This window comes from Ursus arctos, unplaced genomic scaffold, assembly GCF_023065955.2.
Source record: "Ursus arctos isolate Adak ecotype North America unplaced genomic scaffold, UrsArc2.0 scaffold_5, whole genome shotgun sequence".
Lineage (NCBI taxonomy): Eukaryota > Metazoa > Chordata > Mammalia > Carnivora > Ursidae > Ursus > Ursus arctos.
In genome coordinates, this window is record NW_026623067.1 from 57,644,628 (window position 1) to 58,059,472 (window position 414,845).

The 414,845-nt window shown below is 43.0% G+C and overlaps 4 protein-coding genes and 2 long non-coding RNA genes across 15 annotated transcripts; 3 read left to right on the plus strand and 3 right to left on the minus strand.

The window, feature by feature from the left end:
• The first annotated feature begins 8,677 nt into the window (after window positions 1–8,677).
• Window positions 8,678–118,322, plus strand: FCHO2 (FCH and mu domain containing endocytic adaptor 2). 2 transcript variants are annotated; one of them, XM_026498809.4, is made up of 26 exons: window positions 8,678–8,808; window positions 22,081–22,172; window positions 34,863–34,937; window positions 36,869–37,010; window positions 37,102–37,254; window positions 43,667–43,771; window positions 49,824–49,922; window positions 51,449–51,545; window positions 64,057–64,101; window positions 66,998–67,070; window positions 70,205–70,229; window positions 76,837–76,894; window positions 77,170–77,345; window positions 78,728–78,739; window positions 79,214–79,238; window positions 81,120–81,162; window positions 83,541–83,635; window positions 87,788–87,891; window positions 92,131–92,260; window positions 96,962–97,073; window positions 100,211–100,366; window positions 100,712–100,844; window positions 111,078–111,277; window positions 111,964–112,028; window positions 115,427–115,591; window positions 115,923–118,322. In XM_026498809.4, the coding sequence occupies exons 1-26, from the start codon at window positions 8,776–8,778 to the stop codon at window positions 115,943–115,945; spliced, it is 2,436 nt and encodes an 811-aa protein (XP_026354594.3). In that variant the 5' UTR covers window positions 8,678–8,775; the 3' UTR covers window positions 115,946–118,322. The 2 variants fall into 2 exon arrangements, with proteins under 2 accessions (XP_026354594.3, XP_057163427.1); XM_057307444.1 differs by lacking the exon at window positions 78,728–78,739.
• Window positions 118,323–143,343: 25,021 nt separating this feature from the next.
• On the plus strand, window positions 143,344–152,137 carry TMEM171 (transmembrane protein 171). 3 transcript variants are annotated; one of them, XM_026498805.3, is made up of 4 exons: window positions 143,344–143,432; window positions 145,555–146,260; window positions 150,024–150,165; window positions 151,859–152,137. In XM_026498805.3, the coding sequence occupies exons 2-4, from the start codon at window positions 145,624–145,626 to the stop codon at window positions 152,055–152,057; spliced, it is 978 nt and encodes a 325-aa protein (XP_026354590.1). In that variant the 5' UTR covers window positions 143,344–143,432; window positions 145,555–145,623; the 3' UTR covers window positions 152,058–152,137. The 3 variants fall into 3 exon arrangements, with proteins under 3 accessions (XP_026354590.1, XP_048076878.1, XP_057163428.1); XM_048220921.2 differs by having other exon boundaries at window positions 151,862–152,137; XM_057307445.1 differs by lacking the exon at window positions 143,344–143,432 and having other exon boundaries at window positions 143,454–146,260.
• LOC113255226 (uncharacterized) lies at window positions 150,112–178,179 on the minus strand. The gene is made up of 6 exons (XR_008957630.1): window positions 178,070–178,179; window positions 177,236–177,398; window positions 174,285–174,342; window positions 173,261–173,349; window positions 151,614–151,711; window positions 150,112–151,090 (listed from the first exon to the last, which is right to left on the minus strand). It is a non-coding gene; the product is annotated as an uncharacterized LOC113255226 (long non-coding RNA).
• A 4,987-nt stretch (window positions 178,180–183,166) lies between these two features.
• Window positions 183,167–184,439, plus strand: TMEM174 (transmembrane protein 174). The gene is made up of 2 exons (XM_026498803.4): window positions 183,167–183,900; window positions 184,090–184,439. Exons 1-2 carry the CDS (start codon window positions 183,275–183,277, stop codon window positions 184,193–184,195), a joined length of 732 nt encoding a protein of 243 aa, XP_026354588.3. The 5' UTR covers window positions 183,167–183,274; the 3' UTR covers window positions 184,196–184,439.
• A 566-nt stretch (window positions 184,440–185,005) lies between these two features.
• LOC123001064 (uncharacterized) lies at window positions 185,006–225,012 on the minus strand. 2 transcript variants are annotated; one of them, XR_008957579.1, is made up of 6 exons: window positions 224,169–225,012; window positions 221,374–221,499; window positions 215,128–215,253; window positions 198,665–198,710; window positions 193,489–193,623; window positions 185,006–187,915 (listed from the first exon to the last, which is right to left on the minus strand). It is a non-coding gene; the product is annotated as an uncharacterized LOC123001064 (long non-coding RNA). The 2 variants fall into 2 exon arrangements; XR_006409590.3 differs by lacking the exon at window positions 193,489–193,623.
• Window positions 225,013–235,503: 10,491 nt separating this feature from the next.
• On the minus strand, window positions 235,504–414,174 carry FOXD1 (forkhead box D1). Of its 6 annotated transcripts, none has more exons than XM_057307285.1 (4): window positions 412,321–414,174; window positions 410,239–410,363; window positions 270,135–270,236; window positions 235,504–235,732 (listed from the first exon to the last, which is right to left on the minus strand). In XM_057307285.1, exon 1 carries the CDS (start codon window positions 413,770–413,772, stop codon window positions 412,354–412,356), a length of 1,419 nt encoding a protein of 472 aa, XP_057163268.1. In that variant the 5' UTR covers window positions 413,773–414,174; the 3' UTR covers window positions 235,504–235,732; window positions 270,135–270,236; window positions 410,239–410,363; window positions 412,321–412,353. The 6 variants fall into 6 exon arrangements, with proteins under 6 accessions (XP_057163268.1, XP_057163267.1, XP_057163269.1 ...); XM_057307284.1 differs by lacking the exon at window positions 235,504–235,732 and adding an exon at window positions 262,741–264,056; XM_057307286.1 differs by lacking the exons at window positions 235,504–235,732; window positions 270,135–270,236 and adding an exon at window positions 289,256–290,492.
• Between the last annotated feature and the right edge of the window lie 671 nt (window positions 414,175–414,845).

The following is a 414,845-nucleotide window of genomic DNA, read 5'->3' on the forward strand; positions in this document are numbered from 1 at the left end:
ATGCCACAAAGAACAGTACATAGCTGTTTGTGACAAGCTAAAAACTACTTAATCTGAAGGATATATCTGTGAATACATGGAGGAAAGAAGAAATATAAGTGAGAGTACCCAGAAGGTAATGGTTTAGCAGCTTTCTTTTTTTGGAGGAGTTACACTTGAAGACAGCTTGAAGAGAGAATTGGTTTTAGCTAGCATGTGGGAAGTGGGAAGAAAAGAAATAACATTCATCTTCTGGACCTAAATGAAGAAAAAATAACTAATTGGTGACAGTGTGTTCTTGAAACAGTATAAAAAAAGCATATTAAGTCAGATGTCATCCAGTGGAGCTGTAAGGCTAGAAACGACATTTTATTTTGTCACCTTCGAATCTGGCCGGCTTGGCCCAGTCCAGCTGCCTCCCTGCAAATAGTTCATCAGGATTTAGTGGTCTTAAGGATTTGATAGAGAACATTGCAGTCATGCCTACAGACTGATCTGGTTGTCTGTTCCCTCTGCCTGTCAGAAGTGACTGGTTTTTAATACAATGACCAGACATCCTGTTTAGGGTGGGACAGCTCTAGATTTTGCCTGGAATCTGAGTTTTGGACAATTACATTTTTTGCATGTTTCAGGACTGACTGTGAGGAGAGAAAAGCCTTTTTTTTCAAAGAGTAAGATATAAATATATTTGTTTGAAATTTTTAGTATTTCACATTCATATTCATTCAGAGAGCCTGGGTCAGAGAGACACTAACCAAGGAGCCTTCTGAAGAGCACCAGACCATGAGTTAAAAATAACAAGCACAAAGTCCTCGTTGGATGACTTTAACTTTCACCCTTGACCAGTCATCCTTTTTTGGCCCCTTCTGTTTCTTGAGGACTCACCTACCTTCCTTCATAATACTTTGTTCATGCCACTGTTAACAGTAGTTTACCACTGTTAATAAGTTTACCACAAGTTAACAGTAGTTTACCATTCGCTAGTTGTTTGACCTTGGCAATTTAATTTTCTGGAGCATATTGTCTCATCTGTAAAACCAGGATCATAACAGTAGCGGTCTCAGGATGCCTGGGTGGCTCAGTCGGTTAAGCATCGCCTTCTGCTCAGGTCATGATCCCGGGGTCCTAGGATCGAGCCCCATATCAGGCTCCTTGCTCAGCGGGGAGCCTGCTTCCCTCTGCCTGCCGCTCCCCCTGCTTGTGCTGTCTCTCTGACAAATAAATAAATACAAAATAAATAACAGTAGAGGTCTTATAGGGTTGATGTGGGGACTCAGGCAGGTAGTACATGAAAGGGGTGTTTCCTGTGCAGAAGTACAGTTGCACATGCAGTTAGGGGGACTTTTTTCAGCTAAGTGATCGTGATCCTATTAGACTCATTGCCTGAAAACTAGAAGCACCCTCTTAGAGCTTCAATTTTACTCTGGATCCCATGTCATTTCCTCTACTCAAGGACCACATTTCTACAATTATCTCCGCTTTCTGTCTCTTTGGCTTATTTCCCCTGGCATCGAAGCATGACTTCCTACTGCTCATCTTAACACTCTTCCCCTCTCACCCCTGTTCCCTTCAATGTCTGCCTACCTTACCCTCCCCTTTCATATAAAACTTCTTGAACAAGTTGTCTTTACTTGTGGTCTTTACTTCCCCTTTTCTCGTCAACCCATTTGAGTCGTATTTATCTCCCTGCCACTTCAAAGAAGGCTGGCTTGCCAAGACTCCTCCCTCCGTCCTGCTAAACCCTTTGGTCATTTCTCAGTGTTTGTCATCCACTGACCAGTCTTAAACCATTCTCTTGGCTTCAATGTTATCCCTTTTTCCTGGTGCTTCTACTTTGCTCCTCTTCCTTCACGTCTGTTGCTGGCTCAGCTCCTTCTGCTGACTGAAATTGTACAAGTGCCGCAGAGCTTCTTGTTCAGCGCCGCACCCCCACCTTTCTCTGGGGTCTCATCTCTGTTGGTTTGTGATCCTCAAGTTTACATCTTCAGTCCAACCTCTGTCCTGAGCTCCAAAATCATACGTCCAGGGCGCCTGGGTAGCTCAGTGTGTTGAGCGTCTGCCGTCGGCTCAGGTCATGATCCCGGGGTCCTGGGATCATGCCCCGCGCCGGGCTCCCTGCTCAGCAGGGAGTCTGCTTCTCCCTCTCCCTCTGCCTCTGCCTCTCCCCATCTCATGCTCTCTCTCTCAAATAAATAAATATGATTTAAAAAAATCATATGTCCAATTGCCTGATAGACATTTCCCCTTGGATTTCCGGTAGGCACCTCCAACCTAACATGGCCAATCAGAACCCTTGGGTCTTCCTTTCTCCCAAGCAGCTGCTTTTCATATCCTTTCCATCTCTGTGGCACCCTTTTACATCTGAGTTCTCAGGCACAACTGCTGGATCATCCTTGATTTCTTTCTTCCCCTCACACCCCATGACCACTCCACTAGCAAATTCTGTCGGCTGCACATTCAAAATAGATCTTAAGATCTTCTTCTTATCACTTTCACTGCGGTCGGTAGGCTAGTCCCTGCCACTGTCTTCTCTTATCAGGACTATTGCATCTGTCTTTTCAGTGGCCTTCCGTTTACTACCACTTCCCCCTCATCCTTTTGCACAGAGCAGTCAGTGTGATCTTGTAAAACATAATCAGGTATCTCTAAAGCTTTAAAACCTTCCGTTGGCTTCCTATGCCACTTAGACTACACTGGCCTCTCCACCCTTGACACCGCTTTCCTCTCTGACTTCCTCTCTGATCTTCTCCCTTTTGATCACGACTCCAACCATGCTGGCCTCCTTTCCACTTATTTGAACACATCAAGCACATTGCTAACTCTGGGCCTTTGCACGGTTTGATCCTTCAACATGGACCTCTCTGCAGATGTTCGTATGGCTGTTTCCTTTGGTTCGTTCAGGTCTCTGCTCAAATGTCACTTCCCTAGAGATGCCACTCTAGGTGAAGAAGTCTCCTCACCACAATCTATCCCAATTATATGTCATGGCATGTATCACTATCCAAAAGGATCTCATTTATTTATATCCCTGTGGTCTGTCTTCCCACACTCAGCGCCAGGAGAGTAGCGAAGTTACGTGTTTTTCACATTGGACCCCCCCCCCCCCCCAGTGTTTAGAAGAGGGCCTGGCTTAATATAGGTGTTTGCTAAATGTTTGTTACATAAATGGTTGGGTGGAGCTCCCTCCTTCCCCTCAGTTGTCTAGGAAACTCAAGGACTATCCTTCTCACTAGTATACTGTGCTACTGCTGAAATCTAGGTGCGGCCAGGTCTCTGCTCAGGCTTCAGCAGATCTTCAAAGGAGACCAAGCCCATTCCCTCTATTCCTAGCTGATCCAAAGGTGCCTCTTCTTGTGGGTTCCTATGGTTACAATTCCTAGTGTTCTCTTCTGCCAGTTTCAATATACAGTTATCTCCTAGGTTATTAGCCAATCCCAGAAGCACTGAGTTTTTAAAAATTGCTCTGGATTCTACTACCCCAAGGACCCAAAGACCTTTATGCTAATGGAAGAAACTCCCTGTGAATCCAGGTCAATTTCCTGTCACTTTCTTGAAAAAGAGGGAAAGAGAGAAAGAGGTGGGAGTGGGGCGAGAAAAAAGATAAAGGACAAATTGAATTTCTTTGAGGTTATCCTTCTGAACAAACAGTCATTTGTTCATTTTTCATTTAATAAAAATTTATTGATTGTCAACTATACACCAGGTACTCTTCTACGCACATTATTTTATAATTGTCATCATGTCTATTGTCTTCTTTTTTTTTTAAAGATTTTATTTATTTATTTGACAGAGAGACAGCCAGCGAGAGAGGGAACACAAGCAGGGGGAGTGGGAGAGGAAGAAGCAGGCTCCCAGTGGAGGAGCCCGATGCGGGGCTCGATCCCAGAACGCCGGGATCACGCCCTGAGCTGAAGGCAGACACTTAACGACTGAGCCACCCAGGCGCCCCTATTGTCTTATTTCTTATGAGTCTATATTAGATTGTGAATTTTGTAAGAGCAGAGATAGTTTTTTCATTGTTAAGTGCCCAGTAATTGTCTATTGCTTGAATAAATGAGAGTTAATGAAAGGCCTAGGGAAAATTTGGCCCCCGTTACATTTATATTCAAATGAAAACGAAGAACAGTGATTGCTATTTAAATTGTACTATGTTCTTACATTAAAATACATTTTAGATGTTTAGTAATTGCCATAATTTCACCACCCTAACACATACATTTCTGTTTTTTTAATTTTTGTCCATTTATATGCATATTTGTACACCCTTATAATTTTAATGTATCTTCCATGTCATCTTTTGCCTTTACACTTAATATTAATGACAAACATCGTTGTATGTTTTTACATTATTGTACCTTTATGACTTTGTGTAATTGAGCAATTTCTCTTTTCTTACTTTTTAAAAATTAAAAAAAAAAATTTTAGTAATCTCTACCCCCCAATGTGGAGCTCAAACTCATGACTCCGAGATCAAGAATTGCATGCTCCCACAGCTGAGCCAGGCAGACATTCCTTTCTTTCTTTTTTATAAATTTTAAAACCTGTGTTGGGTTTCCTGCGATCACTAGCATTGCAAAGCCTTGAACAACCTGTCAGGTGTTTTGTGTTTCTTTCACAGACAGCATGATAAGAGAGCCCAGCGGAAAGTACATCTCATTCTGGAGTTGGCGATGACGCCACCCCAAAGAGCAGGCAGCCGGTCCCAGGTGCACCAAGGAGAGCAGGGTGTGCCTAGCAAGCTGCTCTGAAATGAGAAGAGTGTATAAAGGATGATATTTAGCTCCACTCTGCACTTTGATTAGCATGTTTCTGTCTCCTCAGTCTTGTATAGCAGCCTGCCTGGATACCGTCTGCTAAGCTCTTGCTTTTCTTTCTGTTTTGCGTAAAGCTATTGCTTTCAATATGTTGCTATTGAGTAGGGAAAAACAAGAGAGCACCAGACTTAGGGATCTCTGCCTCTTTCTCGTCTGCCTTTTAACGGAGCTTAATTCTTTTGCCGCTTGTTTTCATCAAGTACAAGATAAGTATAGAGGACTATTGCATCTGACACAGGATGCTGCCCTTGAAGCAATTAGCAGGAAATAGAGGTTTATAGGAGCGTCTCCTCTGCCACTCTCATCTTGGAAACGATTAGAAGTATATTTGCAAAATTATATTGAAAATAAATGGGGGAAAAAAGTGTTTTACTTTATAGCTCACTTTCCTGGAACAGAATTCATTTTAAATGAAGTAATGAGGAAATGGCCTTTTTTTTTTCTTTAAGATTTTATTTATTTATTTGACAGAGAGAGAGAGACAGTGAGAGAGGGAACACAAGCAGGGGAAGTGAGAGAGGGAGAAGCAGCCTTCTTGCTGAGCAGGGAGCCCGATGTAGGGCTCGATCCCAGGACCCTGGGATCATGACCAGAGCCAAAGGCCGACGCTTAATGACTGAGCCACCCAGGCGCCCCTAAGAAATGGCCTTTGTAACTAAATGTTGATTAGGGGAATGTGAGCTGTGACCCCAAGATTGGAAATAAGAGATCAAACTAAGGAATGAAAAGGGGGACGTTCTTTGGATATCTTGTCCTCAAATCTGGGAGACAAGTCATATTTCTTAAAACCAGAGAAGCAGATTTAGATAATTTTGTGTTAATTTCTCCTTTCTTATTTGCTACCACTTGTCAAATTATGTTATAGCAGTTATGTTATAGCTTTGGTTATAACATACATGCTTGGGGCAGAGTTTAATGGGGACCAGCAGCATCACCTGGGAGCCAATTTTGAATATTATCTCAATTTAATTTTATTTTTATTACAAAAGGCAATTTATCCTTTAAGAAGTATACTCAAGCTGGGGCACCTCGGTGCCTCAGTAGGTTAGGTGGCTGACTCTTGATTTCAGCTCAGATCATGATCTCAGGTTCCTGGGGTCAGGTTCCATGCTCAGTGGGGAGTCTGCTTAAGCATTCTCTCTCTGCACCTCCCTCCGCGTGCGCTCTCTTTCTCTCTCTCAAATAAATAAACCTTTTTTAAAAAAGAAGTATACTCAAGCCCCAAAGAATTCTTTTGAAAATATTTAAAGTAATGTGAGAAAATTAAATCAAGTAGAATGTAAAGAATGCTATTTGTATAAGCTAAGACCTAGCACCAATTAAGAGTCTGAGTAAAAGAATGGAGTTACTGCATACTCAAAGTCTCATCCACCTTGACATTTCTATGATAGATTCAGTCATTCACCCGTTGTTTCACCAAACATTGATTGAGTGACTAGTAAGTGCCAAGTGGTATAGGCAGTGAGTGGAACAGCGTTGTTATCTGCGTCAGTTTTTAGTAATTTCAGAATGTGTTTGGATAAGCAGGAGCTAAGCGTGTGGGTCACAAATACTTAACGGCACATAAGTAAGCTGCCCTCTCAGGGCCTTATCTACACTCTGCCAGAGCGTATGTGCATCCCGGGAAACCTCACTTGAGAGAACAGAATGTGCCTGATACTACCCACATTTTTCTTCTACTTCACCATCTTGTCTGAAATTTAGTTGCCTTATCACTATTTACTCTACATTCCCACCATTTAAATATCAGGCAATTACGGAATATGGTGTTTCGGCCCAAATGAGCCTTGTAAATACCCAAATACACAGAATATTGATCTTTATGGCAAGCCTGCCTCTAATATTTATGAGATCAGAGGTAAGAGTACAAATGGAGACCAGTGTAATCCAAGTGGTTATTTGAGTACTATGCTAAATTGTCAGCGTTAGAACACTGCAAAAAGGAAAATCTGTGCTTGACACCACTTTGTTATGCAAAATAATACTTTGTTATGCAAAAATCTATTGCATTCCTGCTGGGAGGAAAAACTGAACAAGTTAACTCATTTGTCTTCTCTCTTACTTAAGTACTGTTGCAGCTTGTATTCTGCCTGAACCCCAAAGGAGTCTATTTCTGATATGGGCAGCTATCCCACCCACAGATTTTCACTGCATTTGGAGTTGTACCTTTTGTGTGGAAGTACAGGGCAAGAGTTATGAAGAAGTGTTTCTTGGGGACCTGAATGGTATTGGTCGTGGGGAGGGCATATATGGTTATGGGCCAGAGTTCAGCATCAGATCAGGAGTGGCAAAGGCACCTGTTTGTTTTTTAATAAAGTAACATGTTTGTAATATGTAAGGACCTTTAAAGCATGGGTCTAGGATAAGGCTTCTCCTCCCAAGGTCTAAGCTGGGTAGTGCCTAGTGACACTAGGATCTTAATGCCAAGCTTATTTGCGGAGAGCCAAGCTTATTTGCGGAGAGATCTAGATGGCGGTATATTTTTTAGAATTTTTTCATGATGAAGAAAGATAGTGCTAGATTAATGGTTTAGAGAATGGTAGCAAATTTCTAAGAAACAGAAAACATACACAAAATGAGTGTACTACTGTATGGTGAATCACCATGTTTCCATTACCTAGGTCCTAACGATTATCAACTCGTGGTCAATCCTGTTTCATGCATACCCCTACTCGTTGTTCCTCCCTCAGTGAGTTACTTTAAAGCAGATTGTTACATCCTATATATTTCTAAAAGATATTCCTTAAAAAGATATAATCACAATACCAATATCCACTTATTCCCAATTCAACACTTTACAGTTTCATCCATGTGTAAGGCACTGTGTGGTTTTTGTTTTTGAGGATGAAAATAATTTTCCACCAAAAACAAATGTCTTGGTGTTCATTATGTCTGAAGTAAAAAGTTCTAAGAAAGTGCGGTGTGTGTATATAATTAAAGCTACACTAAATCTATTAGTGGGGCTTGGTTTCAAGAACTGCAGATTTTGGATTGAGCTGACCTGGTGACGGTGAACTTGAGACCTCTGCACAAGGGTTTAATTTTTTTCCCTAACCCCTGGAAAGCGTGGGAAGGGGATTTAGTTTATGTTATGCCAGGACGTGTTTAAGCTTGTTTCTTTTTCCAAAATGTACAAGTTGCTAAGAGAACTAGGTACTTAAATGAACAAGTTCTGGAAAAGATTTTTTTTTTTTTTTTTTTAACTGCCTGGGTCAGGGAAATTCGTTCCTTTCGGGTCACTTTACCGGCTCCGGCCGGGCTGGCCGCTTTGCTCGGGGCGTGCTAGAGGTCAGCGGCTTCGGCAGGGGAGTTGGTGCCTGGGTCTCGCGCTGCTCCAGAGACTCTCAGGCGACACTGGGCGTTTCCTCCTTTTCCGGCGTCGGAAAGTTTTGTTTTGGTTCTTAGTTCCCCGTCAAGGAAAGGCACCCTATTGACCAAAGGTTTCCCAGTCTCCTCCCGGTGGCCAGAGGCCAAGTTTTCCCATCCCATCTTGACCAGACTTGGTCCCTTCAAGATCCTCCAAGGCCGGGGAAGCGCGTCTTGGGTAGAGGAAGAGATCAGGCAGCCAGGCTGCCGTATCCACTGCCGTCGGCCGGCTCTTTTCTTCGCTCATCCCTGGGCCAGTACCCATTGTACCGCAAAAGGTGCGGGCAGTTTCCCCAGTGACTCCTCAGGAACCCGGTTCCCCACCATGCCCAAGAGAATACTCAATTTGGCCGCGCCCGCGCGGGGAGAGGCGAAGGTTACTAAAACGCAGGGATGGGACGCGAGGCGCATGCGCAGCCAGGCGGCGGCGTTCAAGAGTTCGCCCCGCGGCAGCAGCCGCTAGGTGGCGCATGCGCCCTGGAGGGTGCGGGAAGGTCTCCGGGAAGAAGGCGGCGGCGGCGGCAGCGGGGAAAGGCGGGGGCGCCGTGGGGGCCGGGCCCGTGTTTACACAGCGGCGGGCGGGCGCGGACGCGGAACCTGGCGCGGCGGCGGCAGGATGGTCATGGCGCATTTCGTCGAGAATTTTTGGGTAAGGGCAGGATGTTGGAAATTGGGTTTTGGGGTACGAAGCTTTCTCCGCCTGACCTCGGCCTGTGTGCGCTCGGGGCGGCGGCGTTGGCGGCGTTGGCGGCGGCGGCGGCGGCGGCGGCGGCGGCGAAGGCTCTGCGGTAAGGGCTAGCGTCCTCGGACCGCAGCCGGCTGCGTCCCGCCTGGATGAAGCCGGGCGGGCGAGGGGCCGCGGGGTCTCGCAGGCTCGCAGCCCTTGCGGGGGCGAGGGCTGTCAGCGCGGCCCCTCAGCCCGCGGCGGGGACGCCTAGGGGCCGCCCGCCGCCCGCGCTGGGACAAAGCGCCGGATGGGGCGGGAGACGCGACCCGGCCCCGCCGGAGGCTTTGGGCGCCGGGCGCGCTCCACGGCTCGGACGCGGCCGCCGGGCCCGCCGCGCGGCCGCCTCCAGCTGCGCCCTGCCGGCAAACGCCGGCCGCTGCCGGGCGGAGGGGGCTCGCCTCCTTCCCGCACCGCAGCCCCCATCTTAGCCCTTTTGCCCCCCACCGTTTCCACACGAAATCCCCTGCGGGCTTGGCCTGGATCAGCACTTCCTCTCGGCCTCGCAGCTCGGCTCTTTGGTCTGCGCCGAGGACTTTGCCTCTGGGCCTGTTCGCAAAGCGTATAAAAGTTCAATTTAATGTAACTGGATTCCTTGGGCTTAAATGCACGAAGACTTCCCCTTGTGCCTTGTGCTCCTTCCCCTTCCTCATTCTTTCCACACCCCTCCTCTTAACTCAGTATTAGTATTAGGTGGTTGTTTGAGAATGACTTCCAGTCACCGTGTGGAGTGTTTTTCTGCAGTTATTGTTTGTCGTAATGGGAAGTGCAGTTCAGCCGAGTGCGGGAAGAGTAACATGTTTACCCAGGTATCTCGGGTGAATCTCATTTTAGGTCCTGACAGCTGCAAGTACTACAATTACATTTTAGTTAAAATTTAGAAATAATTAAAGGAGTGATCTTTCAGTGAACAAGAGGTGGTGTCTTAAATTCTTATTCCTAAATGTATCACGTATGGACTTAGTATTCAAATCAGTTCATAGTTATTTGTCTTAAATGTTTCTTGTTTTCCGCAAGCGACGTAAATACGAGACGTTAGGGTTTTCTTTAAAAAATAGCTTTATTAAGTAACAGTTCCCATACTATACTCACTCAGTTAAGTGTACAATTCGGGGTTTTTTCCTGTGTGCAGTTACATCACCACGATCAATTTAGAACATTATCATTACCTCAGAAAGAATCGCTGTATCCATTAGCAGTCATTACCTCTTTCGCCCCTAACTCAGCCTAGGCAATTTACTAATCTATAATTTCTGCCTCGATAGGTGGGTCTCTTTTGGATGTACCATATGAATGGGATCATATGTGTTATCCTTTGTGATTGGCTTCTTTTCCTTAGCATGTTTTCACAGTTCATCCATGATGTAGCACGTATCAGTACTTAATTACATTTGATGGCCAAACATTCCATTGTATGTGTGTACCACATTTTATCTATTCATCAGTGAGAGACGTTTGGCTGTTTCCACTTTTTGGCTATTATGAATAATACTGCTATGAACATTTTTGTACAGGTTTTTGTGTGGAAATATGTTTTCATTTCTTTTGGGAATGGAATTGCTGGGACATATTGTTAACTCTTAAACATTTTGAAAAACTGCCAAACTGTTTTCCAAAGTGACTGCGTGATTTACAATCCCACTAACAATGTCTGATGTTCCAATTTTTCTGCATGCTGGACAACACTTGTTATCGGTCTTTTTTATTATAATGCATGGGTGTGAAGTAATATCTCACTGTGGATTTGATTTCCATTTCTCTGATGGCTAATGTTGAGCATCTATTCATGTATTTATTTACATATTTTCTTTGGAGGAGTATATTTAGAGTCACTGCCCATTTTTAGATTAGGTTACTTGAGTTTTTATTATTGAGTTGTAAGGGTTTTTTTATATTCTGGGTTGTCTTATCAGATACAGGATTTTGTAAACATTTTTTCCTATTTTGTGGGCTGTCGTTTTCATTTTCTTGATGGTGCCTTTTTTAAACATCTATTTGTTTAGTTTTTAAAAATTACTTTGAAGTGTAGTTGACATATATTAGTTTCAGGTACAACATTCAACAATGATATATATTATGAAATGCTCACCAGTGTAAGTGTCATTAATGTTTTGGAGTATTACAGTATTATTGAGTCTATTTCCTATGCTGTACTTTTCATCTTTGTGACTTATTTTATAACAGTAAGTTTGTACCTCTTAATCATCTATTTCACCTATCCCCCCAACAACCAGTTTTTTCTCTTTATTTAGGAGTGTTTCTGTTTTTGTTCATTTGTCTTGCTTTTAGATTCTATATATAAGTGAAATCATATGGTATTTGTCTTTTTCTGTCTGTCTTGTGTCACTTAGCATAGTATACTACTCGAGGTCCATCCATGGCAGAAATGGCAGAAATGGCCGAGTGATAGTCCATTGTGTATGTATACCACATCTCCTTTATTCATCTATGAATGGACACTTAGGTTGCTTCCATATATCTTGGTTGTTGTAAATAATGTTGCAGTAGACATAGGGGTTCAAATATCTTTTTTATTCAAATATCTTTTTTAATTCATGTTTTCATTTTCTTCACGTACATACCTAGAGGTGGAATTACTAGATTGTATGGTATTTCTATTTTTAATTTTTTGAGGAACCTCCTTATTATTTTCCACAGTGGCCGTACCAATTTACATTCTTACCAACAGTGTGCGACTGTCCCTTTTCTCCCCGACCTTGCTGACACTTGCTTTTTCTTTTTGATGGTAGCCATTCCAACTGGTCTGAGGTAATTTTGATATTGTCCTTCGAAGCATCAGAGTTTTTAATTTAGATGAAGTCCAGTTTAATTTATTTTGTTATTACTTATGCTTTTATTGTTTTAACGAAGAAGTTTTTCCTAACCCACGGTCACAAAGATTTACTCATGTTTTCTTCTACGGGTTTTATAGTTTTAGCTCTTACTTTTAGGCCTGTGATCCATTTGAAGTCAGTTTTTGTGTGTGGTACCAGGAGGAGGTTCAGCTTCATTCTTTGCATGGATATGTAGTCTCAGTACCTTTGTTGAAGGGCTGCTGCTTTCACTTCTTTCAGTAATCTTGTCACCCTTGTCAAAAATCAGCTGACTGTAGATGTATGGGTTTATTTCTTGATTTTTCAGTTGTATTCCATTGTCTGTCCTTACAGTAGTCCTACACTATTTTGATTACTATGGCTTTGTAAGTAAGTTTGGCATCAGGAAGTGGGAGTCTTCCAGATTTGGTCTTCTTTTTCAAGATTATTTTGCCTATTCTAGATCCCTTGCATCTCTGTATGAATTTTAGGTGTAACCTATCAGTTTAATTAATTAGTCAATTAATTTAAGTATATTTGATGTATATAACCTATCAATTTTAGACTTCAGGTTTTAAGTAATTTATAAAACTATTGAATTTAATATTGGCATCCCAAAATGTTTTGCTTTTTTTAAAAAAAATTTAAGTAATCTCTACACACCCCATGTGGGGTTCAAACTCACTACCCCAAGATCAAGCAATTCTCTTTTTGAACTGAGCCAGCCAGACGCCACTTGCATGTTTTTTGATGGATGAATGTGTTCTTGGAACTCCTGGGTGGCTCAGTAGATAAAGTGATTAAGCATCTGCCTTCAGCTCAGGGGATCGATTTCCACATCAGGCTCCTTGCTCAGTGTGGAGTCGGCTTCTCCCTCTGCCTGCTGCTCCACCTGCTTGTGTGCCATGTGCGCGCGCTCTTCTCTCTCTCTTTCTCTCTCACAAATAAAATCTTAAAAAAAAAAAAAGAATGTGTTCTAGAGGCTTGCTAACTTAATTTCAAATTGTATATTAAGGGCTTTTTCTAGAAATCGAAGTATAATTTACTGCAAATTGTACATTAACATTTTAAAGTTATCTTTTTTTTCTGTTACTTGAGCTTTGAACATAGCCTCATCTAATGATTTGGCTACTATGAATAATGCTTTCTGTGAACATTCTTGTACCAGTTTTTGGGTGCCCTTTGTTGTCCCTCTTAAGGGAGGGACAGGGATAAATTTGGATATCTGAAATCTAGAGAGAATTCCTAGTCTAATTTATGTTTTTGTCTTTGCCTTCACTTTCCCGCTACTGAATACAAACAGTTAAAATAGATTGCATTTTATTTACTTCCAAGCCTGGAATTGGGGCTGAAAGCTCTAAATTGGAGCTTTATAAAAATTTCCAAAGGAGAACTTAATGAACTAGGGACAACTAGGAACAGGAACTAAATACCTTCTGAGAATTCGATAGTTGTCTAAGACAACTTAAAAATGACGTATGTTAGGATCATTTGTAATTTCTTAAAATAGAAAAATTACAATATTAGTTTCACTTTTCTCCCCTAATATTTAAAGTAGCACTGTCAGGACAAATAAAACTTGTCAAAGTGAGGTAATGGGAAACTTTAAAGTTTTAAGTTTCTATCCAAACAAGCTATTAATTGTTGTTTTCCCTGCATATAAAAAGACAAACCTTTTTGTTGTGGCATTTGTTAGAGGAAAGTTTGAATCATTCAAACTATTTTCAAGCCCTTTTGAAAGTAGCACATCCTGCCTTTTTCTTTATAGTTTTTCTTAACTAAAACGGTATGCTACATTACGAATTACTTAATAGTGTACTTTGAAGAGAAAAATGTATTTAAAACTTCCTACACAACAGGTGTTCTGTTGCTGATAAGTCATTTTTTGCCACAGAGTATAGTGCCTTTGATAATCAAGTTGAAAATGTTTTTCTTTTCCATTAAAATTGGATAACAAAATTAATTTTGATAGCAGAAATCCGTACTATTGCCTTAATGTATAAAAAGTTGTTAGTCCTTCAAAAGGTAATGTAACTTTACAAATTTTTTTGCATATATTACAGTGAAGTGTCTCTGTATACTATTTCTCAGAATAGGATACTAATTTATAATGCTCTTGAGATTGTCTATGTCAACATTGCACTGTAGTAATTAAAATGGCTTTATATTTTTATATAACCCCAGATTACTTGAGTAGTTACATTTTTAAAAATTTTGTTTTTTTAAAATTCCATTATAATTAACAGTGTTTTATTAGTTTCTTATACTGATTCAGTAATTCTATATATTACTCAGTGTTCATCATGATAAGTGTACTCTTTATCCCCATCTCTTATTTCCCCCATTCCCACACTCACCTCCCCTCTGGTAACCACCAGTTCTCTATAATTAAGAGTCTGTTTTTTGGTTTGTCTCTTTCTTTGTTTTGTTTCTTAAATTCCACATATGATTGAAATCACATGGTATTTGTCTTTCTCTGAGTTTATTTCACTTAGCATTATACTCCCTAGATCTATCCACGTTTTTATGAATGGCAAGATTTCATCCTTTTTTTATGGCTGAGTAATATTCCATTGTGTATATCCATCTTTTTTTATCTGATCATCTATAGATGGACCTTTGGGTTCCTTATATATTTTGGCTATTGTAAGCAATGTTGCAGTAAACATTGGGCTGTTATATATATCTTTGGAATTAGTGTTTTCATATTCTTTGGGTAAATACTTAGTAGTGGAATTACTGGATTATATGGTAATTCTATTTTTAACTTTTTGAGGAATCTCTGTAGGGTTTTCCACAGTGGCTGCACCAGATTGCTTTCCCATCAACAGTGCATGAGGGTTCCTCTTTCTTCACATCTTTGCCAATACTTGTTTCTTGTGTTGATTTTAGCCATTCTGACTGGTGTGAGGTGATAACTCATTGTGGGTTTTTTTTTTTTTTGTTGTTGTTTTTAAGATTTTATTTGAGAGAGAGAGAAAGAGTACATGAGCGGGAGGGGGGGGGCAGAGGGAGCCCAACACAGGGCTTGATCCCACAACCCTGAGACCATGACCTGAGCTGAAATCAAGAGTTGTATGCTCAGCCGACTGAGGTACCAAGGCACCCCTCCTGTTGTGGTTTTGATTTGCATTTCTCTGATGATGAGTGATATTGAGCATCTTTTCATATGTCTGTGGCCATCTGTCTCTTTTCTCTGGAGAAATGTCTGTTCATGTCTTCTGATTTTTTAATTGGATTATTTGGGTTTTTTTGTGTTGAGTTGTATGAGTTCTTTATATATTTTGGATACTAACACCTTAAATTTTTTTTTTAAGGAATGGATTTCATTGGTGATGATTATTTAAGGGGAAAAAATAAAACATACCTGATTTAAATACCTTATAAACCTCATTTTGTATAATAATCCTGATGTCTATAAAATATGAAGCATTCTCCCAAAGACATTTAAGTATTCTTTAGCATATATCACATTGTAATGAACTGACATTTTTAGTTAGGTGACCTTTTCCAAAAATTATTTCCAGTCAGCACATCAAGAATGAAATGATTATCTTGGGTATTTTTATCCTGAAGTATTTCTTTGTTTCTTGTCCTTATTTCTTTTATTGTTTAACCAGTACAGAAGTCTCTTTCCATTTGTTTGTTGGTTTCACTGGTATTGTCATGCTTTACTTTTAAATAAAATTGGAGCACTTGGTTATATATCCAAAATTTGATCTGTCATTTACATGGATAAACTGAGAGGGTTAAAATGTTTTTTAAAAACCTGGAATTGCTATTAATAGGACTTTGAAGTACAAAACATTATATTTTTGCTTGATTTTTTAAATCTAAATTTAGTATCCTAAATGAGAGACTGACACCCATACACACACCCACACACACACATTCTTGAGGGTATATCCATATGCAAATTTTAACATATGTATTTTTAGAAAATTAGTTGAGGTGATCATAGAAACCCAGAATATAGACTTTCTTTTTATTACTTGAAATTTCCAAATACTGCTTATGATATGATCCCATTGAGTGGTACACTGGAATTTAAGAAGTATATGTGTATGCATATTTACATATACATTAATTAACAGGTTTGCAAAATTTACATGGTTCAATATTCAAGAAGTACCAAAGAGAATGCAGTATAAAATCTTTTTCTTTTTTCCCCAACCATCAAGATCTCCACAAAGGCAGTAACTGTTACCAGTTTCTTATGTAACTTTCCAGAGGTGATCTCTGTATAAACAAGCAAATTATATACACTAAATTAAAATGTGTTGTTGTGTAATTGTTAGCTAGTTAGCCATGCCCAGATCGTTTTCAGCTGCGACAACATAGGAAAATGCAAACTACAGATTCATCTAAGTTGGTTCAGGTAGACTTGACAGGTAGACATTACAAAATCATAGTATTTTAGATGGCAATAAATTTTATTGTGAGGCCCTTAGAGTTTTGGGGGATGGAATGGTGGTTTGTTTTGTATTTTTGCTTTAATTGTAGGAGAAATTTGAAAGGGAGAAATTGATACTGATTTAGTCTGTGTAAGTTCAATTCAGGGGAAGGATTTTAGAACATTGACATGGAAAGAATAAAAATTTGCCGTCTGGGTTCCTTTGTAGCCCTGTACACTAAATCCTGAATGCTCTAATCCTTTCAGAACTACTTACATTTTTTAGGCGAAGGCATGGGAGAACAGGTATGCTTTATATCATCCTGCACATTGGGCTAGCATAAGCCTTTTCGAAGTAGTTTTTTGAGTACTATTTCTTGAGATTATCCATCCTGGTTTGACAATACTAAAACATTTAACAAAAGCACCCTAAGAAACCCACATAGAAATATGGTGCCAGGGAGACGTAAAGGGAGTAAGAGTTTGGTTTTTGGTTTACCTAGTGTGGAAAAATGAAAGAATACTACAGTTGGAAGAATGTTAGTAGCAGTTTGGTCCACACAGATGAGCATAAATTGGTCAGATGTGGGGGAATAACAAAAACAGTACAACAGCAACTGAGATCTAAAATGGTAACTATTGGTAAAGTTGCTAGAATGTTGCTGGGATGGTCAGATTCAGAGGATTAAATTGAGCAGTGATTAGTGAACTGTGTAATGAAGTTGAGATACACAAGTCGATAAGTTTTATCAGGCACATGCTCCTTGATGGAACAGCAGGAATAAAGGTTATGGAAGATAGGAGAAGCATGTTGCTTGCCTTTAGGGATAAGATGGGAAGGTGCAGTATAAGTACAGCAAATTGGTGATGCTGGACCTTGATACTAAGAAGTGTTTTTAAATTGGTTGAAACAAGACCAGTGAAGATGGTTTTCCTTTTTAATTATAACCGTTGTTATGTGATGGGTAGAACAGGAGTACAGAAGAAATTTAAAATTATGTATCGCTTTTCCCTATGTCCTGTAACATTTTCTTTAGAAATACAACATTCACAGTGGGTTCTGTATTGTTCTGTAGCTTGGTATTTTCTTTTCTTTTTTTTTTTTAAGATTTATTTATTTATTTATTTATTTATTTATTTATTTATTTATTTATTTGACAGAGAGAGACAGCCAGTGAGAGAGGGAACACAAGCAGGGGGAGTGGGAGAGGAAGAAGCAGGCTCCCAGCGGAGCCTGATGTGGGACTTGATCCCAGAACGCTGGGATCACGCCCTGAGCCGAAGGCAGACGCTTACGACTGTGCCACCCAGGCGCCCCTGTAGCTTGGTATTTTCAAATGGTATTACCATCAAACTTTTTTCTCATATGATTAAATATTCTTTGGAAATATTTTGCAGTGATTTGCATAGGTTTCCATGGAATAAATAGGTAATTTTTTAAACTGCTCCTAAAAAACTTTCAGTTTTTTTTTCATTTATGAATTAGGAGATTTAACTATTAATATGAACATGTTGGTTTAAGAAGGTAGCCTTTGCCTTTGCGCAGATTGAAGAGTTTTTGAGAAAGCTGAAATTGTTTTTATTTTTTTCATTTTGAGATTAATGAAAATTACAGAAAATTTAAAAGTTATAAAACAAATTATAACTCTTTGCTTCTGCTATTTTTGTTGAAGCCATGTAATATCTTTTAGAGGGCTTTATGGATTTAACTTACTGGAAGAGATGAGTTGTAACTGAAGAGATTAGGGAGTATCTGAGGGGTTAGAAAAGTTCTCTAATGTAGTAAGATTTATTTCCTTCAGTCAACCAACAAATGTGTTTGGGTGATTTCTGTACCTGCAGCAGGTAGTTCTGCTTGCTGAGCAGTGCTTGTTTCACATCTGTAATCACTGTTATCTGCTTTAAAAACATCTTGCCAATGGTTCTGTAGAATAGTTTTGATGATTGTGTGAAATTTTCAATGTATAAATAGAAGGTTGACTAGAAGAGATTGTAACTTGGGGTTAAATGTGCTATTTACTTATAGAAAAACTGCTTATATAAGAACTAGAGCAAAAGGAAAAATGTAGAGTGGTAGGAAGTGATGGTTTTTATTTATTACCTTTGACACGGTTTGAGGTTGAGAGGAAGGTTAGGCTTGTTATTTGCTGTTCACATGACAGCACCTTCTGACCCTTTGATCCCCTTCCAAAATATTTTTAAAATTTAAAAAGGAACAAGGTAAAATCAACTTATCAATTCATAGTCTGATTATACAGCATACACAGTCTTCTGCCTGTTTTCCAGAATCTTGGAGTCATCAGAGGTGAAAGATATACAGGCTTTTTGTTTTTAGTATTTAATTTACTGTTGCTCTTAAAAGGTTCTTTGAAGGAGAAGTTTCAAACCATCAGCTAAAATCTCTGGGATTTATAGCTTTGTGTTTTTCCACTATTACTATTCATGGGTCTTAAAACCAAGGTACATTTAACAGTTCCATTTTTGTTAAAATAAGAATTCCGTAGCTTTGTTAATAGAGAGATGCAACCTGTATCTTTTATCACCTCCTACCTCACAGCCCTCCTCCCTAGCAACCCGCTCATCTACTTTCTATTTCAGCATATTTGCTTATTCCGGACATTTCAGATAAATGGAATCCTACAATATGTGGTCGCTTCTGTCTGACTTCTTTAACTTAGTGAAATGTTTATGATGTTCATCCGTTAAGTCACATGCATCAGTATTTGTTACTTTTTATTGCTGAATTATATTCTGTTTTATGGATATACCCTATTTTGTCTTTTTATTCACTGGCTGGTGGACATTTAAGTTGTTCCTAACATTAGGTTATTTTTTGACTGTTACGGTAATCCATTGACAGTATATCTGGGCAGATTTTCAAAATTAACACTTAAAAATCTGCATTTTTTTTTGTATTGCAGTCTTTCCAAAAACACCGTATATATGTTATGGATATACTGTCATTTACTTAACCAGTCATTTTAATGGATGTTTTTTAGTTTTTTCTTATTTTTCACTGTTACAAATAGTACTTCAGTAAATATTCTTCCACATTTATCTTTGTATGTGTGTTTCTGTAGTATAGATTTCTGAAAATAGAATTGCTGGATCAAAGGGCATGAGTATTTACGGTTTTAGTAAAATGTTGAAGACCAGAAGACATGTTTAGTCGTAGTTCTATTTGATAATAGAGGTCTTTTGTCAAGTTATTTGTGCGCTTATCAGGTATTCGTAGTTAGCCAAGGAAAGCAAGTTCTCCTTGCTTGAGTTAACAGAATATGTTAAAGGAAAAAATATTTTTGTGTTAAAAATAACAGAAACATATCCACTTCAGGGTCTAAGGTGATAAAATGGATATGCAATTCAGGAATAGTTATTACTATTTTACTTTTCTTTGAATTAGAGCCACCTACTAAGAACGTTGGTGGCTACCGTAAAAATGATAGGACCTGTGTGGAGGTATTTCTGGTTAAAAAAAACTACTGGGTAATCTCAAATGGTGGCAGAATTATAATAAGTTATGATTTTCAGTTTCAAGAGGGGTCTCTCCCTGTTTCACCAGAATGTTCAGTGTTTTCTGCAGTTGAAGACACTGAAGGCAAATGGATCTAGACCTGAGCTCCAGTGCTGTGTTTTCTTTATTTTTTGGCATATAAATGTGTATATATTTAATATTTAGTCATCTTTATCAAAGCTATAAAGTAAGTTTTTGACAAGGTGACAATACAACTTGGGTTCTTTATTAGACACTTTGAATTTTTTTTTTAGAAGAAAGTTGTATGTGTATGTAAGTGTGTGTGTGGAGAGAGAGAGTGCACTAGTACTATTTGAAGTAGTAAAATTTTTGCTTAGTTTGTGTTAAAGAAAAGTTCATGAGTAATAAATAATTTGTGTTAATAAGTTTGCAAAATTATTAAAGAATAGTGCTTGGAGTCAGACTGATGTTTTTTGATCTCAGTAAACTGAGATTTAGGAAGAAATGACAAATGGATTTGCAATCATGTAAGGTGTTTATATTTAGTTGTTAGTGCTTTCTGGGGCAGGCTTCTTCTATATCATATCCTTATTAGAAGGAGTTTTCCTTGTCTTTCCACGTGAAAACCTGAGGGATGGATAGTACTGTTTCCCAGGGTGTATTATTGCTGCTATATTAATATTGTTATACTGTATTAAATAAATTAATAATCCTCATTTCCTTATTGGGAATTTCAACTAGTATGTTATTTGGATATCTGAAGTTCCCGAATAAAGAGCTTACTTCTTCAAGGACTTCTTAATAAAAACCCAGATTTCTGAATATAATTTAACCTTTTCTTGATTGCTTCATGTTTATAATTGTAACAGTGAAGCAAAATGCTCAGGACCTTATTGCCCCAATTACTAGATGGTATCCAAGTTCTTATCTCCTTTAAAAAAATTTTTTCTTTCTCTTCTAAGCCTGGTAAATAGTATTTCTAATAGTCTTTGTGCCTGTTTGAATAGCCCTTTATTCCCAACTCGCTTCTAATTTGAATATGGGTAATGCACATTGGGAACTCAGGTAACCTGACTGATAGATTTTTTTTTAAAGATTTTTATTTATTTGTTTGAGAGAGAGTGAATTAGCATGAGTGGGAGTGGGGAGGGGCAGACGGAGGGGGAGGGGCAGACGGAGGGGAAGAAGCAGACTCCCTGCTGAGCAGGCAGCCTGACCAGGCTCATGCCAGGACCCTGGGATCATAACCCCAGCCAAAGGCAGACGCTTACCGACTGAGCCACTCAGGTGCCCCCAAATGTGACATTTTATTTTACTTTATTTATTATTTAAATATTTTATTTATTTGAGAGAGAGAGAGTGCATGGGGAGAAAGAGAGTGCATGGGGAGAAGTAGAGGGAGAGGGAGAAGCAGGCTTCCCGCTGAGCAGGCAGTCCCACATGGGACTTGATCCCAGGACCCCAGGATCATGACCTGAGTTGAAGGCAGATGCTTAACTGACTGAGCCACCCAGGTTTTCCCCCAAATATGATATTTTAGTTTATTGTGTATATGGCAAAATAATTACTTTTATATTAGTTTACAAGTTTCTTAGGGATCACTTCAGCATAACTGGAAGTTCCCTATGTTTCCTGTTTTTGGTGAACTGTGAAAAAATTAGGTTTCATATTGTATAATTCTTGCTTACTATATTGCTGTTTCCAACAAATACATTGAATTCTTCATTATTCTATTTTCACTGAAGAAAAAGAAAAACTACCAATTATAAAGGGAGTTGTTGAGCTTAGTTTATTAATAGTCTCTATTTCATTTACAAAATTGGTATTTCTGTTTTCTTCCCTATGACTTAATAATTTAGCATTTATTGGAATAAATGGCAGTAAAGGTTTTCTAGGATTGTGTAGTAGTCTTGTTCTGTTAATTTCCTATTAGTTTAGCCAATGACTGTTGCTGCTCTTTTGTTAAAATTTTATCTCCTTTCTCACTTCTCAAGTTGTTTAAGTTTACTAAAAGACTTTTATTAGCTATTATAAAGCATTTTATGGTATTGAATATGTAAGTGATTAGTAATAGGCTGTCTTGACTCAGAGGTCAAGATTTACTTATTTTAAAGCAGGGACTCTGCCTTAAATAATCAGGAATCCCTTAATGCATGTTGAAGGAATTGAAATGGGATTTGGTAAATGTATTTAAAAAGATCCATGGGTATCTTTTCTAAATTATGCTGCATGTTATTTTTTAAAATTTCAGACTTAATTTCATTAATGTACTCTCATGAGTGATTATAGAATCTGTGCATGTGTGTTTGATGTTTGTATATGTATATATAATAAATTGTAAACTTTGTCAAACTGTGTTGTATTCCTTTGATACAGCTTGAAATGAGCAACAGTGGTTTAACTAAGAAGAAGTAGCTCACCTGAGCATTAGAGTTGCATATTGGTTCATATAGGGTTATTCTTAAATCATTTTGATCTTTTTTTGTTGTTAAACTAAAAATCTTCTTCAATTTTAGGGGGAAAAAAATAGTGGCTTTGATGTCCTTTACCATAATATGAAACATGGACAAATATCAACAAAAGAACTAGCAGATTTTGTGAGAGAAAGGTATGTATTTTTTTAATAAGTAATTTAACAGTTCAAGTTAAATTTTAGAATATAAATGAGAAAAAAATTTTTTGAGAAAGTGCATGCTCTAGTGGGGTGGGAGGGTGAGAATTTTTTTTTTTTTTAAGATTTTATTTATTTGACAGAGAGGAAGCGAGAAAGGGAACACAAGCAGGGGGAGTGGGAGAGGGAGAAACAGGCTTCCTACTGAGCAGGGAGCCCGATGGGGGGCTTGATCCCAGACGAAGGCACAGACGCTTAAGGACTAGGCCACCCAGGCGCCCCTTGAGAGGGAGAATCTTAAGCAGGTCCCAGCATGGAGCCAGAGGTGGGGCTCAAACTCAAGACCCTGAGATCACAACCTGAGCCAAAATCAAGAGTCAGATGCTTAACTAACTGGGCCACCCAGATGCCCCAGAACATTTTAGTTAGATCTGGTTTAAAATAATCAAATACATTTTTGAAAAGTATATTATTATAGTTCTATTTTAAAGTAGTGTGGTTATCTAGCATCTACACACTAAGGGCTGCATGGTGGCTCCAAGTAGCATTGCTGAACTCCTGGTTTATATCCATTGTTTGTTAATATCATTGCAAACAATATAGATGTAAATACATAAATAAATGTGATACAATAGAAAAATTGAGTTTTGTAGGATAAAATACTACCATTTCTGTAAACAAACGTCATTAAACATACTAAAATAATTTGAAAAGTCTAAGGTTTTTGAATTTTTATAGTTTAATTATGTATTATTTATTTATTTAGAATATAGTATTCAATTTAAAAACTTAAAAATCAATGTAATTTTCTTTGATTAAAGCTATTTTGTGACTAGGCCCACTTGGTAGTTTTTATATGACCACACCTAAAATGTTTATCTTAGTAATATGGGGATGTGTGTGTGTGTGTGTGTGTAAGATCTTATTTATTTGAGAGAGCACAAGCAGGGTGAGGGGCAGAGGGAGAAGCAGACTTCCTGCTAAGCAGGGAGCCCCATGTGGGGTTTAATCCTCGGACCACGACCTGAGCCAAGGGCAGATGCTTAACCAACTGAGCCACCCAGGTGCCCCGGGGATGTTTTGTCTTTAGATATAATACTCCATTTTGGGGGATACCTGGCTAGCTCAGTTGTTGGAGTATGCAACTCTCAGTCTCTGGGTCGTGAGTTCAAGCCCCACTTTGGGCGTAGAGGTTACTTAAGAAAAAAGCAAAAATACAATATTCCATTCATTTAGTCTTTCAATAATATATATCCCATGTCTGCTGTGTGCTAGGCAGTTGTCTGGATTCTGGGAATATAGGGCTAAAGATACAGCTTATGCCATCATTGAATTTACCAGATGTTAGGAATTGGGGAATAAGCTGTTTTATGTAAGACCAATCCTCTTTTGGCTTTCACTTCTCTTTTGGAATTAAGAGGAAGTCCGGAAGCTCTAAGTGCAGTGGATAAAGCTATCCTTCACTGGCTTCTGCATCATTATTGGCAGGAATAAAGAAAAGGTCTCAGAATGCTGCATTTCTTGGCATGTCCTCTAGCCTTCCTTCTCCCCCAGCACTTAACTCACTAACTATAACTACTTTGAAATTGTCAGGGCAGTTGTCATGCCTTTTAGCCTGTTTATGTCAGTCACTCTAAGAAGTCCATGACTCCTGAGTCATCCGTTCTTGTCTAGAATCTAATCCCTTTATGATTCTGTGGGCTCTAAGACAACCCCTCCTTCCACTATGCCTTTCCTATTTTAATGTTTTCTTCATAGCACTTACAGCCATTGGGATATTTATTTATTTGTTTGTCCCTCCCCCTAGAATATACACCCCACAAGGGCAGGATTTTTTTTTGCGGGGGGGCTGCTATTACTCTGTCTCTTGCATTTGGGAGAGTGCTTGGCTCTTAGTAAGTATTTTTTGATAGAATGAATCTCTGACTTTACTGCCCTGATCCAAGCTATCATTGTTGCCCGAACTGCAGCAGTAACTCCTGTCCTACCTGTCTACATTCATTCTTGTTCCCCTACAACTTATTTTCTGCACTGTAATTGGAGAGCTTTTTCTAAGCCACAGAGAGGTTTGTTACCTCTCCTGTTTAAAGCATCTCAAAGGTTTCCCATTGCTCTTAAGGTAGGCCTGCCTGCATCTTGGTCTGACCTCAGACCACCTTTCAAGCTTTAGTTCATACCAGTCTCCTCCTTGTTCTTTCCTCTCTAGAGACATTAGCCACTTTATTGAAAGATATCTTCCAGGCCAGACTTTGTACATGCTTATTCCTGTTTTTGCCTAATTAATGCGTACTTATTCTTCAGAGCTTAGCAAGGTGGTCCTTTCTTCACAGATGCTCTTCCTTCTTTCCCTGACTCAGTCAGAAACACCTGTTATAGTATCTCTGAACATCATATATCTCTTTGCAGTATTTATAAAATTTTGTAATTCATTTTTTATTTGTTTCTTTGTTCCCCATAAAAGAAAAAGGATATAGTATTCTCTTGTATCCCAGTGCCTAGTACAGAGCCTAGCACAATTAGATACTCCTGTTTCTTGAAGGAGTGAGTGAGAAAGAAGGGAAGAAAAGATAGACACATAAACGTGTAGTGTGCACTAAGGATTGTGCATACATTATCTCATTTAACTATGAAAACTCTAACTCCCATTTTACAGATAAGAAAATTGGGGCCTAGAAAGGTTAATCTCCTGTCAGTCATTTAGAGTTTCTCTCCTCCCTTCATCCCCTCTTCCCTACTGGTCTGCTTCCTTTTTCCCTCCTCCATTCCTCCTTTTTTCCTTTTTGTCTCTTCCTCCGTACTACCTTCCTCCTTCCTCTCTTCCTTCCAACAGCTTTATTGAAGTATAGTTGACATACAGTATACTACACATTTAAAGTGTAAAATTTGATAAATTTTGACATCTACCTACGCTCATGAAACCATCACACAATCAAGATAGTGAACATGTGCATCATCCCCTTTGTCATTCCTCCCTCCTGTCTTTCCCCCTCATCCCTGAGCTCCCACTCATTTGCTTCTGACATTTAGGTTAGTTTGCATTTTCTAGAATTTTATATGAATGGGATTATACTTGATATACTCTATTAGCCAGTACTTTCACTCAGTATAATTACGTTGAGATGATCCATGTTGTTGCATATGTCAGTAGTTCATTCCTTTCTACTGTTGAGTAGTATTCTGTTTATGGAAACCAAAATTTATCCATTCGTCTGGCAAAGAAAGTTAGTTGTACCTATTTTTTGAACTTTGAATTAAGTATATCAGTTTAATCATATAGTGAGTATTCTTTTGTCTTTTACTCAGCATGTTTGTGAGATTCCTTTTTGAGTTTGGTATTATCATTTTCAGTGCTGTGTGATACTAAATTGTATAAATATGCTGAAATGTGTCTACTACTGTTGACAGACATTTGGGTTGTGTCCAGTTTTTTTGCTGTTACAAGTAATGTTGCTTTGAATATTCTTGTACAAGGGTTTTGCTATACATATACGTATATTTACATTAGGTATATACGCTAGAGTAGAATTGCCAGGTCATAGAGTTATGTATGTGTAAGTGTGGTAGGTAATGCCAAAGAAGTTTCCAAGGTGGTTGTAGCAGTTTACACCAGCAGCAGCCTTGTTTCAGAGTTCTAGTTGTTCCATGTCCCCATCACCACTTGGAATTGCCAGTCTTTTAATTTGAATCATTCTGATAAGTAGTAGTACATGTCTCCCCCCCACTTTTCAGAAGTGTGTGTTATGCCACTTTGCTCTTTTGAAAGATCTACATCAGTACCTGTTTTTGCTAACCAAGAACAATCCTAAGAGGATTTTCGCTTTTGCAAAAAATAGCAAAATGAGAAAATAGCATTTGGTGTTTGTTTTGCAGTGAGCCCTTAGGGAGGCAGTGTGTATAGTGAGAGTGGTGCCGCCAAGCTCCTTCCCTGGGAACTATGCTCAGCATCTCAGTGTCAATCCGCCATAGTGTTGAACTGTGTCTGTGAGCATCTGTGCCTTAGTTTAGTTTATATCGTGCATCTATTAGCAAGATGTGTCCTACGGTATCAGAAAAGCCTAAGAGGGGTTATTTTTTGGGTCTTGTAAAGCTCAAAAATTTTTCCATGTAAATTAATGGTAATTGCTTCTTTGCTTTATGCCATTTTGGCTTATGAAAGATTTCATAGGAAGGCTGTACTTTTAATTTAATTTTATTTATTTATTTATAAAAGATTTTATTTGTGTATTTGAGAGAGAGAGAGTGGAGAGAATATGAGAGTGGGGAGGGTCAGAGGGAGAAGCAGACTCCCCGCTGAGCCCCTGCTCAGCTGAGCCCAGTGTGGCGCTTGATCCCTGGACTCTAGGATCAGGACCTTAACAAACTGAGCCACCCAGGCGTCCCCGGAAGGCTGTATGTTTAGATGGTGAGGGATACCTGTAGCTTATTGTGATTGTGATTTGCATTCTCCTGATGGGTGATGAGCTTGAGCATCCTTTCATGTGTATTGGTCATTTGCGTTTTCTCTTTTATGAAGTACCTGTTCATCTCTTTTTTATAAAATATTTATTTGCGAGAGGGAGAGAGTGCACATACGCATGCGAGTGGGGGAAAGGGCAGAGGGACAGACTCCTCAAGCCAACTCCCTGCTGATTGTGGAGCCCATTTCGGGGCTTGATCCCACGATCCAGGAGGTTAGGACCTGAGCCGAAACCAAGAGTGGGACGTTTAACCGACTGAGCCACCCAGGTGCCCCCCTGTTCATCTCCTGTGTTTTTTTGTTTTTTTTTCCCCTCTTATTTAAAGAACAAACTGAAGGAGCTCTATATTTTTTGGGTGAAAACAGTTCGTTGGTAAGGTATTACAGATTTATATATAAATCCACTTGATTTTTATATATTGACTTTGTGTCTAGCAACCTGTTAGTTCTTGCATATTCTGATAATTCATCTGTAGATTGTTTTGGATTTTCTCTGTCTGTAATCATCTTGTACAAGTGACAGTTTTATATCTCTTTCCAGTCCTTATACCTTTATCTACTTTTCTTGACTTACCATACTGGCTAATACGCTCGGGTATAGTGCTGAATAGAAATGGTGATGGCAGGCATCTTGTCTTGTTCCTAGTCTCACATTTATTTCTTTCACTCTTGTTTTTTTTTAAGTAGGCCCCACGCCCAGTGTGGAGCCCAACATGAGGCTGAGATCAAGAGTCAGATGCTTAACCAACTGAGCGACCCAGGCACCCCTCACATTTCACTCTTAAATATGATATATTTATTCAAGTTCTTTCCTTACTGTTAAAATTTGCTTTTATATACTGTTTTTAAATGTTTTCCTTTTATAAAAAAAATTATGAATGGATATTGAATTTGGTCAGATACTTTTCCTGTATCTATTGAGACGTTTTTCTTTCTTTTTACTCCTCTTGTTAAAATTTGAATTACTTTGAATTTTGAGTGTTAGATTAACTTTCCATTCCTGATACAAACCCAAGTTGGTAGAAATATATTATCACTTTTATATGTTGGTGGATCAGTTTGCTATTTTATTTAGGATTTTAGCATCTATATTTGTGATCAAGATTGGCCTGAAAAATTCCTTTATCTAACTGTCCTTAGATTTTGGTGTCAAGATTAGTTAGCCTTATAAAATGAGTTGAGTATACCTCATTTTTTTATTCTCGAAAAAATTTGTGGAATATTATAGTTTCTTCTTTATGTGTTTCATAGATTTTGCTGGTAGACCCATCTGGGCTTGCAATCATCTTTAGGAAGGTTTCAAATTACATACTTAATTTCTTTAGTAGTTATAGGACTATTCAGATATTCCAGTTCTTCAGTGAGTTTGATAAGTTATATATATATATACACACACACACACACACACACACACACACACATATGTAAAGATTTATTTACTTATTTTAGAGAAAGCTTGCACATGTGTGAGTTGGGAGGAGGGACAGAGGGAGAGGGAGAGAAGTGGACTCCCTGCTGAGTTTGGGGGTGGGGGGCTGGCTTGATCCCATAATCCTGAGACCACGACCTGAGCCAAAATCACGAGTCAGCCGCTCAACTGACTGAGCCACTTATATTTTCAAGGAATTTTTAAATTTCATCTACATTTTCAATTTTTTTTTCATTTTTATTTTAAGTAGGCTCCATGCCCAATGTGGGTCTTGAACTCATGACCCTGAGATCAAGAGTTGCATATTCTACTGACTGAGCCAGCCAAACACCCCCCTTTTATGAACTTTTTATATACCTGCTGGATCTATATTAGATGTCCCCTTTTCGTTCCTGATATTGGTTATTTGTGCCTTCTCTGTATTTTATGATCAGTCTCATTCATCACTTGTTGGTTTTAATAGTTTTTATAAAAAAGCAATTATTGGCTTTGCTGATCCTTTTTATATATTTATTTTCTATTTCATTAACTTTCTGTTCCTAATTGCTGTTCTTTTTCTTTGAGATGGATGTTTGACAATGATTTTCAGCCTTTTTTCATTTTTCTTTTTTTTTTAAATATTTTATTTTTTAAAGTAATGTCTACACCCAACATGAGGCTCAAACTCACAACCCCAAGATCGAGAGTTTCGTGCTCCACCAACTGAGCCAGCCAGGTGCCCCCATCTTTTTTCATTTCTGATACATTCATTTAAGTCTGTAAATGTCTCTCAAGCACGGCTTTATTGTGCTTCACTAGTTTCAAGTAATAGAATTTTCACTGTATTTAATTTAAAGATATTCTAAGTTTCCTTGTGCTTTTTTCTTGCCTCCCTGGGTTATTTAGAAGCATATTTTTAAATTTCCAAATATGTGTTGATTTTTAAAGGTATATTTTTGCTTATGGTTAATTACATGTAGTTAGAGAACATACTGTATATAATTTCAGCATTTTGAAATATGTTGACACTTGGATTATGGACCAGGATAGAGTCAATTTTGGTAAATATCTGCATGTACTTGAAAAGTCTGTGTTTTGCATTTGTTGTCTATATGTATTTGTTAAGTTTGTGCATTCTTTTATTCAATTCTGATATATCCCCACTGGTTTTTGTTTTGTTTTTTTTTTTATCCTGTACATTTTATCATTTCCTAAGAGAGTTACATTGAAAATCTCTCATTTTGATTGTGATTTTTCTGTTTATCCATGTAGTTCTGTCAATTTTTGCTTTTATGTATTCGAAGCCATGTTAGTAGGTGGATACAGATTCTTTTTTTTTAATTGACATGTAGTTGACATACAATGTTAACATTAGTTTCAGGTGTACAACATAGTGATCCAACAACTGTATACTTTATCCTGTGCTCATCACAAGTGTAGCTACCATCTAGTACCATACAGTGCTACGACAGGACCTTTGACTGCATTTCCTCTGCTGTACCTTTCATCCCCATGACTTATTCATGCCATAAGTGGAAGCCTAGAAGCAGAAGTACCTCCTGCTCGCCTTCACCCATATTGCCCATTCCCCCTTATCCCTCCTGTTACCTTCCTTCTGGCAACCACCAGTATGTTCTCTGTTTCTTTAGGTCTGTTGATGCTTTTTTTGTTTGTTCATTTGTTTTGTTTTTTAGATTCCACATATAAGTGAACCATATGGTATTTGTCTGACATTTCACCTGCTGTAATCCTTCTAGGTCCATCCATGTTGTTGCAAATGACAAGATCTTATTCTTTTTTTATGGCTGGCTGAGGAATATCTGTGTATCCATCCATCCATCCATCCATCCATCCATCCATCTCATGCATCCATCCCACATTTTCTTTATCCATTCATCTAAGAATGGATGCTTAGGTTGCTTCTATATCTTGGCTATTGTAAATGATGCTGTAATAAACACAACGGTGCATATGTCTTTTTGAATTAGTGTTTTTGTTTTCTTTGGGTAAATACCTAGTAGTGGAATCACTGGTTTATATGGTATTTTTATGATTAATTTCTTGGAGGAACCTCTATAATATTTTTCACAAGGGCTGCATGAATTTACATTCCCACCAATAGTGCATGATGGTTCTCCTTTTTCTCCACATCCTGACCAACACTTGTTACTCCTTGTCTTTTTTGATACTAGCTATTCTAACCGGTGTGAGGTGATATCTCATTGTGATTTTGACTTGCATTTCTCTGATGATTAGTGATATTGAGCACCTTTTCATGTGTCCCTTGGCCATCTGTAGGTCTTTGGGAAAATGTCTAGGTTTTCTGGGCAGATACAATTTTATAACTAATACATCTTCAGGTGAATTGAACTTTTTATCATTGTGTCCTTTCTATCTCTGGCATTGTTTTTTGCCTTGAAGTCTACTTCGTTTTTTAGTAAAGTGTCATCAGTTTGCTTTTGGTACATTTTTGTGTGGTATACATATTCTTTTCTTTGCTGTGTCCTTGTGGTGTAGCGTGTTTGTTATTTTTAAAGGCATTTTTCCTTTATTTGGAGAATTTAGTCTGTTACATGCAATATAATTGTAGATATTTTTGGGTTCAAATCTCTTGTCTCAGAGGTTGTCAAACTTTTTGTGTAAAGGTCCAGAAGGTAAATATTTTAGGCTTTGCATGCCATCTGATCTCTGTTGCAGCTATTCAGCTCTGCTGTTTTAGTACAAAAATAGCCATGGCCAACACATAAATAAATGAGCTTGGCTGTGCTCTAATAAAAACTTTATTTATGAGAACAAAAATGGGCCATATTTGGCTGATGGTGCTGTAGGTTGCCAAACTCTGTGCTATTTTAGTATTTGTTATCTATTTATCCTATTTGTATTGTATTTTTTTCCTCTACTTTCTTGCTTTTTGGTCTTTTAAAAAAATTCTCTTTACTTCTATTAGCTTAGAAGTAATACCCTCTTCTTCTTTTCTTTTAGTGGTTATCCTAGGTTTACAACAAAATTAAGAGGAGCATGTGGAGATTTCCCATTTGCCCCCTGCCCCTACACATGCATAGCCTCCCCCATTATCAACATCCCCCACCAGAATGGTATATTTAAAACATTTCTTTTAATTTCTTAATTTTTAAAATTTTTATTTAAAAACATTTTAATTGAAGTACAGTCGACATACAGATTTATATTAGTTTCAGGCATACAGTGTAGTGAATTGACTATTCTGTACATTAGGAAAACCTCACCACTGTAAGTGTGGTTACATTCTGTCACCATACAATTATTCCAATGTTGTTGACCCTGTTCACAATACTCTATTTTTTATACCCATACCTCATTTATTTTATAACTGGAAGTTTGTATCTCTTAATCCCCTTTACCTATTTTGTCTATATCCCTAAGCCCCTGGAATATGTTTTTTTGTTTTTTTTTTTTTTACCAAGGATGAACCTGCATTGACACATTATAATCACCCAAAGTCCATTGTTTTGACTTGAGGTTCACCCTTGGTGTTGTACATTTTGCAGGACAAGTGATAATGGTATGTATCCATCATTACAGTATTATTTAGAGTATTTTCACTGTGTTAGGAATTCTTTGTGCCCTTTTTCACTGTTTTCATAGTTTTGCCTTTTCCAAATGTCATATAGTTGAAATCATACAGTATGTAATAGACTTTTCAGATTGGCTTCTTTCACTTAGTAATATTGCATTTAAGGTACCTTAGTGTCTTTTCATGCCTTGGTGGCTCATTTCTTTTTAGTATGGAATAATATTCCATTGTCTGGATATACCATATTTTATCCATTTACCTACTGAAAGATACCTTAGTTGCTTCCAAGTTTTGGCAGTAATGAATAAAGGTGCTGTAAGCATCTGTGTGCGGGTTCTTGTGTGGACATGTTTCTGTCTCCTTTGGGTAAATAACAAGGAACTCCATTGCTGGATATAATCCAGGTGGTAAGAGTATGTTTAGTTTTGTAAGTTAACTGCCAAACTGTCTGCCAAAGTGACTGTATCATTTTGCATTTCTGCCAGCAATGGATGAGAATTCCTTTGCTTCACATCCTTGATAGTATTTGGTTTTCTCAGTGGCTCAGACTTTGGTCCTTCTAATAGGTACATAGTTGTATCTTGTTTTAATTTACATTTCCTTGACGACATATGATGTGTAGCATCTTTTCATATGCTTATTTGCCACCTTTATATCTTTTTTAGTGAGATGTCTGTTAAGGTGTTGGCCCATTTTTTAATCTTGTTGTCTTATTGTTGAGTTCCAAAGGTTCTTTGTATATAGGGATATACAGTCTTTTTTCAGATGTGTCTTTTGCAAATAGTTTCTCCCAGTCTGTGACTTCTCAGTTTTTGACATTGTGTTTCACAGAGCAAAAATTTTTAATTTTAATGAAGTCCAGCTTATCATTGATTTCTGTCATAGATCTTATCTTTGCTGTTTATCTGAAAAGACATCACCATATCCAGGGTCTTCTGGGTTTTCTGTTATGTTATTATTTTCTAGGAGTTGCATGGTTTTGCATTTCACTGGATTTTTATTTATTTATCTGTTTAGTTATTTTAGAAATTTATTTGAAGGAGAGTGCGTGTGCATGCACGCACAAGCTGGAGGGAGGGGCAGAGGGAGAGGGAGAAGCAGACTCCCTTGCTTAGCAGGGAGCCCAATGTGGGACTCAGTCCCAGGACCCTGGGATCATGACCTGGGCCCAAGGCAGATGCTTAACCGACTGAGACACCCAGGTACCCACTGGATTTTTTTTTTTTTTTTTAAATTCTAGATCATTCAAGTATCTACTGTTGAGATGTCAGGTGTGAGTAATTATTGCTTCTTTAAAGGTACCATTTGGTGGTGGGAAGGGTTTAGCTGCTTTTAAGATTTTCTTTTAGTCTTTCATTTTCAGCAGTTTTCACCTAGGTGTAAACATATGTCACCTACGTATAGACATAGTTTTGCTATGTGAAGAAATATAGATTTCTTTTTAATTATACTTTTAGGGTTTGTTGGGCTACTTGGATCTGTGGTTGATATCTTTTGTTGGTTTTGGAAAATTGTCTCATTATCTCTGGAAATAATTCTTCTGACCTGTTTTTTTCCCTTTACACATTAGATTTTTTTTTTTTTTTAAAGATTTTATTTATTTATGTGACAGAGAGCCAGCCAGCGAGAGAGGGAACACAGCAGGGGGAGTGGGAGAGAAAGAAGCAGGCCCACAGCGGAGGAGCCCGATGTGGGACTTGATCCCACAACGCCGGGATCACGCCCTGAGCCGAAGGCAGACGCTTTAACGACTGCGCTACCCAGGCGCCCACATTAGATTTTTTTACTTTGTCCTTTCTCTGTTTTCCATTTCTCTTGTCTCTTTTCCATTCTTTTGTCTCTCTGAGCTTTATACCAGGATAGAGTCTTCTCACTTCTCTTCTGGTTTAATGAGTCTCACTGTAGTGTATTGAATCTGCTATTTAACCTCATGGATTGAGATACTAAGTTTTGATATTGTATTTTTCATGTGTAGAATTTGTGTCTTTTTTACAAATTTGCTGTGATTTCCTTCACTTTTTAAAAATGATTTCCATTTCTCTAGTGAAATTCTTTGATTGATTGATTGATTGACTGATTGATTGATTGATTGAAATGCACTCTGCACCCAACATAGGGCTTGAACTCAGGACCCTGATTGAGCCAGGCAGGTGCCCCTGAAATTCTTGATTTAAGGTACTATCTCCATGAAGATAATAAATAAACTCATAAAATCTAAGCTTTATAATCTCAGCATTTGGAACATTGCTAATTTGTTCTTCCTGGTTTTTGTTCATTTGTCTTATTTGCTTATGTGCCTCATGGTTTTATGAATGTGTGTAAGACATGCATACAGGATCCAGTATTAGGGTTTGAAAAAGTACAGTTGGTAGTTCCTTTGGGAGCTTGCCTATTTAGGTTTGTCCTTACTCATTGAGGCTCAACTTAAAAGTATGGTATTTCCCATGCTTCCCATCTTTGGTAAGTCTGAATCTAGTTTTGCCTCCCTTACCCTGTGAGGCTGTGAAAAACTGTGCTCCTCTTCTTAGTCTCAGCTCCTGCTTCTAGATGCCCCCCCGCCCTCCACCAGGGAAAAGCTGACCAACGTATGTGATGACTTCTCTGGATATCCTTCTCTTAGATCTTGGCTTACTCATTCTTACTTGCCTCCTGAGCTCTCTGATGCCTTTTAGTTAGCCCCCTTTCTCCATATTTTTCTGGTTTTCCTCATCAGGAGGTTTTTGTATCAGTTTACTGCTGGAGGTAAACCACTTTTTTATTGCTGTTAAACTTATCCATTGAGATATTAATGTTTTTTGCTGTATTAACTTTTTTTTAGATGATCAGAGTACCACCCTTGTGATACAGTATATTAAAAAGACAGAGAAGTTTAAAGGAGCAAAAAAAGTCACAGTTCCATCAGTGAGAGGCAGTTACTGCTAATAGTTCCTTTTTGTTAGAGAGCTGGTTTTTGTGGGCATGGGGTTGGGGAAGAGTATGAAATAAGTTTGGTTTGGATATTCTGAGTTTGAGGGGACTAAAATACCTAAGTATCATGACCACATACATAATTTTTTTTTTTTTTAAAGTAAGCTCTGTACCCATCCTGGGGCTTGAACTCATGACCCCGAGATGAAGAGTCAAATGATCTACTGACTGAGCCAAGCAGGCACCCCAATACCCTTTATTTTTAATATATATTGGGTTTTTTGTTTCAACAGTTTCAGTTATATTTTGATAATTTTTCTGTGTGTTTGAGAGCTCATATCATATGCAAATTTGATTTGACAGAGCTACAATAGAAGAAGCATACTCCAGGTCAATGACGAAACTAGCAAAATCTGCAAGCAATTATTCACAACTTGGGTGAGTTAATTTCTTTGAAAAACTTTTTCAGTTTTGATTTAGGCACAGTTCTTAAGATACTAAGTTCTTGTTGAAGACATAATGGTTCATAAATATAACAACATATAATGTACTTACTTGGTTGTGGATATATTATAGGAAATTCTACCCAGTTTTTAGTTATCAGGTGGGAGTTAGAGAAAACATGGATTGACTTCACCCGGGTTTCCTGATAATAAAGATGTTGACGTTTCTGTTTTTGGAATGCATGGTTCTCATAAATAATAGATGATATTTTATGTGTTAGTGTCATTGCTTAAGATTATAAAGATTTTAAATATTAATGTTATGCATATTTCCTCTTTCTGTATTTTTTTGCATTTAAACATAACTTCAGACTGGTCAGTTTTCTTTCTTACTGCTTATTATACATTAATGTGTATTACTTGACCCGAAAAAAGTTCTGTATATCAAACTTTTAAAAATGTAATGATATTTGACATTCCTTAAAGAAACCTGTACTTAAAGAAGTCTTATGTTGAACCCCTTTACAATGTAAAGAATCCTTTGGTAAAGGGACACTCCCATCTTCCTGCTTTGTGAAATCCACACTGTCATCTGTCAGGTTTACATGACTTGATGTACATGTATTTTGGTGCTGTAGTGAGTGGATACTTTTCAGTTATCTATTTTTACTCTCAAAATTTTCCATTTAACTCCTTTTAATGCTGATTTAGGTTTTAAAGTGTGAGGTGAGATCTAATCAGAACAACCTTAGTCTAAGTTATCTTAACTTTGCTGTTGCTCTTTGAACTTCTTTACTATTGCTTAAAATGATCGCTGCAAGGTAGCATTCCTACTGAATAGGAAATGTAGTAATTGGGACAGAGTACATATTAGGGTAAGTAATTTCTTTCTCTGCCCTTTTGCCTTGTGCTACTATTTGTTTCTAGTAGAAGTCTGGTCATGGAGCAAAACAGGTGATGTTGAAAACATCTTAGGTAGTACCCGAGGAAAACATAGGATAAAATTATCCTTAAATCATTCCTTATTGACCAGATTGGTTTAAGCTAACCATTGACGTCCTAAGTACTATCCAGGATATAATAATGTGGTAATTCTTGGATCCACTTTAACCTGTGGAAAACACTAAATTCTCAGTATTGTGAAAAAGTGGTGGGAAATTGTGTCATGCATCATGTACCATGTAGTGGAAAGGGGACTGTCTTAGTGTTTAAAGTACACAGTAACAGTTTTAAAATAATTCTCAAATGATTATTAATGATGAAGACTCTTATAAAATCATGTGTGCATTTGACTTCTGCATGTTTGAATTCAGAGGTACTTTTATTTTTTGATGAAGCATTTTAAATGAGCACTAAGTAGTCAAAAATTGAAATTTGGTAAAAAGTTAATTTTTTTTTAAGATTTTATTTATTTGACAGAGAGAGAGACAGCCAGCGAGAGAGGGAACACAAGCAGGGGGAGTGGGAGAGGAAGAAGCAGGCTCCCAGCAGAGCAGGGAGCCCAGTGCAGGGCTCTATCCCAGGACTCCGGGATCAAGCCCTGAGCCGAAGGCAGACGCTTAACGACTGAGCCACCCAGGCGCCCCTAAGAAGTTAATTTTTAACAATAGATAGTGATTAGAAAGGCTTCTGATACAAGTAAAAAAAACCGAAATCAACTCAGAAAATAGTATAATATAATTAAGAGAGGGCCATGGCCAGACCTGTGATAAATATTTAACTGATTTCTGTGTAGTTAAGGTCCAAAAAGATTTTAATTAACCAAGGATTAAAAAAATCACTCAGTCATTTCATTTGTGATTTATTTTAATTTCCTATTTTGTCTAATTAAAATTGCTGAATATAACATTATTGTTTCTGTTGGTTCTGTTTTGGAGCCTTAAACTTTCCTTTTACTAAATAATTCCTGTATTTTCTTTCCCTTAGAACATTTGCACCAGTGTGGGATGTGTTCAAAACATCTACAGAGAAATTAGCAAACTGTCACTTGGATCTTGTTAGAAAATTACAAGAATTAATAAAGGAAGTTCAGAAGTATGGAGAAGAACAAGTAAAATCTCATAAAAAGGTATCAGTCTTTTCCTGCTAAAGGGTTGATTGATCAGGTACCGAGTGCTTTACAGTTCAGTCATTCTGATGAATCATTTCATACCATACAGACTAAAGAAGAAGTTGCAGGAACTCTGGAAGCTGTTCAAACCATTCAGAGCATAACTCAGGCCCTCCAGAAATCCAAGGAAAATTACAATGCCAAGTGTGTAGAACAGGAACGTTTGAAAAAGGAAGGAGCTACACAAAGAGAAATAGAAAAGGTAATTATAATAAAAATAATATCTCTGTGGTTTCAGAGCACTTTCAAACAAAGACTGCATTTAATCCGCAGACACTCAAGAATGATCTCATATTAAAGATGAAGACACTGTGCCTCTGAGTGTTCGTGATTTACCTAAGTGAAACAGAACTAGGTTTGCAGAATATGTTGTGTATGGTAAATAGATTAGCAAATACATAAAAAGAAGTAATTTCTTTATGCCGTTGACATTTGCAGGTTATTTTTGTAATAGGATACTTGATAGGATAGTGCTTGGTGTAAGGTTTAACGTGAGGTAAAATTTTTTTTTTAGTCAAGATTGGTATATTTAGAAAGGCATAGATAACTTGAAGATAAGCTTTAAAATATGTGTTGTGGGTGATTTATTGCTGACTTTGAAGACATTTATGTAGTGTTGCGGTAAACCACAATCCTTTCCCCCGCTCACGTTTTAATTGAAAGTAGATTTTTTCCCCCTTTCAAAACAGCTTAAACTAAGCATTCACTTGTTTGATGTGTTATATCTCATTTAGGAACGAGCCATAGGGAGTGATAATTTTGAAAGCTTTCTAAAGTATGTGAAATAGCCAGTAAAAAAAAAAAAAAGAAAGAAAACCAGATTGTTAACTGTATTATAGCAATTATAATAATTATAGAAGTGTACATACATGGGCGGAAACTAGAAGAGAATATGGAAAAATCAAAACAGTTGATGGATTTTGGCATAACTGATTTCCTTTAGTGTTTGTGCAATAAATAAAAATTGGGAGGGAGGAAAAGATAAGCACAATAAGTTTATTATTTTAAAACACCATTTCGACATAGCATTTGTGAATAAAATACAAGAAGGGAAAACAGAACAAAATCATAGGGTCCATAAAAGTAGAATATTCTCTCTATGAACCAGAAACAGAACAGAAACTCAAAGTGGTGTGTAGAGATTGATTTTGCAGGTTTTGTTGGACTCAAAGTCTTAAGTTAGGCTGTGGAATTTAAGCTCTTGCGTGGTAAAGGGACTAAGTGTTTCCCACCTGAGATAAAGCACAAGGAGTCCCACTCACTACTACGTGAAGCAATATAGGTACGAAAAAAAGAAGACTCTTGGGCTGCTGTCTAGGGCTAAAGCTTTATTGGAAGATGGGGGCTTATGGACCCAATTTTGACACAAACCAAGCTAAATAACCATTTCATGACTGTTTTGGCCATATCCCCAATATTCTTCCAGGGAAGTAGTTAGAAACTACCTTTATAAGACTGATACTAAATCAGGGACTTTGAGGGCTGACAGGAGATGCCCTGAAAACTTCTAGGTGGAGATGGATGAACACAAAGGATAGAACATAACATATATATTTGACAACTGGAAAAAGAATTCACTCCAGATAAAATTTAAATTTATAAAACAGATTAACAAAAAAGTTTGTGTCCAATACGTTCAAAGAGATAAATGGATATAAACTAGTAAAGAGGATTAAGAAATTAAAAGAGGTATAATGGAATAAGATCTACTAGATAGGAAAACAGCTAATTAAAAAACTTGGAAATGAAAAATATCGTTATTGATAAAAAAAAGTAATAGAAAATACAAACTTGGGACACTGGGGTAGCTCAGTCAGTTAAGCATCTGCCTTCGGCTGGGGTCATGATCACCCTGGGATCGAGTCCTGCATCGGGCTCTCTGCTCAGTGGGGAGTCTGCTTCTCCCTCTGTGCTCTCCCCGCCTCTCTCTCTCTCAAAGACAAACTTTAGACTTGATGTAGTCAAAGACTGAATTTGTAAGATGGTACTGAGGGAACTCACCCAGAACATAGTACAAGGAAATAAAGGTTACTGGGGCACCTGGGTGGCTCAGTTGGTTAAACCTCTGCCTTCGGCTCAGGTCATGGTCCCAGGGTCCTAGGATCAAGCCCCACTTCAGGCTCTTTACTCAGGAGGGAGTCTGCTTCTCCCTCCCCCTTTCCCCCTCCCCCCCTTGTAGGCACTCACGCACTCTCTAAAATAAATAAAATCTTAAAAAACAACAACAACAAATAAAGGTTACCAACATTCATCTAACGTGAATTCCAGAAGAAAATGGAGAGAATGATGGTCTAGTAATATTTGAAGAGTAAATAGCTCAGGATTTTTCAGACCTGAGGAAATTTAGTAGTCTGCAGATTAATACAACACTGTATGTTAGCTGGAATTAACATAAAAAACTTAAAAAAATATATGTATATATAAATATAAAAAAAGAGTCCCCAGATTGAAAGTACATTCTTGGTATTAAGCAGGTTACATAAAGGTAAATTCAGACCTAGACTCTAGAGAAAAAGAGAATATTAAAAGCTACCAGGTATTTCTTGTTTTCTCACATCTTTGAAATCAGAATGCGTCTGCAGCTGATGATCTCATATAATCACTGTTGGTAAGGTGGCTTATGCGTGTAGTTTTATTGCCCGTGTGAACTTGGTTATCCTACGTGGTAGCGTGAATGGACACTTAGATGTTTTAGTTAACAGAGCATCTTAAGACAGTTTGAGGAAGGAATTGTTCTGGTTTTTGTCTGAAAACCTTTTGTTGAGACCTTCTGGTGAGATCAAGAAATGTGAGCACCGGTGCTTAGAAGAAAATTGGGAGATAATCATGGAGCATTTTTAAGAGGTACTACATCATTAGTGGTCTTGATGACATTGAGGATAATACTGTGGGGAAAAAACAGACCTCAGCAATCTCTGAATTGGAAAGTAATTGAGAAGGTTCAAATCTGAGTATGAGGAAGATATATGAGTATCTCACAGTACATTTTGCTTTCCTTTTTATTCTGTATCACATAGGAGTGGTAATAGAATAAAAATGTACTTCTAAGTGAGTCCAAAAGAGCTCTTTTAAAAATGTAAAATTAGAGGGGCGCCTGGGTGGCACAGCGGTTAAGCGTCTGCCTTCGGCTCAGGGCGTGATCCTGGCGTTATGGGATCGAGCCCCACATCAGGCTCCTCCACTATGAGCCTGCTTCTTCCTCTCCCACTCCCCCTGCTTGTGTTCCCTCTCTCACTGGCTGTCTCTATCTCTGTCGAATAAATAAATAAAATCTTTAAAAAAAAATGTAAAATAAGAATTTTAAGTGATAAAGCATTATTTTGTGTTTTAGATGATAGCGTTATTCTATTTTAATGGTACACAAGATAATGGTGTACTTTATAAATTAATGGTAGGTCAGAGTTAGTAGTAATCAAGTAAGTAGATTAAGCATAACTTCTAAAAGAATGGAAAGCTAAGTCTTTTAAATAAGGAAATAGAGCTTAGAGGAAGGGGTGCTTTTTTCTTTTTCATTTTTTTTAAGATTTAAAAAAATTAGAGAGAGAGTGCAAGGCGGGGAAGGGTAGATGGAGAGGGAGAGAGAAACTTAGCAGACTCCCCATGCGGGCCTCCATCTCATGAACCTGAGATCAGGACCTGAGCTGAAACCATGAGTTGGACATTTAACTGACTATGCCACCCAGGCAGTCATAGGCACTCAAACACAAATAGTTCTCATAATATGTCAGTAAATTTATTTAAAATGCTAAGGAAATGAATAAAATGTGGGATTTATTTTATTATCAGTAGGTAATTTGTTAAAGGCAATCTTTAACATGTATAAGGAACATGCATAGAGACAATAAATACTAAGTTGCATAATGGGAGTTTTTTTTTTTTTTTAAAGATTTTATTTATTTATTCGACAGAGATAGAGACAGCCAGCGAGAGAGGGAACACAAGCAGGGGGAGTGGGAGAGGAAGAAGCAGGCTCCCAGCGGAGGAGCCTGATGTGGGGCTCGATCCCATAACGCCAGGATCACGCCCTGAGCCGAAGGCAGACGCTTAACCGCTGTGCCACCCAGGCGCCCCATAATGGGAGTTTTTTTGCAAGCATAATTTCCTCGTTTAAGAACAAATGCTCTAACTTCCCCTTTTAATAATGACTTTATGAAAGTGGTCAAATTCATTAGTACTAAGATACTACGTTTTTATAATTCTACCCTAGAATTTACAGTATTTCTAAGTATGTGTACTATTTAGAAAGTTGTTTTGACTTAATTGAGTATTGCTGTTTAGTTGTTTCCTCTGAGGGCTCTTTCTTGCTTTAAAAAAATAAAGATGTTCCCAATACAATTACATTCTAAAATTGGCTCTACATCTTTTTATATGGTACCTTTATTTTTTTTTATTTGTTTCTGTCATTACTCAAAATACTTTGTGAGTCAACAGTTTTTTTTTTTCATTTTATTCCTTTATGATTAAGTACTCCTTTTATTAGTTTCCAAGATACTTCTTTAAGTTGGTACATAATATCCTTGAGATTTTGGCCTATTATTTATACTTTTGAAGAGTGAGGGCTGATGTAAAAAATGTAAGTAAGAACTTGAAGGGTATCTTCTCTCTTCCTTCATGCCTCCAAATAAGAGAAGTGAAATTTTACCCAGCTTCCTGGTATCAGAAAGTATGCTCTCCCATCCATTTATATTCTGAGTTAGATCCTGCTCTGAACCTTTGAGATAAAGACAATAATCTTATGGTTGGAAATAGTGGACAAATAAGTTTGTGCTGAGTTGAAAACTAAGTAGACTTAGTTTTACAGTGAGAGTATTCTGGGAGGAAAATAGAAACTTAAGAAAAGTATGCTGGTTTAAATTTTTAAAATTAATTATTTCTAAAACTGTTGACTCAGTAAAAATTTGAGTACCAAAACTAGTCTGAATTCTAGAGACTGAGTATTGGGCTCCCTACTCAGCAGGGAGCCTGCTTCTCCCTCTGCCTCTTCCCCTGTGCGTGCGCTCTCTCTCTCTCTCTCAAATAAATAAATTCTTTAAAAAAAAACCATAATAATAGCAGATACCATTTATTTTGTAGATTTAACTATATGCCAGATCCTACCCCAGTCATTTTACATAAGTTACATTTCATCACTGCTAACGCTTTAAAAAATAGGAGGTATTCTTCCCATTTTAGGAATGAGAGAACTATATAAAACTCCAAGACAGAGTCTTCTGGCTCCAAAACCAGTTTTCTTTACACTATAAGATAAAGTGGCATCCTATATTATTTATGTAAGAATGCAGGAAAGCATGGAACATACATGTTTAATATAACATGTAGTTATATTTTAAGGAGCATACAGAGGGACCTTTTTAGAGAGTAGGACTGTCTACATCTCTTGCCAATCTGAACCTTTCAGGTAAACCCAACTTTCTGTTTCTAATTCTTATTTTTAGATTCCTGAATGTAGCTGGCAATGATTACATGTTGTTTCTGATTGGCTCTACGCAAATTCCATGTTTTCCAGCTTTACTTAGCTCTCTGTGGCTCTTAGTAGCACTTTTACTCATCTGGTATCATCTGTTGTATCTTCTATAACCCTGGCTTGAAATGTTTTTCATTCTTGTGAAGTTCCTAGTCCTACCCTACTCTTCTCCACTTTTAGCAGACTATCTCTTACTCATCAAGAAATTGGAGATATTTATATCTTCTCTTTTTTTGATCTTCCCTAAACTCTTTTTTACATCAACATTCCTCACCCAAGCTTCCCATGTCCAAATTGATCAGTCCTTTGAGAATAGTCAAGTTTCTGGATAACTATTGTCTGCTCGAACCTACAAGTTACACATATCTTTCTTCCTGAATGTGTATCTTCCATAGACTTTATCTTTATTTCTGTGGCTTTGTTGCTTTTTGCTGATTTCTAGGTAAAAAGAGGTTCTACTACTTTCATGAAGTCCTTGAGGAAAAGATCCCTGGATAATTTATTTTCATATTCCTCACTGCCTAAATATTTAATATATTAAGTTTTAATTTAATAAGTAATTTTGATAAAACAGAGGTATAATGCAGTAACAATTTTTTAATAATAGAAATCTTGAAAAAGGCAAAAATATAAACAGATTTATAGGTTTATTGGGGCATAATGGAAACTGAGAAACATCAAAGAAAATGATTTTCTCAACTTTTGAGCAACCTATAAATTATTAATGAGACAGTAAATGGATTATGTGTATGTTGTGGGAAGAGGGGAGACTTGCAGGTGTGGGAAAGAGCGTTAAGCATATTCTGATGGTATTGTCACCTTTTTGTTGATTGAGTTCTTAGTAGCACCATATCATTCTCATGTGGTTATTTGATATTACTCTGGGTTATAAAATGAAAGTGTTTAACTTTTCAAAGCACATTCCATTAGAAAGGAGAATCAATGTTTAATTTCTGCGTTCTTCTGTGACTATAACAAAAATATTACTAATGAGGACTTGAAAAAGAGGTGGTAAAGTTAGTTTATGTCACATTGAACTCACCGTAGGCCTCATCCCTTCAAATGCATTTAAATAGTTATTTCAAATGATCTTATATCAGGAAAGAAAACAGGTCATTGTATAGTTAAAAATGTTTTTGTTTTGTTACAGGCAGCTGTTAAATCTAAGAAAGCTACAGATACCTATAAACTTTATGTGGAGAAGTATGCATTAGCAAAAGCTGATTTTGAACAGAAAATGACAGAAACGGCTCAGGTTGGTATTTTTAAGCTTTAAATCTAAAACAGGTTATTTGTCTTACTGATATAAACAATATAATTTTTGTGTCATATAATTTTTTAGTATTAGAAATGTTGAAATGCACAATGTGTAAATTTTATTAATGCTGTTTTGAAGATACACATCTTGTTTCGGAGATCGAGGGCCAAGATGCAGTAACTATGACATTGTAAGGGATTATTTAGGTACATCAGGAGAGGCTTTTAAAGAGAATTGGGGAAAGTGAGGATATTGGCAGATGACGAAGACAGGACTGATTGTTAGCCCTATGTATGAATTGTAAAATTGACTTCTGCTGAGGATATAGCCACTAACAAAGAATCAAGAATCCCTGCTTTCATCGAACTTCCATTTTAGTTAGGGAGGACAGACAATAAAAAAAGTCTGTCTCCCATAAACCTGGGATAATTTATATCCCATTCGATGTTCTTGGAACTTTAATTAAAGGCCTAGGTTTAAGATGGGTGCCTTTATGAATCATACCTAAAACTCCTACCCCTACCCTCTTGTACTTTTTTGTTTTGTTTTTCTCCTTAGCACCTGTTATCATCTAATATACCATGAATTTTATTTACTCTTTCAGGATAGGCTGGGTATGCTGAGGTGATGAAGAAACCCCCATATCTCAGTGATTTACAATAGCAAGGTTTATTTGTTATGTTCTGATTCATCATGGGTTTGCCATAGCTGTTCTGCATCTTCTTTACTCTGCTATTGAGGCTGGTGAAGGAACCTCCCTAGAACATTATTCTTAGTCATCATACTTGAATATAGTGAAGCACACTGGTTCTTCTATCCACATTTTTTTTTATCATCTGTGTTCCTCCACTAAAATGTAAGTTCTGTGATAACAGGGATTGATTTGTTTATTATTTCCTCACCACTTTTAAAATAGTTCACAGCACATGGTAGGCATTCAGTAAGTGTGAAGAGGGACTGTATAAACTGCCTTTTTGGATTTTAGGGAGTCTTCCTGCTTGGAGTGATGAATGATTCACATCTCAGAAATCAAAAGGCTTTCATGCTTGTTTGCAGGTGTATATGCATCCGTCTTTACTTGCCATGCTGCAGGCACTGTGCTAGTTGCTGGGTGTATACAGTATATATGTAAATAAAATAAATATCTCCCTGCTCTAGGTGGAGTATACAATATGGAAGAGGCAGGCAAACATTAAATACATGATTAAATATAAAGTTATGAATTATTAAACCTGTTAAAGGGAAAAGAAGGATTCTATGAGATAGAATAATAGGAGCAACCTAATTTGATTTGAATTTGGGAGTTAAGAAAGGCTTTTTTGTAGAAGTGAGATTTAAAACTGAGACTTGAAGAATGAGTAAATAGACACATTCTAGGGCATGAGTGTTCCGGGTATTGGGGACCCCTGGGTATAAGACCCAGAGGTATGAAAGAGCTGTCGCATTGTAGAAAGCAAAGACTGCTTAATGAAACTGAGTGAAATGAGATAGTGGTAAGAAGTGAGGCTAAAGAGATAGGCAAGAACCAGACTCTACTAAGGGTTTAGGTTTTCTTAAGAGCAGTTGGAAGAGGGTTCCCCTTCTCCACATCCTCATCAACATTTGTTGTTTCCTGTCTTGTTAATTTTTGCCATTCTGACTGGTGTAAGGTGGTATCTCATTGTGATTTTGGTTTGTATTTCCCTGATGGCTAGTGATGTTTAACATTTTTTCATATGTCTGAACCGCAAGAAGTTAGAAATAACCTCAAATTTTTTTAAAAAGAAAGAAAAAGAATAAGGCATAAGTCAAATAAAGGAGAGAAAAATTTTTTAGAAAAAGAGCAGTTGGAAGACACTAGAAGATTGTTGCAACATGGAGCTCGATCCCAGGACTCTGGGATCATGACCTGAGCCAAAGGCAGACTCTTAACCAACTGAGCCACCCAGGCGCCCCCTGATCTGCATTTTACAAGATAATTCTGGCAATTTTGTGGAGCATAAATTATAGTAGGGCCAAACAGGAATCAAGTTTGGAAGGAGAATATGGTGGTCAGGTGAGGATGAGGGGCAGTGTGGTGGTTGGAGGAGAGAATTGAGTGTGTTTGGAGATGGCAGGGGTTGGAGGATGGGGGAATTCTCGGGGAGATCAGGATCTCTTCTGTGTTTTGGCTTGTAAGTTCATGTGGTTAGAGATGAATGGGAAAGAGTAGATGAAGAACTGTTAGTTTGAAGGGTTGGAAGGGGATCAGATGTTTAATTCTTAACGTGTTAATTTTGAGCTGTCTATACCTAAGTGGAGACATCACATGGGCAGTTTTGGGAGATCCATATAATCTGGGCTGGATATAATGATCACAGTCCTTTGTCTATAGTTCTGAAATCCAAAATCTCTAAAAACCAAAAGTTTTTTTTCTATAATACATTTGGCAGCAAAACTTGACCAGAACTAATGTAAGGCTATTTATTTATCCTACCTACGTTGAATATTACATGTTTTCCTTTAGAAATATTAATGTGTTTGATAAACAGATGCCACTGCAGATCCTTAATTGCAGTATTGTGAAAGATACGGTAACACCACCACATTACCTTTATTTTAAAAATTCAAAATGTTTGAGCCCTGACACATCTGGTCCCATAGTTTTGAATGAAGGATTATGAGCCTGTTTAGTAAGGGCTTGCCAGTATTCAAAGCCATAATGACATCACCTTTGAATAGACTGTGGGGAAGAAAGGGCCAAGGTCTGAAAGACTCATCATTGACAGTTTGGTGGAAGAAGGGATGCTGAGACCCAAGTAGGAGAAGCCAGACAAGGAAGAAAACTGGGAAGTATGTCATGGCAGGTGGGAAATGATACTATTTTAAGAAGGGTTTAGTTAATTGTATTAAATGAGCTCCAACTCTCAGGGAAAACACTTCAATTTCTATAGCAACCAACGTTATAGTAGACTTCAGCAAGTGCTCTTTTGGCTTTTGAATCCTTAGGAACACTTGTTTATTAAGGCAGTTATTGGTTCATTAATTTTTCATCAACATGATTAGCTTCAGAAAATATTTGCCTTTCAGCTATTTAATTTGGAAAAATTAGAGTTTGCTAGAGTCAGAGTTTTTTATTAGTTTATATTATTTTATAAAAGTGTTCTGAAAGAATTTTCAACACTCATCTTTCCCTCTCATTTCTTTCTATTTTCTCATTCCTTTTTTTTCCTTCTAAATTGGCATTTTGTTTATTCTGCTAGTTCCAAGATGAGGACATTAATATGTTTGAACAGATGTATAGCCATGCTGCTTTTAAGTAAACGTGATGGTATACTGTGCTAATGTGTGTATGTTTGTTCTCTCTCACGTTCCCTCTTCGTCTCTGTCTCCCTGTCACACACGTACAATGGCAAAACAGGCTATCATTTCTTGATAGTAGACTTTAAACTTTAATTTCGGTTATTTAGAAGTGAAAAGAATTCTTTTTACATTTCCATCTTTCTTTGTTCCAGGCCAAGCACATTGACGTAATCTCAGTGGGACGGGGTATATCAGTCTAGTGAAAATCAGATTTGGGTGACAGGACCTATATTTGCTAGTGAGAAAAGAAGTTGAGTCTGTGGGATGAAAGAGGTTAGGATTTATTTGGAGTATTTGTGATTTAATTATTTTCATTGAAGGTTGAGAAAAAGCATGATTAAAATTGTGAATTCTGTTTGTGTTTATGCTTTCTACTATTATTTAATGACACTTAAAAACTGGAAAAAATGGAGATTTTGTTTAAACAGATGGCTCATTCAAGGAAGCTTTGAGATTTGCTTAAACAACACCTTCAGATTAGGGACTTTTAGTATTAGGGTGCTTTTATGTATTAGAGTGGCTGACAAAATTGTACTTTTTATTTTTTATTTATTTTTTAATTTTTTTTTGAGAGAAAGTGTATGTGTGGAGCAGGAGGCGAGGCATAGAGAGAGGGAGAGAGAGAATCCCAAGCAAACTTCCCGCTGAGTGTGGAGCCCGTTGTGAGGCTCAGTCTCACAACCCTGAGATCATGACCTGAGCTGAAATCAAGAGTCAGATGCTTACCCGACTGAGCTACCCAGGTGTCCCCAAAATTGTACTTTTTAAAAAAATTAATGTAACAGTACATACGAATACAGTGAATTTGAAATTGCAAGGAAGAAAAGTCTGATTTGTTCAAGAAAGTTCATTAATTTATATACAAACACTAGAGACTGTAGTCCCATTGTTGAATTACTCTATGTTTAGTAGTCCTCAGTTCTGGGGAATTGTGATATCTAGCAGATCCCCTACCCCTTAAAAAAAAACCAAGCGCAATCTCTACAGTGCATCTGAAACACGCTTTGAGTTTCTGTGTGGCTTCATGCTTCAAGATATTTTTAAATAATTAAGGATATGTCTTATTCAGTGTAGCTCTTTCAAAAGAGAATGAGAGGGTGGCACAGTTTTCTTGGAATTGGGGATTATCCATATGAAATTTGTGGCTGTTTGGCCTAGCTCTTCTGGATTTGGGTCTTACCTGTCTATGAGAAAATATCTTGTTCATTAAATTGCAGAAATTTAAGCTAAGGGTGAATTCTTATAATATGAACATAAAACAGAATCATGCTTCTGATATTCCTCACTTCTTAAGAGAGTAATTCAGAATCTTGAAATACTGGTATTCTCATTGGTTTGGTCAGAATTAGTCAAAGCAAGACATTTTAACCCCACCATTTCTCATGAATAAAATTGATTTAAGTTTTTGGACTATTGCATTATTGCCAAAACTGTAATTTCACCATTATTGATTTTTTAAAAAAGTTCAGACCCCTTGCACAAATACGAATATGATCATTTAGTGTAGTGATTTTCTGATCATGTAGCTCAGTGCTGAAGAAAATTGTGTACTAAATATGGGGTGAGGGAACTTAATTTTGATAATCTAACCAGAAAAAATACCAAGGCATTTAGTCCTATTCCTTAGAACTGATTTAATTTGGCAAAAAAAGAAAAAGAAAAAAAGCCATCAGGTTTGTGCAGTCGAAATGAAAAATGTATTTTGTTTGAAAATAGCTACTTCAGCATTTCCCAAATCCTGTTTTGAGGAATATTACTGTTGTGTGAGATATTAATAGATACTCAGAGAAGAAGAAAAACAAACAGGGCTGTGTGGTCAAAGAAATTTGGAAAACACTGGGTTAAGCAAAATGAAACTTGTTTTATTTCAGCATTTCTCAGGCTTCTTAATTTGTTTATTGGAAGCCAAGTCTAGCAGTGGTTTTCTTCTCAGGAAGTAAATACCAGAATGACCTGGGAATTTTTTCCAAACAACATTCTCTTTTTTTTCCACTCCCATTCCCCAGGGGGTGGTAAAGGATCTATGCATTCCGTAGTTGGAAAACATTTTCCAGGTGACTGGATATATCCCTACCTTCTTTTGAGAACTGCTGAGATGGAGTATACAGGCTTTTCTATAATTCTTTGACCATAGATTACGTCTTCTGAAGGCCATGTATTAACATTTCAAGGATTAGAGAGACACTTTGAGAGTCTCTGGGCTAGATTATCAAGTCTTCAGAAGTAAACAGTAGCTTTTGCTCTGCCAACTAACTGCTCTTCAGATGGAAACACTTCTACCTTGGCTTTTGTGACACTTCTCATTTGGGTCTCTTTCCAATCTTCTGACTGATTATAGATTTTACTTTGTGGTGTCTTCAAACTCTGAGCAAGTTCATACATGCCTGGGAAATGGCGTAACAAGAAGTTAATATAATAAAAAGTTAAACATTTCAGTATATTTATTGGACCCATTTGTCTAGAAGTATTGTTAAACATTACATAATAATATTAACTCACTAAATTTGGTTAGCTGTATTTGAGATGATTTTTAAAAGGTCTTTTGATTGCAGGGGTATCTGTCTGGCCCAGTTGGTAAAGCATGTGACTCTTCATCTCAGGGTAGAGTTCAAGCCCCACATTGGGTGTAGAGATTACCTAAAAAATAATAATTTCAAAAAGTTTTGATTAATTTAGAGTGTGTGTATCTTTTTATGTATATATGTAACTTTTCATATTTGTTATCCAGAAGTTTCAAGATATTGAAGAAGCTCATCTCATTCACATAAAGGAAATTATAGAATCCTTGTCAAATGCTATAAAGGAAATTCATTTGCAAATAGGCCAGGTAAGTTTTTCCTTTTGTTGAATTGATCCATGAAAATTTAATGTTCATTTATGACTCTTTAAAAATCCAAAACTCAATATGATACTGGATTATTTCAGGTAAGAATGTGTATTTACATGTATTAAATATAAAATAAACTGGATTTTTTGGAATGCCTGGGTGGCTCAGTTGGTTAAGCGTCTGCCTTCAGCTCAGGTCATGATCCCAGGGTCCTGGGATCTAGTCCAGCATCAGGCTCCTTGCTCAGCAGGGAGCCTGCTTCTCCCTCTGCCTGTTGCTCCCCTTCTTGTGCTCGCTCGCTCTCTCTGTCGCTCTCTTTATCTGACAAATAAAATCTTAAAAAATAAATAAATAAACTGGATTTGTGATTGTTTGGTCACCAAGGATGATAATAGCTCAGTCCTTTTACTTTAAAATTCTGAAGTTAATGAATTTTTGAATATTTTTTAAAAATTTTACTATTTTATGATTTAGCACAATAGTAAGTTATAGAACTTGTGCTTAGAGGGGCGCCTGGGTGGCTCAGTTGCTTAAGTGTCTGACTTCAGCTCAGGTCATGATCTCAGAGTCCTGGGATTGAGCCCTGTGTTGGGCTTCCCACTCAGCGGGGAGTCTGCTTCTCCCGCTCCCTCTCCCTCTCCCCTACTTGGGCTCGCTTGCTCTCTCAAAGAGATAAATAAAATCTTAAAAAAACAAAACAAAACCAAAAAACTTGCGCTTAGAAATTTTCCAAAAATAGGGGTTCCTGGCTGGCTCAGTTGGTGGAGCATGTAATTCTTGATGTTGGGATTGTGATTTCCAGCCCCACGTTGGGTGTAGGGATTACTTAAAAACAAAAAAATCTATAAGAAAAAAATTTTTTTCCTCAAAAATATAAAAGCAGTTTAGTTATGACAACTTGGAGTAGAGTAGAGAAAGATAAGGTCTGTTATTTTTTATTATTAAGGATCTAAAGATTATTAGAGTTCTATGTAAGTTTTAATTTATCATAAGAATTACGTGTCTAAAACATTCAAAGATGAGGACAGGAAACTTCCTTGACTGCTAAGGCTGTGGGGCTGTATTTTCAGGGTTTCATGGAAACAGTGGTTGATACCCACAGGTCTACTAACACTAAAAGGTAACAGGGCATGTTAGGTAAATGAAAGTTCTCAAAGGTTTTGGGCTGAAAAAAAAACATGTATTTTGGCGTAATGAATTTTAATTGCTTTGTGCAAGTTTTGTCTGAAATACAGGAAGAGGGACGACTGGGTGGCTCAGTCAGCCGAGCGTCTACCCTCGGCTGGTCATGATCCCAGGGTCATGGGATCGAGTCCCCCATCAGGCTCTCTGCTCAGTGCGGAGCCTGCTTTTCCCTCTGCACCTCCCCCCACTCATGCTCTCCCTCTCACTCTCTGTCTCTCTCTCTCTCTGACAAATAAGTAAATAAAATCTTAAAAAAAAAAGTTTGAACTCATAAAAAAATGAAATACAGTAAGAATTTTTGATGGAAAAAGAAAAAAATTATCTTTATTTCATTTTAATAGGTCCATGAAGAATTTATAAATAACATGGCTAACACTACAGTTGAAAGCTTGATTCAAAAGTTTGCTGAGTCAAAAGGCACTGGGAAGGAAAGACCTGGTAAGATGATAAACTCTGTAAGGAAATGTATACAAATTTCTCATCTAGCAACAAATATATTTGCTTTTAAATTCCCAAACTGCAAAACAGAGCTTGGGAGATAGCTAAAAATCTGTGTAAAATATCAAGTTTCATTTACTTGGTGTCTGAAGATTAGTTAAAGTAATATTTTTATTCTGGCCTTTAGTGGTTGATAATTTACTATTAAAATGGTTATTATAACCTCTAGTAAATTAATATGTTGTCATTTATTTATATTTTTCAAAGACTTAGCAACAGAAGCCCAGTTTATTTTTTTTAATTTTTGAGTTTATAGACGTTGACACAGAATGTTAGGTTAGTTTCACATGTGCAACGTGGTGATTCACCCTGTCTGTGGGTTATGCTATGCTTACCACAAGTGTAGCTACCATCTATCACCATATAACACTATTACAATATCATTGTCTGTATTCCCTTTGAACAGAAGGGATTTTAGTAAGAGGAAGGTGGGAGAGAATATTTAGCCCTCAGAGCAGTGAGGCCAACAGAGAACCTTTCATAAAACTTAATAACTTTTAAAAATTTCTTAATGAGATATGTATTCAACATATATAATGTTGAATATATAACATTTGTTGCATGCATATGTTGAACATATATATATATATATGTTGAATATATTGCATATATATCTGTTGCATGCTAAAACATTCAGACAGTGTTTTACACACTGGAGATATACCAGTGAACAAATGAATACAGGAATTCTGGTTTCTGTTTTATGAACAAATAATTACAGTATCCTGAATCTTACTTTCAATAAGCATGTTATGGTATATCAGTTGTACCAAGTAGCCCATTGTCTTGCCCTGCTCAGCATAGCATCTTCCAGATTTCTTGATTTTGTTGATTGGTTCCTAGTCCATGTTCTTGTAAGATACTTGTTTCACTCTACAGGTAAAAATAATTCAGTCTAGTAAAGAAATTAAAATAACTGTTTGGAATTCAAGATAATGGTTAAGCGATCTGGCGGGAAGTCTGGGAGCCATTTTTCTTTAGTGAAGTTCCCAGAACTAAGGCTTGTAATCTTAATCTTCACTTTTTCTTTTCAGATTTTATTAACTTTCAAACCATGGGTTCACTTACGTTAGTATTTTTCCCTTCAAATCTTCTTTTCATGCTTTCTCTACCTACCTGATCAATTGCAGCAACTTGTTTCTGAATCCTGGCATAGTAGAGATTTCTTCTCTAACCCATTTTACATGTTATACAGCACATTTGTATTTTGACTATAATATTATGAACTTATAATTGCACTGCTCCTAAATCTTTGACTTTTCATTATAGACAGAATGAAATTTAGGCTCCAGATTTGGATTTAAAGCTTTTCAGGATCTGCTATGACCAGTCTTTAGTCTTCTTTCTGTTACTACCCTTCCCTGTGGCGAACTGGAACTGCTTTCTGTTTCCTGTACATGCCCCCTTTTCCCCTTGGTTTCTTAGTTGCCCTTATATTCTTATTCTGGGAAATGCTATATCCCATTTCCTTCCTGCTCCATGTCTTCCCATTTATTTGTCAAGCAAATAAACTCTTAAATATCCACGTCATTTGCTGCTTCCTCCATTGAAAGTGCCAGAGAATTTTAACTGTACTTTTCCCCCTCCTTTGTTTGTTATTGGTGCTGTCTACCTTAAATTTTAATAATTGTGCAGATGTGAAGAAAAGTTCTGTATATGATTCATCTGTTTATCTTCTTTATGGGGAAACAGTACATTTTTGTTGAGTGAACGAACAAATGAACGTATAATAGTAAAGTTAGGATGTTAGGTTGTAGTGGATCTGCTCTTAGAAAATTCTTGGTGAGAAATAGTAAATAATTGTGGTTAATGTTTAGTGAGACTTACTGTCTGCCATGTACTGTGCCAACCACTTTGCAGGCAAAATGTGATCTTCAGCATCTGTTTGAAGGAGGTACTATTATTCTCATTTTAAAGATGAGGGAAATGTTGAGAGATTAAATGATTTGCCTAAGTTAGTACATGGCAGAGCAGATAGTAAAATGCCAGGATTCTTGACTGCAGGGTCTATGCTTTGGAGAAATTAGAATAGAACAGAGTTAAGTTTACATATATAAAGAGAACGAGGATGTTGAGATCTATAACTACAGAAAAGTATGAAACCCTAAAGTTCTTTTAAAGAGATTAAATTAAGGGGCGCCTGGGTGGTACAGTTGGTTTAGCATCTGACTCTTCATTCAGCTCAGGTCATGATTTCAAGGCTGTGAGAGCGAAGTCTGTGTTAGGCTTCGTGCTAGGCATGGAGCCTGCTTAGGATTCTCTCTTTCTCTCCCTCTGCCCCTCACCCCCTGTGTGCTCTCCCTCTCTCTCTCTTTAAAAAAAAAAAAAAAAAAAGATTAAAAGTAAAAACCCAGTTAATTGAGGTAAAAACAGTTGGAGAGCAAATGCAGTTTTTATATAGAGCATTTAGAAGTGTTGATAGATAAAAGCAAAGATGTATTAGCTGGTTAAAAGTGCCTTAGAACACTAAACAAGATCAGTAGATTGTAGTATTATCATTATCCTGTTTGTGACATTATGTTGTATTTTTGCAAAATGTTATCATTGCAGGAAATTGGGCAAAGTGTACAAGGAATCTCCCTGAATTTTTTTTTTTTTACAACTGTATGTGAATCTATAATTATCTCAACAAAAATTAGAGTTATTTTAGGGGAGCCTGGGTGGCTCAATTGGTTGGGTGTCTGGCTCATGATTTTGCCTCGGGTCATGATCTCATGGGTCGTGGGATCAAGCCCCACGTTCCGCTCCATGTCCACGCTCTGCATGGAGTTCTCTTGCGATTCTCTGCCTCTCCTTCTGCCCCTCCCCCAGCCTGTGCTTGCGTGCTCTCTCTCTTTCTCTCTCTCTCTAAAATAAATAAAATCTTCAAAAAAAATTTCAGTTATTTTCTTATCTGTGGTATTACTTAGTCCTGTAGTTTGTGATCTGTTCTTTACTAGCAGTGAAATTTTTAAGCCTTGTTGCCCTCATCTGTAAAGTGGGGATAATAATAGTATTTGCTTCATGGGGTTGTTGTGAGGGTTATATGAGATAATGTAACATTTATTGAATACTTAATAAATGCTATATTAAAAAAGTAATAGATTTCTGATAAATGGGTAGCTACTAATAGATTTCTTATATAAATTTAAATTTACTGGCCTCAAGATACAGCGTGACATGTAGAAAATCCCTGTAGCTAAGTGGTAAGAGGTAAGACAGAGGCCAGGAATGGTGATGACATGGGCTTTCCTAGAATAACCACTAAGCGCAGAATTAGGTGACTGTTTTAGGGTGACTGTTGACACTGTGACTATAAATGACTAATTTTCAAAAAAGTGGTCCTAGAACTAACTTTAAAAAGAAAGAGTGGTGTTGGAGTAGAGTGGGTGGAGTAAGTGTTACTTCTCTAGTTGGCTTGCTGTGGGTGACTAGTTAATAGCTCTTTCTTTGTATTTGTTCAGCTTATGGGCATCTGAACAAATGAGTCTGGGGGCCTAGTTCAGTGATGGAAATTTTGTGTTTCTCAGAAAAATAATACACTCAAAAATTTGCATTTGATTGTATGAAATTCATAGACTTAAAGGATTTTGTGTTTTGAGATCCATTCTAACTTTCAATTGTATATACTACTGATTGCTGTTAATATTTTATTTCTCTTGTTTTGTAAGGGCCCCCTCTGGTGGATGAATTCCTTCTTAAACTAGTTTTTGTCCTGTGGGATTTGTATTTTAAAAAGAAAACAAGTTTGGTAAAAAATTTGTATATCTAAAAATTAACCTATTTTTCTTGTGCTGAAAAATGACCATTTTTTCTTTAGTCGTTATCTGTTCAAAGATACAACCTCTAACTTTATGTCCAATTTTCCTATGTAAATCAAACACTGAGAGCATTAAAACTTTTTTTTTATTCATTGAGACATTTTATACTACTTATTATATGAAGTGCCTTTTTTGTCCAAGTTACTTTTTAAAAAATTAAAATAGGGGCGCCTGGGTTGCTCAGTCTGACTGTTGGTTTCGGCCCAGGTTGTCATCTCAGGGTTGTGAGATTGAGCCCCACATGGGTCTCCATGCAGAGTCTGCTTGTCCCTGTCTCTCTCCCCCTCGTGTGCACATGCAAGCACAATCTCTCTCTCTCTCAAATAAAGAAAATCTTTTAAAAAATTAAAAAATTAAGATATAATTGATATATAGTGTTGTATTAGTTTTAGATATGCAACATAATGATTTGATGTATGTATAGGAGAAATGATTACCAAAGTAAGTTTAGGTAATGTACATCCCTACACAGTGATAGTTTTTTTTAGTAGTTTTTTAGTAGCTCCTAAGAACTACTTTCTCAGCAGCTTTCAAATATATAGTACAGTATTGTTAACTATAGTCTAGGACTTACTTATCTTATTACAGAAGTTTGTACCTTTTGACCATCTTTAACTATCTTACCCACCCTCCACCCCTCAACTCCCACTATTAACCACCAATCTGTTAACTGTAGCTGTGAATTTGGTTTTCTTTAGATTCCACATATATGTGAGATCATACAGTATTTGTTTTTTTCTGACTTATTTCACTTAGCGTCATGTCCTCAAGGTCCATACATATTGTTGCAAATGGCAGGATTTCTTTCTTTTTCTAAAAGCTGCATGATATTCCATTGTATATACACAACACATTTTATTTTTTTTTTTTTTTTAAAGATTTTATTTATTTATTCGACAGAGATAGAGACAGCCAGCGAGAGAGGGAACACAAGCAGAGGGAGTGGGAGAGGAAGAAGCAGGCTCACAGCAGAGGAGCCTGATGTGGGGCTCGATCCCATAACGCTGGGATCACGCCCTGAGCCGAAGGCAGACGCTTAACCGCTGTGCCACCCAGGCGCCCCCACAACACATTTTCTTGATCCAGTCAGTGGACACTTAGGTTGTTACCCTGGCTTGGCTATTGTAAATAAGGCTGCAGTGAACATGGGAGTATATATAGCTTTTTGAGATAGTGATTTTGAATCCTTCAGATGAATGGCTACAAGTGGAATTGCTGGATCATATGGTAGTTCTATTTTTAAGTTTTTGAGGAACCTCCATACTGTTTTTGTCATTACTTTTTAAGTAGTGCCTGGCTCTTCTGGAATTAGAATCAGTGTAAGTGGATGCTTGGAATCTCAAAGTGCCTGTGGTCTGAAGGGTTATGAATAAACAGGTGCTTTTTAATTGTGAATATCTTTCTGTGTTCTAATGACATCCTAGTATGCCTGCCCATTCTCATGTAGTTTAATTGCCAAAAGAGATTAAAACCATATTTTTGGAGTTTCCTGTTTTATAGTCATTCTGCTAATTTACTGTATGCTTTTTATAATTCATAAAAGTTAAGCAAGTTTCCATTTATAAGACACAAAAGGATAAATAACCTAAAAAGTTGGTAGGCCAGTATATGTTTAAATAAAAGATTTTGCTGAAAAACTTACCGGTATTTTCATTATATAACATAGGCTTATAGCTCTCATATGAAGATTTCCAGGGATTATACTGTGTTTAAAGATAAAAAATATGAAAATCCTGGGAAAGGTACACATGAAAAACAATCAGCCACAAATGAAAAAGGAAAAATAAGATTCCTGTGGTCATAGTGCCTAAATGAAATCGGTTGATTAGTTTAAAATTTGGAGAATTTTAGCTTCTACATTATGTTTATTATTTTATTTTATTTTTTAAAAAGATTTATTTTAGAGAGAGCGCAAATGTGTGCAAGCAAGCGAGAGGTGGGGGAAAGGGCAAGGGGGGAGGGAGAGAGAATCTGAAGCAGACTCGCCTCTGAGGGTGGAGCTCAAAGGAGGGGGGGCTCTATCCCAGGACCCTGAGATCATGACCTGAGCTTCAATCAAGAGTTGGCTGCTTAACTGACTAAACCACCCCAGCGCCCGTGTGTTTATTATTTTAAAATATAGGATAAAGCAAATAATTTTTTAAAAATCTAAGGTCATCTTTCTAGAGTGCTCAAGGATTTGGAATAATGTCAAATGTACAAATAGAGCTTCCTACCACTCCCCCCGCCAAAGTTTTCTTTAAGATCAGAGAAGCAAAAATGCTTGTGAAGAAAGCAAAATTAAAAATAGCTAAGAAGAGACAAAGACCTACAGTTACACCGTGATTTCTTGGTTTTCCTATTTCATAGCTTGGGGGAATGACTTACAGGAATTTTCCTCTTTCATGATGATGATTAGGGAAGAGGATAATGTAGGTTAGCACAAATAGAGAGTAAAAGAGGTAACATAGAAAAGTAATAAGAAAAAACTTCTGTGAAGAAGTACACCTTTACCTGTTGTATCTAGCCATTCAGAGCAGAGGCATAGAACTCTGCCATATGGGATGTATATAGAACCTCATAATGATTTTCATCTATATCTTTTAGAGCAAGAATCAGCAAACTGTGGCCATTGAGTTAAGTTTGGTGCTGCTTATCTTTGAGTTGGGTTATAGCAGCTTGTAGAGGTTTATAAGCAAAGAATTGGTTTACTTTTTTAAATGATTGGGGGAAAAAATCCAAGGAGTGTTTTGTAATACATGAAAATTAGAAAATTCAGATATCATTGTCCATAAAAGTTGTTTTGAACAGTTGCACTTACTTGTTTATGTATTGTCTGTGGCACCTTTTGTCCTACAACAGGTCAGTAGTTGTGACAGATCTTAGGGCCCACAAGGTCTAAAATACTTAGTTCACTCTTTGCAGAAATGTTTGCCTAACCCTGTGTTAGAAGATATACTTTCTATGTAGTACAGTAGTGGGTGTGTCGCACTGCATTAGAATTGGGTACCTCATAGTAGTATATAATCTTTTTTCGAAAGCTGATTCTGCTCTTCTTTTTGGGTTCAGAAATGATTTATTCTGACACCTTGCACTAACTACATCTGCAGTCATATCACAGCATAGTAATTGATTCTTATAATAATCTAAACTGTGAAGTAAAGATTAAAATGTGAGCAGGCTTTGTTTAAGAAAAGCTTATTTCATTAATTTGAAGTAGCCACTAAAAACGTTCAATGTATGAACACTGGCAGCAACATAGAAGTAAAAAAATAAGGTAAGCTGATTACAGTTTTTACATGTGCATAATAACAAGGGCCGAGTTTTAGTTCTTTTTGCAATATATAAAAGAAGCTAGCTTAAACCACTTTGAACTTAAAAGGATATTTATTAGAAAGAAACTGAGATACTCAAAATCAGGAATATAGCCAGGCTGCAGAAGGAAACCCAAACCTGAAGGAACATTAAGTATATTTTTCCTTCATTCGATCTCTTTATTTCTACTGCTTTATTTTTTTCTTTGCACAGTGGCTTTCTTTGTTTTTCCAGGCACGTGATATAAGGTTACCTCTGTAATTCCTAGGTATTTCTATTTGTTCTTTAATTGTAGCCACAGCTCAGAATTAACCCAGGTTTTGGCCCCTTTACAGATTTCTGGGAGAAAGAATCTAGTCCAGGTAATCTTGGATCAGGTAACTTTTCTAATTTAATCAGTTCTAACTAGGTCATGTAGTATAAACATGGCTTCTGCACCACTTGTGAAGGGGGAAGTTCCTGGGGAAAAAAGATCTGGTGAGCAGGGCATAATCACCCAAGGTTTTATCACTATCACAGAAGGTAAAAACATGACTCAGTCTAGGAGGTATGTCAGATATGGAGGTTATGTCAGATTTTGGATGTGTAGGAGATTATATTTCAATGTTAAGATTCTGTGTTTGGAGAACTAGATGAAATTTTGAAAGTTTATAAGGTTTTACAGTGACTGAAATTTCATAGTGAAAAACCTGTATTTTTAATTTAAGACCATGGTTCCTAAGTTTCCCTCATCACTGATTCTTAAACTTTGGGAACATATGAGAATCAGTAGTGGAAATTTTTTTCTTTCCTTTTCCTTCCTTCCTTCCTTCCTTCCTTCCTTCCTTCCTTCCTTCCTTCCTTCCTCTCTCTCTCTCTCTCTCCCTCTTGCTTCCCCCACTCCCAATCTCTATTTAAAAAAGTGTACAGACAGTTCACTGCCCCGGAAATTCTTATTTCAGTGGTCTAGGGTGGATCCTTGATAACACTATATTTTAAAATTCCTCATCTGAGTCTAATATGCAGCCATTGTTCAGAATCCATAGCATTTTATCACTAGATGCTTGTTATAAATGCAGAATCTCAGAACTCTCCAGATGATTCTTAAGCAGGGAGCATTGCATTAGGAGATTCAAGTAGGTATTGGGATTTGGAACCACTGGATCGAGAGAATTCTTTTTACAAGCCCTTTATTAAAATAAATACTCCGAAGTGAAGTAGCATGGATGTTACAACTTAACTTTCAAATGATTTAACAAGCTAAAAAAGAAAAAAAACTGTGTGTATGGGTATTTGTAGAGAAAGGGAAAGCAAATATGGCAAAAGGTTATTTTCTGCCATAGCATTTATAAAAATGCTGTGACCTGGGGGCTCCTGGGTGGCTCAGTCGGTTAAGCCTCTGACTCTTGATTTCAGCTGGGGTCAAGAATCTTGGAGTTGTGGGATCCAGCCCTGTGTTGGGCTCCGTGCTCAGCGGGGAGTCTGCTTAGGATTCTCTCCCTCTCCCTCTCCCCTAGCTCATGTTTTCATTCTCTCTCAAAAAAAAAAAAAAAAAAAAAAGAGAAAGAGACACGACCAAAGTTCGAGTAACTAGTTTAAGATAATTAGCCAGCAAGCAGGTGGCAAAACCAGAACTTAACCTCCATGCCCTTTGAACATCACCCAAGCTAGAGTTTGATTTTGTTTTTCATGTCAGCTTGCCTGAGTTCACCATCCCAAGCATCTAGGAATGTGGCTGTGTTGCATTCTGCAGGCCCAAGAGCAAGCTTGAAAATTTAGTCATTGACTTCCATTGTTATGACTAACTGTCCCCTCCCCCTACCTTTCCCTCCTTCCCTCCCACTCTCCTGTGTCATAGTTCCCTCCCCACCCCCTATTATCATCATTCTTATTATTAGACTTTGGGATCTGGGCATGTTCAGATATTTTATTTTGGCTTCTAATAGAAACAAGTGTTCTGTGGTTTGAGTTGGGCATATGCAGAAATATGCTTGATTTGTGTAGCCCAGACTTACAATTTCATTTTTCAGGCCAATTATTAACTAGACAGAGTTGCATATTTACCCTGTTGGTGGCCTGAGATTTAGAATTGGTTTCAAAACAGTGGGAACTATTAAGTGTTTTACTTTTTAAAATACTGTACCTCATCCACAAAATGTTTGTGTTGATTAAAGATTGCTGTTAAATTGTCTTTCCTCCTGTAACATTTCTTAAAAGTTTTGATCTATATTAGAATTGGATGAACTCTTTAGGTTGTTGACTTTTCTTTTTTTTTTTTTTTGTAGCAATAATTTATTTCTACCTGATGATTAAAGAAAAATCCTCTGTAAGAATTGTTTTACTTTATTGTTGACCTCATGGAGGTCTGCCTTTAATTGAACTCATGATGGCATTTCTATATAATGTGTAAAAGAGCATCAGGAGGCAGAGCCAACATGGTCTTATTTGCTTTTATACAAATTAAATTGCCCTTGTGGCCCAGCATAAAATCTAAGCGCTAAGAGCAGTTATTTATTTTGACAACAGAATTAATTGAGCCTAAAACAGTTGAAATTCCAGTTGTAGCAAACTATTCTTTCTGAGTCTCACTCTGGCTTTGGGACTGTCAAAAAAAGTAACTTGTCTTATGATTAAAGAGCAGAATGATGGGCAGTGGAGTGCATTTGAGGGAGATGCTGAATAAACTTTCTACTTGTGAAACATTTCAGAAGTGACATGCTACAAGGGGGGTCAGAATGTGCATGGATATCCAGCTGAGCTGTCAGCTGGCACAGAGCCAGGCACGCAAAGCTTTGCCATGTGAAGCAGCATGTGGAGCATAAGCCATTTGATAAAGAAAATCTTGTTCATGCATGAGTTAATTTTTTAAAGGTATTTTTAGTATTATTACACCAGAAACTTTGTATTTCTGTCTTTAATAGAAAAGCTTATGGGCTGAAGGTACTCAGTTTAAAACTTTTATATATATTTTACAATTTAAAAGGATCTGGCATCTTATATTTTAGAAATGTTGGTGATTTTGAGTAGTTTATTTTTATTGGACACATCCCTATTTGAAATGGATTTTAAAAGGATGTTTAGAAAAGATAAAGGGAAAAACAGTTGAGATATGTCTGGTATAGGCAAAAGGTTTTGTGAGAAAAAAATGTAGAATTCTGTTGGAGGGAATTTTGGTAGAGTTAAGGGATGCCTTTGCTATTTTCATATATATGAAAGCATCCAAAGATCTTAAAAGAATATATATCATATTTGCTAAGACGATGTTATAAAAGTCTTTCTAGATACTCTATTTTATTTTTTTAAATAATATTTTTTTATTATATTATGTTAGTCACCATACAGTACATCCCTAGTTTTTGATGTAAAGTTCCATGATTTGTTACTTGCTCTATTTTAAAATATTTGTAAAGAATGCAGTTTGTTTGCCATTGATGTTGTGTTTTGTTTTTCCTCTCTAGAATAAGCCCATAGCCTGAGTATTCAAGATTCTGTAAATAGTTACTGGGCACAGATTATGTGATGTGTAGCTATAGGACCTCTCAGATTTATTTGACAGGTGGTCATAGTCTCTTAAGGTTTATTAGTAAGTGATAAAGCTGATAATACATAATAAACTGTTGGTAATTTAGGTAGGGATTTTTCATTCTTCATAATTTTTACATCAGGTAGTTGCTTATTATCAATGGACATACTACAGTTCTTTACCTTTATTGGTCTTTCAGTTTCATCTCATTGTAAAGTGTTAAGCCTCTGATGGATTTTTAACAACAAGCTCATTTAATCGGTTCTTAGCTTCCAGAATTGCTGAGTGGACTTGAAGTCTTTAAATTTTTAATTGGGCCATGTTCTGATTCTGAGGCTTTTTTGGGTGGAAGTAGTAAATGTATTTTTTCTTTCTTTCTTTCTTTCTTTCTTTCTTTCTTTCTTTCTTTCTTTTTTTCTTTCTTTCTTTCTTTCTTTCTTTCTTTCTTTCTTTCTTTCTAGGCACATGATATATATAATAAGAATACTGTAGTAAGAAAGGTATTGCTAATTAATTGATTAGGACCTTGGTTATCAACTCACTTTATGAGTTTTTTTAAAGTTATTTTGCTTATCCCTAAATGTTAATGTACTCTATTTGAATAGAAACCCATACTGAAAAAGTAGATCTTAGGTTTGGGGTTAAGAAGAAGGACATTTTAGCCAATATTTTTAGGTGTTCCTACTTGTAGAGAAATCTTTCTTGTTAATCTGTGCTTGCTTTTAAAATGGAATCATCAGTGAGAACTCTGATTATGAACTTACGCATAGGTACAGTTAAGCTGAACATCTCAGAAGAACCATTAATGAAATCTTCCATTTTCCCCTGTTCAGGCTCTATTTTTAAATTTTTTTGAAATAATATGTTGAACCTATTACCATTATTTCACAAAAATACTGGACCTTGTATAAATTTAAGTATTAAAAAACAGGGCTAAAATGACAGTTTAACAGAAGATAATTTTTTAGTCTGATACTTAGCTTTCGGGATGTTTCAGTAGAACAGTGATTCACGCTTTTACTAAATTTCTTACTACCTATATAATTTAGTGTTCCGTGTATAGGAAACATACCATTATATGGGATTTAAGGCTAGTCTTCGCAGATCTGTTATTTTAGGGCTGTTGTGTTTTTCAGCTGATTTCTGTTTTATCATCTTCTTCCTCTCTGTAGTCTATCCCTCTTATCAGTGCTAAATTAATCTTCTCGTAAGACCACTTTGGAGGGGCATGTGTATATCACCTCACATGAAAACTCTTCCCACTACCTGCAAACTACAAGTTCACATTCCTTGACCTGCTGTACAGTTAGAGCATCACGACTTAGCTACTATGTAATTAGTGCATTTATCTGTTCAAGTATTTGTAAAAGACCTATTATTTGCCAGTTCACGTAGTCTACTAGACAGACAAATTCCCAAGCTTACACTCTAGTAGTATTTACTATGTTGGTCCCCCCGTCCTCCCCATGAACATAAGCAAGGATTCAGTAACTGCCTTTTATTATGCTTGTTTCTCTCAGGTATCCTGCAACCTCCTTGAAAGCAGAAACTACAGATGGGGTTTGTGTCTCCAGTTCTGTAGTATCAAATATAAGAGTTTTTCAGTGAATTTTGATGATAATAATCGGCTAGTCCCAGTTTTTGTCACTGTTAGGATTATTTGAATTTTTAAATTATTGATATTTTAATTAACACTATCAGATAATAGTAGAACACATGTCAGGTCAGTTAAAAAGCTGTGATAGGCTCTGATCTGATTGTTTTCCATCAGCTTGCTTTTTTTATTTTTATTTTTTTAAATTTTTACTAGCAGTTGTTCATCTGTTTTTTTGTTTTTTTTTGTTTGTTTGTTTAGGCCTTATTGAATTTGAAGAATGTGACCCTGCTAGTGCAGTTGAAGGTAAGTTGACTGCTTGTAATAGTGTTAACTAGCTAATATCTTCTGTTATTGACTAAATAGAGAGTAGCTGTTGTCCATTGGTGTCAGCATGTCTGTGGAGTGATACAGAAAATCTGAATGTGGTTTGGAGACCTACAGATACTATTCTTTATTTAATAAATAAACAGTATGTTTGCCCAAAGGAATATTGAGAGTTGTTAGGGTATATATCTTAAAAGATTAAATATAACATGTATTTATTTTCAAATATACATTGAGATTGTTTTCTTTATTGACGTCCATTTTAAACATTTTCATGTCATATATATGAAAATGGTCACTGCACATTAATGTATAAGACAGTCTAAAGTGAGAAACATTTCAGTAATTATAATGAGGTTATAAATGTTATTACTATCATTCAAAATGAGTGATGATGTGACTTGGAGAAAGGGTTCACTACCCTTCCTGTTTGTTTGTTTGTTTGTTTGTTTGTTTGTTTGTTTGTTTAAAGATGTTATACACCCAACATAGGGCTTGAGTTTACAACCCCAAGATCAAGAGTCCCATGCTCCTCTGAGCCAGCCAGGTGCCCCCCCCCCCCCGTTTAAATGATGAATTTCATAGTATGACCTAAGAGATGCCTGCTGTTTTTGTCATATTTTATGTATCTCACTTTGTGAGATACTAGAAATAATTTGAAAACAATCTTCTATTTTTTTTTCTTCCAAAATTTATGTAAGAATTTGGAGAAAAGGTTTGCTGTTGTGTATAAGGTTCTCATTGGAGAAGTCAGGGCTCTGGTGCCTCAACTTTTTTTTCCTTTAAGAGAGGGCGTAGGGCAGGCAGGGTTAGAGGGGGAGACAGAATTTTTTTTTCTTTCAAGATTTTATTTAAATTCATGTTCACATACAGTGTAATATTAGTTTCAGGGGTAGAATTTAGTGATTCATCAGTTGCATATAACACCCAATGCTCATTACATCAAGTGCCTTCCTTAATGAGCATCACCTAGTTACCCAATCCCCCCACTCCCCTCCTCTCCAGCAACCCTCAGTTTGTTCCCTATATTTAAGAGTTACGGGGCACCTGGGTGGCTCAGTTGGTTAAGCATCTGCCTTGGGCTCAGGTGATGATCCCAGAGTCCTGGGATCGAGCCCTGTTGGGCTCCCTGCTCAGCGGGGAGCTTGCTTCTCCCTCTCCCTCTGCCTCTCCCCCCTGCTTGTGCTCTCTTTCTCTCATTCTCAAATAAATAAAATCCTTTTTTTAAAAAAAAGGGTCTCTTATGGTTTGCCTCCCTCTCTGTCTTTATCTTCCTTTTCCTTCCTTTTCCCTATGTTCATCTGTTTTGTTTCTTCAATTCCACATGAGTGAAATCATATGGTATTGGTCTTTCTCTGACTGACCTCATTTGCTTAGCATAATATACCCTAGTTCTGGGAGAGAGAGAATCTTAAGCAGGCTCCACAGCCAGTGTGGAGCCCAATGCTGGGCTAGATCTCATGACCCTAAGATCATGACCTGAGCTGAAATCAAAAGTTGGATGCTAAACCAACTGAGCCACCCAGGCACCCTGGTGTCTAGATTTCTTATAGTTCCTAACTTCTTACCGTTTTATAAGCAATACGTATTTAAGTTCTCTGTACTTCAGCTTTCTTTGTTGTAAAATGTGGATAGTAGGGGCACCTGGGTGGCACCTCAGATCATGATCTCAGGGTTGTGAGATGGAGTCCTGCTTCAGGCTCCATGCTCAGCTTGAGATTCCCTCCCTCTCCCTCCCCCAGCTTGTACTCTCTCTCTCAAATAAATAAAATTTTTAAAAAATGTAGATAGTAAATAATACTTTGTGAGAATAAAAATGTATTTGATTTTTAAAATATTATAACATGATATGCAAATGTATGATTTAGGGAATTAGTTTTGCATGAAAGCAAGTACCCTGTTCTAAAACATCTGAATTATAATCCTGGCTATATAGTATTTAGTAGCTGTATAACATTGAGTTAAAAAAACAAAAAGACTACCCTTGAGTTTCCTTATCTGTATGGTGAGGAGTTCTCTTAGGTATGCTCTGGTTGTCAGAGTAAGCAGCTAAGCTTTATTTATTTATTTTTTTGGATATTTTATTTATTTATTTGTCAGAGAGGGGAGAGAGCACAAGCAGGGTGAGGGGCTGAGGGAGAAGTAGGCTCTCCACTGAGCAAGGAGCCGGATGTGGGACTTGATCCCAGGACCCTGGGATTATGACCTGAGCTGAAGGCAGATGCTTAACCGACTGAGCCACCCAGGCGTCCCAGCAGCTAAGTTTTAAATGCTGAATTCCATCAACAATCGATAGCATGACTGATCTCTAAAAAATAAATTTGTCATGCAAGTAGAGGAGGAAGAACTGCTGTATTAGGCAAAACACAGATGATCTTTGTTTCTCATTTATGGTAGAATCAACTTACAACATTGTTTATATTAAAGATAACATATGGGCAAAAGAATGCCATACGTTTTCCGTGTTTACTGTTAATGGATCTGTTGTGTCATCTTTTTTTTAAAACGACATGTTTATATTTTGTAACCTTCCAGACAGGAAACATGACCTGACCTGCATTTATAACAGAATCTAATTTAGTAAATAATGTACTTTCTTTGAAGTTTTAAGATACCTCCAAATGCTTATTTTGTCTTGATCAAGTGAAATGTTCTATAACCTTTCGGTGCATAACAGGCTCTATTAAATTAAGAAAAGTCTAAACAGATTGTGACTCTGATTTAAAAGTTAGGGTTTAGCAGTTGATACTTTTATTTCTTGCATCCAAATTTAGTATTGATATAAATTATATGTCGAGATACAAGATGTATTCATAAGTTTAATATATTTATCAGCAACAGTTATGTTTCTGTAATAATATATTTTTATTTTAAGGTATAAAACCAAGGAAAAGGAAGACTTTTGGTTTGCCAGGGATAATTAAAAAGGAAAAGGATGCAGAGTCTGTGTAAGTATATTACATATTGTCAGAATCCTCTGTTGTTACGAGTAAGACTGTTGTTTTGAATTTGAGAAGAAAATATTCCATTATAAATAACTCAAAGTATATATGTCTAAGGTTTGAAAAATACAGTTTTCTAACTGTATTTACTAGCTCCTCTGGTTTTAGATTAAAGTACTAACTTTTCTTATTGTTTTAAAATCTTAAGGTGAAAGTTTTAGTGTCTTGAAATTGAAACTTTAAAGGTACTCTTTTTATAAAATGATACATGTGTATTTTAAAAAACAAAAGTGCAGAGGAAACTAAAAATTCTTCTAAGTCTTAATGCTTAAGAAAAAACCCATGGTCAACAATTGAATGAAAATCCTTCTAGACAATTCTAAACATGTAGCCACACAGCGATATATGTACACATAAATAGAAAATGGGGGAGAACAAAGGCGCTAACATGTTTTAAACATTTATGCTAGGTCATCAGTTTTAGATGGGAGGTGGAGTATAAATATGATTTACATTTTTTTAAAAATTAAAACATTAATATACAAAGAATATATAATTTGCATGTAATAAATTTGACAAGTATTGGGTAAGTGAAGTTCTCTACCTTGGCTATGCATTAGAACTACCTGGAAAATTAGATACATTTATGCCAGGCCCCACCTCAGACCAATTAAACCAGATTCTCAGGGTGTGAGGCCGAGAATAATTTTGGTTTGGTTTGGTTTTAAGCAGCATGTGTGATTCCTAACATACACCTAGGGTTGAGAATCTCCAAGAGTTGTGATTTACAAGAGACAAACTGGAATCTTTCTTTCTATAATTATTCAGCCTTATATAGATTGACAAGATGCTAATCAAATCTTAAATGATTTGTTGACTACGTAACCCTGGCTGAAAATTTGTTTAAAATCCCTACTTCTCTAGCATAATTAGCAGAGCTCTCATGGGCACTTGTATTTTCAGTATAAGAGAACAATTTATGCTTTGGGTGTTCTTACCTCCTACCTAGTTAGATTCTTTTTATCTGAGTTTCTCAGAGTGTCTAACTACTCCAAATGTCTGTTTCTTCTTCCCTCCCAAGTTTTACTTGGTTAACAAATTAAGACCAATTGCAAAGTGATTTATATCTGTAGTTACCATCTCATCTGCAAATGTCTTTTCAGCATTTACGAAGGGGATATTTTGCTAAGGAGGTGGAATCCAATCTATTTTTGTAACATTGGAAATACGGAAATCTAAACAGTTGATTTGTAAGTGAAATTATAAATGTAGCCAGTTCATCTTTGGGTCTGTTGTAAAGAATAAAGGCCTTAAATTCAAGTATTTTTATAATATATGGTTTTCACAGCTGTCCATTCAGGGATCGTACAATATTTTTGCATATTCTGTGTTTTTAAAATAGTTTTTCATGATCAGGAATTTCCCAGTACCATCATTAGGCCACTTGGATATTGGAATGGTTTTTTACAGACACCCAGAAGGCCAGAGCCAGAAACCAGTGCTTAAACAACTGCATCATGATTGCGTTCTTTCAACAGTTGCAGGCAGGAAAAATGTTAGAAACCGCTTTGTTTGAAATGCCTGAGGCTCTTGGCATGCTTCTTCGCATAGCCTGAAGGCTTTGAAATGCCAGCAGTTGTGGAAGAGGGGTCCTCCTCAGAGCTTGCTCGGAGCTTGCTCTTCCCGGGGCAACTGCGGGTCTCATTACAGCCCACTGTGAAAGCAAACAGATGAGTGCTTCGGCACAAAGATTGGAGAGCTCAGGCTGAAAGCCAGACAATAAACTGTTTGGAACTTTGACACTTTTATATTTAAAGTGTGTCTTAAAAAAAGAAGGAAGTAGAAGTGCTCCAATATCTTAAATAATTCGATTCTATAGAGGAAATGAATTTATTATTATGGTGCCTTTTCTGGAACCTCAGAGTATGCATAGGAATATACCAGTAATAAGGAAGCTCTTTTTCAAAACTTGTGATTTTAAGGATGTTTAAGAGGCTTTAAAGACACAAGAGGCTTGCATTTACCCTCTTTGGTGCTTCCATTTGGATTAAGAGCGGTGTAGTCATCTCTTTTTTCATTATTTCAGTCTATTTCATCCTGTCTTCCTTTAACAAAATTCTTCCATTTGTAGATTTTTTCTGGTTTGTGCTTAGTCTTTGGATAGAGATGACCTAGATATTAATTTAGTACTTTTTATTACTGTTCATTGGGCTCTCAAGGTATACCTAATACATATGTTTTCAGTCTCCTATTAAAGTGGCAGATTCTGATACTATATGTGCATTAACTGTCTCAGGCCACCAGATATGTTACTAATCCAAATGCCTTTTTAATGTTCACTCTAATTTTTATTAGTGAATTTGTTCTAGAATATGTAGAAATTCTTCTAACCTTATTCTTCGTGGCCTCAGTGTCCTTATGGATTTAGGTCTTTATTTGGTTGAGAAAGATGGTCTTCTTTATGTTTTAGTTTTACATTCAAAACACTTCTTTGCTAGTTTATATCCAAATTAATATTTATCAGTTAAATGATAAAATACCAGTTTTCAGCAACTTACTATATTAGACTAGAAAGCTTTTTCAAGCAGAATTCTGACTACTCATTTAACATATTTGGAGAAAAATGGTTTGGCTTCTATATATATGCTAGCTATGGACATTACTTCAAATGAAACTGAAGTTTTAACAAGAGTATATTATAAAATGTTGTTTACTTATATTTACCAATTAATATAATTACAGACTTTTTAAAAAAAGCCAAGCTTTCTTCTTAGAATTTCTTTTTTATAACTTTCTCTCTCTGAAGAATTAAAAGCCAGTAGCAATCCTTGTGGGACTGACAGCTTTCTTTATATGATTTCATGTGTATATTTATGGGAAAGAAGTGCTTCTGAAGTATAAGTTTTTAAAATACTTGTAAGCTGTGTGAGTTTTATTTTGCCATGTATTACGGATATAGTAATGCTTTCTTTTGGACTTTAAAATCACTTTGTGTATTTTAATCCTCATGATTTGATTTTCCTAAATATCTTTGTAAAGTTTGAAAGTTATGTTTAAATAACAAGGTGTAAACACTTTGAATATAGTATAATTATAGATCTAATAGTTGATTATTTCTAATATTTTTCTTATTTTAATAGGGAATGCCCTGATGCAGATTCACTTGTAAGTTGATTTTACTTTGATATAAACCATGTAAATTGGCTATTTTCATTAGGAAATACCCAGTATATTTGAGTTGAGTTGTTCACAGATCTTTCCAAGAAAAATACTAACCAGCTTCTTGTAAATTCACTATTAAAATTATTTTACAGATGCATTTTTGCCTTTATATTACTAGATGGTCTTCTATTAAATAGAAGGTAGTTCTACCTACCTTTGTAAAGTGGACATTTTACTTTTAAAATTTGCGTGGTATCATACCATATTGCTTTTTCTTGGGAAATGTGCCAGACCTCAGATCTGCTCTTTACTAATGTATTCCTGATCATTAAATTATTATTTTATCTATTCAATTATTTGAGTTCTAATTATCAATTTAGAAAACGTAACAATAATAACCATGGTCAGTATTTTTCTGTGCTTCTTGTTTTGTAGAAAGTTTGTTTATATTTTTTATTTAAATATATTTCTTTGTATATAATTGAAGAAGACATTAAATGGAGCTCACTGCGGTTACAGTGGGAGAGTAGATTTACCAAATGGTGTAAGTAATGTGTAGACAGACACATTTTTCAAATTGTTCATTAGACACTGGTCATGTTGCTAAGTGTAGTAGAGTCAAGCTGTCTGTCTCCTTTGCATATTGTTCTTGCTTGCATAATTACTGTTTCTTTTGGCCCCAAGTCATTTTGATCTTTTACAGCACACTGGTGTACCAAGATAAAGACATTTTGTGAAATACTGTGTTTTATGTAACTTAAATAAAGTATAAAGTATATTTTCTTTAGAATAAGAAAATTATGATAGTAAATGTATATTGAAAAGAGAGAACTAGATTTCTCGTGAGCTTTAGTGTTAAAATCATCAGTGTTTTAGAATTACATTTAATTTACCAATTGTCTGTTACGATACTCTTGGTTTATTAATGAAAAAGCAGATGTGTTTGATATTTACTTTAGTATTCATCGTGAATTTCGTTTTGGAATTATTTATGCATAGCATTTATTTGACGATTGCAATATTGAATTACTTTAATGCTTCATGTTTTACGTATACTCCCTTAAACATTCGTGATCCTCTCAGCTCGTTGATACTATTCTATAATGATCAGTGTTAACCAATTTTAAACTTTTAGTCAGTACTTGTCTGGAATTAGAAAAGGGCTTTTAAAGAGGATGCATAAGGCTAATGCCATATAAGAAATGATTGATAAATTTGTGTAGAAAGAAAATATCTGAAATTACAAAAAAATACACCATAGAAGAATTTGATTCAGTAAAGATAAATTGACAGAGTATATTTGCAAGCCACGTAACAAGGGGCTACTTTCCTTTGTAAAGTTTATACAAGTCATTATTTAAGGTGAGCAATGTCCCAATAGGAAAAGAGCATTATGATAAAAACAAGCTGTTTTCATAAAAAGAAATAGAAGTGGTAAATAACCATCAAAATGTTGTTCAGAAGAGTAGTCTCATTCTGATGCAAATTAGAATGAAATTCCTATATTTACCTATCATATTGGCAAAAGTTTTGGTATAATCATATTATTGGTAGGAATATAAATTGATAAAATCTGTCTTATCGATAGTTTGGCAGTGTCTTCTCAATAAGAAATGCATGTTCTTTTTGACTCTCCAGTCCTACTGGTTGAAGTTTACTGTTACGGCTCTATTCACAAACTATATGTATGTGCTTGATCCAGATGTATGCATACAGTAGTCGTCCCGCCTCCCCCCCACCGCCCCGGCTTATCTGAGGTTTCACTTTCCATGGTTGAGGTGACTCCTGGTGGATCATGGTTCAGAAGCAGATGATCCTCCTTCTGATGTATCATCAGAAGGTCATTAGTAGCCTAACACTACATCACAATGCCTACTACATTCACCTCATGTCATCTCATCATGTAGGTATTTTATTATCTCAGATCATCACAAAAAGGGTGAGTACGGTAAAATAAGATATTTTGAGAGAGACCACATTCACATAACTTTTTTTTTTTTGAAAGATTTTATTTATTTATTTGAGAGAGAGTGTGAGCAGGAGGAGGAGCAGAGGGAGAGCAAGAAGCAGACTCCCTGCCGAGCAGGGAGCCCCAATGATGCAGGGCTCTATCCTGGCACCCTGTGATCATGACCTGAGCCAAAGGCAGGTGCTTAACCGACTGAGCCACCCAGGTGCCCCATCACATAACTTTTATTATATTATATAATGTAATATAATGTTATATAATATTATATTATATATTTAAAAAGTCTCTTACCGTGTCTAATTTGTAAATTGAACTTTATCATGGGTACGTATGTATAGGAAAAAACATAGTGTATATAAGAGGCATAATCATCCTCAGTTTCAGGCATCCACTGGGGTGTGGGAATGTGTCCTCCCTGGGTAAGGGAGACCACTGTCTGTAGAATAGGAGGGAGGGAGAAGTAGAAACAGATATTTATTTCAACATTGTTTATATTAACACTGAAAACACCCATCAAAATGGACATTGTTTAAATTGTTAAACATTCACTGTAATAGTCAGATGTTATAGAATTAGGTTGCCCTGCCTGCTCATATTTAAAGAGCTTACTAAAGAAAAGCAAGTATGATTTTTAAGTAATTGCCGTTTTAAAAATATAAATGGGTAGATATCATTCTTTTTTTTTTTTTTTTTAAAGAATGTGTTACCAGATGCTTAATTGTGGTTACCTTTGGGGAGCAGGATTACAGTGGTAGTTTGCAGGGAGAAAAGGTTCTCATCTTTTGTTTTATTTATGGCCTATTATTAATTTATGGCCCATTTATGACTTTTTTATGGCTAGTTTTTTTTTTTTTTTTTTTTTTTTTTTTTTAATGTAAGCTCTACGCCTAAGGTGGGTCTTGAACTCACGACCCCTAGATCAAGAGTTGCGCGCACTACTGACTTAGCCAGCCAGGCTCCCCTATGGCTAGTCTTAATAATTACTTAAAAAAACATCCATAGCCTGCCTTGTTAGGGAAATTATTGTTCACTTTCTGTTCCTTTTTTAAACGGTCTGTGTAATTAAAAAAATATCTTGAGGGACGTTATCTTTTAAAGGTTGACCAAGTAAGTGTGAATTGCTCTTTCCTTTTAGTTTTAGTGAATCTTCCCGTTGTAAACAGAGATTGAGGAATATTCCACTAACTAGAGAGCTCTGTCCAAGTCTGTTTTTTTTTTAATCACTACCACCACTATCCAAACCTGTCTTTAAGATTGTTGGGTGAATTTACCTGCTCTTTTTTTCATACTGCTTTGGCTTAATGCTTTGCTCCGGTAGTGTTGGGTCTTTAAATAGAAATCATGGATTGAGTGGACAAAGGTGTTAACAGGTATTGTGTAAGTTTTTTATTAATATCAAGTTTCTATGAATAGTTTTAGCATTGAAAACCTAATATACTGAGAATCATTTATTTTAAAGTAACCCATTTACAGCAAGTTGCAAAGATAATACAGAGCAGTCCCGTGTACCTTTCACCTGCTTTTTCCTGATAACTTCTTGCAGAAATACAGTATAGTATCACAGCTAGGATACTGATACGAACACAGTCAAAGCAGAACATTTCCATTACCACAAAGGTCTTTTGTGTGGGTTGCCCTGTTACAGCCATTTCTCTTCCTTCACCACCCTCCTGAGCTTCTGGCAACTGCTAATCTTTTTTCCATTTCTATAATTTTGTCATTTCAAGAATGTTATTTAAGTGGAATCCTATTATAACCTTTTCACATTGGCTTTTTTCATTCAGCGAAATTCTTTTTTTTTTTCCCAAATTATTGTGTGTATAAATATTTTGTTGTTGTTGAATAGTATCCCATGATATAGGTGCACTAAAGTTTGCTGTAACCATTCACCTATCATAGGACATTTAGTTATTTCTAGTTTTTGGCTATTGGAAGTTACTTTGAAGAATCATGTATGTGTTTTTGTATGGATACAGTGTCCCTCTCTGACCCTCGTAATTTTCTTTCTGAAGACTGTTCTAACAGAAGAACAGTCATTCTATTTCCCCTCCCCTTTTTAAAAATGTTTACGTGGTATATTTTTTCCATTATTTTACTTTCAACCTACCCGTGTTGTTATATATGAAGTGAGTTTCTTATATGCTATAGATAGCATCTAGTTGGGTCATGTTTTTTAATCTCTTCTGCCAGTCTGTCTTTTGTTATATTTGGACAGTTTATATTTAACATAATTATTGACACATTAGGGCCCAGTATGTCATTTTATTTTTTGTTTTCTGTTTCTCTCTCTCTTTTTGTTTTTTCATTTCTTCCTGTCTTCCCTGGGGGTTATTTGAACCTTTTTTAGAACTCCATTATGATCTGTTTATAGTTTTTTAGCATATAATTTTGTATGACTTTTTAAATGGTTCCTCTAGGTCACTCTCTAGTACCTTCAGATAGTTTTTTTTGACCAGAGTTCATAGTTGTAATCTTCAAGAGGTTGGTCCAGAAGCAGCTTACTCAGCCCTATTGAAAACAGCTCCATATTATTGGAAATTATTACATTGTACTGTACAATATATTGTAAACAAATTTAAAAGTAGTATTAGCAACTCCTTAGAACTTCTAGGGGATTAAACCTCTGGTATGTTTCTAGGGGACTGTGAATAAGAATCACATATTTTATAAAAAACCTTAATTCTGATTTCTAATGAATTCACATTTGGTAAAATTTATCTTTTAAAGTATTTTTAGATATTATTTGCATATAAGCAAGCAATATGTAGAACTCAAAGTACTCTAGTTCTAGGGTTGGAACTATATACTCGTCATCTTTTTAATATGTGGAAATCTGCTCTTTACTATTAGATTTTTCATTTCTAGATTTTAATCCAGTCTGTTAACTCACTGCTGGCTACAGCAGACTTTTTATTCAGATTGGAAGCTGTAGCCATGTAAATTCTGCTCTTAGTTCTCCTTGACTTTATGCTGTGCCTGTGAGATTATCCTTCATATTCCTTTTGCTGAGCTTTAGCAAGTGAATGGAGGAAGAATAGCAAACTTTACCAGTAGAAGAATATTGGCTCTCCAATTCCAACTGATCGCTTGGCATTTCTTGGTGGGGTTTTTTTTTTTTTTTAGCTTTTTGGACTTGTTTTATTCTTGTATTTTTTTGTAAGTTAGAAGTTATTTCTGGGATGCCTGAGTGGCTCAGTTGGTTAAGCATCTGCCTTCAGCCCAAGTCATGATCTCAGGGTCCTGGGATAGAGCCCCATATTGGGCTCCCCGCTCAGTGTGAGTGGAGGAGGTCTGCTTGTCCCTCTGCCCCTCCCTCCGCTCGTGCTGTCTGTCTCTCAACTAAATAAATGAAATCTTAAAAAAAGAAGTTATTTCCAAATAAAAACACTTGTATTCTCTCAACTTTTTATTACATTTGCTGTAAGAGTTGCATTCTCCTTACATGCGTGTGTTTATGTATGTATGTATAAGGTTTTTCTGATCCATTTCAGTATAAATTCTATACATTATGGCCCTTCATGCCTAACTAACTGCTTAAATGTGTATTTCCTAAAAATAGGAATATTCTCTCAACGTAGCATACTTAAGAGAAGTGTCCCTCTATCCTTTATTCTACATCACCATCCCTTGGAGGGGACCACCTTCATTGTATTCTCATTTCTCCTTCAGTGGCTTTTGTCCCCGATAAAGATAAGCAGATATCTGCGTTTTTAAATTTTCTCATCTTTCTTACTTCTAGGCTTTTTTCAGTTAGCAGTATTTCCTAGAAGTATTTCATATGAGTTCATAGAGACTTTTCTCATTTTTTAAAAAGTAATTGAATAGTACTCTGTTTTCTGTGTGTACTATTGTTTATTCAACTATGCTTGGACGTTTAGGTGCTTTCCAGCAATTTTGAATTACAGATAATCTTTGATGAATAAACTTGTCGTGTATGTATTTTTAAATTGTTGGGGGTGTATCTTCAGGGTAAATTCTTAGAAGTTGAATTTCTGGGTGGAAGAGTAAATACATATCTGTTTTTGTTAGATAATGCTACATTTCTCTCTGTAGGGATTGTACTATTTTGTATTTATACCATCACAGTATAAGAGTACATTTTCCCACAGTTTTGCCAACAGTGTATTTTCGAGCTTCTGAATTTTTGCCTATCTCATGAGTAAGAGACGATATTTTAGTGTAGTTTTATTTTCTTGGTCATCTTTCCTTTCTGTTTTTTGTTGTTGTTCTGTATTTTTGATAAATATTTCCATTTATTTAACCTGTCAGTCCTCTGATTTCATCATCTCTCATTTCCAGACACATAAAGTCTTGTGCTTTTATTTCTTCACTTGGAACAAGTGGGTGAAATTTGGTTACAGAACTGCTGGTGTTCCTGCCCGAACACCTGTTCTCTTTCTTTTAGTGTTTCTCCCTTTTCATTTGGCAGTGCTTTTCTCTTTCAGACAAGTGATGTACAGAATGTGAGCTGAATCTAACTTAACCAAAAAGATAGAACTTCCCCAATGTTACTAATTTTATGAACCTGTTATTTGATACATGATGTAGCTGCTGTAAAAGGTAAAGCTGTTTTTCCAGTCTTTCGTATTTCTGCAGTTGAAGCCATCATTACAGTAAGTCTTTTTCTTCTTCTTCCCATAGAACATTCCTGATGTAGATGAAGAAGGCTATAGTATAAAACCAGAAGCAAATCAGAATGATATCCTTTCATCATCTGGATATTCCTATGGATTGTGTCTTTAAGTAGACAATTATAACACAATATTCTGTTTAATAGACTTCAGTTTTTAATTATAGTAAAATGTGACTCCATATTCTTCATTTGACATGTTTTTACTAATGAAAGTTAGTTCTGTTTCTGTTAAAGTCCATCTTATCTCTTAAAGGTTTATATTCCTTTTTATAAACATGTGAAAAACTGGTTATGTGTTAAGATCGTTTAAAAACTAAATTCTTTAACTGATATATATTCACATACCAAAGAGAACCATTTCTACTCATCTAGTGATTCCGATTCTGAAGACGAAGAACCAAAGAAGTATCGGATACAGATCAAACCCATGCATCCACATAACTCCCATCACACAATGGCTTCCTTGGATGAATTAAAAGTGTCTATAGGAAATATCACACTTTCCCCAGCAATATCCGTACGTAAGAAAATGAGCAAGTTTGTACTTTTTACATAGAAGCCTTTATTTTTTTAACTTCATCTACTTGCATCTGGTTAATTTAGCAACAGTTAAGCATATTGGATAAGGAAATATTTTACAATTTTTCTTCTGTTTTATTGAGGTATATAGTTTCTAATTTTTATATAGGCAAATAAACTTGAGTTTGGCTTAGTTTTGCTTCCCTTTGAAAGTGTTTTACAAGGAAACAAAAAATGTAGAAAACCTTTTCCTGCCATTTTATTTTATAAACACTTTGTTTCAGAAATTTGAACTGACAGTATTAATCTTCTCCTCATCAAATTTTAAAGATTTTCATCCATATTTTATGAACCTTACATGAATGGGAATTCTGTAAAAAGGGATTTAAAGATTAAATTATATGTCTGCATGCTTTTGTAATTGCAACATTTGTTTTTCCTTACATTTTATATTTAAAAAGGCAAATAAAGGAATTCTTAGTGATAGTGGTAAATTCCTCAATTCTAAGGTACCACACTTCACAGCTTTTGAGGGAGGGAAAAAAATAATCGCCAAAACTAATATTTCCATTGATGTCATACTCTAAATTCAGGAATGTTAAACTATGGGGAAAAAAAGCATGTCTTAGAATGACAATTTAGTCTGTCTGTTCATGCTCATCATAATTGCTACTAAACGTGTTCTCCTCGATAATGGAGAATAAAAGCTCTCCCCATTTCATATTGTTAATTATGTATTTTAAATGGTATGTATTTAGGAAAAAGTGTTTTTCTCTCAGTCATGCACTTTTAGGATTTAAATTTTTTCTACCAAAAAGCTCTGAAGTGAGGTTTTAGTCTACCATTGCTATTTTAACGTTAAGATTAATGCCCAGGTTAGTATATCTAATTATTATAGATGTAATTATATGAATTATATTATTAAAGAAGTTATGAAACCATTAAAAATTTTTATTGTGTAAGAGCACAACTAATTTAAAAAATATATGTAAAAAAAAAAAAACCAAATCCTAGGGGAATATATACCAAAACATTAAGCACCTAGCTGTGGGTAGTGAAAACATAATGGTTTTAAATTTTGTCCTTTGTACTTTCCTCTCTCTTCTATTTTTTAAAAAATGGTGAACATACTAGTTTCATACTGAGAAAAGAATGAGAAAACTTTAATATTGGGTTTGAAAAGAGGATAGTTTGAGTAAATTTTTTGGCCAGTTTGCTTATCTAACTCATGTCCCCTACCTTAACAATGTTCTGCATGTGTTTTATGGTATATAGATTTTAGGTATGATTCAGTGAATAGACAAATTATGAGTGTAAGAAAATAAGGTATTTTAAATTCTAAAATGTACACTATGTCTTTCTTTTTCTATGTACAACTAGAGACACAGCCCAGTAAGTACAAGATTTTATAATTTTACCTACTGACTTAAAAAAACTCTTTTAATGTTTGAACATTGATTTTTAAAGTATTTGTTTTAAATTTTTTAAATTAGCAGATCATAGTATCTTGCTGTAGGTACTAGCATTTTGATATTTTGAAATATTTTATTGAGTGTTAAAGGTACGTGTATTATCTTTTACTATAGAACCCTGAAAGTTTTCTTTTAATGTAGTTTATAATTGAGTAGATACACTAAAAACAACTTAAAATTAGGTCCCCAGTAATATTTTACGAAGTAGGGGCGCCTGCCTGGCTCATTCAGTTTGAGCATGCAGCTCTTGATCTCATCATTGTGAGTTCAAACACGTGTTGGGCATGGAACCTACTTAAAAAATAAAAAATATATTTAAAAAAAAATTTTTACGAAGTATTTCATTACCAAATTATTTGTTTCATGACACTTAGTGTTTGCATTTCTGTTTTAGGTGCAGATGAATCGGAATTCATCTAGTAAGTCTGACATTTAAATTGGTTATTTTATGTCTATTAAAATTTATCAGGCAGGGGATCCTGGGTGGCTCAGTTGGTTAAGCGTCTGTCTTTGGCTCAGGTCATGATCCCAGGGTCCTGTGATTGATTCCTGTGTCGGGCTCCCTGCGTAGCGGGGAGCTTGCTTCTCCCTCTCCCTCTGCTACTCCCCCTGTCTGTGCTTGCTCTCTCTCTCTCTCTCTCTCTGTCAAAGAATAAATAAAACCTTAAATTTATCAGGCAGTTTGCTAAGCTTATTGTAGTCTTTCATATGTAGTTAGAGAAATAAATGGTTTGTTCTTAGTCACTACTGTTAACAACAGACTAGAAGGATACAAACTTTAAACAACTTAGGTATGTTATTTCTTTAAGCATTTAGACAAATACCTTCAAATTTAATACTTGGCCACAACATTTTCCAGAAATCAACAAAGCCAAAAAGTAACTTCTTTTTAAAACTGTCTAACTGGCATAACTGTGCCTCATGAGCCAGAAGGCATTATGAGATGAGTAAGTTTTAGCTTTACTTACTTTTAAGTCATATCACAATTGCAATTTGTATTATGTTTTTTAGTATAGTAACTTAATTATACTAAAAAATTGGGTTGTGTGTGCTGACATCTTCTGCAGCATCATGCATTAAAAATAACAAAGGTGGGGAAAAAATGGAGTTGAGGCCTCCTAACTCAAAAGTTATGCAATTTTGTAAACACAAGCCTTAATAAAAACCATAACATCAATACTATTAAAAATTCTAGTGCAGTTAGGGGCACCTGGGTGGCTCAGTCTGTTAAGCATCTGCCTTTGGCTCAGGTCATGATCCCAGGATTCTGGGATCAAGCCCCAGGTTGGGCTCCCTGCTCGGTGGGGAACCTGCTTCTCCCTCTTCCTCTGCCCATCCCCTCTCCCCCACCCATGCTCTCTCTCTCTCAAACTCTGTCTCTTTCAAATCGAATTAAAAAAAAAATTCTAGCACAATTGAAAAGACCTAAATGTATAATAAATACCAAACTAAAAGTAAGATTTTACTTTTAAAAAAGAAATAGTGAGTAGCTTCATAGAGGGATACCAGGAAAACGAGGCTAAAAGCAGGCTGCTTTTATGCAGTTACTTACACAAGGGCAAATTGGAGAAACATGGAGGAGAAGAGCACAGTAGGTACTTTGGGGCCAAACAGAACTCAGTGGGACAGTGTGGTATGAAGGGGCATCACGTGCAGTATGGTATTCCTCATAGTTTGCTGCACTTACGCATTTTGATGTATTTTCATTTATCAGCTATTGGTTGGTAATCTAAGACATTAAGGTACAGGGAAAGTTGCTTATGAACCGACATGACTTTTGCTCATTACTAATGAAATGACTCATTACCAATGCAAAAGGGAGCAAAACAGCCTGTCTTATAAAGACTTGCTGTAGGTTTCTATAAAAACTTGTTTTTTCAAGAGTACCTGTTTTTGGTATATAATAATCATCTTAGAACTCGAAAAATGCTTTCATGATTCATCAGTTATAATTCTTGAGTAATACGTATTTCAGCATATGTTCCAACTTTTATAGTTCTAGCCCATATTTCTCTGGTCTGAACAGTTTTATTTTCATGAATACGATAGTTTCGTTAAGTAATTTCCTACCAAAGATGTTAGAAGAAATGAGGACATAGAAATTCAGCTATTATTTTGATGGATGATATTCTTAGCATGTTAGAAAACTTAAGTCTTATTTTCCTTTTCTTCATAATTTAAAAAAGTCTTATCAATTTCACAGTTTTTAAATTGTTCATAGTGAGTTATGTATATAGTGTTTCTCTTAACATTTAAATATTCAGATTATTAATTTTTTCATATTTCTATTTTTTAATTAGGTGAAGAGCTAACAAAATCAAAGCCATGTGCTGCATCCAATGAGTAAGTTTCACAGTTAAGTTTTATTTTTAAGTAGACTATTTTTACAGCAGTATTAGGTTCATAGCAAAATTGAGAGGAAGCTACAGAGGTTTGCATATATATTTTCTGCCCCCATATATGCCAAGCCTCCTTCACTATCAGACTCCCCCGCTAGAGTAACACATTTTAGAATTGATGACTCTACACTGACATCATTGTCACTCAAAGTCTGTGGTTTACATTAGGATTCACTCTTATTCTTGTATATCCTATGAGTTTTGACAAATGGATAAGGACATGTGTTTCTACCATTACGGTGTCCTACGGAATAGTTCAACTGTACTAAAAATACTGTGTCCTCTATATGTTCATCCTTACTGTGTTTAGAATTAAATATCATTCTTTTGTCCTTTTTTTCTAGAGTTTTATTATCTTTGCAGTTTCAGTTCAAGTGTTGGTAATCATCCTCTTTTAAGCTGTAAAACACTGTGGAGTTTCTGGTTGTTTTAAATTCTCATTTGACACTATAATTTTTTAAAAAATCCTTATATACCTGTGTTTGGCCTTGGTGGCTTCACTGCTTCTAAATAAAGGCCTAGTGTCCCAAGTTCATACATGTCTGTATTTCAACTGTTCTCATGGAAATTCTCTGTCTTCCTTCAGTTTTGGCTGTGACTGTGTGAAATAGACTGTCCTTTTCATGAACTTCGAAACAAGGAAATGTCTCAAGTTAAAAAGGCTAAAAAACATGTTGCTAGCTCTTTTTAAAAAGAAAAAAATATTTTAAGCCAGTGTTTCATGGGTCGTTTTCCATTTCAGTATCTGTCAGTAAGAATACATTCTTTTCATTTGTTTTCTGCATAAATAAAAGTGTAGCCTTCATTAAATGGATAGCTTAAAATAATTTGATACTTTGAAAGCTAGGCACTAATTGAGCACAGTGGGTCGTATTCATTTATAATTTTTAAAGATAAGTTCAGTGTTCTAAAAACTTTGTGTTTAGTAATTTATGCAGTTGTGATTCTAGGTTTTATATGTAAGACGCGGCGCGTGCGTCCATGTAGGTGCCTGTTGAGATACTAGATATGTGCTTATAGATAATTGTACCATTTTCATTGTAATGAGCCTGTTTTCTAATATTTACAAACACTATTAAATAATGGCAGTTTGATACATTAAAATATTGTTTTAATAGTATTAATCTTTTTAACACCTTAAATATATAATTTTTTACTTGTCAGTCATAGCTCATTAAAGCTGGAAATAATTTAAGAAAAGAGGTGGTGGCAGAGTTCACCTACTTCAGGATTTTAGAGGTTAGACATCTTAAAAGGTGTATGACTAAAATGAAAAAGAGAAACATTCATATAGAAGTTTTTGGTAAGTGGGGCGCCTGGGTGGCACAGCGTTTAAGCGTCTGCCTTTGGCTCAGGGCGTGATCCCAGCGTTGTGGGATCGAGCCCCACATCAGGCTCCTCCGCTATGAGCCTGCTTCTTCCTCTCCCACTCCCCCTGCTTGTGTTGCCTCTCTCACTGGCTGTCTCTATCTCTGTCGAATAAATAAATAAAATCTTAAAAAAATAAGTTTTTGGTAAAGAGCTGGAAGTTGAATCCTGAGAGGAATTAGTCCAGTGGATTTCAAGGGGTCATTGGTGGGAAATCTTTGGTTATACAGCATGTTGACTTTTTTGAAAGTTGGTGCTCTTGGTGATTTTGTCCATAGTCTTGATTACTTCTCATAAAAAGACATGCATGATGCAGATGTTTCACTAGACTGCCTCAGTGGCCCAGGCTGTGGATTGTCGAGGGAGAAGTCCTGCCCTTGTGTGATCTATAGTAATCAGACCTTTGAAATTTATATCAAGCTGTTGGGCTTACTTCTGTACTTGACAATTTCAAAGATGAAGGAAAAGGGTAAAAGATTTTTTTAAAAGTACTTAAGTCTGACCTTATAAAATTTCTGCCTGATTTTCTGTGCGTGATTTGGTGCTGTGAATCAGCAGACCTGACACTACTGTAGAATTAAGTCCCTTTGTGTCCTTAGGCAGCTCATTTAGACTCCAGTGTACTTCTTTTCTTCATTTGTAAAGCTGAAATGATTTCTGTTCTTACAACCCCAAGGACTGTTAGAGTATAACAAGGTGTGATTGGTGCACATTAATCTTCTCTACTGTCTCCTATTTTACATAATATTACTGGAGGTTCTGCTTATAGTAAAATTTTTTTTTTTAATTTGAACCGGTATTTGTTAAGTTTCTTCACATATTCCATTGGCAGAATATCCAACTTTTAAATGCTATATATTTAGCTATTACAATTCTATGAGATAAAAATAAGTGGATTTTATACTAATAAAATATTCCTTTGGTAAAATTGTTATTTTTAAAATGTCATGGTAGGAAAGGAACCAGCGATTTACTTGCTTGGGATCCGCTGTTTGGACCATCTCTTGATTCATCTTCTTCAGCTTCACTAACTTCATCATCATCATCAGGTAATGTAGGTATATATATTTAAACTGAAGAATTCACTACTTTTTTCCTGATTTATTCATCTCTTGTGTTGTACTTAATGATCAAGAATATTCTTCTCATATTGCCAGATAAAGTAATTTTGTTAACTTAGCTGAAAGAGCCTATGGCTTAAACAAAAATTTATGAAACAAACACCACTTTTTTTCATTTATGTATTTCTGTGCATCATTCCCTTATCAGTGCTCAAATAATTTTCACTGTTCTTGGATAATTCCACTGTATGGATGTGCATTAATGTAATCAGTCTTTTCTTACCAGACATTTGAGTTGCATCCAGTTTTCTAGTATTATGAACATCCATGGATAGATTTTGTATGTTTTATAATATCCTTATAATAATTTATCAGTACAACGTTTGAGTCTCAGGTTATACCCATTGATATTTATTGCCAAACTGCTTTCCAGAAAGGCTTTAGCACTTCCCAAGCAACGTGTCAAAAAACTTGATGAATGCTTTTTAGTAGTTGTTTTGTCAAGACTATGTTCATTTTCTCTTTTCTTCAAAATATAAAATCCCACTAGCCAACAATCCAGGTAGGCATCAAAATGCTTGTTTAATAAAACCACTGCCTGTTCAAAGCAGGAAAATAAAATCCACTTTAAGTTGGTCTTCAGCATTCTCTGGGATTTCAGGAATGCTGTTCAGTATTTGGGATTAGGAGAGTGATGGAATGGTGGGGAGAGAACTTGAAATAATGGACTGAGTTCCTGCCATGTTGCTCTGCCAGGAGTTAACACACACTCTGTTTAAATTCACTTCATTAACTGCTCCATGAAGTCCATTTTATTGTCCCTGTTTTGTAGATAAAAAAAGGTGAAGTTCAGAGATGATCCGGAACTTCTTGAGATCATTTCATAGGAAATAATGAAGCATCGATTCAGACCTGGATCTTAATAGTCTTCGTTCTGTTCATTGCACTGTGACATATTAACTATAAGCCATTCCAAAACATTTTAATAAAACACTAGTATTTTAAAATTAGACTGTTTATAAACCAATTTTTAAAAGAAATTACAAATGGATTTTAGGCAACCTTAACTCCAATTTGGAATTTTGAATGAACAGTGATCTATATTTAATACTTAAACAGCAAGAAACAATGAAAGGTAGTTGAACATATTCTGAAAGTGGTATTATAGCCTTCCTCAATGGGCATGCTGTTAGTTTTATAAACCTAAACCTAATAGATTGTATAAGGAAAGAAAGTATACGGGGAAAATTGGAGTTGTCATTACAGTCTGTTTTTTGTTTTGTTTAGTGAAAATGTCAGAATGATGTTTTGTATTTAGGATGACGAGGGTTCTAAGTGTTTTTCAATTTAATATTTTTTATGAATTATTTTTTCAAAATATTGAATAAAAATTTTCACATTGGTATCACAGAGGCTTTAGTTTTGTAGAAATTTCTTCCTAACTCTACTCTTTTTCAGCACAGTCTCTTCCTTTTCAAAAGAGTTCTCGCTTTTCCTCTTGCTGTCTCAAGTGTGTTTCATCCCTATCACTTTTAACTTCAGGTTAAAAATGATTCATTTTTTGTTCAGTGGCCATTTGATGTGTAGTAGCTAGGAAATAAAAGTAACAAAAGGTTAATAAATGGGATAGTAAATGGGATCCCAATTTCATTTTTGTATGCATTTTTAAACCTTTTTATACAGTCTGAAAAATAGTATCAAATTATTTTACCTTTCAAAGAATGTTAGTCATGTTGGAAAGGGATGATGGTAAAAATCTCAAAAGATTTGACAGGGTATTGAGGTGATAGTGCTGTGTTACTCAGCTAAGTGCCTGACTGGCTAGTGATAGAAATAAGGTAGACAACAGTGTTGGTTTTAATATAAAAAACTAGTCTAATATTTCTGAAAAGATAATTTTAAGGAATTTTTGCAGACCACAAGTGCTCAGTTAATTCATGAGCAGAAGAGACGGTCGACAGTAAGATTTATCATAGGAGGGTTTTATGTATCAGTGTTTAGACTTTTACCAACTGTTAAGAGTTACCTTTTGCTCCTCTGAGAAAACAGGAATAATTATGGCTTTATGTATTTTGGACCTTCAGTTTTACTCTTAAGTTTTTTAAGTTTCTTAATGCCCATACTTATTTTCCTCGGTTAATAAGAAAGTTTGAACTCCTGTTTTTGTTTGAAAATGTATTACTACATTTTTCAAGTGATTAAAATATTAACCTGAAACAAGAAAACTATTTGGCTATGTAGATTCATACTTTTGTTCAAGACTTTTCCTGTTGCTTCTGGTTTTCAACTGCTTTCCCCTCCTTCAGCTAAAGGAACTTAAAGAGTACAACAGAAACTGTCTCCCACTGATTTTTCTGAATGTATAGTAATTGAGTCTTAGCTTGAAACTAGCATGTATTTGGAATTTGAAAAAGCAAATTGTGATAATTTGAAAGAGCTGAACCGTAACAGTTCTACCAGGCTAGGTTTGTTTGGAGTCAGTCTTAATGCCATTCGGACAGGCCATTTGTCAGTAATGAAGCTCAGGTCTACATGTCTCCACGATGTTAAGCTCTCACAAGCTTAAAATAACTTAAGTATCGGTCAGTGCTGTTTTCATTGATGATGAGCCTGTCTTTAAAGTCAGTATGTCGTAGCACAGGGAACTGTTACGGTTCTCAGGTTGGTGCACGTTTCTTCCAGTGTACCGCTTAAAGTAGGAGCGCAGCCTGAAAGAAGTGGTGCTCACTGGAAGAAGGCAGCAGCCTTAGAATCTACACATGGTTTCTTAGCAGCTTTTTATTGTTTCCTTCAAGCAACTTGAACTGTGCTTGTATCTATGATCCCTTCATAGGATGTGCTTTCCTAAAAGATTCCATACCCCCTCACGCTTTGACTTGCATGCTTCTGTGACTACCTTTCTTTAGGTCTTTTCCTGTGGCCTCCACTCTCCTTCCTTTCACACCTATATTCCTTCATCCGTGACCATGTGTCCTCAGTTTGTTTCTCCATGGATATACTGAGGCCTTACATATATTTTTTACCTTTGCACGTCTGCAAACTTAAAGAATATAAAGATTTCTATTTCTTCCCATCTGTATTCTTCAGTCTGAATTACAGCCCCACCTTCTAGAATTAACCGAAGGGATTTGAAAATCCTTTAAAATAATTTAAAGATGATTTAAACAGGGATGCCTGAGTGGCTCAGTCAGTTAAGCATCTGCCTTCAGCTCAGGTCATGATCCCAGGATCCTGAGATTGATTCCCATGTCGGGCTCCTTGCTCAGCAAGGAGCCTGCTTCTCCCTCTGCCTGCCACTCGCCCTACTCGTGCTCTCTCTTCCTCTCTGACAAAATCTTTAAAAAAAAAAAAAGATTTAAACATATTTGCTTCCATTCTTCACTTTTGTTTTAACACATTTGACTTTTGATGATGTACACTTGGATTTCATTAATTTCTACCATGATGGAATTATTTTTAATTAGGAATACTCAGGTTAGTGTCTGATTTATAAAGTGGCAAAACTTGCAGATGGTGTTGAAAAATAGTGAACGTTAAATTTCCGTAGGATTTAGGAGCAGTGAATGTTATATAGGATTTTTATAAGGTGTTTTCTTACCAAAAATTAATTATAGTGACTTGGGGGAATCTTTTTCATAAATAGGATATTTTTAATACTTTTAATTATCACCAGAAACTTTGCAGTGTGATTCAACTTTTAATTTGGCTTAAGGTAAGTGTTCTGTTTAGAGTTCATGTTGCTACTTCGATGGTGTTGCTTCAAAGGCTTGGTCTGACATTACTGGCTGTAAGTAGATGTACTGGCAATAAACTAAAGACCTTAGCCTTCAACTGGTTTATTTTTACTAGCTAATTGATCAGATTTTATTTTTTATATGTATAAAGAATTGCAACAGGAATACAGTTGATGTGTGTCAGTTCTGAAAATTATTTTTTCCAGGCTATTGTTAGCTTCAAGAAAAGCTATTGGATAGTTTCCCAGTATTTCAACAAATATCTATAATTATATATATATATATATTTAAAAACTCCTGAAAATGAGCTTTTGAGTCCTAAGAGTTCCTCTATAATAGAATGTCTTTATGTAAGGATTGCTACATACTAATGATTTTCTTCAAATTCTCTTTTTCCCCCTACCAGCCAGGCCCACAACTCCTCTTTCTGTAGGCACCATTGTCCCACCTCCAAGGCCTGCTTCCAGACCAAAGCTTACTTCAGGCAAACTCAGTGGGATTAATGAAATAGTATGTACTCAGGTGTTTTTTTTTTTTAATTATAACTGTTTGATTGTAAGATGCAAATGATATCTTTTCTATATGCCCCTTTACAGTTAAGCACTTGGAATTGTCTACTCAAGTCTTCAAAGTATAGAAAAGTTTTTCCAGCCAACATTTCCTTTACTCCTGCATATTATCTCTGTGATCATACCCATGGAAAAAGACATTGTTCAGGAGGAAGGGAGATTCCTGAGAAAGTTAGCACATTATAAAAATACCATTCATTACCCATTCTTCCACAATTAAGAAGCGATACTCATGTAAATCTGCTGTAAGTCAAATACTAAGAAAGACTTGGTAGCCTGTTCTTAGGGCTTAGAAGTATACTGCCAGGAGAATCCTAGAGGACATCTAGTCCAGCTTTGTTTTATATGTAAGGAAACTGGAGTTCAGGTCACTTAACTGAATTACCAAAGTTAAGTTGCTTCAAGAAAACTTGTGGCCTACAAAAGTTGTCAGATAATTAAAATCTACAAGTTATATTCAGAGGCTCTCCCAAACCAATCTTCTTGCCTCTCATCTCTTCTACTTTGCTTCATGTTTTACACTAATTGCCAGTATTACATTTCTAAAAGTCAGGCTTAACCTTTTTCCCCAGATAGACATCTCCGGTGGTTCCCCATAATCCATGCGGTTGAATGTTTTAGCTGAATGTACAAGGCTTTTTATCAAGTTGCCTCAACAACCTACCTTATTACCAGACTAACTGCCCAACTTTCTCCTCTTTGCAACCTGTGTTCCAGACCTTTGAAACCTTCCACTGTTCCCCAAACACATCATGCTCTCTTATGCATCCATGTCTTATTTTGCTTCCTTTACTGAAATGCCGCTCAGTTGTCTATGTAGGAAACTGGTCTCTTTTTTTAAGATCCAGCTAAACATCATCTAGCTAAAGCCCTCTTTGATCATTATCCCTCCCCAAGTAAACGTAGTCATTCTCTTCCTTATACCCATATACTTCGTTCATATTTCTTTTAGTGCACAAATTACATTATATATACTTTCCTTGTGTGTTCCCTTCACAGGACTATACCTTAGCCAGTCTCATACTTTGCATAATGCCTGTCACATAGTGAGGAGACGTTTCATGAATAAATGAAAAGGCTGGAACACCAAGTGTTGAAATGGTGACATCTTTCTCCTCTTACCCTAACAGACTAAAGGAAGTGAACTCAAAGACTCTAGGTACAGGCTGCCAAGGAGATGATGATTATTTGACAAATATAAAAATGACTGCCTCTTAATAACATGGGATTTTTTTTCCTGATTAAAAGATCATGTAAAATTTGGGAAATAGAGAAAACAGAAAATTAAAATCCCTTCCCTATTTCATGACCCAAAGATACTCAGTTAACCTTTTTATATATATCCTTTCATTAATTTTTCAGTGCTTAAGTATTTATTCAGACGCAGTAAAACATAGTTGTTAAAAAAGTACCTTTTAGTCACTAATTACCTGAGCAACATTAGCCAACTTATGTATTTGGAGTCTCCGTTTCCTTATGGGTAAATGGGTATAAAGATAATAGGTGGTATGAGACCTAAATGAGTTACTGGGTGTAAAACACAACATTGTGGAGTGCAAGTAATTGCTCAGAAAAGTTCCTGTGAATGATAAATCAAAGGTCATACCTTAAATATTTTTTATTCTTCACTTGAAAATATTTTGGAGCTATTTCATCAATTATTCCATAGATTTTAAACTTCTTTCAAGTGGTAGAAACCTTTGTCAAATGATCTTAAGTTGGGAATCTATTAAATAAGTAAAAGTGGGACTTTTATACTTGAATCTTTCACCCTTTACTCCCGGCCCTAGCATTGTGAACCTTCGAGAAACCACCCTCTGAGGGCTTCAAGGAGCACCTTTTGAAATGGCTGCAGAGCATAAATAACACCACTTGTAACACCACTGTCAGCATTAAATTTTCAAAGGTTTTTAGAAATGTGATTATTTGACATTTAGTTTATTTCCAAGTTTTCACTATTCAACATTGTCTTAATGAATATCCTTTTGTTTACTACTTTGCAGACAGTATTTCCTTAGTAAAAAAATTTAAGGTAAAATTCATGAGCTAAAGCACATTTTTAAGACTCTTGATGGTTATTATTGCCGTATTGCCCACCAGAAACAATTCTCTCCAGCTCTACATCAGAGTGCTCTTGTCCTTGCATGCCTGTATGTGCGCTCTTCTGGGGAAACTGATGCTCACAGGGTCTGTAATCACACCCTTCCACACTCCTGTAGTGAGTGCCTCATTGTTCTAGAGCAGTTGTTTTCAAAGTTTGGTCCCCAGGCTAGCGGCAGCATTACCGTCACCTAGGATCTTGGTAGGTGATTTGTCTGGCTCTACCCCAGACAAATCAGAAATTCCGTGAAGTGGCCCTCCGAGTGATTCTGATGCATGTTTATGTTTAGAAATTGCTGTTTTTAACAAGTGCTGTTCAATAGAAACATCATGCAGCAACATATATTAAAGTTTTACTTGTTTAACGTGGCTACTAGAAAAACAGATTGACATTTTGTTTACTTATTTAAAAAAAATCATTTTATAATGTGATCAGTATAAAGGGAGTATCTTTTCTTTTTGTGTGTGCTAAGTCTTCAAAATCTATGTATTTTATACTTTAAGCTCATCTCAAATTTGGACTAGCCACATTTCAAGTGCTAGCGGCTCCTGCGCTGGACAGGGCTGTTCCAAAGTCAGAGAAAACCACTTGAAAAAATGGGCGTTTTTGTCTTTTCCTAAAAAATTATAAAGTACACATTCTAAACTGTAAATCATAAAAATGTGGCGACATGATATTGGTCATGAGGCCATGTTGCTAGAAGGGGAAATTTCCCCCACAGTAGTTTTTCAAGACTTTTTTCTAAGCTTGCAGGTTTCACATAGCTGTTGCGTTTACCATGTGTTTGGCCTCACGCCCTGTGCTGCTTCCATCTGTGTACACAGGGAGCTGCGGTTTTATACCTTGCTATATTTTTTCAATCTATTAGTCATCATTATCAGTCATTAAAAAGCCATTATCTGGAACTAATAGTTTAAAAATAGTTAATTGCAGGAGTGGAGGGTTTACGTAGTATAAAACACTTTGGATGGTATCTAATTTTTATTTAAGTGTGTATCTGTAAGTGTATATTTATAGAATCAAGAGTTAACTAATTTGAGTGTATGAATGCTTATAAAGGGTTTTGTTTCTGCCATTTGTTTTTCATGCCCCTCAGATAAGTGAGGACAGGAACAATATCTTTTTTAGTCACTGCTTTGTATGTAGTATCTAACCCATGGCCTGACATACAGTAGGCTGTAAATAAGTAGTGTTTTCACTTAATACTTTTACAAGCAGGAAAAGGTTATTTTTAAATAAGGTAAATATGCCTTATTTTAAAAAATGAAATCCCTGAGGAAGTGTTCCTCATCTATTATTGGAACACTTAGGAATGTGGAAGGGAAAAATCCATTTCCCCAGGTAAAAGAAATGAACTGAAGTTCTATTTTTTGTATTTGTTTTTATGTTTAGAAAGGTGGGAAGACAGAAGTAAGATTTTCTCAAACCTCTTTTATGCGTTAAACTGTCTCAATGAAGAAGCATTGCAAGGATTTATAAAGAGAAAATGGACACATTTGTAAATATTGAAAATAAAGGGCAAGCAAGATTTAGGGTTTGCAGCAAATAAAGCAAAGGATTAGTGAAAGCTCAGGTAATACTAAGCCCTCCCGAAACTAAATCAGAGAAAGCTAACACAGACAACTCCTAAAAGGCAAAATGCCAGTCTTATTTTTATCAATTTAAAAATTATTTTTCCTTCTTCTCGGGCTCATCCATTCATTGCTGACAAGGGTGCAGAGAAATATTCTCTTATGTTTATAGGCAGTAAAGTGAATAATCCTTTTGGGAAGCAGTTTGGCAGTATGTATGAAAAGTCTTCATACTGTTTAACTTCTGAGAATCTGTCTGAAACATACTTTTTGAAATAGAGAAAGTGTCCCATGTATAAGGTTCTCTTGACAGCATTATTTTACAATAGCCTTCTCAGCTTTAATCTACTCTTGAAAATGATTTGACCTATGGCATTTCTATTTTTAGTTATAAGAAACAATAAATTTGGTTTAATATATTAAAATTAATCTTACCTGATACCTAAAAATCTTTTCTTATAAGGAAGAATTGTTTTAGCATTTTGGTAAATAACTTTTTGTTTTTAAGCCCAGGCCATTCAGCCCACCTGTAACTTCCAATACCAGCCCACCTCCTGCAGCTCCTTTAGCCCGGGCAGAAAGTTCTTCCTCTATCTCATCTTCAGCCTCATTAAGTGCTGCCAATACTCCAACAGTAGGTAAGTGATTATCATAGCTTCCATGTGACAGTGAGCATCCCAAGTATGATCGGGCTGAATTTTGTTTTTTAATGAGATCATGAAGAATTTAACATTAGAAATTTTGGTTTTTTGGAAACACACCTGGTATTATCAAATTAGCCACGTTTTTCTTTTCTGTTACACAGTTTCTATTTGAATAGGAGACTTTTTTTTTTTTTTAACAGTGTGAGGAGTACATCTTATTTATAAACTGGCCAGTTTAATGTGCGAAGGTGAAATATAATGCAGTCCTTTCTAATGTGAAGTAATACTTGCATTCCTTGGATTTTTTATTTTAATAATGATTCAACTTAAGAAAGGAATTTTGTGCTTGCAATTAAGTATTTCTCCAAGAATTTAAGTCATAAAGATGTAAAAGTAGTAGATGTTAGGGTACAAGAGTATAGACCTAAATCCCACCAAATATATCCAGTATTTTATTACATCTAGATTTTGCTCAAGACATTTTTCTGTCTTCACTTTAAGGTTTTCTACAAATTTTTTTTTTTAATAATAATTTGTTAGTCACCATACAGTACATCCCTGGTTTTGGATGTAAAGTTCCATGATTCATTACTTGCGTATAACACCCAGTGCCCCATGCAATCCGTGCCCTCCTTACTACATTTCTCACCCACTGTTAGTGTAACAACGCACAAAGCCACTTCAAGCTGCTGTGTTGTGGGAGTGACAAATTCTCATCAAAATTAGAACTGTCTGTGCTGCTAAGTAGTAGTGAGTTTATCTTTGATAATGCCAGTCACTGATGCCCACTAACTCGGCATAATCCAGTAGTGCTCAGAGTGTGATCCTGGTACCTGCACCATCTGTCTGCATTACCTGGGAACTTACTAGAAATAGAGACTGTTTAAAAATCCCAAACTTGGTGTGGGGCTAGCAGTTTTTGAACAGGCCTTCCAGGTGATTGTGATGCCTGCTCAGTTTGAGAATAATAGCCCTATGTAAGCAGATTTAATTATATCCAATTTGATTAGTCAAAACTCAGAAAGGAGAAATGCATTTTCTAAGTGTGGCCATTGTAAAAATAACATTATATAAGCTAACATGAGATTAAAATTTATTTGATTTTTACATGTCCAAACATGTTACCGTCTTATATACCTTCACAAGCATATCATTTTTCCTCTCTTTCGACTTCAGGTATAATACATCTAGTAAGTTTTTCTATTTGCTGTATTTAGCACTTTAATCTTCTATTTTCTTTGTGTGATTTTTTTATTTTTGGTTTTTGCACACTGTTTTAAAGGACCCACCTGTTTTTTTATGACTAAAAGTTAGGTGGTCTGGGTAACCAAAATTTGCTTTAGTTCTCCACTTTCTCTAGGTTATTTAGAAGGATTTCAGTTTGTGATGGAAACTGTTTTTGATAGAGTAGGCACATATTTTAGTTTGGGCCAGTGCCGGCAATAGGAGAACCACAGGTAGGGGATAGTGATGATACAGGCAGGTGGGATATAATGTGGATTTTGTACAACAAAGGGACTTTTAAATCTACCACAGAAGTTGACTTTTTTATTTTAATGCTTATTCAGCTCTGTTTTTTATTCTTCTTGAAAATATTTTCTTTTCCTGCAATATTTTGTTTTATTTAAATATGATAGAAGATGATAATTTGATTGGAACACTCTCTGAAATTGAAAAGCACTGTGAGACTTCACAAGGTATTGTATGAGAAGCAACGTATGTGTTGACTAATGATCCTAAAGTGTATCTAAAATACTTCGTTACCTCATTTTTCCTTTTTCAGCAGTGTATCCTGTCTCCGAAGTCAAGAATAACTCTAAGGTTTAACTTTCTCGATTTTGTACTAATTATGTCCAGTTGCTGTACAGGATCTATAGATATCAACTCCCCAATTACAAAAACCTACAGTATTTTTGCATTGCCTTCCATCTCCTTGCTTTTCTTTCCTCCTCAACACTAAGGAATGTCCATAAGTCTTACTGCTAAGGTTGTCAGAACCAGAGAAAAAGTGATTAGAAAAGAAGCAGAAAGACTGTCAGTTAAAAAAATGGTAATAGCTCAACTCCCACAACAAAGGCTGTCCTAGGAAAGCCATCCATATTGTGAGGTGAAGTTAGAGGTATAAAGGTGGCAAATAAATGGGAGTGTTTTTTAATCTTGAGCCGAAAGGAATTCCACAAAATTATCCATTGATTGTTACAGGAAGATACTTCTTGCTTCAGTTTTATAAGCTCTTGGAATTTTCAAAACATACGGTTGTTTACAATGACACCAAAATTAGAACACATGATATCCTTCTAAAGAAGACAGGGAATTTTTTATTTCTAAGAAAGGATTTATTCTGAATAGTACCTTATAAATTTAGACTTCTATACTGTTTTAAGGGCTTGATTACATATTTCCTATGTCAGACATTTTTTTGAACTATGCATATGCATAGAAAATACTAAAGGGGATATGCCAAGATGTTAAGTGGATTTTGAATTTTTTCCCCTACTGTTCAGTGCTTTTTTTACTTGCCACGATTTCAGTAATGGGCTTAACAATTTACAGAGACTGTTTCAAGAATTCTCCTTTTATATGCCCAAATTGGATAATTGAAAATAATAACATGTAAGTTTCTTTTGATTTTTTTTATGTCAAAGTAGGAGCAGACATTAATGTTACCCATGACTATGTAAATATCCATATGTTGTAGGTGGTTTAAGGGAAAAGATTAAATTCATATTGAGAATATAGTTTTGTTTAGTAAAAAAAAAAAAAAAAAAAAAAAAAGAATAGCTTTCATCTTCTTCCAAAAAATACACTTTTTTGAATTTCTGGTGACTCTAGAATAATGTATTTTTTTTTAAGTTCACTGAACTAATTCACACACAGTAAAATTTTTCCAGTGCACAAGCATGTGTTTCATAGTTGTATTCAGTTAATCTGTATTTAGTCTGCTTTGTTCACCTAACATTTTCTTATGCACATACCTGAAACTTCTGCCTTTGATCAGCCCCCTTATCTTTCAATTAATCATCTCTCACCTGATCCAAAATTGAATCCCTGACAACAGACATTTTTCTCTTCATTCCAGGATCCACCCTGTGTTAGAGTGATCCTACTAAATGAAAAATGTAGCCATGTTTCTCTTAAACATTTTTAGTGGCTTTTAGTGCCATAAGGAGAAAATTAAAGGTCCTCCATGCTGTGATCTGGGCCTTACACGTTTCTCTAGACACATCTTCATCTCCTCTCATCTTTCTAGCCATCCCTCATTCACTAAGTATGCTCCTGCTTTGTAAAACTACTTTTGGTTCCAAAAGGTAGCATTTTTTTTCATGCCGCCTTAGCTGAGTGCTGGACACATGTTAGAGTTAGTAAATAGTAGCTGTTGTGATTTTTTTGAGATTTTTATTTTACTGAGTTTTTAATTTTCATATGAAATTTTAAGTTTTGTTTTTTTAACAGTCGGGGTGGGGGCAGTTATTTTTCCCATTGGCCTAGAAGCAGTTCTTATATTGCTTTATTTTTCATCCCTGAGCTTTTTCTTTTTTTTTAACTATGAAGAACCTTCTAAGTCAAAATTCCTATTCCTTCAAATTATCAAATACCACAAAATCTTCCTGGCTGTTAAAGCTAACAAAAGATCTTTCTCCCTGTAGAATCTCAGGGTCACTTGTGAGGCAGAGAGCTAGTACTGATTTTTGTCAGAATTAGTATTTTAGGTATTTCAGAAGTAACTCTGCCTTTCATTGTAGGTACTGTTACCTGAAATAAAAATACCTGGTGGCTGTGAACAGTGTGTGACACTTAGAGACCGAAAGCATATATTCAAATTTCAGAGACACATGTTGACCTAGATTATTCATTCTTAGTACAAGAACTGGATAAACTATATTATTGGCTTATTTTTTATAAAATTTCATCATTTATTATATATTAAATAAAATGCTCCACTTTCCAATTAGTAGCAATAGTGGTAAGGTGTAAATGGGCAGAGTACATTTGCCAAGAAAGGCAGTCAGCTATTTTGAGGAATTTTCCTATTATGAAATAAACCAGAAACTTTGCTTAGGTTAAAGAAAAAAACAAACCTGAACTCATGCATAGGTTAAATTTGTTTGCATTTTATTATTCTTTTAAAAAACTGATACTTATATGATTTGACTCTAAAGGTATATTATCTAAGTAAACTTTATGTCAGGAATGTTATAAAAAACATTAGTCCCATTTAATAGGTAAGGAAATAAGATGTAAGAATTAGACAAAGAAGAAATGAAAGAATTATGAGTAGTGTATCATTTGGAAATAACTGATGGAAATAGCTGAAATTTAAAAAATCCAGTTTAATGCCCTGACATATGTGATTGGGAGAACCCAAAACAATTTAGTATCTGAAGGGTTGTGAAGAAATGTTTTAGTTCTTCCGGGGAAAGGTTTTTTCCTTCTGATATTCCTTAACCTAAGTGTTCAGTGTCATTTTATTTAAAAGAAGTCAGTGTGACATGTTTTCCTGATTTTTTTTCGTCCTCTGTATTATGTTCCAGTGTGTTTTATGCTCTATTTCTTAACCTTCAGATTTATATATAGGCCATCAATGGAACCAGTAATAGATTCATTTGTGACAAGCTAACATTGTGATTTTACCTGTCTTGCTATTTTATAAATGTCTTTCTGTAGGATTTAACAAATGAATTGTATGTATTCTAGGTGTGTCACGAGGTCCCAGCCCTGTTAGCCTTGGAAATCAAGACACCTTACCTGTGGCAGTTGCCCTCACAGAATCTGTTAATGCCTATTTTAAAGGAGCAGATCCCACCAAGTTAGTTTTAAAAAGATGTGTGTGTGTGTCTGTGTGTGTGTCTGTGTGCGCGCGCGCACATGTGTTTGGTGGGCATAAGGCCTAGTGGTAAATTTTCAGAGTTAATTTTGATTCTATAATAGAATTTTCTGTTATTTATTAACCTGCCTTTTTTTGCTATTAAGTCATCTAGCAGTTGTCTTTCTTAAAAAAAAAAACAAACAAAAACAAAACCATCACTATAATCAGCAGTAGTAATGGCTTCCCCCCTCCCCCAGTTTACTTATATTCTTGTCCAGGGTTTATGACCATTATGACCCATCCGTTGTTTGACATATCTCTAGAGCAGGATGATGGCAGCTAACTAGAAGGGTATAGAACTCTGAATCTTGATGTAATGTGTATCTTTGGTAAAGTTTTGCCAGAGACACCTAGAATATAGGTCTCCTTTATGAGACTCTTGTCAAGGAATCAGTTTAGCCCCCTTCTTTTAAGAAAATGTTCTGGTGAATGACCACTCCTACTTTTCATGTATAACCATACTCATTCAACATACATTCATTCATCAAATATTTGAGTGCTTACCACGTGTAAGACACTATTATAAGCTTGTATTATCATGCAAGAAGCAGCTTACTAGTTTTCTCTTACGGTAATGCAAAACTTTTAGAGAAGAACTTTGTTTTCTTTATTAAAGTATCCTCCACACTTGAGTATTTGATGGACAATTGTATGTTGAACAACATGAAAGGGAGTGGTATTGGTATATGCCGTGAAGAAAAACTAGGGTAAGAGGAGACAGAATTACAATAGAGGGCTACATCTTTTTTTTTTAAGATAAAATGATCAGAGAAAACCTTTTTGATGTTAAATTTAAGGAGATGTTTCAAAGACATTGTGGAGCAAACCATGCAGATGCCTGAGGGAAGAGCATTCCAGTTGAGTGTAAAAAGCTGAGGTAGAGGCATGCTTGGCATATTCGATGAAAAGCAAAGAGAACTATGTCACTACGTTGGGAGTTAGCAAGAAAGGGAGTAGTCAAAGTCCTTAGAGGGACCAGATCAGGTTGGGAATCGTAGACCATGGTAAGGAATTTGGAGTTATTTTGAGCAAGGTGGGAAGCCAGTGAAGGCTTTTGAGCAGAGAAATGATGAGATTACTTAGGTTTTTGAAGGAGCACTCTGGCTGGCATATGGAGAACAAACTAGAAGGAGCCAGAGTACAAGCAGAGAGAGAAGGTTAAGCGCAGCAGTCCAGGTGAGAGATGATGGCCGCTTATATAAGGTTATTAGCTGAGGAAATGGTGAGTAATAATGAGATACTGAATTCCTTTTGAAAACAAGGTTTGTCAAGATCTGCTAAGGGAGGAGATTGGAAGTACTTATTAAGACAACTACATACATGATTTTGGAGTTCAGGGAATAGTGTTAGAGTAGAGCGAGAAAACATTTAGTAGTGATTAATTTGTATACAATCCTGAAAGCCACAGGCCTCAGGGAATAGAGAAGAGATCTGATGAGAACTCTCTGGCTTCCTTCAGTGTTTTGAAAACAGGAAGATGACAGTGATTTGGTAAAGGAGAACCAGTAGAGCGGTGTCCCAGAAATGAGGTGAATAAAACCCTTTTATGAAGGACGGTGTGAAGCTATAACTGATGCTGATGCTACGTCAGGAAAAATGGACCTTTGACATTATGGAGATCATTGGGGACGTTCACAAGAGTGATTTTAGTTGAGTGTTGGAGATGAAAGCATGCTTGGAGGGAGTTCAAGAGCAGGAGGTGATGCAAATATGACTATATTTGGAAAGAACTAGTATAGAAAACTTTCAAGATGTTTTGCTCCAAGTGAAAGGAGAGAGGTGGAGTGGTAGCAGCAGAGAAGTGATAGAATCAAAGAAAGTTTGTATTAATTTTAGTTTGTTTTTTAAAGATATACATTTTAGTATGTCTGTACACTAATGGGAAAGATCCATTATTTTGGGGAAGAAATTGAACTTGCAGGAAAGGGTACAATTCCATGAGTAGTGAAGTCCTTGGATATGTAGGAGATGAGCTTCAGTGCGGAAGCAGTGAGATCGGCCTTAGGTGCATAGACTGATCATCTGTTGAAACAGGAGGGAAGGTATGGCTACAGCGTCAAGTAGGAGTTCAGTTGTGAGACTATGAGGAAGTTCTTTCCTGATTTTATCTACTCAGTAAAATTTAAAGTAAGGTCAATGGCTGTGAGTAGGGGGAAGGAATACTGCAGGTTGGAGGAGAAGGAAGGTGTGAGAAGAGGTAGCACTGCATTATGATGGACCAGGAAATCCCAAGAGACCAGGAAATGAGGATCTGAAGGGATGAGTGAAAAGGTAGTAGGAACAGTGGATTGCAGAGGTTGGAGACTTGTTGGAGATATGGTACTAGACGGAAGAGAGGAAGCGGCCATTAGAGTAGTGGGGAGGCTGAAATTGAGATGTTGGAGGGGCTGCGGTGTGTCTGAGGTAGGCTGGAAGACAGGATCATTGGAGGTAAGGGGCTGAGAACTGAGTGACCAGATTATTAGGAGGATTATCTTATCTATGTGGATATTGAAATCACTAAAAATGAAGATAGGAGTAGTGGTACAGAGGCAGAATGACAATGGGCCAAGAGGTAAAATTTTCAGAAAAATGAAAGGGAGTATTGAAGGTAACTTGAATGGAATACCAAGTAGTATAGTTTGATGGTTTGGGATACAAAAGAGGCTGGAGGTTTTTAGGAAGGAAGTAGGAATTGAGAGTTGGAAGGGGCAGTGAGAAGCAGGGAAGACATCTCCCACTGCCACTGTCAGGCCCAGGACTCTGAGGGGTTTACAGGGAAAAATAGCTCCAAGTGGGGATAGTTTTACCAGGGAAGCATTGTCCTTATAGGACAGCCAGGGGATGGTTTCCACAAACAAGGGAAGGAATATGATCTTTATGTTTGCATTTGTGTTTGGAGTTTAAGTCTAAGCAAAGTGGATGATACATGCATATGCCATTTCACACACAATCATATTTTAAATAATTAAATTGAAACAATAATTCATCCATAATTATGAAAGATTTTATGTGTCCTTTTAAAAGCAAGTATGTTTTAAATGGATATTAAACGACTCATATACACCACTTAAAATTTTCCAACTCCCTAATTTCAGGTGTATTGTGAAGATCACTGGTGACATGACAATATCATTCCCGAGTGGAATTATTAAAGTCTTCACTAGCAATCCGTCTCCAGCTGTGCTATGCTTCAGGGTGAAAAATATCAGCAGACTAGAGCAGATTCTTCCAAATGCACAACTTGTGTTCAGGTTTGTGTACTTTTGTTTTGAAAGTGACATTTCTGTAAAACTTTTCCTTCTTTATTGAAGCAATAATCATTGAGTTGGGTGACAATACCAAAAGTACTTACTATTATTAAACAGCCTTCTGCTGCTGCCTGTGTGTATTTTGGGTGATGGTGGTGGTAGTTGTTAAATCTTTCTCTCCTGTGCATTATTTCATTGTTCAAGCAAGTTTCTGCTATGTTCTCTTCTTCATCCCCCTAACTTTTGAGTTATTCCTACTAGTCTTTCCCAGGTCACCAAATGACAATACAGAGGCAAAGGATAAAGCTAAGTCAGTTAAAATAACAAAAATATTTCTTATGCATACAGTGATCCATCACAGTGTGATTCTAACACAAAAGATTTTTGGATGAACATGCAAGCTGTTACTGTCTACCTCAAGAAGCTATCAGAGCAGAATCCAGCTGCTTCTTACTATAATGTAGATGTATTAAAGTATCAGGTGAGTGTCTTATCCTTGTAAAAGTCCTTAATCAAAATGTTAACAAATAGAATCTCACAAATTAAATGAGTAATAGGTCATGGCCAAATGAGGTTTATTCCAGAAATTCAAGGATATTTCTTTCTTTTTCTCCTTTTTTAAGCTAGTGTGTGTGTGTGTGTGTGTGTGTGTGTGTGTATATATATTTATATTTATATATTTTTTTAAGATTTTATTTATTGTCAGAGAGAGAGAGTGCGTGCAAGCAGGGAGAGTGGCAGGCAGAGGGAGAGGGAGAAGCAGACTCCCCGCTGAGCAAGGAGCCCGATGCGGGGCTCCGTTGCAGAACCCTGGGGATCCTGACCTGAGCCAAAGGCATACCCTTAACCGACTGAGCCACCCAGGCATCCCTAAAGATATTTCAAAATAAAATCTGTTAAGCCAAAGGAAACAGATGATCAAATTCACCATCTATTCCTGATTAAAATACTGAGCAAATATAAATACATGAATTTGTCCTTAACCTGAAAAGACCGATAACATCAGTCTTAATAATGAAACACATAAAGCAGTTAAAGTCTGGAATGGCAAAGACACCTATAATGCTCGCTAACGGTATAAGATTTTTCTGGATGTGTTAGAACAGGTAGACAAGAGAATAAATAGTAATAAATCCTGGAAGGAAGAACCCAAATATTATTACTTACAAGTGATGTTGTATTCCTGGAAAACTCAAGGGAATCAACTGAAAAACTATTTGCTATAAGAGCTTTTAGTAAAGTGGTGAGTTTAATGCAAACATTAGTAGCTTTTCTAAATAACCAGTTAGGAATTCTAATGCAGAAAAGATATTGATGATAAAAAAAAAAAAACCCACAACTAATCAGAGTTGGAGAGGTAGTATAAGATGGCAACATAGGCTCCTGAACACTCCTCCTTCTATGGACACACCACGTCTGCAGCTGTGTCTGGAGCAGTTTCCCCTAAAAAAGACCTGAAAACTACCTCAACCGATTCTTCACATTAGCAAAGAAGAAAAGGGAGCATGCAGGAGAGGCTGAGACCCAGTCTCCCCACAGATCCACCTCCAGCACTGCAATCCACAAGCAGAAGGGAACTCACAAACCTGGAGCTTCTTCCTGAGTGAAAGGTTCCTACCCCATATCAGGCATCCCAACTTTTAAGACATGTACCTGAGAGAAGAGCCCCCACGACATCTGTCTTTGGAAAGCAACAGAGCTTATGCCCTTGATACCCAGGGCTATAGTGATCTGAGAAACAGCTTTTAGAGGGCTCTCACACAGATTCACTCACCCTAGGGACCAGGGCAGAAGCAGCCATTCAGAAGGTACCCAGACTATCTGTGAAAGATTCATTTGCTAATCATAAAATGTAAGCCAGTGAGGTAGGGGCCTAGAGGGATATTCTCCAGGGATAGAGGGGCTAACGGGCAGCATTTTAGTGCTAACTTGTGAAAGCTGGCAGGTGCCATATATATACATTCTTTTATTCCACACCTTTTTTTTTCCTTTTCTTTCTTTTCTTTTTTTCTTTTTTTAAAGCAGGCACCGTCTTTACCATCCAGGGAACATAGGCTGAGCACTGTCATTTTTGCACTCTCCCTCTGCCTTGCTACGGCTTGCTGGTATCATCCACAAAGAAGCTTATACACTTGTCTGGAGCCCTGGTTTTTCCACCTGTTGCCTAGCAGACACCTGTAGATTGCCTGTCTGGTGGCTAGCAGGTCTTATGCTTGTGGTCTGACAAGACTCTGTATATCTGCTTTCTTTAAAAGCTGCTGCCTGATGGTTTGGCTTCTTTCCAATCAGTCTCAGTATAGAAGCCGAGATTACCTCCTTTGGAATAATGACAGGTCTTGGCACACCTTCAACAATTGGGAGCTATTAAAAAGGAATAGGCTGCTTGGATAATCACAAAGTGTCAAGAGACAAGTAGCAGCTAGGGCAAGGTTGAATGGTAAGGTTCATCTACATGAGGCTACTCCTTCAAGCCTGGCAGAGGTGGCTCTTTCATCGAATACATGGAAACAGAGTCAGGCAAAAATAAAGAAATGAAAGAATAATGTTCCTAATAAAAGAACAAGATAAAACCTCAGAAAAAAAGCCTTAATGAAATGGAAGTAAGTAATTTGCCTGATAGAGAGTTCAAAGAAATGGTCATAAAGATGAACTTGGGGTAAGAATGGATGGACACAGAGCTTTAACAAAGAAATAGAAAATGTAAGAAAGCGTCAAATATCAAATGTAAGTCACAGTGCTGAAGAATACAATACCTGATTGAGAAACTAGAGGTGTTCAACAACAGACTAGATGAAGCAGCAGGGATCAGTGAGCCTGAATACAGGACAGTGGAACTCACCCAGTCAAAGCAGCAGAAAGAATGAAAAAAGTGAGGATAGCTCAAGGGTCTTAGAGGGGTAACATCAAGCAGACTGACATTTGCATTATAGGTGTTCCAGAAGGAGGAGAGGGTGGAGAAAAGCACACTTTCCTAACCTGGGGCAGGAAACAGACATCCAGATCCAGGAAGACCAGAAGGTTCCAAATTAGATGATCCCGAAGAGACTTACACCAAGACGTTTGTAATTAAAGTATCAAAAGTTAAAGAGATCTTAAAAGTAGCAAGAGAAAAACCACTTGTTACATGTAGGGGGAACCGCCCCCCCCCCCGCCATAAGACTGTCAGCAGATTTTTCAGCACAAACATTGCAGGCCAGAAAGGGGACAGCAGGATACATTCAAAGTACTGAAAGAAAACAGCTTCCAGTGAAGAATACTCTACCCTGCAAAGTTATCATTTAGAATTGAAGGAGAGAGAAAGGAGTTTTCTGGATAAGCATAAGGTAAACAAGTTCATTACAACTAAACCAGCCTGACAAGAAATGTTAAAAGGACTTTTTTTAAGCTGAAAAGAAAGGGCACTAATTAATAAGAAAACAAATGCAAGTATAAATCTCACTGGTAAAGGTAAGCATTATGGTAAAGGTGTAGTGGATTAATTACTTATAAAGGTAGCATGAAGATAAAAAGACAAAAGTAGTAAAAATAACTATACAATAATTAGTTAAAAGATACACTACATAAAATGTGACATCAGAAACCTCAAATGTTGAGGGCGACTAAAAATAAGGTAGAGCTTTAGAATATCTTCAAACTTCAGTGGTTCTCAACTTTAAATAGACAGTTATAAATATAGGTTGTTATATGTAAGCCCCATGGTAACTACAAAGCAAAAACCTATAATAGATACACAAAAAATGAGAAAGGAATTTAAGCATACCACTAAATAAAGTCCTCAAACCACAAAGGAAGAGCACAAGAAACAGAGACAGTATACAGAAAACAGTTGACAACATGTCAGTAAGTACATACCTGTCAATATCTGTAAATGGACTAAATTCTCCAATCAGAAGACTGAGTGGATTAAAAATACTAAAACCATCTATATGCTGCCCAGAAGAGACTCACTGCCAGTATAAGGCCAGAGTTAAAGTAAAGGGATCAAAGAGATGTTCCATGCAAATAGAAACCAAAAGGAAGCTGGGGTAGGTTAATAGACGAAATGGACTCTAAAATAAGAGGAATTAAGAGACAAAGAAGGACATTATACAGTGATATATGATAGCACTAAGTATATAAAGCATATATTAACAGACCTAAAGGGAGAAATTGATAAGTATAATAGGGTAATTTAATACCCCACTTACATCATGTAGACAAGATATCAATAAGGAAACATTGTTCTTAAATGATGTGTTAGACCAGATGGACTTAAAAGCTATATACAGAACATTCCATCCAAAAGCCAGAATATAGATTTTTCTCAAGTGCACATGGAACATTCTCCAAGACCGATCATAGGTTAGGCCACAAAACAAGTGTTAATAAATTTTAAAAGACTGGAAATCTTATCAAGCATCTTTTCTGACCACAATGATATGTAACTAGAAATTAAAGGAAGACAACTAGAAAATTCACAAATATGTGGAGTTTAAACAGTATGCTGTGGGGGCACCTGGGTGGCTCAGTCGGTTAAGTGTCTGCCTTCAGCTCTGGTCATGATCCCAGGGTCCTATGATTGAGCCCTACGTTGGGCTCCCTGCTCAACACGGAGTCTGCTTGTCCCTCTCCCTCTGCCCCTCCCCCTGCTTGTGTGCGTTCTCTCCCTCTCTTTGTCAAATACGTAAATAAAATCTTTCAAAAAATTAAAAAAAAAATATGCTACAGAACCATTGGGTCAATGAATAAATCAAAAAAGAAATTAAAAATTCTCTTGACACAAAAGAAAATGGAAATACAACACAAAAATGTACTGAATGCAGCCCAAGCAGTTCTAAGGAAGTTCATATCAAATGCTTACCTGGGAAACAAGGAAAATCTCAAATAAAATAACTACTGATCAGAGAACTAGAAAATGAAGCCCAAAGTTAGTGAAATGATAGAAGTAACAGCAGAAATCAAATACAGATTAAAAATACAAAAGAAAAAACTGAGCTGGTTATTTTAAAAGATAAACAAAATTGATAAACTTTTAGTTAGACTCACCAAGAAAAAAGGAGAGCAGGCTCAAATAAATAAAAGCAGAAATAAAAGAGGAGACCTTACTACTGGTACCACAGAAATACAAAGAGTCATGAGAGACCACTGTGAACAATTTTATGCCAAAAAATTGCACAACCTAGAAGCAATAGATAAATCTTAGAAACATACAGCCTTGTAAGACTGAATCCTGATGAAGTAGAAAATCTCAATAGATCGGCTACTAGTAAAGAGACTGTATCAGTCATCAGAAACCTCCCAGCAACAAAAGTCCTGGACTCACTGGTGAATTCTACCAAACATACAAAGAAGAATTAATACTGATGCTTATCAAACTGTTCCAGAAAACAAGAGGAGGCAGTAGGTCCATTTTATGAGGCCAGCATTGAGGCCAGCACTGATACCAAAGCCAGACAAGGAAACCACAAGAAAAGAAAATTATAGGCCAGTATTGCTGATGAAAATAGTTGCAAAAATCTACAACTGTCAGCAAAGCAAATTCAGGAGTACCTTAAAAGGGTCATACACCACGATCAAGTGGGATTTATTCTGGAGATAACAAGGTTGATGGTTCAACTTTGACAAATCAACCAACATGGTACACTACTAACAAAATGAAGCATAAAAATACCTTCTCAGTAGATACAGGAAAACCATTTGACAAAATTTAACATCCATTTATGATAAAAACTCCAAAGAAACCAAGTATGGAGGAAACGTATCTCAACAGAATAAAGGCCATGTATGGCACACGCACAGTTAACTTCATACGCAATGGGGGAAAGGTGACAGCTTTTCCTCTAATTTCAGGAAAAAGAGAAGGATGCCTACTGTCAACAGTTTAATTCATCGTAGTATTTTAAGTCCTAGCCAGAGCAATTAGGCAAGAATAAGAAGTGAAATGCTTCCAAATTGGAAAAGAAGTAGTATAATTGTCACTACAGATGATGTGTTATGTAGAAAACCCTGAAGACTCCACAAAAAAACCTCTGAGAACTAATAAACAAATTCAGTAGAGTTGTAGGATACAAAATCCATATACAGAAATCTTTTGCATTTTTGTACAGCAATAATGAACTGTCAGGAAAAAAAAAACTATGAAAGGAATCCCATTACAGTTGCATCAAAAGAATAAAATTCCTAGTAATAAATTTAATCAAGGAGGTGAAAGACCTTTACACTGAAACCTGTAAGACAAGAAATTGAAGATGACACAAATAAATGGAAAGATATTCCGTGCTCATGGATTGGAAGAACTAATACTGTTACAATATCCATAATAGCCAAAGCTATCTAGAATTTCAGTGCAGTCCCTTAAATTCCAATGCCATTTTTTATAGAAATAGAACAGACAGTACTAAAATTTGTGTGGAACCATAAAAGACCCCCAATAGCTAAAGAAATCTTGAGAAAGAAAAAGCTGGAGATATCACACTCCCCGATTTCAAATGGTATTACAAAGCTGTGGTAGTCCAGACTGTAGGGCATGACCATAAAAACAAACCCATAGATCAGTGGAATCAAATAGAGTCCAGAAATAAATCAGTGAATACATATTCAATTAATTTGCAACAAAGGAGCCAAGAATATACAATGGGGAAAGGATAGCTCTGCAATATGTGTGTTGGGAAAATTGGGACAGCTACATGGTAAAGAATGAAACTGGGCCCCTGTCTTACACCGTACTCAAAAATAAACTCAAAATGGCCACATACTTGAATTTAAGGCCTGAAACCATAAAAGTCCTAGAAGAATAAAAAAAAGTGGCTAAGTTCCCTGACAGTGGTCTTGGCAATGATTTTTGGATCAGACTCCAGAAGTGAAGGCAACGAGCAAAAATAAACAAGTGGGACTACCTCAAATTAGAAAGCTTTTGCACAGCAAAGGAAATGATCAGAAAAAGAAAAGGCAACCTACTTAATGGGAGAACGTATTTGCAAATCCACCTAATAGCGATTAATATCCAAAAGAATTCATACAACTCAATAGCCAACAATCTGATTATAAAATGGGTAGAGGGTATGAATAGACAATTTTCCAAAGAAAACATATAGTAGGTACATGAAAAGATGCTCAACATCACTAGTCAGGGAAGTACGAATCAAACCACAATGCGATTTCACTTCATACGTGTTGGAATAGCTGTTATTAAAAAGAATTTACAAGTTTTGGAGAGGATATGAAGAAAAAGGAATCTCTGTGTACTGTTGGTAGGGATGGAAATTAGTGCAGCCACTATGGAAAACAGGATGGAGGTTCCTCAAAAAAAAAAAAAAAAGAACTATGTAATTTAGCAATTGGACTTCTAGATATCTGAAGAAAACAAAAGCACTAATTCACAAATTTATTTTCATGTCCATGTTTACTGTAGCATTATTAACAATAGCCTGGACATGGAAACAACCCAAGTGTCCATTGATAGATGAAAGCGTAAATAAGACGTAGTATATAGACAGTGGAATATTACTTGGCCGTATTAGAGAATGAAATCTTGCCATTTGTAACATCATGGATGGACCTTGAGGGCATTATGCTAAGTGAAGTAAGTCAGACCGACAAAGACAAATACTGTATAATCCCACTTACATATGGAACTTAAACAAAATGCCAGGCTCAGAGATCGGAGAACAGATTGTTGGTTGCCAAATAGAGGGTTCAGGGGGATAGGCAAAATGGGTGAAGTGATTCAGAAGTATAAACTTCCAGTAACGAAATAAGTCATGGGGATGGAAGATACAGTGTCCTAAGGTTAGTAAAACTTTGAAATATTGCATATTTCAAAGATGCTAAGAGAATAGATCTTAATCCTCATCATGAGAAAAAATAATTGTGATTATTTTGCAGTGTATACAAATATTAAATCTTTATGTTTTCCACCTGAGATTCATGGCAATATACCACAATAAAAATTCTTTTAAAAATCTGTTATACTGGGGCGCCTGGGTGGCGCAGTCGTTAAGCATCTGCCTTCAGCTCAGGGCGTGATCCCAGCGTTCTAGGATCGAGCCCCACATCGGGCTCCTCCACTGGGAGCCTGCTTCTTCCTCTCCCACTCGCCCTGCTTGTGTTCCCTCTCTCGCTGGCTGTCTCTCTCTGTCAACTAAATAAATAAATAAAATCTTTAAAAATTAATTAATTAAAATTAAAAAAAAAATCTGTTATACCATCCTTTCCTGTAGCCACAGTGAACACAACAATAAGAACGAATTAGGAAGAAACCTAACACAATCTCTTCTGAGTTGAATATCATTATAAAGGAATACTTCAGGTGTTCCTAAAATAACTTACAAATTTAATGTAATCCTGATCAGAAACCCAGTGTATATATTGGTGTTTGGGAACTTGACAGTCATTTTCAGGTTCTCTGGAAAAATAAAGCTTGAAATAGTTAAATGTCTTAAATGGTAATGTGGAGTCATGTTTGAGTTTTAATGGGAAAACTTTTTGTAAGGTGACAGTATTTACAGAAGTTTGGAACTGGCGGAATAGATGGCCAGATCAAAGGAGTAGTATGTCCAGAAATGGATCTAAGAATAAATGGAAAACTATTTATTTGACAAATAGCATTTCAAGGCAATGTGGAAATGATGAATTTTTCAGTAAATGATACTGGGGCATCAGGCTGGAGATTTGGGGAAAAACTCGCTGAATCCCTAACTCATAGCTTTAAACAAAATAAAATCTGCATGTTCAATAATAGTAACAGATGAACCACAAAGTTCCTAAACTAAATCATGGGTGAATATAAATCGATGGGTATATATGCAAGTGTGTGTATATATGTATATGTTTTACATATTTTGATCTTGAAATGTCAAGACCTAAGTGTAATACAAAACCCAGAAGCCATGGGATGAGGGAGTGAGATCTTTGACAACAAATAAATTAGTGTGTATAAACTCTTCTTGTTAAAACAAATTCTTAAACAGAATCCATATTTAATCTGAGGGATAAGTATTTGTAATATGTAAGATAGACCAAAGGCTTACTGTAAACCTTATAAATTAGTAAGTAAAAGATGATTAACTCAGCAGGTAGCTTACAGAAGATGCTCCATGTCAGTAGTAATTAGAGCAATGAGTATTAAGACCACAGTGAGATACCAGTTTTAGCCCATTAATTGACAAAAATGGGCAAGATTGCTCTATTGAGGGACGTGACCACTTGTTAGAAGGTGTACAAGTTAATCAAACTGATTAGAAAGCAGTTCTATTAGGTTGTTGAATTAGATTGCTGAATAGTTGAATTTTTAAAGAATTATTGAGAGAGAGAGAGAGAGTGCGCGCACATGCACGAGCAGGCGGGCAGAGGGAGAGAAAGAAAAAGTCTTAACCAGACTCTACCCTGAGCGCAGAGCCCAACACAGGGCTCCATCTCAAGACCCTGACATCGCAACCTGAGCCAAACCAAGAGTCTGACTGCGCCGGCCAGGCGCCCCTGAATAGTTGAACCTTTAATTCAGCAATTCCACCTCAAGAAATCAGTTCTTCAAATATCACACAAATGGGCAGAAAATGAAGGTAAGGTACAAAGGAGATTCACTTTATGGAAGCCACTTAAGTACACATCTACAGAAGAGACTTCATTCAGTGAGTCACTGCAGCCTTTAACAAGAACGTAATCCATGTGTGCATGTCTACCAACTGCGTAAGGATATGCACCACGGTGTTAACTGGGGAGTAAGAATGTCAAGGGATAAGATTCCTATTTCATATACTTATACACTATCTGAATTTTTTTTAAGATTGCATTTATTAGAGCTAGCACAAGCAGGACGGGGAGGGGTAGAGAGAGAGGGAGAAGCAGGCTTCCCGTTGAGCAGGGAGCCCGACACGGCACTTGATCCCAGGACCCTGAGATCATGACCTGAATCAAAGGCAGACACCTAACCAGCTGAGCCACCCAGGCATTGCCCCCCTTGTCCCCATACTATCTGAATTTTTAGTAGAGTAATTGTATTAAAATGGCTTGTGTTTCTAGGAAATAAATACTTTAAAAAGCACTGCCACTTAAGTGGGCTTAAAGTTTATTCCAAGTATTCGTTATATTAATTCAATAAATACTTTTCAGTGCTTGTTTACCAGGAATAGCATGAAAGATAGCCAGTATATGTAATAAATAGATAATAATGTATGTTATCAAGAAAAGGCAAAGTATGCAGAATAAGGAAGAATGAAAATGTAGTATTAGTGTAAACTTAGGGTGATTTAAAAGTTATTTGAGCAAGGAACTAAAGAAAGAATTGCACCATTTACTATGGGTCATGTGATGGAACTTAAACACAAAGTTGTAAGTATTCTAATTCTCGACTTGCAGTGTTGCATGATGTATTTAAGGAATCTTAGAATTCTGTGTTGGATATTGAGAGATACTCGAAAGTTATATGCATAAATAAGGATCACCTGATCTCATACTTCTGAACCTTCCACCTAAGCTTCTGAGTCAGATTTTTCTGCATTTGGAGCTACAGGAATATGTATTTTGCACGAGTATCATGGATATTTTGATGTACGTAGTCTTAGATCCACACTTGGAGAGGGACTCTTACTCCTTTGAGATGAGCCTGCTTTATTCTGCCTGGCAATATTTCGCTCATTACTTTTGATTCCAGACCTTTTGTGTTCATGTATACATGTCATTAGCATGACTTGTTTAGTTTGTGGACAAAAAACTTTTTTTCTCTCTCTCTTTAAAGGTATCATCAAATGGTATTCAGTCCACTCCTCTAAATCTTGCAACGTACTGGAAATGTAGTGCTGGCACCACAGATGTCAGAGTGGATTATAAGTACAACCCAGAAGCTATGGTGGCACCAAGCGTGCTTTCCAGCATACAGGTGGTGGTGCCCGTGGACGGAGGAGTCACGAGCATGCAGTCCCTCCCGCCCGCAGTGTGGTAAAGTGTAGATTCTGAGTTCCTGCTCAGTGTCTGCTGCAAGTCCCCACTTCTAGAACCTAAGCTCCCCGACTTATAAGTTTGAAAAGTTTTAGTGCATTTTACCATGGAAACCATGGTATGGATGAAAGATGCTGTTCATCCTATTAGTCAAATCACAGTAGCCTCAATTCAGAAGTGGATTTGCTGTCACCACCCAGACTTGAATGATGCGGTACAGCTTTACCCTTAGGCAAATTGCTCAGTCTCTGTAAACTTTCTTTTTCCTTAAAAAACTAAAGATAATTGTTTTGGAGGGTTAAATATAGCATCTAGCATATCCATAAGAACACTTGTCTTATTAGTTTAGTAACTCTCATCTCTTACTTCCTCTCTTGTTCCCTTTATAAATGAGATTCTAACACTCTGTTTGCTTCACTATTTAATAAAATTTCTTCTTCAGCAATTAAGGTACAGAACCACCTATACATTTTCCTTTTTACGACCAGATGAATTTTGTAATTTAGTAAATTTCCATTAATTAAGATGCAGCATTATATCATAAACCCATCTTTACCAGGTAATACTAAAAGTAAATTTAGCCCTATAGTTGTTCTGGTGAAATATTTAAAATACATTTATTTATTGACTGCCCATTTATAAGGCACTATACTAGACACTTGATCTGAAGATATTTGTTCTTGTAGGAATGCAGAACAAATGAAAGCCTTTTGGAAACTGTCTGGTATTTCAGAAAAATCAGAAAATGGAGGTACGTGTGTATATGCTTTTTCTGCTTGTACTGCAGTGCCCCTGAAAATGGATTTTTTAAGGCATTTTTATGGAAAGCTTTCTCTTGGATTTTCATGCCTGCAGTTCTAGAATTGACCACTAGGTGGAAGTTAATACCTTAAATGAGGGTGGACCAGTTGAGATTCAGAACCCATTTTTTCCCCTCTAGATTGAATATGCTTTCTCTGTAATAAAAAGCATTTGTTTTGCTGTAACTTTATAAAAACTGTGTAAATGCATACGCTCACGTGGTAGCATTTACTTTATTAGGTATTTTCAAGTAGAACTTTCTGTCCTGCTGGGTAACCTGATAACCAACTGAAACTCTTTTAACACGCCCGTTAGCTCGTTCTGTTATTGGGTCCTTCTGGCCTCCCAGAAATCACACAGAAGCTTCCAGCCTTTACAGATTCCCTTTCTTTGCCTTCCCACCTTCCTAAGACAACTTTTCCTAGCCATATCACCTTAGAAGAGCCAACCATCAACAGCTTTTATTTCTCTGCTTATTATTTTAAGGGGAAACAAGTTAATTGCTTACTCCCAGCAAGTCTCCATCTGTTTATGTTCAAAATGCAGAGGAAAAATCTCTGTTAGCTGGTCACCCTAGTGTCTCCCCTAAATCAATTTAGAATATAATTTCCAGGACCATCAAGTCTTTAATTATTCTCATTTTCTCTTAAAGTTACGAGAATTCCGCTCTCTTTTGAATGCCTAATTAACCTTCAATAACTTTTCCTATTTAGGTTTTGTTGTTGTTGTCGTTTTTTTGTTGTTTTGTTTTTAGCTTTTCCAGTTTTGCTTAAGCTTTTTTCTCTTTGAACATTTTAAGCATAATGTGATCAAAACATAAATCATATCAGGAGTTTTTCTCATATATTTCTGTATCAAGGACCAGCAATATATCTGTAGTGGCTATTTATTTATACATGCCATGCTGAATCAGACTTTTACTAGACAAACAGCTATTTGGGGAAATAATCAAGATGTTCTGCAGTTCCTTTGTTGCTGTTTCATACTTGAAGTTTGCCTATTTTCAGGTTCCAGTGGTGCTGACTTTTACTCAAGCTGTAGGACTTCTGGGGAGACAAATTTGAAATTCCTAGTTAAAACTAGAAGTAAACCAGAAATCCTATTTGAATTGAGGGCTTACAACCAGGTAGCAGGGAAGAGAGGACATGTATTTTTCCCTGTTTAATGAAACTGTACTATTTTAAGTGCTAATAAGGGAAATTGTTCTTTCAGAAATAAGATACAGATTTTCTAGCCAGATATTTTAATAGTTTGCCTCTGCCGTTCAGGTATCATTGTGTGTGAAGAAATGGAAAAATCTTTTAAATGTGGTTCTGATTTGGTTAGCCTTTAAAAAGAAATATCCAAATTAGAATACCGTAAAATAGAAATATGTTTTTATTCTGGCTCTATGCCCAGAAGAGGGACAGGAAATAATTCTCAAGTTTAAGGACTGCTGAGGTGGCTGCTCTTGGCCTGTGCTAGAACTTTCACAGAATTGAATTGCCTATCAGGAGAATTGTAACAGTGTAGGGAAGGTTTGGACATGGTTAAGAACTAGGCAGCAGTTCATCCCCCAGCTGATCTGTGCTATCAGGCGCAATCCTGCAGGCTGGATCAGGGTTATGGTATCTTAATCCAGATTTTCCCTCTGTGATGTTCAGCTTCTGTGCAGGGAATCCTAGAATGTCACTCCTGCTACCTAGCAATTCCATCTGTTTTCCTTGACCAGAAACCTGAGCATGCTCTTAGATTCCCCCTCCTTTTCCCTCTTTGTGACTCCCAACTCTGAAATATCTTTCAAATGCATTTATTTCTCTCCTTTCCCTTAGCCTAGTTTAGGTCCCCTGTTTAATCAACTGTCACATAGGAGTCCTACACTGTTTAAAGACTTTTAAGTTTATTTTAAGAATTTATTTATTTGACAGAGAGAGTGTACACAAGTGGGGAAGGAGCAGAAGCAGAGGCTGACTGAGGGAGCAGCACACTCCCTGCTGAGCAGGGCGCCTGATGTGGGACCCAATCCCAGGACCCTGAGATCATGACCTGAGCCAAAGGCAGTTGCTTAACCAACAGCATCACCGAGGCGCCCGTTTTATTGACTTTTAGTTGGTTTCCCTACCTTGCATCTTGTACCTCTCTCCCCGTTTGAGATACTAATCTGAACTGTTTTTGTCTTATCTTTAGCGGCTCCCTATGATTATTTCTTATCATGAACTGTAAAGATACTTGGAACTTGTTCCTTCCTACCACTCGAGTCTTATCTTCTGCCACTCTTGCATCCTTTCTCCAGCTCTTCTGTGATGGATGCAGTTCCCTTAAAGGCATTGTGCTCTCAGGTCTCCTATCTCTGTACCTGTAGTTACCTCTGCCTGCAATTCACATTGTCATCTTCACCAACATTTTACGGGCTTTTGTGCCCATAGCTCTTGAGAGCTCTTTTATAGCATTTATCATATTCATCATAATTATTTGGTGTACATTTTCTGGCATACGACTAGACTGCAGTATGTTGAATAAATGGTTATATTGAGAAGAAACCATCTCACAACTACCTGGTTGACCTTTGACCAATGCAGGGGTGAGGAGTGCCGAACCCTCTGCACCCTGCCCACCCTGGTGGCACTGTATAGTCAAAAATCCACATAAAACTTTGACTCCCCCCCAAATTCTATTAGTAATAGTCTACTGTTGACCAGAAACTCTGCTGGTAACCGGCACACGTACTGCTCTATGTATTACATACTATGTTGTCACAATAAAGTAAGCTAAATAAAAGAAAATGTTAAGAAAATCGGAAGAGAAAAATACATTTACAGTACTGTACTGATGGAGACAAAAAGTCCACGTTTAAGTAGACCCACATAGTTCAAACCCACGTTTAAAGGTCAGCTGTATTTCGTGTGATAGACCAGTTAAATTTTAAGAAACAGAGTAGAAAATAATAATGTTGATACAGCTCTCCCAATCTTAGCTGTCTTTCCTTCTTTACCTCTCCCACCCCCAAAATATGGTAGTTGGCTGTCATTTCCTTTTGACTTTATGCCTACTCGTACTCCTCCTAGGGTTTCCCTCCGAACTGCCCTCGTGGATTTCCTTTTTCTCTTTTGACTTACTTCAGCATGTGTCTGTAGCACATTGAATCTCAGCAGGAATCTACCAGGGTGTTTACTATTAAGTCAGAGAGAAGCAGGGATTAAATTAATTCAGATTCATTGAATAAAGTCTGCTTTGGAAGCAGGACAGTGGTTTGTTTACTGTATACATTTTATGAATTGGCATAGGACATAGTTCATCTTAATTCATTTGGGTTTTTTCTGTGTCAATTTTATGTTGCCCTCTTTAAGTTCTTTATTCTTTGCCTTGTAGGTTCTGGGTCCCTCAGAGCAAAGTTTGATCTTTCAGAAGGACCTAGTAAACCCACCACCCTTGCAGTGCAATTCCTCAGCGAGGGAAATACCCTCTCAGGAGTAGACGTTGAACTTGTAGGCACTGGCTATAGGCTTTCCTTAGTAAAGAAGCGGTTTGCCACTGGTAAGTTGGGAGATTTTAAGTTTTTAATGTACATGGGAAACATTTATATTTGAACAGTAAGTTTCTAAGCAACTGTTTAATAAACTGTCAGGCAGTTTATAATCTAAAGTCACGGAAACTTTCTTCTTTGACCTCTGTACAAAGTGCCAGGTAGAGACACACCTGGTAGAGAGTAATCATGGTCCGTACAGCCGGACACCTGTGATCTGATTCTGGTGTATTGTAAACTGCAGTTGGGAACGGAGTTTGTGCATCTGTACCCACAGGGAAAATGTCCTCCTTTGAGTTCATTTGAAAGTGTAATTGCAGGGGTCTGCTTGGTGTTTTTCAGGACGATACCTGGCAGATTGTTGACGGATCTGGGAAACTGGTTGGCTCAAGAGAGAAGTACAGGCCTGCCATCCTGTGTTGTCTGTTCTTTCCAACACTATTTTAGCTACTTACACGTATTTGAGAACTGATTACAAACATTAAATTGCACTTTTGAAGTGAGTCATCAAAAGCAATAGCACTGAAATGATTTTCAACACTGTAAATGATCAACTGCCATATTCCGGAAGCACATTTGTTGAGATTCTCAGTAAAAGGAAGTTTTCCTCGGCTGAAATTTTACATTATCTTCAGTGTCTATGTTGAGTTATAGTGTATTATTAGGCCTAAAATTTCAGGAGAGCAAGCACAAAATAATTCAGCTTTCCATAAATTTTTAGAGTCAGCGATAGCTTTGAAATTTCCTAAGTTTGATATTGAATCGGAGACATACAGAGTGTGAATTCTAAGTTTTGGATAATGTTACTTTAGAATACTCAATCAAATTGAGTTATGTGCCATAAAGTAATCAGACCAGAGTCCAAGGTGTACGCAAAAAATGTATAATTTGATTTTCATATAAAAATTAATAAAGTGTAAATGGTGTTTTGTATGATTTTTTAAATTCTCAAGTGCAATGTGTCTTAAAATAAGCTTGCAAAAGACAGCAGAGAAATTTACTTCTGCAGTTTGTTAACTTTATAGAATTTGTGATTGTTTTTAAGAATTAATGCTGTAGATTTAATTTATTTTTATATGGATTACATAATGTGTGCCTTTTAAAACAATAACAAAAGCCAGAAATGTGCCTCTATCCAGTTTGTGTTCATTAACGTGCCTCACTTTTTTCCCCCCTCACAGTCTGGATCTTCTCTTCTGTCTTAGGGTGATCAAGCATTTTACAAGATAATTGCCATTTCTGTAAATACCTTTGGCCTCAGTTGGGAAGGGAATTCAGAGTAACTAAAGGATAATTTGTACTTAAAAATCCTGGCTCCCTTCTTTTGGGATACACTGTAGTGACCAGAAAGAGAACTACACCTACCGGAGTATGTTTACAGGGGGAAGAGTTACCTTCAGTTATCCACCTAAGTATGTAAATCATAAAACAAATATTGAAAAACTGATTAATGGTTGATTGGTAACTGCTGCTTTCTCAGTTTGGCACTTCCCTTCATTCTGTCATTGGAAATTTATATACATTTACTGAATGTTTTTGAGCATGAATTTTGAACACATTTAAGAAACATTAGTTATGGCATTGGAGAAGTACTGCCAGTTGTTTTCATTTCACCGATTGGAAAAATTACCAATTTCTATGTTATTACTTAACTGCCACGTGGTAGAAATGGGGAGATTATTTGAAGTGATGGATTAGGTTAAGCATTTCTTGAACTACTAATATGAAATAGTAAAAAACCTAACTTTATAGCAAATCCTGATTAATTGAAGGACTTAAAATATTTTGGACATTTTCAGAATTTACAAGTGGGAATTTTCTTTATAAGGTTAAATGCCAGTGTCCTGCATTTTACGTAGAAGTGGTAAATTGTGTTGTATATGATAATTTATATAAAACCACTAATTATTCTGTTAAGCTTTACAGAACATAAAACCCCTACTAGACATTTATGTAACGACTTGCTCTACTAAATACAGCAGAAAATCTACTTATTAGCAATACATATAACACAATATGTGCTTTTTAAATATATTCAGTGTTAGCCCAGTTCTAAATTTAGATTTGACTAAAGCAACACATTAAGACAATTTGCTGAAATGTTCATCTTTACTAAACAGTGAGCGAAATGAGAATTGCTAACTCTTATATTGTGTTCTTTTAAATGCCAATTACAGTCCCTTACTGGAATCTTAAATGTAACTGCTTTGTAATCGGGCTGCTTTTAATGGGCAGTTAATACTTTATTATTGGACTTAAGACACCATTACACTCACCATGTTTGTTTTTAAATCAAGTATTACCTGAAAATGTACAAATTAGTGAAATGGTTAAACTTCTGCACTTTCTTAATTACCACAGTCTTCATACCTACATTTGTATTAGGCGCAGGTTACAATTTTGAAGCCATATGAGTTTATATTGATTTTGTTTTTCATTTAAAAATCCACTAATGGTGTAAAAAAAAGAGAGAGACCAGTAGATTTTCAGTGGGAAATGTATTTAGCAAGCTGGTTCTTGCTTATGTATAGTGATAAACTTTGTAGCTGCCTCTTTAACCAAGAATTTGTAAACAGAACTCTAACAAATGTGAGTTTTTAAGAAATGTTATTTACTACTTTGAGTTGTAATTAGAACAATGCAATCTATCTTACACAATTTTGTAAATATTTTTGATTTTTTCATAAAATGTAAATTTTACATAAAAGTTGTGCCCTTAATAAACATGTAATATATAATTTATCTGTTGGTTTATGTGTCTTTGTACCCCTACTGGTAGGACAAGGCAAGCTAGGTAAGGGGTAATTGGTTTTGAACTTAGTATCGCCATTTAGGCATACAGATTGATCTGTTGATTTTAATTGGTTATATCAGAAAACTTCATTTGCAGTATATCCCCAAAATATAGAAATTGTTTAATAAGACATTTTTAAATATATTTAAATACATTTTCTAATGTATAGTTTCTAAATATATTTAAATTGATGTTAAGTTTTAGCAAAGATTTTCCTCCTGACGAGTTGCTTAGGAACACAGTCTTGACACAAATTTTAAAACCATACTCTTCATATGTTGCTGGTATTGGTCAGAACAAGTGATTTCTTGGCCTTTTCCTTATGGTTGCAGCGTGGCTGCCACAGGTCCAGAGTGTATATTTACATCGGAAGCTGGGAGAAGGGGCCGTGCCTGGTGTACCTGTCCTTTCTGTCAGGAGAATAAAAGCTTTTCCAGAAGCCTCCACCACGTTTGTGCTTATATCCTGTTGTCTAGTATTGTGTGAGGGAGGCAGAGTAAGCAAGTAGCCTTCATAATGAAAATAGGCAAATGAGAAAGGGCTGGACCAGTAGGTCAGCCACAGACTTCCTAACTGGTACAGGGGTATTTCCTTACAGCTTATTGCCAATTGAAGCATTTATCCCAGTCAACTTAAAATTAAGATAAACTCAGCAATGCAGGGTAAACTTGAAAATCTTCTGTTTTTATCTTTAGGAAGAATCTATCAGTATTACATTTGTATGAGTAATTTGAAACCAAAGCACACCAGTATCTGGTGAACATAGATGCCAAAATCCTCAACAAAATATTAGCAAACCACATTCAACAATCCACTAAAACGATCAGTCAAGCAGGATTTATTCCACGGATGCAAGGATGGTTTAACATACACAAAATCAATATGGTATGCTATATTAACAAAATGAAAACTAAAAATCATAATCATTTCAAAAGATGCAGAAAGCATCTGACAAAATTCAACATCCATTCATGATAGAAACCCCCAACAAAGTAGGCAGAGAGGAAATACACGTCACTATAATAAAGGCCATATATAGCAAACCCATTGTTCAGTGGGTGAAATGCTGAAAGCTTTTCCTCTAAGATCCTGGATAAGATAAGGATGTCCAGTCTCACTAGGGTACTGGAAGTCTACCCACTGCAGTTGGAAAAGGAAATGAAAGGCATCCAAATTGGTAAGGAAGAAGTAAAACTCAGTTGCAGATGATAGGATACTGAATGTAGGAAACCCTAAATATTCCACCAAAAAACTACTAGAACTAAAAAATTCAAGAAGGTTGTAGGATACAAAAATAAATCCGTTGCATTTCTATACACTAATGGCAAAATAGAGAAATTTAAAAAAACCAAGTCCCATTTACATCAAACAGTATAAAATACCTAGGAATAAATTTAACCACTGAGGTCAAAGACCTATACTCTGAAAACTAAGACACTGATGAAACCAATAAAAGACAACACAAATGGAAAGATACACGATGCTCATGAATTGGAAGAATATTGTTAAAAATGTCCAACCCAAAGCAATCTACAGAGTCAATGCAATCACTGTCAAAATAGCACTAGTAGTTTTCCACATACTAGAACAAACAAAAAAAACTCTAAAGTTTGGTGGGGTTTTTTTGGGGTTTTTTGTTTTTTTAAGTAATCTCTACACCCAATGTGGGGCTCGAACTCACAACCCTGAGATCTAGAGTCGCTCTATCGACTGAGCCAGCCAGGTGCCCCATAAAAAAACTCAAATTCTTAGGGAAGTACAAAAGACCCCCAACAGCCCAAGCAGTCTTGAGAAAGGAGAACAAAGCTGGAGGTATCAACATCCCAGTTTTCAAGTACACTACAAAGCTGTAGTAATCAAAACAGTGTGGTATTGGCACAACAACAAAGAGATCAATGAAATAGAAATCAAGAACCCAGAAATAAATCCTTGGTTATATGGTCAATTCTTCTACAGCAAAGGAGGCAAAAATACACAGTGGGGTGGTGTTGGGAAAACTGGACAGCTACATGGAAAAGAATGAAACTGGACCACTTTCTCATACCATACAGGAAAAACTCAAAATAGATTAAGGGCCTCAATTCATAAAACTCCTTAAAGAAAACATAGTAATCGCTTGGACATCACCTGTAGCCATTTATTTCTGGATAGGTTTCCCCAGGCAAGAGAAACAAAAGCAAAAATAAGCAATAGGCACTACATCAAAATAAAAAGTTTTTGCACAGCAAAGGACATCATCAACAAAACAAAGGCCACTGAGAGAAGATATTTACAAATGATACATCCAATAAGGAGTTAACATCCAGAATATATAAAGAACTTACCCAATTCAACACCAAAAAAAAAAAAAAAAAAAAAAAAAAAAAACTGATTGAAAAGTGGGCAGAGAACCTGAAGAGACATTTTTCCAAAGAAGACATACAAATGGCCAACGGACACATGAAAAGGCACTCAACATCTCTCCTCATCAGGGAAATGCAAATCAAAACCACAAGGAGCTACCACCTCTGACCTGTCAGAATGGCTAGAATTAAAAACACAAGACCAAATGTTAGCAAGAATGTAGAGGAAAGGGAACCCCATTCACCATGGGTGGGAACGCAAACTGGCATAGCCATTGTGGGTAGCAGTATGGAGATTCCTCAAAAAAAAAAAACAAAACCTAGAAATAGATGCACTTCAATCCAGTAATTCCACTTCTAGATATTTAGCTGAGGAAAATGAAAACATTGATTTCGAAAGACACAGGCACCCCTGTGTTTGTGGCAGCATTATTTACAATAGCCAAGATATGGAAGCAGCTCAAGGGTCCGTGGATAGATGAATGGATAATGATGTGTGTATACATACAACGGACTATTACTCAGTTATAAAAAAAAATTAGATCTTGTTATTTGAAACAACAAGGATGGACCTGGAGGGTATTATGCGAAGTTATTATGCTAAGTGAAGTAAGTCAGGGACAAAGACAAATAGTGTATGATTCCACTTGTATTTGGAATCTAAAAAACAAAAATAACGAACTAAGAACCAGAGACAGATTCCCAACTACAGAGACCAAACGTGGTTACCAGAGGGGATGTGGGTAGAAGGATGGCTGAAATAGGTAAAGGGCGTTGAGAGGTGGAAACTTCCACTTATAAAATAAGTAAGCCACAGAGACGAAAGCTACTGTATAGGAAATGTACCCAGCATTGTAATAGTGTACAGTGAGTGCACACAGTGCGGGGAGCACTGAGTATAGAATTCTCTAATCACTATGTTATACAGATGAAACTAGTAGAATAGCAACTATACTTCAATATAAAAATTTTAGATGTGAATGCAAAGCCAAAAAAAAAAAAAAAAAACCAGGGAAAAATATTGGCATACTGAGAATCATATATATAAATTAAATTAAATGTTTACAAATACAAGTATATGAGTAAGAAATTTTAATTGATGCTATAAAAAAAGTACTGTAAGTGAATGATGAAAGTTTACCCCTTTTACCGGTTGCATAAATGATTTAACTACAACGATTCCATAAAGGGAATGTCAAGTTAAATACCTTGAAACCAGAAGAGTTTCTATCTACGAACAATTTCAAAAATAAACTCATCGATGTAGCAAAATAATGAGATTTGTTGGTAGAAGTAAAAAGCCTCACGAGCCTGGTAGCAGCTGGTAGCCTGAACAGAATTCTAGTTCAACTTTAAATTTACCAAAAAAATAATTCTAACATAAATTTAAGTATTAATCCTAAGAGGCATAGGATATAGGATACAAGCTTCTTTGGCAAGTATTAATGGACTAAAAGCAAACAGCAATTAAGAAAGCATTCAAGCTCAATAATATACTTAATTCCAATAGTAAAATGAACTAACTTAGTACTGGATCAATTCATCGAAGTAATATTGCTTATGAGTAACAAGGGTTACTTCTCACATACGCTTATATCAGAACGCGTGATCGCTGAGTTAATTAAAAAAAGTTAATTATTTAAATCGATTGTTAACTGGGCGCAGGTATGCACTTACGGGAATGTGGAAAGGTAATAGGAACTGGGCAAGCACAAACTGCACCTGTTCACCAAAAACATCACCTCTGGCATTTTTAGTATTCGAGGCACTACTGTGGCGGAGGTAACGGTGGTGGGATCCTGACTGTGGAAAGGAGGCAGAATTATTTCTTCTCTAAATAGGGACTTGTGTGATTGGCCACTGGAGGGTTTCACGGTCTCTTATTTTTCATCAGAGAAACTAACAACATAAGTTGGCATGACCTTGGTGAATAAAACAAGTGACTAGAATCCAGACAAACTAGTCAAAATATTGTATCATCTACTGAGCCAAAAACTTGATCAACAGGGCATGTCATGTAGGTCTCACAGCGCCATCCTATCTTAGAGTTCACATTGACAAGAGGGTTTCTGACTTTGATGTTGGGTCACATCCCAATGAGGTCACGGCTACGAATGGTTCATTTGTTCAGTGGTAGAAGCCCCACATGATCGGAGCTCAGACCCAAGTAATCCAGGTTGGTTTTCATCTCCTACTTCTCCCAGTACGGAAGGACCAAAGAAATCAGACCTCCTTTACAAAAGCACTTTCAAACTAACAGAAGGTATCTTAATCTCATTAATTTATACCAGCCCTGCTCAAGAACAGAGTTTGTTGGGGTGACAGAGCCAGTAACTGCATAAAACCTAACCCTTTATAGCCAGAGGTTCGACTCCTCTCCTTAACAAGGTGTTTCATTAACCTTCTTAATCCCCCTTCTACGCACCATGGTATTCCTTACGCTAACTGAATGGGAAGTACGAGGCTATGCACAACTCCATACGGGACCAGACATCATTAAACCTCAGGCCCTGCTCCATCCTATGATCGAGACCATCACACTCTTTGTTCAAGACCCATCACACCCATCATCATCATTAGTATCTTTGCTATTGCACCAATCTCGGCCCTCACTTTGGCCCTAATATGAATTCCATTGTCCATACCATACCCATCAATCAACATAAACCTGGGTCTACCATTTATATGAGCCGTATCAAGCCTAGCCATGTGTTCTATTCTCTGGGTAGGCTGAACCTCAAATTCAAAATATGTATTTTGTAGTGGGGAGAAGCCCCAGCAGAACTGAAGCTGCTTCTTTGAATTTGCAGTTGACCAGGTTACTCACCACAGTGCTTGGCCAAAAGAGGGCTCAAGCTCTTTTGAGATTGACAGTCTACTGCTTGCTCAGCCATCTTCCCTATGTTCATAAACCGCTGACTATCCTCAACAGACCGTAAAGATATTGCCACTTTACACCTGGTTTTGGTGCTGGAGCTGCAATAGTAGGCACTGCTACTTTCAACCCAAACCAAACTAGGTCAACCTGGATCTTTACCAGGAGACGATCAAATCTGCCGTGTGTGGAGTTGTAACTGCCTGTGCATCTGTAGTCATTCTTTCCTAGTCAGGCCTATTCTAATTGGAGGGATCAAAAACGGGCTAGTTCTACCAGTACCTGGGGCACCCAATTTTGCATTCCTCTGAATAACTAAACCTGTGGGGTCTTCCTTCATTTCTACTGCTACTTGCTTCATGAATAGTTGAGGCACAGGTAGGAAGAGGCTGAGCAGTGTATCCATCCCTACTGGCTGTCTAGCTCATGTGGGAGCTTCTGCGGACCTGTTTTCCCTCTTACATTTAGCAGGGGGATACTCGATTCCAGGTGCTATTAACTTTTTTACCCCAGCTGTTACTAATAAACCTCAGCTAGTTCTCAGTACCACACACCACTATTTGTCGGACGCGTCCTCATCACTGCCCTCCTAGCAGTACTGTCCGTGAAGGTTCTAGCAGCCGTGGTTATTAACAGCACCATCTAAATACCACCTTCTTTGATCCTGCAAGGAGGCCGCAATCCATTTATTCTGATGCTTTGGCCATATGAAAGTTTGTACCTTCTTTTTACCTGGCTTTGGGGTAATTCCATATATCATGTATTATTTAGGAAAAAAACCCAATCTTCTGGGCATATAGGAAGAGTCTGAGCCATAGTACCTCTGAGCTCCCTAGGCTTTATCATTCACGACCTGCCGCACACAGTCCGAGGAGGAATAGATTTAAACCACGCTCCTGTGCCAACGTCAGCTACTCTGCTGCCATCCCCACAGGAGAAGTATCTCGTTGACGCGCAGCCCTCCCTGGAGGCAATATTACCTGATCACCAGCCATATTACGAGACTTAAGTTTTATTTTCTTATCTATGGTAGGGGGTCTAACAGATTGTCTTAGCTAATTCTCCCTTTGGCATCGCCCTTCATGGCAGGTACTGCGTGGTGGCCCATTTCACTCTGTCTTGTCAGTAGGAGCAGTACTCACTGCTATCAGGAGGTCCAGATGCGTGTACTCAGGATACACCTTCATCCTGGGCAAAAGCTTCTCATTCAAGTGTGTTTGTAGACATTAACGGAACTCTCTTTCCACAAGAGTTTCTTGGCCTTTCAGGGACACCACGACTGCACTTTGTCCGGATGCATTTACACCAAGAAACACCGTCTCTTCAGTAGGTTCGTTAACAGCAGCACAGGAAGAGTTGTTCCAATTTGAGAAGCACTTGCACGTCAACAAGATGGATCAATGGAATTAAAAACTACTGATCTAGAATGATTGCATGGTTGTACTCCATGTCATACCTTCGACAAACCTACTTCTGTAAATTTCAAATAAGGAACTGAACCTTCTCACACTGGTTTCAAGCCAACCTCATCATCACTAGGTCTTTCTCAATAAGTGAGGTATTGTATAAATTACATAACTTTGTCAAAGTTAAATTATAGAGTCAAACCCCTATGTCTTCCTGGCATATCCATTCCAAGTAGATTTCCAAGAAGCAACATCTGTTAGAGAAGGACTATTACATTTTCATGACCATATGCTAAAAATTGTTTCCCTAATTAGCTCTTTAGTCCTTTACATCATTTTATTATTAACTAAACTCATGTAAGTACAACAGATACATAAAGTACAGTTTAACTATTCAGTCTACCATTCTAATTTTAATTGTTCTACCCTCATTGCAAATTTTTTTTTTAAAGATTTTATTTATTTGAGAGAGACAGCCAGCGAGAGAGGGAACACAAGCAGGGGGAGTGGGAGAGGAAGAAGCAGGCTCCCTCAGGGGGCTCGATCCCAGGACTCTGGGATCACGCCCTGAGCCGAAGGCAGACGCTTAACGACTGAGCCACCCAGGCGCCCCCGCAAATTCTTTCTATAACAAAATTGATAATCCTTTCCCGACTCTAAAAACTATAGGTCACCAATGATCGTGAAGCTATGAATGTGTAGACGACAAAGATCTAAGTGTCGACGGCTAGCAAAGTCCCGCAACGGAGCTAAAGCCCGGAGAACTGCAGCCAGCACAAGCGAGCCATCAAGCAGTCCCACCTAGAGACATAACAATCTGGATCCTCATTTTGTCCGAAGATGTCCTGTAGTCATGAGCTATTCCCTCCTGAGGGCTAAAGACAAATGCCACTCCAGGGGATGTGAATCAAACAACCCTACTGTCTACATGACCACACATAGACTATGGACAATGTTCAGAAATTTGTGGTTCAAATTATGGCTTCTTGCTTAATCTCCTTGAATTAGTTTCACGAAAATATTGCAAAAAACGATCTGTGTCTATGTTATAAAATCATTAAGAAATTAAATAGCATTAAACCTTCCAAGCTCAAGACAGAGTTTCACCTTGTCCTGAATGGTATGCCACAACTAGATGAGCCAACATGATTACTATACTTCAGTAATTACAGTACTATTCATTATATTTCAATTAAAAATTTCAGCACATTCTTATTCTTTAACTCAGAGCTAAAAACAAAACATTAAAACATTGTACACCTTGAGAAACAAAATGAACAAAGATTTATTCACCTCTTTCACGACCTCAACATATTACCTATTATTATTCTAATTATTCTACCTCCAAGTATTTTATTGCCCATACTTAACCAGCTTGTCAACTACTAAATTTCTATCCAACAATGAGTTCAACTTACATCAAAACAAATCACAGCCATTGAAAATTATAAATGATAGGCCCGATACCCAATACATCACCTATTTTATTTATTGGCCAACGCATCTACTAGGCCTTCTACCACATTCCTTTACACCTGCTACACAGCTCTCAATCAGTCTAGGGATGGCCATTCCCCTACAAACAGGGACAAGGATTATTGGTTTCCTCCACAAAACAAAAGCATTGTAGCCCATTTCCTGCCCAAAGGGACACCCATCCCACATATTCCTCCATTAGTGATTATCAGAACCATTACCCTTTATTTACACAGCAGCCTTAGCCATAGAACCGGAGCCAACATGGCCGCTGGCCCCCTACAGATTCACTTAATTGGAAAACCAACTTCAGCCTTAGTAAGCATTAGTTCTACTATGGCTTTTACGATTACTATTTCGATCTTACTATTGAATTCCCAAAAGCTTGAATTGCCACTTGCGTGTTTACGTGACTAGTAAGTCCTTACTTACAGGATCATACATGATGACCCACCAAACTCATGCACACCATCTAGTAAGTCCCAGGCCCCAACCGCTCAGCGGAGCCGTGCACGTCCAAGAACGCTCCTTTGGAAGGGGTCAGGGCTTTTTCCCCAGAGGCAGAGCTGCTTTGCTGCTGCCTGCCACCAACCCCCTTTCAAAGGTCTTGACCCTGTTCCCAGTCGCCCCCCCCTTTCCCAGGGGACCTCACTTTCTCCTCTCCCTTGGGAACGGGCCAGCTCAGCTGGCAGAAGTTTGCTCTCCCCGGGCGGGGGCTCCCTCTAGGCTTCTGGCCGACCTCCCGCTGCCTCCTCTTACCTCCTTGCTTAGGCGTATCCCCTCCCTCGGTCCGCCTTCCCAAGTCTCCCGGCTTGTCCCGAAATCCTCCTTCTTCGAAGTCAGAGAAACGCTGGGGGCTGTTTCGACTTTGTTCTGGCTTTATCAGGGGCCCGCCGTGTGGCCCCTGCCAGCACCGGCTTCTCTGGGCCTCGGCGTCCTTGGGTGTGGGGAGAAAGGTGGCTCAGGTGGGATCCACGCGGTTAGACGGTGTCCCGAAAGAGTCCATCCGAGGTTCGTTTTACAAGTTGAGCTTTTCTGCTACTCTTGGGCTTGAGAAAAGTGTTTTAGGCCGAAAAAACACTTTCTACTCCCGAGCTCCGGACCTCTCCTGCCCCGGCTCCCTGTAAATCCGCCGCGGAGTCGGGGCTGGGATTTCTCCAGGGCCGCTCTGCTCCCGTGCGCTCGTGATGGGCACGGTGCCCTCTGTCCCTTCGCGCACACAGGTTCCCGCGCTCAGGGGACGGGACTGAGCGCCAGCAGGGAACGGCCGGCGCCTTTCTGGCTCCCAACAGCGTCCGGAGCTCGGCGGACGCCTGCAGCCTCCTGCACACCTAGAACAAGTTCTTGCCTTCTGGTGCCTCCGAGTGGCGGCAGCTAGGGAAAGCGAACATTAGCGCCCCACTCACAGGAGAGGAAACTGAGGCGCGGAAAGACTGAAGTGCCCGACCCCGGCTCAGAGCCAGGACAGGACGCGGCCCGCAGCTTCCTGTCGGTGCTCCTTTTATTGGCCCCGAAGGGAATCCTCACCACTATCGTTGATGTTCCCCAGCTGAGATCCCACTAAGGGCTTTCACGTGGGAAGAGAACACGTCTCCCAAACTGAAAGTGCCGGAAAGATCCACGCAGGTGAAGACGCCGCTGAGGAGAGCAGGCGCCACTGGGATAAACATCTACCAGCTGGGGTAGAGAGAATGCCTGAAACGAAAGCCACCAGCTTGTAGAAAAGAGAGATGGCTCTTTCTGCAGGGCAGGGCCGAGAGGAGAGACATGTACCTACCCCGACATGTCCAGGTATGCTGGCCCTTCTGAGCACGAGTTTCACTGTCCTAAGCCCCGTTTCCCCCTCAGAAACAGTCCAGAGCAGGCTCTAAGAGCCTGGAAAACGTCCTTACAGAATCAGACCTGGAGATGTCAAGAGGACGCCACTGCCCCATTTTAGTCTCTTCGGCGAAAGGGAATCCGCTGCTGTCTTCAGTGACTCCTTCTGTGGGCCTTCGTTGGCCCACCCGCTGCACAGATGCTCCCGGAGATCAAGCCACATCTCTCACACGTGGACTTAGCCACTTCCGCCTCGAGGTCTGTACGTGGAGCCGGCATCCCACGTGGCACCGTGGCCCGGCGTCGCTCCTCAGGAAGCTGCCCCAGAGCGCCAGGGGACCTCCTCTCCCACCCGGCAGACGTGGGTCTCAGGTTTCCGGTCAGCTTCTCAGCACATCCCCGCAAGTGACTGTGGGACTGTCGCAGGAGAGACAGGCAGGAAGAGGAAGAGTGCTCTGCCTGAGGGAAAATGGGGAGCAGTGGCTATAGGGAGACACGCCGGGCAATGAGCGATCCTGCGGATCTCGTCATCAGGAAAGGGCTCACCTGGATGTGATGGATGATGGAGCCGCCTTTCCCCGCATCCTGCCAGAGGACCCCGCTCCCCAGAGCCACTGTCAGACCTTCTGTCCTCCTTCCCCGGCAAACCTACCTCCTGGAAAACACACACACAGTCTCCCCTGTTGCTGCCGGTCACTAACCTCCTGTCACTCTGCTCGTTCTTTGGTGGTTTTAGCCCCTGCATTGCTGCTTCTCCCCCTGCCTGGACTGTCTCATCAGCCAGGCTGTTTTCAGCAGCCATGTCAGCAGTCTGGCCGCCATGCTGGCTTCTCCGTTCCTTGGCCCAAAGTCAGTCAGCCACTCTCTGCCATGATCACACCCTAGACTTTGTCATGGCAGCTCCAACCCCTCCATAATCTCAATTTTAAGCAGCCCACTCTTCTAACCACCACTTTCTATCTTTCCAGATCATTCCATCTAGTACCCCACTTCTAACACTCTTCATCCCCATCGATCTCATCACCATTTACTGATCTCTACTCCCTGTGGTCCCCATTCCCTTGTTACCCACATCCGATGCTGTGGTCTACCACCAGAATCACTCCTGGCAACATTCTCAACTCCATTGCCCCTCTTACTGGGATTGCAAACCACTTCGTCTTGTCTGGACCCTACTTTCCTACAGCTCTGATCTGCTCCCACTGCCTCACAAGAGACACACACTGCCAGTCCTGCTTTAAATTCACGACCATCAGCCTCAGGGCAGCCCATCCATCGGGGCACCGTCCTATAGAGTTCCCAGTTGAGCCCCTCTTTTGCTCTCTTGGGGTGACTGTTTTGTGCCTTCTTTTTCCTTCCCACCCTTCCCTTGCTCCCTCTGCTCCAGCCACCCTCCCTGGACATGCCACACGCATTCCCACCCCACAGCCTCTGCACCTGCTTTTCCCTCTGCCCGGATCCCCTCCAACTCTCTGTGTACCCCACTCTCATTTACCTTGCATGTCTGTCCACATGTCACCTCCTCAGGGAATCCTTTCCAGATCACTGTCTCTGAAAGAATGCTGCTGCTACCATTCTGTACCCGTACACAGCTCGATTTTTTTTCTTCACGGTATTCATCTCTGCTGGAATTTACATATTTATGTATTTGCTTGTTTGTGCTCTGCCTTCCCATCTAGAATGTAAGCCACCCAAGGGGAGGACCTCTGTCTGTCTCTGTCACCTTTGTATCTGAAGTACCTAGACTAGGCCCTGGCAGGTAGTGATCAAAAGTATTTGTCAGGGATGCCTGGGTGGCTTAGATGGTTAAGCACCTGCCTTTGGCTCAGGTCGTGATCCCAGGATCCTGGGATCGAGCCCTACATCAGGCTCCCTGCTCAGCGGGGAGCCTGGTTCTCCCTCTCCCTCTGCTGTTCCCCCTGCTTGTGCTCTCTCGCTCTCTCTGTCATAAATAAAATCTTAAAAAAAAAGATACTTGTCAACAAGTGAAGGAATTAATACATACTGCTTGTCTGGAGACAAAAAAAGTGCATTTCTTTTTAATGTAACCTTTAATTCAGCCTTCCCAGGAATAGATTTTCCTTTCTCCAATTACTGAGTTGTTATTTATAAAGCTGAGATTACAAATAGTTGTGGCCTACTCTGAGGACCTTGATTTAATACTCATTAGCATCCCTAGGAATAGGAGTGGGGTGAAACTCTGACCTTACAGCCAGCCCTTGTATCTCTAAGAATTTACGTGATAAGGAACCCCCCCCCCATAGACCTACACATTCTCTTTTACTATGGCTTTATCGATACTTCCACCACCTCATTAGCAGGTGAAAGCAAACAACACAAGTGGGTACCCTTGGGAATGTAGGTGCAAGTCCCAAACAAAACTGACAATACATGGTTCTCCAAAAGTTGGTGACCATTCTGAGGGGCAAAACTAAAAACCTGTTCAGCAATGGGGATCAGCAAGTACCCTGGCAGCAGGAGTTACGCTGGGCCTGACGTGTCTCCAAGATAATACAGGGGAAGAAGGACCAAACGTAGAAGCGCATGTTTAAGCCATCGCGTGGCCCGTCTGAAGAACCCTATAGTTGCAATCTTGGTTGGCTTGGGAAAAGTGAAGTCTAGAAAAACTTCATGCACCTAACCTCATGTCATAGGAGAATTGCCGTAATGGCCTGGAACACAGGCCTGACCTCTCCCCACACACAACTCCTAAAAATATCTTGCCCACAAAGCGCTCACCTTATCCAAAGAAGGGTCATAATTTAAAATGCCTGTATAATAATAGTTAAACAAAAAGGAGAAAGAACAAAAGATTGAGAAACATGACAGGAAAAACAAATGGAAGATGAAGTTTACTCACCAGAAATATCTTTCCATGGAACAGATGCAAAATGAGACCAAATATAAAATCATGAATTTAAACATTTCATGAAGTAATTACCTCCAGAAAACAAGAGCAGAATGAAGACAAGCAAGAGCTCCTGGTAAGGCTAGTAAGAAAGTACGAAATGAAAGACGAGCTGGCAGAGCAGAAGAGAGCATTGGAATGAGTCATTGTAGGGAATGTTGAGGCCCATGAGCAACAAGGGACAAATAAAATGAAATTATTATTTATGTCATAGGTCAGTCATGTAAATTCGTACCTAGCCTCAGCCTTATGAAGTCCCAGGACCCTTGGCTTGCTTTACGTGGATCCTGGTGTGGCTGGTCCATGTCTTCTGTCTTTACCCGTTGGTCCAGTTTCATACTGCTATATCCTGTGGGGTTGACTGCTGGCCTAGTTCCTCTTCAGTTTTGACAGGGGTATTTTCTGGCTCTGTTTTGTTTCCATCTCTCAGCAGCTCATTTCATCTCATCATTCAGCAAATACTTACTGAGCACCCACCGTGGGCCAGCCAGGTACTTGGCCTGGCACTGGGGACTCGGCAGTAAGCAATTTAGATGTATCCCTGCTATCATGGTGCTTACACTCTAGGAAGGCACCCAAATCCTAAAAACGAATAAATACAGAATTGTGCTGGGAAAAGGGTGCTGATAAAGTAAAACTTAATTTCATTTTAAAGAGAGAAGCTGCTAAGTTACCAGTGCTTCTCAGTTTAAGTTGAACAAGCACATCACCTAGGGGCAGATCTTCATTCTGGAAGAATCTCCTGAGAAGCCTCACTCAGCTACACACCAAAAGGCCAGAAGGCACCCTCTGCCTGGGAGAAGGTGTCCCAGGAGCTTGGCTGTGTTGTAAAGCATATTTGGCCTAATTCTTTGGAATGCAGAGCCCTGAGGGCTCTGGGAAGAGGATGAGCAAACAAGCATGAAGACCAAGGAGACATTCTCTCCCACCACCAAAGAGAGTTCTGCCGACAGTAACCCCTGAAAGGATTTGTAAAAACTACCCTCTTGTTCATTGGAGAGTTGACGTGTAAAATAAATTTTTAAAATAAACTAAAAAAATTAAGCGGATGTTCAAAACTTTCCTCATACATTTAAATAGAAAGGGCTTGTATTCATGGCATATTATCAATATTGACATTTTAAAATAACACGTATGTCATTTTTAAAGATGCCTAATGGGATGAAAATACATCAGCGGTTTGACACTCACTGCTAGACATTTGTACTCGACATTAAAATTCTGCAGCCAAAGTGTGATATTGTGCTACTTGGGTTAAACTGTAATGGGTCAGCGAGGATTTCCAGACTACAGAGTCTGGGAAGTCAGCTAAGATCGGAAAGGCCACAGGCCAGGGGCTTCCACCGGTCTCAGCATCCTCATCTCCATCCATCCCCGGGGCGCTGCTAATTAGCATAAAGGTCTGCAGGGAAAGTGGTGGCCTGGGAACTGAGCCGGTGAATGCAGCTGCAGGCTAACTTTCAAGGATTAGAGGTATTTAAGATGTGTGGGTTGGCTACAAGATGTTAGAGGTACTATCCCTCACCCTCATAGAACTCAGAGCAGGGTGAGTTTACCCACGAGGAGGGCCCCGCTGGCTCATCTCATCCCCCTCACAGGCCAGTCAGCAGCCACAGGTCGGACAAAGCTGTCCAGTGGCCTGGTGCATGTTGAGTACTGGAGAACCCTGGCTCTGGAACGTCACGGTGCTGACTCCAGTCAACTCAAGGTCATCAGGCTCATGGGACAGGGCAGCCGTATAAACTGCTTTGTGCCTGTTTGTTAATAAATGTTTAATAAATGTCTGTATGTCCAGTAGAACTGATCTGAGATGTTTGAGACGTTTGCTGTCACCTGTTAGTGAGATTGTGTGGGCGTAGCTAGCCTTCAGTGGACGCAGACAGCTTTGGTAGCTACTGAAAACAATCCGGGCAGTGGGATACGACTAAGTTGACTTAGCTTAGTTCATGACATAACCATAATCTATTTTTTTAATTAGCCAGCTTTTAAAAAATGGTAATACATTTTACATATCTTTATTACAAATTTTTATTTCTATATACTTCCTCTCTAGAGAATATTTTTTTGAAGATTTTATTTATTTGTCAGAGAAAGAGAGAGAACACAAGTAGGGTGAGTGGCAGGTTGAGGGAGAAGTAGGCTCCCCGCTGAGCAAGGAGCCCAATGTGAGACTCGATCCCAGGACCCCAGGATCCTGACCTGAGCTGAAGGCAGATGCTTAACTGACCAAGCCACCCAGGTGCTCCCTTCCCCAGAGAATTTTATCCTGATGTAGTGTTTTTACGCAAGAGCATTTCTTATTAATCGCCTTATCATATTTCTTTGAGATGCATATATTTTGCTTTGCAAGAAAATATACACATACATAACTTTTTTTAGTTTCCCATAACCATAAATATTAAAATGATTTTGGGTTGGATCATCAGTACCATTATTATTAGCACTAATTGATCAGATATGAATATATTTAAAATATTGGTAATCATTAAATACAAAAGCAAACTCTTATTAGAAATAATAGCTCCACCTTGAACCTGACAGAGTTTGGGGGAGGGGTTTGTGCTGTAAGAAGTGTGGGAAAGTAGTCCAGAGGGAAAGAATTTGAACTATATGTAAAAAGGCCCTATTGTGGCCCCAGAGGACCATGGACTGGGGGAGGTGGTAACACCGTGGGGTAAGATGAGCTCAGAGCCATCAGGGAGCCTCCTGCTTGGATCCCTCTCAGCATTATCATGTCTGGGTTAACTGGGCATAACTAGACAAAGTAGGACAGGGTCAACACGTTAGTGCGGAGTAAGCGAACTACAGCGGGCAGGACAAATCTGGCTGCCTCTATTTTTGTGTGACTCATGAACTAAGCATGATTTTTATACTTTACATGGTTGAAAAAATTTTAAAGAAGAGTACTTTGGGACACGTGAAAATTGTATGACATTCAAGTTTCAGTGTCCATAAGTAAAGTTTTATGGGAACATAGCCACGCTCATGTGTTTATGTATTATTTGTGTCTAAGACTGCTTTCCCGCATGGACAGCGGACTGAGCAGTTGCAATATAGACCAACTGTCCTGAAAGACTAAATTACTTATTATCTGGCTCTTTTTTTTTTTTAAGATTTTATTTATTTATTTGACAGAGAGAGCCAGAGAGAGGGAACACAAGCAGGGGGAATGGGAGAGGAAGAAGCAGGCTCCCAGCAGAGCAGCCTGATGTGGGGCTCGATCCCATAACGCCAGGATCACACCCTGAGTCGAAGGCAGACGCCTAACAACTGAGCCACCCAAGCGCCCCTATCTGGCTCTTAACAGAATCTGTTTACCAACTATATTTCAATCTTCTGAAGGGTAACAGAATTTGACACCCCAAAATTTGACACCCACTTTGGCATATCGGTTATTTTGAACTGTATACACTTGAAAAACAGCAATGCAGAAAGAGGTTTTCTGTGAACTCCTGTTATCAGCCTGAAGTCAGGTTCTCCAAAAGAAATTCAATTGTCATAAAGCCCCTCCCTGGGGGTCTCATCAACCAGGGAAGATCAACTCTTATCACAGGAGAATGGGCTGGAAGTTGACACAGAAGTTGATACCACACCCAGACTTTGTCACAAATTATTATATCTTCCCTCTGTTCTTCCTCTGTTCTGTTCATCTTTCCTAAAAATCACTTATTCTCCTTACGAGGTCACCGTCCTTCATATTGTTTCCCTATTAAGATGGTATTAAGCCTGAATTCTAGGCCACCTTGGGGAGTTACTCATTTTCTCGTAGGTATCTCCCAGGTATACATGGTTATCCATGTTAGTAAGCTTCTGTTTCTCTCCGGTTAATTTGTCTCTTATGAAAAGGTTTCAGCTGAGAATTCAGAAGGGTAAAGGGAAAATTTTATCTTTCCTCTCCTATACCTTGGTGATGGATAGAGGTGGTTCTATTTAGGCCTTTGGCAGGAAGTATCGAGAACCCTCAAGAAAAAGCTCACCATAAGGGAGGGGAGCCTGGAATGGTGACATGGGTCCAATAAAAGGAAAACTGGCTTTGGCACGGCAGGAGGCTATGACTCGAAGCTGCCCTGACTAGGCCTAGATGCCATTATGCTCTGGGAGTCAAGCCCTTGAAAGAAAATTAAAGAGCTGTAAGCCGGGGACCCTGAGCCAGGGGCATGAGGGGCGGCGCACACTTGGCCAGGTTTGTTTCCCCCTGAAGAACCACGCTGGCCAGGCAGGGACCGGGCCCATCAGTGGTGCCGCGGGCGCAGAGGACAGGGCTCACTAGGCTTTGGGCCATCTGGCGAAACAGGCGTGTGGAAAGCGAGTCTAGGAGCAAAACGAGGTTGCGAGGTTGCGTTGCCAGGCACAGCTGAGGGCCCTTCCGTTTGGGGGACACTGATGTATGCAGATAGCGGTGGACTCTGGGGTGGTGTCTTTCACCAGCAGCACGTGGCCGCGGAGGCACCGGCTGAGAAAGGGAGCGAAGGCGGCATTGCCAGGCGCGGGGATGAGAAGACACCGGCTTGCACAGTTAGGGAATCGGAAAGAGGGCCACGGGACGGACAGGCCACAGAATCTACACGGCACAAGAGAGACGGGAAGAGAGGAGAGCGCCGCCCGCAGCAAGCCGGGTCCGGTGGGAGCGACGCACAGCGCAGCCGCAACGGCGGGCGGGACACACGCGAGGAAGGAGACGCTCCGGCGCCTGCTGTCGCAGGGGGCGCTGCTTCACAGCATCACGGCTCCAGCGTGAGCCGGCGGGAGGTGTCCGCGGAAGTGGACCGGCGCAGAAGGTCTGTCTGGACTTCGCCTGGGTCATCCCTGCGAGGTCGAAGGCACTCGGGATGAAGGCAGGATTTGAAATGGGAGAGACCTGGGCGCCAGGTGCCCGAACCTGTGCGGGCCGGTGGGAGGGGGAGGTCCGGGATCGCAGCAACAACAAGGGCGAGGGTGACACAGTGGTGTGGACGGCAAATGATCGAGGAGAAGGGGTCTCAAAAGGATCATCAACCACACTTGTGGCAAGTGCCCTGAATGAAAAATGCCAGGGACTCTGAAAATCACCAGGCGGTGTGCGGAGCCGGGGCTGATGCAGATTTGGGGGCTCTCCGGAGAAATGACTTTTAATTGGAGAATTAAAAAATGAAGGGGAGTTTGTTAGCTTGCCCACGAGTGACTCAAAACTGACGTGGAAAAAGAGCCACAGCTACCTCCCATCGGCCGCGAAAAAGGATGCTGTGGGCGGAGCTTCGGACTTCCTTAGGAGAGGGGACAAGCACGGTGCAAGCTAGGGTCGGAGCTGCTCACCCCCTCTTTGCATGCGTCAAATGGGGAACAATCCTTATGCCATTGGCTTGTTATGCAGTGCAAGAGAGTAAGAGGTGCGTCACTATAAACACAGAGCATGCTTTATGTAGGAGTTAGCAATTATTATTGAGGAGAAATTATTTTTTCCAGAATGGCATCCAAGCACAAATTACAGCAGGTCTTTCTCTGTGTATTCATTCAATCCTTTCAATAACCCTGTGAGACAGGTTCACAAGGAAAAAAAACCCATAGAGCAGTTTTCTTTTCTTTCTTTCTGAATCAACACCACCTCCAGCCCTGGCTTTACCTGCATTCTGTGGCTGCGACAAGGGGCCTTTTGTTAAAATCTGGGGCATTTAGGAGGTGGCTTCCTGCCAAACTGCCTTTTAAATGATCGGATGCCCAGCTCTCAGGTGTTCACATTCTTACTGCTTCAGTTTTCAGGCCAGCAGTTGCTATGGGAGAAGCCAAGGGTTCAATTGTGTCCGTGAGGGGACCACCTGGGAAGGCTGCACCCTGCCTGCCGGGGGCCCCGCTGGGCACCAGGGTCCCCACAGACAGCACCTCAGCAGTCAGATGGCCCCCTCCCGGGGGTCTGGGTTGGGCTATTCTGAGAGCCATCTCCAAGTGTCTCAGACAAGTGTCCACATCAGACCCTAAAACAGCTAAGTCACCTGTATGCATAATAGCAAAGGGATTCCACCCTGTCCCCTATACATTACCGACAAGCTATTGGAGTGAGACAGGAAGGACAGCCAACCTTTTCTTTTTTCTTTCCTTTTCTCACTTATTTTCAGATTTACTTCACCTAGCTCTATTTTCGGAGCACTGTAATCTGAATTGACTCCTTTTTGGAATCATCAGTGGCAAGCAGGAAGTGGAGGGCCAGAACCAAGGGTGTAGTGCTGGGGCTGAAATGTGCAGGTGGATCGAGGAGAGGCTGGCAGGTGGAACCCCAGACCCAGGCTACCCACTGGCTGGGGAACAGCCTGCAGGGTCCCTCCAGGGCTGGGGGCAGTGGTGGAGTAAGGGCAGACAACACTGGGTGACCATCTGGACAGCTGGCTTTTGACATCATGGGGCACACACCTTTGAGGACTCCCAGGAATTACTGGGGAGTGTGCTGGAGTTGAGCTGGCACCGGCTCAGACCATCGCAAGTGAGCAAGAGAAGTCAGCATGGCTCACTTTGCTCTCAGGGAGCCTCCTCATCTCCCTCCTCACCCCTCCCTTTACCTGTTCCACAGATGGGTCAGCTCAGCCTTGCTGAAGACTGTGGGCCAGGGAGGAGCCACAGATGGAAGACGAGACCAGCTGCACAAACATTGACTGGTGGCTCGTCGTGTCCCAGAAATTTATTCTTCAAGACATCCTTTGAGGTAGGTCTGCTTATTCCCATATTACAGGCGAGGATACTGAGGCACAGAAAATGTGTTCACCTGCCCAAAGGCACCCAGCTACTAGGTGGCAAAGCCAGGATCTAAACTGAGGTCCATTTATGCTCTTTTTATATACTGGGGAGAAATACTTTGCTCTTTGCAACCCAGTCAGTGCATTGATGGAGGCAATGCAAACTGCCAGAAGACTGTGACATTTCCAGAAAACTCTTGCTGTCCCTGTGCTGTTCTCTCTTCCAGCCAGCAGCCGCCACTGTCGAAATGCACCCCGCCCCCCGGCAATGTGGAGGCCTCTGCCAAGACCATGGCAAATCCTCACTCACTCTCTCTGAAACAACTCCTCGCATTCCATAGCCCTGGCTCCAGCTCGCCGCACTCAAGCACAGCTGTTATCACCCGTGCGAAATCAGCAGTACCGTTCCAGGCAATAAAATGACTGCGAAACACCAGTTTTTGCACTGGGGGTCAGCTAAGGGGCCAAATATAAACCGTCCACTCAAGCCTGCCAAGTCAGTCAGTCCCACCCACCATACCTCTCAGGCCTGGTCCAAGTCCAACACAGGGGTGTGGAGGAAGAGAATGGCCCAGAAACCTTGGCCTCCCTTGACTGCAGCAGCCTTCGCAGGGGTGGGCAGCTGGATGGCACCCACCTAGGTTCCGAGCTGGGAACTCCGGCTGAACTATGGACCCACGACCCAGCACTCAGAGCAAATTCCTGTACCCCAGCCTCAGCAGAGTACAGAGCAGCAGAAGCCCCCGCACCAGAAGAAACTCATTCCTGGCCATACTGGCCGCCCTCTGCCCCCTGAAAACGTCAGAAATCCCCGCATCGGAGAGCACCAGACTGCCCACTGCTTTGTGTCTGCTTGGTGCCCTCCGCAGCACCGACCGCGGGCGTAGCCACATATGCATGTGTAAACTCTTCCCAATGAGGGGCCCTGCCTCCTTGATTCTGTAATGATCAGACCTAACGGAGCACGGCAAAGTATTCCTCCCAGAATTCCCTAACTCCAGGCCTGGATATCCCATTGCCTACTCACCTTCTCCACTCGGATGGAGAAATGGACATCTCAAAGTTAACATGCCCAGAAGCTTCCCTCTCAAACTTGTCCTGCCTTCCTTCTCCCCATCCTGGGCAATACCAGAACCATCCTTCCAGTTCCTCAGGCCAAAAACCTTCAAATCAAAACCCACATCCTGTCCAAGGACTCTCTCTTCGAGATATATACAGGGTCCCACTGCTTTCTCACCTCCAAACACAAGCCACAGCCATTTCTCTCCTGGGTTATTATAACGGTCTCCTGAATGTCTCTCTTACACCCTTCCCCCTCCTCAGACTAGTCTCACCTGGAAGCCACTGTTGCCTTAAAAAGAATAAGTCAGACCACACCATACTCAGCTAAAAAAACTCTCCAAAGGCTCCTCATCTCACTCAGAGTACTTACAATGGCCCATGAAGCTCTACACAATCGGGTACACATGGCCACACATATACACACACACACACACACACACACACACACACACACACACACACCTTTCCTCTCTGACCTCCTCTCCTGTTCCTTATCCCCTTGCTCACCCTGGCGTCTTGTTCTTCCTTGAATATGCCATCCCTGGTTCTGCCTCAGGGCCTTTGCACTTGCTATCTCCTTTGCCTGAAAGGCCCTTCCCTTCTTCACCAAAATATCACTATAGTTCTCTGTGATAGTTTTACAACGTGCTCACCAGTTCTTTGATAGTCTCCCCCTTCAGGAGGTGGAGCCTAATTTCCCTCCTCTTGACTTAGTGGCGCAACTCTAAGGAACAGAATACAGCAGAGCAAAGGTGTGGGATTTCAGGGACTACGTCATAAAAGGCCCTGCGTCTTCCCCCTCATTTGCTCTCTTGGATCACTCCCTCTAGGGGAAGTCAGCTTCCATGTCATGAGGACAATCAGATGGCTCTGTGCAGAGGTCTACACGGTACGAAAGCGAAAGCGAGGCCTCCTGCCCAGAGCCGCAGGAGGGAGCAACCGTGGAGGCAGACCCGCCAACTCCAGACAGGCCTTCAGGGGATGCGACCCCAGCCATCAGCTGGACTCCAGCCTCATGAGAGATCCGGGGCCACAACCACCTGGCTAAGCTGCTCTGAAACTCCTGACCCTCAGAAACTGAGAGATAATAAACCTTTGCTGCTTTAAGCTTCCAAGCTTGGGGGTCATTTGTTATGCAGTCATAGATGATCAATACGCTTGCTTCCCCATCCCCTTCAAGTTTCTGCTGCAGTGTCCCCTCCTGACAGACGCCTTCCTTAACCAGCCTCCTGGGTGCAGAATCTCCCCAGCCACCTACCACCTTCTAATTCCCTGTATCATTTCCATGTTTCGTTCGTTGTCCTTCTCCTTTTCCTTAGTATAGAGGTTCCACGAGGGCAAAGGATTCTGGGTCTGTTTATTGGCCTGCGGTCAGCACTCAGTAAACATTTGCTGAATGAATAAATGAATGCGTGCCACAGCTTCACGGCCCCTACCCACTTCCTGAATTCAAGATTCACCCCCCCCCTTTTATTTTTTTTTTTGAGATTTTATTTATTTGTTTGTCAGAGAGAGCGAGCACAAGCAGGGGGAGTGGCAGGCTGAGGGAGAAGTAGGCTCCCCACTGAGCAAGGAGTCCCTTGTGGGACTTGATCCCAGGACCTGGGATCGTGACCTGGGCCGAAGGCAGACGCTTAACTGACTGAGCCACGCAGGTGCCCCAAGATTCATTCATTTTAAAAAGCCTGTTCTGATGCTATTTTTCTAGGGGTTCTGTCTGGTCTTCTCTTTTTTCACGACCCGACAGGCTGGAAAAGGCCACCTGGTATTAGAGAGGAAGGAGGTCACCCAGCCTCTCTCCTCAAAATAAGTCTGCCACCAAGATGAGCACTTGGAAGGCGGGTGGCTTTGTCTTTCATACTTGACCGACGATCGGTTTCCAAGGATTTTAATTTAGGCAAACAGGCTCCACAAGACAAACAGTCCAAGCAGCCGGCATCCCGAGCGGAGGCTAATCTGATCGTCCTTGGTGTCTGTACGTTCAAGGCCGTCACGTGTGGCCAGCCCTCAGTCATGTGGCACCGGAGGGCAGCTGTATCAACAGTCCCCTTGCAGGTCCGCACACGACGCAGCCAGAGATCGAGTTTCAGATACAGAAGAAGGAAAAGCATGAGGGCCCGTGGAGATGGAAACCCTCTTGTACAAGGAAGGGCTGTGTAGGGAGAACACATTCTGTGTACTGGGCCTGTGTTCTTAGAAAGCTTGGTGTCGGCTGCTATTGTGCAATCAGGCTCTTGCTTATCTGCCTGCTAGCTAGGTGTACTTTGAGGCCTCTCTACCCCGGGATATACTGACACTTTGACCAGGAGAGCTCCACCCCAGACGCAGAGAGCCACAATGTCCTTGGGATACAGCGTCTATATTGTTATAATAATTAAAAACCCACGTAATCAGGCTGCCTGGGTGGCTCTGTCAGTTAAGCATCTGGCTCTTGGTTTCGGCTCAGGTCACGATCTCAGGGTCGTGAGATAGAGCCCTATGTGGTGCCTGCTTAAGATTCTCTCTCTCCCTCTCCCCCTCCCCTGCTCTCATGCATTTTCTCTCACTATCTCTGAAAAAAAAAAGCCACAATAAAAAGCCGTTTTCTGAGTTCATGGCATTGTGCATCCTCTGGGTGACAGGTGTATCTAGGAGGAACAGTCAGTACATCTGGTTCGGGCCCAGGCTCCATGTTAATCACCTGCAGAGGTCAGTTTTTGCCTTTGGGCTTTGGTTCCCTCAACTGAAAACTGACTGGCTTAGAGCCCCCCATCCTCTTCTGGCTCCCCCCTTCTCTGAGTTGCTGGGAACACACACGAAAGAATCATAGGCTGTAGGTAAAATGGGGAACACAGAAGCTGACACAGAGACAAGGATGTCAGTATTATTCAGATAGTAATAAACAGCAGTATTTAGTTAGGGCAGAGATTGTCCGAGGCCACGGCACTCTGGCTGTGAAAAAGGCCACATCCAGCCACTGGGACAAGTGCCCCCAGCAAATTGCAACCCTGGAACATGTCCAAGATACCTCCCTCCTGAAGCCTCATCTCACCCAGCCAGCCAGCCAGCCAGCCAGGGCTCAGAGTCCAGGGAACCAGCCTTCCCCCTTTGCCTCCCTCTGACCCCTTCTTTGAGAGTCTCCCTTGCACCCCTGGTAATTGGCTAAGCCCATCTCACTCTTTACCGTTAGGGAGACCTACAGAACTACTTGCTGTATTAGATATGCAAAGTGTTCACACTTTAAAAAGCTGAAAGCAACTGGCATGAACTCGTGACCGGTTTCAGGCAAAGCTGACAGCAAGCCGGGAGAAGTGGCGGGATGGGTAAGTCCCCAGGGCTTCACCGCGCAGCTGTACTTGGGCTGAGCCCTTGACTCACCTTCCACGGCGCCCTGACCTCTGGGGTGGAAACTGGCATAGTTGGGTCCGTGTCACGTGTTACAGGGCAGGTTACAAATAGCACGGGGATTGGCAAACCCATCCCGAAACTCCTGGTTCAAGGGCAGGGAAAGTTACCACTTTAATTCCTCCCTACCATTAACAATCGAGAACCGGAAGAGGGGTTCTATGGCAAAGAGCGTACGTGTGAGTGTGGAAGGGACAGAGCTGACCTGCCAAGGGCCTGCTTCAGTCTTCCAGCTAGGACCTCATGCCTGAACGGCTCAGGTACGGAGGACCCTTGCCTTCCATTCTAAAACAAGCACACGTTTCAGTGACCTGGTGTCTTCATAACGCGTTCGCGGTCGGGGAGCCGGCCGCCAGGGACTCGCTCCAGTGACCGCCGTCAAGGTCTCCGGAGCGGCAGGAGGGCCACCCGCCACTCGGAAGACCGGTTCCAGACTGCGTCGTGGCCGAAAGCGCCGCCGCAGGAACGCGGGGATCCATCCTGCCTGGACCACGGCCACATCGGCAAGGGGGCCAGGCGCTTCCCCAGCTTCGATTCTGGGCCCTGAGCGCCCAAAGGATCCGGGTCCCATCCTGCTGCCTGGATCTCGGCCCGCGCGGCGCGCAGCTCCGGCAGCCAAGAGGAGAACCTCAACTCGCCGCCCCCTGCCTCCTACGGCTGCGGCCGGTGGCGGGGGTACCCATCTTCCCCGGATTCCTCGCGCTCACGGTCACGGGCGAAGCGGTCCAGTCTGCCAGCTTTGGGCTCCGAGGCCACCCCTTGTCGGCCACCGCCGCGCCGGGCGCGCCTCCGGCCCCGCAGGGCAGCACCTGGTGGCGGCCAGCTCCCGCCGGTCAGCCCTGCCCAGCCGTGCCCCCAGACGCCGCGCCCTCTCTGGGACCGCCTCCTTCTGTAAATACAGTGGCGGCCCGCCCTCCGCGCCGGGACGCGCAGGTGGGAGCGTGCGGTGCGGGCCGCCACAGGGAGGCCGCGCCCAGCCGGGTGCCCACTGCCAGCGCCGGCCCGCGGAGCGCGGACCCCGAGGCGGCGCCAAGCTCCCGGGACGCGCCCAGGCGCAGGCAGCGCGCACGCAGGACGAAGGCTCAGGTGAGAGCTGCGGTCCCCGCGCTTCTCCGCACTCCCGCTCGGGCGCGGCTCTTTCGCGGCCACGTCTTGGTGCGGGGAGCGGCGCGGGCGCTGAGGACCCTGAGCTGAATCTGCGGGGGTGGGAGCCGCAAGCCCAGCCGCTCGCGCTCCCTGAAACCGGGGAAAGGATTCCCTATAAAAGACTTTTGGCTGTCTTTACCTCGATCCCCAAACGCAGCAGAGCCTTGGGCATGGTGAGATGCTGCTGATTTGGAAATGGACTTTGGAAAACAGTGGTGGAGAGGTGGATTTGGCTTTGGGGAAATTAAATGTAGGTTAGTATTTGGAAAAGGTCTAATTTTCTGTTAGTGTAGATGTCTTTGTGTACGTTCGTGAATGCATGTAGGAGACAGACTTGACCACCCACATGCAATTATGGTTGAGGGATTAATACATATGGCAGGTGTTTAGTCCACTTGTCCATAGATAAGAGCTACAGATCCAGTTTTAGGCTTCTTTTTACTCTACTAGTATTTGGGGAATTCGCCTTAAGACATCTGAAGCCTGGTGACGCTTCAGAATTGAAGGTACCAGGAATTCAATGAATTCCTAATAGGACTTTGTAACAGAGAATCACCCTTATCTCTGGAACCAGCAAAAGAGATTACATGATTCAGATTTCTGTTTTATAAATTGGTGCAATATTTTCTTTAAGCGTTTTTCTCAGCTTATTCCAGCTTCATAAATATAGTTTGTCCAGGTTTAAAATGGAAGCTATTTCCCCCCTAGATTTCCTTCTTTCTCCAACTTCCTTCTGATTCTATTGCACTTTTTCCTGGAAAAGTACTTCCTAGTAGAAGACCAGCTATTTGTTTTCTTTACTTAAACTGACCCTCCTTGGACATGACTTGGGTTTTTCAGGACCGCCTGGCTTTACAGCTTCAATCTTGAGCTCCTTCATGTGATCATGGATACAAATGGCACAAAATATTTTTAGTTCTTTCCTTGAGCAAGTAAAAATGGTCTTCACACTTCGGTTGTCTTTTCCAGTGCCCCAACTTGAAGGGTCCTGGTAAAATATCCCACTCATGAGAGTCAGACAAGATAACTAAAATAATACAGTCAATCTGCATACAGTAGACAACTATTAACAACTGATTCAGGTACACTTAATATATGGTAATATCAGCACAGGGCTTGGGTGATCTTGTGGGAGGTGCTTTCCCACTTGATCTCGCAGTCTTCCTTCAAAGCCAAGTTCTGTTATTTTTCGTGCTTTGTAACTGGTGATTTTATCAGCTGCTTATTTTTAACTGAGCCTAAACCTTTTTGTGGAAGTGAGAGGCACCTTGGAGGAGGGTTCATGAGAGGCTGCCTGCACACCTGGGAGACAAGGCTCTGCCTGACCTGCTGTGCCAGACTCCCCTGGGTCACCCTGGCCCAGTCAGCCGGGGCCGGGGGTTCCAGGCCCGGGCAGCCCCAGTGCTTGTGTGAGAACTCAAGAATCACATTTTGACAGAGTTAACTTAAAATCCCCCCAACTCACTGTGTTCCTGAACTGCCTTCCCCTTCAATGGAAACGACTGAACTTGGGCCTCCTGCAGGTGTCCGAGCCTTAGAAGAAAGCAGGGGAATGGAAAGTTGCCACAGTCTAAAATAGGAAATGGAAAGTTAGTTACTGAATGAAAATTTATCGACTCGGAAATGCTCAGAGCAGCTGTGATGAAATATGGAATGTCTGTAAATCAGAAATAATTCCAGTAGTTCTTCCCTTACTCACCACTGTTTTGGGGGGGGGGGTTGTTTAGTTTTGTTTTGTTTTGTTTTGTTGCCCCCGGGGAACACTCATAACAGGAAAAGCCACACCCAGTTACTTCTCTTGTATGGGTTTTGTTTTTTTAAAGATCCTCTTAGGTATATGGTAATTGCATTTCCTCTTCTTGAATATCTTCATAAAATTACATATTCAGGAGTTTCTGAATGCCAGTGCTTCTGACTCATAAACCAGCTCATTGTTTCACAGTGTATCACTTGCATCAAGTTCTGTTCCCTATGATTTCATCCTGGTGTGATTTCTAAAATGGCCGGGGCGGGTCAGGAACACCTGTGCCCACTTTAATTTGGTGTTTGGTTGTATTTTCAGACTTGTTGAAACCACTGGAGGGAAGGAAACCCATCCTGCCCGATTCTGGGGAAGGGGCCTCTTCCGGCCATGTCTCCTGTAGCTGCTGCTGAGCCAGATGGGGTCCAGCGGGACAGGCGTGTCAGCAAGCTCATTTTCTTCCTTTTTGTCTTTGGTGCCATCCTGTTGTGTGTGGGAGTCCTGCTCTCCATCTTTGGGTTCCAGGCATGCCAGTACAAAATCTTCCCAGACTGCAGCATGGTGCTGAAGGTCGCGGGGCCCGCCTGTGCCGCGGTGGGGCTCGGGGCTGTGATCCTGGCCCGCTCTCGGGCACGACTTCAGCTCCGAGAGGGGCGCCTGCGGGGCAGTCAGGCGGACCCTGACCGAGCCTTCATCTGTGGAGAGAGCCGCCAGTTTGCCCAGTGTCTGATCTTCGGGTTTCTGTTCTTGACAAGTGGCATGCTCATCAGCATACTGGGCATTTGGGTCCCTGGATGCGGCTCAGACTGGGCGCAGGAACCACTGAATGAGACAGACACGGCCGACGTGGAGCCCCAGATCTGTGGATTCCTGTCCCTGCAGATCATGGGGCCCTTGATTGTGCTCATGGGACTGTGTTTCTTTGTGGTTGCCCATGTTAAGAGAAACAACTTGAATGAGGGCCAGGATGCCTCCGAAAGTGAAGACAGACCGATGCAGAGCACGGAGCCCGTCCAGGTCACTGTAGGTACGTGGCTGTCGTTCGTGGGCACGCTCACATCACAGTGGCTGTGGCATCAGGGCTTCGCTGGGCTGTCCTCGGGTCTGGCCTAGATTCTCTCTTTTCTCTGTCCCTCTTACACATACACGCACGCATGTGCACACATGCACAGCACGGCTGTTGTGCTAAGCCCTGTAAGAATCCTTGTGCACATCATCTCCTTCCAGCAATTCCTTACAATTGAGCAAAAGCTTTGGGACGTTAAGTCATGACCTTGACTGAGGTCACAGAGAAAATGAAGAGGAAAGTGAGTGAAAGTGCTAGTATAGCCTGGGAGCCTTCTGTCGCGTTAGAGACCCGCCCAGTGACTTGAAAGCTAGGGCACTTTGCGTTGGACATGCAGATTCTCATCCCTGGTGGTCACTGGCTGGCTGGCTGTCCTCCGTAAGTCCTTAACCCCTTCTGGCCTGAGTTTATGTATCTAGAAAATGAGCATCGCATTGCTAAGATTCCTTCCAGCACTAACATTCTAGGATTCTGACTGCCCCCAAGTCCGTGGATCTTCTGTGTTTTGGGGGTTGGGGGCTTTCCACACTGTTTCCCACGTTGTTCTCCATTTTCTGTAACTTTAACCTTGGCATCACGGTGGAGGCAAAGTTTGGAAATAGTGGCACAGATAATGATGAAACGTGCTGAGAAATGTCTTTTGCATTCTCTGGGTTCTGCAGAAGAGATGGATTACTATTTCCTGGAGTCAGCCCCCTCCAGCACAACATCAGGAGCTTTGGCCTCAGTTTCACACAACCAAGGAGAAACCCCATTGCTGCTCATTTTTGAAAGTCACTTTTTTTTTTTTTCAATCTTCTACTTTTGAAAGGGTAAAGCTCTGAAGCCACGGCCATGACACCTAAAAGGCCAGGCATAGAGCATTATGGGGCAGAAACCATGGGGGGGAACAGAAGAGGAATGTGGTGAATGAGATGTTTCTCATGTTTGGGGCTGTCTGCTGCAGGAAGCGCTACTCACTGGGGCAATTCCCTGGACTGCCAGCCTTGCATGGCACCGGCCTTGGTGGCAAGGGCAGACGGATTTACAGACCAATCCTGGAGCCGTGGTTGAAACTCCCAGGCTACTATTTGTGTATTTATATATTTATGGTGACCACACTGATATTAGTTATATATTAATAACAGCTAACACAGATATGGGCCTACTTCAAGGCCCTTCAAGGGCCTACTCTGTCAAATTTGTTCACACCTACGACAACCCAATGAGGGAGATACTCTTAGTATCCCCTTGTGAGTGATGAAGAAACTGAGGCACAAGGATATCACATATCTTGCCAAGGTCATAGACGAGCAAGTAGCAGAGCCAGGCTCCAAACCCAAGCAGGGGGCACGCATCGACTATGGCCCCCACAGAGCACCGGGGAGGGCCTCTGGGCACATGGCTATAATTCTGTTTCTGCTGGTTTCATCCTCCCCCAAGTGTTGAGGGTAGCTGTTACAGGACGAAAGGGCTTACCCTATGTTATAGACGTGCTCAGTCCTTTTGGGGAACACAGCGGGGACAAGTTAATACACTCATTTGACGCTCTCCTCTCTCCTGATGGCTGGAATTGGGGGGCAGCAGAAAGCAGGGCTGCTGGTGCTGGGACATAGTGACTTGGGGGGGGGTTCTCCTCCTGATGTTGGCACTCCATCCTCCATCGTGTAAAATCTTTTCTGTTTAACCCTTTAAGTTCCATCAAACCTGTGAAAGTCTGGCAGCCTAACTCCTTGTTTTTCTCTCCTTTAGAAATCGTGCCTTTTAGCCTAATTGATAAGAATCTAGACACTGTCTATCAATGGTCAATTCTGCCTTATGAGGGTTGGGGTGATGAGAGGCAGTTCTTGGCTAAGTTCCAGAATTCAGCTGTTCCCAGAATGGAATCCCCTCCTCCCCAAATGCGTGATATCCCTACTGTGGGCACACTCAGTGCTGGGTCCTGGACACACAAGCAGAGGCATGAGACAGCTCTCCCTTGAGGGATGTCTGCTGTCAACTCAGAGGGCATCAAGTCCTGCAGGACACAGTGAAAAGGAAACCCAGGGGGTATGGGACTGCTTTCAGGGAGAGCAGGTTGCAAGGCTCGGGAGGGCGGGGAACTGATGGGCAGAGGCCTCACAAGGCTCAGAGACAGCTGGTGACTCGGAGCACTTCCTTGTTTGCCTTGGAGAGGTGACTGGCCTGCTCTAGAGGCTTATTCCCCGCTCCTTTGTTCTACACTGTGTCATTAAAGTAAACAATAGACCTTACTTCCTCTAACCTACCAATACCTGTGAAAAAAACTAAATGAGAAGCCCAAGATAACCATTAGATGTTATCAGGTTTAGGTGAGCGGTGTATACCTTAAGCTCTCGGGGCCATGTGCTTGTAGAAGGAGAGAAAGAGCTCACACATTTTTGGAAGGGCTACGTCCCCTACTGAGGCAGCGAGGAGATGGGCTGCCAGCTGGGAGGGTTCCATCAGACATGCCAATCCGTGCCACTTGCTGGCAGCGGCTTGTGCAGAAAGCACCCTTGCAGGCGTGTTGCTGCTGCGAGCGTTGGCTCCGTGACCAGCACTGTTGTAACCACCACTTGCGCCTCCAGTCCTCCTGCCTGACCTCTGAGGCAGGTATGGTTACGGATGGCCTGCGATTCACCGATGTGGCGGCTGAGGCCTGTGGGGTCAAATCACTCGCCCAGGGCCACGCTGGGTTGGTGATTGGCAAATGGCACCCTGGTAGCGCTAAAGAATCCTGTGCTTTACCTAGACGAGCGTCATGCTGCCGGGACAAACGGCTTGCCTCCCCGCAGTGAATTACAGTCCTCTCTCCTTCATTCTTCCCCAGATGTCAATTGGTGCTGCCAGCTTATCCGAGGCTGCCGTCAAACCATTATGGAGTGGTGCTGCCACATGTCTAGAATATTCTGGGCAACTCACGTGGTGCCTTGTGTATTGGAATTGGAGGACACATGAGAGTTTGTGTCTGGTGTCTGTTCCTCCTCCCCAAAACATGGGATTATTCTGGAGTGAATTTTTGCAGCAAAAGAAATGCAAAAAGAAAAAAAAGATGAAAACAAAAAACCCAAGCTTTTCTTTGAGGGTGACTTTCTCTTGGGTGAAATGTTGGCAGAGAAATCCCCTGTAAGAGTGTACAGCACAGCTGTGGCAGTAACAGAGACGGGCTGTGGCCTCGCTTGTTGTCATTTGTTCAGAGGCTAAAACCGCACGTAAGGAACAGGCACTTGATCTAACTGCTAAGGGCTGACAACTTAAAATTTCAGGTTGAGAACAAGAAAGGTTTTGCAGGAGGAGGCATTCCAAGGAAGCAGATGCCTCACAGAAATGCTTGAGCTCAGACTTACTAGGAAAATCCTGGCCCACTGTTTGAAAAAAATGTGGTACAGTATGTGTAACATAAAATTTACCATTTTAAGCATTTTTAAGTGGACAGTGACATTAAGTACATTCGCAGAGTTCTGCAGCCATCATCACGATCAAGTTCAAGAAGTTTTTCATCATCAAAGAGAAACTGCCCCCATTAAGCACTCACTTGAATCCCCCCCGCCTCACCCCAGCCCCTGGCAACCTCCGCGCTCCCTCTCTCTGAATTTGATAGGCCCACTTTTAAATTCTGGAGTTAGCATAGGTGTTTTGACCTTTTATATTCATGGGCCAGATATGTAATTAATTTATTTTACTCTTGCTAATGTGCTTGCATTTATTACTCACCTGTCTTCAATGAAAACTTGTGTTTCCTTAGGTGATGCCGTGATCATATTCCCACCTCCCCCACCACCTTACTTTCCCGAGTCTTCAGCTTCCACAGTGACTCCGAGTCCTGGGGCTAATGGTTTGCTTCCAAATGAAAACCCACCTTCGTATTACAGTATTTTTAACTATGGGTAAGACCTTGCATTTGAACTTCAAGAGCGGGCATGTTTAACTTTCTCAGGCCTGTGCCTGAACTCAGGCCAAATTACCTTTAAGGCTGTGGTACAGGAATAAACATTAGAGTGTGAGTAGCTTTTTTGCTGGCATTATGTCAGAATCATTGCCTTAATATTGAGAATACCTTTCGGGAAACGTTGGGCAGCACATACATTAAAAATTACAGAAGTGGTTATGCCGGGTTAAATACAGAGCCTCCTCCAGGCATCTTTATGGAGCCCAGGCAGGGGTGATCCTCAAATGTTTAACACTCTATTAGCCAGACTGAGCACCAGAGCAGGGCTTGGGAGGCCCCCTGCTATGTTAGGTGTTGCACTTTTGATCACAGGGAGCCGTGGGGTTCCTAGGGGACCTCCAGCAGGTACAGAGGGTTTCAGTATCTCACGGAGGTACTCGGATGACTGGCTGATAGCCTGCTCCCTGACCCAACCACGCTGGGCTTCTCCTCTCAATTTGAAGTTGTTCCCTGGGCCTCAGAGCCTTCTCAGATTGAATGAAGAGAAATCTAAGATTCACACCCTCATCCCCCATGCTCCCCGTATGCCACAAATTAAGAGGCATAGCTGGGGTCAGATTAAACAACATAAATCGAAGTGCTTTCCCTTGAGGCAGAGGGATGCAGCTGAAGGCTTCAGAGCCCGCGCCGTGGGTACTAGCCCTGACCGCTACAGCTCACCATGTGGAAAGGCTGGCGGCAGCCTAAACGGCTGGGGGGCTGACTTCTATGGACACTGAGAAGTAGGACCCAAGGGACCTGGAGAGAATGCTGGGGATGGGCGCCACCTTACCTGGTCATTCCTGATTTAAGGCACACGTTCTTCTTGCACTTCAGAGGGTAGTGGGCCAGAGATCCAGACAGAGACGGACATAGGGATTGTCCTGCATGGATGAAGGGGAAGTTAGGTTCTGGACATTTGTGTAATTCTGTTAGTGAATTTTTGTATTCTTTTCTCCAGTGATGAACTTCCCCCAAGCCCTAAATAAATGTCTATTAACTTAAGACAAACTCCTACTTGCTACTACCATGATTTCTGTGTGCCACGGCGTGGCTTTACTTGCATTCTCTCATGTAATTCTCCTGGGTAGCCGAGGTGGCACTCTTATCGTCCCCATTTTACAGATGAGGAGACTGAGCCTTAGTGAGGTGAAATAACTTGCTCCCAGGATCACACAGCTGGGAAGCAGCGGAGTGGTGATTCAGAGGCAGGTTGGCTTGTTGCTAGAGCCCACGCCAGTCACCGGGACGCTTTCTTGCCTCCCTTCACATTTTTGACTTATGGATTTAATTTTCTCTTCGTTTAAGTTTGTCTACCTCACGTTAGTTGTCTCCGAAGACAGAACGGTAGAGAACAATAACTCTGCGTGTGCATATTCTGTTTGGAGGGCAAGGACATGCTCCTACCTCGTGCCTTCTCAATGACAGGGAAACAGCAATGGGCTGAGACTCTCTTAATGTGACAGTCAGCTCTAAGGAAGGAAGGGCAAGGACTCAAGGTGTATCTGTAAGAAGTAGAACAGGGAAGAAATTATTCCTTACACCCTTGCACATGCTCCTAAACACATAAAATCAAACCTTTGAAAAGAATCTCGTATTTACAGTGCGTTACTATCCCCCTCTCTTCCCTTTCTGTTCTCCCTTCTTTTTAGTAGGACCCCAACTCCTGAGGACCAAGGCGCGGCCTCCGAGAGAGATCGTGAATCTATATATACCATTTCTGGGACTGCTTTGTCCTCTGAGATCTCAGTCACTCCGCATCTCTCCTCTGAACTGCCTCCCAGATATGAAGAAAAAGAAATGGCGGCAAACATAACCTCGTCTCCATCTTCTGAGCCTCCCCCACCGTGAACTGTGGATTCCAGTTCCATTTTCTATAAATTGATCACTATTTTATTTAATTTGTTTTTTTAATAAAAAATACAATGGCATCGGCTCTGTTCTGATTTCCCTGGTATTGCAACATCAGCATCAGTAGCGAATGTCCTGGATCAAGTGTACTGTGGACCACGGGAGACGCCATGTGCCTCCAGCCTGCCCATAAGCTGGTTCTCTCATTGAGACCTGCTATATTCGAAGTGGTGGGTGAAGAAACAAAGGCTCTGAGAGGCTAATTAACTTATTCCAGGTCACACTGCTTCTAAGTGGTGAGGCTGGGTTCTGAACCCATGCAATGGGTTCTGGAAGTCCTACCCTGTGCTGTTCAAACGCTGACCAGAGGCAGCTGTTCATGTTCAGCCTGATCCATTCTGTTTCCAGTGTTAACTGCTTCCGGGGCAGAGCAACTAGATTACTCTCCTCATTTCTTTATTATTTCTTCTTCCTCTTCTTTTCTTCCCTCTCCCTCCCCCTTCTTCCTCCTCTCCTACTCCCCTTTCTTTCTTTCATTTTGCAAGAAGGTAATTAGGCCTTTTACACTGGGGCAGTTTCAGCACACTGATATCCAGGAACATCCTTACTGTGAAGTGACACTTTCAGAAAAGAGATTTCTTGGGTTCCTGGGATAACTCGATCCCCCTGGAGAGGTTCGGGAAGGAGGTGCCTGTTATAACGTCCTGGTGCCTGACGGCGTGGATCACCAGCTCTTATTCTCATAAGGCTGCTGATGCACAAAAGCTTCTGCAGAGTTGGTCACCATGGTAAGTATTTAATTCTAGATATAAACCAGAAATAATCGCTAAGTATTAGCAGTTATACCTGGGAGAAACTGACTTTTAGAAAATGAAAATCTGTAGTAACGGCATTGTTGATAACACGTGATGTAGCAAAAATGTGAACTTTTTATGCCTTTGCACAAGCCATAACCCCTATAAAAATCTGTATTACCCAGAAGTTAAGTTCTTAAAAGCAGAACTTAAGGGCGTTAATGCTCCGGTAGTTTGACCAAAGTAATGACTGATTCCATGGGAATTGCCACCACAATAAATCACAGGAAGCAGTCTCTACAAGCCCCACTGAGCTGTCTCTGAATTGGACATTTATTGGATTGAACTGTTCTTAAAATTCTGGGTGTTTTTTTTTTTCCCGGAAGGTTAATTATTCACATTTAAAATTAGAACAAAGGGTAGATTATCACTTCCTTCTGTTATTTGTTTAAAATGATTAAACTGAAATTTCTAGGTAGACTGACTTAGTTTTAAACACTTAGTTCCCCTCTATAACCAAGACCTTTCAATGGCTAAAAGCCGGGGTTTGTAACTATTTTACCTTTATATGCTAATAAAATTAAAATGCAGTTAGAAATTCTTAGATGTAAGCCTGACCTTCTGGTGAGGGAAGTCTAGCCAACCTCTGTCAGTGCCTGGGGTGTCGAGCAGCTGGAACCTGATGGAGCCGGGCATTGCAAGAGGTTCCCGCATGAAGATGTTTAGTGCAGGACTGGAGTCACAGGTGGCAGAGCTGGGGCAACTCATTTAATATTGGAAGATGCATCCTAGACCTATCAAGGTTCTGGCAAAGGGTGACAGGTTCCGAAAACCTACTGGTGGACTGTTAGTTGATTTTTCCTTCGTATGTGTTAACAGTTTTTTTTAATTGAGGCAAAATTCACATAACATAAACCATTTTAAGATGAACAATTCAGGGGCACTGGGTACATTCACAACGTTCTATAACCACCTCCTCTATCTGATTCCAAAATATTTTCATTATCCCAAAAGAAAGCCCATTAAACAGTCACTCCCCATTGCCTCCTTCCCCTCCCCCTTGGCAACCACCCTTCTGCTCTGTCTCTGTAGATTTCCCTTTTCCAGGGATTTCATGATGTTTTTGAGATTTATCATCATAATACGTATCAGTACTTCCTTGCTTTTTAGAGCGGAGTGATATTCCGTTGCATGGATGGGCCACAGTTTATTCATTTGTCCGTTGGTGGATATCTGGGTTGTGCCCACTTTTGGCTGTTCCGATGAGCGCAGCTATGGACATTCGTGTACAAGCATCTATTGGAGGGGCTGTTCTAATTCTTTTGGTTGTACACCTGGGAATGGAATCGCTGGACCATATGCAAACTTCAAGTTTTTGAGGAAATGAAAACTGTTGCCCACAGAGGTTATATCTTTTTCCATTCCCACAGCAGTGTATGAGAGTTCCGATTCTTCGACAGCCCCACCCACACTTGTTCTTTTGTCATCATCACCATCATCATCACTATAGCAATCCTAGTTAGCATGAAATGGTATCTCATGCTGTTTTTCATTTCCATTTCTCTAGTGACTAAGCACATAGAACATCTTGCCATGTGTGTTACTCGTTTTTGAAGACCTAAACATTCTCGTCAGTAGCATAGAAAATCTTATTCCCGATTTCCCTCCTGTGGTGCTGGGAGGTGTGATAGCCACCTTATGGAAAACAGTGATGAGCTCTGCAAGTTCAGGTGGGACAACCCACACCAGGTACTGTGTTTCCACACTGCCTGCATGCCATGAGAACCTGTTCTTGTGAATTCTTTGTCCTCTCCTGGGGCCATTAAGTGAACTAACTCAATCAACCAATTCTACTGAAATGAAAGCAAATGTTGGACTAGGCAAAGTCCCTTTGCCATTTCTTCAGTTTACAAGCTAAGGAGGAATGTAACAGGCCAAGGGAAGTGTGTTTTCAGAGGATGAGAGCTGAGGGGGAAGCAAGGACGTGGTCATCCAGTTTCCACCTGAGAGGCTGTAGTGGGGTGGGGCGAGGCCTCTGGGACATCCTGGTGTGATGTGACTGTTGGCCTTTGATATGGTTGCTTCGCAGAGGAATGAGGCCAGGCAGGTGGTGGGTGGCCCCAGAAGGGAGGCACCATTCCAGGGCAGGTCATAGGAAAGGAATGGATCTAAAGATAGGAAGGGAACCTCAGAAGGTGGCCTTAGGCAGGCAGAAGACAGACAGTAGTCTGACGGGATCTACGAGGGTCCACAATGATAAGAACCAGTATTAATTGCTGAAAAAGTTAATATCCTGGGTTCCATTCCAGACTGGGCCAATAAATCCAAATCTCCAGGAGAGTAGTGTTTATCATCTGGGAACCTAGGAAACACTGCCTAGGGGGGACAATAGAAACTGCAGAGGCAATGCCATGTAGGCTGGATTATCTGGGATTATGAGCCCCCTGTGACTTCTAGGCCTTCCAGAGAGGCCTGTTTAGACAACCAGCCTGTGCTAAGGGTCCTAAGGGAAGGATGTGGGTTTACCGTCAGCACCTCAGTGTTGATGGGGACTTCACCTCGCCAGTCCAGCCTTCCAGGCAGCTCTGTCAGTGATGCAGGAGACAGCCCCGAAGGTATGGGGAAACCAAGTCAGAGGCCCTTGCCTCCTTCATATGGGGAGTCCTACTGTATTTACAGACTGGGGGACCTTGGACTCATTTATTAGGGAAGGCATGGTTCTATCTTTGCTTCTTTGTGTTGGAAGCCGTCAGGACCGCTGGGTACCTACAGCTGAGAGCATCAATGATGTTTGTCCAAACAAGGCAGAGTGCAGGAAAGTGTTGTTCAGGTTGAAATGGAAAATGCTTGAAAATATCCAAGTGGGAAAAAGTATGCGAAGAGTATGAGTGTTCCTTCTTCCCCGTGCCTCTCAGCCTCTGAACGGTCAGTTAGGAGAGCTACCCCAGTCAGAGTGCTGGGCTGGGCTCCACCTGCTGCCACCCTGGGAACAGGGAACCCTGCTCCTTGAGTGTCCGGTGTAGGAACTTCTCCAAAGGAGGGAGAAGTTGGGAAGCACACTGCGGGGTAGGAGAGCCAGAGGAGTGAAATGTCCCCTGACCATTGGTGGGGAACCATGCGTGGCCCGTCTGCTTCATGCCACAAGCCCTCCTGGGATCCGGCATACCTTGGATTCTTGGAGTATGCTGCCACCGACCCAAGGACCACAACAGGAACAAAGGAGAGGCTTGGACGAAGCTTTCCCTAGTAAGAAATGCTTTGTGGGGATGGGCGGAAATTCCGGCTGGGCGAAGCATGTGATTGTTTGAAAATGGTATCTGTCCCTTACATCACTCAGGGGAGTGCCTCTCCCTGCTGCAGGGTGTGGGGGCTGAGATGGGGTCAGTGCTGGAAATACAGTGATTTCACTACTCTGTCTGCTTTCTGGAGGCTGCTTGGGCCTGAAGTGGCCAGAAGTTGGGTAGGGTGGGTTGGTGGGCACTGCTATTGTGTGCCCAACCACTCAAAGGGCAGTTATTCAAAGGCCCTTAGCCACTAACTTGCCTCCAAGATTCTCATCCCCAGGCTCTGAAACTTTCCCCTCCATCATGATGCTCGGGCAGTGAAGTTGCCAGGAGCGGAGCCCCCACACCGCTGCTCTCTCTGGGGGCGAGGGGGAACCTGCAGGGTTGGGACCGAAGCCCAGCTCTGACAGGTGCAAGGCCAGGCCAAACTGCTTCCTTGCTGTGTCTCCTCCCTGCCACTCTGTGAGAAGTGACAAGTTATTACAGGTCCCATGGGTGTAGTCTGGCAGAGCCTGACATCCTTCACGGGGCCTGTGCCCTTCACACCTGTGCACTGCAAAGGGATTGTAATGCCCAGTTAGATGTGGCCACGGGCAGGTCACTGCTCCATTCCCACACTGGCCTGTTTCTGGGGTGCCCTTCAGCCCTGGAAAGAACTAGAACTGCAGTCCAGCTCCTATAAGTGTCCCCTCTTTCCATAGTAGGCTGCTGGCTTTGGGATTCTTTCTCCCTTTGAACTGTAATTCAATATTACTACTAATAAAATTATTGAGTAAAGTAAAAAAGTTTTTGAAGTTTTTTAAATCCTTAAAATATATTTCATTAAGCCCAAATGTAAACTTAGAGTAGTACTTTGGAAGTCACTTAAATAATTATTTTTCTCTGTATTACTAATCTGATATACAGTTAGGGTCATTTATCCCCATTTTTTTTAATATTAAGGTTAATTTTGCTTTTAAATTAAAAATTTTTTTAAGGTTATTTATTTCAGAGAGAGCGAGTGAGAGATTGAGAGCATGAGCAGGGCAGAGGGAGAGAGAGAGAGCAAGGGGAGGGGCAGGGAGAGAGACAGAATCCCAAGCAGACTCCCCACTGAGCATGGAGCCCAACACAGGGCTCGATCTCATGACCCTGAGATCATGACCTGAACCAAAATCAAGAGTCGGAACCCAACCGACTGAGCCACCCAGGCACCCCAATTTAATTTTATTTTGAATACATAAAACATATACTATATTAAAAGGTGTACATAAAGGATGGTTCCATCCTTTACTCCTCTACCCTGTCCCATCTACCCCCTAAGTCATCATTCCTTTTATTAGTTTCAGTTGTACCTCCCAGTGTTTTTTTGATACGTACATTTTACAATATATATTTATATATAATGTATATAATTTTATATATGAATACTAATATACATTGCAACATACATACTAATATATAGGATACAGTATATAATCTACTAATTTTATAGGCATGTGTATAAATACTTACACACGGGCACACACACATACACACATACACACACACATAAATATATGCTGCTCTGCACCTTGCTTTTTTCATCTAATACCATCTCTTGATAATGACTCCATAGATAGAGATCTTTCTCATTTTTTGGTATAGCTACATAGTACCCCATTGTGTAAATATACCATCTGCTCAGCCATTCCTCTAATTATGGACATTTAGGTTGTTTCTAGTCTTCTAATATTATAAATAATATCACAGTGAATAACCTTGTGCTTATGTTGTTTCTGATGAGACAAGCTCTATGATCAGTGCCAACTCTAGGTGACACTGCAACTTTAAAAGGGAAATGAGGATGTAATTGAGAGAGAGATTGCCAACTGTTCCTCCATAGGGTGTAGGCCCTCTTACACTCTAATTGGCAACATATACAAGTGCCTATTTCCTTACCACTTCAACAACAGAGAGTGTTATCGAAATCCAACTTCTGGATTTTTGCCCATCGGATAAGTGAGAGATCCTAGTCCAGGGCAGTTTTAATTTACATTTTTTATGAGTGAAATAAGGAATCTTTTTTTTATTAAGAGCCTTTTGAATCTTCTTTTCTGTGAACTGATTATATATTTTGCCCATTATTTCCTCAGTTGTCGTCTAATTAAAAAAAAATTAACTCAAATCTTCGTGGAGGCAAGCAAAGTCACTTTTCACTCTTACCTTCTGGAGAGATGTCAAATACAAACTGAAACCAACAAGAAGTCACCAGAATACTGTACTTTGCTCCCTCCTTCCCAAACTCACTCTAAACCAAGAAGTACTAGTGATTTCCTACATTTTAACTGTTTTCCACAGACCCTACTGAGTTGACTGGAGTATTCTGGCACCAGCACACTGTCTTACTGTTTTTCAAAATCATGGGCAGTCAGCTGGTTTTGTTATAACAGGGTGTTAATGGAATAAAGGTGCCAGTTTTGATACCCAGATGCGCTGCTGGCTCTACACTGGGAAAAGCTGTTACCCCTGCCTGGAGTGGGGCTGCCCAGCTGCCTTACATTCAGACAGAAGTCTCCAAAGAACATGCTGTGGGGAAGGAAGGGGCAATGGCGTCATCTCCAAACATAGTTCACCCGGGGTGGGGGTGGATGTCCCAAGTCCTGATTCTTTGGAAGCCTGGTGTAGGTTTCTGCCTGGGAATTTCACTGTAAGGGCAACAGCCAGTTGAGAAGACACATGTGTCAAACAGGAAAGCATGCAGAGCCCTGCACGGTGTCATTTTCAAGCTGGCTGCCTCCACTGAGGTGGCCGAGGGGGCTCGCTGGTGCCCTTCCAGTAGCGGCACTCAATTACGCGCAAAGACCCTGTAAGAGTTACCTGTTGCGGCATAACTGTCACAAAACAAAAGGCTTACAACAACAATAAAAATCTATTGTCTCACATATTTCTGTGGGTCAGAAATTCAGGAGCAATTCAGCGGAGGTGTTTTGGCTTATGGTCTCTCAGGAAGTTGTGGTCAAGATGTCAGCCACGGCCACAGTCCTCTCCCGCCCACTTCTGACATGCTCACGCACGGGGCTGCCAAGTGATGCTGGCTGCTGGCGGGACACCTCAGCTCCTCTCCACGGGGACAGCCACAGGGCGGCTGGAGTGTCTATATACATGATGCCTGGCTTCCCACAGAGCAAGGGATCTCAAAGAAAGCCAGGAGGCAGCTGCAGCGCTTTTGAGGATCTAGTCTTGATGGCAAACATCATCACTTCTGCCCCATTCTATCTGCTAGAAGGAGGCCGCTAGGGTGGGCCCACACTCAAGGAGAGAGGCATTAACTTCTACCTTTTCAACAAAGGGATCTCAAAGAATTGTGGACATATTTTTAAATCATCACAGATTCTGAGAACAAGAGGTTTTTTTTCCTGTACCTGGAGGACCACCTGACCCCTGGGCTGCAAGGCAGGTCTGTCTTTCTGGTAGACCCAGTGGTAAGTCAGAGGAAGCACAGCCTCCATCCTGGTGGAGGGCTTCCCCCTGACGAGGTGACTTTCATCACGTCTGCTTTCCTTTGACCTATCATAACAATGGAACTGGTTAAAAATGCAGATTTCTGGATCTCACCAAGAGACTCTTTCTGTCTCATTGGGTCTGAGGGGCTGGTGAATCTGGATTTTTATAACTACCTCAGATCAAGCGAGCCCTCTGGCAATGGCCCAGGAAGACAGAGCGAGGTGCTGGCTTTTTAGCACTGTGCTTTCCTGTCCCCCAACAGTCCTGCCCACCCCAGCGAGGCCAGGTCGGACCACATCGCTGGACTCCTCGAGGCACTCAGCACTGCACGTGGCGAAGAGGGGCCGCACCACAGATCATCAATAGATGGACGGTCGATGGCTGAGTGAGTGAAGTCATCAATGAATGAAACACAGTTGCACTGACTTTGATGCTGCTTTCTCAAAAGCTAATATTCTCAGCATTACCTAAGACAAAATTCTTGCCCCAAAATATTTAACCTGAATCTCATAAGGCTTTTTGGCCTACTTAGCAGCTTACAGAAAACACAGGGGATGAAGGAATGTATTACACAATACCTTCAGAAAATAACTACTTGAACCAAGAATTTGGGGGATTCAGTAAGATGACTGGGGTGGACCCTTGAAAGAGTCTATGACAGGGGGTACCAGGTAGAGGAACTGTTCTAGATCAAAGGTTGCCAAACCATGACCTACAGGTCAGTTGTCTATTTTTGTAAAAAAAAATTTTACTGGAATGTTGTCATGCTTATTAGCTTACATATTGTGCGTGGCTGTTTTTGTGCTATGCTGACATAGTTAAATGACTGCAACAGACCCAGTGTGGCCTGCAAACTAAAATACTTACCATCCTGCCCTTTCAGAAAAAGTGTGCTGAGCCCTGTTCTAAATCAAGAGACCAGTGGTCTTCTGTTTCCATCAATGACAGAGTAAGTAGTACTGGCTAGCCATTCTGCCATACACAACTAGAACCCTGGATAAAACATTAAATAACTGTTTTCAGACATGAAATAATTGGCAGCACGGGGGTAGAGTTCCTGAGAGAAAGGAAACAAACAAGGTGAGCCTACAATCACCGAGGTTTTCTACAGAGGCATCTGCACTGCCCAACCCAGACAGGGGGACACAAACAGAATCCAGAGGTCTCACAGAGCTGACAAGACAGGTGATTGGAGGGGGGAGTCTGAAGCAGCTGGAATTTCCACAGCAGAATATTTTCGAGGAAGAAACTAACCAGAGAAAGAGTTCCAGGCCATGGGATTCCCTCTCAGTCTTTGGCTAAACACTAACTTCTGCATGTCTAGGGGGAGACGCCACAAGCTTGAAAGAGAGGCTACCATGGCACTGTAAACATAACAGCTGTTGGAGCTCACGCAGAGTTGGGAGATGCTTGAGTTTGGACCAACCAGCATGGAAAGGCCTAACTGAATACCAAGGGCTTTGAGTAGACTACCAGAAAGCTGACACCTCAGGATTATGGCTAACTAGCACTCTAGATCGGCCTCAATAAAGCTCAAAAATAAAACTTCCAAGAATGAAGTTAATCCACATACGAATTAACTATCCATGAAATCAAAACTCAACAATCTGCAAAGAAAACAAGCATAAATGCCTTTGACTTTTTAGTCCAAGTTTACCAAGAACTTTAATCATGAATGGATTCTGAGTTTTGTAAAATGTTTTTTCTGAATCTTTTTCTGTTTCTACATCATATTTCTTGGTAAATGACTGAATATTTCCCTCCTAAGAGCAGAGACAAGGAAGGAAGTTTTCTTTCAACCATTTCTAATCAACAGTCTGTGGTGGTCCTAGCCAGTGCCAAAAGGCGAGGAAGAAAAGAGCATACACATTGGAAAGAAAGAACCAAAACATGGGTGTGAACATAGAAAATCCTCAGGATTCCACAGAAAAGCTACTAAAACCAAAAAGCGATACCTAGTAAGGATGCAGAACACAAGGTCAATATGTCGTAATCAACTGTATGTCTGTATTTTAGTGCAAACAACTGGGAAAGGAAATCTTATTTACAAGGTCAAAAAAATTAATGTTTCAGATAAATGCATATACAAATATATATATATATATATATATATACATATATATGTATGTATATATGTGTGTGTGCGTACACACACACACAGTGCACTGAAAATGACCAAACACTGTAGAAATTAAACGAGCTCCAAGTGAATGGACAGATTTTCCATGTTCATGGATTGAAAGAATCAATATTGTTAAAATGTCAGTTTTCCCCCACAGATTTATAGATTCAAACCATCCCAATCACCATCTCAACAAGCATTTTAAAAAATAAAAATTGGAAAGCTTAATACAAAATTTATATGAAAATGTAAAGGACCAGAAGACTCAAAATAGTTTTGGAAAAGAAAAACAAATTTGGAGGATTTACACACTGATTTCAAGAGCGACTATAACACCTTGGTAATCATTGTGATATTGGCACAGGACACTATGGGCCAGAATAGAGTCCAGAAGTAGACCCAGGTATCTATGGTCAATTTATTTTTTTAAGGTAATCCAATGGGGGAAAAATAGTCTTTTCAACAAATGGTGCTAGAACAACTGGCTATATGTATGAAAAAAAATCTTAACTCCCATTTCACACTAAATATAAAAATTAATTCTAAAGGGACTATAGGTCTACATGTTAAAGCTAAAACTACACTTCTAGAAAAAACATAGAAGGAAATCTCTCTAACCTTGGGGTAGGCAAAGATTTCTTAGGATACAAAAAAGCACCAATCTTAAAAGAAAATATTGATAAATTGATTTTATCAAAACTAAGAACTTCTCCTCAAAAGACACTATTAAGAAAATGAAAAGCAAGTCATTGGAAGAAATTATTTATAAGGCATCAACCTGGCAAAAGATTCACAGGTGCAAGTCAACAACAAAGAACAACCCAATTTTTAAAAGGCAAATATCTGAAGAGACAGATCACAAGAGAATATATAGGTGACCTCTGAACAACATGGGGGTGGGGCTGGTAATCCCACGTGCAGTCAAAAATCTGTGTATAACTTTTGACTCTCCCAAAACTTTACTGCTAATGGTTTATTATTGACTGGAAGCCTTAACCAATCACATACATAGTCAATTAACACATATTTTGTATGTTATATGTATTATGTATTGTATTCTTATCATACAGTAAGCTAGAGAAAAGAAAATGTTAGAAAAATCATAAGGAAGAGAAAATGCTTTTACAGTACTGTAAAAAATCCACATATAAGTGGACCTGCACGATTCAAACCCGCGTTGCTCAAGGGTCACCTATATACTATAAAAGTGAGCAATAAACCCATGAAAAGACGTATAACTTCTCTAGTTATCTGGGACATGCAAATTAAAACCACACTGAGATAGCACTACGCCCCCAGTAAAATGGCAAAAAGCAAAAGATTTTTAATATTAAGCGTTGGTGAGGATGTGGAGAAACTAAAGCTCTCATATATTCCTGGTAAGAGTGTGAAATGTTATAAACACTTTGGGCAACAGTTTGGCAGCTTTTTATAAAGTTAAACAGACATTACCTATATGATCCAGCATCTCTACTTCTAGATCTTCACCCAAGAGAAATGAAAACCTATGTCCGTGAAATGACTTGATCTGATTTTCATCACTGTAGACCGCTTAGCCTGGTCAAGAACGTCAGAGATCCAGTAACACAGCTTCTGTGCGTTTGTGTCTGGTTTCTTCTGCTCAGCCTAATATTTTTGAGACTCATCCATGTTGTTGTAGATACGAGTAGTTTGTTCCTTTTTGTTGCAGAGTAATATTCCATCGTACAAATATATTAGTTTATCCATTCAGACATTGATGAGTGTCGGGATTATTTTTAGTTTTAAGCTATTATGATTAAAGCTACTATTGTACACTTAAAATGGATGCATTAAAATTATGTTAATTTTACACTAGTAAACAAATTTTTTTAAATAGACCCAAAAGAGGGGGTGCCTGGGTGGCTCAGTTAGTTAAGCATCTGTCTTCGGCTCAGGTCATGATCCCAGGGTCCTGGGATGGAGACCCACGTTGGGCTCCTTGCTCAGCAGGGAGCCTACTTCTCCCTCTGCCTCTGCAGCTCCCCCTGCTTGTGCTCTCTCGCTTGCTCTCTCAAACAAATAAATAAAGTCTTCAAAAAAATAAATAAATAAGATAAATAGACCCAAAGGAAATAATAACAAAATGTAATGTGTGAATCTCAGCTGAATCCTGATTTGGTGACAACAAAGCTATAAAAGACTATAAAAATTACCTTAGGATGATTGGGAAATTTTGAATAGGGCATGGCTCATAGATAATATTATAGAATGATTGTTAATCTCCTTAGGTGTAATCATGCTTTTGTGGTTAGAGAGAAGCATGTTCTTATTCTTAGATGTGTGCTTAAGTACTTAGGATTCAAATATCACGATGTCTACAACTTACTTTCCAATGATTCAAAAAAATATGTACCACTTTCTCACACCATACACAAAAATAAACTCTAAGTGCATTAAAGACCCAAATGTAAGACCTGAAACCATAAAACCCCTAAAAGGAAACAAAGGCAATAATCCCTTGGATAGCCCCCTGAGCAACATATTTATGGACATTTCTCCTCAGGCAAGGGAAACAAAAGTGAGCTGTTAGGACTACACCAAAATAAAAAAAAAAACTTCTGCACAGTAAAGGAAGCCATCAACAAAATGAAAAGGCAATCTACTGAATGGGAGAAGATATTTGCAAGTGATGTATCTGATAAGGCATTAATATCCAACATATATAAAGAACTTACACAACTCAATACCAAAAAACCCAAATAATCCAATTTAAAAATGGACAGAGGACCCAAATAGACATCTTTCCAAAGAAGACATGCAGATGGCCAACAGACACATGAAAAGATGCTCAACATCACTCATCACAAGGGAAATGCAAAGCAAAACCACAGTGAGATACCACCTCACACCAGGCAGAATAGCCAGCATCAAGAAGACAAGAAATAACGAGGATTGGCGATGATGTGGAGAAAAAGGAACCCTTGTGCACTGATGGTGAGAACATAAATAGATGCAGCCAGTCTGGAAAACTGTATGGAGACTCTGCAAAAAATTAAAAATAGAAATACTGTACGATCCAGTCATTCTCCTACTCGGTACTTGCCCAAAGAAAATGAGAACACTAATTTGAAAAGATATATACACCCCAATGTTTACTGCAGCACTATTTACAACAGCCCAGCTATGGAAGTAACCCAGGTGTCCATCAATGGAGGAATGGAAAGGAGAGGCAGTAAATATACACTGGAATATTACTTGGTTATAAAAAAGAATGAAATCTTGCCACTTGCAACATGAATGGACCTAGAGGGTATCATGCTAAGTGAAAGCAGTCAGACATAAAAAGACAAACACCATATGATTTTACTATATGTGGACCCAAAACAAAACAAAAACAAAAAAACAGGGACAGACTAATAAATACAGAGAGCAAAATGGTGGTTGCCAGAGGGAGGAGGTGAGGGGATGGGCGAAATCGGTGAAGGGGATTAAGAGGTACAAACCTCCAGTTATAAAATAAATAAGTCACACAGATGAAAAGTACAGCATAGGGGAAGAGAGTCAATAATATTGTGAGAAGGTTGTATGGTGACAGATGGTGACTACACTTATCAGGGTGATCACTGAGTAATGTACAAAATTGTTTAAAAACATGCAAACAGAGAGATGAAACAAAGCTTTGCAGATACTAATAATTGGTGAAGAAGATGGAGGGTATATAGATTTTCACTGTACTTTAAAATTTTTCTGACTTTTCAACATTTCCCACCTACATTCCATAATAATCCTAACAATGATGACAATAATTGGGGAAGAAAAGCTCATGTTGAGGTGTTATGGTTTACTCTTAAATCTGCGCATTTTTCTTAGACCAAGACACTCATGAAGACATGATTTTCTCTGTGTTCTTCTGAGTGCTTGTTTGCGAGCAGAATCCCAGCAACAAAGCGCGTTAGGAATACCTGGCTCCAGCTGCGGGCTTCTGGCTTCCGTGGCTGCGAGCGGGTGCAGGGACGGCCTCCAAACATAGGTCAGGAGCACCAGGGCCGGGGCCACCTCCGCTGCCCCTGATAGGAGGGAGGTGTATGGTTAACTAGCTACCTACCCCCCCACCCCGCACTGTTGAACCCTCTCTGACCCTGCACAGGGCGCTCCCGCTGAATTCTGCCTGCCAAGCCCCAAGCCTCAGAGCCAATGCACAGGAGGAAACAAGGCCCAGGTGGCCCTGTTTGCTAAACAGTGAAAACCGGGTTTACTAGGGGCACCTTATAGAAGGCTACACACATCTTACAAAAGGCTACATTTGTGCATAAAAATGCCTCCCTTCAAACCTCAGGCTCACTGATACCCTGAGGCACTGCCCAAGGCTTTGGCAAGTGAGGTCCTGGAGATGATGAAGGAAGGTAGGAAATCAGGGAGTGCTTTCCCTGCCCCTGTCCCAAAGCACGCCTTTCACAAGTAGGGGGAGGAGCCAGTGACGGGAGGAGAGCAGAGCCTCACGGGAAGAGAGACAGAAAGAGAGGCAGTTTGTGCCTTCACAGGTGAGGGAAATGAGCGAAGGACACAGGTGCTGTAGTTGTTATGAGATATCGCAGAGCACATCCGTCCCCCACCCCGAAGTTAAGGGCTGTAGAAAGTTCACTGGATCAGGCTGCTCAGTTGGCTTGGGGATCAGGGCCAGAGTAATTTCCTGGGGTGGGAGGTGGGGGGGGGTAGTGGGGGGAGAGCTTAGGGATTGCACAGGAGGGAGGATATGGAGGCATGGTGGGCTAGCGATTCTTTAAGAAGTTTGGTGCAGTGGTGTGATGGCTTTGAGGGAAGGAAGGAAGGAGAGGGTTTTAGTGTCTGGAGATCAGAGGGAGAGGCTAGGACAGGGGAGACAGGATAGTTAAGGAAGGAGATAAGATCATACATAACCCGTGTGGAAAGGGGCTTAGCAAGAAGAGACTTCCCTGAGTTGGAGGGGAGGCAAGCAGGGGCGGGGTGGGGGGGAGATAACTGGCACCACTGAGCTCTAGTGTATCCACTACACATGGTGCTTTTACAACTTTAGAACTGAGCGAATACAGGTAACAACACTGTAGTCCATATTTGAAAGTTGCTAAGAGTAAATCTTAAAAGTTCCCATCAAAGAGAAAAATGTGTAACTATGTATGGTGATGGATACTAAGTACATTTACCGTGGAGATCATTTGGCAATATATATACAAATGTCGAATCATTATGTTGTATACCTGAAACTCCTATAATGTTGTATGTCAATTACACCTCAATAAAAAAAAAAGAACAGAAAACGTAAACCTCCTTTTATGCGTAGATGTAGATCTTGGCGCACTTCTAATCACAGTTAATTCAGGAAGAAAGTCAGAAGGAAGAGGGAGAATAAAGAAAGATATGGCGAGTCTGAGATGAATAAAGTCAAGCCTCAAAGTAATCGAAAGGCATAGAAAAAATAGCGAAGTGGAGAAAGATACAAAGGAAGATCACGTGAAAACTCACTGAGAGATGAACGGTTAGGTCACCCACGCACGCAGACCCCTCTGTGGCAAAGTGCGCTGGGAGTGTCCCTCTGGATAAATTGCTGACTTTCATAGAAGAATATTCCCCTTTAGGGTCTTTTCAGTTTCTTGTTGTTGCTTCCTCGCAAGGCTAGGGCAAAGTCACATGGCTTGTAGCTATTATAACCAACTCATGTGCTTTGGTCCTGTACACCTGCTTCAAAAATGTTTCTGACTTGACTGGGATCCCTCCTCATTGGGAAGAGACTGGCCGAGCAGGTAGATCAAATTTTATTTTATAAACATTAATTGGCAGAGCACCATCACAGTACCCATACTTAAGTGAATATGAACAAAAGAGGCTCCATCCCCGAGGTCAGATGGTTCTGCACACAGGCTGTGAGTGGGCTGCCGTGGTGAACCAGCTCTCCAGGGGTGCGGCTGACAGGCTCGAAGGCAGATGACCGAGCTACGGAGATTTGGTTTGGGGGCTCAGAGGTGGTGACTACCTGGAGGAAGGTGCTGTAGAGTAGACATCAGACCGGGCTTCTCCTGTCCGAAGATGGTGCTGACTTAAGGCTAAAGCAGCCAGCCAGGGCTCCTGTCGTTCCTGTTGCCATGTACCGTTAGGAGATCCCTGCAGTGGCTGCCATAAGTAACAACTGGTGGTTTTGTTATCAGTATTTGGGGCTGTCATAGGGCTTCCTTCCAGAAATAGACAAATAAGAGAAATAATATTGCCCTCTAAGAGTTAAACCTACAAAAAAATCCACTCACCACATATTGGACAGAACAGAGTTCCTGCTTCTCAGGAATGTCTGAGAACACAGCATGCATCCCTAGGAATGGGTGCCTTTTACAGGGTGTTCCTGTTTTTGGAATGTCCTTCCTTGCATCTTTCAGTTACCAAAATGCTACTCCTTTTGGAGGCTCCGTTGAAATGCTCCCTCCTTGTGTGTATTTCTTTCCCGGTTTTCCAAGTCAAAATCAATCACTCCTTTCTCCACATTCTAGATGTAGACTACTACTTTGCTGTAGTTCATATTTTATTCTAAGAGTTTGTGGTGACGTGTAAGTCCTCCCTACTACAATATACATTCCTTCCCTTATAAAAACCAGGTCTTGGGGCCCCTGGGTGGCTCAGTAGGTTAAGCATCCAACTCTTGGTTTTGGCTCAGGTCGTGATCTCAGGTCCTGAGATCGAGTCCAGAGTGGGGCTCTGCACTGAACACAAGTCTGCTTGAAATTCTCTCTCTCCCTCTCCTTCCCCTTCTGCCCCCGCCCCTGCTCAAGTGCTCTTTCTCTCAAATAAATTAATAAAATCTTAAACAACAGGTCTTATTCCATACTCTATGCATATCATGGGTGGCCAATAAATGCTGATAAATGAAAGACTGAGTGAATGAATGAATGACTATGCATTGAGAAGTCTGGAAGCCAATACCAGTATAGCACATTACTAAAAAGAAGGCACTCTTTGTAGCAGCCAGTCACAAAAAATCACACATAGATTTCAATCAATCGTGCACAATTGTTACTCTCCCCAGAAGTCTGTCCTAGATTGGGATCCCCAGAAATAGCCTGGAGTAGGGGATACTTACCCATGAACTATGTTAAGGAAGTACTTTCAGGAGAAAAGGAGTGAGGAAAGAAGAAAGGAGGGCAAGGTTGTGGGGATGCTAAGCAAAGATGTGGCCTCAGCTGGAAACCAGTGTCAGCCTGGCTGGCCTTATGTCCCCCTGTGGCAGCTTGGCTTTGGCTGGGGGTTCTCTTGGTGTTGGGCGTAATCCTCTGGGAGGGAAGGCTCCCCTTGGCTAAGGACAAGTCTCTGGACTGGCATCAACTGTGAGCCATTAGCAGCAACATCCACAGTAGCTCCAGGGTGTCAAAGTAAAATGTCAGAGGAGGATGAGAAATGGGACATGTTGTCACAGCTCCCTTTGGGAAAAACAATCTGCCACCTCAGCTTTGGCTGATTAAGAGCTTCATGAGCTCCAAACATGAGAGATGGGAGTCAGTTAAGAGTCATTCTGGGATTTCCCAACTTGGAAATTTCTAAGTGTGCTGGATTTTGCTCATTTCTTTTTAATTTGAAAGATAAGCAGCATGATTTGGAGACAACTAGCTTTAATACAGAAGAGAAGAGTCTGCTGTATCACTTTCCTTGGCAACGAAAGCATAAGTAGCAGCAACAGCAAACAGAAGCATCTGGAAAGAGTCTCCACAAGGATCTGCAATTGGCCACGGTGGTTTTTAAGGAAGAAGCTACTGAAAGTCAGCTTTCCTAAAATATAATCAGTGTCCTCTACTTGCTCGTAGTTTCTACTTGTAAATTGTGTTTACATGTGATCGATATGGCAGCTCTTCAACTCTCCTTGCCCTCTTTGTATACCATGACACTTGCAGGCAACGGCCTCAATCTTCTAACTTCCCAGTCTCTGAGAACCCGATTGCCTCTTCTGTGGTTTTGAACCAGAGCACATAGGTCCTAAGTCCCTTCCTGATGGAATGAACAACTTGTCCTGGTTGGCCCAGGACTTTTCTGGTGTTAGCACTGAAAGTCTTGCATCCTGGGAATCCCCTCAGTCCAGGGCAAACCAGGATGGTTGGCCACCCTTCCCCCTATCTGTGGAAAGGCTGGCCTTGGATTGCCCACCTCAAGAGGAGGAGGGCTGGCAGAGCGGGTGTCCGGCAGGGCTATTGTCTTTCAGGAGCGTGGGGCAGCTTCCCTGAGGAGGAGGTACGAATTAGACCAGCAATGATCAACCTCTCTAGTTAAAACTATAACTCGATGAATTACTCATTAGCAAGGCAGGGATCAATGTATTATAAATACATGTGCAGCAGTTTGATGTAGTAGAAAGAGCAATGAAGTGGAGTCAAATACTTTCTGGCACTGATGGCAATGAAACCTCAGAGCCAAAGAATTAATCTTTCTGAGCTTTGGCTTCTCCATCTGTAAGGTGAAAGGACTAGACCAGGGCTTGCTTCCTCTTTTACCTTTTGTTTTGGAACTTCATTCTAGAGGATAGAGTGACTCATGCTCCCTGAGACACAGTTTGCTCTCACCATCACAAGTTTTTCCCCTCCCCTTTCCCATGCCTGTTACCCTCCCTTCCTTCTCCCCTCCTCTTCCCCTCCCCCTGCTTTCTCCATTCCCAGCACTAATCTCTTTTCTCCCAATAGGCAACCACATCAATGTGAAAAATATTTGTCATTGAACAGGATGTAGTTTTTATGAGTTTTGTTTTGTGTATGGATTTTTTAAAAAAGATTTTTATTTGAGAGAGAGAACGTGTGCGCAAGAGAGAGCACACACAAGCAGGGAGGGGGCAGAGGGAGAGGGAGAAGAAGATTCCGCACTGAGCAGCGACCCCAACATGGGGCTCATTCCTAGGACCCTGGGATCATGACCTGAGCTGAAGGCAGACGCTTAACTGACTGAGCCACCCAGGCAGCCCTTGTGTATGGATTTTTAATTTTCATGTGCGATATTGTGCTCTGGACTTCCTTTTATTCCTAGCACTTTTTTACTCAGCACCACTTAAAAAATATCTTCAGGACGCTGGGTATTGGTCTCCAAGGGTCCTTCCACAGTGACATTTTTATGAACATTGTTTACTACTGCAGAAAGGTCTGTCCTCAGGTGTTCCAGCTAACTGGAATCAAATTATTGATGGTCTTTCTAGAACAACCGAGGGGAGAAGAAAGTATCTTTAATCACCCCCCAAATTGTTCAAGCGTGGTCTGCATGAAGGGGACCAAGTGGATTAATCCGCAGCGCACATTGATGGGGACATGAAGTGTGGGATGGCCAGCGCAGTTATAGTGCACCTTTGGGCCTCTCAGTCTCTGAATGGTGAGGCCCTCCAGTAACCTTGAAGATCTGCAGTCCTAGGAGCTCTCATGGGGGGAGCTCATCTCCCGCAGAAAACTGGACATATGGCAGCTGCTTCAGACCTCAGCCCGAGATCAGCCTCCGAGAGTGCACATAACTGCAAGGCCGACCTCCTCTTCCTGGGGCTGCAGAGGTCCCAGCCAGCATCCCATCCCAAGAGTTCCTGTGGTTCTTAGTGGTTTTGAGCAGAGCATGTCTCCCAGGCTGAGCCACTCTCTTGGTGGCATTGAAGCCAAAGGAGCCATGTGGTGCCTGGGAACGGGCCGCGGGTGGGGCACAGCTGTGGGGACCAGCCCCTCATGTCACTGCCTGCCTCCGCGTAGGAGAATGAATTCCATTTTGGGCAGCAGCAACTCACACTGGGTGGCCTCTGCCTTCCCTCCCACACCAGTGCACGGAGAACGACCCAGAAGACTGAGGAGCACATAGCTCCCCTCGGAGGAAGCAGACCCTGCTGTCGGGCCTCTCCTCTCTCCCTGTTTCTTGCTCAACGAGGGCTTCGTCTCCACTCAGGCCTCTTAGGAAGCTCTGGCAAGATCCCACGAAGCTTGACTGGTGGGGCCCGTGAAGTCAGGGCACGACAAGGAGTACAGAGGTGCTTTACTTCTCCCCGTGTGACACACTTGCTCCCCTAAACTTTACACAGAGGCGCATCTTGACCTTATCCCAGGCCTTAACTATTTCTGCTCCTTTGAAGATGCAGAACAAACAAAAGCAACAACAAAAGTGAACAAACATAGAAACAGAGACACACAAATACCAAAGGCCCGATGTTCCCAGCCTCTTTCTCCCCATTTCAGCGAATTCTATGTAGATATGTCATTTCCTCTTTGTGTTTTTTAAGCTGCCCAGAGGAGGAGATTGACGCAGTCATAGTATTATGTACGCACTCTACCTACAAGGGTGGCCGAGGTAAGACTTGAACTGACCCTAAGATCAGAGAAGGTCCACCTTCAGGCCTAGCAGCCTGAATACCCAGCAATGGTTTCAGGGTCTCCTGACATGGAGAACCTGGGTGCCACAACCCTACTAGGGACCCAGCTCCTCAAGTACCCAAGGGGAAAGCTTAAAGAAATGCAGCAGGATAAAACACTTATACAGCTGACCTTCACTGAGCTTACGGGGCTCTGTGCTCTTGCCATATCTTCTCACTTGATCCTCGTACCCTTCCGGAGTAGGTACTGTTATCAGCCTCTTTTATAAATGAGGAAGCTGAGCTTCAGAGAATCTAAGCAGCTGACTCAGCGACACAGTTAGTAATTAGTGGAGCCAGGATTTGGTTGCAGAGAAACTTCCAGAACCTGTGCTCTCAACCACTGTGCCTGTGTAGGCTTACACACACACAAGATGATGTTTACATGGGCCTTTTGGTCTATACACTGGAATCATTTTAATAATATTCACAGAATCACAGATTGTTGGAAGAGGAAGTCAACTTAGAGATGGCCTGATTTGCGCACGCGTGCGCACACACACACACACACACACACACACACACAGAAATGAAAAGAAAGAAAGAAAAGGGAAACTGGGGACTTGTTTTAGAGAAATAGTTCTCAATGGAATAGTATCAGAATCACCTGGTTAAAACACAGATCTCAGGACCACAACCCCAGAGTGTCTAATTAAGTAGGTCTGGGGTGGGACCCCAAATTTGCATTTCTGACAAGATCCCAGATGATGCTGATGCTGACGGTCCTGTGTCCACACTGTGAGAACCACTGCATTGGACAGTTTGGACACAGTGGGGACCGTAAGACCCACTGCAATTGTTACTTAAACGTACTTTGCAACGCCAATGAAGCCTAGGCAAACATTCCCTGTAGGGTCATTCTCACCTGAGTCACTTGTTCTTAAATACCTCTCTCTGACTCCCAGCAGCAGAACCAGAATGTAGTAGTCAGGATTCTAAAAATGCCCTCCCCCCTCCCACCCTCCCTGCACTACCCTCCACCTTCACGATGGATGCCATACCCTTACCCTCCTGAACCTGGGAACGTGGTACCATTTCTGTGTTTGTGTTATGTTATATGGCACAGCTGACCTAAAAAAAAGGGATTATCCAGGCGAGTGTCATTTAATCACATGGCTGCTTAAAAGCCCACAGCTTCCTCTGGCTGTATACACAAGTACATAAATTCCTGAGTCTGGAAGGGAGCTATGGGCCGGATGCAGACCTACCCCATTCAGAAGATCCTTAGGCCACGAGCTTGGGGGCCCTACATTACTGCCTGCTGAAAAAGCCAGTGGCTGCCACCTACATTCCAGTTCTGCAAAAAAAGAAACGTAAAGGTTGTCTGAGAGAACATCCTGAGAGCCACCCGCTCCAGCGACCCTCAGCGGACGCAGCCTGGCTGAGGAACACGGAGAGATCACTCGTCAGCAGGCGCGTGCCCTTCACGGAAGAGCAGTTTAAAAACAGTTTAGGAAAACAGATGTCTCCCCGCACTGCTGGTTGGTCAGATAACACACTTTTCTGTTACTGAGATTAATCATCTGTAAAACGGAGGCACAGCTCCTCACATGGGTATTAGAAGCGCAAGAGGCTGGGATAAATGCCCAGAACCCATTCGGCAATCGTCCCCGCCTCCTTCCCAAATATTCCTGTGATTCTTACAGCAAAGTACAACACATGGGGACAGTTTTGATTTTCTGCGTGACCATATATAGCTAGGATTCAACCACGGTGTCTTTTTATCATAAAAGAGGAATATAACTATCTGCTGTCACAGATATAATTCACGTAAATAAAACAGGTGAGCAGTAGATCATTCTTAATATTGAGATTCCCCTCAAATACTCACCTCCCACTGGTTTATAGACACCTGACATTTAAGTGCACGTTCATCTCTCAGGGCTGAGGCTCCAGGCATTTGGTATCTCCTACACACACACACACACACACACACACACACACAGGCTCCCACAAAGGCAATTTCCTTCCCACCCACGCGGTGTTCAATCACATGTTTTGTTAACAAATGCGTAACCATGCTTAGTTTCACTTCCCACAAGAGTTTTCTGATAACCTCTGAAAACGTTTTTGTGGTTTTAGTGTCACTTTTCATTGATTTCTTCGAACTATAATCATTTCAAAATTATAATTTTTAACTGAGAATGTGGGTTGGTGGTTAAAAACAGGAAGTTTGATGGGTAAGTCTGACACACAGTGAAAATGTGCAAGAAACTCCAGGAAAATTCAGACCTTGATATTATTGACGACTGTGACAGTGTTGTCCCCATGAGTCCCCTGGAGAACTCGCCTGTAAAGAAGGGTGAGGTTACTAACCAAACATAAGTGAATGAGAGTATACAGATGTGGTTGATCTAAAATCTTGAAACACACTCGGACGTCCAAGTGGACAAAAGTTCAAGCGGGATCACAGACTGAACAGTGAAGAAGTCAGTATCTTTCTGTATTTCCAGAGGATGGCAATATTATTTCCTACTCCACAGGCTCTTCTGCACTGTGACCTTGACACTCTCTCCATAGAAAAGAAGAATCTAATTCCATTCCTTTTGTGTCTGGGCTGGCTTAGTAGCCTGCTTGAGCAATAGAATGAAATAGAAGTGATATTCTGGGACTTCCAAAGCTAGGTCATAAGATCCTTGCAGCTTCTACCCGAGACCCACGGAATTCTCACTCTTAGGACACTCCCTCTTGAAAGCCAGGCAGCAAGCTGGGAGAAATCACATGGAAAGAGCACAGGCAGGGGCTCTGGTAAACAGCAACTCGCAGAGCTCCTAGCAACAGCCAGCTAACTCTCAGCCATGTGAATGAACCATCTTGAATGGCCAACTCTGTCTGTCAATCTTGGGCTTACAGATGACGGCAACCCTAGCAGGCTGCCCCGTAAAACTCAGTCAGCCTACAGAACTGTGTTTTAAGCCACAAATTTTGGGGTGGTTTGTTATACAGCAATAGATAAGTGGAACCCCCTGCCAGTTCTATTTCCCAATTTAGTGTGTATTCTTTCAGCGAATTCCAAGCAAATACATTCAATGACAAGTATATACCTCTCTCCCCTTGCAAATGGTAGGTAGGAAATACACCATTCCCTCTTTTTTTTTTCAGTCAACAACACATCTTAGAGATTATCCCATACCTGTCCCTATAGATCTGCTTGCACTTTAACAGTGGCAGATATCCCATCATTATCACCATAACTTATTTATCCAGTCCACGGTTGATGGACATTTAGGGATTTGTGTGTGTGTGTTACTACAGACAGTGATTCATTGTCTGTTCTGTGAAGACACTCTTTTACATAAAGTATATATGTAGGTTACATGCCTAGAAGAAAATATTTGCATCTTCTTCAATTCAATTATATGTGCACTTTAAATTTTAATAGATATTACCAAATTGTTCTCCTACAAAAAAAAATTGTACCAAGTCATGTTCTCACCAGTCAATTTAAAGGTTTCATCTACTTATTTATTTGAGAGAGAGAGACAGAGAGCATGAGCAGGGGGGAGAGGCAGAGGGAGAGGAAGAGGGGGAATCTCAAGCAGACTCCATAAGCGTGGATCCTGACCCGGGGCTCAATCTCACAACCCTGAGATCATGACCTGATCTGAAATCAAGAGTCAGATGCTTAACCAACTGAGCCACCTAGGTGCGCCCTTACCAGTCAATTTAAAGAGGTCTGTTTTCTGACACTCTTGCCACAACAGTGCCTTACCAAACTTAAAAAAAATGGTTTACCCTGGGGGCGCCTGGGTAGCGCAGTCATTAAGCGTCTGCCTTCGGCTCAGGGCGTGATCCTGGCGTTCCGGGATCGAGTCCCACATCGGGCTCCTTGGCTGGGAGCCTGCTTCTTCCTCTCCCTCTCCCCTGCTGTGTTCCCTCTCTCACTGGCTGTCTCTCTGTCACATAAATAAATGAAATCTTAAAAAAAAAAAAGGTTTACCCTGGATTCTTGTTCAGATTATTGGATTCTATTATTGTGGCAAAAAATGAGCTTAGTCCTTGATTTCTATTTGCTATCTTGATATATCATGTTTCAGAAATTCCCAGCTGTAATTGCCCCAAACAGTCATTTTTGTGAGAATATTAAAAATAAACTGTATGGATTTGGGAAGGATGACATGAGCCATTAGGCAAAAAGAGAGTTAAAGACTAATAAAGATTAATGTGATTTCATTTCCATAAAATGTGTGAGCTTATTGTAAGGGGAAAAATAATCTGGAAGTATATATACAAAGTGTTAAGAAGAAGCAAAGTCCATTGTAATTATAAACCACAATCAAACCAGCAAATAAAACACTGCCTGAAATTTCCTGCAAGGTCAGTGTCACAACTGCTTCGGAAGGAGGTGGCTCTGTTCCCTAGATACAGTTGGGAAAAGTTTAGGTCGAAAGATTAGCCAAAAGGAAAAGAGTGCTCTTATCAAAAGATACATATAGGGTCATGGATCTGGGTTGATTTCCCAAACAACGAATCTGCTAAATGACCCTATTCAGCAACCTTAGCTGTTTCTTCAAAGTATTTAGGTTTAGTTGGCTAGTTTTCATTTAACATTGTAACTGCATCTTAAGGAAAGTCATTTCATCTCCGATTCACTTAGTCCTATGTCTGCGGCAAGTGGAGACAGATGGAGGGGCAGACTGCAGAGAGCCCACAGGGGGACAGCTTCGGTTTATAATGTTGTCTGTGAGGACGTGCCCAGGTGATCACATAACAACAGACACAGAAATCTGCAATAAGATGGGGTCCTGAAGTGTCTCCAGCAGCCACTGCATTCATTGAGAAAACCACCCCAAAGAATTGGCTCTGCATTTTCTTAAGCAGAGGTAAATTTTGTTGAAAGAGGAAATAACATATTGAATGTCATTACTTCCAACAAATTTAAAATGAGTGGTTAATAACTGTAAGAACTTGCCAGCCAGATTTTCTAAACTCAGAGTTGAATTATTATTAGTAATATTTTTTTTAAACTAACAGCCCGAATCTGCCTGTCCTTTGATGGATCCCAGATAAAGGTGTGGCCAGCAAAGCGCCCGTCACAGTGGGGTGTGACAGTCATGGCATCATCCCTCCCCACAACACATGCTGCCCATCACCACTCCTGCTGTTGCCACCAACCTTCAAGTTTCCCTTTGTCACCTTTCCCCTTGCCACCACCACCTGCTACTACCTGTCTTGCATCTCACCCTCCAAGGCTGAGTCAGGTCCACCGAGGGGAGCTTGGGGAAGCACATTTTGGAAGGCAGGAGAAGGACGTTCTCATTCCGCATTCAGAATCCCATATCTGGGAGCACGGGAACTCCTACTTCTGACGCTGAATAACTCCTACTTCTGACTTCTTAATAAGTTCTGCAAACATGGTTAGAAAGTTAGGCCTGTGGTCTGAAGGTCCTGCCACTGTTGATTCTACAATGAATGGAAACCCAAGTGGAGTAAGAGACCTCTTGCACAAGCAGTAAGGGGTCTCAAAAAGCATGGAGCAGTGGGACAGGAGCTCCCTCCTCCAGGGCCGGCATTTCTGTGTAGGGATTGCTGACTGTACTACACTCCACTGTCCGGTCTTAATGGGATTTTTTGATATATGCTGAAATTTACTTTCTCTTAGGTATCCAAAGGATAATACTAAGAAAAACTATGGACCAGAGAGTTGTTTCATGAAGCATAACCCGAAACATGTCTTGAGTTGAATGTACTTGAAGTCATTTTCTCTAAGACAGTCACAGCATTGTCATTTTCAGTTCAACATATTTCTTGATTGTGGTGGTTTCCAAACATCAGCAGGCATGGGATTGATCTGAAGGGCTGGATCTCACTCACAGAGGTTCTGAATCTCTAGGTTTGGGGAGTGGCCAAGAATTTGCACTTCTAACAACTTGCTAGTTGCTGCCAATGCTGCTGATCTGGAGATCATGCTTGGAGAACCACTGATCTATGAATTATTATTATTTTTATTCATTGAAGAACTACCCTACAGTACAAAGGGTCAAATTTTGTATAAAATGAATGAATCAATTGCTCACCTTAAAAACAAAGGGTTCACAATGTTGGCTTAGTCAACAAATACTTTTCAACTTTCAATGCTAAATATTCTTGAAAAACAACTGCAAGGGGAAAGTGGATGTTTTTCTTGTACATGATGTCACTGCAACAAAAATTAAATTTAAAAATTGAAGGAAGAGACTTACTTGATCACAGAGACTATAAGCCATTCGAGACAGTTCATTTACACTGATAAAAATTTTGAAGAGATTAGAGAAAGAATTGGTTCTTATAAATCGATGTATGAAAAAAACATCATTTGCCAGAATGATCACCGCACGCCGGGTGCCAGGGGCTTCGATGATTTGCTCCGGCTAAGATCTACATGTGGAACACCAGCTACAATCGGAGTCGCCACTGGATTAAACTTACACGCAATCATTCTTCGAGGTTTATCTGCCTTCCTTACAGGCCAAATAGATGAGTTCAACAGGGATGTGGTAGGTATCATAACCCCTGTCTCTTCCACCCCTGTGTCTTTGATGCTGACATTCATTTCTGCCATTCCCCCAGGAAAGTGGCATTACTTTGTATTTCTATTGTAATAAGGAAGGACTTCTACTTGGCTCTTCCTACCAGAGTAGCCCTCACTCCATAGGTTAGAGAGCCAATTGGGGATTTGCCAGTGGCCAAATATTTTACATTCAAGAGCTAGCTAAATAAACACATGGTGGACTCATAGACCTACTGGCCCTTTCGTCATTTAAACAAGACAAAACTCCATGGATCACCTGACCATTAAAAGCCCCCCCCCCCGCAACTTTAACTTTTGGACCACAGTGGTATTTTGGGCCCCTAGAAATGAGTGTCAGTTCAGAGTCAATGTATATCAATTTCTAAGAAGTAAAGGCAAATGGCTGTAAGTCCTTGAAGGAATAGCTGGAGGGTGATTTAAAGAATATCCTTGAGGCAGTGTTGCAGAGTTCTTTCTCAAGCGGGAGGGAACCCAGTTTCCCCTTCAGTCATGGAGCTCCAGGTCTCTGAGCAGCTTAAGTATGAAAACGATAAGAAGCCTTGGCTCTCCATGATGATAACACAAGTCAGGATTTTGGACCCCAGATCTGGATTTTTTCCTGTTCTACAAATCCAGTAACATTTTTGTAGGATGTTCATGCATTTTGTTCCTAGAGACACCATGATCAGTTTGCCATATCCACAGATTCTTGTGGATCAAAATATTCTGGTAATTCTTTATCCCTGTTGCCCATTACAATAAACTACACTCATCTTGTCTCTGTTTATTAAGTGCTTTCACTTGGCCTCTACTAGTCTGAAATTTGCATGCCATCCCCATTAAAATAAGGGAGCCTACCATACTGGCAAAATCTCTTGACCTCATACCTGGCCTATAGAAGACAGCAATCAGAAAGCTTTTCAAGGGAGCTAGTGCTCTCCGCACTGGGGTATTTGTCAATGCCTTAGGGAAGGGATCAATTGGTGGGAAATAGGTGGGCAAATCAGTCATGAAAAATTCACTCCAACATCTCTATCTCCCAATGTCTTTGAATTCCTCTACATTATGGCACAGAAATCCTGGTATCTCAATCTCATTGAATATAAACCACTAGAGAGTCCAAGTTTCAGTCAACCAATCACATACACCTTTAAAGCCACTTTCGGCTGTACAAATTAACACATTAAATCTAAACTATCCGGTAAGTACACCTCCATAGAATTGGGACCCAGCTTTCTGAATAGAAAATGCCACTCGGCTAGTGCTGACATCCGAGGCTCTAGGGCCAAGAAGCTCTGGGGAGCCTCCATAAAAGCCCAAGGGGATGGATTCAGAGAACATCCAGGGTTGTGAGCACATGGAGCTTTGGGGAGAGGGTGTGCTCTGAGAGAGCGTGGAAACTCCCTGCCCTTTCACGAGACCATCTGCCTGTCCCTGAGTTACATCCTTTTCTAATAAACTGGTGATCTAGTACACAAAACCAAAACCCCAAAACCTCTGGGGAGGAAGCACTCTCTGGCTGGTGCTGGTCATTTTTAAAAATTAACATTCATTAGTTTCAGGTGAACAACATAATGATTTACTATGTATAGATATTGCGAAATAATCACAATAATTCTACTTACCATCCATCACCATACATAGTTAGAGAATGTTTCTTTTCTTCTTGTGATGAGAACTTTAAAGATTTACTCTCTTGGCATCTTTCAAATACACCATACGATGCTGGTATTTCTGAAGGGGCCCATGAGGCTGGTCTGGGTGTATTGGGGGGGAATCTCCTGGAAATTGGAATTGTTACTGCCAGGATGATGAAATCTCCTGGAGTGACAGTGATAGTAAGAGCAAGCAAAATAGGACATAGTAATTTCTTTCTCCTTGCTCCTACCTTGCAATCTCCCTCCAGTGCCCCAGGAGCCAGAGCCTAACATGGAGCCACCTGGCAAAGGAAAAATATACATAGTAGAGTCTCAGCTAAAGCAGGGTGTCTAAGGGTGGTTTGGAGCTTAATTATCAGCAGTTTTCTTTTCTTTTCTCAGACTAAAATAACTTCATTGTTTTAAATGTCTCTTTCCATGCTGAAATACATTAATGGTTGAAATAATATGCAATCTACTAAGTTTTAAATGTAATACCTATACTACATAAATCTAGGAGTTATCCACATGTGGAAATACTGTGTATATAAGAATTATATTAAACACATCATTAGTTAAATAAGATCTAATCTAAGAAGAGAGAAATCAAAATGACTTAACAGGGAAAAGCAGAGTCAGATGTTCTTTTGTGGTTGTGGGTGTCCAGGGCCCAGCTGCCGTGAAGCTGCCATGGTCAAGCCTGCAGAGGACCCCAGGCCCTAGAGCTCAACATAGTTTTCGTGACTGACTATATATGACCTGGTCGTTGAAAGGACGAAATGATACCATGTATATTAAATACCAAGAATCATACCTGGTCCATCATAAGTGTTCAATAATCCTTAACACTTGGGGGCACCTGGGTGGCTTAGTTGGTTGAACTTCCGACTTGTGATTTCAACTCAGTGGAGATCTCATGGGTCGTGGGATTAAGCCCTGAGTCAGGCTCCGTGCTCAGTAGGGAGTCTGTTTGGGACTCTCTCCTTCGACCTCTCTCCCCACTCATGTGTGCTTTTTCTCTCTTTCTGGCTCTCAAATAAATAAATAAATAAATCTAAAAAAATAATCCTTAACACTTCTTTTCTGATCTCAATTAAGTACACAGGTTTTCCCCCCCTTCATTCTGTTGATGCAATGTATTACAATGATTGATTTTTGAATGTTGAACCATCCTTGCATTCCAAGAATAAATCCCACTTGGTCATAGCATATAATCCTTTCAATATGCTATTGAGTTTGGTTTGTTAGGCTTTTAAAAATCTCTATTTACCATATAGACAGAGTTTGAGCTTTTGGAGGGAGAAGCTAAATCAAGGTGCCCTCGGAAATTTAACTAGAGAATTTCCTGAACTGTCTGCTCTGAAAGTCATTCCAGTTTTGCTTTTGTGGATTAGTTTCATAAAGGTGATCTCTCTGCTCTGCTCTGTTCCCAGTCATTCTTTTAACTGAAAGTGGATGAAGCTAAAGACAAACGAGAAACGTAAACTGAGTGATTGAGAAGAAGAATTTTGAGAGCCTAGCTTTTTCTAAATGCCAGGGACTGTTTCAGCAGTTAACTCAGGGATTAAGAGCATGAAAAGAATGTCAGGTTGGCTGAGCAGAATTTTGATGATTAAAGAGAAAAGCTGGCTTCCCTGGATCTTTGCTGTATCTCATTGGGAAAGGGGACAGATGACTCCAACTGCACCATCACTCCATCCTGGCTGCTCAGGGACATGCTTAAGAAGGTACCTGAAGGGGCCACCGGCTTGCTTTCCCATCTGGAAATGAAGTTGAAGATTACAGGCCTTATCTTGTAGCAGGGGGGAGAGATTTTCCGTGGGGAACAAAGTCCCCTGGTCTCCCAGGAGCACTTGGGATTAACTTGGAGTAGGGTTTACAAAGTTTCCCATGAGAAAAGCCACTTGGGGCTCTTAGACTTCCTTGGAAATTTTGGTTCTGTTGGTCTGAGTAAAGAACTCAGATTTTGCCTTTTTAAAAAGTGGCCCTGGTGATCTTTATCATCAGGAAAGTTTGGGAAGCCTTGCCTAGGGCAAGAGGGCAAATGTTTTCCTGGACCTTCTGCTCAATATTGGCAAAGGGAGCTAATATAATATTTAACCACCAAAGAGAGACATCTGTTTGGATAAGACCTGAGCTGGAAAGGAAAAAAGGGCTACAGTTACTGATCTGCAAAGGAAGAAATTCATGGGGCCACTTTGCAATTCCATAGTTATGAATGACAGATAATGTCTTTGAAGACCAAGCTTTCTTCTCTGAATTAGCTTGGGTTTGGTTGCAAAAAACAGCAGCCTTGAAAACATAGCTGTTGACTTCACCTTGGAGATCAGGGGCTGTGCTGCCACCATTGAGGAAGGGTCCGAAGTGGGTGTCCCCTAGATGTCAGGTCACACCTGATGCTCATTCAACCTTTGCCAATGATGTGGCATGTTTCCTAAGCTGTCCTTGCTCACCCCCAGCTGGAACCATTCCCCACATGCTGAAAGCAAAAGACACAGGGGCTGGCCATAAGACAGCAGCACCTCAGAGCTCAGTGAGAGGTGTGGGAGGTAAAGTGTCATCCCAGCTCAAGATCCTGATGTGGGAAGGATGCACACACAGTCAAGAAATGGGTGTCTGCTTATTTCCCACGAGCCGACTCAGCAGGAAAAGTGAGCACTGGACAGGTACATCAAGGGCCCCCGTTCCACCAGAGGCCCCTGAGGTGGCTCCACCGTCTCTACAATCCTGGTTTTGGTAGGATGCAAACAGCTTGAGAAGAGTGCCTTTAGCATCTAGGAAAGCACCTGCTAGCACATGAGGATAGGCTCAAATACTTTTTGAATGAGTGAATGAATGTGAATGAGAGAGAGCTAATCACTGAATTGCAAAACAGAAACCTCCAATTGTTGACAGTGTATGAGAAAACTTCAAGCTTCGTTTCTCAGACCTTTATTCTTCTAAACAAAGTTCAGGCCTCTGCGTGTCATACCCTGTTAACCACAGAGGCCCAAAGTTCTTCCATAACTAATCGGAGCCTGTGATTGTTCCGCTCAGCTCTCAGGAGCCCTCACACTCCCTTCCCCTGCAGGAAGCGGGGTGACCACGGGCCGACGATGGAGCAGGGCAGCAGCCGCTTGGAGGACTTCCCTCTCAACGTGTTTTCCGTCACTCCTTACACACCCAGCGCCTCTGACATCCAGGTGTCCGATGATGACAAGGCAGGGGCCACCTTGCTCTTCTCAGGCATCTTCCTGGGACTGGTGGGGATCACGTTCACCATCATGGGCTGGATCAAATACCAAGGTGTCTCCCACTTTGAATGGACTCAGCTCCTTGGGCCCATCCTGCTGTCTGTCGGGGTGACATTCATCCTGATTGCCGTGTGCAAGTTCAAAATGCTCTCCTGCCAGGTGTGCAAGGAAAGTGAGGAAAGGGTCCTGGATTCGGAGCAGACGGCAGGAGGACAATCATTTGTTTTCACTGGTATCAACCAACCCATCACCTTCCATGGGGCCACTGTGGTGCAGTATATCCCTCCTCCTTACAGTTCTCAAGAGCCCCTTGGGATGAACACGGCCTACCTGCAGCCAGTGGTGAACCCCTGTGGTCTCATACCACCTGGAGGGGTGGTGACCGCCACGCCAAGCCCTCCTCAGTACTACACCATCTATCCTCCAGAGAACACTGCATTTGTTGGTGACCCAGACTACCCTTCCTTCGTGGCCAGTGGAAATGACAGGTACGTTGTGTGGAGTGAGGACACTCCCCTTCCAGCTGTCACAGTCGTGGCCCATGACTTTGTCTGGTATGTAAGGAAGGTGCTGGGAGAAGGCAAGTGTCTGTGTGGACTGTTGCCAGGATGGCAGTGCTGGTTCTGAGACAGGCAGTGTAGACTGTAACCGGTCTGTGTTTTCTGCTCCCATTTCAGATCCAGCCCTGATGCTGACCAGCTAGAAGAGACACAGCTGGGAGACGAGGACTCCACCTGCTTCTCTCCTCCCCCCTATGAGGAAATATATTCCCTCCCTCGCTAGACTGATGCTGAGGGCACAGCATTCAAGTCATTATTGCTGACAAATGAGGTGTTAGGTGCTGTGACCTTCAGAGGTTAGACAGCAGAGCAGCCCACGCAGCCTGAAAGATACTATTTGAGGGGGATAGGATGGGGGTGTGGAGGGAGGGGAAATGGGAAAGAAAATATCTTAGATGGGTAAAAATTAGGCAGGGGTGGGGAAATTTCCTTCTGGTACAGCTGGACATCCCCTGCATATGGTTCATGGGCAGGAAATTCACTTGGTCCACAACCCACCCCTTTCCTACGGGAAGGCACTGGCGTCTCAATTTTAACTCCAGCAGCCAAGGGGAAAATCACTGCTGCTGTGACGCTGGGAGTTTCCATGGCAGTGAGGGGGGGGGGGCGGCAGGGAGAAGGGAAGAGAAAATAGTCTCCATTGGAGATTTCCTAGTACTTATTCTCAGTCCCCCGGAGGGGGTTTGCAGATTCCCAAACAACACGGTTGCCATCCAGTGTCCCTTGAGAACTCTGAGTATCCTGAAGGCTGCAAAACATTTTTTTAGTGGAATAAAACAAAATAATGTCTCCTGTTTAAAAAAAGGATTAGATACCTGGCTACAAAATAAACTAATAACCATACAAAATAAATATGATAGGACAATGATGTCAATAAATCCTTACGTGATCACTGGGTCCCAGTGACTCTTGGCAAGGCTAAAACTTGGTTTGCCCACCCAGGCTGGGATCTGTGTTGGACAGGAGCTACCTGGGTCCAGTGACCAACAGAACATGGGGACTTCTCTAAGCACCTGTCGATGAGTTCTGCTGAATTAGACAAAAAGAGCCTCGTGTCAATACCTGGAAAATCATGAATCACGGAGACGATCTTTATGGTCAAGACATGCTCACCTTCTTTATAAAAGAAGTTGGTGCCCTTAATCCCTCTGAAACTGAACTGTATAATAAACAACCACAACAGATCGAAGACTTAAGAAGAGACAGTTATAACTGTCGGGTTTTAAAAGAAAATATTTTCCTTATTTTCCTGCCACTTGAGATAAGGGAGGCTCATCCCTTATCTTCCCTAAGGGGAAGATAGGTTTTAGCAATTCCTTAAAATTTTGGTACCATGTGTATATAGGGAGTGATTTTAATTAATTTTTATCAAATCATCTAGTTTTTCAAGAATATGATTAAAATATGCTTGGCATATTGTTGTGATTTGTATTATATCTTAGGAACAGAACCTTTTATAAGAGAATTCATTTTGATGTGTGATGATAGAAGGTGATGGAAAAATAGGATTCTGTTTACAGAAGCAATATTCATGAAATATTGGATTCCTGGCTGAGGGCCAGCAGTTCTGGGGAGGAAGTGTGGTGACAGAGACACAGCCGAGCCTCACCAGCACCATGCCCACTGGCAACAATGCCCTGCGTGCCTGCCTCCCTGACCCCTTTCCCTGCTCATCCTCACTCTCCCCACAACTTTAGATTCCTGGATTTGGGTTATGATAAGCATTGAGGGAAGCTCAAACTGGAAAAATATGTTAGGAGAGGGTGTCCACATGTGGCAGCAGGGCAGGAAGAATTTCTCCCAGGGATGCCAGGAGTCCCACATGCAGGGAAGTGGCCTTGGGGAGTCTTTAGCTCTGGACTGCAGAATGATTCAGCACCAACTGTCCCTGTTCCAAGGGAGAAAAAGGGCTAACACAGAGATAATTGATGCCTCCCAAACTGTGCATCAGAGCTTCGAGAGCTCAAGGTGGGTGGCTGGCCTGCAATAGTCGGGGGGTGGGAGGGGTATGTGTTCATTCATTCAGCATTTAGTTATGGGGTATCCACTCTGTGGCCAGACATGGGCCATCACATGGGTATATAACAGTGGAACAACCAACCACAGAAGAGCAGAGCTTCTGCTCTGCCCTCACAGAGCTTCTAGTCTGGGGGAGGCAGGGAGACAGATCTGATCAGATACCCTCTGACATCCATGAAGGGTCCTGTAGCTTCAGGAGGGATTTGGACTGGTCAGGAGGGTCATGGGGGCTTGCTTGAGGAAGTGAAGTCAAGGCCCTTGACTTGCATAACCCCAGGGAGCACTGTTCACACTGGGTAGCCATGCGACTGGTGTCTCTTGACCTCTGAGGACTGTGCTGGGAGCTGAAGGAACAGTAGCTGGTACCCAGTCAAAGAGAAGGAGGGAGATGGCTGGCAACCCCTCCTAGCATCAGGGGGTGCCTTGCGGGCTGTGTAAACCGTACCACCCCACTGTGGCCGCGCTCAAACAGAGCCACCTTCTGCTACCCGAGACTCCCATCCCCTTGCTCTCTGGCTTCTAGACACCATGCTCTCCATCTTTATCCGGGGGTTGCAGGCACCAGCATGATGGGAAGCCCACTTCATGGCTTGTGGATTCCAACACCAGATTTTTCCTTGGTCTCTGACCAGCAAGGACACACTCCTGGCCAAGTTTCCAGATTGTCAACCAGAAATTTGCCTTTTATCATTCTTTCTCTCAGTGTCTTATCAGGGATGAACAGAGGACTGACCTGGGGATAGTGAATTAGAGTCTGTCTGGTCCTGGCTGTGCTATCCACCCTGAGATTACCAGTGGGGGAAGTGGTCCCAGCTTTGGTCACATGCTCAAAATTTCAGTGCCCAGGCCAGAACCCGAGGGGCCTGGTCAGCCTTGTTGAACAATTTAGGCTGTGTCTGCAGAGCAACTGGAAAGCCACTGAAAGGCCTTTAATGAGGAGGGAGCTGTGATCTGATTGTGGGCAAGACCTAGAGTCACATAGGGGTAATACTGACCTCGCTGGCAAAGCTCAGACCTAAGTGACCACACCACCAGGGAACATCCTTCTCCACCACCCTCAGCCTTCAGTGGGGTGCTGTGTGCGGGCATGTTCCCACCGTCTATATAGAATTCAAAAGCAAGCTAGAAGGTCTTATTAATCAAAGGAGACGGGCTTCTTAAGAATGTAATGTTGTCTGGAAACATCTCCCAGGAGCTGACTGGGGCTGGGCCTTTTGGCTGGAGAGAGGGATGACAGCTGAGGATCTTGACAGGGCAGGACAGGGATTATTGAGGCCTGAGAGGTGAGGCCCGGCCACCAAGGGGAAGACATTTTCACAAAGCTCTTAGGACGTCTTCTTTCTGCCCTTGGGCCAACAGAGGGACAGATCCCCTGAGCAGTGTGGGTCTGCTGCGTTCACATCCTCCTGCAGAACTCTGGGAGGTGTTTTGCAGAGGTGGGGTGCTTCCCGGAGACCACGGTCCTTCTCCCTTCGCTCCACTGTGCCAGACACGAGTCTAAGCTTCACTTGCACTCAGTGGCTCTCGACTACATAATCAGCCCTTTCAGTGTTCTCCCCCACTTATTTGGCAGAAGGTAGGGGTACAGCATAAAAATAAAGCTCTCGTTTGTGAAGAGCTGGCTGTGGGTGTCTGTTTTCAGCTTCTGACCTCTGGGGCGCCTCATTGGCCTTGTTCGCTGCTGGATCCCTGGAGCAGGGATGGCTGAAGCCCCACACACCCCCCCCCCCATGGCTGGTGTTGCTCCCCCAAACAGAAGCTCCTCATAGGAACCGTGGGGTAGACTTCTTACCAACAAAGAAAACTTCCTGTCTGGTTCTCAGTAGTGTCCCTGCCTGTCAAGGTCACCAGGGCACTGTCTGCTGACTGCAACTCACACCACTCGGCCTCATGCAGACCCCTCCGCACAACCAGCACCCGGCTCCTGTTGAACAACAAAGCGGAAATAAAGAAATTATCTATCAGATAGGTGATTCAGGACCACTCCAGTGCAACTTAGCTGTTCTGGTGTTTTCTACAACATGAAAAATCTCAAATCCTAGAGATAATAGTACATCAAACACTGTGTGGCCATCACCAACCTCAACTCATGGCCAATCCTGTTTCATTTATACCCCTGCCCACAATCCCCCAACTGGATTTTTATTATTTTTTTCAGGGTTTTTCATCTTTTTATTTTTTTAAATCTCTTTTTTCTTTTTTTAAATGGAGATATAATTGACATACAACATTTTGTTAGTTTCAATTGTTCCATATAATGATTTGATATTTGTATCGTCCAACTGGATTTTTAAAAAGCAAATCATGTCATCCTAAAATATTTCATTGCGTATCTTTAAAAGATAAAGACTCAAAAAAAATCACACCGTTATTATGTCTAAAAAAATTTATACTTAATATTATCAAATATCTAGTCAGTGTTCTATTTACCCCAGTTTTCTCTATTTTATTTTTACCTCTTCATTTTGCTTGAGTCAGGATCCAAATGATATTCACTTTTTGCTAAATGCATACTAAATTTCTAGTTATATTATACTATATTTTGGGAGGCAGACAGTTGGCAAATTATTAATTATACATTCATTATTCATTGTTATTATTAAATTTCACTTTCCAAGCAAAAATGTTTTTCAAGATTTTTCACTTTGTATCTCCTTCTCTGTCAGTTCCCTGAAACTCCAGGACTTCCCTGGAATTAGAAACTTATTTTTTCTGATTTTAGCACATTACTAGAGACTTTCCTAAACATGGGCCTAGAAGAAATATATACATGAAAACAAAAGGAGATCTTTAAGTGAGTGTTTAGTTGAGAAATATCTGTTGCAGAATAGTTTCAAGAGTATCTGAAAACTCTGACAACCTTTAGCATTTTTGACTTGGTAGAAAAAAGAGTTCTTTCCTCTAGAGATCATAAAAACTCCTTTGAACATTTCAGAAGTGGGAACCAGAGTCTCCTCTTTAAGAATTAATAAGCAGGGGCACCTGGGTGGCTCAGCTGGTTAAGCCTCCAACTCTTGATTTTGGTTCAGATCATGAGCTCAGGGTCCTGGGATGGAGCCCCAAGTTGGGCTCCACTTTCAGCAGGGAGTCTGCTTGAGATTCTCTCTCTCTCTCTCCTCCTCTTCCCCTCCCCCCGCTCACCCTCTCTCTCTCTCTAAAATAAATAAATAAATCCTCAAAATAAATCAATAAGTAAATAACGGGCAAAGCCTCTTACTGAACATTAAAATATTACCTGGTACAATTTAATTCACAGAGGTTATTGATTGTGGACCTCTCGCCAATGAGTTCCCAATTCTCCCCAAATTAAAAATGAATATATTTTCTGGACATGCCTACAACTCTTCCTTTTAAGGTGGTTAAGTATAAGTGTGTGTGTGCGTGTGTGTTCACCTATACCCTCCTAGAATGTGATTTATGGATTTCTTGCCCATTTACTACCTGTAAATCATCAAGAGTTTTATGTCCCAAGCAGTCAGCAGTTGGTTATAAAATCAGCAGAGAGCTATGCTAAATAAACCTTTCCTGGATTGCTCTTAAGAATTGATGACAAATCAGAAAGTGAAGACAACTCCATGGGAATGATTCTCACCTGCCTCTGGGATACCACAAAGGGCTCAGATACAGGAATTTTATTTGTCTTGAGCTTTTTTAAGAAGATTAATAACCAGATGAACTGGGAAGGAGATCAGTTTTCTGGGTTCCAGAAGCTTTCTTCTGAAACAAAGAATTTGTCCTCCGGCACAAAACTTACACTTGTGTAAATCATAGACACAACTATGTGTGCTGGACTCTGCTGATACACAAGGGGCTGAAAATGAAGCTTATGTAAGAAGTTAGCGATCTTCCTGCTGGAATCCTCACATTTATTAGCTTAAAGAAATAAATTTAAAAAAGGAATATGTGTGTGTATACACTTTTTTAATATATATGTTTTGATGAATACGTAAGAACTGGTAATCATTTCTGACGCAGGGGATGGGAGACTTTAGTCCATGCTAATTATAAATTTTTTTTTACCATGTAAATTTACTACCTGTTCATAAAATTATTTTTAGAATAGAGGAAGAAGAGAAAGAAATGATCTCTCTCCACGTGTTTTATTGTTAACATCATCTTCTTGAGTCCTGAGGTAAATAATGTTCATTGTCACCGCTGCTTATATATCCCACGGATAAACACACAAGACACATAGATGCAAATACGGTTGTATACAGACATGTGGACACGAGTACCTTGTAAATGAACAACACTTTTACATGGACACACACACACAAGGGCTCGGGGGAGAGAAGCCTCGCTCACCCTGTGTGTGCACACACATCCGTGTTGTTGCTGAAGTCCTCTGCGGGCTACTGTTCAATGTTAGGTAAACACTGACCAATGTCAGCGGCGCAGCAGCCCACGGAGGGCGTCATGAGTCAGATACCACAGGCTCTTTCTTTGATCATTTTCTCAACCCAGCCTCCACCTTCACACCTTGAAAAACTGCTCACCACAGCAGCAATTCACTTACCTCTGTACCTTCGGGGGTGAAACGGAGAGTAACCTAAGTTACCTGATTCCTCATCGGAAGGAGCTACGGGATTAACTGCGCACCATTTCCTCCTCTTCCCTCTCTGGATGGGTGTGCAAGGACGTGAGTGCCTGCAGCAGCCACCCCCCCCCTCTTTCCCTCTGGGGCCCTCCCGCTATCCAGCTTCCTTCTGGGCCTCTGGGGCCGGCCTGATCCCACTTCAGCCAGGAAGGACGCCCTGATCCCTCAACAGTCTGAGCAGGAGCCACGAAAACATGTTTGGAATTTCTCAGAAGGCAAATAGACTACGAAGGGAAAACAAAAAGCTCTGTCTACAAAGCTCCAAAGAGAACAGGTTCAGACTAGAGTGTGTCTGCCTCTCATTCAGACTCACCTTCGGGGGTCACCTTTCTGGTCCCCTGCTCAGCTGACCCCCTGACCCACCTCCCGGCTTACTCTGTGGTTCTCGAAGGCCTGTGGCAGGAGGCACCACAGCTACTTCGATTTGTGCATTTGGCAGACATCTTCTCAAACCTGAACAAAGTGAGTTTGTCACTTCAAGGGAAGTAACTGACAGTGTTTGTGGCCCACAATAACATTCAACATTTCAAGTGAAAATGAGAATTTCTGAAAAACTTTTATTTGTCATCATGAGCTTGACAACTTCTCCAAAAGTGGACTTTAGTTGTAAGATCAAAGTGGTATTTAAAAATGTGATTTAAAAAAATATTATATAATGAGATATGTCAACATTTGAAAGGTCTGAATAACTCACTGAATGAATATTTTCCACATGTGCACTAGATGATATCACAAAATCATGTGCATGTACAACACGCGTTCAACATACTACATGAACCCATGGGTTTTCATGTAACGGAGTATACAATATTCATTGATATGATTTCAGATTTCACATTGCAACTAGCCTTTAAGAAACTGCCATGTGAGTTTTGGTGTAATATCAAAGAATAATACCTACGGTTATCTCCAAAGCTTTAAAAATACTTCTATATTTTCCAACTTACACATCTGTGCAAAACCAGGTTCTCTTCATATAGCTCAACCAAAACAACACATTGCAACAGATTCAATGGAGAAGGAGATATGAGAATCTGGCTGTCCTCTGTTAAGTTAGATATTTTTTTAAAATTTGCAAAATTGGAAAGAAATACCACTCTTCGCACCTTTTTTTTCTACGTTGGAAAAAAATATGTTATTTAAAACGTAAACTGCATATAATTGTAATTTTTATTTATTTTTTACTTTCTCTATTTTTTTTTTAAAGTTTGTTTGTTTTAAGCAATCTCCACACCCAACATGGGGCTTGAACTCATGATTCTAAGATGAATCAAGAGTTGCATGCTCTTCCAACTGAGCCAGCCAGGTGCCCCTATAATTTTTATTTTATTTTATTTTTTTAAAGATTTTACCTATTTATTTGATAGAGAGAGAGAGTGAGAGAGAGAGAGAAAAGGAGCAGGGGGAGGGGGAGGGCGAGAGGGAGAAGCAGACTCCCTACTGGGATGATGATCAGAGCCGAAGGCTTAACCAACTGAGCCACCCAGGTGCCCCTGTAATTTTTATTTTTATGTTTTAATTTTTTTGAAGGTCCTGGAGCTATTTTAATATTTTTCAGCTTTATGGAGGTATAACTGACAAGTAAAATTATAAGATTTTAAACTGTACAATGTGATGACTTGATATAGATAATGTAATTTTTTAATGAATAAACAAATAAATATTTAATCTTTTTTGGTTTTCATTTCTAATATGGTAAGTACTAATAGATACCACATAAAAAAATTCTTTGGGTTCCTCAATATATTTCAAGGGAATAAATGACTTCCAAAAGCCGAAGTGTTGAGAATGGCTAGCCTATATGATTAGGGGCAGAGAAGAAGGAGTGGCAATGAGCCGACCTGAAACACTACATTTCCCAGCCTCCTTTGCAGCTAAGTTTGAGCATGTAATTCAGTTCTGGCCAACTGGATGTAAGAAGAAGTTTGGGAACGGGGCTTTCAGAAAGACTCCTTGGAAAACAGATAGCTAGGGGAATTCCTTTTTTGACTTTCTGCTTTTCCTCATTCTGAAATACTACAACTTATATGTAGTCACAGAACACCCAGCAGCCAGCTCGGACCATGAGGTGACCTTGAGAATAGAAGCTACTTGTTACACAGATGCAGCAGAAAGACAGAAAAGGTTGAGTCCTCAATGACTGTGATGTTGCCTGATTGTCTACTCCAGACTTCTTTTAAATGAAAGAGAAGAAAAGTTTTAAATCTTGTTTAAGCCACCATTATTTTGATTTTTCTGTTACATTTAGAGAAACCTGTTTCCTTTAAGTGTGACAGTGTGTTAAGATTAGCCACAAAGGGTCTATCTTTACATGGATTATATAACTATTTCTTATGTATTTTTAAGATTGGGTTTCACTCCCATGCCAACCATGGTATCAAGGTACAACACTGAGAAAACATTATTCAGGGTTAGCATTACAGGCACTCAGAAACTCGTTCAACTCTTTAATTAACAAACTTTCAGGAGGCTCATGCTATTGGCAGGCAGAGAGCCAGGCACTGGGTATACATACCCTCAGAGCCCTCGTGGTCCATGGAGGGAGCCACCTCATGGCTCTGCTGTGGGCCCCACGGTAAGAGAATAGACTATTCTCAGTATATAGAGAGAAGCAGTTGATGTATTGACAAATCTCATTTCCATGACTAGCCACGTCAGTTACTGAATGCTTTCTCAGGCTACACTATCAATATAGTAACTGGCCTGATTTGAACATACAGTTGCAGAAGGCCAACAAACCTTGTCCATGGAACCACCTGTTACTAAAATCTTCTAAGCAAAGGTAACTTTCTGTGGAAGCTTAGAGCAGTCTTCTCCCTCCTGTAACACAAAGTCTATTACCATTTACTGGGAACATCCTAGGTGAGGACTGGGTGAAGGAGAGATGTACAAAAGCTTACTCATGAAGGCTGGCAGATTCCAGAAGGGGCAGCATCTCCAGAGTAACCAGGTTTCTCTCAGGCTGCTTGGGTTTGGGGTGGGCTCAGGCCAGACCTGATCACTGCGCAGCCTGCTGGCGATTAAACACGATGACACTGTTGATCAAGAACGACAACGTCTGCAGAGTTGTGATTAGTAAGGCATATGCTTCCCTGACAGGGAAAGTAGGCTCAAGTATAAGCCCAGGTGGGATGCCGCTTATTAGCTAAGTGACTTTAGGCAGGTTGCTTAACCTTGCTGAGCACAAGAAATTGTTATGTACGTTTTCTCAAATAATGCTGTTCACTCTAGCAGGTGGACAAAGAGGCCAAAACGTGCTTACATACATTGGAGAAATGATTTTTCTATTAATTTTCCCCTACCATAATCCATCACTTGGAATTAGATTTGTTTTCATAGCACTAAAGACCCCAAATAACATTAACTCAAACAGGAGAAGTTTCTCTCTTCCCTATAAAAAGCCCAGACGTAGGTAGGCTGATTCCTATCATTGGTGGCCTCGATGCCTATCTTCCTGCCATTTTTATTCGGCACCTTGCTTTCCTCTTCCAAGCCATCTCATGTCCAAGGTGACTGTGGAAGCTTAGCATTATGCCCCCATTCTAGAAGGTAGAAGGAAGGAGAAAAAGAAAAGAAAAAGAACACACCTCACACCTGATTCTATTCTCTTAAAGAAAGCCCTCCTGGAAGCTCCATGTTATACTTCCACTTCTGCCTCACCGACCAGAGTTTGGTCCTGTGGCTTCAACAAGCTGCCAAAGCATTCTGGGAAACAGAGTTGGTTTTTGTTACTGCTGTTCTTTTGCAAAGGGAGGAGAGTAGAATGGATGCTGGGGAGGGACTAGAAGCCTCTTCCACACTTGGTCCTCTCTCTCTCACTCAGTCTAGATTCAACTATCTGCTCAAGAATGTGGAACTTTTCAGAAAATATTTGTTTGGAATCCCTCTGCTGAACCAAAAATATTAACTTTGAAGTGCCAAGTCTAAATACACATGCGAGATGCAAGGTTTCAGCCAAAGAAGCTTGCCTTGTAATTTTAGAACGACAGATGTTTGCATCAGCAGGAAGCATCAATAAATTACAGAGCATCTAACTTGTAAAACAGGCAAGCTTTTGACTGAACCATGACACCAAGAACTTGCTGTGTTACATATTTGTCTCATTTCTCTGGGTTTTTGTGGGATTTTCAGTGTCCCCCATCTTCACATTTGAAGGACATTAGTTGTTAGGGAAACAGTGACATTAAATTCACATAGCAGGATTAAATGATACTGACATATTCAAAACAAACTGCATTCATTCCAGAAGCTGGGATTCAATAACTTGAATTGTTCAGCATTTAACTTGTTCCTTGAGTTTGGGGTGGGGAGGGAGGGGGAGAGTATAGGAAGCCAGACACCTTTGGGAGCTGCCATAACTTCTTTGAGGCATTAGAGCTATATTTAGTGCAATTAAGTTGCTAATTCAGTAAAAACTACTACAGTTCCCTTGTGGCCTGAGAGAGTAAAATGCAGCTGCTAACAGTGGCTGATTTACAACCTAGGCACCAGGGGAAATAAGCCAGATTCTTCTGAGCGCCTAAATCACTCAGTCAGGAGATCAAAACAGCATGCTTACCCTGGGCAGAGCACCAGAGTTATGCAGCCTCCAAAACCGGGTTTGACAAACTCCCCATTTTCAGCAGGATTAGACCCCTGCCTCTCCCTCACCCTTCAGAAGGATGCAGGAAGTATAAGAGAGCCTTCAAAGGCTCAGAGGTCAGTACCTATACTCTCTTCAACCTCAATCCCAACCCAAGGGAAACTGTGACTCAAAAGGCAGAGAAGTATATACTTAGTCTGTGATCTCTCCTACTAGCAAGTTCAGGTCATTGAAGATGACATATGTGTACGGGCAGGGCCAATTTGAAGGGCTAAGACATTGTACACCACACATTCCCCCAGTGGACACCATTCACAGCATAGTCTAATTCAGTGGTTCTCAAACATGGCTGCCTATTAAAGCCACCTGAACAGCCTGAAAAATCCCAATGCCCAGACTGCATCTCAAACCAATTAAATCAGACTCTCTAGAGGAGGGACCAAGATGTCTATAATGTTTAAAGTCTCCCAAGTGACTCCAATGTGCAACCAAGTTTAAGAACCGATGGTCTGACTCACATCGACTTTGATGTGAATGGTGCCCCCTGCAGCTATACTGGGGATAACCAACACAGACTGAAGTCACAGCCCTGGGTGGCAGTGGAGAAGCAAAAACGTGGCAGAGGACAGTAGAGAGATGAGTATGCCTTCCCGAAAGAAAGAAAGAAAGAAAGAAAGAAAGAAAGAAAGAAAGAAAGAAAGAAACGAGAGAGAGAGAGAGAGTGAAAGAAAAAGAAAGAAAAGAAAAGAAAGGGAAAGAAAAAGAACTGAAAAGGAAATCTGGAAATTGGGCCCCAAACCAGCAATCTGTGCCTAGGGTCAAAAATGAAGGCATCGTATAATTTGGGGTTTCTGAAAGGCTTACACGATCCTCAATTTTACTTCTAATCTGCCCCTGATCCTGAGCTTCCTTTCTTGGGTATTTTCTAAGATTTGTGTTTTATGTAATTAAAACAGCAACTCCCACTCAAGTCTCCCGTCAGAGTTCACAAAGCACTTCTTCAATTCCATCACTCCAACCAGGGCACGCAGCTCGTCCAGACGTGGTCCCGGACTGTGGGGGCTGAGCCGCCTTCCCTCTCAGACCCAGATATCATTAGAAGCAAAGGACTGGTTTTCCATGAGCTTCTACACAGAGCTTTTCATTTATGTTGTCTGCTGGGAATTTTTTTTCTTTTCATTTTCTTCTTTTTCAATTTCTACGCAAAGACTGAGAGGCTAGAGTTTGCGGGTGAAACCAGCACTTGTGATGTAGCGTCCTCCTTGCCAAACTTCTCCCTCGAGCTGGGGCCTCAGGTCAGAGGGCCCCACTGACCCCTCCCTGCCACCAAAAGGCCCCATGTTTGGCACAAGGGAAACACTCAGTGGCACTTAGAACATGTGCATATAGGTGAATAATGCAGGGGCAAACCATGCAAGGAGAAGAAGGTTCTGGGTGCTGAGAGAAGAGTACGTCCCACAAGAAGTACTAAATAGTTGTAAATCTGGCTGAGGCTTCTCCCGGCCTCCATCTCCCCTCAGCCTTGTGAAAGGCGCCTCCTACACTGTCCCGATGAACGAGCATGCAGTCCAGGACCTTGGTGGCCCTCCCGCTCCCCTGCGGTCACTAGGTCTCTGGTCCACATGCGGAAGAGCAGAGCAGTCAAGGGCTGACTCCCGTAGTCCCATGATTTGGCTCCTTACTGGCTCAGTAACTTTGAGTATTTCTCCGAAAACCGTCATACGTCTGCCCCCTTTATCTGTTGAGTGGAACAGTCTGGGCCTCTGTGTTCCTTAGCACGTGCCTGGAGCCTTGGTAGGAGCTTCATAAAGTGAGGCAATGGTATTCTCGTACAGGCTCCGGTCTAAGATTTCATTGCCTTCCCCAGGGAAGACCAGCATAGGGAACCTGGTCACCCTCCAGCTACCCCACCCCCACCCCTGACCGGATGGGGGCTCTGTCACCAGACCACAGTGTGTGTTTTGTGGAGCTAGTGATAACAGAACCCTGTGAGCAGAGCACGGCAAACTTTGAGGTTGTGCTTCCATCTTGTACTTTAAGGACATGGAGTGGTGTTTCAAAAAGTAGGTTCTGGAGTCAGAATGGGTTCATCTCACTCCATCATTCTGTTATGATCTTTGGCAAGTTCTTGCCTTCCCTAAGGCTCAGTTTCCACATCTGTGAGGCGGAAGCAACACTATTATTCAGGTCAAACACACGGCTTATTGAGAGAGCCAAGGGATATAATGTCTGCACATAGCCAGCGCATGATAAAAATGATGCTACTGGGAAGTCTTCTCTATGCCCCCGTCCCCATGAGCGAGGCCTACGGCTCTCTTTGGCCCCATGGCTTCCCACGGCAGTTCATGCCAACCTCAGGCCTGCTCAACCCCAAGCACTCCCAGAAAGCCCCATTTTCCGGGAGTTCCCAACCAAAGTGTCCCCACCTCACAGAAATTCCTTATGTCAAAGAGCGTTCTTGCTTCCTAGGGCGATCATCACTCAAGAAAATCTTTCAACAGTGGATCACTTATCTCTTCTTTCCTATTACTCCTGTGGGCAGACCATGTCCTGTTGCAGCAGGGTTAACAGCTTTATTCCAAGACACTCGTGCCATTAAAATGGACACTTTCTCCCAAGTGTGCCACCCCATGGCCTGCCAGGCTGCTCCCCGGCAAACATGGAGGGGTGCCTGCCCGAACTGGCAACTCCTATGCCTAATAATAACTTGCACCCTGGGTGATGAACTATTTTGTGTTTGTTCATGGCCCGAGTCCCACCCACATCAACTTGACATCACTGTTTCCATAGTAAATAATAATCTTCAAATGGAATACAGCAGGAGCTGAAAGCCCCACAAAATGCAGCCAAATGAGACAAACATGTTCCTTACACAATGGATACAATGGTGTGGTATGGCCGCAAGCCTATGTATTTATGTTCCAGATGACTTCCATATCTCAACCCCTGGTTCTTCCATTCAACAAGGAATGGGGAGGACTTGCAACTATGAAAACAATACACCACAACCTCACAGATCCTATGGGAGCAGATATTTATACAGAGAGACATGACTCACGTTAACTGTTAAGACTTACTCATGCAAGCCCGCATCTGGAGCATGTGTTAATCCTCAACATTTCAAAGTAAGTATTTGGACTTGAGTTCTCTACAGCATTTAAAACAGACCCTGGAATCCTGCTTTCATTCACTCACTGTCTGGAGCCCTCACTTAGGACCCAGGATAAGTTCTTTTCACAACTGCTGAGATCTTCAAGCTCAGGTGTTGAATGCAAGCTCCTTCAGGGCAGGGCCCTGTCTTGTAACAGATACCTTGATTTCCCAGAACCCAGCACAGGGTCTTACACACAGAAGTAGGGTTCTATGTTTACTGATGGACAGAATGACAGAGTACTGCCCAAAGGAGAAGACAATCCTTACGACAGGTAATATCTGAATACATTTAAGGGCATGTAGTTCCTGGACATTGTAAAAAGACATTAACTCATCCTTACCTTCCTGTCTCAAAGCATGGTCCGTGGATCAGCAGCGTGACATCACCTAGAGGTTGTTAGAAACGGAGAATCTTAGGAACAGACCTCCTGAGTCAGAACCCTCATTTAAACAAGATCTCTTGGTCCTTCACATACATACTAAATTTTGAGAAGCCCTAGTGGGTCTACACCACCTTCATGTCTGTTCATGTAAGGGTCTGGTGTGTGTGGCGGGGGGAAGAGAGAGAAGCCAGTAATAACATTCACTGAGTTCAAAAAGAGCCTAGGAGGTAGGCACTATCATTATTCTATTTCACCAGCTAGCAAGGTGTGGAGATAGAATCAAACCTACAGAGTGCACACTCATAAACCACTATGTTATATACCCCAGGAACTGTAGAAATCTTGTTAATCCAGCAATACCTTGGAAGGATTCCAACTTACAGCCAGGAAGCAGCTTCCTACGTGAAGCATTTACATATTGAAAGGACCTAGGGCAGCCTATATTCCATACCTTACGTAACACATGCTTATTGTAGAACAATGAGAAAATACAGATAAGCAAAAAGAAGTAAAAACCACCCAATAATGACAGCATAGTTAAGATTTTAATAAATATTCTTCCATATATCATTGTTTTAATATTTATAAGTACCTGTATGCAGATGTGTATATTCATACTTTTTTAAAGATTTATTTATTTATTTGAGAGAGAACGAAAAAGAGAGAAAACAGCAGGGGAAGGGCCAGAGGGAGAGAGAGACAAGCAAACTTCCTGCTGAGCAGGGAGCCCAATGTGGGGCTCGATCCCAGGACCCTGAGATCATGACCTGAGCTGAAATCAAACTGGATGCCTAACTGACTGAGCCACCGAGGTGCCCCTATTCATACATGTTTTTAACAAAAAAAGGAATCATGGTTTCCATACTATTGTGTGAATTTCCCTATTTTAAAATACCTTTAGAAGTTTAGATCTCTCCATCTTTCACCATCTCCCCTTCTCTGTACGTGTTCTTAATTCCCACCCATCCTTGAAGGATTAGCTCAAGATTCACCTCCTCCAAGAAGCCTCCCTTGACCACCCAGCCCATGGGCTGCAGTGATGCTTAGCTGACACTGCCGGCCTGGCCACATCTGCCTGTGTGTGAGTGTAACCCTCATTCCTGGGCCACCCCAGCTCAGAATAGGGTCTGAATGATATTCACAGGACACTGACCTTCAGCTTCTGCTCATGGCAATGCTGCAGACACAACAAGTTTCTTCCTCCAGGTTCAAGGGCTCTCTCGAACGTCTCACACAAGTGTCCTATTTATCCTCTGCCGTGACCCAGTGTGTCTGTCCTCCCCATGCCGGCTGTTCCCTGCTCCCTGAACTAACTTGTTCACTGTGTTCACCTACCCTCTCCTGGCCACAGTGGACAGTCAGCTCCTAGCTGGGTTGGATTAGAATTAACAAATGAAATTGCCAATATTCTGTTTTTGATCTACCTCCCTGGCATTTCCATGAGGTTCACCCATATGCTCCCACTCTTGCATTGGATGTGACCACTCCTCTGCTGAGCTCTGACAGCTGTTCCAAGTACCTGGAGCAGACTCTTCCCACCTGCCTCATGCTCCATCACTAGGGTGCAAAGCAGAGCAAGCTCTCCTCTTGGCTTCCCTCACGTTCCTGGGGGACCAGGTCTTTCACTGAAGCTGGTCTTTCTCTCAGGTAATAGTATCTTCTGCTGTAGAGGCTGCCCCAGTGCCTTTGGGTGAGCTGGACGGGAAGACAAGCTGAGTGACCTGCACCGGGCAGTGCTCTTCACTCACTGCACACCTATAAGCCTGGCCTGGCTGGGGCACCACAGGGGTGGAGCCCATCCATGGTCACTGTCTGGGAGGTTAAGGGTGCCTGCTTCCCTGCTGCGTGGCGTCACCATCTCCCCCATGAAGCTACTGCCCCCTGGCCTCTCTCATGCCCGAACACCCCGCATCTCTCATGGGTGTCAGCTCACACTTTGCTCTGGGGTCCTTGTTGTAATTAGCCTCCTCTTTCTCCCCATTTGCTGGGTAAGTGAGCGTGAGGGCACACTGACGGGCTCACCCGGGCTTTGAATTCCAGCTCCAGCACTGGCTAGCTTGCGTCAATTTCTCTGGCCTCTCAGTGTCTCATTTTTCTTATCCATTGAAAGGAGGTAATAAGAGCTCCTGCTCCATTGGGCAGTTCTGAGAGTTAAACAGAATCACCTGTGAGAGAGGCTTAGAGCGGTGCCCAGAACACCGCGAGCACCTAAGCCTAGGGCGAAGACACTGACATGTCTTCCCCTGAGCACTTGGTGCCTGACACGCCGCGGTGGGTGGTTAAGGCTACCTGTGAGAACTGGAGGCCGCTGCCCTGTGCCCATTAGAGAGAACGCGCACTGCCGTGAGGGAGAGTGAGCGCGTGGGGGCATGCGGGAAGGAGTCTGCGTCCCAGGGTCTCCTAGGGTCTCCTAGCCCCTGCTCATACCCATCACACCAGACCTATCATCTCCGGGGCACATTTCCATCCAGCACCCACAAACACCTAACCACCTGCAGGGTGCTTCTGGGAGCTTCCGACTAGAGCAGTGCAAATTTTGGAACCTTGGAAAAAAGCATCCTCTCTCCATAAAGCAATCATTTAAGCCCCAAGAACCTGGGAACCAACTGAGAAACATCATAAACATCACAATCTGACAGCTTCAAAAGCAGATTTTCAGTTCCAAATATATACAAAGACTCCAGATTGATGTATAACTTCTGAAGATCTGTGCAAATTTCAGGCCAAAACACAAGCAGGGACTCTGTAGGGAGAAATGCCCCAAACTGTCAGCGTTCCTGGGAGCTGTCAGCGCTGGGCGAGCGCTCATTCCTGGGAGCAGGCTGGGGCTCTGGAGACACATATGTTACTGGTCAGGGCTCCCTGGCACTTTTGAGCCTTCTCCATCAAAACCCACCCAAAAAAACACACCCCCCCACCCACTTCTGCCCCCAGCATCTTCACTTTCATCTTGGCTACCCCCTTCTATGTACCATGATGGTTTTCACATTTAGTGTCATAATAATACATATTAAGTTTATATTTAGCTCTATTTTCAGGGAGAGATGTATGTAACCAACCCTACAGCAGGCTTGACCGGTGGTTAGCATTCTCATTAACTGCTCTAGCTCTCAGTGAGGATTTCTTCTAAATACGGAAGATTCTGGAAACGTCTGCCACGTGAGCATGCAGCAGGCATGCATTTTCACAGGACCGGCTACGTAATGTGCACATGAGTACAAAACGAAAATGCGGGCCTCCTTCTTCAAAAACTACCAAGAGTTTCAAGATGGTGACAGCAGAGCATTAAACCCAGAGCTGGGCTCTTCTACGTATGAGGCTCTAGGTGACTGTACAGGTCTCATACCCATATCATCAGCCCTGCATTTTAGGCCACAATATCCAATTCAAGGAATGGCACATTCCTTTATTTCTCCAAAACAAAATTTAGTATCCAAAAAATTAGGGTGTTCCATCCCCCAATCCTGGGAGCCTACTAGAAATGTGGGCTTATGTGGTGCTACCCAGTGGCAGCTGTGGGAAGGGAGGCCATGTCCTTGGGCCCCCATGGTTTCCCTCTTTACCGCTGCTCCTTTGGCTATGTGAAGCCACAGCTGACCCCAGCTCCTCACCATCAGTCTTCTAGGCACTCCTGGCAGCTTAGAGAGGCACTTACCACAGACTTGGCAACCACTAGCTGCCCAGTCTCTGCCTCCCCGTGTTTCTTGACCCTCCCACCCCTTGCAAGTCTGCAATTGGTTAGAACCCTTTCTCAGGATCTGGCTGCTTCCACCTAGTCAAGACATGGCCCTCTTCCCTCTCCTCTGAGGTGTTTCCAGATTAATGCCCTTCAGAGGGCCTTCAAGAATACACTGCTGCCCTCTTGCCTGAGGTGGGAAGAGGGAAAGCAGTTGCTTATCTCAGTGAGGCAAGTTTTTTATATTCTCACCCCTGTTGGCTTCACCAAGGTTGTGGTGAGACGTGGGCCTCCCATCTTCTGGGTTTCAAGTGCCTTTCTCCCTTGGCATCTGTAGAGGACTGAGGAAGACCCGTGGGAGATGAGGAGGGGTAAGCACATGGGGTAGATGCAGTGGGATGCAGGGGAGAACTTACTGAATTCTGAGTCCATTGCTTCTATTGCTATGACGTCAATTTCCCCATCCGTAGGATGGGTGGTAGCGCCTGCCTCCCAGGATGGTTGGGAGGAGGAAATCAGATGGAACATGTATCAGGCCCTTTGCCACTGTTAGCTCTCTCTCCTCCCTTCCCTTCCTCTCATCTTCGAACCTCAAAGTGACTCCAAGCCAGAGGAAATCAAGGAGTTTTGTAGATTTGGAAAACTATCTTAAGGTGTTCATAACAGACTGTTGAGTGAAAAGTCAGGGGATAAACTAGCCTGTCCGATTCCATTTATGCAACATTGCACACATATCCATTTGCACCAGGAATGTTTGGAAAGATATTCATCAAAATATTAATAGTGGTTTTATTTGAGTGCTAGGATATCAGGTGATTATTACCTTGTTCCTAACACTTTATGAATTGTCTTAATTTTTTGCAGTGAATATGTCTTTTAAAAAAAACTTGAAAGTGTCACAACACACAACTATGTAGGATAAGAGTGGTTAGTTTAGAAGATTTCTAAAGGCGAATGCATGACACTGTCTACATGAGGACCCAGGGCAAAGACAGGAGCGTAAAATATAAGCTCTAAAAATAGTTGCCCTCAGTATAACCTTGCCCATCCTCTTTAAGAATCATTTGGCAGTATCAAGCAGTACTGAGAATCTATATTCTCCATGACCCAGTAATCGCACTTCTTATTATGTTCCCTGAAGAAACTCACACCTGAGCACAAAGAGATACTGAAAGGGTGTCAGCTACAGCCCTGGAAACAATAGTGGAAACTAGAAACCATGCAAACACCCATTGTCTGGGTCCATTTTGGCTGCTATAACAAAATTACCTTAAACTTAGTGGTTCACAAACACCAAACATTTGTTTCTTACAGCCTGAAAGCCAGGAGTCCATGGTCATGGTGCCAGCAGATTTAGCATCTGGCCAGAGAAGACATTTCACATTTTAGTGGCTAGAACTAGTCACATGTCCCTGCAAGGTGTCCTTTTAAATGAGAATGGAGCTAAATGTATCTTTATGTTGCAATTATTCTTTAAAAGAGTTCATATGTAGCTTTGTCTAAACACGGGAAACCAGATTCTCTGCATGTTTTCAATCATTTTTTAAAATGGGTTAAAAAATCTTGTAACGATTTCTGGTGGGTTCAGTAAGCTCATTGTTATGCAAAGAAGTTGCATTCAGAAGCAGGAAGCTACTTTATTTGTCGAAGAAATCATTTCACTATCCCAGACAGTGGCAATGTACATTACTGAAGCTCAGAGTTCATTGTACGGAACTGAACCACTGTAGGAAATAGGTATCCGACTCCACGCTTTCTCAGAAGCTTATTTCACTGTTAACTCCTGCTATTACCAAAGAGTAAAAGTCCCTCTCAGCCTGCACATCTATTTCTGTCTCCAACTAACTGTAGATTCACTCTTAGTTTTGTTTTTTATTATTCATTTTCATATGTTTAATTGTTATTAAGACATTCTGCAAATATCTGCAAGGCATCCTGACCCACAGTTGCTGAAACGCCTTGTCTATACACAGGGACCTCCTTAACTGGAAAAGCAGTGCTCCTTAGAATCTGGACACCCTTCAGGGAACACAGTGCCAGGCCAGCAGGGGACCCTGCCTGCAGCATTTGTCTTTTGAGGAACTATCAGGATACTCTTACAGGGAGGAGGTACAAAAGAGATAACCTAGGGGGTGAGCCTCGCTGCCTCCCACCACAACTTCAGACTCTGTGAATTCGGGTTCTGTCTGCAGAGCCACCATTGCCCAGTCACCCTCTGGCAAAACCAGAGCTCCTCTCCGCCTCCTCTCTCTCCCCGAGGCCCCTAGGGGAAGATGATCCTGCTTTCTTGGAATCTGCCCTTCCCTGGCCCTTGTCCATGCTCTCCTCCTTGCATCTGCGTCTTTGCACTTGCTGTTTGGCTAGTCTCCCAGGCTCCAGTTTCTCCCACACCCAGAGTCCTCTGCCCTGTGCCCTACTGGGACTCCACCTTCCCTCAAAACTGCAGCAGCTCCCCCTACAGGAAAAAGGAGGAAACGCAGTGGGGCCTCAGCGCCTTCTCCAGTGGGATCCAGACATAACCATTTCCCCCACTTTTCCCTGCACAGACCTTCAAGCACACTGCGACAGTGTCTATCACTGGGAAGGAGTGCCTTTGGTTCAAACCTCATTTTCACAAAGAGCTTCAAATTTAGACTTCCGACCATAATCTGCAAATGAGGCTATGCATAGAGTCTCACAGATAAACTGACAGATGTTCCCACGAAACTTTATCGTAGGTCTCCTGTTACTGGGCCACGTCATCGGAGAGAACCATAAATTAATATATTTTAATTAAATGATGTAATTGTTCTGTAATTATATTTTCTGTAATTGTAAAGCATAATTATCTAGTATTATGTTTTGTGTTAAAATAGTTTAGTTGTTCAGTGTAACATATTTTTCAATAATCACAAAGGCTATCACTCTGTTGAGCATTTCTTTCTCTTATCCTTTTCTTTCTTCCTTCCTTTTTTTGGTGGGGGAGGAGGGAAGAGACTAACTTTTTAAGCACACGGAATCTTTTTTTTTAATGACTTGGTTTTCCTTGTTTCTGCCTTGGGTGTGGCTTTCTCCCCTCCTCCCCAAAAGCATCACTAAGCTCCCCCTGCCTAGACTTCTTCCTGCCAAGCTCAAGCCAGGCTCCTCCAAGGCCTCACCTTCTCACCTCTTAGCCTTGCCACAGTGCCCCATAAGCCTTCATGCAGGCTGCTGAGGATCACGCTCATTGTGCCTGTCTGTGGACTCCCCTTAGGGAATATCCTTTAGGATGGACATTCTTAACCAGAGGTCCTTGGATAGGCTTCAGGGGGCTCCCCATGAACCCTCCAAAATTGGGCAAAATCTTCTGTGCATGTGTAGTTTTGCTTTATGATGAGAGAATTATAGCTTTCAGCAAAGTCTCATAGAGCCTGTGACCTAAAAAACATGATGAAGCCCTGAGGTGCTCTGGTGTATATCACAGAAATGAAGGAAAGAATTCAGCTGCCTCATCTACAAAATGGGAATGAAGATGCATGCCTGCATGTGAGGGGTGCCCAGGAAATGGCAATTATTAGTATTCCTGACCTAGTCCCAGAAATTCCTCACAGGAAGGAGTTCCCCACCCCAATGCCTTAGATCAGAGGTTCCCAAACTTGGGTAATCATCAGAATCACCTGGGGAGCTTTAAAAATACAGGTTCCTGCCCTCCATTCCAAGCCCAAGGAAAGAATCTCCGGAGAGAACCCAGAGATCTACTTCTCTATCAAGCCTCCTTCCTGATAGTTCTGATGGTCAACAAGGTCTGGGAGTCATCTCCCCCTCTTCTCCCCAGACTTGCACCCTACTTTCCACCATGCTTCCTCACCCCTGCCTTTACTCATTCTGAAAAGTACATGTGTTCAAGGAAACGGCTAGAGCCTCTGCGAGAACAGCGGGCTGCAAATGTCTTTCTAGAACAAAGAATTAAGTATCTTTATAATTATATCCAGGCCTATATTTAGGCCATGGCTCACATGGCCTCTTGAACTTCAAATAAATACCTATTTTGTTCCTTGTTTAAACAGGTGTAGCAATATCGGGGGATACTAGATTTATCCAGGCAGGAAGGCAGCTCCCACAGCTGTCAGAAAGCACACTGCCCTTTCATTCCTCACAAGAGGAAAAGCTAATTATACTGTCATAGTGCAAAATAAATGTACAATTTCTGCCCCTGAGCTCACTGAACCACTCAGGGCAAATTTTTTTCTGGGCTGCTCTCTGGCAGGACTCAGGGCCAGCTGGCTTGGCCCATGCTCAGAAGTTTTAGCAGCCACTAATAGTGGGCGATTCTGGATTGGTGAGGCCTCCTGTCCCCAGAATGCCTACACTCTCACTTGAACACATGCGCACACACACACAGTCACACACTCCTATCTACACGCATACACATGCTCTCATATATTGCACACATTCCCGTATGCTAATAGGCAAATTTCTCACACACACTCATGTGACATGCACCCAAATTTTCACACACACACACACACACACACACACACGTGCGAACACACTTATGTACACACTCACACACAGACACACCCCTCCTTGATGCCAGAATGCACCCCCCTACCATGATTGTTTGCTCCTGTGGACTTCAGACTTCCAGTTCCCTGTCAAAATCCCTGAGACGTTCCTGTTTTTAGGACTTAAAGTCTCATCTCTGGAAACACCCCTCTCCCTTAGAGTCCTGGGCAAACTGAGATGGCTGGTCAACCTAAAAAGCATCTGCCCAGACAGAGACCCAATATGCTTTCCCAGCCATGCAGTGTCCTGTGAATGAGGGTCTACCGGCTCTCCTGACAGGCGCGCTCGGGCTCTGACAGCTCCCATGGTTACTGGCTTGGCAGGGCTGACACCCCCAGACAAGTCCTCACAGTGACAGCAGGCATCTACACAGCGCAGGTAAGGGATATAATCCGACTGGGTAGGGATCCTACAGTGGTCCTGACTGCACATTAGAATCGACCTGTACCTTGATGCACAGGCCCCACCAGGACGGTTTAATTGCCTGGGGCCTGGGACCTGGCACCAACAGATTTCTCTAGCTTCTGAGGGGATCTGAATGCAGTCAGGACTGACAGTCACTGAAGCCAGACAAAGTGTCCAGCAGCCAGGTCACTCCCTGGAGCCTTCCTTACCCCTTGCAAGTATGTGTGGGGCTTACAAACCTGGCGACCCGGCCCAAGTCATGTCAGGAGAGAGGATTTCTAAATCTCCCCATTCTTGGACTTTGAAATGGACATGTTATCCTGTAAATGGATAGACCCAAGCCCAGTTTGCATATAAAGAATGTCCAATCACGCCACTCACTGGAGGTTCAACCCAAACCTTATTTGCAACCAAAAGGAGCTTTCCAAGTAGCAGTTTTGACTGTGGCTTGCCACCTACAATGGCAGAAAAAGGCAGTTCTCTGACTGTATGAGAGTGAGTATTCCTGTAGATAGAACAGCCTGGGGATGAAGAAGAGTGGCTTGTAGGGGCAGAAAATGGGCTGGAGGAAATAGCAAGGACTTTGGAATTCACTGAAGTAGAACGGGCATCCTTTCTCTCCACCTGTCAGCACTGGTATGTGAACTATGCTGAGCCTCAGTTTTACCAAGTACATCACAATACCCACCACAAAGTTCTTGCTAGTGTATCAGTGACTAAGCACAGGACCTGGGTTAGTGATGGCGGTAAGTTAATGACAGATGACAGCTCCTGAAACAAATGAACGGGGATGCTGTTTAATTCTTCGTGTTGTTCCAGAGTGTTCCCATCAAATCCAAAGAGAGGGTTCCATTCGCAAGTCACACAAACAAGTAAGTTAACGGAGGGTACTGATTTCCTGTTGTCATTGTAACAAATGACCATGAACTTAGTGACTTAAAATAATGCAAATTTATTCTCTTCTGGTTCCGGAAAGCAGAAGCCTGAAATGGGGTCCACTGGACTAAAATCAACTTGTGGGCAGGTTGCATTTCTTCTGGAGGCTCTGGAGGAGGATCCATTCCCTTTCCTTTTCCATCTTCTAGAGGCTTCCAGCATTCTCTTGGCCTCTTTCTCCAACTTCAAAGCCAGCAGTTCAGCATCTTCAAATCCTCCTCTGACTCTGACGCTCCTGCCTCCCCCTTTCACTTATAAAGACACTTGTGATCTCACTGAGCCCACCCAGGGCCATCTCCCCATCTCAAGATCATTAACTGAATCTCATCTGCACAGTCCCTCTTGCTATGTAAGGCAACACAGTCACAGGTTCTGTGGATGAGGGAGTAACTTTTGGATGGCCACCATTTGCCTACTACATGGGACAGCTTTGTCACTTTTAAGCTTTTTACCTTCAAAAAGTTTTCCTCCAGTCTTTGACACCTGCTCCCATTTAGCTGGTAGCAGATGCTGGCAGAAAGCTAAAAACATCATTGGACAAATTAGCATCACCAGAACATTCAGAAACTGCCAGTCACGAACTTCAATCATTTCCTTTGTGTGTGTATCTGCATCTGTTTACTGATGGTTGTGATTTCATAGTACGTGCCATAACACATGCATAGTTTTTGCTTGTAAAATTGTTTCTAGCACATTTGAGGGGAATAATCAGTGACATGGTGCCCTGCAGAGATGAGCTTGACAAGTCTGAGGACCTCTGCACTCTGACAAGTTTGAGGACATCCCCCCCCCGCCCCCGCCCAGGGGCTGCCAGGCTTAGAACTTTACAAGACCACTCTCCCCCCTAGAGGGGGACCATTGGCAACTCCCCCATGCATTTTTCTATTTCCGCTCCAGGAAGGCCAGGCCTGAATGTGCAGCAAGCTCCTATGTTCTCCAATGGAGTCGAGAACTTAAATCTGGAGTTTGGACAGGAAACTGGAACTCAGTGGGAGGTCTGTGAGGGTGGAGGATGGGGGTGCTTCCAGGCTTTCAAAACACAAAACAGGTGGTTTTCAGCGGTGCTGGCTGGCTGGGGAGAGGTGGGGAGGGGAGAGGAGGGGTGAATACAAAGTAGGCAGGCTTCTGGATGGGTGGGGCTGGGGCCTGCTGCCTGGGCCAGCTGCCTGAGAGTAGAGAGTGACAGGTGAGGGCCCAAACTTCCCTGCATGCCGCTCTGGAAAATCCTGGGACTGCCAAGGGGCGCAGGGAGGAACCTCAACTCCGGACTGGGAAATGCTCAAAAGTGGGAGTCCAGCCAAGCTGAGGCCCCTGAAGAAGACGACCAGGGAACAGAGTGGCAGGAACTCCTTCCTCTGATGACTCAGCAGTGATGTGGGCAACAAGGAATCTGGAGCCATGAGCCCAGCCAGAGGCAGCCTCAGCCAAGTCTGACAGGCTTTAATTATTTTAGGGTAAGAAATCTGTGCTTTGTAAACTTGCCAGATGTCTATGCTTTCGTGTATTTTGATTTCTTATTTGTTTTAGTTTTTGTTGTTGTTGATGATGTTGTTTTGGTAAAACTCTAAATAAGAAGAGGGTCACAGAGTCCTTGTCCTTTCCTGGGAAGGCCCAGCTGGAGAATCAAGGAATCCTTGTGCAGCTGAGGCCCCTGATGAGGTGAATCATAGGAATGTGACCAATCTCAACTCCAGCAGTGGCGCTCTGCTTGCGAATCTCCTGGGAAGTCTTTAATTACCTCTTGAACACATTGTGTGAACGAGAGAAATGGTGATTCTAGTGGCACGTTAAGCATGGGGACAATAAGCGCAGGCCCTGAAACTCACAACTTAGCCATGTCCCACCCTGATCACCCAGAAGGCTGGATGGCAATGCATTTTTAAGTAGCTTGGCAGATCATGGAAATGCCGCCTGGCTCCCCAAAGTGCCTTAGCTGCCCATTTTCTCTTCACCCTCTCTGGCCCTTATACAAACAAAAAATAAATAAAAGCCTACAGTCTTTGCAACAGACCTGCCTGACATCAATTAACACTAACCTCTGGCAAGTGGCAATCCTCACAGAAGCTCCAAGATGTTTTCAACACGAGGATTTTAATGTGCTCTCTAAAGTGTGGGTAAAGTATGAGTATTCTAATGGCCATTTTCCTGACAAGGCGACCGGACTCAAGATACTAAACGGTGACACTAGTTAAGTGATCCTGTGAGAAAGGGATAAATCTGTGCACAGAATAAGGTCCAAGGGCCCCAATTCCCTGCACGTTCCATTAGACATTTGAAATCTCTCACTCAAGCATGTAGCAAATGGGTGTCCCAGGACTGGCAGCTAACAGATAGGTCCCAGAGCTCTGATTCCAAGCTATTGTCCAGAGAACATCTCCACTGTTCACACTTGAGGGGGGCAGGGGGAGCGGCAGCAGAGAGAAGGGGTGGGTAATTTATTCAGGAGCTGGAAGCTGAGAAACAGATTTGGTAAGCAAATACTTCAAAGCTCACTAGAGAACTCCCATAAAACACAGACCCTCTGCAGCAACCAGGGAGTGATTTAAATCCACTTGGAATTTCTAGGAGGAAGGAGGAAGACTTACCAACTCTGTTCAGAGCCTCATGAATAATTTCACCTGACACAGGACACTGAACCAGCAGAAATCTGGGATGTACGAAGGAAAATCAGTCTCCAACTAATCTTTGTTACTCAAGTCTTGTTCCTAAGTGAGGAACCAGGGTGGGTAAGGGAAGCCTAGACAGGAAGTTCACCATTTTTAGACACATTTGTTTTTTTGTCTTTGTGTGAGAAATGTTGGATAGGAAACACATTTCCTGGCAGCCATAACCTCGCTAGCTGCATTGGCTAAGAGAGAGGCTGCGCACCCACGGACTGCCAGGATGTGGACGTCATTTGTAACTCCCTCTAGGCTGGCAGACAGTGAAGCGGGGACTTCAAATGAAGTCAACACCTAAGCTCGGGTCTGCAAAAGTGGTGGCTACAGGTTACTCGTGTTGCCTTAAACCCCAGGCTGCAATCCCCTCACACCCCACCTCCTACGTCCACACTGCAGACCCACTGCCCCCACCCCTCAACGGCTCCTCAAGTTATTGTAAGGAAGCGGCCGGCCCTGGCCTTGTGGAAAGCGTGTCCCCGCGGGTCCTCGCCACTCTTAGATGGGCGGGTAGGGGCAGTGGTGCGGTGCGGAGTTGCCTGAAACTTCTCGAAGATCCCAGGGGGCGTCTCGGTCCGCAGGAATCCCTGCTGTCCCCCCTCAGAGCGCAGCCCTTCCCGTCCGCCCAAGCACAGCGCATCCGCTCGCGGCCTGGGTGCCCACTGCCGAGGTGGCAGCGCCGGCGGCCCTAGCTGCCCGGACCGAGGAGAGGTCGCGCTGTTTTGCCCCCGACGGCCGCAGGGGGGCAGGAAAGAAGGACTAAGGACACTGGCCCACCGAGGAGCTGGCGGCGCGCGGGTGAGGGGAGCCGGGGGCGCAGGCGGCCGGGATCCCGGCGGGCGGAGGGCGCGGGAACAGACCCTCGGAAAGAGCTCCGCCTGAGCCACCCGCCGCCACCGCCTCCACACCCGGCTCTGACCCCCGAGGCAACTGGGGCCCGGAGCCCCGGATGCGCCGCACCCTCCCGCCGCTGCCCGTGCCGGCCAGGGGCCCGCAGCCCGCGAGAGCCAGGGGCCATCACGGCAGCCTCCGAGGGGAAGGTCCCTGTGTCCCTTCTTGCCCAAGGTCCACATCTGCCCTCCCAGCCTCTGGCGTCGGGGCATTACTCTCGGTCTACAGACGCCACGTCCTGGAAGTGTTGAGAGTCTAAGGGACATCATTTAGAACATAAATCGATTATGCAAATGCTAAGCTCTGTGGTTCAGAGAGTTTAAATTCAGGGGCCAGCTTTTTACATCTACTTGACTGGACACCACTCCTGGTTCTGTTTTCGCCAACCGTAGCTCTTCCACGCCAGCTCTATCTCCTAGTACAGACTTCCACAGATTTCCATCATTCCACCCCAAAACGTTACAGTAAACGGCTCTCTTTCCTTCATCAAATCGTCTCCACTTCGCCTCTTCCTGCTTCCAAATTTAATTCCTGACGCATCTGAACCGAAACTCCGCTACAGTTATGGCTACAGAGCCCAACACAAACGCAAATGGCCCAGGAAAAGGGGGTGGGGCTGAGGCTATCAAAAATCAAACTGCGTTTTTGTGTGTGTTTGTTCTTTTTTTTTTTTTTAACCTAGTAGACATTAAATTGCTTCATAAAATATTTCGTCTGCTAAAAAAATTTATTCTAAAATGAATTGCACTATGTTTCACTAATTATATTTATTTTGAAATTTCAGATAACCCTTATAGACTAGACCATGTACAATTTTTATGTTCATTAAAACTACACCTGGGGGGCCCCTGGGGGGCTCAGTGGGTTATGCAGCTGACTTGGCTTAGGTCATGCGAATGGGGTCCTGGGATTGAGCCCCTCCTTAGGCTCTGCACTAGGCAGGGAGTCTCTTTCTCTCTCTCTCTCCCTCTGCTCCTCCCCCTGCTACTGCTCTCTCTCTCTCTCTCTCTCTCTCAAATAAATAAAATCTTAAAAAACAAACTACACCTGGGTTCAAAAGGATTGTGAGACATTTGCTGTTATGACCTTAATAAACCATGGTAGTAGAAAAACCAGAAAGCACCAAGAGGGGGAAACCACTAAAATGTAAGCCAGTGGTATTTACAAAGTGGTCCTGAAAACAAAGTCTTTGTCTTCCTCCTCCTTTCCTCATCCTGTTGGCAAACTGTGTTCAAGTGAGGAGAGAGCGCTTGGATCAGTCCACTGCCTGGTCCTTCCTACTATGAGCCAGGAAAGCAGGGTCCTGATTATAGCTTGGTCTTGTTCACCCTGGGTGAACACACGGCTGGTCACACTGGGCAGAGAGCACCATCTGAGTGTGGCAGCACCACCAAATAGGACGGCCCTACTCCTGGAACCGGGAACCCAGTGTTCCCAAGGCGTGGCTCTGTGGGTTGCTCCTTTATGCTAGGACTCCAGGGCCTTCCAGCTCCTCAGCATCTGCTTTTCTAGCTTGGCAGTGGCCCAGGCTCCTGATTTTTCACTTTCCTTTCTCCTGGCTTCTTTTCTGGCAGTGGCTGATTCATTAACATCTCCATCAGAGGGTGGGCAGGAGAATAGGGAGCTTGAAACTCCACTCAGCTTTTCTTAATGGTGCTTCTAGGGCTGTGCTTGGTGGGAAAAGAGCCATACTGTTGGCTAAAATGAGATTTTGGGATTATCTGTGGATTTAATCTGGTCTTCTCACATCTACCATTTCCACAAATAATTAGAGATTACTAGATAGATTCAGAAGTTGCATTAGCCTTAAAGAATCTGGAGAAAATCTAAATAGGCTTAAATACCATCTTGGAGTCCAGAATGTTAAGCTCTATGCTCCAAATAATTAACATTTTTAAGGCCTTCCCCCCTGCCCCCAGGACCCCGTGGTTAAAATCACTACTAGGTAACAATTTACTGAACACACTTTAAATATAAATATTTTGCAGGAAGGGTGAGCAGAGTAGAGAAGCAGTAAATGCACTACTGTTGCATAAAGAGAAAATAGGCCAGGCAGTTTTGGCTATTTGAAACTTCTCTATCATCTGAACATATATTCTGATGTGGGAAGTCTGAGAGGATTTTTGTTATTAACCTATGTGGGAGACAGGCAGGTGGAGGATGATTTGTAGAGCCATGCCCTCTCTGTGGGCACGAGAGTGCCACCCCTGCTCCTGGAGAACACCCTGGGCACAGGGTGTCCATCCAGAGCAGTGGGTGGTGCTCACAGAGGGAGCATGGCCCTTCCTCTGCCCTCAGAGGGCTCCTTCCAGAGAGCAGGAGTGGAGGCAATGGCATTCTTTTGATTTTTCTTTCCCAGTGGGAGTCCCACATTAGCACTGACATGAAAATGGCATCCTATTATTGCAGGATGGTGGAGAATATGGTAATAATAGTATCTTGTGCTTCTGAGTGTTTGACAGTTTTCAAAGCAATTTTGTATTTGTTCTCTTATTTGATCTTCATAATAACTGTGAGGTAAGGACGGGTATGATCATCTCCATTTCTTTCTGATGAGGAATTTAGCCACAGTCAGAAAGCTAGTAAAGAACAGAGTTGAATTAGAATCCAGCCTTTCTGACATGCCTTTCTGGCATACCATCAAAGTTCTGTACTAGGGGCGCCTGGGTGGCTCAGTTGGTTAAGCGTCTGCCCTCAGTTCAGGTCATGATCCCAGGGTCCTGGGAGCCTGCTTCTCTCTCTCCCTCTGCCCGCCTCTCTGACTGCTTGTGTTCTCTCTCTGTGTGTCAAATAAATAAATAAAATCTTTAAAAAAAATAATAAAAAATAAAGTTCTGTACTAAAACATCATGGTTTCTTATGTGACTGCATTATCACGCCTGCTCTATGTTCATTAAATGCTCTATACTCAAGCATGCTAATTTTATACTGATTTAACTATGCAAATTATACTCATGAAAAAATTGTGTCATCTCTAACACTGTCTCCTTCGGAATACCACTATTGCAACTCTGCCCGTTAGTTGTATTTCCCCTCCTTAATAGTCAGCAAGGTGTTAATCTAGCCATGTGGGACAATTTCCCAAAGTCAATTAAATTGACTTTCAAAAATCACCCACTATTCACTTTATCCCGTGACTCTACTTTCCCATTACTAGAATCTGAGTGCATATTAAGATATTCGCCAAAGGAATGGGTCAAGATCACACCTTACCAAAAGCAAACAAACAAGCAAAAAACAAGCACAGATAAAATGTTTAGTATGCATAACAACCATAAATTTTATACCTATAGATATTTTTAGGAAGATTGATAAAAAATTCTCTGACGTACTCACGTGGCGATAGTCCGATTCATGCTCAAAAAAGCACTTCAGCTTTTTCCATCAACACCATTCATATGTTAGAACACTGACTCTGCAGGGGCCTCCCCAGAGACTTTCCTTAAGTCTCCGCCAGCCTGCGGGGAGAAAGAGTGGAGATATCACATAAATATCTGCATCGAGTTCTTGGATAGAGTTGCACAATGGCCATAGATGGTGAAAGGTAGATTTCCCCTTGTGACTATACTCTTGGAATATGTTAAATGCATATGTCTCCATTTCTGCTCTCAAGAAGCTGGTGTACAGATGTTTGGTATTGGGGTGGTAGAAATGCTGCTGTCTACAGTTTACATGATGTCTAATAGGCCTCTAGAATGTGCTTAAAAGGCAGTGTTCAGAATTAGGCCTCTAACCTTCTTTGACGTAATTGTCTTTCTTTGGAGTCACATCTTGAAGGAAAGGATGAAGATTTGGAAAGGGAATTAATTTTCTCAACCAGCCTTACTATTTTCCTTCTGTACTTTATAGTAATCCTTTAAACTCAAAAAAAAAAATCAGCTAATTATGGATTTCTACCTGAATAATGTTGCCATTTGAGTGGCTGCATGTCACTGTTTCTGGTTTCTGACCCCCTGTCAGGCCAATTCTGCCTGATTTCACTCATGTGCTGCTGCTTTTTATAATCTGAACATTATTTCCACTCAAATGTTTCCAGCTTTACAGAAAACCTAAGAATCTGAAAGAGGGGGAAAAAAAACCTCTCATAACTATTACTTGGATAATTATCGCTGGGAGTTATTCTGATTTTTTCTGCAAAAAGGATACTATGAGAAGAACATTTGAAAAAAGTGAAAGGTTTTAGTTTGAAAGCTAAATTTTCTAACTTACATTTTAAAAATAGAGCTTAGGCAGTCTCTCTGGTAATTAAAATATGATTTCCCCTCTATTTTCTATGCTAAATAAACTCAACTATTAGAATATATTTTGAAATGTACAACTTTGAATGTAGGGCATTAAACAAAGAAGTTAAAAGGCTTTGAGGGGATTTTTAAAGATCCAGTTTCCTAATATGTAAAATGGACCCTGGAAAGACTTTATGGTGTTTAATATGTTTTTTCCCTATTTTCTAAATGCAATAATCTCTAACCGCCACTTGATCATTAGAGATTTATATTCACTATAATTTATGTCAACTTATATCTGGGATTCCTTTTTTTTTCTATAACGTTTGGCAGCAAACTGCTGGTGGAAACTAGAATGTTTCACATTAGCAGCCCTCTTAAATTATTTCTGTGAAATAATTTACTGTGGATTACAAATTCTTATATGGCATTTCAAGTTAATGATTAGACAGAGAGATATATCAAAAATATGATTAGTCACATATGTACCTGACTTTCATGGCTTTAACTCTATGTGTGTTTCACAAGAATTGTTTTTCAAAAAGATATTTCAGGGCTTATATATTTTTCCAACTAAAACCAACAGATTTTTAAAGGAAAAGAAAAAGAGATATACATGCTCTTATAAACTATCTCCTCTAATTCAATGGCTATAAAATTATTTTCTATTTCATAATGACCACTGACGGCATAGGTACTGCTGTGTGGTCTGAAACTATGAGAACTCACAGTGGTGAAGACTTCTTATGGCATGACTTGAAGTCAAGATGTAAAAATCCTAAGAAAACATGAGATTTTTAGTGAAAATTGTAATGTCGCTCTTTCATGCAAGGAATTAGTCATGAAGTGGTGTATCCCCAACAGAACACGAAATGAAACGAAACAGGGAGTGCCTCGTTCAGATCTCAGAATGAGCTACTTCCTAACTCATTTTCATTTTTCTACATAGTTATGGTTAAAGCTTTTAGAGATTTCTTTGTTCACTTTCATTTATCACCCAGGAAAGTAAGACTTAGAAGGGTGGCCATGAAAGTTGGGTTCAAATTTTATTTGCATGGAAGCAGCTCCCAAAACATCTCTTTTGTATCTCAGACAGATATTTTTCTCTTCCCTTCCTCTCTTTATCTCTTTAACAGTGGTTCTCTTAACTCAACTATTTATGATTCATTTCATGAAAGGCTAGGTTTTCTCTGAGGGTACTATAACGTCTTACAGTGGTTTTAGAGACTAGCAGCAACAAGGAACTACTTTCTTTGGTGCTGTAAAATAAAGTCATGGTTAATAGTCTACAACCTGCAATAAACGATTAAAAAAGGAATTTATGATGGCTGGTTATTATCCTCCTGAAATAATGTTGTTACAAGTCTGCCCTTGTCAGTCATCTGCAGGATCACGTGCTGGATCTCAAACAAAGGGAGGGTCTGGATCCACACCGAGGCTCATGGCAAATTACCCAAGGATGGGGATGGCCTGGCCTGATAGTCCCTTATGCCCTTCATCACCTTTTCAAAGCAACAGAATAATAGCCACATGTGTATTTTATCCTGATTGCACTAAAAGGCACCTGTTTGTGAGGCTGAGTTTGAATTGCGATTTAGAAAAATATTTGCATGGCCGGTAACAGCAAATTATGTGGGAGTGCCCTGGGGACACTGGGGCGGCAGCAGGCAAGGCTTTTAGAAAGACGACTGGAAGCATCCTGCACACACTGAAAACTGCATGTCAACTCTTTTCCTTCTTTTTAACATTAATTTAAGTCTTGAGAAAAACTGCTTCTTCCTTTCCTCGCTCTGGAAGCACTTTCCTTCGCTAAAGCTGGGTCTATCTGGCAAGCTCCTTGTGAGTCCTCTTTGGCATCGGCAAGGAAGAGAGGAAGAGAGAGCACCCTAACATGCAGCTGGGGGGGGGGGGGGGGTGGAAGGAACAGGATTATTCACCAGAGGCTGGATTAGGCTAAGGCTCAGGGACCGGCACAGGTCTGCAGGCGTAGAATCTCCGCAGGTAGAGGGTTTGCCTCAGAGAGAGTCACAGAGAATGAAGAATGAGACCGTGTGCGGCGGGGGAAGGATGGGAGATGGTCTAACAGTGGATGAGGAGGAGGATTAAAGAGGAGGCAAAGGCCTGAAAATGGTTTGATTGATTTCCAAGAGCTGAAGTTTATTTCCAGGTTCTAAACCCTTATAATATAAATCATCATTTCCTGAAGTAATAGAATTTCACTGGTAAAGTAATGGCTTTCTTTATTTAAAAAAAATTTTTTATGGGGTGCTGGCAAACGTGAAAAAAAAAAACTCTCCAAGAGTTGGGTGGATGTTGCTTAATATTAAATGCTAAGGCAAAGAAAATTGGTTTTAAAATGAGAATAAGTGAGAATAAAAATGAAAAGCCAAGAACCATCACTTCTTAGACCTTCATTTAAAGAAGCATACTCTAACATACTATGCTGTTCATTACTTGTTTCAAAAAGTTATCAGAAGCATCTGTTCAGTATGTTTTGAAAGCCAACTTGCTTAGTTCTGTGAAGCAATGTCTGGGTTGGTGCCTATGGAAAACAGAATAGCACACACACGATTTTAATCTCATTATTTTGAAAACTTGGAAAAGCTGATTTTCTTATTTTGTGTAGTTAGATGAATGTTAACAATTTTTTTAGGAAAAAATTATGTAGATTTAGAAAATTGAAAATCAAAATCTAGAATTGAAATCATCACTTAATATAAAGCTCTGATTTGTAATTGTCTCAATGTAAGTGACATCACTTTACCATTCCCTCATGGGATTAAAACTCAACCTCCAAAGAAAAACCTAAAATCCATGAAAATAGTGTTACAAAAATTTGGCAATTAAAGACCTAATAGAAATAAATATAATAAAAAAATACATGTCATTTGCCAAAGTAATGCTAATTTATATACTAGCAATCTGTTCAGCTTTTTTTTTTTTTAAGATTTTATTTATTTATTTGACAGAGACAGCCAGCAAGAGAGGGAACACAAGCAGCGGGAGTGGGAGAGGAAGAAGCAGGCTCCCAGCGGAGAAGCCTGATGTGGGGCTTGATTCCAGAACGCCGGGATCATGCCCTGAGCCGACGGCAGACGCTCAATGACTGCGCCACCCAGGCACCCCTGTTCAGCTTTTTTATACAAAATTTCAGAGCAGCCACTATCCACTAATATTTATGGAATGATGGCCTGGGTAGCAGTCCCTTGCCCTTCACTTAATCACCCAATAAATCCAAAGCTGGAATATTTTCAACAATATTCATCAGGGGTCACTTTTAAGTGACTGAAACTATCAATGATAGTCTGTTAAAAGACCATCTACTTCGGGGTGCCTGGGTGGCGCAGTCGTTAAGCGTCTGCCTTTGGCTCAGGGCACGATCCTGGCGTTCCGGGATCGAGCCCCACATCAGGCTTCTCCACTAGGAGCCTGCTTCTTCCTCTCCCACTCCCCCTGCTTGTGTTCCCTCTCTCGCTGGCTGTTTCTATCTCTGTCAAATAAATAAATAAAATCTTTAAAAAAAAAAAAAAAGACCATCTACTTCTGGTCAAAATGTTACTAGAGAAATCATCCCCCTTTGAAGTTCTATTATTAATTACATCTGCAATCATGCTGCCAAAATAAAGTGCCTTTAAGACATAGGAAGAGAATTTCTTTTTTTTTAAATGATTTTTTATTATATTATGTTAGTCACCATACAGTACATCCCCGGTTTCCGATGTAAGGCTCGATGATTCATTAGTTGTGTATAACACCCAGTGCACCATGCAATACGTGCCCTCCTTACTACCCATCACCGGTCTATCCCATTCCCCCACCCCCCTCCCCTCTGAAGTCCTCAGTTTGTTTCTCATAGTCCATAGTCTCTCATGTTTCATTCCCCCTTCTGATTACCCCCCCTTTCTTTATCCCTTTCAGGAAGAGAATTTCTTAATTAAATGTAGAAGAAAAGCACAGAAGATGATGTTCATTTTGTAACATGCTCTTATTCCATGATTTTTTGTAAAGAGCTGGAGCAAAAGAGAATCAAATAAGTGGCCGTCTGGTCAAAAGATGGAAACTGATATGTTTAGCCATTGAAAACTTATAAGAACTTGTCACTGTATTGGAAAAATAAAATCCAACAGAAAATACAGCTTTCTAAAATGTTTTTCTAATTATCACCTTGGCTCTCTGTGGTTCTGCAAATACAAATAAATAGAAAACTAATTTTTTCGTTTCTTCCCAACTCCCAGCTTAGCTACAAAACTCCTAAATGAAAACACAGTTTTCTGGTGTTGTCGAAGTCAGGAATGGTGAAGACCAGAGATGTAAGAATTCCAGGAAAGGCTGTGGAGGGGCGCAGAGGACTGTGGGAGCAATTAGGGGGTGTGCTGAAGAGTGTTCCTTTGTCTCAGACTGTCTATTTCTCACGTTGATCCACTTGCCACACTCTTTGCTATTTGAGAAAAGTGGAGCTGCTGATGTTGGTTCAATACCACAAGAAACGCTGAAATTGCTATCACCAGCATCACCATTGCTCCTTGGCAGCAAGAAATCGCTGAAGTGAGCAGTTGTTGAATCATAAAATGTTAGCGCTGGAGGGGACATTAACGTAGTCTCTCTGGGTGCAGTTTCCAGCTATGTAGGGGCTAAACTGGAAATAGAGTAACTCTTGACACAATCCACAGTTGTTTAATAAGGAAATATCACAAATTGCTTTAGCCAAGGGGTTATAGATTTTAACATATTTTGTAAGATTTACACCTAAATAGTTCATGGTTTTCCAAATCATAAATTAGAGTCCAGCTCCCTAGAGTTCCAAATTAAACATGGAGCACTTGTGTCCCATCTGAGCCACAGAGACCAGTGTTGTCCAAAAGAAATACAATGTGAACCACACAGGACATTTAAAATTTTCTGGTAGCCATATTGCTTTATTAAAGAAGGGGGGAAAGACAAAGAGAGCGAGAGCACTAGTGGTGGAGGGCAGATGGAGAAGGAGTGAGAACCTGAAGCAGGTTCCACACCCAGCATGGAGCCTGACACGGGGCTCAATCTCACAACCCTGAGATGGTGACCTGAGCTGAAATCAAGAGTTGGACGCTCAACTGACTAAGCCACCCAGGCAGCCACGTTGTAAAAAGTAAAAGCTGAAATTAATTTTCATAATTGTGTATTGGTTATTTATTGCTGTGTAACAAATTACTCCAAAACTTAGCTTGAAACACACATTTATTATCTTATAGTTTTTGGGCATGAGTGGTTTAGCGGGATCATTTCTGGCTCAGGGTTTCTTCTTGGTTGGCAGTCAAGCTATTGGCCAGGCTACACTGACTGGGGCCAGAGGTTCTGCTTCCAAAAAGTGTTACTCACATGGCTGGCACTTGGTGCTGGCTGTTGGCTGGTGTGTCTCAGTTCTCCTCCACATGCCTTCTCATCCTCCAGGGCCTCTCATCTCCATTTGGCATCTTCAGCATGGCCTTTACTGGTCACAGGGCTCTGAAATAGAGGAGAGGGAGCAAGCTAATGTGGGGAGAAGGAACACCCAAGATAGAAGCTGCATTTTGTAGATTTTGTAATCTCAACTTGGAAGTTATATTCTATCACTCCTGCCATATTTTGTTTGTTAGAATTGACCCATTAAGTCCAGCCTACATTCTTGGGGAGGGAATTACACATATAGGTTATTGGGAGTGATCTTAAAAGTAGTCTACCACAAATCAATTTTAATTACCCCAATATACCTAAAGTATTATTTATAGTATTATTATATAACCAATATTAAAATTATTAATGAGATATGTTATATTCTTTTTTTATACTAAGTTTTCAAAATCTAATATTTTATACTTAAACTACATCTCAATTGGACAAGCCACATTCCAAGCACCAGTAGCCACATGTGGCTCATGGCTATGACAGCAGGGCACATATCTAGGTGCTCTGCAGCCCCCTAAAGACCCAGAGACTCTAACTAAGGGGAGCCTCTTCACGAGGAACTGAAAAATTTAAGTGATTTATCAGATCTGTATCAAGTGTTTACCACGTTCCAGGCATGGTGCTAAATATGGGGACCCCATATCAGTAAATCATCGTGCCTGCCCTAAAGGAACTCAGCCAAATAAGAAGTTAAATTCTAAATACAGATCAACCATTCTGGGTCCACCTCAGGGAACTCTAACCTGTGATGGGTCCTAGAAGGAAGCAGAACGCAGTCTCTCCCCATTTCTTGGGAAGGAGGATGACCCAGAGTCTTTTTGGCTCAGCTAAAACCTCCGACAATGACCGTATCCTTCAAGCTGGAGCCCATATGTTGGCCCGCAATCTGATTTGCCTTGGACATGGAGCAAATTAAATATTTGTTTAACTCAGAACGTTGTACTTTCCACTATTCTCCATAAGCAACACCTGTAGGGGAAGGGAGATATAGGGAGTACCCTAGCTATTTCAGGTTTCTTGGGTGCTGTGGAGGTACGTGTCATAGTTGCACCAAGCTTCATATCTGCGGCTAAATTTATATGGGAAAAAAGTCCTTAATGATCTTACCAGCTATGAATGGATTTAGCAAACAGGGAGCATTATTTTTAGTCTCTTCTCTGTCCTAACTCTGATAATGCAAATTTCTTTGCTTTTGCAGAATGTACATATGTATTTGACTTGAATATTTTCTCAGTTTATGTTCTGAAGAGTATTTGTGTTGTTATAAGCATAATTCTGTGCAGTCAAGACCTACCAGAGGAGCTTCCCATCTCCCAAATTAGCACTTAAATGCTATTTATTAATGGTGATATACCTGGCAGTCCAGTTAAAGAAGTCTGGGTTTCATTTGGGGGAAATGTAATATACTTTTCATTAGCAGAGGGGGAAAGCAGTTTTCTGAGTGGTTTTTCTACCAATGTAAAAAGTAGTCATTTATTTTCAAGTTAGAGGAAAATCCATGCCTGTCTCAATGGGAAGAAATCAGTTTCATTCAGATGGTGTCTGGGAAAATGGTCTTGAATATCTTCTTTCCTTATTTCTTGTCTTCATAAAAATATCGTTTAGAGAAAAAAACTGTGAAGACAGTTTCAAGTAAAGGACTACACATAAAATATGCCTTTCTTACACATAAAATTCATTTCCAAGTTTTTATCATATATATATATGTACATATATATATACACATGTACATATATATATATATATATATATATATACACACTGTTTCATCAAGGTTATAGTAGCTGTATCTTTAAAAATCAAATGTCTTTGTTCCACAGTGTGGATACACACACATACACACCTGATGACACATCTCATTTCTGTGCCTAATTATGTCATGATTTTAGTTGAGCTGCCATAGGCTAAGGCTCAACCATTCAACCTGGAAAAACATTCAGGCGGTCTGGAACATAGAAAAACCCCTAAAGCTGTTCAGTTGGAATTCGAAGGGTGAGAGTAAAGCTTCTGTTCTGTGTAAATCTGTCCAAATTTAGTGTTTTACAGTATCAGGCACTACTCTAGGAGCCAAGAACTGACTGGGCCTAAAGCCCCCCCCCCCCCCCCCCCCCGCAAGAAGACAAACCCCATACCCTGAAGTCAGCTTACATTAGAGAAATAAATGAATTTTAAACATTCCACTGTAAATACAATGTATGCACACCATTTTTTTTTCCACAGGCAGAGTAGCTTCATCTAAAAGCACAGTGTGCTCCTGTTTTGGAGATTCTAAATAAAAGAAAATAGCATTTTAATTGGCCTATGGGAAGGCTGGCATGCTCAAGCAGAGCATATGTGATGGGGTCTACGACTATTTTTGCTGAGTTTTAGAATACAAATTTAAGCCCACAGTATACACTCCAGCAAATATATATGCATCTATCTATTCACAGAGTGATAGAGACAGCACGCAAGCTTATAACGTGCAGAGGGACAGTGGCAAAAATATCTCTATTTTTTTTTCAATTATAGCTTTGGTTGAGATTTATCTAACATATCCCACAAAAGAAACATTTCATCGCTGTAGTAATGCAGGCAGTGTGAAGGATGGGGTGTGTGCAGCTCTTTGGAGAAAGAGCAGGACTCCTTTAGCCTTTTCCACCCGAATTTTGATTTGCTTCTTAGAAGTAGAAGCTGAGTTCATCAGCCAAAACGCTACGCTTGAGATTTGCTTTAAAACTGGAACTCACCCTATTTGGCCGGGGCAGGCGGCTGCCAGCTTGTCTCTGGGTTTCCAGTTCCCTGGAACGTTCGCGCGGCCTGTTTACCCGACCCGGTTTGGCGGGAAGCGGGGCTTCCCATCCTGGGAAAGATCTTGTATGCTGCCCTCTCTCCCAACCCCCAGGCCAACCGCGCAGCGCGAATCCCAAGAAGCGCGCCCTCGCTGGGGGCCTGGAGCACGCTGCGCCCGGCGCCTCCCCAGCGGGAGGCGGGAGCAGGCCCTGGCTCGCCCGCTCGGCTGGAAGTGCGGTCTTGACAGTGCGCCCTTCTCACCGAGACTCGTGGGGCACAAGAGCAACTGCAGCGAGTCCCTACCCGCGCTGGGAGACCGAGACTGCGGGGCGCGGCCTCCCGCGCCGTCCTCACAGCCCTCCGGCCGCTGGTCCGCGCTGCGCTCTCTGGCCGCGGGGTCAGAAGGGGAGGGGAGCCGGTCGTACCCCGGGCTCCTGGCTGGAGGCGCTCACGCCTGGGTCTCCCCACTCAGACCTTCGAGAAAGACTTTCTTTAAAAAGTCCTAAACTGGAGGACATTCGTGAATGGCGCTGTCTGTTCTCACTGCCCAAATGGCGCGTCCACGCGGACCCCACGCCTCGTAGCACTAGCCGGCTTCCACGAGGGCCGGAGCGGTTTGGTGGCCGCCCTAGCAGCGACTTGTGGAGCAAAACAGATCCTAGTTTCAAACCCCAAAGTGAACGTATCGTAAAGCTCAAGAAGGTTAGGCTTCCGGTCCTTCACTGTCCTGCACTGCCTCCCCCTTTTCAAGCCCGGGGAGGGGCGCTAGCAGTTCTGGACTCGGAACTGTGCTGGCTAAAGTTCTCCTCCCCCACCGTCAGAGCCCGGGCCCGCACTCCCCGCCGCGGCCCACCCGCCTGGCCGCCGCCCGCCGGGCCGAACCGCCCGCCCCCCGCACCGCGCTCCGAGGGCGCCCTGGAGGCGTAGCCAACGAGTAACTCCGAAACGCCAATTGGACTCACGCGGGGCAGAAATTCAGACGTATTACGTCATTTTCACACCTCCTTTCTCGGATTGTCTCGCGTATTTTGAGCCCACCAGGGGAACGGGCCACACAGCGGCTTAAGCAAAAGTGTTACAATTATGAAGAAGGGTAGATTCGACGGAAGTTCTTATTGTCCTAAGCGTCATTTTTAGTTTCTTCGTATAATAATCTCATCTTTTGGCCAAGGTTCTGAAACTGAATATTAAATATCATAGCTTTTATATGTTATTGAAACCAGTGTGGTGTGTTGAAGTATATGCAGTATTAAATCTCAAAACAAAACAATACCCCCAACCAAAGGCTTCTCTTTAGGGCAGCCTGATGAAGCAGCCGGAGAGAGAAAAGGGAGGATTTTGGAATCAACACGAGGGAGGCGGAAGGTCTCCCTTGCTGTCATCAGAATATTAAACACACCCACTTCTAGAACAAATAAATAAAGCATTGATTGCCTCTAAACCTGAGGCCTTGCCTGAAAAAAAAATGTGATGGCAGTCTGCAAATTCAGAGTTTCACCCATTTCTATGCAAGGAAACGGCTCAGTACTTTGCAACCCAGGCTTTTAAATTTCCTGACTTGGGGGGGGGGGAGCACTGTGGGAGGTGGGATAGGTCATCCTTACATGGCAAAGAAACACAATACCTTTCCTCATTTAGAATCTTCCCCAACTATTCTCTGGCTAAGGAAATTATCAGAAACCTACAATTACAAAAATTTAGAAGTCTACCTACAGTTTTAAACTGTATTTTGTATTTAATCCTCAACAGGCTGAGGGTATTTTAATAAAAAAATGAGAATAGATATTCAGCAAATAGCATTCTTTCTCTATTTGTTAGCAACGTTGCTCTTATAGGATTTTTCCAAAACCATAGGGGTGGAAGGAAATAGAGAAAGATGTGAGCAAGTGTGCATTTTGCTTGGGTCTGAAACTTTCTGATCTGAAATCTTTGTCTCCATCGCAGTCATGTCTAGAGTCAAAGCTGGCTGTGCTTGGCTTACTAACCTGGGTTTCTGCTGTATGGACTCAGAACCACGAGTGAGCTTAACTGATCCCTGTAGGGTGGGTGCTAGGTCTAACGTCCCTGTGGAGAACCCAGGTGGCCACAGCCAGCCAGTGGGAAGTCCAGAGATCACCCCAGCCACTTCCCTCAGTCACAGGCCTAACCCGGAAAACATTTAACCTTGAGCTTTATTTCAAACACACAGTTTTCAAAAGCCAGGTCGTCTCCTCTAGACCAGCAGGCCCCAGCGCGTGTCCGCTGCTGCGTGGGGAGGGCCCGGCAGCTGGTAGATCCGTCTGGGCCACAGCTGCAGGGTCGGGAGCTCCTCTCAGACTCGGCTTCTTTCAGAAAACTCTTTTCTTGTCGGATGTGGTTTCCCTTTAATTAATCACTCATGCCCGCGTGTCCGCCGCGCAGCTTCCCCACTTGTCCTCCAGTCCCGCATATGATCCGTATTTGGAATCCGGAGCACAGGCTGAGCAACTGGGAGCAGCGTGGGTGTAGACTCCACAAGCGGCAGGGCTGCCAGCTGCCCCAAGAGACCCCAGTTCGTGGTACTCTATAAGACAGGCTTTCTGGAAGACCCACACCAGGTTCCCGGACTTTTAGCCCGTTGGCCACGCAGTTCCAAGCTTCGGCCTGGGTGGTCCAGGTGTTCCGGGTGGTCTAGAAGACCATATTTCCTTCAGGTTCTGTCCTGTCTCCACCTCCAACTCTCCCCCCCACCCCCGCCCCCGCCTTAGGAGCTGGCATCCCGCTGGCAGGAACCACCTTTTGCCCCCCAGTACCCATCCCACTCCTTCAAGGATCCCTCCAGGCCTGGCTTGGCCTTCTCTGGTACTGTGGCTTACTGGACTTCGCAAGAGAAACTGACCAAGCTTCTAGAAAGTTCGGCTCCTGGAGTTTGTTGGCGGAGGCCTGTGCAGTCTCCTCTTCGGAAAGCCCCTGCCCCAAACCCCAACAACAAGGTAGTCTCAGGACTGTGAGCCCTGATGCAACGGGTAGACATTCAGTCCGTTTCCCTCATTGCATTTCATTCTGTTACTTCCAAGCCACAAAGGGAGGCCTCCTAAACACGGGGGTCAGCTTTAAGGGCGCAGTGGGTTGTGGCAAGGACCACCCCAGGCCTCGGGTGTCTCCAAATGTGGCTCTTGCCGCCCCATGCCAAGCAAAGTGGGATGGGATATTCCCGTTTGTGAGCGGTGGTGGGTCTCAAGAGACCGCGTGGGGCTCGGTGTGCAAACTTAGTAGAGTAACGACCGGGGTGCTGCTGCATCGATGCCTCAGGCATCTGGGGCGCCAAGTTCGGGCGCCAAGTTCTACCAACCAGCGGCAGGGCGCTGGGCGCGGGCTTCAGCTGCCCCCATCCCGCCGCGGGCCTCCGGGCTGCAGCAGGCTTCCGAGGCCGCGGGTGCTGCGGTTGCGGGGGAGACAAGCCGCCTCTTCCCCGAGCGCCGGGAGGGCTGAGTGCGACAGCGGAGCCCCGCGCGTGGACTCCGCCCGGCCGGTCGCCTGCCCACCCGCGGCCCGGCTGGGCCGCGTTCCCAGCAGCCGGGAGCGCTTCCCCGCTCGGTCACGGATCCAGGCCGCTGGTCCAGCTGTCAAAACAGGGGGTGTCTCTTTCATTCTGGCTCACAAAGTCCCAAAGGGGAACAGGGGGCCTTAATGCTTGTGTTTGGACACAAGCAATTATCCCTAATTATTCTTTTTCTTTTGAGCCTGCCCGTCCCGCCGGCGAGCTCGCCGCGGAACGGGCCCCGTAATCCTCCCCGGTCGGCGGATCGCAGTGGGTTCTGTGCGGCCCGAAGCTCGGGCGCTTTCATGTCACTGCGGGTTTAGAGCTGATTCAAACTCATTGCGATGGGGGAATTAACCCCAGGGCCCGGGCTTTCAGGGGCCTCTGATAAGAGATTATACGTGTTGATGGCAAGCTTTTCTTGGCAAAATGTTTTCAAAGGGCTTGGAGTTGTTAAATCAAAGCGCCATTGAATTGCTCCGGACCGCCCCCTCCTCCTCCCCCTGCCCTTCCCCCTCTCCATCTCTTTTCCCTTCATCCCTCCGCCCTCCTACGCCGCCCCGGACTGCCCACGGTGAGTGGCCCAGCCCTCCCGGAGTTGCAAGACACTTTCCTTAGTAAGATTTTCCCTCCGTGCCTCACCATGTGAGGATTGTTTTTGTAGGTGCTCCTGCTGCTGGGCACGTTGGTACCCCCTTCCCTATCCTCTCCCTCCCCCAGCCCCCACACTTGCTCTGGTAAAGAAAACACATCCCAGATGAAAGACTTTTTTTTTTCCTTTCTTTTTTCTTTTTTTTCAAACGTACATGTGTTTTGTAGAAAACGGACGTGACAGGGTGGGATAACGAGGAGTAAAGGAAGGGTGGTTTTCTTGCCTCCCCCCACCCCAAAGGTCAGCGCAGTCAGAGGGGTAGCCGTGGGGTTAAACAGTGTTTGGGCAGAGTTCAGATGTCCCGTGAATCTCACGGTCCTGCCCTGGGGGCGATCTGGGGCTGCCCAAAGGAAGAAAGCAAGTGTTGGGAGGACTGTGTGGATGTAAATTCTGCACTGTGGAAAGTCTCTTTATTCAGAGAATAGGGCCCAATTATAAATTACAAAGGCTTATTGGGTATTCTGAGGGGCCCTCCTAGGGTGCAGTGGGGAATGCAAAACTTAGGTAGGGACTGTAAAAGTCCTATAGGAGCTAGATAGACATCTCCCCTTGAAAAAAATAAGATATTAAAAAAAAACAAGTGCCAGATAAGAAAGCTGTCTTCTCTGTCCTCTCCTTCCCACCTCCAATCTGTTCCATATTCCACACTCTATTGGTCACTTTCCACAGCTAGACTTCTTGGCCATCACCATCTTCATCCCCGCCTCATCCACCGCCCCTCCCAAACGCCCAGGGACTGGAACCTTGCCTTCCACCATGCCTGGTGTCAGAAACCAGGAACCCGGGGAACAGGACCCTATTCTTTATACCTTGGCCAGTGGCTGGGGCCCTGCTGGGAATAAGCTGGTTACTGGGAGAGCTGACTGCCTGACTCTATCCACACCCCACACTGGATTGGACCCCATGGCATACCAGCTGCTGTCTAAAGTTCACTAGAATTCTGCATTGCATCAAGCCTCTAGGCTAATAGCTCCCCACCCTTGCCCCCCCTTCCTGTTTACTTTTCCTTCCCACTCTAGCTTTGCTAAGACCCTGTGCAGAAGCCTGCACATGAGTCTGCCCAAGTTATAACAAACCTTGGTGCCAAGTTGGCACCCATTTAGTCTGCTGCCTTCCTGAAGGATAAACTGGTCCCTTGATTTGTTTTTCTTTTTTTTTTTTTTTTTAAGATTTTATTTATTTATTTGACAGAGAGAGACAGCCAGCGCGAGAGGGAACACAAGCAGGGGGAGTGGGAGAGGAAGAAGCAGGCTCTTAGTGGAGAAGCCTGATGTGGGGCTCGAACCCAGAACGCTGGGATCACGCCCTGAGCCGAAGGCAGATGCTTAACCGCTGCGCTACCCAGGCTACCCAGGCTCCCCCCCTTGATTTGTTTTTCTGCTTCTTTCACAGTTAATGAGCTATGGGCCCTGTAGGATGCAAAATTCAGTTATGACTTTTTGATTACACTGCCATAGAATCTTTGGCCCTGTCTCTCTAGTAGCTGGCTAATCTGTAGCTAGCTTTGTCTGGTTTTTTGGTTTTGTGTTTTTTTTTTTTTAAGCTTATATTGTCTATCTAAGGTACACATGGTTTTTGTCATCTTAATCTACTTTATTGCTTTTTTTTTTTAATTTTTGATTCTGCTGAGACTCACTCATACCTCCCCTTTTCACTCTGTTGTCTAGTTTTGGTATTAGTTATACTAAATACATTCTATTCCAATCCACAATTATTTATTGAGTGCGGGTGCCTGGCCGGCTCAATTGGTAGAGCATGTGATTCTTGATCTTGGGGTTGTGAGTTTCAGACCTATGTTGGGTGTAGAGGTTATTTACAAAAAATAATACTTTAAAAAATATAGATTTATTGAGTGCTTCCCATGTTTCAGGCACTCTTTACAGTAAACAAAATAGATGAAAAATGGCAAAAATCCCTGTCTTCATGGAGGTCACATTGTAGTGGAGAGACGATTAAAAAAAAATAAGAAAGAAATGAGAGAGTATGTTGGAAAGTGAGGTGTGGAGGAGGGTGTGGGGATGGTATAAGCCTTCTGTCTTGTGGGCCTGTGGAGGTTTGAGTGGAGGAAACACATGATCTGACCTACTTTTTAAAGAATTTCTGGACTGCAAAAGGGTAAGGATGAGGCAGGAAGACCAGGCAGGAGGCTATTATAGGAGTCCAAGCAAGAGACAGAAACTTAGAGCAGGGTGGTAGCAGTCCAAGTAGTGATAAGGAGTGTGATATTAGATCTATTTTGAGGTACAGACAATGAAATTTTCTGATGGACTGGATGTGGAACATAGGAGAAAAGAGTTTCTGACTACAAAGTTTTAGTAGTTTAGGGTTGAGCTACCAAAAGATGATATTGCTTACGATTGAGATGGGGAAGACCAGAGTGGAATTGGTTGGTGGGAGAAGGTCAGAATTTCAGTTTTGGACATGTTAAGTTTGAAGTTTCTACTGGATATCCAAGTGGAGATGTCTATTAGGATGTTGGATATGTGAGTCTGGGGCACAGGGGAGATATATGGTCTGGAAAAAGAAATTTGTCAACTGTTGAATATTGATGGCATCTAAAGCCATGTGACTAAGTGAGAACAATGAAGGAATAAGTATAGATAGAGAAGAGAAGGGGATGAAGAGCTGAGAACTGGTGATGCTCCAATACTGAGAAGTCAGGGAAAATAGGAAGAACCAGCTAAAGGAGACTGAGGAATAAATAGTGATGTAGGAGGTAACCAAGAGTGAAACAACCCAGAAGTCAAGTAAAGAAAACGTATCAAGCAGGAGGGAGTGATCAACTGTGTTTAACTGCTGCAGAGAGATGGAATACAAATATGTTGAAATTAGTAATTTGGAGGATTTGAAGAGGTCATTTTCAATGGAGTGGTGCAGATGAAAACCTGATGAAAATCTGCATTTCAAAGAGAATGGAAGGAAAGAAACTGAAGTGAATGTAGACAACACTTTTGAGGAATTTTGCCATAAAGATGAGCAGGAAACTGGATGGAGTTGATGGGGGAAGTGGGGTCAGAAGAAAGTTTCTTTCAAGATAGAAGGTACAACCACATGTTTATGTGCTAATGGAAATGATCCAGTAGTGAGAGAGTGGTTGCTGGAGAGATGTCCTTTATTAGCCTTAGGTAGGCAAGAAGAAATAATACCTAGTTCTGAAGTGGAGAGATTGACTTTGCATGGACGCAAGGCTAGGCTATGAATAGTAACAGGTAAGAAGAGAGAATATGTGGACTCAGACTATGAGGAGGGCAAAGGTAGTATTGGGAATCCAGAAATTCTCCCCTAATTGCTTCAGTTTTCTCAGTGAAGTGGAAAGCAAGATTTTCAGTGAGTGAGGATGTGAGAAGAGGTGTTAGGAATTTGAGAACAAAGAAAAAGGCATCAAATTATCAAGTATGACAATAAGTGATACATGGATTGAGAAATATAGTATGTCTGCCAGGGAACATCAAGGGTTCACTTGAGGTTTGTGGCCTTGAATTTAAAATGGGCTGGATTGGTTGTGTCTCCCTTCTGTAGGCTCAGAGAAGGTGGAAAGTTGACCTAGGATCATGGTTTTGCCAAGTGAGTAGGATTAAGAAGAAAAGGACAATGACATAGAGGAATTTCAGCTGGGTAAGGTAGAAAGAGAGGAGAAAGCAGGGTATGAGAGGTAGGGGAGAAGGTGCCTGGATGAATAGAATGGAGGTCCTGTTAGGTCAAAGGATTTGCTGAATTCAGAGTGCTACAGTGAATGAGATGGAAAGGTAAGAGGAGATAAGAAGGTCTTTATTTCACCTTGACTTTTGACCTAGTAGTTTAGCTGGGTATAGAATTTTAATTCTCAGCACTTAGCAGGTATTATTCTATTGTCTTCTGGCTTCTGTTGAGAAGTCCACTAACCGAATTGTCATTCTTTTTTTAGATTATCTGTCATTCTTTCTGGTAGCTTTTAATATCCTAAGTCTTAAGGGTTTCTCTTTCATTATGACATATCTGGGAATGCCTTCATGTTGATTTATCCTATAATTTCTGAAACAGTTAGTGACTACCATTACTTGTGAAAATTTTTCAGCTGTTATATTTTTAAAAACCACCTTTATTGAGATATAATTTGCATACCATAAAATTCACACATTTAAAGTGTACAGTTGAATGGTTTTAGTATATTCACAGAATTGTGCAACCATCACCATCCATTATCTTTTGAATATTGTTTTTCCTCCATTCATTTTATTCTCATTTTAGAATTCCTTTTAAACATATGTTGAACTACTGGGGTTTGAACAGGCCCTGTCTATAACACTCCTTTCCCACTAAAAGTCACAATTGAGAGAGAGGCAAGGAAACTAAACACATGGAAATCAAAATTACAGCTTTTATTAGTAAGGATGTGGCTTAGAGCTTTCAGAACTAAACATTAGAATTAGAATCATCTACATCCTTTCCACAGGTAGCACTGGATTCCCACATGCTCCCCACATGGAACTTGCCCCATAAAATCCGTGGCCAAGAGTTGTAGATGAGAAAGCACATTCCCTGTGGCCAGGCTGGCTCCCAAGAGGAGGACAAAGGCAGAGTCCTGCTCTATCCCAAACTCACCAATAAGATAAGTCACTCTGGCAGAAGGAAGCCACACTGTCACACTGAAGAATGTCCCTCTATGTGCATGCAAGGCTACCGAGATTATTTGATGAAGCAAACACAACGCTGATACCAAACCCAATAAATAGATACAAACAAAAAGTCTAAATATTTTAAAAATGCAAAAATTTGGGAAACAGAATTGAACATTATATATTGAATACAAAAAGAATATATAAAATATATTTCTCAAAAAATTCAAGGACATTACAGCTTAGATAAATATATTAAATATAGTGATAGATATATATGTTAATAAGAGTCACTAAGAAAGAATATGATCATTTTAATAGAGATTCATGTAAAAGTAATAAAGGACAACAGAAGAGAAGGATACATTCTTAGGTCAGTATCCAAATTCATGCAAAGATGTATTGGACATGTTCACATAAATATCCAGGACAGAGTTGTCCTCAATAACATTAATATCATTTTGGAAACTTTGGCTTATAAAAGATAATTAAAAACAAAATGAATAAATATTTCATCAGTCAAAATGTCATTTTTGGTAGATGACTAAGAAGAAAAGACAAAGGAACTAACTGGAAACTGCCTTGGAGTAAAGAGTAAAACAGAGGAAATGTCATTTGTCCCAAAATTAATGGTTAGTTTTAACCCAATCCCAGCGAAAAAAGTCCAACCCAATTTTTTGGGAAACTATGAAATTTTAATAAAATTGATAAGAAATATAAATGGGTAGGAATATCAAAGAATATTTTGATAAAGAGGAGCAATGGGGGCTGTCAACTCTGAAAATATATTTTAAAACAATAATAATAAAATAAGATCCAAATGCTAAAGTAACACTAAACACAGTTATCAATTAAATAGAATAGAATGTCCCCAAATAACTCTTATTATAAATAAAAATGTAACATGTGATTTAAAAAAAGTTATAACCAAAAAACTGCAGAATTTAATAAACCCTGTGGGGACAACAGATTACTATATTGGGGAGAATTTAGGTATGTGTTCTCACCAAAATTTTCCCCCTAGTTTTAAATGAAACCAGAGAATTAAACTAAAAAGAAAGAAAAATCACAGAAAAAATACAAAAAAGGATGAATACTTCTTAGTTCTTTGGAAGAGGAAACACACTGTATGCTTAGAAGCAACAGAAGAAACCAGAGAGAAAACAAATCAACAGATTTAACTCCATAAGAAAGTTTACACTTATGTATAAATAAAAATAATTAAAATAAGGAGACATGGAGAAATACATTGCTAGTGTGTGCACGTGTGGATGCGCACACACACACACACACACACACACACACACACACACACACAACCAGAAATAGGGTTAATATATATAATCATATAAAGAGTTCCTCAGATGAGAAACATAGTTTGTGGTATAGCCAGACACTGGGATTCGATTTGGCCATTAAAATGAATGAATTGGATCTCACAGTTCATCAAAAAATGGGTAAATCTAGCAATATAACACTGAGTTCAAAAGGAGCCATTTGCAGAATGCTAAATTTAGTATATTATCACTCATATAAAATATAAAAACTTACAATATCAACGCCGTGTGTGTGTGTGTGTGTGTGTGTGTTATGACCAAAGACTAAAAATATTAAAATGTGGAAAGGAAAGGTATACAGCAACTGGAAGTGGTTAACTCTGGAAGAGGGGGGGGAAGTAGGAGCTGAGAAGTTTATAAAGGAGCTCTAAGTATATCTGTTATTTGCCTTATTCTGAAATATTCCATAATTTTTTTAAAAAGGATGATTTATGAATTGCTAAGAAAAAAAACCCTTAAAACCCCACAATATGTATGTGAAAAACAACATGAATAAACAATTCACAGGACAGGAAATACACACACAAAAAAGATATAGCCCCTTAGTAAGCAAAGAAGTTAAGACTAAAATGAAATACCAATCCCATTTATTAAATAAAAAAAAATTTTAGAAGAAGAAAATCATCCCGCATAGTCCAAAAGTTAGTATGATGTTTTAAAATACCTATACAACACACAAACTCTTCAAATTTCAGAGTGGATGATACGGTCATCTAGTTCAAGAATTTCAAGAAGCATTTGAGATTTTTTCACTTGTCTGTTTCTTTACAGTTAAGATCACACTCATCACCACTCCTGAATCTCAGGAGCAAACTTCTCTTTTAAAGAACTTCAAACTTTCCTATAAACAAAGAAGAGTCATGGAAGTAGCTAGGGACAGCATCTTCCCTAAATGTTTCCCAAATAACCAACTCTTAATCCTTAAATATCTCTCAAATAAAACTTTTCATTCTCAAATACCCACCAAATCCTCAAACTTTTCTCAAAATATTTGAGATAATTTACAATCCTGCAAATCAAATCCAGATTCTTGTGGAGCCCTCCTCCCACCTGTGAGTGTACACACACACACACACACACACACGCGCGCGCGCGCCCCGAGAGTTAACTTTCGGTTTTTGTTTTTAAGGGCTTGTCAGTCAAGACAGAGCTCATCTTTTGTGAAAGAGCTTGCTTCTTCTTTATGGGAACATACTTTAACCCCCCAGCGACTGTCATCAACACTTGGCTTTTTCCATTTGTTTTTAAAGAGAATGGTGGGGGGCATCAGAGGAATAGAGATGTGGAAGCAGTGGGAGGCATTTTTATTTTTGTTTTTGTGTTTTCACAAGGAAGCCCTAAATATATTGAATTTCTGGCTCTTCTCAGCTCCTAGAGTGGTTTCTTTCAGATTCCTTTCTTCTGTGAGTTTCCTCATTCTCCCACTCCTCCAAGGTGGCTAAAGAAGAGAGACAGCAAGGAAAAGTCACACTTCCTTTAGAATCTAAATATTTGAGTTCACGAGTAAACGGAGACATGTTTGTGTGACAGTTCTCGCCAGTTCATGCCACAGAGTGATTTCAAACTAAAATAGAAGGGAAGTTGGCAGTTTGCAGGTTCAAAGATGTCTAAAAGAGAATGCCCAGAGCCTATATATTGATTGAACAGGGGACAAGTCAGGACACCAAGTGTTAGCAACAACAGAGTGAGCTCGAGCAAAGCCGAGCTGAAGCTGAGCCAAGAGCTCAAAGCAGATTATGCACTTGAGCAGAACGTTTTCAGCTCAAGTAAGGGCATGGATGGCAGCAATGGAATAATAGGAGCCAACTTACCCAGAAGCTGTTACCACGCACCAAATACTATTCTAAGCACTTTCCATGGATTCATTCATTGACTCATCCTAAAAACCTGTGGTGAAGATATCATTACCACTCCCCCCGTATGGACAAAGAGACTGAGGCTCAGAGAGATGACTTCACTTGCTGAAGACCACATAGCTAGGAAGCAACAGAGCTGGGCTTTCACTGGGCATTCTAGTTAGAAGCTATATTATTAGCTCCAATGTGCCCCAGCGCCCAAGACCTGATCAGAATCCAGATCGGAAGATGTAAAAAAAAGAGAGTTAAGTTGAATGTTCTTGGTTAGTTACTCCCAGGTGTCTTGCAGTTTAGAGCACGGATTCAGCACTTAGGGCACCTCTGTGCCCACAGCTGTAAGGAACTCTGGGGTAAAACAGCTGAGGAAAGCTCGTGCTGTGCTCCCCAGGTTCTCATGCTCCGGTGAGATGCAAGGGGATGAACTCGGGGAATGTAGTGGAGTCTTAACCTCTGAGAACCAACTGTTAAAATATTTAGGAATATTTTTACATCAACGTTTAATTTTAGAACAGTTTTCAATTTACAAAAAAAAAAAAAAAAAGCAAAGATAGTGCAGCATTATCATATACTCTGCATCCATTTTTCCCTGTTGCTGAAGTGTCACATTCATATGATACGTTTGTCAAAATTAACGGACCAATATTGATACATTATTTCCAACTAAAGTCCATACTCTATTCATATTTCTTTACTTTTTACTTAATGTCCTTTTTCACATCCAGGATCCCATCCAGGATACCACATTACATTTTGTTGTCATTTCTACTGAGGTGCCTCTTGAATACAACAGCTGCTTAGATTTTACTTGGTTTTGATGACTTGACAATTTTGAGGAATACGGATTCTGGTATTTTCCCAACCGAGATTTATGTGAGGTTTTTCTCATGATTAGAGTGGAGTTTTGCATTTTTTGGAAGAAGACCACAAAGTCCCATTTTCATCACATTATATCAAGGGTACACACAATCAACATGGGTTATCACTGTTGGTGTTACCTTGATCACCTTGCTGAGATAGTGTTCGTCAGATTCCCCCACTGTAAAGTTACTTTCTCCCCTCTTTCCATGCTGTCCTTTTTGAAAGGAGGTCATTATGCACAGTCCACACTTAAAGAGAATATTCAAGAATTTTGTTGAATCTTTGGTAGCTTAAAATCAGCCCGGATGAGAGTACACCATAGAAATCAGCAAACTCTTTTTGGAGAGCTGGGTATCAGCACACCATTGGATATGTGGCTTGGGCTGAGTTTCACAAGATGGTGGACAGGAAGGTGGGGAGGCATATGGATGAAGGGGCTCACTGTGTGGAAGTGAAGAAGATTCGGAGGCAGGAGGGGTGCTGTGCTTTTAAGACACAGATTGGGATTAAAGAAGTTTGGCACAGACATACAGCCGCCTGACAATCCGACAGAAACCATTACCCAAAGGGTTTTAACATCAACAAGACTGGGACCCTGATGGACCTACCTTTGTGTTTGCCTTTTCACAGTAGTAATGATTACCATTGGTTGAGTACCTCCTTTGTACAAGGTATTTTCCAAAAATACAACAAGCAAGCAGCAACGTTGAGATTTACACTTTCTCTGTAACTCCAAAGCGCGTTTCCACCAGCCACGCTCTTCTCTGTTTCAATTACTGCCTCCTTCCCTGAGTATTGGTTTACTTATCAGATCTGTTTCGAGGTGGTGTGATGGTGATTGATGGTGAGTTTCCAAGAGTTGATTAGTGGTGGGAGTGTGCTGCCAACTGCTGTTCAGGACGTTCTGTCTCAGTTCCTGCTCCTGGAAGTGCGTGAGAGCTGAGACGGGCACCTCACTATAGACTCGGGGGGTTTCATTTCGAGTCATGCCAAGTACACTGACATTTTACTGTGTAGGCTTGCAGACCAAAGTCCTCCTTCTTTATAACTTTATTTTTCCTGTGAATGTATCATTAAGGAAGCAGAAACTACGACACCCTTCACCTTTGGATCCCCACTGAACTCTGTGTCTGTGATGTCTTTCTGGTTTAACTGATGTACGACTTCATTTTTTTTGAAGGTGGTTTTTAAGAAACAGATTTATAAAAAGTCATCACCAGACTCAATCATTAGGGTTTTGGTTAACTTTACAAAACTGTACGATCTACATGCATACTGAACAAATATATACAAATAACACAATATATTTCATTTTAAAATTCAAACATAAAAATCATTTAGAGTTCATGAAATATTTAAGGCAAATGAAACGTAACTTGGCCTTTTTCCTTTTGAGTCATTCAGGGAGTTTAAAGATATTTTAGGATAAATAGTCTTAAAGAAGTCTTAGAAGGTTAAAATGGGACTTGCTTGGATTAGGGGCGGTTGAATCATAAATTTCAGTTACTATTTTAAAGTAAGACTCCACTGGATTTATTAAATCTGGGCAATATTTGGGAACTGTTCTTAAATGATGGTAATGCTATTTTTACTTTCTTCTCACATCACCGAGGCTGTTTTTTAACAGTACAACTAGAGATGAGGTGGAACAAGAGTTACATTCAAGAGAACTTTGTTTTATTTGGTCCATTTCCCTCCCACCACTGCTGCAACCCCACCCGCGCCCCTAGCCCCAGCTGCGTCTTTTACTCAGGGATCTGGCCTGAGATGATGGGACCCAGGACAGATACCTGACCCAATGGGGAGTCAGTTTATGGACCAGCTGAGCCAATCCTCCTCCCAAGAGCATTTGCATTTGGTGACAAAGACTGAGTCAGCCTGTTGATGGATGGTGATGAACCAAAGGTCATAGGGAGTCAGAGCTGGAGTCAGTCTATATGCCAGCTGAAGTCATGCAGTGGTCAGCCACAGGAAGCAGCAGAAGCTGCTCTATGCAAAGAAGTGAGAGAGCAGAGCCACGGCATGAGAGAAGGAGGGAGCAGCCTAGTTGATTTCCTGGTTCAGACCCCTGTGGCCAGATGATCTTGGTTTTCTAGTTCTGAATGCCTGTGAGATTGCTTGTTCATTTTTTTAAGTTCTTTAGGTAGGTTTCTCTCACAACACAACTGATTCCAGACAAAGATAACTCCATTTACCAAATGTCAAGTCCAGCCTACAAAACAGTTCCCACCCCTTCAGCATCACACCAAATTACTAAAAGGTCCATGGGACAACACAGGGATGATTATGGGAGATAGGCAGGGTATAGGAAATGGGTATATAAGGAGCTTTGCCATCTGTTATGGCTTATATGCCCAAATTTCATGTTGACATTTCTGATAGCATTTCCCATAAGTCTTTTTCCCTTGCAACCTCTGTGGGCCAATGAGTATGTTCTGCCAAGATCAGGGCTCGGCACCCTCAGCATGGTCTCTGCCAAGCCATGAGTGGCATCATTCCAACATGGCAGTCTCCTCCTCTGTTCCTGATAGGTGACGGTAGAACTTTATAGGGATGCTTGAGACAGAGGCTCAATTATTCAAGAAATATTTAGTGACTGCCTGCTCTGGCTAGGCGCTGTGCCAGGTGCTAGGGCTATAGCCAGGAGCTAAATGGTAAATCTCTTACCTGAGTGGAATTATATCCTGGTGGGTGTGAGGGGGCAATTGTGATAAACACTAAGAGAAGCATCTATAGGGCAGCTTTAGAGAATGACTTGAGATGGTAGGACAGGATGAGGAGCCTACTTAGAGGGGCCGGTCCATAAAAAGTAGAAAAGAAGGCATGCATAAAGTCCCTATTGTGGGACAAAGCTTGGAGAGATCAAGGAACTAAAGGAAGATGTGGTGGTTGGGTTATAGTGACAGAGAAGGAGCACAGGAGGTGAGGGGATAGGCAAGGGTTGGTAGGCCATGGTGGGGAAGTATGTTTTCCAAGGGCCTCATGTGTTGATAAATTTTTGTCCACCTGAATTAATCAGACACTACTGCTAATGATGTCTTATGCTTCTGTAACTTAGGGTATATAACTGAGACTACAATTTAGGACAGTATAATCCCAGCTTTTAAGGGCAAAGAGACAACCAATTTTAACTGATGTGTTGGATTAAAGATGGCTGCAAATTCTTTGATAATCTTCTCGTTTCCCCTCCCTTTATCTGGGGGCTGGCCTGTGACTACTTTGGCCAACAAAATGCAGTACAGTGACGCAACACATTTCTCAGCTGAACGTTGAAGAGAACCAGCAGTTTCCTCCTGGAGGTCTTTTGGAACCAGAAGCTGCCATGGAAGAAGTCTAGTTACCCTCCAGAAAGATAGCATGGAAAAGGAGAGGGGTCTAGTGGGGCCCAGCCTCTAGCTAACCTCATCAAGGTGCCAGGCATGTGAATGAAACCATCTTGGAGCCTCCAGACTGGTCTGACCACCCGCTGAACACTGACTCCTGACCTCGGTTAAGGCCACATGGAGTAGAAGAATGGCCCTGCCACGCCCAGCTTAAATTCCACATGATGTGAGATATAACATCACGGTGGTTTGTTGAGGTCAGTGGTGGTTGCTTAAATTTTGGGGTAGTTTGTTACACAGCCACATACAGTCAGCACAGTTAGCATCTACATTCTTAATACAAATGACTTAGTCTGTATTTATATTCAGCTTTTTAAACAATTGAAAATAGTTCACAGACCTTCCTTATCAGTGGGAGCCTTAGACTGGGAGTCACTGCTTTGTGGCCTCCCATATGCATCCCGTTGGTGCCATGCTACGCCATCGAGTTTCCTTCTTCTGATGTATTAGTCTTGTCTGGATTACTTTTCCCCCTGAGGAAAATATATTGTCCCCTCCAGGCCCCCCCATCATGCATCTGGACTACTGCAGCCACCTTCTAATCATGGGGGCGGTGACTCTGTTCTGGTCACTGCTGTGGATCAGCAGCTAGTATTTGGCATCGGTAGGCACTCAAAGACATTTGCTGAATGAATTAATGAAATTTTTACTTCAGACTTCACCCCACTCCCCATATCTCCCATTCTGTATCCTCATCTTGTGTGCTTCTGCCAGGATTATGATCCTAAAACAGAGATCCAGTTACATCACTTATCAAACCAAAATCCTCTGGTGAGTGGTCCCATTGACCAAAGAACAAAACTCTCAATACAGCCTTTATGGGACTTCATGATTTGATCCCAATCTGCCTTTTAGGCTCATCTCCTGAACACCAAGCCAGCCACTCTGAGACGTCATCTCCTGAGAAACCATGCACGCCCTCTGCTCATGTCTTGCTCTACCGGGATTGCCTATCTGCCACCTTCTCAGCCAAGCTAGGTGGTACCCATTCTTCAAATGTCACCTCCCATGCATATTCCCATTACCACTTTCTTCAGCTAGTGAAACTCACCATCCCTTCTGAACTCAACATGCTTTGTTCATATTGCTCCTATGGCGTATGTCTGTCTCTTCCAAGAGACAGCAAACTCCCTGAGGGTGCAGGGGTCATAACTTATCCATCTTTGTGTCCCCAGTTCTTTTTTTTTTTTTTTAAGATTTATTTATTTATTTATTTTAGAGGAGGGGAAGGGGCAGAGGGAGAGGGCGGGGGAAACTCGAGCAGACTCTGAGCTGAGCATGGAACTGGATACGGGGCTCGAGCTCACGACCTTGAGATCACGACCTGAGCCAGACCAAGAGTCAGCCACTTAACCAAATGCATCACCCAGGCACCCCTGTGTCCCCAGTTCTTAATAATTAAAGCTAAAAATCTACTGAGTGCTTGCAATGTGCCAGATATTTTACACACTTATCTCTTTAATTCTCAAAATAACCATAGGAGAGAAGTCATATTGTGGCTCCTATGGTAGAGTTGAGGAGATGGAAGCTAGGAGAAGTTAAATGAATTGGCTGGAGCAAACTACCACACGGCCCAGAGTCCAACATAGGCAACCTGAGTCCACAGCTTGCAAGTGTGGCTAAGGCACAGGCTGCGCCCCAGGGTAACCCTGGACTGCTGACCAGAGTCAACCAAGGAAAACACACAGACTGCTGTGTGTCCCACAGCTGAACCACTGCACCAGTGGAACACTGGTTTGGGGCACAAGCATTTTTCAAAAGCCCCTCAAGGTTGAGAACCCGGATGATAAGTGTCACCAGGAGCATTTGTTAAATACATTGATTACCATGTCTCTTTTCCAGAAAATTCTGTTTCACTAGATTAGGGTTGGAGCCTGGCAACTTGTGGTGTAAGGAGCAGCCAAGGTAATTTTCATCTTAAAGGAAGTTTGGGAAATACTGCTAGAGGTCAGAATTTCAAAGACATTTCAATAGGTCTTTAAATGTCAATCCATCAGTTGCAGTATGAAGACTCAGGAAGATTTCTGGTTCTGTCTCATGTGGGTGAGGCTTAAAGCTTCATTGGCACTGCTCTTGAGGGGAACTGGGCTGGAGTAGTTGATAGCACTACACACTCACACAACTCTAAAACTGTCTACTGACAGCACCTGACAACAAAACCCAATATTTTGGCAGTACTCATATACCTTGAGCATTCTATATACTTTAGACAAAAACCAGGAGAAAGGCCTCATGCCTTCTTAATAAGGGTAGAAGGAGATCGGGCAGGCACCAGGGAAGCCGTGCTTGAGGCCAAGGACTTCTTCCCCTCCACGTCCTCTTCCGGGGCCTCCCGAACTCTGTCGCCAGTGCACGAGCACACACACCGGAGTGACAGAGTAGGTAATACAGTGAGACTATGGTCATCACCTCTATTTCCCTGGACATAGACCTATAAGGTGCCTGATGTAAGGCAGCCATCTTGCCTGTCCCTGTCTCCTGAAGAGTGCACTCATGTTCCCTTTCGACTGTCTCTTGTCTTATCAATGACTCTCTGGAATCTTGGTCAGCTTCTTTCTGAGCTATTTCATGAGCACCATTTTTACCAACTCCATTTTATCCTTTCCGTCTGTTGTGTTTACTGACCCTTCTCTAGATGCAGAAGGAAATGCCTGATCTTTCATACTTGATGCATGCAATTTCACTCCTGCAACCAAGAAAAATCTCTCCTTTGCAGCTTTCTTCTCTTTTCCCCTTCCTTACCCCAAGAAAAGTCACGGATCTATTTGTGGACAATGTTCCAGTTCTAGAATTTACCCTGCCAGAATAATCTTCCTAATGGGAAATCTAATGGGGCCTCCCACTGCCAGAGGAGACCACCCCATCTGCAGCTGGGGACAAGAGACACTCCCAGACCAGATGTCAAGAGACGCAGCAGATCAGGGCTTGATGTATATTCATTGCTTATTTAATATTCGAGCATCTTTTTCTAAAGATATTTCTATTGAACTCACTTGTGGTGTCACCATCTGGAAAATATCAAGCCTCACCCCACTGAGGTAAACCCCTATTGCGCATTTTTCCCCTTTTATGTGAGCCCAGTGGGCATAGAGTGTGTATCTCTATGTTTAGCAGAGTTCCTTGCCAAGGCAGCTCTCAAACATATGATATTCTCTAAATAAATCAGTGTTGTAGAGACGCATTAACAACCACTCCTAATTGATGCTAACAGAGAGTTTAAATGGGGCTCTAAGGAGCTCCCATGACTTCTTGATGTGAGGTCCTTTTAAAGTGGTGGATTAGGGTTTTAAGAGAGAATAAGCTGTCCAAAAATTCATTTATTTCATTACAATCAGTTTTTAAATTGGGCCAAATATTCTCCCAAGGTCTAGAATAAGATCTGTGTCTAAACCTACCAATAAAGGGCTTAGTTAACTCTCAAGGACACAGACCAAGAGGCAAGCATTGTGCTACAGACCATTCAACCAATGGGAATTGAAAAACCATAGCTGTTAGACAATAGGGATGATTAAGATGAAAATTTATATTTGGGTGGGGAGAGTAATCATATTTTGCTCAGCAGGCTTATTGTCTTTGTGTTTTGAAATAAAATTAATTTGCATTCTCTGGGTGTTCATAAACTGGTGTGGGGAAGTATCTCAGATATAATGTAATTGGCAAATGAAAAATAAGTCCTTTTTTAAATTAAATAAGCTCTAGGTCCAACGTAGGGCTTGAACTCATGACCCTGAGATCAAGAGTTACATCTCCACTGACTAAGCCAGCCAGGTGCCCCCAAAATGAGTCTTAATTTTTAAGTTTGTTGCAGATAAGGTAAAAGCGAATAAAATTTATTCATCCAAAAATTCATATAAACAGTTGCTATGTGACAGTGGTAACGTGGTTCCTAGAGAGAATAAGACACCCCCACAGGACACGTTACCCACCACACTGAGTTCACCTCAAGTAGACAGGATGTGAGGCAGCGTATTATGTCTCACAAAAACGTGTTTCAGGCTATTGCTCTAAAAAAGTATCCATTCATTGGTGATATGCTCATTTTCCTCTATGCCTAATAAGTACTGCATGGAGGTAGTAAAAAAAAAAGCGATTCTAGGTAAAAAGGACAAAAGTGAGTAATTTAGGAAGAAGGAGACAAATTTGTCTTACTTTTTTTTTTAAAGTAAGCCATAGATCCCAACACAGGGCTTGAACTCCCAACCCTGAGGTCAAGAGTCAGACACTTTACTGAGTGAGCCACCCAGGTACCCCAAAGCTTGTCTTACTTTAGACCTAAATTAGCACGGAGAGGAAGTTGGGAAGTTGTTGAAAAGTAGCTGACACTGACAAGGATGAACCGGGTGCAGGCATTCCCCTCCCTCTCCGCCAGTTCTATTTCTATTCAATAGTCAATATTTCTATTGAACTTCTATTACAAAGGTGGATGCCCGGGTGAGCGGGTGAGTGTAACACACACGTTGGCCCCTTCAGAGCCCCAGGCAGCGCAGGCTCAGTGAGGGAAGCTGTGCACACAGCTCTGACACTCTCGCCCTCCTTGTGCCCCCTGCTCCCACAGATTCCGCTGCTGCATCTCTCCAGCTCCGCTCTCGGGGCTCCTTCCACCTCAGCACGGACTCGTGATTTCTGGCACATTCCTCTTATTGAGGCCATTTGGCAATTCCTCTGGTAGGGCACTTGGCAAAATTTTCCATACAGCATGAAATCATATCAAAAATCATTTTGTTGACATTAGGACTGAGATGACGACGACGTTAGAATCGAGATGTGATGTGATGTCATCTATTTGTCTTATACACATTTGGGGGCTGAATTCTAATTGTTTGCTGGCCGTCTTTAAGATTATTAGACATATCAGGTAGAAAAGCACTGTCCTAGCACAGCTGGTTCTAGCACAGATTTTGATGTTTGTGAATTGTGAAGTAAAATAATGTTTCTCAAAAGAGAAGTGACCCTCTTGAGTATGTCATATGCATTTCTCCTTTCCTTTAGCAAAAAGAGCTTTTGTTGGAAAATGGCAGGTGAAATGAGATTTTCACCAGGAGGCTTTTGGGAAGAGGAATCCACTCTCTGTTCATGAGCACACAACGCTGAACCAACAATTGAGGGTTTGTATGCCCTGGGAAAGGTGCTGAGTATCTGGACAGAGAAGGGTCCGAGCCACACTCGCTCCTGCAGGCTAGGGCCTGGCAGATGGTGGGGGGCGGGGTGGGGTTGTCGCTAACAAGTCAGCTAACAAGTCAGCAGTCATGATCTCACAGTGTGGAAAGTGCTGGAACACAGGTGTGTACAAGTATATTGAAGGGCCAGAGGAGGAGTTACTAAGACTGCCTGATAGTGAACACGGAAGGGTCAGAGATAGGCTTCATATATTCACCTTGTGCTCTGCCACCAGCTATAGTTGCAAATTTGTTTGGGAAGGGTTTGTTTGTTTGTTTTTGCTGGTATCCATTCTTTGGGGTTTTCCACAGACCGTTATGTTATCTGAAACAAAAACAGTTTTGGTCCGTAGTGGGACATCTGAGAGGTGGATTTTCAGGGCCACCTCCCTAAGTTGTGAAAGGAGAGGAGGAGGCAGCCCCCCAACCCCAGCATGAAGGAACTCCGCATGTCTGAAGTAAGTAATCCTGTGGCTGGAGATCAGGCTAAACAGTAGGAGGGACAAGAGATTAGTAGAAGAGTGTGAGGTGGGCCTCGGAGGACAGAGGTGGGCCAGGATCTAATGACAGCCCTTGTGGGCTGGGGAGAAATTTTGGATTGTATCTTGAAGGCAAAGAAGAGCTAGTGAGGGGTTGGAGCCCAAGAACAAGGCCAGATGAGATCAGTTGTGAGAGGATTCTGGCAGCGTCAGGGAAGATCGAGTGAGGGCAGGTAGAGCGTGGGAGACAAGTGAGGAGAGCATGGCTTTGGTCTGATGACAGATGATGAGAGCCCGAACCAGTCTCAGCCCCTGGAAACTCAGAATGTGACCTTACATGGAAGCAGGGTTGCTGCAGATATAATTAAGACACAAATTAAGATGAAGTCACGCTGGGGTCAGGTGAGCCCTTCATCCAATACGATTGGTGTCCTTTATAAGGTGTCTCTTCTTATAGAAGAGAAGACACAGGTATAGAGAGAAGGGGGCCGTGTGCAGACGGAGCGGAGACAGGGCCGGTGCGGCTGCATCAGGGATTGCCGGCAAACACGGCAGCCAAGAAGAAGGTCTGGGACATCTCCTTCCCTCCAGCCTTCAGAGAGAGGATAATCCTGCTGACATCTTTAGACTTCTAGCCTCCAGAACTATTAAAAAATAAATTTCTGTTGTTTCAAGCCACCTCAGTCTGTGGTACTTTGCAATGGCATCTTGGGAAGTGAACACACGGAGTAGAGTGGAAAAGCCTTTATTTTGCTGCAAAGCCAGACAGGTGAGTCTTCTTGAAGACCGGAGGGAAGGTAAGCGCAGCACAGAGCCGATGTGTTTAGGGACGGGAGTGACGGCAGGGGCAACGGAGAGAGTTACAGCCTATGGGCATCTATGCTCTATGAAGCCAGGGATGGGGATCACCTGCTGAGAGTGAAGGGGGCTGAATGAGGTCACAATTTCTGTTACCATCTGTATTAGTTCTCTATCACATGTCACAAATTGCCCCCGAATTTAGCAGCTTCAAACAGCAAACATTCGTCGTCTCACATAGTTGCTTTCTAAGAGCCAGGAATCTGGGACTGGCTCAGCTGCGTGGGTCAGGCTCAAGGTCTCTCACGGAGGTTGCGATCAAGGTGTCGGACAGCACTGCAGTTTTCTAGTTTCCACTGGGGCTGGAGAATCTGCTTCCACAGTGGCTCATTCACATGGATCTCTCTATATGGTCCTCACTACATGGCAGCCTGTTTTCCCTTCTTGCAAGTGATCAAGAGAGAAACCAAGTCATAAACCACAGTGTCTTCTATGACCTAAGCTTGGAAGTCACACCCCATCGCTTCTGCTGTGTTCTACTGCTGATACAGACCCGTTCTGATACATTGAAGGGCAAACTACACAAAAGAACAAATACTAGGAGGCAGGGATCATTAGGAGCCATCCAGGAGCCTGGCTACCACACCACTGCCATGCTGAAGCCTCCTGAATCTTGTACAGTCCTGGTATTTCCCCCTGAGTTTCAGACACACACCATTAAGGTGTCTTCTGGCCATCCCCTTTTAAAGGTCCCACGAGCACTTCAAAGGCAACCTGTATAAAACTGAACTCTTCATTCTACTTGGGGAGTAGAAGCCAGATTCCTTCCCTACCACTCTCTTAGTCAGAAGCTCCAGCAGTGACTCAAACACTCAAGCTAGAAGCTGACATCATCCATGACCATTCTCCTTCACCAACTCTTCCAATTCAAACCATCAGAAGTCCTATCAGTTTTACTTTCCAAATACTTCTGGAATCTATTGCCTTCTCTCCAAACTGACTTTCACAGCCCTACTTAAGGAATTTATCTCTCACCTGGATCACTGCAACAGCCTCCAGACTATTGGACCAACATATAGCTGTCACGAACCATGAAGGTTCTAGGATTTATCCTACTTGTGAGCCAACAAGTTAGCTTGGATTCTAGCAGTTTCATGGATGCTGACAGAATACATAAGATTCCTGGGTCAGAGACAAAAGACTCAATAACTCCCAGCATAGCAAACAGCGTGAACCCCATTTTCATCTCAGTTCCCCTTGCTTTCCTGAGAACCACAGGGTCAACACGGAGTGACCCAGGCAGACGCTACATCCACAGTGGGATTCTGCCTCAATTGAGAAACCCCAAGCTTAGGAAAGCTGAATGTTTATAGCAGCCTATAAGCAGAGCTGCCTGCCCTTCGCTCCAAAGAGAGTCACTATCTCCATCTTCCAAGGATGCTTTGGAACCTAGGATTCTTAGAAGGAACATCCTTGAAAGAATAATCCAGAACAAAAGAGCAATTTGTACTTCATTTGCAATACATGCAAAAAAAAGTGAGAAACTCAGTGGGATTGTCTCCCAACAACAGCCAAACCCAAATCAGGCCATTCATTGATTTCCCATACCTACAGAATAAAGTCAGGTTTCTTAAAGCAACACTGTCTTCCTCTGCAGCCTCATCCCTCATACTCCAGTGTGAGCCAGAAACGATGCACAGCCCCTCCTCAAACAATCGGTGTTACTTCTTGTCTCCAGGTCTCTGCCTGAATTTCCTCCTCCTTTCCCTAGAGATCATTCATCACATGCTCTGCGAAGTCACTTCTGAGGCTCACGTGCATTTTGGGTGTTGCTGGGTTAATGTTTGTCTATGGGGACAGGGGTCAACAATCCTTACTCTTTATTGGACTAATTTACCACTTGCAACCATTTTCTTCTTTCTCTAGAAGGAACTGCCCTTTATGTGATGAAGTCACTGCATGTTCCAGTGAAATGAGTCTCCATGATTTTCTTGGCAACTTCTGTGGCTGTGTCAGGTCAATACCTCATTTCTATTCTCACTCCTGGTTCTACTTTGCCTCTTGGCTGCACTGTCTCCACAGTAGGGCTGGAGCAGCTTCTTTTGGGTTCTGGGTCTGGTTGTTTTTACTCTACCAACGTCAAAACCAAATACATATTTTCAGTTACAAAACAGCCCTTCACACCATAGCTTTATAAACTTCCGACGGGAGGCCTACTGCATGGCCAGAAGGAGCAGAAGCAAGGTTTTGAACAGTGGCCCACAGCACCATCAATTTCTACTTCTCCTTGGAAACAGAGCTGAATAGAATATGTCACAAAATACTGTAGTTTTGAGACAGCTTTGAGAGATGCTGTGAGAAAACTATTAATTCATTCCAGAAGTGAACTCTGGTGGTCATTTGACCATGTTTCAGGAATCCACTGGTTTCCAAAGAATTCTTAGGAGTGGCGCCCAAGCAACACTGACTTCATCTAACTCCTTTCTTTTATTGCCCCCATTTGTTTTGTTTGCTTGTTTTTGCTTTTTTGTTTTTCTGTGAAATGAACTGAAGATGACTCATCAACCTGGCTTGGAGTAAAGAGAACTAACAAGGAGTGAGAGCATAAGGCTTGTAACGCACCGCTGGAACACGAACGAAAAATGTCGTATGAGATCATGCCCATGTGCATGAACTAAAAAGGTACAGTTTTCCCATTGGGCATTTCCTTTTGTTGTATGTGTGTCACCTTCTGGGGCATCTGCCCGGCTGACAATGACTCTTCTTACCGAGGCCTCTATGAGATCTATAGAGCCGGGCCCCTGACAACCATGTGTATGGAACCTGATTCTGGCCCCATCTCCCACCCCACAGGCATCTTCTTCATTCCCTCACATACTCCAACCACCGACAGCAATGACTGGAACGTAGCAAGTGTTCAATAAACATGTGCTGAATGGGTAATCAGGGGAAGTGAGACTAACTGGAAAGGTCCCTCCTGTGCTTGGGGCTGGAACTAGAACATGTGGACTCTGGAGCTGGAGGCAGCCTCACCCCACCATTGGGGCTGAGGAGCAGGGGAAGGGCAGAGACCATGGACACCTGGAGAGAGGTCTGGAGAGTGAGAATTTGGGCTGACTCCTGCTGATTCTCTAATTTCTGCTACCAGGCCTTTCTTGAATAAATTCCTTTGTCTATGCCTAAACTAGCCCCAGGGTGTGAGCCCAACACAGTACAGAAAACTTGGAAGTTGATGTGGCAAAATCTAGATGTGATAAAAGTAGGCCCCTCACTACCAGAAGCCCTGGAGCAGAGATGGGTTGTCACATCTGGGAAATGCTGGGTGAGCTAGCCACAGCGCACCCTTTTCTCTCCCACGCTTCTGAACTCACAGGTGTGTTCTGACAACGATGCAAGGACCCTGGCTCAACACAGTGGAGACATGAAATGGTTAAACAATAAAACCCCCATTTCCACAGAGATATCTGATAATGTTATACAGGAAATATTGTGAAGCCCATACTGGAGCTCTAAAAGCATGGTCTAAAGTGGAAACATTTTTTTCTCTCCCCACAAAAAAACAGACAAGTAAACACCATCTCTCATTGCCACAGCTCCACGGAGACACAAAGACAGACCCAGCATGCTTGGCACGGAGTGGTACACAAGAAGTTGCAAGGCCACACGTACACACTGCGGCCCTGCGCGTCAGTAACTGGTGGCAGGCCACTCCGCCGAGGATTATGGAAGTGGAGGGAACTTCCTAGGTTCTTAGCAATTAGGAATTAACTTAGTGAGATAGAGCTGATGAAGTTTTGGTATTTCAACTCTGAACTTTGAGCATTTACAAGACTCTCAACAATTTTCTGCAGTTAATACGCAGTATGCCACGCAAAGGAAACGCGCTGGCACAGAACAAAGAATTCAGATGACAAGAGAAAATTCCAGACGGACTCAGGACCAAGACCTTTCCCTTCGCCACAGCCAGCTTAGTATTTCGCCAGTACTAATGAGCAGCCATATTACCTATTAGTGGCTGGGTTTGCTGAGTTAGGCGGCAGTCCCAAATACCCACTCGGTCTCCAGGCTTCAGGCAGCTTGGGGGGATTTCTCACTCCCGGAACCTGCAGGTTCTGTGCAGGTCATGCTGTAGGTCCCCTGCCTGTCTTTCCGCTCAGGTACCGCCTGAAGGAGCAGTTCCCACCTGGGAGGTGCTGTCGCCTGGCAGAGGGAAGGCAGAGGGCACAACCACACCATGGCTTTTAAAGCCTCTGCTCCCAAGGACACCATGACCTACACACACACACACACACACACACACACACACACACACACACACACCACACACACACCCCACTGGCGCAAACAAGGCCCGGGGCAAAAGGCTGCCTGCAATGGGGCAGGCAGTTTGATCTCCCAGGGACAACCACTAGGGTGGGGCTGAGTCAGGAGCGAGTCTGTTGACAATAAGACAATATAGCACAGCAGGGATGAGGTGTATTTCCAGAACCACGCTCGCTATCAATGGCAGTCTGATCTACATAATTACGCTTAAGTTAATGGTATAGTAAACAGTTTACGGGCTCAATCTATAATGTGGGCTTGGCCATTTCTAATGACTCCTTTTGTGGCTCCCCAAAGCGTGGGTATCAAAGACCCCCTCAGGTATTAATAAAAACCAGTGGAACCCTGACTGGCAAATGCAGGCACAATTCTGACACTGGGGAAATGACTTCCCTGGGATATCTCAGGGGAGTGTTTTTCAAAGTGTGGTGCGTGCTCCTCCTGCAGCAGAAGGACTTGAGATGTCGGGTCAACATGCAGATTTGGGGGCTCCAAGTGGAATCTGAGTTTCTCGGGGTGAGGCCCAGGGATCTGCGCTGAAACAGCCTTCCCGGTGATTCTGACTTGTCAGTGCAGAAATTCCGCCCTCACCTGGGCTCGCTCCGCTCAGAGAGCATTACTCGCGACACCCGTGTCATCAGTTGCTGTCCTCGTGTGCCCGCCATGTGCCAGCTACACCCATGTGCTGGGGGTCCAGCCAGGACTTGGAATTTCCTGCCAAGTCCGACAGGAGGAGGTGCTTTTTATGGAATGGCTTTTAATGTGAGCCTCTACCCTTCCTTCACATGCACTGCAGTTTATACAGTTCACTCTTTTCCTCATAAATCAACATCTGTGAATCATTCTGTCATTTGTCTATTTTTAGAAATGACATGTGACTATATTAAACAATGTTCTCATAAAAAATCCTCTTATAGTAGTAACAATTGTTTGAAAACGTATATTTTAACTGCTTTTCCTCGACAGTGCACATTTGGAACAAAATCTGTGATGAAAGCTTAACCGTTAAGTTTCCAAACTTGATTTTTTTGTGAGGTTTGTACATTGTTAAATATTTCAGTTATTGATCCCTAAAATGAAAAATAAAATTTTAAAGTTTATATTCTGGCTCTGCCTATGATTTTCCAGGGCTTTTTAAAAGAGAAAGACAGCAGTGTTCCATGTGGGATGATTTCGTTTTAGAGTTCTGTTGCAGTGACCTCTGCCCCTGCCTGGGTCATTAAATTCAATACACTTCTTCCAACTAAAAGTTTCCTGGCCTCACTGTGCCTTACCCCAGCCTGGGTGAGCACTCTTGTGACATAAGCTGCCCCAAAAGCTGCCAGCTCATTTTAGGACAGTTCTGCTAGCAAGGAGTTCTGTGAGGCCTGTCTGCTTCCCTGTGGACTCTGAGGTCATCGCCGTGCTCTGCAAGAGGGGACACTTAGGCACAAATCCCTTCAAGGTCTATTCTGCTGTCCACCTCCCACCTCATACATGAATTACTTCCCAGACTTGGTTGAGCAAAAGAGTTCATGACATTAAGATCTCAAAAGTTATTTCAAAGAGAGGAGCGGACAATTTATTACAAAATTCAGATAAGAAGAAGAAGGGAGAGAGAGAGAAAAAAAGAAGGGAAGATTTTTTTTTTTTACTACCTAAACTTTACTGAATAAACACAATATCAAACAAATGCACTCAAATATTGTATAAAATATCAATTTTAGGGGCGCCTGGGTGGCACAGCAGTTAAGCGTCTGCCTTCGGCTCAGGGCGTGATCCTGGCATTATGGGATCGAGCCCCACATCAGGCTCCTCCGCTGTGAGCCTGCTTCTTCCTCTCCCACTCCCCCTGCTTGTGTTCCCTCTCTCGCTGGCTGTCTCTATCTCTGTCAAATAAATAAATAAAATCTTTAAAAATATATATCAATTTTAAAGGCCTTTCTTTTCAGGCTAAGGACAAACACAATACAGGTAGCCATGCTCGTTTAGCATAATTAGCTGATTTTATACAGCACTTACATCTTTTAGTTCACAAGGATATTATTAAATGATAGAGGATATCTAATATAACTATTTCTAAAGAACTAGGAAATAAATTTCTAAGAAAGAAAGATTTTACAGACCCCATATTTTATACCCAGTCCCATCAGGGGAAGGGGAAGGGAGGGAAGAAAAGAAGGAGAAAGAAAAGAAAAGAAAAGAAAAGAAAAGAAAAGAAAAGAAAAGAAAAGAAGGGAGGGAGGAAGGGAGGGAAAGGAGAGAAGGAGGAAGACTGCTTTGTCCACTCTGCCTCCATTGTTTCTGCTATGCTGCCTGACCTCATAGCACCTCTCAACTGAAGCCACACATTCACATTTCTGTGTCTCTCCAATGCTGGGCTCTCTCTCCTGTGGCTCCTAAATTCTGCAAGTTGAGCACACATGTCACAAGATGAGAAGCATCATGCCCCAGGAACTTCTGGATCTCCAGGAGGTTGGCACCAAAAAGGACAGAGGGCAGCATGAAGTCTAAAGTCAACCATCATTGTCATGAAATTGTCGTGAGACTCACTCGCCAGGAAGGACATGCTCCCTTTTTTACTGACCAAAGAACGACAGCTCGTTAACAAAGCATCACAACAAACCATGCAAGCACCTGCCAACTGTTTTATATTCGGCTACTGTCATCTTAGTTTAGTTTCTTGAAATTAGAATGTTTCAACATGGCCTTATAAAAATACTGCATTCTGGTTCTCGGGCAGAGTATCAGTTCAGAAAAGCTGCAAGGTTTGAGCTGCCAGTGTCTCTTGCATTCCTGGTTTCGTCTGTAATTTCTGAAGACTAGTAAGTAGACATGGCACTTTACAAATACACAAAGACAAGGGCCTGGCCTTCGGTCAGAAAAACAGAATCCAAATGAAACTAATCCAAGCAGAAGCAGTAACAGACAGTTACTATTTTAGGGGAGGGCATTGGCTTTGGAAAGCTAAGTTGAAAGTATTCCTGTTTTTGTTTTTGTTTAGAAATGGGAGTGATTTGAAGGGAAAGGGGGCGGTCCCATCCTGAGGTTTGCTCTGTGTTTAATCTACACGGGCTCGTGGTCTCGGGAGGTCACTCAATTCAAAAGCAAAGTTGTTCAAGCTGACTCCCCCCTAAAGAAACTGCTTTCTATGGCAGACAACTCCTTTTTTCCAATGGCTTTGTGGCTGACCTCAGCTCCCCAGACAAGTGTAGGCTTAAATAAGATAATTGCTTTCCAAGGCATTATGCCTCTCTTGTAGAAAATCTCCTAGAACACAGAGCACACCTCTACTGGGAGAAGACCACACCTGAAGTCATGGTCCTAATTGGTTGTTTTATTTGCCTTCATCAGAAAGCTCTACTGGCTGCATCAAACAAAAGTCAGGCATATTTAACTTCCTAGAAACAAGCTAGTTAGGCGGCACTGGGGCAGAGTCACTTAATCCAAGACACATTTTTACACAAACCTCAAGTTATAACCCACATATGGTGGCAGATCATTATCCTAAGACTCTAAATTGAACCAGTTATATAGTTGGAGGGGGATCTATCATAATCTGGAAAACTTTTCTTTTTACTGGTCTATTTTAACAAGTGTAGGGAGGAAATAAAACTCGAAAAGCATAAACTGTTTTACATTTTGAATTGAACTTTGATAAAAATGGAAATACTCCAAAATAAAGAAATACTGGCAAAGGGGGAGGGAAAGAGGCACACAGAAATCAAGGAGAAAATGTGGAAATAAAGAAGTTCTGTTACTGCTTTTACATTTCCTGATTTAGTTAAGTGAAAGGCAGGATACACAATTATACAGAGATACGATCCCTAATGAAAGAGAGAGGGTGCCAGAGAGAGACATAGACACACAGACAGACAAACAGATGGACTTAAAAGACTAAAATGAAATGGATCAACATAGACTCCTGTGACGAGCCCCGGGTCTCGGAATCATAGATAATTTTCATTTTGTCTTTGGGCCTTTTCATGTTTTCCAAGCTCCCTACAATGAGCATGTTTTTCTTGAACATAAAAAAAAAATCAATAAAATTTTTAAAAACTGGTTTCTGATTCAAAATGCAAAGATCTTTAACTCCACATCTGAGCACATAAGCTGATAGACTTTAGGGCTGTTAAAAGTGGAGTTTCTATGTGTGCTAGTGCACCCCCTGGGGCCCAAAGAAGAGGGAGGAACACCCCCCCCCCCCCCATTTTGCATAGCTCACAGAAAGGTATAAGGACTTCTCGGGCCTAACACACCTGAATAGTTCCAATGCCCCAGGCTGCAGTAACAGATGACAAAATAAAGGGCTCTTTTGTGCTGACCTATTACAAATGACTACCATGGTCATCTCTGGGCACCGACTGCAAGGTCAATTCTAAGCGTTGCTTTATACCTTATGTGTGCTGCCTGACGTGAGCCTAACGCGGTGGAAGCCGAATGCTGTGTGGAAGCCAGGTTCACCGTGCTTGCCGGCTTTCATTGGATTGGTTGTTTCTGGAGCCATGATCTCTAGACTCCAGGTCATTCCAGTGCCTGGAAGAGGTCGAGCTGGGAGAGCATGCAGAAACGTGCTCCGGGCATCTTGTTCTGTCCACTTCCGGAAGCTGGCTGCACAAAGTCTCCTCCGCAGACTTTTATGTTTCCTTGGCATTTGGCCTTTGGATTGCTTTGTGGATAAAAGGTACCCTTGGAGGCAGACTCCAGATAATTATCCTGGCCCGCTGCCTAAAACTATTCACTGCATTTGTTCCTCTACTCGAAAACCCTTGAATACGAGGTTTATTTGGGTGAACAAGATCCTTTCCACGGAAATGCAAATGCCTCAAATAGAGTCATGAGCCATCTGTCATTCTGACTTGAGCATAAATTTGTTCAATCAGATTGCTTCTCTTCTGACACCTCGTACGCTAGACTGAGAAGCGGAAATGTTGCTGATCTGTAAAGGGAGCTAAGTGTCAGGTAGAGATGGAAGGATGCAGCTTGAAGACAAAGGCAGCAGGTGGCCACTCTGACCTGGGGGCCTGAGGAAAGAGACAGGCAAAGGGATTTGAGGAGTGGCCCTCCCCTCTCCTCAAACCTCAAAACCAGACTCCTCCCTCCATTTTGCTGTCCTTCACCAGTTCCACAACTCCTTCCACTTTGCACCCCCCCCCCCCCCGAACTAGCTACATCTTCCACCATCCTTCCATCTGGGGCTAAGTCCTCTGCCTGATGGATCCCACCTCCACTGCCTTCCCAAAGACCTCACTCTAGCTCCTTCCTGCTGTCTCCAGCATCTTCAACCTCTTTCTTCACTGGCTCCTTTAATCTGTTTCACTATCTAAACAAGCAAACAAAAAATACTCTCCTTAAACCCACCTCCCACTCCAGCTTTGCCCTCTCTCTCAGACTTCCGGGAAGAGTTGTTTACACTTCTTACTTCCATGACCTTACCTTCTACTCTTTCCTCTCCCCTTCACTGCTCTTCTGCTCACCTCCCCACAAAGCACCTCCCCACAATGAAACTGCTCTTACTCAAATCACTAGTGACATGGTGATGAAATGCAATGGAAACTTTGATTCTTGGCTTATATGACCTTTCTAAAGCCCTTGACCCTGGTGACCTCTTTCTGCTTTCTTGGCTCTTTTTCTTGGCTTCTTCGGTCCTGTTTTCTCTGGGTAACTGGCTCTCCTCTCAGTAGCCACACGCAGATGGCTCCTATGTCTGTACTCTCAGCCCAGGCCACCCTCCCGAACTGCACGTTCTTAACCAACTGTCTACAGGACAACCTACATCTCACAGACCTGTCAGCCAACATTTTCAAAATGGAACCCATCACATTCTCCCCCTACTCCCACCAGGCTGATGTCTCATGTCCTGGGGACTCTGTCCACACAGATTCCTCTGGTTGGAGAGCGCTCCTTCCCCCTTGACCCTCTGAGCCCTTCACTTAGCTAACCGTTATTCATCATTTAGGTCTCAGGTTAGATGCCACTTCTTCTCGGAAGTCTTCCTTCATACCTCAAGTCTGAGTCACATGCTCCTATGATTTCAGAAGCTCCCACTTGTAATGCTTTATTAAATCATCCATTCTGCCCATGAAAATATTTGCTCCCAAGGGCAATTTTGTTCATTACATCCCTTAGTCTAGCATAATGTGTGGCACACAGGCTACTCAATAAAAATGTGTTTATTTGAAGAAATAAAACATCCCATTTCCAACACTCAGGTATCCGGCAGAGGTGGAAGTGTCACTTTTCTCTGCTAGTCTCCTGTCCCCGTAGTCCCTGTTCATAAGGTCAGGGTCTTATAGGTCCTGTTCATAACCCAGGTGAGCATCCTTTGGCCCTCTTTTCAGCTTAATCACGGGTTGTCTAGCCTTATGTGTGCCCATCTCAGCATTTTTTTTTAAAGATTTTATTTATTTATTCGACAGAGATAGAGACAGCCAGCGAGAGAGGGAACACAAGCAGGGGGAGTGGGAGAGGAAGAAGCAGGCTCAGAGCGGAGGAGCCTGATGTGGGGCTCGATCCCACAACGCCGGGATCACGCCCTGAGCCGAAGGCAGACGCCTAACCGCTGTGCCACCCAGGCGCCCCTCATCTCAGCATTTTTTTCTGCTATGTATAAAAACTTTTTTTCTATGAGGAAATGTATTCTTAGTTCCTAACACTGACTTTACATGAGTTTTGTACTATTTTTTAAAAATTCAGTACTATCTCTACCATATGTAAATACGGATCACTCAGTGCAAATACATTCGATGTTGGTTCTTCCAAGTAAAATAAATAACCTTGCCACAGGATAATTCTTAAGAGCAATTTGGTTTATGTCTTAGTCTTTGTTTTCCTTTTTGGAGTCCAACTTTGCTAAAGAAAAAAAATGTTCAATTCCAATAGGGTCATTTCAAAAATGCATTTTTAAAGTTCCAAATGCTCAATAGTTTTTCCTTTTGCTTTGGCTGGTTATGAAGATTTTATAGGTCCAAGTACATAAACTTTGATGCTTTAATTAATGCTTATGGCTATATTACGAGAGAAAGAAAATACTTTAATAAGTTTATACAAATGAGTCATATGATTTCCCCAACTGTAGCCACAACACACAGCACCCTGCACTGTAGGACATCTGTTTGTCTCTTTCAAAAAGTTGAGTATGGGATTTCAGCAGCAAATTTGAAAATGACAGAGCTACACTCACCACCATGTTGGCAAAAGATCTACCCTGAGCCTCTTCCTCCTCGGCTGCTATATCAAAGGACAGTAGCTGCTTATAAGATCCTGTTAAGCCATGGCATACCTTTTTAAACCAATGATGGGGCAGGGGGACATCGTGGCAAAACTCTTTGACCAAAGAAAGGTATTCACCATGGGAATAATAAGGGAAGTGTTACGAAAATGGAGGGAGCCAGTGGTCTGTGAATAGACAAATTCTGGCTCTCTTTGCAACCAATGGGTAAGATTTGCTCTTGGTGTCACAAGAATGCTCCTCCTCTCGACAGAACTTCCAAGGAAGTGTCTCATCCCGCTGCTCACATAGCCATGGCCTGTTAGCCCCAACTTTGAGAATGCTTTACGAGCACTTTTGCTTTCTCTCTCTTTTCATGCTCGTTTTGCAAGAGTTTGCTCTTGACTTGACCTTGCTTTTCATCTTCATTTTGTTCTCTGGGGTAGACAACTAGATGGAATACAGGTCAAAGGCCAGGACCCTGCCTTATTTCTCCTTGTCCCTGCAATTTCTCTCCTCCATCCTCTGTGGATCCCAATTGAAGATTTCTCTTTAAGCCTCCAGCTGATCATGATGATGAAAGACGGCTTCCTGTTCCCTTTATTCAATTGAGGAGTTTCTTTTTTGTCTTCTGTGGCTGAGGAGGTAGTGAGTGTCTCATCAATATTCAAACCAGGGCTACTTGGTGTTGTTCCGGGATCAGCAGCATTAGTCTCACTTGAGAGCTTGCGAGAAACGAAAATTTTCAGGCCTCTTGCTAAACCTACTAAATCAGAATCTCTGAGTGAGGGAGGAGGCAGAAATCTGGAGGTTGACAAGTTCTCCAGGTGATTCCTATGCAGTATGAGAACCACTGTCTCAACTGCCAGCTCTATGAACGACAAGGCAGTGATGGGGGATTATTTGTGTTCTCTGTGTTCCCAGGGTAGAAGAACAGAATACTCTGGCAGCAGGTAACTAGGTTTTCCTGGCGGGACAGACAGCAAGTCTGCCTAAAGTCCTACGCAGACAATTTTCTAAAATCAGCAGCAAGGATTCAGGACCAAGTTTACCCACTGGGAGGTTTCTCTTGAAAGTCCCAAAGTTTCTGTTCTTTTTCCCCACCGCACCCACTACCCCATAACTACTTTGCAGCAACCAGTCTGATGTGCTCACTGCCTGTGTAGGTCACGGTCTCATCTTTGCCCATGCCCATTTGTGAGCTCCTGAATCTCCAGCAATCTAGAACTGACCCACATCCCCTTCCAAGGCTTCGTTCTGCCAGTGAGCAAATAGTTACTGAGCCCTTGATATGTGCAAGGTTTCGTTAACCAGCAGCCCCCACCTCTTCTACCCCCTGCTGCCCATGTCCTGCAGGATCCTATCTTGGTGACTGCCTGACCCATAACTGGGCACGCAGCCACCAAAACTCAGAAAGCAGTAGGCCCCTTCTGCAGTCTCTGCTCTAATGATTTTCAAACTGTTTAGTAAAATAACCATATTAGAACACCTACACAGAAAATAAGAGCAGTATTTTATTCATACGAATGCATTTTGAAATTAAAAAGAAGTTAAATTATAGGTTACCCAATGAGTACAATGAGGCTATTTTGACCCCTCCAAATGAAGTTAGGTGGACGGGAGTAGTGAAGTGTGCCTCTGTGTCAGTCTGTGCCTAGACGAGCTGGTTGCACAGTACTGAGAAGAAGAAAAAAAATCTTCGTTCAGGTAAGTAGTTACACATGGTAACAGTTGGGTTTTGTTGGTTTGTTTGTTGGTTTGTTGTTTTAAGATAACTTTCCTTGCAACCTTGGGATACTGTTCCATGAGACAGATGGCAAGACAACTTCGTGCCAAGGTTTACCCGCAAAGAGGTGTTTACATGGCATTATAACTAACACATTGACAGTCTTTAGTGGGTTAAAATTTGGCACATGTCATACTTGACTGTGTCTCCTTTTTATATACATAATTGGAAGAAAACTTTAATGTAATTTAAATCAAATGTCTGGAAACGCTAAAAACCTTTGCAGCCCTCAGGGAACGCTACAAAACACAAATCACTTCCCAGATGAGAGACCAAGATGAAGTCACTTACTCAGGTCCGACGGCTTCCTGGTGTCAGAGCCTGCTGCGTCTCACGTCGCCTGACTCCTGGCTTTTCTTCCCTGCTTCCCATGGAGACCCCGTGTAGATTCCCAGTGCTGTGCCCTGGGCCGAATCTTCCAGAGCGGGAGCTCTGTTGATCCTGCTTAAGTGAATGGCAGAATGGAATTTCCCCAGAGCCATTTCTCGTCTCCAGCTGGAGGGTGCCGGGCAGGGGCAGGGCAGGGAGGGCTGCGGGGGAATGAAGGCCCCGCTAAGCGACTCTGCCTCTTGCGGTGCCCGACCATGAGCCCGCGCACACGTCCTCTCCAGATAATCCGGTTCTGCCCTCGCAGCCCGGGCTTGGCGCGCTCGCGGAGCTCTGCCTGGCTATTCTTGCACGGGGCCCGGTCCCAGGAAGCACTTGCTCCTGTGGATGAACCGCATCTGCCAGGCGCTGGGTCCCCCGACGGCGGTATCTTCCCCGCGATGTGGGGGGCGGGGAGACGGCGCAGGAAAATGGCGGGGACGGCAGACAGCAGAGCCATCCTGGCATCTGCACGTCGCCTCACTGACCCCTTCTCTTAGCAGCTCGCTCGTTTCAAAACAGCCACCCCGGGGGGAGAAAGCCCGAAATGGGTGAGGGCGGACGAAGGGAAGCAGGGAAGGAAGGTCGGAAAGCCTTTTCTCTGCTTCAGCAGTTTGGCGTCTCTTTTTACCTCAGAGAACTGGCAGCAGCCCTTCTGCAGAGCTTGCTGCAGCCTGTGACGGGGTATCTCCCTCGGCCGGGAGCTGAAACTCTGCCCACCTCCACACGGCGTTGGAGATTAAACAGGTTTCGGGCATGTCTGTCATCGGGAGAGAAAAATTCAGTCCTGCAGGCCCCAGACAGCTCACCCAATAAAGGCCCTCAGGTCTCCTAGCAACTTGCCGTGCTTAGATTTTTCCAGCTACTTTTGCAAGGTGGAATTTAATTTTAAAAAATATGAGGGCCCTGTCAGTAAAACCAAAAGGGCTGGAACACAGAGGTTTAGGGGACATGGATCCCTCTAACTGCTCCCGCTTTATGAGGGAAAACTAGCCCAGGGCTGAGGGTGATTTATTCTTTACTTCCCGTTAGAATTAGAATCAAATGGATTGCTTTAATATTTTTGTCTCTCACAAAGAAAAGTAATAAATCTAAGAAGGCTGCCTGCTGTTATGTTCAAGCCTAACCTTTCTCACATAATCACCCCACAGAAGATATTGCTGTTGCTTCCCCAGTACCCGTTCTCTCCTTCCTTGCCAGAAGAAATGGCTGGCAATGCGCTCAGGTGAAAATAATCATATTCCCAGCTTCCTCTACACACTAGAGCAGCCATGTGACCCAGTTTTAGCTAATGACCTGTAAGCAAAGCTGACAGGATAGGGCTTCTGATTAACACTGACAGACTCAGATAATATGGGAAGTTTGCATGTCTTTTTCTGTGTCATTTTTCTTGGTCAGAATGATGGCTGGAGGCAGAGCAGCCACCTTGCAACCATGAGGATGAAGCCCTCACACGAAGAATGGTGGAGAAGCAGCCAAAGGTCTGCGGGTCCTTGATATCTCCCTTGAACATTTGTAACAGCTCTTGACTGCTTGCCTCAAAACTTATTCTCAACCAGCAAAATAAAATCCATTTGGTTAAGACTTTGTATTTTGATTTCTCTTAAATGCGGCAAAATGCAATTCTAACTAATACTCTTTCAAAGCAAAGCTTCACACCATCACAAGGAATGCTCTTGTCCATCTGGTAGAACAAGAATCTCTTTCCTCATTTCCTAACATGAGGGAATTGAGGCAGTGGGAAAATATCAAGTGAGTAACTTCGTTTTTGCGGAATCCGATTCTCTCTCTCAGCCCTTGACTTCTGAAATCTCTCAGCAACATTTGGGCCCCTGGCTACTTCCTCTTCCTTGAAATTTTCTACTTCTTTACTTCTGTGATATATTTCTCCATGCTTTTTTCTCTTTTTGTTGGCCCACTCTCCAGTGCCTCGTAGGTCCTACTCCTTCTGCCTGTCCCTTAAATGCACGTCTCCCAGAGTTTCCTTTCTCTTAGCATCTCATACTCCACTTGGGTAGTGGTCTGACGCCTAACCACGGCATCCACTATCGCTACCTAGTATTGAAAACTGAAACAACTACTGACATTGGAAAAGGATGTCTACCATGTACTGCTAAGAGAAAAACAGCAGCTCACAGGATAAGATGTGCTGCTTGATTCCATTCCTGTAAAATGGGAGGAAGAAAAGCATATATGCATAGAAAAAACTGTCTGAAAGGCATATAAGCAAGATGTTAACAGGGCATGGGTAATGGAGTTAAGGGTTTAGAGTCCTTAATTCAAATGTGAAATTAACCCTTTAATCTCTAAAGTTTGAATCAACGGACTTTCAGTCATTTCCAAACTATTTCCCCATTTTTACTCCACAAGAACTTAACTGCTTTGGGCAGTCATTCATTCATTCATTTGGTGAGTTTTTATTATGTGACTGCTCTGGGCCAGGTCTGTGAGAAACACTGTAAAAATAAACCCCAAGTCCAAGGAGCTCTCATTTGAAACAAACTGGGTATACACAATTTCATTTTTAAACTGATAGAGGAAGGGCATCATTTGCATACTCACATTTAAGGGCTGTTTCCAGGTAGAACACAGTATGGGTTAGGCAGCAGCTCCCCCTGGCATCTTTCCTGACTGAGCACGACAGGCAGGCCCAGGCTGACTGCTTCTCATAGCCTCTAAAGACTTTCCTGGACTGGGGGCTCTGTCCCCAGAACCTGCCGAACCAGTCTTCCCTGGGCAATCTATGAGATGACATACCCAGAATGGTTTCCAGCTTCTCTAATTAACTCTAAGCACTCCAAAGTCAAAGTTCAGAAAGTTAAAAGAACAAACAAGCAAACTCAACATACAAACGTAAAGAATTTGTCACACAACCTTGCTCCTTTCATATAACCTTGCTCTCACCATTGTTCTTTCCCCCTTATGAAGTCCCAGTTCTGCACTTGCAAAAATACTCAGGGGATCTAGGAGAACTCTTGCCTGCACACAGAAGTGGATGGGATGGTGTACAGCGTCCAAATCCTTTACTCCTTATGAATCTATAAACCCACTGGCAGCTGGCCTTTGCTTTCCGTCTCCCTTCATGGGACAAAGAAGCTGCCTTCCCCCTGTTTATGACCAGTCCTTGTGCTTGTTCTTGAGTCTAGCTTCCTGCCTCTTCAGGAATCTTTCTCCATTGGTCATCCTCTTTCCGGTATCTTTGAGCTCTCTTTTTCTGAAACTAGCCCTTTCCCATCAGCATCGAAATACACGAGAAGTCTCTGCCAATTGCAGAAACATATGGAATGGATTGATTGGGTTATACATTCTGGATGAGGATGGAACTCTGCGCCGTTCGGGTTGCATCTTCTGCATCTGAAAAAGTGCTGGGTCTTCTGGGGGTTGTAGGCCCATTAGTGGATCACTTTTGTACTGAACACTCACTCTGCAACATTCTTCCAGGGCTGAGGTCTCCTTTCAGTTACCAGCACCAGACCGCTACCTTGGTGGATAAGCACTTTGGCTTCTCTGGACAGGCCTCAGATTCCCCACGTGAGGAATGGTGCTCCTCTCCCACTCTGAGCAGATCCTGGATGGCAGAATGAATGGGGATAAAAGCTGCTGGCAGGCTGTGTACAGCACACCATTTACTCCACCTGAACATCTTCTCGAACATGAATCTTCAGGCTGTGTTGGCTCCACACACCACCAACCCTTCAACAGGGGAGTGGGGGGAGGGGTGTCCGTGTATCTAGTTTGCTGTGAATGAGGGCACTTAAATGTGTACTTTATGTCTAAAGACCAAGTGAATAAGTGGGAGGTATTTGGAAAACTGGCTGAAAAACTCATAAAAGTTACCTCTATTTTCTGAATAGAAGTGTCCATTACTATTTTTAAAAACCAGTCTTCAAAATTAAAAGACTAATTGTTGCCCTTGAATCAGTATGAGGGAACTCTGATACATTTCCCAAAAATCTCGTTCGTTTACCTGGAAAGACAGTTGCACTCGGCTGGAATTCCTCAGCTGTAGAACAATGCAAAACCACTGCACCCGAGGCAGGCTTCATTCAGGGGGCCCTCCTGGGGGCTCTCAGGTGGGCAGGAATAAGAATTTGGGCTAGAAATCGGCCAAGCCACAGGGCTTTTGAAGAATCTAGCATGACCTCAATTTCCCAGGGGCCTCCTCTCAAGTCTCATCTGAAAGCTGGAAACACTCGTAACTGTCCACGTCCCCATTCAACATCATCGCCCAGTGCTCCACAGCCAGCTTGCCCAGCGCCAAGACCGAGGCAGCTACAGCACGAGGTGGCCAGCTTCCAGGGGGACCTTCCTGAATGGGTTCCTGAGGCTGGCCTTATGCTCATGAAGCACAGAGATTTTCATAAGCGTTGGTGCTAATCCCCCAAACCCCCCACCCCCACCCCATCTCTGCAGCCACTGCACCAGCTCTCCTGGCCACCAAGCCCCTTCTCCCACCAAAGGATGCCAACCCCACAGCCTGGAAAAACAGCCTAAGCTGGTCTGCTAAGGTGTCCAATGGTGTTGAAAGTCAAAACAGAGATCTGAGAGAGCAATTCGCTTTGAAAGACACTGGGAGAAGCCTGAGGGAAGACCCCTGAGGTCTGTTAGGAGGTGACAGCTTTGGACAGCGTGCTTGTTTATTCATGTCTCAGATGAGGGTGTGTGTGGGTGTCTATGTGTGATCTTTCTGCCTTTGCCCAGATGTGAGTGTGGGCTTTGTTGATAACAAGTGACTTTGACTCGGAGGGCACGGTGTGTGCATAACCTCTGGTGTATGTTTGTCCAGGTTGAAAGGACACACCGGTGTCTGGTCGCACACGTTATCTTCACCCTTTCCTGAGGCTGCTCAATTCACTAGGAAGGGAGAGCAGCTCCTCGAATGCTTTTCATGCCTTTCCCGCGTGCTCCTCCCATTCCTTCTCAGTCCTGTCCAAATACATCTCCAATTCCATCGATCCATCTCACTGTCTTCTGGACCATCCCACCCTCTTGGCACGTTTTCCTTCCTGGATCAAGCTGCCAAAATCCACTTTTGTTTTGATGCCAGTGGTGAGACTGACTTGCTATAGGTTTTGATAGTAGGAAACCCTGCTGGTTCTAGCACTCCCTAGCGCCCCGTTTCCCAGATGAAACTTGCTTGGGGCAGAAGAAAAAAAGAATCAGACTCCTTTTGCTACATAAATAGATGGGACACTCAAACTCAGAGCTAAATAGAATTTCTTGAACGTTTGTAGGCTTGCGTAATGACCTATGAAGTCAAAGTCGCTAAAGCTTTCTGATTAATTACATGTATGCATTCACTCTAATGCCTTTAAAAAAAAAATGAAAGAAACAAAGAAATGAAATACTTTGCTGCCCCGGCTACCTCCTGAGATTTACCAAGATTCTGGTGAGGACAGCTTCCCTCTGATGACATGGAGGCCTTTTCTTTGTAAAGACCTGCTGGCAACGGAGTGTTTTGCAAACGGAATTCAGAAGGAAGGAAAATATTTCGTGATGGCATGACCCTGAGCCAAGCATAGCATTCACTAAATGGCTTCCCTGTAGGGTCAGCATGGAGACGACAACAGGCCGCATTTATCAAATCTGTAAACAGAGGGCCAGGGGGTTCCAGAGCAGAAGACACTGACACTGTCACCCATCTTTGTAAGTGACAACCACCCTGCAAATCTCAAGCTGTAAGAGGGCTCTCTAGAGCTGAAGCGGTAAGAATGTGAGGGATCGTCAGGACAGCTGAGGGTGTGGGACATTCCTAAAGTGGGTTGGGGAGGGAGGGGCTTTTGGCAGAAACTTTGGGCTTAATCCAGTCCTGCCGGTTTGGACGAGAAGTGGGTTTTCTATATAAACTGACCCACCAGCGCTGGGAGAAAAGAGAGAGAACAGAAATCTTAGCTAAAAAGGGTTTTGACCTAGGTGTAGTGCATTCCAGGTGGAGCTGCAGAGCTGGGGTGGGGGTCCCCTGAAATGTAAGAGTGCTCCATGGCATGGGCACAGCCTGGGTGGAACGGAGTAAGTCAGCTGGCCCATGAATCAGGCCTTCCTGCCAGCCATGCCGAGGGGATTCTCACCCTATGGAGTGTTGTCAATCCCTCCGGAATCTCAAGACACAGGTAACGGCTTGGCCCTGGTGAGAAACGGCCGGCTTCCCATTTCCCCCCAGTATGACTTCCTGTACATCCAGCCAGGGGCCCTGCCCACTCCCCCGCAGAGCTCAGGAGCCGAGCGGAGAAGGAAAAAACAAGGCTGATTCATGTTTGTGATTAACTTCTCACCTAATGCTGTAATCCCATACGCAGACCTGGCCCAGCTGTCGGGGCTTGGCTGGGAACCGGGCTCTCAGAGGAAGGGCAGGGGGCCGCAGATTCCGCCCCCACCCGCCTGCAGCAACCCTCCGAGGGTTGTGTCTCAGAAGTCACCTCGTTCGGGACCCCTTCTTCTGTCTCCCCTGTCAGATCTCTCCCTTCAGCTAACCCTGCAGCGTCTTCTGCACCTCCTTCATAGCATTTGCCTTTTCTTCACCTTCCCTTGAGGGTGACAGCCACGTTCCCCTTCTTGTGAAACCTCCTGAGGTGCCCAGCCTCACGGCAAGCCCAAGTGAGGACTCAGGAAACCACCGTGAACAGAACAGCCACAGGGTGACCACCCCTGAAAGCCTGCGCTGGACAGAAAAGAAGCCCAAAGCAAATTCCAGCCTCTCGTCTGCACCTCAGCTGGCCTGAGCGGGCCGTGCAGATGTGACCTCCCTCTGCTTTTCTCAACAATAATCCCAGCCCCTTGTTATGATAAACTACTTGCTCCTTGCTCGGCAGTACATTCAGGAACTGGACGGCTGCCAAGAAAAACTCAGGAGCTATGGTAGGGGCTATTGAAATAAATTAATGGCTTATGATATATATAGGAAAAACAGCGCTAGGTAATAAGCTTATATGCCAACAAAAATCACATGGTTATTTAAGAGGAAGAGTTTTTACATAAATGTGTATGATTTTAACTAAGAAGACTGATTTAGAAAAAAAAAAGTAATTCACAACCTGTTTAGCCAAGTAAATAATGGTCCTCCAAAGTTGGTATCAGTAACTTGGGAAGCCGTGACTGCCGAAAACAGCCCTCTTCTTCTTTTTGGAGGTCTGCAGGGTTAGTCCAGGAGGGACATTAGATACATGACTTCATAATTAGGCTTTTTGGCTTCAAGTATCAAATGGTATCACTCACCTTGATTACGGGCCTGATTCACCAGACTTGGCTCTGAATTATTTTTGACATTTTCCAACATTTAAACCCACCTTCAGAAAAACAAGCCTTTGCTACTTCCCAGGCATGCAAAAAGAAGGCACTGTATATTCTGGAGATGCAGAGAAAGAGTCCAAACCCATACTGAGCAAGAAAAATGTCAACGCCGACCTCACAGGTGACCACTGCAACTATGCAAGTTCTAATTTCTTTGTTTGAAGATCTGTCATGTCATTTTAGAATCAGAGTTCACACTTACTCATTCTGTGGAGACTGTCATCAGGTTTGGTTTGCACAAGAGAGCTGACCCGAATCAAGGAATTTCAACTTCGAATTCCAGACCAGCTATGACATTTGGACCAGTGGGAGCCTTTGCAAATCCCTAGGAAAACCTGAGCAGCCCACACGGGCGCTTCACCAGCTGGCCACCCCACCAGAGGTGCACAGAGTGATAACTGAAAGCAGCCTCTCTACTTCTAACGTGGCGTAAATCACCCTGACTCAATTCTTTTTTTTTTTTTTTTAAAGATTTTATTTTATTTACTTGACAGAGAGAGACAGCCAGTGAGAGAGGGAACACAAGCAGGGGGAGTGGGAGAGGAAGAAGCAGGCTCCCAGTGGAGGAGCCCGATGCGGGGCTCGATCCCAGAACGCCAGGATCACGCCCTGAGCCAAAGGCAGATGCCTAATGACTGAGCCACCCAGGCGCCCCACACCCTGACTCAATTCTGAGGGAGGGGGCCGTGCAGGAGTGATGGGCCAGCCCCAGCTTTAAGTGGCTAAGTGAGAAGCGTGGTGTTCTCCAGGTAGTGTTTAGGGCTGTTCTTCGCCTTCATGACAGAGAATGCCAGGACCCACTTCCACAGGTCAGTCAAAACACTGCCAGCGGGCGCCTGGGTGGCTCAGTTAAGCATCCCCCTTCGGCTCGGGTCCTGGTCTCAGGGTCCCGGGATCAAGTCCCACACCTGGCTCTCTGCTCACTGGGGAGTCTGCTCCCTCTACCCCTCCCGCCTTCGTTCTCTCCCTCTCGCTCTCTCTCAAATAAATAAATAAAATATTAAAAAAAAAAAACACGCCCAGCATTAACTCTGCGCTTGATACAAATCAAACCCCAAATGCCCAGCACGTAAGAAAAACGCTCTGCTGTACTATACCTTGGGAGAAGGAGCTGAGCAGAAGTTTGTTACCCAAGGCTTAAATCATATTGCCCGAGGAGGTCCATCTCTTGTTTGCCTCTCTCTCCCTTACCCTCCTTCCTAAGAAACTCTAAGTGAATGAAAGGGCAGTCATTAACTGTGTAAATCCCCATCTGTTTGTGAAGCTAAATTCTGGCTTCCCCGCCCCCGCCTAAGGCTGTGGGAATAGTATGTCCCAGTTCCCCACACACCCCCCCCCCAAGGACACCGGAGCCCCGGGAAACCTGCCTGCTCCATCACCCTCAGTGAGGGGTCCACCTCCAGACTGCAGGTGACATGGGCATGCTCAGACCCAACCACATCTTTCCTGGAGAGCAGGCAGACGTGCTAACACTCCTTGGGAGAAAGAGCCCGCTGCTCTTCTTCCCTCACTGCAGGGGGATGATTGGCCTAGTGTGGCCAAAAGGGGAAGATGCTGAGGAGAAGACAGTGGTAGTCTGCACCCAAAAGTGGCCTGGGCCATAAAACCCAAAGGGGTCCTACTGCTTTTTTGAAGCCCAAGTGGCCCCTAACCCAAACTGTAGCATAGCCAGATGGACGGCAGTTCTGACGCAGCAGTCCTACTGGGCACTGTTGTGTAGGGGCGATGCAAGATCCTGACAGCTGTGCTGGGGTCCATGGGTGATGGCCAGTAGATGGGAATGTGGCCTCTAAGGAGCTTCCATTCCACTTACAATGGTTAAGAGTATAGACTCTGAAGCCAAAGTGCCTAGGTTTGAATCTGGGCCCTTCCGCTGTGTGACTTTGAGCAACTTCCTTAATCGTGTTGTGCCTCGATTCCTCTTCATAGAAAAGATATAAAAACAGCACAGTTTATATAGGGTCACTGTGAAGATTAAATAATTGAATATATCTCCAGGCTAAAAGAGTGTTGGACACATAGGCTATGCTTATGAGGGTGGACTCTTATTACTTGGAAGACATGATCCAAGTCAAAAGTCATCTTCCAGAAGCGCAAGGTCATCTGTGAGGACCTGCAGGGAGAACTCACTGGAGGAAAACCAGGGGTCTGTGGGGTTGAAGCAGCAGGATGGACTTCAAGGGAAAGATGGGACCTGAGTCATGACCTTGAGGCAGGTCTACACTGACCCTTTTCCTCTAACCTACCCTGACCACCCATGAATATGGGGTCCCCACCCCTCAGGAGGACCTCAGGTCTCTCTTCCCAAGCCCTCTTTGACTCTTGCAATCCCCCCTAACCCCCCAACCCTGCTGCTCACCTCCTGAGCTGGTCTTTGGGCTTCATCTTTGATTGCTGTGCTTGTCTACGTGCTGTTGGGTCATGTGAGAGATCTCAGTTCAGGTCTCTTCTGAGTGAGGAGCTGGAGTGACAAAGGTGAGCATCAAACTATGTCAAGTATCACCCTCCAGAAGTTCCCCTGTCTGTTGGCAGACAAGGAAACAGCTAAGTCATCCTGTGGAGGGCTGCCACAGGAGGACAGACGAGGGATCCGTGGAAGGGTGGAGAGAGGTCAGGACTCTCTGGCTGCCAGGGGCTGCAGGGGGCGGGCAATAGGGAGTTGTGGTTTAATTGGGTACAGGGTTTCAATTTTGCCAGATCAAAAGAATTTTGGAGATTGCTTGTACAATGTGAATGTACATAATGTGCCAAACTGTGCAACTAAAACTGGTTAGGACGGTAAATTGTATGTTGTATGTATTTTCCACCACTTGATTGGATTGATTTCCTCATCCCACCTGTGACTGCTCAGACTGTAGCCAGGTAGTGTGATGTGTTGAGGATTTCAGGGATCTGCTTTTCTGCCTGGCCTTTCCCTTAGTCAGATTTTCTGATTATCTGGTTGCAAATCCAGATTATCTAATTGCTCTCTGCTTTCATTTTTTAATCTGAAAAGTAGGAACACGATTTCCCAACCCTGATATTTTAATTGGATTATTATATATGGATGCTTTTCCACTCAGGATCCCAGCCATTATGATAAAACGAACCTTCTCAGATTGTCTAACCTCATTTTGTGACCTACCCCCTCCCAGGCTTAGAAGAAGGCTGCCGAGTTAGTGTGTATGAAATGCTTTGAGTCCCTTGACTTAAATAAGATTAAGTATCAAGGATCCTTTTCACTATTGGGCATGCCCGATTGTATGTCTCGTGAATGCTGTTTGTGATTGTTATTCCTACACAAAGGAGGGAGTAGAAAGCAGAGAGCAAAGAATCCTCCGGCCAAACCATGAAGTTGGCCTTAAAAGACAGAAGCAGTGTCAGCATCCTGAGCCCCACCAGCACCATCAGCTCCCTGAGAAAGGTAGCGGAGAGGTGGGAAAGATGCACAGACGTCTGTATTTGTTCTCCTGATGCTCCTGCCAAAAACTGTTACAACATCCTGTCCCTAACTGGCAAAACAAATAGTACATGCCATCCTCCTGGGCTAAAACTTGTAAGTTACATTATACCCTGATATTAACATTAGAAACCAAACTGCTGGGGTGCCTGGTTGGCTCATTCGGTTAACTGTCTGACTCTTGGTTTCAGCTCAGGTCTTGATCTCAGGGTTGTGAGTTCAAGCCCCTCACTGGGCTCCATGCTGAGCGTGGAGCCAACTTAGAAAAACAACAACAATGAACTTCTTATTTTGAAGTGCTTTTCACAACTTAATCCCTGACTGGTGTGGTGGGGAGTTGTCAAGAGCGTCTTACATCTCTCCACATCAGCCCTAATTGAGAGGCTCCCATCACCCCCGCCCCCCCAACCAGCCTTTCCTCCTCAGGGTTAGGACTCAGATGGAGAGGAGTATTCATTCTCCTCTCCTCCCTTGAGCTAGATTGACCGGAGTGGGATTGCTAAGGCTGGTCCCTATTCTCTCTTTACACACCAAGTCTAAATTCCATTGCCTGCCTTTCCACACCCCTTATGACTAGACTCTACCTTCCCACCTAGCCAACTTCTTGGTCTCTCCTGCTTTGTCCTCGGACCTGGGGCCTTGGAACCCTGTGAATCCTCCCTATAGCTCTCCTGCAAAGCCAGGCACTAGTCCAACCCTCCACCAGCCCAAATCCATCTTTTCCTCCTCTGAATTCCTATGGCATTTATAGTTAACACCCTACAATTTACTGAACCACTTAATTATATCCTCTTGGGTACTGCTAGTGATTATTTCTTGCATTTTAGTCTGGCCTCCTGAGTCGATATTGAACCCCAGTGGGACAGAAACCATGCTTCATACATATTTATTATGTCCATAGAGCACATAATAATAATAATAACAACAACAACAACCGTGGCCATTTATTAAGCACTCAGTGTATACCAGACAGTACTATATGTGTGCAATTTATCTAATACTCACATAACCTTTAATGAGGCATTATTATGTGTATTTTTCAGATGAGAAAACCAGTGCTCAATGCTCAGCTGACACATGGCTGATAAGGTCCGAGTCTGGAGTCAGGTCAGTGGTCTCCCAAGGCCTTAATCAAACTTTTTGACATAAGAAAATTGAAGTAAAGAAAATACTTCCCTAGGATCATCCCCTTTTGAAGGGAGTGGACTAGAACTACTCCCAACGGTTCTAAGAAATGTAAGCTCCACTATAAAGGAAGCTGCTGAGAACAGGAACTTTTGTCTGTTTCCTGTACTGGCGTATCTCCAACCTTTGGAGCAGTGCCTGGCTCACACACAGTAGGTGCTCAGTAAAACAGTTACTGAATGAACAAATGAAACCTCATCAGCAAACCTACACCAAGTAACCACCGAGCGTAAAGAATTGCTAAAAGCATGAGAAAAATAATGTAAAAAACCACTCTAATTTGTTTGACTTAAATTCACTTGCTGCAGAATACTTGCAGAGAACCATCTAGAAAGAGAAAGGGGATGCAAACCTAGGTTCCCAATTTGATGCCAAATGTGTCCTTTTCACGTTGGGAGGGCTGGGGGCTTCCCACTCCCTGTCTGTTCTTCTCCTTCAAACCTCCATTAAAACAATCTGCCACCAAACAAAACACACAAGGTCCCAAAATGATTATTTGAGATTATTTAGGTTTTCTTGTTTTGCTTTGTTTTGTTTTGTTTTTTGCCTAGGTCATAACCATGTAAAAGCAGTGAAAACAAAACCAAGACTTTTGGGCCCAATTACTGTCAGTCATTCCCTCCAATGGCTTTGATGGTTTATTTCTTTTTAAAATTCAGTGTAACCTTACAGGAGTATGAGGCAGTAAAGGCTGGCATATGGTGGTGGCAGCGGAAATAGGAAAGGACTGGTGTAGAGGCTTTGTGATTAGCTGGGTGTGGGGCTGCAAGGGTTCCTAACAGGACTTCTGGGAGACTAGTATCATCACTAAGAGGGTCAGAGAAATGTAAGGGTCAAGTTAAGCTGGAAAGAAAGACGATGAATTTTACTTTCCTACAAGCTCATTATGCTCCAGCCATACCCACTTTGTTTTTTTCTAAACCACATCACCTCCATCTCACTTATTCAAACGAAAGACTAATCTTTCTGGAATATTCTTCTCCCTGATCCACCCATGGCTGGCTTAGTTTTGACATCACCTCTTCAGAAAGACCCTCGTGACCTGACGTCACACCTGAAGTGACCAAACAGTCTCTTGTCCCCTCTGCATGTTTTGTTGTCATAACGGCGCTCAGCATTACTTGAAGTTTTCTTGTTTGCTTATTCGTTTATGGTCTATGTCTCCTCAACTATAGTGCGAGTTCCAGGAGAGCAGAAATGTCCTCAGCTACTCAACCACACCACATTCGCAGAGCCTGGATGTGTGTCAGGCACAGACAAGGTGTTCAGGTAGAAATGTCATGTGGTAACATCCAGCTCACAGTGGAAAATGTCGGTCTGGAGCTCAGGGAGGTGGGACAGTTTGAAGACGTGAGTCTGGAGTGTAACTCAAGAAACCAAAAGCAGGCACAAACTCTCTGTTATGACCAACTTTGGATAATTAGCTCAAGCGAGTGTAAGAAAATGCTCCCCTGAAAGTATTTTTCTAGATCAAAGTAAGAAGAAACAGCTAAAGTGATCCTTTTTCCTTTCTTTGAGGAAGGTTGGCAGAGTTTCTTTTGCTTCCAGTAAGATTGTGTGCATATGAAAACTGGAAAAACATGAACGAAGGGAAACACTAGAATCGTGAGTGTGTGCTCAAATGCCTTTAAGTTGTCTGGTAGCAGCTGCCTGATGTCTTCCCTAACACAACGGTCAGTCCTTGTTGCCCCTTGTGCTCTGATATGGAGGGGGCTCCAGAATATAGAGTTAAATCAAAAGGGCAGGTGCAGAGCAGTGCAAATCATATGCTACCTTTTGCATAAAAAGGATGAAATAAAGAAGAATATACTTAGATTTGCATGCACACTGGAGAGATACAGAATATGTTAATAAAAGTGGTTACATATTGAGGCAGGTGAAGTGGGGAACAAGGCATCCAGGCACAGGACGGGAGCAAGACTTTTCAATGCATACTCTTCCATGTTATTTTGATTCTTGAACCATGCGAATGAAATAACTATTATAAAAAAATGAAAAATTTTAAGTTGCATATAATTGATAGTAATTTGCTTCATGAAGCTCAATGATCACCTTACCCAGGTTTGGCACAGGTAATATTGAAGATTCAAGCTGGGAGGGCCACTGTCTGCATCTTGGAGTAAAGAGTACAAATGGGAGATGACATTGCACTCATGTCTTCACAGATGAACAGAATTAGAGACTGAAGTGATGCTTCTAATTCTGCAGGTGGACTCCTGACTTGGTTTTCTTCTTTATAATCATGAAAATTACTGCCCTGAGAATGACAAAGACTAATTATTCTTTCTTGCATGAACAGTGTCATGACAGGTGAAAAATCGTCTAAGCCACACAAACTTCGGTAGGTCTGAGCCCTAATTTAAGCAGGGAGAGAGCAGTTTACTTCTCAGCCTCCCGCTGATTCAGTCCCTTTATTGTTTGTAATAGAAAAACTTGTAAACAGAGTAAATGGTCACCAATATGAGTCTGGTTACATAAATAAGTAAATGTGATGCATGAATACAATGGAATCCCATGTGGCCTCACCATTAAAAATGATAACACATCCAGCAACGTCTACTAAAGTTAAACATACATTTACCCTACAACTCAGCAACACCACTTGTGTGTGCATTCCCAACAGGAATGTGTATATATATCCACCACAAAACATGCAGAACAATGTTCACTGCAGTCCTATTCATAATGGTCCCAGATGGGAAACTACCCAAATGTCTATCAAAAGTAGACTGGTGGGGGCACCTGGGTGGCTCAGTTGGGTAAGCGGCCAATTCTTGGTTTCTGCTCAAATCATGATCTCAGGGTCATGAGGATGAGCCCCTGTGTTGGGCTGGGGCTCAGGGCTCAGGGCTCAGGGCTCTGGGCTCCAGGTTCCATGCTCAGGGCAAAGTCTGCTTGTCTCTTTTCCTCCCTCTGCCCCTCCCCCCATCTCTCTCTTCCCCTCCCCCACCTCTCTCTTTCATAAATAAATAAAAACTTTAAAAAAAAGTAGACCAGGTAAGCAAAGTGTGGTTACAGGCATCCGAAAGAACACCATATAGCCTCGAGGCTGGGTAAACAATAAACACCATATGGATGAACCTCACAAAAACACTGTTGAGGTAAAGCTGAAAGAAAGAATCACACTGTATGATACCATTTATCTGAAGTTCCAAGGAGGTGTAGCTAGTCCCAGGCCGTCATGCCAGTGGTTATCTTGGAAGGACTGGTGACTAGGAGGGGGCAAGAGACGTTGGAGATGCTCTGTTCCTTGATTCGGCTATTGGCTTCGGCGTGTTCACTTTGTGAAAATTTGTGGCACTGCAGATGTAAGATTTGTGCACTTTTCTGTGTTTATGTTAAACATCAAAAAGAAAAAAGAAAAGCGGTACTGATGTGCACGTAGTGACATAGAATATGGAAAGATGTGCTGACCCTGTTACAGGGGCGGCTCATGTGGTATATCCGACTTACGTTAAGTGGCAGCTACCAAGCGAGAAGGACTTACGTGCACAGAAAGCTACATCACGAGAGGGTCCTCCTAAATGCTGACAATGGTTACCTTCGGGTCAGAGTTTGAGCTCGTTTGTTTTACTTCTTTATACTTTTCTGTATTTGTTGGCATTTTTACACAGCATATGTATGATTTTAGATCAGAAAATGGTTATTTTTTTTAAATCTTCCTTTAAAATTAAAACCTGCTTTTTATTTTCCCTAGAAGCAAACCCGTAAATACCAAAGCCTATCCACCAGAGACACCGTGCACGCTGTGTGCATCTAAAACGCTTTGCAGTCGCGTGAGCTTATAAGCACGTCCAAAGCTGGTCCTGAACACAGCAGCCAGCAGCCTTCGTGCAGCACACAATACCAACCTATGGTAGAATCAGGGCGGACAGAAGGGGGGAGGTCAGAGTCTCTGAGAGCTCAGGGTAAATGCTGTAGAAGTTTTAGGCAATCTTTGCTTCCTCCCTTTGCAGCATAGAGCAGATGGGTCCGTTTATTACAGGAAAGTAAGCTCTCTACCATTTGTCTTTCTTCTGCCCCTAATCCACATGCTTTCCACAGTGCTACCTCTCTTTTGCTCAGGTCGAAGGGATTCCACCGCCTTTTTCCCAAAGCTGGAGGATCTGGCCTAGTAGAGTTTCTTGTTTCTTCCTCAACTTCCTTGCCCACCAAAAGCCTCCTCCACACATTCACGTACTTGAAATTCTTTTAAGGGGAACAAATTACTTTTTTCTACAATCAAAACCCAAACTTGAAACATAAATAACCCTAGGTGAGTTCACAGAGTACCTTCATATTCACACTAAGGTATAAGTGTCTCATATAATTTCTAAGGAGTAAGATTTGGTTGGGAGGTGGGGATAGGGAAAGAGAGGCCCAAAGCTTGCTCAGACCTGGCCAGGTTGCTGATGGTACCTGTGTGCCCCCGGCTTCCTCCCAGGCCTGCACAGACGATCTCAAGCCACCCAGAAGCAGAAGGCAGCTGCCGTCACCCAGGCCAGATCTATATCCATTCCAGACTCGGGATTACAATAATTTGGGAGGGGGTCAACCGAGCCAGAGTCCCAGATGGCAGAAGAGCTGCTTTAGCTTAAGTCTCTTAGCTCTTTTTCCTCAGGGCAGGAAAGGTTTGAGACAATGAAGGATGAGGCTTTCCAGGCCTGAGACACAACCTTGATCCAAAGCCTAGTCATGGCTTTAATTTTTGTAAATCAAAGCCTCCAGTTTTTCTTCACTCTCTCAGCTGAAGACATGTTTCCCAGGATGCATGAAAACAAAATAAAAGGTACCAAATTAGAGACTGTGTGACACCCTGTGCCACTTAAACTCTTTGCAGGCGGGCAGAAATCACTGCTTTACTAAATTCCCTTTCCTGAGCTTTTCCCCTCCTCCTAACCATTGTCTTCACAAGATCATCCCATACTTGGAAAACGTTTGTCTAATTATCATCACACACCATGGGCCTATTGCCAGCTGCTTTTTATTTTAACTTCAGATTCTTTCCAGGGTGTTTGTTTTTTTTTCGTGGGGGTGGGGAGTGGGAGAGAGGAGTGTGTGTCTGTTTTTGCTATTACACAGAACCGATCAGATTTCCTTTTATAATCACAATTAAACTTCCAGATCCGATCATATGAATACTTTGCGTCTAGAGGATTTGAATGTCTATTGATTTGGTCAATTTCACAAAGCCTTCCAAGTCCAGAAGTGAGAAACTGATCCATGAGGTTGAGCTAATCATTCTAGGGACATAAAGAGCACAGATGGACTCAAGGAACCCAAGGCTGACTCCCAGCTCAGTGTTCTCTCCATCAGCTGAGACGGATACCATGGGGTTAAGCTCCAAATCCATTTGCTGTAGTCCCTCCAATAGGAAGGTAAGCCCCACAAGAGCAAGGCCTTTGTCTATTTTGTTCACCACGGTAGCCCCAGCACCTGCTTGGTGGGCATAATAAGGGGTGGGCAGCAAATACTTCTTGAATAATGAATTACCCTTTGCCATGCCCCCTACTGTGGAGGGGGTGAGGGTGGAGGAAGGGCATATGTCATAGATCTCCATACAAAGCAGGACTGTCAGGCATTAAGACTACTCAGACAAGTGGCAGCTCTAAAAGGAGCTTAAGGATAGCAATCTGGCTGAGGGGCAAGATGTTGGGGCTTAGGGATGCATGGGCATAGCCAACATAGTTTTTCTTCCATTGCATTATATTTCAGCGTTCCTGATGGAGTCATGGGGAGGGGAGAAGGGGAGACTCAAACTTCTTCCCCCTTTCCCTCATGCCGCACTGGCTCAGACCAGACTGGAGCTGTGCTAATGGGAATCTGAGGTCCAGTGACCAAAAAGTCACAAGATATTTGGGAGAGATCTTCCTTCTGTTTCCAGGAGTTGGCTTTCCTACCCCTGAAGAGCAGAAGGCATGGGGAGGAACATCTGTGAAATTTAACCTAGCTAGCCATCTTAACCCAGAAGTTCAGTTACAATATTTATACATTCTTACGTGAGAGTATCTTCACCAGTCATCTAGAGCCCTTTAGAAGTGGAGCCCGAAGTTATCATCCACTGTTCTTCTGTGACAAACAATGGCCCAGTGTGGCCCACTGGACCTCCCTGACTAATGCAGAGATTCGCTGGAGTAACCAGCTCTCTTAAAATGCATATGTATTCTAGAGGGGCTAATTTTGTAACCTAGTCATACCTCAGTGAGATTTACTTTAATAAGATAATCTAACAGCTAATATTAACTGGTATCTAAGAAAGAGAACGGTATTTTAATATTCATTGCAGTTTCCTTCCTTTCTTCTTTTTGGGGGAGAGAGAAAAAAGGAATAGTGAGGGAGCTATATTAACTAAAACAGAAATCATTGCTTTGTATGTGCTAGGAATTAACAGTCGATAATCTAGAAGAGGAAATAGAACAAATGTCCAAATGACTATTACACACAGCTACGTAAGAGGGGCATCTGGATGGCTCGGTTGGTTATGTGTCTGACTCTTGGTTTCAGCTCAGGTCAGGATCTCAGGGTCATGGGATAGAGCGCTGAGTCAGGCTCTGAGCTCAGTGTGGAGCCTGCTTGTCACTCTCCCTCTGCTCCTCCCTGTGCTCTCTCTGTCTCTCTCTCATAAGTAAGTAAGTAAATAAATAAATAAATAAATAAATAATCTTTTAAAAAGAAACACATCTACTTTGAGTGTCAGGTGAGGGAATGATTGCAAATGGCTGGAGAGTGAGCAGTTTTTGAGCAAGGCCTTGAAGGATTTTGATCAGTGGAGGTAGGACAAGGGTCTGCCAAGTATTAGAAGGTTTGAGAAAAGGTCTGGGGTCGGGAGAGCTGGAGGGATCCGGCTGCTGAGAAATGGTGAGATGAACTCTCTCGGGAGAGGGCTGTGAGGGGAGCTGGGGTCTGAGCCAGCCAAGCTGAGGCTGTGACTATCTGCAATGGGTCTGATGGGTTCCTGTTCTCGAAGCAGTCTGCAGCCTGGTGACTAGTGGCAGTGGGAAGCCATGGAGGCTTTTTATCAGGTAAGAGACATCAAGGTCAGCCTTAGATGACTGGTGTGGTGGTGAGTGGGGAGGGGTGGTGGTGGAGGAAAGGTGTGGAAGAACAGGAGGCTGGCTGGCAGGCTGTCCCAATGGTCCAAATTAGGAGGAACATGGGACTGTCCTAGAAGAGTGGCAGAGGAATGGAAGGAAAAGGCCAAAATCATTCTGCAGAAGAAGTAAAGCTAGGACTTGGAGAACATCAGGAAGAGATGACTTGGGCTTCTCCTTTGTGTGCAGGAGAGAGAAGTTAATCCGGAGTATGACAGACTAGTAGAACTCAAGGCAGATGTGTTGAGCAGGGCCCGGGAAAGGGGAAGTGGCAAATAACGCCTTCTAAGGTGGATGGCCTCTTAGAGACTTTGAGCATCAGAAGTGCACAGGGAGTACCAGAGAGGGGAAGGAGAGCAAGGAAAGAAGTGGGTAGGCCTTTTCAAATGCTTGTAGTTTTCTCCAGGATATTTCACAAGAATCCACTAACAAGTTGTTGCCTCTCGGGAGGCCAAATGGGAGGCCCAAAGCAATGAGAGACTTGCCTCTTATACCCTTTGGTATCTTTTGAATTTTGAACATCCTGGAGTACTACCTACCATAATTCAATTTGAAAATATTGGGATCCAGGGCCTGGTGACTGTACACTGTAGTAAAAGAAACCCTGCCTTTCATGGGTTTTTTGTTTGTTTTTCCATTATCATGGTGTACCAGTTAAGGAATCTCAGTGTTTCATCCCTCCCCACCCTTTATCCTATCTCCCCAAAACTAGGTGAAGTTTGTTGTTGCTGCTGTTGTTGTTGTTGTTGTTGTTGTTTTCCCTGCGTTTGGGCTTCCACTTCATTACCTCCCCCAAAGAAGTAAAGGTCTCAATTTCGATTCAGAAGCCTAGGTGTCAAGGGCATCTTAGCTAGGCCACTTCTTAGCTGGCATTGCTGTAGCAAAATGTGGCAGAGGATGAGAGTGTGAGAAGTGGGGGAGGTGGCTGGGTAGGAAAAATGCTGGCAGGGAGAGGTCCCTGTCCTTGCCCCAGTTTGGACAGACCTGGAAAGCAGTGTCAGGACGTCCTCTTCAGCATTCCTGCTCCCGAAGGCCAAGCAGATGGTGGATGGAAATGTTCTGTCCTCAAACTGCGCTTTACAGTGTTTAGGGCGCTCCCTATGTGTCTAGCTCCTTTGGCTCCCTCAGGTCTTCCAGAACTTGCAACCACAACCAAATCCCCAAAGTCCCCAGATGGCTTGCGGGGGGGGGCGGGGGTGAGGGGGTAGGGGTGTGTATGCAACCTGACCTGGGGAGAGAACTGCCATCCTACTCGGAGCTCACTTCGGACCGTTGCCCACTCGTCTCCAGTATTTCTGGCAGATTCCACCACAACCCTTTTTCCCTTGACCTTCACCGGGGGGCCACAGAGCTCACCCGACGCTGCCACCAAATAAAACTCATCAGGCGGGTGAGAACCTGGAAAAAGCGCCCTATGGGCCCCGCGGGGGACGTGCAGCCCAGTGTCACGGTCCCGCCCCCTCTCTTGTCCCCAGTTCCTCGCGTGCGGGTGGTTCCGGCGAGGCCCGGAGCCAGACAGAATAGGAAGCTGCGCGGCCAGCTGGGGCGAGCTCCTTGGGGAGGCCGGCCCGCGGGCGGAGAAGGTCTCGGGGCCCTGGGCGCACGCTTTACTGGAGCGGGAAGCGCGCCCCGACGGTCCCTGCGCACGGTTCGCTATTGAAGCCCCAACCCCGAGGGTTCGCGAGCTGCTTCCGCCCAGTGGGTACGAACCCGGGCTGTTCTAAATTCATTTTTTCTCCTCCCTTATAGTCTGTTAAATTGACTAATAAACTCAACACAGCGTTCTCTGTGCGGCTTCAAAAAACTCGGTAATTTCGTTAGAAAACGTTGAAATTCAACCCCGAAGTATTCAGTCCAAATGTTTAGTTAAAGTAACCCCGTGGGTTAATAAACTAAACAAAGGCAACCCATGCAAAACTGGAGCAATGAAAACCAGGCTAAATAAACGAAGGGAAGTTTATAAGAACCCTTTCGGAGGAAAAAAAGAGAAAAGGCACCGGGCACGGAGGTTTAATGTGAAGCATGTGAGCGGGGCTCAGCTTACAGGTACGCGGGCCGACGCCGAAAAGCGCTGTCAAGCGGCCTCGTGGATTTCGGGTTGGTTTGCGCCGCCCGGGAAATTCTACCCGGGCGCCGCGAGCAGCCCGGCGGCTCGGGCGGCTCCGAGCTTCCCCCTCCGCCGCTAGGCGCCCAGCCGGGCCCAGGGCGCTCGGCCCGCCAAGCGCGGCAGCAGAGCCGTGCGTGCGCCGAGGGCGCGGTGCGCGCCGAGTCACCCTGCGGTGGCGCTCTTCCCTCCCGGGAAGGGCCCCGTTAGCTCGCTTGAAAACAGCCCCGAGTGAGGAGCACTTGGCATTTTGGAGATGCGGGAGTAGTGGGTCCCGCGCCCCCAGACGATCTCTATCCCGGCCCCCTTGCCCCTGGGAGCCAGCCTTGGAGTAACAAAGACGCTGCCGTGCCGCTGACCCCCAAGAAGCTCTGCTGGAAGACGAGGGCAGGCTGCGGGGTAGACGTTTCTGCAATTTTTGTCTTTTGCCTTTACGTTCCCGAAAAGAAGCCTAGGAGGTAGAAGGGAGAGGTATCTGGGAAAGGCAAGGCCCAAAATCAGGAGCCATTGTTTCCCGTTTGGGAGAAAAGCTGTAAAACAGCTCGGTCACTTGTCCACCTCGCCCTCAGAGCAGCTTTGACCATGAAAAGAAAAGGCGGGCGAAGGAAGAGGTTTATTTTTCAGACCACGCTAACTTCCCTCTGCCGGGCTCCTTCACCCCCTACCCACCTCCGGATTCTAGGAGGGGCGGCCCCCAGTCCTCGGAGCCGATCCTGGGAGCTCCGCTAAGAGATCAGAGGCAATACAGGTTCGATGCTAAATGAACCTTCAGGCGGCGGGACAATGGCCTGGACCTCACACGGGGGCACCGCGCCTTCCCCCAGCCGCGCTCAGCTCCCGCCGCTTCTTTATTCCACGTGGTGAATCCTGAGCGTCTCCAACGCCGCCTTAACCGATGGGCCGACCGGGAAACCAGGACGGGCAGGAGAGGGTCTGAAAGGAGGTGTGGGTTTTAATTTTTAAAGAGCATAATTGGGCTGAGGAGGGTTACTTTTTCCTTGACCAAGGGGGGAAGAAAGAGGAAGGAGGGGAAAAAAAAGGCGAAATACAACACATTTATCTATCAACCGCTAGACAAGACAAAGAGGTTTTAACAACAGTTTGAAAAGAGCGGCCTGTGAATGGTTACTATTCAATTTGTATTTTATTCCCCGCTGGTCATGGAATTGAGATCAGAAGAAAAAGTGAAAACACATGGCTGAGGTCAGGGGATCAGAGAACCACCACATACAGCAAAGGGAAGGGAAAGCAATGGGAACTCGTGTGAAGAAATGGATTATATAAACAGAGCTTACCATCGCCTGCGCCCCATTATTCTATAATTTACCCTGCATGGGAGCATAGAAATATATTAAACTAGTGATAGGTTTTACCATTTCTTTACAACCCAGCCTCGTGCCAATCAAGCCTACTATATACTTTGAGACATGTTTAGAATTCTTGAACTAATGTGTTTATTTTAAATATCACAGGGAAATTATTACATCACCAGAAAATAATGCCAGAGCGGGGGTCTGCCGCCCTTTTGAAGTCCTGCTGCAACGAAACATGATTTTAATTACATAATCACTTTGAAACTATAATTATACAATAAACGATGAGGATTAAGCGGGAAGTATAGAGTACATTAAAAATTGCTTAGGTCTTGAGAAAACAAACTGAACATGCAGGGGGAAAAGAAAGAGATGAAATCTGAGGTCCTGGGGAGGGGGTTGATAAATCCTGCAATCGCCTTCCTCTGAGCTACGGTGGTGACCGGGGCCTGGTGTTCGCTTTGCCCTGTCCGAGCGAGGGAGGGGAGGGCAGGCGGCCGGGTGGCCGGGGCCCTGTCGCCCAGTAAAAACCCGTAAATCTGACACAGAATCAAAGAGAAGCCGGAAAAATGGCTCTGGTGTTTTTGCTAACCTTCCTACACCAAAACAAATAAACAGCGTCGTTGCTGTGGCATGTAAGAAATTCATTTACATTGAAAACCGTCGTGTATCGAAATGCCACGGGGGAGGTTGAGCATTGCCAAAAATTGGTTTGTTTGCCCTTCCATTCCAGGAGGAAAGGCATCCAACACGGACCACGTCGTCACTGGCGCAACGAGTTTATAAACAACAATGCGTCTGCGGCACGGGCAGCCCAGCGCCTGCGAACAACCCCACGTGCGCCTGGTTCCCGGGACTCACACTCCGCCTGGCACCGGCCTTCTTGCCCAAGGCCCTTTCCTGAAAGTTGCCCGGGTGACGCTTAATTTTGCCTTTGAATTTGTCTTTCCGGTGAGGCCGAGGGCAAGCTGCTTCCTTCCTACCTCAAAGGTAGAAACTTGGCTCTGTCTCAAGCTCCCCCATGCGCCTGTCTCTGTCTCTCTCCTCAGCATCCCTCTGTCCCCAGGACTTCTACACAGCCCCGGGTGCAAGGACCCGGCCCTGGATGCTGGTCCTTCTCTGGTTCATATCCCGGTGGGGGGCGCTGCCCTGAAGCCCCTGGGAGGAGGGCTCTGGGTCTGGGTACAAAGTCCCCAGTGAATCTGGAAGCAGGCTGGGGACAGACCCTTCGATTGAACTGCACAGGTAGAGGTTGGCGATTATCTTTTTTCAGTGGCACCTACGTTACCGCCTATGTTTTGTCAGGCCAGCAGCGCTCCAGGGAGGAAGTGTGCAGTCCCTGATTTGGACCTCATCAGCCTGCAAGGCTGGTTTCTACGAGACTGCCATCCCCAACATTCCAGCCCAGGACAGTTCGTGCTTGCCTTTAATATTTCACAGCAGGTGCCTGGGTGAGGGAATGGAATGGTGGTTTGGAAGGCGGGTGCCTGGCCCAGGCAACCTTCCTGTATAAAGGGTTAAATACTCCCAACCGAGGCAGAGGGGGGCACCCGGCGCAGGAGGGCACGGCCGCTTTTCGGTCAGGCAGAAAATTATGATCACAGAATCAGGGATGTTTAAATCCACCCGCCATCCGGAAGATGTTTCCCCCTGGAACACACACGTGAGGTACTGGGCAAGAGGGAGAAAGCGACAAAAAGAACCTTCCCTTGTCCTAGCTTGGGCCTCATGGTGGCTCCCAACCCTGCCAGGGCTGCCTCGATGGTGAGAGGATAACGGCTGTCTTCAGCTCCAAACCATTAATATTAAGACACATCAGCATCGCATTAGTCTGCAGCGGACCATCAACGACCAAGAACAAACACAAAAGAGAAATAAAATAGTTCATCCGAAGAGTCCTACTGTGAATGTGTTTATTTCTTGCTTTACTAAGCCCAGGATATAATTTACTCACTGCCCTCTTGCAAACAAAAGCGCGGCGCTGGCCTGGCAACGTTGACGAGCCCTTTTCAAAACACCCAAGGAAATTACAACTGGGCACGAATTCAGGGGCCATTTTATATTGAGCCTGTAGCGCCAATTCGCACAGTTCTTAACCCCAGATGAACACGTGAGGAGGCCGAGATACTTAAGTTTAAAGAAGAAGAAAAATTCGATTCCCTGGGAGTAACAGTAACACTAATACGCGACATTTATCTACCGCTTACTTAACACAGGCAACTTATCCACATCATCTCATTTAATATAGCAACGCTGAGTGTTGTATTTAATAGAGCAACGTTGATTATAATCCTACTTTATTAATAGTATCAACTACTTCTCCAGTGTTTATTATGTGCCTGGCACTGTGGTGTTTCACATTCATTCATTTATTCCTCTCAACAACCCCATGTGGGTAGGAACGTTATCCCCATTTTACAGAGGAGGAATTGGGGCACACAGAGTTCACGTTATCTGTCCCGGCTCATGTGGCCATAAATGGCAAGGCAGAGATTGAGACCCAGGCTTCGAAATCTTGGCCTCGACACTATACCACTTAAAGAAGTAACAGACTGGGAGACAATGAGGCTGAGCCTCCTTGAGGTTCCAGCGAAGGTTCCTGAGGAGCCGACACTGGAACCCAAGTGGTAGCGAGCAGAGACCGCGGGGCGGCCCCCGCCCGAGCCGAGCGCCGAGGGCGGTGAACCGCGCTCGAGCCCACCGCGCCTCCGGGGCAAAGAACCGAAAGCGTGGCCCGAGGGCTCCGCGCGGGAGCCAGGGCCCAGGGCGGCGTGGCCCGCCGGGCACCCAGCTTGTTCTGTCTGCGCCGCCAGATCCTCGGCGGCCTAGGCAGCAGTCTGTTTTCTCACAGACACAGTTGAGGAACGTCGGGAAAGGGCCGTCCGCCAGGATCCCGGCGCGCCCGTGCTGAGCGCGAGATGCGGGCGGCAGGGGGACCTGGCCTGCTAGACTCGGAGAAGAGCCCACCGGCCTGCCCCCAGCGGGCCGCGCGCGCCCCGCGCCTCGCTCACGGCTGGGCGCCCCGCCGCCTTAGCGCGCGGAGGGGGGGGCGGGAGGGTCTCAGCCCGCATTTCCCTCCCGGACCCGACCGCGCTCGGGGCACACGACGCGGCCCCGGGGGCTTCGGAATGAGCCGCTCGCTGACCGCCGCGCGCACCTCCGGCAGGCGCACGCCGTCAGCGCCAGGGAACTCCTCCGCGCCGTGCGCTCGGCGTACCGTGGACTCGAACCCAAGTCAGAGCGCGGCCCGCGGGCGCTGGGGTGTGGAGAGACGGCCCGGGAATGGGCCCGGAGAGGGCGGTTTAGAGATTGTGTTTGTGACTCGGTAAAGCCAGCCGGGAGGGTCGCCTCCGCCTTGCCAGGCCTCCCCCATCTCTGCAAGGTGCTGTAGACAGTGACCTGCATGCAGATCTGCACCACGGAGAATGGTCTGAGACCACTGTCTCGAGGCTCTTTGTGTACGGGCTTTGTCTCATTTCCTCCTCACAGCTAATAATTTTCAAGACAGAAGTTATCCCACTTAGAGAAGACGTTGTCCTTAACCGCTTAGCAGAATGTCCAGCCCCTCTGGGGACATAATACATGACAGTTTCCCCCTATTTTGTAGGAGGAAGGCACTGAGAGGTTAAACAACCTTTCTTGGCAGACACAGCCAGGGGATGCCTGGAGTGCATCTGTGGACAGTCACCTGACATCAGAACGCCTTTCATTTCCCCAGTGACCCCTCAGAGCCTGAAGTCACCAGCCCAGTGTTTCAGCAAAACCCAGGATGGGATTTCTGGGCAGAACTGGGGATAGCGGGAGGGAGGAAGAGCCTTCCTGGGAAATGCAAAAGAAAGAAGGTCCTCCCTCAAGACAGCTATGAGGGTCTAGTAAGGGAAAGGAGATTTGAATTATCATCATTTTTAAATTATTATCATCATTTTTGTACTACTCATATAAGGAGCTAATTATTTGAGTGTTGACCCCTTGCTCAGTGCTACGCTGAGCCGTTTACAGCCAGCCTTGTTTTCCATCTTGGCTGCACAGTTGGAATCGCTTGGGGGAATCTGAAAAATCCAGATCCCTGGAGCAATTAATTCACACTAGGAGTAATTCCTACTAGGAGTAGGACCCTGCCATCATTGTGTATGTGTGTGTTTTAAGTTCCCCAGGTAGTTTCAATGTGCAATCTGAGAACTGCTGCTTTAGGAAAATTGTCTCATTTAATTCTCACAACCCCACAAGGTAGATACCATGATGATGCCCATTTCATAGGTAAGAAAGCTGAGGCTTAAAAAGAATCTATATCTTGTCCAAGGTCAGCCCAGAGTTAAACACAGGTTACTTTGCTGCCAGACAGCAGGTATCGAGCCTCTTTGGGCTGAGGGCCTTCTGACTTTAATGCCTCCTCCACACCCCCAGAATTTTACCCCACTGGGGAGATACCCTATGTCATAGCAGGCAAAGGAAAGAAGGCCATGGACATTTTGGAAGCCTCAGGCAGAAAACCTCAGATCACCTATATTCAGGACTTTGAGTAGAGAGAGAAGTAGGATGGGGAAAGGTGGCCAAGAATAGCTTTGGTGTTCTTTGGAAAAGGTAGGTCCCCAAATGACCCTGGGCCACAGAGTGCTCTGTTTGGAAAGATGATGTGTGAGGGCTCAAACCCAGCCACATGGGTGCAGTATGAACCCCTAGGGAAGTTTGGAGGGAAGTGGGCACTGAAGTAGGAAACCTGACACCTGGCTGTCAGCATTACCTTGGGCAAATCCCTTAACCACTGAACCGCAGTTTCCTCTCCTGTAAAATATAGTGGTTGGTCAGAATTATCTCTAAAGTTGCTTCTTGCACATACACTTTCATTCTGGATTACGTTATTATACAAATGGCAGGATTTTTAGCATCCTCGCCATCTCTCATTTGCTTTCACACCTTCTCCAACAGTAAAAATTGCTACCTGCATTTTGATAGGGAAACTGAATGAGGCTCCGGGTTATCCTGACTTCTCTAGTGGTTTCTGGTACTACTCCTAGAAACACCTGCCCCAGAATTCAAGCAAGGTCACAGAAGGTTTTGTGTTGGGAAATGGGTGGAGGGGTGGAGAACTAGTCTTCCGAATCAGTCCTTTCTCTCAGCCTTTTTTTTTTTTTTTTTAACCTAGAGCCCAAGAATTGCTTCTAATTCTCAGTGGGGCCATAGGTTCATCAGTTAATGCCTACAAAGATGTTTGAAAAGTCTAAGGGCCAGAGATGTGATTTATTTTCCTGGAGGAAGGCCCAGTGTGGAGATGGAAAGGACTCTCGTCCATAGCACTCCAGCGATCTACACATACATGCCTTGTACCTCCGTGTCCTAATTTCTGATATCTCATCAGACTTACCTGGGGAGATTTTAAAACGGTCACGTCCAGGTCTCAGTCAGATCAACTAAACCAATAGTTAAGTTGGTAAAGTTCACACATGGATATTGTTTAAAAAGCAGCCACGATTCTAATGTGCAGCCAGAGCTGAGAGCAACTGCTATCAATGTTTATAGAGCACCCATGGAGAAGCCAACGGTCAGCCTGGAGCTTTAGGAAACAAGTTCGGTTGGAGATCTAGATTTAAGGCTGACGTCAGGTGGGTATGAGAGATTGCTCAGGAAAAGGTACAGAGTCTGAAAGAGCTGAAGACAACACCTTAGGAAAGCACAGTACCAACAAGAGAAGTAGGAGAGGATATTATCACAGGGACTGAACTGGAGGAACTTGAGATGCAGGAGAAAAACCTGGGGGCATGGAGGTAGAAGAGAATGTCATGGTGGACAGAGAGGTCAACAGTACACCAAGCTAATTTAACATAAGGACTAGAAAGTCTTCAATGGACCTCAAGAAGTCCCAGGTGGCCTGAGCAAGAAGAGAAGTGTGGTGAGGCCAGGGAAGCTGAACTGCAGTGCACGGAGAAGATTCTGGAGGTGAGCCAAGAGAGACAAGGAAACTCCTTTCCCCAAGCCAAGGATGCAGTTAGCATCGCAACAGATCTCCTCCTCGAGCGTGTGAGGGTATCTTCACCACTCCACTGAAAAATTTTTTTTTAAATCTAGCTGTTATTTTGGATGCCCAAATCGAAATGGGTTTGCCCCTCCTACTCAGCACCAAGAGTACTACATGCCAGAGGCACGCTGAGCCAAAACTCAGAGCCAGAGCATAGAACCTATTTAATACATGTTTGGTTCTCTTCAGAAACAGTGTCTAACTATAGTCCACTGCAGCCAGGTGGCGAAACAAGCAAAACCAGCCATGAGTCCGGCCACAAGAATCGGTGTGGAAGCTGCCAACCATGGAGGCCTGACTTCGCTGCCTGACAGGAAGCCAGTGGAGCAAAACAGCCCATATCCTCCCCAGGATGGTTGACCACGATAAGGCAACTCAGAGAGCCTACAATGAGAGCAAACCCACAAAAACACCAGAAAAGAAACAGAAGAAGCCCTATGTGAATGGCTCGATGCTGTCAAGTACCACCAAGAACCTGGACACGGTGAGGAGACCGGCATCTTACCTTCGTCGGCCTTGGGCAGGGCAGAGCCCTGGCCCGCAGCCGGGCGGGCAGGGGTGAGGGCCAGCCTGCGTTCTTGTCTCCTCCTCTGCTGCACCTTGTAGTCTCCAGGCCTCCTCTTCTCAAGGCCCTGCCCGCTCTTCCTCTCCCAGTCTGACCCCGTCGAGATCCAGAGGGGCTGCTGAGCTAGCTAGGACCCAGCAGGCTGCCAGCTGGGCGTGCAGCAAGGCGGCTGTGGGGAGAATCTGGACCAACTCCACCACACTGTCTCCTCCTCAGTTGCCACTTGGCTTACATTTAAAAGAGAAGGCCGAATAGGAATAGCAGCTCCCCTTGGGGCGGTGGGTGACTGGAAGGGGACAGAAGGGGGTGTTCTCTTTCTTGACCAGGAGGCAGGTTACCTCTCGGGGTTATAGAAGTTCACTGAGCTTCATGATTTGGGCACTTTCCTGTTTGTATATTGAACTTCAATAAAAAGTTGTTGTTGTTGTATGTGTGTTTTCAGGCAACGATGAGCATGCCCGGTGGCCACTGTTGCCAGGCCCCAAAATACCACCCTGCTATTTCTCTCTCTCTCTCCAGGCACTGGCCTGCAATTTTCCTCTTGCCCTGCAGCCACCGCCATGCAATTTGCACCTCACTAATTTCCTGGCTGAAGCTTCATGCTGTCTGGTCCCTGCTCCGCCCTCCCCCAAAAGCAGTGACCTGATGTCTGTCCTGCCCCGCAGTTTGCTGTGTGGGGCTCAGGGACAGCATCGGATTGGCCACCTGGGATTGGGACGATCCTTTTCAGAAATTCAGCTTTCAGGAATCACACAAAGGGGTAGATGCTCTGGTGATATAAAGTAACTGGTAACAAAAAATATTGCAGCTTCCTCCAAACTCGTGGTAGGAATGGAGCTGAGGTGGTTTGGGAGTTGTTCTGAGCAAGCAAAATATCACATTTCGCTTAGGTTTGGGGGGGTGTCGCTTGGCAGGACCCAGTGATTGATGCTCTTACTCTCCAATTTTCTGCTCGTCGAAGCATTAAAGCGGCAACCCCGAAGTCAAGAGAAAGCCAGCAGTCTGGGCACAGAGTACTTAATTCCAATCTGCAAATAAAAAGCTTTTATTAGACTTTCCTTCCTTCTCATTTTGCCTTAGATCTCAAATTATCATTCACAGGGGCCTGCCAAAAAGCAACTGTAAGGGATTGTGACGTTCTTTTGCAGGCAGCAATTAAAACAGTTGAGTTCTTCTCCTCCATAATGAAGGGTTACGAAGGCTATATATAAGTGGTGAGTAAACACCTAAGACTCTTTATTTATGCTTCCTGATTCTTAAAGCAGAGTGGGTTAGTGGAAAAATTCCCTTGGGTTAGATGTCAGAAGAGCTCGGTTCTGGTCCAGATTAGCTGTGTGACCTCAGACAACTTACTGAGACTCGTCAAGCCTCGGTTCTCTAATCTCTAAGTGAGAGGGCTGGACTAGATCACGGTCATTGGTCTTGTAGTGTTAAATGTTCTACGGATCCATGATATTTTTACATAGCTGAAAATACATTCTCCCGCCTTAAGTGTGTTTCAGGTAGAAAGAAAACAATCCTATTCACTTGGAGATGAGGATCCATTCATTAGGCAAGTATTTATTTAAAGGATTCTATGCTGGCACACTGCTAGGCTCTGTGAAAGACACAAAGATGGAGACCGCGGAGTTCTTATTCTCAAGGGTCTGCGAGCATCCAAGGGGTGCATGTGGCATGCATCTCCTTATTAAAGACCATGGAAACTCCCTCTGATCTGAGCATGAACAAGTCATAAACTCCTACCCAAAGGTCCTGCACCAGATTTATGCTCGGATTGCTCTATCATATTGTGTTTAAAAGTCACTTTTGTAAAGTTTCCAAACTCTGGATGTTTTACAAGGGTTTTTAAATGAGTTGACTCAGAAAATTTGCTCATGCAAAAGCATATGCAAGCTGACATTTGATTCGCTATTGACCTTAAATGCTCAAGGTCTCTTGGTCCATTTTAAGATTCAGTGTATACATATGTGTGTGTGTGTGTATATATATATACCCATTAGACATATATATTTGTGCTTTTTGTTAAAAAAAAGAAAAAAGAAAGAAAGAAAGAGAAAGAAAGAAAGAAAGAAAGAAAGAAAAGCTCCCTAGCTAAGAGTTACAAGTGTATTTTCGCTATTATGTGCTTGCACCCCTATATAGTTAGCAGTGTCCACAGACCCTGTGGAAATCTCACCCCTCAGTCCGTGGAGCTGGCACCTGTGGCCAGGACGCTCTGCCAGATGTGTCCCCACGAGCTTCTGCTCCAGGAAGCTGCCCACTGGCAAGGCCCCCTGTGGGGACTGGCTCCACAATTTATGGTGTCCATGGCAAAATAGAAATGCAAGGCCCATTGCTAAAAAACGATTCGAATTTTCAAGGTGGTGACACCAGAGCATTAAACCATGTGAGGGGCTCTTCCAAGACTGCACAACTCTAAAACCAGACCTGGCCTCCGCTTTGCCTATCTGTGCTTCCGGGGAAGGGCACGCATGAAGGCAAAGGACTCCCAGAAGGGCACCGGATCACTGTCACTGGCATGGGCTCAGGTTCTGACCCGTCGTGCACCTACAAGTTGACGAGGATCAAGAAACTGGAGTGAATGGCAGAGCAGGGTGCGCCGAAGACGGTTCATGCTCACAGCACCAGCAAATTGTCTGCAAGGACCGGCAGAGGTCGTGTCACTCAGCCAGCTCTTCACTTCTGTTGTTGGTGGTTAATAATTAGAGGTGGCTGGGGGGGGCGGGGTTCGAAGAGATAAATGCTCACATTTTGGGCAACTGCCCTTTCTCTCCCTCCTGCTGGGCCTGGATCCTGAGTTCCTCGTCAAGACCCTCCACGGCGCAGACCGCCACTGACTACAGGTAAAAGGAGCCACCCACGGATGTGTCATTCCCCTTAAATGTTTGTAGTTCTTGGGGATGCCCTTGGGGCTCACCTTGGAGATGCTGACAGTCCTTTGCTTTCCAGATGAGAAAGCCGAGGCCTGAAGAGGTCCTCTGATTCCACAAGGCTACAGAAGTAGTCAGAACCAGAGCAGAGGCCAAACCCAGGCCTGCGTCTAGCCCAGGCGCTTTTCACCAACACAGTCACATCTACATTAACAAAGGCTCTCCGAATGCAGCCCATATAAAATAAAGGACACATTTTTAGATGTTCTTAACTTCTGGGAATACCTTCCATTTTTCCTCTTCCAGCTGAAGAGGAGGGAAGAGGACCAGGGGATGAAGGTGCCAAGTCTTCCAAGCTGTCTGCAGCGTGCCCAGACTCCCCTTCTTGGACCCTTGTCCCTGTGGTGGCAGCATCTTTCTCCCCAGCTTTTAGAACCCTGAAGTTCTTCAAGCCGCACTCCTCCACCTTCATGTGGTTTGAGGGGCTGAGACTTCTGGTGTGAGTTGTTTTAGTCACAGAGTGGGGCAACTTCCCAGCTGGGGGAGACCTTGGAGATCTCTCCAGAGCAGTTCCAAGAGTGGGACAACAAGAGAGAAGGAGAAGGCAGGTAAAGAAACCCCCTTCTTTGGAACTGGGAGGCACATGCTCAGAGAATCTCGGGATGCCAGACGGAGAGCAGAGGGCAGATGCAGGGCCCAGCCCCTTCACTCTAACTGACATCAGACCCAAAGCTGGCAGGTGACTGACCAGGGCCACAGACTAAAATCCGTGACCCCTGACTTCCACGCCGGCCTCTTTCCACTCTGCCATTCTGTCAATGACCTACCCACTCTTTAGTTTAAAATCTTTATCTTGGGGCTTTTTATCCCTCCAATGTATCTGTTTGCAGTAAATCCCCTCTCCCCTCAGTCCCTGATCCCAAGGGTGAGCTGCTGCCCGTGCTCTGGCTAGTGGAGATCCTTCCTAGCAGCTGCCAGGACCCTGAAGACCACGAAAATCTTCTAGGACCTTGGCTGACTCCTGCAGCAGGCTCTCCATCCTCAGCTGTAGATGAGCCGGGACCATCCCCCTTTCTCACCTGCCCTAGTCTTAACCCACCCTTGCTCTCCTCCCGTGGACCCAACGCTCCCAGACACATCATTCCTGTTCTCTGGCAGGTTTGAGGTTAGCTCCATCAGTGTTTAATGATTCTTCATGTCATAACCTCCCCATTCCTGACACCCCCATGTTCCAGCATGATTTCTCCTCCAGCTGCAGAGTTTTGGATGAAGGCTGCCCGCCTCTGGAATGCGTGCTCTGGGGTCCTGGAAGTGTCAGCGTGTAGAGCAAACCAAGCGAGGCGCGAGCGTGCGCCTGCTAGCCAGCCTGGGCAAGGACAATGGGACTTTTATTTCTGGCCTGGCTCAGCTGGCAGTCTCTCTCCCACTCCCTTTCTTGGTTGGGCTTTGGTTTAAAGTTACCTTTTCGGGATTAGGTTGGTGTTTTCTTTCCCATGCCACCGGGGAAGTTTCTGTTTCCGAAGTGGACCGTACACAGACAGGTCAGTTACTCACAGGCCTTTGCCGGACCACAAGCATCGGTGTTCAAAGGCTTCTCTAAATCACCCTGGCAAACGGAGGCCAACCAAACTTGCTTACTGTCGTGCGGAAAGGCACATGACAGGGCAAGCTAATCTTTATGATTTTCTATTTGGTATATGTTATTATAGCCAAGCCCCCCTCTCCCCACCACACTCCCCAAGGTGTTCACAGAAAACCCTGGAAGAGGACCCGCCGGGGGATGGAAGGTGTCTGCTGGAGCAGCATGGGCTCTTCGCTCCTCATTTTTATGCCTGCAGTCACCACAAAGTCTGGCTGTCACAGATACTTGGATCTCCTTTTCTCCGAAATTCAATGAAAAAATAAAGGAAACAACAAAAATAGGGTTTTTTTTGGTCATTGTTCCTCTTAATCCAGCTGAGACAGGCCATCATTTTTCAAAGAAATACTAAAAGCCAGGAGACAGGAGTGGAGACTGGCACACAGCATCTCTGTAAAAGCAGTGAAACTCTTTAGGAAGCACCAAGGCCTTTATCCCACGATTTTTACACGCCTGTCCCTGTGGGGCTGGCAAACCTGCCCCCCAGCCGTTCCCGGGGTTATGTGGCTGGCCCCCTATTATTTTCTGCTTGGGGAAACTGTGCCCCCACAAGCACACCCCAACCCAGAGAACGAGTCCGCAGCCTCCACACCGGGCTGCCTTATAGACGCTCGCCCCCCGCAAGGCCGCGGCGGGGGGTTAAGGAGCCACCCGCGAACCCTGCACACCGCCGCAGCCGCACGTAAGAGGAAGCTCCTTAAACCCAGGCCCGGCTTCTCCCAGGGTGCCACCATCTTACACGGGACTTTACCTTTCCTTGCTTTCTTCTTCTTAGGAGAATACCTGCTTACGGAAGGGCCCAAAGTAAACCAAACCAACCAAACACCTTCCTCTCGTTACTCTTCCCCAGATCCTACCGCCAGGAGTAGTTGTCACGAACAGTTCAGTGTTCACCGTTTCAGATCACAGACACTTTCAGTGATCCAAATAAATACTCGAGGACCAAGTTTTTGAGGTGTTTTCAGCTCTTGTTTCAGATCCAACTTTACTGAGATACATTTACATTAATGAATTTAGTACCATTGAGTCCTCTAGTACCACTGAGTCCTGTTTCTAAGAGAATTGGCTTTCCCAAAACTTTACACTATGGTCTGCAGTTGAGACAACACCAAACTCAGGAATTCGCCTGGACCTTGCTTTTGCCCATCACGGGCCACTCAACTGTAGGTTTTGTAAGACACTTGCAAGCTTTCTTGATTTCATTCTTTAAGTAATTCAGAAGGAAGGGCCCTAAGAACTCCCTTGTTGAGAGGAGCACTTACTGAAGAGCAGTGTACGTTCACAGCCCCGTCTGCCCTGTCCTGGAGGGGACTTTTCTCCCCACCGCACCCCCACCACTTTAAAGAAACAAATACAAAAAATTCCACGATCAAAGTTTGCTTTCTAATGATTGCTTCAATCATAGTAAGATTTATTTATTATTACTCTCAACCCCGATCTTGATTGGCTAGAAATGCTAGGAACTATTCATTCTGTCAGGAGACAATATCACAGTGATTATAATGTATCAAAACACTTTTTCTCCCCTGCCCCCTTGTTATAAGCACAAAGAGAGAGAAAGAAAGCAAAAAGCTACATGCAACAATTTGCAAGACAATGACAAGGGACACAGAGCTTAAGGAACTGGCCATCTCAGTGGGTTATCAATTCCCTTTGGTTTCTATGCATGTTGCCTGATCAGAGTCACGTTGGTCGTTGACATTTACTAGAGAGTACCACAGACACTGTTCTGCCCTCTCTCTGCTCTACCTGTCCAGACCTGGCCTTCCTGGGTAAGTCCTGTCCCACTCAGGCTGGCCCTAAGGACGTGAAGGAACTGCCTGGGACCACTCCCTGAGAATGACTTGCCCACCCCGCCCCCTCCTCCACAGGCTACAACGGGAGACAAGGCTGGCTTCCCTTGGTACTTAGAAAACATGAGAGATTGTACTAATAATTTTGCCCATGAAACAATGACCTGTGTGCCTGCTCACACCGATTATTTAATTCCTGATTTAGATCAAGTTTTAGGGAATTTAATAAGAACTATTTCCAGGGACCCATCAGAGACAGGTCTGCTGCATATACATCCATTAATTAAAAAGAACCCATTAAAAAGAAACTTGAAAAAAATATAAAGTAGATAGCGGCAAAACACGGCTTGACTTACTTTACTGACTTCATGAGGTAATTTGGATGATGGAAGACATGCCACCCAAAAGGCGAAATCATCTAGTGAAGTAGAATAAACCTATACATTCAACCAATGACGTCCACACTTCTAGCCAGGAATGCAATTTTCCCCTCTTTTGAATTATTCATTTCCTTTTTAATAGGTCACGTCTCATTTACCTTGATTTAGCATCAGACCAAGTACAGTTATGTATTTAGCATGGGGGAGGGAGAAGAAGGGAAAAGAACAAGAAAGAACGTTCTGTGAAATACGGTGACCCCGTCCTTAAAATCCAAGTCCACACGGGTGAGGAACTGTATCACATCTTTGATTCTTTTTATATTGCGCAGAGTATAGGGCTTCCTTATGTCTAAATACTTGCAAGAATAATGAAAAGTATGCTTGAGAATACGTTTGATGAATAACGCTTTTGCATGTGTCACTATGAGGAAGTATCGTAATGCACATTTCACCACAAAGCCAAAGAGAATATTTAAAAAGAAAACTCCACTGTAAGGTGAAAAATAGACCGATCCCTACATCTGTCTACAGGACGAATAAATCACTAAATAAATATTTTAATGGCCTTAAAGTACAATCAAAAAGAGCAATTCCCTAAAGTGGTTAGCTGGAGTCCTCATTAGAAGGTTTATTTTCTTTGAGTGTAGAGATTGTCCTATATCTACTATTGCAATTAGGATAAATTTACAGGACAAATGCCACAGGACTACATTATGTTAAACAGGCATTCTACACATGATAAGAAATAGGAATAAAGTATTAAGATGAATAGGCACTAACCAACCTCAATAAAGGAAATGCCACAGTCTGAGGACCCAATTCTGCAGGGACTTTAGGTGACTTAAAAAAAATCCATCTAGACCCCTGACTTCTTTCCACCAGATTATTCCTTGTACCACAGTTCCTGTTGTACTTACTGGCCCATAAAGTAAGCATAGCACTCAATAAATACTTGTTGAATAAATAAATGTTTAACCTCGTGTAGTTCATAACATTCTACTAACTTTTTTATAGCATTCTTTAAACAAAACAAAAGAAAAACAAAACTTAGTAATGTCCTGGTGGTTAGGGATCATTTGATGAAAAAAGCTAGGAAAGGATCACAACCTTGGGAGGTGATGAACCTTCCTAAATTTTGGTTCCTCACAAAAGTTAACATTTTTCCATCAAGTCACATATCAGACTGCTTTAAACATTTTAAGTGAGGTCTTTTAAAAATCCTCATTTTTTTTAACCCAAAATAGTAATACAAACTTGCCTCACCAGGCAGAACAATACAGAAATACACAAATTATGCAAAATGTGATAGCCTTCTTTCTAGAGTCCATCTTGGTCCTCAGAAGTAGCCATCAGCAACAGTGCAAGGTGTAATCTCTCAGTAGTTTTCTCCTATGCTCTTCTAAGATTTTTTTTTTAAAGATTTTATTTTTAAGTAATCTCTACACCAACGTGGGGCTCGAACTCATGACCGCAAGATTAAGAGTTGCATGCTTTTCTGACTGAGCCAGCCAGGCACCCCTACTACGGTCTTCTACATGCATAGAGTGTTTTTCTTTAATTTGAAGTAAAAAAAGTGTATCAGACTACACTTACTATTTTGGGGGTTGCTTTATCTTAGTGAGATTTTTTTCTAAGTTCACATGATAGAACAGGGTCCAGGCCAGCCTTCAAAGAAAAAAATCTCTCATTCGTTGATCTATTTAGCAAACATCTACTGAGGCTTCACTGTGTGCCTGGAACCATTCTGAGCTTGAGGCATAGAGCGAGGGTCCCTGCCCTTGTGGCTGACTTCCCCGGATCAGTACTCAAGCATCTCAATGTGAATATTTGTCACCTACTTCTTGAACCTTTGGGAGCGCACATTTTAGTTACTGGCTAAAGCATCTGATTGCAAACCTTCTCTGGATATACTACAGATTAAATTCTAAAATTTAATTAAAAGAATATTAACTAATAGGATTTTATCACATATATATATATTTTTTTAGATTTTATTTATTTATTTGACAGAGATAGAGACAGCCAGCGAGAGAGGGAACACAAGCAGGGGGAGTGGGAGAGGAAGAAGCAGGCTCATAGCGGAGGAGCCTGATGTGGGGCTCGATCCCATAATGCTGGGATCACGCCCTGAGCCAAACCAGACGCTTAACCGCTGTGCCACCCAGGCGCCCCTATCACATATATTTTTGTATCATTTCACTGAAACAAACAATATTATCTTTGAGTTGAAACTAGAATATGTTTTGTCTTCTTGCTGTTCCATTTGGGGACTGGATGTTGACATGCAATACAGCATAGCTCAGTTTTGCAAGGGGGGTTGGGATCCCCTCCTACCACCAAGTTATGCCTAAATCATACCACCAACCACAAGAAAAAACATTCCTCAGCAGGAAGCAAACCTGTTCTCATACACTGAAGAGAACTGTGCCCCCAGCTTCGATAATATTCTGAAATGGGAATGTTGAAGTGTAATGTTTTAGAGAAAAAGGACAAATGTCTTCTGGATTCCCTTGTTTCGTGCGTTTCTATGACAAAGGGAAAAACTGTGTGTGTGTGTGTGTGTGTGTGTGTGTGCGCGCGCGCACACGCGGGCATAGGCACGCACATGCATGTGCACTTAAATACACACACTTAAACCCCTGATTGTCTAGACTCTAAACTCCTGGAATCCTGGAGTCAGCATTAGTTCATCACTGTCCAGGCCCCAGTAGCTTCCTCTGAGGAGGACACGCAAACCCTGTAGGAAGGAAAATATTTTGAAGGCCATTTCTGAACGCTATCTCTGCCCCCCCCCCCCACACAATTGCCAAGCCTCAGTCCGTCCTTAGAGGCTGCTGGTCCTATTAATCCACCTTCCAGGGCTCTCGTGGGCTCCCAGAGTCACAGCTGGCTGCCCTGCACAGAGCTCCCATTGAAGCTCAGCTCTGGTTGGCTTGCTGGCCTTGTCAGGGTGGCATTTATAACGGCCCACTGACCTTGCTTGGCCCACTGTACACGGCGTGGGCACTTGAGCAGTCCCAAGCGGGAACATCTCTGCCCAACTCTCAACCTTGGGCAAGAACTTTTTGAGCCCTGGCAGCCGAAATGAACTGCTTAGAGGACAAAGAGGCATTTTCTGGGGGCTGAAAATGAACATCTCCTAGGAAATCACGGCAATTTCTCAGTCCCGGGAGGGCTGGGCTGAGGTTGGGAAGCCAGTCTGTGGGGAGACTTCCCTCTGGATTGGGAAGAGGCAGTCCAGCACGGGCCCTGGGCGTCCCTGCATGTCCTTGCTAAATGGGCCAAACTGCAGGGCTAATAATCCTCTGCCCTTGAGCCACTTCTGTAGCTACAGCCAGTCACATAGACAATTATGTTGGTCAAGGTGACCATAGTGTGACTAGTATATTGTCCGCTGGCTCCCTGGTGGAAAGTGGGAAGTGGCTTGCTTACCACTCAATGTCAAATGTGCCGAGCTCCTGGCCCGGGGTTCCTTCACTGTGGCACAACCCACTGTGTGCATAGCTACCATCTGGTCCCATCACATCTCCCCATGGGACTTAGGAATAGGGAATCTGCTCCTTGAGAGTGGCTCCATGTGGAGCTTGCTGTTTGCTGTGTTGTAAGCATTACACTGATCTGAGTCTCCCTGTCTACGGACAGTACCTATGGAGTTGTGGCGAGCCAACCTACTTGCCTGCTGTATTAGATGTCTGTTGCTGCTGTAAGAAATTACCATGAACGTCGTAGTAAACAACACAAATTTGTTATCTTAAAGTACTGGAGATCGGAAATCTGAAATGAGTCCAAAAGGCTAAAATCAAGGTGTCAGGAAGCCTACCTTCTTTCTGAAGTCTCCAGGGGACAATCTGTTCCCTTGTCCTTTCCACTTTCCAGAAGATACCTGCCTTCCTTGGCTCATGGCCCCTTTCTCCATCTCCAAAGTACATCACTCCAACCTCAGCTTCTATCATCCCTCTGCCACCTTGACCTTGCCTCCATTTTATAGGGACGCTTGTGTTTATATCAAGCCAGCCAGATAACACAGGGTAATAGCACCATCTTGAGATCCTTAATCCATCTGCAAAGTTCTTTTTGCCAGGAAGGTACCAGATTCACAAGTTTTGAGGCTAGGGACATGGACATCTGCTGAGGGCCATTATTCAGGCCACTACAACTGCCTAGTCATCTCCTGTAGGATCTTGTTACTTCTTGCCATTCTTTAGGATGTTAGTCCCTGCCTCAATACTCCAGAACCCAGTGCTGATAGCAGCACTCTCTAGCTCACAGCAAGACCAAGCAGGGGAATCTGTCCCCCTGGCTTTACTCGATGCTCTGGTAAGAGGAGACAGCTGAGCCTAACAAACAGGTCTGGTACCTGTAGAATGAGGATCCATGAGGGCAGAGAACCTTGTCTGATTTATGAACTAATCAGCCCCCATGCCTAGAACTGTATCTTCTGGAATATGGTACGTTCTTAATAAATATTTGTTGAACGAATGCATTTATTCAGCTTGCCTGTTGCCAGTTGCCTATGTCTACTCACACATAAGTTTTAAAATTACTCACTGTAGAAAACCCCTCATCTATGTGACGCCTCTGCTTTCCCAGTCTTAGGTCTCAAGGCTGGGTGTCTGGTGGTGCCTTGATCAGAAGAGACAACAGGGAAGAAAGGGCAGGTTTTGGAGGAAAATAAGTTCTGTTTTGCACTTACTAAGTTTGAAGTATGGTAAGTCAACCAGTTTGAAATGTCAAGCGGGAAGTTGGAAATGTGCTAAAGAAACATGGCAAGGTTGGAAATATACATCTAGGAGTCAACTATGTAAAAAAAAAAAAGTAGATGAAGTCGTGGCACCTGAGTGGCTCAGTTGGTTGAGCGTCCAACTCTTAATTTCGGCTCAGGTCATGATCTTGGGATCGTGACATTGAGCCCCACATCAGGCTCCACACTCAGTGTGGAATCTCTTTGAGATTTCTCTCTCTCGTCTCCTTCTGCCCCTCCCCCTGCTCACAAGCAAGCGTGCTCTCTCTTTCTCTCTCTCTCTCAAATAAATAAATAATCTTCTTTAAAAAACAGTGTGAGTCTGAATGACCAACAGAACAGCAGAAGAGATGGTCTATCAGTTTCACTACTCGGTTATAAAACGTGCAGACGCTTCCATCTTAATCTAGCTCTTGAATCATTCATTCTGGGGGGAGCCATCGCCATGTTGTGAGGATACTCTGTGGAGAAGCCCATGTGATGAGGAGCTGAGGCTGCCGGCCAACAGCCTCACGGAAGTGAGCCACCTGCAAGCAGCTCCTCCAGCCCCAGTCAATGACTTGACTGCAACCTCAGGAAAACCCCAAGACAGAAGTACCAGCGAAATTGCCCTCGACTTTCTGACCTACAGAAACTGTAGGATAGTAACTGTTTATTGTTAAGCCATTAAGTTTTCAGGGCAATTTGTTAAGCAGTAATAGATAACGAATATAACCAGGAATGGGGACCACTCCTGACGTGTTCCTCCTCTGGAGGCCCTAGTCAGCTAACCCTCTTCTCTGCCTCACTGCTTTTGCTATAGGATGGTCTGCGTTGAGGTGGGAACATCTTTGCACCAGGAAGCTCACAATTATCCTAAGCCTTAGTCGCTGGGCTTGAACACTATCTACTTTCAGATAGGATAAATTGCAAATTGTTTATAAAGATTTGAAAAAATAACCACTTTAATTGGTAACCAAAGAAGAGTAAATGAGTGCAAACTTGAGACTCTACTTTTTTACTTATCAAAATAGTAAGGTTTAAAAAATATTCATATATAATGGTGAAAAGGTGGCTCAATTTCTCTGAAATGTATTAAGAACTTTCAAAAATGTTCATGCTCTGGGGCACCTGGGTGGCTCAGTCAGTTAAGTGTCCAACTCTTGGTTTCAGCTCAGGTCATGATCTCTGGATGGTGAAATCAAGGCTCCACACTCTGCACGGAGTCTGCTTAAGATTCTCTCCGTTTCCCTCTTCCTCCTCTTCTGGCCCTCCCCCCATCATGCTTGTGCTCTCTCTCTCTCTCAAATAAATAAATAAATAAAATCTTTGAACTAGATCATATGAAAACTATCAGAAATGCAGACAGAAATTTATAGCTAAAGATGTTTCCTGAAGCATTTATAGTAGCAGAATAGTAGACACAAACTTTGTCCTGCACTTGGGGATTTGTTTTTTAAAAAAATTATGGTACATCCATTTCATTTGGAATTGTATTACTACTAAAAAGTAAGGTTTTTTATCATGTGGGCCAATGTTGAGGTAGAAATGTAGGATACAAAATTATAAATGCAATACACTTTCCACTCTAAAAATATAAACATCGATGAAAGAAAGACTGGGCAAAAATGTGCTAAAATATTAGCATCACTTACTGTTTGAATAATCTGCCCAGGCAAGGGTTACTTACGTTCTTCTTTATAGTTTTTAGAATGATCACATTGATAGGAATTAGTTTTATAATAAGAAAACAAAATGTTTAAAAATTGCAGATGTGAGGAAAATACAGTCTTTATATCATTTCTCATGGCCATAAACTACAATACCTCGGGTGATTTATGAATGACTCAATCAAAAACGCTGGCCAACCTACACTTCACACTTCCTGTTCTTTCAGGTAGAGGACTAATGGACATTCTCTGATAAGACTGTGGAGTGGGTAGCAAGTGTGCCGTGAGGCCAGGAGTACACAGGGAAACAGGAGTCCACTGCAGCATTCCGACAAGGAAGTACACAGGGCGAGGTGCTCTGAAGGAAACCCTGTGAACTCGGGATTCTGTTTCCTTTATTTAGGGATGGAAGTGGGAAGATAGAATGCAATTATAAAAAGTTGGTCATTGACTCTGAAAAAGACTCAAATTACTGACAGCTTAAAGTAATCAACGCTATGAAAGCCATAATTATCCCAATACTGTAAAGGTTTGGGGTTTGAAAAAAAAGATTCTTGCAATCTGTGTCTTTCTGTCTGGATCTCTCTGGTTACATAACTAGAAAAGGGCCTGCACAGGAATGAATCACAGATGGCTCTGCTCAGTGTTTGCTTTGAAGTCGGTTCAACTCGATTTATCTGGTCCGTGGTTTGAGGATGGGTGGAAGGTTCCAACAACACAACAGTGTCCGGGCCCCAAATTAGGGACAGAGCATATTTCCCAGGCATAGTGTGTAAGGAAAGGATTTTCCCTTCTGGGGTGTTGATTCTGATCCTTCAACTTGTTGGCGGGGGGGGGGGGGGGGCTAGAGGGTGTCGCTTCCTTGCCTGCTGGCCCTGGAGCCTGGTGGCAGCTGAGGCAGCTTCTTGCCCTGCTGTGTGAAGGTTATGTGAAGGCTGTGGCTCTAAGCATGAACCAGTCTTGGCCAGGCTGGTCCCTTCCAACCAGGGAGACACCAGACCACTGAGCTGGGCGAGGTCAAGTGGGGCCCTGGGGTTCAGGCTCCATTGTGGGTCTCCGTAGTTACAGCTCGTTGCTCTGTTCATTTTCTCTCAGGTAGTTAATTATATCATTTCTCTCTCCAGTTTTCTGAAAGGAATAATTGACTCCAGAAGCTGGAGTGTCAAATATTTGTGGAGGGCAGCACGAGGTGACTGTTGGGAGGCGGCGAAATGAGACGGCCCCATTGAGAATGGTAGACCCACGGAAGGCCAGCACCAGGAAGGCCCTAGAAGTCATCTAGCTCTGGCCTACAGGGACAGAGCAGGTTCCCTAAGGGTAGGAACTTGGCAGGTCTGACAGCATGGAGCAGAGGGGCTGTGGATTGGAGAATGCACACTCTTTCTGATGGCATACAAAATAAACGACCTTAATAAATAAATTATAGGCCAAAGAAAACACAATTGTAGGTTGGATTTGTCCCAAGGGTCAGCAATTTGACATTCTTGGGTGGTCCCACCCCTTCAATATACAGATAATAAACAGGTCCAGGGAGACAACTCATTCAGTTAGTGACCAGCTGGGCCCAGAACCCAGGTTTTCTGGCTCCCTGGCCAGGCCTTCCGGTCCGGATCGCTGCTGAGAAAACTGCCTTGACAGCAGCCCCCCCTTCTCCCCCACAGGGGTCGTGATGGCAATTTGACAGCAAAAAAGCACCCCACCAACCCCCTCCATGTTCCAGGACATGGCTAGCCCCAAAAACCCTCCCACTCTAACATGAAACAGTCTTCCCTGGAAAGGTCCCCCGTGGCTCACTGGCTACCCCGCAGCATCTGCCACGTACGCCTGAAGAGAGTGGGAAGTCTCCTTGCTTCCCAAACTCTTGCCTTAACGGAACACTTGCCAGTCAGAGACTATCTCAGTATCTCCTCTTTTTACTCCAGAAAGCAGCTGTCCTTTCTTACACCTTTCAACCCCTGCTGAAACTACAGTGAGCCCCTGCTGCAAATTTATGAATTAAAAACCCGTGTTCATTTGTCCTGGACTTGGTTTTGCCTCTGACTGCGGTGTGTGACAGGACTGGAGCCCTCAGGGATTTTGTCCTGTGTCTGTGTGTTCCTGGCAGAGTAGATAAGACTGGTCCCGCGTCACCAGCAAACTGGAGCTTTGTAAAGCAGTCGCATTCCTAGGATGCCAGCTGGCCATTTCGGCTCCCCCTGTCCCGGAGCTGCAGAAGAGGCGCCGGAGCCCACGGCATCCTGGGAAGGGTGGCAGTCCCTCGGGCTTTGCACAGAGGCTCCTGTGCAGAGCTCCTCCTGGAGCCCTGCCACCAGCCCGGCGGGCACTACCCCCTCCCCATCCCCACTTGGGACCAGTGATCCAGGCACTCACATACCCTCGCTGCACGGCTGGGTTTTTTTCTCCACTGTGAGAACAAAAATGCATCCAGTCAACATCCATTCACTAAATATTTTCTCTGCAGCTCAAGCTGAGCAAAAGCCTTAGTGATCAAGACTCCTCCCTCTGCCTCCCCGTGAGAATCAGCTGGGGACCAGGATTACAACAGCTAGCATTGCCTGAGCGCCTGCTACTCCCCAGGCATGAAGCTAAGCACATTATATTCCTCTTCTCCCTTAATTCTCGAGACAATCCTATGTGGTAGGCATTCTCATCTCCTTTATGCCAGGGATGAAACTGAGATTCAGAGAGGTTTAGCAAGGTGCCCAGGGTCACACAGGGGCAGAATAAAGATTGAACCTAGGTTGACGCTGGACCTAGGTTGACCACCTTCCCACATGGCATAACTGCTTTTCGCTGGGACCTTCGGCCTCTCCCCTACCTCCACCCCACATCACAGAACGTATCTCCATGTCATTGTCATGTCCTAAACCCAGACGGGCTTGGTATGAGGTTCTGAGGGGTGGAGAGAGAACAGAACTGATTTAAGTCCTTCGTAAGTCTGAAGGCATATAACTCCTATAGGTACCACTTCCGTGACAGCAATTATATTAAAACGTTTCCACATCCTAAGTTAAACATAAATGCTATTAAAAACATTTTGGAAGTCATTTTATAACTTTGCTTTTGAAATTATTTTTTTATTTTTCCTTGGCCATTTTACTTTCTAATTTTGAAATCCATTTAGTTTTTCATTCTGAAACATTTTGCAGGCCCTTGAGAAGCCTCTGGCACTGGGCCAATAGGGTGCGGATCCACAGAGTTCCATACCCTCACCGATGCGGGAAGCTTTGATTCCATTTCCAGAAGCATTATGTGGCCTCTGGAGCTGGAATCCTTTCCATTAGTGCCTTCTGGGAATTTCTGCCCTGTCTGCTGTTTTGGAGTTCTTTTTACTTTTTGGTGCTGCGGGAGGACAGTAACCGGAAACAACCATGGTTTGTTCGATGCATCCCGAACGCTTGGTTCTTGCAGCCACGGGACGTCATCCTCCCCGAGTGAGGGTCACACAACTGGCCATGATGCATTTTGGAGACCTCGACAGTACTTCGTCTCTGGGATGGTGTATTAGTCTGCTAGGGCTGTCATAGCAAAACACCAGACTGGGGGGCTTAAAGCACAGAAGTGGACTTTTCCACAGCTCTGGGGGCTGGAAATCAGAGATCAAGTGGCTTCCTCCAAGGGCCATGAGGGAAGGACCTGCTCCAGGCCTCTCTCCTCAGCTTGCAGAGGCCTGCCCTCCTGTAGCCTCTTCACAAAGTCGTCCCTCTGGTCCTGCACACCCCCAGGGTCTCTCTGCTTGTCCTAATCTCCTCTGCTTCTAAGAAGGACACGAGACTGGATTGGGGCCCACCCGAACGGCTTCATCTTGATCACCTTATTTTTTTTTTAAGATTTTATTTCTTTATTTGAGAAACAGAGAGAGTGGGAGAGAGCACCCAGAGGCAGAGGGAGAAGCAGACTCCCTGCTGAGCAGGGAGCCCGACGTGGGGCTTGATCCCAGGACCCCAGGATCATGACCTGAGCCGAAGGCAGACGCTTAACTGACCAAGCCACCCAGGCATCCCCGGATCACCTCTTTAAAGGTCCTATTTCCAAATACAGTCACATTCTGAAGTACTGAAAGTTAGGACTTTAACATATGAATTGGGGTGTGAGGCACACTTCAGCCTCTAACAGACGGGTTTGGGTTTCAAATGCCCTGATGGTGCTCCCGGAGCACTCCCTCCATCTTTGCCTAGACGTCGGGAGAAGGCTGTGCCGTGCTGGGAGCAGAGCTGGGACCCGGTGCAGCGCATCTGGTGCTTCTGCCCTGTGGGTGCTTGTTAAGTACTGTGCTGAATAAATGCCTCAACTCACCCTCCTGTGATGTACTTACCAGCCCTGGCTGGCGCATCAGAAAACAGAGAGGTTAAGCAATTTGCCCAAAATTAGTCACCTAATAAATGGTGGGGCCGGGACATGAAATGAAGTCACTGGTTTGTAAAAAGCACTTTATACATAAGCAACAGCCTTTCATTCGCAAAGGACTTGGTTTGCCCACCCGTGTGTGTGTGTGTGTGTGTGTGTGTGTGTGTGTGTGTGTGTGTAAAATAGGGGGAGATGCTAAACAACGTCTTGCTTTGTGTTTCGCCTCCTTTTGTTTTGTGCAGGGTGCTTCAGGGAACTGCCTGGGAGATCACCCATAGTCAGGCCTTTGGTTTCAAAGAGGAAGGCCAGGAAGGGGATTGGCAGGATGGATTAGCAGTAGGGAGGGAGTAGGGACTGTGAGCTTGAAGTGAAGAGGATTGTCTCCCAAGATCTGGAAGGGGTCTGTACAAACAGCATTCCAGGAGAGGCAGAGGCTGAACCCACTCGCATATTCGGACCCCCAGCTGGAAGAATCAGGATGCCCAGTGCCTGTCAGTCACTGACTCCGGTGACTCTGCGACCCTACAGGATGGTCCCTGAGGCCGAGCCTGGCAAGAAGGGAAGGAGATTTGAGAGGAGCCACCCTCGTTCCAATGGACCCTCCTTCAAATGGTGACGGATGGATGAGGACACGTCCCGCTGCCCCACAACCCCAGGAGTTCTTATCGAAGGTGGGGATCCAGAACCCCAACAATTGGTCCTGGGATTCTCAAAATCTGGGTGAGTGGGTGCATGTATATCAACTTTATTTTGATTTAGAAAAATCAATGTGACATTTCTTATTCTTTAAGTGTTCAGAAGCAATTCATGTTGTACATTTATTCTAGCTCCTTTCCAATTTTTCCCATCTTGTTCAAGCTGTGGGATCCCAAATTGGGTGTGATAGATTCATCAGGAGTGTGCAGAAAGGGGCTTAGAATTCACACCAACCACCCAGCTGTTTCCTGGTCCAATCACAGAAGTAGCTCAAGTACCAGTGTCACATGTGTATTTAGCTGCCTCATTAAATATATGGTCTATTTCCCAAAATAGGCATTAGGCTTCTCCTAAATGGAAACCAGGTCTTTATCTTGTTCTCTCACCCTATCTTGTAACAGTCAGCCCAGAGCCCAGCACCTGGAGAATGCTCATAAGTGGAAAGACAACTGTGTTTAAGATTTGAATGATCTTGGGGCGCCTGGGTGGCACAGCGGTTAAGCATTTGCCTTCGGCTCAGGGCGTGATCTTGGCATTATGGGATCCAGCCCCACATCAGGCTCCTCTGCTATGAGCCTGCTTCTTCCTCTCCCACTCCCCCTGCTTGTGTTCCCTCTCTCGCTGGCTGTCTCTCTCTCTCTCAAATAAATAAATAAAATCTTTTAAAAAAAAGATTTGAATGATCTTTGTGCACAGACTTATTTTCTGGGCAATGACAGATATGCCCCTACGAGGGGCATCGATCTCAGCCAAATGTCATCTAACCAGGGATTTTATGCCGAAGCATCATGATCAGAAATTACCTGGCATCTCTCAGCAGGTGCTAGACAAGTAGTGTCCTGGAAGCTGTTGGCAGCTTTCCCCCATCCTTGCCTTGCCAGAGCCTCACCTGGCTCAGTGGAGAAAGGTCTGCTTTAGAATCCAAAAGACTTGGGTTTTGAATTATTTAACCTTGGATGAATTCCTTGAGCAAATTACTTAGCCTCTCTTAACCTCATTTCCTGGTTTTTAAAATAGGAAAAAGAGCAATTACTTTAAAGGATTTCTAAGAGGATTAAATGATGTAACTTATGCAAAGGCCATAGTGCAGAGAAAATGCTCAGTCATCATTGGCTGTCCTACCTCACCCACCCCTGGCCTCTCCATCCCTTCCTCGGGGATAGGACCAGCATCCAGAAGCACTCCTGAGCAGAAGAAAGTAAGCACTAGAAACATCCCTAGAGGAAAGAAAACAGCCTGGAGACTCTGGACCTCACACCAAAGAAAGAGCACAAAGATTTAGGACAAAGAATACAGCCCATTTGGGGACTATAGGTTGTGTCCTCCTTGGACCTGCCACGGAGAGCCCTAGACTCTGCTTACTTCCACCTAAGAGCTATCTGGGGGAAAAGCAGCGAAACATTGCAGGCTCACATGGGCGCAGCGCGGCAGGAGGGGTAAGACCATAGACCTGAGTTTAAATCCTCACTCTGCCACTGACTACTTCATGACTACTTCGTTACTACTATGTGAGTCGGCTATGTCACATAGCCTCGCTGAGCTTATTCTATCCCCTGAAAAATCAATTGTATGAAGAGCAGAGCACAGTGCCTGGCACATAGTCAGCACTCAGAGGCATCATGGCATTATAGTGTGGTAGTTAACAGCTTGGACTTAGAAGCCTGGCTCTGCCCCTCGCTAACTTACTAACCATGGTCCATTAACCAGCCTCTCAGGCCTCAGTTTCTTTATCTGCAAAATGGGGACAGTAATACTACCTAATGCCCTTAGTTTGGGTGACTCCAGAAGCTCTGAGACAAGGACTTGGGAGCAAGGAGTTCATTTGGAAGGTGCTCCTAGGAAACACCTGTGGGGGAATAGAGACGTGAAACAGGGAAGGGAAGCTAGTAAAGAGTTACCTCTCTGGGCAACTGGAGCTTCGTTGCCCTTGGGGAACCGGGAGACTGTGTAGAACACACCCCAGATATTCTAACTACAGGTCAAGGAAGCTGGGGTATTCATCCACCAAGTGCTCACCTGTCATTGGCTGAAGGTTGCTTCTGAGGATCTTAACTCTCAGCACCCCCAATGTCTTGCACAGGAGTTAAGTGTGCTCCCCAAGCTGAGGGGAGGGGGGAATAAGATCATTTAAGCAGAGAATTTCAGGTGCTTGCAGTAGTAGTCTACAGTGTAGGGGAAAATGAGAGCGGATATGGACAGGGCACCAATAGCATCTGCTACACTACTTCATAGGGCTGTCATCATGATTTAAATAAAATAAATCATATGACAAAATAAATATGGAAAGTTCTTAGAACAATGCCTGGCATGGAGGCACTGCTCTCCCAGATGACATTCATACTAAACAGGTTCAAATAATCTTTCACTTAAAAACATTTCAAAGTACTTGTGAGTGTTCTTAATTGTTTCTTATTTAATGGAAGGGAGGAATTAGGGAAGAAAATAATTCAATTCAACAAATATTTACGCACGGTCCACCATGCCTGTGTTCCCATAATAATCAATAGAAATGAAGAATTTGTATATTTGAGGCAAGGTTCTATTCCCACCACCTCTTCCTAAGCATATCGTTTTGCTTATTATCCTTTAAAAAATGTTTGCTTTATTCTTGACCTCTTTCTTACTTCACTTTGTAATTTGCATGTGGGGCTGTTGGGAACCTTTGAACAATCATGGCTAGTGTATGAATTGCCCAAATCATGGAAATAGGCAAATCCCACTTTTCAATGCTATGAAGTATCAACCAGTTAAGTTTTCAAAGAAAAAAAATGGTCACAAAGAGTTCTCAGCAAGCCTACTCATCAGCAGAAAAGATTCACATCATTCTCCTATATTATTAACCTAGTCCTTTATCCTTAAATATGAATGGACCATCAAGAACTAACAGACATTTGGAAAAAAAATTAATGGCACAAAAGAGGAACAAAAGGAACAGATAAAACAATCTACAACAGAGGTAACAAACATAATGCAGGATATAACAGAATTTAAAATTGCATATTCATATTTTTAGAGTAACTTGAGGAGTAATCATAATCACAAAAAAAGAACAAGTTGCTATGAAAAAGGAAGCAAAAAAAATGAACAGTAACAAGAGTTCTTGGATATTAAAAAATACTTCAATGTAAATCTAGCAAAGGACGCGCAGGACTTGTATGCTAACATGCGGAGTGGTCTATGAAGCATAAATTTAAGGAGTCTTGGGCATCACTACGCCATTGTTAGAAAGAGTTCAGACTTGAGATTGAAACTTCATGGGTCAATAACTGAGATTTTGGCAAGTCAATCTCAAATATCTACCACTGAAGCATTTTTATCATGGCTGCTTTAAAATTGTTGCCATATCATTCTAACATCTCTGTCAGTGTTGGCATCTATGGTTTGTCTTCCTTCATTCAGTCTGAGATCTTCCTGGCTCTTGTATGACAAATGATTTTCAATGCAGACTTGGATGTTTTTGTATTATATTATGAGACTGGGTCTATTTATACCTTCTGTTCTATCTACTGCTGCCCCCCCCCACTTTTTTTTACCACCACTCCAGGAGGTAAAGGAGGTGGGGGTGCATCACCTTGTTACTTACAGGTGAAGGTAGAAGCCCAGGTTCCTCATTTGGACTCTGGTGACAAGGAGGGGTGCTCTTCTTTACTGCTGTGTGGGAATGGGAATTCTGGGTTCCCATGTGGTCTCCACAAACACTAAAGTGGGGGTGGCCTCCTTACCTCTGGTAATTGTTAAAGTCTTGACTCTCTACTCTCTACTAGGCCTCCTCTGACACCATCCCAGTGGGAAAGAGGGGGGTGTGCCTCATTACTGCTGAGTGCGGTAAAAGTCCAAGCTCCCCACGTGGTCTCCACTGACACCACAGAGGCGGAGATTAAGGTCTAGCTCCCTATTTGACCTCCTGTGACTCCATCATATGGGGGCTGAGGAGGTGCCCACTATAGTCTCATAAGGATGGGAGGCTAGCCCTTCGGGTGGGGTAGGGCCCCAGTTTTTTCTGTGTTGTTTGGCTAGAGTAGAGTGATTACTATCTAAGTTTTCTGTTTTGCTGGGCTGTACCTTTCCTGGTCCTTTGGCCAGAGAGAGCAGGCATTTGTTGGAGTCTTTCATGTCTGTACCTATTGGCATTTCTTGGGTGCTGGCTTCTTCAGCCCCAAGTCTAGGATATATGAGGCAACAAGAAAACCCAGCTAACTCACCTCTGTGTCATGCCTTGGGTCCTTGTGTCCCTAGCTGCTCTGCCATCTTTTCTCCATCTTTCATTATCTCTTTGTGCTTGTTTCATATATATATATATAATACCAGGGTTTTAGTTGCATTTAGTGCCAGGAATAGGGAAAAATATGTCTGTTCTATCTCCCCTGATGTCAAAGTCATTCATTCTTCATTTTAAAGTAACTAGTATAATTAACAATTTCATTTCAAGACTTGGAAAATCCAACTGCTAAGAAATAGTCCCGACTTTATAAGAACCCATAAAAGCTGGTGTTTGGGGGCCAAAACTAACTTTGCTAACAGAGAGACTCTATGTAGGTTTTCACTCAATGTTATTGTTTTGTTTGGGGGACCCCTTTTGACATGTGATAGGTATGACATGTCATAAAAAGAATATAAAAAGTGCCAGGTTGTCACTGTGCTTTAAACGATTTCATGGTAAGTAAAGGAGGTTTTATTACATTTTGTAGCACGTTGAGGTTTTAGGAGGATTCGATTGCCTGGATGCTTCAAGTTGGAAGATAAGTTGTTGTAGGCCAGGCACTCCATCGGAGTGGCCTGCTTAGTATCCCCCTATCAGTTAGATCATTGATATGGGTGTGTGTCAGGAATAAATACTGCCAGTCTCAAAGAGGGGGGGGTAAAGTTCCCTAAGTCACCCCCACATGGAACAGCTTACATCTGGTTCAGGTTAGAGGTGAACAGCTGACTAGATAGCTTAATGAATCCCCAAGATGGTCCCATAAAGGAAAAGTCATGATCAGGACGGTCAGTTTACACTCTGGGATTCCAGCGAATATTTCAGACAGGATCCTATTACTTTTCGAAGGTTGCAAAATTAAAACATCTCTTTTGGAAACGCCGCCTCCCCACCTTAAAAAAAAAAGTCCTCGGGGACTGTTGGGGTGCGACTCAGACTTGGATGATGAAGACAAAGAACTCTCCCTGCACCGGTCAATATTTTGCTGGTGCTGTTCTGGTCCAAGGGCAGTGTGTACTTGAGCAATGGGTGTGAGTCTTGGGACAGGGGAAGGGGAAGGAGAACGAAAAAGCAACCAAAGTGTTCTCCGCCAGAGTTGAAAGCAACTCTCCTCGACACACATCAATTTTCTTCCCCAAACAGTCCTGACAGAGCAGAGCCTTTTAGTATCAACTAGATATTCCCTGAGAGTGCTTATAACCCTTTAGAGATCATTGTTCTCTTATGTCAGTATGTATATCACCAGCAAAGACCTCACTTTTTCAGAGAGGAAAAAAAATGAAATGTTCAGCCTCAGAGCCATTGACTCTGATTTTATTTCATAAGGTTCTGTTTTCCAAATCTTATGTAGTGCTGCAGCCTGGCAATGCATGAAATACCAGTGTGTGGATTCTCCATTCCCAGAGACACCTACACAATGGGATATACAATGGACTTAAAGATATGCACGCCAGGAAGGTAGTCTTGCTAGCAAGAGCCTTTCCTTCACGATCTCACAATTAGCTCCCCGGCCAAGACCAAGCAGCCAAACCAAAGGAGAATACTGATGTTCTGAGAGATTCGAAGGACAGCTCCTTTAGTGGCTTTCCTATCCTCGTCCAATGGGTCTCTAGTAAAGGGACAGGACCACATCTAGAGGACGTTTGCAAAACTTGACTTTATGTTTTGCTTTAGCTTCTTCAAAGGGAGGCCAGTGTTCTTTAAGCGTCTAAAGAGAATGTAAAAACATTGCAGTCTGTAAAATAACATACTTTCCACTCTCAAAGAGCCAGGCTCCCGATGGGAGTGATGATATAAGGAAGGAGCATCCTGTAGGACGGAAGGAAGAGAACAGTCTATCGGCAAACACAACCGCATGTGCCATTTTTAGAGCAAGGTGCCGGGAAGTGTGGAGAGAAAGGCAAAAATGAGTCAGATGGTAATCTATGCACAGTGAACCAGACTGCCCTAGCCACCAGACACATGAGAACTGAATAGTCTCTCCGTGGCCTAAGGCACGTACAGCTTGCCAAGAGATGGGTACCCAAGAGATGGGTTTCCCACCAAGTGATGAGAAAAGCACAGCTTTAAAGACAGGCAGACTGGGTTTGAATCCCAATTCACTACTTCCTGCCTATGTCAACTAGTACTGATTGCCTAAGCTTTCAGGGTCTCCGTTTTCTTGTCTATAATATGGGCATTCATTTATTCATTAAGCATTTATTCAATGTTTGTTATGTGTCGAGGATTGCATTAGATCCTATGTAATGCAGCAATGACTCACACTTCTTGTGTGTTCTGATTTAAATGAAATAATATGGGTAAAACATCTATTACCGAGACACATACATGGGAGATCCTGAATAACTATTATTTCCTTTCTCTTTCTTAATCCTTTAAGGGATATAGAAGTAGTTTCATTCCAAATAATCACTTGTTCATGAAAAGGTAAATTACAGAGATATCTACCTCCAACACACGAGAAGCTGCAATCCACGTACTCTTCTCGGGGAACGTTGGCATCTCAAATGTTAGGACCTTCACTAGGGCTTGAAATGAAGGGATGGAGGGCATTCCAAAGGCTTCCCTCATCCACCTGCCCTGACCACTCCCCACAGCTCTGCGTCTAACCGTGGCGTGACATAGGGGATAGAGCATGGAAAAGCGGAGGGTGAGCCGGGTCACTTCCCTGAGCTACTCGTCAGCCACGTGACAGAAGGAAAGTCGTTTAAGCCAACAGCAACAGCAGCCATCACCTGCTGAATTCCTCAGAAGCGCTCCCCCAAGACTAGAAACTCCTTGAGATAAGGACTTGCTTATTTGTGTCCCTCCTTCAGTGACTCCCAGAGTACAAATAGTTGGCACTCGAACAACATTTGTTGAACATAAATTAGGATCATTCTGCTTTGGCCACGTCGTAGGGTTTTTATGAAGATCAAATAAGGCTATTTCTATAAAAACTCTTTGAGGTCGTAAAATACCACGCACATGTAAGGAATTAATGTCGGCCTGTTTGGGGTCTGAGAAGGAAGCAGCAAAAGGGAGAAGAAATGGGGAGGACGAAAGGGGGCTGGGGGTGGGGCAGGCGCTTGGATTTGAAAGCAATCTGAAGCCACTCTGAGATGGAGGAAAGGGGTTTCAACTGTTGCAAGAATGAGGGTCAATTCCCACACAGCCTGACAGTCTTTCCGTGACTCTGGCTTCAGACCGACTCAAAGATATTTTATCCTATGACCAGCTTTGGGATACCGGGAAAAGGAATTACGACAGTCATATAATATGATGGAATACCACTCGCAAAGGTCACGCTTCAGAGACACTGTTAATGACATGGGGAGATGCTTAAGAACAAATTAAATCATTTAAAAAATAAGGCAATTAGAATCTTCATTTTGTAAAAATAAGTGAATAAATAAAAGCATATGGAAGCAAGGGAAAAAACACTGAAAGGAGGTATACCAGTAAGTTAACTGTGAATACATTATTACAAATAACTATAATAATTATAAATAATCTCCTCCTTGTTTATACTTGTATATGTTTTATACAACCTTCAATAAATAAGTAGGACTTTTATAATTGGAAATACATCTGTGTGTGTGCCCACAGATACGCTCTGCCTTTCTGGTTCTTGCACCCCTTCCAGGATGTTGTTCCAGGAACCAAATCATCAGGAACCAAATCAGATGTTCCATCCAAGTCCCACTTGGCAAAAATGAAACCCGTAATTCAGCTTCTTGATTTTGTCAGCTGGAGGCTGGATACGACTCTTTCCCCTTTCCCCTGGAAGTCAGATGCCTGGGTTCTAGTCACAGCTCTCTCTAACAGCTGGGCATCCTTAGAAAAATCACTGCCCCTCTCTGGGCTTTCCTCCCTCTCTGTAAAATGGAGAAGCTGGACTCTGAGGATCTGGGACCCCCCGAGCAGTTTTTAGATCGTTCACCACCTTTCCCTGGCCTTTCCTCTGTGTGTACGTTCCATTTCCCTTCCCCTAACAATTCTTCCCCAGAAAAAGAAGCCAAGTGCAGAGGAGACTTTTTGAGTTTTTACTGACACTTCTCACTGCAGGTTGGAAGACCTGGTTGGCTACTGCTTGTTGGGCAGGTCAATAGGCTGGGGCTGGCTCTGTTTCCACTCTCGCCCCCTAATCATAGCCCTGGCATCAGAAGAGCAAACCACATTTGGTTGACATGGGACATATTTTTAATCAGGGAAAGGCAAGAGTGAATATAAAAGGTCTTTCTTTTCTCCAAGCAAGTCTGAGTATCTGCTTTTGGGTTTGTGTCTGTCTGTATTTGGCAGAGCTGGTCTTGGAGAAGGCCTGGCATTTGTGACCAAAGGGTCAGAAGCCTTCCTTCCCCATGATGGAGGCAGCACAAACTGTTCCAATCAAGGAGCAATAACTTGCTGGACCCCAGAGCCCCCCGACAGCCTGAGGGGTCGTCCATGCCTCCTCTGCCTCCGTCGCCACAGCCTGTGGCCCCTCGGCCTCAACAGCCGCACGCCTCACATCTCCCAGCTCCGGGCTGCTTTCAAAGGCCCTTTATTAAACCACCAACTATTTGCTGTCGAGACATTTAGGATGAAATCATTGTGTTAAACAAATAAACGTAGCTTCGTCCAGATTTCTGCTCTGGGAGCAGAGTAAGAAAATAATTTCTGTCTGCTCGCCACAAAAGCGGCTGGAAAGGCCCAAAGAAAAATATTATTTTTACTCCATTGTGTGAAATATTGTCCTGGAGGATCTGACGCACTGAGCGTTTGAAGCGTTTGTGCTGGCAGGTTTCAAGGGTCCCCTGGGCCGGCCCCCTGGGATTGTTTTCTGCATTAATAAACTTAGCATGATGTGTGTTAAAAGGAATATTCTGTTTGCTTTGTAAATAAGGGATGTCAAACAAGAAGCAGAAGCTTTACAGACATGAGGTGATGTGTTCTTGGAGCGGGGAGAGGGAAGCAGGGAGGGAGAGGCACCCTGGAAAAAAATGGGCATTACTGGGGCTCCCTGAACTGAGCCGAGGCCATGTTGGGAAAACAAATCAGCCTGTTTGAGTCCAAACCAGGCCATTTCCTCACTGATCCTGGTGGGAAAGCTGCACACTTTGCCCCGAACCAGCAGGATACAGGCTTGGGAAGGAAAGTTCTCAAGTATCTGTCAGCTGTGTGGTGGAGGGGAGACGATGGCGCCTGGCAGAGGCCCTTCCCCAACCCACACCCACCCCCACCCCTTGCAGAGAAGTTTCTTGGCTTGTCAGGATCTCCCAGAGCTGGCGGGCAGGAGGGGGCAGAGGTTAAAGCCATATCTTTGGGAATGATGATCTGACTTTCACTCTGTCTATCTCTCTCATAGGCCTTTCTCGGATGTCACTGCAGCCCCCGAGCTAGTTCCCCTGTCAAATTCCTGACGGGCCCTCGGGGATGCTGACATCGTGGGAGACACATCACCCTCGCCCTGTGATCCCTGCCTCTGTGGGGAACCTGAAGGAGCCAGGGCAGGATGTGTACCGTCTCTGGCTCAAGTATGTGCTATTTTCACAGGTGCCTCCCCCTGGCCCCACAGCCCCCTCCGTTGTCCAGTCCAATGTTATTGAAGGCTCCCCAGACCTCCCAGGCGGTTTCACTTCCACCCTCGGCCCTGCTGGCCTCTTCCCTCTCTCCCTAAACGCTCCACCCCCCTCGGCAGCACAGGGAGGACTCCTGGACACTCATTTCCATTCTGGAAAGTCTTAGTTCTCTGCTGCTTGGAAGTTCACACAGACTCTTGAGACTTTGGAGGAAGACGATAGCAGGGAATGCTGAGATCTGTTCTGCGAAGATCACAGACTCAGAGCCCTAAGGGTACAGAAACAGAAACCAGGGGTCTGCACCCATGGCTCTGTTTGGATCAGCCGAATGAAGAGCTTTCACCGTTGCTGTTTTCTGAGCCCACACCCAAGTGGCTCTACTTCAGTTACTGCAGGGGAGTGCTCAGACCTCGAAATGTTTCTCAGTTTCGGTGCGTCCAATGGAGGTGATTCCCGTGCAGCAATGAAGCCAAACAGTGGTCTCACCCACGCCCTTATTTCATGGAAGAGTAACTCATGTGTCTTCAGTCCCTGTACTAGTTTCCTGTGCTAACAAACACCACAAACCGGTGACTTAAACAACAGCAATGTATTCTCCCAGATGTTCGCCGGAAGTCCAAAATCAAGGTGATGGCAGAGCTGTGCTCCCTCTGGAGGCTCTAGAGAAGGGTCCTTCCCTGCCAGCTTCCGGTGCTGTCAGCATTCCTTGGTGGTGGCCGCTTCTCTCCCTGCTCTGTCTTCACATTGTCTTCTCCTCTGTGAGGCTCTCTCTGTGTGTTCTCCTCTCCCATCTGTCCTTCCTCCCTTTGTCTCTTTCTTATAAGGACATTTGTGATGGCATGTAGGTCCCATTCCGATAAACCAGGATAAGCTCCTCCTCTCAAAATCATGCATCACATCTTTTGCTATATAAGGTAATATTCATTCTTCTACCATAGAAGGTAATGTTCACAGGTTATGAGGATTAGGACACAACAAACTTTTTGGGAGGCCACCGTTCAGTTCACGACAGCCCCTTGGTCAGTGGCAGAGTCAAGACTAGAATCTGGGTCTTTTTTTTTTTTTTTTAAGATTTATTTATTTTAGAGAAAGCATGAGCAGAAGGGGCAGAGGGAGAGGGAGAGAGAATCTCCAGCAGACTCCACGCTGAGCACGGAGCCAAGACGCAGGACTTGATCTCACAACCCTGAGATCATGACCTGAGCCGAAACCAAGAGATGGATGCTCAACTGACTGCGCCGCCCAGATGCCCCAAGATAATGTATGTACAGCACTTAGCAGGGTCGCGCACACAGTAAAGGTGTCATGTTAGTCATCTGTAGTACTACTGTTCTGGCAGGGGTTAAATATTTTGTCATTAAAAATTACAAGAGGGAGAAAATATTTGCAATTACAGATCTGATGAGGGATTAGTATCCAGAATATATAGAGAACTCCTAAAATTTAACAATAAAAATAAAAAACCTAATTCAAAAATAGGTGATGGACTTGAATATTTTTATCCAAAGAAGATATGCAAATGGCCAATAAGCACAGGAAAAGATGCTCAACATCAATAATCATTAGGGAAATGTTAAACAAAACTATAACGAGATACCACCTCATACCCACCAGGACGGCCACTACCAAAACAACAGAAAATAACAAATGTTGGCAAGGATGCAGAGAAGCTGGAAAGCTTGCACACTGTTTTGGGGAATGTGAAATGGTAGAGCCCTGTGGAAAACAGTCTGGTGTTTCCTCAAAAAATTAAAAATGGAACTACCATATGATTCAGCAATCCCATTTGTGAGTCTATACTCAAAAGAATTTAAAGCAGGGTCTCGAATCAATATTTGTAAACCCATGTTCACAGCAGCATTATTCACAATAACCAAACCACAGAAGCCACCCAAGTGTCCATCAATGGATAAATGGATAAGCAAAATGTGGTTTATACATACAGTGGAATATTATTCAGCCTTAAAAAGGAAGGAAATTCTGACATATACGACAGCATGGATAAACCTTGGCAACACTATGCTAAGTGAAATAAGCCAGTCACAAAAAGATGCATACTGTACAACTCCATTTACAGAAGGTACCTAGAAGAGTCAAAATCGTAGGGACAGAAGGTAGAATGCTGGTTGCCAGGGGCTGAGGGATAGAGGAATGGGGAATTATCATTTAATGGGTATAATGAGAGTTTCGGTTTTGCAAGGTGAAGAAAGTTCTGGAGATGAATGGTGGAGATAGTTGCACAGCAATGTGAAAAATACAAACTACAATATGCACCAAGGATATTGCTCATGCAACATTAGCAAGCTATGAACTTGATCTATGAACCTATGAAATTGAACAAGGTGAGTCAGGTCCTAGAAGCCCCTCTTGGGAGGTAGGGGGAGATGAGCACCACTAGGAAAGTTCCTCTCTGGCCTCATAGCTCAGCAGTCTCCGAGGAGGCAGGGCTACCAGACGCACAGCATCCCTGCGACCCCCGCAGGAGCCACGTCGGCCAGCTCGCGTCCACTGCTGGTCTGTTTTGGGATCACCCACCCCGCTGAGTAGGACGAGACACAGGAAAGCAGAGAAACCTCAACAGTACCTTGGGAACGGTCAGAAATGAGAGTTTGTGTCATCTAGGGGCCACTGAAAGATTTCACGTCATTTTTGTAACATATCTGTCCCCCAGCCAGTATTAAAGGGAGAGTTCCTCATGGCCAGAGTTCAGAACAAATCTCTCAGCATCATGGCATTGTGACCTTCCCCCTCATGCTGCCGTTGTTGGCAGGCAGCACAATCATACTGAAAGATCTGTGTTAAAAGGTGACTTACTCAGGCCCTTGTCCCCCCTCTTCACCTCCCCTCCGTGCAGCCCCCACACCCAAATGCACACATACTGCCAATGAATGTCCCACTGAAGCCCCAGCTACTCATCTGAAAATATCCCCAGCTCTTTGCTTCTGTGGCAGCTCTCTCTATGGACCAAGGTGCCCAGCTTACCCACTAACAGCCCAGAGAAGATTCGAGAACTTCAGAATGCCACAGAACACCCTGACTCAAAATGCAGCTTCCCTGAAACAGATGGGGTATGAGCAGGCTCCCCGAGTACTTCACATTCGGGGACCAACTCCCGTCCCCTGGCAGCCTGCCCTACTGTCAGAATAAACCAAGCAAGAAGGGGAAAGTAGCTTTAGAAGGCTCCAGAATCTGCCTGCAACGGTCTCCCAGGGATTTCTTTTCCTAATCTTGCTCCATGAACAGTGGGTTCCCAGAAACCCAATCCAGCTCTTCAGGAAAGTTCAATATGGTAAGATATAGGTGAAGCCTGAGTGTTAGGATCGCTCCACCTACCTCCACAGTTAGGGAAAGTCAGGCTGGCCCCAGCCTCTGCCCAGAGCTCCATGCCAGAACGCAGCCCGTGCCAAAACCCATGCCCTGAGACAGCATGTCCTATGCACATAGTATATAATCAAAACAGAGTGAAAACATTCTCCCTCTAGTATGTTGAATATATGCCTGCTTTCCTCTGCTGGTTAGCTCCACTTGTTTTCCTTTTCCTGACCTCTCTTTAACTGGTTGTCTTTTCATATAAATTTCAAAGTTGGAGCCAAACAAGCTTTGACACCCTACCAGAAAGGCTCTTTAAGATATTGTACAAAAGCGATCAAGACACAATGATTTCCACCCTGTATCCTATCCTCTTCATGCAACTACCGTAAATGGTGCCTCTGGCTGTCCTCTGCATTGTGGTCTCTGCCTACAGCCTAACCAAAGCTCGGCCACTGCAGGAGTCACGACAATTCAAAGTCCCTGGAGCTTTGGATATAATCGGAATCATGATGTGGTGACAATGTTTCCATGCTTGTTTAAAATAATGCTAGAGTATCATTCAACGTCTCAAAACTGCTGCAACCTTCCCTGGAGCTCTTGCCTTCAGAACACAGTGGAGGATGGGATTTTTAGATATAAAACGTTCTCGGGCGAGTGTGACCACAGCACTGAGACATGGGATAAACTGGACCAGTTCTAAGATGCCTTTCAACTCATATATCTGGGGGTCTATGGGTCTTCAGTTTAAAAGGAGGGGAGACTAGGGGTCAGACTCAAGCAGCCTCTGGCAGGAAAGAAACTACCCAAGAGATGACCAGACCTTGGATCTCAAGATTTTCTCTTTGCAGAAAGCAGTAGAACTTTTTTTTATTATTATTATGTTAGTCACCATACAGTACATCCCTGGTTTTTAATTCAAGTTCGATGATTCATTAGTTGCGTATAACGCCCAGTGCACCATGCAATATGTGCCCTCCTTACTACCCATCACCAACCTATCCCATTCCCCCACCCCTAGCCCCTCCGAAGCCCTCAGTTTGTTTCTCAGAGTCCATAGTCTCTCATGCTTCATTCCCCCTTCTGATTACCCCCCTTTCTTTATCCCTTTCTTCCCCTACCGATCTTCCTAGTTCTTATGTTCCATAGATGAGATAAATCATGTAATTGTCTTTCTCTGCTTGACTTATTTCACTTAGCATTATCTCCTCCAGTGCCATCCATGTTGCAGCAAATGTTGAGAACTTGTTCTTTTTGACAGCTGAGTAATATTCCATTGTATATATGGACCACAGCTTCTTAATCCAGTCATCTGTTGAAGAGCATCTCGGTTCCTTCCACGATTTAGCTATTGTGGACAGTGCTGCTATGAACATTGGGGTGCATATGGCGCTTCTCTTCACTACATCTGTATCTTTGGGGTAAATACCCAGTGGTGCAATGGCTGGGTCATAGGGTAGCTCAATTTTTAACATTTTGAGGGACCTCCACACTGTTTTCCAGAGTGGCTGTACCAACTTGCATTCCCACCAACAATGTAGGAGGGATCCCCTTTCTCCACATCCTCTCCAGCAATTGTTGTTTCTTGCCTTGTCAATTTTTGCCATTCTAACTGGTGTAAGGTGGTATCTCAGTGTGGTTTTGATTTGAATTTCCTTGATGGCGAATGATTTTGAACATTTTTTCATGTGTCTGTTAGCCATTTTATGTCATCATTGGAAAAGTGTCTGTTCATATCTTCTGCCCATTTTATGATTTGTTTATTTGTTTCTCGCGTATTGAGTTTGAGAAGTTCTTTGTAGATCTTGGATACCAGTCTTTTATCTGTAGTATCATTTGCAAATATATTCTCCCATTCCGTGGGCTGCCTCTTAGTTTTTTTGACTGTTTCCTTGGTTGTGCAGAAGCTTTTTATCTTGATGAAGTCCCACAAGGCAGTAGAACTTTTTTTTCTTTCTGTACATATCTAGCTTTATTTCTTTATTAAACAGGGTCGTAAATTACACATAATAAAATTCACCCTTTTAATCATACAGTTTTGAATGTTTTGACAAACACACTAAATACATAACTGCTACATCAAGATATTAAACAGGTATGCCATCCCCCCCACCTAAAATTTCCCCATACCACTTGGTAGTTGGTCTTAGTCTGTTTGGGCTGCTATAACAAAAACCAGAGACTGGGTGCCTTATAAAGAACAGACGCTTATTTCTCACAGTCCTGGAGTCCAGGAGTCCGAGATCATGGCACTGCAGATGTGGTGTCTGGTGAGGTCCTCCTGGTTCACAGATGGCCATGTTTTCACTCTGTTTTCACATGGTATAAAGGGACAAGGTAGCTTTCTTGAGCTGCTTGCTTCCCCCCCCCCCATAGGTAAAACTCTACCCTCAACATGGGGCTCAAACTCACAACTCCAAGATGAAGAGTCGCATGTTCTACCAACTGGGCCAGTCAGGTGCCCCTCAGGCTGCTTTTATAAGGGCACTAATCCCATTCATGAGGGCTCCACCCTTATGACCTAATGACCTCCCAAAGGCCCCACCTCCAAATACCATAACCTTGGGAGTTAGGTTTCAACATAGAAATTGTGGAGGGACATAGACATTCAGATCATAGCAGTAATCAGACTCTCTGCCCACCTCCAGGCCCTGGCAACCACTGCCTTTTCCAGAACATCATATCAATAAAATCATACACTATTCAGTCTTTTGAGTCTGGCCTTTCACTTAGCATAATGCATTGAAATTCATCCATGTTACAAGGAATATCAGTAATGTGTTATTTTAAATTTTTGAATATGATTCCTTTTCTGGAATTATTTGTATTATTTCTATGTTTATCTTCTCATCACTTGAAGGACGTTTTTTCCCCTAGTTTTTGGTGATTATGAATACAGCTGCCATAAAAACTCATGTACAGGTTCTGGCATGGACATAAATTTTCGCTTCACATGGGTAAATATCTGAGAGTGAGAGCAATGCATTGTATGGTTAGTATATATTGAACTTTATTGAAAACTTCCACATGGTTGTCCAAAGCAACTGTTCCATTTTGCATTCCCATTACCAATGGATAAAAGATCCATTTACTCTACATGGCAGGAATCGGTGTTGTTAGTTAGAGTTTCTTTTGACATATAAAACATTCTTGTTCTTTAGAAATAAAGAAGCTGAGCCAGCAAGACTGTGTGACTTAGCCAGCTGACTGAGTAGCTGGGCTGGAATTTGAACTCAGAGCCCTAGAGAGTCTTAAACTAGGGGTAAGTATTTTAACTTGCTTTAATCCCATCTCCTACACAGCTACCTAGTAGTCAAATAACTCAATAAGAAAATAATAGCCCAATTTAAAAATGGGCACAGAATTTGAATAGACATTTCTTCAAAAAAGGGACACAAATGACCAATAAGCACATGGAAAGATGCTTGACATTGTTAGTCACCAGAGATGCAGATCAAAACCATAAGGAGGTATCATTTCATAACTGCTAGGATGGCTACAATAATTTTTTTTAAAAAACCCAGAAACTAACAAGTGTTGGTAAGGATATAGAGAAATTGTAACCCTTGTACATCGCTGGTGGGAATGTAAAATAGTGCAGTCACTTTGGAAAACGGTATGGAAGTCCCTCAAAATGTTCAACATAGAGTTACCAGATAATTCCCATTCTTAGCTACATACTCGAGAGAATTGAAAACAGATCTTCACACAAAAACTTGTATACAAGTGTTCAGAGCAGCACTGTTCATAATAGCTAAAAAGCGGAAACAACCCAGTGTTCCTCAGCAGATGAGTGGATAAACATGACGCACTGTACCCATGCAAGGGAATATTGTTCTGCCACGAAAAGGCATGGAGTCCTGATAATCCTACACACGAATGAACCTTGAGAACAGTATGCTAAGTGAAGTAAGCCAGATGCAAAAGGCCATATGTTACATGATTTTGTTTATATGAAACGTTCAGAAGAGGCAAACACACAGAGACAGAAAGTGGGTTAGTGACTGCGAGGTGCTGGGGAAGGAGGAATAAAGAGTGACTGCTAATGGGTATGGGGTTTCTTCTGGGGTGATAAAAATAGAGATGGTGATGGCTCAGCTTTGTGACTATACTAAAAACCACTGAGTTATGTTTACCAAATCATACCTTTGATATGTGAATTACATCTTAATAAAGCTGTTCTTGAAGAAAAAAAGTGTCTATTTGTCAATATCCCAACTTCGGGAAAAGCAACGGGTGAAGAAGATAGGATGGCAAGAACCAAACTTGGGGATGGAAGACTCAACTTCACTCCTTAGTTGCTCTATGCTTTTGTGAAAGGCCCTTAACCTCCTTGATACTTGGATTCCTCATTTGAAATATGGGGAAAATGAATCCACCTCCAAGTGTTTTTGCGTAGGTCAGATAAGATAGTATCTAGAAAAGAATTTTTTAATCTACAAAGTGCTATTTCAATGTTAGCTATAACACTAAGGTCTTGAATTTTTCTCTTAAGAGGTAATTCTCTTTCTGTAAGATCTGAGCTGCGTAAGAGTAGCCTTCGCTGGTTTTGCAGACTCTGTTCCTTCTCCCTGGCCCTCAGAGCTTAACAGTGTTCAGAATAGTAAATACTCTACAAACTTACCGAACACTTGAGCAGCAGTGTCAGCCCGGGGCTCTAAGCGTAAATAAACAAGATTTCATTGTTCCCTCAGGAAGGTCAGTCGAGTGGGGTGGGGGCAGGAGACAGATATCTGAATTTGTAAGTATGCACACGGCACGTAACTAGTCAGATGAGCAGGTGATCGCGTGTGCACATCCAACCTTTCCAACGTATGTCTCCTGGAGGTAAAAGATGAGGATTTGATGGGTTGGGGAATCTGTCTCCCGCCATTGAATCCTGCAAGCTTCCAACAGAAGGAAAGGGCTGAACGTGGGTCAAAAAGATTTCTAAAAATTCATGACGTTAGCTATTTAAGGAACTACAAACATCACTGACATAGGATTGCTAATTAAATGGGAACTTGAAAAATACGACATTTCTGTAGCAAGGGTCCATTCTTAGCTTACCCACTTTCCTGGTAACCTCTCGATTATTTTGCCTTAAAAACCTTAATAAAAACATCATGTAGGGGCGCCTGGGTGGCACAGCGGTTAGGCGTCTGCCTTCGGCTCAGGGCGTGATCCCGGCGTTGTGGGATCGAGCCCCACATCAGGCTCCTCCACGATGAGCCTGCTTCTTCCTCTCCCACTCCCCCTGCTTGTGTTCCCTCTCTCGCTGGCTGTCTCTATCTCTGTCGAATAAATAAATAAAATCTTTAAAAAAAAATCATGTAATTCCCTCCAATACTGTGTTCAAAGCAAAGCAACAGAGTGGATCAGCCACGTAGTTTCTCAGTTATTCATAGGGCTAAAGCCCCACGAGGGAGGCGTTAGATGGACCTACTTCTCTTAGGTCATATGTTGTTTATAATAGGTTTCTGAAAATCCAGTTGTCTTTTCTTAGGACCCCAGGATGTTATGACCAAAAACACACATTTCAGAACCTCTCCACCTTCCAAAGCCCCGCTCAAAAGGAGTTTTGCTGCCCCTCTGGATTCTCAATATTGAAATATTTCCATTGATGATTATTTGGCATAGCAAGTTTCAAAACCCTGGTATTTGGAATAGCTTGCTAATGTTTTCTTAAATTACATCCTCTTGTGGGTCCATAAAATCCTGTAGTTATTACAAATAAATAAATGGAGTTTCTCTTCATGATGTAAACCAGCTTTCAATGAAGTCATTGAGGGGAAGTTTGGTTTGGATGAGAGCAGCGCCTACCCGGGGCAAGCTCTGCTTTCCGCTCGCTGGGGGCTGGAGACGCTGGTCAGCAGCTGCTCTCAGGCGACCAAGGAGAGCAAACTCCTGCTGTTTCATTTCTTGTTGTAACTTCCAGCAGGAAACTCAGTATTTTAAAATGCTCCTTTTTCCTAAAGTCCTCTGCATGTGGTGAGCAGGACCCAGCCACCTTGGAGCTGCTGGAAGAAAGAAGTTGTACTGGTGCTCACTACCCACAACCCCACCCCAGCGTGGACCAAACTTGAGGTCCTAGGGTAATCCCGCAGAGCGTTGGCACCCCCGATGCTGACGTGCCTTGCCCTGAGTCACAAGGCCCCAGCCTTCCCCAAGCACAACGGGAGATCCATTATTCGCGATGAGAGAGAGGTGGGATGAAAAGGCTGGTTCCCAGGAGAGCAGCAGACGCTCAAGGCCTTGTCCTGGGTACACTTCTGGAACACAACCTGGGAGGCAGAGGTCCTTGTGGACCCACGTCATGGGGAGTGTTAAGCAGGCAGGGTCCTGGATTCCTGCAGGCAGCCCCACGTACAGAATAAGTTTACTGAATAAATTTTTTATAATCAGATGTAAGTTCCTCCCTCCAAATAAATTGTTTTAAAACTACTCCATTCTTGGTAATAAGTCCTACTTGTATAATTTTTAAGAACTGGGAATGAAGTCTCTTCCTCCTGACATGAGGCAGAGTAGACCCCAATGTCAGCATGGAAGTAATTCCCACTCACGTACACAGTTCGGGTCCAGAGAGCTGTCTCATAGTATTCCTTGGCCGGACAATTTCCTTCTTGCTTCTTTAAATACAAGGCAGGGTCTCCTCTGGGCATGGGCCTCTTTCCCACCTCTCCTCACAAATGCTTCTCCTGTGCGCATAGCAATATGGGAATATATTTTTAAAATAATGACAGAGGAGTGTTGTCTAAGATTTGGGGCATAATTTAGAAACAGAAATATAAGGGCACTGCTGCTGCTTTGGTGATATGTGTAGACTGTCGAGCTTCTTCATTCTTTTCCTTATTCATATGGTGGAAACTGCCACCTTTTAAGGGTGTCGAAAAGCTCCTGGGCTGGGGTCCTACCTTCAGATTGCCTTCAGTTTTGCATCTGTAGCTAAATGGAAATTAACCAGAGCTAGATAGCCTAAGGCTATCAAGTGGCTTCAGAGTCAGAGGCTGATTCTAAGTGAGGAGTCTGCTCTTGTGTTTGTCCATAACCAAGCAAGAGAAAGAGAAATGAAGATGCCAAATTCATCAGTGGCTCTACTCTCTCAACATAAAAGCACCTACTCAGACTCAGTAGAAAGTGAGAGGCCATGCCGTGTAGTGGTTAGGACCATGTGCCCTGAAATCAGGGAGACTTGTGCTCAAATCCCTGCTCTGCATATTTGACAACGTTATCTTGGGAAACTCACCATTTTGAGCCTCAGATTACATATCTCCAAGACAGGGGTCAACGCTACTTACCCCACACTGGTGGGTGAAGTTTGATAGCATGTTTAAAACAACTGGCACATGGTGGGCCCCCAGTGGTCAGTCACTAAGATTCACTTCACCTTGGAGTTCAGCTTGGCCACCTACCCAGGAACCCTGGCTTCGCGCCATAATATGCATCGTCTTCCCTCCCTTAGAGTGTAAGACCCACAAGGAAGAGATTTTCATTGCTTTTATTTACAACCATTTCCTCAGGACCTACAACAATGTTTGCAACCTGTGAGGTGTTCGAGAAATAAATATTGTTATTCATTCATTTGGTTTTCATGCACCGAATTTTCATTAAATACCTACACTTTGTGCCAGGCAACATGCGAGACTCAAAATATTAGGTCCCTTGAGGGACCCTGAGATACTATCTTGCATACAGATGTGAAGCTCAGGCAACAGAACGAAAGGTCGAAAGGTCGTTTACAGGGGATGCCCAAGAGCAACACTGGGCGGCGTGAGGGCCAAGAGAGATTTCGCACGACAGGAGTTTATGGGATGAATGGGGCAGGGTGGGCTTTGCTCAGAAGCAGGTGTGGAGCTGGGCCTCCAGCGCCCTCCTCAGCAGGCACCACCAGGGCACACCACAGAAGGCTCAGGTACATGGGTCTCCTTACAAGTTCAAGATTATTTCCGAGGTCTGATAATATGCTCACAAGTTTGTGAGAAATTATTGGAAAGCATTTAATAATTCCTTTTTTCATTCTGATTGCTGACAAAAGAAAAAGCTCCATGTCTTGATAAATACTGATCAGCAATCCCATAAACTAATGTAGAAGAAAACTTGATCTCACATGACAAGTTTTCTGCCCCTGGAAAATCTGCAGAATGACCAAAGGAGAGGATAAACCGATCTTGAACTTCATGGGCTTGTGACCCACTGGTAAATGCAGTGGAATTTTTTAGCCCTGAGCCCCCTGCCCCTTGTTGGTTTTTAGAATGTTCCTGGACTTCACCTTATCAGGTCTGAGAGCCAGGAGGCCTCTTTCTACTTTTCCCTAATATGATACTCTTGCCTTTTTCCTTGATTTTTTGATTACTTCCTCTTCCTGACAAGAACATTACTGGGTCCCAAACTCCACAGGCTGAGCCACAGGGGAGTTGGAACTTAGTGGCACAGAGGCACTCCTGCAGAGTCCCTTGTGTTTCCTGCTGGCGCGCCTCCTCTCCCCACAGCCCTCGGTCTCACCCCCACACCTGCCTGAGAGATGGCCGGGGTGAAGCCCATGAAACCACATCTCTGTGTACTGCTTACCCAGCACCACAAGAAGCCCAACGTCCCAAACTACCTTCTCACTAGGACTCATCCCCGTGGAGCCAGGCGTATCCCCACGGAGCAAGGGGTATCCCCACGGAGCCAGGCGTATTCCCTCCAACTCCCAGACACCTCCACCCAGTGCCCTCGGGAATTCACAGCCAACCAGCAGCAGAATCTCCAATACCCTCTGCTGCTTCCCTGAAGCTTCTTTCACCTTCTGCCTCAGATGGGAGCCTGAACTCCTCTGAGGGAACTGCTTCCCTACAGTCCACCCAGGGGTTTTGGAGCAGGGATAGATGTCCTCCTTGCTACTCTTCCTCCTTTCCAGAGCATTGTCTTTCCTTCTCCTTCAAACATCAGACTGTGCTCTCCAGGTCATTCCTTGAAGATTTTGCCCCAGGTTTACAATCTCTCTCTGCCACACCACTCTTGCCCTTAGTTTTTTGGTTTCCTCTCTTCCAGCAATGTCATCCTATGTGTACTTCTCGCACCAAGTTCCCATATTCTCAATTTCAACCTTCCCACTTTCCAGTCACCACTCCTATGTTTCTAGCTCACACCTCTAATCCTCTAACACCAATAACTCCTGGAATCCACAGGATCCCCAACCCACATCCCTTCTCACTGCCCCTCATCTGCCACATAGCCTCACCTCCCTCCTAACCCAGCATGGATGCCACAGCGCGTCCTACACCCTAACTCCCTTGCCCCTCACCTTGTTTAAGGCTCAACAGGAAAAAGCCCAACCCTGTTAAATCCAGTTCTCCACCCACTGAGCATCTGCTCTGCTCTCAAGCAAGTAAAACATATCATACGATCTTAGATTTTATTTTCCAAGAAGAAATATCTAAGACAAGGATTGCAGCACAAGTAGTTTTTTGGGAGATGATCCTAAGATCATCATCAGTGGGGACCCCCACTGGGGAACGCTGCAGGATGTGAAAATACCTCAGAATTCTCCCAACTGAATGCTCTGGGAGCCGGGGTATTTGCCCACCAAAGCCCTGTCCAGCGTCGGCTGAGCCACTCCAGAAGGGCAGTAAGCCTTCCACACGTCGTGCCAACGCAGGCTTCAGGCAGGGCATGCTCCCACAGCCAAAACAAAGCTCTCCGGCGGAGCGTTGGAAAGGTGCACAGTCGTGGTGGGAGGGTGAGCGCCCACATGATGCCCCCCCACCAGCGGCAGCTGCTGCACTTACTGACCAGTTTCCAACCCAGACAGGACGTTTGTGCTGCCTGACAATCTTGTGACACTTCTCAGTCAACTCTGTCCCTCTCTCACACATTCCTGGGAGACTCTTTCTCACCTCTTCCTTGCTCCTTGAACTTCCAAGTACCCCTCAGCCTTTGCCCTTGCCTCCTCCCCCACCGCAGTAACCCAAACCATCAGAAGACAACTGCATCCTCTCCCACCAGCACACCTACTGTAACTGCACCTGTGCCTATTCTCTCTGCCATCCTCCCACTGACCGCGGATGAGCTCAGCACCATCACTGCCAAGCCCTCCACCCACATGCCGTCAGCCCTCTCCCCACTCAAGGTGAGCCCCCCTGCACTTCCTTGCCCTGCCTGCCTCATCTGTGTTCCTGTTTCAGCTGCCAAACATACTGTAACTTCTCCCATCACAAAACAAAACAAAACAAAACAAAACAAAAACAAAACCCAGAGACCAATCCAACACTGCCCATTTCTTACTCTCCTTTATGGCAAAACTCCTGAAGATTTGTGTATTCCTGCTGTCTCTGATTCCTTTTTTCCCATTCACCTTCTTTAATTTAGAAACACCTTTTATTATGAAAGTTTTCAATCATACATAAAATAAAGATTATAACAAATGCCATAATCACATTACCCAAATTTAGTAATTCTGAATGTGATACTTACTTGCCTCATCCCTTATTCCCTTGCTGAAGTATTTTAAAGCAAGTCACAGATAACATGACATTTCACTCTTAAATACTTTAGAATGCATCTGTTTAAAAAAATGAATTTTCTTACGTAACTTTAATAATATGTAAGAATAATGATGTAACGGTATTGAAATATATATTATGTGACAATAATTCCATCTCTTCTGTCTTAAAACCAATCTGCTCTGCTCAGGGTTTTCGTCCCCACTCTTCCACACAAACTCTTCTTACCTTATTATTCACGACCAATAAGCCCAACGGCCATTTCTCACTGGCACGATGACCCACCAAGCCAGTTTGCTTGGGATTACGCAATTTCTTAAAACACAGGACTTTCGGTGCTAACACAGGGAGAGTCCTGGGCAAATCAGGACAGTTCGTTGCCCTATTTCTCAGTTTTTATCTTTCTCAACCTCTCAGGAGCAATTGACAGAGGAGATTACCCCTTTCTTCTTGAACAACATTCTTTTCTTGTCTATTGGGACACCACTCTCCCTTGGTTGTTCCCCTTCCTCTCTGGCCACTCTGCATCTGCCTGATGGGGAGTCTGCCTCTCCCTCTGCCCCTCTCCCTACTTGTGCTCTCTCTCTCCCTCTCAAATAAATAAGTGAAGTCTTTTAAAAAAATTATTCACAATCCAACCACTATTTCCACTTGCTCCAATTACTGCATTAGCCTGCTAACTGGTGTCACCATGCCAGCCAATGGTCCCTCGTACCGTACTGAAATGCTGTGATTTTTACGTCCTGATGTTAAAGCTTGAGAAATGGTAAGAACCACGTATTAACAGAGATGTGAAAGTGTTTCCCCATGAATCCACCCTAGAGGAATATATTAGGTCATAGGCATAATATTGACTCTCCTTTAATGTTTGATTTTACAAAGAATCTATCCTAGGCTGTGTCTAGAGATCCATAATTAAAAGATTGAGTTGTCTAGCACTGTGAAATGCTTCTTCTACATTTCACTATTTTTTAAAAGAAGCTATGTTGTACACGAAACCAATAATTGGGTCAGTGCCACTTCAATCCTGTTTATACTGACACAGACGTTAGTATTTTTAGAATATTTTATAAACTTGTATTCAAATGCATGATTCTTGTATTAAGAGGCCAAAGAATAGGAGGGAAACCTCCATAGCTGGCCTCTATTCAAAGTGCCTATTCCTTGAAGCCAAAGCCTTTTCCAGAGGTAGAGGTGCATACTCGAAATAACGACTTTTATGTTTTCATTTTTCGTTACTAACGTTACTTCACACAAACTGATTTCTCCGTTGTCCTCACAAATCATTAATTTTAGCATTGCACTATGGTCTTTATTTTAGAAACCTTTTTTTTTAAAAAAGACTCAATCCTAATTTTTAGAGGAATTCCTTAAAAACTAACATGACAATTGTTTCATTGCCATGAAACGTAATATGGTTCTAATTATCTTTCCCCAGAAGCTCTCCAGCAAACACAGCTGCTATTATTCATAATTCTCAATAATCAATAAAATGTTGGCCAAGCACTTTATTACTACGATTACATGCAAAGAGGCATGGAGAATGTTATCTGTGGCGTAGCCACCAAGAATCCTAATGGAATACCTACTGCCACCACAAAACCGTGCTGAATGCTGTGGAGACGAGCAGACTTCCCTTCTCCTAAAACATTGCCGACTTGCTCGCACATCTGAAGAGCTGAGTTAATCATCTGAGAAACCAGTGGGGAAAGAGCTGCTCCTTGAGGCAGGCCGTGTCTTCCCTACAGATATCCTTCTCCCCGTGAGGAGGAGGCATTTCCCAGCAGGGAGCACTGCCTGGTTCCTCCTTCTGGAGACTGAACCCACTGCGCCTCGGCCCTCGCACCTCCGCTGTTCTCCCCAGGTCCCCGAAGTCCCGACGCGCCTCTGCGCGCATTCCTCCGGCTCCGAGGCATGGAATCGCTGCTCAATCTTCGGAGGCCGCCGTGATAACTGTGATCTCTTCCACAGAGTGAAGGGACTTCCACCAGTTCCTCACTGCCTGCTGAACTTTGCCCCGTGTGTGTTCGGCCGTACCCTTCAGGGGGCGTGAGCTGTTGCCAAACTGAAACCTTGGTGCCGCAAGCTCCTCGCCTTCGTTTCTTTGGAACCGGTCCACCACGATCGTGGTAGACCCTTTTCAGCTATCAGGGTTCCGCAATGTTGAGAAGAACACGAGCGGCACCAGAGGCCACAGCAAGGTGCACAGGCCACTTACCAATCTCGCCGAACACCGACTGAACTCTCCCTGGGACCACTGGGCTGAGTGCACACTCAGGCCGGTGGGTTGCTGCCCTGTGGGGCGACGCTGTTCTCACAGGCTAAGAGCATATTGAAGGGGAAGAATATACTCTGGGGACGCTAATGAATTACACAGACGTTCTCTGTGCATCGTGCGTCTCCTTGTGCTACACTTTCAAGGCGAAGGGCTAATCACCTATCAAATCTTTTGACAGGAGAAAATGACTGAAGACCCTGGCAAAGAAGGGTTATTCAGCCTGCCTACCTGCTTTGATTCAGTCACTGAAGAAATGCTCCATGTTCTAGCTCACTCCGTCTCTACAGAAACAATCAAGTCTGCACAACCAAGCTGAGCAAGACAGCTAGCAGCAGCTTCAGACATTCCTTGAGCTCACACCCAGATATCCCCTTTGCCAGAATTCCCATAAAATTAAAGTCTCATTGTAAACACACATTTCACTACAGATAATTGGCCACCCTCATTCAGAGAGAAGCTGTTGTTCAATTTAGTTTGTTTCAAGCGATTTTCTGTACTTCAAATGAAAGGAACGGTGATTGGTTTTTGTCTACCTAGCATCTGTGCCCTTTTCCTAATTAGCACTCTGATCTCTTTTGGGGGAAATACCTCTTTCCCCTGTGTGTAGTTTTGGGGGGACCACCACTTCCTGTCACAGAAGCTGAGACACTAGATACTGTTTTTCTCATCATCTTAGTACAGGCAATGGCATATCTGCGGTAAAAACTCAACCAACTGGATGCCTCTGCTCAAGACTTCGAATCTTGAGTGACCCAAGCATGGCGGCTTGGCCTTATCCAGACTGTTACAGCTGTGGCATCATTCCCAGACTGCAGGCCTCCTCACTCTGGCACGGTCTTGGTGTTGTCCTGTCTCCCAGCCTGATTCTTGAGGCTCCCTGTCAATCTGTGAACACCAGAGAGCCGCTGATAAAGTCCCCTTTTCTTGGGTCAACCAGAAATCTCTGCTTGTTGCTTACACCACAGCACTCTGACTAAACCACTCACACAAATGAGGAAAACATACTTCTGACCATATGAACACCTTCTCTTCGGGCTACAGGAGGTTAGCTCGGTAAGCTACTAATTATTAGGGTTCTGTGTTTCCATTATTTGTGCATGCAGGCGGCCAGGCCTGCTCTCCCCGCCCTCCTCATGGTCTACACAATGGCGCTCTGATGTGAATCACTGGACTATTTTTCACCCACTTGACCATTCTGGGCTCTATTAAAAAAAAAAAAAAGTAAATCCAGAGCCTTTGTTTTTATTTGGGTCCAGTTGAGACAGCACTCCTTGAGGTGCACCATATTTCAGCATGTCTGCTTGCAAGCCTTTGGTGGGTCGTGATTTCCCTCTCCCTCCCAGATCGAATATTCTAAAAAGCTTCTCATTGTATCCGTCCTTCAGAGTCATCTGTGGGAATAAAAATGCTCCTGGATGTGCTTATCTGAAATGGGTGAAAGATGAGGATCAGGAATGCCTAGACTGAGGCACCTGCAGCAGGCAGGAAAGCAGCTCAGTAACCCAGAGAGCAGAGCACAAAGTCATGGGTGAGAGGTGGGCAGTGGGGGGGCGACGACACAGGAGGCTTGCAGCCAGGGGACCTTAGTGAGTGGCCACAAATGAGTGCCTGAGCTGCCACTTCGATGAGGTCTATACCCTGAGAAATCCTCACACTTATAGCTAGATTGGCTGTGTGGATTTCACACAATGGGCCTGAGGGTGGTGCTTGGATCCCCATGAGAGAGGCATCTCTTTACTCCGAGGCTTTGGCTAATGACCACGAGCAGAAATGACAGCAGCAAAACACAAAACAAAACAAACAAACAAGCAAACAAAGATGATCCAAGTTGGCATTTTGCTGAGCCTCATTTATCACCAGTGCCTTAAACCAGCCTCCCTGGTGCTTTCCAGCAGTTAGGAAATCCAGCTTCCACGGGGAGAGGCTCATAGGAGTGGTGTTCCCAGAGATGGGGTGGTGATTTGAAATCTCTGTCTAGATCAGCCAAGCCCCAAAGACCAAATGCATAGTGCAGACACAAAAAGGAATATTCAGAACTGAATACCCATTTGAGTCTCGATGGCTGGACACTGCAATGCAGTGATGTGGCTGGAAAGTAGAAGAAAAGAATACAGAGCCAACAGATCAGTCCAAACTGCAGGTCTGGGGTGTGTAAATATTTGAACAAGGTTCCCATTTGGCTCAGGGAGGGAAAAGAGAAGGAAAGGGGGCTGCTGCTTCCTGCAGACTTGAGTTCATTCTTTTTTTTTTTTTACTTGCACTTTCTTATTGAGATAAAAGTCACCATTTTAAAGTGTACAATTTAGTAAGTTTTTGTATATTCACAATGTTGAGGAACCATCACCATTCTAATTCCAGAACAGTTCCATCACCCCAAAAAGAAATCCCATACCCATTAGCAGTCACTCCCATTCTTCCTTCCTCCAGCTCTAGGCAATCACAAATCTACTCTCAGACTCTATGCATTTGCCTGTTCTGGGTATTTCATCCGAACAGAATCATACAGTATGTGGCCTTTTGTGTCTCGCTTCTTCCACTTAGCATGCTCCCAGGGTTCACCCATGTTATAGCATGTGTCAGCACTTACTCTTTTTATAGCTGAGAACTATTCCAGTGTGTGGACATACATTTGTTGACCCATTTATCGCTCGATGAACACATAGATTGCTTCTGCTTTTTGGCTACTACGAACAGTGTTGCTGTGAACATTTGTGTGTACGTTGTTATGTGAAGATACTTTTTCAGTTCTCTTGGGTATATACCTATGAGTGCAATGGCTGGGTCATAGACTCCCTTACTTCTTGAAATTCTTAACCTCAGTGCAGGGGCATGGGGCAGTACTGTCCTTGACGCCACACCCTTGGATATGCAGCTCTTGGTGCTAAGGTGCCATGTGATGGTGTGATGTGAGCTTTGGTGCCTGCGGGAATGTGGTGGCGATCACAGTTACTCCCTAAAAAGTGGAAGGAGAAGGTGATGTGGCAAAGGGAGCCAAGCCAGAGTCAGAGGACCCTTGCAAGGAACATCCATTGTCTCCTGCTGTCAGCTCAACTCCCCCCCAGAGCCTGGCTGTCCCATCCACATTCCAACCACTGCCGCTCCTCCCAGAAGCACTAACATGGGTCAGGTAGTCAAGTGAATAGGTGCAAAGAATCAGTAAGATTTTTTAAGGTATTACTCTGACGTCTTAGTTGGGTTGCTATAACAAACGACCATAGGGGTGCCTGGGTGGCACAGCGGTTAAGTGTCTGCCTTCGGCTCAGGGCGTGATCCCGGCGTTATGGGATCGAGCCCCACATCAGGCTCCTCCGCTATGAGCCTGCTTCTTCCTCTCCCACTCCTCCTGCTTGTGTTCCCTCTCTCGCTGGCTGTCTCTAATAAATAAATAAAATCTAAAAAAAAAAAAAACGAAAACAAAAACAAACAAACGACCATAGATCGTGTGGCTTATAAACAACAGAAATTTATTTCTCGCAGTTCTGGAAGCTGAAAGCCTGAGGTCAGGGTGTCAGCATGGTTGGGTTCTGGTGACAGCCCTCTCCCAGGCTGCAGACTACCATTTTCTCACTGTGACCTCACATGGCAGAGGGAGCTCTCTTTGGTCTCCTTTACAAGGGCATCAATCCTACTCATGGCTCCCAGCCCTATGACCCAATCGCTTCCCAAAGGCCCCACCTCCAAATGTCATCACACTAAGCATTAGGTTTCAACACATGGATTTGGGTGGGGGGAGAACTGGGGACACAAACATTCAGTCTATAGCACCTGGGAACTTTATTTACTTTTAAATGTCTTTATTCCCTCTGCTCTTCCCTGTACCGTCCACCCCGCCCGTGCTCTCTCTCTCAAATAAATAAAGAAAATCTTTAAAAAAATTAAAAAGTGGGGGGAGGCACCTGGGTGGTTCAGTCGATTAAGCATCTGACTTTGGCTCAGGTCATGATCCCAGGGTCCTGGGATCGAGCCCTGCATCAGGCTCCTTGGTCAGTGGGGAGCCCGCTTCTCCCTCTCCATCTGCGCCCCCCCATCAATTGTGCTCTCTCTTTCTTTCTCTCAAATAAATAAATAAAATCTTTTAAAAAAATAAAAGTCTTCGCTTTATCATTATGTTCTGTGCTAAGAGCCAGAGAACTACTAGTCTGGACCCCCTGCTAACACTCTGCCTTGTTCCTCCTGAGACAAGAGGGATTTAGTGATGCTCCCGGCGCCTCCTGCAAGAATGCACACCATGGCATTTCTGAACTAATGCGATGCTCTTCTGTGCCTTCCTCTCCCTTCCCTCTACAAACTGCTACCCTGGCCAAAGGGCCAGAATGGAAGGCACACCTTTCTTCTAATCAAAGTTTGTCCTCCTCTGACCTCTCAGGCTGTTTAAGTTCCTCTCACCAAATAAATCCCATAGGCACTGTTGCAATAGTTCAAATGGATTCCGCCCTAAGAGCACAGATGCAGAGGAAACCCACAGGATGAGGAGGGGGCTGGTTTTTTTGTGGTGGTGGTGGTGGTGATGGTTGAAATGCTGTTTGTAGCATTAATTAAAATGAAAAAAGCAGGATCTTCCTAACACGAGATATTACGGTAACTATCTGGGGGGGAATATGCCGCCATCGGCACCTTTAATCTGCACAAACCTAGCCTGGGTGGCTCACAACGCTGGCAGGTAAAACGGCCCTAACCATTTTAACCACCGTTTTTCAATGCCTGACTCTATGTGGTGGGTGCTCTGCTGGGAGAAAGGGATGCAAAAATGATTAAAACACAGTTCTTGTCCTCAAGGAATTTATAATATTAGTGGAAATATGTGAGGGAATCTGATACGTTGGGCAAAAGAGGAAAGTTGAAGATTTCGGGGGGGAAAAAAGGACAGAAGCCAGCACAGGCGAGATCACTCAGCCTCACTGAGCGCTCTGAGGCTGGAAAGTCAGCAGACTGTATTCCTTCTGCCTAGACCATCGCGGTGGGACGGGGAGAGGGGAGAGTAGTTCTGTGGATCCAATGAGTCCACCTGGCACTTTCCCTGCAGCCTTAGCGTCAGCAGAGTCTCCTCTCTAGACACTACTGAAACCACTGACCCTAGATAATCCTTACAGTGGAATTATTTGCTTTGAAAGCAAAAAGGTGCTAGTGGCTTCTTTCAGAAAAGCATCTATTTTTGTAATTAATTAAATCAAGGGAAACTTTTGGTCTATGGTAGGTACTGCCTCCTCTAATTCTAAAGGCATCAATGACCCAAATATTTATATTAATCCATTTAAGCAAGGCACACGGGGTGCAGTAGGGGCAGCTGTACAAGGCTGCTCCCTCACGGGCCCTGCAGCAGGAAGAGCACAGGACCAGCCTGGAAGGGACCACCAGACCATACTGCAGCTTGGAGGGGTTTCTTCTACCAGATACTGGGATTTCAGCAAATTTCTCAGGTCCTTGCCAAGTGCTCTGAAGCACTTCAGTCCCAGAGCTGTGTCTGCTGTTGGTCTGGGAGATACTATGATAATGACTAGCTCTTGGGGAAATGGTGCTTTTTGAAGGGACACATCAGTCTGTCACTGATTGTCTTGGAGTAATGTTTTGGGATATAAAACTGAAACTACCTGGTAAACATGGACCTTCTTGCTGCTGCTGTAAAAGATAAGCATCCCTGGGGCACCTGGGTGGTGCAGTCGTTAAGCATCTGCCTTCAGCTCAGGGTGTGATCCCAGCGTTCTGGGATCGAGCCCCACATCAGGCTTCTCCGCTATGAGCCTGCTTCTTCCTCTCCCACTCCCCCTGCTTGTGTTCCCTCTCTTGCTGGCTATCTCTCTCTGTCAAATAAATAAATAAATTCTTTAAAAAAAAAAAAAAAGGTAAGCATCCCTCTTTGCGGAAACTGAAGGAATTTTCTCTGAGTCTAAGGGTGAGCTTCAGAGGCAAGACTGGAAATTCTTCCCTTGCCCCAGTTTCTTGAAACACAGTTCACTTGCTTCATACCCTCATCGTCTTCTTGGAAAAGCAGGGAAGGCAAAGACAGCACCACTAGGAGGCCTCCAATGCTTCAACTGTTAACTAGCATTTTCCCCAAATGTGTTTCTGGTTAGTTTAAAGAAGGATAAACAAGATTTAATAGCTGGCAATGAATCACATTTTTTTCTCCCTAAATGCTATTTGGATCCACTCAAACGCCTGTCATTCTACTTTTGTACAAATAAATAAATCTCCTTTTCTTTTCTGCATTTTTCTCTGTCCTGCATTTCCTAAAATACAATTTGTTTGACGGATGAGTTAAGCGGTTCTAAGGTTTGTTTTTGGCTCTGTAGGCAACTGGGCTGTTTTCTCATCATAATTCAGTGGGACAAGGTTATCACCCCACAAACACTAACACCTCATCTAGAATCAGAAGCACCCCCCCCCCAAGAAGAAAGCAACTGCTGATGTTCTTGGTATAAGTTTCACTTGTTACATATAAAGTTTCCTTGTATGGACATCTCTGTCCTGCCCCTCCCCTCTCCTCTTGTTTTAGTTCTGCTGGGGGTACTGGGCCTACACAGGCATTCTGAAGTGTAATTACAGACAGACAAAAAGTAAACAACAAGAAGCTCATCATCTGCTTAAGCTTGGGGTTCTAGAACCAGGAATCTGACAAACGAGGACCCACCTCACTGTAACTTGAAAGTAAAATTAACCCACAAAAATTTTTTTCCGAAATATACACTGCATAATCGTGATTTTTTTTTTGAAAAAGACAAAGACCTGTGAAATAGTTGCTCCGAAATTAAACTTACATGTTTTTGAAAGTCATTATACCGGAATAAAACTGAAATGTTCTCCAAATAGACTTGGAATCAAGATGACATTACATTTGGTTTCAAGTCCCCGGTTAAAGGGAGAGTGCCAATGAAGCATGGGACACTACATCAAAAACTAATGAAATACCGTATGGTAACTAACAAAAAATAATAAACAAACAAACAAACAAACAAACAATAAATAAATAATTGCCCATTATAACAAGAAATGAGGCAGATCTAACAAGTATGCCAAAGGTTTTATTTTGAAGTTCGCACTAATGCAGAGTCTCTGTGAGCCTATTCAAATGTTCCATCAGTGCTTCTCATAATCAGAAATGGTATTGCCCAGGAAAAAGGTAGAAGATCCCAAGAGGAGGGCAAACCCAGAGTCCAGAGGTAGGCTCCTGTTTCTCTTGGGTGGGTAGTTGGGGGATGAAGAGGAAGGAGCAGGTTTCCACCTAAGAGTTGCCCTGCCATCCCACCTCCCCTGACCCCATCTGTCAAAGCTCATCCACAAAGCCCGGAAGCCATATGGCCTAGCCTGAAGGTTATTTCCCCAAGTTTTTCATATTTTTTTCTATTAAGTACTATTTAAGTCTGCCTTTCAGTACTTACTATGTTCTTTGCAATAATCTGTTCACAAGCCTATAATTATCTCGAGAACAGGGACATTACCATCTTTGGATCTCCCAGTATCCAGCATAGCACCTGTCATAACTGATAAATGAATAAATGAGCAGTGGCATGAAGGAAAGAATATCAAACAACACTGATTAATAATCCACTTCCTAAAAAATAATAATGAAATATTTTAAAAATTTTAAGATTTTATTTATTTATTTGAGAGAGAGAAAGAGCACAAGCAGCGGGAGGGGCAAATGGAGAGGGAGAAGCAGGGAGCCCGATGTGGGACTTGATCCCATGACTCTGAGTTTATCACCTGAACTGAAGGCAGATGTTTAACCCACTGAGCCACCCAGGTGCCCCAAGATGAAAAAAAATTTTTAAGTCACTTTCCTTTCCCAACTTTCATTTATCAGCCACCTACGAAAAATATGTAATTTTTAAAAAGTAACATGAAGAGTATGATTTCCAGTAAGTTTCATGAAATTTTGAACACTGTTTTTGGGGCTTCCTCATAAGTGCACTGGGCCCTGGGGTCCAGGAAACACAAAGTAGGAGCAATTGGGCCAGGCCAGTGGTTCTCTAACTTGAGTGTGCGCTGGAATCACCCAAAGGACTTCTTAGATTGCTGGGTCTCACTCCCAGAGGTTCTAATCCAGGAGGCTGGGGGTACAGCTGTTGCTGCTGGTCTGGGGAACCCCACTTAGATAAGAGAACAGGCAGGGGTGGTGGGTGCTGAGTTTGCAGTTCTCGGGCTGACCAAACTGCATGGCATTTAACAGGCCATTCACCCATCTCACGGTGGCCCATGGAGGTGGGAATGGCAACGGCACCTTATGTCCACAGAGCACCCCAGAACACGAACCCTGGGTTACTTACACAATCACACCTTTCTCAGCCTTGCGGGGATTGAAGCTAACAGGGAGAAAAACAGTAAAAATGACGGTGCTTTGGAAAATCCGAAGTGCTACAGAAATGTGCTGTTTTATCATCACAAACATCCTAACTGTACACTGGGCTTTTCCACGGGGGCCTTTCCGGGTTGGACTTCTCAGCCTAGAAATACTGATGTTAATATAATGGAACAAACTCCCTGTTTTAGGAAATATGAAAAATGCTTGAGAAAAATGCATGTACCGGGGTTTACATCCTGGGGGAGTGCACATTTTTGGGGGCCTTGTACTAAACTGATACAGAAGGACAGGCATCTGCTCAGTATCTGTGCATATGTCTTTACCCGCTGATGCCCCAACCACCAGGGTTGTTTCCTGGGGATCTGCTGGCAGCCCTGACTCCAACATTAATCAACTTGACATCTGGAACCAACCTGAGGCACCCCATCTGATTGTCCCAGATGCCTTTACTTTTCAGCTGTCAGCAAAGAGATTATTCAGTTAAGGGTGCCAGGTCTACACCACACAGTCTGTGTGGAGGAGGGCTGAGTGCTATGTTAAAAAGGAAGCTGAATAATCTGGGAGTGTGGGCAAGACAAAAATTTCCCTCAGTAATCTGTCAACTCAAACCTACACCAGGAAGGCATTTTGCCTGCAGCAGCAAAATGACTGTGGTTGGGTCGACCTGGCGAGATTATGCTCTCCGTGTCCTTGGCTGCATATTTTGCCCATTTTTGCAAACTCTAATCCTCCCTGAGCTAGCTCAGGAACAGCAGCAGCGACTTTCGAAGCCCTCGAGCGCCCAGGGCTCTGCTGCAGGCTGGACTGCATTCTTCAGTGGTGCTGGGAAGGAGTTGACCCTTCCTCTTAGGTGAGTTCCAAGAAATGCTGGGCGCTGCTTAGTGAATAGCAACCTACTCGCTGTCGCTACCCTGAGAGCAGCATGGGATGGGGCTGATAGGCACAGTGTCAATCACATACCTTTCTCGGTTTAGCACTCCACCTATTCTCATAGGAAAATGAGGCCCAGGACGTTATCCAGAAGAACTGCTTGTTGGAAACTGCTCTGTGATGTGTTAGGATGAAGCAGGCAATAAGGAAATCAAAACTTCACCTCATCGAGGAGGGAAAAAAAACCTGTAGGTAACAGTGTAAATCGGCCAGGAGACAAATGTCTGCCTGGATTGTCACCCACCATTTCACGGCCTTGATTTCTCAAAACCTAAAACCAGAAAGGACCCAAACCAGAGCGGAAGGGCATCCTGGCCTCCCATGTTTGCTGATTTAATTTTCCTCTCTGAACACACGCAGCCCCATAATTAGAACATTTACCAACCATAAATACAATTTATGTGTGGAGAAGTTCAAGCTGAGATACGGTTTCAATAAAAACAGTCCTTCTGCGCTGATTAGAATGTGTAAAGAGGAAATCTGTTTATACCACAATCTACTCAAAACTTGTGTTGGCAGCAACACTCTTGACTAATAAATGTCAATAGCAAGGCTACACGGAGAGTATGAATTAAACTGCTCACAATCTGGAGATTCAGAGCACAGTCTAAAATGGCATGCCCAACTCATCCACTACGTCCGTCCTGAAGGAACGCCCTGAGCTGCTAACGGAGGGGGGCCTGCTCAGGGATGCCCCTCCCACTGTGGAGTTTAAGGCCACCCTCCAAAGGCAAGAGGTTCTCAGAGGAAACTGCAGAGTCCTGCCATGTTTCGGAAAGGGATTCCTATTTATTTGCCATCTCTTAAAATAACACTGGTATCATTCTGGATGTGTGTAGCATGAAGAATGAGATTGTTGGAATAATTTAAAAGCAACAGAGCATTTAATTTTTCCGATACTCCATTTTTCATTTCCTATTGATTTCATAAAAATCAGCAATCAAACACTGTTGAGTCCATCCACCCACCTATTCATCCGGACCAACAGTAGCCCTGGTCTGATCAGCGCAAGATCCCCTGACGGTTGACAGGACTCAGAAGAACCCTTGGTCATATTCAAGAACCAGAAGGAGGAAGAAAAACACAAGCAGGAGAGCTGAAGGTGAGAAGCCACAAAGGACAAGTGGGCACGATCTGCGAAGGCAGAGATGCTGTAGGATGGGACAGCCTGCTGGGTGGGTATATGTGTCTCCTCTACAGCGGACTGTTAAAGAGCCACCTTACAATGACGGAGGCATGACCAGCCATACTGGTGAGAGACATAGAAAGATCTCTGAGCGGTGAACAGTCTTCCCCTTCAGGTTGGCTGGGGGGTAATCTACACTTATTGTGCTGGAAGGACAGTGGTGTGAGCAGCTTGCCTCTAGGAACAATGATAAAAACAACAATAACAGCAAATATGTGCTACATGCCAGCCACCGTTCTAAGCAATTGACATTCATCAACTCATTTAATCATCACAACCACCACCGTAGGAAATAGGTATTATTACCACCCCCATTTTACAGATGAAGAAACTGAGGCACAGAGGTGCAGGAACTTCCCAAGGTCATCCAGTCAGTGAATGGCGAACGCAGACTCAAGCAGCTCATTCTGTCACAAGCTTGAGCTCAAATCCCTGCTACCTCTCGAAAGAACCACTACCCATAGAGTGAGCCCTGTTCTAAGCAGGCTCCAGCGTCCCTGATTATAACCAGCACTGCATTCTACCTGCTGACATGACTGACAAAAGTCACCTGAATATACCATGTCCCCTCTACCCTTTTCTTTTGTCCCATTACACTTGCTCTAACTCCAGAGTTGGCCAGAAGCCCTGTTACACTCCGGAGTGACTACGTGTTTATTTGTGTGGCCCTGGGCTGTCACATGGGGTACGAATGGGGCCCCACCCTCAGACCAGGCTCTCCTTCTCTTCTCCAGGTTTTTCAGGCATTCACTCAGATCTGAGTTGCGGCTGGCGAAGGCTGTGTGCACCCACACACAAAGAGAGAGCGCAGGCCATTGTTTTCTGATGATTCAGACTCAAGAAAAACTCCAGACAGCAGGATACTCATTTACAGAGCACTTGCGATATATGAAATCGGTGCTTTCTCAGGTCTTATTTCATTTACTTCTCACAGCAACTCAGGGACTCAGCCATTGTTATCTCTGATTTTAGAGGGAAAAAGGCTGAAGATTCAGACAAAGCTCTGTGACTTGCCCAAGATCATTCATATGTCTGGTAAAAAGCACAGTCAGGACTCAAAATCCATGTCTATATCATGATGCCGAACACAAACCCATTTTTCCTTCAGCCCTTTATAAATAAGAACAGCAACAAGGAAGGAAGGAAGGAAGGAAGGAAGGAAGGAAGGAAGGAAGGAAGGAAGGAAGGAAGAAAGAAAGGAAGAAAGAAAGAAAAAGAAATCAACAAAAACCAGAACCCTGCCCTCAGTTTGTGGGATAAGAGAAATTAGCAGCTCGAATGGACCACCTTGACTGTACTTCTTCCTGCAGCCCAGACGTCCACCCAAGGTGGGGCAGCCTCCAAGTAGTGGCATGCCTTTAACCTCTCTTTCTGAGATGAGATCTGTCTCCACACCCCACCCTGGAGTGCATTTCTGGGGAGCTGGAAGCAGAGGGTCTTCTATGGGGCCCTCCGTAAAGCACCATTCCTCTTGTTCTCCTGAGAGCCCTGGTTAGCTGACCTTCCAGGCACGATGAAAGATAGCTTTTTTGGGTTTATTTTCCCCAGACAGTTGGAGGAATGTTGTTCTGGGCTAATGTTCAGTGGGTTTGTGTTTTTGTTGCTGTATGGTGCTTTGCTATAGTGGTATTACCATATTTTGGAAGTTTTCTAAACCATTGCCCATGCACCCAGGGGTGACTATTAAAATGATGAGGACATTTTTATAAATCACAAAAATAAATAAATGTATAAAAGCACAGTTAGTAAAATGAGCAAAACTAACTCAGCTAAAAAAAACAACTGAAAGTGTTTCTCAGAATCTGAGTTTTGTGCCTAAAAAGAAGTCCATGGGGAAAAGAATTGTACATTTTAAGGAAAAAAATAAGTATATATGAATAATATGATAAATGGTAAATGCTGACTTTGTATATTTTATTTTTGTATTCAGATGGAAGAAATATGGATAGAAAAAATTAAGCAGATATGTACTAGGAATAACTATAATGTTATATCTTATTGATATATAATCATTGTTTTGCTAGAATCAAACCATGACAATTTTTTTCTTTTTAAGTTGCTTTAAGAAAAATGGTCTTTTTGTTCTTTCTCATCAAATAGCTATGACCTTTACCATATCTGAAGGCCTACCAGCATAAGAGATTATGGCCGGAGCCTGCTAAGAAAATTCTGGGTCATCTGCTCACCCCCTCTATCTCCTTCTCCCCATCCCCTGCTTCCACCCGACGCACCCATCCACTGCTTGGCCAGGAGCATGGCCTTTACTAGTTGAGGGCCTCACTGACTGCACATAAACTTAATCCTTGTCTCCCTGGTCATCCCTGAAAATACACATAAGTGGTTTTCCAAAAGAAAAGAAACTGATTGTCAAATGTTCCGTGTGCTGGGAAAAATTTCCATGACCAAGTGAATATATATAGAGGAACTAAAAATTAAGTGCTTAATAATTCATTCATGGGCAAAAATTCAACCACTTACAGGTTGACAGAAGTTTTTAACTGTGTATTTTACTTTCGATATTTTAGGGGCAGGCAGGTCTTTTGGCTCTCACATGGGAGAGGGAGACAGGAAAGTGAATGTGGAGGTACTTCCCACTTGTAGGGCTCCCCCAGGCTCTTTAAGGTTCCCCAAACAGTGGTCCTGACCCTGGCCTGGGCCCCCGTCTACTAGCACAGGGGCTGGGCAGAGTCAGTGGCATAGGCTCCTTATGGATGATTGCAGTTATAAACCTTGGGCAAGACCTAAAGAAAGCAGGCTTCAGGCCAGTTGAACTTGAACTAGCTTTGTTTTAAATGCCAAAGCAGATGGGCCATGAGAGTCATCCTACTACATCCCACATGATTAGTGGAGGGGGAAGCTGGTGCCACGGTGCAAACTATGAAGAGGCAGATGGTCAAAGGGCAAGCCTTCTGCCAACTGTAGAATTGATAAGACTCTGATCACTTATGGAACTTTCAGTTCTCGTGTGTGTGGTCTGAAAAATCTAAGTGTGTGTTTTGGGGAGATGGGGGGAGAGGGCAGACAGAATCCAAACAGCAACTGCATCCGAATTTGTTTTTAACTATGCCAAATGCATGTGGAGTAACAGAATCAACCCATTTTCTCGAGCAGAAAGAATTCTTTTGCTTTCAAACACCAACCAGGTAAAAGTGGTCTCAAAAATGATTAGAAATGCAGCCGCTATTCCGCTGTGGTTATTCTTTCTAATCACACACAAAATTGTGAGTACTTTCTATAAATTACTTGCAGGTAATTAAGTCCTTTAGATTCATCCTGTGAAGGCGGCAGTCTTATTGGGCAATGTTTGTCCTAGAATAGCTGTTGAGATCCTACCAGGAACAAAAAACTTGCATGATTCTTTAGCTCATAATCCAGTTTATTTTCTCAAGATGACATTTGCGCATCACATTGATGCAAATAGCAAGGCAAGCAGCTCTGGGTCAACAGCCAGAAAATGGAGCTCCCAGACCTCACCACAGGTAGAGAACGATCAGACAATGCATTTGCCCCCCCCACCCCCGAACCCCTCCAAACACACAGACATATACCATGAATTCCAGATTTGCCCTTCAGTCATTTTCTGGTACCCACTCCACCAGCAGAATGGGCAGGAAAAGAAGCACAAAGCTGAGCCAGGCCCCATCTAGCTACTGACTTCCTAGTCTCCTCTTCTAGTTTCTTCTCTGACATGACCTGAAGATCACTTGGGTCTTGGAAAGCCAGTGTCTTCCTCGTTCTGTACCCTCAGCAATACTATGCAAGCCCTTCCAACTCCTTAACGGACATGGATATCCTAAGTTTTCTAAGGCTCTTCTCCCTAAGCAAATTAGAGACTCCAAATGGGCAGGAAACACCTTCTGGGCCTTCATCATTGCTAGTACAGGGATAAGCAGCAGCAGCCCCTCAAAAACAAATTGTGGGAGGAGTCTCTTTGGTGTAATTTTTGGTCAGTTGTACCACGTGGACTAAGAAGGGCAAAAAAAAAACAAACATCAGGAATGACATGTCGTAAGGCAAAGTCAGCCACTATGAGGAACCCTGTTAAACTAAAAAAACCCTGTTTTTACAATTGTCCAGAATATGTGAGCACCATACTCTGAGATAATTCTGTTGTCTTTCTTCATGCTTCGTGGCTATGCTGACCATGAATACAAAGTAGAATCTTAACCCTAGATTCATTCCTTTTCAGGACAAACCTTCCAGCCCATCTTCGCTAATGGACTTAAACGGGCTTCTAGAGTTGGGGTCCTTTCACACTCTTTGTAGATTTGTTTTTAGCAGAAGTATGGAAACCGCCACAAAACAAAATGCCCAAGGATCCCAAAAGAGAGATTGTCCCTTTACAATTCAGACCTGTCTCCAAGTAGTTATGTAAATTCTCATTCTTTGTCATGATTTAATGAATTATTTGCTTTTTGAGCTTTAAGGGGTGAGGTCGGTTGGAATTTTCACTCCTTTTACCCCTGGAATAATTTGATGTAAAAAAAAAATTTAATTACTCATTTCCAGTACCTACGTAAGTCAAATAAAATACGAAATCTACGGTGGGAGTAGGAATTTAGGGCTTGCCAGAAGAAGGGGTGTGGGGGAGCTTACTTCCTTTCACCTTTATCTGTGGGGACACAGGCTCTGGCCTTAGACCTTTATTTTCCTGCATTTACCCAGAAGCAGGCCTCGACCCTAATAGAGCTAGCAAAGGTCACTTTTCAGACCCTTAAGGCTAAGATTTGGGTCTTCCTTTGCAGAGGAGTCATTTACTGATTTTATGGCTTTCCACAGACAACTGTGACAGTATCTAGTACTAAGGTTTAAATGAACAACTGAATATTGCTCCCTTTGCACCTTCACCAAAACAGCCTTGGTCACATTTTGCACTGGGTGGAAATCATTATGGTTTTCTCTTCTACCAACTCTTCCTCTGCTTGAAAGAGTAAGTCAGCATGGGATGCAGAGGAAATGGCTGATTTCTACCGGGACGCTGGGATAATAACCCAAGCATCAGTCACCCCACCCCGACCTGGGCTCAGGGTCTGCTCCCCAGACCAAACTTGGAAGAAGCCTGGCGTGGGAAATGAACCTGCCACCGACCTGCGGCTTTTCGCCGCCCGCGTGGATTAAGTAACACCCGCAAAATCAGCATTTGTACACATGCCAGGCGCTGATTATGGGCCTCTCAGCCAGGGCAGCGGACGGGATTTCAGAGCAATTTCTCCGATTACTCAGCCCCAGGACAGGCGGATGCGTCTCTAGGCACACTCCTGGGCGTGCGGAGGCCCCTATGCAGCCACCTCGCAGCCCCAGCCGGTGCCCACCGCGGGCCGGAACGAGACGGCCACCCAGCAGCGCCGCGTCCGCCAGCGCTTCACGCTCCACCGCCCGGATCTCTTTCCGCGCTCCCCAGTCCCGGCAGGGACACTTCGCCCTCCTGGGAGCACCAAATCGTCTCCCTGCCACCCGCGAAACCGCCACATGGCCGCTGAGCCGCCTACGTCTCCACCCATCCTCAATCTTCGCACGACACCGGTCACAGACCACCCCACCCCGGCTCGCGCCTCTTCCCTGAGGGTTTGTGGTCTGTCACTTGGGAAACTGGGCCCACAGCTCGGGATGGTGGTGCGGAGAAAAGAGACAAATTCGTCTTCGGAGCAGGAGGAGCAGCGGCGGCGGGGCGGCGGGGGAGGGGGGGGTCACTCAGTGTCAGCCTAGCCCAGCCCGCGGAAACCAGAAAGCGTCGGGGTTCCCCCCTTCCTGCGACACGACTGCGCCCGGGCTGCTCGACCGCCTCCCCCGACCCGTGCGTCTGCGTCTGTGGCCATCACCAGAAACCAATTGGTTTTCAAATAGTTAAGATAAACCTAGGATCTTAATTTCCTTTATGGGACCGACCACGCGGCTGTGTAAATGTCTCCTGACAGACGTAATGGAGGGTTATTAGCAGTACAAAGCCTGTCGGACCCGTAGCATTAGTTCAAGGGAATATTTCGGTGTCGCACCGAAATTGCTGTGCATGTAAACCAATTTCCCCGACAGAAGGGTAAACACAGACTCGTTTGAACCGCGAGATGAAAACAGATGGGATATCGCAAACAGTTCCCCAAAATACAACAGACTTCTGGGCCAATTACACGTGGTTAGCTCTGAATGGCAGAGGAAATAGTTTTCTTTGCTGCTAAATGTCACAAAAGTCACCTAAAGGCACAGAAGGGGGCCGCTTTGTTTTTGCGAAACTTGCTAAAATTAATCTGTGCTGGAGACACTTGTGAAAAGCAGGACAACCTCCCCTCCCCGCCGCCGCGTTTCAGGCCTTTGTGGAGGCCAGAAGCCCGGGTCGGATCCCGGCTCAAGGGTTTCGAAGTGTGCGTCTGCTAGATGAGAAAACGGGGTAAGAGAAGGAAAATCTAGCTGGCGCATGCCAACCCGGAGGGTCTAAGGAGTGCCCAGGGGGTCCGCCCCCCACCCCCGCCCGTCCCGAGCACAGATGGGGCGGAAATGGCCCCCTCTGAGCTGACGGGGCCTCCGCCTCCTCTCTCCGCCCGTAGGTGTGCGTTCCTCCCTCCGCACGCCCGCCTCGGGCCTGGCAGAGCAAGAAAACGGGAGAAGGAGGCTGCCATCGATCCTTGCGGACGAGGTCAGGGCTGCACCACGTGCACAAATAGCACGGAGCCAGGCCGAGGGCTCCGGGGAAGGGCCACCCAGCCGAAGTCCTCCAGAAAAATCCCGAGCGACCACAAGAGCAGGCCACAGTGCGGGAGGGCAGAGGCCTGGCTCGGAGCGGGTTCGGGCCTAGAGGGCGGCGCGCCGCAGCCGGGCCTCTCCGCGGGGCTGGCGGCGAGCACCGAGCTCCGGACCGGTGCCGGGCGCCGAGACTAAGGGAAGGCCGTGGGCCGGGCCGGGCCGGCACCCCAAGGGGAAAGCCGCAGAGACCGTCTGCCCGGCCCGAGTGCGACGCCTGCGGGCTAACGCCAGGGCGCGGCTGGAGGAGAGAGGGCAGGGCAGGGGTGCGCCCACTCCTGAGCCCCGGTCGCGCGCTGCGAAGGGCCCGGGTCACCGCGCAGCCGGGCTCCGGAAGCCGTGCTGGCGGGGCCGCCGGGCGGGAGGCCGGGGCCTGGGGCCGTCCGGCCGGAGGAAGCGGCTCGGGTAGCGCCGCCCCGCGCCCGGGAGCCGCGTGCAGGGTTCAGCCGTGTTTCGGTTGCCCTCTGACCTGACCCTGGGCGCACAAAGGCCTCCTGGGTGCGCAGCCATGGCCCAGCCTTCCAGTCGCTGCCAAATTAATGAGCCCACGTCAGGTTGGGTTTACAGCTCGGCCGGGACGCAGCCGAGTGGAAAATGAGCCCGGGGCCTCTCGGAGTTACCCGCACTAGCGACGAGGCGGTCTGGCGTCCTTGAGGCCCGGGAAGCCGAGGCCCGCACGGTTCTGCCTTCAGTTCTCCGCTCCGCTTCTTTCGCAGTCTCCTGAGGGAACAAGCCCGCCCCGGGAAACCTGCCGGCGTCTGCCCTGCTTTATTAAAACAACACAGATCCCACATTTAACATCCCAGCAGCACAGGCCAGGCATACTTGACACGGGTCGTTGGGTTGTGGCTTGGCGACCCTTTGGTGTCTTTGAGGCGCCCTTGGCTGCCGGGCTTTGGGGACCGAGTTTGCGTTCCCCGGGAATCAGTTCCTCCTGACCAGGGCCCCAGGCCCGGGGTGCCTCTAACGAATAGGTACCCCCAAGGGAGTGGGGAATGGTTCATCCCTTCCAAAAGCAAGGGCCTGGAAGGCCGACTTTGAGTGGAGACATTTTCAATCTGCTGTTGGGGGCGGTTTCGGAAAGCCAAAGAGAAGTCGAAAAGGGATTTGGTGTTTATTTTGAGTAAGTCGATCTGCTAAGTTCATCCTGAAGTCCGGAAGACTAGCTTTCTGTGCTAGGGGTTCTGCGTTCTTACTGCTCTTTAAACGTTGTGGGGAAATCAGCCCAAGAAAAGTGACTAAACGTGAAGCTGATAAGGCTTAAGGCACTGATTTATCTTATTCCTTCCAAATTTTTCAAATATACTAAAAGCAAGCACTTTTAAAACACTCAAAAGATCAGAAGTGTGATGCTCGTAAGAAGCCCTCTTTCCCTGCAGCTTTGTTTGCTGTTGAGGACTAAGAAGGTTAGGAACTGGGAAGAACTGGTGTGACTGTTGACACTGAATCACATGTCACTCCTGCTACTTTCTCATCCTTGCGTCAAAGAGCACTGCCTTTCAGAAGTGGAGGGCCCTGCTACACACCCCTTTTCTTCTGGTGCCCTAAGCAAGGGCAGCACTAGGTCATCTCTCATACCCTGCCACCCCCTTACTCATCAGTTTCCCTTCTCTAGATTCCACTCACATGCCTCCTGCCACCCATTGGGCACTTCTGAGCCTTGCAGACCCGGTTACCCTAAGCCCACACCTCCTCTGAAATCTCCGTGTACTTGGAAGGTCAAGTTGCCTTCATGATGTCAAGCAGTCATTACCTTTAAAGTGTTAAGAATCTCAAAGAGTGCACACCAGTAAACTCTGATGTACTATAATTATCTTTTTTGGTAAACGACCTATCTCCTCAACTAAAAGTTAAACCCCTTGGGGACAGTGACCAAGATCAGTTGTCTGTATTGTCTCACAGTACAGTGCCAGATCAAGAAATGTTACCTATGTGGACCCCACAACTAAAATTAATACACTCTCCTCAAAAATGTTAAGAACTAGAGTGGTGGTGGTGGGAGGAGATACCAACTCATCCCTCATCATTCCTGCTTCATTCTACTTTATGTCAATAAACTTGCTTCTCTGCTGAATCCAAAGCGATAGAGTACTGCTGAAGAAATTGAAATTTTGATTGGAGGAGGAGAAAGGAAGTGGGTAAAGGTGAAGAAACATGGGAAGGCAGAGGGTTTTAAGAAATAATAGAGATAGGCATCAATACAAAGTGAGGGTCCCTAAGGAGACAGGAGGGCACGAGGAATTAGGGAGTGAGAAGACCACTCAAAGGTGGGCCAGAGAGAGAGAGAGAGAGAGATGTGGACCAATGCCAAGGACAAATTTCACCTCCTGAGAGGCAATATAGTATTGTGGCTAAGAGCTTGTGTTCATCATTCTGTCTGTATGCCCCTACACAAATTATAAAACCCTACGAGCTTCAGTTTCCTCACCTGTAAAATGAGGATAGTAATAATACTTTAATCACATAGTTATGAGGATTAAATAAAATAACACACAATTTCACCTGGGGCATCATGTCATTCCTCTCTGCTCTAATATTACAATTTTCCTAATTGGTAGATTGTGAAGTGGGGGGAAATGCTTTTTTTTTTCCCCTCTGAAGTACGAGAAAGTGATTTTAAGCTATTTTAAGGAAAACCTTTAACAAAAGACAAAAGCCAAAATGGAAAAATAAGTAACTGGGAGGAATTAGAGAAAAGTTTAAAAACACACACACGCATACACACACACACGAATCCTCCAAGTAAAATCCTTAGAGAAATGAGAGAAAGTATTGCATCCATGGAATTAGAAAAAGACGCAATAAAAGAGAAACATTAAAGAAAACTAGAAGAATAATATAGGAAGTCCAACATTCAAACAATTCCAGGAAGAAAGCAGGGAGATAATAGAGGGGGATTTTTTTTTTTTCAAAGAAACAGTACAAGAAAATTTCCCAGAACTTACTGGGATAAGTTCTCAGACTAGAAGGACTAATTGGGTGCCCAGCACAAGGAATGATAAAAGACTTACACCAAAGGACATTTTCATGAAATTTCAGAAATTCATGAATAAATAGAAACTTCAAAACACTTCCAGAAAAAACTCGGGTCCCATACCAAAAAACAGAAGTCAGAATGGCATTGAACGTCTCCAAAATAACACTAGGAGTGAAAAGAAAATAGAGCAATGACTTTACAATTCTAAGGAAAAATTTCCAGTCCAGAATTCTATATCCAGCTGAATACCCATCAAATATGCTGATGGAATAAAGACATTTTCAAATACAAAATTCTCGAAATTTTATCTCCATGTACTCTGCAACATACATAGCTGACCCACCGAACAGCCAACCCCATCTTTCTTTCATATTATTTTTTTCATTTTTTAAAGCTTTTATTTATTTATTTGACAGAAAGAGAGCACAAGCAGGCAGAGCAGCCCACAGAGGGAGAGGGAGAAGCAGGCTCCCTGCTGAGCAGAGAGGCCTATGTTGGAATTGATCCCAGGACCCTGGGATCACCTGAGCCAAAGGCAGACGCTTAACCAACTGAGCCATCCAACCGCCTCTTTCATATTATTTTTTTTTTTAAGATTTTTTTATTTACCTAAGAGAGAGAGAGCACAGAGGGAGAGGGAGAAGCAGACTCCCCGCTGAGCAGAGAGCCCAATGCGGAGCTTGATTCCAGGGCCCTGAGATCATGACCTGAAGGCAGACACTTAACCAACTGAGTCACCCAGGTACCTCTTTCATATTATTTTTTAAGGCATCATATAGCCATGCGCTTCTGGGAAGCCAAACCTTTACCCAGCCCTTTGGAGTAGCCTTGAATAATCGAAGCCAACAACTTGTAAATCCCTACTTTGTGCTGAAAACTGGCTTAGAAATGGGCATGAACCCAACTCAGGTCAATTAAGTCTGAGGAAAAGTATACTAGGAATATAGGGAGATTTTCTTCACCTCCAAAGAGGACATAAGGAAGGGACCTACTCTTTCTAGCCAGCCTCTGCATGTGCTTGTATGAGGACAGGATGCTCCAGGTTGCTGCTGCTATTTTATCAAGGAGAAAACCCAAATGCGAAGGATGGCAGAGAAGAAAGGTGAAAATAATCTGGGTACCTGATGATGTCATTGAGCCACTGAATCATCAAACCTGAAACTAGCCAATATGCAGCCTTCATGGTACGTGAGTGCCAAATGCAAACTGTTTACTTATGCTCATCTCTAAGCTGAACTGTATGATCAAAGCAATAAAAATTCATAAAAATGCCTACCACTGATTGAGTACTTAGGTTTTGTTCTGTGGTCTTTTGATTAGTGGCTACAGTAAACCTGTGAAGTAAATATGCTATGTCCATTTTGCACATCAGGAGATACAGTCTCAGAAAGTAGGTGAGTGACCTAGATTTGTACCCATCACTCTCTGACTGCAAGGCCTGAGTAACTGATTCTATGCTCAGAATTTGTAGATGGTACTCAAATAGAGGATTGGCACCTATGTGAATCGGGCATGGGAAAATGTTTGGAAACAATATACTGACCTCAAACATGCACTTAATAACCACTTTTAGTTCACTTAGTTGTCACTATAGTTCAGATTTGTGGTAACCAAGCTCCAAAAAAGCCTCCAACAATCCTCACTTCCTGGTATTCGTGCACTCCCCTCCCATAATGAATTGACTAACCAATAGAATATCACAGATTTGACAACATGTAACTTCCAAGGCCAGGTCATAAAAGACACTGTGGCTTCTCCCTTGCTTTCTCTTGGATCATTCACTTGGGGGAAAGCCTGTTGCCATGTCATGCACACTGAAGAAGCCCTTTGGGGAAGCCCGTGGGTCAAGAAACGGAAACCTCCTGCCAACAGCCATGTGAGTGAGCTTTCTTGGAAGTGGATCCTCCAAGCCCACTCAGACCCTCAGAGGACTGCAACCCTGGTCAACACTTGACTGCAACTTCATGGAAGACCTTACGACAGAACCATCCAGCTAACTCACTCCTGAATTCTTGACTCACAGAAATTGTGAGATAATAAATGGTTTTTTGTTTTAAGCTGCTTCATTTTGGGGTGATTCAGCACATAGCAATAGATAACACACCAGGTAATGAAGTCAATGTTCTCTTGACTTTAAAGGCAAAAGGGGACCTTAGATTTATTACTTTATGTTTTTCAAGAAGACATACATGGTCCTCCTTACAACACTGTGAAAGGAGTAGAGAAAGTGTCATTTCAGAAAGCTGATCACCAGATGGACTTGCTCAAAGTACTTCAGTCAGCCAGGGACAAAACCAACAGAAAAGCAGTCTAGGTCCCTTTCACCGAGCCTTTCCAGTATCTCTGTTTAGAAGTTGGCTTAGTCAGAAAGACCCTAAGAATCAGTACAAAAGAAAAAGTCCCCAGAGAGTCACTAACTTTAAAATACTTCCTAAGAGGCAGTTGGCATTACGTAACACTCCGCTGCTCCCAGCCTCACTGCCTCTCCGGTTCTCAAAGCACGGGAGAGTTTATGGTCTTGGATCTTGCCCCAAATTGTAGATAGTGATCAGTTTTGAGAACATTTGTATACTCCAAACGGCGAAACTGCTAATAGTTACGGTGCTCGTAGCCTGGGTTTAAATAGGAAACTAATTAAGGTAAAATCTCTGTTCGGTAAGGCGCTTGAACACCAGTCAATGGCAAGCTTCCTGTTGCACGGTGAGTTCTGTGCGTGCGTCACTGCGCTCCAGGTCCAGTCGCAGAAAACGCGGTGAGAAGGCTGCTGGAACTAACAGGGCTAATGTGTTTCTCGTAGAGCTCATGTTGAGGAGGTAGGCGCTACTTTTGGACAATAACGAGTGAGTGAGTGACTGGCTGTCTGCTTTTTGTTAAACACATGCCCTGTAGAGTTTGTTTTGGTTTCCTGTTTGCTTTGAAAGAGCAAGCAGTATCTCTGGGGCCAAACTGCTCTGACAGAAACCTCAGCTGATGCCCTTAGGGGCTTGAAGTGGGGGCAAACCTTCATAAATGAAGTCTTCTCTTTGCTCCGGAGGTAGTCAAGTTGTAATATACGCGGCCTTTCGGGGTAATCATCTACAGCAGGGAGCGCCCCAGTTTGTTTCTTAGAAGGAATTCACAGGGAAGTCTAAAAGGACTGCAAAGCACACACCCATCTGCAGTAGATGTTGCTACAGGTGTAGGATGTTGTGGTTTCTAACATCTTACATGTGTTCTCTAAACAATACCTCGAGTGTCTTTTTGTTTCTGGCCTGTGTGGTTTCCTGCATTTCCGGCAGCTAATCCTATGTAGAAAGGCAGCTGCCTGCAAAGTATGACTGAAGATGATGTATAAAGACACACGTGCAGAAATGGCGTTGGCTCTGAAAGCGGCTCACCCTGAGCTTGGAGCAGGACGGAGCCTGCAGCACGTGTCCAAGGAGCTGAGATGAGCTCAGCGTTGCTGACATCCAGGCCCAAGCGGCTTCCCAGCACCCTGAGGAATTCCTGCCGTTCCTGAGCCCCGGAGCTCTGTAGCAGACCGAGGAATAGAAATCTGAATTCAAAATATCAGAGGCTAAAGGGGAAGAAAGGCCCCCAGCAGGTGAGAGTTCTTGCCAACACTCCACAGCCCGGGCAGGGAAGGTCAGGAGATTTTGTGGGAATCATCCAGATAATACATCAGGCGAGCTCTGGCTCTGGAGCTGTAATCCTGGGAGCCAGAGATGGTGCCAGAACACAGCTAGGTGACACATGCCCAGGGTGTGGAGCTTAAGATACTAGACAGCCAGGTGGTACTTTAAAAGACAAACACAGACAATCCTGAGGCCAGTCTACATAGTTGGTTCATTAAAATTTCCATCCCATGTCTGCCAAGCTAAGGGTCCTCCTTTCCCCCCTCCACAAACACCTTCTTGAGACTACTCAATTCCCGTTTTGAGGACTCTTTCCCATTTCAGGTCTGCCTGATATTCGCCTTACGTAAAATCTTTGAAGGCGGGGGTGTGTGCATGAGTGTAAGTAGGTAGTTGGAAGCGTAAGAAGTGACCCTGATGGGAGCTCTTAACTTTAAAAATTCAAAACCTTTTCTTTTTTCCCTTCCAAAAAAAGTGATGGAAATGTGAGGCATATTAAACTATCTCCTTGCAGGGATGAGATCATCCACTGGCTGCTAAGAAGTGACCTGGCAAATTCTAGTCCCTGACCTCACGGGCTGGGCAGTCCTTACTGGACAAATGAAGTGTGTGCTTCCCCCTTATGTCCTGGAGTTGGGAGGGAGACCAGGGAAAGGAGAACTCAAAAGTGGCAGCGGGCAGGGCCACCCCTGGCTGTGCCACAGGGTAAGGGAAGAGGCGCATTTATGAGTTTCAGGTCCTCCACCTCATTCCCAGTCAGTGTCTCTCCCTCCACCATTTTTAGCCTCTCCATTATTACCCAGCAAGCAGCCACAGATGGATACAGTGGAGGGATAAACTGAGAGTCTGAAAGCCTTCCTGAGACTCTTACTAGTACAGACACAAGGGCAGAGGGCTTCCTTAGGACCTCAGACCAACAGGGCAGTGATATGAACCAAGGATTCAACCTACAGATCACATATTGGGAAGAACGAACAAAGGTATCATTTTCCTTTTAATTTAGCAATTTACAGCAGGTCCTAGACTCTATGCATGTCAAGCACACATGGAAAGCTTTCTCTGTAGAACAATCTTTTCTCTTTAATAAGTACATCAGATTACATGGATTTCCAGTTTGGGATACCTAGCTATATACACAGATTTGTCTCCACTCCTTCCAGAAACTCCACTAAAATGACAACTAAGGGATTAAACATAAAAACAAAAAGCAAAGGTAAAGAAAAAGGAAAGGGGAAACAATAACATTTTAGAAGCTGGAAAGCATTTTGAGGAGTGGTAATGACTTAGCTGACCCAAGAAAGTAGGAAAAGCTGAGCGGCAATCTAATCTATAGCCACAGAATCCCCCAAATGTCTAAGAACTGGCAGTACCGGTTACCCCGGGAAGTGGACATGATGCTGAGGCTAAAATCCAGAGGATTGGGTGAGCTTGTTTTAGAAGCAGTGAGACCCCCATATCTCCTCCACTACTCTAACAGAAAACCAGAAATTTACTCCCTGAAGAGAATAAGACAGGATTTGTTGGACTTGGGAACAACAAGAATAGTCAGGGTAGAAAAAGCTAGAAAGAGTTTCCTGAAAGCAGGGTGAATAAGTGAAAACTGACACCATGTTGAAATTAACCCCACAGTATTTTCCCCCCTAATTAGAAAAGACTTCTTTGGGGGAATCTGGTGAGCTCAAGAGAAAAGACCCAGAGACTGACATCAGGGACTGACCTGTGGAATAGCCTAGCCAGATCACAGGGCTGAGAAGCTGAGTTTGACAAGTCCTGCCTTGCATATATATAACTTCCTAGCAGCTTTGAAGTGCCCTACTCTTGCATATGAACAGAGAGCCAAGATCACCAACATTTGAGGAAGACTTCTAATAGGAAAGAAAGATAGCAAATCATCAAACAAATGTACAACAATTTGGAAGAAAATACTGCAGGGAGATGAAACCTTGAAAAAAATTACTACACATACATGAAACAAGAACAGGATGTTATACATAAAAACAAGAACATTCAGAGAATTAAAAGTAGGAAGTGAAAATGAAAATCTCAATAAAAGACTTAAAAATGAAGTTGAGAAATATCCCTGAAGGTAAAACAAAGAGATAGAAAGTAGCAACAATATAGTAAGAAATTTAGAGGACTAGCCCAGGGCATCCATCATCTGATGAGGAGGAGTTCCAGAAAAAGACAAAGAAAACAGAAAGAGCTCATCCAACAGCTCATTAAAGTCAACAGAACTAAAGATCTACCGGGTATCAGCCACAGTGGATAAAAACAGATCCACACCCAGGCCTATCACTGTGAAATTTTAACATTTTAGGACAAAGAAAAGATCCTAACATATAGGTACAAAGTGCCAGGAATCAGGACAGAATCTGATTACTCAATAGCAACACTAGAAATATGAAGGCCAAGAAGAAATGTCTTCCATTCCTGATGGAAAATTATTCCCAACCTAGACTTTTATACCTGGCCCCCACATTAATCAAGTAGAGTAACAGAATAAGGATGTTTCCAGAAGTGCAATTCTCAAAATATTTACCACTTACCCTTTCTCAGAAAGCTACTGAAGGATATGTTCCACCAAAACAAATTAATAAGAAAGAGGAAGACACGAGGTCCACAAAGCAGGGAATTCAATATAAGACAGAGGCTAAGTTGAGGGTGAAGGAAAATCCCAAGCCAACAATTATGTAACCAGTCTAGGGACAAAACAGTGCAGCGATTCCAAAGACTCATGGAGCAACTTCTGACAGAATACCTAATGTGTTTGAACACAATGAGAGGAGATTTCCATATTGGAGGAGAGTTTGGGGCTTATTTGGTGATAACCATATAGAAAACCAAGCAAAGGAAAAGGATGATTATTAATGCCACAATAAATTGGGGAGGAAAAAAAGCAATCATGGTAGACTACATAGCTAAGCTGTCAATAGCACTTTAAGTGGTCATAAAATGGGAACATATATGTTGATCTAAGTCTGTGAAACTATTTGGGAAGGTGATTGGTCATATGAACACGGGTCATGGGAAAGGGTAAGAGTGTTATATCCATTGTAGGAAGTCAACAGATAATATTTAAAAGTGAAAATGCTCGGGGCGCCTGGGTGGCACAGCGGTTAAGCGTCTGCCTTCGGCTCAGGGCGTGATCCCGGCATTATGGGATCGAGCCCCACGTCAGGCTCCTCCGCTATGAGCCTGCTTCTTCCTCTCCCACTCCCCCTGCTTGTGTTCCCTCTCTCGCTGGCTGTCTCTATCTCTGTCGAATAAATAAATAAAATCTTTGAAAAAAAAATAAAAAATAAAAGTGAAAATGCAAGAAGTAGCAATAAAATCATGTGATTTAGAATTATGGATGCAAATAGCGAATAACTGTTTGGAAAAGTTGAGTGGGTTTGCCCTTAGAAAGTGAGAAGTGGGAGAGACAGAGGGTCTTCTGTTTTTTGTGCAAACCTTATACAACTCCTTGCCTCTCTACATGCATGCACATTCCCTTCGATAAAAGTAAAAACTACACAGAAAGCAACATCATCATAGGGCTTCTGTTTGACACATCCTTGAAGACTACTTGATAGTGAGCACAGATCAAAAGATGCTGGTCTCTAAAGCCGTGGTGGTCTCATGAATCCATTTGTTTTTGTTCTAGTGTGAAACTCGTGTGATTTCCATGACTTCCCAATCCATCATGACGCTCTGCTGAATGTTCCACAAGGTGAAACTAATTAGTTAGAGGTAGCGGTGGAAGGTACGGCCCTCAACCTCTTCCCAGAGCAATTGGGGGGGGGGGGCAGCCAAGGAAACGAAGGCCTTTCACCAAGAGATGAGCAGCTACACCCAACGGCGGACAGCGCCACAGCTGGAGTTGAGGAACTCTTTTACTTTACACTTTTTCTTATAAAAATTCTCACATTTAGTAATCTTATCCTGAAAACCCTAGTAACAATTTAGGCTATTTCTGACTCTTTCAAGCATTTTCAACTAATTTCAGCATTCCAAAATAGTTCACTCAAAAGCACAGTCACTATAAAGTTGTCCAGTTTGGGGGCGCCTGGGTGGCACAGTCGGTTAAGCGTCTGCCTTCAGCTCAGGTCATGATCCCAGGGTCCTGGGATGGAGTCCCGCATCGGGCTCCCTGCTCAGCAGGGAGTCTGCCTCTGCCTCTGCCTGCTGCTCCCCCTTATTGTGCAAGCACTCACTCACTCTCTCTCTCTCTGTCAAATAAATAATTTTTTAAAGAAAATAAAAGTAATAAAGTTGTCCAGTTTGAGTTATACAGGCAATTCACTCAGACATACACAGTCCTGACTGCAACATGGCAAAGTCCAAGGATGGACTTTCCAGACTTTTTTCTGGTTCACCTATGGGGAGGCAGTTACTGAAAAGCTGCCCCAAGGAAACACACTTTTCCAGGAAGTGGGAGAAACAGAGTAACTCAGGGGAGTATTCCAATTTAAAAGAAGGGCTTGGGGAAATTGAGGGAGGGTGGGTTGTTTTTTGTTTTCTGGTTTTTTTGTTTTTGTTTTTTGAAGAGAAAAATTTATAGACAAGACCCAAAAAGAGAGCCAGAGGAAATTTTACTTTTTCTTTAAGAGATTTGAAAGTAAACTTCAGGGATAAACTTTATCCCATTTTCCAAACAAATTTGGAAATCCTATCTTCCTTACAGAATCTTCCAGACACCAAATTTTTGCAAGACATCTGCAGATTGCTCTGGAGAATATAAAAATCAATAAAAAAGAGACTTGCCTTAAGAATTTTACCTGGTCTGAAACTCCTACTACCTATCTTTGAAAATGGACTTTCTCTCAGTGTAGATTTTAGGTAATTACTTTCTAACTGTGCCTATTTCACATGGGCATCTCCATCAGCAATGTCTCCTTTGGGCTGTAAATTCATTCTGATATTGGGAATACTTACAACACGATTGGGTTTGGATGGCCTTTGCTGGTTTGGGGGATGTTGAAGATAATTAAAATAATGAAGAACATTATTGTCCACACGCACTAAATAAAAAGATACAGTCATTATCCCTCAGCTGCTCGTGTGATAGTCTACCTCTGTTTACTGGTACAGTTTTGCAGGATCGTTTCTATGCGCTAGTCTCTGAAATCTCTCATTGTCCTTCTCAGAGCTACCATGTGTCACTACAGCGTTGGAATAATTCTAGATGATGACTTTTGCTTTTCATTTGAAGTCTACTGAACTATTCTCCCTCTCTGTTAAAACAAATTTTCACATCTTTATTTTCTAGCCAGGTCATTTGATGGCGATAATAACGTATGAAGCACAGGCCTGAGATCCATAAATAAACATGACTTGCTATTCTGCAGTTGATGGTCCAAGTTCATCCTCTGGGAGGACCTGACTCTGACACCGTGTTGTGCTACCTCATGGTCTGATTCAAAAGGCAAAGCCTGTGACCCTGAGCGCCCAGGTTCTTCTGCCTGTTTATCTTCCCAAGACATGTTGGACTTTGTTCCCTGATGGGCCGGCAGGACCAAGGGAAAACAGCTAGGTTCATTGGCCTACAAATGGCAGGTGAAATCAAAAGTGGAAACGCTGGCTGGGATGTTTCTAGTGAAAATCTACTAGAGCTGGGGTAAGGAGGGTTTCCTTTCTGTGCTTGTGGAGAAATGTCTGGCTGGCAGCCCCGACCAAGTGCTCATCACCTCTGTTAGCACAGAATAGAAGCCACCTTCCTGCTCACATAAGAAATGAAATGTGACTGTGATGGTGGTGTCTGGAGCTCACACAGAGACCTTCAGCTTCCAGGCTGTGGTCAATGTTGCTGTTTTAAATTGTAAGAGACCAGAAGAATCCGTTGCCCTGTCTTCAGTCTGTGGGGTTTGAACGCAGTTTTGGATTTTTTTTTTTTCTTCTTGAATCCAGATGAGTATTAGTCTGGATTTGTCAGACAAAATATATATACCAAGTCATTTATATTTTTAATTCACAAATTGAAGATTTGTGCTCTAAATTACTGGAGCTAGAAAATGTAAGAAAATAGCATATATACCCATGAGTAACTCTGCATTCATTTCTAATTTAAAACTGCTTCTTTACATCTCAGGTCTTCATATTGTCCATCTGAGAGGTATTTTTTTAAAAGATTTTATTTATTTATTTATTTATTTATTTATTTATTTATTTGAGAGAGACTGCGAGCACCAGAGCAGGACTGAGAGGGAGAGAGAATGTGAAGCAGGCTCCCCACTGAGTGCAGAGCCCGATGAGGGGCTCGATCCTGCTACTGCGAGATCATGACCTGAGCCGAAACCAAGAGTCGGATGCCCAACCGACAGAGTCACCCAGGTGCCCCTGTCTGAGAGGTGCTTTAATGTTTCCAACTGCCAGGGCTGTTTCTGAGGTACTCGAAGTGGTGTTTTAGCAGAGTTTCTCCCCAGGTGGCTATGAAAGTGAGCTAGGTTTGTACTCTCCCCAAAGCTGATGTGTCAGGGGGACTCACGTCTGCCTAGCAAGGAGGCCTGTGCGGAATATCTGCTGATGTGTAGTATAATCTGATACTAAAGTTTAACAGCTACCAGGAAAAAAAAAAGTTTTATTGAGTGTTAACAGCAGGGCTATGGGGTTGTACTCTCAGAAAGGAATTTTTTTTTTAAGTTTTCATTTATTCATTTGAGACAGAGAGATACAGAGAGAGAGAGAGAGCATGAACAGGAGGAGAGGCAGAGGGAGAAGGAGAAGCAGACTCCCCACTGAGCAAGGAGCCTGATGTGGGGCTCGATCCCAGGACCCTGGGATCATGACCTGAGCTGAAGGCAGACGCTTAACCGACTGAGCCACCCAGGCTCTTCTCAGAAAGGAATTTTTTAAAACATACAGTAGGAAGATCCCAGGAAGTTCTTCAACTGGATCCAGTAATAAGACAGCACCAACTGGGTCAGGAAATAGGCCAGAAGCTCAGGTGGAAACATCTAGAACCAGGCTCCTAACAAGGCCCACAGCAACACAAGCTGCACAAAGTGGCCAGTTTTGCTGAGGAAAGCTCTTAAACAGTGCAGCTGATATTTAAACCAACTTGTATCCAAATTGGAGGGAGACAGTGATTCCCTACCTTCCTTCCTCCATAGGTCTGCTACATTTTCATGCAGGTATTCATTCATTCAGCAAACACTTAAAAGTAGCAAAATTATATTCCAGGCACTGTTCTAGAATGGGGCATTCAGTGGGGATCAAAACAGGCTCAAACTCCTGCCCTCATGGCACGTGTATTTCAGTGGCATGGGCTCAGAGAATGTCAGAACTAGAGCCTATCATGTTCTAAAGTTACAAACCCAAATGGCTTACAGGGGCCAAACAGGAGTAAAAATGCACAGAGGTAAGAGGAAGGGGTGGGGGGTTGGGGTAACGAGCACACTAGAGTGTATGTCCCAAAAGGTATCCAAATACAGTTTCTTTAGTTTACTGTGCAGTCTAAACAAAATTCCTTTGAGCATGAGAGGCCTCTCGTGGCTGCTCCTTGACTCTCAAACATTCTCACACCAGAAATCAAGACCCAGGGAGGACACGCGCCTTGCTCCGGGTCGCGTAGCCAGGCAGGGGCACAGCCAAAGCTGAGACGCATCTGCCCTGGCCCAGTGCTGCTTTGCTATGCTGTGCTCCCTCTGCTCCCACAGTCTGCTCCTTGAGGCATCTCAGAAAGTTCCTAGCATCTAACAGGGTCTTGTTGAACAACTCATTCATTCTCTCAGTCATTACTTATAAAGCTCTGTCACGTGCCAAACACCAAGGCAAGTTCAAGGGTGTTGAACAAGACCAGCATCAGATATGGGCCTTAACCTCCCACAGCTTAAGAGCATACTGCTCCAGCCATCTAGATGTATAATTAATGGGAAACAATAAATTCCTTTTTCCCCTCTGAGCACTTCTGAGGCAGTAATTATGACTCCAAGCCCAGATACACACATGTGCTTAACCTGGAGAAGAAATAAATGTAATATTATATAATTGATATCATGTGTCCTTAAAATTAACCTAGCTCAACAATTGGTATAAAGAGATTTATTGTGGAAGAGTACCTAGGTACACAGTAGTCGATCAATACAGACTTGCTGGCTCTAAGTATTCATGTGTTATGCACGCTCAGCTGCCGAGCAGATGCAAAAACTTGTTCGGCATTTGGCTACTTTCTAACAAGCTCAGCAGTTGCACGGGTCAAGTGCCAGGGCTACCCATTCACTGCACAAATATTGATGGAGTGCCTGACTAGCCTGTGTAAGACTCTATTATAGTGCAGATGTAAGTGCTATGGTATTCGAGGATTAGTGTTTATGAACCGAAGGTAAGTTGGAAACTATTTTTTGCTAAAAGTTTCCCAGAAGTGCAGTAGAATCCTTTGGAAATAGCTAAAGTTAGGTCTCGGTCAGCTATTCAGTTCACACCACCACACTTCCAGCTACAGCTGGAAGGAGAACAGCCACAGGTATGATCTACAGTGATTCACGGGTTATGGCCAATGGTTTGGCAAGGTGATGAGGGACTTGAAAGGAACATGATTGGAAAATTGGTGACAAGGATATCCGAGGAAGAAGTATATGGATAGACTTCTCCGAAAGGGTAAAGAGTGTGAGGTATTTGTATCTTATGTGAATGCTCACAGAAAAGTGACTTCAGGTGGAGAGGATGACCCATTCTGGGGACATCAGTCAGCATCATTCCCTACCCACTCTTGGCATTGCCCAAGGGGCTCATGAACAAAATGGCCACAGTAGGAATGAAAGGATAAAGGTTATGCATGGGCTTGGCAACATAGGCGTCTACCTACCAAGGCTGTTGACTACCCAAACTTCTGAGGGCCCTTTAGTTCCTAGTATGCCACAAATTCCCCAGGGGGATCGGCCAGCTACTTGATGGCGAGTTAACAACATTGGGCTATTTCTATAATGGAAGGGGCAGCACTTTGTTCTTACTAGAATGGATGCTTACTCTTCTTGCCTGTGATGTTTCTATCTAAACTATTATCCATGGACTTACCAAGTAACTTATCCACTGTCATAGCCTTCTAAACAGCATTATTTCTGACCAAGGAATTCGTTTCATAACAAATGAGGTTGCAGCAAGCGACCCATGCTCATGAAATTCACTAGTCTAATCAAGCTCCCCATCATCTTAAAGCGGCTGGCTTAATGGGATACTGGAATAGCTTTTTAAAATTTATTTTTTAAATTCCAGTACAATTAACATACAGCATTATATTAGTTTCAGGTGTACAATATAATGATTCAACAATTCTGCATATTACTCAGCGCTCATCATCATAAGTGTTCTCTTAATCCCCTTCACCTATTTCATCCATCTCCCCACCCACCTCCCCAGTTTGTTCTCTATATTTAAGACTGTTTTTTGGTTTGTCTCTTTTTTACTTTATTTGTTTTGCTCTTAAATTCCACATACGAGTGAGATCATATGGTATTTGTCTTTCTCTGACTTCTTTCACTTGGCATCGTACTCTCTAGGTCTATCCATGCTGTTGCAAATGGCAAGATTTCATTCTTTTTTATTACTAAGTAATATTCCATTGTGTAGCCTTTTGAAGACTTGGTTGTGATAGCCGTTAGGTACCAGTGGCTTGCAAGGCTGGGTCAACATCCTCCAGTATAAAATATATGCTCTAAATTGATGTCCAATATATGATGATTTTTCTCCCATAGTCAGGATTCATGGGTCTGAGAATCAAGGGGTGGAAATGGGGGTCAGTTTTATCACGATTAACCCTAGTGATTCACTAGCAACATTTTTTTATTAGCATCCCTGCAGTTGGACTGTACTGGTTTAGGAGTTTTACTTTCAAAGGGAACTATAGGTGGAAAACGCTTCCACCAAGGGACACCACAATGATTCCCCTGCACTAGAAGTTGAGACTGTTCCCTGAAAATTTTATGCTCCATATACCAATGAATCAACAAGCAAAGACTAGGATTACCATACTTGCTCAAGGGATAGACCCTGATAACCACGGGGAAATTGGGATTACTATACCATAGGAATGTCGGAAATCCTCTGGGGGGGGGTACCTCTTACCATTTCTATGTCCTAGGATTAAAGTCTGTAGAAAAATGCAACCCAATTCAGGCAAGACCACTAATGACCGTGAACTTTAGGAATGAAGGTTTGAGTTCCCTCCACCAGCCAAGCAACCATGACCAGCTGAAGTGCTTGCTTAAGGCAAAGGGAATGGGTAGTGGAAGGAAGAAATGAAAATGATACACAAGAAATGAAAATGATATATCAGTAATGACCATGCAACCATTACATAAACAAGGGCTGTAATAGTTTGGGTGTTTCTTCCTCATTTAGATATTTATGTTTGCATATATAGGAACCAAACATTTTTATTTTCTTACCCTTTCTCATCCCCACATCACCTGACTTACAACGTGTTATATACTAATTAACTATATACCAACATTTAAGTTACAGGGATTGTGAATCAGCTAGAAGAAAAATTAACACTCACCCAAAAAAAAAAGTGGGACTTGGTATCCTCCTCTGAGGGAAGAATTACTGTGCTTTGGTTGTATGTATCCCAGAATTTCATCCCTGCATGTTTCCAGTCAGCATGTGTCATAAGAGAGATCCTTGTGTGAGATCTGGAGGCTGGAAGCAGGTGCCACTGTTGCTGATCTCCTGGTTGGCCCTGTTGGTGTTGGTGGCAGCCAGGCCTTCTCCTGGCTCCTCCTGTCGCTGCTCTGACTCCTGGGCCAGATGTGCATTAGGTCCATGAAGAACATGAGTTTGTCCCACAGACGCTGCTAGCACCCAGGCCAGCAGCAGCCACAAGGGCCAGCTCGCGCTGTGGGTTCCGCCTTCTCCTCCTCTGGCCTGTTCTGCACTCCCCCTGCCTCCCACCTGTCCACTCTTAGGATCTGGCTTTCTAGCATTGGTCACAAAGATGGCCTTACAGAAATGGCTTCACCAGCTCCCACGATTGCTCAAGATCGAATCCCTGTAGCAAATCCCTCACCACGCATGTATCTTCTTGCGCTTTTCCTTCTCTGATTGAACCCTGACTGATACGGTGGCTTCAAGAATAGGGGACTTTATTTCCCTCCCGTGTAACTGGTGGAAGGTGAGCAGCCCAATTGGGCAGCACAGCATTGCTGCACATGAACGGTCAGGGACCCACGCTCCTCTGGTTGTGCTGTCCCACCATCCCAGGCCACGGTCTTCACCCACCCGGTCAGAGCTGTCTCCACAGCCAAAGTCCAGCGAGCAGAAAGGGACAAGAGGGTAGGCAGGAGGCCCACTGCACCTAAAAGACCTGGCCCTGGAGGTGGCACACATCACTTGTGTTCACATTCTGTAAATGAGAACATTATCACATGGCCTAACCCAACTCCAAGGAAGACCAGGAATCTGTTCTACTGAAGTGGTGGTGCACCCAGAAAGAAAAGGTATTTTGATGAACAACTAACTCCTTCTACCACACACATAGAGACTAGTTTTAATTATGTAAATACTATTATATACAGTAGATATTAAAATGTAATATACATTATATATGCACATGATAAATTATATAATACTATATACACTAGGTATAATAAAAATATATACTATACAGTAATAGATAATATTATATACTGTGCTGCTGATCCCCAAGTCCTAAAAATAGAATAAAGGAACCACTAAAAATGAGCTGAGTTATCCTGCAAACCAAAGGCAGGAGCAGCCAAGTGCGATGAAAAAATGAATTGAATGCTTCCAGATTTAAGATTCTTTGTGCCAATAAATAAATAAATAAACTACTACTGTAATAACAAACCCCAGGATCTTTCCCAACTAAAACTCATAATTGATTACAAGCTGTTGCCTACAGCATCGAGTTACATTTTGCCTTACCAACTAAATGCCTCAGTAGTTAAAGTGATTTTGTTTGAGATTCACATGGATTAAATAGCCTAGAACACATCCACCCTAGACTTAATCTAAAAGAGAGGAGATTTGGTTCAAATGTTGCTTCTCAGCATGTCAGGAAATGTTTTCTTCAATTAAGTAATCTTATTTTAGAGTTAGCTCTGTGCCAAGAAAATAAACAATATATCTTTCATGAACACATCCACTCTGTTGTATAAAAACTTTTATTTTCTGGGAGGCTGCTCTTGGAATTTGTACACATAATGAGATCAGAGCTGGAAAAATCCTGTTTTCTTTAGTATTTAATGGCTTTGGAAACTATAAGGGAGCCATGTGACACAGTGTATTGACAGAGCTCTGTGAACAAGTGAGTATCAAAGATCAACAGATAATCTTCTTTTCCCCCAAAAAACTGCAGTTTTACAGGAACACTGCATTAAGTACAGTGGGATGTTTCCACTCAATCTTGAGCTGCATAAAAATTAGTTTCAAGAGAATCTGGTGCCGATCACAGACCAAATGCTGTTATGCTTTCAACACATTTTAAGGGATTAGGCATTATGGCTATGTGCTTCCAAGATCAAGTTGCAAGAGTGGGAAGTCAGGCAAAACTCTTAAGAGCCAAGGGCCTGTCTACCTAAAGGATGGCATTCACTGTAGAAGGCAGAAGGCTAGAGGACTCCTTGGAGGTCTCTGCCCCCACCCCCAGAGGAAGGCTCTGGCTGGAGACCTGGAGCAGGAGAGAGAGTTGCGCTCTCCTGCTCCACCTCCCGCTGTTCCCAACATCCTCTGTTCCCAACACACTCTGTTCCCTACACACTCTGCTAGGCTCCAGGAACACCAAACGATTCGCACATCCCCAGATGTGCAGTGCAGCTTCTCTTTCCCATGCTGTGTATAGGCTACTTTCCCCCACGAAAACTCCTCATTGTCCTACACCACTCAGCTCTAGCATCACCTCGTCTCAGAAGCCCAGGCAGTTACTCTCTCCTCTTAATTTTTTTTTTTTTTACTGTCTTCCCTGCTAATGAGCTTCTTAAAAGCAAGAAACCCTATTGATATTGTTTATCTTACATTCTCGTTGCCTAACAGATCCAGACTCATGGTGGGCACATAATATGTGTTTATGAAAGAAACAAGAAAATGTTAAATCTAAAAATGTGGGATAAGGGAACGTCCTGATTAGCCAACTGTGGCTCCCTCTCTGACATAGTAAAGGGCCAGTCCCAGAGTTCACTGAGGAAGAAGGAAAGAAAAATTGCTCTGATCTTTCACATTCTCTCCTCCACCTGTACTTGGGTCAACCAAGACAAATAGTTAGCCCCCCTTGTGTTTCCTTCATCACCCACGGAATGCATTAATAAACATTTGCTAGTAGGAACTACACGGCAAACCCTCCACCCTTAGAACCATGGTGGTACATTCCCTTTAAGGACATGTCCCAGAACAAGCACTAGGTGAGGGAGCAGCACAGAAGAAAACTTTCCCAGACCTTTCTGGAAGAGCTTTAACCTCTTCAGAAGTAAGAGTTGACTTTGCTTTGCCTGCTTTTTTTAAGCACAGAGTTTAGATGGAAACTTAGGACAGAGCATGGGAGGTCCAGCCATAACAGACTCATCAGACTCATATGCACTGTTCCATCACTCCCAACAACTGTTCCGTGGGCCTCTCCAAGTGAGAGTGACCAAGATGAAGGGCAGAGAACCCTGGGGTGGCAATCAGGAGACCTGCATCTAAGTCCTGACTCTGCCGCTCTTTGTACCACCTTCGGCCGTCCTCTTAATTCCCTGGGCCTCGGTTTTCTCACCTTTTAATGGGAGCTACAATATCCACTCGATCACTTTATCGTGAGGTGCTAAGCCTTGAAAAACCTGGTTTCCACAAAATCTTTTAAAATGTACAAGTGCCATACCACTGTGTGGCTCATCTCCCACTTGTCAGTATTCTACCTCCCAGCCCTCTGGGCTTCTCACTAGTCCACAGACACACCGGGTACAGCCACACCTTGCCCACTCAGGCCCCTTTCACCGATGGAGCCATTTCCCTCATTAAAATTCTCCTGTTTGGCTAACACAACCCGTGACATCATGCAGATCTCAGGAACCCCCGAGATGGAGGGACAAAAAGGAACTCCAGTGTGATGTTCTTCCCCAGAACTCAACTCTATTCCAACCATGAGAAAAACATCAGTCAAATCCAGCTTGGGGGACAGGATATGAGGCCAGTATTCCTCCAGGCTCTCAAGGTCATGGAAACAAGCAAAGACTGAGAAACCGTCTTCGACCAGAGAAGACTGAAGAACTGTGACAACTAAATGCAACATGGCTCCCTGAAATGGATCCTGAAAAAGAGGACATTAACGGAAAAACTGGTGACATCTCTGAGAGCATGGAGTACAGGTGAGAGTAATGTATCACTGTTGGTTTCTTGGTTTTACAACTGTATTGTGGAAACATAAGATGTTGAGGATGGGGAAAACCAAGTCAGAGATATGTGACAGCACCCTGTGCTATTTCTATAACTTTCTGTGTATTTAAACTTGATCTAAAATTAAAAAATGTACTTAAACCAAATTCTACACTTCAGGGTCAAGTTTCATCCAAATACCACCTCCCTTGTGGTGCCTTACTGAATCCTCCATTTAGCTCTGACCTTTCCTTCTTCTAAATCCTCCTCGTACTTTGCTTCGTCCTTAAATGGCATCCTAAATGTTAGTTATTTGTGTACCATTCAACCCTCCCCCCCACACAGAGGCACACACTGATCTCCGAGCAACTGCAGGTGATTTTCCTGACACATGACAAATAGCTCACGAGTGTTTATGAATGGATGGATGGATGGATGGATGGATGGATGGATGAATTGCAGCGGGCTGTGCTGTCAAAGTGCAGAGTTACTGCAGCTTGCTCGTCCTCTCCAGGCTGAGCTGCACAAGACATTTGCTCAAAACAGAATTTATTCTGTGGACTAAGGCAATGTCTGTTAATAGAAGCATTACCATATATTTGCAAAACACCTTGCATTCTAGACTTTTAAAGCGATTTAGAAACCACGACTTCTTAATCTTCACGCACGCTCCCCTCACATGAAATGCTTTGGGCATAATTTAGTAATCCAAACTGTACATACCACAGGAGATTTGAAAAGTGCCTAATTAAAGATACAATGCTGTGCTCACCTTATCCTGGGCTTAAATCCATTGAAATTAGTGAGCGTTTGGATTCAGAGAAGGAAGAATTGAGGCATTTTTATAGCTGTGGATTTGAAAGGATTTGGGGCATCAGTACACTAGGCTTGAATGAGAAAAACAGGCTAAAAATCAGCAATAAATAAGATGGTTGGAAGGCAAACAGGATGTCAGAATTAAGAGAGAAAATTGGAAACGAATGAAAGCGTCACACTGAACTGCTAAATCAAAGACATAGGAGAGGCCAGCATGCAGGGAACGGGCGGGTAACTGAAAGAGAGAAAGGATGTTGTCTTAGCCTAATTTCCTCCTTTCTAAAAAGCAGAGTTTGAGGTGTTGCTTAGCATGTAGGTGGTTTACTGGGGTTTTTTTTTTAAGGTACTTTTATTTTTTTTTTAAGATTTATTTATTTATTTTAGAGAGAGGGAGGGAGGGCAAAAGAGAGAGCGTGTATGCGCACAAGTGGGGGCAGGGTAGAGGGAGAAAGAGAGAGAATCTCAAGCAGGACCAACCGTCCCCCCTCACTGAGCCGATACAGGGCTCCATCCCCGACCGTGAGATCATGACCTGAGCCAAAACCAAGTGTCTGCCGCTCAACCAGACTGAGCCACCCAGGCGCCCTTTTAAGGAGGTTTACTTTTAAATGTGAACCCAAATAACAGGAACGGAAAACTGAGAAGCATGGCACTGGCTGCTTCGTGTTCTCATGGGGGAGAGAATTCAACTTTGAATGTAATCTGTATTAACTGGGAATGTACATGATTGGGGTAAGTTGCTATTGTAGTCATGCACATGGTAAACCATCCAGGGCGGTTTAGCTACATTTTGTATGTTGTAAAGAGAAGTTCCAAAAGCAAATTTCATAGGTTGGAAATTCCTATGACAATGAGTGCAAGGTAAACTGCCCTCATCGTTTAACTCCTCCAGGTTACTTGGGTGCTGCTTTAAAAGCTGAGGTACCCATCAGCCTGCCAGGTCCAGGGGCACTAGTACTTTTTTGCTACTAGCATCATGACTTTCACTTCTAAACCAACTAAAGAAAAGCCCAGCCCTCGGGAAAACAGCAATTACTACCACCACTGTGTTAGTGGGAAGGGATTCAGTTGTCCTCCCAGATTGTTGTATGTCACAGTGACCTGCTCTGTGACAGCTACCTTGCAAAAGCGGCCACATTACACGATTGTAACAGTTGCTCGATGACATTACTTCAGCCTTTTCCTCTGAGCTGTTCATCCAAACATGGTCAGATTAGGGGGCTGGAGGTTTCAGAGGTCAAACAAGAACTCCAGCTGTCAGAAACAGAACTCTTCAGAGACAGCGGGTCTGGACCTCTATTAGCATCACTGCTGCTGCTATTGTTTCCGTGGTGTGGTGGCCCAGACTCTCAAAGTGCCTCAGGGCCATCAGCTCTCTTTCTTCCTTCCCCCTCTGCTGTCTGCGGCGGTGGTGGTCACGGTGTGGGGTGATTTGAGAAAGGTGATTTGAATGAGCTCCCCACAGCTGCTCTAGCAGCCAAAACCCAAGCTGGCTGGGAAACACAGACCCAAGATGAGCACTTCGGGCCACCAAGGCACTAGGAGTTAGTGCGACAAGGCCTCAAGGTTCACCAGAGAGCCACTTCCTCTCCCAGAACCTTCCCACATGTTCGAGCCCTGTGAGAGCAGCCTGCCCCTGGAGTCAGTGACCCGTTTCTGCTTCCAAATGGCCAAGTGACCGCAGGTAACCCGTAATCTCCCCAGACCTCAGTTTCCTCTTCTATAAATTGTGAGCAGAGGATTAGAAGGTCTTTCAGCTCCAAGATGTTATGATGTAAAAATCTTGCCAAGACAAATCTCTTAAGTTTGTTTTCTTGTATGTCCACACCTCCCTCTTCTATATTTGTTCTGCACATGGAAAATATCTGATGCCTCACCCTTCCTCACCCTCACCAGACACTTGAGAAAATCTGGAATGTTTCTTCTATAAAAGAGCTTGAGCCATATTTTCTACACATTTGGCTCCACTTTGCCAGTGAAATCCCTGCCACTTCTTCAAATCATAGGAATAAGCACTGCACCCGGAAGATAACTGATGCTCATCGGGTTCCTTCAACGTTGTATCAAACTCGGTTATTTCAGACATCTTTTTTTCCTGTGGATCAGAAGATGGTTGCCAGCCTATCTAATTATCTCTGATTCACATCAAGGGAATTTGAAGTAGGATGTTTCTCATGGGGAGAAAAAAATCTTTGTTTTGAGAATTCCTTTGCCCATTCTGGCCCAACAGAATTTCAGGTGACAACCCTTGGGCAGAGTGGCGAAAGTACATTTTTATTTCCATAGATGTTATTTATTATCAGAAGATCGTGGGGAGTTGGTTGGGGAATGGTGGCTAAAATCATCTCTTTTGCTCCAATCTTGAAAGAAGATTAAAAACTCTCTAAGATAGTTCTCTTCAGGAGGCGCCTCGGTGGCTCAGTTGTTAAGCGGCTACCTTAGGCTCAGGGAGTTATCCTAGGGTCCTGAGATCAAGCCCACATCCGGCTCCCCGCTCAGTGGGAAGCCTGCTTCTCCCTCTCCCACTCCCCCTTCTGGTGTTCCCTCTCTCGCTGTGTCTCTCTCTGTTCAAAAAAAGAATAAAATCTTAAAAAAAAAAAAAAGATAGTTCTCTTCATTGGGGTACCTGGGGGGGGGGGGTCAGTCAGTTAAGCATCTGCCTTCAGCTCAGGTCATGATCCCAGGGTTCTGAGATTGAGCCCCAGATCAGGCTCCCTGCTCAGTGGGGAGTCTGCTTCTCTCTCTCCCTCTGCCCCTCCCCCGACTTGTGCTCTCTTCCCCCCTCTCAAATAAATAAAATCTTAAAAAAAAAAAAAGATAGTTCTCTTCATCTAGAATCCACCAGAAGTATGAATTCTTATTTTTCTTTTTTTTAATGTTCAATTAGCCAGCATATAGTACATCATTAGTTTCTGATGTAGTGTTCAATGATTCATTAGTTACATATAACACCCAATGCGCCTGATGGCCACGTCAGCCTGAAGATACAGAACATCACAATGACAGAGGACGTTTTCCAGTGTAGTGAGAATCCTCCCTGAGCTGCTTTCCTCTGGAAACCTTAGAAGTGGCCCACAATAGCATGTGCTCAGTTCTGATGTGTAGTGTTGTTGCTGCTTGGCTGGTGCTGGACTGATCTTAATTCTCTTCCTGACCATGCAAGAAGAAAAATGCAGTGGTTAAAATGAATCATGTTCACTGGGACGCACCAATGGCAAAGGTGCAGGGAGCGAGACAGTCAGTTCGTCGCAGGACCCTCTGCTTTGACGCACTGATGACATGGCTCTTTGGGTCAGAAAACAGTGAGGGCATATGCCAGGATGCCCTGACGTCAGAAGATCTGGGGGCTGTGCTGAAGGGAGGAAAATTAATATGACAGCCAGTGTGTTTTTAGAAAGGAGTTAAAAAATCAATGTGAGGTCTTCCTTATTTGTGTACCAAGCATGCCCAGAACTTTCTTCCTTTTGGATTCTTTAAATTTTGTTTTGTTTTGTTTTGTTTTTGGCTCACTGATGATACATGAAGAAGTTTCTTTTCAATACGAAAGTGAAAAGCATTTCTCTGTGTTTGGACACCTTGGATGTGAATTCATTTTGCAGTCTTGACCCAGAGGAGCTGGTTCTATTCCCAGCTCCACCAAGCGAGTCATTGATCCTCTCTGGACCTTATTTTGTCATCTAAAAAAACATAAGGGGTTTGGAATAGACCATCTTTTGCAGCACTGGCTACATAATTTGCAGGTTTGGTATAAAATAAAAATAGAGGGCCTAAAGTTCAGAAATGATTAAGACTTTCAGGAGAACAACAATAGAGTATTAAGCCAAGTGTGGGGCCCTTCTATGCGTGGGGCCCCGGGGGCCAAACAGGTCACACACACAGGTCAAAGCTGGCCTTGATCTTTCCCATGCCTTGTCCAGCGCCAAACGTTTCTGATATCAAGGCATTCTTTTTTATTCTCCATACTGCACAATCCTCATGCAAAAAAAAAAAAAAAAAAAAAGCGAAAACAAAACCAAAAACCTTGAGTGGCATTTTTTTTTGCTTCAAATCTATCTCACTTTTACTTTTCATGTTCCTTTGACCATAAGTTGTACCTCAGCCCTTCCTGACTTCATTTTATTCTCCAAGATGGATTTTCTTCTTTCCTGTCTAAAACATCCAGATGACCTTTGCTTTGGGCTTTTTCTAAATCACCATATGTTAGATAATTGTGCCCAAAGGAATTACTTCCAGAGTGGCCTAAACACAAAAGAAAAACACACAGCCAACTTTTTCTCTAGAGCAGTGCAAACATTTCCTTAAACCTAAGTGTCTCAAGAGGAAAATTGACAGAATAAACCTTTCACCCAGCGAGCTGACTGCATAGTGCTTATACAGAATCCTTCTTGCATTTTTATATCCCTGATTTATCTACTGTTTTGCCAATAAAAGCAGTCATGTTCTTTGATTTAAGTTTTTTAGAATGGAAAAGTGGCCAGAGAAAATGACTTGGTTGAGTGTTTTATTAACGGAAAGAACTGATATGCCAGCAACAATCCAAGTTCTTTGCCCCTTCTCTATCATGTTACACCATAATATAGCACCAATCTGAGAAGTAGATTGCAAATCAAATGCTAGAAAATCAATGGCTTTTCAGATACTAGGTTCACTAAAGTGCCAACCATAAAACATAAAGAAACTTCAGCACTGAGAAGCGAAATCTATTCATATAATTTAACAATTACAAAGCAACGACCAAAAATGAGGGGATTCTCTTAACACCTTATGAGGAAATAAGTTTGTTTTCTTGCATAAGTTTTTCTGCTAGGTTCTAATTACTGAAGTCTCATCCAAGTAGATGAAGTCCCTGTACAAAATTTTACCATTCCTTCCAATCAATGGAAAAATCAGATTTACTCTTCAAGCTAACCTGTAGAATTTTAAGAGGAGGAAGTGACTTCAAAGCTATTCTGCCTGACAACACAACCTCAAAATGAATTTATTTTCTGTTTAGAAAGTTTGGGGTATTCCACTTATTATCAAAAACAAGTACATTGACTCTTTTTCCTGAATCATATAAAAAATCAAAAGCCCATTTGTCTCAAATACTCAAGGATCATGTACGTCTTATTTTGAAGGACAGGTTAGGGCAAGGATGTTATAAACACTAATAAACCGCTGTCTAGTTTATGACAGCTCCCAATACTTGAATACCAATATCCTTCGGAATATGAGCCAACAAGTTCGTAGAACGATAAATGCCTGTATTGAGAGCTCGCCTACAGCTCTGCCTAATGGCAGCATTATACCTAAACCCCTGTATTAACTGACTAGGGCTGCAATGACAAGGTACCAAAACTGCATGGCTTCAAACAAGAGAAGTGTATTTTCGTGTAATTCCAGAGGCGAGAAGTCCAAAACCAAGGTGTCGGTGGGCCCTGCTCTCTGAAGACTCCAGAGAGGACCCTCCCTTGCCTCCCGCTTCGCGCATTACTGGCGCTGCATCACCCCAGTCTCTGCCTCCATCGTCACAGCGCCTTCTCCTCTTTTTATGAGGACCAGGTGTATTGATGTGCGGACGCTGCTCTAACAAAATATGATAAACGGGGGGGGGGGTGGCTTACACAACAGACGTTCTTCCTCACGGTTCTGGCTCTGGAGGCTAGAAATCTGAGATCAAGGCACTGGCCTATTTGGAAGGACATGAATTTGGAGGGACACTTTCAACCTCATACATGTCCCTAAATAAATGGTAATCTCTTCTCTGTTTAAATGAAATAAAATAACCCAAAATGTCTTAATGAGATGTTCCAGAAAAGAAAAGCTCGGTGAGTCCCCGACGAATCCATTCCGTTCAGTCATCCAACCCATCAGTTCTCAAAGTATGATCTCAGGACCATTTGCCCCAATTCAACTTTGGGAGGGGCTGATGAAAAATGCAGATTCTTAGGCTCCACTCCAGAGCCACCAAGTCAGAACTGCTAAGAGCAGAGGCCAGGAACTTGCATTTTAAACAAGTTCATGGGGATGGGGCGGGGGGTGTGCGCACTAAAATTTAAGAACCACTGATCCATAGTGTCAGAAAAGTCTGCTTGACATTCCCCACAGTGCTTCTTATATTCATTCTCTCTTTTTCTTTTCATTCTTCTCAGGTGAAATTGAAAACAGCTGGTCAACAATTTTTCTTTCTTTATAGTTGAACACCATTCTAAAGGTACTCCTCATTCCTTTCTCCCCCACGTGAAACCAAATAGTAGACACTCAAATAATATTCCTTAGGATGTGTTTCCTAATCATTAAATCATTTACAAACTCTGGTCAAATTCTTGTCATCTCCAGAATCACGACAATGCCTTTGGCCATGGAGAGAGATACCACTGTTTCATATTTCAGATTAGAAAAACCTGAAAGCTAAAGAAGTCACACTGAAGCCATCCTAACTGAAGTTATTTCTAGCCAAGAAACAAAGGTACGTACTTAAGTATTACTAGCCCACGAGGTAGAGACTGCCTCTAATTCCTCCTTCCTTCCTGTGAGCCCTTCGTGTCAAACTTTACGAGCGAGGAAACAAACCTGCCAGCTTCTGGGCCATGTGTGTTCTGAGCCCTGTGGTGGGGCATCAGGAGGACAAGCAGGTGATGAGACCAGAAAGGGGGTCAAGAGGGGAGACAAAGGCAACTTGGCAACTGAAGTGGAGCTTTTGCAAGGCTTAAGAACCAGTTGTTTCTTTTTGAGCAACACAACAAGAACGCTTGGGTGAGGGCCACACAGAGCACTGTGATTCTCCTCAGCCAGAGGTGTGCAAACTCTAGTGGTGATACGCACTATTTCGCAGCCTTGAGTTTTGCTCTCACGTGAAACAGAACTCCATGCTGACCATTCACATATGCATTCATCAAACATCCGTCAACATCCCCTGAGTACTCATAGTCTAGACATGGAAAGCCAGAGTTACAACATAGACTATGAATAAGGGAGCTTCCAAAGAAGAAAGAAATGTGATGAGTTAGAGGGGAGGAAGAAAACAGGACATGCTTTTCAGATCTAAAACCATATTCACCAGTGAGAAGAAATGATTGAAGTGAGTCCCTCTGTGTGTGGGGGGGAGGGGGAGTCACATCACCTCAGCTAGCGTCATTCACATATTTCCCATTCTACAGACAATTGTGACATTTTACTGAGAGGGTCTTTCTTAGTCTAACTAGAAAAGTGAATGGTTTTAATGGCTTATTCAAGCCAGAAAGCATTTACTAAGCACCCATCATGAGCAAAACATTTTTTAAATTAGAAATTGCTTTAAAAATTAGAGGACACAATCAGCTCTTGAAGATTTTACAGTTTATTTAGGAAAGAAGATAATTGTATTGTTAGAAAATGCTACAGAAATTCAAGTTATCCTAAAGGAAAGATGCCATATAAGTGGTATTTGTTGACCTGACATAAAAAATTTGCTCTATTATTTGGGGGTGGGGAGGAAGGTTAACTTCTCATACTAACAGAACACAATTAGAGGTAAATATCTTAAACATTATCCAGAAAAATAGCATGATTCTGGTATAACAAGTATCAATTTCTGGCATTTCATCTTGATATCAATGAAGTTATACTTCAACACAAAACATGATGGTTCACGGGAACCATTATAAGGAAGATAGTCTAGAACCGAGTCTTGAAGGAAATGGAGGATGATATTGACAAGAAGAGGAAAAACTTAGCAGGCAGGGTGAACTACCCAAGCGAATGCACAGTAGGAAGGATGACGTGTGAAAAAGGCTCTAAGGAATCTGAACACACTGCACAAGAGATCACTGAGTAGAACTGGAGCTGCAAATAAAAAGGTGAACACAAGGAGTGAAGGTCTTTGAAGACTAGCCCAACTATTAGGTTGACCATATGAACCTTCCACTTCTTTGTAAGTCAGTACAGTCCATCGTTTGGAATTTCATAGGGTTCAGTGGAACGATGGAGTTTGTTCCATCGAAATGACTCAGCAAAGACACTGATGTTTTGGGACGATTCATCAGGTGGTGGACAGGCAGGCACTTGGCTGAACTTGGGACTGGCAGACAGTTAGGATCTACTCTAGTAACCTGGGCACGAGATGGTTGGAACCTGGACTCGGTCTGGCTGTAGATGAGGAAAGGAAAAGTCAAATCTCAGAGGCGGCAGGTATTGTGAGACAATTAACAGTCTCTGCCATGGTTGCAGCCTAGTGGGAAAGTCTTCTGTAAAACGAACAGTTGTTTTGAAAATAATAATTAAGGGAAAATCCATATTTTCTAAGATCAGGTTTCCTGGAACTGCCACGTATCTACAAAGGGAACGGAATGAAGAAAATATCACTCCCTTTACCCCAAACTGTATTCCAGTCCCAGGGATTTGGAACCAGTCAATGAGTCAGGAAGGCACTGAAGAGCTGCTGTATGGGTAGACTGGTTGTGGATCTTAGAACTGGAAGGTATCTTACAAGAGTATCATGCATCTTATTAAACACTGTATGAACTGAGAGATTTTCTGGAAGGAGATTTTTCCTAGAAATGGCTGTCTAAGTGAATCTTCATTTCCATCTATGTCTCCAAAGCTGAGACATTTCCAGAGTTGCATCTTCTCCTGGAAGTATCACACTTTGATCCCTGGAGTACCCTGTTCCTCCTTTGAAATTCAGCCTGGGCACAATAACCCCTGCTTCCTCAGTGTCCCCCATGCAGCTAAGACAGGCTGGCATTCAAAAAAAGATTTAGCTGGATACGATGTGAGCAGTAAAAGAAAATAATACAGGCAACATAACAACAGTCAGGTCTTCAAAGTCTGGAGAGAACCCTGAGTCAGCACTGATCACAGTGGAGGGACTAGCGCCACATCAAAACGCCCTCCTGCCCAGTGCCCTGTCCATCTTTGTGAGGGCACCGCTCAGGGCATAGCTTGTTTCCCAACCTCCAGGAGACTGGAGGTCTCCTACCAAAGTGGCTCCTAACGACTAACCAAAAGACACTTGTCTCCTAAGTTGGGCACTAGGGGTCTATGGACACTCACTACAGCAAAGTGTGGAGTCTATTCTTTCTTGTTACCCCCTTGCCCAACACAATACCTGGCACATGTTGGGGTTCAATGCAATGTCTCCTGGGAGAAAATTCCAAACTTTTCCACAAACAGAAGATCAGAGCAACTCAGTCTTCCCACTTAATTCCAACCTCAGATCTGAGGGCCATCCTTTCCTCAAACTGTTGGGATTGTGAAGACGGGCTTCGTATGACTTCGGTTAGCTGCCTCACCCACTTGTGGAGCACTTTGGGGCCTTTCTCTCAGGAAAAGTTCCTTCTTCATAACCCGGACAACTCTCCTTCTCAGAGGTCTGCAAACACCTATCCGCAAAGCAGGAGTCCCCACGCATTCCAAAACAGGAACTTGACCGAGATCAGCAGACCAAACAATTCATTTTGAAAGAATGAAGCCAAGGCCCAGTGAACGACCAGTAACTTTCCCAGGATCTCGTGGCCATTCCGTGACTGAGATGCCCCTGGGGTACACCCAGGCCTGTACTGGTTTCACCTCACCGTTTCTCATGGCTTTGCTCCTCCACTTGTTTATACGAGAATGGCAACCTCAGAGAGGCTGTGGGAGGCTGCTTTCACGTGGGGCCCACAAGCGGTCCCCACTCTCCCTCACCTGCCCTCAGAGTCTGATGGGCCTCTTGTTAGTTCCCAGATGCTGCAGTACTACTTTGTGGTCACCCAGAACCCTTGCAGTTTAAGATGTAAAAACAGATACTGCCCAAGCCTGGGCTCACTTGTGGAGGCCTCTGGACACTGGAAGAAGGTAGAGTTGTTTTCTGTTGGGTCCCAGAGAGCATCATAAATACCAGAAAGCATCTGTCAAAAATAATCCTGTCTTATTTATGTGTGTGTGTCTGTATTTTACTGTTTCTCTGTTTTGTGTTTTCCCCCCATTGGCCTACCTCCACCTTCCTGAATAAATTTAGGCAAGCCCTCTGCATGCCTAATCCCTAGGTTTCCAACACATAACCCAGAAAAGCCAGTAACACTCTGCCTTGGGGTTGCCTTTACTGAGTATGGGCCGTGCTAAATTGAAATCAGTGCTCACCTCAAGAGGACCAATGTTGTTTCAGAAAAACCCTTTAATACTTACTTCATCCAACTCTAAAAATAACATATGCTTCTTGGACCAAAATTAGGGGAGTAGGGTGTATGAGAAAAGGCAGAAAAATATAAAGAAGTCTTTAAAATATAATCTACCACCACTGTTAATGTTGTAGGGCTATTTCTCTTCTACACACACACACACACACACACACACACACACACTCCTATCCTCTGGTTTCAGGCAGACCGATGGTTAAGAAAGAACTGAAGTCTCAGGGCACAAGAACAGGCAGAGAAAGAGGCCTGCACATACCAGGAACTGTTGGCACAAGTATAAAGATAGGAAATGACAAAGCTTCATTTTGAAGCTTGGCAAAGGAGACAGCATGTGGGATTCATGTGATCATTGTAACGGACTCTTTTCAGTGGCAGAAATGATATTAATTAATTCACTGGTCAGGACGAGAAGGAAGTGTTGCTGTGGCTCTGACTAAAGTCAGCTTCTGTTCCTCTGCTTGAAGTGAAATCTACCTGTCGTATGAGTCAACGTGCTTGTCAGGCGGGGCTGTGGCAGAGGCAACCGTCACTGCCGTCCAAACGCAGGAAATCACATTTGAAGGGGAAGCTCTGGGCTGGCAGAAGTGTGTTAACCTTTCATCCATGTCATTGGGTTTAATATGTTAACTTTGTAGTGAAAGCGTCTTCTTTGAGCTCAGGGTTCATAAAAAGTGTTACTGGTCCTTGATGTTCCCAGTCAAGAATAGTAAGGAAAACAGAACCCTGAAAGCTCACATTGAGCGAAGCGAAGACAGAGCTGGGGGGTCAGCCCAGGCCCCAACTCCTCCCTAGCCTGACAGAACTGAACGGCTATTCATAGCGGCTGGAGCACTTCCAAGCTGTGAGTGTAAATTTACTTGTATCATCTTTGCAGAGAGGAACTGTGTAGTCCCCAGTGCCTCCTGGTTGATTCGGATCGACTGTTTATTTGTTTAGTCCTGTAATGATATTATCCACAGGGCTAGAGCCACACAGGGCGGAGGAGGAATTCCTGAAGGAGGGAGGCTGCCTGTGTTTACTGCCCTGTCAGCCCCTTCACGACAAAAGACAAAAGTAGCTGTAATTTGTGTGTTCCCACACACATGATCCATATGGACAATATCGAGTGTAGGTGCTGATGAAGAAAAAAAAGGATTACCAGAAATCAAGATGGCAGCTGCCTTGAGAGAAATGCAGAGGCTCACAGTGAGCCTCTGATTAAACACCACAGTTCCAGAGCTGGAAGGAATTCTGAGATGTTATGCATCACCAGAGGAAAAACGAACCACCGGCTCTTGACTGACTTAGGCCTTGTGTTGTCTTGGAGCTCGAGCCTGTTTCTCTGTTTTTTTCTTTTCTTTTCAAACTCAGCAGTTCCTCTTGCCGTCGCAGGTTTCTCATGGCAATGCCTGTTTGGGGGAGGGGGAGGGGTACCATGATTTCCCTTTTCCTCAGCACATTTATAGCTTAGTTTCAATGCAGTTCTTAGCTGTGGGAGTATCATCAGTGCCAATTCTAGTTCATCTCCTCAGTGTCAGACTGAAACCCCTAAAATGTGCTGCCAGTTGGTTCCTGATTGTTTTTCTGGAAGCTTTGCAGCTCTGAAAGCTTTTTACCTCAGGAACGTGACCCTCCATCCAAGAAACACACTACTTGAAAGAAAGGACAAAATGAATCAACAGAGTCAGCATGTCACTCAGTGGGCTGGCAAGTGGTGATCTGCTGACATGATCTGGGACAACTGTGCCCAACCTTCTCGATGACTGTGGTCCCACTATGGCCCTGCCACACTATAGATGCTGCCATCACAATTTGATCAGGGTCACCTGCAAGTCTCACCCCATTCATTGATGACAGGACGGCGAAAGGAACGGCCCTGAGGGCTGACTGGAAAATGGGATGGGTGGCTGCCACAGGCCTTGACGAACAACACTTAAGAACATGCTCCAACCACCTCAGCAAAGTGAAACAACACTGCTAGATGCTAGTGTGGCATGACGGCCCAGCGGGAAGCCTCGAATGGCCTGAGCCCGTTCTGAGTAACGCACAAGGCAACCATGGGTAACAGATCATAAGTAGCAGTGGTCCGCAAAAAGAGCCATCTGTGGTTCCCAGACAATGGAGACATGTCATGACATCCAAGACGGAAAGGAAGGTAAAGAGCCAGCTCTGTCTTCCTGGCAGCAAGAAGCACTATAGCAGCCCCAACCAACGGACACGGCACCTCCAATCTCTATCTGGTGAAAGCCAAACTGTGTTTATATTAATTATAATATGAGTAGCAGTGAACCAAAGTTCCAATTAAGAAGTGGATTAGTAATCTTTAGATGCCCACGATTCATGGAAGAGGTAAGAGTTGAGAGGGTTTTAGAGAGAGAGTTGATTTGGTTTTAACGTCAGGCTGCTACCCACCAGTCTCCGTGTTTGCCTTTTCCGTTCCTTTAAGTAGGAAAGAAAACCTAGAAGAATCACCTCACTTTGCTTACTGGATGTGAATGGAAGGTGGGGATGGGGGTGGGGGTGAAGGCATAAACTTACCTCAGAACAAAGCAAACAACCATATTAAACAGAGGGGCTGTTAATAAAAAGCAAACTAGAGACAGCGCGTGTCTTTTTAATGACCAGGGCTGGGATGCCCTGTGCAAACATAAACAGTTCCAGCCTGTGGAGGCCTAGAAAACCTCCAGTCGTGGAGTTTGGGTTCCCTGCCACCCCCTCCGAAGGGTGCCCGGTCCTGCCAAAAATCATTTACAAATAAAGAGCTCTCAGAAATGTGCCCTACCTTCGGCCAAAGAGGAGAACCTCTTTTCCAATAAATATCTGGCCCGGAATGGGGGAGGGGAGCCAAGAGTAACAAAGGGAGCCAGCGGCCTGGGTTTGTTTGGATTGCCCGGCCCGCGCAGGAGCGGCCGGGCGCAGCTGACCACGGGTACAGCTAGGTTAATTTCCACATGGAGCTGCAGAAACCCTATCCGCGGGTTGCGAAGCGTGGGTCAGCCAAGGCATGTTAATCTGTTTAGCATGTGCGCCGCGCGGAGGAGCCAGACCACCGGGGCGCAGGAGGCGCGGCCGCAGCCGCGCTGCTCCGGGGACTTAATAAAGAGCTGAAGGCAAGGAAGGGTAGCGAGGTTGTGGCGGCTCGGGGCCAGCCGCGCCCGCGGGCCCCGGGGAGGGCGAGGCCGCCTGCTGCCAGCCGCTCGCGGCCCGCGGGCCCCCGGCTCCGCGCGCCCCAGAGGCTGAGCGAGCCCCGACCCGACTAAGGCTGGGCGCACAGAGGCGCGGGCAGGGCGCGGGGACCCGACCTGCCGGGGCCCAGAGAGCCGCGCCGCCCACCCCATCCCCCCGTCCCGGGAGCAGGGGGGAGGGGGAGGGGGTGGGTGGGGTGGGGACACTCTTCTCCGCCCTCGAGCCGGTGGGGAGCAGGGGAGCGAGGGGTTAGCCATTTAGAACATTTTTAACTAATCAAAATATTTGCTGATGAGTATTTATTTTTACAAGAACTCGGTTTGGCTGGAGACTTCCCGAGCAACAATATGGGCTGCCGTATTAGGTTTGTGACGCAGCCAAGTGCGGTCGGGCTTATTGAATCTGCGCGCCAGAGATCACTCGCTCCAGAGATGTTTCTCTGTTCTGGGGAAGAAGCTTTCCCAAGACCGTCTTTCCGCAGATGGCGTTTAGAACACAACCACATGTACCCCCCCCCCCCACCCAAAGCACGGGAAGCTTCGTATATTATGTTTGGGCTGAACGGCAAGAGGAACGCACGCCCTTCCTAGTCAAGCAACAGAAGGGGAAATAGAGGGAAATGTCCCAATCTTGAGAAAGGAAAGCCCACGGTCAGAGGCTCCAGTGTAAACACAAACAGAGCTGGATTACAACAACATCTACCTCCATACGTCCCTCTAACGGGCTAACAATCTTTCCTACCTCTTTTTTTCTTCCTCCTAATACTAGAGAAAGACTGGCTTTTAACTTTACTGAAGAAAAGTTGTTGAGTCTAGTCAATACTGATTAAACCATCTACTTCACTCAAGTCATTGCAGAGCTACTGGCCACTATCTAGGAAAGGTCATAAAAGGTTAAGTCGAATCAAGTTTGAAAAGGGACAAATGAGAGTTCATAGTGAACAACCTTGAACTGTAAAGATACCTGCAGAAGTACCAGACTATAATTTTTAAAATGCTGTTGACTGAGAACTAGATTGAAATCTCCTAATTCATAGCAGTGATTAAGGAATTGGATTTAAGTCATTAAGAAAATGGGCTCTCTGGCATAAGCTCCTAATGGTTAACCTGACCAATTTAACAATCCATTTGACAGTGCTTTCTAGAAAAGACTCCCCGGTGCTGGGGGGGGGGGGTAGAGCATCACCACCAAGAAGTGCTGCAGAAAGTGTAAATGAGCAGATTTACATGATGTTGCCTGAGAAGCAGAAAGCAAATCTGCCCATCATGAAAAAGACGACTTCCCAACTGCAGGATGACACAGGACTGGTTGGAATGTATATGTAGAAGAAAAATATCTATAAAGTTCTTGAAATCCTAAGCTAAGTATCACTTGACAATGCAATCAGGTAGCTTTCAAAAGCAAACAGAATACTAGGATAATGAAAGCAAAAGAAACTGTTAGGAACCACCAACCCACTTCTCCCTTTATTCTCTATTAGAGCTTTTTGTCAGCTTGGGGAGACACAGCTGAAGAGATGTGGAGAATTACAACAGTCTCCCTTCTCTCCGATACTCCACTTGCTTGGTTTACACTGGTCATTGAGTGTTCTGATCTTAATGACTTAATGACAGTTGCCACCTGTCATTAAGGTGGGCCAAATACTCCCCAAATCAAAGTTAAATTATCTGTGTCTTCAAGAAGTGTAAAAAGAGCTTGTGGTTTCTTTTGATCAAAGAAATCCATGGCCCTGAAATTTAAACAGAAAAGGAAAGACAACAGCACTAATAAAAATTGCCTGCACTTTATACTATTTTGAAACTGGTTGGCAGAGATGAAGGGACTAAGGAAAGTAAGTTTCAGAGAGCCCCTCCCCCCCAAAAAATCATAGCTGAGGAGCTTAAATTCTTCAGAATCAAAGAAGAGAACAAGTTTGAATATTTCCAACTCAGATTTCCTTTATTCAGTGACCCCAGCCAAAAGATGACACCTTGCTCCTGCCAGTCAAAAAAAAGACATCAGTTCAGTGCCTGGACGTCCAGCGAACCAAGGAAAGGTGGCTTGTTCCTGTGCCCAAGCTGAGGCTTCTGATGGCCCCCTCTCCTCCACGGGAGAGTGTCTTGGTCAGATCCGGCTGCTACAACGAAATACCATAGAATGGGTGGCTTAAACCACAGACATTTATTTCTCACTATGCTAGAGGCTGGGAAGTCCAAGATCAAGGTGTCAACAGATTCCTTTCTTGGTGAGAGCCCACCTCCCAGCTTGTGGACTTCTCCGTGTCTTCACATGGACATGGAGAGTGAGTTCCAGGCTCTTCCTCTTCTTATAAGAACACTAACCCATGGGGGGTGGGGAGCCCTCCTCATCACCTCATCTAAACCTAATTATCTCCCAAAGGCCCCACCTCTAAATACCATTAGGGGTTTGAGCTTTGACATATGAATTTGAGGGGACACAAACATTTCGTGCACAACAGGGAGGCACTACCGTGGGAGTGCCATGCTGCTACAGAACTGCTGGGATGGAACACTGGGTAGCAAATGCCACCCTCCCTTCAAGGCACAAGACCAAGACCCTACAAAGGACCCACCTCCCTCTTTGAAGCTTTCTCTGTTTCCCTTCTTTAAAACCCATCATTCCTCTATTAAAATTCGTACAGCACTTACTTTTGCCATCCTTGGTTATTTCCTAGCATAAGTACTTCGGATTAGTTTGTTTGGGGGTTGGGTTTTTTTTTTTTTTTTAATTAGTTATATTATGTGTGCCTAGCTGGAAAGTCATAGCGGTAACAGTAGTGAGATGATGATGACGGCAGTTACCATCGATCTGGCCTGTCTCTTGTGCTGGTGCTTTGCATACACCTTATCATATAATTTTCACAATATATCTATGAGGTAGGTATTAGGAGTGCCCTTTTACAAACAAGAAAACTGAGTCTCAGAGAGGTTTGTAGCTTATTTACCAGGTTAGAAAGTGGCAGAGTTGGGTCTCAAGCCGTTGGCCTCCCAAGCCTGAGCTCCTCACTGGTGCACTGTCATATAAGTCCTTCTTAAGCACGCAGTGCCCCCCCCCAAATTTTTTGGAGGATGATAATGTAATATTTCATTTCAACTCCCCTGAAATCAAAAAGAGCTGAAAATTTGGGGGTACTGACCATTTCCTTACTGGGTAAAAAAACACACAAAACTGTATTCCGGTCTCTACAACATATTAATTCTTGTCCCCTCCCCTTTTCAAAGGCAAGGTATTTTCCATCACATATGATTCTGTTGTGCACCTTCCCTGAGCCTTAGTCATTCTGTTTGCAGCAATGATGATTGATGGCTTTAATTTTTAAATGTATTAAACACCAGACTGGTGGGAAAATTTACTTACCCCATTTGTCATTCTAAAAAATTTAAGACTGATGAAATATAGAAAAAAGAATTAGGCTTACATGGAGCCGAGTTTCCCAAGGCCCCCAGTAGGTAGGTGGAATGGGGCAGGAAATGAACCCAAGACTTCCTGAAGAGCTCCAAGGGAGGAGAGTGCAGAAACCTGGTTAAAATGCCCAACGGGTCTGGGAATGACCTCTTCCTATATCAGTCCTTGGAGTAAGGGTTGGATATCCATCAGTCAGAAGAAAAAGAACAGGGCCAAGGTCCTGATTAGCTCATGGGTCTCATATCTATAAAATGAAACTGGTAATACTGGTGCTTCCCTTCTTAATAAATATGCTGTCACATTAAGGGGCAAACCTGGTCAAGTACCCTGGATGCCTCCAAGGAAAGCACCATGGAAAATTTCTTTTCTAAAATGATGTTTCTGGGGCGCGTGGGTGGCACAGCGGTTAGGCGTCTGCCTTCGGCTCAGGGCGTGATCCCGGCGTTATGGGATCGAGCCCCACATCAGGCTCCTCCGCTATGAGCCTGCTTCTTCCTCTCCCACTCCCCCTGCTTGTGTTCCCTCTCTCGCTGGCTGTCTCTATCTCTGTCGAATAAATAAATAAAAATCTTTAAAAAATAAAATAAAAAAAAATAAAATGATGTTTCTCACTCTACCACCAGAAAGTATTTTTTCCCAAATAACATGATTGGTGAACTAAAGAGCTTTCAAATCATGACAGATCGACGTCATTTAGATAATCCATTTGTCTGGGGTTCCAAATGGAAAATAGGATCAATCCCCCAGAATTCCTCAAACACCAGGTACCCTTCTATGGGCCAAACTTGCCTGGAAAGGAGAACAGAATGACGTTGCCCAGTGAATTCCCCCAGGCTTCACATTCCAAAAGCGTCCCATTAAATGAGTCCAAGCAGTTGCTTCTGAAATCATAAATTCCAAAAGACAATGAAAGTTGCAATCACAAGGGGTAACAGAAGCCAAACACATTAGGAACATGTTCCTTGAGCAAATAGCATAATTCCGGACACGCGGGAACACATGGTTTGCCTCAAACATGTTTCATTTTGTCATCGCACTGAGTGCACAGTATTTCTCTTTGGGTGCAAGAGTGATTGATTTCGTTGGGAGAATTGTTTTAGGAACATGAAAGTTGCCAAAGCAAACACGTTGGAGGGAAGTGTGGAGAAGGGGAGTAAGAGTATTTGGAGTAGATCTGGGTTTGGGAAGTTCACGCAGAGGTGAGACACTGAGATGTAGAACAAATAAAAACATTCTGCACACTTCATCTACATAAATTATGTTCAGAAATTCACCGTGTGTAGACATTAGCTGTGCAGCTACAACTCTCCCTAGTGTGCCTCCAGAATGTGGGCACAAAGCCAATGTTTAAGTGAATGATTTGTAACTTTTTCTCCACATAAATTAATCTACGAATATTTAAATCATCCTGATTTTAATCCACAAATGTCATGTAGTCATTGTAAAAAAAAAAAAAACCTATAATCTATTTGTCTTTTATGATAGAATTCTATTACTGACTTACATTAATAGATTGTCTCCAGATATGTCGACAAAATGGACAACATCAAGAATATTTCCTTTGATCTGTTTTTCTTCAATGGAAAAATAAATAAAATATAAAAATCTACCTAAGTAATACACAACAGCACTTACAACCATACGATTTTGAAATGTTCCTTTTGGTCATTTACTTTACATGTAAGTGTTATGTTAGACATGAGAGTTTTTTTAGCCCTTACCTGCCTCTAGGTATTACCTTCAAAGAGGTGTCAATGTGTAATACTTGCGATCCTTCGAAGGGAAAGCGCGCAGTTACATTACAAACTAGCAGATGGGATTTTTTGCTTACTCCATTAGCATTTCCTTTTTCATACAGCTATTCTTAGAGTGCCAAAAGAGAACTTCTGAGAATTAGCAATACACTATTTGAATAAACATTCTCATTTAAAGGTGATACTCTAAGCACCAAATGAATAATTTAAAAAAATGGGAATAGAGACTTTTGAATTGACCTTGTGCAGAACCAGCATAGCTCTGTGCACAGGAAGGTTCTCATCACTCCTGCTAAGCCACAGTCTCTCTCCCACCTCTTGTCCTTCCGCCCCGCTGGTACCTCATGGAAAGGCAAGAGGTCATGTGTATTAGTTATCTATTCCTGCATAACAAATCATCTCCAAACTTAGCAGTTTAAAACAACAACATTTATTATCTTGCGGGTTCTATGGCTTAGGACTCCAAGCACGGCTTAACTGGATGCTCTAGCCCTGGCTCTCACGTGGCTACCGTCAGCTCAGGGCTTGACCGGGAAGGATCCAGTCCCTGGCTCATTCACGTGGTTGTCGGCAGGATTCAGTTCCTTGCTGAGTGGCGGACCGACCCTCAGTTCCTCCAGGGATGATGGCTGGAGGCCTCCCTCAGCTCCTCCCCACGTGGGCCTCTCTGTAGAGCATCTCACAACATGTCAGCTGGCTGCAGCAGAACGAGCAAACAAGGGGGCAAGAGAGAAAACCAGCAAGAGAGAGAAAGTGCCGGGAAGATGGAAGACACCGTCTCTCATACCCTGAGCACGGAAGTGACATCCCATCACTTTTGCTGCATTCTCTTTGATGGAAGCAAGTCCCTGGGGGGATTACATCATCGGGAGCCATGTCAGAAGCTGCCTACATATTCCTGATGCCTATTAGGGGTATACTTTGCTTGTATCCTTGGCCCCACTTCATAATCTTGAATAGTGGTTCTCACGGGGTGATTCCTGAACTAGCAGCATCATTTGGGAATTTATCATTACAAATTCTTAGGCCTGATTCAGACCTACTGAATCAAAAACTCTAGTTGATTCTAGGTGATTCTGAGTAGGCTAAAGTTTGGGAAGCATTGCTGATTTGGATCTCCCAATTCCTCTCTTAAAAAAACCTAGATTTCAATGATGCAAAGGTCTGCCCACATTGTCAGCATACTCATGCTGCTGACGGTTTTGTAATGATGGTGTTTTGCAACATAAACCAGGAGACATGTTTCAAGGTACCTCATACGACATCTTCAGAAGAGGTTTATTTTGGTTTTTCTGTATCTTGGGTTTAAGTTTTTCAATGTAGTGGACCTCATGCTCCTAACTCCACAGGCCAGTATTTTGTAAGTTTGAGAACCAAAAGGAACTAGTTTACTTGAACAAAGTTTCAAAACAGCTAATCCACGATAAAAACAATTCATTTAGTTGTTTAAATGCCAGATTGCTCAAATACCTTGATTCTCTAAGAGGGTTCTTCTTAAACTCTTTACTTGCTCTCAAAAGCGAAAAAAATTTTAATGGCCACAGGTGTACTTGTAAAGTCTGAGAAGGCTAATAAGGCTAATTCTATATTCTAGGTCCTTCTAGTATGAATGCAAACTCTGAAGTGAGTTGGCATCATAGCCATGGAATGCTGTGGCAAAATCTCCACTCTTCCACAGTTGTGTCCCTTTGGTTTCTTTAACATTCCCTCAAACTCATCATCTTTGGGAGGCCCTCTCAGATTACAGAAAGAATATAGACTGTGGGGTTGGAAGATCTGGGTTCAAACCCAAGCTCTGCTACTTAGTACTTGCGTGGCCTCAAGTAAGTTACTTAACCTCTCTGAGCCTCTATTTCCTAATGTAAGAGGCCAAACACCTATCTCATTGGTTTAATGTATAAATTAAAAGTGATTTGATCCAAAAAGTTCCCAGGACAGAGCAAGTGTATAATAAATGTTATTCTACCCTCGCTTTCCTTTGCATTCCCCTTAGTGTAGTACCAATTTCTGCCTTATAGTTATAGAGAACTTTAAGGTATTATAATGTCCCAAAGACATATACTGAATAGTTTTCAATTATTAATTTATAAATGTACGGGTGTAACTTTTGCTTGCTTAATAAAAAACCAACTTGGGGAGGCTGGGTGGCTCAGTCAGTTAAGTGTCTGCCATCTGCTCAGGTCATGATCCCAGGGTCCTGGGATCGAGCCCCGGCTCGGCTCTCAGGCTCCCTGCTCAGTGGGGAGTCTGCTTCTCCCTCTCCCTTTGTGATCTCTCTCACTCTTCCTCTCTCTCAAAACAATAAATAAAAGTAAAATAAAAGTAAAAAAAAAAGTAAAAAAGTAAAAAATCAACTTTTGGCAAGCAAATAAATGAAAGTATGAAGAAAAGTATAATCAATACAAATGGAAAAGCCTTTCAAAAGTCATGTACCAGCAATTAAAATAAGAGGTCTTCCCTCACATCAGGTAAATGGAGATTATAGATACATCTACACTTGTCTATGACCAAAAGTCATAGTCATGCAGCATAGCAGTACAAATGTCAAATATCGGGGGGAATAGGTTACTACGACTCTACCACTCTAGTTGAACGGTGTAGATCCATCAGGCTACATTTTATGGCAGTTTCTTACCTTTACTGTTTTGCCTCATAGACAAAGCCAATCAACTCCAAATTATTTTACCCAGATTTTTCACCTAGTAGATTGGTCAACTTATTCACTAGTCAAAAAATATTTATTGAATGATAATTATGGACAAGGCATTCTGGGAAACAAAGAATTATGAGGCATGGCTATACTTTTAAGCAACTTAAAACATAGTGGGCACTTAATAGTGGACACTTCACAAAAGCTTCTACAGAATTAATTCCAATTAAGTGGTACTAATAATAAATTCTTCAGGTTTAGAGAGACAAGTCCTTCAACGGGGACAAGGAAGAGTAATGGAGCCCAGGTTCTGGAATCAGAACTCTATCCTAGCTCATCTACTTACAGATCTATGACAGTGACAAATTGCTTAACCTTCCCATGCTTTAGTTTACCTCTGTGAAAAACAGGGATGTCCCCTTGTAGGATGTTTGTGAGAATTAAATAAGTCACATAACATATTTAGAAAAGCACTCGGCACAAAGTGCACCATACATATGAACTACGTAGTAATACTATTCACGTTGTATTAGTATTCATGGAGAAGGGAAACAGCTCAGTTGGGTCATGTGATGGAGACTACAAAGAAAAGAAGAAAAGATACTACCGGTATGGAGACCAATAAAGATTCACTTGTGAGCAGCAGGGTGACATGATTAAGAGGTTTTGGGGAAGTTCATCTGCAGTATATATTGGACAGTGGAGACACTGGCAACAAGGAGACCAGAGAGAGAAAAATATTTTAGTGGTACAGACACAGGCATGATTGTAACAGTGGGAGTGGAGAAGGGAGAAAAGGCAAGTCTTTGCAAAGGAAGGACTGACCAAGTGTGGCGAATGACTGGATGGGAGAATTAAGGTGATGAAAGAATAAAAGATGATTCTGAAAATGTTAAGCCTGGATTAATAGGAAAATGGAGTACTATGGATGGAAGCAAAGCAGTCAAGAAGGGAAGCCAATTATAGAAGGAGGCTGATCTTAGAAATGTAAAGGTTGACGCTTTTAAGTGGATTTGTCAGCAGGAGTTGAAAATATGGTACTCCTGCATGGAGAAGGTGCTAGTTATCCCTGAGTAAGGGAAGGGCTTGATGAAATGCTATAAGTGGTACCACAGTGAATCATCAGAATTAGCTCTCCCTATGCCTCCTTCACTATCTTTTTCACTTTTCCCAGCTGGCGCCAGCTAGTAGTCTCACCTTCTACCTCTTTATCCCCTTCCACTTTTATCAGGATGGAAATTAAAAATAGGCTATAGATGTCTGAGACTTGTCTCTAAAATCACCGTTTTTCTCGGGGCGCCTGGGTGGCTCAGTCGTTAAGTGTCTGCCTTTGGCTCAGGTCATGATCCCAGCGTTCTGGGATGAAGCCCTCCCATGGAGCCCCGCACTGGGCTCTCTGCTCAGTGGGAAGCCTGCTTCTTCCTCTCCCACTCCCCCTGCTTGTGTTCCCTACCTCGCTACCTCTCTCTCTGTCAAATAAACAAATAAAATCTTTAAAAAATAAATCACCGTTCTTCTCCTCTTGCCACTCAGAAAGTTACATATCCCATACAATTTCTCCACGTTGGAGTCAAAATAATAGAAATACGCTGGAAGGTTAAACATACTTCAACAGTTAACCCCACAACTCAACTGAAAGGACCCCTAGTCCACCTTTTCCTTCTCTTTACATCCAAAATGGTTCCAGGCACAGCCAAGAAACCTCATATATGGTGATCAGACTAGGAGTGTCTGCTGAGTACTTCATATGCATTTGTATATACTGGGCACTCAGGGTGATGAGGCTCCAGTATTCATTTACCTGCTCACTGAAAACATTCTGTTCTTTCATGCTGCTATTCTTTAATACATTCTATTCCCATGTGTAATTTTTCTTTCTTCTTTAAGACTCATGTCAACAATTAACTCTTCTGCAGAGGCTTCCCTGACCCTTCCAGACATAGTTATTTCCTTTTCTGTGATCTTCAACTAATCAGTTCACATTTCCATTAAAGCACATCATATAATATTTGAATTAGTATACTTATCTTTCTCCACCCACCCCCAACCCAATAACTTATTTTTCTTTGTATCCATAGCCCATCACACCATGCCTGGGACACAGTATGTGCCCACCAAATGAAGGATGAATAAATGAATGAACAATCAAGTACAAGACTTTGGTTTCCCTTGATTATTTGTTTTAGTTACAATATCGTATTTTAATGTGATCTTTATTTGTATTTTCTTCAACCCTTATGCTATTTTGTCCCTGTAATGCTATATAGACCCAAGAATCTGGTAACAAATTCCCAAGTTTTGACATTTCATTGGCATTTCATAGGAAGTGGTTTTAGTTTGTTACTAATTTTTTGTGTATTTCATTGAATTTTTTTTATTTTTATTTTTTTTAAGATTTTATTTATTTATTTGACAGAGATAGAGACAGCCAGCGAGAGAGGGAACACAAGCAGGGGGAGTGGGAGAGGAAGAAGCAGGCTCATAGCGGAGGAGCCTGATGTGGGGCTCGATCCCATAACGCCAGGATCACGCCCTGAGCCGAAGGCAGACGCTTAACCACTGTGCCACCCAGGTGCCCCTCACTGAATTTTTAAATGAAAATGTTGATAATTTTTTCAAGAATTTCTGTTCAAGTTGAACAAAGTAACATGTCTTAAGTTACTTTATTTTTAAGATAATGAACTATTTTCAGGCAAATCAAAAAGTGAACAAAAATTTAATATTAATTACTAGAGATTTTTCTATCATAAACCCACATTTTTGTCAGATACCCATGATCTGGTTCTTCTGCTCAAGTCTCTTAGATCCTGTGTGGTCCCTTCTGGCTTATTTAAAATGAGGGGGGCCCATCTATGTAAGCAGGTAGATGAATGGGTGAATAAAAGAAGCCAGTCTCTCTCTCCACATACAGATCTCCAAAAATAATAGGATACATGTGTGTAAAAGTGGTAAACCACTAATAATATTTAGAACTCCACAATTCCTAGTGGAAATAAAATAATAAAGCAGCAAAGCATTCAAGAAAAAGCAAAGCACCATGGTTAAAACATTGGCATCAGAATTCAAAGTCTGTCTGAAATCCAATCACTGATGATTTGGTCTGCTTATACTAGGAATTTAGACTCCTTTTATGTTATGGTCCACTTAGAGATAGGCAAGCTAGACCTCCTGACCAGGGTCTGCATTAAGACCGTGCTCTACATGGGTGCCTGGGTGGCTCAGTTGGTTAAGCGTCTGCCTTCAGCTCAGGTCATGATCCTGGGGTCCTGGGATCGAGTCCCACATCCTGCTCTCCGCTTGGTGGGGAGTCTGCTTCTTCCTCAACAGCCCCCCCCGCTCCTGATATCTCTCTTTCTCTAATAAATAAATTGTAAAAGTCTTAAAAAAAAAAAAAGACTGGGCTGTAATTATGCAACTGCTGAACACTCTCATTATCAATGGAGATTTTTAACAACCGAACTACTAGTAGTACTGGTTGAGTCACCCTTACACTTTGGTAGAGGGAGTAAAAGAACTACAACCATGTCTAAAGTTAGTAAATATTTCACTTGCAATAGTTCAAAATTACAAAACAGGTAAGGTAATGTATACTGCTTTGTTTAAAAGAGATTAATAAGTGCTACTCTTTAAACACTCAATACTTTAACATATTATTTCCAAAATAAGGCACAAATTCCCAAGAACCATCCTTAAAGGCGCAAATTTCCAAGAACCTAGAAATGAGGCAAAATTTCTAAGCCTTCAGGGAAACTTACGCATGTAAATGAGTATTTCCTTCTAAGCAATCACTCTGGGAGGCCATGTGGATACCAATGATGCTATCGTTCCCAACAACATTTTGAGAATTGTGCTTTTGTAACTATTTTATACAAGATGATAAGTCTTCAGGGACATTTTGGTTTTGCCAAAAAAACTTTTGACCCAACTTGATCATCTGTTTTATTCACCATATTTGACTCTCGCTGACATTTGGCTATTTGTAAAAAGTCAAATCCACCCTCAAAGAATGAGAATGAGAATTTGTCTAACAAATGGGCAAAAATTTTTATGTTCTAAAAAGTTTTCAGCATTGGGCCTATCAGTAGAAAACAAAATTTAAAATGATCAGTCTTTTGAACATCACTTATAAAATACCTGTTGGAAGGACAGGGCCAAATTCATTGCCATAATTAATTATGAGAAATCAACCAATGAAAGCTCTTGTCACATCAGAGAGTTCTATCAATGAAATACTGACTGGTTACTTATTTTTTACTGATTTTTTAACTTTTTATTTTGAAAAAATTATAGACTCACAAGAAGTTACAAAAATAGCACACAGAGTTCTATCTTCCCTTCACTCGGCTTCCTCCAGAGCTGCTAATTTATGTAACTGCAGTACAATATCTAAACCAGGAAAGTGACATTGTCTAACACTGTTAAGTACAGTATACGTTAAGTAGGTCATACATATGTATATGTATATACATATACATATTTAGTCATCATTTTTTACATGCATTCATTTGTGTGTATGTGTGTGTGCGTATGTGTAGTTCTCTGCAATTTCATCCCACGTAGAGATTCATGTAACCCACCACAACGATTAGGGCACAGAACTCTTCCATCACTACAAAAGAACCTCCCCCTCTTGCTGCCCTTCTGTATATGGACCCTACCCTAATTTCCCTATCCCTGGTAACCACCAATTTGTTTCCATCTCTACAGTTCCGTCATTTCAATAATGTTATACAAATATCATATAGTAAGTAACCTTACTTACTTGACTTTTTTTTCACTAAGCATAATGCCTTTAAAATCCAGTTTGTTGCATGCACCAATAGTTTATTCCTTTGGGGCGCCTGGGTGGCACAGCGGTTAAGCGTCTGCCTTTGGCTCAGGGCGTGATCCCAGCGTTATGGGATCGAGCCCCACGTCAGGCTCCTCCGCTATGAGCCTGCTTCTTCCTCTCCCACTCCCCCTGCTTGTGTTCCCTCTCTCGCTGGCTGTCTCTATCTCTGTTGAATAAATAAATAAAGTCTTTAAAAAAAATAGTCTATTCCTTTTTGTTACTGAGTATTCTTCTGTTGTGTCAACATCCCAGAGTTTCACCTATTGAAGGAAGTCTAGATTGTCTCCTTCTTTTTTTTCTTTTTTTTTTGTACAACAAATAAAGCTGCTATGGACATTTATATACAGATTTTTCTGTGAACATAAATTTTCATTTCTGCGGAATAATGCTCTAGAGTATGGTTGCTGGGCTGTACAGTAAGTGCATATTAAGTTTTACAAGTAGCTGACAAACTATTTTCCAGAGTAACTGTACCATTTTACATTCATACCAGTAACATATGAGAGATCCACTTTCTCTGCATTCTCACCAGCAATTGATATTATTGCTATTTTTTATTTTAAGTGTACAGTTCTCTTTCTTATTTTCAGAAATTAGTGACTCAGTTTATATAACGGGTCCTATGATAATTCGGTAGGGATGATTTTTGTCTTCAAATTGTCCTCCTGAGTATGAGCTTCTAGATTTTATATTTATATTCATTTTTAGATTTAAGATTATAAAAAATATGTTTTCTCTACTTCAAATTTACCAACATCCAGTAATAAGCAATCAAAACCTCACTTCAGTCTCTTCCACTTCGGCTCATAATTTCTCCCATGGCACAAACATGCCCACACCTTCCTGTCCTTCCTGGGGAAATGCTGTGCTTCCTGGGGGAAAAAAAAGTCCTACTAGCTGCATTGTCTTTTTTTTACTGGAGGAGGGGAGCAGTTGTTGTCTCTGGTGGAATTCATGAGAGAGCTGGCTTTGTGGCTGCATTGCTGGGGATGCTGGGAGAGAGCAAGGCAACCATAATTCTACAGGTTTGCTGGGCTTCTTTTATTTCTAGAGAACCCCTTTTCTATGGTCAACATTAACTGGCCTGTATAATGATCCATAGAAACAGTACAGACTGCTAGGTTAGTTGCAAAATGAACACTTTACTTCAAACAGAATTCAAAGCACACTTGACAGGCTGTTACATTAAGTACTTGCATGTCTGAGGTAGAACAAACTAGATGTAATTCACTTTTCCTCTCAAGTTCACACCATTCTTTGTGAAGAGGCCCAAAGTACTTACTACTAGTATTAGGGGCTAAAATGGCAAGTAGGAAATAGAATCCAATTACAAAGGCAGCTTATGGCTTCTGCTCTCCTTACATGTACCCACAACTGCACGTTGAAAATGATGTACCTAATAGTCACTACAGTTAAAACACTTCATCCTATTTACTTACTTACTTGTAACCATAAAGTTACCTCTGCTCCTTGATAATGATGTGTTTTGGTGGGGGCTGGAGTTTTGGGGGAGAAAGAGTGCTTGTTTTTAATTTAATTTTGTTTGTCTTTAATTTCAGAGTAAGGTAAAACCTTCCAGTGTCTGCCTACTCTTCTTGACCTATATAAAATGACTTCCCATTTATATTGTCTTACAAATAAAAGTTGAACAGATGAATCTCAAAGACATACTGATCAGTAAAAGCAGCCAAACAAAAGACTGCATGTGCACTGTATGAGTCCATCGATATGAAGTTCAAGAACATCTAAACTAATCTATGGTGACAGAAATGAGAATAGTGGTTGGGGGTAGGGTAGTATGGACTGGAAACAAGCATGGAGAGGTTTTCTAGGATGGCAAAAGTGTTCCATAACTTGATTTCAGCAGTGGTTACACAGGTATTGTGTGTGTGTGTGTACATGCGTGTGTGTGTGTGTGCACACACAAAATTCACTAAGTTAAATGCTTAGGAGTTGAACACTTTACTATGTTATTCTTTAATTAAAATTTAAATTAGCAACAGAAATGAAAAAATAAGAGGTTTGATGATAAAATCACAGACAGAGTAGATTTTGGTTTTTCACTTCAAAGGTTCCAAGAATTTTTAAATTTTGCGAATTATAATTTTCCTCAATGCAAGTGAACCACTTTTCTCATCTCTCATTCTTCTCTGCTCCTCCCAGCTTCTTAACTAATGCGATTTATGTTGCAAAGTCATACATATTGTAACTGTTAAATTAAAATATTGTGAAGCAGGCTGTGGAAGCAATAAAACTCTATTAAGATCAGTTTAGGCCTTTAAAAATTCCATGATTCCTTTCACTCACATGACATCTTTCATTCCTTTTTTTGAAGTTTGGATCCAAGGAATTTTGCATGCTGTGGGTTGGCATTTAGTTAATAGCATCTTTAGCTGAGGTTCCATTTTCTAAATTAACAAGATCAAGAACAGTGACCTGATGATATTTCTTTGTACATTTGGCTCTTTTCCAAAAAGGAGGATTAAAGTGAGAAAGTGAGAGAGAGAGAGAGGCACGGGGGGGGGGGGGGGGGGGAGGGAGAAAGAAAGAAAGAAAGAAAGAAAGAAAGGGAGAGAGGGAGCAAGGGAGATAGGGAAAGAGGAAATCTAACTTTCTTGGTCACCTTCATTCTAGGGTAAAATGTGTCTCAAATTTTTGTTAAAGCATCACAATTTTTTTTAACCTCTCACCGACAAAATGAACAAACAACCTCACACACACGCATGCAATCTGTAGTTGCACTATATCTTCCTTTTCTCATTTCTATCTCTTGTATCCCTGATCTCTTGTGTTTTGGGTCATTCCTAACCAATCCATGAAAAAAAAATAAAGAAAAAAAATCTCCATATAAACCACGGAGGTAGAATCAACAGCTTGCTTACGGAATTGAACCAAGTCAGGTTTAGCTTTTTAAAAAAGACTGGTGACAGAAGTACAAATTATGCAAGTGAAGAATTCCTACAGCAAAGTGTGCAACCAAGACAGTGGGTGGGTGGGCATGCTGAGACTCCCATTCCAGATGCTCGTCTTGGAAACACCATGTTTAAAAATAGGGTGGGGAGAGGTAAGACCAAGCTATCCATAGACAATGTGAGAAATGAGGAGGCAGACAGATGGAGAGAAAAATACGTAGTCTACCGAAAGCAAAGGGGTGCTTTCCAAGCTGGGAAGAGGGAACTAGGAGCCTCTTTCCACTTGGCTGCCCCCAACTTCTCTGCTGTGCCGCGCATTCTAACGCAGTTGGCTGAGCCTTCAGCGTGGGACGCGGGCGAAGGGGCTGGGGACGGGTGGGAAAGCAGGGCCGGGCAACAGGTGGGGAGGTGGTGGACCTTTGTGTCCGGGAAGGAAATCGGCTGCGCTGAAAGGGCGGAAAGCAGTGGCGGGCAGGACTTGAGTCTGCGGGGTCCCCGGCGTTCTCGCAACCACCCCGGGCTTCTCTAATTAGAGAAGGGATGCAGGGTGGCATTAGTTCCCAAACGTTTTAATCGAGACTCTTTTCAATGGCCAGGGATAAATGTAGCCACTGTTACTCTGTACTGAATGCGTCGCAAAGGCTCCCGCTCGGCCCCCAGCGTGGCCATTCAGGGCTCTTTTCACAACCTCTAAGCGTTTCAGTCCCTGGGCCTAGAGACACTCCAGAGCGCTCCTAATTAGTCTAATTAGAAAGGTGGATTGATAAATGGGAGGAAGACAGAGTTGGGTTAGGAAGATGCTCAATGCTGCCAATCTCGGCTGGGTTGCCACTTATTCTCTCCAGAAAGAAAAGGGCGCAAAAAAGGAGGTTGGAGCCGGAGCCCGCCCGCCCGCGAGGAGGCTCCGCTCTGGCCGGATCCGCGGGCCGGGCGGTCACTGACCCCGCGCTTCCCGCCCACAGCCGGAGCCCGGCTGCGGGCACAACCGCTTCTCTTGCGAGCACCTCCGGGCCGCGGCCTCCCAGCCTTCGCCGCGCGAGGCCGGGAGGAACGGCTGCGGACGAGCAGCGCACGGCCTCCCGTCCCAGGCCCGCGCCTCTCCGCCCCACCGGGCCCCGCAGCCACCCTTTCCTCGCCAAGGAACTCGTGCGGAGGCGCAGCCTGCGCAGCGCAGCGGCGGGACCCGAGGGGCGAGCGACGGAAAGCTCCGAGCGGGGCCTCCGCGTCCGGCCGCGCCACGTGGCCACTCCCGCGCCCTCCCGCCACCCGCCTTGCGTGTTGTCTGAGAAACGCCTCATCCCAATGAAGCCGAAACTCCAAGAAGGAAATAACTTTTCCCTGCGCGCGGCTGCTGGGTGGTGTGCGTGCGAGGTTTCTTGGCGGTTCTCCGGAAGCAGGCCCCTCACCCGCGCCGCCACTCCTCGGGGTCCTGGGCGCGCTCCCTGGCCGCGCGCGCGGGGGTGTCAGGCGCGGACCGGCTGCGGCCCCGCGCATTCCTGCGCTCGCGCGGACCACGGGAGGCCGGGAACCGAGCAGTGCGGGTGGCTTCAAGAACACTGAACCTTTAATTGGGCTATAAATCAGACAGGGGAGTGCGGTGGAGTTTGTGCAGGTGTAAAAACAGAGGGGGAAGGCCCGGGCCGAGCAGCCAAAGCGCCCGGGCAGGTCAGAACCTCCAGCAAACTAACATCTTGATAAGTCCGCTGACAACAAAATAAACAGTGGAGAGGGTCGGGGGAGGCGGGGAGCGCTGTCACCCGCGGCCCGCGCGCAGCAGCACGGAGGCGGTCTGCTCGGGGGAAGGCAGGCCTCTCTCGGTTTTTGTCTGGGGCTTTGAGGTGGGGGGTGGGAGGATGGGGAGCGGCTAGGAAGGAAGAAGGAAAATTCCCTCCCTTCTCACCCTCTCGCGTTCAGCATCGCATCCCGATGGACAGAGGGCCCCAGAGATGTTAGACGGCGAAGGTTTGGGGAGTGCGCGCTGCTCGCCGACTCCGGCTACGTCCGGGTGCCTGAGCTGTGGCCGTCCGCGGGCCTGGCCGTGGCGCATGGGTCGCGCGGCCCTCTGCGATCAACGGGTCCCCGCGCCCCCTCCCAGACTCGGCGCCACCGAGAGACAAACCACCGGCTCCGGCTTCATTTCAACGACTGACGTTGGGAAAACACTGCCGCGCCCCTGGCCGAAGGAGGTAACAAACCAAGTAGAAAGGGCGATCAAAAATGAATTCGGTGCAGTGCTCGTGAGCAAAAGCCTGTCAAAACCTTATCGAGACGTTGGCACAAGCAGCAAACGGATTCACAGACAAAGGAAAACAATACAAGTCTCGTTAGATCATTTTTCTGGACATTGTTTAAGGTCTGAAAGGGACCAAATCGTTTCAAAATGTTGCCAGTAAAAATTATCCTATGTGGAATGCAACTAATCCTTTTAGGTTCCTGTCAACTGTTTCCACAAAAGGAATCCGATTTTTCAAATCAGAGATCCAAAAGTCTTTGGGGAGAGATTTATTACATGCCAGAGCTTTAGTTACAGAATAGAGTTACAATAACAACTCGCAACCACCAACTCCCTAAAATAAGGGATCCCTTCCCAGATAATTCTAAAGAAGTGTGGGGAATGGTTTGCTGGAGTCCTGCTATGTATTGGGGGAGGGGAGGGCGAGGGAGGGAAAGAGGAGGAAGGCAAAGAAATATTAAATTCCTTACGTAGGAAAACAGAACAGAGTGCCTCAGCATTTTATTTTTATCCTCTGTACCCCTAGTTACTTTTGAAGAAGAAAACAAGACCCAAACTTGGTGATCTGCCCTCACAGTTCCTTGGTGATGACAACTTAAAGGTGAGGTTAATGCTTGAACTGAATAGGGAAAAAATCTTGGTGCCTATGCACCCCCAGTGGTCCAGAACCTGGACTCTCTGAGTTTGCATATTGATGTGTCTACAATTTCTGCAAGTGGAAAAATATTTATTTTAGAGTTTGTAAAAGAATACAAGAAAAATAGACTGTGCTTTATTTTTTTAATTTCTTTGATTTGTAATAAAATATTTAAGCATGGGGGCCGGAATAGTCTAGGGTTTTTCACTCTGTCTCTATTTAACTCTTCACAAACCCATGTGAAGATAAACTCATTCCATTTAGGTCATAGTCTCAGTTCACAGTAGTATGAGCGTTTCATGATGCGCTCCTCCTCCCTTTCAGGTCTTCACAGAGAAGTAGTGGCTAGGGATACCATTATTAAGTGATCTATTAGTAAAAAGCCTTAAAAACTTGGAAGGAAACTCAAATTTATAGTTTTCTGCACAGAGGAGTTTGGCACTGAGTTATCTTCAAACTACATAGACGTTTAGGTGTTTTAGGCATTTTGTGAGTAAACTGCCAAACTAGAAAGATACTGTCAGGAACCAGACAACTTCTGTTTTGTTTACAGACTATCAAGATTTTTTTTAAGAGAGTTCTGTTAACAACAACAAAAACTGAAAACAAATCTTCCTACTCTTCCTTCCACCCCCACTGTTTTCCTGTTGGAACAGCTTGCTCCTCCTGTTCCCCGAGCGTATGCTTATGTTATTAGAGGCAACTTGGTGGCAGGGCTTCTTTCACTTGTTTCCTGTATTTAAAGTGGGAAGAAAGGGATTTGCAATGTAGCAGGTGCTCAATAAATACTGCAGACTAATCCCACTTTTCAAAGCTTAGAGGTTAAAGAGATGATCAGTAGATAAGTAACTAGAGACAAGAAATCGAGCAAGAGACTAGATGAGTGGATCTAAAACACTGTTGGTTTGTTTATTTTAGAAGGGAGGAGAAAGTTAGCTGTCCAAATACACAACCGGCTGAAGCAGGAGAAAACACAATGCCATCTCTTCTCATTATTTCTAGAAAGGGTTAAGTAACAATTTATTTCATACACAGAGTGGGAATTTTGAAGAAAGGTGAGTTTTTACATATAGCCAAAGACTTCCTTAACTAATGTATCCTCCAAAGTTTAGAAGTTTTACTTTTTATTTCCTGGAAGCATAAGGATGTGAGAAAGAAGCCACAAAGGAATCATCATTCTATACATTTGTACAGGTTTCATGTTCTACAAAATATTAGCAAAAAAAAATTGTCTTATTTCATTCTCACAACCTATCCCCACATTCCCCTAAACTACAAGTGAGTGTAAAAGCTGATCTAACATTTACTTTCAACCTAGTTTTATTTATTCTTTTGTGGGCTTTGGAGATTTTTTTTGGTTTGTGATTTTCCCCCCTCTCCATAGTTAATCATTAAAAAAAAAAAACAATCTTGTCATGGTCATTTTTATATATATGAAGCTCTGCATTAAAATAATAAAAATAGAAATAGAGGACCAAGTTATTTTTCATTCATAATATGCTTCATTGCTGACATTTCAGAAAATGTGTTGTGTCCTTTTATTGCTGAAAATATCTGCCTTTTATTTCTATTAATGGAAATTCCTAAGCAAGTATGCAAAGAAGCTTCTGCTCTCTGCCATAACTACTATATGCCCCCACTTTGTCTTTATTAGTCTGTTATTAATCAGTAGTTGCAAATAAGAGACTCTCAATTTGTGCCTGGCTCCCCAGGGACTGAGAGGGCCAGGCAAGGCCCCAGGGCCTCAGATCGACCACCCTGGGCCTGCCAGCTCCTCTCCTGGTGCTCAACAGACTCACTGGGCCTAGGGACACAGTCCATATAGCTTGCATTCTTCCTAATGGATTAGACAGATTCGTCTTTAACCCTAAGCTCCCACGTCCAGGGAAACACCCCATCTTCAAAAATCGAGTCACTCTCATTTTAAGAATAGAAAAATAACCTTCCAGACTTTCAAATTCAGAATCAGAACTTTCTAAGTTCTCTAAATAAAGCTTCTGATATTAACTGATGGCTTTTCTTCCTGAAGTGGGCTTTTGTTGTCTTTTACAGTGTAAAATCTAAAAGAAAAATGTTTCTGGTTTTACAAAAACACTCTTTCCCTAGAGAATCAATGTTATCTTGCTGTTTAAACACTGTCCCTTGGAAAGTGCTTATGCACCACATGCACTCTCCTCTGCAGTCTGCCGCTCACAATGAGTCAGATGCAATCCTTGCACTGACTCCAGCTTGGATGTCCTCATAAGGGACAAAGCCCCAGCGACTGCCTGAGGAGGCTGGCCTTCAATAAGGCTTCTGGTAGCAACTGGCAAGGATGTGTTGTTCTCACCAAGGGAAAGATGTGATTCCAGCAAGTGGCCTGGAATTCCCTCCCCACAAAAGCATTTTAGGGAGACCTCTGGCCAGGCAGGTCTCAGCTCCAGGTGGGACTATCCTTTGGGAGGCTCCAGTGCAATGGATTAATTATGCAAGGGCTAAAAGGACCTGCTAACCCATATCACACACAGCTGTTCAAAGACAGAAAAATCTTCAAGAATGTGTCTAGATGGGGGGGAGCACATTCTGAGAAAAATGATTTGCCTTCTCATTAAATGTTAAATCAGTTTATCAGACTCTTACATATTCTTCCTTTTTTCACATTGAGACAATGTGACCTTAAGTCTGGTTAGAAAGACAGGCTTAGCAGTTTATAAACAAGTTCTGTCAGTTTGGCAGATTTCAGCCATTAAAAATTGGGGAGAAAAGCAGAGGAAATGGACAAATAGTACAAAGGTGAAAAGGTGAGGGAGGTGTGTGTGTAATATTTTAAAGATTGCTGATGCAAAAAAGATTGGAAGAGTGGTGCTAGGGGAGTGTCATATAGAACAAGGTAGAGCACGCTGACACATGTGAAATGGCTGGTTACAGATTCCAAATGTATCTACAAGAAGGGGCTGGGGTGTCTCCTGAGTAGAGGAGACAGGGAGGAAGATCCAGCAAGAAAGCAAAAAGTGTGTAAGAAATAAATGACTCTTCTACATAGTAACCTCTAAGGCAATTGCCCTGCCACAGTGAGCATTTGATAAATCAAAGGATGGGCACAAAGAGGCAGTGTGATATAAAGGAAATAAAATGGGGTTTAAATACTCAAATCCCAGTAGCTGTGACCTTGGGCAAGTCATTTCATATCTTTTGAACCTTAATATCTTTATTTGTAAAACGGGATCAATAATAATTCTTGTCCTCACTATTTCGGTGGGGGTAAGAGAATTATTAGTGAAAATCTTTTTTAAAAGTTGGTGTGTGCTGAGGGTAGGGAGTGGAATAGACAGATAAGTGGTTCCGAGGGAACTAGAAACATCTGCTTCTTGAACTGATGCTGGTTACAAGGGTGTGTTCACCTTGTGAAAAGTGATTGAGATTTGTGCATTTATCTGTACGTATATTTTACTTCCTAAAATGTTTACTTTTAAAAGTTAGAATAGCTCAAAACAGTTTTTAAAGTCAGGATGATAATGACAATGAAGACAATGATGATAAAGACAAAGAAATTATAAATGTGGGCCAGAAGCTCATAGTCTTTATCTCATTTCTTTTCCTAGCCATTTTATCCCACCTGGAGGCTCGGAACTCAAAAAGGGGGATCGATGATAGCAAGCAGTTATTTTCTATGTGTGTTTCTGCTTGTTACCGAATAGTATTTTCCTGGTAAAGAGGCAGGAGGAATGAACCAGGAAGTTTCCTGCATGCCAGGGGTTCAACAATAAAAAGAAAGGAGCCCAAGCTGTTCACATCAAGGGGAAGATGTGATTAGAGAGATGTGACATGCAAAGAAATTATCTGAAAAGTGAATTCAGTTGGGAAAGTACAAGTCCCAAAGAGCCAAGAGCAGCTGGTCATGATCAGATTCTCCATCTTTCTGTCAAATGTAATCGTATCCAAATTGGCAGGGTATTTATTGCTAAAGTCGAAGGGCCAGATTTTACACTAAACATATTTACACATTTACATTCATGGCCCTATAAACACTCCACATTTCACTGGCCGTGACATCAAACACATTTACCAACAAAAGGCATATGCCTAATTACAAAATCATAGGGGAGAAGAGAGGCAAGTGGCAGCTGATGGGCAATGAGCATGCATGCCTCTGTGTGTGTATGTGTGACCCAGCTGCAACACCAGGAAGCCAGGAGAGACAAGAATGGATGCTGACAATGCTGGGCCCACTTTAGCTGTCCTCTGCTTCCAAGGCCTGTCCTTGTCTGGTTCAGCTCTAAAGGGGGAAGGGGACCCCTGGCCCTCCAATGTATCCCACGGTTATCCCCTTGGAGGAGCCCAGAGATTCCAGAGGGACTGCTGGGCAAATTTCTGATTTGGATTGAGTTTGATGTGGATATGACCCTAACGTTGCCCCCACATGACTCTTCCCAGTCAGGAATAAAAATAGGTGTGAGCAAAATGTGTAGCCAGCACAGAATTTTTAAACTAAAACTAGAGTCCTCAATTCCTGGCTTTGGGTAGTAAGAGCCGATCCCTACCCATCTATAGCAGTTGTAATAACACCGTTAGCTGCTCCAAGCTTGGTCCTCGGTCAAGCAAGGAAATCAGAGCCACCAGGGCCAGAGAGAGAAAAACAAAACAGGCACAACCACTGGCCTCAGACAGCCTTTAATAAATGACACAGGCTGGTATTCCATCAAAATAATCACCTTCCATCAGAAAAAATCACCTTCCATCAGAAATAAACACCTCCCCCAGCTCTCTCAGAGGACAGGCTACAGGAAGAAATTTGGTGGGCTTTCAAACAAAACAAAACAAAACAACAACAACAAACCCTGAAAGGCAGAAGCTTTCCCCCCAGATGGATGCTTACTACATTTACTGTAAGCATTTTTATAGTAAATATATTCCCCAAATTCCAGTTCTACCAGCAGAAAGTTTGGGCAGGAAAGGGCCATTGAGTTGGGGACAGGGAAGAAGAGATGTGCAAACATACAGAAGGCTCAGGGAGAGAAAATGGGAAAGTTTCTCACAATTTTCCCCCTTTCCTCCCCTTTTTTTTCTTTCTCTCTCTCTTTCTTTTAAGAGGAAGGCAAGTGCCTCTTAAATAAATGCACAGGATGGGGATGGGGAGGAAACACGTTGTTGAGCAGAAGCGCTAGCTTCTTATTTTAAAGAAATAAAATAATTACCCAATAGAGAAAAAAGAAATCAACCAAGAAACGATCTAAGGTCATGACACCATGTGTGGTACAAGGAGCAATTCAATCCATAAGGGCTTCATTACCCCCGCAATAGATAACATTTGGCTAAATCTAGCTGCAGAGTAAATCTCCACAGCACAACAGAGCCCTGAATGGAGAGGCTCCTTTTTGTGTGGTCCTTCTCCCTGAGCTGCCTGAACCATTAGCCCCAATATATCCCTCTCCCTATTAACTGCAATTCCCTCCCGACTGCGCTTCGGTCATTTGTCTCCAGGCTCTACGGGGGCGTTTGATGAGCAGAGAAACAAGACGAAGGGGAGAAAAGCGTCGGGTTAATGAGTTGTAGCAAATCCACACTTTGTAGTTGGGAGGAGGAGAGCTGGTGGCCAATGTTTGTCCAACTGGTTTATTTTTCGAGACCCAGCCTATTGAGGAAGGCTTGTTCAAGCAAGCTTCGTCCTTGCAAACACACAAACATCCTTCTGTTTGCCTTCAAAGAAAAGAGGACCCGAGCTGGATTTGCATGCAAATGAGGAGCCCCCGGAGGAGCCGTCCTTGCCCATCAAAGGCCTTGGTAGCCGGGCAGCCCTGCGGCCTTTGTTCCAGCACCTGCTCGCCCACGCAGACGGACTGCGCGAGCCTGAGCTCCTGGCCGGCCGGTCCCAGGCCACCGCTCACGCCCTGCCTGCCCCGCCGCCTTCGCTCCCCACTATCTTGTCCACCCAACGCCGGGCCAGCAATACCTCCGGTGGAACCCAGAGCCCTGAGGGTGAAGGAAGCAAAACTGGGGAGTGAGCAGGCGGGTTGCTCTTACTTTTCCTCCAGCACTTGCGGTCTCTTAAGGAGGCGAGCGGGTGATTCAGGACCCCACCTCCAGACCCCAAATGAGCCCAGCGCTGGATTGCACAGTGCCTTCTCACCATTCTCTTAAAAGCACTCAACTTGGGGGGTAGAGCTCATCCTGGCACTTTTTTACAGATGCGGGAATTTGAACAGAGAGGGTTAGTTGGGATTCCCTGCTTTTAGGACATCCAAGCATCATGCAAAGAATAATAACACCCACGGTCTAGTTCCTTCACTCTCTCCTCATAATGACTTTCGGCTCTAAGTTTCATATCAGTGACTTACAGAAGGCTGCGAGGCGTGCCAGCAGTGCCTGTGCCGTTTGGGTTCCGCCTGCTAACGCCTCTCCACCCCGGGACGGCTTTGGCATCCAGACGTTCTCCGTTCCAATGTCTCCTCTCTTAGCCGTGCTAGGGTAAAAGTAACTTTTGCATGTAAGATTTTGGTCTAACAATATTTCAGTCTGTATGTCTATATTTAGTGGTAAACTTTGAGGGTATGTTTAAACTCTTATTTAATCTCCTCCAAATGTTTGTTAGGAAAAACCCCAGAACTTAATTTTCAGGCTGTCAGAGTCCATTTTTCCTCCCTAAAAAGGGACACGAGGACAGGGCATCGAGGGTGAACATCACTGCAAAAATATTGGCCTATAATTTAGTCTTTGATAACTTAATAGGCTTAGCTGTGCAGATCTTCAGGTATATACCTGTCTAGATTTTTGAGAAAGAATTTAATAAATGTATTTAACCTCCTCTGCAACTCACTGATATTAAGCATTTAAATTACATATTACATATGCTTTGGTTTTATTTGGAGCCCATGATAAATCTATAGCCATCAGAACTAGAGTCTCACATTTTTTCAAAGAACTAGAAATTGTCTGCAACAAGTAGTTAATGAAAACACTTAAAATTTGAAAAAAGATAACCTAAATCACAAAAATTGTGTAATTACTTCAATAAACACCTGATACATTTTCATTTTTATTCTGTGTGCTACCCTAAAATCGAAGATTTCTGTTACATACCCTAAGTTACTCATTTAGAATTTCACTGTTTGCCTTTTAAAATAAAAACTTCTTCATGCAATTCCCGGACTCCCTTCTGTCAAGAAAATAGTAGCTTTAAATACTAGAGCTTTCAAATAAAGTTCACTTTATATGTGTAAATATTATTCAGGACTTCAAAGCTACTTGAGTGTTCATCATATCTATTAAATTTTTTAAACTAAAAATTGCCTATTTGTGTTGCTTTCATTACATTATAATGTGTTGCAGAATTTGTACAGAAATATACAATATTGTGCTCTAAAGCAAGTGGAAATTAAATGAGGTGGGAAGCTCAAAAACAAAATTAAAGTTCTATAATATTATCCGAGGGGAACTGTGGTGTTAATTTCAATAGCTTCAGGGCTCTTCAAAATGGAAAAGAATGAGATTTGAAAATGAACACTAAAGTAACTTCTTCTATTGTAATCATTTACAAGTAATCTTTGATTTCTTACAATGGTTTTGACCTAGAAAGTATAAATGAAAAATCATGGCATGATGCTTTTGTTAAATTCTCTCTGAAAATAAAATTTTCTATTCTATATTGGGTTCCTACTTAACTCCCATAGAAATTTTTTTTTAACAGAAAAGAAAAACTAAGAAGCGGACGAGTGAAGCCAATTTTTTGGTGGATTTTCTTTGAAAATTAAGCATTTTATTTCTGAAAAAGTGTAAAAATCTTACATTAGAATAGTACAATAATCATTGCCAGTAAAATTTACAATACTCCTTGTAAAGAATACGCAGTAAGTACAAAATAAAAAGTCCGCATGTCTATTATGATACAAAACACAGGTTAAAATAAGAAATGGTAATTTTGACTTTTTTCCTTGTGTAAACATGTTAATCATTTTTCCTTTTCGTGAAAAAGTACACCAGACGAGTGTCCTCAAATAAAAACTATTGCTTCGCTGGCAATCTTCAGGGCCTTTACTACTTGTGTATCATTCTTTTGAACATTATTGATATTTTTAACGCCTGGACCTGAGACTCTCTAGACCTCAAAAAGGCTTAGATTTTTTTTTTTTTTTTTAATTTCCCACAAGTCAAGGAAGCCCCTTGCGCTTACACAAGGGAGGGTAGCCACCAGCACCCTCTTCCTCCCCACCCCGGGTTGGGGGCTGCAGCACAGGGCGACTTTGCATAAATAGAGGGACCCGCAGAGCCGAAAACCTCACCCCAGCTGCTGCCCGACACAGTCTGGTCTGAGAATCCCAAGCGGCAAAAATGGGAGCGCGAGGTCGGGAAGGGCCACGCCGAGACGAGCGAACAAAACCCCAAACCACCAAGATGGAAAAAAAAGGAGCCGGGATTCCTACCTTCTCTTCCCCAAGCGCGCTAACATAGCGTTATTAACAATTTGAAATCCTAGCAGTAAAGTTCTCGACACTGGACAGGGCAGTCCCTTGGTGCAGAGTCCCCAGGGCGGCCGACGAAGAGACCGAGGAGGCGGCTGCGGCCGCGGCGGCCACGAGAGAGCGAGTGAGCGCGGCAGCCGGGCCCACGGCCGCCTGAGCCGCGCAGCCGCCGCCGCCGCCGGATCCGGGCGCGGGCGCGGACGGCGTCACGGGAGACGGCGAGGGCGAGGCCTGCGCGGCGACGGCGGCTTGCGCGGCGGCGGCGGCGGCGGCCGGGCCCAGGCTGCCCCCGATGATGCTCTCGATGGAGAAGGGCGAGCGCGCCAGCGCCGAGGCGCCCGGGCCGCCCGCCTTGGCAGCCGAGGCCTGCAGGGGGGCGGGCAGGGCGGCGCCAAGCGGATGCGGCCGGTAGCCGAAGGCGGTCCGGGCCAGCTCAGCGGCCGCGCCGTGCGGCGGCGGGGGCGGCGGGGGCGGCGGGGGCGAGTGCGGGTGGAAGGCAGCGGCGGCCGCGGCAGCCGCGGCGGCGGCGAAGAGGGCAGAGGGCGGCGCGTAGGGCGGCAGCTGCAGGCCGTAGCCGCAGCCGTAAGGGCCGTAGCCGTAGGCGTGCGGGGGTGGCGGCGGCGCGGGCGGGAACAGCGCGGCGGCCGCCGCAGGGTCGCCCGCGCCCGCCGCGCCCCCTGCGCCGCGCAGCAGCAGCGACTCGGCGGCGGCGGCGGCGTTGGGCGGGAGCAGCGGCTGCCGCTTGAAGCGCTTCCTCCGGCGCAGGAAGCTGCCGTTGTCGAACATGTCGGCGGACTCGGGGTCCAGCGTCCAGTAGTTGCCTTTGCCGGGGTTGCCGGGCTCGCGGGGAATCTTAACGAAGCAGTCGTTGAGCGAGAGGTTGTGGCGGATGCTGTTCTGCCAGGCGGGGAACTTCTCCCGGTAGTAGGGGAAGCGGCCGCTGATGAACTCGCAGATCTCGCTCAGCGTCAGCCGCTTCTTGGGGCTCTGCAGGATGGCCATGGTGATGAGCGCGATGTACGAGTAGGGCGGCTTCACCAGGGGGTTCTTGGCGCCGCCGCCCGCGGTCGCGCCGCCAACGCCGCCGCCCGCGCCCGCGCTGCCGCCCCCAGCGGCCGCGGCCCCCGCCGCTGGGGCAGGGCCCGGGGGCGCCGGGGAGGCCCCTGGCCGCGGGGCCAGCAGGATATCTTCGTCCTCCTCCTCCTCCTCCTCCAGGTCCTCTAGCTCGTCCTCCCCGGCGTAGGAGCGCCGCCGCCGCCTCTGCGCGGGGACCGCCAGGCGGGACACGCCACCGCTGCCCTCGTCGTCGTCCTCCTCTTCTTCATCGTCTTCGTCCTCGCCCTCCCCTACCACGTCGATGTCTGTCTCCTCCGCGAGGCCGGAGGCATCGGACATCTCCGTGCTCAGGGTCATAGCTGTGGCGCGGTGGCGGCGAGGCGGTGCATAGGGGCGCCGGGCTCCGGGCTCCCGCCGCTCCCCAGCCCGGGTCCCGGGCGGCGGGCCCGGCACGGGGGCGCCACGCTGGGGGCGCTGCCGCTGCCGGAGCTGTGCCGGGGCTGCCCGGCGGCTGCGGAGGTTTGCGCCGCGACTCTGTAACTCCTACGCTACCGAGAGAGCCGCACGGTCTCTGCACTCCCTCGGCTCCGCGCGCACCGGTCCCAGGCGGGGGACTTGACCTTCCGCTTTCGGAGCGGCCCTCGCCCTGGTCAGTGAGGAGGGGGTGGCGAGGCCCCGAGCGAGCAAGTCTGTATCGGGCGCCCGGGATGGTGAGGGACGTGTGAGAGTCTTGGGACCGAGCTCGGCGAGGCGAGGGCTGAGTCCAGGAGAGGGCGGACCTTTCCTCGGCTTATAGTAGGAGGCCTGTCACATGGTGTGCACGTCAGAGCTCTACCGAGGGAAGGGAAAGAAAGCCTAGGAAATCAGCCCTGCTCCGGAGAGAAAGTGTACCCGGAGGAGGGAGCAGCAACTGAGAAGACGGGGAGGAGGCCGAGGAGAGAGGACCCCACCACTCCTTGTTGAGACCTGAATTATGCGCTGGCCCGCGGTGGTCTGGACCTAGGGCCGCTGCACGAGTTAGAATTCCCAGGCTCCTTCTCTTCAATTAGCCCTCAGCCTTAACCTCAGAAGCACTCTCGTGACGCGACAGTTTGACCATTCGATGGCCTGTAGGAGCCGTCCAGCCCGGAGATAACTCCCCTCCCCCAATCGGCCGAGGTGGTCCCTGGGGGAATGGCTCTGAGATCTGTGGGGTTGTCCCATCTCCCTCAGACTGGGCCAGCAGCTCCCCATCAAATCTGTGTAGAAACCCCCAGTTTAAGCACAATAATAATTGTTTACTGACCTTTTAACCTGTCCCCTTCGGTTCTTCTCCAAAGACGTTTGTTTTCCGCCATCTGTTAATAAAAATGGTTAGGCTGGCGTTTTAGTCACTTATCTGCAATTGAATGCCCTAGAAACTTGACAGCTAAACTAAGCCACTCTAATGA

Coding starts and splice junctions, on each gene's coding strand:
- FCHO2 (XM_026498809.4), top strand. CDS start 8,776: ATGGTCATGGCGCATTTCGTCGAGAATTTTTGG. Junction 100,367..100,711: donor AATGCACAACTTGTGTTCAG/GTTTGTGTACTT, acceptor TTATGCATACAG/TGATCCATCACAGTGTGATT. Junction 115,592..115,922: donor AAAGAAGCGGTTTGCCACTG/GTAAGTTGGGAG, acceptor GGTGTTTTTCAG/GACGATACCTGGCAGATTGT.
- TMEM171 (XM_026498805.3), top strand. CDS start 145,624: ATGTCTCCTGTAGCTGCTGCTGAGCCAGATGGGGTCCAGCGGGACAGG. Junction 146,261..150,023: donor GCCCGTCCAGGTCACTGTAG/GTACGTGGCTGT, acceptor GTGTTTCCTTAG/GTGATGCCGTGATCATATTC. Junction 150,166..151,858: donor TACAGTATTTTTAACTATGG/GTAAGACCTTGC, acceptor CCTTCTTTTTAG/TAGGACCCCAACTCCTGAGG.
- TMEM174 (XM_026498803.4), top strand. CDS start 183,275: ATGGAGCAGGGCAGCAGCCGCTTGGAGGACTTCCCTCTCAACGTGTTT. Junction 183,901..184,089: donor GTGGCCAGTGGAAATGACAG/GTACGTTGTGTG, acceptor CTCCCATTTCAG/ATCCAGCCCTGATGCTGACC.
- FOXD1 (XM_057307285.1), bottom strand. CDS start 413,772: ATGACCCTGAGCACGGAGATGTCCGATGCCTCCGGCCTCGCGGAGGAG.